At 41.0% G+C, this 551,243-nt stretch overlaps 1 protein-coding gene across 3 annotated transcripts; it reads left to right on the top strand.

Annotated features, from left to right (window-relative positions):
• Nucleotides 1-69,682: 69,682 nt before the first annotated feature.
• On the top strand, nt 69,683-308,533 carry LOC149222742 (signal peptidase complex subunit 3B-like). Of its 3 annotated transcripts, none has more exons than XM_089383142.1 (7): nt 69,698-69,863; nt 69,969-70,188; nt 152,155-152,202; nt 307,513-307,575; nt 307,713-307,766; nt 308,074-308,160; nt 308,344-308,533. In XM_089383142.1, the coding sequence occupies exons 1-7, from the start codon at nt 69,781-69,783 to the stop codon at nt 308,476-308,478; spliced, it is 690 nt and encodes a 229-aa protein (XP_089239268.1). In that variant the 5' UTR covers nt 69,698-69,780; the 3' UTR covers nt 308,479-308,533. The 3 variants fall into 3 exon arrangements, with proteins under 3 accessions (XP_089239270.1, XP_089239268.1, XP_089239269.1); XM_089383143.1 differs by having other exon boundaries at nt 69,700-69,821; XM_089383144.1 differs by lacking the exon at nt 308,074-308,160 and having other exon boundaries at nt 69,683-69,863.
• The last annotated feature ends 242,710 nt before the right edge of the window (nt 308,534-551,243 follow it).

The raw sequence follows: 551,243 nt of genomic DNA, 5'->3' as shown, positions 1-551,243 counted from the left end.
ACCTCTGCAATTCATACAGACCCAAGGGAAATTGCAGAATGATCAACCATCAGAAGTGTCTACATACCTGCAACAGTTTCACTTGAATATCAAGTATAAAAAGGAGCACCAATAATGTTGCAGATTGCCTCAGTCGACCACCGATCATGGCGCTAACCACCGTGCTCAACTCTTGCGGGCACGAGACTTCTGATTGGCCACTTCTCTACAAAAGCGACCCAGAATTCGGCCACACATACCAGACACTCTTGGAGGGTCGGCAGGTTGCAGATTTTCACCTCCAGGATGCCCTATTATGCCACCTCGGTCACCTTGTGTTCCTTCAAGCGAGCGTGCCAAGATGATTTGGGAAGCACACTACAGTCGGGCTGCTGGGCATTTCGGGTCGAGAAAACAGTGGCAGTACTGCAAAACTATTTCTATTGGCCGAATCTTCGACAGGATGTTGGGAAGTACATCCGATCATGTACTGCTGCTGTGCCATTGCCAAACCGACCATTAAGAAGCAAGGCCTCTATACCCCGTTGCCTACCCCTAGTCGACCTTGGGAATCCATCTCCATGGATTACATGTCAGCCTTCCTTCCACTAAGCATGGAAATGACTGTGTTTTTGTGGTCGTCGACAGGTTCTCAAAGATGGCCATTATGATGGCCTGCAAGAAGAATATCACAGCAGAAGCCACTGCTAAACTCTTCTTTGAACGAGTGTGGGTGCACTTTGGGATCCCACAGTCTATCATCATCTCAGATCGGGACAGTCGGTTTCTCAGCACATTTTGGTCCAGTCTCTGGTCAATGCTGGACACCAAACTCACGAAGTCCACAGCCTTCCATCCTCAAACTGATGGCCAGACAGAGGTTGTCAACAGGATGATTGTGCACATTCTCTGCGCATGTATAACTCAAAGCATCCACGCACATGGGACGAGAGCCTCCCCTATGTTCAGCACAGCTACAACCGAGCTCTTCACAGCTCCACTGGCCATAGCCCTTTTCAGGTGGGTTTAGGATTCCAGCCACTATGCCCCATTGATGTGGCCATGCCACTTGCAGCTACTCACATGAATTCAGCTCATGTCCAGTCCGAAACAGATAAGGCCACCAGCTTCATTGAGCGCATCCAACATATTCGCCAGCAGGTCCATGACATTCTTGAGAAATCAAATGCCAAGTACAAGCAGCGACATGATCAACACCGGGTGCCACACAAGTTTCAGGTGGGCGACAAAGTCTGGTTGCATTTGCAAAAGGAACGCCTTACTGGAGCCTATCGGAAATTGAGACCACTTCGATATGGTCCTTACACCATTACTAAGGCTATGGGAGACAATGCATTTGAGCTCAGCATTCCCCCATTCCTTGGCCTGCACCCAGTGTTCAATGTGGACCGCCTTCGGCATACTTTCCACCATTGCTAGACACATCCGACATTGCAGAACAGCTCAAACCCACAGAATTAAATCCAGATTGCATGGAACAAGCTGCAACTGATCGGATCATGGACACACAGATCAAGAACACTCGCCAACAGCATATCCAACTGTATCGAGTTGTCAAAGCAGGCCAACTCCTTCAGCAGGGCAAGTGGCTCACCAGGGAACAAGTTCAGCAGAGGTTTCCTCATCTCATGGAGGAGCTCAACGCAATGGGGACCATTGCTTCCTAAGGGGGGAGGAATGATCCAGGTGGATATTGGTGGCCACCTGCCAGGTCCACCTGGACCCCCACCATTGTCTTTCTCAGCATTTTCAGTTTCCTTAATTGTAGCACAGTTTACTATTTTTAGCAGTTTTTCGGGTCCTGAACTTCCGAGCCGTTTTGAGGCCCTAAACGACGTTTTTTTTGGAATTCTGGGCGACCGAGCCTTAATGTTGCCTCCCAAAGTGGTAGTACTCGGATAGATCTTTCTAACGAGCTATCGTACGCGTCAAACGGAGATCGTATGCCAAAGTTACGACCCCGGGAAATTGATGTACCAATTTACCCAAACGGGGCCCACAATTTGGCGTTTCATCTTCTAGGGTTAGGTTTCGGTATGTGAAGGGTTTTCCATTGTTTCTCAACAATAAATAGGCCTTCGAGCCTCATTGTAATACAGTTCAGAGGCATGTAGCCATCACATCTCTTCTCAGAGATAAGCTACCATCGCCCTAGCTAGTTTATTGCCATTTCTGTTTGTAAGCATATGTCAGTATTTTCCATTAATGAAATGAAGTATTATTTCCGCTGCATCTTTGTGTATATGGTTATCTCTGTAATTTGTTGCGTTCCTGCTTAAATCTGGATCAGTGGTATCAGAGCGGTCTGCTTTTTCTCTCTGTTTTTCTTTGCATGTCCCCAACAAGGTCGGGATATAAGGAGTTAGGGCTTGAACTGGTTGAACCTTTGCAAGACCAGCCTCGCAAATCCCGACGGCCTCCCATGGCGGACGAGAAGAAAGACGAGGGGGCAGGAGATCCCATCAAAATCTTGCTCGAAGAAGCGCTCGAGCGACAACGGAACGCGATGATGGACAGCTTTGCGCAGATCCTTCAGCGGCTACCCAGAAGCGGCGCATCGGCTTCCAGCAGCTCCTCTGGAAACGCCACACCCTTTAAGGTACAAGTTAATTTTGAAATCCCCATATTCGAGGGTCAGATAGACGCCGATGCCGTAGATAAATGGTTAAATCTGCTAGAGGGTTATTTTTCTGTTCATGAATTTTCGAGTCGGGAAAAGATTGTTTTTGCTCTTCTCAAAGCAGCCCCCCACGTCAAGGACTGGTGGGAAACCTACTGCGAGCAGAAGGATGAAAGTACTGGCTCACTATTTTCAGCCGCACCCACCTGGGATTCGTTCCGGGATGCCATCAAGGAGCAGTACTACCCTGTCGGAAGCTATGAGGATGAATACATAAAGTGGACCACGCTGCGGCAGGGAAGGGACCAAGATGTGCCGGAGTTCACCAATCTTTTCCATACCCTTCGCACAAAGTTGGGTATCAAGGATTCGGAGCAACATTTGATACTCAAATACCGTGGCTGCCTGCACAAGTACATCCAGGAAGAAATACAGTTCCTAAACATCCCCTCGCTCGGCGCAGCATACCGGTATGCCGTCAAAGTCGAGCAGAAGTTTAAACAAAAGAAGCGAGACTTTGGATCTGCGAATCCAAAGCAGGGGAAAGGTGCCCCTAAACCACAGAACAAAGGACAAAGCCAAGGCGGGACAGCCCAAGACAACCAGCTGAAGCTGCAAGCAAAGAGCAACGCCGCGAAGCCGAGAAAGGACACTGGAAAATGGTGCGAGTTCCATAAGAGCTCCACTCACAACACAAGTGAGTGTCGGGCCAAACAGTCACTGGTGGCTGAGCTAAAGGTTTCAGAATCAGATGCATGTTCCGACTCTGAGTCAGAACCCGATAAGGGGTATGAAAAAGGGAAGCAGATCATTGATGCGGATCCCAGCGCCACTGTTGCTACCGCAAAGATCCAGAAAAATGAACCCGAAGATCCAGAGGAGAGGAGCGTCTCTTCCACTCCCAGATGTGGGTCAAGGGCTCCCCGATACAGTTCATTGTTGATAGCGGGAGTCAAAAGAACCTCATTTCGGCAGAGGTCGTGAAGCGGTTGGGCTTACCGACCACAGCACATCCACAACCATACACCATTGGGTGGCTTTACCAAGGGCGAGATCTTCGCGTGAGCCAGCAGTGTCGCCTTCCATACAACATCAAGCCCTTCACGGATGAGGTATTGTGTGACATTGCTCCCCTTGAAGTTTGTGATGTATTACTAGGACAACCATACTTGTGGAAGCGACATGCTGTGTATGAATCAAGGCCCCGTGCTGTTATTATTACATTGGGAAATAAGTTGTTCAGGATACCAGAGGTACCACCACCTGCCGCCATCTCTTTGATTACTGCAAAACAATGCAGTAAGATCATTTCCAAAACCAGGAAATTTGTTTTCCTGATGATACGCCCTCAAGGGAAGAAGAAGACAGTGGCCGCGGCCTCCAAACGAGGTCCCTCTGCACGGCAGCTACAAATGGACAAGATTGTGGAGGAGTACAAAGACATCTTCACCTCCCCGGCAGGGGTTCCTCTGCACTGTCAAGTCAAGCACTCCATTGATCTGACCCCAGGTGCGCCGCTACCCAATGGACCAATTTATCGGCGCTCCGTTCTGGAGAACAATGAAATCAAGAGGCAGATTCAGGAGCTCCTACAGAAAGGTCACATCCGTCCGAGTTCTTCGCCCTGTGGGAGCCCGATAGTGTTGGTACAGAAGAAGGATGGGACGTGGAGACTCTGTATTGACTATCGGGCGCTGAACAAGATCACTGTCCGTAATAGGTACCCGATCCCGCGGATTGATGACCTCCTAGACCAACTAAAGGGGGCGAAATATTTCAGCAAGATCGATCTGAAGTCAGGATATCACCAGGTACCAATTGAACCCTCAGATGTGTGGAAGACTGCCTTCAAATCCAAGGAGGGCCTCTTCGAATGGTTGGTCATGCCTTTCGGATTGACGAATGCTCCTGCAACCTTTATGAGGCTAATGGATGACATCTTGCGGCCATTCACCAACTCCTTTGTAGTAGTATACTTGGATGACATTCTGATCTTCAGCCAGAGTTGGGAAGAGCACCTCCACCACATCCGACAGGTTCTCCAAACACTGCGGCAACACAAGCTATGTGCCAATTTGGAGAAATGCACTTTTGGCATGACCGAGGTCCAGTATCTGGGATACATCATTGATGAACAGGGGGTGCATGTCGATCCAGCCAAGGTCCAAGTCATTCGGGATTGGCCCTCTCCAACCACTCTAACAGAGCTCCGCAGCTTTCTAGGTCTTGCCAACTTCTACCGCAGGTTTGTGTTGGGATTTTCTCATATTTCTTGGCCCTTGAGTCAAGTCACCAAGGGCGGGGCGAAAGCAAAATTCTTTTGGTCTGAATCTCAACAGAAGGCATTCAGGGAGTTGAAGGATCGCCTCTGCACGGCACCAGTGCTCGCGTTACCAGATTTACAACAACCATTTGAGGTCGAGACAGATGCCTCTGACTATGCTATTGGGGCAGTCCTTACTCAACATGGACATCCAGTGGCATATCACAGTGAAACACTTTCAGACACAGTCCGGAAGTACCCCACTTATGATAAAGAGATGTATTCCATTGTACAGGCCTGCCGACAATGGAAGCATTACATTTTGGGGAAGGAAACGGTCATCCACACAGACCACCGACCTCTGCAATTCATACAGACCCAAGGGAAATTGCAGAATGATCGCCATCAGAAGTGGTCTACATACCTGCAACAGTTTCACTTGAATATCAAGTATAAAAAGGGCAGCACCAATAATGTTGCAGATTGCCTCAGTCGACCACCGATCATGGCGCTAACCACCGTGCTCAACTCTTGCGGGCACGAGACTTCTGATTGGCCACTTCTCTACAAAAGCGACCCAGAATTCGGCCACACATACCAGACACTCTTGGAGGGTCGGCAGGTTGCAGATTTTCACCTCCAGGATGCCCTATTATGCCACCTCGGTCACCTTTGTGTTCCTTCAAGCGAGCGTGCCAAGATGATTTGGGAAGCACACTACAGTCGGGCTGCTGGGCATTTCGGGGTCGAGAAAACAGTGGCAGTACTGCAAAACTATTTCTATTGGCCGAATCTTCGACAGGATGTTGGGAAGTACATCCGATCATGTACTGCCTGTGCCATTGCCAAACCGACCATTAAGAAGCAAGGCCTCTATACCCCGTTGCCTACCCCTAGTCGACCTTGGGAATCCATCTCCATGGATTACATGTCAGGCCTTCCTTCCACTAAGCATGGAAATGACTGTGTTTTTGTGGTCGTCGACAGGTTCTCAAAGATGGCCATTATGATGGCCTGCAAGAAGAATATCACAGCAGAAGCCACTGCTAAACTCTTCTTTGAACGAGTGTGGGTGCACTTTGGGATCCCACAGTCTATCATCTCAGATCGGGACAGTCGGTTTCTCAGCACATTTTGGTCCAGTCTCTGGTCAATGCTGGACACCAAACTCACGAAGTCCACAGCCTTCCATCCTCAAACTGATGGCCAGACAGAGGTTGTCAACAGGATGATTGTGCACATTCTGCGCATGTATAACTCAAAGCATCCACGCACATGGGACGAGAGCCTCCCCTATGTTCAGCACAGCTACAACCGAGCTCTTCACAGCTCCACTGGCCATAGCCCTTTTCAGGTGGGTTTAGGATTCCAGCCACTATGCCCCATTGATGTGGCCATGCCACTTGCAGCTACTCACATGAATTCAGCTCATGTCCAGTCCGAAACAGATAAGGCCACCAGCTTCATTGAGCGCATCCAACATATTCGCCAGCAGGTCCATGACATTCTTGAGAAATCAAATGCCAAGTACAAGCAGCGACATGATCAACACCGGGTGCCACACAAGTTTCAGGTGGGCGACAAAGTCTGGTTGCATTTGCAAAAGGAACGCCTTACTGGAGCCTATCGGAAATTGAGACCACTTCGATATGGTCCTTACACCATTACTAAGGCTATGGGAGACAATGCATTTGAGCTCAGCATTCCCCCATTCCTTGGCCTGCACCCAGTGTTCAATGTGGACCGCCTTCGGCCATACTTTCCACCATTGCTAGACACATCCGACATTGCAGAACAGCTCAAACCCACAGAATTAAATCCAGATTGCATGGAACAAGCTGCAACTGATCGGATCATGGACACACAGATCAAGAACACTCGCCAACAGCATATCCAACTGTATCGAGTTGTCAAAGCAGGCCAACTCCTTCAGCAGGGCAAGTGGCTCACCAGGGAACAAGTTCAGCAGAGGTTTCCTCATCTCATGGAGGAGCTCAACGCAATGGGGACCATTGCTTCCTAAGGGGGGAGGAATGATCCAGGTGGATATTGGTGGCCACCTGCCAGGTCCACCTGGACCCCCACCATTGTCTTTCTCAGCATTTTCAGTTTCCTTAATTGTAGCACAGTTTACTATTTTTAGCAGTTTTTCGGGTCCTGAACTTCCGGAGCCGTTTTGAGGCCCTAAACGACGTTTTTTTGGAATTCTGGGGCGACCGAGCCCTATGTTGCCTCCCAAAGTGGTAGTACTCGGATAGATCTTTCTAACGAGCTATCGTACGCGTCAAACGGAGATCGTATGCCAAAGTTACGACCCCGGGAAATTGATGTACCAATTTACCCAAACGGGGCCCACAATTTGGCGTTTCATCTTCTAGGGTTAGGTTTCGGTATGTGAAGGGTTTTCCATTGTTTCTCAACAATAAATAGGCCTTCGAGCCTCATTGTAATACAGTTCAGAGGCATGTAGCCATCACATCTCTTCTCAGAGATAAGCTACCATCGCCCTAGCTAGTTTATTGCCATTTCTGTTTGTAAGCATATGTCAGTATTTTCCATTAATGAAATGAAGTATTATTTCCGCTGCATCTTTGTGTATATGGTTATCTCTGTAATTTGTTGCGTTCCTGTTTAAATCTGGATCAGTGGTATCAGAGCGGTCTGCTTTTTCTCTGTTTTTCTTTGCATGTCCCCAACAAGGTCGGGATATAAGGAGTTAGGGCTTGAACTGGTTGAACCTTTGCAAGACCAGCCTCGCAAATCCCGACGGCCTCCCATGGCGGACGAGAAGAAAGACGAGGGGGCAGGAGATCCCATCAAAATCTTGCTCGAAGAAGCGCTCGAGCGACAACGGAACGCGATGATGGACAGCTTTGCGCAGATCCTTCAGCGGCTACCCAGAAGCGGCGCATCGGCTTCCAGCAGCTCCTCTGGAAACGCCACACCCTTTAAGGTACAAGTTAATTTTGAAATCCCCATATTCGAGGGTCAGATAGACGCCGATGCCGTAGATAAATGGTTAAATCTGCTAGAGGGTTATTTTTCTGTTCATGAATTTTCGAGTCGGGAAAAGATTGTTTTTGCTCTTCTCAAAGCAGCCCCCCACGTCAAGGACTGGTGGGAAACCTACTGCGAGCAGAAGGATGAAAGTACTGGCTCACTATTTTCAGCCGCACCCACCTGGGATTCGTTCCGGGATGCCATCAAGGAGCAGTACTACCCTGTCGGAAGCTATGAGGATGAATACATAAAGTGGACCACGCTGCGGCAGGGAAGGGACCAAGATGTGCCGGAGTTCACCAATCTTTTCCATACCCTTCGCACAAAGTTGGGTATCAAGGATTCGGAGCAACATTTGATACTCAAATACCGTGGCTGCCTGCACAAGTACATCCAGGAAGAAATACAGTTCCTAAACATCCCCTCGCTCGGCGCAGCATACCGGTATGCCGTCAAAGTCGAGCAGAAGTTTAAACAAAAGAAGCGAGACTTTGGATCTGCGAATCCAAAGCAGGGGAAAGGTGCCCCTAAACCACAGAACAAAGGACAAAGCCAAGGCGGGACAGCCCAAGACAACCAGCTGAAGCTGCAAGCAAAGAGCAACGCCGCGAAGCCGAGAAAGGACACTGGAAAATGGTGCGAGTTCCATAAGAGCTCCACTCACAACACAAGTGAGTGTCGGGCCAAACAGTCACTGGTGGCTGAGCTAAAGGTTTCAGAATCAGATGCATGTTCCGACTCTGAGTCAGAACCCGATAAGGGGTATGAAAAAGGGAAGCAGATCATTGATGCGGATCCCAGCGCCACTGTTGCTACCGCAAAGATCCAGAAAAATGAACCCGAAGATCCAGAGGAGGAGGAGCGTCTCTTCCACTCCCAGATGTGGGTCAAGGGCTCCCCGATACAGTTCATTGTTGATAGCGGGAGTCAAAAGAACCTCATTTCGGCAGAGGTCGTGAAGCGGTTGGGCTTACCGACCACAGCACATCCACAACCATACACCATTGGGTGGCTTTACCAAGGGCGAGATCTTCGCGTGAGCCAGCAGTGTCGCCTTCCATACAACATCAAGCCCTTCACGGATGAGGTATTGTGTGACATTGCTCCCCTTGAAGTTTGTGATGTATTACTAGGACAACCATACTTGTGGAAGCGACATGCTGTGTATGAATCAAGGCCCCGTGCTGTTATTATTACATTGGGAAATAAGTTGTTCAGGATACCAGAGGTACCACCACCTGCCGCCATCTCTTTGATTACTGCAAAACAATGCAGTAAGATCATTTCCAAAACCAGGAAATTTGTTTTCCTGATGATACGCCCTCAAGGGAAGAAGAAGACAGTGGCCGCGGCCTCCAAACGAGGTCCCTCTGCACGGCAGCTACAAATGGACAAGATTGTGGAGGAGTACAAAGACATCTTCACCTCCCCGGCAGGGGTTCCTCTGCACTGTCAAGTCAAGCACTCCATTGATCTGACCCCAGGTGCGCCGCTACCCAATGGACCAATTTATCGGCGCTCCGTTCTGGAGAACAATGAAATCAAGAGGCAGATTCAGGAGCTCCTACAGAAAGGTCACATCCGTCCGAGTTCTTCGCCCTGTGGGAGCCCGATAGTGTTGGTACAGAAGAAGGATGGGACGTGGAGACTCTGTATTGACTATCGGGCGCTGAACAAGATCACTGTCCGTAATAGGTACCCGATCCCGCGGATTGATGACCTCCTAGACCAACTAAAGGGGGCGAAATATTTCAGCAAGATCGATCTGAAGTCAGGATATCACCAGGTACCAATTGAACCCTCAGATGTGTGGAAGACTGCCTTCAAATCCAAGGAGGGCCTCTTCGAATGGTTGGTCATGCCTTTCGGATTGACGAATGCTCCTGCAACCTTTATGAGGCTAATGGATGACATCTTGCGGCCATTCACCAACTCCTTTGTAGTAGTATACTTGGATGACATTCTGATCTTCAGCCAGAGTTGGGAAGAGCACCTCCACCACATCCGACAGGTTCTCCAAACACTGCGGCAACACAAGCTATGTGCCAATTTGGAGAAATGCACTTTTGGCATGACCGAGGTCCAGTATCTGGGATACATCATTGATGAACAGGGGTGCATGTCGATCCAGCCAAGGTCCAAGTCATTCGGGATTGGCCCTCTCCAACCACTCTAACAGAGCTCCGCAGCTTTCTAGGTCTTGCCAACTTCTACCGCAGGTTTGTGTTGGGATTTTCTCATATTTCTTGGCCCTTGAGTCAAGTCACCAAGGGCGGGGCGAAAGCAAAATTCTTTTGGTCTGAATCTCAACAGAAGGCATTCAGGGAGTTGAAGGATCGCCTCTGCACGGCACCAGTGCTCGCGTTACCAGATTTACAACAACCATTTGAGGTCGAGACAGATGCCTCTGACTATGCTATTGGGGCAGTCCTTACTCAACATGGACATCCAGTGGCATATCACAGTGAAACACTTTCAGACACAGTCCGGAAGTACCCCACTTATGATAAAGAGATGTATTCCATTGTACAGGCCTGCCGACAATGGAAGCATTACATTTTGGGGAAGGAAACGGTCATCCACACAGACCACCGACCTCTGCAATTCATACAGACCCAAGGGAAATTGCAGAATGATCGCCATCAGAAGTGGTCTACATACCTGCAACAGTTTCACTTGAATATCAAGTATAAAAAGGGCAGCACCAATAATGTTGCAGATTGCCTCAGTCGACCACCGATCATGGCGCTAACCACCGTGCTCAACTCTTGCGGGCACGAGACTTCTGATTGGCCACTTCTCTACAAAAGCGACCCAGAATTCGGCCACACATACCAGACACTCTTGGAGGGTCGGCAGGTTGCAGATTTTCACCTCCAGGATGCCCTATTATGCCACCTCGTCGTCACCTTTGTGTTCCTTCAAGCGAGCGTGCCAAGATGATTTGGGAAGCACACTACAGTCGGGCTGCTGGGCATTTCGGGGTCGAGAAAACAGTGGCAGTACTGCAAAACTATTTCTATTGGCCGAATCTTCGACAGGATGTTGGGAAGTACATCCGATCATGTACTGCCTGTGCCATTGCCAAACCGACCATTAAGAAGCAAGGCCTCTATACCCCGTTGCCTACCCCTAGTCGACCTTGGGAATCCATCTCCATGGATTACATGTCAGGCCTTCCTTCCACTAAGCATGGAAATGACTGTGTTTTTGTGGTCGTCGACAGGTTCTCAAAGATGGCCATTATGATGGCCTGCAAGAAGAATATCACAGCAGAAGCCACTGCTAAACTCTTCTTTGAACGAGTGTGGGTGCACTTTGGGATCCCACAGTCTATCATCTCAGATCGGGACAGTCGGTTTCTCAGCACATTTTGGTCCAGTCTCTGGTCAATGCTGGACACCAAACTCACGAAGTCCACAGCCTTCCATCCTCAAACTGATGGCCAGACAGAGGTTGTCAACAGGATGATTGTGCACATTCTGCGCATGTATAACTCAAAGCATCCACGCACATGGGACGAGAGCCTCCCCTATGTTCAGCACAGCTACAACCGAGCTCTTCACAGCTCCACTGGCCATAGCCCTTTTCAGGTGGGTTTAGGATTCCAGCCACTATGCCCCATTGATGTGGCCATGCCACTTGCAGCTACTCACATGAATTCAGCTCATGTCCAGTCCGAAACAGATAAGGCCACCAGCTTCATTGAGCGCATCCAACATATTCGCCAGCAGGTCCATGACATTCTTGAGAAATCAAATGCCAAGTACAAGCAGCGACATGATCAACACCGGTGCCACACAAGTTTCAGGTGGGCGACAAAGTCTGGTTGCATTTGCAAAAGGAACGCCTTACTGGAGCCTATCGGAAATTGAGACCACTTCGATATGGTCCTTACACCATTACTAAGGCTATGGGAGACAATGCATTTGAGCTCAGCATTCCCCCATTCCTTGGCCTGCACCCAGTGTTCAATGTGGACCGCCTTCGGCCATACTTTCCACCATTGCTAGACACATCCGACATTGCAGAACAGCTCAAACCCACAGAATTAAATCCAGATTGCATGGAACAAGCTGCAACTGATCGGATCATGGACACACAGATCAAGAACACTCGCCAACAGCATATCCAACTGTATCGAGTTGTCAAAGCAGGCCAACTCCTTCAGCAGGGCAAGTGGCTCACCAGGGAACAAGTTCAGCAGAGGTTTCCTCATCTCATGGAGGAGCTCAACGCAATGGGGACCATTGCTTCCTAAGGGGGGAGGAATGATCCAGGTGGATATTGGTGGCCACCTGCCAGGTCCACCTGGACCCCCACCATTGTCTTTCTCAGCATTTTCAGTTTCCTTAATTGTAGCACAGTTTACTATTTTTAGCAGTTTTTCGGGTCCTGAACTTCCGGAGCCGTTTTGAGGCCCTAAACGACGTTTTTTTGGAATTCTGGGGCGACCGAGCCCTATGTTGCCTCCCAAAGTGGTAGTACTCGGATAGATCTTTCTAACGAGCTATCGTACGCGTCAAACGGAGATCGTATGCCAAAGTTACGACCCCGGAAATTGATGTACCAATTTACCCAAACGGGGCCCACAATTTGGCGTTTCATCTTCTAGGGTTAGGTTTCGGTATGTGAAGGGTTTTCCATTGTTTCTCAACAATAAATAGGCCTTCGAGCCTCATTGTAATACAGTTCAGAGGCATGTAGCCATCACATCTCTTCTCAGAGATAAGCTACCATCGCCCTAGCTAGTTTATTGCCATTTCTGTTTGTAAGCATATGTCAGTATTTTCCATTAATGAAATGAAGTATTATTTCCGCTGCATCTTTGTGTATATGGTTATCTCTGTAATTTGTTGCGTTCCTGTTAAATCTGGATCAGTGGTATCAGAGCGGTCTGCTTTTTCTCTGTTTTTCTTTGCATGTCCCCAACAAGGTCGGGATATAAGGAGTTAGGGCTTGAACTGGTTGAACCTTTGCAAGACCAGCCTCGCAAATCCCGACGGCCTCCCATGGCGGACGAGAAGAAAGACGAGGGGGCAGGAGATCCCATCAAAATCTTGCTCGAAGAAGCGCTCGAGCGACAACGGAACGCGATGATGGACAGCTTTGCGCAGATCCTTCAGCGGCTACCCAGAAGCGGCGCATCGGCTTCCAGCAGCTCCTCTGGAAACGCCACACCCTTTAAGGTACAAGTTAATTTTGAAATCCCCATATTCGAGGGTCAGATAGACGCCGATGCCGTAGATAAATGGTTAAATCTGCTAGAGGGTTATTTTTCTGTTCATGAATTTTCGAGTCGGGAAAAGATTGTTTTTGCTCTTCTCAAAGCAGCCCCCCACGTCAAGGACTGGTGGGAAACCTACTGCGAGCAGAAGGATGAAAGTACTGGCTCACTATTTTCAGCCGCACCCACCTGGGATTCGTTCCGGGATGCCATCAAGGAGCAGTACTACCCTGTCGGAAGCTATGAGGATGAATACATAAAGTGGACCACGCTGCGGCAGGGAAGGGACCAAGATGTGCCGGAGTTCACCAATCTTTTCCATACCCTTCGCACAAAGTTGGGTATCAAGGATTCGGAGCAACATTTGATACTCAAATACCGTGGCTGCCTGCACAAGTACATCCAGGAAGAAATACAGTTCCTAAACATCCCCTCGCTCGGCGCAGCATACCGGTATGCCGTCAAAGTCGAGCAGAAGTTTAAACAAAAGAAGCGAGACTTTGGATCTGCGAATCCAAAGCAGGGGAAAGGTGCCCCTAAACCACAGAACAAAGGACAAAGCCAAGGCGGGACAGCCCAAGACAACCAGCTGAAGCTGCAAGCAAAGAGCAACGCCGCGAAGCCGAGAAAGGACACTGGAAAATGGTGCGAGTTCCATAAGAGCTCCACTCACAACACAAGTGAGTGTCGGGCCAAACAGTCACTGGTGGCTGAGCTAAAGGTTTCAGAATCAGATGCATGTTCCGACTCTGAGTCAGAACCCGATAAGGGGTATGAAAAAGGGAAGCAGATCATTGATGCGGATCCCAGCGCCACTGTTGCTACCGCAAAGATCCAGAAAAATGAACCCGAAGATCCAGAGGAGGAGGAGCGTCTCTTCCACTCCCAGATGTGGGTCAAGGGCTCCCCGATACAGTTCATTGTTGATAGCGGGAGTCAAAAGAACCTCATTTCGGCAGAGGTCGTGAAGCGGTTGGGCTTACCGACCACAGCACATCCACAACCATACACCATTGGGTGGCTTTACCAAGGGCGAGATCTTCGCGTGAGCCAGCAGTGTCGCCTTCCATACAACATCAAGCCCTTCACGGATGAGGTATTGTGTGACATTGCTCCCCTTGAAGTTTGTGATGTATTACTAGGACAACCATACTTGTGGAAGCGACATGCTGTGTATGAATCAAGGCCCCGTGCTGTTATTATTACATTGGGAAATAAGTTGTTCAGGATACCAGAGGTACCACCACCTGCCGCCATCTCTTTGATTACTGCAAAACAATGCAGTAAGATCATTTCCAAAACCAGGAAATTTGTTTTCCTGATGATACGCCCTCAAGGGAAGAAGAAGACAGTGGCCGCGGCCTCCAAACGAGGTCCCTCTGCACGGCAGCTACAAATGGACAAGATTGTGGAGGAGTACAAAGACATCTTCACCTCCCCGGCAGGGGTCCTCTGCACTGTCAAGTCAAGCACTCCATTGATCTGACCCCAGGCGCCGCTACCCAATGGACCAATTTATCGGCGCTCCGTTCTGGAGAACAATGAAATCAAGAGGCAGATTCAGGAGCTCCTACAGAAAGGTCACATCCGTCCGAGTTCTTCGCCCTGTGGGAGCCCGATAGTGTTGGTACAGAAGAAGGATGGGACGTGGAGACTCTGTATTGACTATCGGGCGCTGAACAAGATCACTGTCCGTAATAGGTACCCGATCCCGCGGATTGATGACCTCCTAGACCAACTAAAGGGGGCGAAATATTTCAGCAAGATCGATCTGAAGTCAGGATATCACCAGGTACCAATTGAACCCTCAGATGTGTGGAAGACTGCCTTCAAATCCAAGGAGGGCCTCTTCGAATGGTTGGTCATGCCTTTCGGATTGACGAATGCTCCTGCAACCTTTATGAGGCTAATGGATGACATCTTGCGGCCATTCACCAACTCCTTTGTAGTAGTATACTTGGATGACATTCTGATCTTCAGCCAGAGTTGGGAAGAGCACCTCCACCACATCCGACAGGTTCTCCAAACACTGCGGCAACACAAGCTATGTGCCAATTTGGAGAAATGCACTTTTGGCATGACCGAGGTCCAGTATCTGGGATACATCATTGATGAACAGGGGGTGCATGTCGATCCAGCCAAGGTCCAAGTCATTCGGGATTGGCCCTCTCCAACCACTCTAACAGAGCTCCGCAGCTTTCTAGGTCTTGCCAACTTCTACCGCAGGTTTGTGTTGGGATTTTCTCATATTTCTTGGCCCTTGAGTCAAGTCACCAAGGGCGGGGCGAAAGCAAAATTCTTTTGGTCTGAATCTCAACAGAAGGCATTCAGGGAGTTGAAGGATCGCCTCTGCACGGCACCAGTGCTCGCGTTACCAGATTTACAACAACCATTTGAGGTCGAGACAGATGCCTCTGACTATGCTATTGGGGCAGTCCTTACTCAACATGGACATCCAGTGGCATATCACAGTGAAACACTTTCAGACACAGTCCGGAAGTACCCCACTTATGATAAAGAGATGTATTCCATTGTACAGGCCTGCCGACAATGGAAGCATTACATTTTGGGGAAGGAAACGGTCATCCACACAGACCACCGACCTCTGCAATTCATACAGACCCAAGGGAAATTGCAGAATGATCGCCATCAGAAGTGGTCTACATACCTGCAACAGTTTCACTTGAATATCAAGTATAAAAAGGGCAGCACCAATAATGTTGCAGATTGCCTCAGTCGACCACCGATCATGGCGCTAACCACCGTGCTCAACTCTTGCGGGCACGAGACTTCTGATTGGCCACTTCTCTACAAAAGCGACCCAGAATTCGGCCACACATACCAGACACTCTTGGAGGGTCGGCAGGTTGCAGATTTTCACCTCCAGGATGCCCTATTATGCCACCTCGGTCACCTTTGTGTTCCTTCAAGCGAGCGTGCCAAGATGATTTGGGAAGCACACTACAGTCGGGCTGCTGGGCATTTCGGGGTCGAGAAAACAGTGGCAGTACTGCAAAACTATTTCTATTGGCCGAATCTTCGACAGGATGTTGGGAAGTACATCCGATCATGTACTGCCTGTGCCATTGCCAAACCGACCATTAAGAAGCAAGGCCTCTATACCCCGTTGCCTACCCCTAGTCGACCTTGGGAATCCATCTCCATGGATTACATGTCAGGCCTTCCTTCCACTAAGCATGGAAATGACTGTGTTTTTGTGGTCGTCGACAGGTTCTCAAAGATGGCCATTATGATGGCCTGCAAGAAGAATATCACAGCAGAAGCCACTGCTAAACTCTTCTTTGAACGAGTGTGGGTGCACTTTGGGATCCCACAGTCTATCATCTCAGATCGGGACAGTCGGTTTCTCAGCACATTTTGGTCCAGTCTCTGGTCAATGCTGGACACCAAACTCACGAAGTCCACAGCCTTCCATCCTCAAACTGATGGCCAGACAGAGGTTGTCAACAGGATGATTGTGCACATTCTGCGCATGTATAACTCAAAGCATCCACGCACATGGGACGAGAGCCTCCCCTATGTTCAGCACAGCTACAACCGAGCTCTTCACAGCTCCACTGGCCATAGCCCTTTTCAGGTGGGTTTAGGATTCCAGCCACTATGCCCCATTGATGTGGCCATGCCACTTGCAGCTACTCACATGAATTCAGCTCATGTCCAGTCCGAAACAGATAAGGCCACCAGCTTCATTGAGCGCATCCAACATATTCGCCAGCAGGTCCATGACATTCTTGAGAAATCAAATGCCAAGTACAAGCAGCGACATGATCAACACCGGGTGCCACACAAGTTTCAGGTGGGCGACAAAGTCTGGTTGCATTTGCAAAAGGAACGCCTTACTGGAGCCTATCGGAAATTGAGACCACTTCGATATGGTCCTTACACCATTACTAAGGCTATGGGAGACAATGCATTTGAGCTCAGCATTCCCCCATTCCTTGGCCTGCACCCAGTGTTCAATGTGGACCGCCTTCGGCCATACTTTCCACCATTGCTAGACACATCCGACATTGCAGAACAGCTCAAACCCACAGAATTAAATCCAGATTGCATGGAACAAGCTGCAACTGATCGGATCATGGACACACAGATCAAGAACACTCGCCAACAGCATATCCAACTGTATCGAGTTGTCAAAGCAGGCCAACTCCTTCAGCAGGGCAAGTGGCTCACCAGGGAACAAGTTCAGCAGAGGTTTCCTCATCTCATGGAGGAGCTCAACGCAATGGGGACCATTGCTTCCTAAGGGGGAGGAATGATCCAGGTGGATATTGGTGGCCACCTGCCAGGTCCACCTGGACCCCCACCATTGTCTTTCTCAGCATTTTCAGTTTCCTTAATTGTAGCACAGTTTACTATTTTTAGCAGTTTTTCGGGTCCTGAACTTCCGGAGCCGTTTTGAGGCCCTAAACGACGTTTTTTTGGAATTCTGGGGATCGGGCGACCGAGCCCTATGTTGCCTCCCAAAGTGGTAGTACTCGGATAGATCTTTCTAACGAGCTATCGTACGCGTCAAACGGAGATCGTATGCCAAAGTTACGACCCCGGGAAATTGATGTACCAATTTACCCAAACGGGGCCCACAATTTGGCGTTTCATCTTCTAGGGTTAGGTTTCGGTATGTGAAGGGTTTTCCATTGTTTCTCAACAATAAATAGGCCTTCGAGCCTCATTGTAATACAGTTCAGAGGCATGTAGCCATCACATCTCTTCTCAGAGATAAGCTACCATCGCCCTAGCTAGTTTATTGCCATTTCTGTTTGTAAGCATATGTCAGTATTTTCCATTAATGAAATGAAGTATTATTTCCGCTGCATCTTTGTGTATATGGTTATCTCTGTAATTTGTTGCGTTCCTTAAATCTGGATCAGTGGTATCAGAGCGGTCTGCTTTTTCTCTGTTTTTCTTTGCATGTCCCCAACAAGGTCGGGATATAAGGAGTTAGGGCTTGAACTGGTTGAACCTTTGCAAGACCAGCCTCGCAAATCCCGACGGCCTCCCATGGCGGACGAGAAGAAAGACGAGGGGGCAGGAGATCCCATCAAAATCTTGCTCGAAGAAGCGCTCGAGCGACAACGGAACGCGATGATGGACAGCTTTGCGCAGATCCTTCAGCGGCTACCCAGAAGCGGCGCATCGGCTTCCAGCAGCTCCTCTGGAAACGCCACACCCTTTAAGGTACAAGTTAATTTTGAAATCCCCATATTCGAGGGTCAGATAGACGCCGATGCCGTAGATAAATGGTTAAATCTGCTAGAGGGTTATTTTTCTGTTCATGAATTTTCGAGTCGGGAAAAGATTGTTTTTGCTCTTCTCAAAGCAGCCCCCCACGTCAAGGACTGGTGGGAAACCTACTGCGAGCAGAAGGATGAAAGTACTGGCTCACTATTTTCAGCCGCACCCACCTGGGATTCGTTCCGGGATGCCATCAAGGAGCAGTACTACCCTGTCGGAAGCTATGAGGATGAATACATAAAGTGGACCACGCTGCGGCAGGGAAGGGACCAAGATGTGCCGGAGTTCACCAATCTTTTCCATACCCTTCGCACAAAGTTGGGTATCAAGGATTCGGAGCAACATTTGATACTCAAATACCGTGGCTGCCTGCACAAGTACATCCAGGAAGAAATACAGTTCCTAAACATCCCCTCGCTCGGCGCAGCATACCGGTATGCCGTCAAAGTCGAGCAGAAGTTTAAACAAAAGAAGCGAGACTTTGGATCTGCGAATCCAAAGCAGGGGAAAGGTGCCCCTAAACCACAGAACAAAGGACAAAGCCAAGGCGGGACAGCCCAAGACAACCAGCTGAAGCTGCAAGCAAAGAGCAACGCCGCGAAGCCGAGAAAGGACACTGGAAAATGGTGCGAGTTCCATAAGAGCTCCACTCACAACACAAGTGAGTGTCGGGCCAAACAGTCACTGGTGGCTGAGCTAAAGGTTTCAGAATCAGATGCATGTTCCGACTCTGAGTCAGAACCCGATAAGGGGTATGAAAAAGGGAAGCAGATCATTGATGCGGATCCCAGCGCCACTGTTGCTACCGCAAAGATCCAGAAAAATGAACCCGAAGATCCAGAGGAGGAGGAGCGTCTCTTCCACTCCCAGATGTGGGTCAAGGGCTCCCCGATACAGTTCATTGTTGATAGCGGGAGTCAAAAGAACCTCATTTCGGCAGAGGTCGTGAAGCGGTTGGGCTTACCGACCACAGCACATCCACAACCATACACCATTGGGTGGCTTTACCAAGGGCGAGATCTTCGCGTGAGCCAGCAGTGTCGCCTTCCATACAACATCAAGCCCTTCACGGATGAGGTATTGTGTGACATTGCTCCCCTTGAAGTTTGTGATGTATTACTAGGACAACCATACTTGTGGAAGCGACATGCTGTGTATGAATCAAGGCCCCGTGCTGTTATTATTACATTGGGAAATAAGTTGTTCAGGATACCAGAGGTACCACCACCTGCCGCCATCTCTTTGATTACTGCAAAACAATGCAGTAAGATCATTTCCAAAACCAGGAAATTTGTTTTCCTGATGATACGCCCTCAAGGGAAGAAGAAGACAGTGGCCGCGGCCTCCAAACGAGGTCCCTCTGCACGGCAGCTACAAATGGACAAGATTGTGGAGGAGTACAAAGACATCTTCACCTCCCCGGCAGGGGTTCCTCTGCACTGTCAAGTCAAGCACTCCATTGATCTGACCCCAGGTGCGCCGCTACCCAATGGACCAATTTATCGGCGCTCCGTTCTGGAGAACAATGAAATCAAGAGGCAGATTCAGGAGCTCCTACAGAAAGGTCACATCCGTCCGAGTTCTTCGCCCTGTGGGAGCCCGATAGTGTTGGTACAGAAGAAGGATGGGACGTGGAGACTCTGTATTGACTATCGGGCGCTGAACAAGATCACTGTCCGTAATAGGTACCCGATCCCGCGGATTGATGACCTCCTAGACCAACTAAAGGGGGCGAAATATTTCAGCAAGATCGATCTGAAGTCAGGATATCACCAGGTACCAATTGAACCCTCAGATGTGTGGAAGACTGCCTTCAAATCCAAGGAGGGCCTCTTCGAATGGTTGGTCATGCCTTTCGGATTGACGAATGCTCCTGCAACCTTTATGAGGCTAATGGATGACATCTTGCGGCCATTCACCAACTCCTTTGTAGTAGTATACTTGGATGACATTCTGATCTTCAGCCAGAGTTGGGAAGAGCACCTCCACCACATCCGACAGGTTCTCCAAACACTGCGGCAACACAAGCTATGTGCCAATTTGGAGAAATGCACTTTTGGCATGACCGAGGTCCAGTATCTGGGATACATCATTGATGAACAGGGGGTGCATGTCGATCCAGCCAAGGTCCAAGTCATTCGGGATTGGCCCTCTCCAACCACTCTAACAGAGCTCCGCAGCTTTCTAGGTCTTGCCAACTTCTACCGCAGGTTTGTGTTGGGATTTTCTCATATTTCTTGGCCCTTGAGTCAAGTCACCAAGGGCGGGGCGAAAGCAAAATTCTTTTGGTCTGAATCTCAACAGAAGGCATTCAGGGAGTTGAAGGATCGCCTCTGCACGGCACCAGTGCTCGCGTTACCAGATTTACAACAACCATTTGAGGTCGAGACAGATGCCTCTGACTATGCTATTGGGGCAGTCCTTACTCAACATGGACATCCAGTGGCATATCACAGTGAAACACTTTCAGACACAGTCCGGAAGTACCCCACTTATGATAAAGAGATGTATTCCATTGTACAGGCCTGCCGACAATGGAAGCATTACATTTTGGGGAAGGAAACGGTCATCCACACAGACCACCGACCTCTGCAATTCATACAGACCCAAGGGAAATTGCAGAATGATCGCCATCAGAAGTGGTCTACATACCTGCAACAGTTTCACTTGAATATCAAGTATAAAAAGGGCAGCACCAATAATGTTGCAGATTGCCTCAGTCGACCACCGATCATGGCGCTAACCACCGTGCTCAACTCTTGCGGGCACGAGACTTCTGATTGGCCACTTCTCTACAAAAGCGACCCAGAATTCGGCCACACATACCAGACACTCTTGGAGGGTCGGCAGGTTGCAGATTTTCACCTCCAGGATGCCCTATTATGCCACCTCGGTCACCTTTGTGTTCCTTCAAGCGAGCGTGCCAAGATGATTTGGGAAGCACACTACAGTCGGGCTGCTGGGCATTTCGGGGTCGAGAAAACAGTGGCAGTACTGCAAAACTATTTCTATTGGCCGAATCTTCGACAGGATGTTGGGAAGTACATCCGATCATGTACTGCCTGTGCCATTGCCAAACCGACCATTAAGAAGCAAGGCCTCTATACCCCGTTGCCTACCCCTAGTCGACCTTGGGAATCCATCTCCATGGATTACATGTCAGGCCTTCCTTCCACTAAGCATGGAAATGACTGTGTTTTTGTGGTCGTCGACAGGTTCTCAAAGATGGCCATTATGATGGCCTGCAAGAAGAATATCACAGCAGAAGCCACTGCTAAACTCTTCTTTGAACGAGTGTGGGTGCACTTTGGGATCCCACAGTCTATCATCTCAGATCGGGACAGTCGGTTTCTCAGCACATTTTGGTCCAGTCTCTGGTCAATGCTGGACACCAAACTCACGAAGTCCACAGCCTTCCATCCTCAAACTGATGGCCAGACAGAGGTTGTCAACAGGATGATTGTGCACATTCTGCGCATGTATAACTCAAAGCATCCACGCACATGGGACGAGAGCCTCCCCTATGTTCAGCACAGCTACAACCGAGCTCTTCACAGCTCCACTGGCCATAGCCCTTTTCAGGTGGGTTTAGGATTCCAGCCACTATGCCCCATTGATGTGGCCATGCCACTTGCAGCTACTCACATGAATTCAGCTCATGTCCAGTCCGAAACAGATAAGGCCACCAGCTTCATTGAGCGCATCCAACATATTCGCCAGCAGGTCCATGACATTCTTGAGAAATCAAATGCCAAGTACAAGCAGCGACATGATCAACACCGGGTGCCACACAAGTTTCAGGTGGGCGACAAAGTCTGGTTGCATTTGCAAAAGGAACGCCTTACTGGAGCCTATCGGAAATTGAGACCACTTCGATATGGTCCTTACACCATTACTAAGGCTATGGGAGACAATGCATTTGAGCTCAGCATTCCCCCATTCCTTGGCCTGCACCCAGTGTTCAATGTGGACCGCCTTCGGCCATACTTTCCACCATTGCTAGACACATCCGACATTGCAGAACAGCTCAAACCCACAGAATTAAATCCAGATTGCATGGAACAAGCTGCAACTGATCGGATCATGGACACACAGATCAAGAACACTCGCCAACAGCATATCCAACTGTATCGAGTTGTCAAAGCAGGCCAACTCCTTCAGCAGGGCAAGTGGCTCACCAGGGAACAAGTTCAGCAGAGGTTTCCTCATCTCATGGAGGAGCTCAACGCAATGGGGACCATTGCTTCCTAAGGGGGGAGGAATGATCCAGGTGGATATTGGTGGCCACCTGCCAGGTCCACCTGGACCCCCACCATTGTCTTTCTCAGCATTTTCAGTTTCCTTAATTGTAGCACAGTTTACTATTTTTAGCAGTTTTTCGGGTCCTGAACTTCCGGAGCCGTTTTGAGGCCCTAAACGACGTTTTTTTTGAATTCTGGGGCGACCGAGCCCTATGTTGCCTCCCAAAGTGGTAGTACTCGGATAGATCTTTCTAACGAGCTATCGTACGCGTCAAACGGAGATCGTATGCCAAAGTTACGACCCCGGGAAATTGATGTACCAATTTACCCAAACGGGGCCCACAATTTGGCGTTTCATCTTCTAGGGTTAGGTTTCGGTATGTGAAGGGTTTTCCATTGTTTCTCAACAATAAATAGGCCTTCGAGCCTCATTGTAATACAGTTCAGAGGCATGTAGCCATCACATCTCTTCTCAGAGATAAGCTACCATCGCCCTAGCTAGTTTATTGCCATTTCTGTTTGTAAGCATATGTCAGTATTTTCCATTAATGAAATGAAGTATTATTTCCGCTGCATCTTTGTGTATATGGTTATCTCTGTAATTTGTTGCGTTCCTGCTTAAATCTGGATCAGTGGTATCAGAGCGGTCTGCTTTTTCTCTGTTTTTCTTTGCATGTCCCCAACAAGGTCGGGATATAAGGAGTTAGGGCTTGAACTGGTTGAACCTTTGCAAGACCAGCCTCGCAAATCCCGACGGCCTCCCATGGCGGACGAGAAGAAAGACGAGGGGGCAGGAGATCCCATCAAAATCTTGCTCGAAGAAGCGCTCGAGCGACAACGGAACGCGATGATGGACAGCTTTGCGCAGATCCTTCAGCGGCTACCCAGAAGCGGCGCATCGGCTTCCAGCAGCTCCTCTGGAAACGCCACACCCTTTAAGGTACAAGTTAATTTTGAAATCCCCATATTCGAGGGTCAGATAGACGCCGATGCCGTAGATAAATGGTTAAATCTGCTAGAGGGTTATTTTTCTGTTCATGAATTTTCGAGTCGGGAAAAGATTGTTTTTGCTCTTCTCAAAGCAGCCCCCCACGTCAAGGACTGGTGGGAAACCTACTGCGAGCAGAAGGATGAAAGTACTGGCTCACTATTTTCAGCCGCACCCACCTGGGATTCGTTCCGGGATGCCATCAAGGAGCAGTACTACCCTGTCGGAAGCTATGAGGATGAATACATAAAGTGGACCACGCTGCGGCAGGGAAGGGACCAAGATGTGCCGGAGTTCACCAATCTTTTCCATACCCTTCGCACAAAGTTGGGTATCAAGGATTCGGAGCAACATTTGATACTCAAATACCGTGGCTGCCTGCACAAGTACATCCAGGAAGAAATACAGTTCCTAAACATCCCCTCGCTCGGCGCAGCATACCGGTATGCCGTCAAAGTCGAGCAGAAGTTTAAACAAAAGAAGCGAGACTTTGGATCTGCGAATCCAAAGCAGGGGAAAGGTGCCCCTAAACCACAGAACAAAGGACAAAGCCAAGGCGGGACAGCCCAAGACAACCAGCTGAAGCTGCAAGCAAAGAGCAACGCCGCGAAGCCGAGAAAGGACACTGGAAAATGGTGCGAGTTCCATAAGAGCTCCACTCACAACACAAGTGAGTGTCGGGCCAAACAGTCACTGGTGGCTGAGCTAAAGGTTTCAGAATCAGATGCATGTTCCGACTCTGAGTCAGAACCCGATAAGGGGTATGAAAAAGGGAAGCAGATCATTGATGCGGATCCCAGCGCCACTGTTGCTACCGCAAAGATCCAGAAAAATGAACCCGAAGATCCAGAGGAGGAGGAGCGTCTCTTCCACTCCCAGATGTGGGTCAAGGGCTCCCCGATACAGTTCATTGTTGATAGCGGGAGTCAAAAGAACCTCATTTCGGCAGAGGTCGTGAAGCGGTTGGGCTTACCGACCACAGCACATCCACAACCATACACCATTGGGTGGCTTTACCAAGGGCGAGATCTTCGCGTGAGCCAGCAGTGTCGCCTTCCATACAACATCAAGCCCTTCACGGATGAGGTATTGTGTGACATTGCTCCCCTTGAAGTTTGTGATGTATTACTAGGACAACCATACTTGTGGAAGCGACATGCTGTGTATGAATCAAGGCCCCGTGCTGTTATTATTACATTGGGAAATAAGTTGTTCAGGATACCAGAGGTACCACCACCTGCCGCCATCTCTTTGATTACTGCAAAACAATGCAGTAAGATCATTTCCAAAACCAGGAAATTTGTTTTCCTGATGATACGCCCTCAAGGGAAGAAGAAGACAGTGGCCGCGGCCTCCAAACGAGGTCCCTCTGCACGGCAGCTACAAATGGACAAGATTGTGGAGGAGTACAAAGACATCTTCACCTCCCCGGCAGGGGTTCCTCTGCACTGTCAAGTCAAGCACTCCATTGATCTGACCCCAGGTGCGCCGCTACCCAATGGACCAATTTATCGGCGCTCCGTTCTGGAGAACAATGAAATCAAGAGGCAGATTCAGGAGCTCCTACAGAAAGGTCACATCCGTCCGAGTTCTTCGCCCTGTGGGAGCCCGATAGTGTTGGTACAGAAGAAGGATGGGACGTGGAGACTCTGTATTGACTATCGGGCGCTGAACAAGATCACTGTCCGTAATAGGTACCCGATCCCGCGGATTGATGACCTCCTAGACCAACTAAAGGGGGCGAAATATTTCAGCAAGATCGATCTGAAGTCAGGATATCACCAGGTACCAATTGAACCCTCAGATGTGTGGAAGACTGCCTTCAAATCCAAGGAGGGCCTCTTCGAATGGTTGGTCATGCCTTTCGGATTGACGAATGCTCCTGCAACCTTTATGAGGCTAATGGATGACATCTTGCGGCCATTCACCAACTCCTTTGTAGTAGTATACTTGGATGACATTCTGATCTTCAGCCAGAGTTGGGAAGAGCACCTCCACCACATCCGACAGGTTCTCCAAACACTGCGGCAACACAAGCTATGTGCCAATTTGGAGAAATGCACTTTTGGCATGACCGAGGTCCAGTATCTGGGATACATCATTGATGAACAGGGGGTGCATGTCGATCCAGCCAAGGTCCAAGTCATTCGGGATTGGCCCTCTCCAACCACTCTAACAGAGCTCCGCAGCTTTCTAGGTCTTGCCAACTTCTACCGCAGGTTTGTGTTGGGATTTTCTCATATTTCTTGGCCCTTGAGTCAAGTCACCAAGGCGGGGCGAAAGCAAAATTCTTTTGGTCTGAATCTCAACAGAAGGCATTCAGGGAGTTGAAGGATCGCCTCTGCACGGCACCAGTGCTCGCGTTACCAGATTTACAACAACCATTTGAGGTCGAGACAGATGCCTCTGACTATGCTATTGGGGCAGTCCTTACTCAACATGGACATCCAGTGGCATATCACAGTGAAACACTTTCAGACACAGTCCGGAAGTACCCCACTTATGATAAAGAGATGTATTCCATTGTACAGGCCTGCCGACAATGGAAGCATTACATTTTGGGGAAGGAAACGGTCATCCACACAGACCACCGACCTCTGCAATTCATACAGACCCAAGGGAAATTGCAGAATGATCGCCATCAGAAGTGGTCTACATACCTGCAACAGTTTCACTTGAATATCAAGTATAAAAAGGGCAGCACCAATAATGTTGCAGATTGCCTCAGTCGACCACCGATCATGGCGCTAACCACCGTGCTCAACTCTTGCGGGCACGAGACTTCTGATTGGCCACTTCTCTACAAAAGCGACCCAGAATTCGGCCACACATACCAGACACTCTTGGAGGGTCGGCAGGTTGCAGATTTTCACCTCCAGGATGCCCTATTATGCCACCTCGGTCACCTTTGTGTTCCTTCAAGCGAGCGTGCCAAGATGATTTGGGAAGCACACTACAGTCGGGCTGCTGGGCATTTCGGGGTCGAGAAAACAGTGGCAGTACTGCAAAACTATTTCTATTGGCCGAATCTTCGACAGGATGTTGGGAAGTACATCCGATCATGTACTGCCTGTGCCATTGCCAAACCGACCATTAAGAAGCAAGGCCTCTATACCCCGTTGCCTACCCCTAGTCGACCTTGGGAATCCATCTCCATGGATTACATGTCAGGCCTTCCTTCCACTAAGCATGGAAATGACTGTGTTTTTGTGGTCGTCGACAGGTTCTCAAAGATGGCCATTATGATGGCCTGCAAGAAGAATATCACAGCAGAAGCCACTGCTAAACTCTTCTTTGAACGAGTGTGGGTGCACTTTGGGATCCCACAGTCTATCATCTCAGATCGGGACAGTCGGTTTCTCAGCACATTTTGGTCCAGTCTCTGGTCAATGCTGGACACCAAACTCACGAAGTCCACAGCCTTCCATCCTCAAACTGATGGCCAGACAGAGGTTGTCAACAGGATGATTGTGCACATTCTGCGCATGTATAACTCAAAGCATCCACGCACATGGGACGAGAGCCTCCCCTATGTTCAGCACAGCTACAACCGAGCTCTTCACAGCTCCACTGGCCATAGCCCTTTTCAGGTGGGTTTAGGATTCCAGCCACTATGCCCCATTGATGTGGCCATGCCACTTGCAGCTACTCACATGAATTCAGCTCATGTCCAGTCCGAAACAGATAAGGCCACCAGCTTCATTGAGCGCATCCAACATATTCGCCAGCAGGTCCATGACATTCTTGAGAAATCAAATGCCAAGTACAAGCAGCGACATGATCAACACCGGGTGCCACACAAGTTTCAGGTGGGCGACAAAGTCTGGTTGCATTTGCAAAAGGAACGCCTTACTGGAGCCTATCGGAAATTGAGACCACTTCGATATGGTCCTTACACCATTACTAAGGCTATGGGAGACAATGCATTTGAGCTCAGCATTCCCCCATTCCTTGGCCTGCACCCAGTGTTCAATGTGGACCGCCTTCGGCCATACTTTCCACCATTGCTAGACACATCCGACATTGCAGAACAGCTCAAACCCACAGAATTAAATCCAGATTGCATGGAACAAGCTGCAACTGATCGGATCATGGACACACAGATCAAGAACACTCGCCAACAGCATATCCAACTGTATCGAGTTGTCAAAGCAGGCCAACTCCTTCAGCAGGGCAAGTGGCTCACCAGGGAACAAGTTCAGCAGAGGTTTCCTCATCTCATGGAGGAGCTCAACGCAATGGGGACCATTGCTTCCTAAGGGGGGAGGAATGATCCAGGTGGATATTGGTGGCCACCTGCCAGGTCCACCTGGACCCCCACCATTGTCTTTCTCAGCATTTTCAGTTTCCTTAATTGTAGCACAGTTTACTATTTTTAGCAGTTTTTCGGGTCCTGAACTTCCGAGCCGTTTTGAGGCCCTAAACGACGTTTTTTTTGGAATTCTGGGGCGACCGAGCCCTATGTTGCCTCCCAAAGTGGTAGTACTCGGATAGATCTTTCTAACGAGCTATCGTACGCGTCAAACGGAGATCGTATGCCAAAGTTACGACCCCGGGAAATTGATGTACCAATTTACCCAAACGGGGCCCACAATTTGGCGTTTCATCTTCTAGGGTTAGGTTTCGGTATGTGAAGGGTTTTCCATTGTTTCTCAACAATAAATAGGCCTTCGAGCCTCATTGTAATACAGTTCAGAGGCATGTAGCCATCACATCTCTTCTCAGAGATAAGCTACCATCGCCCTAGCTAGTTTATTGCCATTTCTGTTTGTAAGCATATGTCAGTATTTTCCATTAATGAAATGAAGTATTATTTCCGCTGCATCTTTGTGTATATGGTTATCTCTGTAATTTGTTGCGTTCCTGCTTAAATCTGGATCAGTGGTATCAGAGCGGTCTGCTTTTTCTCTGTTTTTCTTTGCATGTCCCCAACAAGGTCGGGATATAAGGAGTTAGGGCTTGAACTGGTTGAACCTTTGCAAGACCAGCCTCGCAAATCCCGACGGCCTCCCATGGCGGACGAGAAGAAAGACGAGGGGGCAGGAGATCCCATCAAAATCTTGCTCGAAGAAGCGCTCGAGCGACAACGGAACGCGATGATGGACAGCTTTGCGCAGATCCTTCAGCGGCTACCCAGAAGCGGCGCATCGGCTTCCAGCAGCTCCTCTGGAAACGCCACACCCTTTAAGGTACAAGTTAATTTTGAAATCCCCATATTCGAGGGTCAGATAGACGCCGATGCCGTAGATAAATGGTTAAATCTGCTAGAGGGTTATTTTTCTGTTCATGAATTTTCGAGTCGGGAAAAGATTGTTTTTGCTCTTCTCAAAGCAGCCCCCCACGTCAAGGACTGGTGGGAAACCTACTGCGAGCAGAAGGATGAAAGTACTGGCTCACTATTTTCAGCCGCACCCACCTGGGATTCGTTCCGGGATGCCATCAAGGAGCAGTACTACCCTGTCGGAAGCTATGAGGATGAATACATAAAGTGGACCACGCTGCGGCAGGGAAGGGACCAAGATGTGCCGGAGTTCACCAATCTTTTCCATACCCTTCGCACAAAGTTGGGTATCAAGGATTCGGAGCAACATTTGATACTCAAATACCGTGGCTGCCTGCACAAGTACATCCAGGAAGAAATACAGTTCCTAAACATCCCCTCGCTCGGCGCAGCATACCGGTATGCCGTCAAAGTCGAGCAGAAGTTTAAACAAAAGAAGCGAGACTTTGGATCTGCGAATCCAAAGCAGGGGAAAGGTGCCCCTAAACCACAGAACAAAGGACAAAGCCAAGGCGGGACAGCCCAAGACAACCAGCTGAAGCTGCAAGCAAAGAGCAACGCCGCGAAGCCGAGAAAGGACACTGGAAAATGGTGCGAGTTCCATAAGAGCTCCACTCACAACACAAGTGAGTGTCGGGCCAAACAGTCACTGGTGGCTGAGCTAAAGGTTTCAGAATCAGATGCATGTTCCGACTCTGAGTCAGAACCCGATAAGGGGTATGAAAAAGGGAAGCAGATCATTGATGCGGATCCCAGCGCCACTGTTGCTACCGCAAAGATCCAGAAAAATGAACCCGAAGATCCAGAGGAGGAGGAGCGTCTCTTCCACTCCCAGATGTGGGTCAAGGGCTCCCCGATACAGTTCATTGTTGATAGCGGGAGTCAAAAGAACCTCATTTCGGCAGAGGTCGTGAAGCGGTTGGGCTTACCGACCACAGCACATCCACAACCATACACCATTGGGTGGCTTTACCAAGGGCGAGATCTTCGCGTGAGCCAGCAGTGTCGCCTTCCATACAACATCAAGCCCTTCACGGATGAGGTATTGTGTGACATTGCTCCCCTTGAAGTTTGTGATGTATTACTAGGACAACCATACTTGTGGAAGCGACATGCTGTGTATGAATCAAGGCCCCGTGCTGTTATTATTACATTGGGAAATAAGTTGTTCAGGATACCAGAGGTACCACCACCTGCCGCCATCTCTTTGATTACTGCAAAACAATGCAGTAAGATCATTTCCAAAACCAGGAAATTTGTTTTCCTGATGATACGCCCTCAAGGGAAGAAGAAGACAGTGGCCGCGGCCTCCAAACGAGGTCCCTCTGCACGGCAGCTACAAATGGACAAGATTGTGGAGGAGTACAAAGACATCTTCACCTCCCCGGCAGGGGTTCCTCTGCACTGTCAAGTCAAGCACTCCATTGATCTGACCCCAGGTGCGCCGCTACCCAATGGACCAATTTATCGGCGCTCCGTTCTGGAGAACAATGAAATCAAGAGGCAGATTCAGGAGCTCCTACAGAAAGGTCACATCCGTCCGAGTTCTTCGCCCTGTGGGAGCCCGATAGTGTTGGTACAGAAGAAGGATGGGACGTGGAGACTCTGTATTGACTATCGGGCGCTGAACAAGATCACTGTCCGTAATAGGTACCCGATCCCGCGGATTGATGACCTCCTAGACCAACTAAAGGGGGCGAAATATTTCAGCAAGATCGATCTGAAGTCAGGATATCACCAGGTACCAATTGAACCCTCAGATGTGTGGAAGACTGCCTTCAAATCCAAGGAGGGCCTCTTCGAATGGTTGGTCATGCCTTTCGGATTGACGAATGCTCCTGCAACCTTTATGAGGCTAATGGATGACATCTTGCGGCCATTCACCAACTCCTTTGTAGTAGTATACTTGGATGACATTCTGATCTTCAGCCAGAGTTGGGAAGAGCACCTCCACCACATCCGACAGGTTCTCCAAACACTGCGGCAACACAAGCTATGTGCCAATTTGGAGAAATGCACTTTTGGCATGACCGAGGTCCAGTATCTGGGATACATCATTGATGAACAGGGGGTGCATGTCGATCCAGCCAAGGTCCAAGTCATTCGGGATTGGCCCTCTCCAACCACTCTAACAGAGCTCCGCAGCTTTCTAGGTCTTGCCAACTTCTACCGCAGGTTTGTGTTGGGATTTTCTCATATTTCTTGGCCCTTGAGTCAAGTCACCAAGGGCGGGGCGAAAGCAAAATTCTTTTGGTCTGAATCTCAACAGAAGGCATTCAGGGAGTTGAAGGATCGCCTCTGCACGGCACCAGTGCTCGCGTTACCAGATTTACAACAACCATTTGAGGTCGAGACAGATGCCTCTGACTATGCTATTGGGGCAGTCCTTACTCAACATGGACATCCAGTGGCATATCACAGTGAAACACTTTCAGACACAGTCCGGAAGTACCCCACTTATGATAAAGAGATGTATTCCATTGTACAGGCCTGCCGACAATGGAAGCATTACATTTTGGGGAAGGAAACGGTCATCCACACAGACCACCGACCTCTGCAATTCATACAGACCCAAGGGAAATTGCAGAATGATCGCCATCAGAAGTGGTCTACATACCTGCAACAGTTTCACTTGAATATCAAGTATAAAAAGGGCAGCACCAATAATGTTGCAGATTGCCTCAGTCGACCACCGATCATGGCGCTAACCACCGTGCTCAACTCTTGCGGGCACGAGACTTCTGATTGGCCACTTCTCTACAAAAGCGACCCAGAATTCGGCCACACATACCAGACACTCTTGGAGGGTCGGCAGGTTGCAGATTTTCACCTCCAGGATGCCCTATTATGCCACCTCGGTCACCTTTGTGTTCCTTCAAGCGAGCGTGCCAAGATGATTTGGGAAGCACACTACAGTCGGGCTGCTGGGCATTTCGGGGTCGAGAAAACAGTGGCAGTACTGCAAAACTATTTCTATTGGCCGAATCTTCGACAGGATGTTGGGAAGTACATCCGATCATGTACTGCCTGTGCCATTGCCAAACCGACCATTAAGAAGCAAGGCCTCTATACCCCGTTGCCTACCCCTAGTCGACCTTGGGAATCCATCTCCATGGATTACATGTCAGGCCTTCCTTCCACTAAGCATGGAAATGACTGTGTTTTTGTGGTCGTCGACAGGTTCTCAAAGATGGCCATTATGATGGCCTGCAAGAAGAATATCACAGCAGAAGCCACTGCTAAACTCTTCTTTGAACGAGTGTGGGTGCACTTTGGGATCCCACAGTCTATCATCTCAGATCGGGACAGTCGGTTTCTCAGCACATTTTGGTCCAGTCTCTGGTCAATGCTGGACACCAAACTCACGAAGTCCACAGCCTTCCATCCTCAAACTGATGGCCAGACAGAGGTTGTCAACAGGATGATTGTGCACATTCTGCGCATGTATAACTCAAAGCATCCACGCACATGGGACGAGAGCCTCCCCTATGTTCAGCACAGCTACAACCGAGCTCTTCACAGCTCCACTGGCCATAGCCCTTTTCAGGTGGGTTTAGGATTCCAGCCACTATGCCCCATTGATGTGGCCATGCCACTTGCAGCTACTCACATGAATTCAGCTCATGTCCAGTCCGAACAGATAAGGCCACCAGCTTCATTGAGCGCATCCAACATATTCGCCAGCAGGTCCATGACATTCTTGAGAAATCAAATGCCAAGTACAAGCAGCGACATGATCAACACCGGGTGCCACACAAGTTTCAGGTGGGCGACAAAGTCTGGTTGCATTTGCAAAAGGAACGCCTTACTGGAGCCTATCGGAAATTGAGACCACTTCGATATGGTCCTTACACCATTACTAAGGCTATGGGAGACAATGCATTTGAGCTCAGCATTCCCCCATTCCTTGGCCTGCACCCAGTGTTCAATGTGGACCGCCTTCGGCCATACTTTCCACCATTGCTAGACACATCCGACATTGCAGAACAGCTCAAACCCACAGAATTAAATCCAGATTGCATGGAACAAGCTGCAACTGATCGGATCATGGACACACAGATCAAGAACACTCGCCAACAGCATATCCAACTGTATCGAGTTGTCAAAGCAGGCCAACTCCTTCAGCAGGGCAAGTGGCTCACCAGGGAACAAGTTCAGCAGAGGTTTCCTCATCTCATGGAGGAGCTCAACGCAATGGGGACCATTGCTTCCTAAGGGGGGAGGAATGATCCAGGTGGATATTGGTGGCCACCTGCCAGGTCCACCTGGACCCCCACCATTGTCTTTCTCAGCATTTTCAGTTTCCTTAATTGTAGCACAGTTTACTATTTTTAGCAGTTTTTCGGGTCCTGAACTTCCGGAGCCGTTTTGAGGCCCTAAACGACGTTTTTTTTGGAATTCTGGGGCGACCGAGCCTAATGTTGCCTCCCAAAGTGGTAGTACTCGGATAGATCTTTCTAACGAGCTATCGTACGCGTCAAACGGAGATCGTATGCCAAAGTTACGACCCCGGGAAATTGATGTACCAATTTACCCAAACGGGGCCCACAATTTGGCGTTTCATCTTCTAGGGTTAGGTTTCGGTATGTGAAGGGTTTTCCATTGTTTCTCAACAATAAATAGGCCTTCGAGCCTCATTGTAATACAGTTCAGAGGCATGTAGCCATCACATCTCTTCTCAGAGATAAGCTACCATCGCCCTAGCTAGTTTATTGCCATTTCTGTTTGTAAGCATATGTCAGTATTTTCCATTAATGAAATGAAGTATTATTTCCGCTGCATCTTTGTGTATATGGTTATCTCTGTAATTTGTTGCGTTCCTGCTTAAATCTGGATCAGTGGTATCAGAGCGGTCTGCTTTTTCTCTGTTTTTCTTTGCATGTCCCCAACAAGGTCGGGATATAAGGAGTTAGGGCTTGAACTGGTTGAACCTTTGCAAGACCAGCCTCGCAAATCCCGACGGCCTCCCATGGCGGACGAGAAGAAAGACGAGGGGGCAGGAGATCCCATCAAAATCTTGCTCGAAGAAGCGCTCGAGCGACAACGGAACGCGATGATGGACAGCTTTGCGCAGATCCTTCAGCGGCTACCCAGAAGCGGCGCATCGGCTTCCAGCAGCTCCTCTGGAAACGCCACACCCTTTAAGGTACAAGTTAATTTTGAAATCCCCATATTCGAGGGTCAGATAGACGCCGATGCCGTAGATAAATGGTTAAATCTGCTAGAGGGTTATTTTTCTGTTCATGAATTTTCGAGTCGGGAAAAGATTGTTTTTGCTCTTCTCAAAGCAGCCCCCCACGTCAAGGACTGGTGGGAAACCTACTGCGAGCAGAAGGATGAAAGTACTGGCTCACTATTTTCAGCCGCACCCACCTGGGATTCGTTCCGGGATGCCATCAAGGAGCAGTACTACCCTGTCGGAAGCTATGAGGATGAATACATAAAGTGGACCACGCTGCGGCAGGGAAGGGACCAAGATGTGCCGGAGTTCACCAATCTTTTCCATACCCTTCGCACAAAGTTGGGTATCAAGGATTCGGAGCAACATTTGATACTCAAATACCGTGGCTGCCTGCACAAGTACATCCAGGAAGAAATACAGTTCCTAAACATCCCCTCGCTCGGCGCAGCATACCGGTATGCCGTCAAAGTCGAGCAGAAGTTTAAACAAAAGAAGCGAGACTTTGGATCTGCGAATCCAAAGCAGGGGAAAGGTGCCCCTAAACCACAGAACAAAGGACAAAGCCAAGGCGGGACAGCCCAAGACAACCAGCTGAAGCTGCAAGCAAAGAGCAACGCCGCGAAGCCGAGAAAGGACACTGGAAAATGGTGCGAGTTCCATAAGAGCTCCACTCACAACACAAGTGAGTGTCGGGCCAAACAGTCACTGGTGGCTGAGCTAAAGGTTTCAGAATCAGATGCATGTTCCGACTCTGAGTCAGAACCCGATAAGGGTATGAAAAAGGGAAGCAGATCATTGATGCGGATCCCAGCGCCACTGTTGCTACCGCAAAGATCCAGAAAAATGAACCCGAAGATCCAGAGGAGGAGGAGCGTCTCTTCCACTCCCAGATGTGGGTCAAGGGCTCCCCGATACAGTTCATTGTTGATAGCGGGAGTCAAAAGAACCTCATTTCGGCAGAGGTCGTGAAGCGGTTGGGCTTACCGACCACAGCACATCCACAACCATACACCATTGGGTGGCTTTACCAAGGGCGAGATCTTCGCGTGAGCCAGCAGTGTCGCCTTCCATACAACATCAAGCCCTTCACGGATGAGGTATTGTGTGACATTGCTCCCCTTGAAGTTTGTGATGTATTACTAGGACAACCATACTTGTGGAAGCGACATGCTGTGTATGAATCAAGGCCCCGTGCTGTTATTATTACATTGGGAAATAAGTTGTTCAGGATACCAGAGGTACCACCACCTGCCGCCATCTCTTTGATTACTGCAAAACAATGCAGTAAGATCATTTCCAAAACCAGGAAATTTGTTTTCCTGATGATACGCCCTCAAGGGAAGAAGAAGACAGTGGCCGCGGCCTCCAAACGAGGTCCCTCTGCACGGCAGCTACAAATGGACAAGATTGTGGAGGAGTACAAAGACATCTTCACCTCCCCGGCAGGGGTTCCTCTGCACTGTCAAGTCAAGCACTCCATTGATCTGACCCCAGGTGCGCCGCTACCCAATGGACCAATTTATCGGCGCTCCGTTCTGGAGAACAATGAAATCAAGAGGCAGATTCAGGAGCTCCTACAGAAAGGTCACATCCGTCCGAGTTCTTCGCCCTGTGGGAGCCCGATAGTGTTGGTACAGAAGAAGGATGGGACGTGGAGACTCTGTATTGACTATCGGGCGCTGAACAAGATCACTGTCCGTAATAGGTACCCGATCCCGCGGATTGATGACCTCCTAGACCAACTAAAGGGGCGAAATATTTCAGCAAGATCGATCTGAAGTCAGGATATCACCAGGTACCAATTGAACCCTCAGATGTGTGGAAGACTGCCTTCAAATCCAAGGAGGGCCTCTTCGAATGGTTGGTCATGCCTTTCGGATTGACGAATGCTCCTGCAACCTTTATGAGGCTAATGGATGACATCTTGCGGCCATTCACCAACTCCTTTGTAGTAGTATACTTGGATGACATTCTGATCTTCAGCCAGAGTTGGGAAGAGCACCTCCACCACATCCGACAGGTTCTCCAAACACTGCGGCAACACAAGCTATGTGCCAATTTGGAGAAATGCACTTTTGGCATGACCGAGGTCCAGTATCTGGGATACATCATTGATGAACAGGGGGTGCATGTCGATCCAGCCAAGGTCCAAGTCATTCGGGATTGGCCCTCTCCAACCACTCTAACAGAGCTCCGCAGCTTTCTAGGTCTTGCCAACTTCTACCGCAGGTTTGTGTTGGGATTTTCTCATATTTCTTGGCCCTTGAGTCAAGTCACCAAGGGCGGGGCGAAAGCAAAATTCTTTTGGTCTGAATCTCAACAGAAGGCATTCAGGGAGTTGAAGGATCGCCTCTGCACGGCACCAGTGCTCGCGTTACCAGATTTACAACAACCATTTGAGGTCGAGACAGATGCCTCTGACTATGCTATTGGGGCAGTCCTTACTCAACATGGACATCCAGTGGCATATCACAGTGAAACACTTTCAGACACAGTCCGGAAGTACCCCACTTATGATAAAGAGATGTATTCCATTGTACAGGCCTGCCGACAATGGAAGCATTACATTTTGGGGAAGGAAACGGTCATCCACACAGACCACCGACCTCTGCAATTCATACAGACCCAAGGGAAATTGCAGAATGATCGCCATCAGAAGTGGTCTACATACCTGCAACAGTTTCACTTGAATATCAAGTATAAAAAGGGCAGCACCAATAATGTTGCAGATTGCCTCAGTCGACCACCGATCATGGCGCTAACCACCGTGCTCAACTCTTGCGGGCACGAGACTTCTGATTGGCCACTTCTCTACAAAAGCGACCCAGAATTCGGCCACACATACCAGACACTCTTGGAGGGTCGGCAGGTTGCAGATTTTCACCTCCAGGATGCCCTATTATGCCACCTCGGTCACCTTGTGTTCCTTCAAGCGAGCGTGCCAAGATGATTTGGGAAGCACACTACAGTCGGGCTGCTGGGCATTTCGGGGTCGAGAAAACAGTGGCAGTACTGCAAAACTATTTCTATTGGCCGAATCTTCGACAGGATGTTGGGAAGTACATCCGATCATGTACTGCCTGTGCCATTGCCAAACCGACCATTAAGAAGCAAGGCCTCTATACCCCGTTGCCTACCCCTAGTCGACCTTGGGAATCCATCTCCATGGATTACATGTCAGGCCTTCCTTCCACTAAGCATGGAAATGACTGTGTTTTTTGTGGTCGTCGACAGGTTCTCAAAGATGGCCATTATGATGGCCTGCAAGAAGAATATCACAGCAGAAGCCACTGCTAAACTCTTCTTTGAACGAGTGTGGTGCACTTTGGGATCCCACAGTCTATCATCTCAGATCGGGACAGTCGGTTTCTCAGCACATTTTGGTCCAGTCTCTGGTCAATGCTGGACACCAAACTCACGAAGTCCACAGCCTTCCATCCTCAAACTGATGGCCAGACAGAGGTTGTCAACAGGATGATTGTGCACATTCTGCGCATGTATAACTCTCAAAGCATCCACGCACATGGGACGAGAGCCTCCCCTATGTTCAGCACAGCTACAACCGAGCTCTTCACAGCTCCACTGGCCATAGCCCTTTTCAGGTGGGTTTAGGATTCCAGCCACTATGCCCCATTGATGTGGCCATGCCACTTGCAGCTACTCACATGAATTCAGCTCATGTCCAGTCCGAAACAGATAAGGCCACCAGCTTCATTGAGCGCATCCAACATATTCGCCAGCAGGTCCATGACATTCTTGAGAAATCAAATGCCAAGTACAAGCAGCGACATGATCAACACCGGGTGCCACACAAGTTTCAGGTGGGCGACAAAGTCTGGTTGCATTTGCAAAAGGAACGCCTTACTGGAGCCTATCGGAAATTGAGACCACTTCGATATGGTCCTTACACCATTACTAAGGCTATGGGAGACAATGCATTTGAGCTCAGCATTCCCCCATTCCTTGGCCTGCACCCAGTGTTCAATGTGGACCGCCTTCGGCCATACTTTCCACCATTGCTAGACACATCCGACATTGCAGAACAGCTCAAACCCACAGAATTAAATCCAGATTGCATGGAACAAGCTGCAACTGATCGGATCATGGACACACAGATCAAGAACACTCGCCAACAGCATATCCAACTGTATCGAGTTGTCAAAGCAGGCCAACTCCTTCAGCAGGGCAAGTGGCTCACCAGGGAACAAGTTCAGCAGAGGTTTCCTCATCTCATGGAGGAGCTCAACGCAATGGGGACCATTGCTTCCTAAGGGGGGAGGAATGATCCAGGTGGATATTGGTGGCCACCTGCCAGGTCCACCTGGACCCCCACCATTGTCTTTCTCAGCATTTTCAGTTTCCTTAATTGTAGCACAGTTTACTATTTTTAGCAGTTTTTTCGGGTCCTGAACTTCCGGAGCCGTTTTGAGGCCCTAAACGACGTTTTTTTGGAATTCTGGGGCGACCGAGCCCTATGTTGCCTCCCAAAGTGGTAGTACTCGGATAGATCTTTCTAACGAGCTATCGTACGCGTCAAACGGAGATCGTATGCCAAAGTTACGACCCCGGGAAATTGATGTACCAATTTACCCAAACGGGGCCCACAATTTGGCGTTTCATCTTCTAGGGTTAGGTTTCGGTATGTGAAGGGTTTTCCATTGTTTCTCAACAATAAATAGGCCTTCGAGCCTCATTGTAATACAGTTCAGAGGCATGTAGCCATCACATCTCTTCTCAGAGATAAGCTACCATCGCCCTAGCTAGTTTATTGCCATTTCTGTTTGTAAGCATATGTCAGTATTTTCCATTAATGAAATGAAGTATTATTTCCGCTGCATCTTTGTGTATATGGTTATCTCTGTAATTTGTTGCGTTCCTGCTTAAATCTGGATCAGTGTATCAGCATTTTACCATAAACCCTGCAACCAAGCTACCTTCCCTCTGCTAAATCCTCATACGCAAATTGCATCCTCAGTTTGAAATTTAAAATAGAGAAAGGAAATGGGAAAACTAATAAGGGCAGAAAAGAACCAACATGACCGAAATATCTAGAAGGATGCCTCAACCAAGATTTGGTGAAGAAAGCCAAATGGTTATGCTTCATTCAAAAGTTTAAAAAGCTATAACAAAAGAGTAACAAGGCTTTTGCATGGTCTTACGATGGTCAAAATGTGGAGATTGGAGATATGAAGCTCACGGTGACCGAAACAATAGTAGCAGCTCCACGGCTTACACTCAGAAAGGTGAGCAATGGTTCAAAAATAAAAGCGTGGATGAACAGGCATGGAGAATTATGCTAAGAAACTAAGGTATGGACACCAATGTGTTTACTAAAGGAATCCCTGTTCATGCATTAAGGAAGAATGGGCAAGTTCCTGTTGTTAGTTATCCAAAAATTTGTCCACTTGTGAAGGACGCTTTGGTTCGATGTACATGTACCGTGCTAGCCTAATGATGAATTTCATAGAGAACCAGACTCTTAATTTGGCCGGATTTCTTACTGTGATAATTTGAAAGAAGATGAGTATACAGTCCAAAAACACCTAGGCAATATAGAACCTCATCTATATCATCATGGACTTATAAAAATTCTTATTAAGACCACTCAAGAAAAACAAAGATACCTGGGACAATTTCTTTATAAGAACTACTTCCAAGAGCCATCTGAGGGCCTCTGAAAGTAGTACACCAAAGACACAAGAAAAAGTAGAAGAAGAGAAATGAGGGCCCAAACCATAGTCCAAGACTCCCCTACTACAGAAACACAAGAAATTGTCAAAAAGAAGAAGAAAAAACAAAACTAAAGGACAAGAAACAGAGTGGGGGAACAAAAAGGCAAAAGGACCCATCCCAGAAGTCTACCAATCGCCTGAGCCATCCATAGAGGAGATTAAACAACCACTGTCAGAAATATTAGTACATCTTCATGCTGCAGCATACAAAGAAAAAGGAAAAAGGAAAATTGAGTATACAAGAAAAGAGTACTAGTCCACCATCCTTAAGGAAAGCACTAGGCTAAGAAGGAAAGGGGAGTAAAACACAAATAAAATGGCCCACTTCATTTTACTCGGGTGGAGAGGACACCTGAGAAAACTCCAGCTGGTCGAAGTCGCATCCTTTTCCACAACCAAGCATTGAAACTAGTCCTCCACATGATGAAAGCCCTTCTCGGCCAGAGCTAGAAGCAGTCCTCCTCCTCACCAAATTTGAACTCACCAAGAAAGACATCCTGAGGTAAGATCCCAATCAACATGAGTATCTGACTACTTGAATCATTAGAAAAATCAGTTGGCAGGTCCCGATACCACTAGCCACTAGATGCACAAGTTCAGTCCTAAAGCAGGAGGTATTTTGAATTAGAGGTCCTAAACAGCATAACAGCAGGAAAATGAAGCACTCAAAGAGCAAAGAACAAGTAGGAAAAAATTATTCATGATACACTATGCTCAATTTTGGGACTATGGGAAAAAGAAAAACAAGAAACTGAAGAAAAAGTGAAAAAGTTGAAGCAGAGCATTGATCATCTCAAATTCAGATGTCTAATAAGGAAACCAAGGATGGTAAGTAGCACCAAAGAAGAAGAAAAGAGGCTAGATGTCCTAGCAGATAGCATCAGAACATATGGATAGAGGAGAATGACTAAATATTTGGTTGCATGAGGACATGCAACACCTTCACAGTGGGGGTATTGTTGAGTCCCAAACCTGCACTTCCCTTATATACCCTTTCAGCCCTTCTTTTCCATTTACTTCATCCACCAGATGTCAAATCATTGCATATTAGAGTCTAAAAAGAGGCCTTATGAAATGGCTTTCCTAACTATGTTTATATAACTGTTGTTTGATTTAGATTTTTGTCAAACCTTCTGCAATAAACTTGTCACTTCCGCAGCCAGCCCAAGTTTCCGTAGCATTCTGTTAAAGGCTATTGTTACAGGTGTCCAAGTGGAGAAACTGGTCCACATGGAAAAGTTTGCCAAGGACGCGTACATGGAGTGTGTCCCCCTCAGTTCAGCCAAATCACTCATAAATGTCCGTGGTCAACGACGGTCAAAGGAGGGGCCAAACGAGGGGTATTTGTGTGCACGGCTCGTTTTGCCCACGGAAGGTTTGCGTGCACGATCCTTAGTTTGCGGAGTACTGGCACACCTGTAAGAGCACCCCATAACTGAATCGAGCAGCCACCACTCTCCTGGGATTTCAACTGTCAAGATACCATAATGCTAGATCTCAGGCCAGGAGATTTACGTGTCTCTGGGCAGCATATAAAATCTAGGAATTAGTTGCAACACTTTTACTATAAATAACTCGTTGATGTACGCTGGATAGTTAGTTTTTTTTGGAGATGTAATTTTGACTGTGTTATCAGCCCACTGTACAGTGCTTCACTTTGCTTATTACTGCACTAAATACATTAGAATACAGCATTCCTGAATTCGATTTTGTTGACTAAGTGATTGACTGGACCGAGGTTTGCAAGGGGCCCCTGTACACCAAAGCTTTGTATAGTTTCTTACTTGCTTTCATTTACTGTTTTTATAAGCATTGCCTTGTATATATATTATGCGTTTTTCCATGATGTTCATTGTTGTCCATATTTCCTTTAATGTTTTCTTTTTATAACTGTTAGTTGATCAGTGCTTCTTTTTACAGTTTTTGTAAGGTAGCTCGGGCAAATTACATATTTTTTTATAACTACTGACATGAGATCATCTAGCCTTTCTAGCTGATTTTCATTTCCTGAGTTTAATCCAGCACTGTCATTTCCTTTCAAGTTTTGTTTTTGCTTATTTACTTTTCTCTACTTAATACATCAAATTACTCATCTGTTTATGATTTCCTTTCTATACCAAAGCGACTCAATTAGTAAGGAAATCAGAATATTACTTGTTGTAAGTATGATTAATTTGCTTTTCCAGCAAGTTAGAGATTGGATTACTTAAGTCATTTTTCAAGAGTTTGAAAATATGAATGAGTATTAAATCTTAGTTTTCCTTTTATGCAATTTAAATTTCCTGACATTTAGATATCATATAAACTCAGCTTGTTTATGATTATTTCCTATAGCCAGATGAAGACGAAAGGTGAAGGTCAGAACGTGGGTTGAAGTAGTGTGATTAGTTTTCTTTTCTTTTCAGTCTTTTGAGTTGCTTTAAAGTTCATTTTTTAATTTCTTTCTCAAACAGCATTAAGGATACTGGTCCATAGTCACTAGTTCACTGTTTTGGTACATTAACTTCTTCTGAGAATTGATTTCATTACAGTCAGTTTGAAACTTTCTTTTTGAAAACTTTAAGTTTGGAAAATCACTGTAGAAATCACCCATTACCATCACATACTTAACTTTCAATTTCACCATCACAACACAAGGGAATCAAAGAAGATAAAACCCAAAAACAACAAAAAAACTCAAAACGACAAAGACTAAGAAAAAATTATCTTGCACATATAGTGCACTTCACAGTCATTAGTTTTACGAATCCCGATTGACATTTTAAATAGCAATATTAGAACCCACTAAATGACCCTAAAACACCAGGTTGTACTGGTTTGTACCATCATTTAGATATAGTGTGATATAATCATAGTGATCGAGAAGAAGGATTTGAGGTCCTATTTCCAAGATGGGAAGGCAAGACTCAAGCCAAGAGCCTCTAGCTCTACAGTATGTGATTTGGAGTTTAGAGAGCATGTCTATATCAGTTGACGGTAAGCCCATATAAATCAGGGAAGGAAGAAGCCGGAGCAAACAAGTGTAGGTTCCAGAGAAGCAAGTGCAGGTGTAGGCTTTAGAGGGGTAGGTATAGGTTCCAGAGAACAAGGTCTATGTTCCATAGGCTCAGAAGGAGTCAAGTTCTGGAGGGATTTTGAAAGTTCAAAGGGAGAATTTGTATCCCAAGAAGAGTTGCGGTCAGTGGGGAGAAAGGTTGCTTCTACATATGCCAAGAAGGAATCATGGAGGGATTGGAAAGTGATACAAGATAATAAGAAGGAGCGGGATGCTTCCAGTGACAATGACACTTCCGATAGAGGCCTAGTTCATACTACATGGATTGTTGCAGTTGTGAGCACTAGGAGTTGGGCAAGTGTTGCTAGTAATGATGATGATGATGAGCTACTTCCTAGTCTTGGAATTACCTCCCTCGCTAAGAGGGAGTGTTGATTTTTGATAGATTGGGAGGTACTCCAAGCCCTAGGGTTTTGGGTTTGGAGGTTGGAGCACCACAAAAGTCATTTTTGGGCTTGGAACCCAAGGTTGGGGGTTTGCACCAGTCAATGTTTGAGCCAAAACCATGAGGCTTTTTCTTGTGATGGATGGAGATGATAGAGGATGGCGAGGAGAATCCAATGCAATGAAAATTATCGAAATCCGAGTTGTAGAAGATGAGATATGAATTTTCGAAGTTAATAATTAATTTTTGGGAATTCAAGTCATGTAGGCTTGACGAGAGTTATCTCCAAAAGACATGTTTATTGGATAATTCATGGAGCCCTTCTATTATGTATAAATAAAAGGTGAGAGAGGATCATTTAGCACTTCCCAAGTGCAACAAATCATATGAGATGATCATCTGAGGTAGCCACGGGTCATAAAGGAGGTCGAAGTTGAAGAAGGAGAGTTGTTTAGGTTTGAAATTGTGCTTTTCCAAGGGCTGAGCAAGGACAAAAGAAGGTCGAAGCCTCAAGGGACAAGTATGGGATGTGTCAAGGTGAGTTTATGGCATATAACATCTCCGTATAGGGTTGTGGTTGGGTATAGGAGTCTGCATAGGGAGCTGAGGTTTGTTCTTGTGTGAACAGTGGCATGAATTAAGCCCTACAACTCAGCGAAGGATAACAACAAGGAGAAGGGACTATGCCACTGTTGTAGGAGGCTATTTGAGGGTATAAAAGAGGGCTTACAGGTGGCTGTTGGAAGCCCTAACCAGGCAGCCTCATCAACAATAGTCTACACTAGTCCAGAGAGCAATCAAGGTATGGTTGGTTAATAATCTCAAGTTGACTGTGTTGCTGGGAGGATAGAGTCCTAGTGTGGACAGTTTGTGTAGCCTTTGGAAGCCAATTGGATTGGGATTGACTTGGTGGTTAGAAGCCTAACCTAGGAGAAAATTCTATAGTGATCGGATTGGGCACCTTTGGATTGTTGGAGGGCAATAAGTAGACCTTGAAAAGCATTTATAAAGGGAGCTTGACAGTTGAAGTTGGGTGAAGAGTGGAGCCTAATGTGTAGCTCTTTGATGGACAAAAGAAGATACTATATTGGTAGATTGAAGCGCGGGTGTTAGCCAACCTAGAGGAGCAGATTGGATTAACCTGTGTTCATTGTAGTAGAAGTGACTTGCAGTAATGGTAGGTGGAATCCCTCCTAGAGTCTCTATGTGTTGTTTCTTGATGGACTAAGGGGCATCTAGAGAGCAGAATGGAAGCAAAGGACCAACATGATGAGATATGACATAGAGGCTGAGATTGTGCACTAAAGTAGATATATTGTCATTGTATCTTGTATTATTGTACTTGTGGATATTTGAGGGTCATTATCCATTCTACGGGAACCGTAGACTATTGTATTATATGTTGATAATATAACCAAGTTGGGTTGCCTATATTGTTTTCATTGTTCTTATTATGCACTTGATTGGTTTACTTCATTATATTGTTCCATTGTGCTAAGTAGATTTATTGAGATCTTGGTTTGGTTTCATCAGATAGTTAATATTCTATCCTAGACTCCAAGGTCATGCAAATTCAACATCACCTCCTTCATAGGAAGTCCAAAATCCAGTGCTACAATTAAACCTGCATCCAATTTCCAACACTACAATCCTTGTGCTACTTGTTCTCTCAGTGAACACTTACCGACTCATTGTTCCAGGGCACACTCCCAATGTGCTTTTGATTCCATCTAGTTATGCTAATTACCAAAACAAATTCATTCTCCAACCTTCCTTTCTCTGCTACACAGTCCCTTGGGTAATCCTATCACCCCCTTCTTTGTAGTCACACACCTTCCAAGTTTTGATGGCATGCCCTTCTTTGTTACACAGTCCCTTAGGTGATCCATCCCTTGGCAAGGTTTCCTTGCATCAGAAGGTCCAAAAACCAACGCATATCCCTCCCTCAAAACCATCATACTAGTCATAGCATGCTCATGGCAATGAATGGACACTATTAGGTACCAGTGTCCCACAATGGCCTTGGTCGTGAAGTGCTTTACGACCATACTATTGCATGTTCTAATTCCTTTCACTACTACTGCTTACATTCTTGCAATGAGTTTCAACCACCCAAACCGAGCATTTCCCTACTTCCGTATACCAAGCACATAATTGCCATTAGACTCAAAAGGAATTGAAATAAATTCAAATCACACCTCAATGGTAGCTCACCAATAAGGTACACCTGCAATTATGTTTACTTCTTGTCACAATAAGTTAAAACTAGCTCTTTGATCAAATCATCATGTATTAGCATATCACGTCTGGTTAGCTCAAATGAAACCATCATAAATTGGAAGCATAGATCACATGCATAATTAAAAACTGAAATAAAATATTGACACTTGTATTTCAAATGGTTCTTTTCTTCTGCCTTTGTTCTTTGTCATTTCTGTACACACACTGAATCGATTTCCAAACCCAACAAGCACCTAGCCTTCTCTTCTATTCAATCTTGTACGCACGAGATCGATTTCCAAACCCAACAAGCACCCAATGCCTTCTCTTCTCTTCAAAGCAACAAGGGAACATGGATACTAAATTTCCTCCTCTTTCAATATCAACAACAAGGGTATCCCAAGTCTAAACTGCCTCAACCCTCAATATCAACAACAAGGGCATACGAAGACTAAACCGCATCAACACTCAATATCAACAACAAGGGTATCCCAAGACTAAATTGCCTCAACCCTCAATATCAACAACAAGGGCATCCAAAGACCAAACCACCTCAACCCTCAATATCAACAACAAGGGCATCTAGAGACTAAACCACCTCAACCCTCAGTATCAACAACAAGGGCATCCAGAGACTAAACCGCTTCAACCCTCAATATCAACAACAACGGACCAGATAGTCTCATACTTGCCTATCCCATCACATTGTACAACACATACACAGTGGACAACACAACACATACACCTATGGTGTACAACACGACACATACACCTACATTTGGTATACAACAAGACACATACACCTACACCCGGTGTACAACACAACACCTACACCTATACCCAGTGTATAACACAACACATATACGGACACACCATACAATACAAAGAATACACATGTTGTGACACAACGACTACACAATACCTATAACACAATACCACATATACACAACACAACATGTACGGCATGTACACAACACCACCTGCATAACATGTACACAACACCACCTATACAATGTGTACACAATACCACATATACATAATACCACCTACACGACGTGTACGCAATACCACCTGCCTGACGTGTACACAATACCACCTACACGACATGTACACAACACCACATGTACAATATGTACACAACACCACATGTACACAACACCACCTGCACAATGTATACACAAAACCACATGCACACAACACCACCTACACAATGTGTACACAAAACCACATGTATAATATGTACACGACACCACATGTACACAACACCACCTACACAACATGTACACAATAGTTGTATAGTGCATCCAACGACCACATTGTCTCTACAAAGCAACCTTGCTTCTAGTGTCTTTCCACTATCCATGCTTTTCCCAACATGTTGCAGATCGAATTTCTTTCTTTCCGATGATGTATCCCTCAACATTACCTATCCATAACATAAACATAGGCATAGTTGTAATCTCATAATATCAAATCTTATCCACACGATACTAAACCTATTACATTTATCAGGGCTACTCTACCCACTTGATACCAGGAACCTCTTCATGCCATTCACCTACATAAGCAATCATTCCTCCACAAGAATGATCTCTGATGCCCCTATTAGACAACGACATACATACACATATAGATACATATAAACATTAACATAAAAGAATTATGATCCGACCCTGTCAGACAACGACATACATACATTCATATATAAATATAAACATCATAAGGCAATCATGATCCCTGGCGATCCTGTCAGAAAATGACATACATATATATAGACATCATCATAATCATGATTATGACACAATTACCAAGGCATTTGACACCTCAAATCCATTTACTTTACCTTTCTTGTTACCTTTCTCATGACTATCTTGCCACTGTCCATTCATCCCAATGTACCCAACCAATACAATTGACTATCATATTCTTTTAGATAGAAGGAGAATGACCTGTTGTAGAGTTTTTGTGAACCCAAACGTTTCGGACTACGAAGTGAGTCCATCATCAGGGGATGCGGCAATAGATAATCTTTAAAATTAATGATGTAACACAGAGCTATGATTATTGATATATAAATAAGAGGTTCTATGATTATGATATATATATAAGAGTTATTATTGATATAGCTCTGTGATACATCATTAATTTTAAAGATTATCTATTGCCGCATCCCCTGATGATGGACTCACTTCGTAGTCCGAAACGGTTGGTTCACAAAACTCTACAACAGGTCATTCCTCCTCTATCTAAAACCATTCTCACCTGTATGGATTCTCTATTTAACAATATCATATTCTTGCCTTCAACTGCCCTTTACTCATGCATCAGGCTTCATCCAGGTTTTCCATTACCTGTTGGGTTTCATTCAACTCCCCTCGTGATCCATTAACTTTTCATTCCAAACAAATCCCCAAGACCCTTAAAATGTAAAAGGAAAGAATGAGAAGAAAACCAAACAACAATACAACACCACAAACAAAGTGGCATGGCCATGCACTAGACATAAACAAAACTGCAAATCAAGCACAAACAAATCACAAAATACCGAAAGCACAAGACTAGTAACAAGCAACATGACTCAACATGACTCAACCCCATGGGTTCCCAATGCTTCCAAGGGAAATCTCAACCCGATCCTTGTTCAATATTCATGGTAGTCTCTTTTTCCATGCAATCCCCTGCATCATACTACCATAACCACATAATTATCAGCACATAAATAAATATAACAACATACCAATTACCTGTGAAAAATCCTTAAACCCGGGAATTCCTACTGCAACAACTGATGATATTTCTCCTACTTGTTAGATTTACATGAACAAGTTAATTTTAGTTTCCTACGACAAACATTGAAATACATACACTGCAACCTACACCAATTAAATAATATGCTGAAAAAAGAAATTGAATAATAGAGAGATACAACACAAATGACAATTATTTTTGGGCAAACGTCCCGAAAAAACCCAATTTGGGAAAACCGGTGCAACAGATATGAGGTTTTTTATTATTAAGCTGAAGTATTTATGAATAAAATCTTTGGATACCCTCCCTACAATCCAGTTACAGAGAAAGTCACTTAGCAGAAGAAACTGGTGAGATTACATCGCTCTACATTGCAATTCCTGACTGATCTGGCAGCTGAACCAACGAGTTCCCCGACTACTTTTGTGCTGCCCCTGCGTGGGCCCTGCGTTAGCCTCTAAATCCCTATGTCAGCTCAACGGGGAATCAATTTTCCCTCAAAATCATTTTCTAGCCCTCCTGGCTCAAAAATTTCAACCTCCTCAGCAAACTCAAACTTCTGTGCTGGAGGCCTCTGCGCTGCTCTACGTGTGGCCTGCATGAGCCCTTCCTAGCTCTGTGTCACCCTCGCTTCCCTCTATTTCACCTCCTTTGTGTGTCTCTCTACCTCTCTGCTGAGTATCCTTGGCTCTGGAGAAGATCCTCCAGCCAAAAATTCCTCTGCCCCTCTCTACGTGATCACTACAAATCACTGTGATGCCTCTGGCTTCAGCAATTCGATTTGACTGATCAACTCTTTGTGTCTTCCAAATGAACCTCAAGCCTCCTTAAATAATATTCTCGTTGACATTCAACGGCCCAAATTAGAAGCTAATCAATGGCTAAGATCATTTCTTCTTGATCCTCATCTTCTTCTAGAAGTTCCACCCACAGTTAGATTAATACCCATTAATTATTTAATTTCCTAAGTTTGGATTGAGGGACCCATTAAAAATAATTAATTATTTTAATAAAAATGTCTCCGGGTGTAATTTCCCAAAACACTTTCTGTGTTATTTGGAATACATGTGCCTAAGCCTCCCTGCAAAATTTGAGACTTAGATCACATCTGATGCTACCTAAAATCAACATTACCTTACCTTGTTGTGTGGGGCACGATGCCTTGTAATTGAACTTGTACTTCTATCATCTCTCAAGGGACTCCATTTCCTTGATAAAACTAGCCATAACTCGAAACCAACTGTTATACCTATCAAATACATGTTCATTAATATAACACATATCCACATAATTCAAACAAAATCAAGGTTAAGAAGACTTCTTGTATTCATGTAAAGCACTCATTCATTTGGAATTGTGATTTCCAAATATAGCCAAAGGAATTTCTCACCCAAATCCTTTCTTTTACCTTTTTTCCTTGCTGCCATTGAGTCTTATTAGGTGTTATCATATCACCTTGTTGTTATTTATATAAACAAATCAATTGTTACCTTGTCATGCTAATGCCAAGCATGTTGCCCTGCGATTGTTCACACATGTGAGTCACATGTTCCAAATATCAAGACATCATGTCTATTAATTTGAAATCATTATTTATCAAGACTAACAACCATGTCATAATCAACAATAAACTCACAGTGGTTATTCATAATTCTACAACTAGCACCCACTTGCACTCAAGCACATATCAACTGTCTCAGCACATATCGTGTTAGTACAACCATCTTAAAACAAGATCATTCCTTCATGCAATATTATAGACACCTACTCATATCATGCAATTATTAAAACATAAAAACATGTAAACATACCATTTTAGATAAACCAGATAGACGACATAATTGAACTTATACCTCATTGTATCTCAAGAGAGGCAATCACATCTACATAAGTCAATCTATATTAGTATGCCATAATATCACAAGTATATCGATGCATACATGAATATCATAACCATAACCATCTTCACAGGCCAATCTAGATTAGCATGATACATATAACATCAAGTTCTTATTTGCAATGACCATACTTATCATGCATATGACCGTAATGCATTTTACAATGAGCTACTATCATTCATGACTATCTGATGCATGTGCATATGATCACACTGATTAACTAGCATCTATCATACATGTGACCACAAAAACAATAGAATGACAGGCATGTCCTATAACAACCATAATGAATATAATAACCATTAATCATCAAATATGTACACCCAACATATAAACTTGTATGACGATCTACTCTTACCCCGAGATCTAGTGCTGCAACTTCACTCTGATAATATGCTTCTCATGCTCCATCTCAGCCAACATATTAGCCTCATAACATCCAACAACATCATGATGACAAAAACTGCATAATGACCACCACAATGCATGTCTGACCTTAGTATGCATGCATAACCATATATATTTAGTTGGATGGGCTAAATGGGATAACCATAACCATATCCGGTCCAAGCGTTTGAACCTAGAAGCTTTGATACCACCTTGTAACATCACCCTCCCACATTTACCCGCTTTCATTGCACTGCCAGGTAAAAATGAGATGGAGAGTTACTATGACATGACTTAACCTCCTAGCTTTAGTTAAGGAAGTGGGGCTTACAACTAAGACTTTCGGACCACAACTGACATCCTACAAGGACTACAAATCACCCAGGAGCTGAAGAAACAACCCAGGTGGTCAATCCATGAGCTAGGACTTTTTTTTAGTGACCTAGGCTCCCAACCACACCCTTGACACTACCTGCATGTGGTTGAAGGCCTCCAACCGCACTCACAAACCTTGCTCCATGTGGTTGTGACCTAAATTGCTCAGTTAAGTGCCTGCGGTCCCAAGATCTTAGCCACCATTCCAGGTTAGCCTCCATACACTTGCCGATAACTACCCAAGACTTCTCAGAATGATAAATGACATAGGGACAATTCTAAACATACAAAACTTGAACAAGAAGTTGACCTAACTAGGCCTAGCCATGACAGTCATTTCGTCAAACATATAATGAACATGTAAGCTACAGGTCATGAATGCATATATGATTAGAGGAGTCTTAAACTTGTTTGAGAATCACCAATAAGGTCTAATACCCTCTCATAATAGCTGCAATAATACTTGTTATCCCATGCATTCATTAACCATCAAATAATTATCAAATCGTGAACAAAGTCATAGTTAGAGAACATTACAAATCCATGCTTATAACCAGATTATTAACCATGACATAACAACCATAAAATCACCATAATAACAAGTACGAGTGCTCATATATTACAACAGGGAAGATAACTCTTATTAAGTTATGCAAAAACTAACTAAGTCAGGGACTACCACGTACCACTTGACTATAGATTGTGTTGAACCAAATATTTCTTTCAGCCAATCATCCTCGTGCCATATTCCAATCATGAATGTGGAATCTCAAGACATAAGCAACCGGGGATTCCCAAATATTAAACCATCTCCACCCTCAGGCTACCGCAGTCTCGCAAAAACCAGTCAAGAGATCACAAAGCCCAAAACAAGCTTGGATTCTTCAGAGTTTCTTCACCATTACCTTGAGGAATTTTCCTGTCTCCACCCACCTATTGAGGGCTTCTTAGAGATTAATCCACCTCCACCCCCAACCCTTGAGAAATTTCCAAGGCAAGGCTAAAACCACTGTCAAACCAGGAAAAACCCATGCCAACGATAGCAAATAAACCAAATGAATAAATGTGTGTGACCTGCAATCACACTTCAGGTAGAAAACCACACATGCAACCTGTTACTTGCAAAGTCCTCCTGCTGAAGCTGCTTGATCCAACCTTCCTTGCTTGTCCTTTTATTTCCTTGTCCTTCCTTTGCTTGCTTGATTTCTTTCTCCCCTTGGTGTTCTTCTCTCTCTCAAACTAATTCCAAAGAAAAATTGACAAAATACCATGAATTGATCCTCATAAGTCTTTTTAACATTGAGGCCTCTATTTTCTTCATTTTCTTCATTTTTCTTTAAATTTCCCTCTAATGAAAACTTGTGACCTTTCATCTCCCTTTTCTCCTATTTCCTTTGTTTCCATAAATAAAATTCCAATTAATGGCTCTTTGTCTTTGCCAATTTCCTTAGCCATAAACAAACCGAAAATGACACCTAGTAGGATTTTTTTTCCAACATTCAGCTTGGAATATGTGTCCCACGACCTTGGTCTTATTTTTCCTTTATCAACCTTCATTACATGAAATTTTAACATGGGGTTGTTACAATCTAGATGTTCTCATGTTGAAAATTTCTTTAAGAAAAGTTTATAACAAACCATCAGTATCAACACCATCCAATTACCATAATCTATTCAACAATTATAACTCATGGTAAATCAATCACATCAAACAATTACCATAATCTAGTCAACAAATGTGACACATGTTAAATCATTAGCATCAACTAGTCACCATAATTTCAGTTTATCTGACACACGGTATATAGACTAGTCTTGGTTCACTATCATTCTGGTCAATTTATTTGACACATGGTGAATCTCCAAAGGTCTCACTTTACCTAGTAATTTTTGGTCTGATGCTAAATGAGCTCACCCAACCTATCTCAAAAGTTTGGAGCCTAACGCTGAGAGGCACCCACTCAACTGAGTGATATTGGGCCTCTAGGACCATTCTTCCTAATTCCTGTCATCATACTTGACACAAGAAGAATGATTGTCCTCTGATGGACCATTCTCCCTAATTTTGGTCATACTTAACATAGGGAGAATGTATGTCCATGATACTATCACTTTGGACCATTTTCCTTGATCTTGGTCAACTTGACCCAGGGAGAATGATGTCTTGGATGATACAATTTCATCACTCCCACTTGTTGAGAGATACATGCTCAATCACTCTAATATTATCCTCAAATTATTCATACTTCATCTTGGAACAAAGGCGTCAACAATCTGCTATTGGTTCCTTCTGTACCATGTCTCGGTACTAGATCTCACTGTGCTTTGACTTGTCATCTTGGTCATCACCTGCACCTAATCAAGACAATCCTGCAAGTATATTTTGAAGTCATATTGCTTCACAACTCGCCAACCAAACTGCAATATACTCGGCTTCTGCAATACTGAGTGTAACAAATGTATGCTTCTTGCTTATCCAATAGATCATCATGGAGTTCAAACTGAAGCAATAACCTGATGAACTCTTTGTCTTCAACACTCTCCATCTGATCTGGAACTTTACTTCACTATTTGAGGCATATCTAAAACCATAATTAACTATGCCATACTGGTACTTCAACACATGTTGAGCCACATGCCTTAGCTCAACCATAAACCGATTAACTTCTTTCATTAGGTCCATCATCCTGGCTACTTTCTGATTACCCTAACTGGATGCTCTTTTATGAAACAAATAATGTTGTGGAAATCATGGTTGTTCCCTTAACCTGATAGTCCATCATATCGAACTCAGAGGTCAACTCCCTTTGAAGCTAAAACAAGGTTCCCTGATTGCTCCCTCTTGTTATTAAATCAAATCTTTCAACCATAGTTTCTTCCTCTAACACATGATTCCTTTTTCTTTCATTAGAGACAAATCATATAAGAATAACCATGATCCATCAATCGAAAAATATCAACCCCAACATGTCTTCTTGTGATCGTACAAAGCCTTCTTCTCATGTAACTAAGGTAACTTTATGTACACTTCTTCCTACTCAATTACTTTGAGAAAAATTATCTCTGCATCCACCTGGTGCAATTTTCAAAGCAAGTTCTAATAGAAGTGTACCTCACAATTAGAGCAAACATCTTGTCACGATCCTCTCCCTCTTTTTGGGAGAACCTTATAGGGGATCTCAACTCTTGGGGGTCTAGGGGTTAGTGGTTAATGGCTTAGTGTTTAAGGGCTTCAAAGGTTAAGGGTTAAGCACCAAGGGCTTAGGGGTCAGTGTCTTTAGGGCTTAAGAGTTATGGGATTTAGGTGTCAACGGGTTAAGGGGTTAGGGGCTATGGGTTAAGGTGTTTAGGGTTTAAGGGTTAAGGGTCAGGGTTTAAAGAGATATGGAAATTAATGGTTATGGGTTAAGGGATTATGGGTTAAGGGCTTATGGGTTCTGATAATAGGGCCCCTACTGCCCTTATCACAACTATTGGGGGTTCCCCTATTAATTTCTCTCTCTGCCTTCTCTCTAGGCCCCCTAACCCCTATGAAGGTCCAATTTATGAAGGAACAAAATAAATACAAATAAAAAAAAACAAACTAACCGAAAACAAAACTAATTCATTAAAGCAAAGTACTAAAAATTGTTTACATGTAAAATGGAAAAAACTAACTTAGGCGATGGTAGCTTATCTTTGAGAAGAGATGTGGTGACTACATGCCTTCTGAATTGTGTTACAATGAGGCTTAGAGGCATATTTATTATTAAAAACAATGGAAAAACCTAAACATCCAAAAAACCCTAGGAAATGAAGTGCCAAAAGTCTGTGGGCCCCGTTGGGGTAAATTGGTACACCAACTTCCTAGGGTCGTAACTTTGGCATATAATCTCCGTTTGACACGTATGATACATCATTAGAAAGATATTTTTGAGGACTACAAATCAAATTTAGACTACAAACCCCTATCATAGATTATGTGTTTTTTCTTAAAAAAGAACGGTCATTTCGGGCCTCAAAATGGATTCAGAAGTCTAGGACCCAAAAAACTGCCAAAAATAGTAGTAAATTGTGCTACAATCAAGGAAACTGAAAGAAACAATGGTGGGAGTCCAAGTGGATAGGTGGGTGACCACCAATATCCACCTAGATCACATTAGGTACTAAGCCCCTTTCTCATTATTTAATTCATGGATTATAGATCTTAGTAAACCATGCTTGGACCTCTCACTTCTACCCATCCATGCTACCCTTATGTTCCTATTGTAGCGGCTACAACTACCCTTTAAAATTTTGCCTTAGCTTCGTTTTGGAGCCTCCCTACCAAACATCTCTAGCAACATGTCTTGAACTATCAAGTACATAGGCTTCAGCTAAGTTTCAGTGGCCTGCCAGCCTGTGCATGTCAACTTGTTTGTCTCCCACCCTCATGCTTCCATTCCAAACTTAGGAATTTTTCTGGCTGAGATGCTCCCCTTGAAATTTCGCAATTCTGGAGAAGAACCATCCTTCCCTTCAAAAATTGTGCAATCTAGCCAAGTAGCCCTCCCTCTAGAAATTGCGCAATCTAGTTCAACACTGGGCTTCAACTTAGAAATTGCGCAATTCTGGGAGGCAGTGCCCGACTGACCCCAGAAATTGCGCAATGCATGAGGGACAAATAATCTTGCTTAGCCCAAAAACTGCGCAAATTTCATCCCCAGTCTTGCAGGCTATTGCATGTGTTGTCAAGTTGACCGGTTCCCTATAGGACTGAGCAAGGATGATTTGCATGCATGGCCTGCTTTTCTCGAAAAAGTAGAAATAAAAGTATCCCTAGATTTTTGGGATCTATTTTTAGCAGCTGGAGGTTACATGCAAAGATTTTTTTAGAAACCTCCCACCAAGTGTTGCTTTTTCCTAGATTTGTGGCATGCGCATCATAACCTCGACCTTATCAAAACTCATCCATTCGACGTTGCAAAGCTCATTCCTCACATCAATCTTGGAGCTCTGACATCCCACATTACATCTAGGAGTCTTCGGCACATTCGACTTAGCTTTTCCGAGTAAGTATGCTTTTCATGTCTTTTGCTGCTTTTCAGGTGCTTTTTGTATTTCGGGTTGTGTGAGTGTTGCCTACTTGGTTTCAATGAAAGCTTGATGTCGTTTTGATGTATGTTAGATTGTAGAAGCATTGTTTCAATTTTCCTTTACATCTCACTGTTGTCGCATGCATGACACTGTTTCTGCACTGACAGTCGCCATTGTGGCGACTCGCTTCACACACATTCTCACTTTCCTGTTTTCTAAATCTTGCACTCATTGTTTGCATGCATGACCATTCACTCTTGTTTGCACTCAGTTTCTCCATGCATTCAAACTTCTCATGTTTTTAGTCGCTCATCGATGGGTCTAGGCTGCCTTGCCCCAGCTAGCAAATGTGCATTTCTGGAAGTGAAGGCTCTTCCTTCCCTCCAAAAATTGCACAAATCTGACCCAACACTAGTCTCCAAACCTGCATTGCGCAATTCTAGGAGGCAGTGCCTTGTTGGCCCCATAAAGTACGCAATGCAATTCGTTGGTTTTCATGTCACTATTGACTAAAATTGCGCAGTTTTAGTCCTCAACAGGCCAGGCTGGACTACGCATTGCGTAGTTCCAGTAGTTAGTGAGCCTCTTAATAGCCCAGACTGTGCCTTACGCAATCTTGGTAGTCAGTCTCCCAACCTCCTAGTGAAAATTGTGCAATCTTCATAGTCAATCACATAGGTAAGTTGCATGTCAGTCCTTCATTTTTTTTTTTGGTTTTCAACTGACAGATTGCTTGCCATGAGTGTTTCTATGTCTCTAGGTATCACAGGTGTTCATCTGCCTCTCAACAACACAGGTACAATGGCCTCCCAGAGAGTAGGGTCAAAGGACACCATTGAGAGCACAACTGGAGATGCAGTTGAGCGAGTGTCTATGAGCTTACCTATCGATGAAGACACCAAGCTGCTCATAGACAAGGATATCAAGACGAAATGTCAGTAGCATCACAACGAGCAGCACCATTAGCAGCATTAGAAGGTAGTAGACCTGCTCATGACTAAGGCATGAGGAAGGTTGTTGACAGCGTGGAGGCGGAGCAAACCTGCAAGTTCAAGGTAGATCCACTTGTGATGAAAGCAACTTTGGATATTGAGGCTAAGAGGCGAAAGCACGACAAGAGGATTGCACAAAGGCAAAGAGACAAACAGAAAATGGAGGAAACATAAAAGGAGTTGCAAGAGTTAAAATGAAAACTCAGGGAAAAACCAGAGTCGCGCAGAGGAGAGAAGGAAGCGCAACAGGAACATGTACAACAAGAGGCGCAACATGCACATATTAATGAAACTGTGCCCATACAAGTTATAAACCCATCCCAGTAACTAGCACAGAGCAGACATGGTGAGCAGTGTTGTCGATCATATGCACAGGTGTTAAGGAGCATGGATGTCATTATGTGCACGCATGTGATCCCATCCATTGGCACACTCACTGAGGCGAAGACAAAGAACCAAGTCTGACTGGAGTTGGACATGTACTTCAACGAGTTGATGTGCATAGCCACCAACACAGGTTTGGAATACACTATGGATCAGTATGTTGCTGGTTCGGTTGCACTCAAGACTATGATGCACATGTTATCAGACGAGTTGGACAGAGGAGCCAAATCAATGTACCAGGATGCAACAAAGTTAAGAGTTTTCTTTCAGAAGGATGTCACCATAGAGTACATAGACACCATCACAAACTACCAAGCTTGGCATCGGTTCGCCACCGTTGATCACCATGAGGATGTCGAAGAGATGGTCTTCCCACAACTGTTTGAGTGTTAGTGATGTCTTGCATGGATTACTCAAGCCTATTTTGTCTCACATGCGCACATGTGCAAATTGTAATGTGACATATTGTAAAAGTGAAAGAACAAGTGTCAATAGTAGAATGTAACAATCATGTAGTAGTTGAAGAGTCATGAGGGTAGGTGCAGAGTCACAAAGGGGAATGTCAAGGATCACCCCACCCTTTGCTATTTATAGAACCTCATAACTCAATGTACGGGATTTTGGGAGCTAAGATTCCTATAGGTGTATCTTAGAGAAAGCTTGGAGTGTATTGTAATGAGCCTTGGATTCTCCACAATGCAAAGCTAATATATCTCTTTGGAGGAGCAAGTGACAGTGACTGTGACATTTCGTTGTTGGAACTAGTAGTTGGTCATGGTTGCTGTATGATTGGATCTTTCACTTTTAATATAATAGAGCCAACACGTTTCATGCATATGTTGTTATTGTATTTCAGCGATCTTGGTTACTCTAATAATATATGTAGTTGTTTGCTTACGCATGTATGTATGGACTATTTATATATATGTATGTATTAATCTCACTAAGATGTGTTGTTGGTTTAACCATCACTTTGGATCGTTGGTTTCCCTGCCTTCCAGCTAGTGATGCACCTTTGCTTGTGTGTTCCCTTTAAAGTTGCGTGTTTCCACAAGTTTCTAAGGGGCGCACACATTCCCCTTTCCATGTGTTAGAACCCTTCATGCACCTTCCTTGACTTGCTATGTTGGTCACACCCTTGCTACCAACAAGGACATCCTGCTTGCCTCTGCATGCAACTGTGGTCAAGGTGATACTGTACAACCCACTGCTGGGACTCCTACACCAAACGGTCTGAGGTCTAGTTGGGACTTCTTACCGGGGAGATCCCTTGACATGTTGGCGGGTCCAACACGTCAACAGTTCCCTTGCTTCGTTCAATACACCAAAAGGATTCCCCACCCCCCCAAAAGTCATGAGAATTGAATGTTTGGAGGTGGTCATTAAATAACCGCCTCTAAAAGTTCAATTCTCGTGACCTTTTTTTTTGGGGTGGGGGGGTTGTTTTCCAAAACCGCCTCCAAAAGTTACATTGTCATGACTTTTAAGGGGGGTTTCACTCTTGATTTATTTGTTAATTCTAAGATTGTAAGTGCTAGTCGGAGATTGCATATAATCAAGTATTTCATTGTTTTCATTGTCATTACATTGATAATTTCTCCTCAGTCAATTAAGGTACTTGGAATTGAAAGATTGTTAATAGTGATTGTTACTTTTGGTATACCCGGATCAAGATATTTTTTCAGTTGCAAGTCCAATTGGCATCAAGCTAGCTATGTTTCCAATAAAATGAATAGTAAGTGGATCCTTTATTTTTCTGGTAGATTTATTTAAACATAATTCCCTGATGGCTTTTGCATATATTGGTATATCTTTGATTTCTTCCATTAGAGGAATTTTAATACAAATGTTTTTCAATTCATTTAAAAAATCATACATAAGAGGAATCATTATGTTTTCCAAAAGAAACCTCTCTGGAAAGGGAGGTGATTCGATTTCTAGTGGTTTCTTGTGCTGAGTTTCAAATGTTTTTTGTGAATATGTTGTGCCAGCTTCATTAGGAATTTCGTCTATTTTTTCTTCTTCTTCCATTATTATAAGAGATTCATTTTGAATTACTTCCTAAACTTAAGTGGATATCTTGAACCAAATTACTTTCCCCTCAATATCAATAATATTGGTAATAAGTGATACAGGCTTGGTTGTAAGAGGATGGTGATTTTGTGAAGCCATCAACCTATTGGCATAAGTGAGCATTTTCATTTCATAGGGGGAGAATGATATAAATGTAGTGTGACATTTGAAATGCATTTAGTTTGATTCATTTTACCTTAAGTAAAACTTGGAGAGCTCATTATTTCTCCCACTTCATTGAAATTTTTGTGTTGTAGGGAGAAAGTTAATACATAAATATGAAAGGAATTATAAGATTAGAGAAATTTAGTTAATATCACATTAGATGGATGTACATTGAGTAGACATAGTGAATTTAATGCCATGGATATATAATTGAGAATCCATTGCAATATATGCATGGCAAATGTAAAGTGATGGTTACAAAAGCAATATGGTTAAATTCAATGATCGAGTAAAACCCTTTTGAGTTGATGGGATATTGAGAAAACAAGTGCAAAGATGCATCAATTCATTGTGTTTTTTTTTAAGTTAATGTAATATGGTTATTGAATATTGCAAACTCAACGCAAATTTGATAGAGGTTAATTGGTTTTCTTAGTTACATATAAAATTCACAAGTGTTAGTAATATTCTTTTTTTTGTTGGCTTGACCCACAAGGATTTGAACCTTGAATTTCATGGTTTACGTAACACTCCATAACTTGGTGATCTCCAATTGAACTGCCCCTCGTGGACATAACAATATTCATTTTAAACCAGCTTAAGTTATATGTTTATTTTTGCTAGAGGGCACACCAACTTTTTTCTTATAATATCTCAACCCTTTCAAGATTGAGTACTAAAGAGAAGTGTGAACAAACAACTACGCAACATAACTCTTTTGAGGTTTGGAAGCTTTAATATGGAATTTGCATAGGGTTTTCTAAGTTTCCAATAATGCATAGTTGGAAGACACTTAGTTTGCTTGAATCTTGGAACTTAGAGCTCAAAGTATTATACTTTCTACATCTTTGAATTGGAAAATTAATTCATCTTTTATAGAGACGCTTAAGCTATACATGAATACTTACTCTTGATTCGAACCATGTAAAGTTAAGTGAACTACCCAACAAAATTATTTTAAGATCATATCTCCATCTCAAATATTTTAAACATATGATTCATAAAAACTTAATGTGTGTATATGTAAATATATTCTTTGTTTCATTTTCTTTTTCAAAATGTTTAACAAATTCAAAGTCTAGATGAATCTATACAAATTAATTATATTTATTGTTATATATAATTTTTCTTATCGTATTAATGTTTAACCAATTCAAAGTTTAGATGAATCTATACAAATTAATTATATTTATTGTTATATATAATTTTTCTTATCGTATTAATGTTATATATAGTAACACATAAATTAGAAATTAATAAAGTGTTAAATATATTCTCATTTTGACATTTAAGGCTTTTATTTTTTTTAAATAATAAAAAATCTTGTATAACAAGATTGTTATAATTGTTTATATTAATTAAGTTGATAGGTTGTGCCTATTTTGGAATAGAGGTTTTAAATGTTAATTTAATTATCAATAATTATTAGATGATGGTAAGGATTAAACTTCACATAATATTTTAGAATATTCATAGCATTTACACAAATCAAAGGTCGAGATTTATGTACAAAGTAATTATGTTCTTTTTGCTCTTTTAATCAAATTGATTAATTAAAAAAATGTCATATGCACAAGTGTCATATAAAGTGAGTTATGGTATTTTGGACCCATGGTATTGATAAACCAAGGTATTGCAACAAAACCTATTTACATATTAAGAATCTCTATAGTAAAATGAATATAAATATTTATAGTTAAAAACATTGTTCCATTTTTTCTTAAATCTATGTGTTTAACTTGTATATTATTTCCTTTTTAATAATAAATTCATAATTTAATTAATTTTTATTAATATTAACATCAATATTTATTATGAACTGATATCTACATTTACTAACTATTTAATTTCTATAAATATATTAGTAATATTATACTAATCAATTCAACATACTCAATTATATATATATATATATATATATATATATATATATATATATATATTATTAATATATATATGTTTAACATATAAATTTAAAAATAAGAATACATTTTTACCAAATTATTTTATCCCTTTACAAAAAAAATTTCGGCCAAGATCACATGAGACATCATTTGTCGATGCGTTTCGAACCAACCAATGTGGTTCATCATCAGGACAAGTTGAAGAAACAAATCTAGCTTAGCAGTTTAAATAGACAGAGCAAAGCCCCCAACGATTAAAAAGACCAACAGCTACTTTTGACTAGGTACCTTAAAAATGCTACCCGGGACCAGTCCTTTAAATAAATTAATATTGTGATAAAAATATTAAAAATAATTAAAAATATATAATAGTTATGTCCAATTATTACCTAAAAATAATTCATGTTAAAAGTTAGTTAAAGACAAATAACCAAAAATCATATCTAAGGGGAAAAAATTACCCTAGAGGGGGACAGTCTCTCAAATAATAATAATAAATAATTAAATATTTTTTTTAAAATAAATAAACAATTATGTTCAATTAGTAAAAATAATTTATAAAAATAGTTAGTTAGAGATAAATAATTAAAAAATTATATCTAAGGGAAAAAATATTTCTCATAGAGGGACCAATCCCTTAGAATAAATAAAATAATTATGTGAAAACTTTTTTATTAATAAAACTTATATGATAATAGTTAAATAAACATAAATAATCAAAATTATATTGAATTAAATTATATTAAAATTAAAATATAATTTATTTATTTTTTTTCTGAAGAAAAAGCGAACTTTTTATTAAGAAAATAAAAAGTTACATTGCATATGCTGAGCATTTCCAATACTGCTGATTGATTGACCATGCAATCAATCAAAGAACCTCCTTGCTGTCTTTTTGTTCCACTGTTTTCAGAGCAAAATTTTGCTGTAGTAATCAGCTGTGTTTGATTACAGCCATGATCAAAAGATGACCTCGCCTAGAGAGGCAGTTCTAAAACATATAAAAAACATACATTCATGTCTTTTGGGTCTCCTCAACAGAGAGGAAAACAACCCACAAAAAATATAATGAACCATAAGTATCAGTTGTTTAAATATAAAGAGAAGTCTGTGTGTATAAGTCTGTGCATGTAAAAAGAGATAAAAAGATAAACAAAAACAGCATCTGAAGATTTATGCATATGGCGGCACATCTGATGATAAAACCTGTCCTTGACAGTCTTCCACTATTTTCCACCCTCCCAAAGCTTGCTGCAAACCTTCCTTAGAAAGCTTGTCCGCGGCGTCATTGCTGTCCCTGTAGATATGGCATATAGAGAAAATGTTAAAAGATGATTTTAATACCTGTAGTTCTTCCAGCATGGGTTTCAAAATTTGATTTTTACAAGAGCTTTTCCCGTTGACCCAGTTTATAACATTGAGAGAGTCTCCAAAGATCTGAATAGTGAAGGTGTTTCTTTGAATAAGCCAACATAGGAGGAGTCTCAGTGCTGACAATTCGGCAAAATTATTTGATCCTGACCCCAATCCGACTGAGGCTTTGAGGGAGTGATTTGCATTTAGATGGATGATGATTCCTGCACCTGCTAGGTTGTTTTGAGAGGCTCCGTCAAAGAACGCCCAGGGAATGCCTTCTTTGATTTGCACTGTCTTATTTATATTTTGAGGTCTTTTTTCCTCTGGTTCTGGAATAGAAGTGTATATGGAGACCGCTTGAATGGCAGTGGCATTTGGCTGGGTTCCCTTATCTTGGAAGATAGTTCTATTTCTAGCGAGCCAGACTCCCCAGCAGATGATGGGCGGAAGGTTTCTCAAGTTCCCATCCGGATATTGCTGCCACCATTTTGACCATGCCTCGTCCAGATTCCCATTTCCCCACTGAAACTTTTTATTCAACAGTTTTTCTACCTCCCCCCAGATTTTTGAAGTTTCAGAGCAATGTAGAAACAGATGGTTGATTGTTTCCTCTTCATTCTTGCAAAGGGTGCACCTCCCAGGACCATACATGTATCTAGCCTGGAGGATGTCCCAGGTTGGAATTTTCCTTCTGAGGAGGCACCAGAAGAAGAGTCTGGCCTTTGCTGGACATTTAAGCTTCCAAATATGTTTTGACCACCACTCTGGTTCTCCCCACCCTTTCCTGGATAGAATGAACTTGTATCCGTCTTTTGGGGAGTAATCTCCAGTTTCTCCATGGGCCCAAATCAGACTGTCCGGACTGTCTTTTATCCTTACATTGGAGCGAACAAGTTCTTGAGTGAAAGAATGCCATTCATTCCACCACCTCTGATCCAGCTGAAGGTCCCCTCCATCTTTCCATGCCTGACTCCATATGCTCGAATGACCTACCTTTTCCACCTGGTCTAGAGTAAAGATGTTTTTTCCTTCTAAATGCCTGATTAGTCCAGGTGATAAGGCATAGTTTTCGTTGCATCCTATCCAAGGATCTTTCCCGATCTTCAGGTTCCTTCCATTCCCAATCTTCCATGCCAAACCTTGTTCAATTACCTTGAAAGATTCCACCGTTGCCTTCCATATCACCGAGGCATTCTGCTTGTTCTTATCCGGGTTTCTTATCCAATCCTCCAATGGAACCGGGTCTATATATTTTCTTTTTATCACTCTGGTCCATAAGTTTTCCGTCTTTATAAGTCTCCAACCCGACTTTGCTGCCAGAGATAGACTAAAGTCAGGGAGATTTTTAATCCCCCAACCGCCCCATTCCTTAGACCTTGCCACTTTGTCCCAGCCCACCCATGGTAGCACCGAGTTTTCCTTGGAACCATCCCATAAAAATCTGCTACATAGTCTTCTGATCTTTTCCATGATACCCTTGGGAACCCACGTTAGTGCAGCCCAGTATACTGGTATGGCCAAAAGCACTGATTTTATAAGAGTCAATCGCCCCGCTCTCGAGAGCCATTTGAAACTCCAATGCGAAATCCTGGATTCTATCTTTGCAATCAGCCAGTTCCAATCCTCCTTCTTGTAAGCATTTGGTTTTAGCCAGAAACCTAAGTACTTGAAAGGAAGATCCAATGTACTAGGCTGGAAAGGTAAGACAGATTGAAGCCTTTCCCTCTCCTGAGCTGCTAAACCTGTCATTATCAGCTGGGATTTCCTGTAGTTTATCTGCATGCCTGTTGCTTTCAGAAACAGATCTAAAATAGATTTTAATTCCTTTATTTCAGTTTGCTCAGTATTTGTGAAGATCAAAATATCATCAACAAAAAGGAGATGTGAGATAAATAAATTAGTAGCTACTTCAATACCTTTTACCTTCCCCTCCCTTCTGGCCTTATGGATCAGCTGGCTGAGACCCTCTGCAACTAACAGGAAAAGAAGAGGGGACAAGGGGCATCCCTGCCTCAGGCCCCTTTGGCCTTTGAAAAAAGGAGTAGCTGCTCCATTGATGAGTATTGCATAACTTACATTCGAGATACAACCCATGATCCAGCTGATGAAGGCAGGTTTAAAGCCAAGATGTGTTAGAAGCAGCCTGATATATAACCAATTTATCCTGTCATATGCTTTGGATAAGTCAATTTTAATAACAACACCCTTCTTATTCTTCTGTCTCACACTATGCATGACCTCCTGAGCAACTCCTATGGCTTCATGAATTTGTCTTCCCGATAAGAAACCAAATTGCTCCATTGAAATATGTCGTGACAAGATTGGTTTGATTCTGTTCGCTATCACTTTTGCTATGATTTTGTAGATACTATTACATAGCGAGATTGGCCTGAAGTCTTCAAAACAATCCGGGACTTCCTTCTTTGGAATGAGGGCTATAAAAGTGGCATTAAAAGGGCTATAGACCTCACCTTTTTTCCTGGCCTCCTCCACCACTTCTGTGATTTCCGCTCCTATAAGTTCAAAGAAGTGAAGGAAAAGTTCTATGGACCATCCATCTGGTCCAGGGCTTTTCTCTTTTGCCATAGATTTTATTGTAGATTCCACTTCCTCCTTTGATACCTCGCAATTTAGGTCCTCCGCTTCATCCTCCTCCAGGAATCTTGGGAAACATTGAGCAGTCTTTATTACCTCAGCAATAGTGGTCTCTCCTGGATCTGCAAATAGCTTTTGGAAGTGTCTTTGTCCTAATTCTGACAAGGATTTGAAAGTCTGCACTTCCCTTCCTTCTTCGTTTTTTAGGGCCCATATGGTGTTTGTCGATTTCCTCCCTTTGGCATAGTTGTGGAAAAACCTGGTATTTTCATCTCCAGCTTTAAGCCATATTGCTCTACTCTTTAGTCTCCATTCCTCTTCTTTATCCAGAAGAATTTTGATCTTAAGTTTCTCAAGATGAAGAATTTTATCCTTTGAAACCTGCGACAAATAACCATCCTCCTCTATGCTTTCCAGCTTTTTAAGTTCCTCACATATCTTGGTGAAATCCTCGTTCTGGGCTTCCTTTCTAGCCTTTGCCCAGCTTATGGTGGCTTTCTTCAGTCTTTTGAGATTTTCCATAAACAAGAAGCCTTTGTCCTCTGGTGCATTGGCTTCCGGATGCTTCCATGTTTGCTTGAAAAGATTGATAAAAGACTCCTCTTGTAACCAAGAAGAATTAAATTTGAAAGGAGCAGGGGGCTTAGGGGGGGGGGGGGGTGGAGAATTCTAAGTATACAGGGAAGTGATCTGATAGCCCTCCTTCTTCAATCCATTGTCGAAACATAGGAATCCTGACCGCCAACTCATCATTTATGAGAAAACGATCTAGCCTTTTTGCCACTCTAGCATCCCCTGTTCTCCTGTTCCTCCAAGTCGGCTTTAATTTGAGCAAATTTATGTCGATTAGATTGTTGACAGTGAACATATTTAAGAAAAAGTCTGTCAAGGGGTCTTCCCTGGCCGAAGGACCCCATGCCTCCGCTCTACCTATAGAGAAATTTAAATCCCCTCCCAGCACCAAATTTTTGCCCTTCAAGAAGGATTTTGACATCAGATCATTCTAGAAAGACACCCTATCCTGACAGGGGCCATATACATTGCAGATGGATAGGGGAAAGGCAAGCTCCGAGGACTGAACTTCCATTCCCATAGCCTGTTTCGTCCCCCACTGATTGCAAACCTTAATTCTTCCTTCCCTATAGCCTATTGCCAACCCTCCAGAGTGACCTTCTGAATCAATTGCTATGAATCTCCAGCCAGGCAACAGAGCATTTAAAGTTGTCTCCACTTCAACTCCACTTCCAAGGGTCTCTTGGAGAAAAAGGATGTCTGTTTTTGAGTTAAGAAACATCTCCCGTAAGGCCAGTTTTTTGGGTTTACTGGCTAAACCCCTACAGTTCCATGAGGTCAAGATCATTTTATAACCTCTTCCGGGGCCTGCACTGCTCTAAGAGCCCCAGTGATAGACTGTTGTTTTCCATCGGCTACATCAAACTTTGCTTTTATCTGCGCCATGGAGAGGTTGGATTTTCTACCTCTTTTTTTCCTTGATTGGCTTTGGGTGGTGAGTGGACCAATACCTCCTACAGAGTCGGAAATAATAGGCTTTTGGTCGAGGGATCGAAGATTGTAGGGGCAAGAAGGGGGAATGGCCGAGGGGCCAGGGTCAAGAGAAACACCTTCACTGTTCAGGTCTAGGGAGGGTAAAGCGGCCGAGATGTCTTCTATACCGGTTCCCTCAATGTTTTCATCATGATTTATTAGACTATCATTTATATTTGAAAAAACAAGCTTTTGCGAAGGAGATTGCTCCATACAAACATCCATAGATTCAGAGATATGAACAGGAGGAATGGATGATTCAAAACACATACCCATTGCTCCTTCGGTTGGCTGTGACGACCCTTCAAGTAGCTGCTCCTTTGCTGGGGCATTCTCCAGGTCCAATTCCTTATCCGTCGAGATGGCCTGAGGAGCCTGTTGAGCTATTTCCGTCGGCTGCACTTCCATCTGGGCCACAGTCTCCTTATCAGCATCTTTCTGATCAGTTGGGAGATCCTGACCTTGAGAATGATGGATTGGACTGTAAACAGTCTCCCACTGAGCCGACGCCCTTTGAAATCGCCGCCTTCGCCTTCCAAGAGGGCATTCCTTTGCCAGATGCCCGTACTCGTGACATCTGTGGCACCTAAAGGGCAGATATTCGTAGTCCAAAATCTGTTCGAACACCATGTCCTTGTATTGCAGGTTTATCTTCTTTGCAAGTCCTTTGCCAGGGTTCAAGCTGACTAAAATCCGAGCCATGGCTTTGTTCCGGGTTTTCAGAAAGGACATGTCGGCTTCCAGAAAATTTCCCAATCTATCCCCTATGGCTTTGAAGACTGATTCAGTCCATAAAAACGAAGGCAAACCCGGAGCCCTAACCCAGACCGGGTAGACATCCGTTTTCTCACGGCCAGCATCAAACAGCGGTGTCCATTTCTTCATGAGAACAGGGATATTCCCAATAACCCAATTCCTTGCAGTCACCCAATCAGCCGCCTCTTTGTTCTCAAACCGAAACATAAACCATCCTTTCGCCAAAGTTGAGGCTTCAAAAGCCCTTTCTTGACCTGACATCCAGTTCTTTTCTCCCCATTCTTGAAGGAAACTAGAGGAAAATTTCTTCCCTCTCGCCCTGCCCACCACAGTGCAGTCTGCCACCTCCAAAGTTTCCTCAATGCTCACCTCCATCCCCAAGACCAGGTTCCCTTCCAGTTCCTGATCGCCAATGGGTCTTTGTTTTTTCCGCTTCTCACCTCTTTTCTTCCCGCCGGTGTCTTCCTCCCTTACCTCCCTGTTTAATTCGGGCCCTTCCAAACTAGGGTTTGTTTGATTGAACCCAGACTCGGGCCTAAAAGAAAAAGGAAAATCCGCAGTCTCCCGGAAGAAATTATCAGGAGAGAGATGAGTTACCTGAAAGCTCGGGTCCTCTGCATGAGTTGCCTTTTGTGGAACTGAGGATGAAACAGTCGCTTCTTCCGGCCGACCTCCATTTCCCTTTGAAGCGCCCTGATCTTTCCCAATGGAAGCCCTTGTTAAAGCTGAGACTCTTCCAGCCTTCTTCTCACCCGTCTGCTCGGCGCTTGTAATAAAATTGACTATGTCCTCTAAACCCCCGGATAGCACTGGCTCCACAGCGGACGATTTCCCTTTGATGCCATGGCTCGGGTGGCGGAAGCTTGCATGCAGGGTACCCTCACCTGGTTTGGCTGGCTGCTGAGAGACGTGAAAATCTTGATGAAGAAGCGCATTCTCATCATATCCCTGGGTCAGTTGAAGGAAAGATTGATTAATTCTGAGCGTTTCTGGCGAAAGGGCTCCGGTTCTGAAAGACCCAGTCTCTCCAAAATACCGTTCGATGTTCTTTGTTGTCGGGTCTTTACCCCATACCGACAGTATATCCTCCATAACCGGGTCCAGATCCACGAGCTCGTTGGAGTTTACCATGGTTACTATGCGGTTCACAGGGTTGAAACGAAAACAAGTTTTTCTGCCAGCGCAAGGGTCAAAGAGTTTTTACCCTTGTTCCCAGCTGTCCACCCTAAACAGTAAAATAATACCTCCAACTGCCCGTTTCTCCTTTCGCTGACTTCTGAAAACCCTGTGCGTCGTACACTCGCCCTCCGGTCGACGCTCCCAAGGTAAACCCTAGCCCTGATCAGTCAGGACCTGGTTCCGGCCAGACCCTCCGCGATCGAAACCTCCGCCGCATCCTAAAATTAAAATATAATTAAAACTAAATTATATTAAAATTAAAATATAATTAAAATTATATTATTAAATTATGTTATAATAATTAAAATTATATTATTCTAGGGGGACCAACCCCCTAAAATAACATGATTTAATGATAATAATTAATTCAAAAATTAAAAATTTTAAGTTAAATTAGTAATTAAAAATACTTCGTGATAATATTTAGTTACAAATAAATTAATAAAAATAAGAAGGAACTAAAAACAGACCATTAAAATGAGTAAAATAAAATATATGTATATATAAAAATATATAAAAGAATAAATAAATAAATAAATAATTAAAAATAATTAAATAAATACATAAATAAATAAAAATAATAATAATAATAAAATAATTCAGAATAATAATAAATAAATACGTAAAAAAAAAAAGGAGAACTAGGTAGAAAGTACTGGGATCCATCGCCGACTGATTTTCCAACCATCTCTATTGAAATTATTTAGCCTCTTTTCAATCTCAACCGCCTCCATTATTTTATCGCTCTTACCATCTCCTAAGGATAGCTACCACGTCGTAGGTTTAAATTGAAGCGAAGCTACGCTAGTATATTTGAATGACGTGGGCTTTCGTGCATATCCTTAACACGTCGTAGGTTTAAATTGAAGCGAAGCTACGCTAGTATATTTGAATGACGTGGGCTTTCGTGCATTGCCGATGATGAATTCTAAAGGGTTGATGATGATGAATTCTAAAGGGTTGATGAATTGCATCCCATGCGTTTGCTCCATTATATACTTGTGTGTTTGGTTATGCTACTAACAGAATTCCAAGAAATAGAAAAGAAACTGTAGAGTGAAATTGCATTGGGATTAAGGCGGGCTGCCTTTTCTTGATGTTCGCAGGAGCAGACGAAAGCAAAGAAAGACGCAGATGCGGACGCGGACGGCGATGCAGCGCTTTTACTCTTTGGTAAGCATGCGGATGCGGACGCGGACGGTGATGCAGCGCCTCTACTCTTTGGTCTCTTTATCTGTGACAACGCTGTTCATATTCTGTTTCATGGCTTCTCTCACGAATCTTGCGCAAAAATCATCCTTAGTGCCTTCGCTGCTGCATGTCCAGGTCAAGCAGTTTCTTGTTTTAGTTTTCTCTTTAATTTCTTTCCTTCCTAAATGTGCACTGCGAACAGTTTGTTTAGCTTTTAAGATGTATGCATTTCCTCTGCGCTGACTAATTATCTCTCATCGTAGCACGACGATTAAGTTGATCATACCTTTTCTTTAATTTTAGCTGACAACGCTTCTGCCTCGACTTTGGATTATATTTTATTTTAGCTGACAATGTTTCTGCCTGAACTTTGGGTTTTTAAGCGCTTCTGCCTCTACTTTTGATTATATTTCTTATTTTATTTTAGCTGACAATACTTCTGCCTGAATTTTGGTTTTTTAAATTATGAGATCGAGTGAACACTTATAAATTTTTTCTTTAAGCATTATTTTCTCTCGGAATACGAACCTGGCGCCAAATTTACCAAATTTTAAATGTATTCTGACCTGTCAGGTTGTGTTTTATGGTATAAATTCTACTAAATCGAGTTATTTTAAGCTATCTTTTCACAGCCTGAAGCGCGTACTTTCATTTTTTTTTTAAGGAATCAACCTATTGACAGGCTGAACGGATTGGCCACATTTTAAACCTTTTGTGTCTGCCTGGGCTTTTTCACACAGACTCTGTATGTTCATTGTATTTTAAAAAACAATTTCAGCTAGATTTAATTAGAGTAAGGGCCACTTCCCGCGAGAAAATAAAATAAGTTTCTAGTAGATTTTTTTATTTATGTAGCACAACTCTATGCTGATATTTGCTGTTAACTAATAATTAGCAAGCATTGACTAAATTCTAGTAGCTCGAAATGTCTGCTAAGATAAATTAAGTAATTTAATTTTACTTAAATTTATTTTACGGGATCCGTTCTACCGGAATTTCCTCTGAATATCAGTAAGTATAATGACAGCCCTACGCAGCTGCTATTTCCAGAAAGTAGATAGTGAGGAAATCTAATAATAGATTAAAAGGTACAGCTTGACTTGTAATTTTAATGAGAGGTCAGGAATGGCTCTAGGTTATGTATTACCTTCGCTATTCTATCATCTATGATGCTTGGAAGCTCTTCTGCTTGTTTTGCAATATATAGATGATTTTTGTTACTATGATCAATCCATTTTAACTCTGGATTTAATAAGCACAAAAAGAGATTGAAAATAAATTGAGATGCAAATCTCTTAATGCTTATATAATTCCTGGTTATGATGGCTCTACACTGATGTGTGTGTATGTTTACCAGAGAAATATAGTTCCTTTCTTTTTTTAAACGAGAACTAAGAAAATTTATGCTATAAAAGTTTGTACAGAGCTAGACAGCAAGGAATACATAAAGACTGCTTGCATGATTTTCAAAGTAAGCTGGTCAGTCCAAATATGCCAAAACAAAGTTTTATAGATGCCCACAGTTATAGTATTTCAAAATTCCTTGCAGGTATAAAGTCTTAGGAAAACACCTAGAATTCATATTAATTTACAAAACGTAAAGGTTAACGAGAAACACGACTGTTGGCTTCTTCTTGTCCATTGTTGGAAGGATAAGAGTCTTGGTTGTCTAGGTCGATATCTTTCATTAATTGGTAGACAATATGTTAAGAAACCAGCTCACAAAAAGATAGAAAAAATAGATCAACGACTTCAGAATCAGCCTCTTCGAGGGGGCAACCTCCTTTACATTACACAAATGAGCAATTCTTGGATGATACAAATGACAAAACCTCCTTTCTATGTATAGGAGTCTAAGGGGTCACAATATAATCAAAGCCGGCATAACAATAATAATATAAGGGCACAACAATAACAATAGTGGGCTTTTATGGGGCACAATAATAACAATATGGGGACAATAGGGACACAACAATAGCAATAAGGGCTACAATGACAATAGTAATGGGGGAATCACTAGTATTATAGGGACCTAACATGCCCCTCTCCTTAAAAAAGTGTTGTCCTCAACGCTTGAGTAGTGCTGGATGCTTCTGTATAAAATTCTCATCTTCCCATGTGGGATCTTTAGTAGGTAAGTTCTTCCACTTGACGAGATACTCCGAAATTGATCGATTTTGTAGTTGTCGAGTTTTTGTTTCTGTGACTGCTTCAGGTTCCAATATGATTTTTCCTTTCTCGTCAAGTTTTGGCAATATTGTTTGAATTGGGAGCTTGTCACCAATAACCTTCTTTAAGCATGAAACATGGAAAATTTGGTGCACTCGGGAAGCTGCAGGAAGCTCCAATTTGTATGCCATAGTACCAATCTTTTACAACACCTTGTACGGACCATAATACTTTGGTGATAATTTATTATCCTTCTTAGCTTGCTTGAGGGACATTTGTTTATATGGTTGTAGCCGTAGAAATGCCAGTCACCTACATCAAAACTTCTTTCGCTGCGATGTTGATCTACCTGTTGTTTCATTATATTCTGTCCCAAAGTTAGGTTATCCTTTAGGAGTTGGAGAACTTGTTGTTGATGCTCGATGTGATCTTCCATTGCTTGAACCTTAGAATTTTCTCTTAAATATGATGTGATGGACGGTGGGTGATATCCATAAAGTGCCATAAATGGGGTCATTTTTGCTGCAGTATGGAATGAAGTGTTATACCACCATTCAGCCAGAGGCAACCATTTTACCCATTGTTTGTTTATCAAATACAAAGCAACGAAGATATCCTTCCAAACATTTGTTTACTATCTCAGTTTGCCCATCAGATTGAGGATGATAAGATGAGCTATGAGCTAACTGAGCACCAAGACAAGAAAATAATTCTATCCAAAAATTTCCAGTGAAAATGGGATCTCTGTCGTTTACAATAATCTTTGGGTTTCCATGTAGCTTTTGAATTGTTTCCATAAATGCAGTAGAAACTGTATTGGCTTTAAATGGATGAGATAAAGCACAAAAGTGTGCATACTTGGTAAGTCCGTCAACTACCACCATGATGACACTTTTTCCTGCGGACTTGGGTAAACCTGCGATAAAATCCATTGAAACCTCCTCCCAACGTTGACTTGGAATGGATAAAGGTTGTAATAGACCCGAGGTCTTAATTGTTTCAACTTTATATTGTTGGCAAACCAAACATTCCACCAAAAACTTTTGAATATTAGATTTAAGGCCATCCCCAAAAAATTCCTTCTTAACCCTGTGGTAAGTTTTTAAAAATCCTGAGTGCCCTCCTAAGGGAGAGGCGTGCAATTCCATAAGAATCTTTTGTTTGATTTGGGAATTTTGACATAGGTATAAGCGATCTTTGTACCATAATGAATCATTTTTCTAGCTAAATGTATCAGATGTATTGGGATCTTGTTGTATCTTTTGAATGAGTGCCCACACTTCTTTGTCATTCTTCCATTCATCCCTTGCTTTGTTTTTCCAATCTGGTTGGATAATAGAAATGGCACAAAGCAATGCTTCCACATCCTCATCAATTCTTGAGAGTGCATCTGCCACAACATTTTGCTTTCCTTTTTTGTAGATGATTTCAAAGTCATAACCCAACATCTTTGTGACCCATTTTTGCAGCTCTTTTGAAGATAATCCTTGTTCTAAAAAGTATTTAAGACTATCATGATCCGTTTTTACCTTGAAGTGTCTTTCCATTAGGTAGGGTCGCCATTTCTCAAGTGCATGTAGTATTGCCAACATTTCCTTCTCATAAATAGCTTTGTATAAATAATTTCCTTTGATTGGACGACTTTCGAAAGCAATGGGTCTTTCTTCTTGCATTAAAACAACACCAATTCCATTTCCTGAGGCATCACATTCCACAATAAAGGTTTTTGTGAAGTTCGGTGTAGCTAAGACCGGTGCTTGGCACATTGCCTCTTTAAGATGTTCAAAGGCCTTCGTTGCTTATGGAGTCCATAAAAATGCATCTTTCTTCAATAATGTTGCTAGAGGTGTTGCTATTCTCTCATAATTCTTAACAAACTTGCGATACTACCCTGTCAACCCGAGAAATCCTCGCAGATGCTTTATGGATGTGGGGATTTTCCATTCCATAATGGCTTTAATTTTGCTAGGGTCTACCTTAACACCTTCATGAGATACAATATGACCCAGATATTCCACCTCTTGTACTCCAAAGAAACATTTGGAGCTTTTTGCATATAATTGTTTCTCCAATAGTTTGTAATATCTCGTTTCAGGGATATTCCCCAAAACCCCAGTGAACTCCAACCAAATACGTACAAGTGATATAGTAACCGGGAAGCTCAAAATGATATAAATAACAGTAGTGCAACATACAATAATATAAACACGGAATATAAGCAGATACTCAAGAAATGCAGAGAGAAATGCTAAGCCATTTTATTATACTGAGTAATGGAAGAGTACAGGAGGTGATTAGAAAGATGGCACCTCAACTTGCACAAGGCAAGTGAAGAAATACACCCAGAATAGTAAAGAAACGACCTCTCTCTGAACTGCGTCCAAGCTGCCGGAGAACTGCTGTGCTACTGCTACTGCATGGAATCAAGTGAGGATTTGGGGCTGTTCCCCTCCTCAGAAAATGATAAAACTCTGGAGTCAGACTCTTCTCAATAAACCCAGAAAAACCCAGAAAGCTTTTCCCAAATGGCTGACGGCCTGACCCCCGAAAATCACCCCCTTGGGGATCTGCGCTGTCCCTCCAGGCTCTGCGCTGCTACTGAATAGAACCCTCCAAAACTCTGCCCAAAACTCTGCCAAAATCCTCCAATAAGCAAGGGTTGATCCCTTGCTCAATCTCCTAGCTCAAATCCTCTGCAAAACCCCAATCCGGAACTCCTGCCAAAAGTAACTGCGTCCCTCTCTCAGGACTGCGCAGTCATAAAATGCTCAGCTCCGCCTCAACTCCAAAAATCAATCCTCCTGCAAAAGACTGCTGAAACTACCTTGCCCGAGCAAGCACTCGAAGTCCCCCGGGGTTAAGGGTGAGATCTCCGAACGGAGACACTCGATGCACTAAACAGTGCTGCAGACAGGCTAAACAGCTAGCGTGCTCTAAGTCAAAGTGACTAGCTCAAATGCACATAATCGAATGACAAAATGAGGAGGCTCCTCTCTCCTTTATAGCATTGGCCTTTCTCAATCCCAAGGCCCACCTCCTCCAACGTAGCCTTTCTCTTGCCACGTGTTCCTTTCCATCTGCGCAGTCCCTCCAAGTGTCTACGTGGGGCTCTACGTGGTCCTTTGGCCCCCTTGGCTACCCCATTAAGTTACAACGTTGTGCTACTAGGGAGTGACTTTATTCCAAAAGTGAGTTATGACCCTCTTTTCTCACCTTTTTATTTATAAATAACTATAGAAGGAAAAATTGAGCAAAATCGAATATTCCGATTAGCCATGGCTAATTAGGAATATTACAGTCTCACCCGGAAAAATGTTGCTTGTTCTCAAGCAACTGAAGTGATGGATGCTGCAAAATTTTCTCACTCTCCCAAGTGGCATCCTCATCCCACAAATTCTTCCACCTCACCAAGAATTCCCGGACCGTCCTGCTCCGCAGCTGCCTCTTCCTGGTATCAATAATAGCCTCTGGCTGTAGCACCAAATGCCCCTCATCATCCGTGGGTGGTAGCTCATCTGTCACTGTCACATGCCGCCCCAATGCCTTCTTCAGGCATGATACATGAAAAACGTTATGAATCTTGCTGCCTTGGGGCAACTCCAACTCATACGCAACCTGTCCAATCTTGCGTATCACCCTGTATGGCCCATAAAAGCGGGGCTTGAGCTTCTTAGCCCCCTTTTGCTTCAGTGACGACTGTCGGTATGGCTGTAATCGTAGGTAGACCAAGTCCCCTACCTCAAACTGTCTCTCCACCCGACCCTTGTCGGCATACAGCTTCTGCTGGTTCTGCGCTGTAGCCATATTATCCTTGAGAGCTCGGAGAATATCCTGACTCTCTTGGATCCAAATCTTGGCTCTCGGAGCCTTGCTAGCACCAAACATCACGTCAGCAAAAGATAAGGGATGATATCCATACAAAGCATAAAATGGTGACATACCAATGGACATGTGATGTGTAGTGTTGTAGTAGTACTCCCCTAGATGCAGCCACTTTAGCCATGCTTGTTGCTGCCCACTGACATAGTTACGCAAGTAGCCCTCCAGCCACTTGTTAACTATCTCTGTCTGCCCGTCCGTCTATGGGTCATAACTGGTACTCGATGTCAACTCCGTCCCCACCAACCGGAAAAGCTCCTGCCAAAATCCGCCCATGAAACGGCTGTCCCTGGCAGTAGTGATGGTCTTAGGAAGACCATGTAGCCTGAAGACCTCTAGGAAGAACAACTCGACCACCTGCGCTGCTGTGTAGTGTGCGGATATGGTGAAAAAATGTGCGTACTTTGTCAGTCGATCAACAACGACAAAGATGCAATCCTTGCCCTGTACCATGGGCAACCCTATGATGAAGTCCATCGAAATACACTCCCATTTCCCCTCCAGAATGGGAAGAGGTTGCAACAATCCTTTGGGATGGCTCATCTCCTCCTTGTTCCTTTGGCAAACATCGCACTCCCGGACATGCTGGAGTACGTCCTCCTTGAGGCCCTTCCATGAGAACCTCTCTCTAATGGCCCTGTAGGTTTTGGTAAACCCCTGATGGCTGGCCAATGGTGAATCATGTGATTTCTGAAGTATCTTCTTCTTGAGCTGAGATCCCTCAGTTAAGAAGATCTGGTCCCTGTAGTAGATGATCTCATCGACCACCCTGTACCTGTCATTTGCCACTTGCCCATCCAGAACCTCACATGCAAATCTGTCCTTGGAGTACTCTACCAAGAGTCGAGCCCTCTAGTCTGTGTCCAGGCTCATAAGAGACAACGTGGCTGGTCTACGTGAAAGGGCATCTGTTACCACGTTGTTCTTACCCTTGACATACTCGATGTCAAAGTCATATGCTTGGATCTTACTGATCCACTTCTGCTGCCTCTCTTGTAGCTGCTTCTGCTCCAAAAAAAACCTGAGGCTATTGTGATCAGTCCTCACCCTGAACCTGTTACCCACTAAATACTGCCGGAACTTGGCCAATGCATGCATGATGGCCAGCATCTCTTTGTCGTATATAGAATACAACCTCTCGTGCGGAAGGAGCTTCCAGCTCTCAAAGGCTATGGGGTGACCTCCCTGCATCAACACTGCGCCGATCCCCTCTCCCGACGCATCACACTCCAAAACAAATGGCTGCGTAAAATCCGGCAATGCAGGCACTGGGCAGCTGCTCATAACCTCCTTGAGCCTGTCAAAGGCTCGCTGCGTTGTATCCAACCAACTGAATGCCCCCTTCCTCGTTAGATCTGTCAGGGGTGCAGCAAGCTGTGAGAAACTCTTGATGAACTTCCGGTAGTAAGTACAAATGCCAATGAATCCTTGAAGTTCTGTCACATTCCTCGGCTCCGGCCAATCTCTAATGGCCTTGATCTTCTCCTCGTGGACTCTCACTCCATCCACCCCTATGATGTGTCCCAAGCATGACATCTCTGTCAACCCAAACTCACACTTGGAGAGCTTGGCATAGAACTACTGCTCCTCCAAGATGCGCAACACTGTCTTAATGTGCTGGAGATGCTCCTCCCAAGCCCTACTGTAAATGAGGATATCATCGAAGAACACCAACACAAACTTCCTCAAGTGACTACGGAAGATGTGATTCATGCAGCACTGGAATGTACCTGGGGCATTGGTTAGCCCGAAGGGCATCACCAAAAACTCAAAGTGCCCATAGTGACACCTGAAGGCGGTCTTGGGAATGTCTTGCTCCCTCACGCGAATTTGATGGTTCCCAGATCTCAAATCAATCTTTGAGAAGAACCGTGCTCCTCTCAACTCATCCATCAACTCGTCGATCCTGGGCATGGGGTACCTGTTCTTCAGTGTCTTCTTATTCAGGGCCCTGTAGTCAATGCACATCCTCAATGTGTCGTCCTTCTTCTTCCGCAACAGCATGGAAGAAGCAAAAGGACTCGTGCTCGGCCGAGTGTGCCCAAGAGCCAGCAACTCCTGAATAGGCAGCTCAATCGCATCTCGATAGGCCTTGGGATGCCTATAGGGGGTAGTAATCACTGCTTATATGCCTTACTCAAGCTCAATGGTTTGCTCAAACCCCCGGTCCGGTGGTTGTCCTGGCGGAATCTCTCCAAACACTGTGGCATACCGGTCAAGGATGGACTGTATCTCTAGGTGCACCGTCTGCCCTGTAGTCCCTGCCTCTGATGCACGCAGCTCCACTGCCCACTCTACGTCTCCCTTCCGTAAGATTGCCTCCATCCGATGAGCCGAAACAGTCTGAGGCAGATATGTGTGCTATCCCCGTATCTTCTCATGCCTCCTTGTCTTCTCGTCATCCCACTCCATCTCTAGGGCCTTCCAATTTGTCGTGACCTTCCCTAGAGTGATAAGCCACTGAACACCCAGTACTATGTTGGTGTCCGGAATATTGACCACAAAGAAGTGGTCAGTCAGAGTGTAGGTGCCCATCGTCACTGATAACTCTGGAACATAACGAGCACACACCATGGTCTGATCTCTTGGGACCAAAACTGAAAATCCATCAAAGCTCTCTGTCTGTATACCTCTCCGCTCAACCATCTATGCATCGATGAAGTTGTGGGTTGCCCCATTGTCAACCAAAACTGATACTCGCTGGCCACGTACTGTCCCCCGTACGCGTAGCGTCAAATACTTGGGAACTCCTCGCAATGCTGCAAGGGCCCCTCCGGTAGGTGCAAAAGCTGCACCACCTGCTGGTGGTGGTGGAGGTGGCAAAGGATCCTGCGCGGCATGACTATCTCCTGCCTCCACGTCATCCTCCTCATCCTCTTCCCCGCTGCTCTCGAAGAAGACCTCAATAAAATGTGCTTTGCCAACAGCACATCTATGTCTTGGTGCCCACGGCTCCTGACAGGTAAAGCATAACCGCTTCTTCTTCAGCTCCCTCCTGGCATCATCATCAATCTGTGCTTGTCCTGGATTCCCCTTTGGAGGCGGAATCCTCACGTCCTTCCCCTTAGGCTAGAAAGCTTGTCTCTAAGGGTAAAGTGTCTGGGTCATGGGTAATGCATCCTGTAAGTCCTGGGTCCTGCTAATAGCATCCTGGAGTGTGGCTGGTCTGGTGGATCTAACTAGACCCCGAAGTGGCTTGGCGAACCCCTCAACATACATGTAGATCCTCCATGCCGCGGATAGATCTAGCACCATCACTGAAACCCTCAGGAAGTCTGCAATGTAGGTCTCTGGGCTCCCGGTCTATTTGAGCCTCGTCAGCTCAACAAAGTGTTGTTCCGGATCCCTCCGGTCAAACCTCTCCATCAATCTCCTGGTGAACTCGACATATGTCGTCACTGTGGAGTGTCCGAGTGTAACCAACCCGTGGAACCACCAGTCCTGGGCCTCACCATCCAAGTGTAATGTCGCCACCTTGATGGCCTCTATCTCCGACATCTGGCTAAGCTGAAAATAGATGTCCAGCTTCTCCACCCAAGACTTTGCTGAACTGTTTGATGAACCATCAAACGTAGGCAAGTGGAATCTAATGGCTGTGCGGTGGGTGTCTCCATCATGATAATGCCGGTATCCTCTGTGATGGTCGTGGGGTCTACTATCTCGTTGGAGTTGAACAAAGTCTCTGAATGAAAGAGCATCCCTGAACTCCTGCCCATAGGCTTGGTACTCTACAAAATAATCGCCCATGTGACCGGGCTCTGCCTCCTGCTGGGCTTCGGCCCCCATGTCTGCTCCTAGGAAAGTGGACATGGTAGAGCGTGTAGGGGCGTGTGAGGCCATCTGCTGAGTAGTATCACGCTGAGTGGAACCCTGCTCTGGAAAATGGTGGGATGTAGCCGATCCCTCACCAACCTGGAAAACTCGTGGGTTCTCACACTGTCTAGCCTCCACTGCCGTGAATCTCTGCCCCATCACCTCGATCTGCCTTGACAGATCCTACACTGATTTGAGGAGCATGTCCGCAAATCTCTTCCCGTCCTCATCTGCCATCGGATCCTCCTGTTTTGCGTCCACCACAGGCTCCTCTTGTTCTGTGTCCACCACCCGAACACAGTCTCCCTCTCCGTAGGTGTTCTCCAACCTACGCTCAGTGTCTCTGTATTTCCTACCTCTGTAACAGATGTAGGGCTTTTCCCCTGGTGTCATAGATTGCTAGCTCCACAGGCTGAGCCAGATCTATGCTCTGATACCACTGTAATATCCCGTTTTAGGGATATTCCCCAAAACCCCAGTGAACTCCAACCAAATACGTACAAGTGATATAGTAACTGGGAAGCTCAAAATGATATAAATAACAGTGGTGCAACATACAATAATATAAACACGGAATACAAGCAGATACTCAAGAAATGCAGAGAGAAATGCTAAGCCATTTTATTATACTGAGTAATGGAAGAGTACAGGAGGTGATCAGAAAGATGGCACCTCGACTTGCACAAGGCAAGTGAAGAAATACACCAAGAATAGTAAAGAAACAGCCTCACTTTGAACTGTGTCCAAGTTGCTGGAGAATTGCTGTGCTGCTGTTACTGCATGGAATCAAGTGAGGATTTGGGGCTATTCCCCTCCTCAGAAAATGCTAAAACTTTGGAATCAGTCTCTCCTCAATAAACCCAGAAAAATCCAGAAATATTTTCCCAAATGGCTGAACCCCTGAAAATCACCTCCTTGGGGATCTGCGCTGTCCCTCCAGGCTCTGCGCTACTACTGAATAAAACCCTCCAAAACTCTGCCAAAATCCTCCAATAAGCAAGGGCTGATCCCTTGCTCAATCTCCTAGCTCAAATCTAAGTTGCACGAAACGGGGAAACGGGTACGAGTTTCCGAAACGGGAAGCGATACGAAACGCGACCTCCCCAAATTTTGGAAACGGGGAAACACGAATATATATATATATATATATATATGTATATATATATATATGTATATATATATGTATATATATATATATATATATCTATATAGAAAATATTTAAATATATATATATGTGTGTGTGTGTGTGTGCAATCATAAAGCATAAATGATACATTATAATTTATTACACTTAAACATTAAGATTTAATTTACATCACATTTACTCATGAATGATCACATAATGAAAATAAAAATATCGGAATATCCAAAAGCAACCTTTATTAGATATCCAAATCTCAAAATCAGCCTTTATTTATATTAATATATGAGGCTGCAAGTACAATAAAGACTATAAGGCTGCAAGAGAGAGATCCAAATCAGGATTTTCTGCATCCACATCCCATTCTTTAGAAGGACCACTGTGGTATTGGGAGTCTCCTCCTACATAGTCGAATGACCTTAGTGCACTTGATTAAATACACGTTTCATACCCTAGTACCCTACATGATTTTGATTATTGGGAGTTTCCCCTGCATAGAGGGCTTGGTTCTCTTGATTAAATAGAAGTTCCATACCCTAGTACATGATAAAATCCAACGGAAACATTGCAACCCCCTCAATCCTGAAATCCTGAAAAACAAATAAGTCTGCTGGATTTTGAGTGAGATCTAAAATTCTACTTTCTCCATATGAAATCCAATGAGGGCGAAACCACTCTCAAACATCCTAAGTCATTTCATGGTAATGTTAAAAATTTAAGTAAAAGGATGAAAATGAAAAATAAAGGAGAATATCACTTTTACTTTAAGAATTTAACATTACCATGAACTGCATGTCAACACTAGGGCAAAAATTCATTTTTATAACTTTAGACACACATCTAGAAAATTAAAAAACAAATTTGAAAAAAACAAAAAATTAAAAAAAAAACACAATTCAATTGGGAAACGCGGGCTGTACGGCCTGGAAACGCGTTTCCGGCCGTACGGCCACGTTTCCGTTTCGGGAAACGTGGCCGTACGGCCGGAAACGCGTTTCCAGGCCGTACGGTACGCGGAAACGCGTTTCGTTTCGTTTCCCGGGAGGAAACGACCCCTAGGGCCACGTTTCCTGCAACTTAGGCTCAAATCCTCCGCAAAACCCTAATCCGGAACTTCTGCCAAAAGTAATTGCGTCCCTCTCTCAGGACTGCGCAGTCATAAAATGCTCAGCTCCTCCTCAACTCCAAAAATCAATCCCCTTGCAAAAGACTGTTGAATCTACCTTGCCCGAGCAAGCACTCGAAGTCCCCCAGGGCTAAGGGTGAGATCTCCGAACGGAGACACTCGATGCACTAAATAGTGTTGCAGACAGGCTAAACAGCCAACGTGCTCTAAGTCGAAGTGACTAGCTCAAATGCACATAATCGAATGACAAAATGAGGAGGCTCCTCTCTCCTTTATAGCGTTGGCCTCTCTCAATCCCAAGGCCCACCTCCTCCAACGTAGCCTTTCTCTTGCCACGTGTTTCTCTCCATCTGCGCAGTCCCTCCAAGTGTCTACGTGGGCCCCTCCTCTACGTGGTCCTTTGGCCCCCTTGGCTCCCCCATTAAGTTACAACATTGTGCTACTAGGGAGTGACTTTATTGCAAAAGTGAGTTATGACCCCCTTTTCTCACCTTTTTATTTATAAATAACTATAGAAGGCAAAATTGAGCAAAATCGAATATTCCGATTAGCCATGGCTAATTAGGAATATTACATAGTTTGAGCACCCTGTCAACATGTTGAACATGATCCTTCCAAGACTTGCTATAGATTAGTATATCATAAAAAAATACTAACACAAATTTTCTAAGGAAGGGTTTGAAAATGGAATTCATCAAACCTTGAAATGTAGGTGGTGCATTGGTAAGGCCAAAAGGCATGACCAAAAATTCATAATGACCCTCATGAGTTCTAAATGCTGTTTTCATAATGTCTTTAGTCTTCATTCTGATTTGATGATATCCTGAATGAAGATCCAACTTGGTGAAGTAAATTAATCCATGCAATTCATCCAATAGTTCATCAATGACAGGAATGGGAAATTTGTCTTTAATAGTGAGCTTGTTGAGCTCCTTATAATCTGGACACATGCGCCATGATCCATTCTTCTTGTGCACCAATACTACTGGAGCAGAGAAAGAACTTTGACTAGGTTGAATTATACCAGCCTCTAGCATTTTTGCAACCATATGTTCAATTTCACTCTTTTGAGCATAGGGATATCTGTAAGCCCTGATGTTTGGAGGAACACTTCCTGGAATCAAATGAATAGCATGATCATGATCACGAATAGGTGGGAGACCTTTGGTAGTCTCAAATACCTTGGAATGATTGTCCAAGACTTTTTGGAGATCTAGAGAAATAGATGATTTCGATGTGGGAACCTCTAGAGAACATAATTATGCAATTACGGCTCGTTGTTTTTTCTTTAGAAACTGTCATTCCATTAGAGTTGATTATCTTTCCTGGTTTCCCTGCAATACCTCTTAATTCAACTTCATTTCCTTTCAAAGAAAATATCATGAAATGTTCTTGAAAATTAAAAGCTATTGTACCCAAGGATTGTATCCATTGGACTCCTAGTACAACATCAACACCACCCATTGGAATGGAAAGCATTGGGCTATTCAATACATATTCTCCCATGGAGAGCTTGATATTATGGCACTTTCCAGAGCAATTTATGGTTCCTCCACTTGCAACCATCACTTGACACTCTGGTGCTGGATATAGGAAGCAATTCAATTCCTTGGCTAACTTACAATGAATAAAATTATGGGTACTTCCCGAATCAGTCAACATCTTCTTGATATGTCCTATCTTGATAGTTTGAGGAGTGGTAATTCCGGCCAATGCATTACAAGATATGGTCGGATTCATTTCTTCTTTCTCTAGGGTTTGTTCTTGGTGTATATCCTTTTATTTTGACGTTTATTGTTTTTTTTTCTTCCTCCTCTTCACAATCTATGTAAAATAATTTATTCTCAGCACACTTATGACCTTTAGTGTATTTGCTATCACAACTATAACAAAGCCCTTTTGCTCTTTTTTCTTCCAATTGTTGGGGTGTCAACCTTGTAGGCTGTGGAAGGCTAGGGGAAACAACACTTCCATGCTTATAGTTGTGAGTGGTAGGCTTCCTTCTTGCCATAATTTTGCTTTCCATTTTTCTTTCCAACCTGAATGCCTTCTCTAAGGAGTTAGGTTCCCAAAGGCGAACCTCATGTTGGATGTTATCCTTTAAAGTCCCTATGAACACATCAATCCTATGCTCCTCTAGAATATATTTTACCCTTATATTCAATTTTTGGAAGTCCTCAATGTGCTCCATCATTGAACCCTTTTGTTTGAGGTTTATCGACTAGCTAAAAAAAGTGTTGCTTTTTGTATCCTCATAATGTGCTATCATTTCTTCCGTAAAAATTGCCCAAGTGACAATTTGTTTACAAGAGCAAAGCCATTGATACCATACAAACTGAATTGGTTCCAAAAATAAAGTTGCAATGCATACCTTTTGTGTGTTTTGCACGTTATGGAGATCGAAATATTGCTCCATCTGTAGTATTCATGTTACGGGATCCTTTCCATCAAACTTCCTCATATCGATCTTTGGAACATGGTGGGTCTTTAATCCAACGTTAGAGTCTATGAAATCATGATTAACATTTCTTTTGTTCTCATCATTTCCTTTACTACCCTTTCATCATTAATAAGCATTTCTTGTAGAAACTTAGTCAAATCTGTCTTCAAATCTTCCATGTCACCTTTCAGTTTTTCTTCTATACCATCCATCTTAGCGTTCATGTCATCCATCTTAATTTCCATGCCATTCATCTTAGCTTCCACGTCTTTCTTTAAACCATCAATCTTAGCTTCTGTTACCTTTTGTGAGAGTGAAATTTGTTGCACTTGGTCTCGTAATTTTGATATATCATGTTGCATTTCTTCCTCTTCTTCATGAGTCATGCTAGAGATTTCAGGTTGCTTACTAGGTGTTTCCATTTTCTTTCTTCGGGGCATCAATTAATGATAATTATGCTTCACTATGCCCTTTGAACTTCAAACTAATTTTTCAACCCAAACTTATGCAAAATTTTAAAAAGACTACACACCTTTTTTTGCTTTGTAGAAGCTCGATATTGAATCTGTTGTATCTCTGTAATTGCAGATCTCCAAGGTCTGAAATTGCTTCCTGCGGTAGCCCTCTGAGTCCTCTTTCCAATGCCACTAGTCTGATCAAAATTGGATTCTCCAAGAAAGAGTTATGCCCAATCTCCCAAGATGACCTGATTATATAATTTTTCAGTAGAGAGAACTTGTACGACGTGCCATGTGTCACTGTTTCGACCTTTGGATCTAAAAAAGATACATAGAAAACTACAGTCCGTCCTCTTTCTGTAACTTCTTACGAAATTTCAATTTGATGCTCAGAGAGAAAGTTATGACAATTTTCCCAAGGTCACCTGTTTGGAATGTAATTCGGGAGTCTACAAAAACCCTAACTTCCTCAGATCATATCTCTGAAAATATAGCAAGACAAGATCTGAAATTAGGACCTGAGGTTCAGAACAATTTCGACTCAAATGGATTTTCTTTTAGCTTCTGAAACTTCGGAAAGAAAAAGCTATAGCAAAAATGCCACGATGACCTGTTTGGAGCAGCAAAACCCTAGAATCCAAAGCTCCAATACCAAATGTTAAAAAACCAACTCACAAAAAGATAGAAAAAATAGATCAACGACTTCAAAATCAGCCTTTTTGAGGGGCAACCTCCTTTACATTACACAAATGAACAATTTTTGGATGATACAAATGACAAAACCTGCTTTCTATCTATAGGAGTCTAAGGGGTTACAATATAATCAAAGCCGACATAACAATAATAATATAAGGGCACAACAATAACAATAGTGGGCTTCTATGGGGCACAATAATAACAATATGGGGACAATAGGGGCACAACAATAACAATAAGGGCTACAATGACAATAGTAACGGGGGAATCACTAGTATTATAGGGACTTAACACAATATCTTCCTCTTTGAAGTATTCTTGCACTGAATTCACTGACCGCCTATGGTTGAAAGTAGTAGAGTGAGATCCTTTGTTGAGATTGCTACCCATATTTCTCAACCTGGATTATTTTGCCTAAAACATCAATTTGTTGCTTATGCTGGACTAGAGTGTTCATAATCATTGCATTATGAGAAGTGCAGTAGTGCTCATTTTCATGGACTAGTCACTGAGAAGAGTAAGGTTTTGTTGCTTAGGGTGGATTCTTCATGTGTTTCAAGAATCCTACGAAATTCTTCAGCTTCATGATAATCCATGGATAATTCACATAGAGAGTGATACATTGCAAATCTTAATCAAATGCTTGAGATTAATTGATGGACTAAGACCTATAGAAATTTGGCGAAGGAAACCCATATTCTAGAGCACAAGAGGGACTAGTTCACTATGCCATAGACCACATGACAAAGAAGCCAAGGCACCGAATGTCCATGGCTCATAGACACCAAGAGTCAAAAACTCCAAAATGAGAGACACCAAACAAAGACCAAGATTGCAAAAGCACCAAAATACCAAACACCCATAAGATTTCCAAGTGCTAAAATAGGGAGATTTCCATGCACTGAATATACCTTGAAGCTTTAAACACCAAACAAAAGTTGCAAAACACAGTCTAGAGGCTAAGGGAGATTCTTACTAGGAAAAATCTTTAAAGCTAAATAGCCTTACTTCAAGCTGTGTTTCTCTTTCCTCCCACAAAAGTCTTGATTATGTCACCTTTCCCCTGATAAACTGCATAGGAAGATTCAAGAAGCCATCCAATAGTAATTTCATGCATGTGAAAAGTGGGGTTTTTAGGTCCTTTTGTATCTTGGCCCTGTTGTCGCGCGGATTGACACGACAACGCTCGGATCGGGGGCTGTCACTCTGATCCCCGATCCCTCCGTTTAAGCCTATCTCCTACTGGCTAAGGGGGGTAGTCCCTGGGAAAAGATTGAGGCCAACTGCCAGGCAGTTGGTCTGGGAGAGATAGATGCACTATAATGATTTTATTAAATTGATAGATCAGTGCCTTAAGAGATTTGGTGCTTAAATGATTACTACTGGACGATATAAAAATATGAACCACAGGCAGCAATCACTTACATCAAATAAAGAGAACAATGCTTTAAATATCCAGTAAAACACAATGTTCATCAAGTGACGATATCCAGCAACTTAAAAGAAATAAATCGCTTCAAACAGCAGAGAAACCAGATATCTGCTTTGTATTCAGATCTCAGCACGAAAGATATATAATGACAAGCAACTGAAGGTGATAAAGGCAAAATAATTTTCCACAAATTTTTTTTTTTTTTTTTAGGGCGGAAATTTAAAATCTAAAATACATCAAACCCTAAAAAATAAAAATCTATTTTTTTTTTTTTTTTTTTTTTTTTAAATTAAAAATCTAAAAAATTAAAATTAAAATTAAAATTAAAATTTTAAAACTAAATTAAATCCTAAACTAAACTATATAAGACTATGCCTACACAAAAAAAAATTATAAATGAATCCCCTCTTTTCTTGCTTTCCCTCTTTTTTTTTTTATATTTGAAAATGAATTTTTTTTTTAAATTTAAACTATACCTAAGGTAACAAATTAAAATCTAAATTTAACAAAAATAAAACAAAAAAAATATGACTGACGCTAGACTAAAAAAACGATAAACAACAAAACGTATTTTTGTTTTCATGTGTTAAAATATCAAAACCTAGATCTATGACCATACAGCGAATTTGAGAGAGGGTCTCACGAAAACGGCTGCGGGCAGACTCACGATGATGGAGGCAGCAGAAACGCTGAGAGCGTAAACCAGAATCGTATCCCAACCAAGCAAAACGTGACCCAAGCTAATGCATTCAGATGAAACAACAAGCCGCAAAGGAAATTCTTTGTTTATCTATGCAGGTTGAACGAAGACGATGGAGGTGCAGGGGTTCTGATGCTTACCTGGACAGACGCAATGATATTCAGCCACCGGAGGAGATACATAACCTGGCTGACTGGAGCTTGACGGCTTTGGAAACTTACACGCACGCGGAAGAAGAAGAAAACTATGCCTACGCCCAAAACACTCAAAACGCATTCGAATTTGCAGTTGATAACAATACCCACGCGAATAGCCTGAAAAGAATCACGCAGACAGCCTCGTCCAAGATGTTAGACGCAAAAAAAAAAAGACGCTCAGAAACGCTCTTTGCTGCTGTCTAGATACGCTACAGATCAGAACTGCAATAAAAAATAATGCCCACGCAAAGGTCTTAAGGGAAATCCACAGACGGCTTCATCAGAAAATTCAGATGCAGGAAAAAGAAAGCACACAGTCAAAAAGATGCGACACGTATGCCCAAACGAAATTCAATTTTCATGTTCTACCTGCGTGAAAGAATGGAAACGATTTTACTTGGGCAACTTTGAAAGATTTCGAGGTTGATTTCGAGGTTACCTGGAGATGATGGCATATAATGACTTGAAGAAATTATGTCACCTGAAGATCCCCTGCGTTTCTTTTAAGTGTTTTCTGAAGCTCACACGTCAGAATGTATACAGATATGCAGTGATCGATGTCAATAGCAGTTGTTGAGACGCGTGGGTAAACAGCCCCTTTTCCTGACTTTAACTGTAAGCTGCAAGAAGAGAACAAAATCTGGGAGATATACAAAATTTTGCAGTAAAACCCTCCAAAATTCACACAAAGTCACAAAAAATTACAGCTCTGGTACAGCTAGATTTGACAATAGCTGCAGTAACATTTTCAAGATATCAAACATTTGAACTTTACTGTGAAATAAAGAAAATCCCTCGTGTAAAACAGGAAATAAACCCTAAAAGATTAACCCAGGGCACAAACAGCTGGGCTCTGCACAGAACAGCTTGTGGGAGTCGGCTGGTTCAGCCCAGAACTTCCCCAAACGCCCACAAATAACCTTCACCTAAAAGTTTCCTGCACATCTCAAGCAAGCATCAGCAAAAGAGGGCAAGAAATGCTGCTAGATTTCAAGAGAAAATGGAGATACCTGCCATTTTCCAGAAACCCTACAGCATTCAGACCCTAGCACGTGAGCAAGATACCTGTACTCACAATGCTCTGAAAAAAATCAGCTATTTTAACTATTGAAAACTGAAATATGCAAAAAAAAAAAAAAAACACCTCACAGCAATTCCAGAGAGTAACACCAGCCAGTTTGAACCCCAAAGTCTTTTTATTAATCAGAAATCAGTTTACAAGAAGAGCTTTCAGTACAGACTCACAGTTCAGATAAAACTGTAAAATGACCCCCTAAGACCCTATAAGAAGGAAATGATCCCAACGGCTAGTTTTGGGTGATCCATGTAGAACTGATCTCGACCGTTGATGAGGATCAAGACATCTCTTGATCTCATCCGTTGATTTTATTAAAAAAAAGTATTTTGCATGTGTTCACAAAAATATTATTATTTTATTATTTAGGGTTTTTGCTTTGTTTTATGAATTTTTTATTATTTTTTATTTTTTATTTTATTTTTATATATATATTTTTATTTTTTATTTTTTTAATTTTATTTTAATATTTTATTTATTTTCTAAATGGATCATTTGAACCAAACCGTTGGAAACATCCCCTAGGACCTAGGACTCACGAGGGGATTTAAACATTTCTCAACCCTCAAGACACATTACATCATGACTTTTACAATTTACATCTTAAGGGGACGAACCCACTTTAACATAGACCCTCGTAGACCACCCAGATCTGCGACACAACTATAATCTAGCAGAGTAACACGCTAGGATTCTCCTAAAGTCCTAATAACGAAATGCATCCCGGCTTTGGGGTCGGGTTTGAAGGAAAACTCTGCCGATCCATGGATCGGTGAGACTAAAAACCTCCCGGGACGCAGATCGTCATTAGAAAGTTAGGTCCACCTAGGCAACTTTACATACATGACTCTGATCTGCTTAGATTATTTACAATTTAAACATGCAGACTGGGTTTACAACAGGAAAGATCACGCTGTCGATGACTGTAGGCTGGCACGGACATGTCACTCAGGAGCTACCCTTCTCTGCCAACAGAAAGGAGGTGTACTGCATGGGTAGTTGACCAGTAGTGGTCAACATCTGGCTCTACTTGGGGACACGTTGCTGCACTGGTAGGAATGTGAGAATCCAGAATCTGCATCCATACAACACACAAATAAAAATAAGTAGCGTCCATTCCCAAATCATCATATGCATTAAGTACAGGAAAGATAAAAGCTCTTCATTTATTGACTAACTAATAACATGAAAAGTAGATCTAATCCTAAAAACAAAAATGAAATGCTGAAAAGACAAGGAGTAGGGATAGAAATACAATACAAAAGATGCCCCATGGCATCAGATATCATCTCTGAAGAACAGCTTGAGCATTTGGCCGTTCGCTGGTAGATGAAGTGGCTCACCATCCAATCTGCTCAAGTGGAATGAGTTTGGTCCAGCTATGTCTCTAATGATGTACGGTCCCAACCACAAGCTGTCAAACTTTTTATGCTTTCCTGGTTTTTCATTTTTGCGATCCCAAAGTAAAACCATATCTCCAACCTGCAAAGATCTAGATCTAGAGCATTTATCAAAGCTTTTCTTAATATTAGATTGATTTTTGCATATATTTTCAAAAGCTGTCCGACGAGTCTCATCTAATTCCACAATCTGATCTATCCTATTCTGAACAACATCTTTATCAGTGGAAAAATTTTGGAGAAGCTGATAGGCTGGCAATTTTAGGTGCACAGGTAAGGTAACATCCAAGCCATAAACCAATTCAAAGGGAGATTTACCAGTAGATTTCTTCTTAGTAATTCTGTCTGCCCACAAAGCATACTTGATTTTGCTGTCCCAAGACTTCTTGTTATCTCCTACTATTTTCTTGATAATGGTTATGAGATTTTTATTACTTGATTCAGCCAAACCATTACCCTGAGGATAGTAATTCGACGAATGAGATAAGACAATGCCATATTTGAAACAAAAAGATGTAAACTCTGAAGAACTGAAAGCCTTGGCATTGTCAGTAGTGATCTTAGCGGGGACACCAAATCTAGTAATGATATTATTCTCAATGAAATCCATAATCACCTTTTCAGTGGCATTCTTAGCAGGAATGGCTTCGACCCATTTAGTGAAATAATCAGTAGCAGTCAAAATCCAAGAGTAGCCATTGCTAGAATTTTCATGGAACTTCCCTATGAAGTCCAGACCCCAATGCTGAAAAGGTGCCTCTACAATAACAGGTTGTAGAGGAAGGGCAGCAAGCTTCTGTTTCCCAGTGAACAGTTGACAGGCTTGACACGTTCTAACATACTTGTGCACATCAGAAAAAATCGAAGGCCAATAATAGCCAGCTCTCAGGATTTTGTGGGCAGTAGTTCTAGCGGCATAATGACCACCACAAAATCCTGAATGAAATTCGGAGATTAATCTTTTGGACTCCATATCGTCAACACACCTAAGCACTATGCCCTCAGGATTTCTCCATCCAAGGCCATCCTTCATAAGGCAATACTTAGTGGCCTTTAGTCTAAGAGCCCTTCTCTTATGAGCGACTAAATGGTTAGGACACGCAAGATTTGTCAAGTAGTAAACTATGTCCTTATACCATTCATGCTCTGCTAATTTTCTCAATTCTGGTGAAGTTAGATCGTCAAGGCAAAACAGACCAAGAGTCTTTTCATTACTTTCAGCTAACATTTGAGCTAAACCTTGGCCTTTGATCAGCTTAGTGGGTCTAATCTCTAAATCATACTCCTGTATCTTAGTAACCCACCTAGCACGAGTCCCTAAGCAATCAGTTTGAGTTAATATGTCTTTAACAGCAGAATGTGGGACGAAAGCGATGATCTTAGAATAACCCACATAAGTTTTAAAATGCTTAAGAGACTTGACTAGGGCATAAGCCTGCTTTTCCATGGTATTGTACTTCAATTCGGAGTTTTGAAGTGCTCTACTCATGAAAGCGATAGGCTGCTCGTGACCCTCTCTATTCTTTTGAAGTAAGACACCGGCAATGGTATCCTCAGAAGCGAAAGAAAAAATCATGAAATCTTTGGAGTAATCAGGACTAACAAGGACAGGAGCCTTCGCGATAGCAGACTTGATTTCTTGGAAAGCCCTTTTGCCCTCTTCTTGCCAGACAAATTTCACATCCTTCTTCAGAAGACTTTGAATGGGCTTAGCTATTTCCGCATAATTCGGGATAAATCTTCTAATAAAATTTATCTTTCCAAGGAAAGACTGAAGGGACTTGAGGTTATGCGGGAGAGGAATCTTTTGAATTGCTTCAACTCGTTCAGGATCGACCCTGACTCCTTCCTTAGAGATGATATGACCCAGAAGTTTCCCTTCAGTTACCCCAAAGACAGATTTAGCCGGATTCAAAGAAATTCCATATTCTCTACATCTATCGAAAACTTGCCTAAGATGATCTATATGACTGATACCATCTTTAGAGAAAACAGTAAGATCATCTTGATATATTTCGATAATTTTCCCGATCAACCCTTTGAAGGCATAGTCCATGGCCCTCTGGAAAGTAGCTCCAGCGTTTGTTAACCCAAATGGCATTCTGATGTATTCAAAAGTGCCCCATGGTGTTGTGAACGTGGTCTTGTGTCGATCTTCCTTTTTAACCCAAACTTGATTATACCCAGAAAAACCGTCTAGCAATGACATCATTCCAGACCCAGTTACTCTTTGCAACAAAGTTTCCATTTTTGGCAAAGGGTAATTATCCTTCTTGCACGCTAGATTAAGGTTTCTAAAATCGACACAAAGTCTTATTGTACCATTCTTCTTCCTGACAATCACCAAATTCGAACACCATGTCGAATGCCTAGTTTGAGCGATGATTCCTGCTGCAAGCATCTTCGCAAGTTCTTTTTGGACCAGGGGGGCTAACTTAGGATTAATCTGCCTAAGTTTCTGCCGAAAAGGTTTAGCATTTTCGTCCTTTAAGGGAATAGTATGCTCCATAATATCTTCCCTGTAGCCCTTCAACTCATCATAGGAAAAAGCCAAAACATCTCGATATTCACGAAGTAAACCAATTAACTTTTTCCTTTCCTCCAGACTAGTACCTTTACCGATTTTAACCATTTTCGGACTTTCAAAAGTACCAATGCTAACTTCAAGGTACTCGCCTGGGTCCAACTTGTCTTCTTCTCTCAGCTTCGTGGCATCATGCCGATCAAAATATTGCTCTAAGGCAACTACATTTCTGGGAGTGGGATTTATGATATGTCCTTGATCTAAAGACCCATCCTCGCCAGAAACTAGCCGGAAATCCTCAAACTCGTCTAAACTATTGAGAAAACGAACGACTTGCTTTTCATCATTAAAAACTTGCCAATGCTCTGAGTTGTCTGGGACAGATGGTCTGAATATTACCTCCATTTTAATTTTATCGTTGATTAACTCATCAGACAACTGGAAAGTGCTAGCAGCTACGGCAAGTTCATCTGCCGAACTATTTAGCTCTCTAGGAATTGCTTCAAGGTTAAGGGCATCGAAGTGCTCCATAGTATCCCACACAGCATTTCGATAGTTTCTTAATCTCTGATTTCTACATGTGAATTTGTTCTTAAGCTGCATGATAACCAGATCGGAATCCCCCTTTATGTTAAGCAATTTAATCTTCAAAGCTTTGGCCAATTCAAGGCCCAACAATATGGCTTCATACTCAGCGACATTGTTGGTTGCTTCAAATTCTAGACGATAGGCAAACTTGAATACGTGACCAAGGGGAGACTTAAGCACAATCCCAGCACCCTTACCATGACTAGAGAACGCACCATCGAAATACATATACCAGACTTCATCCTTAAGATCTTTAATCTCATCATCGGGAGGAATTATGAAATTGGACATGATAGCATAGTTCCCGATGTCAGATTTTTCTTTAATTATCTCGTTATGAGGCTTTTTAGGATTTTCAACATGAAATTTCCTCTCAGGCTCTCTATTTAGTCTAACAAAACCGTCACCGCTAGGAGAAGGAATCATAGCATATGACCAATTCATCTGAATGCTTCCCCCTAGATCAGAGGCCCACTTCCTAGATAACAGCATACCCCAAGCATCAGGTACATCAACGACAACAATATCCATAACAACCATGATGTCTGGGTAGACCGAAAGATGAACTTGCAAATCCTTGATTAAACCATGTACCTCGATCTTCTTAGAATCCATGGCGCATATATTATAGTAGGGTCTGGAAACTCTTAAGTTAAGCTGTTCCATAACCCTTTTAGTCATAACACAAGCAGATGCGCCTGAATCCAACATACAGTTATTCAATTTATACCCATTGACTAATAAGGTGATAAAGAAGGGTTGATGATCCTTGTTATCAGCATCTACGCTTTGCAGATAAATAGGAGCATCATGATAGTCAACCTCACGAATCTTCTGCTGAGAAGCGTTGACTTGAGGACCCTGAATTGCTTTTAGTAACTTGTCCCTTTGGGAAGGGATTTTAGCGATCTCAGACACGGGAACCCAGATTTTAGCATTATTAAACCAATTCCCCAAATCGACATCTATTCCAGAGTTTATACCAGGGCTTAAAGTTCGAGGAGGAATTTGATTTCCGCTCTGATCTTTATCCCTTCTCTGGTATGTTAAACCCTTATCTCTAGCAATTTCCAGAATTTTCTCAGGAGAAGGTTTCTCACCATATAACCTAGCCAAAATGTCATCTTCGTCTTCAAGGTTATTTATGCTAAAAGCGGATTGAGGATTCACAACATCATAGCTCCTTTCCTTAACCTCTATCCAATCATTCATGGGCAAAGGAAACTTGCTCCCTACCACGTTTATTTGCTCACCTGTCCCAAACATTCCATTATCGAAAAGTCTTTTGATAACGGGACAAGAGGATTCTTCGTGAAAATCAGCACAAGCACGACAGTAGGGAGGAGCATCATCCACCAGATTGGTAAGCGGATTAGGGGGCCTCTGCTCACTAGTTTGACCCTTTCTTTGCCAGTTACTATTTCTGTTATTATTATTTCGAGGCTGAAAATTTTGCGGTTGCGCTCTTTCCATTTGAATTAACCTATTCTGCAAAGTGTTTATCTCCTTATTATGATTGATTTCCATGGTTTCAATTTTCTGAAGCAATTTGAGAACAAGTTCATTTTCAGGCTCTTGGACTGCTTTTCCCTTAGGTTCCTTTAGTTTCGTAGCAGCCCTATCAAAACCTGGGATTTCAGATTTCCCAGACGCTGCCTTGTCCTTTTCAAGTTCTACAGCTAAGGCTTGGCAATCACGATAATCAGTAAGTTTAGCACGCCTTAACTCATAAGATGGTTCGGGACCAAAGGCATCGATATAAAAATCTTGGAGAGTTTTATCTGAAGGTTTATAGTCTTGAGGTAATTCTCTAATAATACCATTAAACCTTCTGTTAAATTCTTCAACAGTTTCGTCTTCTCTCTTTTTCATCAGAGTAAGAGCTCTTACAAGATGTCTTCCCTCTCTCTTATCTCCAAATTTTTCTCTAAATGCAGTAATGAGTGATTGTAGAGAGTCAAAAGTATTAGGAGGTTTTTCTGTATACCAGTCATGAGCATCACCTCCTAGAGTCAAGACAAAAAGGGTCATCCTGACATCTTCATGATCAAAATCAGGAGATCTAGCATACTTAGCCATCCATATGTTGAAATCTCGTAAATGGGAATTAACAGTAATGGCATTATCTCCATGAAAGCTAGGCAATTTGTCTATCCCAACAGATGGAATATCATTGGGGGCTCCAGGAATGTTAGAAAAATTACAAGGGGCAAACAGACTCATGGTGCTGCGCTTAACTTGACCTTTAAAGAGCAAATGAATATCGGAGAGGGCTTCTTGTCCAAGATTTCCAAGAAGTGTACGAGAAGCGAGTTTGTGTGATCGCACCCTATAAACCTTTTCAGGATCAGGAGTAGGATTGCACAGACTGCTCGGATGTCTTCTAGTGTACACTCTTGCAGATAATATAGGAAGTGGAGTCGCCACTTGAACAAGAAGTTAAGCACAGGAAAGCTTGCAAAGCAAGAACCAAGGACAGAAAAACTCTATCCCCGGCAACGGCGCCAAAAAATGTTGTCGCGCGGATTGACACGACAACGCTCGGATCGGGGGCTGTCACTCTGATCCCCGATCCCTCCGTTTAAGCCTATCTCCTACTGGCTAAGGGGGGTAGTCCCTGGGAAAAGATTGAGGCCAACTGCCAGGCAGTTGGTCTGGGAGAGATAGATGCACTATAATGATTTTATTAAATTGATAGATCAGTGCCTTAAGAGATTTGGTGCTTAAATGATTACTACTGGACGATATAAAAATATGAACCACAGGCAGCAATCACTTACATCAAATAAAGAGAACAATGCTTTAAATATCCAGTAAAACACAATGTTCATCAAGTGACGATATCCAGCAACTTAAAAGAAATAAATCGCTTCAAACAGCAGAGAAACCAGATATCTGCTTTGTATTCAGATCTCAGCACGAAAGATATATAATGACAAGCAACTGAAGGTGATAAAGGCAAAATAATTTTCCACAATTTTTTTTTTTTTTTTTTTTTTTTTTTTTTTTATAGGGCGGAAATTTAAAATCTAAAATACATCAAACCCTAAAAAATAAAAATCTATTTTTTTTTTATTTATTTATTTATTTTTTTTTTTTTTAAATTAAAAATCTAAAAAATTAAAATTAAAATTTTAAAACTAAATTAAATCCTAAACTAAACTATATAAGACTATGCCTACACAAAAAAAAATTATAAATGAATCCCCTCTTTTCTTGCTTTCCCTCTTTTTTTTTTTTTATTTGAAAATGAAATTTTTTTTTAAATTTAAACTATACCTAAGGTAACAAATTAAAATCTAAATTTAACAAAAATAAAACAAAAAAAATATGACTGACGCTAGACTAAAAAAACGATAAACAACAAAACGTATTTTTGTTTTCATGTGTTAAAATATCAAAACCTAAATCTATGACCATACAGCGAATTTGAGAGAGGGTCTCACGAAAACGGCTGCGGGCAGACTCACGATGATGGAGGCAGCAGAAACGCTGAGAGCGTAAACCAGAATCGTATCCCAACCAAGCAAAACGTGACCCAAGCTAATGCATTCAGATGAAACAACAAGCCGCAAAGGAAATTCTTTGTTTATCTATGCAGGTTGAACGAAGACAAGGCTCGATGGAGGTGCAGGGGTTCTGATGCTTACCTGGACAGACGCAATGATATTCAGCCACCGGAGGAGATACGTAACCTGGCTGACTGGAGCTTGACGGCTTTGGAAACTTACACGCACGCGGAAGAAGAAGAAAACTATGCCTACGCCCAAAACACTCAAAACGCATTCGAATTTGCAGTTGATAACAATACCCACGCGAATAGCCTGAAAAGAATCACGCAGACAGCCTCGTCCAAGATGTTAGACGCAAAAAAAAAAGACGCTCAGAAACGCTCTTTGCTGCTGTCTAGATACGCTACAGATCAGAACTGCAATAAAAAATAATGCCCACGCAAAGGTCTTAAGGGAAATCCACAGACGGCTTCATCAGAAAATTCAGATGCAGGAAAAAGAAAGCACACGGTCAAAAAGATGCGACACGTATGCCCAAACGAAATTCAATTTTCATGTTCTACCTGCGTGAAAGAATGGAAACGATTTTACTTGGGCAACTTTGAAAGATTTCGAGGTTACCTGGAGATGATGGCATATAATGACTTGAAGAAATTATGTCACCTGAAGATCCCCTGCGTTTCTTTTAAGTGTTTTCTGAAGCTCACACGTCAGAATGTATACAGATATGCAGTGATCGATGTCAATAGCAGTTGTTGAGACGCGTGGGTAAACAGCCCCTTTTCCTGACTTTAACTGTAAGCTGCAAGAAGAGAACAAAATCTGGGAGATATACAAAATTTTGCAGTAAAACCCTCCAAAATTCACACAAAGTCACAAAAAATTACAGCTCTGGTACAGCTAGATTTGACAATAGCTGCAGTAACATTTTCAAGATATCAAACATTTGAACTTTACTGTGAAATAAAGAAAATCCCTCGTGTAAAACAGGAAATAAACCCTAAAAGATTAACCCAGGGCACAAACAGCTGGGCTCTGCACAGAACAGCTTGTGGGAGTCGGCTGGTTCAGCCCAGAACTTCCCCAAACGCCCACAAATAACCTTCACCTAAAAGTTTCCTGCACATCTCAAGCAAGCATCAGCAAAAGAGGGCAAGAAATGCTGCTAGATTTCAAGAGAAAATGGAGATACCTGCCATTTTCCAGAAACCCTACAGCATTCAGACCCTAGCACGTGAGCAAGATACCTGTACTCACAATGCTCTGAAAAAAATCAGCTATTTTAACTATTGAAAACTGAAATATGCAAAAAAAAAAAAAAAACACCTCACAACAATTCCAGAGAGTAACACCAGCCAGTTTGAACCCCAAAGTCTTTTTATTAATCAGAAATCAGTTTACAAGAAGAGCTTTCAGTACAGACTCACAGTTCAGATAAAACTGTAAAATGACCCCCTAAGACCCTATAAGAAGGAAATGATCCCAACGGCTAGTTTTGGGTGATCCATGTAGAACTGATCTCGACCGTTGATGAGGATCAAGACATCTCTTGATCTCATCCGTCGATTTTATTAAAAAAAAGTATTTTGCATGTGTTCACAAAAATATTATTATTTTATTATTTAGGGTTTTTGCTTTGTTTTATGAATTTTTTATTATTTTTTATTTTTTATTTTTTTTTATATATATATATTTTTTTTTATTTTTTTAATTTTATTTTAATATTTTATTTATTTTCTAAATGGATCATTTGAACCAAACCGTTGGAAACATCCCCTAGGACCTAGGACTCACGAGGGGATTTAAACATTTCTCAACCCTCAAGACACATTACATCATGACTTTTACAATTTACATCTTAAGGGGACGAACCCACTTTAACATAGACCCTCGTAGACCACCCAGATCTGCGACACAACTATAATCTAGCAGAGTAACACGCTAGGATTCTCCTAAAGTCCTAATAACGAAATGCATCCCGGCTTTGGGGTCGGGTTTGAAGGAAAACTCTGCCGATCCATGGATCGGTGAGACTAAAAACCTCCCGGGACGCAGATCGTCATTAGAAAGTTAGGTCCACCTAGGCAACTTTACATACATGACTCTGATCTGCTTAGATTATTTACAATTTAAACATGCAGACTGGGTTTACAACAGGAAAGATCACGCTGTCGATGACTGTAGGCTGGCACGGACATGTCACTCAGGAGCTACCCTTCTCTGCCAACAGAAAGGAGGTGTACTGCATGGGTAGTTGACCAGTAGTGGTCAACAGGCCCCTTAGTTGAAATCGGGTAATAATGGTGCCATGACATATGTTGATGAGTTATTATGTAACGCATCTCCATGACCATAGACCTGCAAGGATTAAGGTATTGCTTGAGTTGCTTACCCCTGTTTTTCCAGAGAATCCCCATTTTGAGCATAGTGGCCTCATTGGCTAAATAGCTGGGCTGATGGTTATGCTCTCTTAAAATCTGATAGAATGAGACCTCTTGGAGTTTGCAAACGTCTCTTAGATTTTGAGCTATAATAAATGCTAGTTTTTTATCAGAAGGGATTGATTACGAGATAGGAAAATCAATCACTAGCTTGAGTCACTAATGCAAATCAATGTTTTTGTTCGGCTTCATTTGCTAGAAGAAGACCCTAGAGAAGAGCGTATGCCTCAACTTGGTTGTTTGTGGCCTTATCTAGACCCCTAGGCAAAGGTTGTTTCTAATTGTATTTTGGGATCAAGGATGATTCCCCGTGCACTTGCCACCCTTGGAAAAATACAGTTTCTCACTGGATGACATATTAAGCATACCAAGTGAGGTTGATGCCTTGCCAACCCCCTTGTGGATATCTTCAATGTTCACCAATTTTTTGGATGGAAGACTAATAGTAACTGCCAGCCAAAATACCAATTGGTAGTTCCAAGGGACTCAATGGGATTTGATCTCAAGACCTCCGTTAACTTTCACATAAAACCATCTGCCAATTGAGCTAACCCTTGTGGCTTGTGTGTGTGTATGTATGCTTTCTTTTCTTTTCTTTTTTACGTTATGCTTTTTTTTATATTTTGATTTTTCCCTATAGATAGTTTGTGAGAAAACCTAATGCATGCTTCGCCATGTTTATGGATGACATCCCAAGTAAACCTGTCAACGATATACATACAGGTGCTTGTTATTCTTTTTTAAAATTTTATTTTTATATTTTGAATGTTTTTTTTCTGATATTTTGTTTTTCTCCAAGGGAAGCCTTGCAAGAAACCCAAGGTATGCTTCCCAACATTTGTGGATGGCATCCCAAATAAACTTGTCAATGTAGACTAGTGCACCTCACCCAGGGATTTTCGAACCACACATGTTGACATGTAACCAGCCAAGCTCCCAACAACATTATTGACAATTGGTTAGGCTAACCACTTGGGCTAAAATGTTTCAAGACAACTTATCTCACCCTTGAGCGCTTAAGTGAGATTGAGACTGTTGGTACCTTGTTAGCCCTAATAGGCCCATGAGAGAAAAACATGTCACTAGTGGGATTTGAGCCTAGGTGGGGAGGATAACAACTTCTTCTCTCAACCACCAAAGCTAGACCCAGTTGGTAGATATTTTGATTTCTATTATGTTTTTTTAAACTATTGTATTGGACTGAATTATGGCATGTCTCACATCAACGTTAGGCACAATCATTTTACATCTCCCTCATACTGGGCAATAGAATGCTCATAGCTTCTCTTGGTGCAACCATGAGCTATGAACCGATAAAATTACGTGGTAAATAAAAGGGCTAAAGGTTTATTTCTTCATGAATCTCTGTGATGATGATCCTCAAATCTTAAAGAGTTTCTATCCAATAGAAAACTTACCTCCATAGTATATTTGCAATATTAATTTGCTAAGAACAATGTTGCATAGATAGCTGATTAGTTTGAATGTTTCTTCCTCCGAACTAAAATCCTAACTCTGACCTAGTTGCATTCTCTTTCCTTTAAAGCTACTGCCTGCTTTATACTTGAAATCATCAAACATTCGATATTGCCTATTTTTTATATGCAGCTCACTATTTCTTGGAGAAAGTGATAGTGCTTGTTAAAATTGACAGAAATTTGAGTGATTGTAGTGAACATATCCACTGAATGGGGTTAGTCATAGCTTGAAATTTGTGCTTGGATTGCCTCTTTCCCTCTAAACACAAAGACATTGTAACTTAACGTACATGCATGCGTTGCCTACTATTTTGCATGAATATTGAATGCTTTGCAGTTGGTTTTAACAAAGGAATTGTAATTACCTGTGTTTTGCAATAAGTTAACATTTGATAGTCCTCCCATTCCCAGCTACACCTTGTGAGTTACTATGTTGAAATGTGGTTCCAATGTAATTGAACTCCTGATTATTTATCAATAAATCCAACTATCTTATTTTAAAGAAACATTTCATTGTCTTTGCTTTGAACATCTGAGGAAGGGTGACTGATTTTTTGAGTATTATCTCCAATTTTTTATTATTTTATTGACTATCCTATCATTTTACTAATGCATATCTGCTTTTGTTTGGGAAGGAAATAAATTTCAGATTCATAAATGTCATCTTGCGAGGCTCTTTTTGTTAATTGCTGATTATCCATGCTTTTTTCGTGTTAAATGTTGTAGCTCGGACAGGTCACCTAGCCTTGAGGGGTTGCACTAAAGCTAGGAACATATATAGGAATTAATTATCTCCAATCCCATGTAATTTTTCCTAAGTTTCACCTAAGAAAAACGTCTTAATTAAGTCAATTAGTTATTTTAAAAATATTTCCTAAGTTAAAACTTAGGAAAAGTGGAAAATAAATTGACATTATTTGGGATAAGATCTATTTGCCTCTAAAAGCTTATAGAAAGTTTCTAAGATGATCTTAGCCATTCATTGGGATAAGTTAACTTCTAATCATGGTTATTCATTTGTGAATGAGAGATTATAAAGAGAAGTTGATGGGTAGCATTGGAGACACATCGTGTGAGTATTGTTGGGTGAGTTTTTAGTGAGACATCAGAAGGGTTTCAATAGTAGTGATTGAGGTGTTGAAGAATCTAGGGCATCTAGGTTATAGTGAGATTCTTCTGATGATGATAACAATTTGTGAAGTACTTTTGCTTTTCCTTATTATCACAATCTTCTCTTACTATTATTAGAGTGTGTTCTCTTACTTCATCAAACAGTTCCCAAAACAAAAAGAGACAATAACACAAGATGTTGGCTCTCAGCCAGGGCAAAAACCTCTCTCACCTAGAGAGGAAAACCCTTCTGCAAATTTCTCTTATTGAAGCTTCAATTGACAAATTCCAAACCCTAGACCCTTGACAAGTAGATCCTCCAAGCACAAGTCAAGCCTTCCCTTTGATCCGAGATCAATTCCTCTTGTTGCACCTTGACCTTCTTCTTCGTCCTTCTCAACTGATGGCTTTACTGCATAAACCCTAGTCATGCATACCCTAGGAGAGACACTCTTCTTTTTCCCTCTTCGCTTGAGGTGGAGCCTTCTTTACTTGAGGAGGAGGCCTTATTTCTGTCCTTATTCTTGTCTAACCGAGCTCCTTATCATTGTTGTGATCACTGATTTCATTTAGCAGCATAATGTACTTCTCTTCGCATGTGTGACATAAATCAGACCTACAAGCAATCCTTCAATCTCGGCCTATCAAAACAGTCCTTATTTTGGTGTTGGCTTGATGAATAGCTTCTTTTGTGACCCCACCGAACCTGCTTTCTATGGCTGTGATGTCTTGTCCTTTGCTACTGTGGAAGTGTGCCCTAATCTGGCACGTGTGACAGTCCTTCTTACCCAAAAACAGAGATATCCTACTCGGCCTTCCTTTCGCTATATAGGAGACTTCTCCTCACTTTTTTCGCACCTCTTCCTCTTCTTATTTCAGAGTGGATGTGTGTCCTTCTAGTGAGGCCGAGCTGCCCTTCTTATAGTGATTTTGTCCCTTCCTTTTGAGCCGACATGACCTTCTTAGAGGGCCGACTTGAGCTTAACATGGAGCTGACTTGCTGGACCGAAATTAATTCTTTACAAGAGGAGGCTTGACTTGCTTGGAGGATTTTGTCTTGACTCAATTTCATGACACTTTCACTTGACATTTTTACATAGTGTAACATGCCATCAAGGGGTCTTCAATAATACATTGACTCTTTGACTTTCCTATAGCACTTCAACATGTGCTAGACCTATGCAATGAACAAGAAACTCATTTTAAAATGACAAAAATAATAATTCTTTTTCTTTTACAAGTACAAAGATCAAAATTACATTTATGAAGACCGAACCTAGTTACACTTTCTTCAACGTGAGGAAGAGTTTTTTGCAGGGTTATTCTTCATCCAAGAGACTTCCAATTTCTGAGTTTCAGAGGGAGTTTTGTTGGCCAAGTTATTTTCTATAGGAGGTTGAGTTTTTTCAGTGAGGCTTTGAGCTTTAGGAGGAGGTCGAGTTGCCCAATGAATGCGCATGTGTGGAGGCCGAAATTTATCTAGAAGGTTGTGCGAATTTCCAAAAGGGCCACATGTGTGAGTAGTGAGATTTCAGATTTTCCAGAGGGTAGTGCAAGTTGGTTGAGGCAGTGTGAGTTGCTAGTGTGAGGTAGTGTGAATTGCCAAAGGAGGGTCAAGTTGCTTCCTGAGGGCCGTGTAGATCCGTAGAGGGAGATTGTGAGATTTCTCAGTTCGATTTTGATCAGCAGTGGTGAAGATAAATTTTCCAGAGCTTTTCTAGTGTGAGGCAAGCAATTTATGTAATTTCTCAATAGCAGATTTGCTGAAGATTAATAATAAAACCCTCGATCTGAAAATTGGTTTTCCCCACACTGGGGTTTTTCTAGGGATATTTGTCCAAAAATATTTGTGTTATTTGTGTGATTGGTTTCTCATGTATTCCGTTGCAAATATTATTTGGTGAATGGTGTTGTTCATGTTTTTATTCATTACTTTCAAATGATAAATTTATTTTGCTGTGTATAAGTAATCAAAATATATAATTGGGTTAAAACTTAATAGCACCTTTTGGGTAGCATGAATTTCACATGGTGTCTCAGAGCTATCTACAACACTGGGGTGTTTCTTTATCTAAGTGCAAGGGTTTTGAAAGAGAAATCAAAGGTTTTCACATAGGTCATTTTTCAGATCTCTGTAGATTTATTGGGTTTATTGTTCGAGGGTTTCAGAAATGGCTTCAACTGGTTTAAGGGATCAAGAGAGACTTGATGGTGGATCAAACTTTGGTATCTGGAAATCCAGGATACTTTTGTTGCTAGAGGAGCATGGACTGAAGGAGTATGCAACATCTGTTGTTGTCGTATCGACAAATCCAATGTGGTTACCGACCTACTGCAAGGAGGATGCCAAAGCTAGGCGTATTATCGAAGATGGGGTCATGTAATGTCCCTTCCTAAATTATTTTGGAACATAATTAATCTCTACATTTTGAGGCCAATTTTGGAGGTGATGGGGCCCATTCGATTTTATTAGGAAGCTAGACTTAGTAGAAGTTATTTCAGTGTGGTTAAGTTATATGTGGGGGCCACCCACACTAGGAGAATATGCATTCCCTAGTTATATTTGCATGGAGGGGAAATCGATGGTTGAATGAGGGACCCACGATGGAGGGAAAATGGAGGGAAAGGTGTTCCACGAAATTTATATAAAGAAGGCAGCTCTCCTAATTTCATCATCTTTTGACATAATGAACTCAATCTTAGCTGCTCGAGTTGCTTAGTCAGGTTACTGTGCTATTTAGCACACGAGTGTCTCCGGGCAGAGATCTCAACCCTTGCTTCGGTGGACTTCAAGTGCCAGCCCTAGGAGGGAGTTCTTCTTCATCTCAGTTCGTAGCAGCAGTAGAGAGACGAGTTACAATAGTTGTAGTCAAGTTCCAACAGCAGGGGAAGTAACAGCAAGGAGGTCGAGTTACAGCCGCAGGGAAAGGAGCACCAGGAGGGCCGAGTTACTGGAGTAGGAAATTAGTAGCAAGGAGGTTGAGTTCCAGCAGTAGGGAGAGTAGTAGTAACGCAGAGCACGGAGAGTAACAACAACGCATAACAGGGAGAGTAACAACAGTGCAGGGACTGTGCAACCATTGGAGTAAGAGTTGTTGGGGCAACATTATCCCGGGAATTTGGAGCTGGGGAGCTGGGAGATCATTTGGAGGGCCAAATGAGGAAGACCACTGGAGCTAGGAGTGCATAGATTGATAGGACCAGTCACAACAACATAATTCATATTTGGAGGATGGCCAAGTTGTGAAGGGCCAATTTTTGAAGTTTGGAACCAAGGGAAACCCTTTCTAGGTTTTGCTTGGTTTTTAGCAAGGAGTAAGCTCCTAATTTTATAGAACTTTCCGGGCAAATTTGAGGGGTCAAACAAGGGTCCCAACTCAACGAGCAGCTAGAGGAGCTAGGGGGAATTTGGGCCAAAATTCCGAGGTCAACATTTGGCTAATCCCTTCGTGGGTTATTGTGGGTTTCTTGCGTAGAGGCTGGGATTAATTTCCCATAATTTTATGAGCAACAGGGAAGGCTCTAACAATATATATTTCAGGCAACACCACCTTTCTAGGTTGTAACCGCGCAGCTCTTGGGCCGGATTACCAGCAAATTTGAGGAGGGTGTTCCATTATTCATTTTGGGCTTTTTCTAGCTTGCCTAGAGCAACCCCAGGTGCACACATTCCAACACCTTGTTGTACATCTCTTCCCATTTAATAAAATGAGTAGACAACGCAGTTTGGTTGCCAATTTTGTGGTCTGATGGTCTGATTTAATTTTATGGTGTTGTTTTTATTGTTTGCTTTGCTTAGCACTATTTTTTCTAGTTTGGAACATTACAGTGGTATCAGAGCCATAATCTTGGGTCAGCCTGTGGGAAAGATTAGAATCAAACAACATGGCGGTAGCTTGGAATGAGGTGGTGAGGATACAACAAATGATGATTGCTGTGGGGAAGAAGTTGATTCATTCCTCAGTTGGGAATCTGGACATGATTGCAACTAATGTGGAGTTATTGGGGGAAAACTGGAGGGCATACCAATCATTGGGTCATGGCATTCAGGCATCTCTCTCTTTTTGGGAATTCTGTGAACTAAGGGGTATGCACAAACCAATGGAGATTTGGTGGGATTTTGCAGGGATGATGAGAAGTATTAAGGAAAAAGATGAAAGAGTAGTTGAAGGGGCCATGGTTGGCAAGGAGATAGTTGAGCATACACCCATTGATGAGGCGTCATCCATTGATGAGGTATTTGGGGTTGTGATCGAGTTCTCAGGTGATAACAATGCACCACAGGTTGATGAGGTGCCGGAAGATAGCTCCACCATTGTTGAGGAGCCGATAGGTACAAAGGCCTCCAGATCTATGACGGAGTTGCCAGACGACAGTCACCTACAGCTGACTGGTGAGCATATCGTGCATATCGGGTTGTCTATGGAGGAGCAGTCGAAGGCTCATGTCGAGCCCGTGATGGAGGAGGATGTGCAGCCATCCCTTGGGCTAGCCATTGATGAGGGGCAACATAGAGGCCATGCGTTGGGTTTTCAGCACAGTTCACTTCAGAGGCCCACTAGCGGGGTCTATAATGTTATCAACCCACCCTTATGCATTGAATTAAGGGAGGTTGAGTTGTCTAGACGTACCCGAGGGGGTGGACAAGTTAGCAGGACTGAGCTGAGCATGATACCACATCAGCTTGGAGGGCTTGTTCCTTCCACAAAGGATTACACATTCGATCTCTCCTTTGGGATTGGATGGTGAGAGGTACTGAGTTGGTACTCGATGGAGCAAGTTAGGTGGTTGGATACATCCATGGCCACATGTCAGCAGAGGCCATGGATTACCAGAGGGACTCGAGGGCCAGATTGTTTTTGGGACCTAGGTGGGATTTTCCATCACATCATAGAGCTGGTAGGTGATGGTAGTAGCTACGTGATGGGTTTGACACTTGAGCGCACCCACATTTTCAGATCTCCTTCAGAGCCCCAGTCAGCACTAGTGACAAGATGGTTTGACAGGCGAGCAGACAGATTTCATGAGTTGTCTTGGCATATTGACGGTGCGTGGAGTCACAGGGTGACTAACTTACTCTGGCAGGAGCTGGTAGGAGGAGGTGGCATCGACAGGCTATCAGACAGGGCATTGTATGGAGAGAGTGCTCTCTTACTAGCATATGAGACGTAGGGACTATTAAGGATAGGCGTAGTAGTGTCATTTTCGTTAGCGTGTGGGGAGTCGGGCCGCTCAGGTCCTTCAAAGCAGATGGGGGGATGTAGCCCACATCATCGAGGGTATACTAGCAGAGAGGTGGATATTTTGGCCCATGCAAGATAATATATGTTACAAGGTGGTACGACAATGGGCAGTGGTACACAGGATTACACAGAGTTATGTCATAGGGTCCAGTGTTATGTAGACGGATGCATTTTGATGCATACAGACCCAATGTTAGGCCATAGCATCTAGTGGTGTGTGGGGCTATGCAATGAGGAGCAGGGGTCTATAAAGGAGCATGGAGATGCAGGGTGGTGTGTCGTAGTATGTTGGATTGCGCTGTGGAGTGGGAGTGCCTCACATCGCATTGAATACATGCGGGGAGTGGCAGGTACAGTGACGTAGGCGAGACACAGGCCAATACAAGATGGCATAGCCTTAGCCGAGGGTATCAAGCGGTGTACAGGCATAGGCCGCGGTGTACAGTGGCATGTCCAGGAGTACTGGGATGATTTGTGGTATGCATGGGTGTATAGTGCTGCACATCGAGGTCTTGGACTGTTGTCTCCAGGGAGACCCTTGGACGGAAACACCGGGCATACCTTTAGGCATAGTTCACCCAGGATCAACAAGGACACAAATGAGCGATACTTGATAGAATCCGTGGGGACTCATATGCCTGACCCTCTTCTACATCCCTCACGGGCACAGTTGATTTTGCTGTCGACTTTTTGCACTTTGGGCATGAGCAGCAGGGGACGAGGAGCTCACCCGAGTTATTTGGGTGATAGTCAACGCACTAGGGGGGAGTCTTTTCAGCAATGACATTGGGTTGGTGCGTTAGTTGACAGCCACAGGTTGGGGTATGAGGCGATCATCAGCTGGGGTGGCATATCGTTCATCACTGAGCCTACGTCTAGGGAGCTAGTCACGAGGGAGACATGTGTCACTCTTTTCTCAGGGCATGTCGGGACCATGCATGAGTAGAGGATACCGGGTATGACTGAGGTAGTTTCCTAGTATGTATTCGGGCTCTAGACCTTATATTGGCACATTATCGAGAGGGCAGATGGTAGAGCCAGGGGAGATGGTTGGCAGGGACAAGAGGGATTCACATACCCTGAGTTGATTATGAGTATTAGATACCCATCTTTTTGTTGCATTCATGGGCTAGCTATTTGGCACACGCGGCTTCCAGTGATCATCTGTACTACACAGTGGCAGACACCAGGCAGATTTGCTTGCATCAAATTAGCCCACAATACATGGAGCCTATATATTGATCACATGCAAGGATTAGAGATGAGGCATGGATGGATTCCTGTAGTTGTCAGAGCTATGTTGCAGTGGGTCCAACTAGGGGATGCAAGGATTCAATTGATTGATAGATCACTCTATCTCATGATGGTCAGAGTCATGGCAGAGAGTGGTCTAGTTCACTCTGGGATTGGCACATGGGGGTACACAGTGGCCTTCATTGGATGGTGAGGCAGGTTTTCTTTGTGGTTGCACCGGTTTGGAGTTAGATTTAGATGGGTATACTTTGGCGTCATGGAGATGTCATGGCAGGATGTGTCTCGCCTCTATCAGTATTCCACCATCGAGTTCCAAGAGAGGAGGATACGTCTCCGCATGATGGGAGGTATGTCATAGTCAGAGTAGTGCAACATCGACATGGTGACACTACTCTGGGACTAGCAGGGAACTGGGGCATCACAACTCTTCACAGCTCAATAACCTTTAGGGATGCGCTGGCTACTACAAGGGGAGATCATACAGATCTTCCATTGGGCTTTAGCGAGTCACTGATGGAGCAGGGGACTTCTGGAACCTGTACTGGGCAGGATAGTGAGTGGAGCGAGAGGAACTTCATGTTGGACAGGATGGCTTAGGATCCGGGTATTGAAGGATTCTTTCATATCAGGACAATGCTGAGGTTAGGGACGATTCAGTGGCACATCTAGAACCTTGGCACATTTTGCAGTGACAGTGGGGAGCAGCAGTTAGAGAGGATGTTTGTTCAGGCATTGCTCGAGGACAAGCGATTTTTGGTGCATTGGAGGAGCTTGCCGAATGAGGATGCTACTTTGGAGGGTGAGGACATACTTGAGCATCTAGCACATGAGTTGCTTGGGGACAACCAACATTTGGGAGGGGAGCACTGTAATGTCCCTTCCTAAATTATTTTGGAACATGATTAATCTCTACATTTTGAGGCCAATTTTGGAGGTGATGGGGCCCATTCGATTTTATTAGGAAGATAGACTTAGTAGAAGTTCTTTTGGTGTGGTTAAGTTATACATGGAGGCCACCCACACTAGGAGAATACACATTCCCTAGTTCTATTTGCATGGAGGGGAAACCTATGGTTGAGTGAGGGACCCACAATGGAGGGGAAATGCAAGGAGAAGTGTTCCACGAAATCTATATAAGGAAGGCAACTCTCCTAATTTCATCATCTTTTGACATATTGAACTCAATCTTAGTTGCTCGAGTTGCTTAGCCGGGTTACTGTGTTGTTTAGCACACGAGTGTCTCCGAGCAGAGATCTCAACCTTTGCTTCGGTGGACTTCAAGTACCAGCCCTAGGAGGGATTTCTTCTTCATCTCAGTTCTTAGCAACAACAGAGAGACGAGTTACAACAACTATAGTCGAGTTCCAGCAACAGGGGAAGTAACCACAAGGAGGCCGAGTTACAGCCGCAGGGAAAGGAGAAGCAGGAGGGCCGAGTTACAACAACAGGAAATTAGCAGTAAGGAGGTTGAGTTCTAGTAGCAGGGAGAGTAGCAGCAGCACAGATCAAGGAGAGTAACAACAACACAGAACAGAGAGAGTAATAGCAGCGCAGGGACTGCACAACGTTGGAGTGAGATTTGTTGGGGCAACATTATCCCTGGAATTTGGAGCTGGGGAGTTGGGAGATCATTTGGAGGGCCATTTGAGGAGGATTGTTGGAGATGAGAGTGCATAGATGGACAGGACTAGTCACAGCAACATGAATTCGTATTTGGAGGAGGGCCAAGTTGTGAAGTGCCAATTTTTGAAGTTTGGAACCAAGGGAAACCCTTTCTGGGTTTTTCTTGGTTTTTGGCAAGGAGTACACTCCTAATTTTATAGAATTTTCTGGGCAGATCTGAGGGGTCAAACAGGGGTGCCAACTCAGCGAGCAGCTAGAGGAGCTAGGGGGAATTTGGGCCAAAATTCCGAGGTCAACATTTGGCCAATCCCTTCCTGGGTTATTCTGGGTTTCTTGCGTAGAGGCTGAGATTAATTTCCCATAATTTTCTGAGCAACAAGGAAGGCTCTAACATCATATCATTTTAGGCAACAACACCTTTCTAGGCAGTAACTGCACATCGCTTGGGCTGAATTACTAGCAGATTTGAGGAGGGTGTTCCATTATTCATTTTGAGCCTTTTCTAGCTTGCCTAGAGCAAACCCAGGTGCACACATTCCAACACCTTGTTGGACACCTCTTCCCATTTAATAAAATGAGTAGACAACGCAGTTTGGTTTCCAATTTTGTGGTCTAATGGTCTGATTTAATTTTATGGTGTTGTTTTTATTGTTCGCTTTGCATAGCACTATTTTTTCTAGTTTGGAACATTACAGGTCAAAGATCATATCATACCCCATATTGCAGAGTTGGATACATGTAAGAAGATGTGGGATGCCATCTTAAATCTATCTTAGAGTGTTACTGTTAACAAAAAATTGATCCTCAAAGAGAAGCTATGAAACACCAGATAGAACAAGGGAAAAACATTAGTTATCTCACCAGGGTTTGACAAGTCAAAGATGAGTTACCTGTTGTTGGAGATAAAATAGATGATGATGAACTTGTGAGAACTGTGTTGAATGGGTTCTCAAAGCAATGGGACATCTTTGTCCAAGTAATTAATGGATGACAAGACTTACCTGGCTGGGATTGTCTTTGGAGCGATTTCACTTAGGAGGAGATTAGATTGAACTTGGTTATTGGAGGAAGCAATAAAGGCCAGAAAGGTGAGGATGACGAGAATGTTGCTCTTATTGGAAAGGGCAAACCCAAGAAAGGCTCAAGTAAAGGGTCTAACTCCAAGGGAGAGAAGAAAAAGAAAGACTAGAGTAAAATCAAGTGTTTTGGTTGTGGTCAACAGGGACACTATGTTAGCCAATGTCGGAATAGAAAGAAGGGTTAAAAGAAGAAGCAGCAGAAAACAACTTCAACAGACATTGATGAACTGTTTTTAAGACTTAAGGATGAGTTCGCTCTGATAGCTTTCATATCTAGCTCGACCACCACAGGAGTTTGGTACATTGAGAATGGGGTGTCATGTCACATGACAAGAGTTAGAGAGTATTTCTCTAGCTACAAAGTAGAGGAGATAGGCTTCTAGATACAAATGGGAAACAAGTCCAAGTGTACTCCAGTTGGGAGAGGGACAATCACATTTTAGAGGGAGTCAGGCAAAAATATCCATCTTATAGATGTGTTACACATGCTGAGTATGGGAATGAATCTAATTTCAGTTTTTCTCTTTAGGATAAGGGGTATGATGTATACTTTCAAGACAAAAGGTGTATTTGAAACACCAGGATTGGAAGTTAGCAAACGAGATTGGGGTAAGAAGCAACAAGTTATATAAGTTGCAGTTTGATAATCCACAGGGACTATTTAGTAGCAACAGTAACAAAGATATGGGTGAATTGTGGCATAGGAGGATGGGTCATATCCATCATGGAGCAATGAAGATGCTCAGAGAAACGGTGACAAGTATTCTAGTGGTGAGTACAGAACATGATGACATTTGTAGAGGGTGCGTACTTGTAAATTTTTTTAAAACAACATTTCCAAGGAGTGACAGTAGAGCCAAGGGTATTTGATACATTATGATATTTGTGATCCATTATCCACACGATCTCTCAGGGGTTATTAATATTTCATGACCTTCATTGATGATTTCTCTAGAAAGGCCTAGATATACTTCTTGAGGACGAGATGAAGTCTTCAGTCACTTCCAAGAGTTTAAGGCTCTTGTTGAGAACTCCGCAGGAAAGAAGATAAAGGTGCTTCAGATAAATAATGGGGTGAGTACATTGAGAAAGCCTTCATGAAGTTTTGTGCCAAGGAGGGAATCAAGAGGGAGTGGACAACTCCATACAACCCACAACAGAGTGGAGTTGCAAAACACAAAAATAGAACCATAGTTGGAGCAATGAGGGTCATGCTATATGATCAATGCATGCTTAGATATCTTTGGCCAGAAGCATGTAGCATAACAATTTACATTCAGAATAGGGTACCACATAAGGTGTTCGAAAAAATGACACCTGAGGAGGCATTTACAAGGAAGAAACCATAAGTCAGTCATTTCAGGATTTTTTGGCAGTATTGAATATTATCATGTTCTAGCAGATAAGCGCACCAAGATAGATTCAGCTGTGGAGAAGGGGTATTTTGTTGGTCACAACGAAACATCCAAGGCATACAAGATCTATATTCCAGAGACTCATGAGATCATTGTGAGACGAGATGTTAAGTTTCAGGAGGAGAAAGCCGTCAGGAGATCTCACAAGTTGCTAGCAGTTGAACAGAGTTAGCAAGCAGAAGCTCCAAGGGATGAACAACAATCTTAGGTGTAGGACACAAGTACAAGTATAGGTATAGGTGCAGAGGGGAGTTCATAGAATAAAGAGCAGGACCATGATGAGGAGCTTGAAGCTCCATCCACTTCAGTTGGCAGGAGGAACTGCACCTAGATGCACAGGAGTTTGTAGGAGCTCCTAGATCGAGCACCAATGATAGGAGACCGCTAGAGAGATATTCAGGTTACAGTGCGTTGATGAGTTAGCTCATTGACAGTGAGCCTCTTAACTATGAAGAGGCTACACAACACCAGGTGTGGCAAGATGCTATGGTGGATGAGTACAACTCCATCATGCAGAACGATGTTTGGGAGGTGGTGCCTAGACGGTTGGATAAGGCAGTGGTTGGTTCTTGTTGGATTTACAAGATCAAGCACGTTGTAGATGGAAGCATTGAAAAATTCAAAGCTAGGTTCGTGGCCAAGGGTTTCTCTTACAAAAAGGGAGTAGATTATGAGGAGACGCTTGCTCTTGTGGCCAAGTATACTTCCGTTAGGGTTGTGATCTCACTTGCAACACAAATGGGATGGAAGATTCATTAGATGGATGTCAAGATGACATTCTTGAATGAAGTCACAGACAAGACTGCTTGAGAGCGGGAGTTGTGAAAATTTGCTGCAATAATTGATTTATTTCTCCTACTTATTTATGATAAGTTATTTACCGATACTTTAGTAAATACCAAAATAAATTCAGTTGCAGACTTCACAAACTAGAACTGAAAATTAAACAACAAGAGAAACATCAACATATGAACAATCACATTGACACACTTGTTTTTGGACAATCATCCCCGGAAAACCCAATGTGGGAAAACCGGTGTAGTAGATCTGAGGATTCTTATTATTGGTAGTAAATATTTGAATACAACTAGGATGCTCATCTAGCAATCCTTTACAGGGAAAATACTGGCGGAAAATCTGAGTGAGTTTTACCTCACTTCTTCCGGCAAAATTCTGGCTGATCCGAAACAAGATTGGCTAACCCTGGCTATTTTTGCGCTGGATTTGCATCAGCCTTGCGTCACCTTCTCTGACATCTGCATCATCTCTCCCGGCAGTTCCGGCAGTTCCCGGTAGTTTTGGCAGTTCTCGGCAATTCTGGCTGTTCCGACAGTTCTGGATTCTGCACGACAAACAACTTTTCTGCTCTGCGCTGGCCCTTTTGGCTCTGCGTCAGGACTCATGAGCCTAGACTGGCCCAACGTCAGCTCTACCAGCTACTGTGCTGCTTCTCTGCAAGCTCTCTCCGCCTTTCTATTCTGTATTTTTCGGAAGGTCCTCCTCCCGGATTCTCTCTGCCCGTCAGCTACAAGATCTCCCCAATCAATTTTCCTCCTGAGAACTTCTCACCTCAGAAAATCGATTTCCTCAATCTCTCTGTGTGTTTTCCAAATGAACCCCAAGCCTCCATTTTATTCTTTTCCCGTTGAGTCTTCAATAGCTGAGATTAAGTCTCTAATCAATGGATAAGATTAAAGCATGACTTGATTCGCCTTCTAGATCATTCTCTCACCCATATTTTGATTAATATCCATTAATATTTTAATTTTCCTAAGTTTAGACTTCGGAACTCCATTACAAATATTAATTATTTTAATAAAATACAATCCGGGTGGAATTTCACCAAACGGGTTCTGGGTTCTTTAAAACTCATGTGCCTTAGCCTCTCCACCAATTTTTAAGGCTAGATAACTTCCGATGCTACCAAAAACTAACACTCCCTTTTAGCAAGGAAAGTGCTCTAGCAATAATGCCCACCTTCATGCTGCTCTGTTTCTGAAGCATCTCCTTTCTGCACTGCTGCTGCCACCAACACTGTGCTACTGTTGCTACTATACTGCTAGCCATGATACTGCCACTGCCACTACTGCATCTGTACTACAACTCCCTCTCAAACGCTGCATCATTCTATTGAAAGGGATTTTCCAACATACCCATCTGTTCTCGAAGTTGAGCAAACTTGGCTCTTGCTAGAGCTTGGTGAGTATGTCTACCACCTGATTTCTTGTGGGAGTGTACTCCAACTGCACTGCTCCACGTTGAACATAGTGTCTGATAAAGTGACACCGAATATCGATGTGTTTGGAGCGATCATGAAATATTGGATTTTCAGAGAGCTTGATACAACTCTGATTATCACAGAAGATCCTTGTCGCTTCCATCCTTCTCCTGAATAGATTTACAAGCAGTTTCCTGAGCCATATAGCTTCACATGTTGCTTTGCTAGCTGCCATATACTCAGCTTCAGCAGAGCTCAGAGCTACAGACTTCTGCTTCTTACTGCACCAGGAGGTCATCCCAGATCCAATACCGAAGCAATACCCAGTGGTACTTTTCCTGTCTACTGAACTTCCTGCCCAATCTGCATCAGTGAATCCACTCAATTCGATATCATTGCCCTTGGTGTACCTTAATCCAAAATTTATTGTTCCACACACATACCTGAGAATGTGCTTTGCTGCTGCCTAGTGCGCCCTTTTTGGTTCCACCATGAACTGACTAAGGGTGTTGACAGCATAACACAAGTTTGGCCTGGTGTTGACCAGATACATAAGTGATCCAATGAGTTGTCTATATAAGGTGGGGTCCACTTCCTTGTCTCCCGAAGCATCTATTTTCCTCCAATTGGTAATCATAGGCGTAGTCATAGGTCGACAATCCTGCATTTTGAATCTTTTCAGAATTTTTGATGCATATCTTCCTTGGCCAAGGAAGATCTCAACATCCTATTGCCAAACTTCCGATCCCAGAAAATAGTGCATTAGCTCCAAATCCTTCATATCAAACTCAGTTTCTAGGTTCTTCTTACAATCCTCTGAGTCTGGATGATCCTGTCAAAAGTAGACCATCCACATACAATACCAGAACCAATGACTCACCTTCTACCAGCAGATAATAAAGGTTGGGATCGACATCGCTCTTGATGAATCCCAATCGCTGCAAGTAGCTGCCAATTTGACCATACCAAGCTCCGGGTGCTTGTTTTAGCCCGTACAAGGCTTTCTTCAACTTGCACACGAGTTCTCTTTTCATGTGTTTCGAAACCTTCTGGCTGTTCAATATATACCTCTTCTTCTATCACCCCATTCAATAACTCTATCTTGACATCCATTTGGTGAATCTCCCATCCCATCTGTGTTGCAAGGGGTATAATGGATCTGATAGAGATATATCGAGCTACTGGGCAAAGGTTTCCTCATAGTCTATTCCTTCCTTTTGCGCATATCCTTTTGCGAAAAACCTAGCCTTGTATTTATCTACGCTGCCATCTGTAGCATACTTGATCTTGTAGATGCATCTCAAATCTACAACTGATCTGTTCTCTGGTCTTGGTACAATTTCCTAGACATCATTTGTCATGATAGAACTGTACTCTTCTACCATGGCATCCACCCATACCCGGCGTTGTACAACTTCTTGAAAACTAGAGGGTTCTTCGACCTGAGCTACCAATGCTTGGTACTTGTCAGGTTGTCTACGCTGCCTTTTCTCGACTCTAGGAGCTCCAACGAATTCCTCTGCATCCCTTAGAGTCTGTCGTACTTCTTGGCTAGTTCTTCCACTGGTTGTGGGAGGTTACATCTTTTCCTCTTTCTGTACCTGCTGTTACACTGCTGGCTCCTCTTCTCTTTAGGAGATGCTAGTACTGGTTACCGTGCTTGAACCAGATGCTTGTCTTCCTGTCAAATTTGATCCTTGTTGCTGGACTAGAGGAGCATCCTCATCCTGTTCTTCAAATGGCATCTCATGATATTTCTTAAAGGCTCTATCTTCCATGAACTCCGCATCCCGCCTTACTACAATATTTTTGCTTCTCGGAATGTAGATTCGATACGCCTTTGAAGTCTCGCTGTAACCTACTAGATACCCAACTTCGGCAGTCTACTCTAACTTGCTCCGCTTCTCTTCTGGAATATGGCAATAAGCTACACTTCCGAATATCCTGAGGTGACTTACTTCTGGCTTCTTTCCTGTGAAAACTCGCTCTGGTGTCTTCTTTCCTAAAGCCCTGTGAGGAGTCCTGTTCTGAATGTGTACAGCCGTGCTACATGCTTTTGCCCATAAAAACCTGGGTGGATTCCGTTGAATTTTCTAAGTCTATCCGTTAGAAAATTAATCTGTATTTTGTTAGTTTATTTCTTCTACTTTTTAAAATTCGAACAAGTTATTTAAAACATCTAAATACCGAAATAAACGCAATACAGTCACAACATCTACAGATCAATAGCTAAAAGAAAATAAACACACAAGTGACATCGTTATTTTTGGACAAATGTCCCTAGAAAAACCCAATGCGGGAAAAGCGGTGTAGCTATTATGAGGGTATATTATTATGCAGTATTTCCTTGAGTATAGCTGGGTGCCTAACCGGCTCACTCGACAGAGAAAAAATACACGGCAACAATACTTCTCTACTCGGAAACAGGTATTCAGAAAACCTGTCCCACGAAACCCTCTCTAACGACTTTGAAGCTCTGCGCTGACCCTTCTGGCGTCTGCGTCAACCCCAAATCCCTCTGCATCAACCCTCTGAGGCACTGCATAGCCTTTGGTGTTGGAATTTCTAAGTCTAACTGGTAGAAACCCTTCATGTACTTTTCTGTTTTATTTTTGCCTACCTGTTATGATTAATTAACAAGTTATTTACCATGTAAATACTGAAAATAAATACAAGTACATGCTCAACACATTACATATCATCAACTGAAGGAAACAAAACAAGCACACAAGTGACACCATTGTTTTTGGACCAATGTCCTTGGAAAAACCCAATGTGGGAAAATCGTTGCAACTATCTGAGGGTTTTATTATTATGCAGTTTCTGAATACAATCTGGGTGCCAAAACTGGCTCACCCAACAGAGAATAATCTTGGCAGTAGTACCTGTCTACTCGAAAGCAGATATTCCTGTTGAAAACCCGGATAAACACTTCGACAACTCCCAGCTCCAATTTGCCCCAAGAAAACCCCAATGTCAGCCTCTAGGGATTGCGTCACCCTAGCTCGCCCTGCGTTAGCCTCTGGAGGCACTACATCAGCCCTTACAGCCTCTATGTCACCCACGCTGGCTCTCTGAGGCACTGCGCAGCTCCTAGTTGCCTCTGTGTGAGCCCTGGCTGGCTCTGTGTGAACCTCTGGCTGGCTCTGCGTCCCTTTCTCTCGGCTTCTGCACTGACCCTCCTGGTACTATCTCTACCTCTCTGCTTCTATATTCACTGCCCCTCAGCTGCAACTCTGATCACTCTTTCGACTTCCTCAACAAACACTGCCCCAGAAAATCGAAATCTTGATCAACTCGATGTGTTCTCCAAGTGACCCTCAAGCCTCCTCTTATACTTTTCTCGTTGACAATTCAACGATCGAGATTAAGTCCCTAATCAACGGTTAAGATTAACTCTTGCTTGATCCATGACTTTTGGACCCTTCTAACACAATTTATATTAATTCACATTAATATTTTATTTTCCCTAAGTTTTGACTTAGGGACTCCATTAAAAATATTAATTATTTTAATATCTCCCAAACTGTTTAGAATCTGCCCAAACCGTTCTTGGGTATTGGAGATCTCATGTGATTTAGCCTCTCCACCAATTTTCGTGGCTAGAGCACATCTGATGCTACCCCAAATCAACACTCCTTCTTAGTGAGGACTGTGCTCTAGTAATACTCTTTACTGAGCATCACCCTGATCATCCGGCATCGGTCTTGGTGCTGATGCTAGGTCTGCTGCTCAACATCCTCTGTACTGCTGCATCATGTATTGCTACCCATGGCTGTGCCATTGCCACTACTGCATCCGTACGACAACCCCTCTCATCATGCTGCCCATAGCACTGCCACTGCTAATTGTTGCACTGCAACTCAGTTACTGAGAATGATCCAAGTGGATATTGGTGGCCACCTGCCAAGCCCACTTGGACCCCCACCATTGTTTCTTTCAGCTTTTCAGTTTCCTTAATTGTAGCACAATTTACTATTTTTAGCAGTTTTTCGGGTCCTGAACTTCTAGAGCTATTTTGAGGCCTTAAATGACGTTTTTTTGGGAAAAATGGGAGCAATATGGGTACATGGACTTATGTTGCTCTTCCCAAAGTTGTAGTTCTCGGATAGATCTTTCTAACGAGATATTGTGCACGTCAAACGAAGATCGTATGCCAAAGTTACTACCCCGGGAAGTTGATGTACCAATTTACCCAAATGGGGCCCACAATTTGGCGTTTCATCTTCTAGGGTTATGTTTTTGAATGTTTAGGGTTTTCCATTGTTTCTCAACAATAAATAGGACTTCGAGCCTCATTGTAACACAGTTCAGAGGCATGTAGCGCCACATCTCTTCTCAGAGATAAGCTACCATCGCCCTAGCTGGTTTATTTCTATTCTCGTTTGTAAGCATATTTCAGTATTTTACATTAATGAAATGAAGTATTATTTTCGCTGCATCTTTGTGTTTATGGTTATCTCTGTAATTTGTTGCGTTCCTGTTTAAATCTGGATTAGTGGTATCAGAGCGGTCTGCGTTTTTCTTTGCATGTCCCCAACGAGGTCGGGATATAAGGAGTTAGGGCTTGAACTGGTCGAACCTTTGCAAGACTAGCCTCGCAAATCCCGACGACCTCCCATGGCGGATGAAAAGAAAGACGAGGGGGCAGGAGATCCTATCAAAATCTTGTTCGAAGAAGCCCTCGAGCGACAAAGGAACGCGATGATGGACAACTTTGCCCAGATCCTTCAGCGGCTACCCAGGGGCGACGTATCGGCTTCCAACATCTACTCTGGAAACGCCACACCATTTAAGGTACAAGTTAATTTTGAAATCCCCATATTCGAGGGTCAGATAGATGCGGATGCTGTCGATAAATGGTTAAATCTACTAGAGGGTTATTTTTCTGTTCATGAATTTTCTAGTCAGGAAAAGATTATTTTCGCTCTTCTCAAAGCAGCCCCCCACGTCAAGGATTGGTGGGAAACATACTACGAGCAGAAGGATGAAAGTACAGGCTCACTATTTTCAGCTGCACCCACTTGGAATTCATTTCGGGATGCCATCAGGGAGCAGTACTACCCTGTCAGAAGTTACAAGGATCAATACATAAAATGGACCATGCTGCGACAGGGAAGGGACCAAGACGTGCCGGATTGTGCCAATATTTTCCATACCCTTCACACAAAGTTGGGTATCCAGGATTCGGAGCAGCATTTGGTACTCAAATACCATGGCTACCTACACAAGTACATCCAAGAAGAAATAGAATTCTTGAACATCTCCTCACTCGGCACGACATACCGATATGCCGTCAAGGTCGAGCAAAAGTTTAAACAGAAGAAGCAAGACTTTGGATTTGCAAATCCGAAGCAAGGGAAAGGTGCCCCCAAACCACAGAACAAAGGACAAAGCCAAGGTGGGGCATCCCAAGACAACCTGCCAAAGCTGCAAGCAAAGAAAAACGCCGCGAAGCCGAGAAAGGACATGGGAAAGTGGTGTGAGTTCCATAAGAGCTCCACTCACAACACAAGTGAGTGTCGGGCCAAGAAGTCATTGCTGGCTGAGCTAAAGGTTTCAGAATCAGATTCATGTTCCGACTTTGAGTCAGAACCCGACAAGGGGAATGACAAAGGGAAGCGCATTATTGATGCGGAGCCCAACGCCACCATTACCACCACGAAGATCTAGAAGGAGGAACCCGAAGATCCAAAGGAGGAGGAGCGTCTCTTCCACTCCCAGATGTGGGTAAAGGGCTCCCTGCTACAGTTCATTGTCGACAGCGGGAGCCAAAAGAACCTCATTTCGGCAGAGGTCGTGAAGCGGTTGGGCTTACCGACCACAGCACATCCACAACCGTACACCATCGGGTGGCTTCACCAAGGATGGGATCTTTGCGTGAGCCAGCAGTTTCGCCTTCCATACAACATCAAGCCCTTCACGGATGAGGTATTGTGTGACATTGCTCCCCTTGAAGTTTGTGATGTATTATTAGGACAACCATACTTGTGGAAGCGACATGTTGTGTATGAATCAAGGCCCTGTGCTGTTATTGTTACTTTGGGAAATAAGTTGTACAGGATACCAGAGGTAGCACCGCCTACCGCCATCTCTTTGGTTACTGCAAAACAATACAGTAAGCTCATTTCCAAAACCGGGAAATTTGTTTTCCTGATGATATGCCCTCAAGGAAAGAAGAAGACGGTGGCCACGACCTCCAGACATGGCCCCTCCGCACGACAACTACAGATGGACAAGGTCATGAAGGAGTACGAGGACATCTTCACCTCCCCCACAGGAGTTCCTCTGCACTGTCAGGTCAAGCACTCCATCGATCTGACCCCAGGTGAGCCGCTGCCCAATGGGCCAATCTATTGGCACTCCGTTCTAGAGAACAATGAAATCAAGAGGTAGATTCAGGAGCTGCTGCTGAAAGGTCACATCCATCCGATTTCATTGCCCCGTGGGAGCCCGATCGTGTTGGTACAGAAGAAGGATGGGACTTGGAGACTCTGTATTGACTATCGGGCGCTGAACAAGATCATTGTCCGTAATAGGTACCTGATCCCATGGATTGATGACCTCCTGGACCAACTGAAGGGGGCAAAATATTTCAGCAAGATCAATTTGAAGTCAGGATATCACCAGGTACCAATCGAACCCTCCGATGTGTGGAAGACTGCCTTCAAAGCCAAGGAGGGCCTTTTCGAATGGTTGGTTATGCCTTTCGGATTGACGAATGCTCCTGCAACATTCATGAGGCTAATGGATGACATCTTGTGGTTATTCACCAACTCATTTGTAGTGGTATACTTGGATGACATCTTGATCTTCAACCAGAGTTGGGAAGAGCACCTCCACCACATCTGACAGGTTCTCCAAACACTGCGGCAACACAAGTTATGTGTCAATTTGGAGAAATGCACTTTTGGCATGACGCAGGTTCAATATCTGGGATACATTATTGATGAAGCGGGGGTGCATGTGGATCCAACCAAGATCCAAGTCATTCGGGATTGGCCATCTCCAACCACTCTAACAGAGCTCCGCAGCTTTCTAGGTCTTGCCAACTTCTACCGCAGGTTCGTGTTGGGATTTTTTCATATCACTTGGCCCTTGAGTCAAGTCACCAAGGAAGGAGCGAAAGCAAAATTCTTTTGGTCTAAATCTCAACAGAGGGCATTCACAGAGTTGAAAGATCGCCTCTGCTGGACACCAGTGCTCGCGTTACCAGACTTGCAACAACCATTTGAGGTTGAGATAGATGCCTCTGACTATGCTATTGGGGCAACCCTTACTCAACACGGGCATCCAATGGCATTCGAAAGTGAGACACTTTCAGACACAGTCCGGAAGTATCCTGCTTATGACAAAGAAATGTATTCCATTGTGCAGGCCTACTGACAATGGAAGCATTACATTTTGGGGAAGGAAACAGTCATCCACACAGACCACCGACCCCTACAGTTCATACAGACCCAAGGGAATTGTAGAATGATCGCCATCAGAAGTGGTCCACATACCTGCAACAGTTCCATTTGAATATCAAGTATAAGAAGGGTGGCACCAATAATGTTGCAGATTGCCTTAGTCGACCATCGATCATGGCATTAACCACCGTGCTCAACTCTTGTGGGCACGAGACTTCTGATTGGCCACTCTTCTACAAAAGCAACCCAGAATTCAGCCACACATACCAGACACTCTTGGAGAGTCAGCGTGTTCCAGATTTTCAACTCCAGGATGCCCTGTTATGCCACCTGGGTCACCTTTGTGTTCCTTCAAGTGAGCGTGCCAAGATGATTTGGGAAGGAAACTTGTTAAAATTGGCAACTAGGGCCAAACTGCATGTGGGTCATCTTATTCATGGCTGATAATATTTATATTAGATTCCTCTCGTCGAGAGGTGTAGGATTGATCTAAAGATGATCCGATTTCAATAAGTATTTATGGAGATATGAATTTATTTTGATTATGGAATAATTATCAAGCCGACCAGCAACTCATGTAGGCTCAAAAGCCCAACAGACGCATCTATTCATCATCAACATTTGTATATAAATACAAGAGGTCTTTTCCTCATTTGTACACACATATCATCACATCTCTCTCTCTCTCCTGCGTAGAAAAGAGGCTCTTCTCCTACTACGCAGAAAGGGACTCTTCTCTCACACGTGTGGAAGGAAGGACGCAGAATTTAGGGCTGCAACTGTAGATCGGAAGTTTGACCAGCGTTGACCATCAGACTCTCTCTTAGAACTGCGCTGTAGGTGGAACTGACTCTCCTCAGAAGGCCGCATTTTTTGGTGAAGGAATCAAGCCGATTTGACGGTCGGTTTGCAAGATATTGTCTGCCCTAGTTTAGGGCTGATCTAGGGTTTGCTGCTGCTGATGTAAATCAGATTTATGTACTATTTCTCTCTACTGAATTATTGAAGATAAAGGAAGATTTGATCAAATGGTTTCCCCATATTGGGGTTTGTCCCTGGCTAGCCACCACATCTTGTGTCTCTTGTCTTGGCTTGTTTTCTGTCGATCATTTAATGTTCTATCTGCACTTTACTTACTGTACATGTGATTGCTAATCTGTGGATAATAATAATAAAAAGAAGTAAATTGCTCTAAGCATAGAACATACCATAACTTAACATGGTATCAGAGCTGAGGTGAAGACAAAGCCCGAGCAAGAGCAAGAGCAATCACCGAAGAGAAGATTGACAAGGCTATCCTAAAAGAACTATAGGGTCCTCAACACTCTTCCCTGCCGAAGACAAGCTCCGTGAGAAGTCTGACTATCACGGATGGAAGATGTCTCTTGATCTAACCTTAGAAGATCAAGGAGTATTGGACCATGTGAGAGGCAATATTGTTGAGCCTCCATCAAATGCACCCGCTGCTGCTAGGAACAAATGGAAAACCGGTGAAGTCAAAACAAAGAAGATCATCTGGGACTCTATCGACAAACGCTTGGTGGCCTACATCTCTGACCTGAACACCTCCAAGGAAATCTACAATAGACTGGTGAGTTTATTTAAAGTTAATGATGCAAATCAAGTCTTGTTTCTTAGAAATAAGCTGAAGGAACTTAAGAAGGGCAAAGATGAGAGTATGCAAGCATACTTCCTAAGAATCACCAAGATCAAGAACGATCTCCTATCTATTGGGTAAATTATTACTGATAGGGAATTGGCACTCACGACTCTTGGAGGATTACCATCCGAATGGTACGTGTTCAGGACTACTCTTCTCAACAATAACATAATTCCTGGATTCGAGGAATTAATAGCAAGATGCATTCAAGAAGAAACAAGGATAGAAGAGCAAGAAATGCCCATGCCTAAAGGTCCTCCTCCCGCCTTTTCTTCTCATGCTAAGAAAAGAAATAATTCCGGGACTAAATCAAAAAGAAAGGATGGACCTAAGGGTGGAAGAAAAGGATGATGTTACATTTGCGATAAAGCAGGTCACTATGCAAGGGAATGCCCAGATAGAAGAACTCTCACTAGGACGACGATCAAAATCCCTCTCATGGCAATCGAAGGAATGACAAATCTAATAGCAGAGGTAAAAGGAATGTTGGAAATCAAGGAAGAGGACAACCATTCAAGAAGGCTAGAAATTGCAGGTATGAATCTAACATTGTTGACAATAAACAAGAGGAATATTATCTACCAGCTGCTCTATCTACCTCTGCTCCTCCAGACTCGCTGGGAAATTGGCTTATTGATAGTGGTGCCTCAAGGCACTTCACTGGTTACAAAGAAGTTCTCCATAATCTGATAGAGAAAGAAACTAACCTGGAAATTGTCCTTGCAGATAATATGAAATATCCCGTGAAAGGTGTAGGCAATGTCTCTCTTAAATTGAATAAAGATAATACGATCCACTTACAGGATGTATTATATGTACCTGACCTCAAAAAGAACCTGGTGTCCATTTCGGCAATGGAAGACAAAGGCTACAAGGTGACCTTCAGCGATGGCAAGGTACGTGTATGGAAAAACAATGCTAAAGATGCCTTTACTCTTGGGTTTCGAGTTGATTCATTATATCGGGTTGGTGGAAATCCACTAGGTGTCATGTCTTGTGACACATCTCTTCAGTCCGAACTTTGGCATCGGAGGTTTGCCCACCTTCATTATAAAGCTCTACCCGATGTAAGACAAATGGTGATAGGGATGCCCGAATTCCGAGTAGAGAAAGAAGGTGTATGTCCGGGATGTGCCGAAGGAAAGCTCAAAAGGGGACCATTCCCCTCAAGCCAAAGCAAGACCTCTGATATATTACAGTTGGTTCACTTAGACATATCTGGTATGATGCCTGTGAACTCCTTGGGAGGATATTCATATTACCTTACTTTTACAGATGACTATTCTCGAAAGACTTGGATATACTTCTTGAAAAAGAAGGATGAAGTGTTCTCTTGGTTTCGACACTTCAAAGCCTTGATCAAGAATCAAACCGAAAATAAGATCAAGATCTTAAGGACTGATAATGGGACTGAATATGAATCTAACGAGTTTCATGACTTTTGTAAAGAGGCTGGCATTAAGAGGGAGACTACTACATCATATACTCTTGAACAGAATGGTGTGGCGGAAAGGAAGAACCGTACGATTGTGGAAGCTATCCATGCCATGCTCCATGATCAAAGACTTCCGAAGTTTCTATGGGCCAAAGCTGCAAACACTGCCGTATATGTACAAAATCGATGCCCTCATCAAGCATTGGGTTCCAAGACTCCTAAAGAAATGTTCACCGGTAAGAAACCTGACGTATCTCATTTTAGAATTTTTGGAAGCCTTGTATATTTTCATGTGCTGAAAGAGAAAAGGAATAAATTGGGTGCATCTGGAAAGAAAGGAATCTTCGTGGGCTATGGTGAAAATACTAAGGGCTATAGAATCTATATAGCCGGTCAAGGGGAAGTCGTGATTAGTCATGATGTCACCTTTGACGAAGATATGGCTCTCACGAAGGTGAACAATTTTCCTACTTTAAGGAGCTCTCAAGAAGATGACACCAAGGAACCAAAAGAAAAAGATGATGTAACAATGCCCGATGTGGATGAATCCATGGATCCTATTGATCCACCTGAGCCTTCCTCTTCTAGGAAGAGGCCCTCTTGGCTTAAGGGGCTACTCGATGATGCTGAAGGACACATTGCACCCCGAGGAACCTTCCGTGAAAGTAAGAAACCTAATAGGTATTAGGGATACCTGACCATCATGAGCATAATCATACAAAATGAGCCTTCATCATTCTTAGATGTCGTCAAGCATCAAGTATGGAAGGATGCTATGACCAAAGAGTATGAGTCTATTATGAAGAATGATGTCTGGGAAGTAGTTCCCAGACCCCAAGACAAGATAGTTGTCACTTCTAAATGGTTTTACAAGATAAAGCATGCAGCAGATGGAAGTACAGAAAAGTATAAGGCTCGTTTTGTTGCTCGTGGCTTCTCCCAGAAGGAAGGTATAGACTATGACGAGATATTTGTGCCTGTTGCTAGATATACCACCATCCGCTCGATCATAGCCCTTGCGGCTACACAAGGATGGAATCTACATCAGATGGATGTAAAGACTGTGTTCCTGCATGGTTCGATCAAAGAAGAGGTCTATGTGGAGCAACCCGAAGGATTTGAGATTCATGATCGAAAATCTCATGTGTGCAGGTTGAAGAAGGCCCTCTATGGGCTGAAGCAAGCACCTCGAGCATGGTATGAGAGGATCGATAGCTACTTGATGAAGCTAGGATTCACTAGGAGTGAAGCCGATCCTAACCTTTACTTTAAGGTTGTAGATGACAAACCTCTCATACTGGTGCTGTATGTTGATGTAATATGATAATATCCCTTTCCAGGAATATTCCTCAAACCCCAGCAAAACCCCAACTAGAAAAACGCACAAGTGGTATAGTAGCCGAGAAAATCAGAGAGATATAATAACAGTAGTACAACAAACAATAATGTATACGTGAAATATAAACAGATACTCAAGAAATGCAGCGAGAAATGCTAAGCCATTTTATTATACTGAGTAATGGAACGAGTACAGGAGGTGATCAGAAAGATGGCACCTCGACTTGCTCAAGGCAAGTGAAGAAATATACTCAGAATAGCAAAGAAATGGCTCCTCTTTGAACTGCGTCCAAGTTGTTGGAGAACTGCAGTGCTGTTGCTGCTGCTGGAATCAAATGAGGATTTGGGGCTGTTCCCCTCCTCAGAAAACGTTGAAACTCTGGAATCCGCCTCTACTCAATAAACCCAAAAAAACCCGGAAAGCTTTTCTGAAATGGCCGAACCCCGAAAATCACCTCTTTGGGGATCTGCGCAGCTCCTCGATGCTCTGCGCTGCCACTGAAGAAAACCCTCCAGAACTCTGCCTGAAACTCTGCCAAAATCCTCCAATATTCAAGGGCTGGTCCCCTGCTCAATTGCCTAGCACAAATCCTCCTGCAAAACCCCAATCCGAAACTCCTGCCAGAAAGAACTGCGTCATCCCTCTCAAGACTGCGCAGTCATCCAAGATGCTCAATCCTCCTGCCAAATTGCTGATGAAACTATAGCAAAAATACTGATGGAAATACCTTGCTCGAGCAAGCACTCGAAGTCCCCCGGGGCTAAGGGTGAGATCTCCGAACGGAGACACTCGATGCACTAAATAGTGCTGCAGACCAGCGAAACAACTAGCGTGCTCTAAGTCGAAGTGACTAGCTCAAATGCACATAATCCAATGCCAAAATGAGGAGGCACCCCTCACCTTTATAGCGTTGGCCCCTCTCAAACCCTAAGCCAACCTTCTCCAATGTAGCCTCCCTCTTGCCACGTGTTCCTATCCATCTGCGCAGTCCCTCCAAGTGTCTACGTGGGCCCCTCCTCTACGTGGTCCTTTGGCCCCCTTGGTTTCCCTTTAAGTTACAACGTTGTGCTACTAGGGAGTGACTTTATTCTAAAAGTGAGTTATGTCACCCTTTACTCACCTTTTTATTCATAACTAGCTATAGAAGGCAAAAATCGAGCAAAAATCGAATATTCCAATTAGCCATGGCTAATTACAAATATCACAGTTGACGACCTCTTCCTAACAGGTGCAGACCCTCTCATTCACAAATGTAAGAGGGAGTTGGCTTCTGAATTTGAAATGAAGGACCTAGGACTGATGCACTATTTCCTAGGACTTGAAGTTTGGCAGAAGTCAGGGGAAATTTTCCTATCTCAAGGAAAATATGTGGTGAAGATTCTGGAAAGATTCGGTATGGTGGACTGCAAGCCCGTAACTACCCCGATGGAGCTTGACTTCAAAAAGTTAAGCGGTAGTGCTACTAGACCTGTTTTACGAAATGCCACCGAGTATCGGCAACTCGTCGGAGCATTAATGTTCTTAGTGAACTCCCGTACAGATATATGCTTTGCAGTCAACACATTAAGTCAACATATGGTTGAACCTCACCACATACATTGGATTGGTGCCAAGAATCTGTTAAGATATCTTCGTGGCACAATTACTTATGGGTTGAGATACACTACCGGAGATGTGAGACTACTTGGATACATTGATGCTGATTGGGCAGGCAATGTGGTGGACCGTAAGAGCACTTTCAGGTGCTGTTTCTCCTTGGGATCTGCTTCGATATCCTGGATGAGCAGGAAGCAGAAGTCGGTGGCTTTGAGCACCGCCGAAGCAGAGTATATTGCTGCTAGCATGGCCTCCTGTGAGGCAGTCTGGTTGTGAAAGCTCTTTAGTGAGCTGTTTGGATTTACATTGGATACCACTGTGATCCTATGTGACAACCAGAGTGGGATTCGTTTGTCAGAGAATCCCGTATTTCATGATCGCTCCAAGCATATCGATATCAGGTACCACTATATTCGAGATATGGTGCAGCAAGGAGCAATAAGGCTCCAACATATCGGTACAGATGAACAGTTGCCGACATTCTGACAAAGCCCCTAGGGAAGGTCAAATTCTTGACTTTCCGAGAACGACTTGGTGTCATTCAAAGACCCTCTGATGAGGGTCCTGTATGATGTATTGAGCTCTGGGAGCTCCGGGGGGGCGCGGGGTACTTCTTGGAGCGACATATGACCACAGGGTGACTCACCATCCCCTGGTGGTGCACCTTGTGCAGGGTAAAAGGATCAAACTTTCCCTGTGACACCCCGTGGCGACTGTGGAACAGGATGATTAGTTCTCCTGTGGGCCTGGATGATGTGTTCTCCATGGTGATTGTGGACAAGATGATTCGCTCTCTTGTGGGACAGGATGATTCGCTCTCCTGTGGACAGGATGGAGCGACCAATATTACTTGGGAGCGGGAGCGGAAGCGGGGAGCGGAAGCGGAAGCGGGAGCGGGAGCGACCATTTTCAGAAGCTCCCGGTTTGGGAGCGAATCCCGGAGCGATTTTTTAAAAATATATATATTTTTTATATTTTTTAATTTTTGATACATATATGTCAACAAAAACATGTAGAATGATGAAATAGACATAAAAAACATAAAAAAACATAAATTGATCATTGAACCATATCACATCAATCATCTAGAAATTATAATCGTCATCAACCTTAGTAAAATTAAAATACATATTACAACTGCAACATATTGAGTCTTATAAATCATGATTCATCAAATTCAATATTAAAGTTTCAACTTCAAGCTTTCAGAATTGAAAATTCAATAACATTTATCATCATTGATCACCAAAGTAACAAGTTGTACTTGTAAGCCAAGTTTAACCATTACAAGAAGTAATATCGAAGATATTTCTAAGTCCTGACTCCTAACTTCTAACTGTTAACATGATATGAAATGTTAAAAATTTATAAAATGAAACATGAATAATGAGATGAAATGAAACAACTTTAGTGACTAGTCTTTCACAAAGCATCATATTCATAATTCACAATCATTACCAATGAGTTATAATTGCCAAGGCCCAACTTCAAACTTCAAATTTTCATTGTCACAGTGATATAATGTTTACAAAAAATATCATAATGTCATAATGATATGAAAGAGTCAAGAGTCAAGGACTCAAAACTCAACACTGAACAGTTATGAAAACTAAAGTGACAAGTCTAATAGAAACTAAAAAAGACAAGTAAACTGTAAATCTACAAGTGGCCCTTGCCACGAGAGTCTCCAGGAGTATAAGTAGGTCGTGGTGGTCTTCTAGGAGTCTCCCGCCCAGACCGACGACCAGAACTAGAGCCTCCACACGAGGGTGCCGATGGAGGTGGCGACAGCAATGGAACAAGACTCGGGCCCCGAGAACTGCTACTGGATGGTGGAGGTGGAGGTGCCATGGTTGCTGCAGCTGCTTCAGCTTCATCCCGTACAAGCTCCTCTTCTAGTTCTTCCATATGTACAATGCCATCCTCCAAATTGTCGTCCTCAGGGTGATTGTCCCAAATTTTATATGTGGGATCTTCATTAGCCCGATCACAGTAATGGCTCAACAACCTCAAGTTGTAGTGCACATAAACCAAGCTTTCTGCTCGGTTTTCGTTGAGCCTGTTTCTTTTCACATTATGTATATAACTGTAGGTGCTCCAACACCTCTCTGCAGAAGAAGAATTTACAACCTGTGAAAGAACTTTTATTGCCAATTTTTGCAAAAGTCCGTGGCCGCCATATGTTTCCCACCATGTGAGAGAATCAAATTTATCTTTGTCATCCATTGCATGGAAGTTACCATACAAAACACTGCCAGTGAAGTATCTGCCTATTTCAAGGCGCACAGCTGCACATTCCTCCCTGTCAGGCACCAACTTTTCTAATGCTTCCAGATATCCTATAGTTACCTCTCGATCTAAATGGGGTTTGGTCCTAACACCACCCCCTGCTGCAGGTTTGCCCAACCAAGAATCTGAGTAGTATTTTGGCGTAAGGATATACGCCAAGCAATGTAGTGGAAGGTTAAGCCTATTCCACCGTTCACACACACAATCGTGAATCAGTTTGTACAAGTCGGGATCTTTGTTATGAACAATGTCTTTTATTTCCCCCAACATGGTATCCATTTGCTCATACACCTCGCCAATCACTGGTTTGTCTGTATCTGCAAACCGAATCATGTTATAAATTGGCTTGGTGAAATCCAATACCTGTCTCACAGTTGTCCAAAACTGCCCATCAAGAGCGGCCTCCTCCACCGTTTCAAAACCTGCAATGTCAGCTACATTTGTAGCCCTTTCCTTTAACACCTGCCAATGTGGACTTGATACCATGCTAGCTAATGCCTCTCTTACCTTCAAAAGGCGCCTGAAGGTGAGGTAATAGCTACCAAATCTAGTCCTCGCAATCTTCAGCAACTCCAATCTCGAGTGACTGCGGAAAAGGCCATGGGTATTGCTATGATTTGCAATAAATTTTATCATTTTTTTTCCTTTCTTGTACAAATCACCAATCCATTGGTATTGTTCATTTTTGTTTTTGACAATATCATGCAACAAAAGGTTCAATGTGTGAACCAAACATCCAGACCAAAATATGTTCGGGTATTTATCCTCAATAATTGCTCCCGCTGCCTTACAATTAGGAGCATTATCAGTGATGACTTGGATGACATTGTATGGGCCAATACGCTCAATTGTTTCAAGCAATGCTTCTGCAATGTTGATAGCGGTCTTGAACTTGTCTGAGTAATCATGTGCAGCTAGAAAGATGGGACCACTAACAGACACAGCAAGAACACTTATCAATGGCTTGCCTTTTACATTTGTCCATCCATCAGATACAATGGACACCCCATTGTCAGTCCAAGAACTTGTCATTTTATTCAAAGAATGTGATATTTTTGCTTTTTCATGATCAAGGCCAACAGTTCTTGCCTTGTCATACCCAGGGCTCTTGTATCCTTTAGGGGCATCATTTATGGCAGAAACCATTTCGTGCCAATAAGGTGAGCGTAGAACATTGAATGGTATCCCACATGCATAGAGGAACCTATAAACTTTTGAATCCACATCATTCCTACACCCCTCATCAAGGAAATCTGATATGGTTCTACGGCGTAAAGATGATGACCCTGTGCCTCCATGTCCATATCCACTGCCTTGGGAGGATGCTGAAGGAGTTCTTTGTGAGCTTGGTTCAAAGAAACCCCTTGATCTTTTTGCTCTGTATTGGGCGTCCTCCTCTTCCTTTATGTATTTGGCTCTATCTGCTGTTGACACCTTGTCACAAGTTTTGATTCCTATTTGTTTCTCTCCATCCCATGGCCTTTTCCCGCAGAGGTGTCTTCTAGCACGGGTGTATGAGCCTGTGTAGTCAGTGTTGCAATGGGGGCAATGAAATTTAGTGGTTCCACCCCCTCTCCCTGTTTCAGCCCTGTGAACATATTTCCACAATGGAGTTTGGTCTTGTTTAGTTTTTTGACCCTCATGTTCACCCTCCTCCACATCCTCCTCACTGGGGTTTTCACCCATTTGACTTCCTCCGGCTTCTTCATCCACCTCTTCAGTTTCAGGCCCCCTCCGTTTCCTACTCTCCACCACCATAATAATCAGAAAGGGGACCAGGAAGAGGAAAATGCCAATAAAAATGCTCAGGTCCATCGTGTTTGATGTTTGTAGGGTTTGAGTCTTGAATCTGCAAATTAATTTAGTTTATTGGGATTAATTCATTTAATTTATTAATTTAATTTAAATTAATGATCTTTAAACTCAAACAGGTAAATGAAACTAACCAAATTAACTACCTAACCAGCTAAACTAACTAAATGATTAAGTTACTTACCTCTGCAAGCTTCCTCCTCACTCCTTGGCACTTGCTCCTCGCTCCTCAGCTCTGGCTCCTTGCTCCTCAGCTCTTGCTCCTTGCTCCTTTGCTCTTGCTCAGCTCTCAATCTCAAGCTCAATGAAGTTGAAATGAGTTTTTTTTGGCCCATTGGGCTTATAAACAAAAAAAAATTAGTTAAATTTTTTTGATTTTTCGGGTCCGGCGGAATTTTTTTCCGCCGAACCGCTCCCGGCCGGTTAAAAATCGCTCCCGGAGCGTTTTTTAATGCCTGGGAGTGATCAGGGAGCGATCGCTCCCCGATCGCTCCCGGGCATTAAAAAGCGCTCCGGGAGCTCGGGAGCGATCGCTCCCTGAAACGCTCCCTATCAGCGCAGGGAGCGTAAATTTTTTTGAGGGAGCGCGCTCCCGAAAATTGCTCCCGTCCGGGAGCGATTTTGGGAGCGCGCTCCCGAGCCGCTCCGGCCCGGAGCGCGCTCCCGAAAATTGCTCCCGTCCGGGAGCGATTTTGGGAGCGCGCTCCCGAGCCGCTCCGGCCCGGAGCGCGCTTCGGGAGCGGGTTCGAGGGGGGGGGGGCGCTCCCCCGCAACACTGATTCGCTCTCTTGTGGAATAGGATGATTCGCTCTCCTGTGGACAGGATTGATTAGTTCTCCTGTCGAGGCATCCTACCCATGCAGTTTGGGACTCATGGGAAGTACCTCTCATCTGATCAATGAGCAGGGAAATGAGGATAGGGAACATAGTAGTACCGATGGACGCATCGCTGTATCTACCGTACTCCCTATGTTAGGATGACCTTCATTGATCTGGGATCAATGATACTGGTCTGGGACCAGTGGTAGGAGTTGTACCCACTATGACACTGACTTCGGGTTGGTTGAGGACTGGTCTGGGACTAATGGTACACACTCTGAGACTGACTTTGAGTCAGTGGAGGATGGTATGATACATCCTTGATCATTTCTTCTTCTTCATAATTCAGACAAAGCAGAGCAGAGCAAAGCAGAACAGAGCAGAGCAGAGCATATCAGAACAGGGCAGAACAGAATAGAGCAAAGCAGGCAGAATAGAGCAGAGCAGAGTAGGGTTCAAGCTATATAGGGCAGTGCATTTGATGGATGAATAGTAGCGACCAACAGACGAATTGTAGATGTAGTTCTCCCTAGTTAAGAGGGAGTGTTAAAATTGGAAACTAGGGCCAAAATCCATGTGGGTCATCTTATTCATGGCTGATAGTATTTTTATTAGATTCCTCTCGTCAAGAGGTGTAGGATTGATCTAAAGATCATCCGATTCTGATAAGTATTTTTGGAGATATGAATTTATTTTGATTATGGAATAACTATCAAGCCGACCAGCAACTCATGTAGGCTCAGAAGCCCAACAAACGCATCTATTCATCATCAACATTTGTATATAAATACAGGAGGTCTTTTCCTCATTTGTACACACATCTCATCACATCTCTCTCTCTCTCCTGCGCAGAAAAGAGGCTCTTCTCCTACTACGAAGAAAGGGACTCTTCTCTCACACGTGTGGAAGGAAGGACGCAGAATTTAGGGCTGCGACTGCAGATCAGAAGTTTGACCAACGTTGACCATCAGACTCTCTCTCAAAACTGCATTGTAGGTGGAACTAACTCTCCTTGGAAGGCCGCATTTTTTGGTGAAGGAATCATGCTGATCCGATGGTCGGTTTGCAAGATATTGTCTGCCCTAGTTTAGGGTTGATCTAGGGTTTTCTGCTGCTGATGTAAATTAGATTTATGTACTATTTCTCTCTGTTGAATTATTGAAGATAAACGAAGATTTGATCAAAGGGTTTCCCCATATTGGGGTTTGTCCCTGGCTAGTTGCCACATCTTGTGTCTCTTGTCTTGGCTTGTTTTCTGTCGATCATTTAATGTTCTATCTGCACTTTACTTACTGTACATGTGATTGCTAATCTGTGGATAATAATAATAAAAAGAAGTAAATTTCTCTAAGCATAGAACATACCATAACTTAACAACACTACAGTCGGGCTGTTGGGCATTTTAGGGTCGAGAAAACGGTGGCAGTACTGCAGAAGTATTTCTATTGGCCGAATCTTCGACAGGATGTCGGGAAGTGCATCAGATCATGCACTGCCTGTGCCATTGCCAAACCGACCATCAATAAGCAAGGCCTCTATACCCCGCTGCCTACCCCGAGTCGACCTTGGGAATCCATCTCCATGGATTACATGTCAGGCCGTCCTTCCACTAAGCATGGAAAGGACTGTGTTTTTGTGGTCGTCGACAGGTTCTCGAAGATGGCCATTATGGCGGCTTGCAAGAAGAATATCACAACAGAAGCCACTGCTAAACTCTTCTTTGGGCGAGTGTGGGTACACTTTGGGATCCCACAATCTATCATCTCAGATCGGGACAACTGGTTCCTCAGTACATTTTGGTCCAGTCTCTGGTCGATGCTGGACACCAAGCTCACTAAGTACACAACCTTCCATCCTCAAACTGATGGCCAGACAGAGGTTGTCAACAGGATGATCGTACACATTCTGCACATGTACAACTCAAAGCATCCACGCACATGGGACGAGAGCCTCCCCTATGTTCAGCACAGCTACAACCGGGATCTCCACAGCTCGACTAGCCACAACCATTTTCAGGTGGGCTTGGGATTCCAGCCACTATGTCCCATTGATGTGGCCATGCCATTTGCAGCTACTCACGCAGATTCGGCTCATGTCTAGTTCGAAATAGATAAGGCAAACAACTTCATTGAGCACATCAACATATTTGCCAGCAGGGCCCTGACTTTCTGGAGAAATCTAATGCCAAGTACAAGCAGTGACATGATCAACATCGGGTGCCACACAAGTTTCAGGTGGGTGACAAAGTTTGGTTGCATTTGCAAAAGGAACGCCTTACTGGAGCCTATCGGAAACTCAGACCACTCCATATGGTCCTTACACCATTACCAAGGCTGTGGGAGACAATGCATTTGAGCTCAACATTCCCCCATTCCTTGGCTTGCACCCATACTAGACACATCTGACATTACTTTCCCCCACTACTAGACACATCTGACATTGCAGAACAACTCACACCCACAGAGTTAAATCCAGATTACATGGAACAAGCTGCAACTGATCGGATCATGGACACACAGATCAAGCACACTTGCCAGCAGAATATCCAACGGTATCGAGTTGTCAAAGCAGGCCAACTCTTTCACCAGGGTAAGTGGCTCACCAGGGACCAAGTTCAGCAGAAGTTTCCTCATCTCATGGAGGAACTCAATGCAATGGGGACCATTGCTTTCTAAGGGGGGAGGAATGATCCAGGTGGATATTGGTGTCCACCCGCCAAGTCCACTTGGACCCCCACCATTGTTTCTTTCAGCTTTTCAGTTTCCTTAATTGTAGCACAGTTTACTATTTTTAGCAGTTTTTCAGGTCCTGAACTTCCGGAGCCATTTTGAGGCCCTAAATGATGTTTTTTGGGAAAACTGGGAGCAATATGGGTCCATGGACCGATGTTGCTCTTCCAAAAGTTGTAGTTCTCGGATAGATCTTTCTAACGAGATATTTTGCGCATCAAATGAAGATCGTATGCCAAAGTTATGACCCTGGGAAGTTGATGTACCAATTTACCAAAACGGGGCCGACAGTTTGGCGTTTTATCTTCTAGGGTTAGGTTTTGGGATGTTTAGGGTTTTCCATTGTTTCTCAACAATAAATAGGCCTTCGAGCCTCATTGTAACACAATTCAGAGGCATGTAGCCACCACATCTCTTCTTAGAGATAAGCTACCATCGCCCTAGCTGGTTTATTTCTATTTCTGTTTGTAAGCATATTTCAGTGTTTTACATTAATGAAATGAAGTATTATTTCCGCTGCATCTTTGTGTTTATGGTTATCTTTGTAATTTGTTGCGTTCCTGTTTAAATTCGGATCAGAGAAGTAAGTAACTGATCTCCCAACTCTGACATCTTTGTCAGGCTAGAGACACCCTCGATGCTGAAACTCCCTCTGTCGCTGACAAGTGCCCCTTCTCTGACCTTTGCGCTGCTACAACAACTCCATGCATCTCGCATTGCTGCCTCACGCTGTCTTGGGAATCCTGCATTGTAGCTCCCTCTGTCGCTCCATCCGCATTCGTCTCTACTGACATCTTCCAGCACTGTTACTCCTCTTTGGGGTTCCCGTAGAAAGGTATAATTCAAGAGGCTGGGTACCTTGAGGATCCTGCCCCTCATCGCTTTTGGTCCATCTAACTACAGCTCGATGTCTCCCCACTTCCTCTCAAGTGGCGTGTGAGCACTCATGGCACAATCATCATCTGTCTCCACTTCCTTCTCCGCCCTTGTTGGCGCAACCTTGGTCTCGGAGGCCTCTCCCTTGCTCTTCTTCCTTGGACACTGGCTCGCATAGTGACCCAGTTCCCCACAGTGGAAGCATTTGACCTTGGAGAGGTCCTTCTTCTTTCGTTTCTCCTGCTTTCCCTCAGATGTTAGGGCAGCATCCTCCTCTTCCTCCTTCTTGATTCTGACCCCCTTGCCGTTGCTTCCTGCCTTGGTCAGCCTTTTGATCTCTTCTTGGCGAAGAGCCGCCCACAGTTCCTCCCAATCTGGAAGGGTCGACCTGCCCAGTATGCTTTGGACAAACACCTCCTAGTCTTTTGAGACTGCGTTCAGGGCTGTCCTCACCATCAATTCTTGATCCGGCGTGGCCCTATGGAAGTCATCTGATCCCGAATCTCCTTCAATCGATCGAGGAAGGTGTCGATATATTCTCCCTTCTGCATCTGGTATGACCGCAACTGATTTTCTAATAACCTCTTCCTCTGCATCGAAGTATGTTGATACAATTTGTTTAGGGCCTCCCACATCTCATTTGCCATATTCTTCTCGACAATATGTGGTACTACATGGTCCTTGATCCCGTCAAGGATGATGCTCTTAGCCCTCTCCATTGCATCCTCATACTTATCGTTACCAGTCGGGTCAACTGAGACCGCTATTGTCCTCAAGGCGAAGTTCTTGAGATGGTTCCTGTCAAGAACGGATAAGATTCTAGCCTTCCAGACTACAAAGTTTGAGGTTCCGTCTAGTCTGTCTTGGTTTCTTACCCCGTTCACTGCCATCTTGCTGCTCCTCTACTTCCCTCGTGGAAGTTCTCGGTGTGACTCCCTTTGAGCCTTGATTTCCCTCCTGGAAACTCCTCTGCCAATGTCGAGATGCCCCCACTCCGATCCTTAGTGCAGTTGCACCACTGATCTAGATTTCTTGGCTAGAAATCATCAGTAGCAACTCCCTCCTCCTTGGTCTTGCCCTGTTAGGTACTGTTCTGACTACAGTACCCCACCAGCTTCACTTTGCAACTTACCCACAGCCTCCTAAGCCCCAACAACATGAAGGTTAGAGCTTCTAGGCTCTGTGCAATCCTGACACCAGCAAAATCCGCACCTCCTGGCCACGAGCGTCAATCCTCCTTGGCTAAGAAAGATGATCGGGCAATGCGTAGGTCGAGTCTGCTCCCCTCTACCATTGCGTTGATCCTCTTCCCGGCTCAAACTTGATGACGCAGGCACTGCGTCACCCCTTCTTAGCTGCTTCTCTGCTAGGAACAACTTATGTCACTCGGGACAGCTGTTTGCTGCTGCTGCTGCTCTGCTCTGCTGATGTCCTCAATTCTCCTGTGATCTGCAACCATGGTCTGATACCATGTTGGAATTTCTAAGTCTAACTGTTAGAAACCCTTCATGTACTTTTCTGATTTATTTTTACCTACTTGTTATGCTTAATTAACAAGTTATTTACCATGTAAATACTGAAAATAAATACAAGTACATGCTCAACACATTACAGATCATCAACTGAAGGAAACAAAACAAGCACACAAGTGACACCGTTTTTTTGGACCAATGTCCCCGGAAAAACCCAATGCGGGAAAACTAATGCAGCTATATGAGGGTTTTATTATTATGCAGTTTCTGAATACAATCTGGGTGCCAAAACCGGTTCACCCAACAAAGAATAATCTCGACAGTAGTACCTCTCTACTCGGAAGCAAATATTCTGGCTGAAACACCGGATAAACACTCTGACAGGTCCCAGCTCTAATCTGCCCCACGAAAACCCCAGCGTCAGCCTCTAGGGACTGCGTCAACCCTTTCTGGCCCAGCTTCTGCCTAGCGTCACCCAAGCTCGCCCTGTGTCAGCCTCTGGAGGCACTGCGTCAGCCCTTACAGTCTCTGTGTCACCCACGTTGGCTCTCTGAGGCACTGCGCAACTCTTGGCTGCCTCTGCGTGAGCCCTGGCTGGCTCTGCGTGAACGTCTGGTTGGCTCTGCGTCCCTCTCTCTCGGATTTTTGCACTGACCCTCCTGGTACTATCTCTACTTCTCTTCTTTTGTATTCACTGTCCCTCAGCTGCAACTCTGATCACTCTTTCGACTTCCTCAGCAAACCCTACCCCAGAAAATCGAAATCTTGACCAACTCAGTGTGTTCTCCAAGTGACCCTCAAGCCTCCTCTTATGCTTTTCTCATTGACAATTCAATGATCGAGATTAAGTCCCTAATCAACGACTAAGATTAACTCTGGCTTGATCCATGACTTTTGGACCCTTCTAACACAGTTTATATTAATTCACATTAATATTTTATTTTCCCTAAGTTTAGACTTAGGGACTCCATTAAAAATATTAATTATTTTAATATCTCCCAAACTGTTTAGAATTTTCCCAAACCGTTTCAGGGTATTGGAGATCTCATGTGATTTAGCCTCTCCACCAATTTTCGTGGCTAGAGCACATCTGATGCTACCCCAAATCAACATCTAGGACCCTCTGCGTCACTCCAACTTCCCTCTGCGTGGATGACGCAGTCCCTTTGGGCTGTGTGCTGTCTCTGCTAGGCTCTGCGTGACCTGTTCTGGTTGCTGATTCCCGCTCTCTCCATTTGCGCTGGTCTCTCGGCACTGTGTCTGCCTCTTTGTCCAGTACTCATTGCCCCTCGCTGCTGGTCACTGATTCAACTTTTCTTAGCAACCCTGCTCTAGCAAATCGAATGACTGATCACTCTGGTGTATCTTCCAACTGACTCTCAAGCCTCCTCTTATACTTTTCTCATTAGTCCTTTAACGTCCGAGATTAAATCTCTAATCAATGACTAAGATTAGATTTGGCTTGATCCATGAATTTTGGAACCTTCTAACCCGATTTTATATTAATACCCATTAATATTTTAGTTTTCCAAAGTTTAGACTTAGGAACTCCATTAAAAATATTAATTATTTTAATATCTCCAAAACCGAGTACAATCTGTCCAAACCATTTCTGGGTCTTGGAGATCTCATGTGCTTTAGCCTCTCCACCAATTTTCATGGCTAGAGTAGATCCGATGCTACCCCAAATCAACACTCCCTCTTAGCAAGGATTGTGCTCTAGTAATACTCCTTACTGAGCATCACTCTGATTATCTTTCATTGGTACCTGTACTGATGCTAGGCCTCCCTGCCCAACATCCTTTGCATTATTGCATCCTGTACTGTTGCCCATGGCCCTGCCATTGCCATTGCTGCATTCGTACAACAGCTCCCTTTGCATCCGTGTTGTTGCTGGTCCATCCTCCCAACACTGCATTTGCACTGCATCCCCCTCTCATCATGCTGCATCGTGCTATTGCATACTGCTACTGCACTACAACTCAATTACTGAGAAGTAAGTAACTGATCCACCCAACTTCTGACATCCCTTTCAGGCTAGAAACACTCCCAATGTTGAAGCTCGCTCTGTCGCTAACAATTGCTCCCTCTACCCACCTCTACGCTGCTGCAATAACTCCCTACATTTCGCACCGCTGCAAACCTCTCTGTGCCATCCTGCACCGTTGCAACACTCCCATGCCTTTCGCACAAAACAGCCTGCTAGCCTCGCGCTGCCTAGGGACTCCTGCATGGTAGCACTCTCTGCCGCTTCATCTACATCCGTCTCTACCTACATCCACTAGTCTTGCTACTCTCTCTTTGGGGCTCCCGTAGCAAGGTATAATCCAAGAGGTTGGGTACCTCAAGGATCCTGCCCCTCATCGCCTGTAGTCTTCCCGACTACAGCTCGATGTCTCCCCACCTCTACTCTAGAGGTACATGAGCACTCATGGCACAATCGTCATCCTCCTCAACTTCTTTCTTCGCCTTCGCTGGCGCTGCCTTAGAGTCAGACGACTCTCCCTTGTTTTTCTTCCTCGGACACTGGTTCGCATAATGACCCAATTCCCCACAGTGGAAGCACTTGACCTTGGAGAGGTCCTTCTTCTTCCTCTTCTCCTACTTTCCTGCAAATGCCAGAGCCACATCCTCTTCCTCTTCCTTCTTGATCCTAACCCCTTTGCTGCTACTTCCCACCTTGCTCAATCGCATGATCTCCTCTTGATGAAGAGCCGCCCACAATTCTTCCCAATCTGGAAGATCCGCCTTGCCCAGTGTCCCCTAGACAAATATCTCCCACTCCTCGGAGACTGCGTTAAGTGCTGTCCTTACCATCAACTCTTCATTTGGCGTGGCTCCTATGGAAGTCAGTTGGTCTCGGATCTCCTTCAGTCGACCAAGGAAGTGATCTATCTGCTCCCCCTTCTGCATCTGGTATGACCTTAGCTGATTCTCAAGTAACATCTTCCTCTGCACGGAAGTATGCTGGTACAACGTCTTCAAGGTGTCCCACATCTCCTTTGTCGTCTCCTTCTCGGCAATATGTTGGACCACATGATCCTTGACCCCATCAAGGATGATGCATTTTCCCTTGGCCATTGCCTCCTCGTACTTCTCATTAGCTACCTGGTCAACTGGGATAGCCATTACTCTCAAGGCGAAACCCTTGATGCGATGTCTGTCTAGAATGGACAAGAACTTGGCCTTCCAGACCACAAAGTTGGACGCTCCGTCCAACCTATCCTGATCTCTGAGCCCATTCACGGCCATCTCTCTGCTCTTTTGTCGACTCCTCCAAGTCTCTCTACTTCCCTCTAGAAGTTCTTCTTTTGACTCTTACTGAGTCTCTCTACTTCCCGCTTGGAAGTTCTCTGCTGGACTCTCTCTAAGTCTCGATTTCCCTCCTGGAAATCCTTCTGCCAATTGTCAAGTTGCCCCTGTCCGATCGTCTGTGCACCCTCAACACTGGTCCGGATTCCTTGGCTAGAAATCCGTCTCGGCAACAACTTCCTCTACCTTGGTTTTGCCCTGTTAGGTATTGTTCTAACCACAGTACCCCACCAGTTTCGCTCCTGCAAACTGCCCACAGCTTCCTATGCCCCAACAACTGAAGGAATGAGCTTCTAGGCTCTGCGCAATCCCGACACTGGCAAAAACAACTCCCTCAAGCTTTGCATCAACCCTCCTGGTCTTTTCGTGGCTCTGCATGAGCCTTTCTCTTCCCTCCTTAGCCTTTGCGCTGGCCTTTCTTTGGCCCGGACTGATGACGCAGTCCCTCTGCATCAACCCTTCCTTTGTCGCTTCTGCAAGGATCAACTTCTGTCACTCGGGACAGTTGATTCTGCTTCAAATGCTCTGCTTGGTTGATGCCTTCAACTCTCATGTGATCTGCAACCACGCTCTAATACAATGTTGAATTTTCTAAGTCTATCCGTTAGAAAATTAATCTGTATTCTGCTGGTTTATTTCTTCTACTTGTTTAAATTCAAACAAGTTATTTAGAACATTTAAATATCGAAATAAACACAATACAGTCACAACATCTACAGATCATCAACTGAAAGAAAACAAACACACAAGTGACACCATTATTTTTGGATAAATTTCCTCGAAAAAACCCAATGCAGGAAAACCGATGCAACTATTCAAAGGGTTATATTATTATGCAGTCTATCTGAGTACAACTGGGTGCCTAACCGGCTCTCTCGACAGAGAAAAATACACGGCAGCAATACCTATTTATTTGGAAACAGGTATTTAGAAAACCTGTCCCATGAAACCCTCTCCGACACAATTGAAGCTCAGTGCTGGCCCTTCTGGCCTCTGCGTCAGCCTCCTGCTGACCTGCGTCAACCCCAGGACCCTCTGCATTAGCCCTCTGAGGCACTACACAACCTTTGGGACCCTCTGTGTCACTCCAGTAGCCTCTGCATGGATGACGCAGTTCCTTTGGCCTCTGCGCTGTCTCTGCTGGGCTCTGCGTAGCCTGGACTGGCTGCTGCTCTTGCTCTCTTTGCTTCTGCGCTGGTCTCTCAGTATTGTCTTTGCCTCTCTGCCTCGTACTCACTGCCCCTCGCTACTGATCACTAATTCAACTTTCCTTAGCAACCCCGCTCTAGCAAAATGAATGACTGATCACTCTAGTGTGTTCTCCAACTGACCCTCAAACCTCTTCTTATACTTTTCTCATTGGTCCTTCAACGACAGAGATTGAATCTCTAATCAACGGCTAAGATTAGATTTGGCTTGATCCATGACTTCTGGAACCTTCTATCGTAGTTTTATATTAATACCCATTAATATTTTATTTTTCCTAGGTTTAGATTTAGTGTTAAACACACATAGGCAACAAAGGAATATGAAAGATAAAACATGAGATTGCTTCTTTTATTAACAACTGATATACATTTATAGTACATTGTTGTGATCGTTGGGTTTCACATCCCAAGGTTTCTTGGACTCCTTTTGTCTATTCGGCTTCCACACTAACCCATTGAGGATTAGGTGTCCAACATTCCCCCCCTTAATCTGAAGGGTTATGTATGAGTCCAAGAAGAGAGCTGTAATACAAAATGTGCAAAAATGCATGGCAGTACTAGGCTGAATGTGCTCTCTGAAATGTTGGTATAAAGGGTGGTGGTTTAAGGATGACCACCAACACTGGAATGCTTAGTGCAATTCCCGGAACTCTTCCAAAACTGGCAAGAAGCTGAAGTCTTTTGCTAGAGGAAGTGCTCCTGTTGTTTTGAAGAGGGAAACCTTTAACCATAAAAGGGAGGTCTCACCCCGCATAAAAGAGAGAACTTCAACCTGAAAAGGGAAGTCTCAACCTGTGATGGTTTAAGGATGACCAACAACTCTGGAATGTTTAATGCAATTCCTGGAACTCTTCCAAAACTGGCAAGAAGCTGAAGTCTTTTGTTAGAGGAAGTGCTCCAATTCTACTTCTGGAATTCTTCCAAAACTGGCAAGAAGTTGAAGTCTTCTGCTAGAGGAAGTGTCCCAGATTACCAACTGAAGGCATGCTCAGGGGCATCTTTGTCTCTGGCTACAACTCTGAAACTGGTGTGGCAAGTTGTGGCTCAGGCTCGCTTGATGTGACTTTGAAGCTTGTAGATGACCATCATTCCCCCCCTATCAGATACAAGGTGAGATGATGGAGAAAACTCAACTGCAAGACTGTTCAATACTCTGGAACAAGTTCTGACATGTGATTGGAATATCTTCTTGGCTGTTGATGCCCATTGCCAAGAAGTGATCCATCCAAGATGAATCTTTGTTCTTGCAGGACATTTGTTTTTGAAGCATTTGTGTGAAGAATGGGTGGTTTTATGACAGTGCTTACATGGATGAAGATCAAAACAGTGATCTTTCAAATGGCCAACTCGGTCACAGTGTCGGCATTTCACAATCTGTTGTTGTTGTTGCTGCTGTGGAAGAGGGGCAGAATTTGGAACAGCTGAAGGTGAACTGTCATGAATGAATCCAACACTTTGAAACTGAATTGGCTTTGAGTAATCTGGAATATGAAAGGACACATCCTTGTCATATCCAAGACCAGTTCTGTGCTTGTTGTGGACAAGCTCTTCTCAAGGTCTGATGACCAACTTGGGAAGTGCAGGCTGAATTTCTGCTTTTGCATGCAAATCTGTTGTTGCATTAGGCACTGAATCTGAATCAACTGTAACATTTTTGTCTTGCTGCTTATGGGAGTCTGTTTCAATCTTCTGAACAGAAACAGGTTCAGAATGATGACTCCACTGCTGTAATTCTTCTTGTTGTAGTTGAGATTCAAGCTGCAAAAACTCAATATTCTCATGTGTATTTTGGAGACAAATTTTAATATTGGAAAGAGAGGTTTTTTTGATCTTAACCATCTCATCAACAGTGGAATGTATTAAATTATTCAATAGTTTCAATACATCATCTATTCCATCCATTTCAAACCAATATAATCAGAGAAGTGATGTTATTTTCAGCTACAAATTGACCTATAAAATGATAAATAGCTGCAACTATTAGATGAGTAGCAGGATACCAATATCACCAAGTCACTGTAGCAAACAGCCCAATACTAATTTCAGCGCAGCAAATGACTCACTACTTCAATGCACTTACTTCTCAAACAATTCACACTCTGCAAAAGAAGAGCCAATCTTCTACTTTCTTTGCAAATGTTTTTTTTTTTAGAGCCTACTTGCCAAACATCTTCTCATTCATCTTCCAAATTCTATACAAGTTGGTGAATTTTTTTTATGGGCAGAAGGTCCAATAATAGCTCTCACCTGCACAGGTCCCCCTCTCAATTGCATTTCAGTTTGATATCCTTGACATGATATGCTATAAGGTGAGTGATTATATATAGGAACCTTAATTCGTGAAAAATAAATAACATAGATCATTACACTTGTAATTGAGATTCCATCACAGTTCTGAACTCAAAATGATAAATGCATTGAATTCTGAGCCTCCACACACTCATATACACTGACTGATATTGACTTGTTTTCTGTGTATGAAAACCACCCAACAGTGCTATAAATTCTGTGTCAGAAGAGTAAGTTTTAACCCAGAAATTCTTCCCTCACTCAGCCTTGTTTTCTGTGCACAATCCCTCTCAAAATGCCTTAATGTATGTGCTAGACTACAACAAAAATTCTCCTTGAAATTCGCGCTTCAATTTCTGACTAGAATGCCTTACGAAATGTGCTGCTACAGCCAAAATCTGCTTCCACTGTCACCTAGGTTCTCAGGCCTTGTTTTACTGAACTGTGGCGGAAGTATAGAGGTTCAAACAGCTCGTAAGCCCCTTAGAAACTTCACTGAGTATCACACTCAGCTGTCCCACAAAACTCCACGGACTTTTGGCTTCAATCTCAGCTGGCAAACATTGAAAACTCTCTTCCCTGTGGGCGTTATGTTGTTAATTACATAGCCTTATGTACAAAATACCATGACCATCACGATTTCAACATGCAGGGATGCAGGAAAAAATGGAAGGCCACACATTATGCAGGGTGTTTCAGATCGCTCACCGCACCATTTTCTTCAAGCCAAGACTGTTCCAAGGCATATAGTCAAAGGAATTGGCTTTGCCTTTGCTTCCAATGCGCTTGAATCTGTTTTGTTTGACAATCAGTCTTAGAATTTCATCTCTCTTCTGAGGTTGTGCTTTCAGCTTCTCATCTCTATTTTATGAAAAAGAGCACAAAATAGAGGCAACAATGGTGTGTATAGACTGCGTGACAGCAAATAAATTCTCATAAACACACTCGTTTCAACTCCAATGCTTTTATTTTCCTTTTCAAATAGTGGAGTGTAAGCGATTTAGGGATTCCACAATTGCAACCTTTTAACGTAATACATATTCAACATAATACCATCAACGTATTACCTTCAACCATAACGCCAATATATGACTCAGCTAGAGGTGGTATAATGATATATGGGAATTTGTTACTAGTGGATTCAACATATGCAGTGTAGTAGCATGGTGGTATATCTCCTGTTACACCACGGGGTATACCAGCAGTAGCGGAATTGAATCGGTGGCGAGGGAGTATGACTGGAATCCGGTGAGTACTATGGAAGGCGTTATATAGAATGTGGAAGAGTTATATTATAGCGATGCAGTAGGTGTATATATGTGAGATGGTATATGGAGAGCGTGTTATATGGAAGGCGTAACTGTTATGACTGTCAGGTGGGTTTGTTATGCCAGTGCACAGAAATGGTGGGTTTGGTGTGTCACTGCACAACAATGGATAATGGTATTTCATATCAACTCCAAACCGCAGTTAACACAACGTTATCCACCATGCTTCTGGTGGGGGATATCATTCAATGGCCAGAATGCCAGGGAGTCGCCATGGAAATGTTTGTTAGACGCACATGGATCGAACGAGGGTGGTCAGAGCGAGCATACAGGGTGCATCGCGATTTATGTAGAGGGCTAGCAGTCGTGGAATCATGAGGGAGTCGCCAACCGATCAATACAATTATCAAAAATAGCTTTTTCTAGGAAAAATACAATGGTTTTTTTTTACACAGGTAAAAACAGAATAGTAGTCCGTCAAGCAAGAGAACCCTCGAAATATTTATTAGCGTTCCAACATTTTACAGCAGTCTCGATAGATATATTCATAACCTTTACAAAAATCCATTAACAATTTATGATATTTCCCGCAACAATCTTGAATCATTAAAACTTACAGCTGATGATGAATATTTCTGAAGGCAATTTTGAGTTGCATGTTAGAGACAACCACATATAAGCTAGAGGAACGACAGAGAAGCTGAGAATATTTGAGGCCAGTGGCCGTCCTTGACATAAATAGCTAGCATAGGGAGCGCTGAGCATAAATAGCTAGCATTATACAGTGGGGAATATAAACGAGCCCTCTTACTGACAGGATCTAAAAGTGCCCACGCCTTGCCTGTGCTCTGATACCATGTTAAACACACATAGGCAACAAAGGAATATGAAAGATAAAACATGAGATTGCTTCTTTTATTAACAACTGATATACATTTATAGTACATTGTTGTGACTGTTGGATTTCACATCCCAAGGTCTCTTGGACTCCTTTGTCTATTCGGCTTCCACACTAACCCATTGAGGATTAGGTGTCCAACACTTAGGAACTCCATTAAAAATATTCATTATTTTAATATCTTCCAAACCGGGTACAATCTATCCAAACCATTTCTAGGTCTTGGAGATCTCATGTGCTTTAGCCTCCACCAATTTCATGGCTAGAGCACATCCGATGCTACCCAAAATCAACACCCAACTGCTGCAAGTAACTGCCAATCCGACCATATCACGCCCTGGGTGCCTACTTGAGCCCGTATAGGGCTTTCTTCAACTTGCACACGAGTGCGCTTCTCATGAGTTTCGAAGCCTTTAGATTGTTCTATATACACCTCTTCTTCTATCACCCCATTTAAGAATGTTGTCTTAACATCCATCTGGTGAATATCCCATCCTATCTGAGCTGTTAGGGATATAACAGATCTCAGAGAGATATATTTGGCTACTGGGGTGAAGGTCTCCTCGTAGTCTATTCCTTATTTTTGTGCATACCCCTTTGCCACGAACCCAACCTTGTACTTCTCTACATTTCCATCAATAGTGTGCTTGATCTTGTAGATCCATTTGGAACTGACCACTGATCTGTTTTCCGGCCTCGGAACTACCTCCCAAACATCATTTGTCATGATAGAACTATACTCTTCTACCATGGCATCCACCCAACCCTGATGTTGTGCGACTTCCTGAAAGCCGGAGGGTTCTACAACCTGAGCTTCCAAGGCTTGATATCTATTAGATTCCCTGTGCTGTCTCTTGTTTGTCCTACAAGTTGCGATAAACTCCTCACGTCTCTCAATGTCTGATGAACTTCCCTACTAGCTCTATCACTGGTGGTGGGAGGTTCAACCATTTCCTCCTCTTGTTCCTGCTGCAACGTTTGCTAAGAACTCCCCGGATCTCCTACCCTTGAGGAAATAATGGTACTAGTCACTGTACTTGATCCCTGTGATTGTCTTCTTGCTGGTCTCACTAGCTGTCCCTGCTGCTTGACTAACAGAACTTTTGTTGATTGATTCTGATCATTTGCAGGCATCTCTTGAGATCTCCTAAAAGCTCTGTCCTCCATGAACTTTACATCTCGTCTCACTACAATCTTCCTACTGCTAGGAATGTAGATCCTATATGCCTTTGAGGTCTCGCTATACCCGACGAGGAACCCCTTCTTTGCAGTCTGATCCAATTTACTGTGTTTTTCATTTGGCACATGGCAGTAAGCTGCACTCTCAAAAATCCTTAAGTGACTTACTTCAGGCTTCTTTCCTGTGAAGACTCCCTCTGGCGTTTTCTTCCCCAATGCTCTATGAGGAGTTCTATTCTGAATGTACACTGTCGTTTTGCATGCCTATGCCCATAGAAATCTGGGCAGATCCTGATCATACAACATAACCTTTGCAGCCCCAATTATTGTTTTGTTTTTCCGCTCCGCTACTCCATCCTGCTGAGGGTTATATGGAGCTGTCCATTCTCTTTTGATGCCTTCCTTCACGCAGAAATTTGTGAATTATTTATCAATGTATTCTCCACCATTATCTGAGTGAAGCACCTTGATCTTTTTCCCTGTCGCGTTCTCTACGAGTGCCTTAAACTCTTTGAACCGATCAAAGACCTCATCTTTGGTCTTTAAGAAATAGATCCAGGTATTTTTGGAATGGTCATCAATAAAGGTGACGAAGTATTCGCCACCACTAAGAGCTCTAGTGGACATAGGGCCACAAGTATCTGAGTATATCAATCCTAACACGCCATTTGATTTGTTGTCACTTCTTGGGAATGTTGCCTTCGCGTACTTCCCAAGTATGCATCCTCTGCATACATCATTGTGCTCCGTATTGAGAACTAGAACTCCTGTTACAGTTTCTCTGAGCATTTTGAGTGCTCCATGGTGTAAATGTCCCATCCTCCTGTGCCACAATTCGTTCAACTCCTTTCCACTGCTACTGTCACTGCCTATTAGTGCCATTGGAGAATCGAGCTGCAACCTGTATAACCTATTGCTTCGAGCTCCAATTTGTTTCACCTTCTTCTAGCTTGAGTGTTTGACATACACTTTCTTCCCTATGAAGTGTACATCATACCCCTTGTCCTGCAACTGGGACACTGAAATTAGGTTCATACCCAATCCAGGCACATGTAATACATTAGTAGCATTGGTGTTGGCTCGTGACTCCCTCTGAAACTCTATGGTGCCTCTCCCTACAGGAGTACATTTAGTTTTGTTGCCCATTGTGATCTAGAAGTCCATATGCTCTTCTTGATAGCTAGAGCAATATTCTCTAACCCCTGTCATATGAGCTGAAGCTCCACTATCTATATACTAGACACCAGGTGAAGTTGATCCTGATAGGCAAGCAAATTCATCCTCCAACCTGAAAGATAAATCTGAATCATCCTGACTGTTAATTCTGTCCATAATTTTATGTGCTATTTCTCTTCCCTCTCGACGTTGAATTTTCTCAGCAAATTAATTTTAAAATTACTGTGTCCAACTAGAGATCTCCTCTGCAAAAAATATGGGGCTTCTCCCTCTGCCTTTGGACTTTCTTGATCTGGAGAAATCAAGTTTTTCTGTCGCTCTCTCAGAAAAGTTGATTTTCCTCAAGAATTACGACTTCCTGGCCAAGAGACAACGCTGCCCTCTGGGGATTCGAATTGTTGTTCACGCTGAGCAGTGAACCTCTTCCTTACTCTGCCACTGAGCTCTCCGACTGATCATATCTACTTCGATACTATGTGAAAATTTCATCTATTGCAATAACTGAAAAATATTCTTCTAATTGTCAAATAGATTATGTAGTTTATTTGCTATAGCAAATATCAAATAAATTTACTACTGCAATTTTCACAATAAATTACTGCGGAAAATAAAATGTTGGAAATAGAAAAATTCTAGCACACACATAGAAAATATTAACACAGTTATTTTTGGACAATTGTCCCTGGAAAAGCTCAATGTGGGAAAACCAATGCAGCAGATGAGGGTTTTCTTATTAATTTTCAGCAACAAATCTGAGTACAAGAATTCTGGCAATCTAGATAGAGAAAAATACCGAGAGAATTTTATAAGAAATTTCTCACTCAACACAACTTCCTGACTAAGAGATGGACCTCTACCCATACGATGGTGCCTCTGCGTCACTCTCTGCACAGTGCTCTTATGGAATACGCTCTCCCTCACGTTGCCTCTTCTTGAATTCAGAAATCTGCTTTCTGGACTCATGCTGCTACCCTCTCTCTCTCTAGCTACTCACCGTTTGACTCTATCTCCTCTAATGAATCACAACCACTAAGAAAAACGATCTTCCTGGGCAACTGAGTCACTGCACTGGTATGTTCTCCATCTACCCATCAACTTCTTCTTATAATCTTCTGTTAGAGCACCAACGACCAAGATTAAAACATAATCGATGGCCTATATTATTTCCCTGTCGATCTGTGTGAGTTTCTAGAACATTCACACCATGACTTAATTAATTCTGATTAATTAATCATATTTCCTAAGTTTAGACTTAGGAAATAGTAAAAACTGATTAATAAATCTAATTAATTCATATCTAGGTGGAATTTCAAGAAATGATTTCTGGGTATTGGAGAATACATAATTCTAGTCTCTGCACCAAATCTCGTTTTTAGAACACATACGATGCTACAAAAACTAACATAGCCCATTCTTTCCACTGAATCCCTCCATTAATCCATGCCCAGATGTGTCCATGATAAGCAAACTACAATACTCAATTACCAAATGACAAGGCATACCTTTAGGTTCAAGAGGCCCACCTTCAAACATACCATCATGGCAGATGGGTGAGGGACCACATGGCTGGCTCAGGTGGCAGAGAATTGACACAATAAGCTAGTTGGCAGCTGCAAGGGGCTGTTGGCTGCCAACTGAGGAACATCTTGGAGAAAAAAAATTCTCCTAGGGATATCACCCACAAAATGGTGGGTAATAGGTACCATTAGTAAATGTTCTAGTTCATGATCTGGAGTTTCCTCATTAAAAGATCATAAAGCTCAAGTCGTGAATACGTTTACCACCAAATTGTTGGAAGGAAGATAATGTGATTCAACATATAGGTACCTATCCATGTGAGTCTTCTTTCATTATACTTGATGTGCCTTCTTAAAGGCCAGGACATCTAGAAATGGAAGGATGTTATTGTCTTCAAACTCCATAGTGAATTTTATATGATCAAGTTGTCTATTTAGATTTTCTAGGAATCTGTTCAAACTCTTTTCTGTGTGGCTGGATTATGTTTGTATTGTCAACGAAATATAAGGGAATCAAGTTACAGCTTTTGAGTGTAATTCCCTGATGTCTTGTTTTAAATATATAGCTCAAATTTGTAGATTTGCAATGCCTTGCTACATTTTAATATGGGAATGTAAGAGATGTCAATGTTTTCTTCATTAATGAAAATCTCTATAATGCATTAAAATTCAGTAGTTCCCTTTCATGATATATTGAATTTTTTTCCAATACTTAATACATCTCTCATTATTTGAAATTTTATGAATAAGCTGTTTATTATATGAAGGATATTTACCCTTTTTTTTGGCTTTTTCATTACTAGGTCTATGGTGTTGATGGGTCACACACTCAACATAGTCATAAAGACAAGGTATGTTTTCTCTATTGAAAATACACTTTTTTGCTATATATGATAATGCAAAGTGGTTATATATTCGATAAATGTTGTTTAGTGACCATTTCATAGCTTGATCTTTCTTTTATTTTTTTCATGACTTTTATGATTATCACAAGCATTGGAAAAAATAATACTATGTGATTTGTAAATGTTGATTACTACTTTTTTTATTGGAAAATCCATCTTATATTCATAGAAAAATATTTACAAACCAAAAAAACAAAAAGTGGATGGGTATATACAATGAACATCATAACCTTTTCTGAGGAGCTACTAGAGCAAAAATAAAAGCAAACTTTTCAGTGTGATCCAAATATTGAGCATCTTTTATAAGAAAAATTCCTTTGGGTTGTTACCCACCAAAAGTGGGTAACCCCTAGGAGAAATTTTTTTCTACCCATGGGTCAGCTAGCCATCTAGCAGCCCTATGATGATCCACAGGTAGCTTTACTTTAGAGCTCTCCATGTATGCTTTGGTCAGTGCTCTCTCCCATCTAGCATACTTCTTGCAGGAATATGGGTCATCTATTAGAGGGTACACCAACCATTTTTGTAATCATGTGCTTTCATTTAATGTTTGGGGCATATTAATGTGGATCATAGGCCAAGATGGATGATGGACCACTGTTGATTGTACCCTTGTTCCCATACACGTTATAAAATGAATAATATATGCAAGTATCAACTATATAGCCTTTCAAAAATTGATTTTCAATAATCAGGGCACAAATTAGCAAAATCTAGAAGCAACAATTCCATAGATTAGACAAATTCAAGATAAAATTCATCAACAAAGAGCACTTACAAGACAACATGTTGTATATCCATCCATAATCCAAAGAAATAGCTCCAAAGATAATCCAAGAAAGCTTCCATACATCAAATGATCTCTCTATTATTTATACATGTCTAATGAACAATAATTAGCCTAAAAGACCCTCTTAGTTGTAAAATAATGGGAAAAACTAATTGAGGTTACAAGCCAACCTCATAGACAATGTAAAAACATAATAAATCACCCACAAGAGGGCTATTATGCTAACGTCATGCATGCGTGGGCCTTTTGGAGGCATGTGTTGGGTTCCTCTAGTACCAAGTTGAGTGAAGAGGGATCCAAAAATCATCCTCTAGTGGTTCGCCCCTAGATCTCTATGCACATCATCGTGTGGACCCCAATTGTTTGGGGCACAAAATGGGTCTTATGGGTCTCCTGGTGAAAGAATAGCTTGATTCTAATCCAATGTTGAGGTCTCAGAGGATGATGCTAGCCCTCCAATGTCTCAAGGGGTGACACAAAGCTCATTTGTGCCTCATATCAGCGGTAAAAGCATGTATACACTAATAAGCTGGCTGGGGGCATGTTACCAACCATTTTATGGTTAGTATCCCTAAGAGAATTTTCTTCTCCAAGATAGTCCTCAGCGGACAGCCAACAAGCCCTTGCAGCCACCAACTAGCTCATTGTGCCATTTTCTTTGCCACCTGTGCCAGCCATGTGGTTACTCGCCCATCTCCCATGATCGTATGTTTGAAGGTGGGCCTCCTGAATCTAAAGGTATGCCTTGTCATTTGGAAATTGAGTATTGTAGTTTGCTTATCATGGACACTTCTGGCCATGGCTTAATGGGGGGGATTCGGCAGAAAGAATTGGCTAGGTATGTGCTTTTTTCCCCTAAACCCCTTTTAGGAATTAACCTTGGATTCTAGTCTCGTGGGATCTCTTTTACTGACCATTTGGTTCCAAGGATGGTATTTCACGGGAAACCCCGATTTTGGTTGCGTGGTTCCGCTCCCTTATCCGCTTATATTACCCTCTTTCCATTCATTATCACCTCATTCATCATTTCTCCCACTTGGTTGCACATTCCTCCATTAGGTCCACATGGGGTTAGCATGCCGCTTCCCCTAGCCCACACTTTGGGTCATTGCTTGGAATGAAGCCCGGAGGTTGATGCAGCTAAAAAGAAAGATAAAGCATATATGACCACATTCAACAGGGAAATGTACCACAAAATGCAAAAGATGGCTAGGACAAACACATTTAGCACTTGGGAAAAAGCCAATACATGAGCTCTACCCCATCATCATGGCCACCACCCTGGTTCCTACAGGTTCTATGAACCTCCTTGATCATATAGGAACCGATGATTGTCCCAATCCCTGGTGGGCAATGAACCGCCCCACCTTAAAAGGGGGTATTCACTGCCATATCTTATACATCACGCTCTGGCCCCTTGAGCCCCAAGCAGTTAGTCAAAGAAAATCATAAGAAGGAAAAAGGCATATAAAGAAGGGTGGAAAAATCAAGGCCAGGGCACCTCATGTACCATGATTTCTCCCTCCTATACATTGTAAACCCAAGTGTGGGCTTCCCTCTTATTAGCTACCCTTGTACCCCAACATGTGACCTAGGGCTGCCCCTTCTCATCCCCTACTTCATTCACCTATCTTTCACATGCCACTACCTTTTGAAGGATTTAACCTAACTATATCATCCCATTTAGAATTAGAAACCACCTAATAGGATTATTGGTTAACCCCATTTGGAGTTTAGGAGACATTGGCACATCCGGAAGCCCATTATGGAAGGGCGGGCCATTATGAAGTCCCCACCTGTGGTCCATGATTAGACAAGCTCATTTACTCAATTTCTCTAATGACTTGTTGTAATGGAAGGATAGGGGACGCATTGGATCTTATGCAGGAATGCAGATGGTCTCCATTTTGGGTTTGGTCTCCCTATACGGGGTCCTAATCCTCTAGAGGGCTATATTGGCACATGTAGGGTAAGTGTTGAGAGCCATGGGCCTCCACAGCAACAAATTTCACTCCATGGATCCCCACAGTTGCAAATTTCACTCCATGGATCCCCACAACCATTCATAGATAGCTATTCAGAGATTGCTTGTGTTTCACTTATTAGATAAGGAGGATGCACCTGATCCATCTTGCCTAGACGACTGCAGATCTACACCATACACTTGGAAGATGATCTAGGAATTTCACGATGATGTGACATCACCTACACCATCATCCTAGCCCTTGTAGGAGATCTACAGGCATCTTCGATTTGTTTGGAGACCCATGAGGACACTTGGGTGCCCCCACATGTCATTTGGAGCACCACAAGTTATTACAAGGGGCCAACCCCTTGTCCACTGCTTTTGAGGATCCTATTCTTCATTGTGGTGCCCATGGACCTCATTAGGCCTCTTAGAAGGCCCTACGACATGCATAGATTATTATTTGACCTTTTGAGAGACTTACCTTTTTCATTTATGAGCTAGTTTGGTAGGCTTGTCACCAAAAGTTGGATTATTAGAACATTATTTTATTTTTGGGGCTTATGTAGGCCAAGGAGGCTAATTCGAACTCCTAAGTTGTGTATAAATATAAGTGAGATAAACTCATTTTCTTATCATCACTTGGATGGATCATTAGCTCTTGTGAGAATTTCACATTCTTTGGAGGAGGAGATTTTTCGATGAATGGATGAATTTTGATGTTTGGTTAAATCTTCTTTGTCTTGGAGCTTCTCTTGTTGGTAAGTTTGATGATTAGAGATATTCTTTGTTGGAAATAATACTAAGAGGGGGGGTGAATCAGTGTTATCAAGTCAATTATTTTCTTTTTCAAACCCAGATCATATACGCTACTTCAGTTAGTTAAAACCGCGTATATACGCAACTACAGATAAGGAAACCCGCGTATACCATGCAGACTTATAATTTAATTTATCTTAGAAATGTTGATCATTAATCTGTGTATCAGAATCAAATAAACAGTAACCAGAAACAGTGAAATAGAGCAGAAGACAATCACACACAAGAACACAAGATATAAGGTGGAAACCCAATGTGGGTGAAAACCACTTGCTGCAATTCATCTCTATCTTCTTTTAATTAGAAACTTCTTTTTACAATGTTTCTGTACTGGTGCAGTCCTTTACCAGTACGCAGGCTGCTACCTGCAGAGAGCTACAACCCTCTCTCGTTCTCCAGCTTTTCCTGGAAGGGAGCTACAACCCCCTTAGCTCTTGTACTAGCTGGGATACTAGTACATAGGCTACTACCTGCAGAAGGCTACAACCTTCTCTTTGCTTCCAGGGACCATGTTTCATAAATTTTCAGACTGGATCCATGAACATCAATCAATCATCAAGAATTTCTGCATCAAACAATCTCCTTTCCACCAATTAACACTGAATCAAATAGACACTTCTCTGACAGCTGTACCCAGAACACAGTAACAGTAACCACACACCAATTCTGAACCCAGAACACTGCAGCAATAAACAGAAGCAGCTAGAACACAATTCAAGAGACGTACGCTACTTCAGTAACTAGAAACCTTCGTGCATACGCTTCTGTGTTTGGACCAACCTGCGTATACGCTGTTTTTACTCGCAGAACCAGCATGTATACGCGCCTTAGCTTCGCTGAACCTGTGTACAGATCTATAAAGGATAATTCACTCTTTCAAACATTTAGACATTAGTTAACCCAGATTACCAGATTTATAGATCAAGCATGCGCCACATATAACATATCAAAATCATACAAAGATACTATTATTCAAGCCTTAAGATTTTGACCCATCAATAGAACTTATCCTTCTCCTTGCGCTCAGGTTCTTCCTTCATTCAGATCCAGATCTGCACCATAACCCAATCACCAGTATTCCAGATCTAGCACTTTATCAGATATTCAATAATTCAGATGATCCTTTGCCAAATGATCTCCTTCCTCTTTTATAGTCTTAGCCCTTTCACAATACCATGGTCCAAAACCATAAAAAATCAATACCATGGACCCAATACTTGGGATCAACACTTCTGACGAGATACCATGGCCCAAAACCATAGGTTCAAATACCAAGGACTAAATACCACGGACCAAAAATAAGTTCTCCCACATGTACGCGCTTTTCCTTGCATGAAAGTGCATGTATACGTATACGCGACTTTTGAACGACTAACCCGCGTGTATACGCGTCTTCATCATGGTGAACCTGCATATATATATTTTTCTTTCATTCTGAGAGCCTGGATTGAGGTCTGTCACCAGAGAGAGTTTCCATCAAGGACAACACCTGTGCCATAGCACCAAACCTGTGCCATAATGCCAACAATCTCCCCCTTTGGACTTGATGGCAACCTCAAGATCCTCAAAGTCATTCTCCCCCTTTGTCATCAAGGGCAAAGGGTTGTGCTCCCTCTGAGTACATGCTGAAATCTCTGCTCTGCTGTGCTGACCATGCTCCCCCTGACTGTAGGCAAGATCTGCAAAAAGATGTTCTTCAAGAAGAACCATGACTTATACATCATAAAAGACCTTCCTATCACCAAAAGACTCTATACATACATCCATCACCCAACCAAGTGGGGATCATCCACCCAACCAAGTGGGGATACACCAGAAATTTACATATGACAACCAAGTACATTACATCATTCATCCCAGGCATAGTGGGGAAACCAAAATAGGCCGTTACATGACCTTGACAATAAACGATATACATGACATAGAGATGAAATATCTAGAGCAAGACTTATGAAAGTCACTAATAACTGATATCAGCAGCATCTGTCAATCACTATTCAGATCAGCAACCATGTTTTCCTTCTGTTCTCCTTCTGCAGCTGATCCACCTGAACCCAAAACAGCTTGTGTACTCGAACCAAGAGCTTCTAATGTAATGCCAACAATGCATTATCAGAAGTTTATCTGCTCCCCCTGAACCTGTGCCAGATGGTCTCTGTCAGACCCATATCAGACTCTCTTCAACTAGAGTTTGTCCCCACTGATTTCTTTCAAACTACCATATACGCGACTGTCTCTGCATAAACCGGCGTATGTACGCGGATCCTCCTCAGGCAACTCGCGTACACCCACTTTTCTCTGAAACAGACAAGTTTCAACAGCAAGATGATGCATCAACTACTCCTAGCTTCTATCTGAGGTATTCAAAAGTTTCCCTGGGTAGTGGTTTGGTGAGAATATCAGCAGCTTGTTCCTTAGAGGGAACATACTCCAATTTGACCTTTTGTTCCAACACTTGTTCCCGGAGAAAATGATACTTGATTGGTATGTGCTTAGTCTTTGAATGCATGACAGGATTCTTTGAGATACTGATAGCACTTGTATTATCACATAAGATGGAGATAGGTGGAGTACAAGTGATTTGAAAATCCTGCAAAGTTTGCATCATCCAAAGGAGTTGTGTGCAACAAGATGCGGCAGCCACATATTCTGCTTCAGCTGTAGATAAAGCAATCGAACTCTGTTTCTTGCTGAACCAAGATACTAATCTGGAACCCATAAAGAATGCACCACCACTTGTGCTTTTTCTGTCATCCACGCTTCCAACCCAATCTGCATCTATATAAGCATGAAGAGTGAGATCTGTATCTCTCGGATACCACAGGCCATAGTTTTGAGTTCCTTGAAGATACTTGAAAATTCTCTTTACTGCCTGAAGATGAGTTTCCTTAGGATTTGCCTGAAATCTTCCAACCATTCCCACTGCATGCATGATGTCTGGTCGGGTACCTGTTAAATAGAGCAGACTTCCAATCATGGATCTATAAGTTGGTTGATGCACTGCTGCTGATTCATCATTTGCACTGAGGCTGCATCCTGTAACCATAGGGGTACATATTGGTTTCGAATCTTCCATGCCATACTTCTTCAAAATTTGCTTGAGGTACTTGGTTTGAGATAAAAAGATACCGCCTTCATTTTGTTGGATTTGTAATCCAAGAAAATATGTCAGTTCTCCAAGCAAGGACATTTCGAATTCTTTCTGCATCACCAAGGCAAAGTTTTGACTCATAGCTTCTTCATTGCTGCCAAAGATGATATCATCAACATACACAACAAGTATTAGCAATTTGTTATTTTCAATTTTTATATAAAGATTGCTATCTGCTGATCCTTTTGAGAAACCTTGTTGATGAAGATATTTGTCCAGACGATAATACCAAGCCCTTGGAGCTTGTTTAAGACCATAGAGAGCCTTCTTAAGTCTGCATACAAGTTTTGGATCATTTCCAAGGATGAATCCATCTAGTTGCTCAATATACACTTCTTCTTCTAAGTCTCCATTCAGAAAAGTTGATTTCACGTCCATTTGAAATACTTTGAACTTCTGAAAGCTTGAGAGAGCAAGGAACATTCGGATGGCCTCAAGTCTAGCAACGGGAGCAAAAGTTTCTTCAAAGTCTATTCCTTCTTGTTGAGCATACCCTTTACAAACAAGTCTGGCCTTGTTTCTAATAACTTCCCCATTTTCATTCAATTTTTTTTTGAATATCCATTTTGTCCCTATGACATTCTTATCTTTTGGTCTAGGAACCAACTCCCAAGTGTTATTCTTTTCAATCTGCTCAAGTTCTTCATCCATTGCCTTGACCCAGCATTCATCTTTGCATGCCTCTTTTACATTTTGTGGTTCAGTGGAGGAGAGCAATGCCAAATAGCTTGAAGCTTCTGCAATTGTTCTTCTTGTTTGTATACCTGCCTCTTTCTGCCCAGAATTTGAGATTCTGGATGATTCTTTTGAACGTATCTGGATGGAGTCTTATCTTCTATCCTTATCTGTTCTTCTGGTGCCTCTTGAGCTTCTTCTTCATCATGATTCTGATTTGATGTTGAAGGATAGTCCTCATCATCTTCAAAATTTTCGGAACTTACTTGCCTAGGAATGTTTCCTTCTTCGTCAACCACTACATCAATGCTGTCAACAATTCTTCCAAGTCTTTTATTGTAACACTTGTATGCTTTGCTGTGGGGAGAGTAACCAAGGAGAATGCCTTCATCTGCTCTAGTTTCAAACTTGCCAAGATTTTCATCAGTATTTTTGATATAGCATTTGCTTCCAAAAATTTTGAAGTATTTTACCGAAGGAGTCTCACCATACTAGAGCTCATGAGGAGTTTGAGTGCTGTTTACCCGGACGTTTGTCTTGTTGAGAATAACAACTGCAGCAAATGCAGCTTCACCCCAGAAAGTTGCGGGAGTTCCAGACTCATCCATCATAGCACGAGCCATTTGTTGAACTGTTCTGTTCATCCTTTCCACTGCTCCATTTTGCTGAGGAGACTTTGCAGTAGAGAATTCCCTTCTTATTCCATGTTCTTCACAAAAATCGAAAAATTCATTTGAGGTAAACTCCCCACCTTTATCAGACCTGAGGCATTTGATTTTGTGATTTGATTCGTTTTCAACCAAGGCTTTGAAAGATTTGAATTTTTCGAAGGCTTCATCTTTGTGCTTCATAAGTCCTATCCAACACATCCTGGAAAAATCGTCAATGAATAATATAAAGTATTCTTCTCCCCGAGGTGACCTTTTCCTAGATGGACCACATACATCAGTATAATGTATGTGCGGAACGATAGTGTTTATATGCTCATAGAAATTTCGATGCACATTTGATATTCTGATATGCTTTTATAGTGAAGTAACAATATCAACATCCGAGAATTGGACTTTTCTACGATAATGACATGGTTTCTTATTCCTCACTAATTAGTTTAATATGGTTTCTTATTCCTCACTAATTAGTTTAATAGGGAGGTTGAATGCTTTAATCTACATTATTTTATCTATCTACACAAGCTCATGTTCTTGAGACTTGAGGCATTTGATTTTGTGATTTGATTCGTTTTCAACCAAGGCTTTGAAAGATTTGAATTTTTCGAAGGCTTCATCTTTGAGCTTCATAAGTCCTATCCAACACATCCTGGAAAAATCGTCAATGAATAATATAGAGTATTCTTCTCCCCGAGGTGACCTTTTCCTAGATGGACCACATACATCAGTATGGACAAGTTCAAGTGGCCTGCTCGCTGATCCTTCCTTCTCAGGGAAGTTAGTTCTGGTTTGCTTACCAAACTGACATGATTTGCATATTGTATTGTCTGGAATTCTGATGTCTGGAAGACCACGAACTGCCTGGTATTTGCACGCTTTCCTTATTTGTGAAAAGCTTAGATGCCCCAATCTCCGGTGCCATAGCCAGTGTTCATCATTCTTGCTTAGATAGCATTGATGTTGTCCTTCTTTGAATATGTATAAATTATTTGGAGTTCTTATGCCTCTTATCACTGTTTTTCCTGTATCAAGATCACAAACACTACATCCATTTGATCGAAATATTACCTCAGTTCCTTGATCGCACATCTGACTGACACTCAATAGATTATGCTTTAAGCCATCAACATACATAACATTTCCAGCTTTGACCTTTTCTTTCAACTGAATAGAACCTTTACCTTTTATGAGTGCAGGGGTGTCATTTCCAAATGAGACCTTCTTCTCCTTCTCTAAGGCACTATATGATTGAAGTTTTTCCTTATCACCCATCATATGTTTCGAACATCCACTGTCGATGTACCATTGATTTTCCTGCCCTTCCGCATATAAGGCTATACCACATCTTTCTGGTTGCGGTTCTTTCATTCTCCATGTTTTGGCACTTGAGGCTTGTTCCTTCTGAGTTGTTTGCCGAAACCTGCTCCTACATTTAGAATCTTCATGACCGAAGTTGTTACAAATAGAACATTCAATTTCATTTTCAAGGGCAGAAAAGTTATTGTAGGTCCTTTTCGTGATCCCAGTCATACTTCTTTGTTTTTGAGCTTCTCTAGTCATGATTGTCTTATAGGCAACACATTGAGCTGCTTTGTGACCAAAGTTATGACAAGAGAAACATTGGCCATTGAAGAAACTCCTGTGATTATCAAATCTACCAGCCAAATGATTGTAGTTTCTATTGACATCCATTCTTGAGGCAAATTGAGAAGGTTTTACTTGTGGCTGATTGTAGCTTTTGTTAATCCTTAAAGTAGATTGCCCCCGATGTACCTGGTAGTCTTTGTTCGTTCTTGAGGTAAATTGTCCCTGATTTACCTGGTGAGCAGCATTGTGCCTTTGTTGTTGATTGTCAGTCGTTTCACTTCTCCTTGCTGCATCAAGATAACTTTTGGAAGTGGATAGCTTCTGCGCTTGACATGATTCTTCATTATATCCCAGACCTGTCTTAATTAGTGGAGAATGCTGCACTTCGATAATCTCATCTAGAGTTTCAGATCCTTTAGTAAATCTAAGATTAAGAGTTTTTGTTTTCTCAATCTTTTTTCTGAGTCCCACAATTTCACATTCTAACTTTTCATGATGTTTTTCCTTTTCAGCAAGTTGAAATTGCAGAGTATCTATGATCATATTCTTTTCTTCTAAGCAAATTTTGAGTTTAGAAATCTCTTCATAAAGACCTTCTTCATCTATAGCATCCAAGAAATCATCATCTTCAAAAGCCATTAAAAGTCTATAATTGTTACCTTGTTCATCTTCATCACTATTTGAAAGTCCATCACTGTCTTCATGAGTGTAATAGCTTTTCTTATTTACATTCTGTTTCTTGTTCCATCTAACAGGTTCCTTACCTTTGTCAAGCTTATGAGGACACTTGGCAGCATAGTGATCGACTCTTCCACAAGCAAAGCATTTGAAAGGTAACTTACCTCTGAATCTTTCAGCACGCCATTGAAGGTTCTTAACAAAATTTGATTCTTCCTCTTCTTTTGACATATGTCCTGACTCATAGTAATCTCCTTTCCCTGAAGCCTTGAATGCAGCTTCTCTCCTGTCTGATGGTCCTCCTTTCCTCATTTCGTAAGCAGTTAGAATTCTGTGCAGATGTGACATGGTAAGGTTCTGTAGATTCAGTTTTTCTTCTATTGCAGAAACTTTTGATTCAAACTTAGAGGACAAAGATCTTAGAACCTTTCAACCATAACGACCTCTTTTAGTTCTTCACCCAAGTTTTTCATACAATTAACAATCTCATCTATACGTAGGAAATAGTTAGCCACACTTTCATCATTGTACATTCTGAGATTTTCTTACTGAATTCTAAGGGTTTGAAGTTTTGCTCATTTTACCTGTTCATCTCCTTCATAGCTCAGAACGATCTTGTCCCATATTTCTTTTGCGGATTTATACTGCATAACCTTGACGAGTTCTGATTGAGATAGACATCCTAATAGAGTATTGACAGCCTTTGCATTTGTTTCATATTGCTTCTTACTAGCCGAACCTGTAGGAGTTGCTGAAGGAAAAGTGTACCCTGTATCTATGATGTCCTAGACTTCTGTACCAAGAGATTGAAGATAGGCTGTGACTCTTACCTTCCAATAGACGAAGTTGGTTCCATAAAAAATGGTGGCCTGATTGATGCTTCTCTCTTGTAGTTGCTCATGATGTTAGATCTTCCTTCAAGCGATCAAGCTTCTTCTGAAGGACCTGCTCTGATTCCAATTGTTGGAAATAATACTAAGAGGGGGGGTGAATCAGTATTATCAAGTCAATTATTTTCTTTTTCAAACCCAAATCATATACGCTACTTCAGTTAGTTAAAACCGCGTATATACGCAACTACAGATAAGGAAACCCGCGTATACCATGCAGACTTATAATTTAATTTATCTTACAGATGTTGATCATTAATCTGTGTATCAGAATCAAATAAACAGTAACCAGAAACAGTGAAACAGAGCAGAAGACAATCACACACAAGAACACAAGATATAAGGTGGAAACCCAATGTGGGTGAAAACCACCTGCTGCAATTCGTCTCTATCTTCTTTTAATTAGAAACTTCTTTTTACAATGTTTCTGTACTTGTGCAGTCCTTTACCAGTACGCAGGATGCTACCTGCAGAGAGCTACAACCCTCTCTTGTTCTCCAGCTTTTCCTGGAAGGGAGCTACAACCCCCTTAGCTCTTGTACTAGCTGGGATACTAGTACGCAGGCTACTACCTGCAGAAGGCTACAACCTTCTCTTTGCTTCCAGGGACCATGTTTCATAAATTTTCAGACTAGATCCATGAACATCAATCAATCATCAAGAATTTCTGCATCAAACAATCTCCTTTCCACCAATTAACACTGAATCAAATAGAAACTTCTCTGACAGTTGTACCCAGAGCACAATAATAGTAACCACACACCAATTCTGAACCCAAAATACTGCAACAATAAACAGAAGTAGCTAGAACACAATTCAAGAGACGTATGCTACTTCAGTAACCAGAAACCTGTGTGCATACGCTTCTGTGTTTGGGCCAACCTGCGTATACGCTGTTTTTACTCACAGAACCAACGTGTATACGCGCCTTAGCTTCGCTGAACCTGCGTACAAATCTATAAAGGATAATTCACTCTTTCAAACATTCAGACATTAGTTAACCCAGATTACCAAATTTATAGATCAAGCATTCGCCACATATAACAGATCAAAATCATAGAAAGATATTATTATTATTCAAGCCTTAAGATTTTGACCCATCAATAGAACTTATCCTTCTCCTTGCGCTCAGGTTCTTCCTTCATTCAGATCCAGATCTGCACCATAACCCAATCACTAGTATTCCAGATCTAGCACTTTATCAGATATTCAATAATTCAGATGATCCTTTGCCAAATGATCTCCTTCCTCTTTTATAGTCTTAGCCCTTTCACAATACCATGGTCCAAAACCATAACAAATCAATACCATGGACCCAATACTTGGGATCAACATTTCTGACGAGATACCATGGCCCAAAACCGTAGGTTCAAATACCAAGGACTAAATACCATAGACCAAAAATAAGTTCTCCCACATGCACGCGCTTTTCCTTGCATGAAAGTGCATGTATACATATACGCGACTTTGAACGACTAACCCGCGTGTATACGCGACTTTTGAACAACTAACCCGCGTGTATATGCGTCTTCGTCATGGTGAACCTGCGTATATATATTTTTCTTTCATTCTGAGAGCCTGAACTGAGATCTGTCACCAGAGAGAGTTGCCATCAAGGACAACACCTGTGCCATAGTGCCAAACCTGTGCCATAATGCCAACATTCTTCTTGCATGTAAGTACCTTAAAAATGTTATTTTTGTTATGTAATTTTGTTGTATCATGATGCTAGGAATTTCGCTCTTCTAGGGCTTATTTACTGCATCAATTCATGTGAGGTTGTGGAAATTAAGTTTCTAAATGGTGTTGTATCATGATTGGGCCATGAAATGATTGAATGAATGTTCGTAGGGATAACTATTTCTCCTGATAAGTCATCGAATTATGCTAAACGATGTATAAAGACCTTGAAGCTGCTTCAAACTAGCCCTAAGCCTAGCGAAGTGTCTTCTAGGCCCCCTTCATAAGTTGAAATCGATCCAAACCCTAATTTATCTGTGACTCCATCTCTCCCAAAGACCAAGGCACTAGTCTTCCACTGGTGATCACTTTAAAGAATATTTTTCTTCACCTTCTCTCTTTCTTTCTAGGCCTAGCCTACATAGGTCACCTAGGGCATCACTTATCTCACAATCTACCCATCCAAATACTTTGATTTTTGGTCCACAACTGCATTGGAGTTTTCTCTATAGGCCCTCCAAATATGAGGGAAATCCGACGATGTGATCTCGAGATATTGCAAGCCCTAGATCGAGGACTGTTTCTTGCCCTAGGTTTCCTTTGGCTAGTGAGCTCATTGGGATTATTGCATCAAAATCAAAGAAAGTTTCTCCTTTAATCCTTTATCCCCCCTCAATTAGGTTAAGCACACCCTTGGTTGATAAATTCCATCCCCTTGACCTAATTCTGGGTCCACTTGGTCCTGTGTGGTCCCACAACTTATTGAAGCCAATTTCACAAAGACCACTTGGAATCCAAGTTTCCACAAGGATTTTAGGAGCTAAGAGTCTTCTTAACAAGTCATATACTCAAACCCTAGCTCTTAGAATTCCCCTAAGCCCTTCCTGGAGAGCCTTTCATCTTGCTTTCAAAGCAAATAAGCCATATATCTGAGCCTCTCTTGTGAATAAGCTTCTAGGATCACCTCTCATCCTATCATTGATCCATTCATTTTCGTGATCCTTATTATAACAGGTCTCCTCCCATTGGTGAAATTCCATAAAGAGTGGGGAGCTTTAGTTGAGGTGACAATGGGCTATTGCTCCATTATTTCCCTTGACCTAGTAGTAGCTCTTCAAGGATCCCCTTTTAGGACGCCTGCTAGTTTGAGCGGTAACATGGCACACTGGTCCAAGTGCATCATCTCATGAATAATGTGGGGCAAAGTACAAACTGTTGTGGTGTTGAAGGTGCCCATGGAATGGAGTGATGCTCTGCAAGTAGTAGGAGTCCCATGGCTCTCAATGCTTCACTTTTAGGGTGTCATAATGTTTCTCTAGTGGACATGGGCCCCCGTTAAGTTGCCCAACCCATGATGGAAACCACCTGCTAATCACAGACAATGTCCAACGCTGCATCTTCACCACTAGGTGCAATTTATCATTAGTGCATCTAAGTGAACCAAGCTTGTAATCAAGGGCAAATAGAGACTTCAGACAAGGCTTCTCTCCTAAATTTAGGGTTTTTATCATGTAATAGTGTTACCTCCTGTTGTCGTGCGGATTGACACGACAACGCTCAGACCGGGAGCTGTCACTCTGATCCCCGATCCCTCCGTTTAAGCCTGTCTCCCGCGGCTAAGGGGGGTAGTCCCTGTGAGATGATGAGACCAACTGTCGACCAGTTGGTTGGGAGACACGAGATACGTTATAAAAAGGACGCGATGGATTTGATTAATTGAGCAGACCAGTGCCTTAAGAGATTGATGTAGAAACGATTACTTGTTAAATGATATAGGAACATGGACCATGGACAGCAACCATCTATCATCAGCTAAATCACATGACCAAAACGATATCCAGCGATTAAAAAAAAACTTCGAAAAGATGAATGTGCTAAAATGAAACCAAAAAAAAAAAAAAAAACTTTAAACCCTAATAAAAAAACTGCATAAAGCAAAAATTAAAACCCTAGATCAGCTAATTAATTTACAGATTTGGCCCCTTAACAGCCAGATTCAGCAATAAGCACGGAAAACATTTTAAAGAATAGAAATTTCAGATCGTCACTGTGAAGAACTTCAGAAAATCTCTCATGGAAACTTAGAAAAATAAACCGAATGATAGACCCAGGATCAAGTCCAACTGGGCTCAGCAAAAAAAATGCTTGCGGGAGTTGGCTGGTTCAGCCGAGAACTTCCCCGAACACCCACAAATTTCCTTCAGAAAATGTTTTTTGCACAGCTCAAAACAATCGTCAACAAAGAGGGCAAAAATGCTGCTAGATCTCAAACAGTAATGGTGATACCTGCCATTACTTCAAAAACCCTAACAGCACCCAAACCCCAGCAAGTGAACAAGATACCTGTGCTCACAATACTCTACGAAAAGCTATTATTAATCACTGAAAATAACATATGCAGAAAATGAAATGATCTCACAGCATTCCAAGAGAGTAACACCAGCAAGATATGGACCCCAAAGTCTTCCTTTATTAACCAGAAACAGATTTACAAGAGAGCTTCTTCAGTATCTGACTCACAGATCGAATGAATCTGAAATGACCAGCTAAGACCCTATATAAAGGAAATGATCCCAACGGCTAGTTCGAATGATCCATGTAGAAATGATCTCGACCGTTGATGAAGATCAAGACATCTCTTGATCTCATCCGTCGATTTATTCAATTAATTTTTTATTATTATTTTTAAAATTTTTAAAATTTCTTATTATTTATTATTTTATTATTATTTTTAAAATTTTTAAAATTTCTTATTATTTATTATTTTATTATTATTTTTTAAATTTTTAATTTTTTTTATTATTTTTTATTTATTTCATTTTTTTAAATTTTTTAAATTTTTTTATTATTTATTATTTTATTATTATTTTTTAAATTTTTAAATTTTTAAATTTTTTTTTTTTTTTTTTTAATTTTTAAATTTTTTTATTATTATTTTATTATTATTTTTTAAATTTTTAAATTTTCTTTTATTATTTTTTATTTATTTCATTTTTTTAAAATTTTAAATTTTTTATTTATTTTATTATTTTATTTCATTTTTTAAATGGATCATCGAACTAAACCTTTGGAAACATCACCCAGGACCTAGGACTTAGGACTCACTAGGGGATTTAAAACATTTTTCGACCCTCAGGACACATTACATCATGACTTTTACAATTTACATCTTAAGGGACAAACCCATTTAATACAGACCCTCACAAATCACCCAGTTCTGCGACACAACTATAATCTAGCAGATCAACACACTAGGATTCTCCTAAAGTTCTAAGTGACAAAATCCATCCCGGCTTTGGGGTCAGGTTTGAAGGAAAACTCTGCCGATCCTTGGATCGGTGAGACGAAAAACCTTCCGGGACATAGATTATCATAGAAAGTTAGGTCCACCTAGGCAATTTTACATACATGACTCTGATCTGCTTAGATTATTTACAATTCATACATGCAGACTGGGTTTACAATTGAAATGATCAAGCTGCTGATGACTGTAGGCTGGCACGGACACGTCGTTCAGGTGCTACCCCTTTCTGCCAAGAAAAGAGGGTGTACTGCATGGGTAGTTGACCAGTAGAGGTCAACATCTGGCTCTACTTGGGGACACGTTGCTGCTCTGTAGGAATGTGAGAATCCAGAATCTGCATCCATGCAACACACAACAAAATATAAGTAGCGTCCGTCCAAAATCATCATATACATTAAGCACAGGAAAGATAAAAGCTCTTCATTTATTAACTAACTAATAACATGAAAAGTAAATCTAATCCTAAAAACAGAAATGAAATGCTGAAAAGACAAGGAGTAGGGTTAGAAATACGATACAAAGGATGCCCTACGGCATCAGATGTGTTCAATATAGTGCATACTGAGCATTTGCCTGCTTTCAGGCAAATCTGTGGGCTGCTTGTTGGATGTGCCATGTCCAATTTTGCATATGGTAGGACTTTTTCCTATCCGAAAATCAAGCTGCTCACGGTCGTCTGATGTATCAAATCTTCGTCTTATCTTCTTTCTCTTGCGCTTTTTCTTTCTGGCTGGTTGAATTATTGATGACCTGGTTCTTTCTGTCTCAAAGCTATCAGATGAAGTATGTAAGATATGCGTGCTATGTCTTTCTTCATCTTGCATCTGATCTTTATCATTCTTAAATCTGTCTGGATCACCCTCAATCAACCATCTTTCAATCGAATCAACAACCTCCCAATAATAAGATGAATCTTGTTGCAGCAAATGAGAAGACTCCTGATCTGTTGATGTTTGCTGGTTTCTCTTATCCTCTGCCAGTTGCTGAAACCTTTGAACTTGTATTTTAATGGCATCCATCTGACTAGAGTGTTCTACCTTTGTAGCACTGATTTGTCTGGCATGGTGTTCTTGCATGTCGTTTATTACTTTAACATTCTTTTCCTTTATGTCCATCAAGCAATGCTGCATAAAATTTATTTCTTCTTTATGATTCGCTTGCATGTCAGCCACTTGATTATTATGATCGAACGTCATGATAGTCATTTCCTCATCCATAGTTAATAACTTGTTTTGCATAGAGTCAATTTCCCTATCATGATCAGCTTTCATGGTCACCATATTTTCCTCTAAGACTGACAACCTGCTTTGCATGATTCTAATTTCTGTTTCATATTTAGTTTTCATGGCCTCAATTTCTTTAGCATGGTGACTTTGCGTGACCTCAATCTCCCTATTACGTTTTTCCAGGTGGGCGCATAAAGTTTTCACATCATTGACATAATTAGTTTGGTTGATTTCCATATTCCTTACCAGCATCATTAGATTTTGTAAAATTTGCTTTTGCTCTTCCCTTTTATTGTCATTTGTCCCTAATTTTTCACTATCATGAACTTGATCTGCAATATTTCCGGTGGATGACACATTCTGACATGATGAATCGTCTTGGGATCTTTCAGCTGGACCTCTTATCAAATTACTTTCATTCTGTTGCACAATTTTAGAGGCAGAAGGCAAGCTGTTTGGACTATCATATCTATCTTTAAAAGCATTGAGAATGTCTTGTAAAGAAGTGAAAAAATCATTAGGAAAATTATTAAACCAATTCAAGGCATCACCCTCTAAAGAATGGACAAATAGACGCATCTTGAAATCTTCATGATTATATTGAGGAAATCTACAATATAAGATCATTACACAAGTAAACCTGTTTAAATGCTGTTCAACAGTGACCGAATCACCACCCGAGAACTTAAATAATTTACCAACGGCCTCTTTCGGAAGATCATGGAGATTATCAGTAAAATGACATGGTTTAAATGAATAATCCATGATGAACAATGAAGGATCAAATGGATGATAGAAAGAGATTTTTGCTCAAGAAAATTAAGAGATGAGAGAAGTGGAGTCGCCACTTGAACAATGAATCTGATTCTAGGATCCAAAAAGTAACCACAAGCAGATATGAGGAAAGCTTCTTGTCTGGGAAAAATGAGAAAGTGGAGTTGCCACCCAAACAAAAAACAGACCGAAGAGATGCTACTGATATGGCGAAAAATAAAGCAATAAAAGATCCAAATGATAACCCAAAAGGTTGAATTTGCCAGCTCAAAATGAGAGATGAGAAAGATGATAAGGTGAATGTCGATGAAACTCCAGGAATAGAAAAAACTCTGTCCCCGGCAACGGCGCCAAAAAATGTTGGCGTTGCCGGCTCAAATGAATGATAAAAAGATGAACGATGAATGATGAAAAGTCGTTGAAACACCAAGGACAGAAAAACTCTATCCCCGGCAACGGCGCCAAAAAATGTTGTCGCGCGGATTGACACGACAACGCTCAGACCGGGAGCTGTCACTCTGATCCCCGATCCCTCCGTTTAAGCCTGTCTCCCGCGGCTAAGGGGGGTAGTCCCTGTGAGATGATGAGACCAACTGTCGACCAGTTGGTTGGGAGACACGAGATACGTTATAAAAAGGACGCGATGGATTTGATTAATTGAGCAGACCAGTGCCTTAAGAGATTGATGTAGAAACGATTACTTGTTAAATGATATAGGAACATGGACCATGGACAGCAACCATCTATCATCAGCTAAATCACATGACCAAAACGATATCCAGCGATTAAAAAAAAACTTCGAAAAGATGAATGTGCTAAAATGAAACCAAAAAAAAAAAAAAAACTTTAAACCCTAATAAAAAAAACTGCATAAAGCAAAAATTAAAACCCTAGATCAGCTAATTAATTTACAGATTTGGCCCCTTAACAGCCAGATTCAGCAATAAGCACGGAAAACATTTTAAAGAACAAAAATTTCAGATCGTCACTGTGAAGAACTTCAGAAAATCTCTCATGCAAACTTAGAAAAATAAACCGAATGATAGACCCAGGATCAAGTCCAACGGGGCTCAGCAAAAAAAATGCTTGCGGGAGTTGGCTGGTTCAACCGAGAACTTCCCCGAACGCCCACAAATTTCCTTCAGAAAATGTTTTCTGCACAACTCAAAACAACCGTCAACAAAGAGGGCAAAAATGCTGCTAGATCTCAAACAGTAATGGAGATACCTGCCATTACTTCAAAAACCCTAACAGCACCCAAACCCCAGCAAGTGAACAAGATACCTGTGCTCACAATACTCTACGAAAAGCTATTATTAATGGCTGAAAATAACATATGCAGAAAATGAAATGATCTCACAGCATTCCAAGAGAGTAACACCAACAAGATATGGACCCCAAAGTCTTCCTTTATTAACCAGAAACAGATTTACAAGAGAGCTTCTTCAGTATCTGACTCACAGATCGAATGAATCTGAAATGACCAGCTAAGACCCTATATAAAGGAAATGATCCCAACGGCTAGTTCGAATGATCCATGTAGAAATGATCTCGACCGTTGATGAAGATCAAGACATCTCTTGATCTCATCCGTCGATTTATTCAATTAATTTTTTATTATTATTTTTTAAATTTTTTAAATTTCTTATTATTTATTATTTTATTATTATTTTTTAAATTTTTAAATTTTTTTTATTATTTTTTATTTATTTCATTTTTCTAAATTTTTTTATTATTTATTATTTTATTATTATTTTTTAAATTTTTAAATTTTTTTTTTTTTTTAATTATTTTTTATTTATTTCATTTTTTTAATTTTTTTTTTTTTTTTTATTATTTTTAAAATTTTTAAATTTTTAAATTTTCTTTTATTATTTTTTATTTATTTCATTTTTTTTAATTTTTTAAATTTTTATTTATTTTATTATTTTATTTCATTTTTTAAATGGATCATCGAACTAAACCTTTGGAAACATCACCCAGGATCTAGGACTTAGGACTCACGAGGGGATTTAAAACATTTTTCGACCCTCAGGACACATTACATCATGACTTTTACAATTTACATCTTAAGGGACAAACCCATTTAATACAGACCCTCACAAATCACCCAGTTCTGCGACACAACTATAATCTAGCAGATCAACACACTAGGATTCTCCTAAAGTTCTAAGTGACAAAATCCATCCCGGCTTTGGGGTCAGGTTTGAAGGAAAACTCTGCCGATCCATGGATCGGTGAGACGAAAAACCTTCCGGGACATAGATTATCATAGAAAGTTAGGTCCACCTAGGCAATTTTACATACATGACTCTGATCTGCTTAGATTATTTACAATTCATACATGCAGACTGGGTTTACAATTGAAATGATCAAGCTGCTGATGACTGTAGGCTGGCACGGACACGTCGTTCAGGTGCTACCCCTTTCTACCAAGAAAAGAGGGTGTACTGCATGGGTAGTTGACCAGTAGAGGTCAACACCTCCCTAGGTAGGAGTGGCTAATAGACAACCTTATTATGTGTTCCCAATCCCTAAGGCAAAGACATGTCCCTGGTACATCCTTTGATCAATAGTTGGCATATGGATAATCTTAGAATGGATGGGAATAAGAAGGGCCTCAGAGCCAAATGCGATGGGCCAAGGGGTAGAAATAATGATGAAGGGATAGCAATAATGAGGAAGTCTGCATATTGGGTATACAGATGTGAGGAGGGAGGTTGCATAAGTTACCCCAACCTTTGTTTTTTCACCCTTTTCTATTTGCCTTTTGCTTTTTTCTTGATTTTTCTTTGTATTATTGCTTGAAGCTTTAGGAAATGAGAGCATGCTGCGAATGATGTATAACAGTTATTACCCTCTTAAAGGTGGGGCAATTCATCGCCCAACAGGGGTTGGGACGTGCATGGGTTCCTTTTATGACGTGATGGGGCAGTGATTGACCCTAGGAACCAAGGTGATGTCCATAATGATAAGGGGTAGAGCTCATGCTTGGATTTTTCCCACGTGCTCTGTTTGATGTCTCAACCATCTTTTGAATTATATGATTTTCTTTTTCTTTTGTTTCTTGATTGTGGCTGCGATATGCTTTTAACTTTCTTTTGGCTGCATCAACCTCCAGGGCAATGTTTCCAACCTTGACCTAGATATGTAGACATGGGAAGGGGTGTGGACTTAATGGTCATGTGGACCAAGAGAAGTGAAATAGTGAATAGGGCTCATAGTGTATAGAGGGAAGTGATAAATATGGAATGGGAAAACGAGACCATGCTACTAAAATAAGGGTTTCCCAAGTAATGCCCTTCCTAAAGCCATAGCCAATAGGGGAGATCCCATGGTACTAGGATTGAATATTAACCCCCCATTTAAGGCAAGGGAACAAAACCACGGTCAAAGCCCTTCCTTCTTCCAAGTCACCCAATATTCCATGCCAAAATGCTCAAATGAAAAACAAGCACAAGCACCTGATTGCACAATGAAAAACATACCTTTTGGGTCAGATTTCCCACCTTCTAACATGTGCTTCTTACAAATGGCCAAGGAAACATACAATTGATGTAGGTGGAAGAGATAAAGTGGCACATCACATCGGATACAAGGTGGCTATCAAGGGTTGTTGGATACTTACTAGAAGAAGATGAATAGAAGAAATGCTCTCCTAGGGGTACCCACTTTTGGTGGGTAACATCTTGGCTCCAATTGGGACATGAGTTCACCATAGGGAACATGATCCATGTACTCGAATGGGGAGGTCATGAGAACTCCAACAATCTCTTGGGACATGGACCTGTATCCTGCACATCACAAAACAACTATTGGAAGCATGTGCACTGGGCGTACTTGTATCACCCATGTTTTTCATCAAATAATAAATCCATACAAAAAAATAAATCTATTCTAAGTGCAAGTCTAATCTACCATGCAATCTATTCTAGCTTCAGAACATAATATGATGATAGTAACTATACAAACATAATATGCAATGCATCCTACACTACTATGTATAACATGTAATGTCACATATCTAGAAAAGGGGTGATGAGGATGGCTTTGACCGATGATGGTCAAAGTTCGCCATCAAGATTAGCTATGTAGTAATATCCAACACCAACCTTCCCATGGATTTTGACAGGAAGAGGGTGATCACCCACCAAAACCATCTCTCCAACTTGGGGCTCCTTCTTAGTTTAAGGGGCCCATTGCTTCTTAGGCTTTGGTGGCTTTGAGGAGGGCCATATCAAGAGACATATTTCCTGGGGAGGGGGAAGGTTGATGGGCTCAAATGGTTTGCCAAGGTGTCTTGTCTTTGGTTGTTGATTGGGATATGGAAAGGGATCCGATTCCTCGACATTAACAGGAAGTTGGGGTTCCCTATATAGGATGAATGGGGTTCCATCTGTTAGTTTGTGTAGCTCAGTTAGGTGTTCTAGTTTTAGATGGTGTTTATGAGACTAAGAAACACAATGGATTAATTTTCTCCAACACCAAAAAAATGTTTCTAAGGAAAATTGTCTTCATTAGAATTAATTAGCCAGTTTGATTGTTTTCCCAAGTCTAACTTAGGAAAAGTGGTTAATTAATCGGGTTTAATTGAGGCAAATCGATTTTCCTCTAGCGACTTCTAGAAAATTCATTTGAAGGGGTCAAGATGATCTTAGCTATCGATTGAGATTAGATCCTAACTATTGGTTGCTCAATGAGAGATTATAAGAGGAGGTCAATGGGAATTTAGAGAACAAATTCAAGATACAGATTTGCAGTGATAGCAAAGGGCACATTGATAGCGTGAGGGCACCAACAGATTGAGATTAATAGTGATTGAAGACAGTTTTTGAAGAAAATTCTTCACAACGATTTCCAGTTTCTCAGTGATAGAGGGAGATTGATTTTATCTGCAGAGAGGTTGAGTTTCCTAGTAGTGCGAATTGACTTAGAGAGGCTGAGTTGTCGGAGTAAGAAGGAAATTGCCAGAGTGATCAATTTTCATAGGAGAAGTCGAGTTTTCCTGATAAAATTGAATTTCCAGAGGAGTCTGAGTTTAGTTCCCAACTTGTGTGAGTTGCTAGAGCGGCTGAGTCAACCAAGGCCTGCACGTGTGGATTAGTTTAGAGCCAGAGGAGGGCTGAATTGAATAAGCAAGGCTGGGTTGCTTCTAGTAGGTCATATCTGCTGAAATGTGTAGCTTGGGAGGTACTCCCACAACCCTTGGGGTACTAGGTTTGTGAGGAGTTGACCCACAGAAAAGTGGTTTTGTGGGAAATGTACCTAAGTAGTGGGATTTGTACCCAAAGTTGTGGATGAAAGACCAAGTGGAAAATTAATTGTTTAATCATTGTTTGCAAGTGGGCACCCTTGATGGACTAAGGGGCACCTAGGGATTCAATGATGTGGGAAAAAGTCAAATGAAAGAATTTTATTTCTAATGGCAGTGGGGTTTTTGTGTCTAGGCTCAAGTCGACTTGACCTAAGAGACATGACCCTTGGTGGAAAGTGACACCACCTAAGACCACTATAAGTAGAGATCAAATGAAGCTCATTTGGCATCCATCCTAGTGCAATCGTTCTAATGTGAAAAGTATCCTAAGGAGCCAGAGACCTAAAGGAGCCAAGTTGGCATGAAGGAAGAGGATCAAAGTGTCTTGTTTCTATGTTCTGGTACAGTCTGAGATTAGGAGTTGTGGGACATGGAATTTGGACGTGGTTCTGGGCATATGTTTAATGAAAATCTCTGTGAATAGGCCGAGGTAATTTCTTAGCAGTAAAGGAGGGCCAAGATCCTTAAGTCTTGTGTACAGGAACGCCACGAGGCCTGTGATTAACGTTGGAATGAGGGACGCACTTCTACAAGTATATGTGTAGAGGTTAAGGGTCTAATTATGAGGTTTGCGTAGGAAATTAGAGGTCTGTTGAGGCTGAGTTAGGGAAACCCTGAGGCTATTGCAGGAGCCCTAAAGAGGGCCAAAAACCTTAGTCCATTCGTGCACAAGATCAAGACATTCAAGGCTGGAGCGGACGTCCTTGAAAGGTATGTTGGTTGGTTCTTCTAGTAGATGGTTTCTAGGTTGATTGAGTGAAAAGTCTGTTCAACTAGTTGTGTTTGGGCAGCGTGCTTGAGTTCCCTAAGTATAGTGATATGAGGTGGCTAATCACTATTGTGAGGGCTATTTGTTAAACCCCTAAGTTCAGTCATCTTGGAGCAACAAGGACAGATATAAGGCATATCATTGAAGACCCTAAGAGCAGTGACTTTGGTGGAGTAGAGTTGTTGTGTGAGGGTGTAATGTTCCTTTTCTTGGTGTTTCATATGACATGGTTAGGATGGACTTTCAGAGTTGGTAGATAGGTCACAGGTGCAGGTTGGTGTCATCAACAGGCCCAGGGGCTTCTGGAGGGGTTTTGAGGAGTTTCTATGAGGTCCAATGGTATTCGCTTGGTATATTCCATCATCCACATAATTTTCCTTTTGTTTCGGTGCATTCCGACAACTTAAAAAAAACAGAGCTATTATTGGGCTTGACTCAATTAATTATGCTTATGGTGGCATTCCGGGAGGAATACTTGATAGAACACCTTAGTGTAATAGCTCGTTGGAACCGGAACGAGAAGAGCTACATGATGGGATGGTTAGATGTGGGTTTCATTGAATTGAGGAGACATGGTGGCCAATTTACCCTTTTCCCGCATTAAAAAGAATATTTTAATTAAAATAAAAGAAGGAAAAGTGCTCCATGATTAAAATAATAATAAAATAGGAGGTTCTAGAGGGGTCATCAGATCTATAGAAGAGGAGGCCATTAGAGAACATCTTGGATTTGTGATTTCTTCTTGTGGAGAGGTTTGAGAACTCGGTTCTCTACTTCAGTAGTAGCCCTAGGACAGAAACTCTCAGGTGATCTTGGTGAGAGTGGATGAAAACCCACCTCATCTCCTTGGTGGGTTCAACTAGAATTCATAAGGAAAGTCCTTTTCAAACTAGATACACTGCTCTCCGAAGTGAACTAGTTAGAAGGGAAGAAACTCATTTGGGCTCTAAGACCAGCTATGCTTGCTCTCATACAACCCAAGTTCTTGGAGGAACCTTGTGAAGGGGTTAGACTTCCAATTGCGCCTTATCTCAGTAACATCATGAGACTGACCGCACCTATACCTCCTTTCAATGACGATGTTATGAGGAGAGTTTTCAAGCTGATAGCAGAGACTTTTCAGGACTTGGAAAACAGTGCAGGTTCTACCTTTGGGAAGAAGCTTGAGATTCTAAAAACCATGGCCTTGGTTAGAAATTATGACATTATGCTTGATTTGGGGTGTGATGACTTGATCCAACAGATGTTCCAATGTTTCTTTGACATTAAAAAACATCACCCTAACATGGTCAAAACAAAGATGTTGTCCATTTTGTCTTCAGTTATGGGAGATTGGGATGACATTTGCAGGGAGTTGCAGTCTAGATTGTTGACCATTTGGAGGAGAGAAAAACTGGTTTCACTTGATGCTTATGAACTAGCCGAAAGGTTGGTTGAGAAAAACATTGGGTTGTTTAGGAGACAATTGACTAGGGAGGAGCTGCTCAGGTTTGGTGGATCATGCAGCAAGAATGAGCTGAGGAGGAAGGGTCTCTGCTTCATTTGCAAGGGACCTTGGGGACCTGATCACTCATGCTTGAGTGACACTAAGGAGATGATAGAGGTAGAGCAGGAGGAGATTCCTTCTGACTCTCAGGGTGAGGATTCTTCTTTGGACGAGTCCATGGGTTCATTCGAGGATGCCTCTGAGGAGCATGAGTCATGTGGAGTTGTTGACAACAGGCCAGATTTATATTCGGGTGTGTATGGTGAGCAGTTAGTGGACCCTATGGGAGACATTCAGGATGATCAATCACTAGTGATGGTTCAACATGATCCGCATATGGTGGAGCATGAGTCGACTGAGGAGGAGGATGTGCACAGTATGGATGATGAGCCTTTTGGGGAGAGCCGGTTGGAGGTTCATATTGAGTCCATGATGGAGGAGGATGAGCAGACACCCTTGGGGCCAACCATTGGAGGGGTGCAGGTAGCGACCAGGGAGGTAGTGTTTTCAGATATTGGTCATCAAGAGGCGTTGGGACTTGGCAAGATAGTTTTGCAGGTGATGAGTAGACCAGAGGAGTATGGAGCTTTCAGACATATGAGAGAGGATCTTCTAGAGATGGTGGTGCACCCATCTTTGGGCCTACCCACTGATGAGGTGTCGATAGGTGCAGTGGCAGCCAACAGAGCTATAGTGTTTCCAGGCAGCAACCCTCTCTAGGAGTACATAGACAGGGCGTGCAACACAGTTTGGCCACTCGTACCCATTGTAGGGAGAGAGGTAGGGTTCTCTCAGTGGATATTGTCGATGGACTAGGTAGAGCAGCATGATTTGAGCGTGGACCAGCATCAGCATAGTAGATTTGTTCCTTACACTGGAGTCCATGCCTTAGATTAGCAGGAGATCATGAGTTGGTATCCTTTTGATGGAGTATGAACCTTAGTTCGGGGCACAATACAACAGGGGCGCTTAGATGAGGGGGTCACTACGTGTTTCAATGGGCAGTGGGATGTAGATCGACAGTTCATCAATATTTCAGTAGCACTAGCCCAGCATCAACAGAGTGGGGTTGACTTCGGCCTATGCGAGAGGCGGGATTAGAGAGAGTTGATGAGTTGGTATTTGCTTTATTGAGCAGCAACTATAGCTGGAGACAGAGCACAGTCCGAGCCATGGGACTTGGGCGATGATTGGCCATGGTGGCATTAGGATCCAAGTGGATTGGTTGATGACAGGTACATTCATAGATCAATTTGGGATCCAAGCATTAAGGGTTCCATTCATGATTGGTTGACACAGAGGCAGAGCATCACTTAGTGGTTCGTATGGGATCTAGGCATTGGGTCTCAGTTGCGTTGGGCCATAAGAATGGTCCATAGGTTTGGATTGCTTGAGGGCAATCAACCTTGGGGTGGGAGGATTTGTAATGTTTCTTTTCCTGATGTTTCTTATGACATGGTTAGGATGGACTTTCAAAGTTGGGGGCAGACAAGTCACTAGTGCATGTTGGTGTCATCAATGGGCCCAAGATTTTTGGAGGGGTTTTGAGTAGTTTCTATGAGGTCCGATGGCATTCGCTTGGTATATTCCATCATCTGCACAATTTGCCTTTTGTTCCGACGCATTCCGACAACTTAAAAAAAAACAGAGTTATTATTGGGCCTGACTCAACTAATTACGCTTATGGTGGCATTCCAGGAGGAATACTTGAAAGAACACCTCAGCGTAATAGCTCGTTGGAACCGGGACGAGAAGAGCTACATTATAGGATGGTTAGATGTGGGTTTCAGTGACCTAAGAAAACATGGTGGCCAATTTACCCTTTTCCTGCATTAAAAAGAATATTTTAATTAAAATAAAAGAGGGAAAAATGCTCCATGATTAAAATAATAATAAAATAGGAGGTTCTAGAGGGTTCCATCAGATCTATAAAAGAGGAGGAGGAGGCCATTAGAGGACATCTTGGATTTGTGATTTCTTCTTGTGGAGAGGTTTGAGAACTCGGTTCTCTACTTCAGTAGTAACCCCAAGACAAAAACCCTCAGGTGATCTTGGTGAGAGTGGATGAAAACCCACCTCATCTCCTTGGTGGATTCAGCCAGAATTCACAGGTGCAGTGATTGATTTCTGATTCAGTTTTGGAAGATCAGATTGTCTATATCTGCTATTTCAGCTATATCATCATGTAAACTCTTTTAGTCATTTATTATAAATAAAGTTGAGATAATTTTTGCTCATTGTGTGCAGCAAGAGGATTGATAGAGTGTAATATTCCAAATAGGAAATAAACAATGAATAACAGAAAAACATGCTCAAGAACAACACCAAAAAATTGCAAACACATAATATCAGATACACATATGTTGGCACCAAAACCGGGTCTTTTATTAAATCTTGAGTTGAATGAGTACAATAAAATCGAGGGAAGAGGAACCTAGGCTTGCTGCGACGAGCAAAGCCAAACCCAGGTTGTGAAAACTTTGCCCACAAACTGGAGAATCTGCTCACTAAATTGCTTCGCTGACCCATAAATTATCACTGCTGCTGCTAGTAGAAAATGGAGGAATCTCTCTCTGTAATGCTCAGAAATTCCAGTAAAAGCAGCTGGTGCTTCTTCTCAAGCAGATCCACAAAACTCAGAAAATAATTGCCTCAATCGAACCCCTCAAAAAACCCACAAAATAAGGTGTACGACCGAGTTTCTCTTCCTGGACGCACTACCCAGATTTGCTGTAGAATGCCCTCGAAATGGAGCTCCAAGCTCCCACAAATTCTCCTGTAAATTTCTCCCCCATATAAGTTGTGCCTCCAATCCTCAAGACCCCAATTTCTGTTGCTCCCTAACTTCTGTGTAATTCTGCCAGTGCGAGCCTGCGTAGGCCCCAGAAGACAAAATTTCAGCCTACCTTAATCCCTGGATTTCTCCCTTGCAAACCACACCAAAACTTCAACAAATGTCTAGCCCAACCACTTCCTAATTTCTCGAAATTTTCCCTGCATCACAACTGCTCTGTCCCACTAGTGCGAATTTCCCCAGCGTCCTAGCCAAACGTAGACCTGTGAATTAAGCTCATGTGACAACTCCGGAATGGCTCCCAAATTGCCCAAAGGCTTCTCTAAGGTGGCACCTGTGTTCCACCTAAGGAGTCGAGATCTCTGCCTGAAAATCTCCTTGTACTAAACAACATTGTGTTAACTTGGCTGAGCGTCTCAAGCAAACAGAATGTTCAGTTGTAAATTGTCAAAAGGTCCCAAATATTGGTCCTCACCGCCTATTTATGCTTGCTGCCTCCTATTCTCTCCTTGTGGGCCCCTTTTTCCACTAGCTCATTTTCCCTTCTCTTCTTCTCTCTCCACAAATTCGTGCTGCCACAAGCGGTGCATATTCCTTGGGTGAGTGCCCCACCACAAACCACCAAAATTTTGATTTTTCCCTTGTCCCTAAGTCAAATGCCAAAAATGGTTGCCAAAACCAAAATTGAAATTACTCTTATGTGACATAAGAAATTGGGGATATTACAGTCTCCCTTGCCAAAATTTTCTTGTCCTCAAGCAATTTCAGGGCATGATGTTGTAGCACCTGCTCCCCTTTCCATGTTGCATCCTCCTCAGGAAGGTCCTTCCATCTGACCAAAAACTCCCTGACAGTCCTATTTTTGAGCTTCCTTTCATGCACCTCCAGAATGGCCTCCAGTACCAACTCAAGATGGCCCTCATCGTCCAATGATGGTACTAGGTAGCTCTGCAGTTGTCGTGACCTGCTTCCCCAATGCCTTATTTTGGCATGATACGTGGAAAACATTATGCACCTTGCTTCTTTGGTTGAAGCTCTAACTCGTAGGCCACCTCCCCGACTCTCCTAGTCACCCTGTACGATCCATAGAATCAGGCTTGAGATTCTCTGCCCCTTTCTGCTTGAGTGATGACAGTTTGTATGGTTGGAGGCGTAGATAGACAATGCCAACCACCTCAAACTTTCTCTCAATTCTGCACCAGTCAACATACATTTTATACTGATTTTGTGCCTATTACCCACCATTTTGTGGGTGATATCCGTAGAGATTTTTTTAAATCTTTGCAAGATGGTCCTCAGGCGGCAGCTAGTAGCCCCTTGCAGCTACCAGCTAGTTCATTGTGCCATTCCTCTGCCACCTGAGCCAGCCATGTGGTCCCTTGCCTATTTGCCATGATTGTATGTTTGAAGGTGGGCCTCCTGAACCTAAAGGTATGCCTTGTCATTTGGTAATTAAGTATTGTACTTTGCTTATCATGGGCACTTCTTGCCATGGATTAATGGGGGGATTCGACGGAAAGAATGGGTTAGGTCTATGCCCCTGTCCCCTAGATCCCTTATGGATATTAACCTAGCATTCTAGTCCCATGGGATCTCTTTTACTGGACATTTGGCTTTAGGGATGGTATTTCATGGGAAACCCTGATTTTGGTTGCGTGGTCTCACTCCCTTATCCGCTTGTATTGCTCTCTTTACACTCATTATTACCCCATTCATCATTTCTCCCACTTGGGTCCACATTCCTCCATTGGGTCCACATAGGGTTAGCTTGCCCATTCCCCTTGCCCACACCCTGGGTCATGGCCTGAAGTGAACCCTGGAGGTTGATGCAATTAGAAATAAAGATAAAAGCATATTTGGCCACATTCAACAGGAAAATGTACCACAAAATGCAAAAGATGGCTGGGACAAACACATTTAGCACGTGGGAAACAACCAATACATGAGCTCTACCCCATCATCATGGCCAGCACCCTGGTTCCTACAAGTTCTATGAACCTCCTTGATCGTATAGGAACCCATGATTGTCCCAACCCCTGGTGGGAAATGAACTGCCCTACCTTAAAAGGGGGTGTTCACTACTATATCGTATACATCATGCTCTTACCCCTTGAGCCCTAAGCAGTTAATCAAAGAAAATCATAAAAAGGAAAAATACATATAAAGAAGGTTGGAAAAATAAAGGCTGGGGCACCTCATGTACCACAATTGCTCCTTCCTATACATTATAAATCCAAGTGTGGGCTTCCCTCTTATTAGCTACCCTTGTACCCCAGCATGTGACCTAGGGTTGCCCTTTCTCATCCCCTACTTCATTCACCTATCTGTCACATGCCACCACCTTTTGAAGGATGTACCTTGACTATATTATCCCCTCTAGAAGTAGAAACCACCTAATAGGATTATTGGTTAACCCCATTTGGAGTTCAGGAGACATTGGCACATCCCGAAGCCCATTATGGAAGGGCAGGGCATTATGAAGTCCCCACTTGTGGTCCATGATTGGTAAGTTCATTTACTCGATTTCTCTAATGACTTGTTGTAGTGGAAGGCTAGGGGACGCATTGGATCTTATGCAGGATTGCATATGGTCTCCATTTTGGGTTTGGTCTCCCTATACAAGGTCCTAATCCTCTAGAGGGCTACATTGGCACATGTAGGGTGTGCGTTGAGAGCCATGGGCCTCCACAATAGTAGACAACACTCTATGGATCCCCATAACCATTCAGAGATTTTTCGTGGCTCACTCATTAGATGAGGAAGATGCACCTGATCCATCATGCCCGGTTGGCCCCAGATTTGCACCATACACTTGGCATATGATCCAGGAATTACACGATGATGTGGCATCACCTACACCATCGTCCTAGCCCTTGCAGACGATCTACATGCACCTCAAATTTGTTTGGAGACCCATGAGGACACTAGTGTGCCCTTACATCTCATTTGGAGCACCAGAGGTTATTACAAGGGGCCAACCCCTTGTCCACTGCTTTTGAGGGTTCTACTCTTCATTGTGGCACCCATGGACCTCATTACGCCTCTTAGAGGGCCCTACGACACACATAGATTATTATTTGACCTCTTGAGAGGCCTATTCTTTCATTTATGAGCTAGTTTGTTGGGATTGTCACCAAAAGTTGTATTATTAGAACATTATTTTATTTTTGGGGCTTATGTAGGCCTATGAGGCTAATTCGAACTCCTTATTTGTGTATAAATACAAGTGAGATGAGTTCATTTTCTCATCATCACTTTTGATTGGTTCTTTTCTCTTTCTTGAGAATTTCACACTTTTTCTAGAGGATTAATTGGAGCTTTATGGATGAATTTTGATGTGTGGATATTGGTCTATCTTATCTTGGAGCTTCTCTTTTGTAAATTGTAGATGGTTGGATATATTCTGTTACATGTAAGTACATGCTTTTAATGTTATTCTTGTTTTACTTTGTCATATACATTGAACTGGGATTTTCGATATTTCTAGGGCTAATTGTGGCATACATTTACTGCTTAAAATTATGGAATTTTCTCTCTAGTATAGCACCTCTCAATATATCGGCCATGTAATGTGAACCAAATCTCCTAGGGGTAATTCTATCAACGAATTGACCTTGATAAGTCATCTCCTTTGCACATCGAAGTATAAAAGCTGCAAGATTGCTTCTCCTTGACCTAGCAGGCTAGCAAAGTGGTCTTGAGGCCTCCTTGACTGGGAATGAAAGATCCTCACTTATATTCATCATAGAATCCATTCTCCCAAGACTAAGGCACTGATCTACCAAGAGGTGGTCACCTAAAATCACATTTTTTTCACCTTTCTCTAGGTCTAGCCAAGTTGGGTCACCTAGGGCATCGTTCTCCCAACAAACTACCCATCCAAAAAGTTCGATCTATTAGGTTCTCTTGCACTGGTGTTTCTTCAAGTCTTCCTCCAAATTTGAGGCCATTCCGACGGTGGAGCTGTGAGAAAAGCCAAGCCCTAGTTTCGGGATCAAAATTTGCCCCAACATCCCCAAAGGTTGGTACCTTATTGGATCATTTCAAAACTTCAAGTGGATATTCTTTCTTTGATCCATTTCCATACCTTATCCAGGTTAGTGAAAATCTTTGATTGCCCTACTCTTCTCCCCTACCCTAGACTGGATCCACTTGGTCTCGTTTCTTTTTAAAGAAAAAATTCTTCAAGAACCATCTGGGATACCAATTTCAATAAGGATTTTAGGGATTGGGAAATTCTTTCATAAGTCATATCCCATAAACCTAACCCTAAAATCCTCTCTTCCTTTCCCTAGAAGACAGTGTACCTAGCTTAGAAAGCAAGCAAGCTCTATCTTTCTAACTCTTTTGGGAAACAAATTATTTGGGTCACTCCACATCCTTTCATTGACTTATCATTGATCGGTGACTCCATAATATACCAGGTCTCCTCCCATTGCTGAAAGTCCATAAATAGAGGGGAGCCTTAGTTGAGGTGACAATGGGCTAAGTCTCCATTTTTTGCCCTTAGCCTAGCATTTGCCCTTTGGGTCCCCTGCAAGTTTGAGCGGTAACATTTTGGCATCATCGCCGGGGACATGAAACGTTTGTTTTGTTCCCCATACGACATATTGATATATCATTATTGGCAACTCCATTGGAAGAATGAAGGCCTAGTTCTTCATTGAACTTTAAGGTCGATGCTTGTAGGATGAAGCAAGCATTTTTCTAGGCATCTTTAATTTCACTCTGGCGACTCCTACATACGTTTCATGTATACCTGAAACAAGTTTTCATTCTCTCATAAATTTCCCGCTTTGGACATTGATGGCATCCCTGGACATCCTAATCATGTCGCAGGAAGGATGGTACGTGGGGTGCTCGTGTTTGATGGTGATCCACTCTTTGCAATTGGCCATGTAGAAAGATTTAATGCACATGCTTCAAGAGAGAAGGTTGTCCACCAAGATGTCCTTATGTTATTGTTCATGGGATCTCTCGATGGTCATAACTCATGGCTGCATGATCATGAACTTGGGAGCATCTCATCTATTGAAGAGTTCGTTGAGGGCTTTCTTAGACATTTTCAAGTACACCTTACATTAAGTATCCAAGACGAAGCTTTCATTGAGCATCATCAAGACATTAAGAATCTAGGTGATGAGCAAGAAGATGAGTCCTCTTTGGATCCACATGATGAAAATGATGATTTTGAGGACACGTGCTGGAAAGGATGAATTTATGGAAAGTGAAATTGAGACCAACCCTAGCTTTCTCAAGGATATTACTCCCGATGAATCCTCTTTTGAAAACCTTGAGAGAGATGATCCATTAGCCCCTTGAAAGATGACATTGAAGATTATTTCCACATTGAAAAGGAGAAATGGGAAATTGTTGGTCCTCAATTTGATTGTGCTCCCATTTACGACATTGACAAGGAGGATGAGGATGAGACTGGTCTTCCCTTCCCCTTAGGCACTATTTATGATGACAATACCCATTAACACCCCTGGGGAGGAGAATCTTCATTTTCCTTTGCATAAAGAGGGGCAGTTGGAAGTGATCAATTTTCCTTTTAGGAGAGACCCGATCTTTGATACTAAGGAAATTGATAAGGCTCCCACTTCTCCTAAGCATGATTCTATGTTCAAATCACTTGAGCCTTTAGATTATGATTTTGGAAAAGCATGACCTGTTGAATGCAATATTTCTTTCTTCCTTTTTCCTATTGGTCATCATATTGAGTCTTCATCAAGTTATTCCCTCATCCTTGGTCATATGACGTAAAGTAACTGTGAGCCTCCCCCCCCGAGTATAGTGTCAAGGAAAAGCGCTTCATCGATTATACTTTTCCTTCTTGGACGCATCCTCGGGGTTTTGATCACTCCATAGTCTCCCCTCTCCAGTGTAATCATCATGTGCAGCCTACTTGTGTTTCTCCGTCTCATCGGCCTCCCTTTCCTACTAATCATAACCCAATGAAGGCTGTAAGCCATGACGTAAATAGTAAGGACAATGGTGGAAGTGATATGCCAAAGGTTGCCATCCATCAAAGGTTTATGGGCTTGGTTGTTGACATCTCTATATTTTGGTTGCAAGAGAAGATCTCACGGACTAGATTACATCCTTTCCTCGCCTCTTCTGACATAATCATCCATGCGTGGGCATCATATTTTCCCACTTCCCGCCCACAGTGTCCTCCATGTGTTTGGGTTTGCATTCGCTTTGGGATTTGCTGCATGAATAATCATGTAGGCAGGAATATTTATATTGGCTTGATGATATGTTGGTTGCACTGGCTTTATGATTACACTTAGTATTAGCCTTACTACATGCATATTAGGATAGGATGCATTGCATGCTCATTTGCTCATTAGAACTAATATCATATAATATTTCTCATAGTAGATTAGATGCACTTAGATTAAATTTGCATTATTTTCAGTTGTTTTTATGTCTTAACATATAGCACGTGCGATCATGAGACGCCGCGAAAGCTTACTGCCCAGTTTTTTTTCCATTTATTATACATGTAGGTGACAGGTCTACAGTAACTAAGAGATTTCTGGAGTTCTCGTGACCTCTCGTTCAAGTAGCTTCGCCCACTTCTTTGAGAGATCATGTCCCAGATGGAGCCAGATGTTACCCAACATTTTGTGGGTGAGATCACTAGGAGAATTTTTTTTCTCCAAGATGGTCCTCAGCCTACAGCCAACAGCCCCTTGCAGCGACCAACTAGCTCTTTGTGCTATTTCTCTGCCACCTGAGCCAGCCATGTGGGCCCTCACCCATCTGCCATGATCGTATGTTTGAAGGTGGGCCTCCTAAACCTAAAGGTATGCCTTGTCATTTGGTAATTGAGTATTGTACTTTGCTTATCATGGACACTTCTGGGCATGGATTAATGGGGGTTTTGGCGAAAAGAATGGGTTAGGTCTATGCCCTTGTCCCCTAGACCCCTTTTGGATATTAACCTAGCATTCTAGTCTTGTGGTATCTCTTTTACTGTCCATTTGGCTTTAGGGGTGGTATTTCATGGGAAACCTCGATTTTCGTTGCGTGTGTTATCACTCCTCCAGATCTCCAAGGCCGAGGAAGAGTCAAGCTGAGGTAACCACAGACTAATCTTTCGACTTGGTAGCTATCCCTACCAGGCTGGAGAGAGCTCTCTCCAACAGATCACAGCCAAGAGGGCTGGATGGATTAGGGTTTTAGGCTAGGTATAAAGTGCAGAGGTTGTTTGATTTGATTTGGAGGGGTTATGCTGGATGAGGGTATTAGGTCAAAGAGGCTAGGTCAGGGCAAATGAGATATGATTGCAAACATTCAAAGGGGCAAGGTAGGCAGAAGGTTTAGCACTTCAAAGGTGGTTTGATGAGATGGTTTAAGACTGATGAGGAGTTAGGAAGAGCATAGGAGATGTATTCTTCCTAAACTGAAGAAAAATGAACAAATTATGATAACTTTCCCAAAACAGAGCATGAGCAAACATGTATTTTGCCTATCAACTTGAAAATTACCATATAACAGACATGAAATGGTTTATGAGCATACAAAACATTCATACAAATGATCACAAAGAAGAAACAATGCTAAACATCCATACCACATGTATCCCAAAGAAATAGCTGCAACTCATCTATTAAAACTGGCTAGATTCTGATACAATAGTGTCTCTGATCAATACTACAACATCCAACTGAGTCCAACCTCTGAAAAGAGTGAAGAAAGGAAAAATATAGACATCAAAACAAACTCCTCCCAATCTCAGGGGTCGAATCCATGAGAAGAGGAGTAGTTCCACCAAAAACTGAACTGATAGCTAGAGCATAGGGTGGTTAAAGTGACTCATCCCTAATTACATTGAAACTGATTCATTTGACTTGATGAAGTCTATTAACCTAATGTATTTACCTCTAGGTAATAGTAAAAGACCATAATTACATTTACCATATCAATTACATCAGTAAAAAGTTGATTCCCAAGGATGAAAATCAAAGGTAGAGAAAAACAGTGAAAAATCAGGCAAATTGTCAAGTGCGCCCTCACAGTGTCATGCTCGCCCTCCATGTTGCAAACTACTTGTGACTGCCTTCCCGGTGTCCAAATTGAGCCCAGGATAGCTCATTGGAAAGCTTATCTAGTCTAGTTTCCAAATCTACCTTTAGTTTTCAAAATGGACCTGATTTGATCCTCCAAAACTTCATTCTCCCAATACTGGTCAAGTGCGCATTGCCAAGCTAAAAAAGAGGGCAAAAACATGATTTTTTGCTAGTTTTGCAAACCAGGGCTGGAAACATGGTTTTTTTAGATGTATGTGTCATTATGAATCCAGTGGTGGTCTCCATTTCTCCAAAAAGTGTCCCAAAAAAGTGCACAGCGCCTAGGGCACTGTGCGTTTGACCATACAGCTGATATTTAAATTGCCAAAGAAACACAAAAAATATATATTTGCTAAAATGTGCCAAGAGGCTTCAAAATTGGTCAAGGAGCTGATGTTTGGTGTAGCTAGGCTTGGATTGAATCCTCTGCAAGTATGTCAAGCTTCTCCTTCTCTTTTTGGTGAGTTAGGGCTTCAATTTTTGCCTTTGCAACCTTGAGCTTTACCCTTGCATTCCTTTCTCTGTCGGCATAGTGTTTCTCCATCTTCCTCTGAATTTCATTTTGCTGATTAGCTTTGTCTAAGTGCTTCTCTAAATTCTGATTGACCTTATCAAGCCAATGCTTTGGGTTTTCATTGATCAAGATGACAAATTGCTCATTCCATGTGAGCTCATTAGCAAGCTCAGTCTCCTTTTGATTCTCTAGTTCTAGAGCTCTTTTCATCCCTCTAGTTCTAGGTCTTCTAGAGTCTTTCTCTTCTTCAGGTTCACCATACCTGTCATAGGCCTCATCAAGCAATGCCTTGGCTTTCAATGCTTCCCTCTTTGCCTTGATGAGCTGAATCTCCATGACATCATGTTTGGCTTGAAGCTGCTCATTCTCCTACTCATAATATGAGATGATGTATTTTGACCTCTCTAGGTTGATATGGAGCTCCCTAATGAGTGCATCTTTTTCTTTGATGACAATGCTTGTGCTCTCACTATCATCATGCTCACCTAGGTCAACCAAGTCAAAATCCTGCTCTGTCTCATGGAGGTCCTCCTCATGTTGAATCTCTGTCTCTGTCATCTTTTCCTTGCCCTTCTGTACCTGCTTTGCTGATGAAGAAGGCAAGGCCCCTCCCACAATCTGTGGGGAAAACACCTGCCTATGGCCTCTTTGATAAGTGTGTGTCAAAGTGCCCAAATCAGCCCCTTTAGGCTTGATGACCTCAACCTGTTCAATCTGCTCCTGCTCTCTGATTTCATCTCTGTTAGGTGAATGAATATGCTCATGAAATGGTGATGATGGAGGTGATGGTGATGATGGAAGTGATGGTGAGAGTGACTGATCAAATGATGATGAATGATCTATGGGCTGAGATGGAGGAATGGAGGTGGAAGGATGAGATGATGAAGGGATACTTTGAATATTCTAAATAGATGAATCAGTGAATATGGGATTGGCTATGAAGGTACTCCATGCAATGTTGAGCTCTTTGAGATGATAAAGGACTATGATTTTAATGAGGGAATGATGAAAGAGACTCTTCATTTGATGTTCATACTCCCTTTTTTGGACAATATAGGCCATCTTATCAATGCTTCGGAAAATATAGTAGGGTATATTGAGCATTTTTACCCTAGTGAAATGCATTAAAAGCCGGATGTGATAGGAATAAAGCCTAGAAAATCTACCTTCACATGAAAAGTATTTCATGATAATTTTCATCATTGGAGCATATCTGTCTAGTAGGTGAGAAAAAGGAAAATATCCCTTTATTTCATTTCGGTACCTTGGTTTTATGAAAGGCTCATAATAATGTCTCTCCAACTCACCTTGTTTAAACCATTTCTCTCCAACATCTGGGATTTCGGTGGTAACTAATATAATGGCAGTAGATAAAGTAAAAGTGATACCAGCTAAAGTGACTTGGTTGTCTTGGAGTTTGGATATGAAGAGTCTAGTCAACATAAGATGGTGTTGGACTGCCTGAATTTGCTCACAGAAATCATAACAGCCTAGATATTTGAAGGATGTCACAACCATAGGAGATGCCAAGAGTTCCCTGAGATCTGTAGGCTCAAATCTGAGTATTCTGCCTCCTTTGTGTGGTTTCTTGACCTCTATTTCTTCTCCCTCTGTTTCTTCTTCCTCACTGTATGGTTTGTATTCCTCTTCTGCCATGGTGTTTTATTATCAAACCCTAGGGAGGTATTAGATTGTTGGAATGTGTTTTTTTTTAGTAGTGATGGGGAAGGGAAATATGAAGGAGATGGGTGAAGGGATGTATGTAATGGAGGAGGATATGGGGTATTAATATGATAGATTTTTGGGATGGGGAAATTGTTTGCAATGTAGGGGGTTTTGGGAGCCTAGGTAGTTGTAGCACCTAGGACTTAAGGTTTTGGGACAAAGGTTTAGAGAGTATTGGGATAAAAGGGTTTAGGGAGAGGGAATGAAGGTGTAGGGGGTGTATGAAAGTGTAGGGGAGTTGAAATTTAGGAATTGAGAGTGCAAGGGTAGTTTTTAGGGAGATACTAGGGTTTAGATGTGAAAATAACACCAAATCTTCAACAAACTTTCAAAACACCATGAGAATGATTTTAGGAGGAAGAAACATGCTATATTCAGCTGTTACTTACTTGTGGGAGGTTGAATACAACTTTGGTGGAGCTGAGGAGGCAATTCTAGCTTTCTTGGACAAACGTGCAACGCCTGGGGCAAGCGTGCAACGCTTGAAGGGAACGTGTAGCGCTCGTGGCAAGTGAGCAACACCTGGCAAGTGCACAGTGCCTGAAGAGAATGCGCAACGCCTAAAGCAAGTGCGCAACACTTGCTTTGTTTTGCTGATTTCGCCCAGAATTGTGAAAAATGGTCTCTTGGGGTTTGCTCAAGAAATGATAGGAGGCAAATGGAGTTGAGTTAGATGCTAGGAAGGCCTTTATACTTGAGTGAATTTGATTTTTAGCTTTAAAACCCACTTTCTAATGTTTCACTTCTCCTTTTTTGAAATTTTTGCTAATTTCCCTTTACACTCAGATTTTCTTCTTTGCAGGTTGATGATGCTGGAGTTTTGGCACTCTTTACCTCTGAATTTACTTGGATGAAGTTGGCACTTAGAGTTGAGTTAGCAGCTTAGGAATAGTTACTTATTACATATAGTGAACATAAAATTACATGATGAAATAAGCATTTCTCTTTACAAATCATCTTCACATGGTGAAGAGATGTTATTTGATCACCCTTTACTTGCTGGTCTTATGCAATGGAATGGAGTTTTATTGGAACCTTGGAAACCCTAATGACCTAATGAAACCTTGAAAAACCCTAAAAGACCTAATGAGACCTTGAAGGACTGAATTTCAAGATGACATGACTGATGTGATGGCATGATGTCATTAACTTTATGGACAATGGATACTCAGCAAGGTTGAAATGAGCCAACAAGGGGTAAATTTCTAAAAGGAGTAAAGGAAACCCTAATTCAACCTTCAGTGACCAAATTTTTGCATGACGACCTAGTGGAATGACAAAAATTTCAGAATGGGACCCTAATATGATATGAAAAGAGGAATTTTGATCACTGATGGCAGTATGCAAATACTGACACTAACAGCGTGGTCCCGCTCCCTTATCTGCTTGTATTGCCCTCTTTCCACTCATTATTGCCCCATTCATCATTTCTCCCACCTGGGTCCACATTCCTCCACTGGGTCCACATACAGTTTGCTTAACCCTTCATGTTGCCCACACCTTGGGTCATGGCCTGGAATGAAGCCTGGAGGTTGATGCAACTAAAAAGAAAGATAAAAGCATATTTGGCCACATTCAACAGGAAAATGTACCACAAAATGCAAAAGATGGCTGGGACAAACACATTTAGCATGTGGGAAAAAGCCAATACATGAGCTCTACCCCATCATCATGGCCATCACCCTGGTTCCTATAGGTTCTATGAACCTCCTTCATCATATAGGAACCCATGATTGTCCCAACCCCTGGTGGGCAATGAATCACCCTACCTTAAAAGGGGGCATTCACTGCTATATCTTATACAACATGCTCTCTCCCTTGAGCCCTTAACAGTTAATCAAAGAAAATCATAAAAAGGCAAAAGGCATATAAAGAAGGGTGGAAAAATCAAGGTTGGGGCACCTCATGTACCACGATTGCTCCCTCCTATACATTATAAACCCAAATGTGGGCTTCCCTCTTATTAGCTACCCTTGTACCCCAGTGTGTGACCCAGGGCTGCCCTTTCTCATCCCCTACTTCATTCACCTATCTGTCACATGCCACCACCTTTTGAAGGATGTACCTTGACTATATTATCCCCTTTAGAAGTAGAAACCACCTAATAGGATTATTGGTTAACCCCATTTGGAGTTTAGGAGACATTGGCACATCCCGAAGCCCATTATGGAAGGGCAGACCATTATGAAGTTCCCACCTGTGGTCCATGATTGGTAAGCTCATTTATTCGATTTCTCCAATGGCTTGTTGTACTGGAAGGTTAGGGGACACATTGGATCTTATGTAGGATTGCAGATGGTCTCCATTTTGGGTTTGGTCTCCCTATACGGGGTCCTAATCCTCTAGAGGGATACATTGGCACATGTAGGGTGTGCGTTGAGAGCCATGGCCCCCCACTGCAGCAGAAAACATTCCGTAGATCTCCATAGCCATTCAAACATTGCTCATGGTTCACTCATTAGATGAGGAAGATGCACTTGATCCATCAAGCTTGGCTGGCGCCAGATTTGCACATACACTTGGCAAATGATCCAGGACTTGTATGATGATGTGGCATCACCTACACCATCATCCTAGCCCTTGCAGGTGATATATAGGCACCTCCAATTTGTTTGGAGACCCATGAAGACACTTGTGTGCCCCCACCTGTGATATTCCTACTTAGCATTTTGCTAAGTGAAATATCAATTTCGATCATTTTTTCTATATTGCACGGTTGCACTTAGGAGATGTGGGTTTAGAGTTCCCACACATGATTTTTGGCTTAGAGCACACCCAAACATTAGAGTTGGAGGAAATATTGCGGCCTTAGTGGAGCGTGGGGGCCACCTCATGAGAATTTCGGCCCACATGAGGAGTACACTCTCATTGCAGCGGGTTTGGTGTGGGAAGTTCGGGCTGGGACCACATGGGAATTTTGGAGGCATATTGACAAAAGGAGGAAGAGACACTCAGTTGCTCATTCATTCATCATTTTCAAAATTGTTTAGTACCCGAGTGTCTCCGAGTGGAGATCTCAACTGTTGATTCGGTGGACTTCGAGTTCTAGCCCAAGGAGGGAGTTTTACCTTTGTCATTTCATACTAGCAGCAGGAGGATTGATTTTAGGGAGAGGTTTAGCTACAACAACGCAAGGATTGCATAGTTCATGGTGGAGGAACTTCGGGAGGTGGAGGAGTGAGGTGTGGTTGAGGCTGAAACTTGGAGAGAAGGCCGAGGAAGTATTTTGATGAGTATTGCAGCTATTTTGGAGGCCATTTGCAGCAGGATTTACACGTGGTTTGAATCACCCAGCAGTTGAGCCATTGAGGGGAAATAGGGCTGAATTTCCAAAGTCAATCATTGGCCAAATACTTCGTGGGTTATTCTGGGTATTTGGTGGAGAGGTCGAGATTAATTTCCCATAATTTTCTGAGTGCTGGAGAGGGCCCTAGCAGTAGTTCTATTCAGCTAGCAACATATTTTTGGGCATCTTCAGCGCAGAGCTAGAGCAACGTAGCAATAGATTGGAGAGGGGTGACTTATTTATCATTTGGGGCTTTGTTAGCTTGCCTTGAGCAAGGCCAGGTGCATTCCTTCCAGCACCATATTGTACACCCTTTTATTTATCATTAAAGAGCTCAACAATGCAGTTTTTGGTGCATGTTCATGGTTTGATTGTGTTCACTGTTTTATGGGTTTTTGTCTATGTTTTCTTTGTATATTTACTGTAAATCTTCCTTAGGAATACTACAGTGGTATTAGAGCTCATAGACTTGGCACAACTTGTGGGAGCAATGCAGTGTATGACACCAAAGGATAAGAAAAACGTGACATACCAAAGGCAAAGGAATAGGAGCAGAGAGAGACAGTTGCAGATTACCCTTGACCTTGTGACAATCGAGCCTGAGGGTGTGGAAACAAACATGGGGGACAATGAGGGAGACACAAGGAGCAAGGGAAAGGAATTTTCCCATCTTTTGTTGAAGGTAGTGCAAGACTTGTCCAGGAATATTGAAGGAATGGGCAAGCAGAATGGCAACGACAACAAGGGTAATGGAGTCCAAGGGGATTTCTAGTTTGGAGAAGGATCTTCCACTTCGCAGCACCACTTAATCCCAACATGCCACTTATTCCAAACACACCCCCTAGGTCTACCATTCCCACGTTCCTAACATCTGGAGCTGGTGGGCAACCAGAGCAGGAGGATGCGCCTTATAGGGACTATTTCTTGGAGTATCAGTGCCATGGTTGCGGGGGAGTGGATCCCCCCCTCTAACTTGCTCCCGGAGCGCACTCCCTTCGGGAGCGACCCCGGGAGCAAAATTTAGCTCCCTAGCCTTTTTTGCAGTAAAATTCCAAATGCAATTTTTCAAAGAAACAAATAATTTTTGAGTGGGGCAACCTAATGATCAAGCCTATGGCCCTAGTATTGATATGCGATTCATGGTAATGTTAAATTCTTAAAGTAAAAGTGACATTCTCCTTAATCTTCATTTTCATCCTTTTGCTTAAATTTTTAACATTAACATGAAATGACTTGAGATGTTTGAGAGTGGTATCGATCTCAATGGATTTCATATGGAGAAAGTAGAATTTTAGATCTCATTCAAAATCCCGCTGACTTATCAGTTTTTCAGGATTTCAGGATTGGGGGGATTGCAATGTTTCCTTTGGATTTTGTCATGTATTAGGGTATGGAACTCGTATTTAATCAACAATACCAATCCCTCTATGTACCTTGATGTTAGTGACATTGGTTGTTGAACTCCTCTATCATGACCCTATCAAAAATGTACCCATTACTCAAACAAAATCTTGACTTGACATGCTATGTTTTTATGCTTAGAGGGTGATATTAATGACAAAGATCCCTATACAAATCCAGAGGTAATGACAAAGATACCTCTGGATATTAATGCTTAGAGGGTGATATTAATGACAAAGATCTTGATTTTCCAACAAGTCTAAAAAATTAGACATTTCTCGTGGCGGCAAGAGGCCCAAGCATTAGCAATAGATAATAGATTTACTTGTCTTTTCTAGTTTCTAGTAGTTTTTATAATTGTTGACTCTTTCATATTTATTATGATATTTTTTGTAAACAATATATGACAATTTAAGTTTGAAGTTTGAAGTTGGCAATTATAATTCATTGGTAATGAATTATGAATATGATGCTTCGTGAAAGTTGAAAGTTGGTTCATTTCATTTCATTTTATAACATTTCTTTTCATGTTAGATATTCTTTGTTGTAATGGTTACACTTAGCTTACAAGTACAAGTTTGGTGATCAATGATGATAAATGTTATATATTGAATTTTGAAAGCTTGAAACTTCAAGATTGATGAATCATGAGACTCAATATGTGGTATGTTACTAACTTGTGGACATGGTTGATGAAGATTATAACTTCTAGATGATTGATGTTAAATTGTTCAATCTATTTTTTTATCTATGTTGCTAGCAAACGTGGGTTCGGGACAAGGACAGGGATGGGTACGTCATTTTTTGAAATAAAGTGCATGCGTTCATCGGGGGTATATTATAATTTATATATATAATATATAAATATTATATTTTATAAATTATAATATATATGAATTTGTATATTTTTCAACTTTAAACAAGAAAACTAAAATATTTATGATTTAAACTTTATATATTTAAACATGCACATCATTGAACATTCAACATTCACAATGAAATTTCAAAATTTCTAGTTTGATATCAAGTGAAAATTGGAGTTTACATATCAATAAGAATCATGATATATGTTGATTGTCATACTAAATTCAAAATTTTCCTTAAGGCATCTCCAAACAAGAACTAGGAAATTTTAAAATACTAAAATAAAAATAGCTAATAGTGAACAATGGCTTCCTCAAGCCATGTAATCAACATCACTCAGATCTTCAGTTAGCATGCTCCCCAGGTAGGAATCACTCTCATCTTGAGGCTCCTGCTCATCCATAGCAGCTGGAGGTAGCTCAATCAGGCCATCTGGTTGTATCTCCTCGCCCACACACACAGCATCACCTGTGTATTGGTCCCATCTCTTGAAAGGACCCTCCTTGTACCCAGGGTCTTTTCGAGATATGAGATGAAGTATGCTATGAATGTACCCTAAGTTCTCTACCTTCTTTGACCCCAACCTATTTCTCTTTACTAAATGGATAAAGGCATAAGTACTCCAATTGCTCTCGCAAGATGAAGAACTAGCTACCTAGAATATTAGGGGAAGCCCATTAAATTAATTAAAAATTTAAAAATAAAAACTAAAAACTAAAATGAACCCCAAAGAACCCCAAAGAACCCGATTTTGGTGTTCCAAGTACTCATCATCAGGGTTCTCTGTACCCATCAAGACAAAACAACCCAATTTTTTTAATGGAGAACCCAGTTCTTCATAGAAGAACTCAGTTCTTATGGGTTCTTCTTAGAAGCACACGTACTTGAATTCGGTACTTGGGGAGAAGAACTCGGGAAGGGTTCGAGAAACCCACCCCCGGGTTTGTGAACTCGTGCAACATAGGTTTTTATGCTTTTTATATCTAATTTATCATTCTGCATGCTTTTGTTGACATATATGCATCGAAATATAAAAATATAAATATTATATAAAATTCGCTCCCCAATTCGCTCCCAAACCGAGAGCTTTTAAAAATGTTGCTAGTGCTCTTGCTCACGCTCATGCTCCCCGTTTTCGTTCCCGCTCCCAAGTAACCTTGATTAGTCCTATGGACCCGATTTTGGGAAGGCCATTACGTTCAAGGATTTCTGCTAGTTGAAGGGCAACAATAGGCCCAAGGAACAGAGTGGAGGAGGCTACATGTAGGGGACATACTTGCAACGCACTGTGGGGAGGTTGTTTCTCCCAACTTTCGATGGATCTTCTAAGATCTCGGCCAAGGCGTGGGTTAATGATCTGGATGTCTCTTTCTAGTCGAATCAGATGACACAGGGAGAGGCAATCAAGATTTCGACATTGCATCTAGAGGGGGAAGCCAATGACTGGTGGTTCCATGGGCTGACCACGTTGGGGTATGCAGGAGTGACCGCTTATGATGATTTCACTAGGAGGGTGTTGGAGTGGTTTGAGAGGAAAGATCCCGAGGAGTACTTTGGGGAGATGACAAGGCTTAAGCAGATCAGGAGTGTTGAAACATACATTTCATAGTTTCAGAGGTTGTCTGTGATGGTGCCGAATTTGTCAGAGACTAGGAGGATCTACATGTTTGTGGAGGGGCTAGCAAAGCCATTACGTGGATTAGTGAGGTCCAATAGGCCCACTACATTACAGGACGCAGTAGGGAGAGCCCGAGACTTATAGGATGCCCTACCTAGGGCTCGAGCACCACTACCCCCCATACAGGGTTTCCAGTAGAGGGGAAAAGACATTAGGGCTCCACCACGAGGGCCAATCAGGGGTGTGGGCAACTGGACTCGGAGACTCAGAGAGAGCTTTGGAGGAGGAAATTGTGTTTCACCTGTCAGGAGCCGTGGGCACCAGACCACATATGTGTAGCAAGCAAGGTCCATTATATTGAGGTCCTCTCTGACAACAATACAGAGGATGAGACATATTTTGAGATGGGTGGAGATGACAACGCAACACCTCAGGAGGGAGGGCCACCACCACCGCCACCACCAGCAGGGGGAGTGTCCTTTGCACCTTCCGGAGGGGTCCTTGCATCACTGCATGGGGTACCCAAGTTTGACTCTGAGGATCAGAGGCACTGTTCAGGGGCAGCATGTATCAGTTCTGGTAGACAGTGGGGCTACCCATAATTTCATCGATGCCCAGTTGGTTTAGAGGAGGGGCATCACGACTCAGGAATTTGAGGGATTCTCAGTTCCTGTGACAAGACCATGTAGTACACACGCTACATGCCAGGCTTGACATTGACCATGGGGAACTACTCCATGATAGATCACTTCTTTGTAGTAGATGTACCGAACACCAATGTGGTGTTGGGAGTCCAGTGGCTCTATTCACTTGGTAGAGTCACGACCGATTGGAGGAAGTTGGAGATGGAGTTTGTAGGGCCAGATGGCAAACTAGTCTTGCTACGGGGAATGCACTCATACCCACCACAGACTGTTTCGGCCAACAGGATGGAGGTTGATTTTAGACCCGGGGACATTCAGTGAGTTGTGGAGTTGAGGATCTCAGAGGTTGGGGGCAAGCCCAAGCCACCACATCCGAAGATACAGGCTATTCTAGACAGGGACCCAGTAGTATTTGGAGACATACCACCGGGTCAACCACCTGACCGGGGGTTTGAGCATAATATTGAGCTAGTGCCGGTAGTACAAGCTGTGATCACCACTCCTTACTGACATCCCAAGGCATATTGAGATGAGATAGAGAGGGCTATCCATGAGTTGTTGGCAATTGGGCACATAAGTCCCAATTCTAGCGCTTTTGCTTCATCGGTCGTACTGGTGAAGAAGAAGGATGGGTCCTTGCACATGTGCATAGATTATCAGGCCCTCAACAAAAAGACAATGAAGAACCGCTACGCCATCCCACGTATAGATGAGTTGATGGACAAGTTGAGGGGGGCTAAGTTCTTTTCGAAGATTGATTTGCGGTCGGGGTACCATCAGATCGAGGTGAGGGACTAGGATGTCCCAAAGACAACATTCCGGTGCCATTATGGGCACTAGTGTTCTTCGATGACATACTAATCTATAGTCGGATTTGGGAGGAGCACTTGCAACACAGTGAGACAGTGCTGCGCATTCTGGAGGAGCAACAGTTTTTTGCTAAACTGTGCAATTGTGAGTTTGGGTTGACTGAGATGCTCTATCTAGGGCATAACATTGGGGTGGAAGGTGTGAGAGGAAATGAGGAGAAGATCCGAGCTATCCAGGATTGGCCAGAGACCCAAAATGTGATGGAGCTTAGGGGATTCCTGGTCATTTGCATTTATTATAGGAAGTTCGTGAAGGGCTTCTCCTAGCTAGTAGCACCCCTCACTGACTTAACGAAGAAAGGGGCATTTGAGTGGACCACTACAACGTTGGTGACTTTTGAGTGCCTTAAACAGGTCATGAGTAGTTGTTTGGTATTGGCAATTCCCGACTTCACCCAACCCTTTGTGTTGGAGTGCGATGCATCGGGAGTAGGTGTGGGGGCCGTGTTGATGCAGGGAGGGCACCCCATAGCATTCGAGAGTCGGAAGCTATTGCCCCATGAGCTACTGTACTCCATATACGACAAGTAGATGTTGGTCATCATGCACGCATTGGCTAAGTCCAGACAATATTGGTGGGGAACATGTTCAAAGTCAAGACATACCACAACAACCTCAAGTTCTTCTTGGAGCAGAAGCAGTTGCAGCAGAGGTAGCAAAAGTGGGTGAGAAAGCTCCAAGCATATGACTTTGACATTGAGTATATCAAGGGAAAACACAACGTCGTGGTTGATGTGTTCTCCAGGAGGCCAACTGCTCTCTCTTTGATGAGTATTACCCCGAATTGGAGGGCGCAACTACTAGTGGAGTACTCCAAGGATCGGTTTGCGTGTGAGATCCTTGATGGGATGGTGGCAAATGACCAGTACAGGGTGATGAACGAGGTGATCTACTTCAGAGACCGGATTTATTTGGTACCCCGCTCTCAACTGAGGGAGAAGATTCTATAATGCCGCCCATGACTCACCACTAACAGGGCACCAGGGGTTCACGAAGACAAACAAGACTATTAGAGAGCGTTTTGCATGGAGGGGCCTGAAGGATGATGTTCTAAGGCATATCAGGGAGTGTGACACATGCCAGTAGAACAAGGGTGAGCAGTCACACCCTGCGGGCCTATTGCACCTGCTTCCCTTCCCTAAGGGGAAATGGGAGAGAATATCGATGGAGTTCATTACTGGGCTGCCCATGGTACATGGCAAGGACTGCATTTACGTGGTGGTGGATCCCCTAATAAAGTTTGCTCATTTCCTTTCCCTCTCAGCCCCGTACTCGGCCTCACAGGTGGCCAAATTGTTCTTCAAGGAGGTGTTTTGGCTACATGGTCTCCCAAAGACCGTTGTCAGTGACCGGGACAGTCGGTTCATGGGTGGATTCTGGAAGGAGCTATTTCGTCTAGTGGGCATTGAGCTCACCTCGAGTACTAGCTATCACCTTCAGAAGGACGGGCAGACAAAGATAATTAACAAGTGGCTAGAGGGCTACTTGTGTAACTATGTGATGGTTCAACAGTGAGCATGGATATGGTTGCTGCACTTGGGTGAATACTGCTACAACACTACATACCACATGTCCATAAGTATGTCTCCATTCTAAGCTTTGTATGGTTATCATGCATTGTCTTTTGCTGGCATTATGTTTGGAGACAGCAGGGCACCAAGGGCCAAGGATAGGATATAGGAGAGCTAAGACATTTTGAGGGCTCTTAAAGACAACATGCGGATGGCCCAAAACCAAGCAGAAGCTTTATGCAGACAAGGGCAGAGTTGAGAGGTAGTTTGAAGTAGGGGACTTGGTTTTCTTGAGGCTTCAACCGTATCGACAGTATTTGCTCAAACAAAAGGGGGCTGAGAAGCTCAAACCCCACTTCTATGGATCTTATCATATCACTCGGAGGGTTGGGGAGGTAGCATATGAGTTGGATCTACCCTCAGGGAGTTGGTTCCACAACATCTTTCATGTATCTTTCCTAAAAAAGGCGTTTGGAAAGCAGGTTATTGCAGCTACAATACTACCTCCTGTGACGATAAGGGGCATTTAGTGCTGGAACTAGAGGTCATTTTGGATACTTGGGAGAGGAACTTGAGAAACTGGGTCATCAAGGAGTTTTTGACCAGATGAGGATGCCACCTGGGAGGGGGAGCAGATACTTCAACATCCTTTGTTGCAGTTGCTTGAGGACAAGCAATGTTTTAGCGTTGGAGATCACGTCCCAGTTGAAGCCATATGTTACCCCCCATTTTGTGGGTGATATCCCTAGGAGATGTTTTTTTTCCTCCAAGATGATCTTTTTTCGGCAGCCAACAACTCCTATAGCCACTAGCTAGCTCATTGTGCCATTTCTTCGCCACCTGAGCCAGTCATGTGGTCCCTCACCCATCTGCCATGATTGTATGTTTGAAGGTGGGCCTCCTGAACCTAAAGGTATGCCTTGTCATTTGGTATTTGAGTATTGTACTTTGCTTATCATGGACACTTCTGGGCATGGATTATGGGGGGATTTGAAAGAAAGAATGGGTTAGGTCGGTGCCCTTGTCCCCTAGACCCCTTTTGGATATTAGCCTTGCATTCTAGTCTCGTGGGATCTCTTTTATTGGCCATTTGGCTTTAGGGATGGTATTTCATGGGAAACCCCTATTTTTGTTGCGTGTTCCTACTCCCTTATCCACTTGTATTGCCCTCTTTCCACTCATTATTGCCCCATACATCAGTTCTCCCACCTCGGTCTGCATTCCTCCACTGGGTCCACATAGGGTTAGCTTTCTTGTTCCCCTTGCCCACACCTTGGGTCATGGCCTGAAATGAAGCCTGGAGGTGGATGCAGCTAAAAAGAAAGATAAAAGCATATTTGGTCACATTCAACAGGAAAATGTACCACAAAATGCAAAAGATGGTCGGGACAAACACATTTAGCACGTGGGAAAAAAGCCAATACATGAGCTCTACCCCATCATCATGGCCATCACCCTGGTTCCTACAAGTTCTATGAACCTCCTTGATCATATAGGAACCCATGATTGTCCCAATCCTTGGTGGGAAATGAACCACCTTACCTTAAAAGGGGGTATTCACTGCTATATATTATACATCATGCTCTTACCCCTTGAGCCCCGAGTAGTTAATCAAAGGAAATCATAAATAGGAAAAATGCATATAAAGAAAGGTGGAAAAATCAAGGCCGGGGAACCTCATCTACCACAATTGCTCCCTCCTATACATTATAAACCCAAGTGTGGGCTTCCCTCTTATTAGCTACCCTTGTACCCCAACATGTAACCCATGGTTACCCCTTCTCATCCCCTACTTCATTCACCTATCTGTCACATGCCACCACCTTTTGAAGGATGTACCTTGACTATATTATCCCCTTTAGAATTCGAAACCATCTAATAGGATTATTGGTTAACCCCATTTGGAGTTCAGGAGACATTGGCACATCCCAAAGCCCATTGTGGAAGGGCAGGCCATTATGAAGCCCCCACCTGTGGTCCATGATTGGTAAGCTCATTTACTCGATTTTTCTAATGACTTGTTGTATTGGAAGGCTAGGGGACGCATTGGATCTTATGCAGGGTTGCAGATGGTCTCCATTTTGGGTTTGTGTTGGGAGATTAAATGGTCAGATTAAATCCCTTAATATTAATTGTCAACCTGGGGTTCGTAAGCACGAATTGCGTTGCGCTTTCTCTGTTCAGGACTAGGTCAGAGTTTAATCATTTCCTTCTAATAATTTATGAAATAATAACTACTCGCAAACCAAATCATCTAATTGTCAAGAGCAAACCCAACAATCAAATTTAATCTAAAACCTTTACAAATTCTAGTATTCAAATTTGTACTCAACTATGTATCTCTAGTGATGAAAACAGACTTTTATCCACACCACACTGTACTCAATCAAATCTCGGAATGTTGGTACCAGAACTTGTATATGAAAAACCACTCAATCATTCCTCAACAAGCATCCTATGATGATGGCAGTTCTTACTTGAAGTAATCAAACAACCTGTACTAATAACCACTCAACTTATTAAACTATTGATGCAAATAACAATTCATTCCTGAGCAATCTGTAACAATCCAACTCTCAAGTAAATGAGTAATCTATCCCAGTAGCACTTAATCAAAAAATCGTCCTATACTTAATGGTTCATTCCCTTATCAAGACTTAGGAGTTAAGTACTAATATGGAGAAATTACTCTGTTTTACTCTATCACTCACTTACTTGTTGTTCTATCTTCAAATAAACCACTTACAGGATTTGATTAATGAAAGAAACCCTAACGCTGATCTTGTTTAATATCCGGCTATGTAATCACACAAATTCTAAGGAACTGTACTTAAATCTTTCCTGGAATCACACCAATCCCTACTTGTGAATATTCTTACTCAAAACCAATATGCTGTTGTAAATCCAAGCAATGATTTAACTACGAAGTGGATAACTGAAACCTATGAACCAAGAGAGAGATCAATCATTCAAATGAGACTAATTATTGCACAGAAACAGGGAAGAGTAATCGTTTCAGTCAACTAATGAAATTGGTAATTGCACGAACAGGGGAGGAAAGTATGAGCTAAAGAATTGGTCTTCGACAACTAATTACACACAAATGTTCCTGCAGTGTTCTGTTACCAATCCACAACGCATTAATCCGATAGTCTATTAAATGAAATGAAACGAAACAAAACCCAATCAATCATCTGTGCAAGTAATGCATCTTCTCGCTTTGGTCACCAATCCAATTCGTTTCAACCAAATCTGTTATAGTATTTGAACAGTGGATGCTACGGTTTAATTAAGGGATCAATTCGAGTCCATTCTCTCAAAGAAACAGAGGTCGATTTGGCGAATAGACCAAGCCTGTTCTAATCAATTAAGATCGCCTTCATACATGACTTACTATTCCGGCATTGACCATAGGTAATGATTCAATTAGCTTGTCAAACGACCATACGATGTATTTAAGATGATGGTAAATCAAGGTAATGGCATAGCTCTGGTTTGGAAGGCACGCAAAGTTCACACCAAAATCTAATTGCAACTAGGAAAATAACAAGAACTTCACAATCATTCAACACACCTGTATGCACTAACCACTCAAACGAAACAACGCAATTGAACTGAATTACAATGGAAAAGGGAACTAATTGTAACTAGTTTCACAGTGACACTGTCGAGGAAAATACAGAGCAAACCCAGATGGGTGGGCCCGGCCACACCTGGGGACTATTAAACTGACAGTGACGAAACGGTTCCGATCACAATTAAAACATGAGCATTAGCATCCCATCAACGCATTCAACTAGAATTCAGAGCAAGAGCATCATAATGATCTTCTATTAAAAGTAAGTCACAATTATACAACAAATACTTCAAAGGTTCAGCGTGCTAGTCTTTCATATTACATCCTTGCCTTTTATAGGCATTTGATTACGTTTAAACATTAAACTAAAAATGGTAGTTTATAACATTCGAACAATATTACTCCTTCAGAACGAGTTGGTTTGAACGGCTGGCTTGAATTGGTCCAACAACTTGTAACCAAACCCCAACTTAGTGTATGATACATCTAAAGGAAAGAGAACGAAGATCTTGGGATCACATGCGTTCTTCTCATGGCTGGCGCCATCTCCTCATCCAGAAGCGCACGACTCCTTATCCATTCCATTGTTTGAGTGCCAAATCTGCATGTAGCCTTTGAGTACCGAAATAGAGAGGCATGGTACATCAACTACTTCTTCTGGTATTGTCGTGCACATTCTGCTGAGAAGTCTACACTTGATTACAATAATGAGTTTGTTTAAGAATATGCTACCTGTATTCACTTAAATCTATCAACAAATAGCCAAATGCAATCAAAAGAAGATTTATCTCAAATGGGGATTGGGACTAGGATTAGGACAATAAACTTAGCAAAGAAGTAGGTTCTATAATGCCAAAGAGAGGTCAAAATGGGGATTGAACTGATAGTGATAGGAACAAAACAGGGGATCAACAGTTTGGTCTCCCTATATGGGGTCCTAATCCTCCAGAGGGCTACATTGGCACATGTAGGGTGTGTGTTGAGAGCCATGGACCTCCACAGCAGCAAACAATACTCCATGGATCCCCATAGCAATTTAGAGATTGCTCGTGGTTCACTCGTTAAACAAGGAATATGCACTTGATCCATCATGCCTGGCTGGCCCCAGATTTGCACCATACACTTGGCAGATGAAACTGGACTTGCACGATGATGCGACATCACCCACACCATCATCCTAGCCCTTGCAGGTGATCTACAGGTACCTCCAATTTGTTTGGAGACCCGTGAGGACACTTGTATGCTCCCACATCTCATTTGGAGCACCACAAGTTATTACAAGGGGCCAACCCCTTGTCCACTGCTTTTGAGGGTCCTACTCTTCATTGTGGTGGGATATACTGATGCAGACTGGGCAGGGAACATAGTAGATTGGAAAAGAAATTCAGGGTGTTGCTTTAGCATGGGGTCAGGTGTTGTTTCTTGGTACAATGGGAAGTTGAAGTCCGTGGGATTGAGTTCAGCCCAGGATGAGTACATAGTAGTGAGCATGGCTACAGATGAGGTCATATGGTTTCAGAAGCTGCTAGTAGCCTTGTTTTGTCAGAGGATAGAGACTATGATGATACATTGTGACAACTGGAGTTGCATCAAGTTGTTAGAGAATTCAATGTTTCACGACAATTCCAAGCATATAGACATCAGGTATCACTTCATCAGGGATTGTGTGCAGCGAAAGATTGTCCAACTATAGTATATACCTACATATGATCAGGTATCAAATATTCTGATGAAGGCTTGGGGAAGGCGAGGTCCATCTTCGTCAGAGACAAGCTCGGTGTTATGCAGAACACATTCCTCTTTAAGAGGGAGTGTTACTTTGTGTAGCTCGGACAGGTGTTCTAGTCTCAAATTGTCTATGAGGCTAAGGAACACATATTCTCTAGTACCTAGAATTGGTTTCGCAAGAAAAGGCCTTGATTAGATTTAATCAAGTAGTTAATTAATTTTCCTAAGTCTAACTTAGGGAAATAGCTTAATTAATTAGTATTAATTAGGGTAAATTGATTTTCCTCCAGAGACATTTGAAAAAGTCATTTTGAGTCAAGATGATCTTAGCCATCGATTGTGATTAGATCATCGTTGTTGCTTTGTCAACGAGAGATTATATGAGGAGATCGAGGGTCATTTGGAGAACACATCGAGACACAAAGTTGTAGTGGGAGAAAGGTTTCAGAGGCAACGCAAGGGCATCAGTGGCAGGGGTTTCAATAGAGATTTCCGAGGAGATTCTTCTCTGTGATTTCTAGGGAGATTTGGAGATCGATTTTTTTGCATTGAGAGGCTGATTTTCTAGTGGTGCAAGTTGCTCCAGCAGGAGGTGCGATTTACCTTAGCTAGCAGTGCGAATTGCTTAGAGAGGGAGAAATTTTGGAGCAAGGATATTTGCATAAGAGAGATCGATTTGCACAGGAGGATTGAATTGCCAATTGAGGTCGATATTTTCCAATGGAGGCTGAGATAATTTTCCTAGCCAGTGCGAGTTGCTAGGAGGGCTGAGTTAATTTGCCAGGATGCACATGTGAGCTGCAACTAGCTTCGGAGTGAGGCTGAATTGGTTTTTGTGGGACAAATTACTTGTTAGCTTTTGATGGCTCTGTAGCATCGGATTGGTGTTCTAGTCTCGACTTTGGTTAGAGAGGCTAGGGAACACATGATCTCTAGAACCCAGAAAAAGTTTCAAAGGAAAACCCCTAGAGATGGCTCTATTAAGTTGATTGATCATTAATTAAATATTCCTAAGTCTAACTTAGGAAAAGTGATTAACTAACAACAATTAATTGAGAAAGGTGAGAATTCTCTAGAAACTCACACGAACCGAGTTGGAGATGATCTTAGTCGTTGATGGGGATCTAATCATGGTTGTTAGTTCTCCAACGAGAGATTATAAGAGCAACTTTATGGGTAGATGGAGAATAAACCAGTAGTGTGAGTTTCTTGGCAGATCAAGCTAACCAATTGTAGAGATCGAGCAAGGGAGATAAGTTCAAGCCAAAAGGGACGCTACATTATTAGTAGAGTAGCAACAACGAGTCTCTTGGTTGATTGAGCTACCCAGTTGTAGAGATCAAGAAAGGAGAGAAGTTCGAGCTAGAAAGGACGTAGGTGTAGTTGCAGGAGTACTCGCAGAAGTAGCAGTAGAGTAGTAGCAGAGTAGCTGTTAGCTCTGCTATACAGTGTTGATTTTCTAAAGCTGGGAAGAGATCTGGTCTGTTTGGTTATGTCCAAAAGGAGGCTTGCAATGGTCACTTTCCCTTCTTCCTCACCCCTCTCACCCTTAATCTTCCTCATTTCCTAAACGAATCTTCTAAACTCGACAACCTCAGCCCCGAGCGCAAAGCCCAAAAGCACCCATAAAACCCTACCATATGTCTTTGCGGGTTCGTAACTCGCCATGCCGCATCCCCACCGTTGATCACCCCCGCCGATCCAATGGCTCCCGTCACACCCGATAAAAGTGACCCGCTCGACCATTTTCCATCGTTAGATGCATCTCCACCCGATCCGACGGTCTTCGCATACATCGCGTCGTCAAATTGATCGAGCGATAGCGTGCGATGAGAGTGGTTTTTCTCTCTCATCCGTTGCTACGTGTCGATCATTGAATGAAATCGCTCGACCCCGGGCTTTTACCACTTAACACCCTAAAGCGGTGCGATGAAAATTATTACCACCCGACCAAACCGCTCTTGCCCATTAAACGCTCGTGCAACTTCGTTTCCCGATGACCGTCCGATCTGTCTGCTGAAGATCCAACAACCCTAACACACCCCGCTCCCACCTCGGCTGATAGCCTCCGTTGAGCCATCTCTGCCATTCATTTCCCTGATCCGATAGTCATTCTTCTCGCTCACCCAAATCGTCCACCTACCCGTGCATTCCATGTCCTATGACCATTCTGTTTGCCCGAAGAAGGAGATGACCAGCTCTGCTAGTATCAGTCACAGTCAGACCCCCAACAACCATATTTAACAGAAAGCATGGCCAAAGGAGAAAAGGACACAGCACGACTCTGTAACTGAATTTATCAGTCATGGACTCCACCGGTACGAGCACTCCAACCGCCTAAAGGACAGCATAGCACCTGAGCAGATCGGATTCACCCACTGAAACAAGCACCACGATTCAGAGGCTCCATCAGGTAGTTAAATGCAGTTGGTGGTCAATTATGACCCCTCCATACCTAAACAACCAAGTGCCATTGTAACTAAAACTTATAAATATCCAAAAGCAAGATGTAATCAACGTTGGCATTTGATGTAAGGTTCAACTTCTGGAGACTATAGACATTTTGTCACTTGCAGCGTCTCATCTTCATTTTCAACAAATACAAGTTTCTTTTGCTGTTAACTGCTCACTGTCCATTTTCTTCTGTTCTAAGCTTGTGCCTGATATGCTGTGTTCTTGATATCTTGATGTTTAGCACTAGATAACTGTCATCTTAGCTCTGTGTTAGAATCTCGAATGCATCACTGAATAGGTTGCTCAGGTTTCTTTCTATCTAATGCAAGAGAGCTGTCATCTTGTCTTCGCATTAATAGATTAGATTTGCAGGTTTCTGTACTAGTTGCTTCCGGCGATCACATGGTCTTGTGTATTGTAGTGTTCTAGCTAGGGTACTAGACTAGACTATATTTATTATCGACCAGGATGTGTAAGCTTAGAGGCATGCGTCTAAAGTATATAGACATAAAGGATTGTTGGCTAAGTGGTTATGATGTAGGTCACAGGACTTCTTTACGGAAGATTGGGGTATGTTACCTATCATCCAAACACTCAGGTTACTCTGCTAATATACCTGATTACAATACTATCATTAAATGCATTTACCAAATTAAACACTGAACCTAAACACTGTGTATCACTGCAAACCAAGATTTCGATCTCCTTATAGAGACATCACACATAAAACCCTTGTTTAGCAAACACCCAGCATTCACTAATATCTATGCAAGATAAAAATATACAGAGATCATAAACAGATTTTGAAATAAAAACAAAGTTCATGACATTGCTTCAAAAGACAACACAGGGATCGAATCCCTTACAGGACGTGCTTCAAGATCTCAGCGATGACTGTTCAAGTATTACCACAAACACAAACCACATACATTCAATTGAAATCAAGAGCTATTGAAATTGAAAACCAATCGTAACTACTGTGCAAACCATATGATACCCTAAGTGCGAATAAAACGAAAAGGACAATATACCAGTTTAACGCAGGGCCCGTCCGCGTTCCAGAGGTATACTGGACTGTATTCAACCGGCTATCAAATCAACGCACAAGACAAGGGTCGTGACTGTAACTGGATTCTTAGTATTAAGTTCAAAAACTCTGTTTCAGAATGATACAACGATTAACCATCATTCATTACATCGAACTGTATTTACATATGTCTTTTTACAACACATTTCAAAAACACGAATGTACATACATGATATGGCTGTTGCCGCTTTTACTACATCGAGATTTTCAAAATGTTTCCATCCTAAACTGATTTCAAAAAGAACAAAAACTAAATCAAATTAGAATGCTCTGCTGTTGTTGCCTTTGTCGCCAGTGTGCCATGCTTTGACCTGTGTTGACCGCGCATGTAGGAGGGTCAATTCTGTTGTGGGATAGGTATTCGTCCATGCTTGGACATTCTACTTTTCATCCATGCCTTTCGCTCTAGCCCAGCTGTTGTGCCACATGTCAAACAATGAGCCAATTACAGGATGTTGGAACTTCCTGTAACCATTTTACCAAAAACTTCTAATTCTTTAACATGAAACTCCTAAATCAATTTCAATGCATTTTAATAACTATAGAACTATTAACTAATCAATTTTCAAGGATTCTAAGAGATATATGATAAAAAGGAATAGGCAAATGATATGTTTTAGGAGGAAAAAGGAGGTCATGGGATGGTACCAACATCTCTCCCCGACTTAAGGACTTAGCATGTCCTCATGCTAACCCCGAAGTACTTCCCTTGAACTCTGTCCCTGCCTGGATTTCTGCTGCCTTTAGTAATGTGTCCACATTCTTTTTCACCTGGGTATCTTTCTGACCCTTGAGCTCCTGCTTTAATCTTTTGTATTTTTCTTTGAGGGTCTTCTTCTGATTGTACCACTTAGTGGCCCAGTTAGAAATCTCCGTTTTCTCAGCCTCCAGTTCACTGATTCTCTCCCTTAACTTTTCATTCTTCTTTTGAGTTTCTTTACTCTGCGCTCGGAGCATTTCATTTTCTCTCTTGATAACTTTTTCTAGCATATTAGCCTCCATGAGCTCTTCCTTTAGTTCTTCAATTTGTTTTTCTAATTTCTTCTGTCTCTTAATGGGAGGTGGTGAACATTTTTCCTGCCTGTTATTGCTTTCTACCTCTATATCAACTCCTGGCCCTGGTGGTGAGTGGTCACCACTCTCAACATCCATTTGTGCAGGTGCATTGGATTCAAGCTGGTCTTCTTGTAACTGGGCTTTTGGTGTCCTCCTTGTTCTTCGTGAGTAAGTGGTGAAAATTTTATCTTGTTCGGCCCTCTTAGCATCTTCCTTTCTCATGTTCCTAGTCCTTATGCTGCCCACAGGTAGAGGTGTCTTGCTGGCTTTGGATACTGGGATTTCTTCATCAATATCCTTCATGAACCCTGAGTCCTCCTGCACTTCTTCTTTGTCTTCCTCATCTCTAATTTGATTAGCAGCTAGGAATTCTTTCCACGGTTTCCCTCTTCTCTGCAATTCATGCTCAATAAGAATTTTAATTAAGCCAAAGTGATATAGGCTCTTGTCTTCATTCCCCTTCTGCTTCTGGATGGTCTTGGACATCTTGGTTAAGCTTTGTAATAGAAAATATGGTAGACTGATAACACATTGTTTCTTCAAGTGGAGCAATAGTTTAATATGGTATAGATAGACAATATTGTAACGACCTTCGCAGGTTATGAATTTTTGAAGGATATAGACCATCTCATCCCAGGGATGCATCAACCAACTTCTTGGAACACCTTTCTTCCAGTTAACCGATGAGACTCTGGATCTAGACATAAACTGTGTCCACGATTTCTCTTTAAATTGCTTTGTTTTAAAGTACTTCTCCCCTTCTGGACTAATCCCTATTGACTGAGCTATAGTATCCTCTGAAACCCTGAATGAGAAGTTACCTATCAGGGCTTTTTCTCCATTGAAGGTGAAAGCAAATTGTTTGGTAACCTCTTCATTACTTCCATGAAATTTTTCTAAAAATGGTAACCACTGTATCTCTCTGAGAATTTCAATGCAATCTTCATGATATTGTGAACTGTCGAACACACTCGGCTCGACCCTATTAGTCATAGTGGCAGAGGGTCGTGCTCTAACCCTTCTTTGTTTATGTTTCTACAATTTCAACAAAGAAATTTCAAATTTGTTACCTGGTGTATCGCTTCCCTTAATCTTCAATATGATGCTCAGTCGGTCGACTGTCTTATGACTTTGGTGGGAGTCGAAACAGAGTGGTTATATTTTCCTCTTTCGGCGCTCACTACTTCGAATCCTCACTGTGTAAGTTGAACCCAAATGGTAATACTTCTTTCGGCGCTCACTGCTTCTGATTCTACTTTGAAAGTTACAGGAATCAAATGCGAAAATGATGGTGGGATAACCAGCTGTACTTACTCACAGCGTATTCATTTTTTAGAACAGAGGAGTGCTGTACGCTTGCATAGATGTCACCACAAGAGCGCTGGGAGCGTATATATATAATGTTGGGTATGATTTCGGGGAGTCCCTTGAATCACTTGGGTACGTCGGGTGGTGGAGTCATAATTTGTCCGTGTGGAATACAATGAATAGGCCGCTTTACATTTGTTTCTTTCCGCTTTTATTTAAAAACACAATCCACCACGTGTCCTGTTTCGGTTGGTATTCGGTCAGATGGAGGATGTTGGTATGGCTGTAGGATGTATTTAGCATGACAAGGTTGATGTGTTGGTAATGGGTTCAGAGGTATGAATAGGTTGAAGTATGAAAGAAAATGATAAGAATCGGTGGAATAAGGGATGATAGGAAATGTAGGTGTCCTTGAAATCGATCATAACAGTCACAGTCATCAAATTTACATTAAAAATCAATCTAAGAAATTAAATGTTAAGAATAAGAAACATATTACTCTTTTGTTGGTTGTTGTTGTATTGACAGGCTGAATAGGACTAGTCCCTTTTGACTGTTCTTTTGCTTGTTGTAACAGGTCCCCTAAGAAAGATTGGATGCACAGGTCCCTTTAGAAAGATTTGAAGATGTAACAGGTCCCTTGAGAAAGATTGAATGCAACAGGTCCCTTGAGAAAGATTTGAAGATGTAACAGGTCCCTTGAGAAAGATTTGAAGATGTTCATGCAGCTCCTTATATGTATATAGGTTCATTGAGGTTGGGCATTTGATGGAGTCTTGGTGCCCAAATCCTTGTAGAAACTTGATGAAACTTTGTTGAAGTAGCCCTGGGTGTCAATCTCTTTAACAGGTCCCTTCTGGGTGTCTTAAACAGGTCCCATTACTGCTGGTGTTGGTAGCATAGTTGTCTGGACAGAACAGGTCCCCCTGCATAATGTTTATAACCAGGTCCCTCTGAGATAAAACAATGACAAAACAACTTATTTATTGAAGTCTGGAATGCTGGAACAAGCTGCTTTGGAAATTTACAGTGAAGAGATAGGATAAGAAATCTTTAAGAATTTACAATGGAGAGATAAAAGAACAAAATGTTGATGCCTCTCTCCCCGACTAAAATTTTGACTTGTCCTCAAGTCATGATTCAGCTGATAAATCAAACAGTGAACAAAAGAAAGAGAATTCTTACCCGCCAACGAATTGGTTTTCAAGTAGGAATTCGGGGTTAGAGTGTGCCAGACGCTGGTTTTCACATCTAACCCATTATTATTTTATTTTATATATATATATATATATATATTTTTTTTTTTTTTTTTATTTTTAGTTTTTTTTTTTTTTTTTTTTATATTCATTTATTTATATTTATATTTTATTTTATTTCTTTTTGACTCTGAAATTAAAAGGAAATGAACTAAGGCAGTGATACTGCAGCTGAGGGCTGCAATACCTCAACCTCTCTTTGCTGAGATAGTGTATGGAGAAAATCTTGCTTGCTGATGGGCTTGGTGTATAGTTTCAGGCGATGACCATTGACAGTAAAGGAGTGACCTTCCCCATCAATAGTTTTGAGCTTGACTGAACCATTGTCGTAAGCCTGAATAATTTGATATGGGCCCATCCAATGGGTGGTGAACTTGGCTTTATGATCTCGGAATTTTGAGTCAAAAAGTAAAGCCCAGTCACCTTCCTTGAACTGCTTCTTCTTAATATGTGCATCATGCCACTGCTTCCTTTGTTTTTGCATGAGGATTGTGGTCTCCTCTGCTTGCTGCCTCATTTCATCCCGCTGGTTCAACTGCTGAATTCTTTCTTTTTTGTGCTTGGTCCAAGTCAATTTGCAAATCTGCAGCCAGTTTAAAAGTATGTATTTGAAACTCAATAGGAAGCATTACCTGTTTGCCGTACACCAATTGATATAGTGTAAATCCGGTAGTATCTTTCCAGGTAATCCTGTAAGCCTAGAGTGCATCTTTGAGCTTCTCTTCCCAATTTTTCCTGTTCATTGCCACAGTTTTAGTAATGATCCCCTCCAAAGTTTTGTTTGTGGATTCCACCTGCCCATTGGCCTGTGGATGGTAAGGGGTACTTTTCCTATGCTTGATTTGGTATTTGTCTGTGATGTCCTTCACTAGCTTTGAGGTGAATTGAGTACCTTGATCAGTCACAATTTCCCTTGGTACTCCATACTTCACAAAAATCTCTTCAAAAAGGAAATTTACTACTGTGTGTTCGGTGGCTCTAACCAGTGCTTTTGCTTCAGCCCACTTTGTGACGTAGTCAGTACATACTAAGATGTACTTCTTACCATTGGAGGTTGGGTTAATGGGTCCTATAAAGTCCAGAGCCCATTTGTCAAATGGCTCTAAGTGAACTTGGGGCTGAAGGGGCATCTCATCGGTAGCTGTTGGCCTGCCCATTCTTTGGTAGCTGTCACAACTCTTTACATACTTCTTGGCATCCTTGAAAATGGATGGCCAGTAGTATCCAAGAGTAAGAACTTTGAATGCTGTCCGCTTAGCTGCAAAATGCCCACCACACGGTTCATCATGGCAAGATTTTAAAATATCAATTACCTCATCATGTCTTACACATCTTCTAATGATCATATCATAACCAGTGTAAAATAAATCGCCATTAAGCCATGAATATCTAGCACTTTGTTTGACTAGTCTCTTCCTTTCCTTTGCAGCAAAGTGTGGAGGTGTCCTTCCTGTAGACAAATAATTGGCCAAATCAGCATACCAAGGAGTTACTATGGAAATTGCAAATAAGTTTTCATCTGGAAAAGAATCTTCAACTGGAACAACCTCACCTGGATTTTGTAGTCTAGAAAGAAAATCTGCCACCTGGTTCTCTTTGCCTGGTCTATCTAACACTGCGATGTTAAATTCCTGTAACAATAATAACCATCTGGTGACTCTGCCACTAGTTATTGGTTTATTCATTAAATGTCTAATGGCCGAATGATCAGTATGTACAAAGACCTCATAACCAGTTATGTAATGTCGGAATTTATTCACAGCATAAATGATGGCAAGTGTTTCCTTTTCTGTAACTGTGTAGTTTAACTCTGCAGGTGTTAGATTTTTGCTAATGAAATAAATGGCATAAGTACAAGGTTCCTCTTTTTGGCCTAATGATGCACCTACTGCAGTGTCGGATGCAGTGCATCTGTAAAGATATGAAATGGTAGGCTCCAATTAGGCCCTCTCAAGACTGGTGCGGTTGATAACTTCTTTTTGAGTTGTTCAAATGCTTGTTGACAGTTCTCATTCCAGTTGAAAAGTACATCTTTGGTTATAGGTTTAAACAAAGGTAAAGCTATCTTACTAAAATGTTCAATGAATCTTCTGTAGTAGCTTGCATACCCAAGGAAACTTCTTACCTCTCTGATTCTGTGGAATTGGCAAATCAGCAATGATCTGGATCTTTGCTGGGTCAACCTTGATGCCTTGAAAAGAAATATAGTGGCCTAACACTATCCCTTCGTTTAACATCATAAAGCACTTTTCATTGCTGAGGGACGGGTTAGCTTCAATACATCTTTTCAAAACTCTCTCAAGGTTGTCTAATGCATGTTCAAATGAATTGCCATATACTGAAAAATCATCCATGTAAACTTCAACACAATCATAAATTAAATCAGCGAAAATAGCTAGCACAACTCTTTGAAATGTAGCTGGAGCGTTGCAAAGTCCAAATGGCAAAACATTGTAAGCATAAGTGCCCCAAGGACAGGTGAATGTGGTTTTGTCCTGGTCTTCTGAGGCGATCCTGATCTGGTTGTAGCCACTGAAACCATCAAGAAAAGAAAATGATGATTTGCCAGCTAGGGTGTCTAACACTTGGTCAATAAATGGTAGTGGGAAATAATCTTTGAGCGTTGCTTTGTTCCGCTGTCTGTAATCAACACAAATGCGCCACTTACTATTTTTCTTGGGCACTATAACCAATGGGGATACCCACTGACTGTCAGAAATAGGATATATGAAATTAACTCTCAAAAGTTTTTGCAATTCCTCTCTGACAATATCTTGGAGCATGGGGTTCATTCTTCTCTGTGGTTGCCTCACTGGTTTAATGGTGCTATCTGTATAGATATGGTGAGTGCATGTGTCGGGGTGAATCCCATGCATATCGGTGTAGTCCCAAGCAAAGGCTTTTTGGTATTTTCTCAAGAGTCTAATCAATTTCTCTTACTGAGATGAGTCTAGGTGATTGCCTATGTTCAGAGTTTTCCCTGGACTAATCTCTATGATCTGACTCTGTGTATTGGTGATGGATTGAACTGGAAAAATGTCGTGGAACGTGGTTTGCAAAGATTGAATGGTGCATGTTTCCTGAAAGTTTTGGGCCAGAAGTACATCTGCAGCATGATATTGTTCGTTTCTCAAATTTTCGGACATATCAGGTTGAGAAAGGAATAATTCTACCAAATCATTATTGTCTTGTTCTTGGAAATCATAGATTTGGTCAATGCTAAAAACAGATTGTACTTCTTCTTTATCATTAAATTTATCATCAAGTCACAAATTGTGTGTTACTGCTGGTGATTGTGCCAATGGATAAAGGATGAGTTGTTTTCTTTCGGTCCCCCTTGAAATGATCATGTTGCCCGATCGACATCCTATGAATGCATCAACAGTCGCTAACCATGGTCTACCAAGGATGATAGGGTGTCCTCCTAAATTGGATTTGGGTTGAAGGACTAAGAAATCCACTGGATACTCCCAAGAGTCCAGTGAGACAATGATGTCTTCCAAAATCCCTTCAGGAATGACTTTGGACCTATCAGCTAGTTCTAGAACAATCGTTGTATGTTGCAAATTTATGAGCTGGAGTGTTCTCATGGTTTCAAGAGTCATGACATTGATTGCGGCCCCGAGATCTATCAAATTTTTTGGAATACGTATGTTGTTAATGATTGTGGTCACTCTGGGGATGCCAGGATCAACATACTTCTCCATGGAGATGGTATTGGTCATAAGGCCTGCTAAATTTCCTAAAAAATGAATGGTTTGAGGATCAATCCTTTTTCTAGCAGGCTTCTTGAGGCACATGTCTTTGATGGCTTTGGTATAGATAGGAATGTCTTTTATAGCTTGCAGCAGTGGAATTTTTATGTAGACATTCTTGAATTCATCTAAGACATCAAACTGTGGTATAGACAGTGGAGGTTTTATTTGGACCAATCGGTCTGGAAAAGGTGGATGCAGTGGTTGCATCTGTTTGTCTTTGGTATCATTGTTTGGTTTTCTTTGATTTGTCATTTCATTTTCATTTTCTGTGTTTTCTTCTTGCTTATCTGTTATTGGAGAATCTTTGTGGAGTACCCTACCAGACCTCAAGTTAATATTTTGCAAAGGCAGTGTGGAATATGAGGTTCCCTCTTCTACATTGTAAGCTGGCCTCTCTGCTCTATTATTTGGATTTGGGACAGTTTGAGCAGGAATTTGAGTGGGTCTGGGAGGTTGTGAGTTAGCTGGAAATTGCAGTTGTGGTGGATTTATTGGTGGAGGAGCAGGCAGTGCTTGTTGAGGAGGTTGGGGCTGATAGACAACTTGCTGAGGATACTGCTGATATGGTTGAGAATGTGATGGATACGACTGTTGGTATTGTTTATATGGTTGTGAGTAAGGTGGGTATGGTTGAGGATATGTATGATAAGATTGGGAGTACTGTTGAGACGGTCTCCATTGGTGTTGTGGTTGGTTTTGGTGCTGCCATGGCATGGGTACATTCCATGAGTTTTGTGCATACATTTGATCATTCATAGGAAATTGCAAGTTTTGACTTGGAAACATACCTTGAGGTGCTGGCCTTGGCTGCCATGGTCTCTTTGCACCCATGTAATACACGTTTTCCATCTCTGCATTGGCTGCCATGGTCTCTTTGCACCCATGTAATACACGTTTTCCATCTCTGCATTGGCTGCCATATTACAGTTCTGCAAAACCTTAACTTTAGGACAGTTAAACATATCATGATGTTCAGTACAGAAAGCACAAACTTGGATGTTTTCTAGAGGGCAGTCTTTTAATGCATGTTTCTTCCGGCATTTTGGGCAGAAGATAGCCATTATGTGATCCTCATCTTCTTGTTTCTTCTTGGCTTTTAAAGTGTCAATTTGGTTCCCTAGGGTGCTTAACAGATCTGTTTTAAACTCTTCTAAAAGATTCCCTATTTCAGCCCTTGTGACACTCGCAGAGGCAGATTTTGTGACCTTGGATGACAGGGTTCTCTTTCCCATTTTAGCTTTACTCCTTGAATACTTTTCGCACAACTCAGCGATTTCTTCAAAGGGTAAGGCATAAATGTCACCTTTGCCCATCAAGTTGAGGTCATCCATGTATTCCTCTCGGATACCTTTCAAGAATATTGTGTGGATCAGATCAAGAGGCATAGTTCGGTGTTTAGATTTTTGTAAGTTATAGACAAACCGTTCTAAATATTTCTCTAAGGTTTCATCCTCTTGCTGGCTCATTCTAAAGATATCATCTTTAGAATCTTTGGATCTGCAATAAGGCTGATATTTCCTAAGAAATATTCTCCTCATGCCATCCCAATCAACTATAGCATGCTCACCAAGCCTCATGAACCATCTTAAGGCTGATGCCTTTAATGTCGCTGGGAATAATCTAAGCCTATGAGCATCATCTGTATAGCCATATGTTCGACATACAATGTCAAACTCGAACAAGAATGAGTCTGGATCCTCTGAAGCCATACCATAGAAGTTTGGTAGCACGGATGGGGGTATGTTTTTCATTTTGATCTCATCATCTTCCTGTGGTTCATGTATAGGGAACTTAAAAGTTGACTCCTCTTCATCTCCTTGGCGTGGTACTGATCCAGATCCTTCCTCAGCCATTTTAATTGGTCTCTCTGTGTCAGTGTCACTTGGTGGAAAAAGGAGAAAGGAAGATTGTTCGGTCACTGTACTACTTTCTCCTTGTGTGGAAGGTCTAGGAAAGTGCTTCTTCTGCGATTTGTGTGTGAATAAAGTTTCCCTTTCAATAAGAGTAAGTTTCTGTCCTGAATAAAATTTTTCTTCCAATGTTTGGATAACTTCCTCAGCTGGTGTGTATTCCCTAGAAAGTCTGCTCCTGCTGATGATGGGTTAGTTTTTAGATGGTGGGGGGTTTTTACAAATCTACCTTGACTGTCTCTAAATCTAGGCATAAATGAACATGATTTCTAACTGTGTTTTTGTTTATTGAATTTTTTTTTTCTTTTTGTTTGAATCCTTTAAGTACGCCTCCCCGGCAACGGCGCCAAAATGTAGTGTTCTAGCTAGGGTACTAGACTAGACTATATTTATTATCGACCAGGATGCGTAAGCTTAGAGGCATGCGTCTAAGGTATATAGACATAAAGGATTGTTGGCTAAGTGGTTATGATGTAGGTCACAAGACTTCTTTACGGAAGATTGGGGTATGTTACCTATCATCCAAACACTCAGGTCACTCTGCTAATATACCTGATTACAATACTATCATTAAATGCATTTACCAAATTAAACACTGAACCTAAACACTGTGTATCACTGCAAACCAAGATTTCGATCTCCTTACAGAGACATCACACATAAAACCCTTGTTCAACAAACACCCAACATTCACTAATATCTATGCAAGATAAAAATATACAGAGATCATAAACAGATTTTGAAATAAAAACAAAGTTCATGACATTGCTTCAAAAGACAACATAGGGATCGAATCCCTTACAGGACGTGCTTCAAGATCTCAGCGATGACTGTTCAAGTATTACCACAAACACAAACCACATACATTCAATTGAAATCAAGAGCTATTGAAATTGAAAACCAATCGTAACTACTGTGCAAACCATATGATACCCTAAGTGCGAATAAAACGAAAAGGAGAGTATACCAGTTTAACGCAAGGCCCGTCTGCGTTCCAGAGGTATACTGGACTGTATTCAACCGGCTATCAAATCAACGCACAAGACAAGGGTCGTGACTGTAACTGGATTCTTAGTATTAAGTTCAAAAACTCTGTTTCAGAATGATACAACGATTAACCATCATTCATTACATCGAACTGTATTTACATGTCTTTTTACAACACATTTCAAAAACATGAATGTACATACATGATATGGCTGTTGCCGCTTTTACTACATCGAGATTTTCAAAATGTTTCCATCCTAAACTGATTTCAAAAAGAACAAAAACTAAATCAAATTAGAATGCTCTGCTGTTGCTGCCTTTGTCGCCAGTGTGCCATGCTTTGACCTGTGTTGACCGCGCATGTAGGAGGGTCGATTCTGCTGTGGGATAGGTATTCATCCATGCTTGGACATTCTACTTTTCATCCATGCCTTTCGCTCTAGCTCAGCTGTTGTGCCACATGTCAAACAATGAGCCAATTACAGGATGTTGGAACTTCCCGTAACCATTTTACCAAAAACTTCTAATTCTTTAACATGAAACTCCTAAATCAATTTCAATGCATTTTAATAACTATAGAACTATTAACTAATCAATTTTCAAGGATTCTAAGAGATATATGATGAAAAGGAATAGGCAAATGATATGTTTTAGGAGGAAAAAGGAGCTCATGGGATGGTACCAACATGTATCTGCTGGTGTGGTTAGTATTCTCCATATTCACTTAATATCTAAACTGTGAGCATTGGTGGTCTAAAGCCTTGTAGTCTAAGGGTGTTCATGCATGTATGGAGTGAACAAAGTAGAAGTGGTTATCTGGCTTGAACCAAGCCATCATTCCTTCCATTAAACCTACAACAATAGTTGAATTTATATGTTACCAAGCATCTCCGAGCTACAACCTAGGAGAGTTTCTTGGAATCCTAACATAATTGGCGCCGTTGTCGGGGAGAGGAGATTGAAGCTCAGCTTCCCTGGGAGAATGACACAGATCCAGCTTTGATGATAGACAAAGTCTGGACACATTTTTGGTTGTAATCATCTATTTGGCGACTCTACTGGAGGACGAACCTTTTGGCAACTCCACATCACAGTTCTGGCTCAGTTTGTGAGACACACTCGGAGAAATCCTCAGAAATCACCAGCTGACCTAGTGCCTGACCCTGAGAAGATTGTCAAGCAAAGCAAGATATCACGAAAAGGAGCATCAGGATCAGGTAAGCCTAAACAATCTTATGTATCTCTGCAAGAAAGGCTTGTAACTGAGCATGCACATGTTGAAAATATAGAGCCTAGCACTATCAGTGAAGAAATACTCTCAGAGATTCATAAAGCTCCTTGTTCAATAAGTTCCCCTTTGGATCTCAGTCCAAAGAAAACCTCCCTTCTAGTCCATCATATTCCTTTAGCCCTGTCAGTCATTTCTCAACTCCCTACCTTTCAGACTGCTAGCACCTTTCCATCTACCCCAGTCATGGTAGGCCCATATGCACCCACCAAAATGGAAAGAATCATAGTTGCTAGGTATGGACCCCTGGTCTTGCCTATTCCTTTGAATGCCATGCCTGCAGGAGAATATCATAAATACATGCCTAAGTTCACTGGTACAGAGGGAGTAACAGCTGAAGAACACCTTAAGTCTTTTTATAGCTATGCCGATAACCTAGATACCAGTGAAGATGATGTGTGGATGAGAGTCTTTGTCCAAAGCCTTGATGGAGAGGCTAAAAAGTGGTTCAGAGAGCTGACCCCTAGGTCTATAGCAGACATTGAAGCATTAGATGATGTGTTTTTAAAGCATTGAGGAGATAAGAAAGACCTGCTATACTACCATACTGAGTTTGGCAACCTGAAAAGGGAAAATGGGGAGTCATTGTCTGATTTTAATAAAATATTCAATCGTATGTATAGCAAGATGCTAGTAGAAGTAAAGCCTACCCCCACCTTTGCCAAACTCACCTATGCTAACGCCTTTGATTCTGATTTCTGCCTACTGTTAAGGGAGAGAAGATGTGCTTCTCTAGCTGAAATGCAAGATGCAGCTTTGGAGGTGGAATCCAATATCATGGCTGTAGAGAAACTCAAAGGACATGTTGATAGAAGGAGGCAGAGAGGTGAGGCTTCCTCCTCTTCTCATCTTCAAAACCTAAAATAGACAAAATGACTAAAATGATATAGTCATTGGCTGCTGAAATATCCAAACTGAAGGTTGAGTAGAGTTCTGGGAAAGCAAGGCTTCCTAATACGTTTTCTCCTAGAAATCCAAATCCATTCAGAAGAGCAAATGAACAATTGCAAATCATTCAGAGGGGAAAAGAGGCCAATGAAGAACAAAGGGTTAAGACTCCTTTCCAGAACGTTGTCATGGAGGAGGAGCAGCTTGATGAAGAGGATGAGATTCACTGCATGGAAGAGAAGGGCAGTGCTGCTTTTTTGACATTAGCTGCCTACGAGGAGTCATTACTCAGGGATCAGACTAGTCAAGAGTGGGACAGAGAAGCTGTTCTACTGACTGAAGACCAACAAAGATATAACTTGAGGTTAAGAACGAATAATGTCAAAGAGAATCCTGTCCAAAGAGCTGTTGTCCCCACAGAGCAGCAGATCAGCAAGTAGAAGCGACCGACAGCTGATCCCATCATCCTCAAAACATCGGCTCAAGAGGTAAGAGGCCCTGACAAGTCCCTTTCCCCTTTCAGTTTTGAATCAGAAGTCCAGAAGTTAAAAATATCTGTACCTCTGATAGAACTTGCAAAGAGTGAGGTCTTTAAAAAGCCTATCCTTGATGCCCTTGAGCTGAAAGCCACACAAGCATCCAATGACTATGTGAATTTACAAGATGATAAACCTGCAGTTGTGCTTAGCCCAATGACTGAACCTGTTGATGACAATTCCCCATCATTTTATGTCTCCTTGACCATTCATGACAAAATCCTCCACAACTGTCTGCTGGACATAGGGGCCAGCCATAATCTGATGCCCAAAGCTGTCATGGAAGAGTTAGGCCTTGATATTATCAGACCTTATCATGACCTGTTCTCCTTTGATTCGAGGAAGGTGAAATGTCTGGGGTTAATTAAAGACTTAGCCATCACCCTAACTCAGCTGCCCATGAAAAGCATGATGATGGATATTGTGGTAGCAGATGTCCCCCCTAAGTTTGGTATGCTACTTTCCAGAGGGTGGATTAAGAGGTTGGGTGGGACCTTGCAAAATGACTTGTCTTATGCCACTGTCCCAGTTTTTGGAGGAGAAAGCAGAAGACTATACAGGGAAGCCCAACTAGTCTATATCAGTGTTCCACGGGGACGCGTCCCACAGGGTCGGGTGCGCGCACCCCTCGCACCCCACGCACCCGGGACGGGGAGTCTCTCGGGGGTGCGTTTCCCCACGCACCCTTTTTGGGGAGTCTTGGGGAGACGCTAGGGGGTGCGTTTCCCCAGTGTGGGAGTCTAGACTCCCCAAGACTCCCCAAAAAGGGTGCTTCCGGGCGTCCCCCTTTAGTGTGGGAGTCTAGACTCCCCAAAAAGGGTGCGCCTGGGCGTCCCCCTTTAAATTTGTCTAATAAGACTTAAAAATTCAAAATTCAAAATCAAAAATTCAAAAATCAAAACAATTTTTTTTTTTTTTAAACTAAAATTAAAACTAAATAACTAAAACTTAAAAGTCTAAAAAAAAATTAAAATTAAAACTAAATAACTAAAACTTAAAAGCCTAAACCTTAAAGTTAAAAGCTCATTTCATTTCAACCCAAGGTCATTTCCATTTCACTCTTAACTATTTTTGAGTTTGAACTTTGAAACTTTGAGTTATATAGATTTAGTGTTCAAACTTTGAAAATATACTAGTATGTTTTGCTTTCAATTTAGATTCTAGAATGATGAATGATGAATTTAGTTTTTAAATCAATGTAGATTGTAGAATGATGAACCATTGAATGATGAATGATGTCGATCAATGTATTTGAATATTTTATTATTGATTTTTATTTTGCTTTTCGAATCTCATGGTATGTATGAATAATAATTAATTCAATAATGAGACTTGTCACTTGAGTATGTCATATGAATGATGTATGTATCAAAATGAATGATGAGGATGGATCAATGATTCAAATTTCAATTGTCTATTTAATATTTTTATGCTTTCATTATTGAACAGTGAACAATGAATATGAACTTGAATTATATATATATATATATATATATATATATACCTCGACGACTCCCCGCACCCCCGAAATTTCCCTAAAATTTGAGGGTACTCCCACACGTCCCCCCTGTGCGTCTCCCCGCACCGGAGTCTTGGTGGAACATTGGTCTATATCATTAGTGATGAGAAGAATCCCACTAATCATCCCATTTACGCTGTGGACACTGATTTTGGAGCATGTATTCTCCAAATTGAAGAATCCCATAGGGCCTCGGTGCAGCTCACGAAACTAGTATGCTAGGCCATGGAAGAAGAAGGGACACAGGTTTGGGATATGTTCTTTGATGGAGCCTGTTCAAAGGAAACTGCAGGAGCAGGAGTGGTGCTGGTGTCTCCAAAACAAGAAAGCACACATCTGTCTTTTACACTGACTTTTCAGGTCACCAACAATATAGCAGAGTATGAGGCTCTGATATTGGGCTTAAACGCTACCAAGGAAATAGGAATCAGAGACATAAAGGTGTTTGGAGATGCTGATCTCATCATTCAACAAGTGAACAAAACGTTCCAAGCAAGGCACCCAATGCTGAAAGCATACAGAGATGAGGTGTGGAGACTCAAAGAATCCTTTGATAGCTTTTGTATCTCATATATTCCTAGAATACAAACTCAGCATGCTGATTCCCTTGTTGTGTCTGCTAGCATGTTCATCCCTCCCATGCCCCCTAGATTGGCTTATGAAGTCCAAGTAAAATATAGACCATCCTTGCCTGATAATGTCCAGCACTGGAAAGTCTTTGAGGATGATGATGAAGTAAATAGGTTTCTGCAAGTCATTGATGAATTCTCTGAAATGCAAATTGATCAAGAGAATGAAACCTTGGAGAAATGTCCCCAGCCCCAGCTAAGGAACAAAATTGGCCAAGATAGCATTGTATAGTTGCCTAGCAATCATATACCTAAAGGGTTAGTGCCTCTAGAGAAGCTGTTTGACCATAATGATGTGCCTCATAAGATTGCCCAAAAAGAAAATCAGTCTGCAGTCCATAGGCATAACATAAGGAGTCCAGATCATCCAAAGTATATAAATCTGTCCACCCATTTGTCTGCTGCCCAAAGTTCTGAGTACTGCACCTTAATGAAGCAATTTGCTGATGTCTTTTCTTGGGAATACAGTGACCTTAAAACTTATGACAAAAAGATCATCCAGCATAAGATCCCATTGGAGAAAGACACCATTCCTTTCAAACAGAAGTTGAGACCCATAAATCCTTTGCTCCTCCCTCTAATTGAAAAAGAAATCAAGAAGTTGTTGGCTGCCAAAATCATAGTTCCTCTGAGGTATTCAAAGTGGGTAGCCAACTTGGTAGTGGTGAGGAAGAAAAGTGGAGAAATCAGGTTGTGTGTTGATTTCAGGAACCTGAACAAATGCTCTAAGAAGGACAACTATCCCCTGCCAAAGATGGAAAATTTGCTACAGAAAGTCTCAGGAGCCAAAGTTATGTCTTTCCTGGATGGATTTTCAGGGTATAACCAAGTTGCTGTACATCCAGATGACCAAGAAAAGACTGCTTTCACCACTTCTTGGGGCACTTTTATGTACTCTAAGATGCCTTTTGGACTGATGAATGTTGGGGCTACCTTTCAGAGAGCCATGGATATAGCGTTTGTAGGAGAGAAGGATAAGTTCGTCCTTGTCTACCTAGATAATATAACAGTATACTCTAGCAGCCATCAGGATCATTTGCAGCATTTGAAGAAAGTGTTTATGAAGTGCAAAAGGTTTGGGATATCAGTGAATCCTAAGAAGTCACAGTTTGCTCTAGAAGAGGGCAAGCTTCTAGGACACATTGTTTTTGCTACAGGTGTCAAGATTGACCCAGAAAGAGTGAAAGCAATACAGGCCTTATTTGTCCCAAGATCAAAGAAGGACATTCAATCATTTTTGGGCAAAATAAATTTTGTAAGGAGGTTTATTCCTAATTTTGTAGAATTGGTAAAACACATCACCTCTATGCTGAAAAAGGGATCAGAGATCAAATGGACTGATGCAGCAAGAAGATCTTTTGAAGCCATCAAAAGAGCTATTATGGAAGCTCCCACTTTGATCAGCCCAGACTATAGCAAGGAGTTCCATATCTTCTCCTTTGCTTCCAGTGACACCCTTGCAGCAGTCTTATTGCAGAAAGATGATGGAGATTCAGAGCATCTAGTGGCATTTTTCAGCAAAACCTTAAGGGATGCTGAACTAAGGTATGATATTATCGAAAAACAGGCTTATGCTCTTATCAAATCTTTAAAAGCTTTTCGAATATACATTCTGCACTCCAAGGTAATTGCATATGTGCCCTCTGCTTCAGTAAAGGATGTCCTAACGCAGCCAGATGTTGATGGAAGAAGGGCTAAATGGATTGCAAAGCTTATTGAATTCAACATAGAATTGAAGCCCACCAAGCTTGTCAAGGGCCAGGGCCTTGCTCAGCTGATGGCTGAAGAAAATTACAAAATGCTTGACATAAACTGCGTGGGTACAAATTCAGAGGATGGACAGACAGAAGAAGCAACAGTAGGACATGACCAGTTGTTGGTTGAAAATCTAGCTTCTTGTGAATGGTATTCTACAATAGCTCAATTTTTGCTGAAGCTAGAAGTTCCTCCAGGCCTAAGTTCAAGCCAAGCTAGGACTATTAAGCTCAGGGTAGCCAAGTTCTGTATTCATGAAAACTTTCTCTATTGGAGGGACCCATCAGGAATCCTTTTAAGATGTCTGGACAAAGAACAATCTATGGAGGTCATGCATCAGTTTCATTCCAGCATCTGTGGAGGACATCACTACTGGAAAACCACAACCCACAAGATCCTCAGGGCTGGGTATTATTGGCCCACTTTGTTTTCTGATGTCTTTTCATTTGTAAAATCTTGTGACAGGTGCCAGAGGTTTGAAGGAAAACAACAGTTGAAATCCTTACCATTGAAGCCAATACATGCCAGTGGCCCTTTCCAGCAATGGGGCTTGGAATTCATAGGGGAAATTAATCCACATTCTAGTGGCTAGCACAGATGGATCTTAGTAGCCACTGACTACTTCACTAAATGGATTGAGGCCATCCCTACTAGGAAAGCTGATCATCATGTTGTCATGAAGTTTTTGACAGAAAATATTTTCACCAGGTTTGGCTGTCCACACAAATTGGTTACAGATAATGCAGTAGCCTTCAGGGCAAAAGAGTTGGTGGACATGTGTGACTCAATGGGCATTAAGCTAGTGCATTCCACCTCATATTACCCTCAAGGTAATGGTTTCGCAAAATCATCCAACAAGAGCCTGATAAGAATAATCAAAAAGATGCTGGAAGACAACAAAAGGAACTGGGATTCCAAATTGAAATTTGCATTGTGGGCTGACAAGGTGACCACCAAGAAATCCACAAGGAATTCTCCGTTCAAGCTGGTTTATGGCGCTGAGGCTGTTTTCCCAATCCAATTGACCCTCCCTGTGGCCAAATTCTTGCAGGAAGAGAAGAATGAGGAGAATGACATGGCAAAGAGGATTAGTGACTTGGCCGAAGTACATCAAATCAGAGATCAATTGATTGAAAAGTTTGCAGCACATCAAAAGAGAATCAAGGAAGCTTTTGACAGAAAGGAAAAGATGGACAATTGTCAAATTGAAGACTTGGTTCTTAAGTGGGATGCACTGAAGGAAAAAAAAGGCAATCATGGGAAGTTCGATGCTCTTTGGACTGGACCTTTTGTCATTACTCAGGTCCAGGGGAAAAACACTTTCATGCTGCAAAGTATGGAAGGAGAAACAGTTTTTGATGGCCCAATCAATGGGCGGTTTTTGAAAGTTTATGTTGTTTAAGGCCTTTAGGCCTCAACATTGTAAATGTCCTTTTTACAAGTTTTAGTATAAGCTTAATTAGACTCCATGCCCAATGGAACACTGGGAATTATTGCTGATCTGGTTTTTGTATGAAGGCAGTGGTTTACGGTTCTTGAAACCTCACAGGGAGGATTCCATCCCCAGAAGGAGCCAGTGTTAGCTCTGCTATACAGTGCTGATTTTCTAAAGCCGGGAAAAGATCTGGTCTGTTTGGTTATCTCCAAAAGGAGGCTTGCAATGGTCACTTTCCCTTCTTCCTCACCCCTCATCCTTAATCTTCCTCATTTCCTAAATGAACCTTCTAAACCCGACAAAATTTCTTGGCCTCAGCCCTGAGCGCAAAACCCTAAAGCAACCATAAAACCCTACCATATGTCTTCGCGTGTTCGTAACTCGCCACGCTACATCCCCGCCGTTGATCACCCCCGCCGATCCAACGGCTCCCGTCACACCCGATAAAGGTGACCCGCTCGACCATTTTCCACCGTCAGATGCATCTCTGCCCGATTCGACGGTCTTTGCATACATCGTGCCGTCAAATTGATCGAGCGATAGCGCGCGATGAGAGCAATTTTTCTCTCTCATCCACTGCTACGTGTCGATCATTGAATGGAATCGCTCGACCTCGGGCTTTTACCACTTAACGCCCGAAAGCGGTGCGATGAAAACTATTACCACCCGACCAAACCGCCCTAGCCCATTAAATGCTCATGCAACTCCATTTCCTGATGACTGTCCGATCTGTCCGTTGAAGATCCAACAGCCCTAACACACCCCGCTCCCACCTCGGCTGATAGCCTCTATCGAGCCATCTCCGCCGTTCATTTCCCCGATCCGACAGTCATTCTTCTCGCTCACCCAAATCATCCACCTACCCATGCATTCCACGTCCTATGACCATTCTATTTGCCCGAAGAAGGAGATGACCAGCTCTGCCAGTATCAGTCACAGTCAGACCCCCAACAACCATATTTAACAGAAAGCATGGCCAAAGGAGAAAAGGACACAACACGACTCTGTAACTGAATTTATCAGTCATGGACTCCACCGGTACAAGCACTCCAACTGCCTAAAGGATAGCATAGCACCTGAGTAGATCGGATTCACCCACTGAAACAAGCAACCACGATTCAGAGGTTCCATCAGGTAGTTAAATGTAGTTGGTGGTCAATTATGACCCCTCCATACCTAAACGGCCAAGTGCCATTGTAACTAAAACTTATAAATATCCAGAAGCAAGATGTAATCAACGTTGGCATTTGATGTAAGGTTCAACTTCTAGAGACTGTAGACATTTTGTCACTTGCAGCGTCTCATCTTCATTTTCAGCAAATACAAGCTTCTTTTGTTGTTAACTGCTCACTATCCATTTTCTTCTGTTCTAAGCTTGTGCCTGATATATTGTATTCTTGATCTCTTGATGTTTAGCACTAGATAACTGTCATCTTAGCTCTGTGTTAGAATCTCGAATGCATCACTGAATAGATTGCTCAGGTTTCTTTCTATCTAATGCAGGAGAGCTGTCCTCCTGTCTTCGCATTAATAGATTAGATTTGCCGGTTTCTGTACTAGTTGCATTCGGCCATCACATGGTCTTGTGTATCTGTTGGTGTGGTTAGTATTCTCCATATTCACTCAATATCTAAACTGTGAGCATTGGTGGTCTAAAGCCTTGTAGTCTGAGGGTGTTCATGCATGTCTGAAGTGAACAAAGTAGAAGTGGTTATTTGGCTTGAACCAAACCATTATTCCTTCCATTAAACCTGCAACAATAGTTGAATTTATATGTTACCAGGCATCTCCGAGCTACAACCTAGGAGAGTTTCTTGGAATCCTAACAGTAGCAACAAAGATTTCAAAGGATTTTCAGTTCCAGAAGAGGTAGCTGAGAGAGGCCAAGTTATTCCACAGAGAGGTTGCGGTGATATTCCCACTTAGCAACATTGCTAAGGTGAAATATCAATTTTGCCCAATTTTGGATAAATTTGCACTTGCACTTAGGAAATGTGGGTTTAGAGGCCCCACATGCATTTTTTACTAAAGTGAAGCCCAAACATTAGAGGATGGGGAAGGAGAATCGAGCCACTAGTGGAATGTGGGGGCCAACCATAGAGAAATGCAGCCCACAAAGGAAACACACACTCATTGGAGCGAGTTTGGTGGGGGAAAGTCGAGTTGGGCCCACATGGGCATTTTGGAGGCTCTTTGACAAAAAGAGGAAGAGGCACTCATTTTGGTCATTCATGGTTATTTGAGAATTGCCTTAGACTAGAACGCTTGAGCTAAAGCCAAGTCTACAAGTGTTGTTTAGCATAAGAGTGTTTCCAAGCGGCAATCTCAACCCTTGCTTTGGTGGACTTCAAGTGCCAGCCCAAGGAGGGAGTCTCATCCATTCCAGTTCGATCTAGGAGCAAAGAGTGTGAGTTTGAGGGAGGTTCCAGCAGCAGTAGCACAAGCACTGTGTAGTCCTTGGAGGAGTCACACATGGGGGTTGAGGAGAGAAGAGAGTTTGGGGCTGAAACTTGAGGAGGATTCCGGTGAGGAGTTTTGTTGGGAATTGCAGCCATTTTGGGGGCTTTTAGCAGCAAGATTGACAAGTGGGTCGAATTACCCTGTAGCAGTTCCATTGAAGGAAATTGGGCCGAAATTCCAAAGTCAACAATCGACAAATTCCTTCGTGGGTTATTATGGGTATTTGGTGGAGAGCTCGAGGTTATTTTCCCAGAATATTTTGAGCACACGAGGAGGCCCTAGCAGCTATTCTACACAGCTAGCATCCCATTTTTTGGGCATTTCAGCACAGAGCCAAAGGAGGACCAGCCAATACGCTTGGGGGATTTCATATTCATCCCTTGGGCTTATCTAGCTTGTCTTGGGCAGGCCCAGGTGCATACTTTCCAAGCACCCATTTTACTTCATTCTTTATCAATAAAATGGCTTAGCAATGCAGTTTTTGGCTCTATTTGGTGTTCTGATGTTGAGTAAATTTCTTGTGTGTTTATGTCTATGCATGCTTTGTTTATTACTGTAAATTTTCCGTAGTGATATTGCAACGGTGCAAGGGCTTGCATAGAGCCTCAAGGAGGCAGTTCGAGTCAACTGGAGGATAGATTGATTCAGTAGTTGAGTGTCGGGGAAATTCTTCGAGAGGGCCAACAAATCTTTCTTAGTGGCAAAGACAATTAGCAATGGCAAATTGCAGCTATTCTAGGCAGTTATAGGTTCAGCCTACGCAGTGCCTGCATAGAGGTTGACGCAGAGGTAGTTTGGAGTTGATTGTTTGGCTAGATCAGGATAGGATGGCTTGTGGGGAGAGAAATTCTCTCAGATAATTTCGCCAATATTTTCTGAGAGTAGCTAGTTTGGCATTCGGATTTGTACTCAAATTCACTACTGCATAATAATAATAAAACCCTCATCTGCTACATCAATTTTCCCACATTGGGTTTTTCGAGGACATTTGTCCAAAAAATAATGCTGTAATTTTTATTTTGTGTGTGCATCTATATTTCTCAATTCTAACAGTTTATTTTCGGCAGTGTTTTTATTTTTGAAGAATTACAGTGTGATTTATTCGTTGTTTTCCGTAACAAATAAATTGCATAATTAGTCAGTTAGATGAATAAATCTCCAGTTGTTGCATTTCAATGAATTTTCACATTGCTTTCAAGAGGTCAGAGAGGCTAGCAAAAGTGATCAATTTTTTTTCTAAAGGTTTGCCATTCTATGGCAACCAGTTGAATATTTTTACTGATGAATTAATAAATAAAACCTGTTACCCACCACTTGTGGGTGACACCCATAAGAGAATGTTTTCTCCTAGATTGTCTTCAGTCGACAGCGAATAGCCCCTTCCAGCCACCAGATAACTCGATGTGCCATCATCTCCTCCACCTGAGCCAATCATTAGTAGTCCTTTCCCATTTGTTATGATCGTATGTTTGAAGGTGTGCCTTCCAACCCCAAAGGTATGACTTTCATTAAGTAGTTGGGTATTTTTGCTTGCTTATCATGGACACTTTTGGGGATGGATTAGTGGGGGGATTCGGCAGAAAGAATGGGCTTGGTTTGTACTCTTGTCCCCTTGTCCAACTTGGTGGTTAACTTTGTATCCTAGTCCCGTGGGATCTGCTTTATTGGCTACTAGCTTTAGGAGTGGCAGTTCATGGGAAACCCCGATTTTGGTTGCGTGGTCCTGTGTCCTGACATCACATACATCACTCCCCTCCGCTCATTATAACCCCTTTTCACATATTTCCCATCCAGGTCCACGTTTTTCCATTGGGTCAATAAGGAGTTAGCCTCCCCCTCCCCTTGTCGGGCCTGGAGCAATGCCCCGGAGTTTGATGTAGCTAAAAAAAAAGTTAAAAGCATAATTTGCCCACTTGCAGCAGGAAATGTACCATAAAATGCAAAAGATAGTTGGGACATAAAAATTTAGCATGTGGGCAAAAGCCAAACATGAGCTCTACCCCTTATCATGGCCATCACCCTGGTTCCTAGGGCCCCTTATGTCAGCCCCCTGCATCATTAAGGAACCCATGATTGTCCCAACCCCTGATGGGCGATGAATTGCCCTACCCTAGGTATCCACTGCTATATCATTCACATCATGCTCTCATTCCCTAGAGTCCCGAGCAGTTATAAAAAAAAATCAATAAAAGACAAAAAGTATATGAACAAGAGTGGAAAAACAAAGGCCATGGTAACTCATGTACCACGATTTCTCCCTCCTTGTTAAAATTGGCAACTAGGGCCAAACTTCATGTGGGTCATCTTATTCATGGCTGATAATATTTTTATTAGATTCTTCTCATCGAGAGGTGTAAGATTGATATAAATATCATCCGATTTTGATAAGTATTCATGGAGATATGAATTTATTTTGATTATGGAATTATTATCAAGCTGACCTACAACTCATGTAGGCTCAGAAGCCCAACAGTTGCATCTATTCAAACATCATCATTTGTGTATAAATACAAGAGGAATTTTCCTCATTTGCACTCACTCATTTCATCGCATCTCTTTCTCTCTATTGCGCAGAAAAGAGTCTCTTCTCTACTGCGCAGAAAAGGGTCTCTCTCTCACACATGTGATGCCGGAAGCTGCTGAAACTGAAGCTGTAACTGCAAAAGTAAAGTTTGACCTGTGTGGACCAGAAGATCTCCTCATCTGAATTGTGTTGTAGGTTCATCTGAACCTTCTCTGAAAGCCGCAACTTTAGGTGGTGGAATCAATTCAATCTGACGGACGGTTTGCAAGATATCGACTGCCCTAGTTTGAAGGAAGCTGTTGAAACTGAAGCTGCAACTGCAGAAGTAAAGTTTGACCTGCGTGGACCAGAAGATCTCCTCATCTGAATTGCGCTATAGGTTCATCTGAACCTCCTCTGAAAGCCGCAACTTTTGGTGGTGGAATCAAGCCGATCCGATGGTCGGTTTGTGAGATATCGTCTGCCCTACTTTGACGATGAAGTCGCTAATGCTGATGCTGCTGATCTAGGGTTTGATACTACTGATATAAATCAGATTTATTGTACTATTTCTCTGCTGAATTATTGAAGATAAAAGAAGATTTGATCAAAGGGTTGCCCCACACATTGTGGGGTTTGTCCCTGGCTAGCCGCCACATTTTGTGTCTCTTGTCTTGGCTTGTTTTCTATCGATCGTTTAATGTTCTATCTGCACTTTACTTTATGTACATCTGATTGCTAATCTATGGAATATAATAAGAAAAAGAAGTAAATTGTTATAAGCATAGAACATACCATAACTCAACATGGTATCAGAGCTGAGGTGAAGACAAAGCTCGAGGAAGAGCAAGAGCAATCACCGAAGAGAAGATTGGCAAGGCTATCCTAAAAGAACTATGGGGTCCTCAACACTCTTTCCTGCCGAAGACAAGTTCCGTGAGAAAGCTGACTATCACGGATGGAAGATGTCTATCGATCTAACCCCAGAAGATCAAGGAGTGCTGGACCATGTAAGAGGCAATATTGTTGAGCCTCCATCAAATGCATCCGCTGCTGCCAGGTACAAATGGAAAACTGGAGAAGTCAAAACAAAGAAGATCACCGGGGACTCTATCAACAAGCACTTGGTGGCCTACATCTCTGATCTGAACACCTCCAAGGAAATCTACGATACACTGGTGAGTTTATTTAAAGTTAATGATGCAAATCAAGTGTTTTTTCTTAGAAATAAGCTAAGGGAAATCAAGAAGGGTAAAGATGAGAGTATGCAAGCATACTTCTTAAGAATCACAGAGATCAAGAACGATCTCCTATCTATTGGGGAGACTATTGCTGATAGGGAAATGGCACTGACGACTCTTGGAGGACTACCGTCTGAATGGTACGTGTTCAGGACTACTCTTCTAAACAATCATGTAATTCCTGGTTTCAAGGAATTAATGGCTAGATGCATTCAATAAGAAACAAGGGTAGAAGAGCAAGAAATGCCCATGCCTAAAGGTCCTCCTGTTGCCTTTTCTTCTCATGCTAAGAAAAGAAATAATTCCAGGGCTAAATCAAAAGGAAAGACTGGACCTAAGGGTGGAAGAAAAGCATGATGTTACATCTGCGATAAAGCAGGTCACTATGCAAGGGAGTGCCCTGATAGAAAGGACTCACATTGGGACGATGATCAAAATCACTCTGATGGCAATCAAAAGAATGATAAATTCAATAACAAAGATAAGAGGAGAGTTGGGAATCAAGGAAGAGGACAAGCATTCAAGAAGGCTAGAAATTCCAGGATGTATTAAATGCACTTGACCTCCGAAAGAACCTAGTGTCCATCTCGGCAATGGAAGACAAAGGCTACAAGGTAACCTTCAGCGATGGCAAGGTACGTGTATCGAAAAATAATGTTAAAGATGCCTTTACTCTTGGGTTTCGTGTTGATGGAAGTTTGCTATGTATCATGTCTTATGACACATCTCTTCAGTCCGAACTTTGGCATCGGAGGTTTTCCCCCCTTCATTATAAAGCTCTACTCGGTGTATGACAAATGGTGACAGGGATGCCCGAATTCCGAGTAGAGAAAGAAGGTGTATGTCTAGGATGTGCCGAAGGAGAGCTCAAAAGGGGACCATTCCCCTTAAGCCAAAGCAAGCCCTCCGATATATTACAGTTGGTTCACTCAAGCATATCTGAGGCTGGCATTCAGAGGGAGACTACTACACCACATACTCCTGAGCAGAATGGTATGGTGGAAAGGAAGAACCGTAAGATTGTGGAAGTTGTCTCTATGCATAGATGATGTAACAATGCCTGATGTGGATGAACCCATGGATCCTATTGATCCACCTGAGCCTTCCTCTTCTAAGAAGAGGCCCTCTTGGCTTAGGGGGCTACTCGATGATGCTGAAGGACACACTGCACCCCGAGGAACCTTCCGTGAAAGTAAGAAACCTAACAGGTATCAGGGATACCTAACCATCATGAGCACAATCATACAAAATGAGCCTTCATCATTCTCAAATGCCGTCAAGCATCAAGTATGGAAGGATGCTATGAACGAAGAATATGAGTCTGTTATGAAGAATGATGTCTGGGAAGTAGTTCCCAGACCCCAGAACAAGATAGTTGTTACTTCCAAATGGCTTTACAAGATAAAGCATGCAGTAGATGGAAGTACGGAAAAGTATAAGGCTCGTTTTGTTGAGAAGGAAGGTATAAACTATGATATTTGCACCTGTTGCCAGATATACGACCATCCACTTGATCATAGCCCTTGTGGCTTCACAAGGATGCAACCTACATCAGATAGATGTCAAGATCGCGTTCTTGCACATTTCGATCAAAGAAGAGGTCTATGTGGAGCAACTCAAAGGATTTGAGATTTATGATTGAAAATATCATGTATGCAGGTTGAAGAAAGCTCTCTATGGGCTGAAGCAAGCATCCGGAGCATGGTATGAGAGGATCGATAGCTACTTGATGAAACTGGGATTCACTAGGAGTGAAGCCGATCCTAACATTTACTTTAAGGTTGAAGATGACAAACCTCTCAGACTGGTGCTATACGTGGATGACCTCTTTCTAACACGTGCATACCCTCTTATTCACAAATGTAAGAGGGAGTTGGCTTCTGAATTTGAAATGAAGAACCAAGGACTTGAAGTGTGGCAGAAGCCAAGGGAAATTTTCCTATCTCAAGGAAAATATGTGGTGAAGATTCTGAAAAGATTTGGTATGATGGACTGCAAGTTTGTGACTACCTCGAGGATCTTAACTTTCAGAAGTTATATGGTAGTGATGTCGGACCAGATTTGGGAAATGCCTCTGAGTTTCAAAAACTCATTCGCATTGATGTTCTTGGTGAACCTCCGTCCGAACATATGTTTTGCAGTTAGCATTGTGAGCTCATATTTGGTTGAGCTTCACTAGATTGGTGCCAAGAATCTTCTGAGATGTCTTCAGGACACAATCTCCCATTGATTGAGATACACTGCTGGAAATATGAAACTGCATGATTATTCGAATGCTGATTAGGCAGGTAGTGTGGAGGAACACTGGAGCACTTTTAGTGCTGTTTCTCTTTGGATTCTGCTTCGATACAATGGATGAGCAGGAAGCAGAAGTCAGTTGCCATAAGCACCACCGAGACCGGATACATATCTACGAGTATGAACTTGTATGAAGCTGCCTGGTTGGGGAAGCTCTTCAGTGAGCTGTTTGAACACATACCATTGTGATTCTCTGTAACAACTAGAGGTGGGATTCGATTATTGAGGAATCTCGTATTCGTCGATTGCTCCAGCATATAGACATCATTTGGGATATGGTAAGTCGATGAGCAAGGAGGCTCCATCACATTAAGATGATGTACAAGTCGATACACCTTGTCAAAGCCCCGAGGAAAGATCTAATTTGTGATTTTCCCAAACGAATTGGAGTCCTCAAGAAACCCTTGTACAAGGGTCCTGCATGTTGCATACATTGAGCTCTGGGAGCTTTGAGGGCTTGCGGTTCTTATTGGAGCAACATGCGACCACAGGGTGACTCACCCTCCCCTGGTGGTGCGCACTGGAACAAGATGATTCGCTCTCTTGTGGGACAAGATGATTCGCTCTCTTGTGGAACAGGATGATTCGCTCTCCTGTGTAGTAGGATGATTAGTTCTCCTGTGAGGCCTGGATTGATGTGTTCTCCATGGTGACTGTAGCAGGATTGATGTGTTCTCCTGTGAGGCCTGGATTGATGTGTTCTCCATGGCAACTGTAGCAGGATTGATGTGTTCTCCTGTGAGGCCTGGATTGATGAGTTCTCCATGGCGACTGTAGCAGGATTGGTGTGTTCTCCTGTGAGGTCTGGATTGATGTGTTCTCCATGGCGGCCTGGATTGATGTGTTCTCCATGGCAATTGTAGCAAGATTGATGTGTTCTCTTTTGAGGACGGGATTGATTAAGTTCTCCTATCGAGACATCCTACCCATGCAGTCTAGGACTCATGGGAAGTACCTCTCATCTAATCAATGAGCAGGGAAATGAAGTTAGGGATCATAGTAGTACCGATGGACGCATCGTTGTATCTACCATACTCCCTACGCTAGGATGACCTCCATTGATTTGGGATCAATGATATTGTTCTGAAACCAGTGGTAGGAGTGGTCATTCTATGACACTGACTTCGGGTCGGTTGAGACTGGTCTGGGACGAGTGGTATGCACTTCGAGACTGACTTTGAGTTAATGGAGGATGTTACTGGCCTGGGACCAGTGGTAGGAGTTGTACATACTATGACGCTGACTTCAGGTCAGTTGACACTGGTCTAGGACCAGTGGTACATACTCTGAGACTGACTTTGAGTCAGTATGATACATCCTCGATCATTTCTTCTTCTTCATAATTCAGACAAAAGCAGAGCAGAACAGAACAATGCAAGAGCAGAGCAGAACAGAACAGAACAATACAGATCAGTACAGGGTAGAATAAGACAAAGCAGAACAGGTAGAATAGAGTAGAGCAGGGCAAGGGTCAGGCTGTACAGGGCAGTGCATTTGATGGATGAATAGTAACGACCGATAGACAGATTGCAGATGAAGTTCTCCCTAATTGAGAGGGAGTGTTAAAATTGGAAACTAGGGCCAAACTTCATGTGGGTCATCTTATTCATGGTTGATAATATTTTTATTAGATTCTTCTCGTCGAGAGGTGTAAGATTTATATAAAGATCATCCGATTCCGATAAGTATTTATGGAGATATGAATTTATTTTGATTATGGAATTATTGTCAAGCCGACCTACAACTCATGTAGGCTCAGAAACCCAACAGTCGCATCTATTCAAACATCATCATTTGTGTATAAATACAAGAGGACTTTTCCTCATTTGCACTCACTCATCTCATCACATCTCTCTCTCTCTCTACTGCGCAGAAAAGAGTCTCTTCTCTACTGCGCAGAAAAGGGTCTCTCTCTCACACATGTGAAGCCGAAAGCTGCTGAAACTAAACCCGCGTGGACCAGAAGATATCCTCATCTGAACTGCGCTGTAGGTTCATCTGAACCTCCTCTAAAAGCCGCAACTTTTGGTGGTGGAATCAAGTCATTCCGACAGACGGTTTGCAAGATATTGACTGCCCTAGTTTGAAGGAAGTTGCTGAAACTGAAGCTGCAACTACAGAAGTAAAGTTTGACCTGCGTGGACCAGAATATCCTCATATGAACTGAGTTGTAGGTTCATCTTAACCTCCTCTAAAACCCGCAACTTTTGGTGGTGGAATCAAGCCGATCCGACAGTCGGTTTGTGAGATATCGTCTGCCCTAGTTTGACGATGAAGCCGCCAATGTTGATGCTGCTGATCTAGGGTTTGCTACTGCTGATAGAAATCAGATTTATTGTACTATTTCTCTTTGTTGAATTATTGAAGATAAAAGAATATTTGATCAAAGGGTTTCCTCACACATTGTGGGGTTTGTCCCTGGCTAGCTGCCACATCTTGTGTCTCTTGTCTTGGCTTGTTTTCTGTCGATCGTTTAATGTTCTATCTGCACTTTACTTTATGTACATGTGATTGCTAATTTGTGGAATATAATAAGAAAAAGAAGTAAACTGTTATAAGCATAGAACATACCATAACTCAACACTCCTACATCTATACACCCAAGTGTGGGCTTCCCTCATTATAGCTACCCTTGTACCATGGCATGTGGCTTGGAGCCTTCCCCTGCTACCCCACTCCGTTCCACCATAATTTCACATGACACTTGCCATTTGAAGGATGTACCATGGACCTGGTACTCCCTTAGAGGTTGAAACCACCTAATAGGGTTCTTTATTAACCTCTTTTTTGACCTTGGAGACACTTGTACATTTTAAAGCCCATTATGGAAGGGCATGCCACTATAAAGTGCCCACTTTGTTCCATGATTTGTAAGCTTATTTGCTCAATTGCACTAATGAGTTGTTGTACTGGAAAGTGAGTGGACGAATTGGATCTTATACAGGATTGCAAGTGGGTCTTCATCATAGGGTTTGGTCTCCCTATATGGGATCCAAGCCCTCGAGAGGGTCTTAATAACATTTATAGGGTGAGCGTTGAGAGCCATGGGCCTCCATTATCGTAGAGAGAATATAGCCATGCCACAAGGTCCTCAACACCACTTATTACTTGCTCGTGTCCCATTTGTTTGATGATGATGATGCACCTAGACCACTTGGCTGTTGATCTAGGGTTGAGATCAGTTTTTGTCTCACTTTGGGAGACAATAAAGGGCTTGCATCATTGTTCCAGCCCTTACAGATGGAGTACAGGCTTGTTCTATTCAGTGGGAGACCCATGAGGATTTTCTTTGTACCCCTACAACCACTTGGGAGTACCACAGGTCATTTACTTAGAGATCAAGGGGCCACCTCGTCATCACTATTATTGGAGCCCTCCTATTCGTTATGGCACATGAGGGACATCATTTGGCCTTCCAACGACCCTTCTAGCTACTTTTCTATCATTTCATCCCTCTTAGGCTAATTATTCATGTTATGGAGCTATTTGGTGGGCTTGTCACCAAAATAGGGTTATTTTGCACATTATTTATTCTATGGGCATCATTAGGCTAAATTAGGCCATTCAAACCCCTTAGAGGATTGTATAAATATAAGAGAGGTTCATTTGATCTCTCATCATCACCTGGATTTGGGATATATCTTTCTAAAGATTTCAGACCTGCAATTTGTGGAATAATTTTGATGATTAAATGCATTTTGATGTGTGGAATATTTCCGCTCTCTTGGAGCTTCTATTTGGCAAGTTCATGGATGGATATACTCTTTTTGTCATGCAAGTGCTATTTTCATACGAATTTCATAATGTTTCATGTCTAATGTATGGAATTCTATGTCATGACTTTAGTTGTGCCATAAAATCTAATGCAAATTTATGAAACACTTGTAATCTTGGCTTGTTGCATATGTTATTCATCTTGGCAAGAAGAATGAATTTTCCTAGGGATAGATTGTGCACCTTTTACCTTGCAACTCCATTAAATCTTGCATATCGAAGTATAAAAGTCTAACATTGCTATGAAGTTGCATCCACAAAAAGTGTCGCTGCTTCTTTAGGCCTCCTTGAAGAGTGAAGTTCCTAAATCTTGATCATTTTGAATCCAATCTTCCCAATAGCCAGGCATAGGTCCTAGATCCTTGGTGATCACATTAACTTAACGAAGTATCATTCTTTCACCTCTTTTCTTTGTCCCCTGAGGATAAGGAAATTTTCTAGGTCTTGGTGCGAAATTTTAGGGAGGAGGAATTTTAGGATTTTGTCCAGACAAGTTTCTTCGTTTATGTCTCCTCTAGGTATCCTCTAGTTTTGAACGAATTTCGGCAATGGAATTTCAACTAAATTGATGCCCTAGCTATCACACCAAGAGGGAGTCCTTAGAGCTTCTTTGACTTGGGGATTTATTGAAGGTTTTCACTTTGTAGTTCATCGTTCAAAACCTTTTATCTTAATTATAGGTGATCCTTGGATGAGCCTTTACCACTGTATATCTCTCAACCCTTGGTTTCTTATAATATTTCTCTCGAGGGGCTTTTCGTGGAAAGTTGCCCTAGCTTCTCCCAAAGCTCACACTTTAATTGAATCTTTCCATTGAATGAGCCATCCTTTCCTCACTTGGAACCCTAGTATAAACACATCAATCACAAGTGAGGGATTTTGGAAGTTTTGATCTTAGTCATTCTTCATTTTTGAATATTCCTAAGCCCGAGGTAATCCTTCATGGGTCTTTCTTGGGGAGTCTTTTAACTTTTCTTTAGGTATTTGAACCATTAATTGAGCCTCTCCTTTGAATGGGCCTAGGAAATCACGTTATACCTTACCATTGATCTAATTATTCCTGGTTATTTCCTTATACCGGGAGTCCTCCCATCGGTGAAAGTCCGTAAAGAGAAGGGGACATCAACTAGGGTGACAGTGGGTCCTTGTCCCATTGTTGCCACTTGATCTAGTAGTAGTTCCTTAGGAACCCCTCCTAGGACCCCTGTTAAGTTGAGCGGTAACATTTTTGAAGCTGTTGCTGGGGACATGAGACGCGTGTCTTGTTTACCTTATGACATCATTGATATGTCATTTTGGCAACTCCATTGGAAGAACGAAGCCCTAGTTCTTCATTGAACTTCAATTTTAATGCTTGTAGGGTGAAGCAAGCATCTCTTAAGGCTTTTAAATTCACCCTGGCGACTCCATTTTGATCTCATATGAAAAATCATGAAAAATGGCTTATTTTCAAAGAGAGATTGTCCTTGGTTTTCCTTGCAATAAACTTGATAATGAAGACTTCCAAAAATTGTAGGAAAGTGAAAGTGTGGATTTGTTTGCTGAGTATTATGAGTATTTAATTGAGCACAAAGATAGGGATTTTATATTCGAGTATTGTAGTGTGAAGAGCAAAGAGCTCTACCTAATACATTGTGCTTATGAGAAATATACTGACCATCTCTTTGAGTTTGCTCACCATGCTTGTGCTTTCAATACCCTGATTGAATTAGTCAGCCAAAGATATTACAATTCACAACAAAGTTATGTCAATGAATTGGATGATTTTCAGGCTACATATTTGGGAGTCAGGAATGAGTGTGGTATTGATGAAAGCCCCATTCATGCCCACAAGGATGAACATCATGAAATGGGGCTTCTCACGCATGAAAGGGTGTTAAAGGATATGGATTTTGTGGATACTTGTCACGTTAACATTTATGATTTCTTCTACATAAATGAGGGAAAATGGGATATTTACCATCATTTTGACAATGACCCTATTTATGATACCGACAAGGAAGATGAGGTTGAGGTTGATCTTTCCTCTCTTCAGGTCACTACTCACATTGACATTCTTCTTCACACCGTTGAGAAGGAGAATCTATTGTAAGTAGCTGGCCCCATTTATGATACCTACAATGACCTTGACAAGAACCCTACTTTCCCTTGCCCTCTCCAAGATCCGAATGGCCCTTGCTTTTCCCTTTCTCATACCATCACCAATATTGATGAAGCCTTTCCCCCTCCTGAGTATGATGTTGAGGAAGAGCCACTCATTAGATGTATCCCTTCTCCCAGGTCATGCCCTCAGGACTGCGAGCACACAAACGTTTCCCCTTTTCCATGTGCTCATCATGTCAAGCAATCCGTTTGTTGCGTCTGTCCTTGTCCCGAGTCCTCTTTTCCTTCCCATCATGACCTTGATGTGACCACGAAGCATGAAGTTATGAACAATGATTATGATAGGGTGTTCTTGAGCTTGGTCATTCAATTCTTCCATTTTTTGCTTACAGGAAAGGCTCCAAACTCTAAATTGGTATCCTTCCACTCATCCAGGATTCCTTTCTACATCATATGGATATCATATACCCGCATCATTCTCCATGTGTTTGTCTCTATGTTGGCTTTTGGGTTTGTTACATAAGTAATCATATGGGCAAGTATTCTTATATTGATATAATGATATGTTGGTTGCACTGGCTATGTGATTACACTTAGCATTCAAATAATATAATATACATATTAGAGTAGGATGCATTACATATTGATTTTGCATTAGAACTAACATATTAGATTAGGTGCATTTCGATTAGAATTTCATTTAGAATTAAATTTTATTTATTGTTGATTTTATTAGCCCAACGTAAGTATGGGCGATCATATGACGCCACAAAAACATGCTGCGCCATGTGCTTAGCCTATAATGTGCAAGTAACAGGTATATGGTCGCAAGAGATTGCCGGTGTTCTCAGGACCTCCCCGTTAGAGTATGTTCGTGCACTCTACTGAGAGATCATATCCCAGTTGGAGCCAGATGTTACCCACCACCTGTGGGTGACACCCATAGGAGAAATGTTTCTCCTAGATTGTCTTCAGTCGGTCGCCAGCAGCCCCTTGTAGCCACCAGATAGCTCTATTATCGCTCAAATTAGTAGGGGTCCTAGGAGGGGATCTTATAGAGAAACTATTAGGTCAAGGGGCAACAATGGAGTGATAGCCCATTGTCACCTCAACTAAGGCTCCCTTGTCTTTACAAACTTTCACCGATGGGAGGATACCCGAAATAGGGGAATCACTAGGAAGGATGGGTCTATAAATGGATAGAGAGTGATTCCCAAGGCCTATTCACAAGAGAGGCTCAATTAGATAGCTTACTTGCTTCAAAATCAAGGTGGTAGGCTCCCTAGGAAGGGCTAAGAGGATGCTTGAGCCTAGGTTTAGAGGATATACCTTGAAAAGGGGCTTTCTAGACTTAAGGATCCATATGGAGAAATGCATGCTACATAATCTTTGTGGATTTTGAATTGTAAATTTGTGGGACCATAGAGAAGCCAAGTGGACCCAAACTGGGTCAAGAGTATAGAGTTGATCACTCAAGGAGGGGCTTGACCTAATTGGGGAAGAGAAAATAGGATCAAACGACTAATTTTCTTTTCAGAGTTGAATGCAATGATCCAAATGAGGACACTAACCCGAATCAACCTAGGGCTTGCTATATCTCGCGATTCCACCGTCGGAATTGCATGAAACTTGGAGGACCTCTAGAGCAATTCTCAGTGCAGTTTTGGACCAAATCTCAATGGTTTTGAATGGATAGAATGAATTTTGCTTTGTAACAACCCATCTCAAATCGCGAGCAGCATAGCAATATTAGCATGCATGTGAGGCATGCATATGATAGCTACATATGCATGCATCATATACATTGCACTAGTATATATATACATATATATACATCGACTATATATCGACTATTCATGGAGAATGTCTAAATATAAGATAAACGAATTAATTATCAAAGGTGTAAATTAAATACCTAATTCTCGTTAATAGAAGAAATATACACTCAGTAAGAAATATAGTTGAGTTTTTTATTATGTTTACATATATAACCCAAAATGTGTACTAATAAAACTAAACCCATAAACCTTATGATTAATCTTGACATTTTATAAAACAAAAAATAATTTGTAATATTTAAAATCATCATGGTCTTATACTATTTAATAAATTAAAGTACCAACTGTCATAATTAATATGACACCATTCGATATGGTGAGGATCTGATTCAATTAAAGGCAGATATCATGACAAAGCAGCCACCGCCTAACAAAATCTTATCCTTCCATAAAGGCGGTGAACAGATGCGTAGAGAGGGAGGAGCCTCTGCTATTTAAAAGGGAGGGGGAAGGTTGTATTTGAGGGAGTGGAAAAACTGAACCGGGTGCTGTTGAAGGAAGAAGGAGAGGAAATTTATCCATACTGCTTATAATTCGGAACTATTGAGCCTTACTTGTTTTGAAGTCTCTGGGCACGGGGGAACGGTATGCATCGGTTGAGAAGCATACTGGATTGAGTATCTAGGTATACTCGGTTTGGCTGGGTGGTTTTGGTAATTCGGTAACGAGAGAAGTTCTGCAGCATCCTCATCGCAACAGCCGTAGCGGATCAGGTAAGTACTCCATCAAATCAATTAAATCAGTTTCACAGTTTCAGCAATCTTTACAGTTTCACAGTTCAGCAATGGCTCTTAATTTAGTACGGCCACTACATATGGTATCAGAGCTATGTTCAAACTCTCGGATCTGTTAAGTTAAGTTTGTTAAGATAGGGTTACATTTGAATTCAAAGAATATTATGTTCTAAAGTCATTTACTGAATTCTTGAGTAATGAAGAGACAAATACAGAGTTTCAGGGCCCTCACTAGAGGTCCTTATTGCTGAAGACTCCACAGTAATACATGCAGCGTTTCAGGGTCTCACTAGAGGTCCTTGTGTTATTTAATCCAAATATCAGCTAGTATGGGAACCTGTCACTGTATTAATTTGTCATTTGTAGGAAGAATCTGTCACTGTATTGATTTATCATTTGTAGGAATTCATCCCAACATAAATAACTCGTGATTTCTTCACAAAATGTGACATATTCAGTTTGAAATATGCACAAATGATAGGATTCAAACTTAGCAATCTCCCATGCCCTGGATGGGACCCAAGCTTATTGTGTAAATAGTCTCTGGCAATGATATTATAAATCTGATTTTAACATCATCTAATTTCCTTCTTAAACTGGGCAGAAAACAGGGATGCTTTCCATCTAAACCAGGAGGAAATGGTATGGGAGCCTGGAGGATAGTAAAGAGTATAGTAAATAGTAAATATATATGTTCAAATCAAAAGGGAGAGACATGGTCAAATATGACGTCTGTGTATGCCTATTCAAAGAAGGTCATGCTCTGTAAAAGAGATCATATTTTTTGAAGAACAGAATAACATATCATATTTGGACAAGCTGGAATGATAACCCTTATTGTTCGGCTATCATACTGCTCCATTCCATATCAAGAATTTAGTTCGTTACAGAAGCCCCTGATAGGATTCTGGAATACATCTGCTTCAAAGTTGCAAAATGGTTACATATAAGATCTTATTTAGCTATAAAGAAGATGATTATTGCAGTGAATTTTGAAAGTGCTGAATCATACATCAAATTCATAAATTCGGGAAACAAAAATGAGTGGTTCTACTGATGGATGATCTTTGTCTAGATCTGTCCATAAATTATTATATATATAAAGATGAGATTGAGAAGAAAATTCTTCACAAAAATGCACGAAACTTCCCTTTCTATTGCACATATTTATTACATATCCAGCCAGTCCATCATGGTTTTGATCACGTTGTTTGACTAGTGTAAACATAGAAGTCGGCATTTGGGAGGTAGACTGACAAGGTCAGCATGATTGAAGTTTTCAAGTCTGTTGAATTTATCATATAAACTCTGTATATTCTAAAAACCATGAATCTATGTAGCACGAAATCATTAAACCGCAATACAGCATTTTCCCTACCAGGGACTGCGCCATTTCTTAACCCTATAGATAATTATTTCGATTAGAATCATTAAAGCTCCTTGGATTTCCATGGATCATAGAACTAATACTCTCCGCATTTCCCTTTTGCCCGCACGAATAAAAATAAAATGCTGACTTGTGCAGTTAAAGAATTATATATTTCAGGGTTTGCTGAGGGGAGTATGGTAGATCCACGCAGAGGTTACTTTCATTTTATAGTTGCTCTCGTCCTGCCGCTGGAGCAATTTTATTCGAGTCAATCTCCTTATTGGGAATGGCGTTATTTCAAACTAACAGAATGCGCTGCTCACAGCGTCTTGTAGCTAAAACCATATGTTGCTCTGCAGCTAGAAAATGACGATAATTAACAGAAATGCCGGAGAGCAATTATACTTGAAGGTTCGCAAAAGCCAATAGCCACGGTGCTCACACATCGTTTCTAAACATCTGACGCGTCGAGAAACTCATTCTTAGGGGGCGTTGGTGTCAAACGATGATATTAATTGCTTAAACCTGCGACGAATGTTAACCACCGGCGGATAAAGGAGTATGCGGTGGTGTAACGGTGGAGCGCTCTCGGGCCTCCACCGCCTGGAGCTCGAAAGGTTACAGGCGGACTGACGTTCATCAAAAGACGGGTGGCAGTAGACGCGCGCTAACCCGAGTAATATTATAAAGCATATCACCTTTTGTCGGTCACCGTGGCTGACAGTCTTTAGCAGCGATAAAACGGGATGGACGTACTTAGCTCGAGGCCCGCCTCATATTCGGATAGACACGATTTCCGCCGATTATTAATCCTCTAATTCATTGGCGGTTCCGTTGGCGAGCCACCTGTTGGAGCTACAATTTACAGGCTTTGCATTGGGTTCGACCGTTCTAGACACAAGGTCAGTTATTTTCTTTACTCGGCTGCGTCGGGTACAATGTCGAAACCCAACGTCACTTGCAGTTCGGGGACAACCATGTCTCTCCCCTTGGCAAATAAATTGTCTGAAATTGGCGAGAGGCTGCAGAGCTTTCACTTGTCCCAAGCACATTTACTCGAGACCTTGATGCAAGCTGAGACGTATTTGGCTGAGGTTGATCAGTCACCTTCTGACTCCATATTGACATCATTAGTAGCACCAATGCAAGCATTGGTTATGCCAAATATTTTGCAACACCGTCATAAGGATGTGAAGATTTTGGTGGCTACCTGCATAAGTCAAATCATGAGGATTACAACACCAAATGTTCTATACTGTGATGATATTCTAATGGAGATATTTGAACTAATTGTTGTAACATTTCGTGGATTAGATCAGATCCACGGTCCTTCCTTTGAAAGAAGGGTTAAAATTCTAGAAACTGTGGCTAAAGTTAAACTATCAGTTCTTATGTTGGATATGCAATGTGATGACATACTTTTCAATTTGTTTTCTATCTTCTTTTCGAGAGCCAGAGAAGATCATTCAGAAAATGTCTTAAGAGCCATGCAGACAATTATGGTTGAAATTCTCAATCAAAGCGATTTTATTTCGGAAAAATTATTATCAATCTTGTTAAAGAAATTGAGAAGGAAAAACCAGGATTGTTCTCCAGCTGCCTATAGACTAGCTATGAGTGATATGAAGTGTGTGGCTACCAAGGTTGAGCCAAATGTTAGCTTCTTTCTCACGTCAAGAATGTCGGCCAAAAGCGAATTTGAAAATGATCCACACAATTATCATGAGATCATCTTGAACATTTATCAGTGTACACCCCAGATATTGCAGTCCATTATTCCAAATTTGACTCAGGAGCTCCTGTCAGAGTTATCAGATGTGCGACTGAGCTCTGTAAAGCTTCTTGGGCGTATCTTTGCACTTCCAGGTCATGGTCTTGCAAAAGAGTTTCAACCACTTCTCTCAGAATTTTAAAGAGATTTACAGACAATTCTGTGGAGGTTCGATTAGCAGCTATGAGATATGCTAAAGAATGTATGTTGTCAAATCCATTTAGGCCTGAGTCAACTGCTATAAATGTTGCTCTTAGCGATCAATTGTTGGATTCTGATGAGGCTGTTCGGAAGGGAGTTATTGGTTACTTGATAGAGCATATGAGCACATTGTTCTTGTACATTATCGAGAAGTATCAGAGGTTAATACCAAAAGCAGTATATCACCCCAAGGAGGTAGAAATACAATGGGTACCTCACATTTATCAAATCGGATTTGTAACCCATTATGTTACCAATGACCCCAGCAAATTCAAGTTCAAGTTCAGGTTACTCTGAGAAACCTGCTTCATGGATATCCTCTGAGGAGCTTGATTCTGGGGATGATGCTTCTGTATATACGCATCTAATGCAAGCTTCAGGCTTCAAAACTCCTAGTAGTGATGGAGTTCCTCCACTGGATAATGTAAATAAGGCAGGAAATCTTGATCCTGGAAATGCTGGCATGAGAATTCCTGAAGATTTGACAATTCATCAAATTAATACATTGGATTGGGAGGATTTGGTTGAACCACAGGGTTGTCTTGAAGGAATTTCCTATGAAAATAGAACACAACCCAATAAGAAACCTCTTCCAAGCGGGCAGTTCAAAACTGGTGACATGCTGAACACTACTGTAAATGGCATTGGTGCCAATTTGTCCATTGATTATTTGCAACATCAAGGAAAAGTATTCAATACTGGGAAATTGGAATTGATTTTAAGGAGCTTTTGTAGTTTGAATCAAAGGACGAAGGGTGTTGACATATTGAAGGTAGGTATGAGTGTAATGAAGAGGCTTTATTTATAGGTGCTTTCCTTACTCTCTGATTGAGGGTTCATCCTTTTTTTGTTTTTGTTTAAAGCTCGACTTTGTATTATTGCTTGGGAAAATTACATTAAATATGACTCTGTGTTATTGGCAGCCCTGAAGGGAAACTGACCCAATACCACGGATTGAGTTTCTTCAGATTACAAGTGTTCTTTCTGATGAGTTTTTCAGACAAAATGAAAGAGTGGCTAAGATGCCTATTACTATGCCTTAGATTGTCTATCACCTGATATAGATGTATCACCTATTGTTCCAGCACTAAAGGGCTTCTTTGATAAATGCGCTAAATGCAGCTGTCAGCGAGCTGAACTTTAAAACTATTGTGGAAATTCTTATGGGGACATCATTTATTATCCTTATTTTGCTTGAGGTGAATTGCTTTTGCTAAAACTGATAAGTACCTACTCCTCATTCTTTGTACCAGACTCTCTTAAAATAAGACTCAGTTTTGAATTGTAAGAATCACTGTGATGGCTTCGATATTTACTTCTATTTTTAGACAGGATTATTTCTTAGTGTGAGCTTACCATTAATTGGAAACCCAGCTCTTGCAATTTAAAAGAATATATGTTGCATATATAAAGGGCATAGAAGTGTGTACTAGACCAAATTGGAGTTTTACGATCTACTGATTAGATGTATTTGGAAATGACTTCTATTCCTTAATCTTAGTGTCATGTGCTGAAAAGTATACACAATATTTCCTAAATTATGCACTGTATAAAGTCATACATGCAGTTTTGTGCTTCTGTACTTCAATTCGAAATCCCTGTTTTTAAATAAACTAATCCCAAGTATACCTAAGGTGAAACTGAATAGTCCATTGAGCAAATTTTGACTATCTTGAGGTGGCATGAAGAAATCAGTATATATATATATAGAGAGAGAGAGAGTCTGCAGTTCCATGCGAAAGGTCTTGACTGCCTCCCTAGGGATTCAAGATGTAGTATGGGCCATATCTATATGTTTCATATCTGAAAACTGAGAATAATGGAAGGAGAATGAAGAGATATAGCAGATTCCTTCAATATTCACCTGAATATATCGGCTATTTGATATATCAGAAAGCAAGAACAAATTTGATTGGGAAACTATATCGAAGAATACAAATGTAGAAAATTGTAGATTAAAAGAGAAAGGGACTCAAATACCAAGGATGCTGTGAATTGGGATGCAGTCAGATATGCTGATCTTGAAGATACTGCAGATGCCATCAAGGAACGAGGGATGAACAATGTTCTTGCAGGGAGGATAAAACGGTTTCTTGAGATGCTTCACACAGACATTGGCAGCATTGACCTAGAGTGGTTGAAGGATATTCCACCTGATGATGCAAACTGGCCTTTCCTGCCGATGATGATATGGACTCCTTGACGCTGTGAATTCCTTGATGATATGGACTTCCTGATGATGATAATAGGGACGAGATTAACTCCTTGAAGAGTTGAACGGAAAGGAGTTGACTTATTCTCTAGAGATAAGTACTTTCTTGAATGTTTTGATATTATGCTTTTAATTATTATTAGTCTCTTGTAATGGTAAATTTTGCTCGGATGGATTCGTTTTTACTATTATTTATACTCCAGCGACGAACAAGTGGTAATAATGTTTATATTCTTACAAATTTCTAGATATTCATTTTGTTTAGTCATCCCCCTTTATAATTACTAGGGGACTCACTCCTCAACCTGTCTTCTTCTATCTTGCATAGAAACCACAAGTTGTTGAATGGTTAGAATCTGCTCTTGCCTTTTTATAATCAATGGTGCTCTGTAATGATATATTCTTCACTGTTGGATTGACGTGATTTAGGAACATCTTTAACAATTGTTTGAAGGCTAGTTCTGTTGTTACATGCCTACCTTATACATGAACAGAACCATCACATAAACCTTAAACCTCACACATTCTACTGCTGGTGCATTTGATTACAGTTAATACAGTCTTTGGTTATTTGCTCCTGTAGTTATTGTTCGGGACATTTCAATCTCTAAGATATTTTGCTGAGATGTGATGATAATTCTACTCTACTACAACCTCGTAGATATTCCTCCTTGATAATTGAGTTTGTATAAAGTTCTTCTATGAGACCTTTCTTCAAGTTCGTATGAAAACTTCTGTAGATGTTTTCTTAATAGTTTTTACTTCAGAAAATATATATATACTGTGGACAAATAACATTCAATGAGGCCTCTAAAGAGTCACATATAATATCTTCCTTACTCAAAATTACCCCAGCTGTTATACATAATTTAGCCATGTTATTATCACAATACCACAGTAAAAGATGTAGAATTCCTTCCTGTATATTCTCTTAGTTCTAATAGATTTCTGAGTTTTGTGTGAAGGTTACAGTGATCCCTTTTTGCACATCAGTTGTTATCTGTTAGCTGTAGGTAAACAGTTTTCCACTATACTTCCAGTTAAATGATAACAGAACCAGCCAATTGAGCTCAAGCGGTCATATATACCATTCGCAATTATTCAACAAGGAATACACTGCTATTAAACACCATGTGATGAGGAACTAACTCAGAATTGCAAACAGCCATTAACTCATTCATATAGAGGCATAAAAAAAAATAACTGGTATAATGCATAGAACTTAAGTTCGGACCCTGGAATGTGCGCTGGCAAAAGATCTGGAAACAGTAGTTCACTTGGCATGAATATCAACCCCTTGGTAGTGAAACAGTCAATAGGATCGGATACTACGCAACATTCAGACCTAATTTAGCAATAAGATAACTGATGAATACAACCTGAACAAAGGTTCCTTGAGCATAAATTCAACCCATAGGGCCATGGTATTGAAAGAGTACTACCATTTAAACATAGAGCTTATTGTTAAGGAAATGTTGAGTTCAAAATATGTTCCCCAAATGTGTTGCATACCATACTTTGAGCTAGGTATTTCAATCAATTTATATATAAAAGAGAACACCACAAATAACAGTATTGTTAAGAAGAAGGAATTGAGATTTGTCCTTGCTAATGACTGTCCATATGATGCATTTTGTTACCAAGTAAGACAATAACCCAGTTAGTTGTTACTGGAGCAAACACATTCAGATCAATGAAAGTTGGAACATAACGATATGTGCTCGTAAGATCAAATATCAAGTGTCAGTTAGCAATTTAAAGTCATGAGTTTTATGCACAAACAATACACGAAAGAATGATTATATTGTAAATATGGAAGCTAATGACATGAATAGATTATGGCAAGGTATGTTATACTTTAGATGACATGTATGAAATATACATAAGCTATGTGTTTTTGAAAATATTAATGCACATGTTATAAATGCATGGACAAGTGTTTATGATTGCAGATAAAATCCGTTACCAAAATGACCACGTGATGACAGAAACTTCAGAACAATTAAGGCCCAAAGAGATTCCATGATAGGGTATTAACCCTGATTCTACTGGGAGGGGTGGAGGTGTTGCCCACCGTTTATCCTCTAAAACCTGGGGTCATGGGAGGATTGTGCGAGTCACGCTCCCCTAGACGTGTGATGATGATTGCCGGATGCCTACTGGGAAATCAGGTCGATATAGTCGACGCTGCCATCCTTAGAGTTTATGCATGGTTAGGTCAGTATAGCTGACGCCATGGCATACTCCAGTAGAGGACGGATAGGATGGGAGTGGAAGAGATTAGGGAGGATAGGATGATTTTAGAATAGCTTGGGAACCTGGTTTGGGCAAGGCATGACCATTAAAATTAGAAATCTTTCAGCGGTCAAAATCACAAATTTTAAAGTGTCCTCGCGATCATAAATGAAAATTCAATCACATAATACAATCCTTACATACCCTAAAGGAATTATCAATATACTTTATAAACCCTTAACTTCGGGACGAAGTTCTTTTGAAGGAGGGGTGTATGTAACAACCCATCTCAAATCGCGAGCAACATAGCAATATTAGCATGCATGTGAGGCATGCATATGATAGCTACATATGCATGCATCATATACATTGCACTAGTATATATATATATATATATACATCGACTATATATCGACTATTCATGGAGAATGTCTAAATATAAGATAAACGAATTAATTATCAAAGGTGTAAATTAAATACCTAATTCTCGTTAATAGAAGAAATATACACTCAGTAAGAAATATAGTTGAGTTTATTCATATGTTTACATATATAACCCAAAATGTGTACTAATAAAACTAAACCCATAAACCTTATGATTAATCTTGACATTTTATAAAACATAAAATAATTTGTAATATTTAAAATCATCATGGTCTTATACTATTTAATAAATTAAAGTACCAACTGTCATAATTAATATGACACCATTCGATATGGTGAGGATCTGATTCAATTAAAGGCAGATATCATGACAAAGCAGCCACCGCCTAACAAAATCTTATTCTTCCATAAAGGCGGTGAACTGATGCGTAGAGAGGGAGGAGCCTCTGCTATTTAAAGGGGGGGAAAGGTTGTATTTCGGGGGGAGTGGAAAAACTGAACCAGGTGCTGTTGAAGGAAGAAGGAGAGGAAATTTATCCATACTGCTTATAATTCGGAACTATTGAGCCTTACTTGTTTTGAAGTCTCTGGGCACGGGGGAACGGTATGCATCGGTTGAGAAGCATACTGGATTGAGTATCTAGGTATACTCGGTTTGGCTGGGTGGTTTTGGTCATTCGGTAACGAGAGAAGTTCTGCAGCATCCTCATCGCAACAGCCGTAGCGGATCAGGTAAGTACTCCATCAAATCAATTAAATCAGTTTCACAGTTTCAGCAATCTTTACAGTTTCACAGTTCAGCAATGGCTCTTAATTTAGTACGGCCACTACATGCTTGATGCCCTAGGTGACCCTCTAGGGTTAGGCCTAGAATTTGGAAACATGAAGAAAAGAGAGGTAAATTTGACCACCAAATGGAAATGAAGACCAATGCCTTATTGCTTGGGCTTAATGGAGTCTAGATGCACGTAGATCGATAATTTTCGTAGCTAAGGAGGTCAATAGGGATATACACTTCAAATTTGCATAAGAGACAAAGTTTCGAGGTTTACAACGTAAGAGGTACCTCTAGGAACATTCACCCAATCCCTCAAAGATTAACGCATGATTTTAATCACTTATTCAAGGTCCAAAAGAATTTCACATGACATTAACGCATTGACAAGTAAGATAACAAGAATAGTATCAAAATTTCGACTTACATGAGGGAGAGTATATCCATTTGTCAACTTTGCATTAGAAAGAAGCTCCAAAGACAATAACGAAAATCCATACATCAAAGTGCATCAAGAAAGCTCTACATATATTACCCCCTTTCCACTTATCATTACCCAATTCATCATTTCTCCCACCTGGATCCACATTCCTCCACTAGGTCCACATAGGGTTAGCTCACCTCTTCCCCTTGCCTTCACCTTGGGTCAGGCTTGGAATGATGCCCCGGAGGTTGATGCAGCTAAGAATAAAGATAAAATCATATTTGGCCACATTCAACACGAAAATATACCACAAAATGCAAAAGATGGTCTGGACAAACACATTTAGTGCATGGGCAAAAGCCAATACATGAGCTCTACCCCATCATCATGGCCATCACCCTAGTTCCTATAGGTTCTATGAGCCTCCTTCATCATATAGGAACCCATGATTGTCCCAACCCCTGGTGGGCAATGAATCGCCCTACCATAAAAGGGGGTATTCACTGCTATATCTTATGCATCATGCTCTTACCCCTTGAGCCTCGAGCAGTTAATCAAAGAAAATCATAAAAGACAAAAGGCATATAAAGAAAGGCAGAAAAATCAAGGCCAAGGCACCTCATGTACCACAATTTCTCCCTCTTATACATTATAAACCCAAGTGTGGGCTTCCCTTTTATTAACTGCCCCTGTATCCCAGCATGTGGCCCACAGCTGCCCCTTCTCATCCCCTACTTCATTCACCTATATGTCACATGCCACTGCCCTTTGAAGGATGTACCTTGAACATATTATCCCCTTTAGAAGTAGAAACCACCTAATAGGATACTTGGTTAACCCCGTTTGGAGTTTAAGAGACATTGGCACATCCCAAAGCCCATTATGGAAGGGCAGGCCATTATGAAGTCCCCACTTGTGGTCTATGGTTGGTGAGCTCATTTACTCAATTTCTCTAATGACTTGTTGTATTGGAGGGCTAGGGGACGCGTTGGATCTTATGCAAGATTGTAGATGGTCTCCCTATACGGGGTCCTAACCCTCCAGAGGGCTACAATGGCACTTGTAGGGTGTGCGTTGAGAACCATGGGCCTCCACAGCAGTAGACAACACTCCATGGATCCCTGAGGATGTTCAAAGATTGCTCGCGATTCACCTATTGGACAAGGAAGGTACATCTGGTTCACCTTTGCCCAACCAGCCCCACAGATGTACCATGCACTTGGTAGTTGACCTAGGACTTGTTGATGTGGGATCACTTACATCATCATCAGAGCCCTTACAAATGATCTACAAGCATCTTTGATTCATTTGGAGACCCGTGAAGTTATTATTGTGCCCCCCACACCCACTGGGAGCATCACAGATTTATTGTTTGGAGAACAAGGGGCCAACCTCTTGTCCATAACTTTTGAGGGTCCTATTCTTCATTATGGAACGTATGGACCTCATCAAGCCTCTTCAAGGGCCCTACGACATGTATTATTTATCATTTGACCTCTTAAGAGGCTTATTATTTCATTTGTGAGCTAGTTTGGTGGGCTTGTCACCAAAAGTTAGGTTATTAGCACATTATTTTATTTTTGGGGCTTATGTAGGCCTAGGAGACTAATTCGAACTCCTAATTAGTGTATAAATACAAGTGAGATGAGTTCATTTTCTCATCATCACTTTGGATTGGATCTCTTCTCTCTATTGAGAATTTCACACTTTTCCTTGGAGGATGAATTTGAGCTTTATGGATGAATTTTGATGTTTGGATTTGGTTTATCTTTTCTTGGAGCATATCTATTGTCAATTTGTGGATGGTTCAATATGTTATATTACATGTAAGTACAAGATTTAATGCTATTCTTGTTTTACTTTGTCATATACATTGGATTGGGATTTTTGCTATTTTTAGGGCTAATTGCTGCATGCATTTACTGCTTAAATTGTGGAATTTTGTCTCTATATAACATCTCTCAATGTATGGGCCATGTAATTTGAATGAAATTTCCTAGGGATAATTCTATCAATGAATTCATCTTGATAAGCCATCACCTTTTGCAAGTCGAAGTATAAAAGCTGTAAGGTTGCTTCCCTTTGCCCTAGAAGGCTAGCAAGGTAGTCTTAAGGCCTCCTTGACTAAGAAACGAAGTCCTCATTCATATTTATCATAGACTCCATTCTCCCAAGACTAAGGCACTGATCTACCAAGAGGTGGTCACCCAAAATCAATTCTTTTTCACCTTTTCCTAGGTCTAGCCAAGTTGGGTCACCTAGGGCATCATTTTCTCGACAAAATAACCCTCCAAAAAGTTCGATCTCCTAGCCTCTCCTGCGCTGGTGTCTCCTCAAGGCCTCCTCCAATTTTGAAGCCATTCCGATGGTGGAGTTGTGAGAAAAGCCAAGCCCTAGCTTCGAGATCAAACTTTGCCCTAGTATCCCCAAGGCTAGTGCCTCATAAGATCAATTCAACACCTTTAAGTGAAAATCCTTTCTTTGATCCTTTCCCCTTCCTTTTCTGGGTTAAGAATATCGTTGGTTGCTAAACTCTTACCTCATAACCTAGGCTGGGTCCACTTCGTCTCGTGTGGTCCCATTCCCTTGAAAATACAATCCTTCAAGGACCATCTGGGATACCAATTTCAATAAGGATTTTAGGGATTGGGAAAGTCTTTCACAAGTCATATTCCCTAAAACTAACCCTCAAATCCTCCCATCCTTCTCCTAGAAGATATTGTACTTTGCTTAGAAAGTAAACAAGCTCCATTCTTCAAACTCTTCTGGAAAGGGACTATTTGGGTCACTCTATATCCACTTGTTGATTTATCCTTCATTTGTGACTCCATATATACTAGGTCTCCTCCCATTGGTGAAAGTCGATAAATAGTAGGGAGCCTTAGCTGAGGTGACAATGGGCTAAGTCTCCATTTGTTGTCCTTGGACTAGCATTTGCCCCTTTAGGGATCCCCTCTAGGTCCCCTGCTAGTTTGAGCGGTAACATTTTGGCACCGTTGCGGGGACATGAAATGAGTGTTTTGTTCCCCATACGACATATTGACATAACATTATTGGTGACTCCATTGGAAGAACAGAGCCCTAGTTGTTCATTGAACTTTAAAGTTGATGCTTGTAGGGTCTGCAAACATTTTTTCTAGGCATCCTTAAATTCACCCTGATGACTCCTACATATCTTTCATGTATATCTCAAATAGGTTGTCTTTCTTTGATAAGTTTCCCGCTTATACATTGCTAGCATCCCTGGGCATCCTAATCATGTTGCGGGAAGGATGGTATGTGGGGTCCCTGTGTTTGATGGTGATCCACTCTCAACAATTGACCACGTAGAAAGATTTAATGCACATGCTTCAAGCGAGAAGGTTGTTCACAAGGATGTCCTTATGTTATTATTCATGGGATCTCTCGGTGGTCTGTAAGATCCCAATTTTGATTTTCAGCATTAGAGATGAGTTCGGGGAGAGGATGCAATTCCAACACTGAGACTTAGGAGGAAAAGAGAGTATTTCGGCTCTAGTGGAAAGTGGGGACCATAAGAAACAGAAATTCGATCCAAGGAGGGAACTCAGACTCTTGGAAGAGAGAGGAAAGAGAAGGGAGTGTGAATTAGGAGAGAGAGAGAGAGAGTGGGGACCACAATGAGAGAAGGAGCCATGAATTATAAATAGAGCAAGTGGCAATCATTTTGGTCATTCATTCATCTATTCAGAAATTGTGTCTTTGACATAGCACGCTTGAGCTGAAGACAACTCTGCAGTGTTGTTTAGGACACGAGTGTCTCCGAGAGGAGATCTCAACCCTTTCTTCGGTGGACTTAGAGTGCCAACCCAAGGAGGGAGTTTCACCTTGCCTTTTCACACTACCAGCAAGAGGGTCGATTTTATGAGAGAGGAGCAATTACAACAGTGCAAGGATTGCGCAACTGTTGGTGGGAGCACACTGGGAGGTGGAGGAGTGAGTTGTGATTGGCGCTGAAACTTGAGGTGGAGTTTGCGATAGTGTTGTGGGGGCTTTTCCAACATTTTGGCAGAGCAACAAACACAACATTTGCTACAAGTTACATCTTCTTGATGGAGGAGGGCCAAGCAATTGGAGGTCAATTTTGGAGCGTCAAAACTAGGACAAACCCTTTCTGGGTTTATTGAGGAGAGGCCAAGATTAATTTGGCAAAAATTTTTGGGCAGATTTGAGGGGTCAAACAGGGGTCCCAACTCAGCCAATAGCTAGAGGAGTTAGGGTAAAATTGGGCCGAAATTTCAAGGTCAACATTTGGCCAATTCCTTCATGGGTTTTTGTGGGTTATTGGTGGAGAGTCTGGGGTCAATTTTGCGTACTTTTCTAAGCACTTGAGGAGGCCCTAGCAGAATTTCTTTGCAACCAACAACACATTTCTGAGTAGTTTCATCCATTGTTATCGGAACCAAACCGGTTCCGACAAAACCGGCCTGTCCGACCAGTTTGGAGGCAAAATTGGTCCGAACCGGAAATGACCTGTTCGGTACCGAACCGACCTGTTCAAGACCGGTTTTATGCAAAAAAATTGCCTTTTTAATTTTTTTTGTATTTTTTAGTTAGTTGGCACACTTCTTACTCTCCCCTAGGCTAGTGTAATATTCAAGCCTATGGCCCTCAGCCTAATAATCAAACCTAAGGCCCAAGTATTTCTATGCAATTCATCTAATGTTAAATTCTTAAAGTAAAAGTGACATTTTCGTTAAATTTTCATTTCATCCTTTTACTTAAATTTTTAACATTACCATGAAATGATTTAGGATGTGTGAGAGTGGTTCCAACCTCATTGGATTTCATATGGAGAAAGTAGAATTTTAGATTTCACTCAAAATCCAGCAGACTTAACAGTTTTTTAGGGTTTCAGGATTGGGGGGATTGCAACATTTCCATTGGATTTTGTCATGTACGAGGGTATGGAGCTAGTATTTAATAAAGAGCACCAAGCCGTCTATGTACTTTGATGATAGTGGCATTGGTTGTCGAACTCCTCTACCATGACTCTGCTAAAAATGTACACATCACTTGGTTGTCGAACTCCTCTACCATGACTCTGCTAAAAATGTACACATCACTCAAACAAAATCTTGACATGACATGCTATGTTTTTCCTATCTTATTTTAATGCCTAAATGGTTATATTGATGGTGAAGACCCCAATATAGGCAATGATTTTGATGATATGTAGGCTTTTGTTGTAGCACGATTTGTTTTGGATGCTAGAGGCCATCTAGAGCCTATTTGTTGATGTATTTTTGGTTCAGAGATGGATTGCACTCGATGCTTTATTGGTTATGTGCACCCTTACATGCTATGTAAATGAAAACTTTTGCATATTTGTATATAAATGGTTTGGATTCATATGGATGCACATGAATATATATGTTTTTCTTTAAAATATGAATATTTTATGTGTTTTTGGTAAACCGTTTTTTTTTTTTTTGGGTTTTATACCAGTTTTGGTCTGGTTCCGATCGGTTCCCAGTCCACAAGGTTTTTCGGTTCGATCACTGGTTCGGTTCTGATGACATTGGTTTCAGCCCAGAGCGATGAGAGAGAAACAACAGATTTAAGAGGGATTTCTTATTGTTCATTTTGGTTTAGCTAGCTTTCCTTGAGCAAGCCCAGGTGCACTATTTCTAGCAACTCATTGTACCCTCTTCTTATTATAATAAAATGGCTCAGCAGTGTAGATTTTGGTGAAATTTCATGGTCTGACTCATGTTCTTGATTTTCATGGTGTTATGTTTATGTTTGCTTTGTTATTTATTGTAAAAAATCCCTACGAATATTACAGTGGTATCAAAGCCATAATCTTGGCTCAGCCTGTGGGAAACCCTTCGTTCTATGACAAGACTAGAATAAACGAAAAAAACTAAGAAATCATGGGATCCAAAGAAAGGTTAGAATCAAACAACATGGCGGTAACCTTGAATGAGGTGATTAGGATGCAAGAAATGATGATTGATGTGGGCGAGAATTTGATTCATTCTGCAATTGGGAATCTGGACATGATTGCAACTGATGTGGAGTTATTGGGAGAAAACTGGAGGGCATACCAATCATTGGGTCATGGCATTCAAGTGTCCCTCTCTTTTTGGGAGTTCTGTGAACTAAGAGGCATGCACAAACCAATGGAGATTCAGTGGAATTTTGCGGGGATGATGAGGAGGATTAAGGAAGAAGACGAGAGAGTAGTTGAAGGAGCCATGGTTGGCAAGGAGACAGTTGAGCATACACTCATTGATGAGATGCCATCCGTTGTTGAGGTATCCATTGATGAGGTATTCCGGGTTGTGATCGTGTTCTCCGGTGATAACAACGCACCACAGGTTGATGAGGTGCCGGGAGACATCTCTATTGTTGATGAGGAGCCAATAGGTATAGGGGCATCCCGATCTATGACAAAGTTGCTGGAAGACAGCCACCTACAGCTGACTACTGAGCATGTCTTGCATGTTGGGTTGTTTATGGAGGAGCAGTTGGAGGTTCATGTTGAGTCCGTGATGTAGGAGGATGTGCATGTGAAAATTCCTAAACCGAAATCCGTACTACAACAACTGATGATATTTCTCCTACTTGTTAGATTTACATGAACAAGTTATTTGCAGTTTCCTACGACAAATATTGAAATACATACATTGTAGCCTTCACTTAATTAATTTATATGTGAAAACAAGAGAGGGAGCAAGAAAGAAAATACAACACAATAACATTGTTATTTTTGTACAAATGTCCCTGGAAAAACTCAATGCGGGAAAACTGGTGCAACAACGCTAAGGGTTTTATATTATTAAGCAATAGCAAATTATGAATACATCTCTGAATACGTCAAGGGTTATTCAGTTACAGAGAGAGAGAAATACTGGCAAAAAGATTTGTGAGATTACCTCACACAATCATCGAAAAAAACCTAGTTGATCCGGTCATTGGATGCGGTGCCTCTAGCAAGCCCTGCACTGCCTCTAGGCAGTCCTCGCGTCATCCCCTCTAGGCACTGCGTTGTCCAACCATCTGATCGATTTGCTGCCTAGAGCCACTACTCTTAGCCTCCCGGTCTCACACCTCGGCTCTCGGCTTCTGAAACTGTCTCTGCTGCAAAATTTCATACTCTCTCTCACCCTCTACGCTGCCTATACGTGGCCCTGTGTCAGCCTCGGCGTGAGAGCTGCTAGATCACTCTTTGCCTCTCTGTGCTGATGATTCTCTTGTTGAGAAATTCTCTCTCTCTGGATGATATCTCTGCTCCTCAACTGTAAGAAATCTACTCGATCATAATTTCCTCCTGAAAACTTCTCACTTCAGAAGTTTGATCTCTTGATCTCTTGATGTGTATTCCAAATGACCCTCAAGCTTCCTTAAATAATCTTCTCGTTGACATTCAATGACCCAGATTAAAATCTAATCAATGGATAAGATCATTTTTTCTTGATCCTTGTCTTCTTCTAGAAGTTACACCCACAATTAGATTAATACCCATTAATATTTTTATTTTCCAAGTTTAGACTTAGGGACACATTAAAAAAATATTAATTATTTTAATAAAATTGTTTCTGGTTGGAATTTCACAAAATGCTTCTGGGTTCTTTGGAATACATGTGCCCAAGCCTCCCTGCAAAATTTGAGGCCTAGATCACATCTGATGCCACCCTAAATCAATAGTTCCTCTTAGCGAGGAATGTGCTCTAGCAATATACGCTGCTGCATACTGCTCTGACTCTGAAGCATCGTCCTTTGCGTTGTTGATGTCTGACATGCTGTCCACCAACTACTGCGCAAATGTTGCATCTGTACTGATGCTGACAATGCCACTATCAACACTACATCCGTACTGCAACTTCCTCTGAAATTCGGCATCTGTGCTGCTGCTGGCACTGCCACTACCAACTGCCCCTGCACTGCAAACTGTTACTGCTACTCCATCAACAACAGAAAAAAAAACATCCCAAATTACTGAACTAACTATGTTCAGTATGATACCACGTGAATCCTGAAGCTTGACTGCTGCTAGTCTCTGCGCTGACCTTTGCTCTGTGCCATCTGCACTGCTGCCAACTTTTCTCTGCGCTGCTCAGACTCTGGCGCTCCTAGCCACTGCAACTGTCTCTTTGACACTCCTCGACACCATCCAAGACCAGTCCATCCTGCTACTTCTGATCTGGGCTCCCGTAGCAAGGAATTGATACAAGAGATGGGCTCCTCAAGGATCCGCCCCATCCATAGCTCTTTCGAGCTACAACTCCAAATCAGCCCACCTCCCTCCTGGAGGTATCTCAGCTGTCATGGCAAACTCCTCATCCATCTTCGCGGGCGCAACCTTCAGATCGTGTTTCTCATCTTTTTCCTTCTTCCTGTGAGGACACTATGTAGCATAGTGACCCATTTCACCACACTTGAAACACTTGATCTTCGAGACGTCATTCTTACATCTCTGCTGCTCCTGTTGTCCCTTTGATGAAAGGGCTGCATTCTCCTCCTCCTCCTTGGCTTTGACCCATTGTTGTTGCTTCCGTCAATTTTAACCTTAACTAAGTCTCTCCTCAGCTCCTCTTGTTTTAGAGTTGCTCACATCTCATCCCAATTCGACAAAGCTGCTCTGCCCAGGACACTCTGGACAAAGACTTGCCACTCATCTAAGACATAATTGAGGGCCAGTCTAACCAACTCTGAACCTTGAGGTGTATGCCCCACAGCAGAAAATTCATCATGGGTCTTCTGAAGCTTCGTGAGGAATGGATCCACACGCTCCCCGTTCTGCATCTGAGTAGATCTCAGCTTCTGTTCAAGGTACATTTTCCATTGCTTGGAAGATCCCTAATATAACATAGACAAAGCATCCCACATCTCCTTAGCAGTCCCTTTGCTAGCGATGTGACAGAACACATGATCCTTCACTCCATCGTGGATCATTCTTTTTGCCTTCGCCATCTCAGCATTGTATTTCTTCAACGAATTTGCACTTGTAGGGACAACCACCACGTCGTCGACGTATGTCTTGGGGCATGCTAACCTAGAAGGAACGACATTCTTGCCTTCTAGATGACGTATTTGGATGGCCCATCCAACTTGTCTTGATCCCTCAAGCCACTAGTTGCCATTTCTGCCACAAATGTCGAAAATCTCCTCTCTCCTCTGTGTTGTTGCTGGGATAGTTTACGCACTCCCTGTTGGAGCTAGTAAAACTGCTGCCCCTTGTTGTTGCTCAGCTCTAGAGAATTCAAATTTGTTGGCTAGGAATTCTCTTAGGAAGAAATTCCCTCAACCGTGCTTCTCGTCTCCCTTCTGACGATTTTCTACCTAACAAACTGCTTGTAGAAAAATATGTCCCACCAGCTCTCCTCACGTTGAGGCCCTCTCGCATCTGACGATTTTCTACCTAACAAACTGCTTGCAGAAAAATATGTCCCACCAGCTCTCCTCACGTTGAGGCTTCTGTGCTACTCCCTTTGCCCCGGAATAAACTCGATCTAGAAACCCTTCTCTCCGTCGACTCACTCTGAGAGAGACTCCCTCAAAATTTCAGCCCTCCGGCTAAGCACTGTGCAAACCCTCCGGGGTTTCGAACTGCTGCCTCCTGTAGCTTTTCAATTTCCCTCTTCTGCTCAGTTCTTTGGCATTGCTCTTCTTGTTCCACCTGCAGCTCGGATACCATGTGAAAATTCCTGAATCGAAATCCCTACCTCAACAACTGATGATATTTCTCGTACTTGTTAGATTTACATGAACAAGTTATTTGCAGTTTTCTACGGCAAATATTGAAATACATACACTACAACCTTCACTTAATTAATTTATATGCGGAAACAAGAGACTGAGCAAGAAAGAAAATACAACACAATAACACTGTTATTTTTGGAAAAATGTCCCCTTAAAAACCCAATGCGGGAAAACCAGTGCAACAACTCTGAGGGTTTTATATTATTAAGCAGTAGCAAATTCTGAAGACATCTCTGAATACCTCAAGGGTTATTAAGTTACAGAGAGAGAAATACTGGTAGAAAGATTTGTGAGATTACCTCACACAATCACTGAAAAAATCTCGGCTGATCGGTCACTGGATGAGGTGCCTCTGGCAGGCCCTGCGCTACCTCTGCGCAGTCCTCACACAGTCCCTGCGTCAGCCCCTCTAAGCACTGCGTCACCCAGCCAGCGAATCGATTTTTTGCCTGGAGTCATTGCTCTCAACCTCCTGGTCTCACACCCCGTCTCCCGGCATATGAAACTGACTCTGCTGCAAAATTTTTTACTCTCTCTCAGCCTCTGCGTAGCCCTGCATCAGCCTCTGCGTGAGAGCTGCTGGATCACTCTTTGCCTCTCTCTGCTGATGATTCCTCGACTAAGAAAATCTCTCTCTCCGGATGCTGTATCTGCCCCTCAACTGCAAGAAATCTACTTGGTCATAATTTCCTCCTGAGAACTTCTCACTTCAGAAATTCGATCTCTTGATCTCTCGGTGTGTTTTCCAAACGACCCTTAAGCTTCTTTAAATAATCTTTTCGTTGACATTCAATGACCCAGATTAAAAGCCAATCAATGGCTAAGATCGTTTTTGCTTGATCCTCGTCTTCTTCTAGAAGTTACACCCACAATTAGATTAATACCTATTAGTATTCTTATTTTCCTAAGTTTAGACTTAGGGACCCATTAAAAAAATATTAATTATTTTAACAAAATTGTTTCTAGGTGGAATTTCCCAAAATGCTTTCTGGGTTCTTTGGAATACATGTGCCTAAGCCTCCCTGCAAAATTTGAGGCCTAGAGCACATTTGATGCTACCCCAAATCAAAAGTGCAACTATCCTTTGGGCTAGCCATTCATGAGGGGCAGCATAGAGACCACACTTGGGATTTCAGAACAGTTCGCTACATAGTCGCACTGATAGGATCTACAACGTCATCAGCCCATCCCTATGCATTGGATTGAGAGAGGTGTAGTTGTCTAGGCATACCAGAGGGGATGACCAGGTTAGTAGCACTGTTAGGTCACCTTTGTGCATTGGAGAGAGAGAGGTAGAGTTACCTAGTCAGATCTCATGCGTTGACCTGGGTAGCGGGATGAGATGATTGGAGTTGCATTGGGTGTAGCATTCGCATGTTGGGGTTGTTCTATGTGCGGGAGTTCGTGCATTCGATCCCTCTCTTGGGGTTGGATGGTGAGAGATTCTGAGGTTTGACCCTGTGGAGTGGGCTATGGAGATGGTGGTGGATGTGGCTATAGCTCAGCAGGAGCTTCTAGGCATTGGGGATACTGGCAACGCAAAATGACATTGGGTTCTGGGTGGGACTACCTATGATTTCGCAGGTATGTTGGTTGGATACAACTTGGATGGTATAGTTGACCTTGCAGTTGAGTGTGCACATTCGCTAGGGGAGTCTTGGTCAGCACCAGTGGCCAACCAGTTTATGGACAGACTCCTTTGGTTATCTTGGTTTTACATCTGTACATGGGATCATGGAGTGATCAACATACTCTCTCAGGAGTTTGTCAGAGGAGGTGGCATTGGCAAGCCACTGGACAGTGCTTTGTATGGAGCTAGGGACTCTTCACTTTTGTTTGGGGCACAGAGGATGCAGAGGAGCAGCGCAATGTTAGCATCACTGCTGACACATAGGGAGATTCACTTCTCGGATCCCTCAGGGGGGATTTGGAGTGAAGATCCATTCATCGGCGAGTATAGTGATGCGATGGTGGAGGTGATGATACTGATCATGTGTGGGCCGACACGTAGAAACACGGCTCTAGGCCATCACATCCAAGGATGTGTGGGAGCATCTAGTATTGAGTAGTGGACTACAGGTGGACATGGAGATGCATGGTGGTGTACCGTAGTGTGTTGGATCACGTTGTGCAGTAGGAGTGCCTTACATCACATTGAGTACATGCGGGGAGTGACTGGTGCCTTGACACAGATAGGACGCAGGGCGGTACAGGATTGTATAGTTTTAGCCGGGGTATCTAGTGGTGTACAGGGATATGTTGTGGCTTATAGTGGCATGACGAAGATTACATCGATACTTGGTGGTACGCGGTGACAGATGATGCGGCACAACGAACTCTTGGAGTGTTTCCCCCAAGGAGACTTATGGACCGGCGCATTGGGTGTACCATTGGATGCAGCTCACCTAGGATCGATGAGGACATTGTTGAGCATCTAGGGACACCGTGTTTAGTGGAGACAGGGCTTCGAGGGAGTTATCAGCAGATCTGAGGTGGAGAGAGTGTCATCCGTAGGATCACTCTTGAGCATTTCGACAGACTTTTGATCATACCCTTTGGGACATACCCACCCATCATCCTCCAGTGTTGCTTACAGTCACAGAGCATTTGGTTGTTTCCCCTTGACACTCTCCATTCAGGTAGCACGACATGGGGGGTTCACCCTAGACAGTGGGATGAGACACCATGTGTCATGAGCCGAGAGGAGACTCTCTAGTTGAGACCCTTGGTAGGTGCACGAGTTGTCAGGTATAGGCTTAGGGATGGCGTGGTTGATAGCCAAGGTAACATATGTTCCACCCCTGAGCTCACACTTGAGGGATGGTGGATGGTAGACTTTGTCTTCACGAGGGTACCTAAAATTCGAATAATGTCTAGGTGTATCATTAGGAGTTGGGATAGCAGATTTCTTTGCGTGGTTTGGTAGGAGCAGGGAAGGTTCCCATGCGGTAGATATACTCCTGATACTTGGGATCCAGCTAGGGGATACATACAGGGGTCAGAGATGAGGGCCAGATGGGTTCTAGCAGATAATAGCGCAATGCAACAACATCTTGTGAGGAGAGGGAGTTTTGAGCTCCTCGTATGTTTGGGGGATCCAGGGACTCGGTTGGCGGGTGGATCACTCCCCTTTGTGATGAGCAGTGTCATGGTAGAGGGTGATCTAGTTCACTTTGAGTTTGACACATGGGGGATCACTGAGACCTCGACGACATGGCGAGGTAGACTTGTCTTGTTATGGCTCAGGGTTGAGATTGGCAATGGAGGGGTAGATATTAGCATCATGGGGATGCCCCAATAGGATGATCTTGGCTCTCATAGATCTTTCGCCACTAGGCCTCATGAGAGGAGGATACAGTTGTACACGGTGGGGAGTATGTCATAATCAGAGTAGCACAACTTCAACATGGTGGCACTACACTGAGATTAGCAGGGAACTTGATCATCACCGCTCTTCACAACTCAATAACATTTAGGGATGAGCTGGCTACTATAGGGGGAGATCATGTAGATATTCCATTGGGCTTTAGCGAGTCACTGATGGTGTGGGGGACTTCGTTAACATGGCAAGTGGGCCGTCAGGATGATATCAGGAGAATCTCACATGAGTGAGACGCTATCTCTGCAGGGATTGGGTGGTATCTTCGAGGGTATATTCTTGGAGTGCATGGGATGGCCTACGTGGTTGGACAAATTCACAAGGAGTTGGGCATGGTGCCACATTATCATGATCCCCTACTCATTGATGGTATACAGGGGACTTGTGGTACTTATACCGAGCAGGAAGTGAGTGGAGCGAGGGGAGCTTCAGGTGGGATAGGATGGATTGGGATCTCGATATTGAGGGATTCTTTCATGTCAGGATAGTGCAAAGACCTGGGATGACTCAATGGCACGTTTGGGACCCAGGTACTACAGATGGTGATAAGTGTGATCAACAGAGAGAGGAGGCATTGGTTTAGGTATTACTTGAGGACAAACAAGTTTTGGTGGGGAGGATTGTAATATCCCCAATTTTGATTTTTAGCATTAGAGATGAGTTTGGGGAGAGGACGCAATTCTAGCACCAAGACTTAGGAGGAAAAGAGAATATTGCGGCTCTAGTGGAAAGTGGGGACCACAAGAAAGATAAATTCGACCCAAGGAGGGAACTCGCACTCTTGGAAAAGAGAGGAAAGAGAAGGGAGTGCGAATTAGGGGAGAGAGAGAGTGGGGATCACAAGGAGAGAAGGAGCCATGAATTATAAATAGAGTAAGTGGCACTCATTTTGGTCATTCATTCATCTATTCAGAGATTGTGTCTTTGACATAGCACGTTTGAGCTCAAGCCAACTCTGCAGTGTTGTTTAGCACACGAGTGTCTCCGAGCAGAGATCTCAACCCTTGCTTCGGTGGATTTCGAGTGCCAGCCCAAGGAGGTAGTTTCACCGTGCCTTTTTGCACGACTAGCAGGAGGGTCGATTTCCAAAGAGAAGAGTAGCTACAACAATGCAGGGATTGCCTAGTTCTTGGTGGGAGCACTTCGGGAGGTGGAGGAGTGAGTTGTGATTGGGGTTGAAACTTGAGGTGGAGTTCGGGGAAGTATTGTGGGGGATTTTTCAGCATTTTGGCAGAGCAGAAAACAAAACATTTGCTACAGGTTACATCTTCTTGGTGTGGAGGAAGGCCAAGCAATTGGAGGTCAATTTTGGAGTGTCAAAACTAGGACAAACCCTTTCTGGGTTTTTTTGGGTTCATTGAGGAGAGGCCAAGATTACTTTGGCAGAATTTTCTGGGCATATTTGAGGTGTCAAATAGGGGTCCCAACTCGGCTAACAACTAGAGGAGCTAGGGGAAAACTAGGCCGAAATTTCAAGGTCAATATTTGGCCAATTCCTACGTGGGTTTTTGTGGGTTATTGGTGGAGAGCCTGGGGTTAATTTCCCAGAATTTTCTGAGAACCCAAGGAGGTCCTGACAACAATTCTTTGCAGCTAGCATCATATTTCTAGGTAGTTTCAAGTTTCAACGCAGAGCCAGGAGAGAGCAACAACAAATTTAAGAGGAATTTCTTATTATTCATTTGGGTTTATCTAGCTTGCCTTGAGCAAGCCCAAGTGCACTCTTTTGAGCACCTCATTGTACCTTTTTCTTATTATAATAAAATGGCTCAACATCGCAGATTTTGGTGAAATTTCATGGTTTGGCTCATGTGTTTGATTTTCATAGTTTTATGTCTATGTATGCTTTGTTATTTACTGTAAAAATTCCCTAGGAATATTACATGGTCATGACTCATAACTCATGGCTGCATGATCATGAACCTAGGAGCATCTCATCTATTGAAGAGTTCGTTGATGGCTTCTTAAGACATTTTCAAGTACACCCTACATTAAGCATCCAAGAGGAAGCCTTCATCAAGCATCATCAAGACATTGAGAATCTAAGTAATAAACAGGATGACGAGTTCTCCTTGGGTCCACATGATGAAAAGGATGATCTTGAGGGCACATGTGTTGGGAAGAATGAGTCTATGAAAGTAAAACTGAGACTAACCTTATCTTTCTCAAGGATGGTACTCCCAATGATTCTCCTTTTGAGAACCTTGAGGAAAGCGATCCCATTAGCCCCCTAGAAGATGACATTGGAGAATATTTCCATATTGAAATAGGGAAAATGGGAAATTGTTGGCCCTCAATTTCACTGTGCTCCCAATTATGACACCAACAACAAGGATGAGGTTGAGAATGGTCCTCCCTTTCTCCCGAGGATTACTTGCGATGACATATCCATCGATACCCCTGGGAAGGAAAAGTATTATTTTCCCTTACATGAAGAAAGACAATTGGAAATAATTGATTCTCCTTCTAACGGAAACCTGACCTTTGATGCTTATAATGATTTCGGGAGTATATTCAAATCACTTGAGCCTCTGGAATTGGATTTTCAGGATTCTGTTGAAATCTCACCTTCCCCTTTTTCCATTGCTCATCATCTTGAGTTCTCATCAAGTGATTCCCTAACCCCTTTTCATATGATCTCAAGTGACTGTGAGCCCTTTTCCCCTTCAGGTTATAGTGTCAAGGAAGAGCCCCTCATTGATTATACTTTACCTCCTTGGACACACCCTTAGGGTTTTGATCACTCCATCACCTCCCCTCTCTAATGTGACCATCACATTGAGCGACCTATTTATTACACCCCTTCCTTCCCTCACCCTTTGTTCCACTCTCATCACAACCTTGTGGCATCTACAAAGCATGATATTATAAACAATGGTTGTGATAGGGAGTTGTTGAAAGTGATATTTCATTCCACCATTGCGTACTTAGAGGGAGAGCCCTGGTCACTATCCACACGATGAAAATAGGCATGATGATAATTCCAAAAGCACGTGTGATAAGGAGGGTGAGTCTATAGACATTGAAGTTAAGGTTGACCCTACCTTTTCCAAGGATACTTTCTTTGATGATCGATCCTTTGAAGACCTCGGAGAAGGTGATCCCATAACCCCTTCAAACATTGATATCAATAATTACTTATGCAAGAAGGGAAATGGGAGGTCCGTTCCGACAAGGACCCTATCTATGACAACGATGAGGAAGATATCCATAGGACCCTTGTTTTTCCTCACAATTATAGGGTTGTAGTAGAGTCCCATGTGGATCCTTTCCTCAACCTTACTTACATTATCACTAATAATGAGGAATCTCCCTTATCTCCTAAGTGTGATCATCATGGGCCGCCTACTTGTTGTGTATCTCTATCTCATCGACCTCCCTTTCCTGGTAACCATGACCTTATGATGGTCATTGAGCATGACATAAAAGACCATGATGGAGGTGATATGCCTAAGGGTGCCATCCATAAAAAATTTATGACCCTGATTGTTGACATGCCTATCTTTTGGTTAGAAGAGAATATCTCGTGGAGTAGATTACATCCCTTTGTTCCCTTTACTCCTGTAATCCTCCATGTATGGGCATTCTATTTTCCCACTTCCCACCCTAGTGACCCTCCATATGATTGTTACCGTCCTTGCTCTTGGATTTGTTGCATAAGTAATCATTGGGCAAAATGTTTTTATATTGATCTGGTGATATCTTGGTTGTATTGGTTCTATGATTACACTTAGTACTTGTACGATGTAACATGCATGTTAGGGTAGCATGCATTACATATTGATTTCTCATAAGAACTACCATCATATGATATTATTATGATAGATTAGTTGCATTTAGATTGAAATTGCATGGGAATTATTTTACTTTCTTGTTGATTTTATGGTCTAATACTAAGCATGGGTGATCATAAGACACCACAAAAACACGTTGCCCCGTGTGCTTGGTCTTTGAGATGTGTAGGTAACAAGTTTGCGGTACCAAGAGATTTCTCGTGTTCTCATGACCTCTCGTTCGAGTAGCTTTGCACACCTTTCCGAGAGCTCATGTCCTAGTTGGAGCCAAATGTTACCCATCACATGTGGGTAATATCCATAGGAGAATTTATTTCTCCTAGATGATCCTCAGTCGACAGCCAACAACGCCTTATAGCCACTAGATAGCTCGATGTGCCACTATCTCTGCTACCTAAGCTAGCCATGTGGTCCCTCACCCATCTGTTATGATCATATGTTTGAAGGTTGGTTTCTTGACCCCAAAGGTATGACTTTTCAATAGTGTAGTTGAGTAATTTTGTTTAATTTTCATGGACACTTTTGGGCATGGATTGGTGGGGGGGGGGGGGGGGGGGAATTCGGCGGAAAGAGTGGGCTAGGTCTGTACTCTTGCCTCCTCTTCCCAATTTGATGGTCAGATTCGTATCCTAGTCTCGTGGGATCTCCTTTACTGACTATTGGCTTTAGGGCTGGCATTACATGGAAAATCCCGATTTTGGTTGCATGGTCCTGCTTTCCGTACCATATACATCACTCGCCTTCGCTCATTATAACCCCATTCATCATATTTCCCATTCGGGTTCACATGCGTCCGCTAGGTCCACAAGGGGTTAGCCTCCCCTAGTCCACACTTTGGGTCGGGCATGGAACGACGCCCCAGAGGTTGATGCAACTAAAAGAAAAGAAAAATCATAATTTGGCCACTCTCAACAGTAAATATACCACAAAATGCAAAAGATAGCTAGGACATACAAATTTAGCATGTCGTAAAAAGCCAAACATGAGCTCTACCCCTTACCGATGGCCATCACCCTAGTTCCTATGGGCCCTAGATGAGCCCCCTCCATCATTAAGGAACCCATGATTGTCCCAACCCCGGTGGGCAATGAACTGCCCCACGTTAAGGGGGTGTCCACTGCTATATACTACACATCATGCTCTCATCCCTCGAGCCTCGAGTAGTTATGTCAATCAAAGGCAAAAAACATATGAAGAAGGGTGGAAAAACAAATGTTGGGGTAACTCATGTACCACGATTTGCTCCCTCCTACACTCATATACCAAAGTGTGGGTTTCCCTCATTATAGCTACTCTTGTCTCATAACATGAGGCCAAGATCCTTCCCTTGATCCCCACTCTGTTCCATCACTATATCACTTGCCACCTACCACCTGATGGATGTGCCATGGACATGTCACCCCCTTTAAAGGCTGAAACCACCTAATAGGGTCCTTGGTTAACCTCCTTATTGAGATTGGAGACACTTGTACATGCCAAAGCCCACTATGGAAGGGCATACCACCATGAAGTGCCCCATTGATTCTATAATCTGTAAACTCTTTTACTTGACTATCCTAAAGATTTGTTGTATTGGAGGGCAAGGGGATGCATTAAATCTTATGCAGGATTGCAGGTTGGTCTCCATTTGGGGCTTGGTCTCCCTATACGGGGTCCTAGCCCCCAAAGGGCCACAATGGCACTTGTAGGGTGAGCGTTGAGAGCCATGGGCCTCCGCCATAGCAGAGATTACTTCATGGATCCCTAACACTGCTTGTTGATTGCTCGTGTTCCACCTTTTGGATGGGGATGTGTCTCATTGCAAGAGACAAATGGAGGGCTTATATCATCATCCTAGTCCTTACAGATGGTTTATAGGCATTATCGATCCACTTGGAGACCCATGAGGATGCCATGTGTCCCCCACACTCACTTGGGGCCCCACATATGATTTACCTGGATGTCAAGGGTCCACCCCTTGTCCATTATTTTTGTAGTCCATTCTTTCGCCATGGCACATTTTGGACTTCATTAGGCCTTCTCAATGGCCCAATGACTTATTATGTTGATTATTCTACCCTCTTGAGAGACTATTTTTTATGTTATGAATCTATTTAGTGGGCTTGTCACCAAAAGTATTGTTATTATGCACATTATTTTATTTTAGGGGCACTATTAGTCCAAATTAGGTTGCTCAAATCCCTTAGAGGATTGTATAAATAGAAGAGAGGCATTCTCTCTCATTCATCATCACTTGGATTGGATTAATCTCTCTTGTGAGATTTTCGCACTTTTTGTTGGGTAAACTTTTTGGAGCTTTCTTGATGCACTATGATGTTTGGATTTTTGGTATTGTCTTTGGAACTTCTTTCTAATGCAAAGTTGATGAATGGATATACTCTCTCTCTCTCATGTAAGTCAAATTTTGATGCCATTCTTGTTATTTTATTGGTTTATTACATGTTATGATTATCATTATTCTTGTATGGGTTAAAGTAAATGCGAAATTCTTTTGGGAACCTTGAATAAGTGATTTAATGCATGTGTTGTACATGAAAAGAGTGGGTGAATGTTCCTAGAGGCACTTCTTAGGTTTAAAGACCTCAAAACTTCATCTCTTTGGCGAATTTGAAGTATAAGTCCCTCGACCTAGTTGCTTCCCTTGAGAGGCTAGCAAAGATCAATTAGGGCTCCTTAACACATGAAAATTCTCGGTCTATGTGTATATTGACTCTGTTAAGCCCAAACAATAAGACATTGATCCTCATATCCCTTTGGTGGTCAAATTTCCCTCTCTTTTCTTCACTTTTCCCAATTCTAGGCCTAACCCTAGAAGGTGTACTAGGGCATCACACAAAATCTGTTGTATCCATCCAAAAACCTTGAAAATTGGTCAACAACTGCGCTGGGGTATTATCAAGGGGTCGTCCAAATTTGAGCACAATCCGAAGGTGGAATCCTGAGATATCGCAAGCCCTAGCTCAAGGATCATTTCTCTCCCTACGTTGATTTTGGGTTAGTGTCCTCACTTGGATCATTGCATTCAAATTTCAAAAGAAAATTAGTTCTTTGATCGTATTCTATTCCCTAATTAGGTCAAGCCCCTCTTTGGTCGATCAACTCCATACCCTTGACCTAGTTTAGGTCCACTTGGGTTCTCTGTGGTCTCGCAACTTTATAACTCAAATTCCACAAGGACTACATAGAATCCATTTCTCCATAAGGATCCTTAAGTCTAGGAAGCCCCTTGTCAAGGCATATCCTCTAACCCTAGGCCAAGGTATTCTCATAGCCCTTCTTAGAGAGCCCATCACCTTGCTTCTCAAGCAAGTAAGCTATTTAATTGAGTCTCTCTTGTGAATAAGCTTTAGGAATCACTCCTTATCTGATCATTGATCCATTCATCATTGTGATTCCTCTTATACCGGGTCTCCTCCCATCGGTGAAAGTCCGTAAAGAGTAGGGAGCCTTAGCTGAGGTGACATTGGGCTATTGCTCCATTGTTGCCCCTTGACCTAGTACTTGCTCTATAAGGTCCCTTGGTAACAGCCACCTCAGTCAATGTCCCCTGATCTTTACGGACTTTCACCGATGGGAGGAGTCACAGTATAAATGAAATCACTTGAATGATAAGATCAATTGCAAGGTATGATGTGATTTCCAAGGCCCATTCAAAGGAGAGGCTCAAATAATGGCTCAATGCTTCAAGAAGAAGCTAATGGCTCTCCAAGAAAGACCTATGAGGAGACCTAGACCTAGGGTTAATGATATTCAATGATGATGATGACAGACCTATTAGGACTTCTCTAGATGCCTTGATTGATGGTTATATGCCCTTGAATAGACTTTTGCTATTCTCGAGAAGCCTAAAGTGGGACCACATGAGACCTAGGGTTTATGCGTAATCTTGGGAGAAGACTCTTCAAAATGCTCTCTAGGTCAAGGTGGGATAGGAGAAAGAGTTTTGAATGATTTATTCCACCGAATACTGTGAACAAAACCCTCAAGGAGACCATTAACCAAGACATTCAAGATAATTTTTAGAGATAGGACTAGGTCTTGACTTTTCTCCCAATCCGACCATGGGAACGGGATCAAATTTGGAGGATCACTAGGGGAAAAAACAATGCAGTAGCCTATCCAAGTAGTTTTCCAAAGTCATCCCTCCAATGTAATTCACATGAAGCCCTAACTATCCATTTGGGGTTATGGCCAAAAATTAGAGAGGAGAAAAAGAGAAAGAAAAGGAGGGTGATCACAAAACTTTTTCAGATCAGTGCCTTGTCCTTGGGCTATGGAGTCTATGTGTTTCGAAATTTGGCCGAAATCGTCTTCAAGGAGGCTAGAAAATGATGTCATAGAAAACACTCTCTAACATTTACCCACCCATGATTTATGGACTTTCATGGAAAGAAAATGAGTTCTACTGCAATAGGCACATTCATCTACTTGTTATCAATGAGTAACATGCTCAAATTTGCAATCTAACATTCTTTACAATTATATTCAACAATTAGGGCATGAACGAACAAGAGCTAGTTGCATAATTTTCACCCATTAGACATTATTCATAAGAAAAAATTCCTTAACAAAATTTACTTACAAGATAACAAGAGATATATCCAAATCCAAGATCAAGAAGATGGCTCCAAGAGAACGAAAATTTCAGCTCCAAAGATATCGAAATGCATCAAGAGACATCCAATAGACAACCAAGAAAAAGTGTGAAATTCTCTTTAGAGATCTAATCCAAGTCCAAGTGATGATGAGTTACAAATGAGGCTCTCCTTTTATTTATATTTAGCCTTTAGGAGTTCGATTTAGTTTAATTAGCCTAATGCACCCCTAAAAATGACTTTAATGTGTAAAATAACACTCATATTGGTGACAAGCACACCAAATAGCTCAAAAATACAAGATAAGCCTTCCTAATGAGGCCGAAATGATGAAATAATGGTGCAAAAGGGCCGTTGGAAGGCCAAGATTTGTCCTTCATGTGCCAAAATGAATAAGAGGGCTCTCAAAATGATTATGAATGGGTTAGACCCTTGGTTTCCAAGCAAAACATCTGTGGTGCTCCCAAGTGACTGTGGGACGCGATGAATGGTCTCTGGGTCTCCAACTGGATCAAATATGTCGATGCTCCATCAATAATGGCTATAATGATGATACAAGCCCTCCCATGTCTCTCCGGATGAGACAACACCCCATTTGGGCCCTGGATTAACTGCCAAATGTCGTGCAAATGTGTGGCTGACTGGGCAATGTGGTCCAAGTGCATCGTCATCTCTGTATGGCTGGGGCACGGACAAGTATTGTGTGGTGTTGAAGATGCCCATGGCGTGGAAATAAATGATTTGCTATGGTGGAGGCCCATGGCGTGGAAATAAATGATTTGCTATGGTGGAGGCCCATGGCTCTCAACGCTCACCCTACAAGTTCCATTATGACCCTCTAGAGGGCTTGGATCTCGTATAGGGAGGCCAAGCCAAAGACGAAGACCCACTTGCAATCCTATATAATATTTAATGCATCTCCTCACCTTCCAGTACAACAATTCATTATTGCAATTGAATAAATAAGCTTGCAAATTAGGGGCAAAAGTGGACACTTCATAGTGGCATGCCCTTCCAAATGAGCGTTAGAAGGTACAAGTGTCACCAAGCTCAAGAGGGAGGTTAATAAAGGACCCTATTAGGTGGTTTCAACCTCTAAAGGAGTGACAGGTCCATGGAACATCCATCAAATGGCAGGTGTCATGTGAAATGATGGTGGAATGGAGTGGGGCAACAGAGAAGGCTCTAGGTCACATGCCATGGTACAAGGGCATTTATAATGATGGAAGACCACTCATGGGTGTATAAATGTAGGAGGGAGCAATCGTGGTACATGAGTTACCCTGGCCTTTGTTGTTCCACCCTTCATATGCCTTTTGCCTTTTATTGATTTTTCTTTCTTTTAACTAGTCGGGGTTCTAGGGGATGAGAGCATGATGTGTATGATAAAACAATGATTAACCCCTTAAGGTAGGGCAGTTCATCGCCCACCATGGGTTGGGACAATCATGGGTTCCTTAATGATGCAGGGGCCACACATAGGGGCCCTAGGAACCAGGGTGATGGCCATAATGATAGGGCATATAAATCATGCTTGGCTTTTGCCCATGTGCTAAATTCTTATGTCCTGACCATTTTTCGCATTTTGAGGTACATTTCCTATTGTAAGTGGCTGAATTATGCTTTTAACTTTCTTTTTAGTTGCATCAACTTTAGGGGGATTGTTCTGGGCTCGACCCAAAGTGTGGACAAGGGGAGTGGGAGGTTAACTCCTTGTGGACCCAATGGGAAAATATGGACCCAAATGGGAAAAATGTGAAAAGGGGTTATAATGAGTGGAGGGCAGTGAGATACATGGTGTCGGGAAGTGGGACCACGCAACCAAAATTAGTGTTTCCCATGGAGTGCCACTCCTAAAGCTAGTAGCCAATAAAGGAGATCCTAGAGGACTAGCATACAAGATTAACCACCAAGTTTGGACAAGGGAACAAGAGTACAGAGCAAGCCCATTCTTTCTGCCGAATCCCCTCACTAATCCATGTCCACATGTGTCCAAGAAAAGCAAGCAAATATACCCAATCACATAATGAAATCCAAACTTTCGGGGTTGGAAGGCCCACCTTCAAACATACAATCATAACAGTTGGGTGAGGGCACATAACGGTTGGCTCAGCTGGCTCAAAATGGTGGCACATCAAGCTATCTAGTGGCTGCAAGGGGTTGCTAGTTGCCGACTGATGTCAAATCTAGGAGAAAATTGCTCCTATAGGGGTCACCCATTGGTGGTGGGTAAGAGGAACTTAGAGGACTCATCTTGGCCTTCCAACGGCCCATCTCACTCCATTTTTCACTATTTCGTCCCTCTTGGGACTAGCATACAAGATTAACCACCAAGTTTGGTCTTTTGGTGGGCTTGTCACCAAAAGAGATGTTATTTGCACATCAAAATATTATTAGGGGCTTAATTAGGTCAAATTAGACAAATTCGAACTTGAGGAGCCTCATATAAATATAAGAGGCCTCATTTTTGTTAGACAACATAACTTGGATTTCGATCTTGTTGATCGCACTTTGTCAACAGTTCGAGAAAGTAGAGTGCAATAAAGTGGAGAAATTTTTTCAAAGATCAAAGTCATCTATGAGCCTGAATTTCATCATTGTAAACCCAATGTTTGTAGATTATTGTAAATGATGCTAGTATGACCATTTAATTATGTAAGAATGCCTAGGTAAGCTTATGGTTTTGGCAAAGGATTTCATCCTAGGAAGTTTTTCAATCTCCCTGAATTATGTGTGTTTGTAAACATGCATGATCGACAAAGTTTTTCTTCCAAGTATAACCCCAAAGCTAGAGTGGAATTCGTTGACAAAGTCTTAGATGAGTCCTAATGTTTATCGAGTCTATTGTAAAAGTGTATTTAGGAATAATTTTAGTGCATGGTCCCTCAAATTAGAACACCATGGCTAGTCTAAATGTGTATTTTCCCTTCTAAGGATTGAATTAATTGTAATATTTTGATGTAAAAATAATTTAGTGCATGGTCACTTGCAATCAGACACCACGACTAAAATATTTGGGGGTGGAAAAATAATTAAATCCCCTCTAGAGTCAATTAATTAATTTTTTTCGCAAAATTAAATTGAAATCCTAAGCCAAAAAATTAATTAATTTTGAGTCAAGAAATATAGAGAAATTAATTTCTCTCCAAGTGAAAAATAATAAAAAATTTGTGGGTTAAAAAGGAATGAACTTTTTCAGGTCCTTCACCAAGGGAAAAATGGGTATTTAAGAAAATCTGAGCCCTTGGACCTTGGTGGTTAAGTCAAAGTCAAAATTTTAAGGAAAGTTAATCCAAAATATTAATTTTTGGATTAATAAAAAATGGTTTTTAAGAGAAATTCGATTTTTTCCTCAAAAATAAAAATGCGACAGTGGAGATTAAAAGAAGATCAAATTATTTTCGATAGTCGAGATTATTTTGACAAGGATCAAGCCAACTAGCCGTTATTTTCCCACTTGGAGGGGTTTTCTTTATATAAAGAAGCTATCATGCTTCTATTGGAGGATTTGATCTCGGGCAAAGTAATGTTCTATTGATGTACTGCGTTGTGGCTCTGATGAAATTACTTTTTTCATAATAGAAAGACTTTGGGGTTTCAGTTCATGGTGTTCTTCTATGTGTTGATCTGTGGTATGTGCTAGTTTATGTCTATATTATGCTGAATATTATAAACTCTTATTTCATTTGTTGGTGATAAGAACATTCTATTGGTTATATTAGGTGATCTGCTTCACTATATGATCTAACCATTTATTTTTAAGATTGAATAGAGATTTACAAGTACGCTAGCTGTTTGAATCCAAGTTCACAGACTGTGGCGAAGGACTGACCTTGTTTGAGCTTCAAGGTTTCATTGTGACAAATTATTTTGCAGGAGGGTTTTGGCTGGATATATTTTTCAAAATTATTCATCCATGAAATTTATTTAAAAAATTCTCAAAAAAATTATTTGATCCTGAGCTACAAAGATTTATTTTGCGAACGAGAGCTAATAATTTTATTTTGTAAACATTGTAGATATTTGTAAATTATTCTAACGCTTGTATTTTAGAATTTAAATTTTTTATTTTGTAGCATTTGGGGTTTTGGGATTTTTGAATTTTTTCTGTACATATTGGGGTTCTGGGAATTCTTTCTATTCATTTGCGTAGGTGAATCCTCAAGCCACCAAAGAGAATTGAATTTGTTTGTGGAGGATCTAGCCCTAAGTCCAGGGTTTGAAGGGTTTTTACTTTCAAGCAAAATGTAGAGCCTCTTGAGGAAAATTTGTAATATCCCAAATAATTATTTATAGAAAATTTGCTTCATAAATTATGTTGTTAATTTCACAAACACATTTCACAAATTGAAGCCATAACATTAATCGAAAAACAAGAAAATATGAACTGCAACTAAAAATTGACAGAAAGCACATGCAATAGAACTCAACCTTATTTTATTAATATAGAAAATGCTAGTACAAAAACTGGAAATGGCTAAGGTTAGTGGCCTCAAAAGATATTTGCTACAACATTGAATCTGGCCACCAAAATAACTTAACTGCTAAGCACAACCTGTGAATCATGGATGAATTCACAAAAGGAAAAGTTGGGTGCTCTCCCACTCTCACTAAATCACCCGAGGGTTTATGTCCTAGGGCTACTGCTGAAGCTAGAAATTCCCGGTTCTCCAAACCTCTCCACTAGGTAGAAAACTTAACTCCTAGATGTCTCCAAATGACCTCCTCCTCCTCTTTTATAGATTTGATAGATAGATCTCCAAACCTCTAGAAGCATCTTATTTTATTATTTTATTTCTATTCTAGAAGCTCCTCCATTGAATTTTTCTTAAGTGGCTTTTAATTTAACTTTATTTCACTTAAGTCACTTTTGGGCCTTTTCCTCTAATTAATTAATTTTCCTTAATTAAATGACTAATTAAAGTCATTTTTAATTAAGGAAAATGGTAAATCGCCCACCATACTCTCTTCGGTCATTGGAAGTCACTTCTTAGCATCCCATCTTGTAGATCTTCTTGTTCTGGTTCTAACGAGCTATTACAATAAGGTGTTCCATCGAATAATCTTCCCAGAATGCCACCTCAAGCATAATTAATTAAGCTAGGCCCCATAATAATACTAATTTTTGAAATTTGTCAGAATGCAATGAAATGAAAAGCAAGTTATGCAGATGATGGAATATGCCAAGCGAATGCCATCAGATCCCCTAAAAACTCCTCAAAACTCCCCTAGGACCCCTGATGTCGTAATCCTGCTCCTTCGACCTAGCCATCACATACCCTAACAACCCATCCTCGCTGTACTGTGGAGGAAAATAAAAACGGGGACATGAAAAAATTGTTGGGTTTCTTGAGGCAGATCTAGGCCTAGGAAGGAAAGATCTAGCCTCTAGCCCTCCTCCAACCTCACCCCTCAAGCAAGAAAGGAAGACGCTGGCCTTAAAGAGGTGAATTTTGGCATTTTGTGGTGATTTATTGGCATTTTGGATTAATTTTTTTTGGTTTTGCAGGGGACCAAATTTTTTCCAAGGCCTAGCCACAGCTTATTCCCTTTATCCAGATTAACCGTAGCCCTTTTACCTTCTAGACGTTAGCCCTAGAGGGCCTTTCCCTTAGACGTCATCCCTATTAGGGCCTTTTCTGCTCTTGCCGCAGGCCATTAGGCCTCTAACCCTTGAGTGGCAGGCCTAGGGCCTCTAACCCTTGAGTGGCAGGCCTAGGGCCTCTTCCCTAGCCATATTGTGGCCTCATTCGGCCTCCTATCCCTCTCAGCCCCCCTTCTTTGGCCATATTCCCTTGGCCGCAGCCCTAGATTGGCCTTCTAGGTCCTCTATTGGCCTCTTCTAGCCCTGCCATCAGACCTAGAGGCTTGATATCCCTAGCCGCTGCCATTTATCTTGGCTCCTAGCCTTAGCGTTGCCCTTCCTATGCCTCTCTTCCTCCATCTTTTGCCTTCTAGCCTCATCGTTGGTCTCTTTAGCCTTCCTTTAGCCCTCATTCAGTCATTGATTGGGTTTGCACTGGTTTGTTTCCTCTAACATTTTGTTTTGCAGGCATCTCAAGTGTTTTTGGGGGAGCTAACTTTGTGTTTGCAGGAAGGCACTCTCATTGGAAGCCAAACTAGACACCAACAAGGCCATTAGGCCTAGTGGTTTGCCCTCTAACTCTCTTTGCCTCATCATTGTTGCATTCATAATTCTGAAGCACATTGTTGCAGATTTGCAATGGTATGTTCAAGGCCTAAACACACATAAATTAATCCTAACTCATCAATTTTTCACTTTAAGGCAATAAACATTTATCTTGTGGTTCTATTGGTTGCATATAAGTGAAATTTGGATGACTGTGGTTGAATTCCAAAGTCTGATATAATAACCTACATCCATACTACCTACAACCATCATAAGTCACCTACAGCAGTGACAAATACATGACAGTGGTGTAATAAGTAAATTCTAGTCATCTCTCTTCATTGGCATATCATTTGCATTGGTTGGGCTTGCATTTGCTTGGCATATCTTGTCATTTTTGGAGGACTGTCATAATAATTGGAGGTCTGATATATGCATTTTAATGTCTAATCATAAGCATATCAGTGGTGTAAAAATTAATCAACCATCATCCCATCTCATTGGTAAGGCATTTGCATCATTGGGCAATTTCATTTTCTTGGTGTATCTTGTGTTTAGAAGGGTGTGTTGTGATCATCTCTTGGCTGCCATCTCTTGCATCCATTGCACTTTTGCATAAGCATTCACTGTTTGCATCCTCATCTAACTAAGAACATAAGTGCTCTAAAGGATAACTTGCATTATTGGGAAAATTGGCAATTGTTGGATAAGATAAGCTTATTAGACAAACAATGAATTTGGTTAAGGATAAGATAGATAATTTTCAATTCAAAAGTGTTTATAAAGTTGACTGCTCTTGTGGAAAATGTTGCACTGGTGAAACTGGTTGCTCCGTAAAAGTCAGAATCAAAGAACATAGTGCAGATATTAAGCATGAAAGAACAAGAAATTCTACATTAGCTGAACATGCCAAGCCTTCTAAACATCACATTTGCCTAGAAGACACCAAGATATTAGCTAAAGAAAACAATTATTATAAGCGTCGGATGAGAGAAGCTATTGAAATTAAGAAACATCCTAACAATATTAACAGAGATAGTGGCCTTGAAATTAATAACAATTGGCTCCCCTTGCTTTACAAAAAACTCTATTGACACTTGTTTTCCTTTCCCATTCTTCACATCTTCCTCCCTTTCCACCCTTCTCCCCTAAGAAACTGGATTCGTTCCTCAACCCTCACGTGACCCGAATCGGGCGAATCAGACATGATTCAGTGGGACGAGTGTCCTCTGGATCGTGTCCAAGCGTGTCCCGATTCTGGGACACGTGTCCCGCTTTTTTTACCTCTGCATGGCCATAAAAGGCCATTTTGGGCCATTCTAACATCACAATACTCATTCTCTCTTTCTGTAGGTTTGTTGTGGGTGTGTGAGAGCGAAGAGCAAAGGTTTTGGGAGCATTTTGGAGGCGATTCAAGCAACAAGTAAGTGCATTTTGTCTCTATCTTTTTGCATTTTTATTACAGCAGTTTGCATGTGCATTTTTTAAACAAATTTATGCAATTTTTTTTTTAAACAACATTCATGGCTCAATCAAGGGCAGCATGGAAGGGGCAAAGGAAGAGGAACAATGTCCCCATTGGATATGCCCCTCCTCTTCCAATTTCATCAGGGTCTGCAAGTGTTCCCTCTATTGGAAGTGGAGTTGCAACAACAACTTCAAATGTTGAGGGAAGATAGTAGCCTCAGGATAACAAATATCTTTTGAAATTTCTAAGTCTAACCCGTCAAAAATTTTCTTGCACTATCTGGTTTATTTTGCCTACTTGTTTAATTACTGAACAAGTTATTTAACCATATAGATACTGAAATAAACACAATTCAGTCTCAACCATCTACAGATCAACGATTGAAAGAAATAGACAAACACACAAGGGACACTGTTGTTTTTGGACAATTGTCCCCGGAAAAACCCAACTTGGGAAAACCGGTGCAACAGTTTTGAGGGTTTTATTATTAAGTAGATTTTCTTGAGTACAACTGGGTGCAAAATTGGCTCACTCGACAGAGAAATCAATCTGGCAGTAATACCTTTCTTCGGAAGCAGATATTCTAAATGTATGCTCCATGAAACTCCCTCCAGCACCTCTTCGAGGCTCAACGTCAGCCCTCCTGGCTTCTGCGTCAGCCTGAAACCCTCTACGCCAACCCTCTGAGGCTCTATGCAGCCTCTCTGGCCCTCTGCGTCACTTCTGCAGCCTTTGCGTCACTCACGTAGGCCCTCTGGCCGTCTGCACAGTCACTGTTGGCCTCTGTGTGGTTCCTTCTGGCTTTGCGTCTAACCCTCTTCCTCTACGCTGGTCTTTCGACACTATCTCTGCCTCTCTTCAATGCACTCACTACCCCTCGCTGCAACTCTAATCACTGGTTCGATTTCTCTTAGCAAACCCCGCTCTAGAAAAATTGAATTAACTGATCGCTCTGGTGTATCTCCAATTGACCCTCAAACCTCTTCTTATACTTTTTCTGTTGAGTCTTCAATGTCGAGATTACATCTCTAATCAACGACTAAGATTAGATTTGGCTTGATCCATGTCATTTAGAACCTTTTAACCCAGTTTTATATTAATACCCGTTAATATTTTTATTTTCCTAAGTTTAGACTTAGGAACCCATTAAAAATATTAAATATTTTAATATCTCCTTCACTAGGTATAATTTCCCCAAACCATTTATGGGCCTTGGAGATCTCATGTGCTTTAGCCTATCCACCAATTTTCATGGCTAGAGCACATCCGATGCTACCCCAAATCGACACTCCCTCTTAGTGAGGAATGTGCACTAGTAATACTCCACCACTGAGCATCACCCTGATCATCCGGCACCGGTACCTGTGCTGATGTTTGGCCTTGCTATCCAACATCCTCTGCACTGCTGCATCCTGTACTGCTGCCCATGGCTCTACCACTACCATTGTTACATATGTACGGCAACCCCTCTACATCTGTTCTGCTGCTGGTCCTTCCTCTCGACACTACATCTGCATTGTAGCCCTCTCTCCTCATGATGCATCGTGCTGCCCATAGCACTACCACTATTACTGCTGCACTGCAACTCAGTTACTGAGATGATGGTAACTGATCTACCCAACTACTGACATCCTTATCAGGCTAAAAACCCTCCTGTTGCTGAAGCTCTCTCTGCTGCTATCCTATTCTCCCTCTGTTGCCTCTGCGCTGCTACAACAACTTTGTGCCTCTCGCACTGTTGCAAACACCTTTGTGCCTTCCTGCACTGCTGCAACCTCCTCTGTGCCTCTCGCACTGCTGCAACCCTCTCTGCGCTGCTAGGGACTACTGCACTCTAGCATTGTTCTGCCGCTCCATCCGCATCCGCTTCTACCGACATCCGCCATCCTACTACTGTCACTTCGGGGCTCCCGTAGTCGGATATGATCCAAGAGTTTGGGTACCTCAAGGATCCTGCCCCTCATCTCCTGTAGTCCTCCTGACTATAGCTCGATGTCTCCCCACCTCTTCTCTAGAGGTACATGAGCACTCATGGCACAATCGTCATCATCCTCTACCTCCTTCTCTGCCTTAGCTGGTGTTGCCTTGGAGTCAGAAGCCTCTCCCTTATTTTTCTTCCTGGGACACTGGGTTGCATAATGGCGCAACTCCCCACAGTTGAAGCACTTTCTATTGGAGATGTCCTTCTTCTTCCTTTTCCCTTGCTGCACCATAGATGTCAGGGTCGCATCCTCTTCCTCCCCTTTCTTGACCCAGGCTCCTTTGCCGCTACTTCCCGCTTTGGTCAGCAGTGTGATCTCTTCTTAGCGAAGAGCTGCCCACAATTCTTCCCATCCTGGAAGATTCGCTTTGCCCAAAATGCTTTGGATGAATGTCTCCCACTCCTCAGAGACTGCGTTCAGGGCTGTCCTGACCATTAATTTCTGATCCGACGTGGTCCCTGTGGAATTTAGTTGGTCTCGAATCTCCTGCAACCTACTGAGCAAGTGATCTATCTGCTCCCCCTTTTGCATCTGATACAACTACAGTTGATTCTCCAGTAGCATCTTCCTCTGCACGGAAGTGCCTTGATACAATGTCATCAAGGTATCCCACATTTTCTTTGCCATATTCGTCTCGGCAATATGTTGGACTACAAGATCCTTGAACCCATCAAGGATTATGCACTTTGCCTTGGCCATCGCATCCTCATACCTTTCGTTATCAGCTGGGTCGACTAGGATAGCCACAGTTCTCAAGGTGAAGGCCTTGATGCGATATCTATCCAGAACATACAGGATCCTGGCCTTCCAGATGACAAAGTTGGATCTTCGCCCAACCTGTCCTGATCCCTCAGTCCGTTCATTGCCATCTCTGCTCTCCTTTTTCGATTCCTTTGAGTCTCTACTTCCCTTCTGGAAGTTCTCTCTTCGATTTCCTCTGAGTCTTTACTTCCCTCCTGGAAGTTCTCTTCTAGACTCCCTCTGAGTCTCGATTTCCTTCCTGGAAATCCTTCTGCCAATAGTTGAATCACACTTCTTCCATCCCCTTTGTTCTTGCAACATTGATCTGGATTTCTTGGCTAGAAATCCACGTTCCGTTAGGCACAGTTCTGTTCCGACAACAACAACACCCCACCAGCTTCACAATCCACGATTTGCTCACAACTTCCTATGCCTCAGCAACTAAAGAACTGAGCCTCTTGGCTCTGTGCAATCTCGACAGTGGCTGAATCGCTCCTCTGGCCAACTGTGTCACTCCTACCTGGCTGAGCAGGATGACATGGCTCTTCGTGAGCCTCTCCTGCCTCTCACTACTTCTGCGCTGACCCTTTCTTTGGCTCGAACTGATGACACAGGCCCTCTCCGTCACTACTTTGTTGTTTTCTGCTTAGGAACAACTTCTATCACTCGAGACAGTGGTTTCTTCGGTAAATCTTCTGATTTCGTTGGTGCCTTAAGCTCTCCTGTGATCTACAACCCTCTGATTCCATGTTGAAATTTCTAAGTCTAACCCGTCAGAAATTTTCCTGCACCATCTGGTTTATTTCGCCTACTTGTCTAATTACTGAACAAGTTATTTAACCATATAAATACTGAAATAAACACAATGCAGTCTCAACCATCTATAGATCAACAACTGAAAGAAATAAACAAACACACAAGGGACACCGTTATTTTTGGATAATTGTTCCTGGAAAAACCCAACTTGGGAAAACCGGTGCAATAGTTCTAAGGGTTTTATTATTAAGCAGATTTTCTTGAGTACAGTTGGTTGCCAAACTAGCTCACTCGACAGAGAAATCAATCTAGCGGTAATACCTCTCTTCGGAAGCAAATATTCTGAAAGTCTGCTCCATGAAACTCTCTCGAGCACCTCTCTGAGGCTCAGCGTCAGCCCTCTTGGCCTCTGTGTCAGCCTGAAACCCTCTGCGTCAGCCTCTGAGGCTCTGCGCAGCCTCTTTGGCCCTCTTCGTTACTTCTACAGCCTCTGCATCACTCACACAGGCCCTCTGCGCAGTCACTGCTAGCCTCTGCGTGGTTCCTTCTGGCTTTGCATCTGCCTCTCTGCCTCTGTGCTGGGCTTTCAGCACTATCTCTGCTTCTCTACCATGCACTCACTACCCCTCGTTGCAACTCTGATCACTGGTTCGATTTCTCTTAGCAAACCGCACTTTAGAAAATCAAATTCACTGATCACTTTGGTGTATCTCCAATTGACCCTCAAGCCTCTTCTTATACTTTTTTTGTTGAGTCTTCTTCGGACGAGATTACATCTCTAATCAACGGCTAAGATTAGATTTGCCTTGATCCATGTCATTCAAAACCTTCTAAACCAGTTTTATATTAATACCCGTCAATCTTTTTATTTTCCTAAGTTTAGACTTAGGAATCCATTAAAAATATTAGTTATTTTAATATCTCCTTCACCGGGTAGAATTTCCCCAAATCATATCTGGGTCTCGAAGACCTCATGTACTTTAGCCTCTCTACCAATTTTCATGGCTAGAGCACATCCGATGCTACCCCAAATCAACAATATCCCTTGTGGAAATATGTCACAAGAGAGCAAGGGCCAGGTAGCAAGATGAAGGGAGGAGGCAATGTTGCATGGAAATGCAAATATTGCAGCGATCATTTCATGAGCACATATTACCGTGTGAAAGCTCATTTGTTGGCTTTACCAAGTTGTGGAATTGCAGCAAGTACACAGGTGTCTTTCGTTAAGAGGAAAGAAATGTAAAAAGAGGCCAACGTTGGTATTGCAAAAGTGGCTGCAACATCTAAAAAAACAAGAATGATGACATCCTTCCATTCTTGAGGAAAAGCAACAACAAATTTCCATTTGAGAGTTCGGGTGGGGGACAAGCGGTAAAAAGAAAGGCAATGACACTTGGTCCAGTGGACAAGATTTTTCAGAAAGAGAAATGGGAAGAGCTTGATCTCACATTGCTTTTTTTTTTCTACCAGAACTTCATATCCTTTAATGTTGCACACTCACCTTTATTTATCGAGATGTGTCGAGCTCTAACTCAAGGGGCTCCATCAGGGTATGTGCCTCATGGGTCAGAGAAGCTTAGAAGCACATTGTTGATGAAGGCAAAGAAAGAGGTGGACAAAATTCTTGAGCCTATTAAATCAACACGACCAACATCTGGGGTGAGCATTGTTTCTGATGGATGGATAGTTCCAACACGACACCCACTCATCAACTTCATGGTGTCTTCCTTGAATGGTCTGGTTTTCTTGAAATCAGTGGATGCACTTAGACAATACAAGGATGCATAATATATGGGTGAGTTGTTTATTAAAGTTATTGAAGATGTAGGTGTTGATTATTGTGTGCAAATCATTACAAATAATGCACCTGTTTGCAAGGCTGCTGGCATGATTGTGGAAGCTAAATATCCACAAGTATTTTGGACACCTTGCATTGTCCATTCTTTGAATTTAGCACTTAAATCTATTGCTTCTGATGTGCTTTGGATTGGAAGCATTATTGAGGATGCACGACATATCTGCAACTTTGTACAAAATCATACAAATGCCCTCACTATCTACAAGGAGTACACCAATCTATCATTGTTGAAGATTGCGGATACATGGTTTGCCTCTTCATTCATCATGTTGAAGAGGTTGAGGGAGGTCAACACTGCTCTTGGGGCCATGGTTATTTCAGAGTTTTGGTCTTTTTGGAGAAAGACAGATCAAGCAACCTAAAAAAGAGTGGACACAATGTTAGATGATGCTTGGTGGGAGAGGGTAGATCTACTTATTCAGATCATAGACCCTATCATTTCTTTGTTTTGATTTGCAGATATAGACCAACCCATCCTTGGAGAGGTTTATGAGGGATGGGATTCCATGATTGAGTTTGTGAGGAGCATTATTTTATAGACTGAGTGCCCCGAGTATGAGACATCATCAAAGGCCTTCTTCACCCCCATATAGGATATTCTTGTCAGCATATGGGACAAGAATTGCACACCTTTACATTGTTTGGCTCACTCATTGAACCCAAAATACGAAAACCGTGAGTGGCTGAATGGTGGACCTTCCCGTAGATTCCCTCCTCACATGATGGTGAAATTTTAGAGGGGAGGAAAGATGCATTGAGGCGGATTTTTTAGGATAGAGCATCCCTTGATGAGGTGGAGGATGCCTTTACAAAGTTTTCCACTGGCACTGGTCGATTTGCAGGATATGATTTGATTAGAGACAGGGGGCTAAGAATCCCTATTCTTGGTGGGAAACTCATGGGGCAATAAGCCCTCATCTATAGTATTTAGCCATGATGCTCCTCTCTTAGGTGACTTCATCCTCTTGTTGCAAGAGGAATTGGAGCACATATGGGAATTTCTGTAGTGTCAAGAAGAGCAAGCTTGAGCAGTCCAGGGAAGAGACAATAGTGTATGTGCACACCAACCTTCGTCTTATTTACAGGTAGAGGGATGAGTGGTTGAAGGGAAAGACAAAGATGTGGGATGTCTTTCCTGACAATATGGGTTTGGACAACATCGTTGAGTTGGCATTGGCCAATTTGGATCTTAATGAGCTAGTGTTAGAGCCTGTCACTTTTGATGATAGTGATACTGTAGAGGGGTCATCCTCCACACCAGCAGATGCAAAGGTGACATTGGATACATAGGAGGAGGATGCAACAAAGGAGAGTAGTGGTGACGATGATGATGAGTATAGTGATGCTGATTTTGATGATGAGGATTGATACTCATGAGCTACCTATCGCCTTGAGGCTTGTAGTTGTTTTGTATTTGCTATTTCTATTTTCCATTGACATTGCTACTAATTGTGTCATGTCCCTTCTCAAAGACATTAGTCACAGGGTGCAGCTACACATTTTTGGCACAATTTTGACTTAGGAGGAGGACCCCACACATAGACTTAGGAACTATGGGTCAATTTTGACTTTATTTAGGAGCTAGTGGAATGTGGGGGCCACCCACATGGGGAATTCGAACTTGGCCATTCGATGTGCTTGGAGGGAAATCAAATCGGTGGATGGAGGGGCCCACATGAGGCTAAGGAGGCCCAAGGAAATAAAAGGAGGATCAACTCTCATTTTTTATCATCTTCTACATTTGAAAACAAACACTCGTATGCTTTGTTGCTTAGCAAGTCTACCGGCTGTTTAGCCATGAATCTCTCACGTGGGAGATTCAACCTCTAATTCAGGGGACCATCTGTGCCCCGCCATAGGGAGGCTGTTCTAACAAGAGTTTCAGGGAGTTAGGGACAACAACACATTTCAGCCATCAACGTAGAGAGGGCACTGCGTATCCTTGGCAGCCAGAAAACACGAAGGAGGAGTTGGAGGTCAGCAAGGGGATTCATTGCGTGCTGGGAGATTCGGGAGTTGAGGAGGCAACATAGAGAAGGAATTTTTGCTAGAATTTGTAGCCAGCTAGACAAACGCAGCAGTCAGTCGAATTCTTGGACAGAGGGATTGCACAGAGGCCATCCAGCAACAAATTCATGGGACTTGGGGGGGAAGTTGATCTTGGCCAAGAACCATCCAGGGAGCTAGGAGTTGAATAGCATAGGTAAAACCAACATTTTGGAGGAGTTTGCAGAGGGATTTGCAAGTTGTTTCATGCAAGTTGAAATTGGCAGTTGAAGCTGGGGAGAGGTTCCAAGGAGGTCAAAAATCCAAAGTCAAAGCCAGCTAAATTCCCTTCTGTGTTTTTTTGGGTTTGGTCCAAGGAGTAAGGGGTTAAAAGCACACAATTTTCTGGGCAGTTTTTGAGCACCTTCTAGCTAGTCGAAGTTCAGTAGAGTAGCAATTTACTGGGGTAGCGCAGTGCAGAGTGGTGCAACAACTGGGCAGCGTTCAGCTCAGCTATTTTCCCACCTGGGGTTGGTCTTGCTTGTTTATTAAGACAAGCCCTGGTGCACCATTCCATTTCATATTGTATCTAGCCTGCAAATTTTTAATAATATGGCTCAACAATTCCTTATTAGCATCGTTTTCATGGATCTTTGATGTGTGTTTTATTTTTATACGATGCTGCACAGTGTATTTGCTTAATATCACTTACATTCCTACTTAGGAACATTGCAGTGGTATCAGAGCCTAGTTCTTGGCTCAGCTGTGGGGATTGTTCCCTATGAGAGAAGGGGATCAGCAGAACATCACCTACCGTAGGCAGAGGTACAGGAGCAGAGAAAGGGAGTTAGAAATTACTCCAGATACAGAGGACAAAGGGAAAGCAGTGGCCGGAGAGCAGGAAATGATAGAGCCCAAGATCAGGGAGGGGATGGCTTTCAACAACATCCTGAGGGCCTTGAGTGACTTGGCCAAGGGGCAGAAAGACATGTTGGAGGAGATTAAGTCACAAAACAGAGAAAGGACCACACCTAGAGGGTTTCTATGTGGAGAAACTTTCGGGGCCTCTCAGCCTTTCAATTAGCAAACACCAGCAGCGCAACGTCCTTCAGTCAGTGTGCAAACTCGGGCTACACTACCTTCTTTCGTGCTAGTAGCACAAATCGAGCATGCAAGGGAGGAAGATCCTCCTCAGATGGGGGATTACTTCAGAGAATGGCAAACCATGGACGAAGACTTCAAAGAAGCCCTCTCCTTCAAAGATTACTGCAAGCTCAAGCAGAGCGAGAGGAACAAGGGGTACGAAGGACAACGGACCCAGAACTATGAGCTGTAGAGAACCATAGGGAAGATCTATTTCCCTACTTTTGATGGCACTGCCAAGTGCATGGCTAGCGCTTGGGTTGAAAAGATGGACACATACTTTCAACTCAACCAGATGACAGAGCAGGAAGTCATTAAGATGGCCACGCTGCACCTAGAGGGGGAAGCCCATGATTGGTGGTTACATGGCTTGACCACCTTAGGGCATGCCCAGATAGTTTCTTGTGAGGACTTCACCTGGAGGGTGGTGGATTGATTCGATCAAAGGGATCCGGAGGCATATTTCAGGGAGCTGACACAACTATGCCAAATTGGGAACCTAGAGAAGTACTTTTCAGAGTTTTTTCTTGTGCCAGTGATGGTCCCGGATCTATCCGAGGTAAGGAGGGTATATACCTTCATTGAGGGCTTGCTTGAGCCCCTGCGTGGACTGGTGAAGTCATGCAGACCCTCCACGCTACAGGAAGCGGTCTTGTGTGCCAAAGATCTACGAGGGCAATCCCCAAGACTAGAGCACCATTTCCTGCACGGACCCCTTTCCCACATAAGGGGCATGAGACTAGACCCCCACCATCGAGGACCACACAGGGTAGGGGGCAGTTAGATGAGGAGACACGGAAGGACCTCCTCTGGAGGAAGCTATGCTTCACATGCAGAGGGCCTTGGGCACCTGGCCATAGGTGCACTGCACGTAGAGCACACTATAGTCTTTTCTGACAGTGACTAGGAGGATGAGGTGGAGCAGGATTGTGGTGGGAGTCGGGACAGATGGAGAGAGTTTGGCAGACAGAGGGCCACCACCACCACCTCCACAAGGAGGGGCATCTCTTGCCTCAACAAGAGGAGTCCTTGCTTCTTTATGCGAGATTCCTAAGTTTTTGACACTGAGGATTAGAGGCACTATATAGGGACAAAGGGTGTCAATGCTGGTGGACAGTGGGGCTATCCACAATTTCATAGATTCATAGCTGGTAGAGAGGAGGGGCATCACCACAACAAAGTTTGAGGGTTTCTCAGTCCTAGTGCCAGGTGACTGTACCATCCAGTGCATCAGATATGTGCCCTCCTTGATAGTAGTTATGGGGAACTACTCGATGGTGGATCACTTCTTTGTGGTCGATGTGCCAGACACCAACGTGGTGATGGGTGTCCAGTGGCTGTATTCCCTTGGGCGAGTCACAACGGATTGGAGGAAACCAGAGATGGAGTTCATTGGGCTAGATAGCAAACTAGTGGTCTTGAGAGGCATGCAGTCTTACCCACCTCAGACAGTTTCGGCCCACAGGATGGAGGCAGATCTACAACATGGGGACATTGCATGGGCAGTTGAGTTGAGGATCTCTGAGGCTGGGGGACATGCGCAACCACCACCACTAGACATACAAGCTTTACTGGATAGGTATGCAGTAGTGTCTGGGGACATTCCACCAGGGCAGCCACTAGATAGAGGATTTGAGCACACCATTGAGCTGGAGCCGGGTGTACAGGCAGTGATCACTACTCCTTACATGCATCCCAAAGCCTATAAGGACAAGATAGAGAAGGCCATCCAGGAGCTACTTAGGCTATGTTCCAGTCCTTTCGCTTCTTCAGTAGTGCTGGTGAAGAAGAAGGATGGAACGAACCCTTCGGATGTGTATTGACTACCGAGTCCTCAACCGAAAGACTCTTAAGAACCGGTACCCTATTCCTCGCATTGACAAGCTGATGGATGAGCTTAGAGGAGCCAAGTACTTCTATAAGATTATCTGCGTTTAGGGTACCACCAGATCAGGGTGAGGGATCAAGACATCCCAAAGACAACTTTTTGGTGCCACTATGGGCACTTTGAGTTTTTGGTCATGCCGTTTGGGCTGACCAACGCTCCAGCCCCATTCCAGTCATGCATGAACGATGTCTTTCGGGGACCGTTGAGGATGTTCGTGCCAGTGTTCTTTGATGACTTCCTGATCTATAGCCAGACGTGGGAGGAGCACCTCCAACACTTGGAGGAGGTATTGCGCATTCTGGAGGAGCAGCAGTTCTATGCCAAGCTCTCCAAGTGCGAGTTTGGGTTGACAGAGATGCTCTACCTAGGGCATATCATTGGAGCAGATGGGGTGAAAGTTCACGAGGAGAAGATTCGGGCCATCTGGGATTGGCCAGTACCCTGAGACGTGACTACGCTGAGGGGCTTCTTGGGCATTTGCACCTATTACAGGAAGTTTGTCAAAGGGTTCTCGTAGCTGGCAACACCTTTGACTGACTTGACCAAGAAGGGGGCCTTCGCATGGACTGATGGAGCACAGGTTGCCTTTGATCACCTCAAGGAGGTGATGAGCAGTTGCCCTGTCTTGGCACTTCCAGACTTTTCCCAGCCATTCACGGTGGAGTGTGATGCATCCGGGGTAGGAGTTGGAGCAGTATTGTCACAGGAGGGGCATCCCATAGCTTTTGAGAGTCGAAAGCTCCTACTGCATGAGCTGTCATATTCCATATATGACAAGGAGATGCTGGCCATTATGCATGCATTGGCCAAGTTCTGCCAGTACTTGGTGGGAAACTAGTTCTGAGTGAAGACTGATCACACTAACCTTCGACATTTCATGGGGCAGCAGGGCCTCAACGACAGACAACAGAGATGGGTCAGCAAGGTGCAGGCCTATGATTTCGACATCGAGTATGTGTGGGGGAGGCACAATGTGTTGGTCAATGCATTATCTCGGAGACCAGCCGAATTATCTCTTATGAGCATCTGCCTGGATTGGAGGGCTCAGTTGTTGGTGGAGTACTCCAAGGACAGGAGGGCATGCGAGGTATTGGAGGGGACACAACGCTGACTGTGTGATAGACGAGGTCATCTATTACAAGGGGCACGTTGACTTAGTGCCCAAATCACAGTTGAGGGAGAGGATACTCCAAGTAGCTCATGATTCACCACTGTTTGGACACAAGGGGTTCCGGAAGACTTATATGGTTGTTCGGGAGAGATTCACGTGGAAGGGCCTCAAGGAGGACGTGCTGCAACACATATGGGAGTGTGAGGCATGTCAGCGGAACAAGGGGGAGCTGACCCACCCTGCAGGGCTACTATAACCACTTCCCATTCCGGAGGGGAAATGGGAAAATATTTCGATGGATTTCATCACTGGGCTCCCCACTGTACAGGGGAAGGATTGCATATATGTAGTGGTCGACAGGTTGACCAAATTTGCCCACTTCTTCGCCATCCCCACTAGGTACATGACTGCACAGGTTGCCGAGTTGTTCTTCTGGGAGGTTTTCAGGCTGCATGGGCTCCCCAAGAACATAGTGAGCGACAGAGACAACAGATTCATGGGTGGATTTTGGCAGGAACTCTTCAGGTTGGTTGGGACGGAGCTCACTCCTAGCACCAGTTATCACCCTCAGACTGATGGCCAGACAAAGAGAGTTAATCAGTGGTTGGAGGGGTACCTGAGGAACTATGTGACAGGTCAGCATAGGACGTGGATTCGGTGGTTGCATCTGGGTGAGTACTGCTACAACACTACGCACCACATGTCTATTGGTATGACTCATTTTCATGCCCTTTATGGATATGATGCATTGACTTTTGTTGATATTGTTTTTGGAGACAGTCGGGCCCAAAGGCCAAAGACTGGGTCCAAGAGAGCCAAGATATCCTCAAGGCTCTCAAGGATAATTTGGTGACAACCCAAAATTTGCAAAAAATTTATGTAGCCTGACATAGGAGAGAGAGGCACTTTGAGGAGGGGGACTTAGTATGCCTTCGGTTGCAACCTTACAAGCAGTCTACGTTGAAACAGAAGGGGGTCGAGAAGCTACAACCATGCTTCTATGGGCCCTACTGGGTGAGTAGGCGAGTTGGGGAGGTGGCTTATGAGCTGTAGCTGCCTCCAGGGAGTAGAATCCACAATGTGTTTCATGTCTCATGCCTGAAGAAGGTGTTGGGACAACAAGTGGCGATAACAACTGATCTACCGCTGCTGGATGATGAGGGCCACTTGGTGTTAGAAGTTAGAACCAGAGGCCATTTTGGAGAGCAGGGAAAGGAGACTGAGGAGCAGGACCATCAGGTAGTTCTTGGTACGCTGGAATAACTTGCCAGATGAGGATGTCACTTGGGAAGGTGAGCGCATATTGGAGCACCCAACTTTGAGGTTGCTTGAGGGCAAGCAACATTTGGGAGGGGAGGACTGTCATGTCCCTTCACAAAGAAATTAATCACAAGGTGCAGCTACACATTTTTTGGCACAATTTTGACTTAGGAGGACCCCACACGTAGACTTAGGGACTATGGGGCAATTTCAACTTTATTTAGGAGCTAGTGGAATGTGGGGGCCACCCACATGGGGATTTCGAACTTGGCCATTCGATGTGATTGGAGGGAAATCGAATGGGTGGATGTAGCGGCCCACATGAGGCTAAGGAGGCCCAAGGTAATAAAAGGAGGATCAACGCTCATTTTCGATCATCTTCTACATTTGAAAACAAACACTCACTTGTACGCTTTGCTGCTTAGCAAGTATACCGACTGTTTAGCCACGAATCTCTCACGCGGGAGATTCAACCTCTACTTCGGGGGACCATCCGTGCCTGCCCTAGGGAGGGTGTTCTTACAAAATGTTCAAGGAGTCGGGCACAACAACACACTTTAGCCATCAACGTAGAGAGGGAACTGCGTATTCCTGGGCAGCCAAAAAACACGAAGGAGTTGGAGGTCACCAAGGGGATTCATTGCTTGCTGGGAGATCCGGGAGTTGAGGAGGCAGCGTAGAGAAGGCATTTTTGTTGGAGTTTGCAGCCAGCTAGACCAGCGCAACAGTCACTTGAATTCTTGGACAAAGAGACTGTGTGGAGGCCATCCAACAACAAATTCGTGGGACTTGGGGGGCCAGTTGATCTTGGTCAAGAGCCATCCGGCGAGCTAGGAGTTGAATATCACAGGTAAAACCAACATTTTGGAGGAGTTTGCAGAGGGATTTGCAGGTTGTTTCCTACAAGTCAAAATTGGCAGTTGAAGCTGGGGAGAGGCTCCAAGGAGGTTGAAATCCAAAGTCAAAACTAGCTAAATTCCCTTCTGGGTTTTTCTGGGTTTGGTTCAAGGAGTACGGGGTTAAAAGCACACAATTTTCTGGGCAGTTTTTGAGCACCTTCCAGCTAGTCGAAGTTCAACAGGGCAGTTGTTTACTAGGGCAGCGTAGTGTGACAGCTGGGAAGCCTTCAGCTCAACTATTTTCCCACCTAGGGTTGGTCTTGCTTGTTCATTGGGACAAGCTCAGGTGCACCATTCCACTTCATATTGTATCTAGCCTACAAATTTTTAATAATATGGCTCAGCAGTTTCTTATTGGCAGCGTTTTCATGGATGTTTGATGTGTGTTTTATTTTTATATGCTGCTGCAAAGTTTATTTTCTTAATATCACTTACATTCCTACTTAGGAACATTACACTATGTAACACATTTTGATTTTGATAACTTAATGAGAAAACTACAATATCTTGTCTTTCTCCTATTGGATCATTGATGAATATGTATTATGTCACAATTGTATTTGTATGCATAATGTTACTTTGTAAAACTTACATCTAGATGAAGATGTCTATTTGAATCAATGAATTTGTATCATGAATGAGAATTTGGGTAAGACATATCTAATTTTTAATATCTCTCTCTCTCTCTCTCTCTCTCTCTCTATATATATATATATATATATATATATATATATTAATAAAATAATATATAACGTGTCTTGTTCCGGGGGGTCAACATGTCCGTGTCTGACACTCGAATATATATATATATATACATATATATATATATATATATATATATATATATATATATATATAAAATAATATATAACGTGTCTTGTTTCGGGGGGTCAACATGTCCGTTTCCGACACTCGAATCCTCGTGTTCTTCGTGTCCCATGTCAGGTGAATTAGCTTCTCCCTCATTTGACTTTTTTCTTCTTATTCCCCCCCCTCCTCTTTTTGTTATCTATTTTTTTTTATGCTAACTTTATATTATCCATATGATTAACCTATATATATGCTTTCCTTCATATTAATTATAATAAAAAATAATTCCTCTTACTCCCTTATTATCAATATCCCTTAATATTAATAATCTCCAATATCCTATAACAAAAATAAATTAATTTCCTATTAACATATTGTCATGTCCGTTCCTAAATTATTTTGGAACAAGATTAATTTTTATATTATGGGGCCAATTTTGGAGCTAGTGGGTCCTATTCGATTTTATTAGGAGATTAGACTTAGGAGAAGTATTTTTGTCGTGGTTAAGTTACACATGGGGGCCACCCACACTAGGGAAATGCACACTCCCTATTTCGATTTGCATGGTGGTGGTCAATTTTTGCATGGAGGTGGTTAAGTGAGGGCCCACGATGGAGGACGAATTGGAGGGAAAAGTGCTCCACGAAATTTATATAAGGAAGGTGGGTCTCCTCATCTCATTCATCTTTTGGCATATGAATTTCTCTTTGGTTGCTCGAGCTGCTTAGTCGAGTCACTTAATGTTCAGCACGAGTTCTTTGAGTGAAGAGCTCACCCTTTCTTCAGGGGACTTCAAGTGCCACCCTAGGAAGCTTTTTCTTCATTTCTTCAGGAGGAGGACCTCATTGTGATTTCCAGCAGTGGCATTCATCTCCAGGTGGTGTGCATTACTGGAGGACACATTGAAGAGGAGGCTGAGTTTGCTTGTGGAGTCTTGCAGTGGAGTTTGGGTGAGAGATTTCCGGAGAGGAGGCTAGGAGTATTATTATCATCTTGGAGAGTTTGGGAGCTGGAGGAGTGTGCTACTTTGTAGGGTGACTTTCGCACTACTTGGGCCAGCAAAAAGACAACACTTGGTGCTCACTTGGTGGGTAAAGTATTAGTCTTTGAGACTGAACATTACCGGGGATGCTAAGGGAGAAATTTGGAGAGGAGATTGTTTCATTTTCGGAGCATTGGGGGAGGTTTCATTGCTGTTCCTTGCAGGGCATATTTCTTGAGCAGTTGGAGGGCATAGTGCATATTGGAGGCCAAATTTGGGAGGTTGGATTAAGGCCAAACCATTTTTGGGTTTTTGTCCAAGGAGCTTGGGGCTAAAGTTTCAGCATTTTCTGAGCACCAAAGATGGGGTTACTTGCAGTTCCTTTCCATCAAGCAGTGGAGTTTCTAGGAGGTAGCGCAGAGCATTAGAGGAGAAGCCATTTTCCATCTTTGAGATTATTTCTTATCACCTGGGTTTTACTTTTGTCAAGCTTGCCCTTGATGCAAGCCTAGGTGCATTTTCCATACTATTATACTTGCTCCATTTCATTAATAAAATGGCAGTTCTCATTTTTGGAGTATATTGAGTATTTGCTGATTGTTTTATTTTTCCTGTGTTAAAAATTGATTTTTCTTTGCATATCATTGTTTATATAAGTTTGGAACATTACACATATGTAAACTATAAATTATTATTAATTTCCTATAACAATTATTAATTATTTACTTCTCAATTATTAAACATTAACATACAATATATATATATATATATCTTCTTATTAGTACCTACTAATTAATATCCATTCTCATTACTAAAAAAAATCGTACATTAATTTTATTAACCCTCAAAAAAACATTCTTTATTACATATTATCCCATCATATATTATTATATGCTTCATAATTAAACTATATGAGGATCTTCCTTTTCCCTTTAGTCGGATTTTATAGTTCCCTGTACTTCTATTATATATTCAGTCTCTTCTCTGCATACCCACTCAAAGTCTTGATAATGGAACTTGTTAGTGGCTCCGAAACATTGAAAAAAAATGCTACATATGTGGATCTTCCTTCTCTAATAAAATACTTACTCGATTTCTTAGATCTGGTACCTTGTACTTGAGCTCGTACAAGATTTGTATTTTCTTCTTCCATAGGACAGACTTCAGATAGTCTTCAAATGAATGCTTTTGTTTCATCAAATCCTCCTTTCGCTGCCTGTGATTGAACTGTATTCCTCCTTCAAAGGTATACCGAAACTTTGTTACTTAGATCAACCAACCTCTTCTCTGCATTTTCCAGCATAGTTACCTCTCTAATATATTGTAACTTCACTGAACTCATTCTCTGAGATTGATCCAAACTTCACTAATGTATCACTGTGACAACCGAGCTTTCTTCTTGAGAATTCATTACTGAACTTGATCCGAATAGCTCACTGTGGTATACTGAGATCCTGAAAACCTTCGTTGTAATTTGAACGAGGTTGCATCTTTTCCAGACTGTGAATTCACCAATCCTAATTTTCTGAAAATTGATCCGAATTCCTTTACTGTGGTATATCGAAATTCTCCTTCTTCAAGGTGTCTTGATATCGTGAATGAAGACTGAACTAGCTCACTGAAATTTGTTACCCAGCCTTTCAAGATACCTCAGAATCTTAATTCCATTAGCCTAGAACTGCCCTTCTTCAAACTGCCTTTGGCCATGACCATAGCTCAGATACCATGTTGAGAAATCCAAAGAGTGGCGATTAATGATTTCTCTTATTATGACATTATCTTGTGATGTTTTCGTTATTATTATTCGTTCTTTCAAGTTATCTTTTCTTATCATCAAGACTAATTCCAAGCAACAAATAGAAGAGGACACAAGATGTAGGCACGTAGCCAGGGCAAAACCCTACTCTAGGGGAAAACCCAGTCAAAATTATTCCTTCAGTAGATTCAAAAACACAATGAGATAACCAAGACCCTCACAACCTAGACTAGAGACTTACTCCATCAAGTCATCATTGCTTGATCTTCTTCAGTTTGTCATTCATGTTACTATGTGAGCACTGAGTCCTTATCAATCTGATAGACCGAATTCTTATCACTGTGATAGCAACGAAATCATCTTCACTGTGATAGCACCGAGACCTTGTCACTGCACAGAGACCTTGTCATTGTGGCAGCACTGAAACTTTGTCACTGCATCTAGACCTTGTCAATGTGGTAGCACCGAAACCTTGTCACTGCACCGAAATCATCTCTGCAATTTACAATGAAGTCATCTCTTCATTATACTATGCCTTCACGAAATTCTGTCTCTTTGAGATCACCAAAAAAACTATATCTGAGATCACCGAAACTTTGCTTCTGAGATCACCGAAATTCCTCTCTGAAATCTGAGCTCTGAACTGTGCTTGATGCGAAGTCCTTAGGCTTGTATATATAGTTGTTTGTCCATCATAAATGAGCCGACACATGTTTATGAACAATTGTCTCGAAATAAAGTTAGGCCAACTTGTAGCCTGACTTGTAGATGATTTATTTGAGGTTGACAATAAGGACACTTGATGGAAGAGTCTTTGACCAAACAATAAATTGATTTTGACTCAAATAAACAATCCTAAAGCCTACAATGGAGGCTTGAGCTATGACAATTGATCCAAACTTGAAATCCATGTTTTAACAAGTCAATTCAATAATAAAATTCCTTTTGCTTTCTTTTGACAAATATATTACATTTTGATTTCAAGTACAATTATGAAGACCGAACCTAGTTACATTCTACAACAGGGGGCAGATTTGAGCTGGGGATTTGGCTAGATTTCCAGAGGAGTAAATCCCTAGAATTTTGCAGCATTTTGGAGGGTTGAAGCAGCGATTAATCAGGTGGGCCAAAATTCCCAGCCAGTTGAGGATCACACTGAAATCGGGGCCAATTTCAGGGGTCTGAAGTAGGCCAAACCCTTTCTGGGTTTTGGTGGGTTACTTGAGAGGAGACCGAGGTTAATTTCCAAGAATTTTCTGAGCTCCGGAAGAGGGTCAAACAACTGATCATTTGTAGTAGACTAGGCAGTCTTTCCAGGGCAGCGCAAGGCCTAGTTGAAGCACACGTTCAAGCACTTGGGCATTGGATTTTTTCACCTAGGGCTTGTATATACTTCCTTTTTGGCAAGCTCATGTGCACTCTCACCAAACCCCCATTGTACTACAATTTATATTGATGGTGTTCTGGATGTGTTCTCATGTGTTTGAATTTTTGTGTGTGCATATTATTATTTGCTTTGTTTATCACTGTATTTACTAATTAAGAATATTACAAATCATCATTTACCAGGTTGCTAAGCCATTCAATTGTGTCTCCCGGACTAGTTGGTTCCTGACAAGTCTCTCATCGACACATTTCATAGGGACTACCCCCCATAGCCTGCTGTTGGGAGACAACTAGAATAGGGAGTGCAGGGATTAGAGTGACAACCCCTGCCCTGAGTCGTTGTTGCATTCACCTGTACAATTTGGGCGACAACGAATCTCTCTTATGAAAAGAATTTAGACTTGCAATTGTTGGACGAAATTGGACATTTGATGCATTTTGATGTATGGAAAATTTCGCTATCTTGTCTTGGAGCTTCTCTTTGCAATGTGTAATATTCCTAATGGAAATTTACAATGACAAACACAACAGACATAGAAAAAAAACACACATAAAATTACACCACATTAAACAACCAGAAAATGCCAAAAGCTGCATTGAGCTGAGCCATTTTATTAAGATAAATGTTCGATACAGTATAAGATCAGAGTGCATGCAACTGGGCTTGCTCAAGGCAAGCTAATAATGCCAAGGTGATGAAATCAGCTACTCAGGCACAAGTGCGGTTCTCCCCAACCAAGCTCTATGTTGTCCCTCTGAAATTTGCACTACTGGCTGCAAGAAATGGCTGCTAGGGCCTCTTTTGGTGCTTAGAAAATTTTGAGAAATTAACACCAGGCTCTCCTCCAATAACCCACAAAAACCCACGAAGGAATTGGCCAAATGTTGACCTTGGAATTTCGGCCCAATTTCCCCTAGCTCCTCCAGTTGCTGGCTGAGTTGTAAGAACCTAGGAAGGGTTTGCTCTAGTTTTGACACTCCAAAATTGACCCCAAATGCTTGGCCTTCCTCCACAAGCAGAAAATGTACCTTGTAGCAGATTTTGTGCTTGCTACTCCGCCAAAATGCTGGAAAATCCCCTACAATCTCCCCCAATCCAATTCCAAGCAACCCCAACTCCTCAATTCCTTCCATAAGCCACCCCACACTTGGCCCCTACGAAATATTGCGCAGTTCCTGAGCAAGATGACACAGGCCCAGCCACACTAATTTGTTCTGCTGACGAAAGCACCGCTACTCTTGGAAATTTCCTCCTTCCAGCAAGTATTTGTGTGAGAAAATATCCCAGCAACAACAAACCTCTTCTCTCCCGCACAATACCACTCCAAGCCCTCTGTAGCTCCCTTTTCTGCATCCCACTAGTGCCAAAAATTCGGCTACTGCGTGGTATCCTCCCAGCTACCAAAGATGAGACAAGTTTACCTCCCTAGGGTGGCACTCGTGATCCACTGAAGAAGAGGGTGAGATTCCCCCTTGGAAACCTTTGGTGCTAAACGACACCTGTTACTCAGCTGAACAACTTGAGCAACAATGTGTAAAATGACAAATTATCAAAAGCACTCTATGATGCCTTCAACCCCTTATTTATAATTGTTGCTTCACCTTTCCTTGTGGGTCCCTTAGCCAACTATTTCGACCTTGCTTCCCACACAAATGAATTTTCCTCCAAGGGATGCGTATTCCATGAGGGGTGGCCCACACATTCCAATAAGGTTGGGATTTTCGATTTCTCCTAAATCCCATATACCCAAAATGTCTCCAATGCCCAGATTACAAAATTGTGCTAGGCTTAGCACTTCACCAATAACTCTGCCAATCCTATTAAATGAAAAATCAAAATTGGGGATATTACACAATGTTGATCGAAGGATATATTCTCATTGCCTTGTATGTCCTTTTAATGCTATATTTTTACATTGTTACATGTCTAATATATGGAATTTCTTGTCATGATCTTGAATGTGCCTTAATTTAATGTGAATTTTTTAGAACACTGGGATTATTGAATGTATTGCATGCATTACTCATAGATAATGATGAATGAATGTTCCTAGAGGCTTATTTTGCATATTGAAACCTTGAAACTCCATCAATCATTGTCAACGAAGTATAAATATCTATTGTAGTTGTGTAGTTGCCTCCTTTAGGGCTAGCGAAGCTACATAGGTCTCCTTGATAGAGAGAAGTTCTTTAATCAAAGTAATTCTTGACTCCATTTCTCCCAATTGATAAGGCATTAGGCCTGGGATCTTGGGCGAGCATATCCTCATCGAAATTTCATTTACCCCTCGCCTTATCTTCTCCTCTTATTCTTCGTCCCTTCAAGGATAGGTAGCCTCTCTAGGGCTTGGTACGAAATTCATTTGGAGTGAGCTCTTGCAAAACCAATTGGATAGGCTTTTGCGCTGGTGTTTTCTCTAGCCCCCCTCCAAATTTGAGGCAATTCTCATGGTTGAATCTCAAGATAATTGATGCCCTAGCCATCGTACCAAGTGGGAACCCTTGAAGCTGCTTTGACTTGGGGATTCCTTGAAGGTTTGTAATTTAAGTAGCATATCATTCAAAGCCTTTTCTCTTGACTATATTGACCTTGGATGAACTCCTATCCCGTCACATACCTCAACCCTAGGTCTAGTATAGTCTTTCTCTCTCTCAAGGTGTTTTTCGTGGAAAACCGTCTTAGCTTCTCTCAAAGCTCGCACCTCTATTGAGCCTTGCCATTGAATGATCCATCCTTGCCTCTCTTCAAAGTTCAAACCCTAGTATAGACACATTAATCACAAGTGAGGGATATTGGGACTCCTCTCGTCGGTGAAAATCCGAGAAGAGAAGGGAACATAGGCTTTGGTGACAGTGGGCCTTTGTCCCAAATTGTTGTTGTGCCCTCTAGCGTTAGCCTACAAACTAGGCCTGCTAGTTTGTGCAACAACAGGGTAAAAGACTGAACCTTGGGCAGATTTGATCTTTTGCAGAAAGACGAATTATGGAGCAGTTTGTCTTGGGCAGAGGACCGAATCTGAGAAAAGGACTGAATTTGGGCAAACCTATATCTGGGTAGATTAACTATATTTGACCTAGAACTTGTGGATAGTTAGTTTGACCTTTATGTTCACTAGCAGATTAGATGTATCTCTGTTGAATTCAATAATTTTCCTAAGGACAAGGTTGTTGGGTTTTTCCCGCATGTGGGTTTTCCCAGGGTAAATGCTTGTCTCTTGTGTTTGGCTGTCTCTACTGTCATTTATATTTTTACTATTGATATTTTCTATGTAATTTCTTTATGATGAATGCAAACGAAAGAATGATTAATGAAAAAAATCATAAGAAGTAATTATCAGATAAGAAGATCCCTAAAAATCAACTCCTAGTAGGATGCACTTGCTGGAGGAATATTTTATCATTTAACATCATCTTGACACAGTCAATCCAGCTACTTCGAGGACATTGGAGCCTTAACACATTCTTGTGCTATTATTAGAGGGGCACCCAACCTTCTTGAGCGCTCATGCATAGAAATTTTTACATGTGGCATGGTCAGACATTTTTTACTAGTTGTTTTATTTGTCCTCTCGAGTTAGTTGAGGGATAATCTTACTTTTTGATTTCTTAGAATATGTCTAGGGTTTTGGTAGAGATGTTACTATTTTATTGTGGAGGTTGTTGAGCCAAAATTTTATATAAGCAAGTCATTGTTGAAAGTTTGTGGAGACACACTAGGCTGTTGCTTGAAGACTTGTGGTTTATCGGAGTTTGTAGTGGATGCCTTTTGGAACTAATTTGCTGAATACAAAGGCTTGAATTCTCATTTCTTCAATTGTGTGATGGAGCTTAATCTGGATAATATTGTTCTTAATTTAAGTGAATTTGAGGGTGGTTACTTTCCTCTTGAAAACTTGTATGTTGTTAATGACTGAAACTATTGAATGAGAGTAAAATTTCTCGACTAGAACGTGCTAAAATTTGCCTTATTTTAGTTGTGAGCAGACTCATTGCATATTTGATGAATTTTCCTTCATTAGGACTCTAGATCTGAATTTTGTATTTGTAAAAATCAAGAAATTTATAGCTGTAGCATGCTAAGTCCAGCTGTAGCTGTCATATTTCTCATGAGGTGGAGCTCAATAAACTTTTCCCTCAGACTAAATTTCCCAATAAAACTTATATGCACTAATATTGCTTTCCAACCATTTAATAAACTCATAAAATTAAGTTGACATTCATCTTGCTGCTCTGAAATCTGAAATTTTAAACTAGAATTCAGGTTGCTTTCCGTAAGCAAAAGGGATCTTCCTATTTGGAATTGTAAGATCTGGAAATTATCGCTAAAAATCCATAAATTTAGATCTCATCTCCCAAACCAAAGATTCTTCGTTTTCTTTCCAAAAATCTTAATAATATAATCTGAAAAATAAAACCTCAGATTTTCCATCATAAGTGAAAATACTATACTTTGTGATCATGTTTTATTAGACTTACAGAGTGGTATAGGGATTCACCCCTTTGAGTTAGAGAAGAACTGACCTAAAGAGTGGTAGAGGGTTATTGAGGTGACATTGGATAACTTCTCCATGTTGACCTTAGGTTTTCACTTTGTGGATTGGGACTTTAACACCTGGGGTGAAAGTTTCAGCAGTAACAGCCCCATTCACAGTAAAAAACCCACTTATGTTAGTATGCTTGTCCATGATGTGAACATGCTTGCAAGGAATTTGAACCTTGGTGGGGCGAATAGCAACAGCCCTGTTTTACCAATCAACCAAGCTCCCATAGAAATTAGAATTGCACGATATATTTGAAGCATGTGTATTTATCAAAATTTAGGTTACTGCAGCCATAAAATATGACTAACCTATTTTTTCTACTATGATGGCTCAAGTGGGACAAGTTGAGTTTTATCATAATATTTGGTTTGGCTTTACTCCAATATTTTGTTTACGATATTCTTAGTTTCTAGATTTGAGTAAATTGGCAAACCAATTTGTCTCCAATAAAGTAAGCTTAAAGTATAATTTGTTGGCAACTATTGTAGGCAAAGTTAGCTCTCAATATCACAGCGGATCTTCGATCCTTATTCTCTTGGAACACAAAACAGGTAAATGCACATATGTTCAAAATGTTTTTAGTATACTATATGCTATTTTTTATATGACAACTGCAGATTGTTTAATATGTAGAAAACGATATACCTGTGCAACATGTTTGCATGATATTTTATATGGTGTATTACAGATATTTGTGTTTGTAGCTGCGGAGTATGTAACATCAAGCAATGCTGTGAATCAGGTCCTTATTTTTTTCCATATATTTGCTTGGGTTTTCTCTTTTAAATATTGTTGGTGGCTTTTTCTTATGTGATCTTTTATTGAATAAATTATGTAGCAAAGGTTTTATAGCCAGTGATTAAGGGATCACATACAATATGTCTTATTATGGATGCCATAAAAAATTGTGCGATATTAAGCCTGTGGATTTCAGTATTTCTTCATTGGTTCTCTTGTTTAAACAAGCCACTGGCACAAGTGATAGTATTGGCAGTCAGCTAGATATAAATTTGATGAAGGTATATTCAATCTTTGTCTGGTTCTTTCAGATCTCTTTGTGGGATTGTATTGTTACGGAAGAAGAGCAAGCCAAGTTCCATGTTTACACATCAAACAAGTACAGTTTTCTTGATCAAGTGTGTGGTTCCTTCTCTACAATCTGGGATCTATTATAGCTTTACGTTTAACTGTAACAACATCGTTCTCCTCTTTCCCTTAAATGAGTTTTAGATTGAAAAGGATGTGAAACATAATGATTCTTGGTGCAGCTACTTGGTCACGTTATCATAAACTTAACATGGTGGCTAAATATTTTTCAGGTAAGCAATATGTGGGAGAGACCATTCAACTTAACAGTGTCTTGGAGTGTCCTGCCCGTTACTGGCTTCATGATTTCTAATAAGAAAACATTTGAAGTTTTTCATCTGCTTCCTGGTACTATTCATAATGAATAAGGTGGGTACAGACATTAAATTTGTTGGCAAAAATTCATCATATGGGTGTCTACTACATTCTGAATCCAAGTATAGATCTTACAACTCGAGAAACAAAGCCGCATGAAACATACTGCACATGGCAAATTTCCTGTAAAATTGGTGGACACTTCTAACATCCAGGACACTCTATGACTAGAGTAGAGACAGGAAAAGGATATGATATGGTCAAGTATTTGCCTTGTCAAGGTGTTTCCTTTTTCTGTTCAGTTGTCTTAGCAAGATATACCAAACTATGTAATTGCTAGGTCTATATTTGGAACTGCACCTTGTAAATTTTGAATTCAGATACAATTCACAGTGGAAGGGCCTTGGCTAAATTATCAATTCCACCATTTACTTGAGTGCTATTTTCTATTGAGTATAAATAGACCCTGATTAGCAAATCCATTGCGGGTTATATGCATTTGAATGCTGATATTTTGAGATGGTTTTAAGCTCAGGGAATAAATGGTAGGCATGTGCAAGCTGAATGGTAGATTTGCCTTCAATTTTCTTACCCTGAGTATTTTCTCAGTATTTCTTGGTTTCTTGCCCATTCTTGCACTTTTCGGTTTTGTTGTAAAGGTGATCAGCAAATCTGGATAGGAGAAGATAAATCTAGGGCTAGAGAATCCTTAATGAGAAGAATTGCTAGAACAAAAAATATGCTGTTTGACATATGCTGCTTGTGAAACATTTCACCATTGGCATACATGAGAAACAAGAGCAATACGGTGGTGGTGGCCATGTAAATGTGATTAAACATTATTAAAGGGGAGGGGAATCTTTCCTCTAAAACATTGTTTACAAATGCTTATGGATCCATAATAGTGTAAGAAGAGAAATATAAATGATAAATTACCATAGATACAGCTATAAGAGAGCTTGGAAACTATTCAAAGTTCAAACCATTCTATTTCTATGCTTCAAGGAAAACTTACCTTCTTCACTATTTGATTTGATAAGTTACAATAACACGATGATACAAGATAACATGACAAAATTGGTTGTATTAAGCAATGTGGAAAAATTCGAACTCGGGAATAAATCGGCAAGGGTATTGTTATCACCTAAGATGTACACCTAAATGTAGGCAAAGTTTCTAATCCCACCAGGTGTAGTCTTTAAGGCGCAACACTTAGAGAAGGCGTTGTCACCTATTCCCAACTCTATCTGTTTATGCTCTCTCCTGGGAAAGCTATGGGGGGTAGTCCCTAAGTATGATTATCAAAGGAAAACTTATTGAAAACAACAAGTTCAAGGAGATAAAGGGAAAGGAAATTATCGTTCAATGTAACTTGAATTAGATATTGATTGGCAAGTATGAATATTAATGAGAAAATATTAATAGGATAGATTTGATTAGATCAATATGGCATTCAATAAGATTGAAGATGAGAGACCAGTGCCTTATAAACAATGCTCAAACAAAGTTACAATACTTGCAAAATGATGCTTCAAGTTATAAGATAGGTAATGTTGCAAGACAAGTGTTAGTACAAGAGATCAAGTACAAAATTGAGATATGAGCGATAGAAAGACTTGCAAGGTAAATGAAACTTATACTTGTAATTTTAAGAGAAATGCTCAAATAAGATAGAATTGATATCAATGAACAAATGAGCAAGTAACTGAAATGACAAGTACAAGAGCAATACAATGCAATACTTGCAAGTAAAATGAAATGCTCACAATTCAACTTGTACAATGAACAAATGCAAGATGAAACAATGTTATGTGAGTGTCTGAGACAAAGTGGTCATGGTAGATTTTAATTATATGTCTAAACTATGGTGAGACTTCCCCTCAATTTCTCAAAATTTGGTAAGGACTAGCGGGTAGTTGCAAAGAAGGCTAGGAAGAGGAGGCGCTTAGTCCATCATTAACGATAACCTCTTAGTCTCCTTAACAACCCGCATGTCTTCGTTCCTACAAGGGCTTGACCACAAGAGAACTGCGAGGTCATGTGTTTTAACCTTTGATCCGAATTCAAATTTATCAAATTGAATGAAAGTTACGGAAGGTTGTCCTAAACTTTCTACCAACCAAGCTTATTCTTAGAGGTAAATTTTAGAGATGCAAAACTAGGTCTAATATGCAAATGAAATGCAAATGTTAATAGAATGTTTCAGTTGTTGGAAAATCAAGGCTTTTGCGATTATTGTTGACTTTCCTTACTTGATAATTACTTGTGATGTTAGTTGGTGTTGCTTTTCCATGATCCTAGTGTCTAGGATAGAATCTTAAATCATTGACACTACCAAACCAAGAATCACAACAAAAATACTTTGCACAGCATAATATAAACAATAGTAAATCTACTAGTGCAGAAAATATACACAACTTTTTACACAAATTATGTACAATAACCTAAGTTCGTTATATTAATCCAGTTGAATAGTACAATAGTCTAGGGCTCCTGTACTAGGGATGATGGACCTCATATATCTATTGATACAACATAAAAAATTGGGGTTTGGTGTCAGTCCATCGATAACCAATCCCTCAACAAGATACTTTGACCATCTAACTGATGTAGCGCACTCTCTTAGCTCCTCTCGGTCGTAACTTGTACCTTCCTAGTCCTTTGGCTCTCGATCTATAGCACTGCCTCTATCAATGATCCATATCCATCTGGCCACTGAACCTCGACTTTCCAATCTTCTCACTAGTTGTGCCTTAGTCCATCAAGGGCACAACACATCAAGACTCCTGTCGAGTTGTTCGCAACTCCTTCTGTGAACAAATCTCAACTACCCACTGCTACTCCTCAGCTACTCAGGGACTTCATTCCACTATAGTCTTCATGTCCTGCTCCAATCAAGAATAAGATAGGGCATAGAGGGCTGCCACTTATCACCATTAAATATCGCTTCTTCAGTGATGAACATAGGCTGTCAAATCTGCTCTTATTGTTGGCCAATTCTTGAGCTCCAAACTGCCTCCTTTAGTAGCCTCCTTTGTCCATCAAGGAGCTACTCATAGACTCAGTCACTTCACCCACCTTTAGTTGTCAAACTCCCTTATGACTGTTGATCAAGGGCTACTCTTGGGTCAACTACACGCTACCCTCCAACATTCCAAAGGCACCCAATACAATTTTTCCACACTAGGACTCCATCCCTAGCATCAAATCAGCAAACAATCACCAATACATACCTTGGTTTGTAGGTCTGTTCTTTGCTACAAGTTTTGTTCCTGGTTAGGGCTTATAACCCACTATTACAACCCTCTTTTTCTCCTCTAAAACCACCTCAAATGCTGTGGCCTTGCTTTGCCCCTAAACGCTGCCCTTAAGAAGTGTTTCTAACCTTCCTAGGCCTCACAACACCCTTCCTATAACAATTCAAGTTTGTTAGTCTTCCAGCACAAGGTAGAGGTTGCGACCTACTTGTTTTCTACCCCAAACAACCCTCACGCCTTCTGTAACAACCTAGACTTCTGCGTTGTACCAAAACAAACCTTCTCCACACAAAACTGCACCCAAAACAACCCTAAAACCCTCTCTTTGTGATGCAACCACCTCCCTGCAATAGTTCAGACCTGTACCAAGACAAGGGACACTTCAAAACTTAGAAAAGTCTCCATGATAGTCCTCTTTTGCATTTGCGGTTGCCTCAAAGAAGTATAATTTGATGCACTTGGATGGTATGGAATGACCTCCAACGTCACTCCTTTATTGTAGTGCCCTACATTCGAATTTACAGTAACCAGATAACACTCATATGAAATTTGAAAACAGTAATACATAAAACTGTAAGTTGTACCTACCTGAGCTACTGGCTGACTCCCGATTCCGCTGCTGAACTGGTAATCCTGAACTGCTGGCTGATTTGATTCAATTTTGAGACGGCCAATTCCACCCGACCAGACAGAGCAACTGGTTGCTCAATCCAGAGAAGCTCTCCACCGAGGCTCTCTGTCCCTCCGTGCCCAGAACTCAGATCACTCAAAGCTCTTCTACTGTAAAATCTCTTCTCCGGGTTTCCTGCTAATGAGTCTTTCCTTCTCTGCTTTCTCCCCCCCTTCCTCCCGGGTCAGGCTTCTGCTATATATCCCCCTCGCCTGGCGGTGGCCGCCCTCCCACTTGCAGCCACCGCCTCTCAGCATTGAAGTCTCTCTGCGATATTTCTTGCAATAAATTTTCAGTAGATGGGTAGTCTTTATGAGTTTAGATATTATATGTGATATATATATATAGTTGATCGATATCCATGCTGGCACGCTATTTTGCATAAGTTCATAACTTTCTTATATATATTCGTGACCTTCCTTTAATACATGGTATGACTTTACTGATATTTCTTATAACCTTTATTTAATATATTTTATAAATATTAAATGATCATTTTATCAAATATATGTTATAAATATTTAATGTTATATATATACTTATAACATTTCAAAATATGTTATAATCATTTAATGATATATATATATCTTTTAAATTATAATTGTAAAGTCTAACTATATGTCATAAAGTTTAATGTATATATATAGATATCTTCATATATTATAAAGTTTAACATTTTTATTAATGGGTCAATTAGATGGGTTGTTACATACATTCCCCCTTCTGAAAACTTCGTCCCGAAGTTAGAGCTTCAGGTTCAAGGTTTTAACGGACATGCCCTTTCCTATCCAGGTTCTCAAGCTATTCAAACTCATCCTATCCTTCCTAATCTCTTCTGCTCCCATCCTATCCGTCCTCTACTAGAGTATGCCATGGCGTCAATTTACTGACCTAACCATTCATAACACAAAGGTAACAGCGTCGACTATACCGACCTGATTACCAGTAGGCATCCGGCAGTTATCATCACACGTCTAGGGGAGCGTGACTCGCACAGTCCTCCCATGACTCCAGGTTTCGGAGGATAAACGGTGGGTAACACCTCCACCCCTCCAGTAGTATCAGGGCTACTACCCTATCATAGAATCACTTTGAGCTTTAACTGATCTGAGTTCTGTCATCACGTGGTCATCTCGAAAATTGGATCAATTATCTGCAATCATAGTTTATCTGCAAGTTTATCTGCAATCTTACACTTACCCAGCATTTGTAAAATGTGCATCAGCATATTCGAAATAACTTATGTATTATCTACATATGATACTATAGCATAACAGAATTTTGTTATTTTCTATGCATGTTTTCTGACTTTTCTATAGGATGTATTCACTTCCTATCTTTTATTTCAGTTGTTCATTTCTTGACATGCATAAAATAAAACAGATTTATATTGTTTCAATTCCTACCGGAAGTAAAATCATTTGACGGTCTTAACTTTACTTCAACATTTATAATTTAGTAATATAATCACATATATTGCTTTGGTGTCCATGTACCAGCAGGAATTGAACACATATTATTTTGGTATCCACGTACCAGCAGGAATTTTAAACATATATTATTTTGGTATCCATGTACCAGCAGGAATTTAAACATATATTATGCCGCAAAGTTTCATGTTTATCACTAATCATTCAAATGTTTTTGGTTCTCTAACAGAGGTGAAGTAAATATATATACTAAACATAGTGTAAAGTTCTTCAAAATGGACATAAACTAGGGTATCTCTGACATATGTCCTCTGTATCCTCCCAAGTCGCTGATCCAGGACTATACTTGTCCCACTGGACCTTAACTTGGTCCACCAGGCGGTTCCTCAGCTGTCGAACTCTACGTTCCAGTATACGTAACGGTTCGACCGTTATGACTCCCTCGTCCGAAACCTGCAATTCTTTCCATTGGATGTTATGAGATAGATCAGCTACATAATGTCTTAATACAGAAACATGAAATACATTATGAATTCTATGCAGGTGGGATGGCAGGGCAAGACGATAGGCAACAGGTCCAACTCTTTCCACGATTTTAAATGGTCCTATAAATCGGGGTGATAACTTTGTCCCTTTCCCGAATCGAATAGTACTTTTGTTTGGTTTGATGCGGACGAAGACCTGGTCCCCTACTTCATACCTCCTATCAGATCGGTGAGCATCAGCATAACTCTTTTGTCTATCCTGTGCTTCCTTTAATCGCTGTCTAATCTGTCTGACCTGTGCTTCCATTTCATGGATTAATTCTGGTCCTATTATCACTCGATCTTCTAACCTGTCCCAACTTAACGGTGTTCTGCACGGTCTGCCATATAGAGCTTCAAATGGAGGCATCCCAATCGAACTGTGGTAACTGTTGTTGTATGCGAATTCAACCAAGGGTAAATACTTTTCCCAGTGGGATTGCTGATCCATTACATACATCCGCAACATGTCTTCAAGTACCTGATTTACTCTTTCAGTTTGCCCATCAGTCTCAGGATGGTAGGCAGTGCTTAAATTTAGCTGAGTACCTAAGGCTGTCTGCATGCATGTCCAGAATCTGGAAGTGAATCGCGAATCTCTATCGGATATAATCTTCTTAGGTACTCCATGATATCTGATAATTTCGTTTATGAATACTCGAGCCACGTCAGCAACATCATAAGTATCTCTTACCGGAATAAAATGGGCGCTTTTTGTTAATTTATCCACCACTACCAGAATGGCATTGTGTCTCTGAGAAGTAAAAGGTAGTCCAGTGATAAAATCCATAGAAATGGTCTCCCATTTGGACATAGGTATGTCGTGGGGTTGTAAGAGACCCGCTGGGTGACAATGGTCTGCCTTTACCTGCTGACATTCCAAACATTTTGCAACAAATTGAGTGATATCCCGCTTCATGCCTGCCCAAAAGAAGAGTTTCTTGGTATCCGCATACATTTTCCCTACTCCAGGATGAGCACAATATACGGCTTTGTGAGCTTCCCTGAGGATGGTCTCTCGAAGATCTTTATCATCAGGAATGTACATCCTTCCATGGAATCGCAAAATCCCATCGCTTTCTAATTCATAACCCTCGAACTTAGATTCTTTCGCCTTAATCCCCTCAAGACTTGCCCTCACTTTTAAATACCAGCTGTCTTTTATAAGGCGATCCAACACTCGCTGTCTTAAGTCCACCTTAATGGGTATGAGAGAAAATATCCGGGGTCTCCTGCTTAAGGCATCGGCTACCACATTTTCCTTTCCCTTAATATATGATATTCCGAAGTCATACTCACTTAGGAATTCACTCCATCGCCTTTGCCTGGCATTCAAGTCTCTTTGGGTGAACAAATATTGTAGACTTTGATGGTCGCTTTTAAGTGTAAACTTTCGTCCTACCAAATAGTGTCTCCAGATCTTTAAAGCTAGCATTACAGCGGCCAATTCTAGATCGTGAGTAGCATAGAGTTCTTCATGAGGTTTTAGCTTTCTGGAAGCATAAGCTATCACTCCCCTATCCTGCATCAATACTGCACCCAGCCCTTGCTTGGATGCATTAGTACATACTGTAAAGTCTTTGCCCATATCAGGGACTCTTAGGATTGGTGCGCTAGTGAGTAGTCTTTTGAGTTCAGAGAATGCATTATTACATTCCTCGGTCCACTCATACTAACTAAATCAAGCCGACCTACATTAGCTGCCAAATTAAACCACAACTACATTAAAAAATTCATATCTCATCATAGACAACTCAAATCGATGATTTTTTAGGCGTCCGATTCGTCTTGGTGTCTTCTACTATCTCCATCCATCACATGTCAAATTATCTCCATGGTGTTGGCCCCAACATCGATGGGTACAAAACCCCAAGCTTGGGTTCCAAGCCCACAAGCCACACTTGTGGGCCAAATCCTCCACAACCCTCAAGCCTAGGGTTTGGAGTACCTCCCAAGCTACAAATCTCAACACTCCCTCTTAGCAAGGGAGGTAATTCCAGCACTAGGATGTCTCCATCAACATCATCTCTAACGACACTAGCCCATCTGGCGTCCATCACTACAACATACTCTGTAGAATGAACCCTGAAATCTCGGTAGTGCCTCTACCTCATAACATTTGAACTTGAAGATCCCAAACCTCCATAGGGTTGCTCCCTTTAAAGCTAGACTCTCTCTGAGCCTACACGATCTCCAATGGCTCAGTACTTCAAGCACTTATGCTCTTGGATTAAATACAACTCGTGCAAATCCCTCCAATCTCGGATATGCAAAATAACGATCCGATTGAAGACTCTAGCCTGCCAATATCCAGTCCTTCACATTAACCAATCTTGATCAAACCAATCTTGTCCATGCCGAACCAATCCTCGAGTTGTCCCAACAATCCATGGAAAATCAAAGAAAATCCATGTTCAACAACATGTTCTACAACAAACTTTTGTTCGCTAGGCTCACCACCAATCCACTAGAACTCTCAACCAATCTCGCTGCCAAGCTAGTGAAGACCACATCTCCATGTCCTCAGCTGAACCCACTGCTCCATGATCTAGACAAACTCAACTCCCTCTAAGCTTCTTCATTTTCCACACTCTGATTCACTGTTCCTCAAAGTAGCTCAGTCACCCTCTGATACCATGTTGTTTTTCCATGATCTTGGTGTCTAGGATAGAATCTTAAATCACTGATGCTACCAAACCAAGAATCACAACGAAAGTACTTTGCACAACGGAATATAAACAACAATAAATCTACTAGTACACAAAATATACACAACGTTTTACACAAATTATGTACAATAACTCAACTTCATTATATTAATCCAACTGAATAATACAATAGTCTAGGGCTGCCGTACCAGGAACAATGGCCCTCATACATCCATTGATACAAGATACAAAACTGGGGTTTGGGGTTAGTCACCAATCCACCCTCAACAAGATACTTTGACCAACTGGCTGATGTAGTGTTTTTCTCTCTCTTCGTCTCAGTCGAACTTTGTACTTGCCTGGTACTTTGGCTCTTGATCTGCAACACTGCCTCTATCAATGATCCAAGTTCCTCTGGCCACTGAACCTCGACTTTCCAATCTGCTCACTAGTTGTGCCTTAGTCCATCAAGGGCACAACACATCGAGAATCCTGTCTAGTTGTTCACAACTCCGTTTGTGAACAACTCTCAACTGCCCACTACTGCTCTTCATCTACTCAGGGACTTCAACCCGCTATTGTCTTCTTGTGCTGCTCCAATGAAGACTAACATAGGACACGAAGCGCTGCCACTTATCACCACTAAATGTCACTTCTTCAATGATGAACATGGGCTATTAAGTTTCCTCTTATGGTTGGTTAATCCTTGAACTCCAAACTACCTCCTCTAGTAGCCTCCTTTGTCCATCAAGGAGCTACTTGTAGGATCAATCAATTAACCCACCTTTGGCTGTCAAAATCCTCTATGATTTCTAATCAAGGGCTACTCTTGGGTCACCTACACGCCGCCCTTCGACAGTCCAAAGGCACCAAATACAATCTGTCCGCAATAGGACTCCATCCCTAGCATCAAATAAAAAAAAATCACCAACATATACCTTGGTTTGTAGGTTTGTTCTCTACTACAAGTTTTGTTCTTGGTTAGGGCTTATAACCCACTGCTATAACACTCTTTTCCTCCTCCTAAACCACCTCAACTGTTGTGACCTTGCTTATGTCCCTAAACACTTCCCTTAAGAAGTGTTTCCAACCTTCCTAAGACTCACAACACCCTTCTCCTGTAACAATTCAGGTTCAATCCTCTTCCAACACAAGTTATAGGCTGCGACCTAGTTTTTTTCTCCCCTAAACAACCCTCATGCCTCTTGTAACAACCCAAAATTTTGCGTTGTACCAAAATATACGTTCTCCACACAAAACCACACCCAAAACAACCCTAAAACTCTCTCTTTGTCTTGCGGCCACCTCTCTGCAATAGTTTAGACCTATCCCAAGACAAGAGACAATTTAAAACTTAGAAAATGCCCCACGCTAGTCCTCTTTTGCATCTGTGGTTGCCTCATAGAAGTATGGTGACAATTTGATGCACTTGGATGGTAACGAATGACCTCCAACATCACTCCTTTATATACTAACTCATGTGGTCTCAAAACATAACTTGTGGCACTCTAAAACATCAAGCCGATCTCCATTAGGTGCCACATTAACCCACAACTACATTAAAAATAACATATCTCATCATAGACAACTCGGATTTCGATGATTTTTGATGTGTTTGATTTGTCTCAATGTCCTGTATCATCTCCATCAATCACATGTCAAATTCTCTCCATGGTTTTGGCCCCAACATTGATGGATACAAAACCCCAAGCTTGGGTTTCAAGCCCACAAGCCACACTTGTGTGCCAACTCCTCCACAACCCTCAATACTAGGGTTTGGAGTACCTACCAAGCTACAAATATCAATAGTTGGCCTTTTATTACTTATTATTCTTTGTTCATCAATCAGTTACCAAAACAATGCAGATCTCAACGATACAAAGTACACAAGATATAGGCTTCAAGCCAGGACAAAACCCCTCCAAGGGGAAAACCCACAAATAATGATTCTCTTCTTATAGAATATTCTTACAATGAGACTTCCAAGACCCAAAGACCAAAGCCCAAAATCCTCCCAAGCACCAAGTCAGCCTCCCAGCAAGATCTCTCGAAGGCAGCTTCAAGACTTTGACCTTCTGCAACTTTGCTCTAGAATTTCGGCCCTGCAATTTCAACCTCCTACAACTAGCAACTACACAAAAACCCTAGAAACTTCACACGTGGATAGAAAAATATATAAACCTAAGAAACTTCACTTTCTTCTTCCTTCCTTTGTCCTTCTATCTCTTTCTTCTCCTTCGCTATTTCAAATCAAACTTGTCTTGGATGTGCGTCACAAATGAGTAGAGATCCTATTTATAGCCTTCTTAAGGGGCTAAATAGCCCTCATTTAGGCCGACTTATCCTTGATTGGGGCCGACTTGGTCTTGGAGGAATAAATGGTTTTTTCTTTACAAAAATAAATATTTTCTTTTGTTACAATGAGTCCAAATGGGACAATAATACATGACATAAATTATTCCTTGTCCTAGAAAAGCCTAGAAATACCTAGAACCACAAAGAACATGCTTTTGACCTAGACTTGAGCATGAAACCCCTTTAAATAAAATTATTTTCTTTCTTTATACAAAATATACAATGTCATGTTTACAAAATGTCATTATGAAGACCGAACCTAGTTACAATTTCCAACACTCTCTTAACTAGGGAGGTATTCATAATCCCATCATGAAGTACAAGAAATCTCAAACATGAAGCATTCTCATAAGAAGAGTTAGATTGATAAGACATCTATCAAGCATCTGTATCACAACCAACATTGTCGTTGAAGGCCTTAACTAGAAATCACGTTGGGAGGCTTTACGTGAGTTGCCACACTAGCTCTAAGGCACATACCCCATCCGAATGTTCACTGGGTATGTCCTTTTCGGACTATTGTTATCTTGGATTTCTAATCTTGACTCCTTAAAGAATATCGACCCTCTTCGATTACTCTTATCTTGGGTGCCCTACCTCATCCTCAAAGAGTATCAGTCTTCAACTTCTTTCTTGGACTCTTCAATCCATAGGAAGTTCCAATCTAAGATGATTATCTAATACTTTGGACTCCCTTCTTTCCTTATGGCCTTCACTAAGACTTATGGTTGTTATTCTTGGTCTAGTGCATAACACATGAGGCGAACAACTATCCAACATTACTCCCTCTCAATTAGGGATGAGATGTCCACAAAACCAAGCTTACGACTCAACTACTCAAGCTTCTTGTTTGGTAATGCTTTTGTTAGAATATCTGCTACCTGTTCATTTGTAGGTAGATAATGTAGCTCCACAACCCCATCTCGTACCAATCTTTTGATGTAGTGCTAATTATTATTTATATGCTTTGTCCTAGCATGAAAACAGGGTCTTGAGTCAATCTTATGCAACTTTCATTATCACAATGTATGTGAGTAGGGCTAAGCATTTATTCAAACAAATCTAATAATAACTTTTTGAGCCAAACAAATTATCGACAAACTCTGCTTGCAACAATATACTCAACTACAACAGTACTCAAAGAAACTATGTCCCGCTTTCTGCTCATGCATGAGACCATGGAAGATCCTAAGTTGAAGCATTCACATGTTATGATTTTTCCATCTGTCTCATTGCCACCCCAATCAGAATATGTATATCCCATGAGTTGAATCTCATTACCATTATAATGAAGGCAATGATGTGTGGTCTCACACAAATATCTGAAGATGTGTTTTGTTGCTATCCAATGGTCATGCTTTGGCTCCATCTAAAACTGATTGAGGACATTTACTACAAAACAAATGTTAGGTCTAGTGTTTACTAGATACATCAAGAACCCAATCAATTATATGTAACAAGTAGGATCCAACAAACTAGAATCAAAACTCTTCAACTTCTTCAAATTGGTAATCATAGGAGTCATCATAGGCTTGTTGATTTCGGGTAGCATCGTATGTGCTCTAGCCACGAAAATTGGTGGAGAGGCTAAGGCACATGAGATATCCAATACCCAGAAAAGGTTTAGGCAAATTCTAAACGGTTTGGGAGATATTAAAATAATTAATATTTTAATGGAGTCCCTAAGTCTAAACTTAGGGAAAATAAAATATTAATGTGAATTAATATAAAAATGTGTTAGAATGGTCCAAAAGTCATGGATCAAGCCATATCTAATTTCAGTCATTGATTAGGGACTTAATCTTGGCCGTTGATTTGTCAACGAGAAAAGTATAAGAGGAGGCTTGGTCACTTGGAGAATACACTAAGAGATCAAGATTTCGACTTTCTGGGGCTAGGTTCGCTGAGAAAGTTGAGAGAGTGATCAGAGTTGTAGCTGAGGGGCATTGAATACAGAAGCAGAGAGGCAGAGATAGCACCAGGGGGATCAGCGCAGCAGCCGGAATTGCTGGGAAAGCTAATGCAGAGGGCAGAAGCCAGAACTGCTGGGAACTGCCAGAACTGTCGGGAAAGCTGACATAGAGGGCAGAAGTCGGAACTGCCGGGAACTGTCGGAAAAGATGATGCAGAGGGTAGAAGAGGTTGACGCAGTCCCTAGAGGCTGACGCTAGGGTTTCGTGGGGCAGATTGGAGCTGTGGAGCTGCTGGAGTGTTTATTTGGGGTTTCAGCTGGAATATCTGCTTCCGAGTAGAGAGGTACTACTACCGAGATTTTACTTTGTTGGGTGAGTTGGATTTGGCACCCAGATTGTATTCTGAAACTGCTTAATAAATCAAACCCTCAGATAGTTGCACCGGTTTTCCCGCATTGGGTTTTTCCAGGGACATTAGTCCAAAAACAACGGTGTCACTTGTGTGCTTGTTTTTGTTTCCTTCAGTTGATGGTCTGTAATATGTTGAGCATGTACTTGTGTTTATTTTTAGTATTTACATGGTAAATAACTTGTTAATTAATCAAAATAAGTAGGAAGAAATAAACCAGTAAGTACATGGATGGTTTCTAACTATTATACTTAGAAACTTCAACATGGTATCAGAGGGTGGTTGCAGATCACAAGAGAACTGAGGACATCAGCCGAGCAGAGCAGCAATAGCAGAAAATAGTTGTCCCGAGTGACAAATGTTGTTCCTAGCAGAGTAGCATTAAGGGAAGGGTGATGCAGTGCCTGTTTCATCGAGGTTGAGCCAAGAAGAGGCAACACAGAGGCTGAGGAAGGCAAAGACAGGCTCACGTAGAGGTCAGGTGGGTTGACACAGTTGGCTGAGGCTGATTTGCTGGTGTCGGGATTGCGCAGAGCCTAGGAGCTCTAACTTCGTTTTGCTGGGGTTTAGGAGGCTGTGGGTATGTTGCAGAGTGGCGCTGGTGGGGTACTGTAGTCACAACAGTACCTAACGGGGCAAGGCCAAGGAGGAGGGAGTTTCTACCGAGGGTTTCTAGACGAGAAATCCGGATTAGTGGTGCAACTGCACGAATGAGCAGAGAAGGGACATCTCGACATTGGCAGAAAGATTTCCAGAAGGGAAATCGAGGTTCAGAGGGAGTCACATCGAGAACTTCCAGACGAGAACTAGAGAGACTCAGCAAGTGTCGAACCGAGAACTTCTTGACGGGAAGTAGAGAGGCTCAGTAGGAGTCGAACCGAAAACTTCCAGACGGGAAGTGGGGAGACTCAGAAGGAGTCGAACCGAGAACTTCCAAGCAGGAAGTAGAGAGACTCAGAGGAGTTGACAAAGGAGATAGATGATGACTGTGCCATGAGTGCTCACACGCCACTTGAGCGAAAGTGGGGAGACATCGAGCTGTAGTCAGATGGAATACAGGCAATGAGGGGTAGGATCCTCGAGGTACCCAGCCTCTTGGATTACACCTTGCTATGGGAGCCTTGATGAGGAGTAGTAGTACTGGCGAATGTCAGTAAAGACGGAGGCTGGAGCGACAGAGGGAGCTACAGTGCAGGATTCCTAGGACAACGTGAGGTAACAGTGCGAGAAGCATGGGATTGTTGCACCAGTGCAGGATGGCACAAAGGTGTGCGATTGTGCGAGATGCATGGAGTAGTTGCAGCAACGCAAAGGTCAAAGAGGAGCACTTGTCAGTGACAAAGGGAGGTTTTCAGCTTCATGGGTGTCTCTAGCCTGACAGAGATGTTGGAGTTGGGAGATCTGTTACTTACTTCTCAGTAACTGAGTTGCAGTGCAGCAGTTAGCAGTGGCAATGCTATGGGCAACACGATGCAGCAAGATGAGAAGGAGTTGTCGTACGGATGCAACAGTGGTAATGGCAGGGCCATGGATAGCAATACGAGATGCAGCAGTGAAGATGATGGGCAGCAGGCCTAGCATCGGCACAGGGACCGATGTCGGATGATCAGGGTGATACTTAGGAGTATTGTTAGAGCACAGTCCTCGCTAAGAGGGAGTGTTGATTTGGGGTAGCATCGAATGTGCTCTAGCCACGAAAATTGGTGAAGAGGCTAAGGCACATGAGATCTCCAATACCCAGGAAGGGTTTGGGCAGATTCTAAACAGTTTGGGAGATATTAAAATAATTAATATTTTAATGGAGTCCCTAAGTCTAAACTTAGGGAAAATAAAATATTAATGTGAATTAATATAATGTGTTAGAATGGTCCAAAAGTCATGGATCAAGCTAGATTTAATATTAGTCGTTGATTAGAGACTTAATCTCGGTTGTTGATTTGTCAAAGAGAAAAGTATAAGAGGAGGCTTGAGGGTCACTTGGAGAATACACTAAGAGATCAAGATTTCGACTTTCTGGGGTTGGGTTTGCTGAGAAAGTTGAGAGAGTGATCAGAGTTGCAGCTAAGGGGCAGTGAATACAGAAGCAGAGAGACATATATAGCACCAGGAGGATCAGCGCAGCAACTGGAACTGCTGGGAAAGCTGACGCAGATGCCACTTGGGAGGGTGAAAAGGTACTCCAAGACCCATCATTGCAGTTGGGAGGGTGAAAAGGTACTCCAAGACCCATCATTGCAGTTGCTTGAGGACATGCAACATTTAGGCGGGGGGGACAGTGATGTTCCTATTTAACAATTTTGCTAAGTAATTACTAGTTTTGCCAATTTTTCCATTTTTCCTTCATAAACTTAGGAAGAGTGGGTTAAGAGGACCCCACTTGACATTTTTGACTTGAGGAGGCTCCAACATAGGAAAAAGGAAGGCAAATCGATTTCTTAGTGGGAAGTGGGGGCCACTCCAAGAGGAATACACACCCCTTTGAGAAAATCGTATTTGTGGAGATAGAAAGAGGAAAGGGGAGTCGATGTATGGGGCCCACATGGAGAGGTGAAGATCAATGATAAATAAAAGGATAAGACTTCATTTAGGGGGTTTTGAATCTTTGAAAAACAAACTTGTATGCTTGAGATGTTGAGCCAAGTCTATGAATGTTGTTCAACACACAATATTTCCGAGGGGAAATCTCAACTCTCTCTTTGGCGGACTTCAAGTGCCACCCCAGGGGAGCCTTTGCTACATGCTAGAGCTATTAGAGATGAGATTCTACAAGGAGATTCAAGTCATTATGGAACAAACTAGGCATAGAAAGGGACCACACAGTTTTGTGGGGAGCGAGCTACAAAACAGAGTTGATTCCAAGAATTCAAGGGCACATTCTCTTGGTATTTAGCAACATTTTTGCAAGGGATTTACAGGTGGATTGAGTGGCCATTCTTCAAGCTGAATTTATCATTCCTGGGCATGCACAAAGGTGGCTTGACTAGGGCCTATGCAGTCATTTGTAGAGGCCATTCATTGAGGGGGATTGACCCAAAGTTTGGGGTTGAGTTTTGCTAGGGCCATAAGGAAGATTGTTGGGGAGTTTTCCCAACATTTGAGGGATTTGGAAGCAACATTTATTGGTGGTAGGAATTACCCCACTGGAGGAGGAGCTCGTTATAATTTGGGGTAATTTTAGAGGTTGGAACTAGGCCCAACCCTTTCTGCGTCTTTGTGGGTTTGTTATGGAGAGCCCAAGGCTAATTTTGTAGAATTTTATGAGCAATCTAGAGGGGTCAAACAACAATATCTTTCCAATCAACGGTTGCTGATCTGTAGGGACAACATAGAGCTTAAAGAGGAATCACTTCTTAGCATCTGGGAAACACAATTTCTCACCCGGGGTTTGTCTAGCTTGCTTTAGCAAGCCCACATTCACATATTTTACACATATATTGTACATTCCTCTTTTATAATAAAACCGCTCAACTTGGTGGAGTTTTTGGTTAAATTTGTGGGTGTCTAATTTGATGTTAAATTTTTGTGTTGCATGTGGAGTTTTGTGTTGATTATCACTGTTAACTCCTAGTAGGAATATTACACACATGCACACACACACACACACACACAGAGCAGAGCTTGATGAGCCAAAGCTAAGTTGCACGAAACGGGGAAACGCGGAAGCGAAACGAAACGGGGAAGCGAAACGAAACGCGACCTCCCCAAATTTTGGAAACGGGGAAACGCGAATATATATAATAATATATATATATATATATATATTAAAAATATTTAAAAATTATTATTATATATATGTGCAATCATAAAGCATGAATGATACATTTACTTACATAAACATTTAAACATTAAGATTAAATTTACATCACATTTACTACCTGGAAACCCTACCTGGAAACCCTAAAAAAAATTTAAAAAAAAAAAAAAAATTAAAAAACAAGTGTTTTTTTTGGGGAAACGTGGCACGTACGGCCTGGAAACGCATTTCCGGCCGTATGGCCAAGTTTCTGTTTCGGGAAACGTGGCCGTACGGTCGGAAACGCGTTTCCAGGCCGTACGGTACGGGGAAACGAGTTTCGTTTCGTTTCCCCTAGGGAAACGGACCCCCTGCCCACGTTTCCTGCAACTTAGAGCCAAAGTAATTCAATGTTTGCATCAACTACTGTTATCAAAGATCTTCTTCAAATTTGGGTGAAATTTTTCTTTCTCTCAATTTATTATGTATCTTTGTTGAACATTTGATTTCTAATAGCAGGAAAATCTGGTTGGGTTTTCACCTAGTCATTGGACCTAAACTCAATGTGTCTTATTGAATTCTTTGCTGTCTTCTATTGTGTATATGGTTTATGTTTTATCTACAATTTCTTAACTAATATTGCAGATTAAATAAGTTATTGGATCAATTAATTGTTACAACATAGAACTTCAAAATTTCAACATGGTATAAGAGCTTTGGTGAAGACAAGCTCAAGGAAACAAGTGTTGTTCCAAGCCATTTTCTCCTAAAATATCTCTTGTTGTCCTCTCTATTTACAACCAATTTTCTGTTGAAATATCATGTTGTCCACTCTATTTGCAACCCATTTTCTGCTGAAATGTCACTTGTTCCTTCTACTTGCTACTCATTTTCTGCTGAAATATCTCTTCTTTTGCTACTGAAAAATCTCTTGCTGTCCCTTTTTATTTGCTGCTGAAATTTTGAGCAGATCAAGATGTATTCCTCTTACTTTAAGAATGAAGAGAAGTTGGTTGATACTTCAAACATATTCCCTTGGAAGACCGGATTTGATATTACTCTTGAGGAACATGATGGTCTAGAATATGTTGAAGGAGAGTCGGTAGGACTAGTTGAAAACTCCAATGCTACTATCAATGCCGGCTACAAGAAAGAAGATGTTAAGGCTAAAAATATTATCCTTGATTCTCTTGGATACCACCTCATCATTTATGTCTCCAACTTGAAAAAAGCCAAATAAATGTATGACAAGTTGATTGGAATGTGTCAAGTGAACAACTTGAGTCAAATTCTTGCTTTGAATATTCAACTCGAGGAAATTAAGATGAAAAGAGGAGAGACCATTCAAGCATACTTAACGAGGATATCAAAAATAAAAGGTCAGTTGTCAACTTTTGGTGAAGTTGTTTCTTATAACAACCCTTGTTAAAAATCCACGTAAAAAATATATATAAGACCATGGTCACGGGACATGTATTCCAAGATGAATGGTGGGAATTTTTTTTTTTAGCGAGTGTTCATTTGGTTTATTATGGCTAATGAAATTGGCAAAGGCAATGGAAAAGGCTTTGGAAAGGAAAAATGACATTTTTTACACTTCTATTTATGAAAATAATGGAAATTAGGAGAAAAGGAAGGTGAAATGTCATAGGTTGCATGCGAGGAGGAAAATTAAGGAAAATAATGGAAATTGAAGAAAACAAAGGCTTCATTGATAAAAAGGATTTTGAAGATCAGTGGGCAAGCTTGGTCAGTGTAATTTTTTGTCAATTCAGTTTTGGAGCTCCCATTCTATTTTCTCTCTCATACTCTTGGACACTTAGACTTGGAGCACTTTTGGAGAGTGTGGCATACTTGGATGGTTGGAGCAAGAAGGTAAAGGAATAGCAGGAAAGCACAAGAGGACATCGAAATCAACAACTACAATGGGTTTTTCTTGTAGGTCCTGAGTTGCATGTACATTTTCCTCACTAGTTTTGGCATACATGACGTATGCATGTGGTTTATTGGTCATGATGTGTTATTAGCATGGAGGATTGCTTGGATTGATAGTGGATTTTCCTAGCCTTTCCATTTCCTGGCCCAACCATGGTGTTGTGGGTTTTCTCTGGTTTTCTGGTTGGTTTTCTTGTGCATTTGGTTGTGGTTTGAGCTATTAGTTCATAGAAGCCTTGGTTGGACAAATGCTCTGGAAGCCCTGTAACAACCTAGGTTGAGTTACAAGTCCTGGAAGCCTTGGCTGGAGAAGCACTCTGGAGGAAGCCTGGTTGGAAAAATTCTTTGAAAGCCCTTGGTGGGTTGAGTTACTTATCATCAAATCCTTGGTTAGACAAATTCTCTGGAAGCCCAGCGATAGCTATGGGTTGAGTTACTAGTCTTGGAAGCCCAACGACAATCGTGGGTTGAGTTACTAATCCTAGAAGCCTTGGTTGGACAAATGCTCTGGAAGCCCGACGACAACTGTCGGTTGAGTTACTAGTCCTAAAAGCTGGGTTGGAACAAACGCTACAGAGCCCTGGACAACTTGGATAGAGACCGATTCGGTGATGGTTAGTGATGTTTGCCCATGAGGTGGAATCACTGGTTGAGGGTTGAGGTGGTTTGGCCTCTGGAAGCCTTGGTTGAGTTTTGATGGATTTGTTCCATGAGATCCCACATTCATGCTTGGAATATGGTAGGGGGGTGACTAACTGAAGAGATATTTGGCTTAGCCATGTCTATGGTCAGGTGGTACATGGAAGTCTCATACCTGGTCAGCCTATGCAATCATCAATAAGAACTCTCTTTCTCCTTGATATGTTATGAGTATTATATTGGTTTATATGTGGACTATATGGTTGTTGTTTCCTTTGTTATACATGTCAATGTCTATATGTTGATATGCATGCTTTGTCATGGTTATAGTTATGCATGTATAGTAGGTCAAACATGAATTGTGAGGTCGTTGTATGCAATTAGGTAATCATGATGCTAATGTGTTGGTTGAGATAAAACAGGAGATGCAAACTATTAGAGTGAGGTTGCAGCACTAGATGTTGGGGTAAGCGCAGATTGTCATATAAGTTTGTATGTTTGGCATGCATGTATGTGATTCATGGTTGTTGTAAACATTAGGGTTACTTATATGTTTGTCATTCTATTATTATTATGGTTACATATATGATAAATGCTAGTTAATCAATGTAGTCATATATATACGTGTCAGATAGTCATGAATGATAGTAACCTATGGTTGTATGCATTGTTGTTGTTAGTTAACTTGATGATTATGTTATATGTCGTTGGTAAATATGTTATATGTTAACTTGTAGTTAGCTCGATGATTAAGTTATAAGTTGTTGATGATCATGATATATAACTTCTTGTTTTTATATGCTAGTAACTTGATGATTAGGGTTATTACATTAAGATCTTGATGTTATATATATCATTCTAAATTGGATTGGCTTATGCAGATGGTTAGGGTTATGACATTCATGCATGAATCAACTTAGTTGTGACATTGTTTTGTACTAATCTAAACTAACTGTGCATATGTGATTGTTATGCACGAATGACAATTGTTTATGAGTTTATGACGTGAAAATGTTAGTTAGTTACTGCTATAGACATCATGACCTTATTTATGTTTGAGTTGACGTGTTGTGAAGTTATACCATGCTAATTTAGATTGATTGTACAGAAAAGATAACCTCCCTTGAGATAAATTAAGGTATGAGTTTGCTTATGTCATCTATTTGGTGTTTGAATGTTTGATTATGTCGTCTACTTGGTGCTTCAAAGGTTGATTATGTTGTCTATTTGGAGTTTGAGTGTTTGGTGCCTATTATGTTGTCTATTTGTTGTTGAATGTTTGATTAATCACATGATATGAGTATGTGTTTATAAGATTGCATCAAGAATGATCTCATTTTAATATGGTTTTAATCACACATATGTGTTGAAATCGCTGACATGTATTTAAGTGTAATATGTGATAGTTGTAGCATTACGTCTAATGACTACAAGTTGACTATGGATTATAACATGATTGTTAGTCTTGGTAAAGGTTGATTTAAAATTGATAGATATGATTGTATCGATATTTGGAACATGTGATTGACATTTCTGAGCAGTTGCAGGAAACATACTTGGTATTAGCACGACAAGGTAATTATTGGTTTTTTATATAATTATCCATTGGGTGACGTGACAGTACATAGTAAGACACAGTTGCAACAAGGTAAAGGTAAAATAAAGGAATTGGGTGAGAATTCCTTTGGCTATGTTTGGAAACTATAATTCCAAACGAAGGAGTGCTTTGCATACAGAAAGTTCTTAACCCTATTTTGTCTAAAATTATGTGGGTATGTGTTATATTCATGGACATGTATTTGACAGGTATAACCACTGGTGTCTAGTTATAGCTATATCTATCAAGGGAATTGGAGTCCCTTGAGACATGGCACAGATGTGTTCAACTACAAGGAAACATGCTCGACATTAATATGACAAGGTAAGGTAACTAGTATGTTGTTATGTCTACTTATCCATTGACAGTTATGTGTTTATGAAAGTATGATGCAAGGGATTGAATGGAAAAAGATATTGCCATGAAATATTAAAGAAGGATCGGGTTGAGTTTTCACTTGGAGGAACTGGGAACCATGGGGATGGATTCATGGGGTTTGTTTCTAGTTTTGCGCTTTCAGTCTTTGTGATTTTGTTGCGCTTGATTTCATTTTTGTTATGTCTAGTGAAAGGCCTTGCCTCTTTGTTTGTGGTGTCATATTGTTATAACTTTTCATGGTTTTCTTCTTGTTTGTTTCTTGTCTTGTCTTTTAGTTTTGAGTCTTGGGAATTGGTTTGGGAAAGAAGAAATTTAATGGAGATTGGGGAGAGTTGTGTGGTACCCAATAGGTGATGTAAAGTTTGGATGAAACTCAATGCATATATAAGGGCAACTGAAGGAAAGCATATGACAACTAGTTGGATTGGTTGGGTCCATTAAGGTAAATGGATGGTGATAGGACAATCATGAGAAAGGTAAAAAAAGGGTAAAGTAAATGGACTTGAGGTGTCATATTCCTTGACTATGTTGGGAATCGTTGTCTTCAATGTTGTGCATCCTGTGAACAGATAAAGAGAGTTCTCTTAACCTTGACCTTATGATATTTGGTAATTATGTTGTGATCATGTTTATGCTAATGTTTATATATATGCATGTATATATGTATGTATGTCGTGGTCTTACAAGATCATGATTGTTTTATGTGATGTTTATATGTATATATACATGTATGTATGCATACCATTGTTTGACAGGGTTGTTAGGAATCATTCTTATGGAGGAATGATTGCTTATGCGGGTGAAGAGCACGAAGAGGTTCCTGATTTATGAGGAATCAAGTGGGAAGAGTAGTCATGACAAATATATGAGGTCAATATCATGTGGATATGAATTGATGTTGTATGTTGGTATTATTCCTATGTTTATGTTATGATAGGTAACACTGAAGAATACATCAATGGAAGGAAAACAATGTGCTTTGCAACATGCTTGGATAAACATGGATGGCGGAGAGACACTGGAAGAAAGGTTGCTTGGTAGAGGCAGTATGATTTTGGATGTGCATTGTTATTGTTGTGTATATGTTATGCATGTACCTATGGTGATGTGTAATGTTGTATATGTAGTATTGTGTACATATGATGTTGTATGTTTGTTGTATATATGGTGGTGTATATTACATATGCAGTATTGGGTATAGATGGTGCTATGTATATGTTAGTATGCGGTGTTGTGTACATATCATACTATGCACATGTTGGATATGCGATGTTGTGTGCATATGGCATTGTGCGCATGTTGGATATGCAGTGATGTGTACATATGATGCTATGTACATGTTATATATGTAGTGGTATGTACATATGATGTTGTGTGCATGTTGTACAAGTGGTAATATGTACATATGGTTTTGTGTGCATGATTGTACATGTGGTGTTGTATGCATGTGGTGTTGTGTACATGTAGTGTTGTGTGTAGGGGGTGTTTTGTACATGTGGTGTCATATACATGTCGTGCATGTGGCACTATGTACATGTGGTATTGCGTACATGTTGTATAGGTGGCGTTGTGTACGCGTTGTGTAGGTGGTGTCGTGTACATGTGATGTTGTGCACATGTTGTGCAGGTGGTGTTGTGTACATGTTGTACATATGATACTAGTGTACATGTGGTATTGTGTGCATGTCGTACATGTTCTGTTGTGGGCATGCAGTACTATGTATGTGTATTATGTAGCCGTTGTATCATGACATGTATTTATTGTGTTGTACTATGTGTACATATTTGTGTTATGTTGTACATCGGATGGAGTGTCTATTTTGTTGTGTTGTACACTTGGTATAGGTTTATGTGTTGTATTCGAGGTGTAGGTGCATGTATTGCATGGTGGGATATGTTGTGGGTGGTTGTACATGTGTGATGCACACTATATGTGTGTACATGGTTGAGGAGAAGGCACAGGTTGTTTGTTGGGTGTGGAAACCGATCCAGTGTGCGTACGAAACAAAGAGAAAGGTAAAAGTTAAGGATTGATTAAAGGATAAGTATTAGTATTTTATTTCAGTTTTATTATGCATGTGATTTATGATTATGGTCTATGATGATTACATGTGATCTATGATTCCGATTTATGATGGTTACATGTGATTTATGATTTTGATCTATGATGGTTGTGTTTTGAGCTAACTCGATGTGATATGTTTATACATGATGATTTGGTCAAAGATGCTAGTTTTACTTATTGTGACAGGAAGTAAACATGATTGCAAGTGTACCTTGTTGACGGGCCACCAATGAGGTATGATTTGAAGTTATTTCAATTTATTCTGAATCTAATGGAAATTATGTGCTTAGTACAAGAAAGCATGAAATACACGGTTGGGTGGTCGAAACTAACGAAAAGCATTAGAAACAACAACAAAATGAATTGGAACAGGCAACAATATGCTAATAAAACATTCAAGAGCAAGGCCATTATGGGACACTGGTAACCAATAGTGTCCATTGATTTTCATGAGCATGCTATGACCGGTACGATGGTTTGAGGCAGGGATATCCCTTGGTTTATGGACATTCCGATGCGAGGAAACCTTGTCGAGGGATGGAATGCTCGAGATGGGGGTGCCAGTGGGACTTATAGGTTCTCTGACTACATGGAAGGAGGTGACTGGATTTCCCGAACTCTGTAGCATAGAAGGGAAGGTCGGGGATGGATTTTTTTTGGTCATTAGCATTTCCAGATGGAATCAGATGCACATTGGAAATGCGCCCTGGAACAATAAGCCGGTAACTATTCACTGAGAGGACAAGTGGCACAGGATTGTAGCACTAGACATTAGATGCAGATTTGGCTTTGCAGTGGATTTTGTACTTCCTGGGAAGGAGGTGAATCCTGGTATTACTGAGGGTGGAGGTGTGAGCCCCTAGATTCATTTATTGCTTATGCGTGCATCATATCTTTTTATTTGTTGGTTGAGCAAATGTGGATGTGTGTACTATTGAAAATATTGTATCGAGCTGGATTTATAAAGCTCCATAGAAAGTATGATTATTTGATGGGTGAAGTAAATATGTATGTGTGTATATGTGGTTATTATTGTAAATATCGTAATGATTTGTGTTATAAAGCTTCAATAAACAGTATGATTGTCATGTTTCAGAAGTGGTCATTGTAAATACTGCAACGAGTTGTGTTATAAAGCTACATAGGTAGTATGTTTTATTTTCAGTGGTCTTGTTGGTTATAGGTGTCATTGAACACCGACAATGGTCTTCCCCCAAGGGGGAGGGTTTTGTAATAGCTCTGGTTAAAAATCCATGTAAACAAATATATAAGACCATGGTCATGGGACACGTATTCCAAGTTGAATGGTGGAAAAAACATCCTAGTGGGTGTTCATTCGGTTTATTATGGCTAAGGAAATTGGCAAAAGAAATGGAGAAGGTTTTGGAAAGGAAAAATGACATTTTTGGCACTTTTATTGATGAAAATAATGGAAATTAATAGAAAAGAAAGGTGAAAGGTCACAAGTTTCATGTGAGGAGGAAAATGAAGGAAAATAATGGAAGTTAAAGAAAATAGAGGCCTCATTGATAAAAAGGCTTACGAGGACTAGTGAGCAGGCTTGGTCAGTGTAAACTTTTGTCAGTTCAGTTTTGGAGCTCCTAATCTATTCTCTCTCTCATACTCTTGGACACTTAGAGTTTTCTTGGACCACTCTTGGAGAGTGTGGTATACTTGGATGCTTGGAGAAAAAGGCAAAGGAAGAGAAGGAAAGCACAAGAGGACATTGGGATCAACAACTACAGTGGGTTTTTCTTGCAGGTACCGAGTTTCGTGTATGTTTTCCTCACTAGTTTTGGCATGCATGGTGTATGCATATGGTTTATTGGTCATGATTTATCATTGGCATGGAGGATTTCCTGGATTGATAGTGGATTTTCGTCACATTTCCATTTCTTAGATAGCCATGGTGTTGTGGGTTTTACTTTGGTTTTCTAGTTGGTTTTATTGTGCTTTTGGCTGTGGGTTGAGTTATTAGTTCTTGGAGGCCTTGGTTGGACAAACACTCTGGAAGCCCTGTAACAACTTGGGTTGAGTTACTAGTCCTAGAAGCTTTGGTTGGAAAAATGCTCTAGAATCCCTGTAACAACTTGGGTTGAGTTACTAGTCCTAGAAGCCTTGGTTGGACAAACACTCTAGAAGCCCTTGGTGGGTTGAGTTACTAGTCTTGGAAGCCTTGGTGGACAAACGCTCTAGAAGCTCGACGGCAACTAAGGGTTGAGTTAATAGTCCTGGAAGCCTTGGTTGGAAAAATGCTCTGAAAGCCGACACCAACTGTGGGTTGAGTTATTAGTCCTATAAGCTAGGTTGGAACAAACGATTTGGAGCCCTGGATAGCTTAGGTAGAGATCGATATGGTGATGGTTAGTGATGTCCGACCGTGAGGTGGAATTACTGGTTGAGGGTTGATGTGGTTTGGCCTCTAAAAGCCCTGATATGGTTTTGATGGATTTTTTTCCAAGAGATCCCACATTCATGCTTGGAATATGGCACAGGGGTGACTGACTGAAGAGATATTTGGCTTAGCCATGTCTATTGTTAGGTGGTACGTGGAAGTCCCATACCTGGTCGGCCTATGAAATCATCAATAAGAGCTCTCTTTCTCCTTGGTATGTTATGGGTATTATGATGGTTTATATGTGGATTATATGGTTGTTGTTTCCTTTGTATTTCTGTTGTTATTATGCTGGTTATGAACATGTATTATGATGTGGCTATGTATGACTCTCAGCATGTTTTTACTTTTAAATGAATGAACAATGTATCTATGGCCTAATAGATGATAATATAGCTAATGTGATAAGGAAACAATGTCTCGTAGCGAATTTCAGATAAGTATGAGACCCCTATGCTCAGTTTCGCTGTTAAGACCTCCAACTTTCATGTTTGTGACATGTTTGGCGAAATTCCTATCATGGCTAGTAGGGGTCTAGTCTAGTCCTTGTTAATGTTTTTTCAAATGTATCATTGTTCTGTTGTGTAAATTTATTTATGAAGGTGTCATTGAGTTCTAGGCAGTGACCTAGGCTTTGGGCTTGAAAAAGTGGCACAAATCCCAAAGTGTCAGCCACAACACTGGGGAAAAAATTCCCCATATGCTCACTTTCTCTTGTTGTGGGAGCGTCTAGAGCCTCCTAGACACACCCTGGTCCATAGCAAGGGAGCGTCTAGGGCTTTGATGCACCAAAACTTCATTTGGTCTCAAGAGTTGCTTACCTGAGTGGTTGGGATGGCTCCTGGGAGTTTTGTTGTTGATATGGAAGGTCTGTGTGATGTGTTCTGCCAGTTCCAATTCCTTAACTGACACATAGGGAGTCAAATCATATCATAGTAACTTATCGTCACATGTTTACCCCGGTTGGATGGTTATTTGGGTAGATGTGGAGGAAGGCGTTACATTTTTGATAAAGATTTGATGTTGATTATGCTTAGAGGTCTTCTTTCTTCTTGGGAAACTTTTATTACTACCATCAGTAATACTGACAAGTTTCCTACATTTGATGAGCTCCTGGGAAAGTGCAATTAAGAAGAGGCTAGAATGATTTCTAGAGGAAAAATTCCCAAGCACGAGGAGGGAGAACCTACTACCTTTGTTGTCCAAGGCAAGAAGAACAAAGGAATAAGAGGCCATCTCTATTGAAAAAACCCTGCTCCCAACTTTTCCTCTAAATGGAACAATGCTACAACTGGAATAATAATGGCCACTATGCCTGTGATTTTACAGAAAATAAAAGAGCACCAAGATCTAACTTCGATAATCATTCCAAAAAATCTGATTATAGAAGAAGAAGAGAAGCTCCTTCTACTCATAAAGAGAGCTTCCATTCTTCAAGGAACCCAAGGTATGATAAAAATGAAGCCGAAACACAATAAACATACTTTATTGTTTATGCTCTTTTTAGTTTCTCTCCTAAATATTCTTATGACAATTGGTTGGTTGATAGTGGTGCCTCAAGGAACTTTACCAGCTATAAAGAAGTTCTCTCTAATCTGGTTGAGAGGGATACCAATTTCAAAATCATTCTTGGAGACAAATCTACATATCCTATAAAGGGATTTGGTTCTGTTTCTTTCCATCTTGATCATGGTAAAACCTCAACTCTTCAAGAAGTTTAGTATGTACCTAGTCTGAACAAGAATCTTAGTTCTACTTTAAGAGATAAAGGAACAAAAATTTATTTCATAAATGGTAAAGTTGTCTCTTGGTCGGTGATATCTAACATGAGAGATGCCTTCACTCTAGGATCAAGATGTGAAGGTTTGTATAAAGTCAGTGGAAGACCTATTCATGCATTGATCCATGACAATAATCACCAAAGTGAACTTTGGCACCGTGTTGAGTTTTGTATCATAAGACAAGTGTTCTAGTCTCAAACATTGTGGAGAGGCTAAAACACATGAGATTTCCATAACCCATAAATCGTTTTTGATAATTCCACTTATAGACAACTCAATTAAATTAATTGATTGATAATTAAAAATACCTAATTCTAACTTAGGGGAATCGATTAATTAATGGGAATTAATTGAGAAAGATGAGAATTCTCTAGAAACTCACATGGATCGACTCAAAGATGATGTTAGCTGTTGATGAAGATTTAATTTTGGTCATTGGTGAGCCAACGAAAGATTATAAGAGGAAGTTGATGGGGTTGGAGATAGACACACAGAGAGAAGTCAGTAGTGTGAGTTCCTTGGCATATCGAGCTATCCAGCTACAAAGGTTGAGTAGAGTAAGAGATTTTAAGCCAGAAGGGACGTGGACGGGTATCGAAAATGATTTTGGAGGAAGTTTATAGTTCAAAGAGTCAGGAGAGGAGGCTGAGTTAATTCAATAGGAGGTTGCACAGGGATTGTGGGGTAGGGTCAACAAAGCAGTTAGATTTGGCTGAGTAGGAGGAGTATTCACTTACTAGAGGTCAAAATGATTTTCCAGTTGGATGAAGAATTCATCCCAGAGCAATACTAGTCAGTTAGAGGCATATTCATGGCAAATCTGGGCAGAGCGTGTGAGTGATTGTGCAAGGCTTGCGTAGAAGTTGCGCAAAGGGTTTCGAGTTAGCCAGTTTGAGTGGGTAGATTGAGCCAAGACTACTTGTGGAGGAGGGTAAATTTCCCTTAGTTGATTTTTCTAGTATTTCTCTCAGATTGGATTGGGAGCTTGGGAATCCATAGATTGTACTCAAACTTTTACTACTTCATAATAATAAAACCCTCATTTTCTGCAATGGTTTTCCAGTATTAGGTTTTTCTGGGGACATTAATCGAAAAAGTAATTGTTAAATTTTTATTTTGTGTGTTATCATTTTTCAGTTTCCAGTGTATTTTTGCAGCGTTTTCATTTGTGAAGAATTACAGTTTGGTTAAGTTATTATTTTGCCGTAACAAAATAAACTGCATAATTGATCAGTTAGAATAATTAATTCCAGTTGTTGTGATTCAAGTGAAATTTCACATGGTATCGAAGCAAGTTTGACAGACCAGTGGCTCACGAAGAGGGAGAAATTCGCAACTCAGAGGGAGCAACAACACAATTTTTCCAAGGTCTCCATGGAGGCTAGGTAGGGAATGCGACTTATTGGGTAGAGAGGTTGCTTTTTCAGTGCAAGTAGAAGGAAAAATTCGCAGAGCCCAGTAACAGTTCGAACACGTGATGGTGAAGCCGAGAAGTAATTATGATGAATCATATTAGTATTTTTTGTTGAGAAGATTTTTGATCTAGGCACAGTTATTTTTGCAACAGTTTTGCAGTAGCATATTCAACACCGGGTGGAAAAGAAATTACACACACTTAGAGATTCTTCTCATAGGGTTTCCAGTGTCAGTCTCGAAGGAAATCCAAAATTTCCAGTTGAAGAGGCATAACTGTGCATTCCAGAAAGGAGTGCGAAGTACAGAAGTAGGTAGCCAAGCAAGAGAGGAGAAACTTCCTATTTATTTTTCCCAGATGTGATTTTTGCAGAAATGAGATCAACATGAATTTGTGATGAGGAAAGGTTAGATGGTGCATCCAACTGCATTTTTTGGAAGGCCAGAATGTCTTTTTTGCTGGATGAGTTTGGTATGAATACACACGTAGATGAGCTATAGTCGTTCATACAGATCTGCAACAACTAGAGAACTATAATAAAGAGATGGCCAAGACAAAGTGGTTGAACCTTGATGGAGTTTGGGATCATATAGTCTCATACTTAGTAGCCAAGAATACACCCAAAGAAATGTGGGATTCTCTCACAACACTATACCAAAGTCCTTCCAAAAATCAGAAGATGTTCCTGAAGGAGAAGCTAAGAACCACTGGCATGTAGGAGGGAGGACTTACCCCTTACCTTAATATGATTCAGGATATCCAGAATGAGATTTTTTCCATAGGAGAGATGCCACAAGAATCTGAACTTGTGCGTGTAGATATCAACAGTTTCATTGAGGAGTGGGCTACTTTCATCCAAGGCATCACTGGATGAGATCAACTACTTGGTTGGGATCGATTATGGGCAGATTTCATGCAGGAGTATATGTGACTTTCTCTTGTCAAGAGTAGTCTTGAAAACAATAGATGTTCGAAGAATATGAAGGAGGAGGAGAACATAGCCCTTGCATTGAAGGTAAAGGAAAAGAAAGGTCCCAGTCAAGGATAAGGCTCACAGGGAGGAGAAAAGAAAAAGGACCTATCGAAGTTGAAGTTCTTCAGGTGTGGTGAGTTCAGTCACTACGGTGGTGAGTTCAGTCACTACAGTACTCAATGTCCTCAAAGGAAGAAGGACAAGAAGGAGAAGCAGGAGCAAGAAACAACTTCGACAAAGATTGATTTGTTTTCCTCCAGGTTGGAGGAATATTTCACTTTGTATCCATCTATACCTCCAGGAGAGAGGTGGGGATACATTGAGCTCTAGACACCCAAGTTGTGCAGAGCTAGGCAGGATCTCATGAGGGTAGCACCAGACAGGTGTTGAGCATCAGACAAATGTTTAGCATTGGGCAGGTGTTTCCTCTTGGATCATTACCCTTGCTACAACGACCCACAATATTAAGTAGCAGATGGATTAGTGTCAGATGGTGCAATCATTTCTTGAGGGACAATTGTAGTATTAGTTGCAGTCAAATGCTGAGGAGCACAATGCAGATAGAATCAGTGGATAGTGCAGAGATTGGTAGTAGTCAGTGACTTAGGAGATAGTTTTAATCTATAGATACAGTTGATTCAATATTTTGGATTTTAGTTACACTAGTTGCAACAACAACAACAACAACATGGGATTAGTTGCAACACAATGTAGAGTTGTTAGTAGTACACGATGTACAATGTAGTTTCAACAACAACACAAATGCATGGATGTTTCAGCTACAATTTGGAAGATGAATCAGAGTTGCAGAGTGGTTGGTGGGAAGTGGCAATTAGTCATAATTGTTAGACATCAACAACGTGTATGGAAGATGATGTTATGAGACAGAGAAAACACTTTCCTCAATAAGAGGGAGTATTGATTTTTGTAGCACCGAGTAGGTGTTCTAGTCTCAAAATTTGTTTAGAGGCTAAAACACATGAGACCTTGAGAACCCAAAAAGGTCGTTTTTGGAAATTCCAACTAGAGACAACTCAATTAAATTAATTGATTGATAATTAAAAATGCCTAAATCTAATTAATTCTCTAGAAACTCACATGGATCGACTTAGAGATGATATTAGTTGTTGATAAAGGTTTAATATTGGCCATTAGTGAGGCAACAAAATATTATAAGAGGAATTCGATGGGGCTCGAGATAAACAAGTGGAGATAAGCCAATAGTGTGAGTTCCTTGGCAGATCGAGCTATCCAGCTACATAGGTCGAGCATATGAAGAGAGTTTGATCTAGAAGGGACACAAAGGGGCAGAGATAGTGATTCGGGAGGAAGTTTCCATTTCTGGAGAGTCAAGAGAGGAGGACGAGTTAATTCTCTAAGTGGTTGCATAGGGGATGCATAGTAGCCTAAAAATGCAGTTCAATTTATCTAAGCAGGAGGAGGATTCAATTACTGGAGGTTGGAATAATTTTTTGAAGGGTCAGATAATTTATCCTAGAGTAGAAAAAATCAGTTAGAGGTAGATTCATAACAGATCCGGGCAGAGCACGTGAGTGACTGCACAAGGCTTGCACAGAAGCTCCGCATAGGGGGTTTGAGTTAGCCAGTTCGAGTGGGCAGACTGAGCCAGGATTGGTTGTGGAGGAGGGTGAATTTCCCTTAGTTGATTTTTCCAGTATTTCTCTCAGATTTGATTGTTAGTTTGGGCATCCATATATTGTACTCATAGTTTCACTGCTGCATAATAATAAAACCCTCATTTGCTGCACCAATTTTACCGCATTGGTTTTTTCCGGGGACATTTGTCCAAAAATAACTGTCATATTTTTATTGTGTGCACTATCATTTTCTTAGTTTCTAGTTTATTTCTGCAATGTTGTATTTTTGAACGGTTACAATGTGGTTAATTCGTTAATTTTCCGTAACAAAATGAACTGCATAATTTATCACTTAGAAGAATTAATTCCATTTGTTGTGATTCAAGTGAAATTTCATATGGTATGAGAGCAAGTTTGACAGATTAGTTGCTTAGAGAAGAAGAGGGAAAAATTTGTAGCTCAGAGGGATCAACAACATAATTTTTCCAGGGTCTGTACAGAGGCTATCCAGGCAATGGGAATTGTTGAGAAGAGGGGTCGATTTTCCAATGCAGGTGGTAGGAAAAATTCTTATAGACCAACAACAGTACCAACAGTCAATGGTGAAGCTGGGAAGAAATTCAGATAAAGAAGATTAATATTTTTTGTTAAGTAGATTATTCATCTAGGCATAATTATATATGCAGTGGAAGATTCAACGCCAGGTGGAAGAGAAATTTCACACACTAAGGGATTCTTCTCATAGGGTTTCCAATTTTAGTCTTTAAGGAAATCCAAAGTTTCCAGTTGCAAAGGCAGAACAAGCAGGCATAATTGCACATTTCAGAAAGGAGTGCAAATTACAGAAGTAGGTAGGCAAGAATGAGAGGAGGAGATTCCTATTTATTTTTCCTAGATGTAAGTTTTATAGAAATGGCCTCAGCAGGACTTCGTGATCAGGACAAGTTAGATGGTGCATCCAACTACATTATTTGGAAGGCTAAAATGTATTTTCTGTTGGATGAGTTTGGTTTGAAGATGTACGTAGAATGAGCTATAGCCATACCTACAGATCCACAACCTCTAGAGAACTATAATAAGGATATGGACAATGTGAAGCAGTTGGTTCTTGATGGGCTACTTTCATCCAAGGCATCATTGGACGAGATCAATTACCTTGGTGGGATCGATTGTTGGCAGATTTCATGCAGGAGGAGATGTGACTTGCTCTAGTCAAGATTATTCTCGGTGGCAGTGATAGAGGTTTGAACACTGTGAAGGTGGAGGAGAACGTAGCCCTTGAATTGAATGGAAAGGCGAAGAAAGGACCCAATTAGGGACAACGCTCATAGGGAGGAGATAAGAGAAAAAATGACCTGCCGAAGGTTAAGTGCTTTGGGTGTGGTGAGTTTGGTCACTATTGTACTCAGTGTCCTCAGAGGAAGAAGGAAAAGAAGGAGAAGCAGGAGTAGCAAACAACTTTAACAAAGATTGATCAATTTTCCTCCAAGTTGGAGGAAGATTTCTCTTTGTATGCAACTATACCTCTAGGAGAGAGGTGGGGAGACATTCAGCTCTAGACACTAGAGTTGCACAAACTTGGGCAGGACCTCTTGATAGTAGCAATGGACAAGTGTTGAGCACCAAAAAAATATTTAAGGTAGGTGTTTCCTATTAGATCATTACTCTTGCTAACTAGAGAAATACAGTGAAATATCAAAACATGAACTAGCTACAACAAACAAATAAATATGCAATCTCGAAACTCCACAAGAAAAACAAATACAAAACACTGTTGAGAAAAATAATAGAGCTGGGCCATTTTACTGAATATCCAATGAGAATCTGAGTACAAAATATAGTGGAATGTGTGCACCTGGGCTTGCTAAAGCAAGCATGCAAAACCCAAGTGAGAATGAAGAAAACTCCACGTTGAAATGGCTCACTGGCTATACACTTTTCCCTAAAATTTACTATTGCTGCTGCTAGAGGCAAACTGATATTTGAGGCCTCAAAATTTCTCCAAAAATTACAAAAAATTAGGGAGAGGCTCCTCACACTCCAACCAATAAAACCCATAAATATTTTGAGTTGATTCCAGCTGACCTAGAATACCAAAAATAATGTGAAATTCCCAGCTAGACTAGTAATTCTCCCTACTATAAGAATGACGATTTCATGCCTGAATATTGCCTAGAAAATTCTTAAATTTTAACCACGGAGTCCTCTCATAAAAACTAGAAAAATCTCAAGATGAATCCACTAGTCAATGAAACCCCAAAAATCAGTGTGGTCCTTCACAATCTACTAGTGAACTAAAGAAGTCAAATTGCTACAAGAATGCACAATTTCCCCAAAGGGAAACTCCAAATCCCAACAAAATTCCTTCATCAAACTACAGGCCAAAATCAACTTCAATACCTAGAAAAACATTACTACTCAGCCCCTGCATAGAGAATAACTAGTAAAACTCAATGCAGCTCCAAAACAAGAAATTGTGACTGACAAATAATGTTGATCTCTACCCTGCAAATCCTTTACAAAATCACTGACATCAATAGAAAAAATAATCCACAAAATAGCCAAAACTCTAACCCACAATAGTTGATTCCCTAATGAGCAACTTAAATTGCCTTTATGCCAAAGAAATGGAAAAATAAGTGAATACTTGCAATAAAGCTTTGTAGAAATACTGAGTTCGACTACCTAAATTACCTCACTAGGGAGACACTTGAAATTCTCTGAAATGAGGGTGAAATTTCAGCTTGGAAATTCCTTGTGCTAAATAGAACTAGTTGACTTGGGTAAGAAACTCAAGCAAATTCTCCAATTTTAAAATGAAATACCAAATCATCAAGATGAGGCTTTAGCCTTCCTTTTATTATTTCTTTACCTTCCTCAAACCATGGGTCGATTTCTCTCTCATTATGATTTGATACCATGCTTTGATTCTTCCCATGGTTCAATTTCCATTTTGGTAATTTCCACAACTTATCTTCACTTTAATTTTTCTTTCCTCCTAAATTTGCCTTTATTTTCTCTCCAAAAATTGTATTGAGTCCTCATAACCCATTTTCCTAAGTTTATTTGCCAAAAATATTTATTATTCACAAAAATTTCAAAATTGAGAATTTCCCTTAACAAAATTATTAATTGGGGACATGGCAGTCCTCCCTGCCAAAAATTGCTTGTCCTCATGTAATGCTTGAACAAGTGTCCTCATTGATTGCTGATCACCACTGTAACCATCAATAATACCAGGGTTCCAAATGTGCCACTGAGTCATCCCCAATTTCAGCACTCTCCTGACATTAAGGAATTCTTCGATACCAGGATCCCAAGCCATCCTGATCAATGTGAAGCAAACCTTGCTCCACTCATTGTCCAACCAGATACACGTGCTAAAAACCCTCTGCATACTATCAATAAGTAGAGATTTATGATAATGTAGGACTTTGTCCAACTCCCCATGAAGCTTTCCTACTGAGTAGCCCACCTCATGCACTCCAAGAGTAAACTACTAAAGACACAACACAGTCCTTGCAGGGATGAAGTCTCTCCCACACGAACTTCCCCTAGTATCCTCTTGTTGACCAACCTTCCATACTGAGGAAGTCTCCCTTGCTATCAGCAAGTCACTAAAGGCCCAGGGAAGATTTGAGTAATCTCCCCCTATAGTAGCCAGCTCACCCCTAAAGTTCGTTGAGCTTTCAAGTACTATGATGCCAAGGTCCCATGCCCATCATAGAAAGAAATTATCCGACTAACCCTGCAACACTTTGGTCATGAATAACTGCTTACTATGCTCATACCATAACCTCCTATTGTGTAACTCTCAGCCATAATATATGTGACGATCGAGGCTAAGATAAACCTACCAAGGTGACTTAGCAACACTCGTGCCTATCATTCCATGGCTGGCCCCAATCATGAAAAATAACCTACTTCGCCATATGATGAAGAACTCAATGATCCCCCATGTGTAAACCTGATAATGAACCAGATCACCTGCTATCCTGATTGTACTCTCGAAGTAATGGAGTGTTCCACCAATCCACTGGGACCTTGGATCCCATAACCATACTGGAAGTCCACAACTCCCAATCCTCAATATTTGTTGTTGTGATATGCTACTAGCTATTGGGACCCATTTGTGCATCGTCTCTGACCCCTGTATGTATCCAATGGATGGGCACGCAACATCAAGTATTTGTCTTGCATATGAAAAACAACTCTTCTCCTCCCAAACTACACAGTGAAATCTGTTATCCCATCTCCTGATGATGTACTTAGATACTTCCTAGAGCCGAGGCATCCTCCCGATAACAAGGACCATCATCCCCTATACCTCATGCTCACATGACACCTCGGTTTGTCCTGCTGAAAGGTCACCTTGTAGCCCACTCACGGTCACCTCCCTAAGTGTGAACTAAGTGGTGGAGCATATGCTACCTCTGCAGAAAACCATGTACTCCCCAAGCCTTTACTTTTCATCTCATTCCTTGATCAAATTCCATCGTTGAGAAGTCTCCGTTGGATACTCTATGTCCCAACTGATTGTCTTGAGTGAGTCTCCCGTGCCCTGCTGCTCACAATGAAGGCATCGAGGGACGGCACCCAACTTCGTTGTACCTACAAATAATGTGGTAGTGAGATAGACACACAAGTCCCCCTAGATATAATCAAATGAAGCTCATTAGCGTCCCCATCGATCCTAAGTGAGCTAACACCCAAGGGTATGCCTTTCATCCCTATTAGGCAGTCTCCCTGGAGGTAACACTTCAAAATCCCATAGCCTGGTGTCACACACAATTGCATATGATGAAGTATCCCTGTGCTCCTTTGCATACAAACATGCACCTTTATTCCCCTTGGAAGACAATTGCACCCAGGTGCACACCTTTGTGCACAACTGGACACCACTACCAATTTCCATGTCATCCAAAATCAATCGGCATCCCTCCTGTGACGAAGTAGTTGACATTCGATGTGAAACTTTAGGGTGGTGTGAATTGCTCCTACTCCACAGTGCAAGCCCGCAAAACATGACACTCCTCCATACACCTCTTTGCTCCTATGCAGAACACTAAACTTTGTGGCACGACTCTATGCACCATTGAACACCTACAACAATTGTCGCACCACCCTCCATCATCGGCCAACCCACATGCGTCAATGCATCCACTACTCTGCTAGTGAATCCACCATGATGTGGGCTACACTTCCTCATTTTCCATAGTAGACTTGAGTGACCTAGCTCCTCACATGCTAACGGGAATGAAACTATGTCATGTCCCTTCCTAAATTATTTTGGAACAAAATTAATTTTTTTATTATGGGGCCAATTTTGAATCTAGTGGGCCCCATTTGATTCTATTAGGGGATTAGACTTAAGGAAATTTATTTGTGGTGTAGTTATGTTATACAAGGGGGCCACCCTCACTAGGGAAATATGCACTCCTTAGTTCGATTTGCATGGAGGTGGTTAAGTTTTGCATGATGGTGGTTAAGTGATAGCCCACGATGTAAGACGAATTGGAGGGAAAAGTGATCCACAAAATCTATATAAGGAAGGCAACTCTCCTCATCGCATTCATCTTTTTGGATATATCGATTTCTCTTTGGTTGCTCGAGTTGCATAGCCAAGTCACTCGTTGTTTAGCACGAGTTCTTCAAGCGAAGAGCTCACCATTTCTTAGGGGGACTTTGAGTGCCACCCTAGGAAGGTTTTCTGCATTTCTTCAGGAGGGGAATCTCATTGTGATTTCCAACAGTGGCATTCACTTCCAAGTGGTGCGTATTACTGGAGGATGCAGTGGAGAGGAGGCCGAGTTTGTTGTTGGTGTCTTGCAGTAGAGTTTGGGCATGAGATTTTCCAAAGAGGAGGCTAGGGAGGATTATCAAAATTTGGGAGATTTTGGGAGTTGGTTGAGATTTTTTCTTGGCAGTGTGACTTTCAAATTAACTGGGCCAGTGCAGAGGCAGTACTGGGAGCTCACTTGGTGGGTAGAGTATCAATCGTTGAGGCTGAAATTTGTCGTGGAGGTTAGAGGAGATACTTGGAGTGGTTTTTTCTTCCCTTTCACAACTTAAAGGAGGATTTCGTGGCCATCCCTTGTAGGCCGTATTCTTGGAGCAGTTTGGAGGGCATAGGCCATAGAGAAAGACGAATTTTGGAGGTTGGATTCAAGCCAAACCCTTTCTAGGTTTTTTTGGGTTTTGGAGAAGGAGCATGGGGCTGAATTTTCATCATTTTCTAAGCACCAAAGATGGGGTTTCTTGCAGTTCCTTTCCAAATAGTAGTGTGGTTAATGGGAGACAACACAGAGCATTAGAGGAGCAATTATCTTTCCAGCATTGATATTATTGTTTGACACATGGGTTCCGTCAATAATTCCCTTGAGACAAGCCTAGGTGCATTTTCCATACTATTGTACTTGCTCCATTCCATTAATAAAATGACTCAGCTATTCTCATTTCTGATGTGTATTGAGTATTTGATGATCGTTTTTATTTTTCTGTGTATGAATCATATTTTCTTTTGTATATCGCTGCTTGTTTAAGTTTGGAACATTACAGTCATATCATAGCCTAGATTTTGGCTCAGCCGTGGGAATACTTTTCTATGGGTGAGGAGGATCGATAGAATATTACTTACGGAAGACAAAGGTATCAAAGCAAGGAAAGGGAGTTGTAGATTACTCCAGACACAACATATCGTGGGAAGACTGTGGTAGAAGAAGATATGGGTGATCCCAAGAGTCGAGAGGAGATGGCCTTCAATAGTCTCTTGAAGGCTTTGAGTGATTTGGCAAAAGGGAAAAAGGAGATGCTGGATGAGATCAAGATGAAGAATCGGGAGTGGAGCACTCACCGGGAGTTTGTAGTTGGAGAGAATTTAGGTGCCTCTCAAAAGTTCGATCACCTTTCACCTACTGTGTAATGACCATCCTCAAGTGAGCCAACTCGAGCTACTTTACCCTATTTTATAGCTTTGGCGCAGGGTCATACTGGTGGAGGAGAGGATCCATCATTGAGGGGGGATAATTTTCGGGAGTGGCATTCCATGGGGGCAGACTTCAGAGAGGCTCTAACCTTCAGAGACTTTTGCAAGCTCAAGCAGAATGAGAAGGGGAAAAGATATGGTACGCAAAACTATGAACTACATCGTTCTATTGGGAAAATGTATTTTCCTACATATGATGGCACTACCAAGTGCACAACATGTGCTTGGGTAGAGAAGCTGGACACATACTTCCAGCTGAATTGGATGACAGAGGTAGAGGCCATCAAGATGGCCACATTGCACCTGGAGGGGGAGGCACATGATTGGTGGTTTCATGGTTTTTCCACTCTAGGGCATGCTAGCGTGACATCCTATGAGGACTTCACACAGAGAGTAGTGGAGTGCTTTGATCAGAAGGATCCAGAGGCTCACTTCAGGGAGTTGACCTAGCCCAAACAAACAAGGCATCCAGATCATTATATCTCAGAGTTTTTGAGGGTCTCAGTCATGGTACTTTACTTTTCAGATGCGAGGAGAGTATATACATTTGTAGAAGGGTTGACAGAGCCATTGCGGGGACTGGTGAAGTCTCGCAAACCATCTACTCTTTTGGAGGCAACATCTTGCACTCGGGATTTTTAGGGGGCTATCCCCAACACCTGAGCACCATTTCATTCACGCACACCCTACCCTCAAAAGGGAAGTGACACTAGAGAAATCACAACGTAGAGAGCATCTCAGGGGTAGGGTCAGTTGGATGATGAGACAAGAAGAGACCCCAAGAGGAGTAAGTTGTGTTTTACATGTCGAGAGCCTTGGGCACCTAGTCATCGGTGCATAGCGGGCAAAGCCCATTACATAGAGGTATTCTCAGATAGTGATAAGGAGGATGATGAGGAGTTGGATTTTGGTGGCAGAGACAACGAGGATCTAGCAGGGAGAGGACCACCACCACCGCCACCTTAGGGAGGAGCATCCTTCGCACTAGTGGGGGGAGTCCTAGCTTATTTGTTCGGGATTAACAAATTTTTGACTATGAGGATATGAGCTACGATGCAAGGGAAACGTGTCTCAATCTTGGTAGACAATGGGGCCACCCACAATTTTATTGATGATCAGATGGTCCAGAGGATGGGCATCACCACTACAGAGTTTGAGGGCTTTTCAGTCCTAATACGAGGAGACAGGACTATGCAGTGCACTTGATATGTTCCCACTCTAACAGTGACTATGGGGAACTATTCAATGACAAACCACTTTTTTTGGTGGATGTACCAAACAAAAATTTTGTGTTGGGTGTCCAATGGTTGTATTCCCTTGGCCGGGTTACCACCGATTGGAAACAACTGGTGATGAAGTTTGTTGGATTGGATGGCAAGTCGGTGGTTCTGAGTGGCATGCATTCGTACCCCCTTCAGACAGTTTTTTCCCACTGGATGGAGGTCGATTTGAGGCATGGAGACATAGCATGGGCAATAGAGCTAAGGATTTCAGAGGTTGGGAGAAGACTACGCCACTGCATCTAGAAAATCAGGCAGTACTGGATAGATATCTGGTAGTCTTTGGAGATATGCCACTGGGACAACCACCTGACAGGGGATTCGAGCACACTATAGTGTTGGAGCCTGGTGTGCAGGTAGTCATCACTACACCCTATAGGCATCCCAAGGCTTATAAGGACGAGATCGAGAGAGCCATTAGGGAGTTATTGGCATTAGGTCACATCAAACCAAGTTCTAGTCCGTTTGCTTCTTCGATTGTGTTGGTGAAGAAGAAGGACGAGACTCTCCGCATGTGTATTGACTACAGGGTCCTCAATAAGAAGATGTTGAAGAAAAAATATCCCATCCCACACATTGATGAGTTGATGGACGAGCTTAGAGTAGACAAGTACTTCTCTAAGATATATTTGTGGTCAGGGTATCATCAGATCCGAGTGAGAGAGCAGGACATTCCAAAGACAACCTTCATGTGTCATTTTGGGAATTTTGAGTTCTTGGTCATGGCTTTTGTGTTGACCAACGCACTAGCTACTTTTCATTCATGCATGAACCATGTGTTCCAAGGCCAGTTGAGGAGGTTTGTATTGGTATTCTTTGATGACATTTTGATCTACAATATGACATGTGAGGAGCACCTGCAACACTTAGAGACAGTCTTGCGTATATTGGAGGAGCAATATTTCTATGCAAAGGTCTCCAAGTGCGAGTTTGGGCTAAGAGAGATGCTTTAATTGGGACACGTCATAGGTATAGATGGGGACAACGTGCACGGGGAGAATATTCGAGCCCTTTGGGATTGGCCAGAGCCTTGAGATGTGACAACGTTGAGAGGATTTTTGGGCATCTGTACCTATTATCGGAAGTTCATGAAGGGCTTCTCACAGTTGGCAGCACCCCTTACTAATCTGACTAAGAAGGGGGCTTTTGCATGGACAAAGGGAGCTCAGGCAACATTTGATCGCCTCAAGGAGGTGATGAGTTGTTTTCTGGTATTGGCACTCCTAGATTTTACTCAGCCTTTCACATTGGAGTGTGATGCATCAAGTGTAGGGATCGGGGCAGTCTTGTCCCAAGGAGGGAACCCCATTGCTTTCAAGAGTTGGAAGCTTCTACCTCATGAGTTGTCGTATTCCATTTATGACAAGGAGATGTTGGCCATAATGCATGCATTGGCCAAATTTAGATAGTACTTGGTGGGGAATCAATTTCGAGTGAAGACAAATAACAACAGTCTTCACCATTTCATGGGGCAGCAAGGCCTCAATGATAGAAAACAGAGATGGGTCAGCAAAGTGAAGGCCTACAATTTTGATATCGAGTATGTGTGGGGGAAGCACAACGTAGTGGCAAATGCACTATCTAGGATACCAGTCGGGCTTTCTCTCATGAGAATTTGTCATGACTGGAAGGCTCAATTATTGGTAGAGTACTCCAAGGATCGTCGAGTGTGTGAGATCTTGGAGGGCAGCTATGCAGATGAGCGCTACAAGGTGATGAATGAGGTTATTTATTATAAGGAGCGCATATTTTTGGTTTTAGGATCAATTTGAGAGAGCACGTTCTTCGAGAATCTCATCATTCTCCTTTGTCCGGGTACTAGGGGTTTAGGAAGACTTATATGGTAATGAGAGAGCTCTTCACTTGGAAGGGCCTCAAGGGAGATGTGTTGAGGCATTTGCAGGAGTGCAAACTTTCCAGAGGAACAAAGGAGAGTTGACCCATCTAGTAGGATTGTTGCAGCCTCTTCCCATCCCTGAGGGGAAATGGGAAAGCATCTATATGGATTTCATCACTAGACTTCCCTCGGTGCAGGCGAAGGATTGTATTTTTGTGGTGGTCAATCGACTGACCAAGTTTGCACACCTCTTTTCCATACAGACACGAAATTCAACCTCACAGGTGGTAGAGTTGTTCTTCAGGGAGGTATTTCATCTACATGGAATCCCTAAGACCACAGTCAGTGACAGATATAGACGATTCATGGGAGGATTTTGGTAGGATCTCTTCAGACTAGTTGGCACTGAGCTCACCCCGAGCACCAGCTATTATCAGCAGACTGATGGTTAGATAGAGAGGGTGAACCCGTGGTTAGAGGGCTATCTCAGGAATTATGTGATAGGGCAGTAGAGGGCTTGGATTCGATGGTTGCATCTAGTAGAGTATTGTTACAACACCACCCATCATATGTCCATTGGTATGACTCCTTTCCACGCTTTATATGGCTATGATGCTTTGTCTTTTGTTGATATTGTTTTTTGAGACAGCGGGGCCCCAATGGCCAAGGATTGGATCCTAGAAAGCCAAGATATCCTCAAGGATCTTAAGGATAACTTACAGATAGCCCAGAACCAATAGAAGATGTATGTTGACTGACATCAAGTAGAGAGGCATTTTGAGGAGGGGGACTTGGTGTACCTTCAATTGTAGTTGTATCGATAGTCCACACTGAAGTAGAGGGGGGCCAAAAAGATGCAGCGAAGATTTTTTGGGCCATGTAGAGTGATCAGGAGGGTTGGAGAGGTGGCTTATGAGTTGGAGATACCACCGAGGATCAAGATTCATAACATCTTTCATGTGTCAAGCCTCAAGAGGGTGTTGGGGCAGCAGGTTACAACAGTCATGGAGTTGCCTCCACTTGACCATGAGGGGAATTTTATCCTAGAGATAGAACCCAGATTAGAGACCAGAGAGAGGAAGCTAAGGAGAAAGGTCATCAGAGAGTATTTGGTGTGTTGGAAGAGTTTATCGGATGAGTATGCCACTTGGGAAGGAGAGCACATTCTTGAGCATTCGACATTGAATTTGCATGGGGATTGGAAAAATTTGTGAGGGGAGGACCAGCGCAGAGGCAATACTGGGAGCTCACTTGGTGGGTAGAGTATCAGTCCTTGAGGCTGAGCGTTGTTGTGGAGGTTAGAGAAGATACTTGGAGTGGTGTTTGCTTCCCTTTCAGAGCTTGGAGGAGAATTTCATGGCCATCCCTTGTAGGTTGTATTCCTGGAGTAGTTTGGAGGGCGTAGGCCTTAGAGGAGGCCAAATTTTGGAGGTTGGATTCAAGCCAAACCCTTTCTAGGTTTTTTGGGTTTTGGCCAAGAAGCGTGGGCTTGAAGTTTCATCATTTTCTGAGCACCAGAGATGGGGTTTCTTGTAGTTCCTTTCCGACCAGCAGTGTAGTTATTGGGAGATAACACAAATAATTAGAGGGGCAGTTATCTTTCTAGCATTGAGATTATTGTTTGACACTTGGGTTTTTTCAAGCTTGTCCTTGAGGCAAGCCCAAGTGCATTTTCCATACTATTGTACTTTTTCATCATTTTCTGAGCACTAGAGATGGGGTTTCTTGCAGTTCCTTTCCAACCAGCAGTGTAGTTATTGGGAGATAGCGCAAATAATTAGAGGGGCAGTTATCTTTATAGCATTAAGATTATCGTTTGACACTTGGGTTCTGTCAAGCTTGTCCTTGAGGCAAGCCCAGGTGAATTTTCCATACTATTGTACTTGCCCCATTCCATTAATAAAATGTCTCAGCTGGTTCTCATTTCTGATGTGTATTGATTATTTGCTGATCGTTTTTATTTTTCTGTGTATGAATCATATTTGCTTTTTCATATCACTGTTTGTTTAAGTTTGGAACATTACAAACTATTTTGTCTAGCCTCAGTATCTCCTTTGTCCAATATTCCAATAAGAGAGCATTTTCTCCATATAATGCCCCGTTTGATGGCCTACCGATGCCACTTCCTCTGACCAGCCCCTGCTAGAGTATGCTACTCTCCCTATGACTCCATGCATAACCAACATGACCAAACAAATCGTTGAGTCTACTTGATCCCCTGTCAATCCAACCCACCACTAATGGTAATGGAGATCTGAAAGTGTGTGGATGCTCAATCTTTGAATCTGCCATACTGCCAATACCCTCACTAGCCAAATCCATAACATGGTGGGGAATCCCACCTGGATCCCAACAACAGTCTGGGCCTTGGGCTCCAATGGTACCCCATGTCCCCTGCTGGACTATGCTCCTAGCCATGGATATCTCTAGGCACCTAGCCAACTCCACCAGATACTAACTCAATAGCTCTCTCCATCCAATGCCAAGAGAGGGATCGAATGCACAAACACTCAAACATAACACACCCTCCTATAGAAAATCTGTGATAGGTTAACCCGATAATGCAATATAAATCAAAGCAGAATACTATAACCTACTTCTACTATCAATTTGCAGAAGCTTAAAGATCAAGTTGAACAATATAACCAGAAGAAGAAGAATCAATGGCACAATACACATGAAAGTACTTTGGGGAAAGTCTCAGATAAAACCACACACTATTGTATTGTCATACATGGTGGAAATACATAGGAATTATACAAAGCCTTAGCTCTCATATCTAGTCAGCTCTCAGTACAATCTTCACAGATGCTCATAGGCAATATTGGATTCTCTCCAGGCCTCCTCTCTGCCCTCCAAGCTCCTATTTCCTTGCGTTGTTCCTTGTGGATGATTAACCTATTACCAAGTGGAAAACCAAGCCTTCAAAACTGCGCATTCCTCAAGGATGAATCCTTGACTGCATGCATGAGTTTTCTCCATGAGAAAACACATGCAACTGATAGTACATTGTCCTTGAACATTAATTTCAACTGGGTCTTTCTCAGAATAGACATGCATGAGTTTCTAATGAGGGAATCTTCTGTTAACTGGAGTAGCACTAGTTGAGTGCATTAATGCATCCACTGATTGTTAACTCACTATTAGTTCCTCAAACAGTTTGGAACTAATTTAACTGGACTTAACTTAGTAAACTGAGTTAACTAATTACAACTCAAATATAACTCAATCTTATCTCCTTAATTTAAGGGATAACTCGTGCATGACTTTAGAAAGACTTCTAACTTGAATTTCTCCAACTAATTAATCTAAAATAAATAAATTAATTATTTCCATGTAGCTGTTAAGACTAAATTTGATTTTAATTAACAATTTAATTGAAGGAAAAATTAAATTGGAATATTCTTGTTGCCATATTTCAACACTCCCTCTCAACAAGAAAGGGATTATCTTCCACCCCAATCCTGTCTCTATGGAACTCGAATTTACACTTTGAAAATTCATTTATCAAAATGTCAGCATCTTGCTCCTTTGTCGAAATATACTGCAGCAACATGATCCTCCTCGCTACATAGTCTCTGAGATGATGATACACACTACCATCAACAGCTTGCTTTACCTTGTAAAGCCAACGGGAACTCACAATTGACTTGTTCTCCGGTCTCCGAACCACGTCCCAAACACTAATACGAACTATGGAGTCATACTCCTTCGTCATAGCATCAACTCAAATCGGCTGCTGCACTGCTTCCTCAAAGGAAGATGGCTCGGTCTCAACACATTCCCCAGCAAGGGCCATGTATCCAGTGTACCGCTTAGGTGACCTCCTATGTCTGCGCTGAGAAGATGGTGCTCCCACATTCTCTCTCGCATCCTCCAACAATCTGTCAGCTTCTCTTGTGCTCTTATGTCCATCTATGGAAGACTCTACTTGAGTGGATGTCTCCACTCCTAGAGCCTCTGCATGCGGTTGTTCCGCATTAGTCTGAGGCTCCTCCTCCTCAGGAACCAACAGTTCCTCCACAACCTGTAGTTGGAGCTCCCTCTCAAGGGAAACTTGCATGGCCTTTTGCTCATCAAACTTGAGATCTCTGTGAACCACTATCTTTCCACTGGTAGGCAAGTACACTCAATAGTTGTGAGGTGTATCAGTGTACCCCACAAATATCTCCAACTCTGCTGTCGGCTCAAAATTCTTTCGTGCATCCTTTGTCACAGGGCAATATACCGATGAGCCAATGATCTTGAAGTGACCCACATCTGGTCTCTTACCGAAGCAAGCTTCCTCTGGTGTCTTCATCCCAAGTATGCGATGCGAGCTTCTATTCTGCAAATAGACTGCGTGTTGCATGCCTCAACCCACAAGGGAAGTGCATGCCCTTACAATAGTTCTGTTCTTCCTCTCGGCCACCCCATTCTGCTGTGGTTTATTAGGAGCCGTCAACTCTCTTTTATTTCCTTCCACTGCACAGAAGTCCTTAAACTCTTGAGAGAGATATTCCCCACCGTTGTCGCTTCTCAAGGACTTGATCTTCTTCCCTGACTATTTCTCGACCAAAGCTTTGAACTCACAAAACTTTGTCAAAGTTTGGTCCTTCTTTTGCATGAAATAAATCCAACATTTACAAGAATAGTCATCAATTAAAATCACATAATACCTTTGCTTCGCTGTAGATGCCATCGAGAATGGTCCACATAAATCAGTATGAACTCGCTCTAAGATAGCCTCTGCTCGACTGTCTCGATCATGAAAGGAAGACTTGGTGTACTTTCCCAAGGTACAACCTTTGCATGTGTCAACTTGCTCAAGTTTACCTTTGGGAAGTCCTATAGATATCTGCTGCATTATCTTCAAAGCCCCATGATGCAAATGGCCCAACTGCCTGTGCCACAACTCGCCAATGTCTTGGCTTTGCACCAATTCTACTTTCGTACTCAATGCTGCACAATCATCTACCTCTAGTTTATAGAGATTCTTCACTTGAATCCCTATCCTCTTGGTTTGACCCATGGTTATGTGTCTTAGGAACGCCTTTCCTTTACTGAAGACAACATCGTAGCCTTTGTCCTCCAACATCGCGACCGATACCAAGTTCTTCTTTAGTCCAGGCACATACATCACATCTGTCAAGGTGAGAGGAGCTCCATGCTTCCTCTGAAAAGCAACCGTGCCCACTCCTGAAACTCTATACCTTCCGTCGTCAGCCATCTCTATGCGCATCTTGAGGTCTTTCTCCTCCAAGGCACTGAATAAATTTTTATCATCGGTCATGTGGAATGAGGCTCCACTTTCAAGATACCAAACACAACCCATCATCGCTGACACCGTGCATGCGATGAGGGTAAAGTCCATTTCGAACTGAGAGGCTAATGCATCACCTTCCTATCCTTCTGAGGATCCCTTCTTGGGCTTCTTCAATGGGCAATTAGTCGCATAATATCCCATCTTGTGACAATAAAAGCATCTTACTTTAGACATGTCACCCTTTTTCCCTCCATGAGAAGAATTCGATTTGAAATGGGAAGCCTTCCCCTTCCCTTTCCTTGCTTTGCTAAGACCATATTTTCTTCATCATCATTCTTGGATGAAGAACTATCTCGTGTACTCCTGATCTCCTCCTTCATAAGATCCGATCATAGTCGTTCTCAATCCGGCAATTTCTCCCTTCCATTCACAGAGTCCTGGTAGCTATTCCAACTCTTTGGAAGGCCAAGGAGAGCGAGGCTCACCATATCATCATCGACAATAGTTATTCCCACATTGCCAAGCTCATCTCTGCAGGTGGTGAGCTTGTTCAAATATGTGGAAATAGTATCACCATTCTCCATCTTGATTCTTCGAAGCTTATCCTTTAGTGCCATTTTCCTCTAGTCGCTACTGTTCTGGTAGAGTTCCTTCAATTTCTTCCACATTGAAAATGGAGTATCCTTCCCATGGAGATTCGAGACAATATGGTCTCGAACTCCCTCAAGGATGATCCATCTCGCCTTTGCCACACACTTCTTCCACTTAACCAATTCTTGTGCATTAGTTGAAGCTGGCTTTGGGATTTCTTGATCAATGAATTCCTTCAGGCCATTGTCTTCTAATACAGCCTCCATCCTATCTTTTCATGCTATGTAATTTGAGCTACCTTTCAAGGCATACTCGAGTCTCAAGCCATAGAACGTCATTGGCCAACCTTGAAGTATGATATGAATTCGATTTGCACCTGCATCCCTGAACTTCAAACTTTGAATTCTCCTTATTATACTGTTCACAACTCTGATACCATGTAGAAAATCTGTGATAGGTTAACCCAATAATGCAATATAAATCAAAGAAGAATACTATAACCTACTTCTACTATCAATTTGCGGAAGCTTAAAGATAGAGCTGAACAATATAACCAGAAGAAGAAGAATCAATGGCGCAATACACATGAAAATACTTTGGGGAAAGTCTCAGATAAAACCCCACACTGTTGTATTATCATACATGATGGATATACATAGGAATTATACAAAGCTTTAGCTCTCACAGCTAGCCAGCACTCAGTACAATCCTCACAGATGCTCACAGGCAATCTTGGCTTCTCTCCAGCCTTCCTCTCTGCCCTCCAAGCTCCTATTTCCTTGTGCTGTTCCTTGTGGAAAATTAGCCTATTACCAAGTGGAAAACCAAGCCTTCAAAACTGCGCAATCCTCAAGGATGAATCCTTGATTGCATGCATGAGTTTTCTCCATGAGAAAACACATGCAACTGATAGTACACTGTCCTTGAACATTAATCTCAACTGGGTCTTTTTCAGAATAGACATGCATGAGTTTTTGATGAGGGAATCTTTTGTTAACTGGAGTAGCACTAGTTGAGTGTAATATCCCTCCCTTTTGTTAGTTTCAGTCTTTACAGCCTTCCTCCAGTGATCAAATGTGCTCTTACAAAGTGGTCTCAGGGTGTCAAGGTCAAATTTTGTCATTTTAGTGAGTCTTCAAGCTAAAATTTGGTCACTAGGCATTAGGTCTAGGGTTTGCCCAAATGTCAGTCCATGTCATCATTCAGCTGAGCCTATCATCATTCAGAGGGTTTTCATTATCATGTCAGTGTCTAATGAGTCATTTCACACCTTGTTCATGCTTCAGTTGTGCCTAGGTAAGGTCATTTCCCTCTCCTAGGGTTTTGAAGCCAATTTCTCTTGGACGGTCAAGTCACCGGCAAAACTTGTATCCAGATGTTCATACACCTTCCCCTATCCTTAAAGTACCTTATAAAACACTTCCCATCCCTTAGATCCACCAAATTCCTCATTTTTGCACAAACCCTAGTTTTTAGCTACAATCTGGCAATTTTCTAGGTTTGGCCTGTGTTTTGCCCTTTTCGACCCCTTCCCCTCACTCAATCTCTAAAATTCCACTTTCCCCTGCTTCCTAACATCCCTCCCTACTCCCAAAAATTTCCCCAAGAATTTAGAAGCCATCTATCCCCTTCATTTCGCTCCATTTCGACAAAATCTCTTGTTTCACACATCGGGACAAGTTGCACTCAAATGATGTTTCAGAGCAATAAAAGATGAATTTTGGAAAACTGAGAGAGGTTTTTGTCCATAACATGCCAAAGAAGAAAAACCTCCTTCACTTTTTACACAGGTGTCATGGTTTGAGAGAAATGTCAAAAATACCGGCGAGAACGAAGGTGCTCCAAGGACGGTTGGCCAAAGCACAAAAACGAAGGAAAACGCCCGATTCACTCCAAATTTTGGTCAAAGCCTCTTTGACTGAGCATGGTACTTGATTGGGGACTCCCAGCCCAAATTTCAAGAAATTTGGAGAAAATTTTGTCATTTGTGAATTTTTTGTGCAATTTACAGGTTTTGGCCATTGGAGTGGTCTCACCCCGCGCGCGACCACTCGTGGGGACAGCTCAGAACGGGGAAAACTCTACATTTTTGGAAAGGGCATGCAAAAACTAGAATTACCTATACTTGGGGTCAACTTGATTTTGAGATTTGGGCCTCCAAAAGCTCAAAATACATCAAAATTTTGACTTTCTGCCCACTTTTTGAGTTGCAGAAAGTGACCTTGGGAGAATTGACTTTTGAGGGGTCAAATCAACTCCAAATCCAGAAATTCCACTTGGGATGGAAAGTAGACACACAGATCTTTCCAATGAGCCATCTTGCACTTGATTTGGACAACTGGAACCCACTCAAAAAGTGCTGCAAAGGGGCGCGACCACTCGAGCAGGGGGCGCGACCACTCGAGCTAAAATTGCCAGTTTTGACTTTTCAGGCCTGCAAACTCTATTTTTTACCTTGGTTGATCATTTGTACTTGTAAATGATGGATGTATGGATAATTTTCATGGCACATTGATAGATTTAATCTCTCTTAACCCTTCTAGAAGCTTCCTTGATGTAAATAGTGAATATTTAATGCATGGATGAGTTAGCTAAGTTTTAGAGGCAAGTTGTTTTGACTGCCTATTATCTAGTGCTAAGTTTAGAATTAGTTCAAACTGCTCCTAGGAAGCTGAGCTCGACCCCTAGAGGTGGGGAAAGGAGTTAGATGGTCTATATTATGCCTTCTCTTGCTCATTTTCATGGTTGGACTCTTGTGGGAGAAGTATTATTGTATATTGTACATCTATTACTGCAATTTAAGGAAAAGGAAGGCCAGGGTTTTGCAGACATCATTGTGGATTATTGTGGATTGTTGTGTTGATGGTGTGTTCTCTACATGTTATTGTAAGTGTGTTTATGTGTTCCATCTTTTTCTTTGCTGCTAATTGAACAGATGAAGTTATAAAGTTTGAATTCATGCATGCCATGCTCAGCTTTTAATTTTGTTCAATATCTATGTTTTCCACTATCTAAAGAGGATTCAAAGTTGTTGTTTGCCCTCTTTAGCTCCTCCTCTATCATTCCTGATCATCCATCTCAGATTAAGGCATCAGCACTCACTCCTACCTTGCCCCAAAGATCCCCCTGCAAAAACTGAGCCCAATCCCCGCACCCTGAATTGCACTCCCTCCAATTGCCACCAAAAACCCCAAAAATCTTTAAATCAACCTCTCTTATCAATTTACTAGCCTAAAATCTTTATTCCTAATTGGTCAGCTTATCATATTGAAAGATCTACCTAATCTGACCCGAGAGAGCCTTCTCATACCTCGTAGGGCTAGCTACGAGGTGAAATGGTTTGATGTAGCCTTGAGAGTTTGTCTATCTCAGCCTAGGTGAATTCCAAGCGCTAACACCTTTAATAATAAATAACAAATAATACAAAACTAATAATTAATAATATAAATAATAAATAATAATAAATAAATCACTTAATAATAAATAATAAAAATTATAAATAATAAATGATATTAAAAATATATACAAGAAAATAAATAAAAATAATAAAATAAAAATAGTAATAATCATACTAAAGCTCTAAATAAGAATAAATAGAAATAAAACAAGAAAACTATCAAAAAGAAGAAAATAAACAAGAAAGCTAAAAATCAAAAGAAAAGTAAAGAAATAAAACAAGAAAGCTAAAAATCAAAATAAAGTTGCATGTAGACACATGGAGTGTGTGCATGTGGTTTCCCTTCCAATGTTGTTCTATTTAATAGATGGTGAGGAAGATGAGAGGCATTCCTGCATTCCATCATTCCAAGATTCAATATTTCATTCTCTTGGGAGAATGGTGTTCTAAGACTTAGGAGTCATTGGCAGTAGTATGTCGATTGAGGGCTCGGGGGTGGCCAGTTGTAGCAAATCCTTGTGCAATTGAGCCTACGGTTGGGTGGAGAGTCGTCTCCAAAACCTTGTTGCGGTAAGCCTATTTCTACCACAAGCACAGGTAAGCACTATTCATAGTTTTAATTTAGTTAATTAATTACATATTTATTTGACTAGGTAAATGCCACTCTGATTTAAATTTAATGTTAATAAGTTAATTAGATATTTATTTTGCGCCGTTACATGTGGTATCAGAGCAAGTTTCAACCCTTAAGGCTTATGGGCATCTTTAAAATAAATAATATTTATTTTATTAAATCGACTTGTTTTGAAAGTTACATAATCGTTACTTCCAGGAGGCCGCATATTTTTACAAACTCTCGCTATACACGTTTCTGCCATTTCTTTTTTGATGAACTTGTGGTAATATAATAATTATTCTAGTAGAAGGTTTGCTTTTGTTTTGGCCGTCACCACGTAAATTAATGTGTTTGAATATCTGTTTATGGGCGGGATCATGGTCAATCCAACAAGAGTGTTGTGTTTCAATTTATTTCGCTGCTGATAAAAAAAAAAATTTGTTTCCGTTGTTCCCCTTACTTATATATCACTGGTTTGTTGCAATTGCAGAAGCAACCCTAGATTTATGTGATTGTTTCGATTTTGTATGTTATTGTATATTATCCTTCATATAATTTCTGGTAGGTTTGGCAATGTTTCTTTTTATTATTTCCGGGTTTTGCAAAATTTTGGGCATTGTTTTTGAAAAATAAAGTTCATGCATAGCCCTGCCTGGAAAGTGGCACTGTTTCATTCTGTTTGCCGCTGGACGGGAGGACTATGAAGGATATGAGAACAAACAACATGCATTTCCCTAGTGCCCTTTGGAAGGCTTAAAATTTTCAAAATCTATAAGTAGGAACTGTTAAACAACATATAAATGGGCTTAAAGCACATAGAAATAGGCGTTAATCAGTGAGAAATATGTTGGAATAGTAGGTTAACCAGGTTCATTATACTTTGGATGTTTTATCATTGAATATGATGAAATAGGATAGTCAAATTTACTTTCAATCCGGTGATTGATTTGACATTCGATTAGTTGAGTAGTTAGGTGAAGAAATTATGTTTCCATTTTGATAATAGAATAGCATTATGTGGATAGAATTTAACATTAGGAAAGTAAAAGTGGCATCCTTATAGAGCTCGCCTAAAACAACGAGACACGATAAGATCATATAGATGTTTTGCTGGCTGTTTTTGAGGCCATGGCTAAACATGTTTAGTTTTGTGAAATTATAGGTTTTTGTGAGTGGAATTTTGGTTTCTGAAAAATCTATTTGTATCTAATTTATGTAATCAGGATTATATTTATTGTACTTTGGAGAATGGAGAATTTTTTTTTTTTTTTGGGATATACGTTGGTAAATGTCTAAAAAATGATAAAGTTATTACTTTTAGTTATTGAGACTGTAAAGTTGTTTTAATGCAATTTACTCCAATCTTTGTAGAAATTTACTGTACAACTGACATGGCATTGTTGGTGATTATTTCAAAGTGTTTGTACACTACTGTAGGCTGAAGATTAGTGAATTAAACAACAGAATGCTCGAGTGATAGTGAATTAAACAACAGAATTTTAGAGTGATTCTTTTAGTACTGGTTAGTGTCGACTGGTCCATTCCACGAATACTTGGAGTGATTCATTTAAGAGATGATATTTAATTTTTAGTTTTTATTTAATGGCAATTTTTTTTGAATCTATATTAATTTACCTAACTTTATTACCGTTGTTTTGATTTTGAAAAATAAATTTATTTTCATGTTTTAAAAGTGTAAAATATCAGATTTATGAATTGACAAAAAAAATATGTGAATATGCCATTTATATTTTACTAATTGCAAAAAAAAATAAAAATTGATTGACTTGCAATTTACCATCAAATAATTGAGAACTCACATTGGTGGATGTTCAGATATTTATCCTCCAAGTCTAAACGCTGAGTACCTCCAACATTTCAGATAAATCTGTGATTCCACTTTGTGTCTGCCTTTTTTAATCTTTTCCAGCTCCTCACCCCACCTCCACCTCCAGGCTTTTACACAAATATCCAATTCCTAAATTCTTATTATTGCAATATAATTATAAAAAATTATAGGTTCTAGCTGAGAATCGTCTCATGGTTTTTTCAATTTATTGTTTTGTAAGTATAATAGAGATAATGGATAAATTTTTTCAAACAGTTTTTAATTTTCAATATGTATGAGTTGTAGTTGAGTCAAAATTTTTATAATCAATTATTGTGTCTATAGAATCAATAAATCCCATTGCTATATAATTATGAATGAGACCTATTGTGATATATTTGAGCGTGAGCAGACATGAGCTTCATCTAATTAAAAAAGTTCTGTTATTGCAGAGAAAACACTTCCTAATTAAAGCCGTGCACAAAAGCATATATTTAAGTGAAAATATTATGGACTATTTCAAATGTTTTCAGATATTTTTCAAATCAACTAAACCAATACAAAATAATGATTGTAATCACGTATAGAGAGAACACTCACTGATTTCAGTTTTTATACAAAATATTATTGATTATTTAAAAAGAATTCAAAACATTTAATGATGTAACAGACTTACTATAAAAGAATGGCAAGGCACATCAGAGATATGTCTCTTCTTTTACCATAGGCAGATTGACCCAAGGGGTAAATCTTCTGGCTAAAATATATCCAAGTTTCTGATAATTTTTATACGGTGAATCAGAATTAATCTCTCGAAAATATAATTTTTAAAGGCTTGGGCCAGAGCACTCTGCATGTCTAAGCTTTGCCCCTGGTGGCTTACCAGCTTTCTGCTGCCCCTGTTGCCTAGATGTTCCGAGAAAATAATTCCAATTACGTGTTCTTGTTTGCCAGGTGTTATAATTGTAAATTTAGGTGTCATAATTAGTTTTAGTTTGGTTTTTCTCAGTGGTGTTATAATTAGTTTTAGTTTAGTTTTGGTTGTTGGAAAAATCACTGTACCTTTATGGAATCCATAATTTCCACTATGGGGATCCTAGTCACTGGTTTGGAACATTTACCAACACCTGCGGGTTTTGGTGTAACGGAAAACCTATTCATTAGTGTATAGGGAAGGTAAAATTTAAGAGAAATTAGATTGTAATAATGTTTTTAGACATTACTTAAAATATTTAGCCTTTTAATCTACCTAATTTTATAGTTTCTTTAACATGGTAGAGCTAGTGGTTTGAGATCCAACTTGTTTACAAAAGGTTTGGTGGTTCTCTGCTATACATGCCCTTGACAAGTCAAATTTGCTTTATATACAAACTCAAGGTTTTGACTTACATATTAAATTTAGGATTAAAATTGTAGATTACTATCATATGTTCCAAGCAAAATTTGGTGGCCATGGACAACCATAATTATGGAGTATGGGTGCGATCGCTGGGAGACTTTTGGGTACTGATATGTGTTAGTGGAAAAAATTATCAGGCTATGGGGAAATACCACCACCTCATGATTTGGCTGCTGGTACAGCTGTGGGTAACCGAATGATTTCTATGCACAGAGGATGGGATGGCACGAAATGGCTTTCTGATGTTTATATTTGGATACAATGTCACTTGAATGAATGTAGTTGCTTATTACAGGGTCATCACCACCACCTCTTTGTGGCCATACAGATACTGTGGTTGAGAAGCGCCTTCTTATTATGGCTAAAATGTATTGTAATTTAAGGGATTTGATATGGTGTTGCCTTCGCGGGTGCGCTTGCAGGCATGCCATATAATTAATAGAGTGATTTTATTTTGTGTTTTAGGAAGGGATAACCTTCCCAGTCATCCGATCTGGTTTTGGGTTGGGTGGCGGTGTCTTTTCTTGTTCTAGTGTGGTTTGATTTTCTTAAATTTCCTTAGAGTAATCATTTAATAGCCATAAGAATCATTTAACATAAGTAATGATTGCCTAGACAGAGACTTAAAACACAAAATTTCAATTTATCTTTATCCTTAAAAGTCATCAATTTGGAGATTTAATACATGATTTTTTTTTTCAAAATTCAAATACCTTATTAACACAATAATGCCACCAATATTCTTAAGCTTTAGTCATTCGAATTTGTATTTTACATTGAGACAATTCTCTAAGTTTTATTCTGACATCATTATTACCTTCTGACTCATGTTTTCCATGGTTTTATACTACAAAATTTGTGATTTTTGATAATTTATGGTTTAATTATTGTAATTTATGGTTTAAGTATTGTGATTGTTGATGATTTATGATAGAGATATATCTTATTAAACCCATAAACTCTGATAATAAGGATAACTTATTAACCTTATTAGACTTTGATAATAATTATTATTGAGTAAAACCACTATCTCATTTTTTTGAGTTGTTTGTGTTTGCATAGCTCTCTCCATTACAACCATATAAAAAAGTGAAATTCTAAATGAGTCACATAAATTAAGATATAGTTTTATTATGACTCATTGATTCATTGGAAAATTATATAATCTCCTAATCTTGATGGTGATAATCTACCCATAATTGACGATGTATAATTCTCTGAAAGATCGCACTATTGATATGGTATACTGGCATGTTTTTGTAACAAATCTTTAATACTGGTGTAACTACTCACCACCGGTTCATTTTACAACACAGTTTACATAGCACTTGAAGTAATTGGATAATTGAAGTTGAAAGTGTCACCAATTAAAGTGCTCTAAAATAGTGAAATATGTTTCAATTCACAATGGATAAACTCTGATATCTGTTCATTATTTATTGTGCAATTTCCATTCAGATTACATGTATTTGTGCATTTACTACTCATACCATTTTAGTGTATTAAATATCATCAAGCTACCATTGAAGTCCCCTTCATTCTTGAGTGAATCAGTGGGGTTTGCAGTATATATATATATATATATATATATATATATATATAAACCACAGGATGGTATATTTTAGTCTCAGTGGAAAATCATACAGATTTGGATTTCAGTTCAGATGTTAAGTATAATTGTACATGAGATTTCGTGATTCAAGGTTAATTGCATATAGTGGATAAAGTTGTCCATGGAAAAATGGAAAGGAGAAACTTGCAATTTTTTAAAAAGGATGATAACTAATGATAGTTCATGTGATTATGGCCAACTTGGATCAGATGTTTAAGGTGGTAGAGAAGAAGTATCACAATAGGGGTAAGAAATCAGTAAGAAGAAACAACCTATTTTAGAACATAATGGAAGAGTTTTCACTATAAGGTCTATCTAAGGATGATGCACATAAAGAAGAAAATATTGGCAATCAACTAGTGAAGTTGAAAAATCATGGAGGTCATTTTTTTTAGGAACTTGGAAGCTATGATAAATAGAATGATTGGAGAAGATAAGTTGTGTGTATAACAACATCTATAACAACGGGAGAGCCACAATGTAAAGCAATCAAATGGTATTGAGATAGGAACTTGACGAGATAAGAAATACTTTTGGTGGATAAAAATGATAATTGTTAAGTGATATAAGTATAAGTCAACATGAATCAACAAACCCTCATACCAGTAAATTAAGCATGATAAAACAATGGAATCATGTGACCTAGTGTTTTCATATAGCGATATTGGAATCAGTAAGCCAAAGGGTAAATGGATGCAAAACCAAGGGATTTTAATTTTGAGATAATGATGGTATAACTAGTAATATCTTAAACAATGAATTTCACCAGAATTTCCTTAAGATGATGAGGCTCATGCGAAATTTAACGATGTACTTAGATAATTATACGATGGTGTAAATGATCAACTTCCTAGTTGAAAGAAGTGATTATTGAAAAGTAATTGAGAACTTGATGAAACCATATTGACGATGTTTCATGATATGATGATTCTTATAGTGATAATGTATCCATATGATGATAGCAATATGAATAGGTATTATGACATTATGTCAAGGTATATCGACATATTCATTTACTACGTGATGATAGGTATTTAATGTTCAATACTCATGATGGATATGATATGCATAACATGGCATAGGAATTATGATGCTATAATATGAGGTTTATTGACATGTGGTTCACTTATTATGTGAAGTCATGATATGTCTTTGATGCAAATACGTTGATGATCTAACTTATGATGGTATTTCATGAGGTGAAGCATGCGATAGTTGTGTACAAATTTATGACATACATGAGCATAAAGTTCATTATTATTCATAATGTTGCGATTAACATTGATGAATGTTCTCATGATGACATGCAAGACTTGGCATGTGGATTATTTTCTATGATACTATGATGGTATGGTTAATGCATTGGTTGCATGTTGAGGTGTGATGATTCATAGGACTCCACAAATGGGCCGAGAGGGCCGGTTTATTTGATGATCTCGTGCGAGCCCATACGCACGAGGGAGAATAAGTAACACCATATGGGCTGGGGACAAAACTCAATCAACACTACATATGCCAGTGGTTCCTTTGTCTTGTGTATAGCTCTTGATGGATAGCTCTTGAAGAGCTATGGGACCATCTTGAGGAGGCCAAGTGCCTGATGTTCTAGGCTAGGTGCCTGTTATTGGATTGGGATGCCGAAGTCTGGAAGGGTTGGTAAGGACTTCGATGCCTAAGGCTATGTGCCTTAGTAGTTGTGGAGGGAGTGGGCCAGCCTTGCGAGATGCCCGGGGTCATTGAGTTCCGGACCAAATGCCTGCCTTGGGGCAGATGAGGTCTGAGTCGGGCGCGAGCCTTGGGGCTAGCCTTGGACTAGGAAACAGACCGAGTTAGGCTTATGCCTGGTGCCGAAAGTGGAAAAAAGGACAGAGATTCCTTGAGATTTCCAGGGGTGTTGGGGACTTTTGATGCCTGCTGGTTATACTAGTTCAGTAGAGGGTGTTGGCAACATGAAGTAAATAAAATAATAGATAATAAAAATAATAAATAATAATATAATAATAAATAGTAAATAATATAAATAATAAATAATACAAAAATAATAATTAATAATATAAATAATAAATAATAATAAATAAATCACTTAATAATAAATAATAAAAATAATAAATCATAAATGCTAAATAATAAATGATATTAAAAATATATACAAAAAAATAAATAAAAAATAATAAAAATAAAAATAGTAATAACCATACTAAAACTCTAAATAAAATCAAATAGAAATAAAACAAGAAAACTATCAAAAAGAAGAAAATAAAACAAGAAAGCTAAGATTCAAAAGAAAAGTAAAGAAATAAAACAAAAAAGCTAAAAATCAAAAGAAAGTTGCATGTAGACACATGGAGTGTGTGCATGTGGTTCCCCTTCCAATGTTTGTTCTATTTAATAGATGGTGAGGAAGATGAGAGGCATTCCTGCATTCCATCATTCCGAGATTCTATCTTTCATTCTCTTGGGAGAATGGTGTTCTAAGACTTAGGAGTCACTGGCAGTAGTACGTTGATTGAGGGCTCGGGGGTGGCCAGTTGTAGCAAATCCTTGCGCAATTGAGCCTACGGTTGGGTGGAGAGTCGTCCCCAAAACCTTGTTGCGGTAAGCCTACTTCTACCACAGGTAAGCACAGGTAAGCACTATTCATAGTTTGAATTTAGTTAATTAATTACATGTTTATTTGGCTAGGTAAATGCCACTCTGATTTAAATTTAATGTTAATAAGTTAATTAGATATTTATTTTGGGTTGTTACATTGAGTGCATTAATGCATCAACTCACTGTTAATTCACTATTAGTTCCTCAAACAATTTGGAACTAATTTAACTGGACTTAACTCAGTAAACTGAGTTAACTAATTACAACTCAAATATAATTCAATCTTATCTCCTTAATTTAAGGGATAACTCTTGCATGACTTCAGAAAGACTTCTAACTTGAATTTCTCCAACTAATTAATTTAAAATAAATTAATTAATTATTTCCAAGTAGTTGTTAAGACTAAATTCGATTTTAATTCACAATTTAATTCAAGGAAAAATTAAATTGGAATATACTTGTTGCCATATTACAACACCTCCATCATGTGAATGTTGCACCTTACACAACGCATGTCACTTCGTCTCGCTAATCTAGTCAACACATAATATAACTCTGTAACTTTGCCTCTCTCACCAATGTGCAAAGATAACCTATTAGTATTACAAGCCCCATCTATATATGCTTGAAGAGGGCTGCTATGATGCTCCAATGTGTACTCCTTTAGTTGCGTCGCTATGGAATCCAATTTTCCCCAATGCAAATTAGTTTGGCCACTGACTTGGAAAAAACCACTCCCATGCCCTCCAACTCGTCATTCTGCTACAGAATGGTCTCTCAGGCTTTCGTGGCCTTCTTTTTCAATGTGAGAAGGTCCACCTGGAGCAGTGAAAACTACTGTGGGCGGCTATCATCTGTAAACTCAGACATAACTCTGTATACCTCTGTGTCTCTTGGTACCTCATCAATAGTGGATATGTGTCTTGGTACCTCATCAATGGTGGATACCTCGATGTCTCTTGGTACCTCATCAACGATGGATACCTCGATGTCTCTTGGCACCTCATCACTCTATTGTAGGCGGTCATCATCTGGAAACTCTGTCACAACTCTAGGTGCCCCTTTAATGGTTACTTCCTCAACCGATGGCCCTATGGGTGTATACTCAACTGTCTCCACCAAGTTTCAACCAGAGCTATCAAAGGAATCTCCAATAAGGGTGAATCCTGCATCACTCTGGGTATATCTACCTGCTCCTCCTGCGCACCAACAATCTCATGCTCCACCTCCTCCTTAGGCTCTTGATATCTAAAGTCAAGTCTCCACCATTAGAAGTGCCTCCTAGTCTCACCCTCTAATTGCCCTCCATTGTAAGATGATCTAGTCCCTAATCTATGCTCCTCAAATGAGAGATCCCTCCTGATCTTGGGGCCTAACGCCTCATACTCATCAATCCTCTTCACAAAGAACCTCATCAAATTTTCAAAGGTGTTTGGTTTCCTTTTCTTCTCCGGTTCATCTAGAAAATGAGGCATGGTGGGTCGACTAGGCTGGCCATTGGTATTGTTCTTTTAGACTGTGCATTCATGTGTGTGGATTCTCTGTTGGTTATCTATCAACATTCCCATCATTTTTTGCATCCCCTCAAGGCTCCGTTGGTTTTTCCTCACCAACTCCTCCATGATCCCTTGTGTACTCTTCCCCTTTTGCGTCATAAGAGTGTTCATAAATTCACCAATCATTGTGCATGCATATATAAAACCTCCATGATCTTGCTAGCTTCCCCATAGTTGGCCAATATCATGCTCTAATACCACTGCAATATTCCTACTAGATAAACACGGTGGAATATGAAAACATGAACTAGCTACAACAAAGAAATAAACATGTAATCTAAAAACTCCACAAGGACAACAAATTTAGAACACTATTGAGCATAAATAATAGAGTTGAGCCATTTTATTGAATATCCAATGAGAATATGAGTAAAAAATATAGTGGAATGTGTGCACCTAGGCTTTAGCATGCAAAACCCAAGTGAGAATGCAGAAAACTCCATGCTGAAATTGCTCACTGGCTACGCTTTGCCCAAAAATTTATTGTTGCTTCTGTTGGAGGTAAACTAATATTTATGGCATTAATCTGCTCCAAAAATGATGAAACATTAGAGAGAGGCTCCTCACACCCCAACCAATAAAACCCATAAATATTTCTATCTAATTCCAACTGACTTAAAATTCCCAAAATAATGTGAAAATCCTAGCTAAACCAACAATTCACCTTGCTATGATAATGAGGATTTCAGGACCGAATATTGCTAGGAAAATTCTAAAAATTATAAAACATACTCCTCTCATAAAACCCAGAAAAATTTCAAGATGAATCCAACAGTCAATGAAACCCCAAAATCAGTGTGTGGGCCTTCACAAACTACTAGTGAGCTACAAAAGTCGAACTGCTGCAAGAATGCATAATTTCCCCAAAGCGAAACTCCAATTCCTTCCTCAAACTACTAGCCAAAATCAGCTCCAATACCTAGAAAAACACTACTACTCAACCCCTGTGCAGAAAATAACCAGTAAACCACAACACAACTCCAAAAATAGAAATTGCAGCCCACAAATAATGTTCTACTCTGCCTTGCAAATCCTCTACAAAATCATCGACGTCAATTAGTAAAATCACTTGTAAAATAGTCTGAACTCCAACCGACAATAGTTGATTCCCGAATTAGAAACTAAAACTACCTTTGCGCCCAAGGAGTGGAAAACTGAGTTAATACCTGCAATAAATCTCTGTGGAAATTTTGAATTGGACTCCCCAAATTACCTCATTAGAGAGATACTTGAAATTCTCCGAAATGAGGGTGGAGTTTTTGCTTGGAAATTTCTTGTGCTAAATAGCACTAGTTGACTTGGCTAAGTAGCTCAAGCAAACTCTCCAATTCTGAAATGAAATGCCAAATATAATCATCAAAATGAGGCTCTAACCTTCCTTTTATTGTTGGTTTACCTTCCTTAACCATGGGTCAATTTCTCTCACACTATGCTTTGATACCATTTTTTTTTATTTTTTATTTTATTTTTTATTTTTATTTTTTTTTTTTTTTTTTGGGTGGTTCACGGACATCCGCAGTGACTGGGTATCCGCTACGTCCACATAAATATCTGAGCTTGATCAAGGGTATCAAGCCCTGCGGCCAATAGCTAGGCCTAACCCTAAGGGCTTCAGGGAGAATTGACCCTATGACCTCCCGAACGACGAGGCACTTATTTGACTAGTTGAGCTAACCCTTGGGGTTTTGATACCATGGTTTTATTGTTCCCATGGTATGATTTCCATTTTGGTAACCTCCACAACCTATCTTCATTTTAATTTTTCTTTTCTCCTAAGTTTGGCCTTCTTTTTTCTTCAAAAATTATATTGAGCCCTCATAACCCATTTTCCTAAGTTTATTTTCCAAAAATATTATTATTCAAAAAAATTGAAAAATTGAGAATTTCCCTTAACAAAATTATTAATTGGGGACATGCCAATATTCAGTAGCAGATGGATCAATGTCAAATGGTGTAGTTAGTTCTTGAGGGACAATTGCAGTACTAGTTTCCATTAGATGTTGAGGAGCAAAATGTAGTTGTAGTGTAGAGAGACTCAATGGAGAGTGCAGAGACTGATAACATTCAATGACTCAGGAGACAATTTCAGTCCATATATACAGTTGATTCAGTATTTTGAATTTTAGTTGTACTAGTTGCAACTACAAAAACATCATGAGATTAGTTGCAGCACAATGCATAGTTGGCAACAATATAGGGTGTACAATGTAGTGTCAACAACAATGCAAATGCATGTATGGTTCAAATATAGTGTGGCAGATGAATCAAAGTTGCACAATGGTTGGTGGGAAGTGGAAATTAGTCACAATTTTCTGACATCAGCAGCTTCAATGGGAGATGATGTTACGAGATAGAGAGAACACCTTCCTCTCTAAAAGGGAGTGTTTTTTTTGTAGCATTAGACAAGTGTTCTAGTCTCAAACATTTTGGAGAGGCTAAAACACATGAGATCTCCATAACCTAGAAATCATTTCTAGAAATTCCACCTAGAGACAGTTCAATTAAATTAATTGATTGATAATTAAAAATGCCTAAGTCTAACTTAGGGAAATTGATTAATTAATGGGAATTAATTAAGAAATGTGATAATTCTTTAGAAATTCACATGGATAGAAAAATACATGATCTTAGTCACTAATGAGGATTTAATCTTAGCCATAAGTGACCCAATGAGAGATTATAAGAGGAAGTCAATGCGGTTGGAAATAAACACACTCAGATAAGCTATTAGTGTGAGTTCCTTGGAAGGTCGAGCTATCTAGCTACAAAGGTCAAGCAAAGGAAGAGAGTTCAAGCCAGAAGGGATGCAAAGGGGCAGAGACAATGATTCTAGAGGAAGTTTCCAGTTCTAGAGAGTTAGGAGAGGAGTTTTAGTTAATTCTCTATGAGGTTGTGTGGGGGTTGCACAATAGCCTCAACAAGGTAGTTAGATTTCGTTGAGTAGGATGTGGATTCAATTATCAAAGGTCAGAATACTTTTCTAGGGGGGGAAAAGAATTCCTCCCATAGTAGTAGTAGCCAGTCAGAGGTAATTTCGTGACGAATCCGTGAAGAGTGTGTGAATAACTACGCAAAGCTTGCGCACAAGATGTGCAGAGGAGTTCGAGTTAGCGAGTTTGAGTGGGAAAACTGAGCCACGATTGCTTTTGGAGGAGGGTAAATTTCCCTCAGTTGACTTTTCCAGTATTTATCTCAGATTAGATTGCCAGTTTGGGCATCCATAGATTGTACCCAGAATTTCATTGCTGCATAATAATGAAACCCTCATCTACTACACCGATTTCCCTGCATTGGGTATTTTCGGGGACATTTGTCCAAAAATAACTGTATACAATTTTTATTGTTTGTGTACTATCACTTTCTCAGTTGCCAGTCTATTTCCACAACATTTTTATTTGTGAAGAATTGCAATGTGGTTAAGTCGTTATTTTTTTGTAACAAAATAAACTGCATAATTGATTAGTTAGAAGAATTAATTACATTTGATCCAATTCAAGTGAAATTTCATACACCGAAGGTTTTCTCATTTGCACTGTAAAGCCTTACCTCATGTGAGAGCGATGGTTTCCAGGATGTTAGAGATTAGATCTGATCTTGATGGAGTTTTTGTTAAAATTGGCAACTAGGGCCAAACTTCATGTGGGTCATCTTATTCATGGCTAATAATATTTTTATTAGATTCCTCTCGTCGAGAGGTATAAGGTTGATATAAAGATCATCCGATTTCGATAAGTATTCATGGAGATATGGATTTATTTTGATTATGGAATTATTATCAAGCCAACCTACAACTCATGTAGGCTCAGAAGCCCAACAATCGCATCTATTCAAACACCAACGTTGTGTATAAATATAGGACTTTTCCTTATTTTGACTCACTCATCTCATCACATCTCTCTCTCTCTACTGCGCAGAAAAGAGTCTCTTCTCTACTGCATAGAAAAAGGGTCTCTCCCTCACACATGTGAAGCCGGAAGCTGCTGAAACTGAAGCTGCAACTGAAGTAGTAAAGTTTGACTTGCATGGACTAAAATATCTCCTCATCTAAACTACGTTGTAGGTTCATCTGAAACTCCTCTGAAAGCCGCAACTTTTGGTGGTGGAATCAAGTCAATCCGATGGATGGTTTGCAAGATATCGACTACCCTAGTTTGAAGGAAGATGCTGAAATTGAAGCTGCAACTGCAGATCCAAACTTTGACCATCGTGGACCATCAAAACTCCTCTTCTAATCTGCGTTGTAGGTTCATCTGAACTTCCTCTGAAGGTTGCAACTTTTGGTGGTGGAATCAAGTCGATCCGATGGATGGTTTGTAAGATATCGACTGCCCTAGTTTGAAGGAAGCTGCGAAAACTGAAGCTGCAACTGCAGATCCAAAATTTGACAAATGTGGACCATAAAACCTCCTCTTCTAATCTGTGTTGTAGGTTCATCTAAACCTCCTTTGAAAGCTGCAACTTTTGGTGGTGGAATCAAGCCGATCCGATGGTCGGTTTGTGAGATATCGACTGCCCTAGTTTTGATGATGAAGCCGCTAATGCTGATGCTGCTGATCTAGTGTTTGCTACTGCTGATATAAACCAGATTTATTGTACTATTTATCTTTGTTGAATTATTGAAGATAAAAGAAGATTTGATCAAAGGGTTTCCCCATACATTGTGGGGTTTTTCCCTGGCTAGCCGCCACATCTTGTGTCTCTTGTCTTGGCTTGTTTTCTGTCGATCGTTTAATGTTCTATCTGCACTTTACTTTATGTACATGTGATTGCTAATCTATGGAATATAATAAGAAAAATAAGTAAACTGTTATAAGCATAGAACATACCATAACTTAACATGGTATCAGAGTTGAGGTGAAGACAAAGCTCGAGCAAGAGAAAGAGCAATCATCGAAGAGAAGATAGGCAAGGCTATCCTAGAAGAACAAGGAGTGTTGGACCATGTGAGAGGCAATATTGTTGAGCCTCCATCAAATGCATATGTTGCTGCCAGGTACAAATCGAAAACCAGAGAAGTCAAAACAAAGAAGATCATCTGGGACTCTATCGACAAGCACTTGGTGGCTTACATCTCTGAACTGGACACCTCCAAGGAAATCTACGATAGACTGGTAAGTTTATTTAAAGTTAATGATGCAAATCAAGTTTTGTTTCTTAGAAATAAGTTGAGGGAAATCAAGAAGGGTAAAGATGAGAGTATGCAAGCATACTTTTTAAAAATCACCGAGATCAAGAACGAACTCCTATCTATTGGGGAGCCTATTACTGACAGAGAAATGGCACTCATGACTCTTGGAGGATTACCATCCGAATGGTACGTGTTCAGGACTACTCTTATAAACAATAATGTAATTCCTGGTTTCGAGGAATTAATGGCTAGATGCATTCAAGAAGAAACAAGGGTAGAAGAGCAAGAAATGCCCATGCCTAAAGGTCCTCCTGCTGCCTTTTCTTCTCATGCTAAGAAAATAAATAATTTCGGGTCTAAATCAAAAAGAAAGGCTGGAACTAAGGGTGGAAGGAAAGGACGATGTTACATTTGCAATAAAGCAGGTCACTATGAAAGGGAATGCCCTGATAGAAAGGAATCTCACTGTGACGATGATCAAAATCCCTCCCATGGCAATCAAAGGAATGGAAAATCTAATAGCAGAGGTAAAAGGAGTGTTGGAAATCAAGGAAGAGGACAACCATTCAAGAAGGCTAGAAATTCCAGGAAGTATTAAATGCACTTGACCTCAAAAAGAACTTGGTGTCCATCTCGGCAATGGAAGAAAAAGGCTACAAGGTAACCTTCAGCGATGGCAAGGTTTGCCCACCTTCATTATAAAGCTCTACCTAGTGTAAGACAAATCGTGACAGGGATGCCCGAATTCCGAGTAGAGAAAGAAGGTGTATGTCCAGGATGTGCCGAAGGAAAGCTCAAAAAGGGACCATTCCCCTCAAGCGAAAGCAAGACCTTCGATATATTACAGTTGGTTCACTCATGCATACCTGACGCTGGCATTAAGAGGGAGACTACTACTCCACATACTCCTGAGCAGAATGGTGTGGCGGAAAGGAAGAACTGTACGATTGTGGAAGCTGTCTCTATGGGTAGATGATGTAACAATGCCCGATGTGGAGGAACCCATGGATCTTATTTATCCACCTAAGCCTCCCTCTTCTAGGAAGAGGCCTTCATGGCTTAGGGGAATACTTGATGATGCTGAAGGACATGCTACAACCCGAGGAACCTTCCATGAAAGTAAGAAACCTAACAGGTATCAGAGATACTTGACCATCATGAGCACGATCATACAAAATGAGCCTCCATCATTCTCAGATGCCATCAAGAATCAAGTATGGAAGGACGCTATGATTGAAGAATATGAGTCTATTATGAAGAATGATGTTTGGGAAGTAGTTCCAAGACCCCAGGACAAGACAATTGTCACTTCTAAATGGCTTTACAAGATAAAGCATGCAACAGATGAAAGTACGGAAAAGTATAAGGCTCGTTTTTTTGCTCGTGGTTTCTCCCAGAAGGAAGGTATAAACTATGATGAGATATTTGCACCTGTTTCAAGATATATGACCATCCACTCAATCATAGCCCTTGCCGCTTCACAAGGATGGAACCTACATCAGGTGGATGTCAAGATCGCATTCTTGCACAGCTCGATCAAAGAAGAGGTCTACGTGGAGAAACCCGAAGGATTTGAGATTTATGATCGAAAATCTCATGTATGCAGGTTGAAGAAGGCTCTCTATGGGCTGAAGCAAGCACCCCGAGCATAGTATGAGAGGATCGAAAGCTACTTGATGAAGCTGGGATTCACTAGGAGTGAAGCCGATCCTAACCTTTACTTTAAGGTTGAAGATGATAAACCTCTCATACTGGTGTTGTATGTGGATGACCTCTCTCTAACAGGTGCAAACCCTTTCATTCTCAAATGTAAGAGGGAGTTGGCTTCTGAATTTGAAATGAAGGACTGATGCATTATTTCCTAGGACTTGAAGTGTTGCAGAAGCCAGGGGAAACTTTCCTATCTCAAGGAAAATATGTGGTGAAGATATTGGAAAGATTTGGTATGGTGAACTGCAAGCCTGTAACTACCTCGATGGAGCTTGACTTCAAGAAGTTAAGCAGTAGTGCTGCTGGACCTGTTTTACGAAATGCTACCGAGTATCGACAACTCGTCGGAGCATTAATGTTCTTAGTGAACTCTCGTCCAGATATATGCTTCACAGTCAACATGTTGAGTCAACATATGGTTGAACCCCACCACATACATTGGATTGGTGCCAAGAATTTGTTGAGATATCTTCGTGGCACTATCACTTATGGGTTAAGATACACTGCCGGAGATGTGAGACTATTTAGATATACAGATGATGATTGGGCGGGCAATGTGGAGGACCGTAAGAGCACTTCTGGGTGATGTTTCTCCTTGGGATTTGCTTCGATATCCTGGACGAGCAGGAAGCAGAAGTTGGTGGCCTTGAGCACCGCCGAAGCAGAGTATATTTCTGCCACCATGGCCTCCTGTGAGGCAGTTTGGTTGTGAAAGCTCTTCAGTGAGCTGTTTGGATTTACGTTGGATACCATCGTGATCCTTTGTGACAACCAGAGTGGGATTCATTTGTCAGAGAATCTTGTATTTTGTGATCTCTCTAAGCATATCGATATCAGATACCACTATATTCGAGATATGGTGCAGTGGGGAGCTATAAGGCTCCAACATATAGGTACAGATGAATAGGTCGTCGACATTCTGACAAAACCCCTTGGGAAAGTAAAATTTCTGACTTTTCGAGAACAACTTGGAGTTGTTCAAAGACCCTCCGATGAGGTTCATGTATGATGCATTGAGCTCTTGGAGCTCCAGGGGGGTGCAGGGTACTTCTTGGAGCAGCATATGACCACAGGATAATTCACTATACCCTGATGGTATACATGTACACCCCGTGGCGACATTGTAGCAGGATTGATGTGTTCTCCTATGAGGCCTGAATTGATGTGTTCTATTGTGAGGCCTGGATTGATGTGTTATCCATGGCGACTATAGTAGGATTGATGTGTTCTCCTGTGAGGCCTGGATTGATGTGTTCTCCATGGCGGCCTAGACTGATGTGTTCTCCATGGCAATTGTAGCAAGATTGATATGTTCTCTTGTGAGGACAGGATTGATTAGTTCTCCTGTCGAGGCATCCTACCCATGCAGTCTGGGACTCATGGGAAGTACCTCTCATCTGATCAATGAGCAGGGAAATGAAGTTAGGACCATAGTAGTACTGATGGACGCAACGTTGTATCTACCGTACTCCCTACGCTAGGATGACCTCCATTGCTCTGGGATCAATGATACTGGTCTGGGACCAGTGGTGGGAGTTGTACCATACTATGACACTGACTTCGGGTTGGTTGAGACTGGTCTGGGACCAGTGATACATACTCTGAGACTGACTTCGTGTCAGTGCAGTACTGGTCTGGGACCAGTGAGAGCGGTACATACTATGATGCTGACTTCGGGTCGATTGAGACTGGTCTCGGACCAGTGGTACACTCTCTGAGACTGCGATACTGGCCTGGGACCAGTGGTAGGAGTGGTACTTACTATGAAGATGACTTCGAGTCGGTTGAGACTGGTCTGGGACCAGTGGTACGCACTTTGAGACTAACTTTTGGTCAATGGAGGATGATACTGGTCTGGGACTAGTGGAGTTGTACTCACTATGACGCTGACTTCGGGTTGGTTGAGACTGGTCTGGGACCAGTGGTACATACTCTGAGACTGACTTTGAGTCAGTATGATACATCCTCGATCATTTCTTCTTCTTCGTAATTCGGACAAAAGCAAAGAAGAACATAACAAAGTAGAGCAACACATAACAGAGTAGAGCCGTACAAATTAGTACAGGGCAGAACAAGACAAAGCAGAACAGGAAGAATAGAGCAGAGTAGGGCAAGGGTCAGGCTGTACAGGGCAGTGCATTTGATGGATGAATAGTAACGACCGATAGATTGTAGATGAAGTTCTCCCTAGTTGAGAGGGAGTGTTAAAATTGGAAACTATGGCCAAACTTCATGTGGGTCATCTTATTCATGGCTGATAATATTTTTATTAGATTCCTCTCATCGAGAAGTGTAGGATTGATATAAAGATCATCCGATTCCGATAAGTATTCACGGAGATATGAATTTATTTTGATTATGGAATTATTATCAAGCCGACCTACAGGCTACAACTCATGTAGGCTAAGAAGCCCAATAGTCGCATTTATTCAAACACCAACGTTGTGTATAAATATAGGAGGAATTTTCCTCATTTTGACTTACTCATATCATCACATCTCTCTCTCTCTCTCTACTGCGCAGAAAAGAATCTCTTCTCTACTGCGCAGAAAAGGGTCTCTCCCTCACACATGTGAAGCCGGAAGCTACTGAAACTGAAGCTGCAACTGCAGAAGTAAAGTTTGACCTGCGTGGACTAGAAGATCTCCTCATCTAAAGTGCGTTGTAGGTTCATATGAACCTCCTCTGAGAGACACAACTTTTGGTGGTGGAATCAAGTCTTTCCGACGGACGGTTTGCAAGATATCGATTGCCCTAGTTTGAAGGAAGCTGCTGAAACTGAAGCTGCAACTGCAGATCCAAACTTTGACCAGAATGGACCATCAAACCTCCTCTTCTGATCTTCACTGTAGGTTCATCTGAACCTCCTCTGAAGGGTGCAAATTTTGGTGGTGGAATCAAGTCGATCCGATGGATGGTTTGCGAGATATCGACTGCCCTAGTTTGAAGGAAGCTGCTAAAACTGAAGCTGCAACTGCAGATCCAAACTTTGACCAGTGTGGACCATCAAACCTCCTCTTCTAATCTACGCTGTAGGTTCATCTGAACCTCCTTTGAACGCTGCAACTTTTCGTGGTGGAATCAAGCCGATCCGACGGTCGGTTTGTGAAATATCGACTGCCCTAATTTTGATGATGAAGCCGCTAATGTTGATGCTGCTGATCTAGTGTTTGCTACTGTTGATATAAATAAGATTTATTGTACTATTTATCTCTACTGAATTATTGAAGATAAAAAAATAATTGATTAAAGGGTTTCCCCACACATTGTGGGGTTTGTCCCTGGCTAGTCTCCACATCTTGTGTCTCTTGTCTTGGCTTGTTTTCTGTCAATCATTTAATGTTCTATCTGTACTTTAATTTATGTACATGTGATTCCTAATCTATGGAATATAATAAGAAAAATAAGTAAACTGTTATAAGCATAGAACATACCATAACTTAGCAGTTTTCCAAGGGTGTGCTAGTGTGAAGCAAATAAAGAGACCATTCCCTTTGAGAAAAAAGTAGAACCAGTTAGGTAGTTTATATTTGTAACAATCTTGGTGGAAATTTCATGTAATAAAAGTTAATAAAGGAAAAATAAGACCATGGTTAAGGGACACTTATTGGAAGCTAAATGTTGGGAAAATATATCCTAGTAGGCATCACTGGATGTGTTTATGGCTAAGGAAATTTGAAAAGGCTGAGGCAAAGGCATTAAAAGGAAAAAAGGCATTTTGACACATTTATTTATGAAAATAAAGGAAATTAAAAGAAAACTAAGGTGAAAGGTCATAGGTTGCATGTGAGGAGGAAATTGAAGGAAGATAATGGAAAATGTAGAAAATAGAGGCCTCATTAATAAAAAAGGTTATGAGAATCAGTTGGTAAGATTTTGTCAGTTCAAGTTTTAGATCTCTCTCATTGTTCTCTCTCTCTGTCACTCTTGGTCACTCAGAGTTTCTTGGAGCACTCTAGATTTGGATCAAGGAAGGAAAAGTAAGCAAAGGAAAATGAAGATAAGTAAGGATCAAGGAAGGAAGAACAGGATCAGGAAGCTTCAGCGGGAATACTTGTAGGTAACATATTGCATGTGTGATTTCCTAGTTGGTTTTGACATGCATGGCTTTGCATGTTGGTGTATAGTTATCTTGATGTCGGTGGCATGATTTTGTTGGGTTATGATAGTGGTTTTCAGCCTAGCCTTGGAATTTTCCGAATGCCATGGTATGTTGGAATTTTTATCTCAGTTTTGAGCTTTGCTTTTTTAGATGGATTTCAGAATCTAGGGCTGAGGTGGTCTCAAGGTTCATTCCCAAAGGCCTAGGAATCCCTTGACGGGTTTTAGCAGGATACACGGTAAAGCCTGAGGGAGAAGTCTTGGTTTAGGGCCTAGTGATCTGGGATTGTATTGCGGTAAAGCTTGAGAGAGAAGGAGAAGAAAATTCCTCAAGGATAGTGATGGATTCTGAATGGAATTCCAATTTCGGTTCGGTTGTGATCAGAGCACCGGTTTTGGTGTGATCACGGTTTGGTGAGGGTGGAGGTGGTTTAACCTTTGGATTCCCTTGGTTTTTTCTGGATTGGTTTACCCATGAGATACAACATTCATTCTTGGAATATGGCATGGGGGTGACTGACTCAAAGAAAAATTTGGTTCAGCCATGTCTATGGTTGAGTGGTACGTGGAAGTCACGAACCTGGTCGAGTTTTCCTATGATTAATGAAAGATAATTTCTCTTGATTTTTCACTTGTTTATATGTGGATTTAATGGTTGTTATTTTGAGATTGCAACAAGATGATGAAGCTTAGTGAAAAGAGTTGCCTTCACTAAGTGGGCCCGCAAGCAAATTATGGCACAAGTTCTATTTTTGGATCACAGCAGGAATGATCACATCAGGAGTAACCACAGCAGGGATGATCACAGCAGGAGTGATCACAACAGGAGTGATCAAGGTTTATTTTTAGACTGGATGTCAAAAATAGAAAAGTCAAATATTATTGTCTCGTAATAATATTTAGATTATAAACTTTATCTTATTCTCTTGGAGCACTTCAGTTTGAGCTACCGATGTGGCACATGCAGCTATCAGAAGGAAATATGCTTTCTTTGTGGGTCAGTTGAGTTGTTGCATGCATGACTTCTGTTAGAACTCAATCAGTTGAGTTTGGTGAAGTTGATTGTGGAGTTGATGGAGTTGTGTTCAGTTTGACTTGGTTAAACTAGTTGTAATTAGTCTAATTGCAAATAGACTAATGATGAGTTGTTAAAATAATTATTAACTCATAATGCAACTAAAGAATACATCAGTTAACTCAGTTGCATGTCAGTGCATGTACAGTTCAACAGGGACAAGTGTTAGAGGATCATATTGCTATCAGTTGTGACTATAGTTGTGCATGAGGATTTGCACAATCAATGGGATTGAGTTATGCCAATGAGAATTGGCCAATACCAAGTGATTATATCCTCTGCTCACGTCTTTCCCAATGTAAGTGATTCTTTGGAGGTAAATATGAGTTTGGTTAATCCATTCTCATTCATTCTTGAGCAGGTATTGAGCAGTGGAGGCAGGCAAGCAGTGGAATAGATTTGGAGATCATATCTAAGCTGTATTGTGTGTAAGAGGTGGAGCTGGTATTGGATTGATTGTGATAAGCATTGTACTTTGTAATGTTACATGTTCTCAATCATTAATATACATATAGTGTGGGGTTTTCAGCTGTAAGCTTTCCCCGGGTTACATACTGTGTTAATGTGTGAATGCTCTTGATGTTTTATTGTTAATGATGCTGCTAAATTGATGATCAACGTAGAGGAGCTTATGTATTGTGTATGTATTTTGCAATAGTACATGATCAGGATAATCTCCATTGAATATGTGTTAAATTATTCAAAATTTCTACATGGTATCAGAGCTGTTGATCATCAGATCTACTATTCAAGAAGTGTTTACATTCTATTTCTTCAGGCAGAGTCTGTAATCGAGCCAGGTAGCCTCTGGATTCATCCTTCCTTTGGAAGGTGAGATATCCAGTGAATGCCCATACAGTCAATCTCTATACGAGAAATATTGTGTTCTCACGAATCTTAGATTCAAGGCGGTTGAGTTTGGAGCTGGTGGAATTCGAATTTGCAGCAGTGTTTTCTTGGTGGCAATGCAACAATGTCTTTCAACGGATTGCGATTGGAGTATGCTCTTGAGGGCAGCTCAAACTATATTGCATGGAAGGACAGGATGGAGGCAGTATTGGATGACAATGGGCTGAAGGAGTTCATAAAGACGGATGTCCCAAAGCCTACTGATGCTACTCAAGCTGATGCTTGGCAAAAGAAGACCGCAAAATGTCGAAGGATTCTGTTGGAGGGCGTGAAGGATCACATTGTGTCCAGCCTGCATGGAAAGACTTCTCCATATCTGATGTGGAAGGCTTTAACAGATCTATTCCAAAGCAAGAGCGATTAGAGGAAGCTGGCGCTCAAAGATAAACTCAGAAACATCAAATGCGAGAAGGGTGACAGTATGCCCAAGTATCTCACGAAGTTCACTCAGTGTCGAGATGAGCTGGGAAGTGTGGGGGTTACTGTCGATGATGAGGACTTGGTGAGCTTGGCTCTCCTCGGTCTTCCAAAGAGTTGGAATTCCTACTAGGACTCTGTCAATGGTCGGGAGAAATTGCCAGGATGGGAAAGACTATGGTCAAATCTTGTGCAGGAGGAGATCAGGCGGAGTACCAGGGACGGATCTTCGTCAACGGGAGCTGATGAAGAAAATTTCGCTTTGGCTGCCAAAGCAAAGAAAGGGAAGAGCAAGAAAGCTTCTCAGTCTGGTGCCAAAGGCAAGAAGCAGGACATGTCCAAGGTGAAGTGTTTTCACTGTCACCATCATGGACACTATGCCACTAATTGTCCGCAGAAGAAGAAGAACAAGAAAGCTGCTGGATGTGCAGCAGGAGAGGCTCTAGCCTCGCAGTTTGAGCTTGATTTTTCATTGATCGCATGCTTGGTTTCAAGTGTGATGGGATCGGTGTGGTTCTTGGACAGTGGTGCTCCTTTTCACATGACGAGAGATCGAGATTTGTTTTCTGATTTGGAGGACAAAGATCTTGGAGTGCACATCGAGATGGGTGATGATGGTAGATACAGGCGACTGGTATCGGTACCATTTCCTTTGAGAAGGAGTCTGTTAAACCCTTCGTATTGAAGGAAGTCATGCATGTTCCAGGATTGAAGAAGAATCTTATCTCTGTGGCGATGTTAGAAGACAAGGGGTATGATGTTGTTTTCAGCAAGGGAAAGGCTTTCCTGCGCAACAAGACAACTGGTGAGACCCGGAAGATAGGGGTTCGAGTAAGGAACCTTTATCAGTTGCAAGTATATGGATGCGCAGCAATGGTGGGCAAGGCAAAAGGATTGGTGAGCCGGGATGATGGCGAGTTGTGGCATAGGAGATTGGGTCACCTTCACCATGGAGCCTTGAAGATACTGCAGCAGATCACTACAGGGCTTCCTAAAGGCACTCTTGCGTAGTCAGATCAGTGCAAGGGGTGTACTTTGGGGAAGTTTGTGAAAGCCACCTTTCACGAGAAGGATAGTTGCGCCATGAAGATCCTTGAGAGAATTCACACAGACGTGTGTGGACCTTTCTCAGTTGCTTCGACAGTAAAACATAGGTATTATGTGATTTTTGTTGATGATTTCTCTCATAAGTGTTGGATCTCCTTCATGCAGAAGAAGAGCGAGACATATTCAAAGTTCTGTGAATTCAAAACACTGGTCGAGAAGGAGTCGGGGAAGAAGGTGAAGGCTCTTAGGAGCGATAATGGTGGTGAATACATCTTGGACGAGTTCAAGGATTTCTGCAAGGCAGAAGGGATTCGAAGAGAGCTCATAGCTCCCCATAACCCACAGTAGAATGGGGTAGCTGAGCAGAAGAACGGAACGATTGTGGGTGCTGCATGGGCAATGTTGCATGATCAGGGCCTACCCCTTCACTTGTGGGCAGAAGCATGCAATACAACAGTTTATGTGCAGAACCGTTGTCCTCATAGGATACTTGGCATGAGTACACCCGAGGAGGCTTATTCTGGTAAGAAGCCTGATCTTTCTCATTTGAGGATTTTTGGTGCTAACGTGTACATGCATGTGACGAAGGATGCCAGGAAGAAGTTGGAGCCGACTGCAGAGGTTGGGATATTTGTGGGGTACACTGATATGCCCCACAACTATCGCGTTTATTTGCCAGACAGTGGTAAAACTGTTGCGCGACGGGATATAAAATTTCAGGAGGAGAAAGCCATGAAGTGTTCGCTTGAGAGGGAGCTACACTTGCATGCAGATGAGGAGCTATTAGTTCCTAAGGATGAGCTTCAGGAAGTGGATCAACCACAGGACGAGGTTCATGGAGTGGAAGAGACCACTCATGCAGCACCAACCATCAGAGGGCAAAAGCGCTTGACAGAAGCTGAGCGACTGGCTCAAGATGCAAAGAAAGTTGTAGGACCACCTACATCCCAACGCAGGCAGAGACAGTCACCTGATCGGTACACTAGATAAATGGCTCTTATGAGCAAGTGTGTTGTGACTGAGCCATCCTCTTTCGAGGAAGCTGTGGAGGATCCCGCATGGGTATACGCCATGGTGGAAGAGTATGATTCTATTGTCAGAAACAGTGCATGGGAGATTGTTCCTAGATCGGAAGGGAAATCAGTGGTGGGTTCGAGATGGATCTACAAAGTTAAGCAAGCAGCTGACGAGAGTGTGGAGAAGTACAAGGCAAGATTTGTTGCCCGAGGCTTTTCACAGATAGAGGGGATCGATTATGAGGAGACCTTTGCACCTATCGCAAGGTATTCTTCCATACGGACGATTCTTTCTCTCTCAGCGAAGATGGGATGGCACATTCATCAGGGGGATGTGAGGACTACGTTCCTTCCTGGAGGTTGGAGGAAGGAGGATGCTACTTCAGCGGAGGTAGTGGATGCCACTGTTTTTCGACAGTTGGTGGAGTCGCATGTGTGCAGGCTCAAGAGAGGCACATCGGCATATGGATCTTGGTACAGACAGGAGGATGCAAATTGGGCAGGGAGCTCAGGAGGCCGAGTATATGGCAGCAAGGACATCAGGTACCATCATATTAGAGATTGTGTGCAGCGGAGGATCATGTTGCTTTCATACATTCCAACGGAGGATGAGGATGCTAATATTCTGACGAAGGCTCTCACCAGGAGCAAATTCGAATACCACCGAGGCAGGATAGGGGTTGATGATAATCCATATCTTGTCGAGAGGGAGTGTTGAGATTGCAACAAGATGATGGAGCTTAGTGAAAAGAGTCACCTTCACTAAGTGGGCTCGTAGGCAAATTATGGCGCAAGTTCTATTTTTGGATCACAGCAGGGATGATCACAGCAGGAGTGACCACAACAGGGATGATCATAGCAGGAGTGATCACAGCAGGAGTGATCAAAGTCTATTTTTAGACTGACTATCAAAAATAGAAAAGTCAAATATTATTGTCTCATAATAATATTTAGACTATAAACTTTATCTTATTCTCTTGGAGCACTTCAGTTTGAGCTATAGATGTGGCACATGCAGCTGTCAGAAGGAAATACGCATTATTTGTGGGTCAGTTGAGTTGTTGCATGCATGATTTCAGTTAGAACTCAATCAGTTGAGTTTGGTGAAGTTGATTGTGGAGTTGATGGACTTGTGTTCAGTTTGACTTGGTTAAACTAGTTGTAATTAGTCTAAGTGCAAATAGACTAATGATGAGTTGTTAAACTAATTATTAACTCATAATGAAACTAAATAATACATCAGTTAACTTAGTTGCATGTCAGTGCATGTACATTTCAACAGGGACAGGTGTTAGAGGATCAGACTGCTATCAGTTGTGACTATAGTTGTGCATGAGGATTTGCACAATCAATGGGATTGAGTTATGCCAATGAGAATTGGCCAATACCAAGTGATTATAGCCTCTGATCACGTCTTTCCCAGTGTGAGTGATTCTTTGGAGGTAAATACGAGTTTGGTTAATCCATTCTCCTTCATTCTTGAGCAGGTATTGAGCAGTGGAGGCAGGCAAGCAGTGGAATAGATTTGGAGATCATATCTAAGCTGTATTGTGTGTAACAAGTGGAGTTGGTACTGGATTGCTTGTGATAAGCATTGTATTTTGTAATGTTACATGTTCTCAATCATTAATATACAGATAGTGTGGGGTTTTCAGCTGTAAGCTTTCCTCGGGTTACATACTGTGTTAATGTGTGAATGCTCTTGATTTTTTATTGTTATTTATGCTGCTAAATTGATGATAAACGTAGAGGAGCTTATGTATTGTGTATGTATTCCGCAATAGTACATGATCAGGATAATCTCCATTGAATATGTGTTAAATTATTCAAAATTTTTACATGTTATATCTATGATATTACATGATTTTATGCTGGTTATAAGCGTGGTTAATTTAATGGTTCATGTCATGGTTGTTTCATGTATTTACTTGTAATTGTTAAAATGATGGATGCAAGACCTAATTGATGTGATAAACGTTCAAGGGAGAAGGTGGTGATCTTTCTTGTCATGGTTCATAAGAGTTTTCAATCATTCATGATTTGTCTTGTATCTTATACTTATAGGTTGAATTGATGGCAAGTGTTTGACAGAATGCCATTTCTAGTTGGGGATGGTTAGGCTTAGTCCCGAGGTTGGTTTTTGGTTTATTAGTCTTGTCCTTGCGTCTTTGATGGATTTTGAAAGTTATAACAAGTTCTGGACATTGGCCAGAATTATGGGCTTGAAAAGTGCCTTGAATTTTGTGGATGCTGGCATAGATCTATTGGGAAAAGTCCTTGGATGTTGGCTTGCAGGCCTGTGAGAGTGTCCATAAGTACCTAGACACTGGCATGCCTATAACATGAGAGTGTCCCAAGCTCAATAGGTCAAAAAGATCGGTGGGACCCATGGGTAGGATGTCTAAGTGGCTAAGATGTCTCCTGGGGGTGTTGTTGTTGATGTGGAAGGTATGGTTGATGTGTTCCGTCGATTCCATTTCCTTAAGGTCATCAAGGAGGTTGAATCCCTTCATAGTGCCCTCTTTCATCGCATGTTTACCTCGATTGGCCGGTTAGTTGGGTAGATGTGGGAGGAGGGTGGTTACAAATTATTATCATAGCATGGTTGCGCTCTCCTTGGGTGAATGTGTTTGTCATGTATTCATGTTGGTTGTACATGTGTCATCCATCCTTGTGGTCTGTGTTCTTGTTACATATGCATGGTGTTGATCATGGTTGTAGTGATGTTGCCATGGGAATAAGGGTGTCGTTGTGTGAAGCATGTTTTCATGAGTGTATGGCTAGTTACATGTTGTTATATGTCTCTTACATGTGTCATTTTGTATGCTTCGTTACATTCTCGTATGTTTGGTTACATTCTTGCATGCTTGGTTACATGTATCATTTTCGTAGGTTTGGTTACAAGTATCGTTGTTCATGATTGATCATATGTGTTCATGCATGTGTGTGGTAAATTATGCATTGATTTTGCATGTGGTCAAGTATGCAATGGTGTTATGGTTGTTGTTGTCATGCATGCAGTCATGATATGTGTGTAGTTGTATGGTCATGCATTGATGACTGGACTCTAGCTAGACGGATGGTTACATGGTTATGTTCTTATGTATCATGTGTCTATGTGCTGTTATGATTATGTTATATATGTATAATGTTCATTTGATGATCTTGCAGATGATATATCCTCCCCGAACTATGATAAGGTATGTTGGTTTATTGTGATTTGGTTTAGCTGACATATTATGTATTATAGGAAAGAGATCAAATGGCTAGCAAGATCGTAGACTACAAAGACTCTCCCTATGAATCAAATGAACAGCGTGGTGTTAAGCTCTCTTCTAATTTGGCAGATACGTTGAGAAAATTGAAGGAAGAAATAAGGAGTTTTAAGGTAGACAATGACAAAATCATGCAAGCACAAGAGAAATAAGTAGAGGTTAATGCAATACTACTTTAGAGTTTTTCAGAATTGCAGCAACATGGACCACTTAGGATCAACCATGAGCAGGAGGATAGAACTAATGGGGCATATGGAAGCATGTATTATGGTGGTCACAGGTCAGACAAAGATGACACGATCAGGGATGGCAGGTTGTTGGACACTCCAGATAGAAGAGGTGATGGACACAGGTACTATTTTAGTTCTTGTTCGAACATGTATCATGATCATCATTGTTATCATCCTTATAGGAGGATATGTACTGGATGAGTTTAAGAAAGAGAAAACACCTACCTTTGATGGAGAGATGAATAAATCACAGGATGCAGAGGCATGGTTGCTTGGTATGAAGAAATTATTCAGATTGCATGATTATTCAAAAATCATGAAAGCAAAGATAACCATTTTTAGTCTCAAAGGTAAAGCAAATATTTGGTGGGAAGATGTGAAGAATGTTAAATGTATACATGAGGATGATTTGACTTGGAATGAGTTTGAGAGACTCTTTAAGAGGAAGTATTTGTCGGAAAGATACTTTGATGATAGAGCTAAGGAGTTTTATGAGTTGTGGATGGGTTCCATGACAAATGATGAGTATACTAGCGGGTTCTTGGAGTTGTTGAGATATGTGCTTTACCTCAAGGAGGAGAAGGTCAGGGTTCAAAGATTCATCAGCATACTACCAGTAGCATATAGAGAGCAGATTGATTTCAATGAGCCTAGATTGTTGGAGGAGGCCATCCGAAAGTTGAAACATTGTTATGAGCATTCGAAGCGCGAATTTGAGCCTAAGAGTGACTTGAAAAGAAATGAGAAAGCTAAAGGAAAATGACCACCAAAGCGAGGAAGACCTCAAGATGCAAGTGAGAAAGAATATGTAGTTCCTTACAATATGTTCAATATGACTAAGAAAGGACATGGAGAGTATCAGGCTAGGGGTGGTGGTAGGGAACCATTGCAGTGTTGGATATGTGGTAATGATGATTGTAAGAGGGATTGTTTGTAGTATCAGAGTGGTGGTATACCCCAGATCTACAGTGCTCAATAGGTGAACACAATTGGTGATCTTGGTCATAGCATTCCTCGTATCTATGCCACTGTGGACAACAGGCAAGCAGATCATCAGGAATCTATCATTGAGATGGACGGTAAGCTTTGTGATCAAGTTGTTTCTATTTTGATTGATCCTGGATCTAATTATAGTTATATTAATCCTGAACTGGTGGAAAAGTATGGTTTGAGAAAAGAAGTGCATGCAGAATCTTGGTTGGTGTAGTTGGCTACAAGTACAAAGAAGAGAGTTCACCATTGGGTAAGAGCTTGTGTATTTGAGTTAAATGGTATGCCTATAGTAGCACATTTGAATGTACTTCCATTGGGTTTGTATAGTATGCTTTTGGGTATGGATTTTTTATACCTTCATACGACCAAAGTGGATTTCTTCGACAAGGCCATTGAGTGTGTGGATGATAGTGGGGAAAAAAGAACTTTGTAGGGGAAGAAGCCTACATCAGTGAGGATGGTTACCGCTATGCAGGCTAAGCGTAGTTGCAGAAAAGGTTTTGTGATGTTTGTAGTGCACATTTCTAGTGACAAAGGTAAGGAAGTTGGAGATGCAGATGTTGTGAGAAGATACCCAGTTCTACAACAGTTTCAAGATGTATTTCCTGAGGAAATTATAGAGTTTCCACCTCACAGGGAGGTATAATTTTCTATTGTGTTAGCTAGGGGAAACTCTAGCATCAAAGATACTTTATTGAATGAGCACACCTGAGTTGGTAGAGTTGAAGTTGTAGTTAAAGGAGATGCTTGAAAAGGGATACATTAGGCCAAGTCTATCATTTTGGGGTGCACCAATGTTGTTTGTAAAGAAGAAAGATGGTACTCTCAGATTGTGCATTCACTACAGATAGTTGAACAAGGTAACAATTGAGAACATGCATCGATGATTGATGATTTGTTTGATCAGTTGAATGGAGCAATAGTGTTCTCTAAGATCGACTTGAGATCGGGATACCATCAGGTACGCATCAAGGAAGAGGGTATCTTCAAGACTATGTTTAGGACCAAGTATGAGCATTATGATTTTGTTGTAGTTCCATTCGATTTGACTAATGCTCCAGATACATTTATGTGTTTGATGAATAATGTGTTGCGTCCTTATCTGGACAAGTTTGTTATTGTATTCATTGATAACATACTGGTATATTCTAAAAATAAGGAAGAATATGCCAAGCATTTAGCAGCAGTGTTGAGATTTCTAAGAGAGCATCAATTGTATGTTGAGCTTAGAAAGTGCAACTTGTAAAAATTTCTGTTTTTCCCACCCCGGTTTTCAGTTTCACCTTATTTCTCCCATGTAGTTAAATGCCCATTCCCATAACCATACATTTAACAGACTGAAAAAATAAATATGGTTGAAAACACAAATTCTGGAAATTTTTCAGAATGCTGGAAATTGCAGAAATAAAAATCAACAATTAAAAACAGCCATTAAAACACATTAAAACATTGATATTTTTGGTCAACTTGACCCTGGAAAAACCCCCTACAACTCTTGGGGAAAACCAGTTTGAGAGCTCTTCTTTATTTCTGAAAATTGTCTTTTTACAGTGAGAATTATTCAGCAAAAAATCAGCAAGCAAATTTACAACTTATCTCCTTTCCCGTGCTTCACAGCAATCTGGAAATTACAGCAAATAGGACAGCAATAAATGTTGTACGACTTCCGTTTTGTGTGCAGAAAAATCAGCAAACTGCTCCTCGATTTTTGTGCAAAAATCTGCCTTTCACTATGTGCTGAATCAGCTGTACAAATCTGCTCAACTGCTGCCTTGGAATGTGTGCCAAGCTGCTGTCTCCTTCTCCTCCCTGCTCAGAAATCTCTCTTGCTCTCTTGCTCTCCTTCTCCCAATCTGCTCATGAAAGAATGAATGACCTTTTCCTCCTTTTCCTCCTTTAATATAACTCCAAGTGACTTTTGGGTGATCCAAGTGACTTTTGGGTGATCTCTAAATCCAATGGCTGAAATAGATTTAGATCAATGGTTGAGATTAAATGCTCATTTAAATCTCACTTTCTATTTTTTAATTCACCCCACTTTAATAAAGACCCACTTAGTCATTTATTTCCAAAGTCACTTTTCCTTTCTAATTTTTCATTGACTTTATAAAAGTCACTTTAAAATTAGACTTAATAACTTTATCACTTAAAGTCACTTTTAAATTAGATTTAACTTTATACAAATTATAAAGTCACTTTAGGAGAAAAATTAAATTCTTTTGGACACTTTTCCCTAGGCCAAAGATCAAAGCCTAAGGGAACCACCTGTCCTCCGGTACCAAATTTCAACACTCCCTCTTACCGAGGAAGGTGTTCCTCACCACACCCATCTTGTCTCTGACGTAGACATGCTTGCCCCATGGTAAGGCTTTGGTAAGGATATCTGCAACCTGCTCATTAGTGGAAATATACTCAAGCTTCACAGCTCCCTTCTGAACATAGTCTCTGATGAAATGATATCTGATCCCGATATGCTTTGACCTGTCATGAAATACTGGATTCTCCGTGAGTTTAATGCAACTCTGATTATCACAGTAAATCACTGAAGGTCTCAACGGCTGACCAAATAAGCCAAACAACATCTTGCGAAGCCAGATAGCCTCACAACTAGCTAGACTGGCTGCCATATACTCTGCTTCCGCTGAACTCAGTGCTACTGACTGTTGCTTCCGGCTGAACCATGAAACTACTGCTGAACCCAACCCAAAACAACACCCTGAAGTGCTCTTCCTATCAGAAGCACAACCTGCCCAATCAGAATCAGTGTATCCTGCCAATCTCACTCCATCTCCCTGCCTGTAGTCCAGACCATAATCCACTGTCCCCTGCAAGTACCGCAAAATGTGTTTTGCAGCCACCCAGTGAACCTTCCTAGGCTCACACATAAACTGACTCATCGTGTTGACTGCAAAACAGATATCTGGTCTAGTGTTGACCAAATACATCAAGGAACCAATCAGCTGCCTGTACAATGTGGGATCCACCAATTCGGAATCCGAAGCATGAAGCTTCTTCCAGTTGGTGATCATCGGTGTCGACATGGGTCTACAATCCTCCATGTGGAATCTGCTAAGGATGTCCACAATATACTTCCCCTGCCCCAGGAAGAAATGCCCCTCCTCCTGCCACACCTCCAAACCCAAAAAGTAATGCATCAAGCCGATGTCCTTCATCTCAAACTCCGCCGCAAGATCTCTCTTGCAGTGCTCTATGAGTCTCTCTGCACCTGTAATGATCAAGTCATCCACATACAGCACCAAAATGAGAGGCTCCTCACCAATCACAATAAAGTAAAGGTTCGGATCTGCCTCACTCTTTGTGAAACCCATCCCCTGCAAATATGTATCTATCCTGGAGTACCAAGCTCTGGGAGCTTGCTTCAGGCCATAAAGGGCCTTCTTCAATCTGCACACATGGGACTCCTTCCCATGCACCTCAAAGCCCTGTGGCTGCTCAATGTACACCTCCTCCTGTATGAAGCCATTGAGAAATGCGGTCTTCACATCCATCTGGTGGATCTTCCAACCCATCTTTGCTGCTATCGATATAATGGAGCGGATCGAAGTATATCGAGCCACAGGAGCGAAGGTTTCCTCATAATCAACTCCCTCTACCTGGGAGAACCCTCTAGCCACAAACCTCGCTTTGAATTTCTCAATGCTGCCATCTGCAGCATGATTTACCTTGTAAAGCCATCTGGAAGTAACCACGGATTTGCCCTCAGGCCTCGGCACCACCTCCGAAACATCATTCTTCATGATAGAAGAATACTCCTCCTGCATGGCCTCTCTCCAGACCTGCTGGCTAGCTGCCTCCTCATAGCTAGAAGGCTCAGAGTCACGGATGCTGGTAACCATCGCCATATAGCTACAGAACCTCTCAGGTGGTCTACTCTCTCTGACCGGCCTCTTCGGCTCAGCAACAGATGTGGCATCTCTCAAGGTGTCCTGAAGCCACTTGGGCTTCCTCTTCCCTGAGCATGCTTCTCCCATAGGAGAATGAAACTCCTCCTCCTCATCACCATCAGTAGCCTGAACTCTTGACTGTCTGTCTGCTGTCCTCCTGCCTGCACCTGAACCTGTAGAAGCTGAGGTACCGTGTGAACTGTCCATCAGTGGACTCGCTAGTGAACTGCTCTGTGAACTGCTCTGCATGCTGCCCGGAGCACCACCCCTCTGGCTCGGCGAGACACTGCTCACTGATGGACCTGACATCCTCATAGATGTACCTCCGGATCCTCCTGATCCCTGCCCACTGGATCCCTGCGACTGACTCAACTGCTGCTGAGGGTCTGGCTGATCCAGATACTCTAACTCCCGTGACCTCCTAAAGGCCCTGTCCTCCTCGAACTTCACATCCCGTCTGACAACAACTCTCCTCTGTGCAGGAATGTAAATCCGAAAGGCCTTTGAGGTCTCACTGTAGCCCACAAAGATACCCTTCTCTGCGGTGGGCTCTAGTTTGGTCCTCTTCTCCTTGGGTATATAGGAGTATGTAATGCATCCAAAGATATGAAGATGACCAAGATCAGGCTTCTTCCCAGAGAAAGCCTCCTCCGGAGTCATGTGCCCCAAGGCACGATGCGGACTCCTGTTCTGCAAGTAAACAGCTGTGTTGCAGGCCTCTGCCCACAAGAACAATGGCAACCCCTGATCATGTATCATGGCTTTGGCAACCCCTATGATGGATATGTTCTTCCTCTCTGCAACTCCGTTCTGCTGGGGGTTGTAAGGAACAGTAAACTCCCTCCTAATGCCTGCCTCCGCACAATAGTCAACAAACTCTCCAAGGGTGTACTCTCTTCCATTGTCCGACCTCAAGGACTTGATCTTTCGACCTGTCTGAGTCTCCACAAGAGCTCTGAACTCCTGAAACCGCTTGAAGACCTCACTCTTGGTCTTCAAAAACTAAATCCAGGTCCTCCTGGAGTGATCATCAATGAATAACACATAGTACTCATATCCACTCAAGGAAACATGAGACATCCGACCGCTCACATCGGAATGAATCAAATCAAGTATCCCCGTCGCTCTGCTGTCACTGCTGGGAAAAGGGGATTTGGCAAACTTGCCCACCACACAACCTCTGCAAGTATCAAAGTGATCAGTACTGAAATCTGGCACACCTGTAGTGATCTCCCGCAATGTCCTCAAGGCTCCATGATACATGTGTCCCATCCTGCGGTGCCAAATCTCACACAGCTCAGAACTGCTAGCTCTGCTGTCGGTACTACTGCTCAATGCCAAAAGGGGCTGGAATGCAAACTTGTACACCTTTGCATGGCGTACACCTATCACTCTAGCTGAATCAGCTGGAGCGTCCCTGGGATACATCAACACCTGTCCTCCCCTGAACAGTACCTCATATCCTCTGTCCTCCAAAGCTGAGACGGATATGAGGTTCTTCCTCATCCTTGGCACATAAAGAACCTCTGACACCTTCAAGGGAGGTTTGGACTCCCTCTGAAATGTCACTGTCCCCACCCCGACTGCTCTAACAACTCTGCCATCACCGAGTACTACCTCAATATCATTGCCACTCTCTGAAAGCTCTGAGAAGTACTCCCGGACTCCTGTCATGTGACGTGAAGCCCCACTGTCCACATACCAGATACCTGAAGATGCTCCGCTAATCGAGGGAAAAGCATGCTCCCTCTGAACCTGTGTGGCAGGTGATCCTGTACTAGAGGACTCACACGTAGTGAACGCAAACAATCGGTCAAAACGACCAGCAAAGTCCTCAATCTCTGCTGAAGCTGCCACGTTCTGGTTCTTCCCCTTCTTCTTCTTCTTCTCCAGACACACAACTGCATAGTGTCCCATCTTTTGACAATTCCAACACTTCACCTTGGAATAGTCCTTCTGTGAGTTACCCTGTTTACCTTTACCTTTGCCTTTGCCCCCACCACTGCTTGTGGAAGCCTGCTTCTTCCCTTTGCCTTTCTTGCCTCCTGTCACCAGTGCTACGTCCTCATCCTGCTCAACTGGCTTGGCTGCCCCAAGCTGTCCTTTCCTGATCTCTGTCTGAATACAATCATCCCAAAACCTCTCCCATGTGGGAAGGGTCTCACGTGCACAAACCCCATCAGCAAAGTTCAACCATGAACGGGGGAGGCCATTCACTGCAATACGCACCAACTCAGTGGATGGAATGGCCTCTCCAATCACTGCCAACTCATCTCTCACATTGGTAATCTTTGTGAGATATCCAGCTGCACTATCATTCCCCATCTTAATGTTCTTCAGCTTCTCCTTCAGGACCATCTTCCGGTTCTCATTGGTACTCTGGTAGAGATTGGACAATGCTGTCCACATCTCATGGGCATTGCTCTTTCCTCTCACATGAGGAATGCAATGGTCTTTGATTCTGTCTAGAATCAGCCTCTTACCCTTATTGTTCTTCTTTTTATACTCAGCCAACTGAGTAACATCAGTGGGCACAACAACAGGGTTCTGTGCAGTATGCACCATGATATCCCAGACTTCTGCCTCCTTAAAGATACTCTGCATTCTCTCATTCCAAACACTGTAATTTGTATGCCCATCCAACCTATCCTCCACCCTCAATCCCAATGACATCCTGTTGTCCTAAAACTGAAAAATAGCACTGCTGTAGTAAAGATAAAACTGTTGTTTATGAAAAAATCAGCTTGCTGGAATTTTCTGAGTGAAAAATCAGCAACTGTAATTTTTCCTTTCGCTGTCCCAAACTGCCCTTCAGCACTCAAGCTCTGATACCATGTAAAAATTTCTATTTTTCCCACCCCGGTTTTCAGTTTCACCTTATTTCTCCCATGTAGTTAAATGCCCATTCCCATAACCATACATTTAACAGACTGAAAAAATAAATATAGCTGAAAACATAAATTCTGGAAATTTTTCAGAATGCTGGAAATTGCAGAAATAAAAATCAGCAATTAAAAACAGCCATTAAAACACATTAAAACACTGATATTTTTGGTCAACTTGACCCTGGAAAAACCCCCTACAACTCTTGGGGAAAACCAGTTTGAGAGCTCTTCTTTATTTCTGAAAATTGCCTTTTTACAGTGAGAATTATTCAGCAAAAAATCAGCAAACAAATTTACAACTTATCTCCTTTCCCGTGCCTCACAACAATCTGGAAATTACAGCAAACAGGACAGTAATAAATGCTGTACGACTTCCGTTTTGTGTGTAGAAAAATCAGCAAACTGCTCCTCGATTTTTGTGCAAAAATCTGCCTTTCACTATGTGCTGAATCAACTGTACAAATCTGCTCAACTGCTGCCTTGGAATGTGTGCCAAGCTGCTGTCTCCTTCTCCTCCCTGCTCAGAAATCTCTCTTGCTCTCTTGCTCTCCTTCTCCCAATCTGCTCATGAAAGAATGAATGACCTTTTCCTCCTTTTCCTCCTTTAATATAACTCCAAGTGACTTTTGGGTGATCCAAGTGACTTTTGGGTGATCTCTAAATCCAATGGCTGAAATAGATTTAGATCAATGGTTGAGATTAAATGCTCATTTAAATCTCACTTTCTATTTTTTAATTCACCCCACTTTAATAAAGACCCACTTAGTCATTTATTTCCAAAGTCACTTTTCCTTTCTAATTTTTCATTGACTTTATAAAAGTCACTTTAAAATTAGACTTAATAACTTTATCACTTAAAGTCACTTTTAAATTAGATTTAACTTTATAAAATTATAAAGTCACTTTAGGAGAAAAATTAAATTCTTTTGGACACTTTTCCCTAGGCCAAAGATCAAAGCCTAAGGGAACCACCTGTCCTCCGGTACCAAATTTCAACACAACTTCTTTTAGACTGAGGTACATTAATTTGGGCTTGTTATCTCCAACGAAGGCATAGCAGTAGATCCAGAAAAGATAAGGGCCATCATGGAATGGGAAACTCCTAAGAATGTGGATGAGGTGAGATCATTCATGGGATTGGCAGGTTACTACAGGAGTTTCATCAGGAACTTCTCACGCATTGCATAACCTATCACATCATTGCAGAGGAAATGTATGAAGTTCGAATGGACAAAAGAATGTGCAACTAGCTTTGAGAAGCTCAAGCAGTTTTTGACACATGCACCAGTGTTAAATATCGCAGATTCAGACAAGGAGTTTGTAGTGTGTACATATGTTTGAAAGAGAGGACTTGGTGGAGTTTTCGTGAAAGAAGGACATGTAGTGTGCTACGAGTCACAAAAATTGAATGAGAACAAGCTGAACTATCTGGCGCATGATCTTGAGCTAGCAACGATCATACATGCATTTAAGATGTGGAGGCACTATCTTCTTGACAGGAGGTTTATACTGATGAGTGACCATAGTGGGTTGAGGTATTTGTTTGACCAACCAAACCTAAATGCCATGCAAGCTAGATGGTTTTCCACCCTTAGTGAGTTCGACTTCGAGATCAGATACATCAAAGGAAAGGAAAGCCGAGTTGCAGATGCTCTTAGCAGGAAGGTACAGGTAAATCATATAGCAGCTATGAGCTCTTATGTTACAAAGTTATAGGATAGGATATTTTAGGAAGGATAACGGGATGACAAGTACATGGAGATCATGCACAGGTTACAATAGGGTACAGGTATAGGTACAAGTGATTAGGATGCAGACTATCATCTCATAGTAGATGGTTTGGTGAGATTCAATGATAGGATCTATGTACCGAATTGTAGTGAGCTCAAGAAGCTTATCTTGAGGGAGTTTCATGTCAAGCCATACTCGGGTCACCCAGGATATCAAAAAACATTGACAGAGGTGAAGTAGTTCTACTATTGGTCGAATCTGAAGAAGGTTCGTGGCTACATGTTTAGATTATCAGCAGGTAAAGGAAGAATGTAAGCATCCAGGTGGTCTACTACAACCTATAGAAATTCTGGAATGGAAATGGGAGGTCATTTCCATGGATTTCATTACAGTTCTTCCGAGGATAGTGAGATATCATGATTATATTATGGTCATGGTCGATAGGTTGAGCAAGGTAGCTCACTTCATTCTAGTGAAGATTACATATTCAACCAATGAGGTAGCACAAATTTTCGTTAGAGAGATAGCAATATTACATGGTGTTCCGAAGAAGATTGTGTCAGACAGGAATACAAAGTTCACTTCCAAGTTATGGAAGGAGTTATTTGCAAGTTTGGGTACAGAGTTGGCCTTTAGCACAACTTATCATCCACAGATAGATGGATAGACAGAGAGGGTCAACAGGATCATGGAGGATATGCTGAGGATGTATGTGATGCACCGGCAAGGAAATGGGAAGAACATCTTCTATTGGTTGAGTTTGCATACAACAATGGTTATCATGATTCATTGAGGATGAGTCCTTTCAAGGCGTTGTATGGGTAGAGTTGTAATAATCCCATCAGTTGGAGTGATCTAGTGAATAGGGTACTTATTGGACCAGATATGTTGGCAGACATGAAACAAGAAATGCAGATGATAAATACGAATATAAAGGTAGCACAAAATAGATAGAAGAGTTATGTGGACCAGCATATGGTATTTAAGGAGTTTTCCATAGAGCAAGTTAAAGTGCAGTGGAAGCACTTTCAGTTCGAAGAAGATACATGGGAGATAACGAATCAGACGTGGGCCATGTATCCTTCATTGTTTTCCAATTGAGGAAAATAAGTTTTGGTTTGATGTTTGATATATGTTTGGCATATGTTTTGCTAATGTTTTGGTATATGTATGTATATGGATGTAAATACTGCCATGAGATAAGCTATAAATATCCAATAAGTGGTATGGTTGTTACCTTGTCATGTTGTCATGATGTTTTTCTTTTGAGCAGGTCTTTCATTGTAAATACTGCAATGAGCTAAGCTATAAAGCTTCATGGGTAGTATGTTTTTTTTTTCAGTAGTTTTGCGGAGGTCTTGGTGTGGTTTAACACCTAGGACAATGTTTCCCAAGGGGGAGGGTTCTATAATAGTCCTGGTGGAAATTTCATGTAATAAAAGTGCAAAATAAGACCACGGTTAAGGGACACTTATTCCAAGCTGAACATTGGACAAAGATATCCTAGTTGGCATCACTGGATGTCTTGATGTCTAAGGAAATTGAAAAAGGATAAGGCAAAATAATTAAAAGGAAAAAAAGGAATTTTGACACATTTATTTACAAAAATAAAGGAAATTAGGAGAAAAGTAAAGTGAAAGGTCATAGGTTGCATATGAGGAGGAAATTGAAGGAAAATAATGGAAAATGAAGAAAATAGAGGTCTCATTAATAAAAAGACTTCTGAGGATCGGTTGGTAACCTTTTGTCAATTCAAGTTTTGGAGCTATCTCATTATTCTCTCTCTTTCTCACTCTTGGTCAATTAGAGTTTTCTTTGAGCACACTAGCTTTGGATCAAGGAAGGAAAATCAGGCAAAGGAAAATGAAGGAAAGCAAGGATCGAGGAAGGAAGAGAAGGATCCAACATCTTCAAAGAGAATACTTGCAGGTAACATATTGCATGTGTGATTTCTTAGCTGGTTTTGACATGCATGGATTTTCATGTTGGTGTATGGTTCTTTGGTTGTCGGTAGCATGGTTTTACGATGTTATGATAGTGGTTTTAAGCCTAACCTTTATTTTTTCCGGAAGCCATGGTATGTTGGGATGTTTATCTTGGTTCTGAGCTTTAGTTTGGCAGATGAATTTCAGAATCTGGGGCGAAGGTGATCTCAAGGTTCATTTCCAAAGGCCTAGGAATCCCTTGACCAGTTTTTGAGGGATACACGGTAAAGCCTGAGGGAGAAGTCTCAGTTTAGGGCCTAGTGATCCGAGATTGGATTGCGATAAAGCCTGAGAGACAAGGAGCCAGAAAAATCCTCAAGGATAGCGATGGATTCAGGATGGCATTCCAAGTTCGGTTCTGGTGTGATCGGAGCACTAATTTTGGTGTGATAACAGTTTGGTGACGGTAGAGTTTGTTTAACCTCTAGATTCCCTTGGTTGTTTTTGGATTGGTTCACCCATGAGATACCACATTCATGCTTGGAATATGGCATGGGGGTGACTGGCTGAAAGAAATATTTGGTTCAGCCATGTCTACGGTCGAGGAAATACCTAATTGATGTCATAATAGTTCAAGGGAGAAGGTGTGATCCTTTTTGTCGTGGTTCATAAGAGTTTTCAGTCATTCATGCTCTGTCTTGTATCCTAGACATGTAGGTTGCCTTGATGCCACGCGTTTAACATAATGTCGGTCCCGGTTAGAGATGGTTAGGCCTAGTCCTGAAGTTTGGTTTATTAGTGTTTTCATAATATCTTTGATGGATTCTAAAAGTTATAACAAGTGATTGGCAGTGGATGAAATTTTGGTCTAGAAAAGTGCCTTGAATTCCACGAACACTAGCACAGGGCTGCTAGGAAAAGTCCCTAGATGCTAGATTGTAGGCCTGTAAGAGTGTCCAGACTCTGGACTCTAGAGGTTCCTAAACGTTGGCTTGAGAGCATCCAGAGGTCAAGAGGTCAAAAAGATGAGTGGGACCCAGGGGTAGGATGTCTGAGTGGCTGAGATGTCTTCTGGGGGTTTTGTTTATGATGTGGAAGGTATGGTTGATGTGTTCCATTGATTCCATTTCCTTAAGATCACAGAGATTGAATCCGTTCATAGTGGCCTCTCTCGTCACATATTTACCCAAGTTGGCCGGTTACTTGGGTAGATGTGGGAGGAGAGTGGTTACAATATTGTACATATGATTTATGTGGACCAATGCTTATAACTTCTCTTGGTTGCTATTAGTATTCTATAATCTTTGTGGATGATTTTTCTTGCAAGACATGGATCTATTTTTGGAAAGAGAAAATTCAAGAATTTAACATGTTTAAATATTACAAAGATTTGGTAGAAAAAAAAACTAGAAAACAAATCAAAGTCTTCATATCTGATAATGGAGGAGAGTTCACTTCAAATGGTTTCATTGAATTCTGCAAAGAAGTTGGAATTAGGGAAGAGACCAGTACTGTATAACCTAGAAAAATATGGTGTGGTTAAGAGAAAGAATTGAACTATCATGGAAGTAGTCAAAGGTATGTTGCATGGTTAGAAACTACCAAAGTTTCTATGGGAGAAGCTGCTAAAACAACTATGTTTGAAACAGATCTACACATCGCGCCCAAAACAAAAATAATTTGAAAGAAGTCTTGTCTAGTGTAAAACTTGATTTTGGGCACTTAAGGATCTTTGGTTGTCATATCTACTTCCACATGCCAAAATAAAATAGGAACAAGTTGGAAGCTTCAGGTAAGAAATGTACTTTTTTTGGTTATTGTGAAAAATCTAAATCTTACATAATATATGTACCTGGAAAAAAAAATAAAGAGTTTAGCAGGGATGTAAAATTTTATGAAGATGCATCTCTTGGAAAGGCAAGAGACACTCTTCTTCCTCCTGCTAATGTTGATAGTCAAGATGATGCATTTGAGATACACAAAAATTTTGAGCCTGGAATTGATCTTATTGATGAACCCATGGAGCCAATGGACCCTTTGGATTCTCCTCCATGTGATTCTCTCACTAAAAGGAGACATTTATAACTTCATGACACCCTTCAAGATGTTGGTAAACATGTTTCTCCTAGATGAACCTTCATAGAAAGCAAGAAACCATGCCAGTTCCAAGGATATGTTGTAGCCATGAGCAACCTTATTCAAGTCGAACTATGCACATTTGAAGAAGTTGTGAAGGCTCAAGTGTGGAAAGATGCAACTGATGAAGAATATGAGTCCATAATTCATAATGATGTGTGTTGGCATTATGATTCAAGTTTGGCGCTATGGAACAGGTGTTGTAATTGATGGCAACTCACTCAAGTGGCAAAACTTTGTTCAGGCTCTCAAAATGATGGAAAATAAGGGGTTCGCAGGTACACCGTTTAAAAGGTGCGGGCCCGCAGGCACGCCGTTCAAAAGGTGCGGTCATGTCCGCAGGTTATTCAAACAGAAGGTGCAGAACCCAGTTCACTCACTCCAATGCAGAGAAGTGCGCACTCGTGGGGTTTCTTATGTTTGGCCCTTGGTATTTAGCCCGTCGTTCATGATCCTATGGTTTTGGTCTGTGGTATAGGATCTAAATTATTGAACCTCGGTTTGGATCCCTTGTATTGGTTTTCGATGGTTTTGTCCCATGGTTTGAATAAGGGCTTGCCTATAAAAAGGAAAGGAGATCACTTGGCTAGACACTTGTGAAATTTGAATATCTTAAGATCTGAAATTTTGGGTAATCGGTTTAAAAAGCTAGATCTAAATCAAGGTGAAATCTGTAAAGTGTAAGGTGGATCTGTTGATAGGTCGTGATCTCTTGGGCACGTGATCAGATCTGTGGATCTGACAGTCGGTGGTACATTGGAGGACTGTTAATTTGGCTCTATTTGGAGGTCCGCAGGCGATCCACAGCTCAGGTGCGGAGGTACGCAGGGTAGCAGAAGGCACAGTGCGGAGGTACGCAGCGCAGCCGAAGGCGCAGGTGCAGAGGTACGCAGCACGGCAGAAGGAGTAGGTGCGTGGGTACGCAGAGAAACAGAAGGATCAGGTGCGGAGGTACGCTGTCAGGCAGACAGTGCAGGTGCGGATCTGGACAGAGGTACGCAGTTCAGCAGAAGGGCTAGGTGCGGAGGTACGCAGAGCACAAGAAGGATCAGGTGCGGATCTGCGCAGTCTAGACACAGAAGAACTGTGGATATTCGCAGGCTTCTATTGGTGAAGTTGCAGACCCCTTTTGAAATAATTATTGGCTGCCTTTTATCTATTGCAACAGAGTTCTGGGTTTAGATTACTGGTATTGCTTTTCTGTTTACAGCATTTTGAGAAGTTGGGTGATTCATTGGTTGATTGCATAAGGAGTTTGGTTGACTCACATGTACTTGATGATTATTTGATGTTCTTGGATCTATTTTGAAAATTAATGAAACGTGGTCCTTAAAGAAGTAGAAGAGCTAAGGGGGTTGTAGTTCCCTTCCAGGAGAGACTGGAAAACGCGAGAGGGTTGTAGCTCTCTGCAGGTTGCATCCTGTGTACTGGTAAAGGACTGCACCAGTACAAAATCATTGTAAAGAAGTTTCTAATTGAAAGAAGTTAGAGACATATTGCAGCAGGTGGTTTTCACCCACATTGGGTTTCCACCTTATATCTAGTGTTCTTTGGTTTGATTATCTGTTTTTCCTGTTCTTGCTCATTATTATATGATACTGACATACAAACTAATGATCAATATCTGAAGAATAAATTAAAGTATAAATCTGGAAGATATATTGAAAAGAATTTGATAATATTGATTCACCCCCCTCTCTCAATATTATTTCCAACAATGTGTGGGAAGTGGTTCTAAGACCCCCAAGGTAAATATGTTGTGTCCTCTAAATGGTTGTATAAAATTAAACATGGTGTTGATGGAAGTATTGAAAAATATAAAGCTAGATTTGTGGCCAGGGGGTTTTCTCAAGAAGAGGGAATATATTATGATGAAATATTTGCACATGTTTCCCGTTATACAATCATCCAAACTATTGTGGCTCTAGTTGCCAGACAAGGATGGTCCATTCACCAATTGGATGTGAAAACTACTTTTTTGCATGGATTTCTTAAGGAAGAAGTATTTGTGGGGCAACCACAAGGCTTTGAAGTACATGACTGAAAAATTCATGAGTGTATATTGAAGAAATCTCTCCATGGTTTGAAGAAAGCTCCAAGAGCTTCGTATGTCTGCATTGATAGCGTCTTGGTGAAGCTTGGTTTTACTAGAAGTAATGTTTATCCAAATCTTTCTTCAAAACAGTCCAAGTTATGCCTTTAATTCTGGTATTATATGTTAACGATTTATTTCTAACTAATGGTGAACCTATTATCCTCTAGTGTAAGAGGGAGTTAGATTATGAATTTGAAATGAAAGATCTCCATTTGATGCACTACTTTTTGGGTCTTGAAGTATGGAAGAAACCTAGTGAAATTTTCCTTTGTTAAGGAAAATATGTTGTAAATCTACTAGAAATATTTGGTATGACAAAATGTAAATCCATGAATACTCCAATGGAGATGAACTTCAAGAAGCTATGCGGTGAAGCTGTAGGTTATGATTTGGAAAATCCTTATGAGTATCGACAAGTGATTGGGGCACTATTGTTCTTAGTGAACACTACATGAGACATACATTTTGCGGTCAATACTCTGAGCCAATATATTATTAAACCATTTTATGCACACTAGATTGTTGCAAAGCATGTGCTGAGATACCTGCATGGGACCATCAATATTGGATTAAAATAAAATGTTGGAGATGTAAGACTACTTGGGTATTCTGATGTTCATTGGGCTGGTAACTCTATTGACAGAAAAAGCACATCTGGGTGTTACTTTAGCTTAGGATTTTCCATGATATCTTGGATGGCCAGGAAGAAAAAGTATGTAGCTCTCATCATGGTTGAAGCTGAGTACATTACTGCTTTCATGGCTAGTTGTGCGATAGTATGGCTGAGGACTCTCTTTGAGCATTTCTGGACACAACAGTAATTTATTGTGACAATAAGAGTGGGATTCGACTTGTTGAAAATCCTGTGTTCCATGACAAATCCAAGCATATTGAGATAAAATATCACTATATCTAGGATATGGTGTAGAGAGGAGGACTAACACTCCATCATATAGCGACTGATCACCAAATCATCGACATTCTTACCAAGCCTTTGCTGAAAGGGAAGTTCTAGGTTTTCAAAGAACAACTTGGATTGACAGATGTGACCCTTCCTAGAGAGGATGATCATGGATGATGAGCCTTGTTTGTGTGAAATCCTTGTCTTGTGTTGACAAGTGGACCCCCCCAAGCAAAGATGAGACTTGGTTGTGTAATATCCTTGTCATGTGTTGGAAAGTGGACCCCCCAATTAGAGATGTGACTTGGTTATGCGAGATCCTTGACAAGTGGGTTATCCCCACAAGCAGAGCTGAGACTTGGTTGTGTGAAATCCTTTTCAAGTGGGTTATCCCCCCAAACATAGATGAGGCTTGGTTGTGCGAGATCCTTGTCATATGTTGGCAAGTGGAAATCCCCCCATGTGAATATAGGGTGATGGATGAATCTCCCCTATGATGATTCTTCTTCAATAGATTGTAACATCATTGTTCCAAAGCAGAGATTACAAAGATCCTTGTGTTAGAAATAAATTCTTCCCTAGCTTAGAGGGAGTGTCAAAAATTGGTAGCTAAGGGATGAATTTCCTTGAATAAAATTTCATTTCCGAAAATTCTAGAGTGAATTTCTAAATAAAGTCGTGTATATCATTGCAACCATGACTTTCCAAAATTACTAAGTCACATTTATTCAATTGGTAACCATGTATAGATGATGGAAAATCACTTAACTTATCCTTAATCAATCTAAATTGTTTAATTTTTAATTTAATCATCATTATTATTATTACACTTATGGCAATATAATATTATCTAAAGATGAATTACATGTCACCTCTCCTACTTGGAATTCAATCATGCCACTTCACATATCTCTCTCCTTGATGGCAAATAAAACTCTCTCATTCAATGATACATTACTCTCTCTCTCTCTCTCTCTCCGTTAAAAGACTTCCTATCTCTTTTTAATGTTCTTACACACCTCTTACACTCTCTTACACACTTTAATGAGTCGTCATAAAAAGATTCCTCCTAGACCTATTTAATGCATATGTTGCACTTCTCCTTAATGGCTCGAATTACTAAGGCATGCATTCTCCTTCTACATGGTACAAGTAATTAAGGTATGTGTACTCCCTCTTGATGGCATGAGTTACTAAGGCAAGTGTACCTCCTTTATGGCATAATTTACACTCCTATTTTGGCATATGTAACTTCTCCTCAAGGCATGGGAGTTTCCCCTTCATGAATTCGACCTCCTTGCTCTTCCTATATATTTGTGCTTCTCATCCTCTCTACTAATCACTTGTGCATTATGATTGGAGAGAACTAACTTGAGAAACAAATGACTAGAGATACTAGAGAATAATTTAAAGAGAGAGAGGGAGAGATAAAGAGAGAGTCTTGAAGAGTAGGAGTAGAACTTGGTGAGCCAAAGTAATTCAATGTTTGCAATAGCTACTTGCTATAAGATATCTTCTTCAAATTTGGGTGAACGTCTTCTTTCTCTCATTTTATTTTATATCTCTGCTGAACATTTGATTTCTAATAGAATAAGATTTTGGTTGAGTTTTCCCGTAGTCATTAAACCTAAAATCATTGTGTCTTATTGAGTTCTTGCGTGTCTTCTATTGTGTATATGGTTTATGTTCTATCTAAAATTTCTTAACTAATATTGCATATTAAAAAAATTATTGGACCAAGTTATTGTTACAACATCAAACTTCATAATTTCAACAATCAGCAAGTAACTGAAGTGACAAGTACAAGAGAAATACAATGTAATACTTGCAAGTAAAATGAAATGCTCACAATGCAACTTGTAAAATGAAAAAATGTAAGATGAGACAATGTTATGTGAGTGTGTGAGACAAAGTGGTGTCGGTAAATTTTAATTATATGTCTAAACTATGGTGATACTTCCCCTAATTTCTTAAAACTTGCTAAGGACTAGTAGGTAGTTGCAAAGAAGGATAGGAAGAGGAGGCACTTAGTCCATCATTAACGATACCCCCCTAGGCTCCTTAACAACACATGTGCCTTCATCCCTACAAGGGCTCGACTACCAGCAAAATGCGAGGTCACATATTTTAACCTTTGATTTGAACTCAAATTTATGAAATTGAATGAAAGTTAGGGAAGATTGTCCTAAAATTTCTATCAACCAAGCTTATTCTTGGAGGTAAATTTTAGAGATGCAAAAATAGATCTAATATGCAATGAAATGCAAATGTTAAAAGAATGTTTCAATGAGATACAATTAGAAAAATAAGCTTCAAAGAGTGAAAAACTGATCCACTTACGATCAATATTACTTTGAGCACAAAATGAGATTAGCTTATAACAATGATCAATGAAACAAGTAAAAAATACTCACTGAAACAAAATGAACTAAAGTGATGTCAATTAGATCTAAATATTAGAGAAATAACACAAGTTATTTAATATAAACCAAGATGCTCAAATGTGAAATGAATTATTGATATGTTAATTTGAGAATATGACTTCACTTATAATGTGATTTTAAGAGTGTTTAAGAGCAATAACACAAATGTGAATTATATAATGAAGCACAAGTAGTTATTTAAATGACGACAGATGAGATTTCTAATGAGATCTAATATTTAGAAAAATTAGTGAATTAGAATGACTAATTTAATCTAAAATACAAGTGAGATCAAGACAATAGTTAGTCAAGGGCAATTTAAATCAAATAGTGAATGTGATTACAAGAGAAATTAGTTCAAATAATTGTCAATGAAGTCTAGATCTAACAAGGACCAAGAGAAGAAATTCAAGAGATTAAATCTAAAGTATAAGATAAAAATTAAAGGAAAACTAAGCTAAGAAGTTAGTCACCGCCACAAGAATTCTTCCTTTCAAATAAGGAGGTGGGATACCATGGGGAAAACTCCAAACTCCCTGAAAAGATCCCTTTATTAATATTACAAGAGAACAATTCTCTTGAGACAAAAGAGAGGGTTTCAAATCTTCAAGGAGGGTTTACAAATCTATACAATTGAAACTAATGCCTCTCCTCAAGCTACAAGAAATTTAAAGAGGGCTTCAACACTGAACTACATTGAATAATCCTCCATAAGGAATTTGCTCCAAAACATTAGCTAAATGCGACCTTCAAATTTTTCTATACTTGAACGCCTTGAAAATAGGAGAGGGATGGCCCTCAATAGCTCACAGCCAGGCAAGAAAAACAACTAAAAACATAAATTAAATTTTACAAAAAATATTATGAGTGATTTTTTAAAATTTTAGGCCTTGAATCCTAAAAAAAATCGCTATTTTTTGCAACACATTCAAGTCAGAAGAGGCTTTCACACCAAAGAAAATGACAGCCTCCTTGAGCTCTCGATCCAAGGAAAAAAGGATCAAAAAGGGCTTGTGGACTTCACAAAAAATTTTAGAATTAATTTCAAACTTTCAACTCACAAATCCTTTACCAATTCGAAATTGAAGACCTTTAAACCTTAACATCTGGGGTATATGCAGATGAAGGAGAAAAATAGTATTTTAAAGCCACGAGCAAGGGGATTTTCTTGACAAACGTTTTCCATTTTTCTCTTTGATATTCGACCAATCCACCTGCAGATAAAAAAATAAATAAAAAAAAATCAAGAAAAAACCCTCCTCTTTCAACTAGATCTGCGCAAGCCAAGGAGACAAGAAAAGATATACAAGATGAACAAAGTTTATGTATAAGGATTAGATCTATATACAAAATTTATTTAAAAATTTACAAATGCTAAATCAAAGGAGTATCCTTGATTAGCAAACATGAAGCTCTATATTAGCCAAATTTATTCAGTAAGAGCAGAATAGAGAGAGAGTAGACAAGTTAAATAATTTTTTCAGAAGAAATGGCCAAGGAACCCTTGCCAAATTTTGTTAAATAAGTTTTTGATCATAACCAAAGTAGAATATACCACGTTTATGTCTTGGGAGTTGGTTGGTTCAACCAAACACATCCCCTAACGCCCAAGATCTAAAAAATAGAATGATCTCTAAACACTAATGATGAAATTTGTTAGATCACAAGGAACTAGTTAGGATAATGAAATAGATGCCTAGGGTTATAACCAAAAACCCACTAGATTTGCTACTACTAAAGTGTTTCTCTAAACTCAAATACTAATGTAAGATACTTGTACACATAGTATATCCACCCATGACAAGTGAAATAATAAATATTTGAATTAAAAATAGTTGAACATTAAGAAAAAAATTCAATTTTGTTTTACCATAGAAGATAGATGAGGACTACCACCATGAATTAGCCCCAAAGAATTCCTTTATTATTCAGAAAATAATATGGAGCTTCCTTAGAATATGGAGCTTCCTTAGACAAGAGCTCGATTACAATGATCAAGAGAGACCAAATATAAACAAAAGATGATACACTGAGGAGCATGAGCTTCCTTATATGGAAAAAATGAAATATGAAGGCCCCTCCAAGTGGAAAAATAGTTAGGTCAATTTCGTAAACTCAACTTTGACCATGAGAGAATTCGATCCCCTTGAAAAACCCTTGCGCTGAATAATGGGTCCCGTTAATAGGTATATTTTGAGGTTCATTAGGATATCCTCTAGCCCTTAGAATTGTCATTTTCTCACATTGATTCACATTCTTAGTCATAATATGCTTAGCAAGAAGAGTAAAAGGTGTTTGTCATAGTATGTGGCATAGTGTGATTAAATTTCAGGAAAAAGAAGCATTTTTTAGGCATTTACTATGCAGGGTCATCATGGAGACAACCAGGAGAGAATTTAGGGAGGCTTGTCCACCTCCTTAATTCTCTAACTTGGCTTGAGATCACCAAATCCTCACTCAAAAGATCGAGTTCACTTACATTTGAGTAAATCCAAGTGCAAGTGAAGCTCAAGGAGGACGATATCCACAATTTTTGAGCTATTGGAGGGAACCACTCCTATTTTCAAGGGAGATGCCATCAACTACCTTTTTGTATAAATAAACTGGCTAAGAGGTTCATTAGGATTCAAATTTTTGATTCAGCAAGGAGTATCTATTGAGCCCAGGGATTTACCTTCTTATTGTTAACTTTCATGTGATCTATGAGACTGATATTTTTTGCTAATGACAAGTTTGTTATTGAGCTGCATTTCAGCTAGTTCTAGAGGGCTGAAACCCTTGGGTTTGGACCCAACCAGAAGGCTTTAGTCCCTCTGTATTTTTGTCTTGTTCTTGTTTCTAAGCATTTAATGTCTTTATTTTGTTGCAATATATGTTAAGCTATAAAAACATGTGATTCTTAACATATTTATTTCCTTAATAGATCATGGCCCTCAATAGCTCATAAATAGGCAAGGAAAACAACTCAAAACTTCAATTAAATTTTACAAAAAATATTGAGTGATTTTTTAAAATTTTAGGCCTTGAACCCTAAACAAAAATCACTATTTTTTGCAGCACATTCAAGCCAGAAGAGGCTTTCACACCAAAGAAAATGACAATCTCCTTGAACTCTCAATCCAAGGAAAAAAGGCTCAAAAAGCACTTGTGGACTTCACAAAAAAATTTAGGATTAATTTCCAAACTTTCAATTGACAAATCCTTTTCCAATTCTAAATTGAAGACCTTCAAACCCTGGCCTCTAGGGTATTCGCAGATGAAGGAGAACAAGAGTGTTTTAAAGCCACGAGAAAGGGGATTTTCCCCACAAATATTTTTCATTTATCCCTTTGATATCCAATCAATCCATCTCCAGATAAAATAAAAAAAATCAAGAAAAAACCCTCCTATTTTAGTTGGATCTGCGCAAGGCAAGGAGACGAGCAAAGATATACAATATGAAAAAAATCTATGTACAAGGGTTAGATCTATATACAAAATTTATTTACAAATTTACAAATGCTAAATCAAAGGATTATCCTTTATTAGAAAACAAGAAGCTCTATATTAGCCAAATTTATTCAGTAAAAGCAGAACAGAGAGAGAATAAACAAGATAAATAATTTTTTCACAAGCCATGGCCAAGGAACCCTTGCAAAATTTCGTTAAATAAGTTTTTGATAATAACCAAAGTAGAATATTACACTTTTATGTCTTGGGAGTTGGTTGGTTCAACCAAACACATCCCTTAACGCCAAAGATATTAAAAATAGAATGGCCTCTAAACATTGAATATGAAATTTGTTGGATCACAAGGAACTAGATAGGATAATGAAATAAAGGCCTAGGGTTTTAACCAAAAACCCACTAGAGTCACTACTACTAAAATGTTTCTCTAAACTCAAATACTAATGTAAGATACTTGTACAAATAGTATATCCACCAATGACAAGTGAAATAATAAAGATTTGAATTAAAAATAGTTGAGAATTAAGAAAAAAATTCAGAATTTTTTTTATCATAGAAGATAGATGAGGAATACTACCATGAATTAGCCCCAAAGAATTCCTTTATCATTCAAAAAAGAATATGGAGCTTCCTTAGCCAAGATTTTGATTACAATGATCAAGAGATACCAAATATAAAAAAAGGATGATACACTGAGGAGCATGAGCTTCCTTATATTGAAAAAATGAAAGTTGAAGGCCCCTCCAAGTGGGACAACAGCTAGGTTCATTTCGTACACTCAACTTTGACCATGAGAGAATTCGATCCCCTTGAAAAACCCCTAGGCTGGGTGATGGGTCCCATTAATAGGTATATTTTGAGGTTCATTATGCTATCCTCTAGCCCTTAGAATTGTCATTTTCTCACATTAATTCACATTATTAGTCATAATATGCTTAGTAAGAAGAGTAAAAGGTGTTTGTCATAGTATGTGGCATAATGTGATTAAATTGCAGGAAAAAGAAGCATTGCTTAGGCATTTACTATGCAGGGGCATCATGGAGACAACTAGGAGAGAAACTGGGGAGGCTTGTCCCCCTCCTTAACTCTCTAATTCGGCTTGAGATCACCAAATCCTCACTCACAAGCTCAAATTCACTAACATCTGAGTAACTCCAAGTGCAAGTGAAGCTCAAGGAGGACAAGATCCACAATTTTCAAGCTATTGGATGGAACCACTCATTTTTCAATGGAGATGCCACCAACTAACTTTTTGTAGAAATAAACCAGCTGAGAGGTTCTCTAGGATTCAAATTTTTGATTCAGTAAGGAGTATCTATTGAGCCCAGGGCTTGACCTTGTTATTGTTAACTTTCATGTGATATATGAGACTACTATTTTTTTCTAATGTGAAGTTTGTTATTGAGCTGCATTTGAGCTAGTTCTAGAGGGCTGAGACCCTTGGGTTTGGGCCCAACCAGGAGGCTTTAGTTCCTCTTCTGTATTATTGTCTTGTTCTTGTTTCCAAGCATTTCATGTCTTTATTTTGTTGCAGTATATCTTAAGTTAAAAAACATGTGATTCTTAACATGTTCATGGCCCTCAATAGCTCACATTCAGACAAGGAAAACAACTCAAAACTTGAATTAAATTTTACAAAAATATTATGAGTGATTTTTTAAAATTTTAGGCCTTGAACCCTAAAAACAAATCACTATTTTTTGTGACACGTTCAATCTAGAAGAGACTTTCACACCAAAGAAAATGAAAACCTCATTGATATCTTGATCCAAGGAAAAAAGGCTCAAAACGGGCTTGTGGACTTCACAAAAAATTTGGAATTAATTTCCAATCTTTCAAGTGACAAATCCTTTGCCAATTCGAAATTGAAGACCTTCAAACCCTAGCGTCTAGTGTATACGTAGATGAAGGAGAAACAAAGTGTTTTAAAGCCATGAGCAAGAGGATTTGCCTCACAAACATTTTCCATTTTTCCCTTTGATATCTGACCAATCCACCTGCAGATAAAAAAAAATAAAAAAAAATCAAGAAAAAACCCTCCTCTTTCAATTGGATATGTGCAAGCCAAGGAGACAAGCAAAGGTATACAAGACGACCAAAAATTATGTACAAGGGTTAGATATATATACAAAATTTATTTACAAATTTACAAATGCTAAATCAAAGCAATATCCTTGATTAGCAAACAAGAAGCTCTATATTAGTCAAATTTATTCAGTAAAAGTAGAATAGAGAGAGAATAGACAAGATAAATAAATTTTTCATAAGCAATGGCCAAGGAACCCTTACAAAATTTCGTTAAATAAGTTTTTGATAATAACAAAAGTAGAATATTCCACTTTTATGTCTTGGGATTTGTTTGGTTCAACCAAACACATCCCCTAACGCCCAAGATCTGAAAAATAGAATGATCTCTTGTTAAGTTATAGTATGTTCTATGCTTATAACAATTTACTTCTTTTTCTTATTATATTCCACCGATTAGCAATCACATGTACATAAAATAAAGTGCAGATAGAACATTAAACGATCGAAAGAAAACAAGCCAAGACAAGAGACACAAGATGTGGCGGCTAGCCAGGGACAAACCCCACAATGTGTGGGGAAACCCTTTGATCAAATCTTCTTTTATCTTCAATAATTCAGCAGAGAGAAATAGTACAATAAATCTGATTCATATCAGCAGTAGCAAACCCTAGATCAGTAGCATCAACATTAGCGGCTTCATTATCAAACTAGGGCAGACCATATCTCACAAACCGACAGTCGGATTGACTTCATTCCACCACCAAAAGTTTCGGCTTCCAGAGGAGGTTCAGATGAACCTATAGCACATTTCAGATGAAGAGATCTTCTAGGCCACGCAAGTCAATCTTTACTTCTGCAGTTGCAGCTTCAGTTTCAGCAGTTTCCGGCTTCAAACTAGGGCAGTCGATATCTTGCAAACCGTTCATCGGATTGACTTCATTCCACCACCAAAAGTTTCAGCTTCCAGAGGAGGTTCAGATGAACCTACAACATAGTTCAGATGAGGAGATCTTCTAGGCCACGCAAGTCAATCTTTACTTCTGTAGTTGCAGCTTCAGTTTCAGCAGTTTCCGGCTTCAAACTAGGGCAGTCGATATCTTGCAAACCGTTCGTCGGATTGACTTCATTCCACCACCAAAAGTTGCGGCTTTCAAAGGAGGTTCAGATGAACCTACAACGCAGTTCCAAAGAGGATATCTTCTAGGCCACGCAAGTCAATATTTACTTCTGCAGTTGCAGCTTCAAATTCAACAGCTTCCGGCTTCACATGTGTGAGAGAGAGAGAGACCCATTTCAACGCAGTAGAGAAGAGACTCATATCTGCGCAGTAGAGAGAGAGAGATGTGATGAGATGAGTGAGTCCAAATGAGGAAAAGTCCTCTTATATTTATACACAATGTTGGTGGGTGAATAGATGCGACTGTTGGGCTTCTGAGCCTACATGAGTTGTAGGTTGGCTTGATAATAATTCCATAATCAAAATAAATTCATATCTCCATGAATACTTATCGGAATTGTATGATCTTTATATCAATCCTACACCTCTCGACGAGAGGAATCTAATAAAAATATTATTAGCCATGAATAAGATGCCCCACATGAAGTTTTTCCCTGATTGCCAATTTTAACACTCCCTCTCAACCATGGAGAACTTCATCTGCCATCTGTCTATCGGTCGTTACTATTCATCCATCAAATGCACTGCCTTGTACAACCTGATCCTTGCCCTGCTCTACTCTATTCTGCCTATTCTGCTTTGTCTTGTTCTACCATGCACTGATCTGTACTGTTTTGCTCTGTTCTGCTTTGCTCTTGCATTGTTCTGTTCTGCTCTGCTTTTTTCTGAATTATGAAGAAGAAGAAATGATCGAGGATGTATCATATTGACTCAAAGTCAGTCTCAGAGTATGTATCAGTGGTCCCAGACCAGTGTCAACCAACCCGAAGTCAGCGTCATAGTGAGTACAACTCCACTGGTCCTAGACCAGTATCATCCTCCACTGACTCAAAGTCAGTCTCAGAGTGCGTACCACTGGTCCCAGACCAGTCTCAGCCGACCCGAAGTCAGCTTCATAGTAAGTACCACTCCTACCACTGGTCCCAGACCAGTATCATTGATCCCAGATCAATGGAGGTCATCCTAGCGTAGGGAGTACGGTAGTTACAACGATGCGTCCATCGGTACTACTATGGTCCCTAACTTCATTTCCCTGCTCATTGATCAGATGAGAGGTACTTCCCATGAGTCCCAGACTGCATGGGTAGGATGCCTCGACAGGAGAACTAATCAATCCTGTCCTCACAGGAGAACACATCAATCCTGCTACAATTGCCATGGAGAACACATCAATCCAGGCCTCACAGGAGAACACATCAATCCTGCTACAATTGCCATGGAGAACACATCAATCCAGGCTGCCATGGAGAACACATCAATCCAGGCCTCACAGGAGAACACATCAATCCTGCTACAATGTCGCCATGGGGTGTACATGTATACCACCAGGGGATAGTGAATAATCCTGTGGTCATATGTTGCTCCAAGAAGCACCCCGCACTCCCCTGGAGCTCTCAGAGCTCAATGCATCATAAATGACCCTCATTGGAGGGTCTTTGAACAACTCCAAGTTGTTCACGGAAAGTCAGAAATTTTACTTTCCCAAGGGGTTTTGTCAGAATGTCGGCGACCTGTTCATCTGTACCGATATGATGGAACCTTATAGCTTGCACCATATCTCGAATATAATGGTATCTGATATCAATATGCTTGGAGCGATCATGGAATACGGGATTCTCTGACAAACGAATCCCACTTTGGTTGTCACAAAGGATCACAGTGGTATCCAATGTGAATCCAAACAACTCACTGAAGAGCTTTCACAACCAAACTGCCTCACAAGAAGCCATGCTAGCAGCAATATACTCTGCTTCGGCGGTGCTCAAAGCCACCGACTTTTGTTTCTTGCTCATCCAGGATATCGAAGCAGATCCCAAGGAGAAACAACACCCATAAGTGCTATTACGATCCTCCACATTGCTTGCCCAGTCAGCATATGTGTATCCAAATAGTCTCACATCTCTGGCAATGTATCTTAACCCATAAGTGATAGTGCCACGAAGATATCTCAGTAGATTCTTGGCACCAATCCAGTGTATGTGGTGGGGTTCAACCATATGCTGGCTCAACATGTTGACTGCAAAGCATATATCTGGACGAGAGTTCACTAAGAACAATAATGCTCCGACGAGTTGCCGATACTCGGTAGCATTTCGTAAAACAGGTCCAGCAGAACTACCGCTTAACTTCTTGAAGTCAAGCTCCATCGGAGTAGTTACAGGCTTGCAGTCCACCATTCCGAATCTTTCCAATATCTTCACCACATATTTTCCTTGAGATAGGAAAATTTATCCTGGCTTTTGCCACACTTCAAGTCCTAGGAAGTAGTGCATCAATCCTAGGTCTTTCATTTCAAATTCAGAGGCCAGCTCCCTCTTACATTTATGAATGAGAGGGTCTGCACCTGTTAGAAAGAGGTCATCCACATACAACACCAGTATGAGAGGCTTGTCATCTTCAACCTTAAAGTAAAGGTTAGGATCAGCTTCACTCCTAGTGAATCCCAGCTTCATCAAGTAGCTATCGATCCTCTCATACCATGCTCAGGGTGCTTGCTTTAGCCCATAGAGAGCTTTCTTCAACCTGCATACATGATATTTTCGATCATAAATCTCAAATCCTTCGGGTTGCTCCACATAGACCTCTTCTTTGATCGAGCCATGCAAGAATGCAGTCTTGACATCCATCTGATGTAGGTTCCATCTTTGTGAAGCGGCAAGGGCTATGATCGAGCGGATGGTCGTATATCTGGCAACAGGTGAAAATATCTCATCATAGTCTATACCTTCCTTTTGGGAGAAACCTCGAGCAAAAAAACGAGCCTTATACTTTTCCGTGCTTCCATCTGCTGCATGCTTTATCTTGTAAAGCGATTTGGAAGTAACAACAGTCTTGTCCAGGGTCTGGGAACTACTTCCCAGACATCATTCTCCATAATAGACTCATATTCTATGGTTATAGCATCCTTCCATAGTTAATGCTTGATGACATCTGAGAATGATGAAGGTTCATTTTGTATGATCGTGCTCATGATGGTCAGGTATCTCTGATACTTGTTAAGTTTCTTACTTTGATGGAAGGTTCCTCAGGGTGCAACATCATCAAGTATCTCCCTAAGCCATGAAGGCCTCTTCCTAGAAGAGGAAGGCTCATGTGGATGAGGATCAATCAGATCCATGGGTTCTTCTACATCAGGCATTGATTCATCATCCTTTTCTTTCGGTTCCCTGGTGTCGGCTTCTTGAGAGCTACTCAAAGTCAGCAGATTGTCCACCTTGCTGAGAGCCATATCTTTGTCAAAGGTGACATCATGACTAATCATGACTTCCATTTGACCGATGGTGAACATTTCTTCAGGAGTTTAGGAACCCAATGCTTGATGAGGGCATCGATTTTGTACATATACGACGGTGATTGTAGTTTCAACCCATAGAAACTTTGGAAGTCTTTGATCATGTAGCATGGCCCGGACAACTTCCATCATCGTGTGGTTCTTCCTTCCCACCACACCATTATGCTCAGGAGTATGTGGTGTAGTAGTCTCCCTCTTAATGCCAACCTCAGGTATGCCTGAGTAAACCAATTGTAATATATCGGAGGTCTTGCTTTGGCTTGAGGGGAATGGTCCCCTTTTGAGCTTTCCTTTGGCACATCTCGGACATACACCTCCTTTCTCTACTTGGAATTCAGGCCTCCCTATTACCATCTGTCTTACATCGGGTAGAGCTTTGTAATGAAGGTGGGCAAACCTCCGATGCCAAATTTCGGACTAAAGAGTTGTGTCACAAGACATGACACCTAGCGGACTTCCATCGACCTAATATAATGAATCAACACTAAACCCAAGAGTAAAGGCCTCTTTAACATTATTTTTCCATATACATACCTTGCCATTGCTGAAGGTTACCTTGTAGCCTCTGTCTTCCATTGCCAAGATGGACACTAGGTTCCTTTTGAGGTCAGGTGCATTTAGTACATCCTAGAATTTCTAGCCTTCTTGAATGCTTGTCCTCTTCCTTGATTCCCAGCTCTCCTCTTACCTTTGCTGTTGAATTTGTCATTCCTTTGATTGCCATCAGAGGGATTATACTGTACCATGCTTCTCTAATCATGATTATCATCATGCTGCCCATGTCCATGATTTTATCCATCATAATGTTGCTCAAACTAGTGTGCATCATCATCATGCTATCCTATATGTCCATGATCTCATTCATCATGATGCTCATGATCTCATACATAGTGAATTTCTTTATCGCAAATGTAACATCGTCATTTTCTTCTAGCCTTAGGTCCAGCCTTGCCTTTTGATTTAGTCCTGGAATTATTTCTTTTCTTTGCATGAGAAGAAAAGGTAGCAGGAGGACCTTTAGGCATGGGCATTTCTTGCACTTCTTCCCTTGTTTCTTCTTGAATGTCTCTAGCCATTAATTCCTCGAAACCGGGAATTACATTATAGTTCAAAAGAGTAGTCCTGAACACATACCATTCAAATGGCAATCCTCCAAGAGTTGTGAGTGCCATTTCTCTGTCATTAATAGTTTCCCCAATAGATAGGAGATCGTTCTTGATCTCGGTGATTCTTAAGAAGTATGCTTGCATGCTTTCATCTTTACCCTTCTTGATTTCCCTCAGCTTATTTCTAAGAAACAAAACTTGATTTGCATCATTAAATTTAAATAAACTCACCAGTCTATCGTAGATTTCCTTGGAGGTGTCCAGTTCAGAGATGTATGCCACCAAGTGCTTGTCGATAGAGTCCGAGATGATCTTCTATTGTTTTGACTTCTCCATTTTTTCATTTGTTCCAGGCAGCAGCGGATGCATTTGATGGAGGCTCAACAATATTGCCTCTCACATGATCCAACACTCCTTGATTCTCAAGGGTTAAATCGATAGACATCTTCCATCCGTGATAGTCAGCTTTCTCATGGAGCTTGTCTTCAGCAGGAAAGAGTGTTGAGGACCCCATAGTTCTTTTAGGATAGCCTTGCCAATCTTCTCTTCAATGATTGCTCTTGCTCTTGGTCGGGCTTTGTCTTCACCTCAGCTCCGATACCATGTTAAGTTATGGTATGTTCTATGCTTATAACAATTTACTTCTTTTTCTTATTATATTCCACCGATTAGCAATCACATGTACATAAAGTAAAGTGCAGATAGAACATTAAACGATCGACAGAAAACAAGCCAAGACAAGCGACACAAGTTGTGGCGGCTAGCCAAGGACAAACCCCACAATGTGTGGGGAAACCCTTTGATCAAATATTCTTTTATCTTCAATAATTCAGCAGAGAGAAATAGTACAATAAATCTGATTCATATCAGCTATAGCGAACCCTAGATCAGTAGCATCAGCATTAGCGACTTCATTATCAAACTAGGGCAGACCATATCTCACAAACCGACAGTCGTATTGACTTCATTCCACCACCAAAAGTTTCGGCTTCCAGAGGAGGTTCATATGAACCTACAACACAGTTCAGATGATGAGATCTTCTAGGCCATGCAAGTCAATCTTTACTTCTGCAGTTGCAGCTTCAGTTTCAGCAGTTTCCGGCTTCAAACTAGGGCAGTCGATATCTTGCAAACTGTTCGTCAAATTGACTTCATTACACCACCAAACGTTTTGGCTTCTAGAGGAGGTTCAGATGAACCTACAGCGCAGTTCGGATGAGGAGATCTTCTAGGCCACACAAGTCAATCTTTACTTCTGCAGTTGCAGCTTCAGTTTCAGCAGTTTTCGGCTTCAAACTAGGGTAGTCGATATCTTGCAAACCGTTCGTCGGATTGACTTCATTCCACCACCAAAAGTTGCGGCTTTCAAAGGAGGTTTAGATGAACCTACAACGCAGTTCCAAAGAGGAGATATTCTAGGCCACGCAAGTCAATCTTTACTTCTGCAGTTGCAGCTTCAAATTCAACAGCTTCCGGCTTCACATGTGTGAGAGAGAGAGACCCATTTCAGCACAGTAGAGAAGAGACTCATATCTGCACAGTAGAGAGAGAGAGATGTGATGAGATGAGTGAGTCCAAATGAGGAAAAGTCCTCTTATATTTATACACAACGTTGGTGGGTGAATAGATGCGACTGTTGGGCTTCTGAGCCTACATGAGTTGTAGGTCGGCTTGATAATAATTCCATAATCAAAATAAATTCATATCTCCATGAATACTTATCGGAATTGGATGATCTTTATATCAATCCTACACCTCTCGACGAGAGGAATCTAATAAAAATATTATCAGCCATGAATAAGATGACGCACATGAATTTTTGCACTGGTTGCCAATTTTAACATCTCTAAACACTGAAGGTGAAATTTGTTAGATCACGAGGAACCAGATAAGATAATGAAATAGAGGCCTAGGGTTTTAACCAAAAACTAACTAGAGTCACTACTACTAAAGTGTTTCTCTAAACTCAAATACTAATGTAAGATACTTGTACAAATAGTATATCCACCAATGAAAAGTGAAATAATAAAGTTTTGAATTAAAAATAGTTGACCATTAAGAAAAAAATTCAATTTTTTTTTACCATAGAAGATAGATGAGGAATACCACCATGAATTGCCCCAAAGAATTCCTTTATTATTCAGAAAAGAATATGGAGCTTCCTTAGCCAAGAGCTCGATTACAATGATCAAGAGAGACCAAATATAAACAAAAGATGATATGTTGAGGAGTATGAGCTTCCTTATATTGAAAAAATGAAATATGAAGGCCCCTCCAAGTGGAAAAACATCTAGGTCCATTTTGTAAACTCAACTTTGACCATGAGAGAATTCAATCCCCTTGAAAAACCCATGCGCTGGATGATGGGTCCCATTAATAGGTATATTTTGAGGTTCATTATGTTGTACTCTAGCCCTTAGAATTGTCCTTTTCTCACATTAATTCACATTCTTAGTCATAATATGCTTAGCATGAAGAGTAAGAGGTGTTTGTCATAGCATGTGGCATAATGTGATTAAATTGCAGGAAAAAGAAGCATTTTTGAGGCATTTACTATGCAGGGGCATCATGGAGACAACCAAGAGAGAATCTAGGGAGGCTTGTCCACCTCCTTAACTCTCTAACTCAGTTTGAGATCACCAAATCCTCACTCACAAGCTCGAATTCACTAACATCCAAGTAGCTCCAAGTGAAAGTGAAGCTCAAGGAGGAGAAGATCCATAATTTTGAGCTATTGGAGGGAACCATCCTTACTTTCAATGGAGCTACCATCAACTACCTTTTTGTATAAATAAACTAGCTGAGAGGTTCATTAGGATTCATTTTTTTGATTCAGCAAGGAGTAGCTATTGAGCCGAGGGATTGACCTTGTTATTGTTAACTTTCATGTGATATTATGAGACTTCTATTTTTTTTAATGAGAAGTTTGTTATTGAGTTGCATCTAAGCTAGTTCTAGAGGGTTGAAACCCTTGGGTTTGGGCCCAACCAAGAGGCTTTAGTCCATCTTCTGTAGTTTTGTCTTATGCTTGTTTCCAAGCATTTCATGTCTTTATTTTGTTGCAGCATATGCTAAGCTATAAAAGCATGTGATTCTTAACATGTTTATTTCCTTGATCATACTATCTTTTGTTTCCAGATATTTGTTTGCATTCTTGAGTTTATCATTTTCTTTCAATTTTTTCATTAAGTCATCTACTTCACAACTATCTTATTCACTTGATTGATATTCAAGAGCCATAAGTACTTGATAACAATTGTTAGAATTTGAATTTGAAATTTCTTGATCATCAAATGTGCTTTGACTATCTTCATTAGAATAAAAACTTTTCTTGCTATCAAAACTTCTTCTAACATTCCTCTTTGGAACATTCTTCCCTTTCTCATGATTATCTTTATAAGGACATTTGGATGCATAGTGACCTACTCTTCCACAAGAAAAACATTTAAAGGGAAGCTTACCTTTGAATTTACCAGTTCCCACTTGTAACTTTCTCACGAAATTTGCTTCTTCCTCATCTGAAATGTAGCTTGTATCTTTAAGATTTTATTTTTCCTTCCCTTTATGAGTGGCTTTGAAGGCTGCTTCTTTCATATCTGATGGACCCCATTTTCTCATCTCAAAGGATGTTAGGATCCCATGGAGCTATTCAATAGTGAGACTCTTCAAATCCTACATTTCTTTAATATTAGAGACTTTGGAATCGAACTTTGGAGTTAGTGATCTCAAAATATTTTCAACAACAATAAGATCCTTTATTTCATCATGAATATTTTTCGTTGAGTTAACAATCTCATCCACTCCAAGGAAAAAGAATGTAATGCTTTTATCATCATGCATTTTAAAGGTCTTATATTGAATTCTAAATGTTTGAAGTTTAGCACTTTTTACCTTGGTGTCACCTTCATAAATTTGGATAAGATTATCTTGCATTGACTTTGTGGTGTTCAACTGCATGACTTTCACAAATTCAAACTCGTCCAGACTTCCCAAGATGAAATTTACAACCTTTGCATTGGTTTTATATTGTTTCTTCTCTGTAGTATCTGTGGGAATAGAAGTTGGATATTGATATCCACTTCAAAAATTTCCCATACATCTGCTCCAAGTGCCTACAAAAATGCTCTCATTTTCACTTTCCAAAACACAAAGTTAGATCCATTAAACAAAGGTGGATTAATAGAAAATTCTCCTTCTAGACTACCCATCTTGACAAATCTCCCTGTAAGTGATCAAGCTTCTTCTAAGGGACCAATGATGATTCCAAGTTTTGGGAAAAAATACTGGGCGGGGGTAGAGTTAATCAATGTTTTTAAGCTCACTTTAAAATTTTCATTTTATATTTTTATTTCCATATGCTATTGTCAATCATGAAACCAATGTATGTAAGAAACTTTAGTAAAGGCAAACATCGTATATCTAGTTAACTAACTTTTCATATACTTCATCATTTGTTCATCTTTACTCAGTGCATCATTACTTCATTATTAATTAATTAAATGACAACCATGAGCAGTAAGAAGAAAATAGATCATCAACACATAATAAACATATCAAAACACATGAACACCAAGTTTTTTGGTGGAAACCCAATGTGGGAGAAAACCACCGTTGTCGTTGTCTCTATTTTCTTTCTATTATAAAGGAAAAATTCTTACAATCTTGTACTGGCGCAAACTCATGCCAGTACACAGGCACTTACTTGTAGAAGGCTACAACCTTCTCTCGTTCTCTAGCACCCACTGGAGGGGAGCTCCAACCCCCTGATCTCATTTACCATCTCCTACCGGAAGGGAGATCCTATCCCTTGCACAAATTCACCAGATACTACTGGAAGGAAGCTCTAAATCCCTCACTAAAGGCTCCAACCCTCAGCAACGTTTGTGGACAACATTTAATAATATTTCATATAGTATCTACCTGAATCAAAACATCAAAATTGTAGGCCACCTTTCATCATATTTTCAGACTGGACCCACTTTCATTATTAAGCCCAATAACAATAACAATTTTGAAACCAAACAGTGAACCAAATCATATAATCATTGAACCAATTGAAACATTATAAAATAAAAAAACTAATCACTGAATATTAACCATCTATTGCAACCAAATCAAGCAAATCATAACTGGATCATACCAACACAAAACCATTCATAAATATACCAAGTCACACCCTATTCATCACAAAAACCAATTTCTGTCACTAAAAACCCTGGTCAAACACATATCATAATGGATACACTACTATTATGAATCATATACTAGTTATGTATGTGTTTCCCCTCTATAATACCTATGTACAAATCTCAAATAATTGACAACTGGGTCTGAATCACTGCATTAATGAAACAACCATTGAGTCATGTACTCTATTAATTACAGGTCACTACGCCAATTACAGATCACCACAATGTATTATCATCCATAATTTTATTTCATAACCAATTCAACCCAATAAGTACTGTAAAACATAGATTATTATGATAGAGACATCATTAATAGACAACAACAAACAAAACAGAACTCATCAAATGTCATCAAGAAGCCATACTGCAAAACCTTAGCATATGTACGCGACTTTCATAAATCGTGTTAGCTTATGTACACACTCTCCATTCACAATACCCGTGTACATATATGAATAAACTAAAAAAAACTTCGCAGAATATACACGTGACTACCTAGAAGTAGATATGTGTATGTACGCAACTACCCTGAGACAAACCAACGTATAGATCTAAAAACTTTCACTGTAAACACAATTTTACTCTCTGCAACCCTTACTGTCAGAATTACATACTTTTATAATACTTCATTCAAATCAGAGTATCATTACAACCACAAATCTATCATTGCTATACATTTTCAATGAGTACATCAAACAATCACATATGTCATCATACAACGGATCTTTCAAATATGAGCCTTCTCCTTACTCCTTGGTGCACACCTATTTCAGATCAAAACATTGATAAAAAAATATATCACTTGCACACCTAACACTTTGATCTCCATCTCCTTATATATATTTAGCCTTAGCCAATAGCTTAGGCCAATCATTTGGTAATGTTGGTAATGTCGATAGTATTATTTGACGAGATCAAATAATTTTTATCGCACTCATTACTATGGGCCAATGCCATGGTAACGTCTTCTGGTATTCAAATTACCATGGTGAGGATGTTGTATGCAACTTTTCTTCACGATACCTACATATGTACACGACCCTTCTTAATAGGATCCACGTATACTTTTCCTATTATTCATCTGTCTCGAACTGATATTCCATTGTCATTATCACATGACACATATGTACCAGCCTGCATAATCAGTATGTTATCATATTGTTGACATCTTTATCAAGTATGCTTCCATCAAGGACAACACATTAACCATAATGTCAACAATTGTTGGAATTTATACTAATAGGGGGGTGAATCAATATTTCAATTCAATTAGTTAATTTTGACTTAAAAGAGCATTAAATATCATTAGAATAAGATAAAACATAAATGATCAACACCATTAAATAATGCATAATAATAAAGAACAATACACGAGATTTTAGTTGGAAAGCCTTCTGGGAGAAAAACCATAGAATGCCTCTTAATATAGGTCTTCAAAATTTAAATCAATAGGAATATCCAACTTTTAGGATTTTCAAGATCAACTGAAGGAGGCTCCAACTTGAAGGAAGCTGAAACTTCCTAATTTACAAGCTCCAATTGGAAGGATTCTCAAACACCTTGTTTTACCAGCTCTAACTAAAAGGATGCTCCAACATCCTGCATAGGCTCCAACCTTCCCTGGCACCACCCATCTTCCCTGAAGTGTTCTCAAGATCCAACTTGAAGGAAACACCACTCTCCTACCTTACATCATCCTGCCACCCTATTTAGCAAGAGGACCAAGTTTCATAATTTTCATATTGGATCTGCCTATCCTCATTATTAATATAATAGATATTGTTAAGACACTGCTAAATTTGTCAATCGAAAATACTAATACAAGGTTGTCAACAAGAAAAATAACTTCTTCTGCTCAAACATGCAAAACCTAGCTCAACTTAGCATCATATTCTTGCATAAATAGTTTTTCCATATATCTCCTCCACTTTCCATACTAGCATCCTCAATCCTATTCTCCCTTTTGCAACTTCAAATCTGGTTAGAATATGAAAACCATAGAAACTTCTCAACAAAAATCATATCAATAGTATCAACACTTATATATGTAATGATTCCAATATTATTCTTCAAAACTAATTATTTGTATGTTGTGCAAAGACATTTGTGCAATTCGTTTTTCAACAACAACTAGAAAAACTCTGGCTCATGCTGCTCTGTCTAAACCATAGCAGTGTTATTTTTTTTCACACAAGCTCAAGCACTTCTGAAAAAACCTAGCATCAGTGGAATAATACTATTTCTATATATTCTCTGCATTAAATGAATATGTATAGTTGGAAACTTAACTAAACTTGGAGGCGGGGTGAATCAATTTAATACATTCATGGATATTAAATTTATTTTATTTTAACTGATTAACTGAACTATTAAATGAGTATAATACACCTTATGAACAACATATTTAATATATAACCAACATTTAATTGGTAAACCATAACATCAAATCAACACAAAAGAAAATCATGGACACGAGATATAAGTGGAAACCCATAAAGGGAGAAAACTATGATTTTTTTATTGTTGTGATGCAAAGGAAAGCTCCTTCTCCCTTATTACATCCAATTTTCTATAGGCTATAACCTACAGGGGATTGATACCTCAATTTCTTTTCTGGGCTTCAACTTGCAAGGAAGCTCCAACTCACACAAGTTTTTTGTGGGATACAAGCTATAAGAGCCTCCTACTTCAATAGGTTCCAACCTATTCTCTATCAAGATACAACTTTAAAGGAGACTAAACTCCATTGAAACATAAAAGAAACAATACGTTGGTTTACCTAGTCTATAACTTTGCGTACCTCCATCTCTGTCTCTGCTTCCTCTTCTCGTCAAATTTGCTTCACATAAGCTCCATATGTGTTAGGTAACAACACCTCAATCGACTCTCACATTCTCTATCTCTCTAACCCTCTTAGCCTTCCAACCTCACAAAATTTTATAAACAAACTTTTATAGTTTTTGGTATTCCAAACATGAATATGAAGTGAAAATACTTGTCTCTTTGCATTTCAGTCATTCGTTTCACACCTTTTGAGATTTTGAATATTAAAATAAATAAATTCTTCGCCAAATATTATTTTCATTGACATGTGAAAAGATCAACAAGCATAGCAACCATATCATTTGCAACATACTTTAGCAATTCATCAACAACTATAACTCATCACAATATCACAAGCATAAAAACATTCTTCATTCCTTTTCCTTTTCCTTTGCATTATACCTTTTCCTTTGCCTTGCATCACAACAATCTCCGCAACATAACAATATCTACAACATTATGTCATCATCAATCAACAAGCATATTTAACCAAAAAGGATGTGCAACATAACATCTCCAAGACAACCATGCCATCAATGACATCCTTTTCCATAGAAATATATGAAACATCATCAACATGCAGTAACATCATACGAAAGCAAGCTCTAACAATTTGTTCTCCTTCACCTCCAAAGCATAAAAATAAATTGATTGTGCCACTTCTTTACCCTGTTGTCAACAAATAACATATCTCTATCAACATCACCTTCTCACACACATATGGTGACCATACTTCTTGCTGCTCCTTTTCCATAACAAACCAACTCAACAATGTATGCAACAACAACATAAAAACTTTTGTCAAGCAAGTATAACAACAAGAATCATAAGCATACCTCAAACCACAAGCATAAATGAGCTCAACACAAGCTCAACTCGTTCATTAACAACACCTAAAATGTACATACTCCTTCATTAACATCACCTACGATGTACAACTAACCTTACAACACAATGTACAAATCAAAATCACACATACAAGCAAAATATTCACTCTCCAATGCCATATATTTGTTCTCTTGATGTTGCTTCATTGTTATTCCTTTGCTATCACCTTCATCTCTGATCAACATATCAAGCATACCAAGTATACCTTGTTACTCTTTCTATTCCTTTGCCATCAATGACAACAATTCCAACAATCTCCCCCTTTGGCAGTGATGGAAACATAGTGCTCCTCTTCCTTTTTGCCTTGAAAAATTATTCTCCATATCTTTTCTTACCTCCCCCTTTGACATGTATGGCAAGGGTTTGGAAGAGTGAAGAAAACTCTCTGGTTGTGTAAACATTCCCTATGTAAACTTCTTGACTGTGTATAATTTCCTAACCTCCTTTTTGCATAATTGATGGCGCAAGTAAAAGTAAATATAAAGCCTTGAAATGCTTATTCTTAGACCAATTGGAATCATTTCCATCTCTTCTAAATGCAATACAAATGGATGAAGATTCAATTGAGGTTTGGCATCATACAAACTTGAATGAATTGAATGACTAAATCTAGGTCCAGACTCATTTCTACACTTAGGACAAGCCCAAGTATTACCTTCCTACATTTCCAACCTAATGTATTCTCTGTGTTTGTTCTTAAATCACACATCACAAAACTTATTGGTAGAAGAACAACATAACCTATGGTGTAATGTATGCACTAAACAACACTAGCCTTTTTCCTTGATTTTGATTACAAACCCAAAGAAAGATAGCAGTTTAAACATCAATGAACAAGTTTATAACTCATTCATTCAACCTCTAAAGAACGAACCTTCCAACTCCTTGACAATATATAAATGTAACTCTAAGTGTATTATATATCCAAGACTAAAATGATAATATCATTCAATATTCTTGAAGTTTATACTTGTTTTCTATTTGAAATTATTCATTCACCCATGAAAGTCATAAGCATGAAATGAGTCGCTCTTCTAATTTTGTGGCTCTTTTTCATTGTATTTTTCATCTCTAAGTATGACATTCATAATAAAGTGATCACTGCTTTGTATTGCTTCCTATTCACCTCTCCCTGTAAAGTATTGTGGTGTTGCATTTGATGTATTTCTATCTCAACTAAAGTTGTTATTTCTTTCAAAACCGTTAAAGATGGATTTGGCATTTGAACATATATGAATTTTGAGAACTATTGATATATATTGATGTGAGGATTCTTCTAACAATGCCTTAATATTGGAATGAGGTTGCTTATTTATATAGTCGAGACCAAAAAGAATATAAAAGAATAGTTCTTTGGTGGGAGAGCTTCTGATTGAAAATTGAATGATGTCAATAGGTGAATATCAGATGTCCCATTTCCTTTTTTCCATCTTTTAGTTGATAGTGTGCCCCTTGAATATCCCAATCTTCCTTCACTTGTATTATATAAAGGTGGCAGAATGAGAATATCTCTCTCACTTGTGCACACACATTATACTCCACTCCATTAATTAATTCAAAGTAATAATGTTCTATGAGGGCATGCCTTTTTTTAGCAAAGAGAAAAAGCATATGCCAACTCAGATATAAAAACTGTAAATGATGAGATACAAACTAGTCTTAGTTCACCCATTTATGAAATTATGTGGAGTGAGTAGTGTAATTTGCATTATACGCATGCAATGATAATTTTATGGCTTCAATGCTTTGTTTAACATCCTCATCCCACATATACCCAAGTAACTGGACAATTGGGGTAAATATGCAACAAGATGCCATTATAATGGACTCAACCTCCTAAGTCATGTTAAGGAAGTGGAATCGATGGAAACACATAACTCATACCTTCCACATTAGCAACAGAATTTCCAGGAGCCATCCCAACCATTCAAGTAACCAACCCGTGAGACCAACTGAAGTTTTAGTGCATCAAACCGTGGGACACTCCCTTGATATGGACAAGGGTGCATTTGGGAGGCTCCATAAAATTTCACAGCAAGGGAAAGGGATATTTTGGGGACCATTTTCGCTAGTGATGTGCCCGTGACTCCGAGATTTGTGCCACTTTTTCAGGCCCAGAGTGCAGGTCACTGCCTAGAACTCAATGACAGGTTCAAAAATGAAAGTTTACATCGGTAAAAAGATACATTTGAAAAAACATCAACAAGGACTAGACTGTACCCCTACTAGCAATGGCAGGAATTTCATCAAACATGTCACAAACATGAAAACTACAGGTCTTAACAATAGAACTGAGCATAGGGTTCTCATACTTATCCGAGAATCGCTAAGAAGCATTGATGCCTCATCACATTAACTGCAATTTCCTCTATTAGGCCATATATACATTTTTCATTCATTTACAAGTAAAAACATGATGAGATCCATACATAGACACTGTCATAATACATGTTCAATACCAAGGAAACAACAAATATATAATCCACATATGAACCATTATAATACTCATGAAATAACAAGGAGAAATAACCTCATATTAATGAATGCAACAACCAACTAGGTTTGGGACTTCCAGAAACCACCCAACCATATATTGGCTGAACCAAATCTTTATTTAAGCCAATCACCCTCGTGCCATATTCTAGCATGAATGTGGGATCTCCTGGAACAATCTAGTAAAACCGAACCAGGGTTTTTGGAGGCCAAACCACCTCAACCCATCGAACAATGATTCCACCTCATGGTCAGAAATCACAGACCGTCACTAGATTGTTCTCTACCCAAGCCTTCCAGGGCTCTAGATCATTTTCTCCAACTAATGCTTCCAAGACTATTAGATCAACCCACAACTACCGTCGAGCTTCTAGAGAGTTTGTCCAACCGAGACTTTCAGGACTAGTAACTCAACCCAGCAAGGGCTTCCAGAGCATTTTTCCAACCAATTTTTCCAAGATTAGTAACTCAACCCAAGTTGTTACAGGGCTTCTAGTGTGTTTGTCCAACCAAGGCTTCTAAGAAATAGTAACTCAAACCAAGCTAAAGGAAACATGAGAACAAACTAGAAAAAAAAATAAATGAATCCACAACACTAATGATATCTCGAAAATGGAAAGTCTAGGAAAATCCACTGCCAATCCAGGAAATACTCCATGCTAATGATAGATAATTACCAATAAACCACATGCTTATGCCATGCATGCCAAAACTAGTGAGGAAAACATACAACACCTACAAGCAAAACCCGTTGTAGCTACTGAGATCGATGTCCTCTTGCGCTTTCTTGTTCTTCCTTTTCCTTCTTCCTCCAATCCTCCAAGTATGCCATACTCTCCAAGAAAACTCTAAGTGTCCCAGAGTATGAGAGAGAGATAATACAAGGAGAGCTCCAAAACTAAACTAACAAAAAGCTTCACTGACCAAGCTTGCCCATTGATCCTCATAAGTCTTTTATCAATGAGGCCTCTATTTTCTTCAATTTCCATTATTTTCCTTCATTTTCCTCCTCACATGAAACCTGTGACCTTTCACCTTCCTTTTCTCCTAATTTCCATTATTTTCATAAATAAATGTGCCAAAAATGCCATTTTTCCTTTCCAAAGCCTTTTCCATTGCCTTTCCAATTTCCTTAGCCATAATAAATCGAATTAACACCCACTAGGATGATTTCCCCAACATTCAACTTGGAATACCTATCCCATGACCATGGTCTTATATATATATTTTACATGAATTTTTAACTAGGGCCATTATAGGACCCTCTCCCTTGGGGGAACACCGTCCTCGATGTTCAATGACACTTATAACTAGAAACTACTGAAAACAAAACATACTGCCTATTGAAATTTATAAAATAACTTGTTGTAGTATTTACAATGAACACCTACTGAAAGCATGACAATCATATCATTTACTGGAGATTTATAACATAACTCATTACGATATTTACAATAATAACCACATATATACACATATACATTTTACTAACCAAGAAAATAATCATATTGTCTATGGATATTTGTAAATCCATCTTGATATAGTATATAGAATAATATACACATATGCACATTTTCTCAACCAACAGATAAAAGGATACGGTTCCCGCATCTGCAACAAAGGGAATCCAGAGGCTCACACCTCCACCTTCAATGTAATACTAGGTTTCACCTCCTCCCCAGGAAGTCTAGAATGCTAGAAAATTATATATTATGGAGCAATGGAACACATAAAATATTGCAGAAATATAAACACAGAAAACACATAAAACAAGAGAGACACAAATATACGTGGTTCACCCAGTTTGGGCTACGTCCATGGAGAAACAACCAGTCCTGCCTTTTATATTATCCAACGAACTGAAGAGATACAACCTACAACAGATCTGCTGTAACACCCTCTTTTCTCTCAATCTCCTCTCTCTTCCTCACTTAGAATACAAAGATGCATAGATGCAATACAATTCCCTCATATATGGTGAGGGGTTGCCTTCTAGGGCAAAAAACCCTAAACTAAACATAACTTCTACTGTCAGATCATCCACCTAATGAACGGCCCAAATTGACTAGAAATTACTATACTTTTACAAGGCAAGTTTACATCTATTTTTAGCTTTGGGGGCACTGCCCCCGAACCCCCGCCGGGGGATCGCTGGCCCCCGGACCCCCCAACACCCCCCCCCGCATGGAGGGGTGTACAGTCTTCCTGGGGTATACATCCAGATGAGACCTTTGAATACAAAAGATAATCAGGCTCCACACCCAACATAGAATCCACTATCAAAGTCAAAGCTACATCCAATGTCCAACACTACAATCATACGCCACCTGTCCTCTCGATGAACAGTTACCAGCTCATTAGTCCAAGGCACACTCCCAATGTGCATATGATTCCATCTCGCAATGCTAATGACCAAAAAAAATCCATGCCCGACCCTCCCTTTTATGCTACACAGTCCCTCGGGTAACTTGGTCACCCCCTCCCGTGCAGTCATACACCTTCCAAGTTCCACTGGCACCCCCATCCATCGGAAAGATTTCCTCACATTAGAAAGTCTAGAAACCAAGGCATATACTTGCCTCAAACCATCATATCAGTCATAGCATGCTCATGGCAATGAATGGACATTATTGGGTACCAGTGTACCACAATGGCCCTACTCTCGAATACTTTACCAACATATTGTTGCCCTTTCCAATTCATTTTTCTATTGTTGCTAATGCTTTCCATCGGTTTCGACAACCCAATCGGGCATTTCATGCTTTCCAATACCAAGCATATAATTTTCATTAGATTCAAAATAAATTGAATAACTTCAAATCATACCTCATTGGTGGCGCGTCAATCAGATACACTTGCAATTTTGTTCACTTCTTGTCGCAACAAGTCAAACTAGCATCTTTGACCAAATCATCATGTATAAACATATGACATCAGGTGTGCTCAAAACACAACCATAAATCACATGTAACCATCATAAACCTAGATCATAGATCACATGTAATCATCATAGACTAGAATCATAAATCACATGCATAATAAAACTGAAATAAAATATTGATACTTATCCTTTAATCAATCCTTATCTTATACATTTTTCTTTATTCTGTATGCACTCCAAATCAGTTTCAACACCCGATAAACACCCAATGCCTTCTCCTCAACCATGTGCACATACACATAGTGTGCATCACACACATACAACCACACATGACATACAACACCATGCAATACCATGCACCTACACCTGACATACAACTGATACATCTACATGTAGTGTACAATAAAACACAATACATACACCTACATTCGGTGTACACCACCACATAATGCATACACCTACACCCAGTGTACAATACAACACAATACATATGCCTACATTCAGTGTACACCACCACACAATACATACACCTACACACAAGGTACAACACAATACATATATGTACACAAAGTACAACACAACAAATACACATGTCACAATACCACGACTACAAAATGCACATACATAATACTACATGCCTGCAACACAACATGTATGACATGCACTGAATACTACATGTACATTAGTACCATATGTACAACATGTACACAATACTACCTATACACAACACCACTTGCACAATGTACGCTCAACATCACATGTACACGAAACCACCTGCACAACGTATGCTCAACATCACATGTACACAACACCACCTGCACAACGTGTACACAACACCATATGTACACTGCACTACTTGTACAATGTGTATACAATACCACATGTACACAACATCACTTGCATGGAATGTACATGACATCACATGTACATGATGCCACATGTACGACATGCACACAACACCACATGTACAACATGTACACGACACTATGTGCACACAAAACTACATGTACATTCATGCACAAAACACCATATGTACAACATGCACACAACACCATATGTAAATAGAATCTTATGTACACATCACTGCACATCCAACATGTGCACAACACCATATGCAAATAACACCGCATATCCAACATGCGCACAATATGATATGTACACAACATCGCATATCCAACATGTATATAGCACCATCTATACTCAACACTGCATATGTAATATATACACAACACCATATATACAATAGGCATACACCATCATATGTACACAATACTATCTATACAACATTACACATCCCCATAGGTACAACCACTGAATACACAACAACAATAGCACTGCACATCCAAAACCATACTACCTCTACCAAAAAACCTTGCTTCTAGTGTCGCTCAACCATCCATGCTTATCCTAGCATACCACAAAGCACATTTTTTTCATTCCGTTGATGTATCCTTCAGTGTTACCTATCATCATATAAACATAGGCACAATAAAAGCATACAATATCAATTCATATCCACATGATCCTGACCTGATATATTTTTCATGATTACTCTTCCCACTTGATTCGTCATAAACCAGGAACCTCTTCATGCCATTCACCTGCATAAGCAATTAATACTCCACAAGAATGATTCACGTTGACCTTGTTATACAACGACATACATACATACATGTATACATGTAAACATCAACATAAAATAATCATGATCCTTGATGGCCCTATCCGATAACAACGCACATACATACATATATGCATATAGACATTAGCATAAAACAATCATGATCACAACATAATTACTAGAAATCATAAGGCCAAGGTTAAGAGAACTTCATGCACAACATGCACAATATTGAGAACAATAGTTCCCAACATAGCCAAGGCATATGAAATCTCAAATCCATTTACTTTACCCTTTTTCTTACCTTTCTCATGATTGTCCTATCACCATCCATTTACCTTAATGGACCCAACCAATCCAACTAGTTGTCATAAATTTTCCTTCAACTACCCTTATACATGAACTGAGCTTCATCTAGGCCTTACATCACCTGTTGGGTACCACACAACTCTCCTCGAACTCCATTAAATATCCTCTTTCCCAAATCAATTCCCAAGACTCAAAACATAAAAGTCAAGACAAGAATCAAACAAGAAGAAAACTATGAAAATCAATAACATTACGACACCGCAAACAAAGTGGAAAGGCCTTGCACCAGAAATAACAAAGATGCAATCAAGTGCAACCAAATCAAAAATACCAAAAGCACAAAAATAAAAACAGACACCATGACTCCATCCCCATGGTTCCCAAAGCCTCCAAGGGAAAGCCCAAGTTGATCCTTCTTCACAATTTCAAGGTAGACTCTTTTTCCATGCAATCTCTTGCATCATACTACCATAAACACATAACTATCAGTGGATAAATAAACATGACAATACACCAGTTCCCTTATCTTATTTTTCCAACTACGTTGTCTTCCAATCAAACACATCCATGCCATCTCTCAAGGGACTCCAATTCCTTGACGGATCCATCTATAATTAGAAACTAGCTTAAATACATATTGACATAATTTCATACAAATTAGGGTTAAGAATACTTCCTGTATGCAAAGCACTCATTCATTTGGATTTGCAGTTTTCAAACATAGCCAAAGGAATACTCACCCAATTACTTTATTTTACCTTTAGCTTGCTGCAACTGAGTCTTACTATGTACTGGCACATCACCCAATGAATAATTATATAAATAAATCAACTATTATCTTGTCATGCTAATACCAATCATGTTTCTTGCAACTGTTCACACATGCCGATCACATTTTCCAAAGATCAATGAAACATATCTATCAATTTGAAATCAACCTTTTCCAAGACTAATAGTCATGTCATAATCCATAGTCACTCATAGTTATTAGGCATAATGCTACAACTGTCACCTATTACACTTAAGTACATGTCAACAATCTCAACACATATGTTTGAGTAAAACCATCTTAAACAAGATCATTTCTTGATGCAATCTTATAGACACATACTCATATCATGTGAATAATCAACAATAAACAACATATAGACAACATAATAGAAACCAACACTCAAACATCAAATCAAACATTCAAGCACAAAGTAGACGACATAAGCAAGCTCATACCTTAATGTATCTCAGGGGAGGCTATTTTATCTGCACAATCAAGATAGATTAGCATGATATAACGTCACAACATATCAACTCAACCATAAATAAGGTCATGATATCCATAACAATAACTAGCTAACATACTCAAATTATAAACTCATAAACAATTTTCATTCATGCATAACAATCATATATGCACTGTTAGTCTCGATTAGTATGGCATAATATCACAATATATTAACTCATACCTAAATATCATAACCATGATCATCTGCATAGGTCAATACAAATTAGCACAAAACATAATAACATTAAGACCTCAGCGTCAATGACCATAATCATCAGACATACGACATCAATGGTCATAACAATAGGTTACTGTCCTTCATGACTAACCGACGCATGTACATATGATCACACTGATTAAATAACATCTATCATACATGTAACCATAATAATAATAAAATGACAAACATGTATATAACCCTAATGCATATAAAAATATATTAACATACCTGCATGCCAAACATACAATACCTGTATGACGATCTTCTCTTACCCCAAAGTCTAGTGCTGCAACCTCACTCTGATGGCATTCATCTCCTTCTCTATCTCTGTCAACACATTAGAATCAAAACATAACAACTACATCATGATTACATAACTACATACAATGACCTCACAATGCTTATCTAACCTATTATGTATGCATAACCATAACCATAAAAATGCATTCACAACAACCTATAGACATTGACATGCATGACAAATGCATATACAACCGACATGCATTCATGAAAAAAAATCCCAACAACAACATCGTCAACTCCTACATCGAAACATAATTGTAACAATGACCACTACCATGCATACATAACAAACACATATACAACCTACATGCATGCATGACAAATACATTATGCCCATCCAGTCCAAGTGTTGAACCATGCTCTAGTACCACTCTGTAACAATCTCATCCCACATCTACCTAAGTAACTGGCCAACCAGAGGCTACTATAACGAGATTCAACCTCCTAAGTCCCCTAGGAAGTGGAATTGATGAAAACACACCACAAACCTTCCACATCAGCAAAAAAATTCCCAGGAGGCATCCCAAGCACTCATGTAACCAGCCCTTGAGACCAACTAAAGTTTTAGTGCATCAAACCCCTAAATGCTCCCTTGATATGGAAAAGAGTGCGTCTGGGAGGCTCCAAAAGTTCCCAGAACAAGGGGAAGGGAGATTCTAGGGACTTTTTGCCCCACTGTTGTCCCTGCAACTTCGAGATTTGTGCTATGTTTTCAGGTCTAGAGCCCAAGTAAGTGCCCAGAACTCAATGACAAGTCCAGAAATGAAATTTCGTAGTGGAACAAAGATACATTTGCAAAAACATTAACAAGGATTAGACTAGACCCCTAATAACCATGACAAGAATTTCATCAAACATGTCACAAACATAAAAGGTATAGGTCCTCACAACATAACTGAGCATAGGGGTCTCATACTTATGTGAAAATCACTAAAAAGCATTGATGCCTCATCACATTAGCTTCAATTTCATCTATTAGTCCATAGATACATTGTTCATTCATATACAAGTAAAAACATGATGAGATCCATACATAGCCACTATCATAATACATGTTCATAACCAACATAATAACAACATAAATACCAAGGAAACAATAGCCATATAATCCACGTATGAACCAGTATAATATTCATGAAATAATAAGGAGAAATAACCTCATATTAATAAATGCAACGACCAACCAGGTTTGGGACTTCCACGAACCACCTGAACATAAATGAGCTTAACCAAATCTTTCTTTTAGGTAATCACCCCTGTGTCATATTCTAGCATGAATGTGTGATTTGAACTTAAAAATGAACACAAAAAATTACAGATATAACCATAAATACCAAGGTGCAATAAAAATAACACTTCATTTCATTAATATCAAATATTTAAATATGCTTACAAACATAATGGAAAAAAGACCAGCTCGGAGATGGTAGCTTATCTCTGAGAAGAGATGTGGTGGCTACCTACCTCTGAACTATGTTAATATGAGGCTCAGAGGCATATTTATTATTGAGAAACAATTGAAAAGTCTAAACATCCAAAAACCTAACCCTAGGAGATGAAGCGCCAAAACTATGAGCCCCGTTTGGGTAAATTGGTACATCAACTTTTTGGGGTCGTAACTTTGGAATACGATCTCTATTTGACACACACAATACCTCGTTAGAAATATTTATTTAAGGAATACAACTTCTGAGTGGCCAAAATTGGTCAATGACCGATGATGGCCTTGGTTTTCCCAAAAAAAGTCTTTAAGGGGCTCAAAACAAATCCGGAAGTTGAGGACCCGAAAAACTACCAAAAATAATAAATTGTGCTACAATTAAGGAAACTGAAAAAATTAAAGAGGGAGTGGTGGGGGTCCAAGTGGAATAGGCAGGTGGCTAGCAAAATCCACCTGGATCAGTCCTCCCCCTTAGGAAGTAATGGTCCCCATTGCATTGAGTGCCTCCATGAGATGAGGAAACTTCTGCTAAACTTGGTGCCTGGTGAACTACTTTCTTTGGTGTAGGAGTTGGCTAGAGTTGACAACCTGATATAGTTGGATTTTATGTTGGAGAGTGTTCTTGACCTATGTGTCCATAATACGATCAGTTTTGCCTTGTTCCATGCAGTCTGGGCTTAACTCTGTTGGTGTGAGCTGTTCTGCAATGTCTGATGTGTCTAGTAATGGTGGGAAGTATGGTCAAAGGTGGTCCACATTGAACATTGGGTGCAAGACAAGGAATGGGGGAATGTTGAGTTCAAAATAATTGTCTCCCACAACCTTGGTAATGGTGGAAGGACCATATCAGAGTGGTCTAAGCTTGTGATGGGCTCTGGTAAGGCATTCTTTCTGCAAATGCAACCAAACTTTGTCACCCACCTGAAAATTGTGTGGCGCCTGATGTTGATCATGTCACTGCTTGTACTTGGCATTTGAAATCTCCAAGATGTCATGAACATGCTAGAATATGTGTTGGATGCATTCAATAAATATGGTCGTTTTATTAGCCTCGGACAATACATGTGTGGATTCTATCTATGTAGACACATGAGGCATGGAAACATCAATCAGACACAATGGTTGAAATACTAGACCCACTTGAAAGGGACTGTGACTAATCGAGCTATGGAGAGCTTTATTATAATTGTGTTGCACATAGGGAAAACTCTCATCCCAGGTTCGTGGATGCTTGGTGTTGTACATGCACAGTATGCGCACTATCATCATAGTGACGACCTTCATTTGGCCATTAGTCTGGGGATAGAAGACAATCAACTTAGTGAGCTTGGTGTCCAATATTGTCTAGAGGCTTGATCAAAATGTGCTCAGAATCTGCTATCCCAATCTGGTATAATGGTCTGTGGGATCCCAAAATATACCCATACTCGTTAAAAGAAGAGTTTGGAAGTTTTTCTCTGTTGTGATACTCTTCTTATAGGCTTCCAATATAGCCATCTTAGAAAATATGTCAACAACCACAAATACACAGTCATTACCATGCTTGGTAGATGGGAGGCCAGACATATAGTCCATGGATATGGATTCCCACGGCTAGCTGGGAGTAGGCAGAGGAGTGTATAGGCCTTGCTTCTTGATGGTTGGCTTGGTGATTGTGCATGCAGTGCAGGATCTGATATATTTCGCAACATCCAGTCGGAGTTTGGGCCAATAAAATTAATTTCTTAGTACAACCATAGTCTTCTCCACACCAAAGTGTCATGCGACCCGACTGTAGTGCACCTACCAAATCATCTTGGCATGCACACCTGAAAGAACACAAAGGTGGCCCAGGTAGCATAATAATGCGTCCTGGAGGTGGAAATCATGAACTTTCTTTCCATTTACTACCATATGATATGTGGAGGTTAACTCTAGATCATTTTTGTGTAGTTGCATCCATTAGGGGAATTTTGAGGTCTAAAATGGGCCTCCTTAGGAAATTATAAAATAATAGTGGAAATAATATAATAATATTAAATTACATCATTAAATTTTAGAGGGAAAAGAGAAAAAAGTATTTTTTGAACTCGTATTTTCAACTTATCTCCCTATGGGTTTACTCAAAGTTTGAGCAAGAACACTTGTTGGATGCATAATTTTATTTCTCATCCAAGGAGTACCCATGTTGCATACTTTCGATGGACCCTGATACACGAAAAATGAGAAATACATGAAAAATGTGATTGCAATCATGTTTTCATGTATTTCTCATTTTTCATGTAGTAGGTTCCATCAAAAGTATGCAACATGGGTTCTCCTTGGATGAGGAATTAATTTTTTCATCCAACGAGTACTCCTCCTCAAAATTTGAGTAATACCTTACAGAGATATGTTGAAAATACAAGTTGAAAAAATAGTTTTATTATTTTATTATTTTTTAATCTTTTTACTTTTTTACCCCAAAAATGGTGAATCATCCCCCACAGTTGACATCATCATTTTGAATCTTATTGGTTCTTATAAAGTTTATTTTGGTTGTACATTTTTCTTAGAATGTCCATTTTCGACCTCAAAAGTTCTCTAATGCATCCAGAGGTCTTGTGGCCACAAGAGTTGAGAACAGTAGTCAGTGCTACAACTAGGGGTCGACTGAGGCAGTCTGCAACATTATTGGTGCTTCCCTTCTTGTATTTAATGTTCAAGTGGAATTTTTGTAGATATTGTTGGGAGTGGGAACCCCCAAGGGAAATTTTGGGGCTAAAAGACCATGTTTAAGTCAAATTTTGTAATATAATTCTAAAGACTCCGCATTTTGTGGTTGCGGAGCGCAAAGGTGTTATGTGTCAAAAAGGGTAGTTCGTTCTTAGTTTTGTAAAGTAAAGTCAGCTGTAAGAGATCTACCCATGGTCTGCGGACCATCGAATTGTATAAAATGAGTTAAGCTCTAAGTAGTTAGAGGAAGATAGAATGATACATGATGTAATGGAGTCATAGCCTAGAAGCAAGAAGTCTAAGTCTTGGGTTGTAGTGTAGGTAGAGTCTCTATAGCTGAGTGCACAGAGGCCTAGGGTAGAAGTCTGTAGTTGAGTGCAAAGGCCCCTACAAATGTGTGCGCAAAAGCCTAGGGTAGAATTCTGTAGCTGAGTGCGTGGACCCCTGCAGCTGTGTGTGTAGGGCGGACAGAAGTTGTAACACTTGAAAGACATTAATAAAAGGAGATATTCTGCAGTTTCTGTGTCTTTATTCTGTTGATGTGTTTGGATATTTTATGTATGAATTTCCTTTATTATGCTTATATGATGTGTGAATGAATGAAATTACATTGAATAATTGAATGCAATTACGAATATCTGCTTACGCGGTGATAACCTTAAGGATTTAATGAGATAAGAAAATCACTTAGACTAATTGAGGAATCTGCATGGGATGCTGCCATAGTAGCACGAAAGTACCTGAGCAATAGGTTAGGGCTGCGTGAAGTTCGATTATACTCTTTTGCGGTGTTACGGAAGGACAGAATAAAGAGCTCATCTTGCAAGCCCTAGAGCGAAGCGACCTGTGCAAAGGTAGGAATAGAGGGAATTAAATGATATCACAACCATCTCAGGGTGCGAAAACTTGGTTCCAGCATCCCCCCATACTGCTTTGGGTGAGACTTTGGTTCGCACTCCACGGGTTGATGCCAAAAGGGCTAGTAGTGTAGGGATTTGTTTGGCTAATTAACGCTGAACCTGGATTAGGCCCCCTCAAGCCAACAAATGGTTCCATTGCCGGGACTGGAATTTGCATAAGAGATGTGTGATGTCGTATCACTGGAATCCAACTATGAAGGAGATTGGAGACTGGTTGGATAAAAAGATCCACAAATTCGCAGCGCAGGAGAACAGGAACCTGTAACTGACTAAGGAATAGTGGTTGGAGAGATACTTGTATACAGACAGCCACGATATCTTTTTCTGCTCCTTCCCTATTGAGCTATATGAGTGGATCGCAAAGCTAGAAAATAGCTAAGGAAGGTGGAAACTTGATGGTCCTATTGTGTGGACCCCGGAGGTAATGCAGAGATTGGAAGCATTGGAGGATAATATCGCCCGCGCTGTCGATCATTGGCTCGATCGCATCATAGGAGGATTTGTGACTGAATTCGCAGTCAGCACCTCAGTCAGCCACAGTGAGGCGGAGTGACACTTTTTCAAAGGACCGCGAGGTAAGTACGTAAAATATTTGAATACCTGGATTAAAATGCTATTGTGCGAAAAACAGGTTATGCAACTACCATGATGTTCGAGACTACGTGAAGCAGAAACACTTACAAGAACGAAGGAAAAAAGGGTCTGGAGTATAGTCCATTAATTTCTCCTCTGTGAGGTGATGAGGAAGAGATAGCGAAGGTTTCTCCGTGAAGTGCTATTCAGTTAATAAGACAAGGATTCCCATGAATACCACCTCTGCCCACACCACCTCCAGCTTCACTGCCATCACCTCCAACTTCACCCGTACCACCTCCACCTCCACCACAGTTCAGTATGGCGAATACAGTTAAGCTACCTTTGTTCAAAGGCTTGGGAAATGAGGACCTGGATCAATTATGGTTCGTTGTAAGGGTTGTATGGGAAGCTCAAGATGTTACAAATGATCATATAAAGAAGGCGACACTGGTTAGTGCTCTACAAGAACGCATGCTAACCTGGTATATTAATACTCTAATGATAACCCGAATGCTGGAGTAGCAGACATCCAAGTAACACTGAATAGAGAATTCAATAGGCCTAAATCTAAGGTGTAGTCGATTGTGGGATTCAAAGAGATTGCGATGCAACCAGGCGAGATGCCTTGGGAACTAGATTAGAGGTTGAAGTGTACAATCCGTGAAGCCAACATGAATTTGACGGATGGACAACATCACGAGTGGTTTGTAGCTTTGCTACTACCACACTTAAGGAGTGCGTTGTCAGAGTAGAATATAACAACTCAGATAGAGGCCTTGGAGATTTCCATGAGACTACATGAATCTCCGATGCAAGATCCAAATCTAGGAGTTCAACAGATCCATGTGCAGCTAAAGAATTTGTGCCTTGAGATGCAAAGTTTGAAGCAGTGCAGGACGGTTCAACCAGAGGTGCGCGAAGAAGTATGGTGCTTGAAATGCAAGAGTCAGGGTCATGACAAGGACCATTGCCCAGTCTTTGTGAACTATATTGCAGGAGGAGGACTGATGCCTTTAAGGCTAGAATCTCAAGCAGGACCTAGCGTGATGCTTGCATTATAGTGCATTATCTGTCAAGTAGCCGAAAAACATGCCACATATAATTTTCACTTGTTAAATAAGTTTGTACAGGCACCGCAACAACTGTTTTGCAACTTTTGTTGGTCAGTAGGACATAATGAGCGTACTTTCAGGAGCTATGAATTGATGATGGATAAAACTCACACCTATAGGGTTTAGGCTGAAATGCGACCCCTTGACCAGAGTGCAGGGATGGCATGGACAGGATTTCAAGGGTGAGGATGAGGTTGAGGAGGAGGAGGGCCTGGAAAAGGTTGAGGACAATTGACTTGCTACAATTGTGCAGGACCAGGACACTATGCCCGTGATTGCACTAATCCAACACTTCCGCCGTGTAAGTATTGCACGATGTTTGATCATGAAACGGAAGATTGTCGATAGCTAGGATATGTGACAAAGGGGCGCTACCACCTCTGCTTACTCAGAACCTACAGATGATGAGGCTTGAGCCGTGCAAAAAGGATCCAAATGTAAATATAGTGCTCAGAAGTGGAATCGCAACAGGAGATGACAAGGGGGAACAGCCAGAAGACAATACATGGGTTCACAAAGCCCCGATGAAGGATGTTGAGTTCGATTTGGAGCGCACACATGAAATGTTCATGGAAGCCAAGAAGAGCTTTGCTAAGGCCTCCACTACAGAAAGAAAGGATAAGCCTGAGGAGGAGATGGACCCCTCTATGCTCACAACTTTCCTGGAGATCTGTATGAAGTTACTACATGACAGTAAGGATGTGAAAGGGTTACAAGAGCTCATCAATAGATGTGTTGGAAATGCGTCGGGTGAGCCGCACATAGTACGAAAAATTGGCAAGCATAAAACAAGGACAGGACGGGAGATGAGACTGACTGCGCAGATAGGAGAGTATAAAATGGATCAGGTTATTTTGGACATGGGGTAAGATGCGAACGTCCTACCGAAGTAGACTTGGGAGCGAATGGGGAGACCTGCGTTGCAATGGTCTCCGATTCAACTAAGGATGGAGAATTAGTAGAATATCACCCCATAGGGCGGCTGCAGGGGGTGACCGTGGATATTGAGGGAGCAAGCGCACTGGCTGACTTTGAAGTGATAGAGATGGTGGATGACAACAATCCCTATCCTGTGCTCATGGGAATTGACTGGGCTACTGATATGAACGGGGTAATCAATCTGAAGAAGCGAATGATGATCTTTGAGAAGAAATCGCTACATGTAATATTACCCCTCAATCCTGCTGAAGGATCACGTTATACTGAACCAGCCCGCAATTATGAGAGTGATGAAAATCTAGACTGTATCTATAGGATAACAACACGAGACCAAGATTAGGTGAATCCCACCGTAGATGGATGGATTACATTGGATCGTGATAGTTCCTGCACTTCGGACTCCAATGAAGAAATATAACGCTGGTAGAATCAATTACATGAAGTAACTATGATGAATTGCAACATGATGACTTGATCATTGCACTGTGTGTCCTCTGATGTAAGAAATCTGCCCACTTATGATGGTATAAATGAGGTAGATATCTTTCTCGATGTGTTTGAAAGGGAGGTACCATAAAAGCAACACTTCCAGGTGTTGGATGGGGATTGCACGCTACACCCGCAAGATGGTGGGATACGCACAAGGGAAGCTTTGATGATTGGTGTGAATGTAGGAGGATGATGAGAACATGATTTGGGAAGCCTAAGATGCGACTGAAAAACAAGTATGATGGGGAGGATGATCTGCGCACGCATCTGGCCAAATGAATCCAAGCTTATAGAGAAAAGCCCCAACCTGAGTGAGTGCCCTTGTTCTGTCATACCCTAGATGTTGTCCCAATGAATTGGTATGTAGAAACACATCTCTGCTATGGGATAGGTGAATGGGATATCCTCCGCGAGGGATTCATGATGACATTTAGTTTTGAGGACGGGTTTGACAGTATTGATGAAGTGCTACAAGAGGTGAAAGCAACTATCTTTAGGATACTGCAGGATCCTTTAGACCTGATTCAGCCTGAATGGGCTACTCAGCTAAGTCGCGCGTTAGAATGTTATAATGTAATTGCTGAAGAAGAGGATGAGGATCTGCAAAAGATTAACATTCCGGAAATAGAAGGTCACCGTGAGGTTCAGGGACTATAGATTGAGAACCCTGATATAACTGCGTTGTTGAAAACAAAACAAGTGAACATTGGTACGGAGGCAGAACCCAAATTCGTGAGGATTGGAGACTACTGGGACGGTGCGATGGTGGATAAGGTCAATGAATTTCTCCGTGAATATCATGACTTATTCCCTACCAATTTTACGGATCTAAAGGGGATAATCGGGGAACTAGGTATGATGAAGATTACATTGAAACCTGACGCGAAGCCGGTTAAGCAAAACCCTACCGTCTCAAACCGAAATATAAGGAGAAGGTCCACTTAGAACTAGACAAGATGTTCGCGGCAGGTATCATCAAGCCTGTGGAAGAATCTAACTGGGTAAGCCCAATGATGGTGCAAGAAGCAAAAGGATGAGATAAGGATATACGTGGATCTCAGAACTGAATGATGCTTCTGTGCATGATACTTTCCCAGCTCCATTCACTGATGAAGTGTTGGACAATGTAGGTGGCCAGGAAGCATATTCCTTCACTGGTGAGTTCTCCGGGTACCACCAAATCAAAATCGCACCGGAGGATAGGAGCAAGACAACCTTCGCGACAGAGTGGGGTTGTTTTCAGTACACTATAATTCTGTTTGGATTGAAGAATGCGCCTACGATCTTCTTGTGCGTGGTTGTTACGACATTCAAGGAATTTATTCATAAGTTCTTGGAGGTATATTTTGATGATTGGACTGTATTTGGGCTTGTTAAGCACCATGTAGCAAGCTTACGCCTAATGGTGGATACTTCCGAAAGATACTAGATCACGCTCAATCTCAAGAAGTGTCTTTTTTGTGTTCCTTTTGGAAACCTGTTGGGGCATGTGGTTTGCAGGTAGGGACTGATGGTAGACCCTGCAAAGATCATGGTGATACTAAACTTGGAAGTGTCGAGAAGTGTGAAACAGCAGTGCACTACCTTGGGACATATGGGATATTACAGAAATTATATCAAAGGCTATGCCCATATCACCACGCTTATGGAGAAATTATTGAAGAAGGATGTCACATTCTACTGGAAGGATGACTGCAAAAAGAGCTTGGATATATTGAAAGAAAAGATGGTCACCGCGTCGATTCTAGTCTTCCTGGATTAGAAGAAGGAGTTTCATGTGCATGTCGACACATCATGTATAGCACTGGGAGCAGTACTGACACAGGTTGGTAGAGAGGGCCTGAACCATCCTATTGCATTCCCAAGTCAAAGAGCATCCACAACGGAGAAGAATTATTCCACCACCGAGCACGAAGGGCTAGCTATGGTGTATGCGCTCCAAAAGTATAGGAACTACTTGCTGGGAGGCCATTTTAAGATGTATGCGGATCACTCTGCACTGATGTACATGGTCAATAAGCCTCTGTTGAGGGGGAGAATCTGCAGGTGGCTCTTATTGTTCTAGGAGTATGATTTTGAAGTGGCTATGAAGCTTGGATGATTGAATGCAGGACTAGACCATCTGTCATGCATCAAAACAGGGGAGGAACCTACTAACTTGGAAGAAGAATTGCCTCATGCACAACTATTTGCAGTGGGCATCACAGATGGTCATTCTGAGGATATAATACACCTCCTAACAACAAGAACTGAACCAGAAGGATACACTATCCAACAAAAGAAGGAATTAGTGGTGCGCGCGGTAGATTTCTTTGTCATTGTTGGGCATCTGTACAAGATAGGGATTGATGAGATATTGTGACAGTATGTACCTAAGTTCGAAAGAAGAAGAATCCTCAAGGATGCTCATCGAGGGGCCGTAGGAGGACATTATGTAGGGAGAGCAACTGCGTAGAAGATTCTACGTGCAGGGTTGTGGTGACCAACCCTTCATTAGGAATAAAAAGCATATTGCAAGGCGTGTGATGTATGTCAAAGAAATGGCAGGCCATCGTGGAGGGATGAAATGACTTTGAATCCACAAATGATGTTGCAGCCCTTCAAGAAGTGGGTGATAGATTTTGTAGGACCCATTCAACCCCAAGGAAAGATAAGAGCAAGGTACATTATCATCGTGACGGAGTATTTGACTCGTTGGGCAGAAGCGCAGTCAGTGAAGGATTGCACAGGTGCGACTGCTGCGAAGTTCCTATTTGAGCATGCACTGATGCGATTTGGTTTTCCAAGGATCTTGATGAGTTATCGTGATATGCCCTTCCTGAATGAGACGATTAGCGCATTGATGGAGGAATTTCAGGTATACCACCATGAGAGTACACCTTATCACCCGCAAGCTAATGGGATAGTGGAAGCGTTCAACAAAGTGTTCGAAAACGTGCTAAACAAGGTTTGTAATGCTCAGCGAAGTGATTGGGACCTACGCATACCTACAATACCAGGGGCTTATTGAACGACATGCAAGAAATTGACTGGACAAACCCTTTTTAGGCTTGTCTATGGTGTGGAAGTGATAATGCCTATGGAATACATCGTGCCTATTCTATGCATAGCAGCGCTCACAGGTATGACAGATCACGAAGCCCTGGAGGAGAGGATCGCACAACTAGATGAGCTCGAGGAAGAGAGATTTTTGGTTGGATTTCATTAGCAGGTCCAAAAGCAGCACAAAAAGGTATGGCATGATCGACACATCAACCTATGCACATTTAAGGTAAATGACCTGGTTTTGTTATGTGATAGTAAGTTTGATAAATTTCCAGGGAAGTTTAGGATGCACTGGTTAGGGCCTTATGTCATTAAGGAGATTACCAACGGAGGAGCGATACAGCTGGTCAAATTGAATGGAGAACCCTTCCCAGGAAAGCTGAATGGCAGTCGCTTGAAACCATACACCCGTGGTACGACCATGTGACTAAATAAAGGTAGCACAATCTTAGCACTCTAGGAAACTTAAAGGAGGCATGGGACTATAAACTACACTTCCCATGTTAGGGCGCTACAGGATTGGAAGATGATGCGAAGCAAGGACGTGTCACTGGGTCTGCGGCAGCGCAGAGGGAGCTGCGCTACCCAGGGATATATCGCATAGGTTGGTTGGAAAGTGACTATTATGGTCACTGTTCATGACAAAACGGAAAAAGTGAGGCCAAATGGAGTGGGCGAATGGAATTTAAGATGAAATTTATGGCTTAGATCCTTGTAAATATGCCACTAATTCGACATTAATGAATTGATTTTGGGGGAAACTATCAAATTTGAATTCAAAAGGCCCTATAAATTACAAGTAGCTGCACAGCGAAAAACACTTGCCATTTTGAGTATTCAAATGTTGAGCTTTCAAGTGCCTATGAATTGTGATCAATACGAGCTTCTGATAGTTTTTGGGGTATTTTCAACTTTGCCGGTGGACACATAGGAATTCTTGCGGAAGATCATGTTAGCGCTCCCAGAAGTTATCAATACACAACAAGTAGTAGAGGAGCCGACATAGGAAATGGAGAGAGAGGAAAAAGTAGCTGCTCTAAAAGTAGTTGAAGCATTGGCATAGGTCCCTAAATCCCTGAGAATTCCGAACCGAAGCCCCAACCCCAACAAAGGAGACTGTGAAGGAAAAGAAGGGCAAGAAGCCTGCCATACCGGTGCGTGCCTCACCAAGGCGAAAGCCACCAAAGCCCACTGCGCAGGAGAATGGCAAGGCTATAAACTTATAGATAGAGGAGGAGGACATCGAAGACATCCTGATGGACGATGGGGATGTGGGGGTTGAAGTAGAGGATGTTGAAACCCAGGGTGCAGACCCCATTACATGGTTGCCGGAGTATGTTCCTCTGCACAAGCCTAAGTCCAAGGTCCCAAAGGACAATGATGAGAGAAATACTCCCGTGCAAACCCCTTTGCTACGGGATGAAATTTCTTTTGACGATCTATGCTTGGCTCGAGTGCCCATACTGAAGCTTGAAGATTGGGACTTGGCGGATCACGAGAAGTTCCCGCACCTGGAGACTGAGCCACTAATGCACCACATCATAGATACAAATATGGCAATGACAATGTTGGAGTCATTGAGGTGGCTCAAGGGGGTAGAGGAGGCGGGATTGATGAGCCTGCTATGGGTGCCACACTACAACCACACCACGGTGACAGTTTTTGTCATCAAGAAGTTGCTGTGCTTGGTGGATGATAGGTGTCTGTGGTTGAAGGAGCCGATACCAATCACATATATGTTAATTCACCAAATAACGCGCCTGCCACATTCAGGTGAAAATCCATTTATTATCTTTGGCGGCAAGGCTGGCAAGTAGGCACTTGCAGAATTAATGAAGGAGAAATTCAAGCTGGTGAAAAAGCCGTGTGGGTACGCTATCTCCAGCATCTGTGACCCCAATGTGTGTAGAAATGCAGATCCTTGAAGGGAAGGTGATGCAGAAGTTCCAGCACCTATTGTCGAGCAGTGTGTGGAAGGAGTCCAGTTTAGCTAGTCGGACTACCTTTGCAGAGAGTTCCTGGCGAACTGCCGCGAAGTGCAAGAGAAAAGCAAGACATTCCACTACGCGTGGCTCTTGCTATCAATTGTGATGGTAGTGTGGGAGCTACTAGAGGAGAGCCAGTTCCCTTTGGTCACACTAGACCTTCCTGAAGAAGCAAAGTATGCTTCGCTGTGGGCGACCAAGGATGCGGAGTGAGTTCGAGACAACGAGATCTTTTGGATCTTGATGGAAATGAATATCAGGATGGCTATAAATTGTAAGTTGCGATTGTTGCCCACAGTATACACTAACCTGCAAAGCTATGTTGATTTTAAAGCAGATTTTCATTGAGTATCTATCAGGGCATGGAAGGACCCTGTGCAAAAGTGGTACGACTTGCTGTACCTAGCCACAGATGATGCCATCGATGCGGTGCTTGATAAATGGTCGGCAGAGTGGCACACTACCACGGTGGCAGGGGGTGGAAGCAAGTTTGTGGCACAGAAGAAGAAGGAGGAGGCCAAGCTGAAGATGGCACAACTGGTCAAAAAGAGGAAAAAGGAGGCCGTTGAGAAGGCCCAGGCAGAACAGGCAGGAAAGGAGGCAGGAAAACAGACAGGTGGCATAGAGTGGGGCTCTGAAAAAGGAACACAGTCAAATTCACCTAAGACCGAAGAGGAAGACACAGAGCGGCACGATGCGGACCCAAAGGAGATGTCCACCCGCATTAAGCGCCCGAGAGAGCTGGAGAAGGGAGGGTCCAGAAAGAAATCCAAGGCAACCAAGACCTTGATGGACCCTATCAGATTGACGAAGGGCAACTTATTTGACATTGGTGACACATTCAGAGATGTCACCATAGAGGCCTTGCAACAATTTGACAAGAAATAGAAGATCATACTAGGGGCTATCCAAACCGGGTTGCGGGAGTTGCAGACCCGCGCCTCACAAGCTAGTACGGTGTCTACCAGCTTGGCCATTGGCACTTCAGAGGCTGTTGATATGCTGCACACGAAGGATTCCAGTGCGATAGTGCTACCAGATGGAGCACTGACCTTGGAAAATGAGGGTGACAGGCCCACTATCAGTGCTTTGAAGGGAGTTGGATTGAACCTGGTAGTGCTTCTGCGTGAAGCACTCCACATCTTGCAGGATGGGTAATTGCAGAGTTGAGGGCCCATGAGCACCACGCCCTCTAGGTGATAAGTGAACAACAGATAAACAATGAACATATGGCCCTACAGAGAAATGTTTCATCGCCACTGAGGTCGAGGTGACCAACCAAAGCAAGAAGATCATGCAGGTCATGGAGGGGGCATGTAGAATGGTCCCAGAGTTGGCCATTCCAGAGGAAGAGCCAGTCGAGGTTTGCATCTGCAAACTGGCCACAGGGGTGTGCGACAATCAGACAGAGATGGCGCAGTTTTAGTTGGAGCTGAACCTACAGATTACAGAGCTCTTGTTAAGGGCCCAGCGTTCAACACCACCACAGGTAAAGGTATAGCGGGTGGCCACTGCCATAAAAGCAGTCCCGACGGTGGAGAGTGTAGTAGAAGACTGCACACAATTGTTTGAGCAATCGTTTGAGGTCTTGAACATCTTGTAGGAGGACCCAAACATCCAGAGGATAGAGACGGAAGTGCGCAAGCTACAACAATGCTATGATGAAGTTAAGGGCATAACGCAAACCGTCGCGCTGACACAGAGGTTAGCCAAGCCTTAGGAAGCTAAGCAGCTGAAGGAATAGGTGGACACAACACTGCACAAGGAAGCAGTGTTGAAGGCACAATTAAAGCCATGGTTGGAGGAAGATTACGCAGTTACAAGAAACATCGAAGGTAAACTTGCGACCCTACAAGAGATGCAACAAAAGCTTCAAGCTGACAGCGTAGGAGTAGTAACCGAGAAGACAGTTGAAGATGCAAAGCAAACAATAGCTCAATGCACAACCAAGTTTGCACTTATCCGGGTCAAGCTGGATGGGCTTCGTGCAAAGATCTACGCGCCTACTGAGTGATTCGAGGGTGAGTCATGATGTTTGTGTTGGGGGCCTGTTGGGAGTTGGATCCCCCAAGGGTGGGTTTGGGGCTAAAAGCCCATGTTTAAGTCAATTTTTGTAATATAATTCTAAAGACTCTGCATTTTGTGGTCATGGAGTGTGCGGGTGTTATGTGTCAAAAGAGGTAGTCCACCCTTAGTTTTGTAAAGTAAAGTTAGTTGTAAGAGATCTACCCATGGTCCGCAGACCATGGGATTGTATAAAAAGATCTAAGCTCTAAGTAGTTAGAGGAAGATAGAATGACACACGATGTAATGGAATCATATCTTGGAAGCAAGAAGTCTAAATCTTAGGTTGTAGCATAGGTAGAGGCTCTACAGCTGAGTGTGCAAAGGCCTAGGGTAGAAGTCCGCAGCTGATTACGCGGACCCTTGCAGCTGTGTGCACAGGGAGGACAAAAGTTGTAACACTTGAAAGTCATTAATAAAAGGAGATATTCTATAGTTTCTGTGTCTTTGTTCTGTTGATGCGTTTGGATATTTTATGTATGAATTTCCTTTATTATTCTTATATGATGCACGAATGAATGAAATTACATTGAATAATTGAACGCAATTACGAATATCTTCTTACGTGGTGATAGCTTAAAGTATTTAATGAGATAAGCAAATCACTTAGACTAATTGAGGAATCTGCATGACACGTTGCCATAGCAATGTGAAAGTACCCGAGCAGTAGGTTAGGACTACGTGAAGGTCAATCGTACCCTTTCGTGGTGATACAAAAGGACAGAATAGAGGGCTCATCTTGTAAGCCCTAGAGCAAAGTGACCTCCGCAAAGGCAAGAATAGAGGGAATTAAACGACATCACAACAATCTCAGGGTGCGGAAACTTGGTTCCAGCATCCCCCCATACTGCTTCGGGTGAGAGTTTGGTCCGCACTCTGCTGGCTGATGCTGAAAGGGCCAGTAGTGTAGGGATTTGTTTAGCTAATTAATGGCGAACCTAGGTCAGGCCCCCTCAAGCCAACAGATATGTAGACCACTTCTTATGGCAATCATTCTGCAACTTCCCTTGTGTTTGTATAAACTAAATAGGTTGGTGGCCAATGTGGATGACCATCTCCTTTCCCAGAATGTAATGTTTCCATTTCTGACAAGCCTGCATGATGGAATACATCTCTTTATCATAGGTGGGGTACTTTCAAATTGTATCAGAAAGTGTCTCACTATGATAGGGCACTATATGCTTATGCTGGGTGAGGACTGCACCAATAACATAGTCTAAGGCGTCTGTCTCGATTTCAAATGGTTGTTGCAGCTATGGAAGTGTGCGTACCAGTTTAGAGCAGAGTTGGTGCTTCAAATTAATGAACGCCTTCTGTTAGGACTCAGACCAAAAAAACTTTTCTTTCACCCCTCCCTTATTAATCTGACTCAAAGGCCAAGTGATATGGGAGAATCCAAACATGAACCTCTGAGAAAAAAATTCAAGGCCCAAAAAAGTTGTGAAGCTTTGTTGAAGTGGTCGGGGCTGGCCAATCCCAAATGAATTGGATCTTAGTCAGATCCACATGCATGCCATGCTCATCTATGATGTAACCCAAATATTGGACCTAGTTCATGCCAAAGGTTCATTTCTCCAAGTTGGCACACAGTTTGTGTTGCGGAAGGGTTTGCAGGACCTACCAAACGTGTTGCAAGTGTTCTTCCCAACTCTTGCTGAAGATGAGGATATCGTCCAAATAGACAACAACGAATGAGTTGGCGAAGGGTTGTAATATGTCATCCATTAGCCTCATAAAAGTAATAGGGGAATTTGTGAACCCGAAGGGCATAACCAACAATTCAAAAATGCCTTCCTTGGATTTGAATTTGGTCTTCCATACATCTGTGGGTTCTATTGGAACTTGATGACAGTCAGACTTAAGGTCGATCTTGTTGATATACTTGGCTCCCTTGAGTTTGTCCAGAAGGTCATTAATCTGTGGGATTGGATACCTATTCTTGACAATGATTTTGTTTAGTACCTGATAATAAATGTAGAGCCTCTAGGTCCCATCCTTCTTCTGTACAAGTACAATCAGGCTCCCACAAAGCGAGGAACTTGGTTGGATGTGCCCATTTTTTAGTAACTCCTAGATTTTCCGCTTGATCTCTTCATTTTCCATAATGGAGAGGAAATATATTGGCCCATTGAGTATAGGTGCTCCAGGAGTCAGATCGATCAAATGCTTGACCTGACAATGCAAGGGTACCTCTGTGGGGGAGGAGAAGATGTCCTTGTATTCTTCCACGATCGTATCCACCTGCTTCTGTTTCCTGGAGGAAACCTTCTCTGAGTCCATGGATGTGGCTACTATATTCCCCTTACTTTGAGATCAAATAAGAAAGAAAACAAATTTCCCAGTCTAGGAGATGATCTTATTGCATCGCTTATAAGATATCAAAGAGATGGCGGTAGGTTGGGCTACCTTTGGTATCCTGTATAACTTACTTCCAAAAGAAATAATAACAAAGCGGGGTATAGACTCATATATGAAATTCTTCTTCCACAAGTATGGTTTTCCTAATAATACATCACAAAATTTAAGAGAAGAAACATCACATAGTAACTCATCCATGAAGGGCGTGATGTTGTAGGGAAGCTGACACTACTAGCTGACGCAGAGATCTTGTCTTTGGTGAAGCCACCCGATGGTGTACAATTGTGGATATGTTGTAGTCGGTAGGCCCAACTGCTTCACGACCTCTACTAAAATGAGGTTCTTTTGGCTCCCGCTATCAACAATGAATCATAGTAGAGAACCCTTCACCCACATCTATGAGTGGAATAGGTGTTCACCCTCCTCTAGATCTTCAGGCTCAATCTTTTGGATCTTGGTGGTGGCTGCAATGGCACTGGGTTCCATGTCAATGATCTTCTTTCCTTTTTCATTCCCCTTGTCGAGTTCTAGCACAAATTTGGAACATACGTCTGACTCAGAAGCCTTCAGCTCAGCCACCAGTGACTACTTGGCCTGACACTCACTTGTGTTGTGAGTGGAGCTCTTATGGAACACCACTTTCCCATGCCCTTATTTATCTTCGTGGTGTTGTTATTTTCCTAAAACTTTGGTGGGATATCGTGGGTCACCCCGCTTTGTCTTTTCCCTTTGCTTTGCGGTTTGGGGGCGCATTTTCCTTGCTTCAGATTTGCAGATCCAAAGTCCCATTTTTTTGTTTAAACTTATGCTCAATCTTGACAGCATATCAGTACGTTGTGCCGAGCGAGGAGATGTCCAGGAACTCCATCTCATCCTAAATATACATGTGTAGGAAGCCACAGTACTTGAGTACCAAATGTTTCTCAGAATCCTTGATACCCAACTTTGTGCAAAGGGTATGAAAAAATGGTAAACTCCAGCATGTCTTGGTCCCTTCCTTGTTGCAGCGTGGTCCACTTTATGTATTTATCCTCATAGCTACCAACAGGGTAGTACTACTCCTTGATGGGATCCCAAAATGAATTCCAAGTGGGTGTAGCCGAAAATAATGAGGGTGTACTTTTGTCCTTCTTCTCATAGTGGGTTTGCCACCAGTCCTTGACATGGGGGGAAATTTTGAGAAGTGAAAAAGTAATATTTTCTTGGCTGGAAAATTCATGAACAAAAAAATATCCTTCTAGTAGATTTAACCATTTACCTATGGTGTCTGCATCTATCTGACCCTCAAATATGGGGATGTCAAAGTTAACTTGTACCTTAAAGGGTGTGGCGCTTCCAAAGTAGTTTTTAGAAGGAGATGTGTCACCCTAGGGTAATCACTGATGGATCTGGACAAAGTTTTCCATCATCACGTTCCTCTATTGCTCGAGGGCTTCTTCGAGCAAGATTTTGAAAGGATCTCTTGCCCCATCATCTTTCTTCTCTTCCACCATGGGAGGTCATTGAGATTTGTGAGGCTGGTCTTGCAAAGGTTCGATTAGTTTGAGCCCTAACTCCTTATCCCGACCTTGTTGGGGACATGCAAAGAAAAATAGAGAAAGAGAATACTACTATGATACCTCTGATTCAAACTTAAACAAGAACACAACAAATTAAAAATATGACCATAAATACAAAGGTGCAACAAAAATAACACTTCATTTCCTCAATATCAAATATTGAAATATGCTTACAAATAGAATGGAAATAAGACTAGCTCAGGCGATGGTGGCTTATCTCTCTGAGAAGAGATGTGGTAGCTACATGCATCTGAACTATGTTACCATGAGACTTGGAGGCATATTTATTAGTCAAAAATAATGGAAAACCATAAACATCCAAAAACCTAACCCTAGGAGATGAATCACCAAAACTACGGGCCTCGTTTGGGTAAATTGGTACATCAACTTCCTGGCGTCGTAACTTTGGCATACGATCTTCGTTGGATGTGCACAATACATCATTAGAAATATCTATCTGAGGACTACAACTTTCGAGTGGCCAACATCAATTAATGATCAATGTTCGCCTCGGTTTTCCCAAAAAATGTCGTTTAGGCCCTCAAAACAACTCTAGAAGTTAAGGACCCTAAAAACTACCAAAAATAGTAAATTGTGCTGCAATTAAAGAAATTGAAACACTGAAATAGACAATGGTGGGAGTCCAAGTGGAATAGGTGGGTGGCCACAAACATCCACATGGATCAATGTGGGATCTCATGGAACAATCCATCAAAATCAAATCAAGGCTTCCGGAGGCCAAACCACCTCAACGGTCGGACATGAAAAACCATCACCAGATTGGTCTCTACCCAAGCCTTCTAGGGCTCCAGTGCATTTGTTCCAACCAAGGCTTCTAGGACTAATAACTCAACCCACCAAGGACTTTCAGATCATTTTTCCAACCAAGGCTTCTAGGTGACTATTAACTCAACCCAAGCTATTATAGGGCTTCCAAAGTGTTTGTCCAACCAAGGCTTCTGGGAACTTGTAACTCAACCCAAGCTAAAGGAAAGATGAGAACCAAGCAAAAAAACAAAGAAATGAACCCACAAACCATGGTCATCCTAGAAATGGTAAGGGTAGGAAAATCCATTATCAATCCAAGCAATCCTCCATGCCAATGATAAATCATGACCATTAAACCACATGCATATGCCATGCATGCCAAAACTAGTGAGGAAAACATACATCCAACTCGGTACCTTCAAGAAAAAATCATTGTAGCTACTGATCCCAATGTCCTCTTGTACTTTCTTGCTCTTCCTTTGACTTCTTTCTCCAAGCCTCCAAGTATGCCACACTCTCCAAGAGTTCTCCAAGAAAACTCTAAGTGTCCAAGAGTATAAGAAAGAGAATATAATGAGAAATTCAAAACTAAACTAACAAAAATATTCACTGACCAATCCTGCCCATTGATCCTCATAAACCTTTTTATCAATGAGGCCTCTATTTTCTTAACTTTCCATTTTTTCCCTTCATTTTCCTCCTCACATGCAACCTGCGACCTTTCACCTTAATTTTCTCCTAATTTCCATTATTTTCATAAATCAATGTGCCAAATTTTCCATTTTTCCTTTCCAAATCCTTTTCCATTTCCTTAGCCTAATAAACCAAATGAACACCCACTAGGATGCTTTTCCCATGATTAAGCTTGGAATAGTGTCCCATGATCATGGTCTTATATATATTTTTACATGAATTTTTAACCAAAGTTGTTACACCCTGTCAACAAACTTATACAAAAATGATGGCAAAAAACCCTAAATCATATATATAATTGACCAATAAGTGACTTCCTAGAGGGATCCCATATGTTAAAACACCAACAAATATACTCCATATAATAACCAAAGCACCAACAAATATACACCATGTAATAAACACATTGTATTAAGAATGTTTCGTATTTATGCCTATGTTTCATCCCCTTTAAACTATAAAATAGCTATTGTTATTGTGGACAAAATATACCAAAGAGCAAGAAATTATGTAAAGCTCTAATATGTACACTGCAATATTTCTAGCTTTTAACTATGAGAAATTAAAAGAGAGATGAGAAATGTCGAGCTTATAACAATATTGACACCATGTACATGCAACAACTTCTTGCAACAAATAGTATTATTGAATGAGGAACTGAGATAACATATCATAGAGAATTATTGCTTTAAAATCAAAGTAATGCAATCCAACAAATCAATCTAAGAGGATAAAAAGCCACGCCATATAAAATCAATGGCATACATAATATTAATAAACCAATATAATGCTCACAAATATTGGAAATATTATCAAGACTATGTAAAATATATCAACACCAATATATATAATTCGACATTGATATCAATGTTGTATAATGCATATATCAATTCCATATAATGCATAGTATTTGTAACACTGCCATAGTATTTTTAAGTTTGTATCAAATGATATAACACTTTATAATATACACGCCATAGTATTTGTATGTTTGTATCAAATGATATAACACAACACCAATTTTTATAATGCATCCTTTGATATATTATTTGCAATGACATAATGCCAAATGATATAACACAACACCAATTTGTATATATCGCCAAATGATATAATGCCAATTTGTATATAACGCCAAATGATATAATGTAGAAACATATAACACGTTCGCGTTGCACATGCATACCTGTTGAATAAAAGTTTCTATGTTAACTTGGATTGAAGCGATAACAAATATCTTTTTCTCTCCGCCTTCTCATTTTTTCGATGCCCAATAATACACTTTGAAACAAGGCATGGCAAGTGCATAAGCATCTATCAACAACATTAAAGGGAGCATCAGTAGCAAGGATAGGTTTTCGGTAGCTTACCCAATGGACTCAGAAGTAGACTCAATAGTACAACCAGTAGCTAGCCAAAGCAATCTTATGATTAGTGTCCCTAGCCTATGATTCATTAGTTAAGCTCATCTTGGAACACAACACCTAGATTAGTGTTCTTTTAGTGGGACATGGGTCATTCCTACTAGCATGGTAATAATAAATCCAACTCTTGTGTCACTATTTCCAGAGCTTATACTTTTTCAGCGTTGTGCCTTGGATTATAGTTGGCCTGCTTAATCATGGATCGGTTCGGTATAATATTGATCTTTTATTAATTAGTATGCTTTAATTTACTTTGCTGGTGACTAGCTTGGAGCATAACTTGTAAGCAAGCAGCTTAATATGTGCCTAAAAGCATGGTTTACAAGCATACTGGACTGAAATTAGTAAACGTAAAACCCTTATTGAGAAACATTGGCTGGGAGTGATAAATACAATTACAATATCATGGCCTATTTATGTGAATTAGTCCATATGACTAACCAACTGCTTAGAAATCCCCAACTACTTAGAAAGATTGCTACTATTACAAGGCATAGGATCTACGTAATTAAGTCTGGTTTACAAGGCATAGGATCTACGTAATTAAGTCTGGTTTACAAGGCATAGGATCTACATAATTAAGTATGGTTTATGGTTTCATAGGATCTACGTAATTAAGTATGGTTTACGGTTTCATTAGCACAGGTAATTAATTTCTATTTTATTGCTATTAGTGGCAAGAGGCAAATGCATCAATTAGTAATTAATGTACTTTATAATCGGATAACACCTTAAACTCAATTAGTAATTAATGTACTTTATAACCAGATAACACCTTAAACCGGTGTTATCCATGAAAAATTGGAACAAAAGAGTACTCTATACATCATTTCTTCTATCTAACACTTCAACTACTAATCAACCAAGTTTTTTATATTTCGAATGCCAACGAATATTTCTTCATGAATTTGCCACAACATATGAACACCCCTCAAAATATTCAAGTTATTTAACACTTCAACTACTAATCAACCAATTTTTTTATATTTTGAATGCCAACGAATATTTCTTCATGAATTTTCCACAGCATATGAACACCCGTCAAAATATTCAAGTTATTTAAATAACACATGGGCGGCATTTATAGGTTGAAATCGGAGGCAACCAAGGTTTTGATATCGAGCGAATATTTTCTGGTGTGTTTGCTTTGCTCTGACGAGAAATTATATAGAGAACAGTGGATGCAACCTGCGCCTAATGCCCATCTAGGTCTTGCCATATGAGTGTAGACTAAAAAGTCGAAACCCATTACCATATTGAGATTATGAATCTCAATAATCTCAAGCCAGAGCAAGGCAGTCAAACTAGTTCCTTTAAACATAGATTCAATGAGACTATCTGAGGTAGGCTAGGGGCTGGGTGAGAGAATCAATTAGCTTCTACCGAGAGAGAGAGGGGAAACCAGCAACAATCCAACGCTTTTTGATTCAGTTTTTCAAACCAAAAACACATTGTGGAAGCGATACCCTGGCATCTAGACCGGAAACAACATAGGAATTGTAGGCAGCCACACCGAAATGAAGCGGTTTCCGGGTTTCGCATTCCAATTCCTTCCTGCCGGGCTTCTAGCTTTCAGTGTCTCAATGGCGGTCGCTATCACTTCAATGTGAAATTTTGAAATTGCATAGGGATAAATATAGGTAAGGTCTTTACCTATATCCATGATCTAGTTAATATCTCTGGTAAAATCATGAGCAAAAAGCCAAAAGTCCAACTTATTTTTGCATTTAGCATTCATAACTTGAGGTTTTTTATTTTTTTAATGAAAATATTTCTGGTAAAATCATGAGAAGAAAGCCAAAAGTCCAACTTATTTTTGCATTTAGCATTCATAACTTAAAGGTTTTTTAAATTTTTTTAATGAAAAACATCTGTATATTTAATATTTCAAATAGAAATGCAAAATATGCAAAATATACATGGGTATATGTCGTAGAGCATTCGAAATTTCTCTAACATAACAATAACTATATAGTTTTCCTCATATCAGTCATATTATTACATTTATCCATATAGCGAAAATGTCATTAAGGCCCTATATAAAGCAAAAACAGGTTGTACTTGAACAAAACCCTGTAATATTCTCTTTGTTCTCATAAATATTCTTGTTTTGATGAGATTGTTTTCATCAAAATAAAGATGTGGCTTTTCTATCGAATTTGATTGTTTTCTCAATAGTATACTCTGCCCACCCTGCATAGAGGACCAAACTTGATTGTTGAGGAAAAACATAAGGTAATGCTAAATGGAAACCAACAAAATTCTGCACAAAATGCTCAAAAAGTTTATGCTAAGAGAAAATAAAATTACTGCAGAAAAAATTGCAAAATTAAAATTGTTACATGTAGAAAATAAAAATTCTAATTTTTAGGCTTTAAAATTGTTACCTTTCTACTCCATGCAGGGGAAGCTGAAGTAGAAGAATAATTTATGATGGGCCTCTGTTCTTAGCATCGATTTGCAACAACAATGTTTGTGCTTTGGAGTTTACCTGAGTAGCTGAAGTTGAACAGTGAAGACTGGCCAAAGTTGAACAACGAAGCCTTTTTCTAGCTTGCTTCCCTGCTTTGATGTGGCCTCTTTCCTGTGCCCTGCTATCCCTTTCCTAGTTTGCTTCCTTGCTTTCATGTGCCTTACTTGCTTTCCTTTTCCTTGTGCCTTACTTGCTTGCCTTTGCTTGTTTTTCGATTTACTCCCCATGCCGATCCCCATGCTAGGCTTGCAACACTTCCAAATTCAAAGTTAAGTTTTTCTGCCTCAAACGATAGTGTTGCTATTTCCACCTTCTCTCAAACCTCCGCCGCATTAACCTTGGCTATTTGATTAAGCAGAATAACATAGAAAATTGTTGGAATAACATAGAAAATGGTTTGCACGACGAGTTTATGTTTTGTGACAAGTGGCCAAACTCTCAGAGGTGGTGGCAATAGTAGCTGAGAGGTGGTAGCAAGAGGTTGACACAATTGCATGACAAAGAGATGAGTGAAACTTTGGCTAAATTGTGTTTCGATGCAAATTAATTTTACATAAAATGTTATGAACTAATGCTAGTCAAGTCTAGCATTAGTCAGCTTCGTCTTTGGTTCATGTTTTAACTTTATCCTAACTTTATCTGAAAAGCGAGTTTTTCCCTACAATAAGACTCCAAAGACTTCAGTGCCAATGATTGGCCAGTTAAGAAACTTGTCAATATTTAATAGCTTGGAAAAAACGTTTATAAAATATGAATGGAAAACCTTAAGTTAAAATTATTGTTTTAATGGAAAGTAATGTTGGGAGAGCGACATCGATCGCTATATACCTGCTACTTTCGGCAGGTATAATAATGCCAAACAAATGTCTGGTCGCACCATAATATACCCTTATGCCCTTGACTTACAAAAAAATACCACCGTCAAGAATAATTGCATACATCTCTGCTATAACCCACATACTTGTATTTTATTATGCATCTTATCTCACTTGAATCCTCCAAAAAACTATGGAAGAGTCTTGACATTGTGCATTGATTAAAAGGTTTATGGTTTTGATATTTATTTTGAGCTAGCCATTCTTTCTTGTTGAAACTTTATGCTTTGAGTTTTTCTATGCTTGCTTTGGAGTGGATACCTCAAGAAATATGTTTGTAAGCTTTTTATTTATGATAGTTGTATAGTCACTATGTTTGGAGGTAGTGGATGAGTCCTGTTCAAAGATACATAATTCGTTATATCGATCAATGTGTATGTATTCAAATTCAGAGTTTTATTGTTCACGTGTTCACGCGAGGTAGCTTTGTTCTAAATCTTTTTCCAAGCTCAATCTTGCACAATATACTAATCAGTCCATACATTAATTATACAATGCAACCTTTTATTATTCAAATTCACAACATTGCATAACTAGCAACATGTGTGTGTATATATATGTATATATATGTATATATATATATATATATATATATATATATATATATATATAGATATATATATATATATATATATAACCAACAGTTTAATTAACCCACCACACACAACAACACACCAATATACATATAACAATGCATCATTCCCCAGGCATTCATTTGACAAGGGTTTATACTAAATCTTAACGAACATCATTCATAAATGGATGAAATCATTCATGAAAGAATGTAAATTTATTTCTTTTGGTAATCCTTATCAATAAGTTTGTATTTCTTCCCATCACTTTCACAATCATAAAGTTTATCTGATTTTGTTCAAGAGGCCAAAAAGGGACCATATGCATACCATATTATCAATTAAATGTAAAGATTTGAATATGATAGAATTTGACTCATTTTACCATCTTCAAATTACGAACCATGAATATTCACTTGTTTTCTCAACTCAAGTTTAACACTCGAGTTCATTGTACCTTTAGTAATTTATCAACAATCTTATATCTATCCTAATTTTCTTTTGATCCTCGAATCATTTTGGGATTTTTGAGTGCCTTATACACCTTATTCATGAGATCTCACCAGCTCCTTACTCTAATCTCTGTCATGCTCTTAAAACTATGTTTGCTATTGATACAAAAGATGAGTTGAAGAATCAACATAAGAATTCCATTTACCATAGACAATGTTTTTAGAATTTCTTGTATCATGGTTTATTGTTCATTGAATTTATATTGTTAGACTTCAGAATTAAAATTCTACACTAATTCCCCCGGCATTCAATGCCTTCTTTGGAGTGAATTTTAAAAGAGAATAACGGAAATGTAGATAATACTTTTGAGTATGTAAAAATAAGGAACATGAATTCTTCATTTTATTATGGGGTTCTATGATATCTTGTGCACATAGATTCTTCTAGCACAACCTTTGTCCTGTCATCCTCAATACTTATAAAATTTGTTGGCATAGTTGGAGTAACCTTCAAATCATGAATGCCCATTCCAGATGTATACATAATGTTCCAAGTGTACTTGATATGTCTGTTACATCCATTCAACTATTAATTAGTCAAGAATGCATTAATCTTTAAACCAACTTCTCCAATTGTCATTTTTATGTTTTGACTTGTGACAATCTATCTAACTAATTCCTCAGTGTTATGATTCCTTACATGTCATATGTTACCAAATTTTGAGTATCTTCTCCAATCTAAATATAACTATATTCATTCTACCATGATATCCCACCAGGTCTATTCTCTTTGTCGTTCTTGTCGCCTCTATTCCATAATAATTCCACTTTCCTGTGTTACCCTTTTGACTAATCGATGCATTTCCTTGGTGACACAAATATGTGTTCTCTAGGTCAATTAAGTCTCATTATGTTGTTGAAATTTTGTTTATTTTGTTTACACTATGTCTTGGATGAATTCTGATACTTCATATTGTGTCCTCCTTTCCGATGGTTCTGGTGTGTGAATCTTCCTTTGCAAATAAAATGTCATGTAGTTCTCCCTCTCAATGATGTGTTCTTGTGATATTATTGTGATCTATGCTAGTGATATATTTGCATATGACATTTAATCATTTCTTTTCATAGAGTGGCTTATGTAGGTAAGATCATTTATACTTGCGTTGGTTGGTTATGCGTTGGATTTTTTCCCATTATGCTCATATGTTTCCTTTGAGCTTCAACATTGAACTTTAATTGATCTCTCCATTGATATTTATATGTTTCTACTAAATAATGTTGTTGATACTCGTGACTATTCATTTCCATCTTTTCAAAATCTTAGTGGCTATATTACTCAATATATGCTATGCTTCAATCTCTAGCATTATTTTCATCTCCCCTTGCAATATAGATGGTCAATAATTGTTCAGTACTCCCCTAGACTATTGGAAGCTATGTTGTCCTTCTCATAACATTGTGGCCTCTTTTGTATGCATTTGATATATAGTCAATCCTACGCTCAATGTATTTTGTCTCATGTTCAGATCGATACTTTGCTTTCTTTTGTTCGATTACTAAAATTCATTTTCCATTGTAGCTACACTAAATATGGGTTGGTTTTCATTCACGTGACACTTCACGTTGAAGACATCTTATGAGTAGATATAAAGAAGAAGAGTATATATATTCTAATCCTCTTTATATATTTTAAGGAAATTATTTCTTTGCTAGAGAACATTAAATGAATACATAAATAGTAAAAAATAATTTTATGCATGAGTTATGTATATTTAGAGTCATCAAAATGCTTTGACTAGGTATGCATAGCCTAAGATAAATCATATGCATTTTGAACATGCTTATTCATTTTGGAATATATACATTTCTTGCACAAGATTTTGTACCAAAGGATAAACTTCTGAATGATGGACCGAGGTGATGGTATCCTTCATGATAAACATGGTTTGATATAGGTACAAACTAGTATTTATTCATGCTACTTCTCTACTTTCGTGTTGACAGTGTTGGATCTTGCCAACATACAAAGGAGCTCCCTAATATGAAGTTCCAATTAGTGCCTCACACAATTTGGTATATGAGTCCCATCCAGAAATATGGCTTGGATTCCATTTACTTAAAGATTTTCCTTGGCTTAAGCAATTAGCATAAGGGAGTAGCGCACATGTACTTTTGAATGACAAAGAAAGTATGCCTTGTGAAATGTTCAATTGAAAATGTATCAAGGTTCTTTCACTACAAGGAAATAAAAGTGAGCCTCTAAAAGAAAATTCATAGTACTATTCTAGTAAAGATACACACACATGGATGAGAAGTAATTGCTAGTCATCAAGCGAAGTGGTTCACATAGATGCAACGATCATTATAAAAATCACAACATACTTTCAATAAGATAAACACCAAAGTCACCAAAATAGTTCAATTTCCTTAGTACATATTAATGCCAACATACACCACAAATATCCACAAAATAGTCTTATAAAATCCACGATATATGCATGAAAATGTGCTAGCTCAATGAGCTTCAAGTATTAAGAAACATTTCCATGATACATTGATACAATGAATGCCACTAGCTCTAATAGTGGAGCGTTAGAGCCACTACTTGCTCTCCAAAATAACTATTTCTATCTTTCTAAAGCCTTGTGGGAGAATCCATGGTGAAAATTCCTCTCTTTGAGTAATGAGGTTTCCTTTATAACTAGAGACATGACTCTTCATATCCCATGAATCTTGAACTTCCCACATTACTTTTAAACTTCTAATGACCTTTGGATTTCTATGCAACCTTTGGACTTCTAAGTGACTTTTGAAATTCTATACATGACCTTTAGACTTCTCCATGTGGCTCTTTTGTACTGCAATAATTACATAATTACATTATTATTTCCACATCATCATGTGGTGATAATAAGTCAAGCCACTGACATTTATTACTTGGACCCATAGTGATTTGTGACATGGACTTTCCTGATAGGTGACAATGTTGCCACCTATGTCTTCAATAATTGATGAAGATTGCGCGTTGTTGTTGCCTTCTTCCCTCCAAAGGGTCTTGAGATCATATGGAGTCCTTGTGGATCACTTTCATTAGCTAGATACAATATCTTCAAATTGTCGCAACATGTGTTCCTTTGTCTTTAAATACTTACTCGCACTTCCTCCTTTAACATATCTCTTCATGCATCCTCACCATCTTGTTTTGGAAACATTTGCAAGTGATATCACTCATGGAAAGAATAAATTAGCCTAAAAATCTCCTATTTTATCATGTTTCATGTAAACTTATGACTTGGAATCAATAGTGCACTCAAGAGAAGAAGGGGGAGCTTCTAGGCACAAGGCACACTAAAAAGGGGCAAGGGGTTGTGTGCTGGCCATTGAGGATGCGTTGTGAGCTTTGCTGAGAAGATGAGACTTGATGGAGGACACAGTGTGTAGTCACAAGAGAAAAGGCAGCTCAATGTGCACTATTGATGCGCTTTGTACTCAACTAAAAATGATTGGGCATAAGGAAGGTGTAGGGAAAACTGTTAAGGCTCAAGGAAGGCTTGCCTGATCAATTTTAATGCTTGTGTGCTGAACTAGGAGAGAGGGAAAGTCTGGCACAGTTCAGAAGAGCAAGGAGGGTCTTAATGCTTGAGAGTGTGTTATGCACTGGATACAGAGGATGAGCTAGGCTTGGGCACAAGGCATAGTATCAATTAACAGGGGGGGGGGGGGTACTGACTAAGCCCTGAGAGTACATAGTGCGCTCACCCTAGCCTAGTGGGAAGGCTTGTAAAGTTTGAGAATTTTTCTAAGTCTAGAAGATGAAACATGGGAACACATAATGAGTTAAGAGTAAAACAGAGTGCGACACATACCAACACTTTAGTAAAAATTAGATATGACCCCATACTGAGAAGTATTCATAAAAACACCAGTTTAGAAACACTCTCCAAGTAAAACAACAAAGTATATGTTGCACGACCAAAAGTGTCATGTTGTGACTAGGAAATGTGTCACAACTGTGAAGTGCACCATAGATGTTCTTAATGACCCGATGACACTAAGGAAAAAACAAGGACACTTATAACATGTTTAATAACATGAAACAACACTTTATGGCCAAAAGTGACACATGGTATGATGGTTGGTGGTGTCTAAAATTTAAATGTAGCGAAATTTTGGAGGGTGTTGTAGCAGAAAAACACTTGGCGACACATTGGGAAAACTTCAGCTTCTCTATCTAGGAATAGCTTTTATTAAAGGTTTATTTATTTAGGAAGTATTGATTCATCAATTGGATTTCCTTAGCTATCCCATCTAACCCAATTACATATGTAGTATCCACCATTCCTTTCCTTGGTTCAACACACAAAGATCATGCCATATCACAATTGTTTCAATTTAGGAAAGGGTAATATATAATCAATAGTATAAGATATTCATAGTATGGGTTTCATCTCTCGTGTTTCTCCACTATTGGAAGCCCTGGAAAGTACCCTAATGAAGTCACTACAGGCGAACAAGCATCTCTTTGCTACTAGTGAGCTTGAATAGTACCCTGACGAAGTTACTTGCTTCACCTCTCTATGCAAGAAACCTTTCTCTTCTTTCACCCTTTATTTATTTACTAGTAGAACTATGTGTAGGCACTTATTTACTTATTGGGGTGGAAGAGGGATCTCAAATTATTGAGATCATAAGAGGTTGATCCTTCAAAGAAGTATATATATAATATCTTTGGTATAAGCTAGCTTCATAGAGACTTCCCCCTTATACCTTCTATACTCGATTGGATAAGTATTTAAAACACCAAGTAGATTCAACACCAAGTTGAGGAGTAGAGATGCTATGATAAATGCAGTTATCATAGGTTTACTTAAGGTTCTCTTCTTGAATATATCATATTTTCCATCTGGACCTTACTTTACTTAAGAAATATTCCCAAAACAAGGAAGGGGAACTAATAGATAGCCAAGCATTGCATTTGTCACATCCCTTAACTAATTTTCCACATAAGCCTTCAAATCCATACACACACTTTCAAACATGTTCTTATTTATGTACAATGACCAAAACATGTAGAAATAACTCGAAATTTGTAGTTGCTAATGAATTCAAACTAAAAACAATAGAGAAATTTCTTCTACTCAATCTGTGTAAGGGAAAACATATAATATAAACACATGAAATCATTAAATCACAATGAACACAATATTTTTACTAGGGAACCCAACTGGGAAAACCCCCTCCTCTATTTGTATTATATCAGATGAGAAAAAAATGATCTATTAAAATTAAAGCTTCAACCCTTGAAGATCAACCTGTATTGCAATACTAATCTCTTCCTCTTGATTCTTCTCTGGAAAATACTTAGGCAAAAATTGGCCTCCTGCTCCTCCTATTTCCTTTCACAATTCCTGTAAAAATTGGCTCCTAAATAATAGGAAAAAAACCCCTATTTGTTTGCACAATTTCCAAGAGGAATGCCTCACCTGCTACATGAAAATTATGTACGCTCTCTAGTATACAATAATAAATACATTGATGCATTTTTCCTCTACTCAACTAGGAAATTTGAATTCCATGCATATCTAGGGATATTTTTAGTAAATTGACTAATTAACTGAGAGATTAGTGAGATAACAACAATTACAACTAATCAGTTGAACTCCTACTCACTCTATTCATGACTAGAGCTTAGTTAACTGAATTTCACTAACAATAACTCCACTAGATTGCTAGATCTTAGCAATCAACACATGCACAACTCTACTTCTTTCCCACAAACTCGAATTGACTAGCTTAACTAACTGACTTGGCCATGTCACTCCTACTAACTATAACTCAAGTCATCCTATTGATGAGGAAATTTGAATTTCTCCATTTGAATAAGATACACGTCAAATGAAGCTTTTTCTTTCTACAATTTAACACTCCCTATTAGAAAGAAGATGGTTTCACACAACCCCAGTCCTACTTCAGTGGAATTTACTATAACACAACTAACACTCCCTCTCACTGGTGTTGTTGTTACTGCAACAACAACAACTAAGAAGTATCCAAAATACTAACCCAACTATCTCTGAGTTGCAATTGTCTCCTAAGTCTCTGACTTCTACTAGCCTCTGCAATCTCATTCAAGATCTGACTTCATCAACTAACACTGATCCTTTTTCTACTGAATACTATGGGCCCCTATAGCAAGGGTAATGATCCATGAGAAGAGTATACTGCAATTGTTATTTCTCTCTTATGGACCCTTCCCAAATCTTTGCAACTGTAGGACTAAGGCTCTACATCACCCCACCTCACTCCTGGAGGTATAGTTACATGCATGGTGAAATCTACCTCTATATTGTGGATATATTTAACTCGAACACAAATTTGTTTTACTTTTTTTAGTAGAAAAAATCTTCAAATAATCTTTCCCCTTGCTGAACAACACATCATATCCATGGTATTCAAGTACAACTACAAAAAATATTTTTTTCTTCTGACCAGGAACAAACATTACATCCTTTAGGTGAATATGGGAGCTTGATTCCCTCTTAAAGGTGATGGTGCCAATCCTTTTGGTACTATACCTTCCATAATATCCAAGCTCTATGTGTAATTGTGGGTCCTTCTCCTCTAGGTTGTTGAAGTACTCCTTATTTCGTATCATATGATATGAAACACCATAGTCTAGGTACCACTCACTCCCTCTTATCGTGATTACCATGCAAGAAATGTTTGTGAAATCAAAATTGAATTGTGATGTAAGAGAAACTCCTCCTACTGTCGGTGAAGACTCCTTTCTAGATTTCTTGTGTGCACACTTGGTTGCATAGTGTCCATACTCATGGCAGTGAAAAAATTTAATTTTATCGAGGTATTTCTTCTTTCCATGGTTCTATATGGATTATGCCTCACCTTGGGCCTTCTATCCTTTGCCAAATATAGCACAATATTCTTCCCCATTAGATCTAGATGTGACACCATCTCTAGTGTTTCTTCTAATCTCCTCCTACACACAATCAAACCAAAGTATCTCCCAATTCAGAAGCTTATCTCTTCAACTAACTGAATCCTAATAATTGTGCCAGGACTTCAGAAGACCAAGAAGTGCTAAGCTCACAAGCTTAGATGGTGGTAAGATTTCTCCTACTCCTCCAAGTTCATCTCTAACGTGAGTGAATCTAGATAGGTAGTGAACAATTATTTCATTTTTCTACATTTGAATATTCCTAAGATTATCTTTCAATGCCAATTTTCGGGCATCACTCATGCCTTCGAATAACTCTATGAGGGTTTTCTACATTGCATAAGCAGTTTGATTGCCATGCAAAGTCGAAACCACATGATCTCTGACAGCCTCCGGGATAATCCTCTTGGCTTTTGTAGCATCATTCTTCCACTGTGATAACTCTTGTGCATCTGACACTGCTAGTTTTGGAATATTAGTTTGTGTGTACTGTAATAATCCATTGTCATCCAACACAACTTCCATTCTTTCCTTCCAAGCTATGAAATTCGAAGTGCCCTCCAATGCATACTCAAGCTTCAATCCATAAAAGGGCATTGTTCCTTCACTGGAGAAAATTCTTGCACCACAAATCTGTTATTCGAAATTTCTCTAAGTGAATATAAGAATATGGTTTCTATGTAGTCTTCAGTAGCTATGACACAATGTAGAAATAACTCGAAATTTGTAGCTACTAATTTCAAATTGAAAGAAATAGACACAAATTTCTTCTACTCAATCTGCGGAAGAGAAAACTTACAATAGAAACACATGCAACCATTCAATCACAATTAACACAATATTTTTATTAGGGAACCCAAATGGGAAAAACCCCTCCTCTATTTGTATTATATTAGATGAGAAAAAATTGATCTATTACAATGAAATTTTCAATCCTTGAAGCTCAACCTGCACTACGATACTGATATCTTCCTCCTGAATCTGCTCTGAAAATTACTTAGCCAAATCTTGGCCTCCTTCTCCTGTGATTCTCCTCCTATTTCCTTTCGCAATTCCTGAGGAAATTGGATCCTAAAGAATAGGGAAAAACCCTTATTTTCTTGTGCAATTGCCAAGAGGAATGCCTCACTTGCTACATGAAAACTATGTACACTCTCTAGTATATAATAATAAATACATTGATTCATTTTTCCTCCACTCAACTAGGCAATTTGAATTCCATGCATGACTAGGGATATTTTTAGTAAATTGACTAGTTAACTAAGAGATCAGTGAGTTAACAACAGTTATGTTGGGAACAAACCAACTTGGCATATTTTAGGCAAGGAAACCTTCCTTTTTGTGAAAACATATAATATTGTATAAGATGAAGGGTTTTGGACCATAATCCCTTGTATTTTGGAAACCATGGTATCAAATCCATGGTAATGTAGCGAAGTAATCCCTCATGTAATAGTATACATAGGGATGAATAATAAAGAAGGAAGGAATCAAAGTATTGATCAGAATCTATGTTTATTTCGGTATTATATTGATTTGTACTTCAGAGAAAGGGGAAAGGTTCGATAGCTAAGTGTGTGGAGGCCTGGGTCTATAGCTGAGTGCACAGACCATTTGCAGCTTAGTGCGTAGACACCTTGCAACTATGTGCACAAGGAAGAATTGTTTGTTGTACCGACTTAACCATTATAAGCAATAGTTCTTGTGGACGTAGTCCCACATTGGGATGAACCATGGTAAAATTTGTGTCTTCATGTGTTAATTTTCTTATTATTTGCATTTTATTTCAGTATTGTGAATTTTATGAATGTTTATGATATTTTAAGTGATAAATGTAATTTTGTGAATGCAAAGTAGTAATTAAGTGTTAAATCATAAAGAAATTACAAAAGTGCCACATTGCAACATTCCTCGGGCTATAGAAACCTAGTTCTACAACCTCCCATAATCACTTCGGGTGAGATTACGATATGCTTGTAGGTCGTTGCCGAGAGGGATAGTGGTTTAGGGTTTTGTTGGTGCACAATAAAATTTGAATATGGACCATCCCAACCTATGTCAACAAATGGTTCCATTGCTAGGACTAGGATCTATTTGAGGGATTTTTATGTGGCATCCTTTGAAGAAAGAAATTCAAGATTGGGTAGAAAAGAAGAAATGAGAATTTGCAGAACAAGAGATTAGAAACCTTTGTTTGTCAACTAGGAGGTGGTTGGAAAAATATATTTTCGAAGACCAATACAAAATATTCTTCAACTCATTCCATGTGGAGCTATATGAGTGGATATCAAGGTTGAATGAGAGGAAATACTACTTTAAATGAGATGAACCTAAGGAGTGGAATCCTGAATTAATACAGCAACTCAAGAACACTGAAAACAGGCTATCAAGAGTTGTTGACTTATGGATTAACAACATCTTGGGAGGATTCATTACTAAGTTTTCGGTAGACTTGAATGTGTCATATAGCAAAGTAGAATGAAAAATTTTCAAAGGACGATGAGGTAAGTTCTTGAAATCCCTAAAACTTTGGATTAAGATGCTTTTGTCTGAAAATGGGATTTTATGAATGCAGTTAGATTATTAGTTACTTATGTTTAGAAGATCTGAAGAAGAGACTGGGACAATGTGAAGTGGAAAAATATATAGAATAGATGCTAGAAAGAGATCTTGTGGCCAAGATCCAGCTACTTTTATAGAATCCAACTATAGCCCTTTGTTAAGTGAAGTTGAAAGTGAAGAAAATCATCCTGAGAACCCTAAAGTAATCCCGCAATATTCACCCTTCCAACTTGAAATTTTGTTGAAGCTAGAATCAAGTAATAATTAGGGTATTTCTACCCCTCCTACCCCCCTACCCCTCATCCCCCTCCCTTTACGAATCCCCCTCCCCCTCCCCATCCCCCATCACGAAGAAATATGACTGGTGATATTAAGTCACCTATTTTTAAAGGGAATGGATCAGAGGATATGGAGCAATTCTGGTTCTTATGTGAAGTATTATGGATAGTGAAGTAGGTCAAAGATGAAAATATGATGAAAGTGAACCTTGTTACAACATTTTGGGATAGAGCACTGACATGGTACATGAAGTATTCGAGAAATCAGAATAGACCATTTGCAGACATTAAAACAACGTTGGTAAAAGAATTCAAGAAGCCGAAGTCTGAGTCCAAGTGCATCAATGAGATAAAGTAAATAAATAAAAATCCTACTGAGTCTGTTTGGGAATTTGATCAAATATTCAATATGTTGTTGAATCAGGTGAGCTTCAAAATAGCTTCGCGGCAACATAAAGAGTGGTTTATAGTTGCGTTTATTTCGCATATAAGATTTCCTTTGTCACAACAGGTTGACAGTGCTAGACTTGCCAACGTGTCAAGGGGATCTCCCATATAAGAAGTCCCTTAGACCTCAGACTATTTGGTGTAGGAGTCCCAAGAGTGGGTCGTAAAGCAATGCCTTGACCGCGATGTCACATAGAGGTAAGTAAGATAACTCTGTCAGTAAAAAGGGTGTGACTGCTGCAGTGACTCAAGGAAGGTGTATGAAAGGTTCTAACACATGGGGGGTGATGATGCCAGCCTAAGCCGACAATACCCACAGTATGCATATAAAATGCATAATCTCATTTCTTCCCAAGAATTTCATTTATCCTGCCTAGTCAAACCTTCACTAGTTAAGGTTTAAGACCCCTTAATAAATTCTCATGCGGAAATGTTTCAAAAACTAATCAATGGTATAAGCCTTAATTAATCAATCAAGCAGAAACTTTACTTAATCCTCATAAACTCTGATTAATTCTTAAACCCGTGCATATTAACCATACCTTCTTACTCTGGTCTCAACACTAATCATACCATGGTTAATTTCCCTTAATCCACTTCATTATAGAAATATACATAAATCGCATTTAACTTTATCTTTCCACTTTTAGAAAGAGGAGGAATGACCCGTTGAGGAGTTTTTTGAACCCAACGTTTCAGACTACAAAGTGAGTCCATCATCAGGGGATGCGACAATAGATAATCTTCAACATTAATGATGTATCCCAGAGCTATGATTATTAATATATATATATATATATATATATATATATATATGAGAGTTATTAAGAATGTGAGAAATTAGGTCGGCTTATTTAATTTTATTTATTTATTATTATTTTATTATTATTATTATTATATATCTGTTTTTATTATTATTATTTATTATTATTGTTATTTTATATATTATTTTTTATTTATTGTTATTATTTATTTATTAATTTATTTGTTTGATTGATTTTAATTTTGTAATTAGTTTCTTTAATCTATTTAATATTCCCTTAATAATATTATTTATATATATTATTTTTATATTATTATTATTGATTTATTATTATTATTATTAGATTATTATTTTTGATTTGATTTTTAATTAAATGATTGAATTCTTAATGAGATCTAACTTTTATAGGTTAATTATATTGTTAACTAATTAATTTACATATTTTAAATTATTTAAATTATTTATTAATTTATTTTAATTTAAATATTTATTTTTTATTAATTTATTATTATTTAATATTTATTAATTTATTTATTTATATATTTATTTACTTATATATTAAATTTGTATATTCACATAATTAATTTCAAATTAACTAATTAGATATATATTATTTATTATTTATTTTAATTTAATTATTATTTTTTTAATTTATTTATTATTTATTATTCATTTATTTATTTACTTATATAATAAATTTGTATATTCACATAATTAATTTCAAATTAATTAATTAGATATATATTATTTATTTTTTTATTTATTTACTTATATATATATATATATATATATATATATATATATATATATATTTTAAATTATTTTAATTATTTATTGATTTATTTTAATTAACTTGTTTTTTAATTTATTATTATTTATAATTTATTTATTTATTTATTTATGTATTTATTTACTTATATATTAAATTTGTATATTCACAAAATTAATTTCAAATTAATTAATTAGATATATAGGACAGTAAGAAATTCTTACATTATCATCTATAATCCTAGAGGTGATTTTTTAATTTGACTTAATTTTACTATATGAATTAACTAAGGAGAGTTATTAATGATATCAAGATATGTGAGAAGAAATCTAATAGAGAATTTTAAGAAAGAGGGATGAAGGAGGATGGTTAAGAATTAATTAAGGGAGGAAGGTGAAAGAGCAGATCAATGATTTTTTAAGATTTCTAATAAAGGTTTCCAAGTGTTACTTAGTTTTAATCCATCATCGCGGTTAAAGTTATTTTTCCTTTTTTCTATTTCAATTGCTTCTTTAATTTTTCTTTTGAGACAATGATCTTCTTTCCTAACAAGTTTGGCCTCTTCCATGCAGATGTAATGAGAGGAAGAGTGAACATGCTCTGCTAAGGCTGATTTAGAAATTCTTTCTCTTCTTAAGTCAGCAGTGTGTTCTTTGATTCTAACCTTAAGAGATCTTCCTGTTTCACCTATGTATTCTTTGCCACATGAGCAAGGAATCACATAAACACCTTTCTGGAGGTTAGGGTTTATAGGATCTTTGACAGAGTTGAATAATTGTCTAATGGTGTTAGCAGGGGTGAATGCTACCCTAATGTTATGCTTATTGAGAACTTTAGAAATTTTATCAGTGGTGCCTTTTATGTAAGGAATGGATATCATAGGAGTTGATAAGTTTTGATCCTTAATATTGTTATTGTTTTTCTTTATGGATAGGTGCATGGCTTTCTTGATGGTGTTTCTATTATAGCCATTTAGTTCAAACACTTTGTGAAGATGGTTGAGTTCATCGTTTAAATGGTCAGGATCAGATATTCTGAGAGCCCTAGTGGTTAAGGTCCTAATGATGCCTATCTTTTGTTTAGGGTGATGGTGGGAATTTGCATGAAGATATCTTTCTGTGTGAGTTTTCTTTCTATAGACTTGGAAACTAAGAGACCCTTCCCTTTTAGTTAGAAGGACATCAAGAAATGGAAGCTGGTTATTGTTTTCAATTTCAATGGTAAATTTTATATGGTCAGAGAGGCTATTTAAGTGATTGAGGAATAAGTCTAGTTTTTCTTTTCCATGACTCCACTTAGCAAATATGTCATCTACAAACCTTTTCCATTCCTCAGGGGTGTATGGAAATGACATAAGAGCCTTCCTTTCAAAGTGCTCCATAAAGATGTTGGCAATTATGGGGGATAGAGGAGAACCCATAGCAACACCATGAGTTTGTTCATAAATTCTTCCTTTGAAACTGAAGTACGAAGATTTCAAGCATAGTTCCACAAGATCCACAGTATCTTTATCAGTGAGGTTTCTCATGATATCAATGGCTTCATCAATAGGAATACAATGTCAAAACTAACCATAAGATCTTCGTCTTTCATTTCTATGCCATTTATCCATTGAACAAAGGAATAAGAGTCTTTAATATAAGAAGGGGTATTACCGGATAGGGGTCTGAGTTTTTTAGCAAGGTGTTTTGCCAACAGGTAAGTAGGGGAACCTATGGTGTTGACTATAGGTCTTATAGGAATGTTTGGTTTATGGACTTTAGGAGCCCCATAAATTCTAGGGATAATGGAACTCTTAGGGATGACTTTCTTTTTGGTGGCATAATCTAGGGATGACTCTTTGATTTTATTAATAACTTCACGCATGATTTTCTCACTGGGATCCTTGTTTATTATTTTATAACAACCACTGTTGTTTAGATGATCTTCCATCTTCTTGTCATAATCACTTCTGTTCATGATCACAGTTGCATTGCCCTTATCAGCTTTAAGGATGACTATATTTTTATTATTTCTTAGGGTGTTTAAAGCTCTTTTTTCTTCTTTGGAAATGTTGGATGAAGGAGGTTTAGCAATTCTCAGGATTTTTGCAATATCTTGTCTGATTTCTTCACTTTTTGCTATATCTAAGTTTTTTATGGCTACTTCGATATTACTAATAACTTCTTCTACAGGAATTTTATTTGGGGTTATGGCAAAGTTCAACCCTTTTTTTAAGATGGATTCAGCTGCATGATCTAAGGTGAAGTCTGTTAGGTTAATGACCTGATTGTCAGATGTCATGATTAATTTGTTCTGAGGGTTTTGCGTGTTTGAACTTGTAGCTGGGTTATTAACAATGTCTTCTGATTTATCCATATTAATAATTAAGTCAGCCCTTTTTCCATTCGGTGAGATGATCGGAGTGTTACCACGCCTGCCAATTATGTCTCTTGCAACCACGTTTTTCCCTTTCAGCTTATTTATGTGCGAATTTCCACATTGACTACTATCATCAATGATACCTTTCATCTTCTCTGCGTCCTGTTGTAAATCTGTTTGATGTACATCCGCGTGTTGTAACTCTGTTTGATGTAAATGCGTTCGCGGGTTAGGGACCGAGCTGCCCAGAGCGTAAACCTGTTCTTGTATCGGTTCAAGAGTATTATCATGCATCCCGGAGACCGAGTTAATCTGAACGCTGGGCTGTGTTACATCGGAGGCCGTGTTGATCTGAACGCTGGGATGAGTTACCTGTGAGACAGAATGCGAGTTAAGATCATGGGTTGCGGATTTATTTGATGCCAGATTTTTCGATTTATTGTTTATCATTATCAAAGCGGCGTTTATTTCAGGAGTAGTTTGAAGAGGACCGTTATCTGGAAGCTTATCCGCAGAAGGATGTTTAACAGTCAACGAATTATGAATTCTGGAGGAAGTATTCAGCATATCCATAAGAGGGATCTTTGAACCGAAATGTTTATGCGTACCCAAGATGTGCTCTTTTCCTATGTTGCATAAATTATTGAGCTTTCTTAGTTTCTTGTTGTTGTCTTTCAATAACCAATTTTCTGCTCTTATGAATGTGATGGCATCCAAAGATTTCCAGAAATCTTTCCTCAGATGCGCAGAGAGATTTAAATGAGCAGAAAGGAGTTTCTGAGAAGTTTTTATTAATCTAGACCTAACCCATTTGATTTCATTCCTTACCAAAGTATCACTTAATTTTTTGAAACAGGATAGATTTCTGAACTGAAGAGGATGCTTGCAGATGGCAAATTTAGGAATGACATTATTATCCCTACAATTTTTAAGAAAATTCAGATTGGAAATGAGTTTAGCTCTGGATAATCTTAATTTTTCGAAATCTGATGCGCTATCCCTTTCCATGCCTTTGGCACATTTCCCAAGGCTCACCTAAAATGACCCAAGATTACGCAGGATTGAACAACAATTGAATAACACCGATTGAATAGTAATTGAACAACACCGATTGAACATCAATTGAACAACACTTACAATTGAACAACAATTGAACAATGTCCGATTGAACAACAATTGAACAACACTGATTGAACAACAATTGAACAACATCGATTGAGCAACAATTGAACAACAATTTCTCTCACGTTGACTTCCCATGTTGACTTTCCACACAAATCTTGTCAGATTAATTATCCACTGTTCGATCAAGACACACTTGATCCGACACCCATTAGTGATATCACATGGACTACTTGCATGACATTTAATTGCCCGATCATCTTACATTGCATGTTGCAACTTCTCCAGACCACGTTCATTCATTCATGAACGATGAGATGCAATATTAATCCAACGGTTAATAGCAACATTGATCCAACGGTCTACGACCCTTCAACAAACACATGGTTAAACACAAATTTAAACCCCGCAGTTGACTGTGATGCCAGTGGTTGAAAACATGATCGAAAGCTAGGGTTTAATACGATGCTTTAACCATGATCAAAGCATTCATCAGTTCCTATCCCCTCACTTATTGATAACTCAATTTCATTTCCAGCTCACCATTCCAGAACTCTGGTTATCAAATTCAATTCTGCCAACTCATTTCTCCACTTAGGAACAACGCACTGAGATCTCTTTGATTACTCCGCCTACAACTTATACCTCTGTTTATTTAACACCACTTCGAACAGGAGAATAGAATACTCTCTGTATTATTTCCCTTCCTTCAGATTTCATAATTACTTGACCTGTACATACATCTATTAAACCTGACTGGAATCACACAGATTCTACCCAGACAATAAGTCTTTTGTCACTCAGAAAGACTTTCAGAAATTCAACTTGAATTCATTCATCATGGTTTATCACATAGAACTAGAAATTCCCAAGTACGGATCACTCAACACATAAAAGGAATGACACACATAGACACAATGAATTCAATTTCCTAATTCATTAAACAAATGTACATATACAAATAAAACTTTGTTTTTACAATCTAGCTTTGACCTGATCCGCATTTACACAGTTCGTATCAATGGCCCTTTCTCAATTCAATGCCTGTAGGCTACAATCTAACCCTATCTATCTACTTACTCTCTCTCTAACTCACTCGACTTGACTCTATCTTTTAAGCCTTCAAGGTTTATATTTATACAAAATAATTTTGTTTACCAATTTTGGTTCAGATCCTCAATCTTCTCAACTAAACCCTAAGAATCCTCTAAGTCCCCAATTAGTTCCTAAAATATATTATTTATCCCTTAAGGATCTCAAATTTCAACTAGTCCTAAGGATCCTCCATAAATCATGAACTACTTTCTAATATTACAATATCTCCATCATCACTCATGTTCTACCACATTCGGGAACATTTACAAATATCCTCACAATATTTAACTAATTCCTATTTTCATTAAAATCACTCAAAACCTAAGTAATTACATTAATTCAACACTTAGGAAACCAACTTCCTTAAAACAAAAGACCCCCCCATATGTCTACTAAAATACAATTATTCTTCTCAGCCAAATGCTCTTGCATCAGACTCCCAAAGTAGAAGATAATCATGATCTCCAGATCACATGCTTCTAATATTTGTCCTCTTGGATCCCATAATTTATTTTGTAATTTATCTTTGCCTATTTATTTTCCTTTCAGCTGCTATGTTGTCGCGGTTGTCTACTGTTGTCTTCTAGGTCTCCATATCTTATGCTGTAATGCTCCACTTGTTATGCTCTCACATTCTTCTGTTGTCTTCCTCTTGTTGTTGCTTCTTTCCTTTCTTGCGGTTGTCTTCTTCTGAGACACCTTCATCATTATCCTTCTTATCAACTCAATTTATTTGTCCAGTATATCCTCTGTTTGCTGATTACCTTCAACTCTTAATTACTGAACTTCCATTTTTACTACTACTTTTACTGCCACCCTTACATCCTTACCCTCTTGTTCATTATTGTCTTTTATAGAATTTCACACCTTTTTAGCTGCTGCCATATTATCTTCCAAGATAATTTTCTGCTTCTGTTTACTGTACCTGTCAACTTCTTCTTGACTGTCATTTATGACAATTTCTTTGTCATCCTTCATCAACAATTTATCCTGAACATTTATCCTTTGCTTTTCTAGCTTTCTTCTTTGAAGGTCTAATTTTCTATATAATTCAATAACTTTAATTGGAGTAGAATTTGAAAACTTTACATGATTTTTAGTACCTTCACTTGTTGTCGTCCCATCATCAAATGATCTTTCTTCTGTTAAATCTAAATCATCATGCTTAAGTATTCCAAACTCATTAGGCACAGTAAATACCTTTTCTTTATCTTCATGTCTTAACTCATATCTGCTATTCCAATCTTCACTATTACCAGCTCCAATATTCTGCTGCATATTTCCATGAGAACTTCCTGTCTCCTTTCGTTTATGAGATCTTGCTATCTCAGTCTTAATCTAAACATATTTCAGATTCTGCTCCTCCTTCTTAACAAACTCTAAAGTTTTCTCATCACCTTGTGTTGTACCTACAACCATACACAAATCATTAGTTTTAAAAATACAAGACCTTTCGGTCTTGGTTGATGCTTTAGACATCAAGTCTTTTGGCTGCTCTGAATCATTCATATGATTCAACTCCTCTGTCTCTTCATCACTTTCAAAAAGTAATGGTCCATGTTCTGCGTCACATACCAAAATTTCAACACCATCTCCAACATTTTCCTTTTGCTGTAGCTCAACCCTTTCGAGCTTCTTTGTCTCCAATTCACAATAGACTTTCTTGGTTTCAGCAAATCCTCTTTGTTGTGACTCAATTCCTTTGAGTCTCTCCTTTTCCAACAAAGTAATATTTATTTGTTCAATTACTATGAACTCGTTTACCAGCCTGGCATTCCATTTCTTTTGCAATGGGTTCCATTTGACATGTTTCCTCATTCTCCATCCTGTCTTCGGTCTTTTTTCTCTTTCTCTTGTAGCCATCCCTATAGTATCTCCAACTATACTCTCACCACTGCAAGATTTCTCTCTCGCTCTTCATTACTCATCTTACCTATATGGCATTCTCTAGAACCTCTTCTATGACCTTCCATGGCCATCTTCCTCCATGAGCTCATCTGTGTTCGATTGGTGATCTGCAACATAGCCTTTTCCTGTAGCATTATTATCTTGCTACTCAATACCCTATCAAGCTTCCTCTCTGAGCTTGATCTCTTCCTCGGTATTCTCTATCTTGGTCCACTCTCTCGAACCTTTTAGAGTCTCATTGCTCCTCTGGCTACTACACGCAGTCACCTTTCACCTTTCTCCTTTCTCCTTTTCCATCATCATCAAAAACTCTGCTTGTTCTTCATTACAAGTATCAAACATCCTCATAACATTTTTCAATCAATAATTCATCATTAATTAACTGAAATCATAAAGACCATACCTCACTGTCCAAATTTTCTGAATACATGTTGTTGTTGAAGTTTTCTCACTATCCCTTCATAAACAATTTTTCAATTTGTCCTTCTACTTTCTCCCAAAGTAGATTTTCTTCTATCTCTTTCAAAAATCATTTTATTAACCACCAATTTCAAAATCAAATAAGAAAATCAATCTCTTTTTACCTCAATCAAATTCAGATCTGATTCTTCTCTTCGCTTCTGCCGCGTCACTCTGGCTTCCTGAAAATTCTTTTCGTTCTGTCCTTTTCAAAGAAAACTCTTCAAAATCAGTTCTCTTTCCACAAAGTTAATTATGAAATAAAATAATTCCATAAGTTCTGAATTATCTTCAAAATCCTAACCCACTCTAATTTTCTCCCAAAAAAGATTTTTCCTTCTCTGATACAAAAATGATGCCAGATTAAGTTGACAATACCCACAGTATGCATATAAAATGCATAATCTCGTTTCTTCCCAGGAATTTCATTTATCCTGCCTAGTCAAACCTTCACTAGTTAAGGTTTAAGACCCCTTAATAAATTCTCATGCGGAGATGTTTCAAAAACTAATCAATGTTCTAAACCTTAATTAATCACTCCAGCAGAAATTTTAATCAATCCTCATAAACTCTGATTAATGCTTAAATCCGCGCATATTAACCATACCTTCTTACTCTGGTCTCAACACTAATCATACCATGGTTAATTGCCCTTAATTCACTTTATTATAGAAATATACATAAATCGCTTTTAACTTTACCTTTCCACTTTTTCCACGGCTTTGGCACATTTCTCAAGGCTCACCTAAAATGACGTAAGATGACACAGGATTGAACAACAATTGAACAACACCGATTGAACAACAATTGAATAGAACCGATTGAACAAAAATTGAACAACACTTGCAATTGAACAACGCCCGATTGAACATCAATTGAATAGCACCGATTGAACAGCAATTGAACAACACTGATTGAATAGCAATTGAACAACACTTCCAATTGAACGGAAATTTCTCCCATGTTGACTTCCCACGTTAACTTTCCACACAAATCTTGTCAGATTAATTCTCCACCGTTCGATCAAGACACGCTTGATCTGACACCTAGCAGTGATATCACACGGACAACTTGCACGAAATTTAATTGCCCGATCATCTTACATCGCATGTCGCAACCTCTCCTGGCCATGTTCATTCACTCATGAACAATGCGATGCGATATTAATCCAATGGTCAATATCAGCATTGATCCAACGGTCTGTGGCCCTTCAACAAACACACGGTTAAACACAAATTTAAACCCCACAGTTGACTGTGATGTCAGCAGTTGAAAACATGATCGACGACTAGGTTTTAATACAATGCTTTAAACACGATCAAAACATTTGTCCATTCCTATCCCCACACTTACTGATAACTCAATTTCATCGCCAACTCACCATTCCAGAACTATGGTTATCAAATTCAATTCTTTTGACTCATTTCTCCGCTTAGGAACAATGTGCCGAGACTTCTTTGATTACTCTGCCTGCAACTTATACCTCTGTTTCTTTAACACCACTTCAAAATAGAGTATAAAATACTCTTTGTATTATTTCCCTTCCTTCAGATTTCATAATTACTTGACCTATACATACATCTATTAAACCCAACTGGAATCACATGGCTTCTACCTAGACGATAAGTCTTTTGTCACTCAGAAAGACTTTCAGAAATTCAACTTGAATTTATTCATCATGGTTTATCACATAGAACTAGAAATTCCCAATTACGGATCACTCATCACATAAAAGGAATGACACACACAGACCCAATGAATTCAATTTCCTCATCCATTAAAAAAATGTACAGATACAAGTAAAACTCTATTTTTACAATCTAGCTTTGACCTGATTTGCCTTTACAAAATCCGTATCAATGGCCCTTTCTCAATTCAATGCCCATAGGCTACAATCTAACCCTATCTATCTACTAACTCTCTCTCTCTCTAACTCACTCTACTTGACTCTCTCTCTTAAGCCTTCAAGGTTTACATTTATACAAAAGGATTCTATTTACCGATTTTGGTTCAGATCCTCAATCTTCTCAACTAAACCCTAAGAATCATCTAAGTCCTCAATTAGTTCCTAAAATATCTTCTTTATCCCTTAAGGATCTCAACTTTGAGCTAGTCCCAAGGATCCTCCATAAATCATGAACTACTTTCTAAGATTACAATACCTCCATCATCGCTCATGTTCTCCTACATTCGAGAACATTTACAAATATCCTCACAATATTTAATTAATTCCTATTTTCATTAAAATCACTCAAAACGTAAGTAATTATATTAATTCAAAACTTAGGAAACCAACTTCCTTAAAACACAAGACCCCCCTATTTCTACTAAAATACAATGATTCTTCTAAGCCAAATGCTCCTGCATCATGTGAGAAGAGTGCGCCCCTTGGAAACCTGTAATAGTACTCAGCTGGAAAGGGAACACACGAGCAAAGATGCATCACAAGCTGGAAAGCAGGTCAACCAACAATCCAAAGTGATGGTTAAACCAAAAACACATCTGCAACAAGATTCATATAATTACATACAAGACAGTTCATACACAACTACGCGATTTAAATAACATACATCGCTAATGCAACTGGAACAGTCCAACTACAATAAAAACATATGAATCAAAACATGATGGCTCTTATTATATAAATAAATGTAAGTTCCAATCATACAATGCATCCATGTAAACCCACTAGCCCCAACAGTGGAACATTACAGCCACATCTTCCTGCTCCTCCAAAGAGATGTACTAGCTCCGTGTAGTGGAGAAGCCAAGGCACGTTACAATACCATCCAAGCTTTACAAAATATAGTCTTATTGGAAGCTTGGATGACCAAAAGCCCATACAATGAGTTATGAGGTACTATTTATAGCAAAGGGTGGGGTGACCCTTGGCATTCCCCTTTGTGATAGTTCAACTACCCTCATGAATCTTCACCTACTCTATGACTGTTACATCCAACTATTGACACTTGACTTACACCTGACATGACGTTACATTACAATTTACATGTACTCATGTGATACAACATGGCTTGAGAAAGCCATGCAAGACATCACTAACACTCGGTCCGTTTTGATGAGACCAACTCTTTGACATGCTTGTGATGGCGAAGGTGGTGAGTGGATGCCAAGCTTGGTCGTCCATGATGGTGTGCATGCACCCCATGGTGACATCTTGTTGAAGCGAATGCTTGCCTCCGTTGAAACTAATGCATTGGTTTGGCTCCTTCATCCAACTTGTCTCTAACATGCACATGGTCTTCTTGGGTGCGGCTGAACCGATAACATACTGATGCATAGTGTCCATGCTGATCTTAAAGTGTGTGCTGGTGGTCATGCACATCAACTTATCAAAGTACGTGTTCAGCTCCAGTTGGACTTGCTTATTTCTTCGCCTTGGTGAGTGTGCTGAATGGGTTGGATCACATGTGTGAGCACAATGAAATGCATATTGCTGAATCCCTTGCATGCGGCCAACAACCCTGCTCACCATGTCTACTTTGTGCCAGCTACTGGGATAGATCTATAACTTGTACAGGCACAATTTCATCCGTGAGTGCGTGTTGCGCCCACTACTATTCCTGTTACTGTTGCAACTCCTTCGTCTATTTGTGCAGCTTCATGTTCTTCCTTGAGTTGCTACTTTAGCACATGCAACTCATTCTTTGTTCCATTTTCTATCTTCGTGCGATCTTCATGTCACGTCATCACCTCATAGCTTGAGTCTCCAAAGTTTCTTTCATCATCAGTGGATTTGATTAATCTTGCAGCTTTGTTTCGCCTTTGTGTTACAACCTTCCTCTTGCATTCAATGCATTCACTGGGTTTGTTTTGTTCACTGCATTCTCTATGTTCGTTGTATTCGTTGCATTTGTTGTATTCACACATTCGTTACGTTTGGTGCATTTTCTATGTTCGTTGCATTCGTTGCATTTGTTGCGTTCGGTGCATTCATTACATTTGGTATGTTGCCTTCAGCTATTGTTCATGATGCTTCTCACTGTGATATCTTGATGTTCTTGTCTACGATCAATTTGATATCTTCATGAGTAGGCAAGCTCATAGACATTTGATCGACTGCATCTCTAGGTGTGCTCTGAATAGAGTCTTCAACTCTGCCCTCTTGCAAACCATTTTACCTGCATTTCTGAGAGGCAAATGAACACCTGCAATACCTGGATACATGGAAACACTCATAGCAAGCAATCTATCAGTCGAAAACCAAAATGAACTTGAGAACTGACTTTCAACATACCTGTGTGACTGATCATGAAGGTTGTAAAATTTCGGTTAGTAGGTCGGGAGACTAACTTCCAAGACTACGAAGGCACCATTTACGCTGCTGGGAGACTAGCTGACTACTGGAACTATGCAATACACAGTCCAGTTTGGCTGCTGACTACTAGAATTGTGTGATGTGTCATCTCAGCTGGCAATGGTTGCAGGTTTAGTGTCTACATTGCGCAATTTTCTGGACCAGCAGACACTGTCCCTCATAAATGCGCAAAATAGTCTTGGAGGATTGTGCCTGGGCATAAATGCACATTTCTAGAGAGGAAGACAGAGCCTTCCATCCCTAGATTGCAAAATGTTGTCTTACTGAAGGCAGAGTCCAAACCAAGGTTGGTCTGACTCGCCGATGAGAAATTGAAAGAAAATATGAAAGTGGATGCATGGTGACACTTAGTGAAAGTAGAAGTGATTGAGAGTGCATGCAAACATGAATGAAAGATTTAGTAAACAAATCAACATGCATGTGGGTGAGGCAAGTCACCGAATCGACGACTGTTCATGAAAAATAGTTTCATGCATGCCACAATAGTGAGATAACAATGAAAACTAAGATAGTGCTAGAACAAGCTAATATACATGTAAATGACAACAATCATTCAAAGAAATAAGAAAACAGTACTCATACAAGCAAAAACACAAAAAGCGATAGAAATGCAACACAAATCATGGAAAGCGAACTTACCCAAAATGGCTAAGTTGAATGTGCTGACAACTCCTAGATGTGATGTGGGATGTCAGAGCTGCAAGAATAATGTGAGAAACGAGCTCTGCAATGTCTGGTTGATGATTTTTTATAACATTGAGGTTGCGACGTGCATGCCACAGATCTAGGGAAAGTGACACTTGGTGGGAGGTTTCTGAAATGATCCTTGCATGTAACCTCCAACTACTAAACATAGATCCCTGAAACAAGGGATTCCTTTGCATGCTGCCTTGGGAGAAGCAACCCATGCATGCAAGTCTATTTTTCTCGGTCCCGGAGGGAACCGATCAACTCAGTTGCACATGCAAGAGACTTCTTGACTGTTGGGGAAAAATGCACGTTTCTAGATGGGAGCTGGGCTAGCTGTCGTGGAGATTTGTGAAATTTCTGTTCAGAGCAGATGACTACTGCCTAGATTTGCACAAATTTTGGGCTTAGCAGCTCTGCTGGGGAAAATTGCACAATTTTCATTGTGAGTGTTGACTGCCAGAATTGCATAATTCTGGAGCCCAGTAAACTTCCAGTCAGTATTGTGCAATTTCTGGAGGGAAGGCTGGTTGCGCTACATAATTGCACAATTTCTTGGGGGAACTTCTTAGCCTACAACTGGACCAAGTCTGAGTGAACAACCTATGAGGGGAATGCATTGAGATGTGATCGATAGGCTGCCTTTATGCAAGAAAAACACTAAAACTTATGAACTTGATGAAACAAGACAAGCTGCTGCGAAAATTTGGTAGGGAGGCTCCAAAACGAAGCTAAGGGAAAATTTTGAAGGGTGGTTGTAGCTTCTACAACACTTGGCAACACACTGGTAGAACTCCAACTCTCTGAACATACCTTGTTCATGAAAAGCATGTCTAACACCTTCGGATGTGTTGTTTAGTTCTCATCTCATCTTGGTTTCACACTAGCTTGATTGTAAGATGTAGCATCTCCCAAGCTCTTGGTCGATTGAAACACATTCCAAGCTAAGGCAACACAGTTGTTTCGATTGGGGTTGAGTTTTATATTGGTGCACAAGCAGTATAGTTGTCAGAGTATTAGTTTCATCTCTAGTGTTGCTCCGCTGCTAGCAGGTCTAGACAGTACCCTGGTAGAGTCGCATAGGAACAAAAGCATGGCTCTGCTACCAACGAGCCTGGTCAGTACCCCAGTGACTTACTTGCATCACCTCCCTGCATAGGAATCCTTTCTCTTCTTTCACATTATTCATTTTTCATTTTAAATTTGTTGACTTTCTTTTTTATTTTTTCATATTTCATTTTTTCAACTGTGCATAGCACTTATTCATTTCAGTTGGAAGAGGGATACCGACTTATTCAGAGCATAAGAGGTTCTTCCTAAAAATAAGTAGTTTATTATACCTTTTATGTACTTGTTTAGGTTTCCCCCCTCACCTTACTCTACTTGACTGAGCTGACAAGGGTTAACCCAAAAACAACCGACTACAGAAGGTGACACTAGTTAGCACGCAAACGTTGTGTTTTCACCAAGGTTCACTTCGAATAGTATGTATTTTCCTTCGACATATCATGGACTAAAAGTAAAAAGCTCTTCATACAGAGGAAAGATGACAAATAACCAAGTAGTGATAGATGTACAAGCCCTCTTGTACTTCACCTAGCTCGTTTCAAGAGTCATACATGGTTTCACGTAAAACTAACCTACGAACGAAACAAGTGAACTAACAAACAACAAAGCAAAGAAAAAGCAGCATCAAAAGAGGAAGAAAAGCAAGAAAGCAAACAAACAAACAAACAAAGCAAGTAAGCAAACAAGAATGCAAGAAAACAACTGAAAGCAAACACTACTCCTACTCCTAAACTAACAGTGCATGGGCCTGATCATGTGAAGTGATATTTCCAATGTAGCCACTGACACATTGGTTGACCCATGTTGGTGAAGGCTTGGTCCACGAGAATCCCTGTTGTGCAAACCAACAAGCAAGAAAGATATAACAATGACGACAACCACACTTCGTGTTGGAAAGTGCCCACAGGACACAAGCTAGTACAAGTGCATGATGGGAAATTTGTGGACTAATTGTGGTGATGTGTGACACTATGTGTGACTTTGAAGCATAAGCACACTCTTGACTGTGACATTTAAGAAAATGAAAGAAACAAAGATAACTTGTGTCGCAAATGAGTGCTTGCAATGTAATATTCATCCAATGCATGAGTGATGGGATTGTGCTGTTCGAGTGGGGCAAATATGATATGTGTATGAGATGGATATTTAATCCATACAGATGAGTGATGAGGAGCCTTAGGTGATTGAACAATTTCCTGGTCGGAAGTGAGACTAACCCAAAGAGAGTGAGGACCTGACATACCCATCAGCTCGGGTTGAAGTGCCTTGACAGTCATGGGTGTTTCAACTTCATCATCAAATAGATCATCATAAACGGTGGCTTCGAAAGATCAATTGTGATAGATTCATGATTGTGATCAAATATGGAAACAAATGGATCACGATCGCGATGATCAGAAAAATCAATGATTTCATTAGCATCCTCATGATCAGATGAATAAAACAAAGGGGTAGATGAAAATAGAACAAACTCATCCTCTGTGTTTCTGGAAAAGACAGATGAAAGATCAAGTAGATTTTCAATGAATAACTTATCCTCTCCATCGTCGAATGATGGACCAACATCCAATGAGTCCTGCGAGTGATCAACAATGGGTGCATATGTAGATGAAGACACACATGCAAAATCGTGGATGGTAGGTTCACGAAAGATGTTGGGAAAGAACGGAGGAGGCTCAAAAGGAAGGAATTCCTCCTTCACTGAGTGTTGATGCTCAAACTCCCACTCATACTCTTCATGAATGACATCACATATTGGTTGTGCAACACCAACTCCGTCAATGGGTTTTTCCTCATTCACAACAAGTGAAGAGACTGAATGGACGAACACAAGATAATATCATCTTGAGGGACACCCGAGTGCGAAGAAGGAGGTCGTAAAACAAAATGCATATGAGAACTTGAAGGAATCACAACCAAATCTGCACAAAAATTGAGTGAAGTGATGTTGGGAGGATGTGAAAGTTGAACAAGTGTGTGAGCATGATGCTCAACATCACTCGAAAGTGGTGGACCTGTTGAATGAGAGGAAGGCAGAAAGTTAGTCAAGACAGTGACTGCATCCACATGAGATTGCACATCTCCCTCACTGAATAATGTTGAGTGAGGCTTGATCTCAAGCTTCTTCTTGGGACGGGCATATTTATTAAGGCAATGCTTGAATTGGTCCCAAAGATAGGAAAATTTCATCTGGCTCCTCGGAGCTTGAAACTACAAGTCATGGAAGCACTGCCAAAAATCAATAATTGATTCATGCGGAGCCTTCCGTTGCTATAACAATTTTTGGTCAAGATGGTCTGGATCAAAATGATAGAAAGTTTATTCAATAAGATCACATAAGTGCTCAAGTGAGTGCATGCTGTCAGCTAGTAGGATGAGCAGCCATCGACATGGAGATTTGAGAAGTGTATGTGCAAGCAGCAAGCTCACGTGTTCGTGAGAACACCCATCTTCCTCATGAAGCATGGAAATAAATTCATGTAAGTACTAAGGCCAGGCCACTTTACCTTTACCATCATACGTGTAAGTGGAAAAGAGATCGAAAATTTCCCTTGTGATGGAGACATCGTCACGATTCGAAAAACATCACGGAGGGAGAAGAGTGCAAGAATCCATGAAAGGTATGCAAAGGTTCAAAACTAGATGAGAGGAAACAACATGTCATCTGGCCCTCCTTCTAGCGCTAGAAATGTTGATGGTACTAGACCTTCAAACATGTTAAGGGGATCTCCCTGATAAGAAGTCCCAATTAGACCTGAGACTATTTGGTGTAGGAGTTCGAGCAGTGGGTCGTAAAGCAATGCCTTGACCGCGATGTCACATATAGGAAAGTAAGATAAATCTATCAGTAGCAAGGGTGTGACTGCTGCAGTGAGTCAAGGAAGGTGTATGAAAGGTTCTAACACATGGGGGTGAGATGAGTGCGCCCCGTGGCAACTTGTAATATTACTCAGCTGGGAAGGGAACACATGAGCAAAGATGCATCACAAGCTGGAAAGCAGGTTAGCTGGTAAGCCAAAGTGATGGTTAAACCAACAACACATATGCAACAAGATTCATATAATTTCATACAAAATAGTTCATCCAAAACTACGTAAGTTAAACAACATACATCGCTAAAGTAACCAGAACAGTCCAAATACAATAACAACATATGCATGAAAACGTGTTGGCTCTTATTATATAAAGAAGTGTAAGTTCCAATCATACAATACATCCATGTAAACTCACTGGCCCCAACAGTGAAACGTTACAGCCACATATGCATGCTCCTCCAAAGAGATGTACTAGCTCCGTGCAATGGAGAAGCTAAGGCACGTTAGAATACCATCCAAGCTTTCTCCAAGATAGTCTTATTGGAAACTTGGCTAACCAAAAGCCTGTACAATGAGTTATGAGGTACTATTTATAGAAAAGAGTGAGGTGACCCTTGACATTCCCCTTTTTGATAGTTCAACTACCCTCATGACTCTTCACATACTCTATGATTGTTACAACTGACTATTGACACTTGACTTACACCTGACACGACGTTACATTACAATGCACATGTACTCATGTGAGAAAACATGGCTTGAGCAAGCTATGCAAGACATCACTGCCACTCGGTCCATTGTGATGAGACGAGCTCTTTGACATGATTTTTATGGTGAAGGTGGTGAGTCGATACCAATCTTGGTTGTCCGTGATGGTGTGCATGCACCCCATGGTGACATCTTGTTGAAGCGAACTCTTGCCTCCATTGCAACCAGTGCATTGATTCAACTCTTCATCCAACTCGTCTGCTAACAAGCACATGGTCTTCTTGGGTGCGGATGAACCGAAAACACATTGATGCATAGTGTCCGTGCTGATCTTCAAGTGTGTGCTGGTGGTCATGCGCATCAACTTGTCGAAGTACATGTTCATCTCTAGTTGGACTTTCTTATTGTCTTCGCCTTGGTGAGTGTGTTGAATGGGTTGGATCGCATGCGTACACACAATGACATGCATACTACTGAATCCCTTACATGTGACCAACAATACTGCTCACCATGTTTGCTCCATGCCAGTTGCTGGGATAGATCTATAACTTGTACGGGCATAGTTTCATCTGTGAGTGCATGTTGCGCCCACTGTTGTTCCTATTCCTGCTGCAACTCATTCGTTTGTCTGTGTAGCTTCATGTTATTGCTTGAGTTGCTGCTTTAGCACATGCAACTCCTTCTTTTTTCCATTTTATGTCTTCACACGATCCTCATGTCGGGTCGTCACCTCATAGCCCGAGTCTCCAAAGTTTCTTTCATCATCAGTGGATCTTCTTGATCTTGCAACTTTGTTCTGCCTCTGAGTTGTCAACAACCTTCCTCTTACATTTGCTACATTCGTTGCATTCATTGTGTTCACTTCATTTGTTTTATTCGTTGTGTTTGGTGCATTTGTTGCGTTTAGTGCATTCGATGCGTTCATTTCATTCATTGCGTTCACTGCATTCTTTGCGTTCATTGCATTATTTGCATTCAGTATGTTGGCTTCAACTGCTGTTCATGATGCTGCTCATTGTGATATCTTGATGTTCTTGTCTATGATCAACTTGATATCTTCGTGAGTAGGCAAGATCATAGACATTTAATCGACTGCATGTCTAGGTGTGCTCTAAACAGTTTCTTCGACTCTGCTCTCTTGGAAACCATTGTACCTGCACTGCTGAGAGGCATATGAACACCTGCAATACCTGGAGACATGGCAACACTCATGGCAAGAAATTTTTCAGTCAAAAACCAAAACGAAATTGAGAACTGACTTTCAACATACCTGTGTGACTGATCATGAAGGTTTTGCAATTTCGGTCAGGAGGTTAGGAGACTAACTGCCAGCCTGCGAAGGCACAGTCTGGGCTACTGGGAGACTGGTTGACTGCTGGAACTGTGCAATGAAAAATCTAGTCTGGATGTTGACTACTAGAATTGTGCGATGTGCAATCTCAACTTGCAATGGTTGCAGGCTCAGTGACTGCATTGTGCAATTTTCTGGGCCAGCAGTCACTGTCCCTCAGAAATGCACAAAACACTCCTGGAGGATAGTACCTGGGAAAAAATGTGCATTTTTGGAGAGGAAGACAGAGCCTTCCTTCTCTAGATGTGCAATGTTGTCTCAGTGAAGGCAGAGTCAGGACCAAGGTTGGTTCAACTCGCCAACAGGAAAATGAAAGAAAATACGACAGTGGGTGCATGGTGACACTTATTGGAGTAGAAGTGATTGACAGTGCATGGAAACATGAATGAAAGATTCAGTAAACAGATCAACATGCATGTGGGTGAGGCGAGTCATCAAATCAATGACGTTTGTGAAAAACAGTTTCATGCATGTGACAACAGTGAGATAGCAAAGAAAATTGAGACAGTGATAGGACAAGCTAATATACATGTAAATGGCAACAAGATTTCAAAAAAAACATGCAAACAATACTCATACAATCAAAAAAACAAAAAGTGACAAAAATGCAACACAAGTCATGGAAAGCGAGATTACCCCAAAACAGCTGACTAGATGTGATGCGGGATGTCAGAACTACAAGGTTGATGTGAGGAATGACCTTTGTAACATTCAGTTGATGAGTTTTGATAACATTGAGGTTGTGACGCACATGCCACAAATATAGGGAAAGCGAAACTTGGTGGGAGGTTTCTGAAATGATCCTTGCACGTAACCTCCAACTGCTAAACATAGATCCCTGAAACAAGGGATGCCTTTGAATGCTACCTTGGAAGAAGCAACCCATGCATGCAAGTCTATTTTTCCTAGTCCTAGAGGGAAGCGGTCAACTTAGCTGCACATGTAAGAGACCACTCGACTGTTGGAAAAGATGTGCATTTCTGGCTGGGAGCTGGGCTGGCTGCCCAAGAGATTTGTGCAATTTCTGGGAAGAGCAGCTAACTGATGCCCAGATTTGCGCAAATTCTAGGCTAAGTAGCTCTGCTGGGGAAAATTGCATAATTTTCACTATGAGTGTTGACTGCCAGAATTGTGCAATTCTAGAGCCCAACACGTAGCCAGTCAGGATTGTGCAATTTTTTGAGGGAAGGTTGGTTGCCCTCTAGAATTGCACAATTTGTTGGGGGAACTTCTCACCCTATAGTTGGACCAAGTCCGAGTGAATAGCCTGTGAGGGGAATGCATCGAGCTGTGATCGACAGGCTGCCTTTGTGCAAGCAAAACATTGAAACTTGTGAACTTGATGAAGCAAGACAAGCTGCTGTGAAGAGTTGGTAGGGAGGCTCCAAAATGATTTTAAGGAAAAATTTTGGAGGGTGGTTGTAGTAGGGGACACCAATGTAGGTATGCAATAGATCTAGAGTTAGCTGGAAAATTTGACCCAGCAGATGCAAGGTATGAAGAAAAGTAAAGAATTTTGAGAAGAAGTATGGTGTACAAAGTGTGAAGGAGAAGGCCATTCTAACGAACAATGTCCTCTCTCCAAAAACTACATGGATAGTGGAGCACCAAATCCTTTCAATCCTATATCCATCTTATGGTGCGAAACATGTAAAAATAGGGTCAAACATCACACTAAATATTGTTATCTGTTACAAAAGTATGTGTAGACTCCAAGGAACCTGTATTTCAAATTCTGTAAATTAGTGGGACATGATGAAAACAATTATCAATCTTATGAACTAATGATGGATTGAAGTGTTGATGCATATAGGATGCAAGCCGAAGAACATGGACATGAGGAACATGGAAAACACAGTGGTTGAGGTGGTTATCAAGGTCGAGGTCGAGGTACTAGTCGAGGTGGTTATCAAGGTTGAGGTTGAGGTACTAGTTGAGGTGGTGGAGCTGGTTGAGGACAAGGATAGATTATCTCCTATAATTGTAGCTAGGCAGGACACTTCATGAGATATTTTCAAAATCCTACCATGGCATGTAAGTATTGCAAATATTTTGATCATGTAATTGAAGAGTGTCTGATACTTATGGAAAAAATGCAATAAAATAGGAACCAGTAGACGACACAAAACATTGAAATGATGACTGCAGAACCAAGGACTGATGAACCTCACAAAAATATTGTAATATGAAGTGGAGCTATGATCAAGGATGATAAAGAATATGGGGAGAAGGAAGTCGAAGCTACATGGGTAAGAAATACTACAGAAAAAATCCCCAGGGTTTGATATTCAAAAGGAAAAAGAAGTCTTTATGGAAGTGAAGCTAAGCTTTACGGATGTGGAAGCTTCGACATCCAGCGTGCAACACAATCAGAAGAATAATTGTGATCTATCATCTTCAACACAAGGCCAAGCTCTGACAATATAGGAACAAGATGTAGCATATCAAGTAGATACTCTAAAATCTTTTCTTCAAATTTGTATGAAATTGTTGCGAGATCAAAGAGCTGTAGAAGGACTTTAGGAATTGATAAATGCATGCACATCTAAAGAAGTATCGCAGAGTGAGATGCAGGAAGTTAATAATTTACATAGATAAAAGAGAACTGGAAAAGAAATGAGGCTTAGTGCACAAATAGGAGAACATGACATGAAATAGATATGGGATCTGAAGCTAATGTCCTAACAAAGAAAACATGGGAATTAATGGGTAAACCGAAGTTGCAATGGTCACCTATTCAGCTAAGAATAGTGAAACAAGAAAAAAATTGTTCATCTAGGAAGATTATCAGGCATTACAGTAGACATTGAAAGGGTGCTTGAAGTAATAGAAATTTTGGATGAGGGTAACCCCTATCCTGCACTACTTGGACTGGATTGGGAATTTTCTAACATGGCTATAATCAACTTAAATAAGAGGAAAATGATATTTTAAAGGAACAATATGAGAGTCATTGTTCCATTAGATCCATTAGAAGGAGCAAGGTATACTGAACCAATTAAAGTAGAGTACATCGCAATAGACATAGAAAGCATTTATCAGATAATAGCCAAAGAAGAAGAATGGATTAATCCCACTGCAAATGGAAAATTGGGTTGGGAATAAGATAGTTCCTGCACTTCAGATTCAGAAGAAGAATTGGAAAAATGGCAAAACAGGTTACATGAAGTGTCTACAAGTTGATGTACAAAAACTACTAAAGTAGTTCATTGTATGACAACTGAGGTATGTGACTTACCTTTCGATGATGGTTTGGGTAATATAAATACTTTTCTTGAAGAATATGAAGAATAGGTACCAAAGTGTCAAATATTGTTAGCTCTAGATCTAACATTAAGAGCTACTCCTACTAGATGGTGGGGTACACATAAGAAGAATATAGGAACTTCGAAGGAAGGTTGATATGGATAAGGTTTGATCAGGTAGAAACAAAATTGGCAGATAAATATGATGGTTAAACTGACCCTAGAGAGCATATCCAGCTTTGTATGACAACATGGAAGGAGATTCCACAAGAAGAATGGGTGCACAGGTTCATCCATACATTGTAGACAATTCCTCAAAACTGGTACTTGGAAAGAAAACTTCGACATCGTACTACGAGCTGGGAAAATATGGTTATGGGTTGATATTGATATTTAGCTTTGAAGATGATTGTCCATATATAGATTCAGCCCTTCAGATAGTTAAAAAAATATTTTTTAAAATGAAATTCCACTCACTTTGCAGCCTGATTGGGCTACACAGCTACATAATGTACTAGAATGCTACAACATCAATGTAGAAAAAGATGAAGGTGCTCACAATATTGATAGAAAAATATGAAGGCTATCACAAAGTGAATGGACCTCAATTAGAAATGTCTGATATAACAAATCCATTAAAGAAAAGTAAGGTGAATATAGGTTCAGAAGACGAGCCAAAGTTTGCAATGATAGGAGATTATTGGGATGAAGAAACAATCAGCAAAGTGACATATATTTTACATGAATACCAAGAGTTATTCCCCACTAAGTTCTTAGATATGAAGGGTGTAGTAGGAGACTTTGGAGTTATGAAGATTCCTTTAAAGCCTAATGCAAATCCTGTCAAGATATAACCCTTTAGATTCAATCCAAAATATAAGGAGAAAATAAAAGAAGAGTTAGATAAAATGATAGCAGCAAGGATCATTAAACCTGGGGAGGAATCAGAGTGGGTAATTCCCATGGTGGTCTAGGAAAAGAAGGCCAAATGAGAAATCAAGATTTGTGTGGATCTAAGGAAATTAAATGATGCATGTGTGCATGATCCCTTCCCTACACCCTTTACAGATGAAGTGTTGGATAATGTAGGTGGACAAGAGGCCTACTCATTCACAAATGGATTTTCAGGATACCATCATATCAAAATTGCACCAGAAGATTGACATAAGACTACCTTTGCTACAGAATGGGGATCATATCAATATACAGTGATGCCTTTTCAACTGAAGAATGCCCCTACCATATTTTCAAGAGTGATGGTTGAAGCTTTCAAAGAATATATTCACAATTTCTTAGAAGTATACTTTGATGATTAGAAAATATTTGGGTTATTGAAGAAACATGTTGCAATCTTAAGACTGATTATCAATACATGCAGACAGTGTCAGATTTAACTAAATATTAAGAAGTGCATATTTTGTGTACCTTTTGGTATATTGTTGGGACATATTGTTTGCAAGAAAGGATTGATGGTGGATCCTGCAAAGACTTCTATTATTGTGAATTTACCTCCACCAAAAACAGTGAGACATCTTCACACCACATTAGGACATACATGATATTACATAAAATTTATCAAAGGATGCACATATTACTGTGCCTATGGAAAAACTGCTGAAGAAAGATGTTACTTTCCTATGGAATGAATAATGTTAAAAGAGCCTCGACAAACTAAAAGAAAATATGGTAACTTCTCCTATACAGGTATTTAAATATTGGAATAAGGAATTTCATGTTCATGTGGATGCTTCATGCATAGCTTTAGGAGTGGTGTTGGCATGGCCTGGTGAAGAAGAAATTGATCACCCTATAGTTTTTGCAAGTAAGAAACTGTCTAAAGTAGAAAAGAACTATACAATTATAGGAAGATAAGGACTAGCTATGGTATATGCTTTGCATAAATTCAGAAACTATTTGCTGGGATCACATTTTAAGATGTTCATAGACCACTTTGCACTAAAGTAATTGGTCAATAAGCCTATTTTAGGAGGAAAAATTCACAGATGTCTATTATTATTTTAGGGGCATGATTTTGAAGTTGTTGTTAATCCAGGAGGACTAAATGTTGGACCTGATCATTTGTCAAGGGTAGAGACAGGAGAAGAACCAATGAATATAGAGGATAATCTTCCTGATGCGCAAATGTTTGTAATCAGGATAGTAGATGATCACTTCTGATCCAGGTGGATATTGGTGGCCACCTGCCAAGCCCACCTGGACCCCCACCATTGTCTTTCTCAGCATTTTCAGTTTCCTTAATTGTAGCACAACTCACTATTTTTAGCAGTTTTTCGGGTCTTGAACTTCCGGAGCCGTTTTGAGGCCCTAAAAGACGTTTTTTGGGGAATCCGGGGGCAACATGGGTCCATGGAATGGACCGATGTTTCTTGTTCCAACAATGATAGTGCTCGGATAGATCTTTCTAATGAGCTATTGTACGCGTCAAACGGAGATCATATGCCAAAGTTACGACCCCGGGAAGTTGATGTACCAATTTACCCCAAACGAGGCCCACAGTTTGGCGTTTCATCTCCTAGGGTTAGGTTTTGGAATGTTAAGGGTTTTTCCATTGTTTCTCAACAATAAATAGGCCTTCGAGCCTCATTGTAACACAGTTCAGAGGCATGTAGCCATCACATCTCTTCTCAGAGATAAGCTACCATCGCCCTAGCTGGTTTATTTCCATTTCTGGTTGTAAGCATATTTCAGTATTTTCCATTAATGAAATGAAGTATTATTTCCGCTGCATCTTTGTGTATATGGTTATCTCTGTAATTTGTTGCGTTCCTGTTTAAATCTGGATCAGTGGTATCAGAGCGGTGTACTTTTTCTCGGTTTTTCTTTGCATGTTCCCAACAAGGTCGGGATATAAGGAGTTAGGGCTTGAACTGGTTGAACCTTTGCAAGACCAGCCTCGCAAATCCCGACGACCTCCCATCGCGGACGAGAAGAAAGACGAGTGGGCAGGAGATCCCATCAAAATCTTGCTCGAAGAAGCCCTCGAGCGACAACGGAATGCGATGATGGACAGCTTTGCCCAGATCCTTCAGTGGCTACCCAGAAGCGGCGCATCAACGTCCAGCAGCTCCTTTGGAAACGCCACACCCTTTAAGGTACAAGTTAATTTTGAAATCCCCATATTTGAGGGTCAAATAGACGTCGATGCCGTAGATAAATGGTTAAATCTGCTAGAGGGTTATTTTTCTGTTCATGAATTTTCGAGTCGGGAAAAGATTGTTTTTGCTCTTCTCAAAGCAGCCCCCCACGTCAAGGACTGGTGGGAAACCTACTGCGAGCAAAAGGATGAAAGTACTGGCTCACTATTTTCAGCCGCACCCACCTGGGATTCGTTCCGGGATGCCATCAAGGAGCAGTACTACCCTGTCGGAAGCTATGAGGATGAATACATAAAGTGGACCACGCTGCGGCAGGGAAGGGACCAAGACGTGCCGGAGTTCACCAATCTTTTCCATACCCTTCGCACAAAGTTGGGTATCAAGGATTCAGAGCAACATTTGATACTCAAATACCGTGGCTGCCTGCACAAGTACATCCAGGAAGAAATACAATTCCTAAACATCCCCTCGCTCGGCGCAGCATACCGATATGCCGTCAAAGTCGAGCAGAAGTTTAAACAAAAGAAGCGAGACTTTGGATCTGAGAATCCAAAGAAGGGGAAAGGTGCCCCTAAACCACAGAACAAAGGACAGAGCCAAGGCGGGACAGCCCAAGACAACCAGCCGAAGCTGCAAGCAAAGAACAATGTCGTGAAGCCAAGGAAGGACACTGGAAAATGGTGCGAGTTCCATAAGAGCTCCACTCACAACACAAGTGAGTGTCGGGCCAAGCAGTCACTGGTGGCTGAGCTAAAGGTTTCAGAATCAGATGCATGTTCCGACTCTGAGTCAGAACCCGATAAGGGGTATCAAAAAGGGAAGCAGATCATTGATGCGGATCCCAGCGCCACTGTTGCTACCGCAAAGATCCAGAAAAATGAACCCGAAGATCCAGAGGAGGAGGAGCGTCTCTTCCACTCCCAGATGTGGGTAAAGGGCTCCCCGATACAGTTCATTGTTGATAGCGGGAGTCAAAAGAACCTCATTTCGGCAGAGGTCGTGAAGCGGTTGGGCTTACCGACCACAGCACATCCACAACCATACACCATTGGGTGGCTTCACCAAGGGCGAGATCTTCGCGTGAGCCAGCAGTGTCGCCTTCCATACAACATCAAGCCCTTCACGGATGAGGTATTGTGTGACATTGCTCCCCTTGAAGTTTGTGATGTATTACTAGGACAACCATACTTGTGGAAGCGACATGCTGTGTATGAATCAAGGCCCCATGCTGTTATTATTACATTGGGAAATAAGTTGTTCAGGATACCAGAGGTAGCACCACTTTCCGCCATCTCTTTGATTACTGCAAAACAATGCAGTAAGATCATTTCCAAAACCAGGAAATTTGTTTTCCTGATGATACGCCCTCAAGGGAAGAAGAAGACAGTGGTCGCGGCCTCCAAACGGGGTCCCTCTGCACGACAGCTACAGATGGACAAGATTGTGGAGGAGTACGAAGACATCTTCACCTCCCCGGCAGGGGTTCCTCTGCACTGTCAAGTCAAGCACTCCATCGATCTGACCCCAGGTGCGCCGCTACCCAATGGACCAATTTATCGGCGCTCCGTTCTGGAGAACAATGAAATCAAGAGGCAGATTCAGGAGCTCCTGCAGAAAGGTCACATCCGTCCGAGTTCATCGCCCTGTGGGAGCCCGATCGTGTTGGTACAGAAGAGGATGGGACGTGGAGACTCTGTATTGACTATCGGGCGCTGAACAAGATCACTGTCCGTAATAGGTACCCGATCCCACGGATTGATGACCTCCTAGACCAACTAAAGGGGGCGAAATATTTCAGCAAGATCGATCTGAAGTCAGGATATCACCAGGTACCAATCAAACCCTCAGATGTGTGGAAGACTGCCTTCAAATCCAAGGAGGGCCTCTTCGAATGGTTGGTCATGCCTTTCGGATTGACGAATGCTCCTGCAACCTTTATGAGGCTAATGGATGACATCTTGCGGCCATTCACCAACTCCTTTGTAGTAGTATACTTGGATGACATTCTGATCTTCAGCCAGAGTTGGGAAGAGCACCTCCACCACATCCGACAGGTTCTCCAAACACTGCGGCAACACAAGCTATGTGCCAATTTGGAGAAATGCACTTTTGGCATGACCGAGGTTCAGTATCTGGGATACATCATTGATGAACAGGGGGTGCATGTCGATCCAGCCAAGGTCCAAGTCATTCGGGATTGGCCCTCTCCAACCACTCTAACAGAGCTCCGCAGCTTTCTAGGTCTTGCCAACTTCTACCGCAGGTTTGTGTTGGGGTTTTCTCATATTTCTTGGCCCTTGAGTCAAGTCACCAAGGGAGGGGCGAAAGCAAAATTCTTTTGGTCTGAATCTCAACAGAAGGCATTCAGGGAGTTGAAGGATCGCCTCTGCACGGCACCAGTGCTCGCGTTACCAGATTTACAACAACCATTTGAGGTCGAGACAGATGCCTCTGACTATGCTATTGGGGCAGTCCTTACTCAACATGGACATCCAGTGGCATATCACAGTGAAACACTTTCAGACACAGTCCGGAAGTACCCCACTTATGATAAAGAGATGTATTCCATTGTACAGGCCTGCCGACAATGGAAGCATTACATTTTGGGGAAGGAAACGGTCATCCACATAGACCACCGACCCCTGCAGTTCATACAGACCCAAGGGAAATTGCAGAATGATCGCCATCAGAAGTGGTCTACATACCTGCAACAGTTTCACTTGAATATCAAGTATAAAAAGGGCAGCACCAATAATGTTGCAGATTGCCTCAGTCGACCACCGATCATGGCGCTGACCACCGTGCTCAACTCTTGTGGGCACGAGACTTCTGATTGGCCACTTCTCTACAAAAGCGACCCAGAATTCGGCCACACATACCAGACACTCTTGGAGGGTCGGCATGTTGCAGATTTTCACCTCCAGGATGCCCTATTATGCCACCTCGGTCACCTTTGTGTTCCTTCAAGCGAGCGTGCCAAGATGATTTGGGAAGCACACTACAGTCGGGCTGCTGGGCATTTCGGGGTCGAGAAAACAGTGGCAGTACTGCAAAATTATTTCTATTGGCCGAATCTTCGACAGGATGTTGGGAAGTACATCCAATCATGTACTGCCTGTGCCATTGCCAAACCGACCATTAAGAAGCAAGGCCTCTATACCCCGTTGCCTACCCCTAGTCGACCTTGGGAATCCATCTCCATGGATTACATGTCAGGCCTTCCTTCCACTAAGCATGGAAATGACTGTGTTTTTGTGGTCGTCGACAGGTTCTCGAAGATGGCCATTATGGTGGCCTGCAAGAAGAATATCACAGCAGAAGCCACTGCTAAACTCTTCTTTGAACGAGTGTGGGTGCACTTTGGGATCCCACAGTCTATCATCTCAGATCGGGACAGTCGGTTTCTCAGCACATTTTGGTCCAGTCTCTGGTCAATGCTGGACACCAAACTCACGAAGTCCACAGCCTTCCATCCTCAAACTGATGGCCAGACAGAGGTTGTCAATAGGATGATTGTGCACATTCTGCGCATGTATAACTCAAAGCATCCACGCACATGGGACGAGAGCCTCCCCTATGTTCAGCACAGCTACAACCGAGCTCTTCACAGCTCCACTGGCCATAGCCATTTTCAGGTGGGTTTGGGATTCCAGCCACTATGCCCCATTGATGTGGCCATGCCACTTGCAGCTACTCACATGAATTCAGCTCATGTCCAGTCCAAAACAGATAAGGCCACCAGCTTCATTGAGCGCATCCAACATATTTTCCAGCAGGTCCATGACATTCTTGAGAAATCAAATGCCAAGTACAAGCAGCGACATGATCAACATCGGGTGCCACACAAGTTTCAGGTGGGCGACAAAGTCTGGTTGCATTTGCAAAAGGAACGCCTTACTGGAGCCTATCGGAAATTGAGACCACTCCGATATGGTCCTTACACCATTACTAAGGCTATGGGAGACAATGCATTTGAGCTCAGCATTCCCCCATTCCTTGGCCTGCACCCAGTGTTCAATGTGGACCGCCTTCGGCCATACTTTCCACCATTGCTAGACACATCCGACATTGCAGAACAGCTCAAACCCACAGAATTAAATCCAGATTGCATGGAACAAGCTGCAACTGATCGAATCATGGACACACAGATCAAGAACACTCGCCAACAGAATATCCAACTGTATCGAGTTGTCAAAGCAGGCCAACTCCTTCAGCAGGGCAAGTGGCTCACCAGGGAACAAGTTCAATAGAAGTTTCCTCATCTCATGGAGGAGCTCAATGCAATGGGGACCATTGCTTCCTAAGGGGGGAGGAATGATCCAGGTGGATATTGGTGGCCACCTGCCAAGTCCACCTGGACCCCCACCATTGTCTTTCTCAGCATTTTCAGTTTCCTTAATTGTAGCACAACTTACTATTTTTAGCAGTTTTTCGGGTCCTGAACTTCCGGAGCCGTTTTGAGGCCCTAAACGACGTTTTTTGGGGAATCCGGGGGCAACATGGGTCCATGGAATGGACCGATGTTTCCCATTCCAACAATGATAGTGCTCGGATAGATATTTCTAATGAGCTATTGTACGCGTCAAACGGAGATCATATGCCAAAGTTACGACCCCGGGAAGTTGATGTACCAATTTACCCCAAACGGGGCCCACAGTTTGGCGTTTCATCTCCTAGGGTTAGGTTTTGGAATGTTAAGGGTTTTTCCATTGTTTCTCAACAATAAATAGGCCTTTGAGCCTCATTGTAACACAGTTCAGAGGCATGTAGCCATCACATCTCTTCTCAAAGATAAGCTACCATCGCCCTAGCTGGTTTATTTCCATTTCTGGTTGTAAGCATATTTCAGTATTTTCCATTAATGAAATGAAGTATTATTTCCGCTGCATCTTTGTGTATATGGTTATCTCTGTAATTTGTTGCGTTCCTGTTTAAATCCGGATCAACTTCGTTGATATTATTCAGTTCTTAACCACAGGGATGGCTCCTTTAAATACACTATGCAGTAGACGAAACAATTGGTGATTAAGGCAATATATTTTTCAATGATAGCAGAATATTTGTGTAAAATGGGACCAGATGTTTTACTGTGCAGGTATGCTCCTGAGCATGAAAGACAGATAATTATAACAGAAGGTCATAGTGGCGTAGCGGTGAACATTATGCAAGGAAAGCTACTGCACATAAAATTTTAAAAGCAAGAATATGGTGTCCTACACTACACAAAGATGCAAAGGAGTATTGTCAAGCTTGTGATATCTACTAAATAACAGCAAAACCTTCAAGGAGAGATGAAATGCCACTAGTTCCACAAGTAACTTTGCAGGCTTTTGAAAAATGGGATATTGATTTTATCGGACCTATCAATCCACTAGGGAAAAGGACTGGCTCGAGGTATATAATCATTGCAACTGATTATTTGACAATGTGGGCTAAAGCATAGCCAGTGAAGGATTGCATCGAAAAAATTGTTGCAATTTCATCTTTGAATACATACTGTCTAGATTTGGGTGTCCAAAGACATTGATGAGTTACCAAGGGTCACATTTCTTGAATAAGACCATTGAAGCATTAATTGATGAATTTCAAGTTTACCACCAAAAGAGCACTCCTTATCATCATCAGGAAAATTGAATTGTGGAGGCATAAAATAAAATTTTGGAGAATGCACTGACCAAGGTATGTAATGTGAATAAGGATGACTGGGATCTTAGAATTCCAGCACTATTATGGGTTTATAGGACTACATGTAAAAAGTTGACAAGTCAGACACCCTTTAGGTTGGTTTATGGGAAGAAGTTGTGATTCCCATGGAATACATTGTCCCTAGCCTAATAATTGCAAATTTTACAAATATGGAAAACCCTGACATAATGGAAGAAAAAATGTCACAGTTACTGGCTTTGGAAGAAGACAAGTTTTTAGCAGGATTTCATCAATAAGTGGAAAAAGAAAGAGAAACAACTTGGCATGAAAGGAACATTAAGAAAAAGAAGTTTCAGGTAGGAGACCTTATTCTCCTCTATGACAATAAATTTGTGAAATTTCCAAGGAAATTCAAAACAAACTAGTTAGTCCCATATGTTATCAAGTATATTAATGATGGAGGCGCAATGCAGTTAGCAAAGTTAAATGGAGAATTAATTCAAGGAAAAGTAAATGGTAGTAGATTGAATTTGTATAGGGACAACCCTATCCCTACAACTTCGCCCCAAAGAATAAAGAAGGAAAGTCTTAGTGTCACATGTAGTTGAAAGTGGACACTCGACTATAAACTATACTACATAAAGAGATTCGACAAAGAAAGTAATTTGCTACAGTCAGAAATATGTCAAAGTTCGTAGAAAGCTACAACATAAGACATAGGTTCATTACAGTAGGGGACGTGTCGAATTTTACTAGAAAAGTAGAAATATGACCGATAAAAGGGAAAAGATAGGTGTAAAGTTGCATTTAAGACTACAGTTGACAAAATTTAATGATAGATATGCATTTAATGATGAAATTTGAATAGAATCAGGACAAAATAAAATCTAATGATGAGGTTCTAAGATAGGAATTGTTATAAATAGCCGAATCCCACTCAAATTAAGAACTTTGTTGAATCAAGAGTTTGAGAGAGTAATAGTGCGAAGCAGTTGCAAAGATTTCTTGCATGAATATCCCGTTGACTGAATAATTTGTGCGAATATTTAACGAGAAAGGTTTAGAAGGCATTATGGAATAAAACACCGCAAGAACAATTGATACACCCGCAACATCACCAGTTGCACCACCCATATTAGCAACACTACCACCACAGAAGTTGCGGACATCACCGAGGAAAAAGCAACCCAAGGAAGTAAAAACCAAGAAAAAGAAGGACAAGAAGCTTTCCAAACTAGTGAAGCCTTAGCAGAAACCTCAATAAGTCGACATTGAAGAAGAAGTGGAGGAAGGTGGCGTAGCATTCATCTCACCTCTGCCCTCATATATTTTGTCGAGGAAGCCAAATGCTAAGCCTGTAAAGGATGCCAAAGATGCGAAGTATGGGACATTCACACCACTATTGGCAAAGGATGTGTTGTTTGAAGGAGATATTTTAGGAAAGATTCCATAGCTAAAGTTTACAGATAATGATTTTAATGAACTAACAAAGTACCCAAAGTTCGCGGCGGACCGGTACTTGTAGCAGATTCATTATCTAGATAGAGGAGTGACAATATTGGAGCCACAGTGGTGGTCAAATGGGTTGGCATAGTCAGGGTTGCACAACATGTTAAACATGCTGCACTTTAGCAGGAGTTCAATGAACACATCATGTGTGCACCAATTATTGGTGTTAATTCATGACAGACATATGTGGATGGGGGACAAAATCCCCATAGACCAAATGTTGATATGGAGGATCACTAGATTACCATACCAGGATCGGAACCCGGTGGAGGATTTTATGGGGAAGGATCAGGACCGTGGTATAGTGGAGAATATGAAGAAGAAGTATGGGTTGGTCAAAGGCAACAAGAGATACGAAATAAACTTGATTAGCAACCAAGCAGTCCACTTCATGGCATATATTATGGCTGGCAATATTATGAGGAAGTGTCGCACAAATGAAGTCCTTGTGTTGGTGGTGGCTTTAGCCACGCAGTGCACAAATGGAGTCTATTATAAGTGGGCTCCATATTTATGTAAGGAATTTCTGGATGACTGCTGCGAGGTCCAGGAGAAAGGTACATCTTTCCATTATGCCTAGTTACTATTGATCATTGCTATGTTGGCATGGAAGGAACTGGAGGATACATAGTTTCCTCCGATAGAAGAAGATGTATGTGAGGCCGCGAGGTATGCTTCATTGTGGCATACCACTCAACCATCACATGCATAGGAAAACAAGATATTTTTTATACTATACCAGCTAGATTTACACATGCTCGTAAACCAACATCTATACCTTTCATAGAGTTTTCACAAATAGTACAACCCTGTGGTGAGGTTCAAGGTAGATTTTCATAGATTTTACATACATGTGTGTAGAGATGCGAAGAATAAATGACATTAATTTGCATATATGGTGAAAGAGGATGATCTACTCGAAGTAGTGTAGACATGGCCTACAAATTGGATGACTCTGCTGGAGGAGGCAAAAGACATCACAATAGAAGAAGAAGAGATGGACACTTCACACCATGGTGAAGGTCGTGGAAAAGACAAGGAGAAGGAAGCAAAGGAAGAGGAAGAGGAAGAAGAACACCATGACTAAGAACATGAGGAGGAACCTCAAGGAAGTGAGGATATGATGAAGCAGATAGAGAAGGCAGAAATAGAGAAATTTTCCACAGAGAAAAGGAAGAGCCAAGGTGAAGCTTCCACCAAGGCCAAAAAGAAGCATAAGGTGGATAAGTCAAAGGAGGTCACACCAATGATTCTCACTGAGGGTGACTTGGACCAAATTGGAGAAAAGGTTTAGGAGATCACAATGGAATCTTGGAACAACGTGGAAGATCGCTACGGCGAGCTTATCATAGGTGTGCAGGAAAGGATCCAGAGTTGAAGCTTTTGGCATTATCAATTAGACAACCTGCATAAATACAGGAAGGGATTACAGAAGGAAGGTTGATCATGCCTACCCTTGCAATGAGGATGACACAAATACCTGTAGGGACTCTACAATTCGAGGCAACAAAAATTCAATAGCAGGCCAAGGAGTGGACACATATAAACATGAACATTGCAGCAGTGTCGTTGCCAAGGTTACATAAGCTACATGAGGAGATTACAAAGGAATTAAATCTAAGGGAAGAGTGCAAATCAGATTGAGAAAACAATACAAGAGAGAGATCGGATAACAAAATAATATCAGCAACTAAAAGACGTAGTAGAAAAAAGATGTAAGGGAATTCCAGACATGGAGGTCGATGAAGAGGAATAAGTAGAAGAGAAGGTCACAAATCTTAGCCTCGCAATCAAGGAGTAGAAGGATAAATTTTCCATGATATAGTTTGAATATGAAGTCAAAATCAGTGAGCTGTAATTGAAGCTGCAGCTAGCTATGCTGCAGGATGCAAGACACCAGAGGGAGAGTGACCTAAAGTTAGTCATGGTTAGCATCTCTGCAGCATTAGTAGACTACAAAAAGCTACTAGACAATAGTAACTTCACTAGAGGAAGATCCAAATGTTTAGAAAATATAGGAGGAGAAGCAACAAAATCAATAGCAGTTAGAGGAAAGTAGAGCAACTATGAAGACATTTCCTATATTGAAGAAGCTCGCAAAGATCAATGAAGTGAAGATGTTGCAGAAGAGGATCGAAGAGCTGAAGAGGGAAGAGTAGACATTGATAGAAAGAACTCAGCCTTGGTAGGATGAGGACCTTCAACTCTCCCAAACAATATATGAGAAGCTTCAGGAGCTTTGACATAAGGAGGAAACATTGCTAAAGAAGCTTGTAGAGCATGTAACAGAAGAATTGTTGGAGGAAGCACACAACGAGGATAAATAGATGACATAAGTGCTCCAATAATTCAACCATTCCTATAACAACATTGCAGAAAAGATTAGAGGCACAACATCTAAGTGACTCGAGAGGAGTCACAAGTGAGTGTTGGGGGCCTATTTGGAACAACCCAACTTGGTAGATTGTTGGCAAGGAAGCTGAATTTTGGGGATAAAGCGTGTAGTAAAAAGTGCGAAGTGGACCACGTAGCAAAGCAACAGAGCACACAAGGACTGTGCAACAAACTCACCACGCAGTATGGGGGATTTGTGGCAAAGCCCCTTCCTTTTTGTAAAAACATATAATATTGTATAAGATGAAGGATTTTGGACCATAATCCCTTGTATTTTGGAAACCATTGTATCGGGTCCATGGTTGTTATATACCTAGGGGGGATAATATGGGGTACCAAGGGTGGTACCCAAGGTAATAATGTAATAATGGGATGGGCCATAGTAATAAATAAGGTGGTTAACCCATGTCATGTAAGGGACCACAAGTAGTTAATAATAATGTAATGGGCCCATGGTATTAGTTGATGGTATGAGGGAACCATGGTAATGATGCATGGTATTGTATGTATGAGGCCTATATAAAGGCTAGAGACTCCACATGGAGAGATATGAAGAGGAAGTGAAGTATTATTGTATGAACAGGCATATGGCTTGTGGAGTGTTCTCCTTCCTTAAGGAGTGAATGTATGGTGTTGCCCTACTGTAAGGGTTTGATAATAAAGAATCATTTCCATCTATTTTGATCTTGTTCTTATTGGGTATATTTGTTATTTCTCATAATATTTTGGGTTAGATCTACAACAAGTGGTATCAGAGCTACAACAATTGGTATCAGAGCTACAACAAGTGGTATCAGAGCACTTTCTTGGGCAAACCGTGGAGAATTTTTTTTTATTTTTGCAGGGATTTTTGGGTGGCGAAATTGCAGATCAGATCTGTACGTTTTGGTGCCAGATCTGCATAATCTAATTATAGATCTGTATTCCTTGTGAAAAAATACCCAAATTCAAAAAAAAAAATCAGTTGAATCGGAGTCCGGATGAAGGAGATATCGCTGATTTAAAAATCAGTGGGGTTGCAGACAATTTTCAGGACAATGAGTTTGCGGCGCAGATCTAGAAGTATTGGTGCTAGATCTTCAAGATCTAATTGTATATCTGGAATCCTTGTGGAAAAACACATGATTTCAAAAAAAAATCAGTCGAATCAGAGTCCGGATGAGGGAGATATCGCTGAATTAAAATAAGCTCTTTTTGCAGAAATTTTGGGTGACGGCGGGAGAGTAGCAGCGCAGATCTGAAATTTCAAGTGGCTGGATCAAGATTTCTACCACATGGGCAGATGCAGAGTGGTTTTTCCGTTTCTAAAAATAGGTTATAATAGAGATTCTGAGCAATATTGACGGATCTGTGACCATTTCAAGTTTTCACCAATAATTTTGTGATGGCGGGCCTAGATCAGAGTTTGAGGGACTTGTATAAATTTGATGGCTCTCATCCAGTTAAATGGCTAGAACAAATGGAGAAATATTTCAAATCGGAATACATCTATGATCATTATACTCAGTTGAGCAGGGGAGAAATGTATTTGGACATGGAAAGATGCAAATGGGCGGAATGGCATCAGCGTTGCAATGGACCTTTTCAGAATTGGGATGCCTTCAAAAAAGCTCTTATAGAGCGCTTTGACTGTAAAACAAATCTTGTGGATAAGCACACACAGACAGACACACAACCTAGCAAAGCTTTTATTTTTACAGGAAAGAAGGAAACCAAGGAACCAAAAGGGTTATTTTTTGCTGGTATCTCTGTATTGCAGATTCATGGATTGATTCAGAAGGAGAAAATCATTGTGTCTATCAATCCGAGTTGCAAACAAAATCTTATAAATGTCAACTTGGCAAAGAAATTGCAAGTCCCAGCAAAAAAAATCGAACATACAGAGGTTGATGATAAGGATGTTCAAATCTATAAGGATTTGAAGATTTCTATGGATAAGTATGTGTTGCATGGTGATTTTTATACTTCAGAGATGGATAATATGGATGTTGTTTTGGGATATCCTTGGATGGAATCAGTGGGTACCATAAATATTAATGTGCAGAAGAAATTCCTGAAGCTCTGGTATAAAAAGAAGAAAATTACATTACAGGATATTTCCATCCATAAACAGGTAGAGCACATGGAGGCTGAAGCAGAAGATGTTCAAGGGACTGACATATCAGATGATGAGCTTCTGATGATCGACAATCGAACACAAACAGAGGCTGCAGAAGAAAAGGTTACAGGTGATGATACATCAGAGGAGGGCTCAGTGGTTGAAGTCATATTGAAAAAGAAGACACCACAACAGGCACCACAGCAGGGTGAAGTCAAGCAAAAGCCATCGTGGGTTAAAACTTCAACATATCATCACCCACATCACCCCGCAAGACAACCATCATAGAAACCAAGTAGTCAAATGATGGATAGAAAAGAGAGACGATCCACCTACTACACATCAACACAGAAGAGCTGCCACGGTCAACTTCCATCTCAAGCGAGCGAGGCACCAACGAGATCGAGGGTTCACCTTTCTCTTGGATGGCTAGACGCACGTGCATGGTATCAGTGGACTACTCTTTTGAGTAGATCTTATTATTTGTGTTCTTCCCATGTTTCGGGGACGAAACATGCTTAGGGGGGTGGAATGTTATATACCTAGGGGGATAATATGGGGTACCAAGGGTGGTACCCAAGGTAATAATGTAATAATGGGATGGGCCATAGTAATAAATAAGGTGGTTAACCCATGTCATGTAAGGGACCACAAGTAGTTAATAATAATGTAATGGGCCCATGGTATTAGTTGATGGTATGAGGGAACCATGGTAATGATGCATGGTATTGTATGTATGAGGCCTATATAAAGGCTAGAGACTCCACGTGGAGAGATATGAAGAGGAAGTGAAGTATTATTGTATGAACAGGCATATGGCTTGTGGAGTGTTCTCCTTCCTTAAGGAGTGAATGTATGGTGTTGCCCTACCGTAAGGGTTTGATAATAAAGAATCATTTCCATCTATTTTGATCTTGTTCTTATTGGGTATATTTGTTATTTCTCATAATATTCTGGGTTAGATCTACAACAATGGTAATGTAGCGATGTAACCCCTCATGTAATAATATATATAGGGATGAATAACAAAGAAGTAAGGCATAAAAGTATTGATCGAAATCTATGTTTATGGTGGTATTCTATTGATCTTTACTTCAGAGAAAGGGGAAAGGCTACGCAACTGAGTGTACGAAGGCCTAGGTCTGCAGCTGAATGTGCATACCATCTGAAACTTAGTGCGTGAAAGCCCGGGTATACAACTTAGTGTGCAAACTGTTTGCATCTTAGTGTGCAGAAACCTTGTAGCTATGTGTGCAGGGAAGAACTGTTTGTTGTACCAAATTCTACATTATAAGAAACAATTCATATGGATGTAGTCCCACATTGGGATGAACCACCGCAAAAGTTGTGTCTTCATGTGTTAATTCGCTTATTATCTGCATTTTATTTTAGCACTATGAAGTGTATAAATTCTCACTGTAGATCAATAGATTATGCAATATACTGAAGCAAAATACAAGATCTACTTCTACAACAAAATTTGTGGAAGCTTAATCGAATTGAGCAAGATCAAATAGAACACATATAACTGAGAAAGAGAAATCAATCACACATGAACACAGAAGAATACTCTGGGGAAAGCCTCAACCTAAAACCCCAATCTCTGTATTATCATACAAGTGGAAATATGTTTAGATTACAAAAAGAATCAGCTGACAAGCTATCTTGCTTTCTCTGCAATCCCTCTGCTGCTCATAGATAGTCAAAGGCTTCTCACAAACCTTCTTCTCTACCCTCCAAGCCTCCTATTTCCTTGCGTAGTTTTCCTTGGGGTCCAGTGTTTCCACCTGTGTGAATTGGACTCTTCACACACTCACTAACCTCTGATCTAATTGCGCAATCCTGAAGGAGATAATTCCTTCTGCATGGATGAGTTTCCTATATAGGAAAATTCCTCCAATTGATAGTACATTGTCCCATCCTCTGATCTCAACTGGGTCTCTGACTAAACTGACATGCATGAGTTATTTATGAGAGAATATTCGGTTATCTGGAGTGCAACAGTTAGATGCATGCAAGCATTAACTAACTGAACTCACAATTAATTCTATAAACTATTAGAACTAATCTAATTGGACTTAACTCAGTTAACTGAGCTAACTAATTACAACTCAAATTACAACTCATCCTTATCTCTTTAACTGATGGATAAATTCCTCAATCAATGGAGAAATTGTTGCATGTCCTCACATAGACTTCATGTTTGATTTTATACAACTAATTAACTCAAGATGAATTAATTAATTATTTTACAAACAACTGCTAAGATCAAATTTGAATTTTACTTCTCAATTTTAGTTCACGGACTAACTAAAATTGGAATCCATCCCAAAATGCTATTTATAGCAATGCTATTTTTAGCACTTCCATTTTTCATTCCTTGTTGCTATGTCCAACACTGGTACTCGAACTGCTATTTATAGCACTTCTATTTTAGCATTTCTTTTTGCCATTTTAAACATGATGTTTATGAATGTTTATGATATGTTAAGTGATAAATGTAATTCTGTGAAGTATTTTGTGAATATGTAGTAAGTAAGTGTTAAATCATAAATAAAATACCAAAGTGTCACATGATAGCATCCCTTAGGCTACATAAACCTAGTTCTACAACCTCCATAATCACTTTGGATGAGATTGTGATCTTCTTGCAGGTTGTTGCCGAAAGGGCCAGTGGTTGAGGGTTTTGTTGGTGCGCAGTAAACTTTGAACCTGGGTTAGCCCAACCTAAGCCAACAAGTTACAACTACTCAAATGAATTCCCAATCACTCTATTTATGACTAGAGCTCAGATAACTATGTTTCACTTACAATAACTCCACTATATTGCTAGATCTTAGAAATCAACACATGCACAACTCTTAATTCCTGCCAACAAATTCAAGTTTTCTGACTTAACTAAATGACTTGGCTAGGTTACTCCTCCTAACTATGACTCAATTCATCTTCCCGATGTGGAAATTCAAATTTCTCCATTTGAATAAGGAACAAGTCAAATGAAGACTTTTCTTGCTACAATTTAACTGTAACAACCTTGGTGAAAATTTCATGTAATAAAAGTTAATAAAGGAAAAATAAGAGCATGGGTAAGGAACACGTATTCCAAGCTGAATTTTGGTGAAAGGTATCCTAGTGGGCATCACTAGATGTGCATTTTTGGCTAAGGAAGATTGGCAAAGGCAAAGGCATTAAAAGGAAAAAGGGCATTTTTGGCACATTTATTTATGAAAATAAAGGAAATTAGGAGATAAGTAAGGTGAAAGGTCACACGTTGCATGTGAGGAGGTAATTGAAGGAAAATAATGGAAAATGAAGAAATTAGAGACCTCATTAATAAAAAGTCTTCTGAGGATCAATGGACAAGATTAGTCATTATTAACCTTTTGTCAGTTCAAGTTTGGATCTCTCTCATTATTCTCTCTCTCTCTCACACTCTTGGTCACTTAGAGTATTCTTGGAGCACTCTAACTTTGGATCAGGGAAGGAAAAGAAAGGAAAATAAAGGAAGGAAATCAAGGATGAAGGAAGGGAAAGCAGGATCAAGCAGCTTCAACAGGAATAATTGCAGGTAACATTTTGCATGTGTGATTTCCTAGCTAGTTTGGACATGCATGGCTTTTCATATTGGTGTATGGTTCTCTTATTATCGGTGGCATTGTTTTGCCGGGTTATCATAATGGTTTTCAACATAGCCTTACCTTTTTCCATATGACATGGTGTTGGGATGTTTATTTTGATTTTTGAGCTTTGGTTTTCCGGATGGATTTTAGAATCCGAAGCGGAGGTGGTCTCAAATTTCATTCCCAAAGGCCTAGGAATACCTTGACCAGTTTTTGTGAGATACACAGTAAGGCCTAAGGGAGGAGTCTTGGTTTAGGGCCTAGTGATCTGGGGTTTGATTGCGGTAGAGCCTGAGTGACTGGTCTCAGTTTAGGTCCTAGTAATCCGAGATTGGATTGTAGTAAAGCCTGAGAGACTAGGAGATGGAAAATTCCTCAAGAAGAGTGATGGATTCTGGATGGAATTCCAAGTTCAGTTCGGTTGTGATCAGAGAACAAGGTTTGGTGTGATCATGGTTTGACGAGGGTGGAGGTGGTTTAACCACTAGGTTCCCTTGATTTTTCTTGGATTGGTAGTTCTATGAGATCCCACTTCATGCTTGGAATATGGCACAGGGGTGATTGGCTGAAAGAGATATTTGGTTCAACCATGTCTATGGTCGAGTGGTATGTGGAAGTCTCCAACCTGGTCAGATTTTCCTATCATTAATAAAAGCCAATTTCTCTTAATTTTTCACTTGTTTATATGTGGATTTTATGGATGTCATATCTCTGATATTTATATGGTTTTATGTTGTTTATAAGCATGGTTATATGAATGGTTCATGTCATGGTTATTTCATGTATTTACTTTTAATTGTTAAAATATTGGATACAAGACCTAATTGAGGTTATAACAGTTCAATGGAGAAGGTGGCGATCCTTCTGGTTATGTTTTATAACTGTTTTTAGTCATTCATGCTTTGTCTTGTATCCTAGACCTATAGGTTGCATTGATGCCAAGTGTTTGATGGAATTTCAGTCTCGGTTGGGGATGCTTAGGCCTAAACCTAAGTTTTATTTTGATTTATTATCATTTTCATCATGTCTTTGATGGATTATGAAGGTTGTAACAAGTTATGGGAAGAGGTCGGGATTCTAGGTTAGAAAAGTAGCTCAAATCTTGGGGATGCTAGGACAGCTCTACTGAAAAGAGTCTAGGGAAGCTAACACTTAGTCTTGTGAGAGCGAATTTGGCTTCTGGATGTTGTCATGCTTATAGCATGTGATCAACCAAGGGTTAAAAGGATTAAAACATCAGTGGGACTCAGGGACATGATGTCTGAGTGGATGGCATGTCTTTTGAGGGTGTTGTTGTGTATGTAGATGGGTTTGCTTAAGGTTTTCCATTGATTCCATTTCCTTAAGGTTACCAAGGAGGTTGAATCCATTATATTAGCCTCTCTCATCACATGTTTACCCTGGTTGGTCAGTTTCATGGGTAGACCTGGGAGGAGGGGGTGTTACATGAAAACTCCCTCTTAGAAATAAAAAGGGTTCTCCACAACCCCAATCCCGCTCTAGTAGAATGTACTATAACACAACTAACACTCCCTCTCACTATTGTTGTTGCTACTACAACAAAAACAGCTAAGAAGTATCCAAAATACTAAATGAATTGTCTATGAGTTGCAACTATCTCCTAAGTCTCTAACTGTTACTAGGCTCTGCATTGTTGCTAAATATCTAACTGCATCAATTGATGCTAATCCTTCTGCTACCGAATAATATGGGACCCTATAGAAAGGGTAATGATCCATGATAAGAGTAAAGTGTAACTATTATTGATCTTCTATGGGCCCTACCTAAATCTTTGCAACTCTGGGACTAAGGCTCTACATCGCCCCACCTCACTCCTAGAGGTATAATTGCATGCATGGAAAAATCTACTTAACTTGTAGATATTTTTAACTTGAACACCAATTTGTTTTACTTGTTGAGTAGAAACATCTTCAAATAAGCTTTCTCCTTACTGAACATCCCATCATATCTAAGGTATTCAAGTACAACTACAAAAGCTAAATTTTTCTTTAGAGCAAGAACACATATTATATCCTTTAGGTGAATATGGGAGTCTAACTCCCTCTTAAAGGTCATGGTGTGAATCCCTTTGGTACTATACCTTCCATAATATCCAAGCTATATGTGTAATTATAGGTCCTTCTCCTATAGGTTGTTGAAGAACTCCTTATTTCCTGTCATATGATATGAAGCACCAGAGTATAGGTACCATTCACACCCTCTTATTGTGCTTTCCATGCAAGAAATGAGGGAGAAATCCAACTCAAATTGTGATGTAAGAGCATATCCTCATGCTCCTGCTATAGGATCCTTATTCGATTTCTTGGGTATCATGATCTTATTTATGTTTGAGTTAATATATCATGAAGCTATATAATGCTAACTAAATTGATTAGCCAGACAAAATTTCCTCCCCCGAGATGCATTAAGGTATGAACTTGTTTAGGCCATCTACCTTGTGCTTGACTGTTTGATTATGACATCTATTTGGTGTTTGAGTGTTTGGTGTCTAGTTGATTTATTTAACATGGTATGTTTGCAAATTGGTTGAATGTTTGATGAATTTCATAATATGAGTATGTGTTCCAATGATCTTGTTTTAAGATGATTGTACTAACACATGTGTTGAGACAGTTGATATGTACTTGAATGTAGTTGACAATTGTAGCATTATGTCTGATGACTATGAGTTGACTATGGATTATGACATGAATTTTTGTAAAGGTTGATTTCAAATTGATAGATATGTTTTTTTTTAGTTGGAACATGTGGTTGACATGTGTGAGAAGTTGCATGAAACATGCTTGGTATTAGTGTGACAAGGTAATAGTGGATGTGTTTATATAACTAACAATTGGGTGATGTGACAGTACATAGTAAGACTCAATTGCACCAAGATAAATGGTAAAAGAAAGGATTGGGGTAATAATTCCTTTAGCTATGTTTGGAAATCCTAATTCCAAACGAATGAGTACCTTGCACATAGTAAGTCTTCTTAACCTTGACTTGTCTACAATTATGTGTTATATTCATGGACATGTACTTGACAGGTATCTTAGCTAGTCTCTAGTTATAGGTGGATTTTTCAAGGGAATTGGAGTCCCTTGAGAGATGGCATGGACGTTTTCAACTACAAGGACATGTGATTGGCACAATAAGATAAGGCATCTGGTGTATTTTTATATTTATTTATGCACTGATAGTTATGTTCTTATGGTGGTATGATGCAGCGCATTCCATGGCAAAGAATTTTTGGTGAAATTTTGAAGAAGGATTTGGTTGAGATTTCCTTGGGAACCATGGGGATTGAGTCATGGTGCCTCTAGTTAGTCTTTTGATTTTGGTATTTTTCGATTATTGCACTTGATTTGCAATTTTTCTTGTGTTTGGTGCACATTTATGCCACTTTATTGTGGTGTCATGTTGTTATTGGTTTTCATGGTTTTATTCTTGGTTGTTTCTTAGTATTGCCTTTTATGTTGTGATTCTTAGGAATTTATTGGGAAAGAGGAAAGTTAATGGAGCTTGGGGAGATATGTGTGGTACCCACCAGGTAATGTAAGATTAGATGAAGCTCTGTGCATGAGTAAGCGCAACAAAAGGTAAGACTATGACAGGCGGTTGGACTGGTTGGGTCCATTGTGGTAAGTGGACGATGACAGGACAAACATGAAAAAGGTAACCAAAAAAGGTAATGTAAATGGATATGAGGTGTCATATGTCTTGGCTATGTTGGGAACGATTGTTCTCAATGTTGTGCATTTTGTGCACAAATAAGGAAGTTCTCTTAACATAGACCTTAAAATATCTGGTAATTTTGTTATGATCATGATTATGTTGATGTTTATATATGTATACATATATGTATATATGTCGTTCTCTGATAGAATGATGATTTTTTATGCCAATGGTTGTATATGTATGTATGTATGTAGCTGTCACTATATAACAGGGTCATCAAGGATCGTCCTTGTGGAGGAATGATTTCTTACGTAGGCGAATGGCTTGAAGAGGTTCCTGGTTTATGGGGAATCAAGTGGAAGAATAGTCATGAAAAATATACAAGGTAAGTATCATATGGTTATGAGTTGATATTATGTGATTATATTATGTCTATGTTATGGATAGGTTACATCGAGGGATACAACAACGAAATGAAAGCATTGTGGTCTACGACATGCTGGGACAATCATGGATAAGACACTGGAAGCAAGGTTGCATGGTAAGGACAGTGTGGTTTTGGATGTGTGGTACTATTGTTGTGCACATCTTGCATATGTGATGTTATGTGCATGTAGTTTTGTGCGAATATTTCATATGCGGTGCTGTGTATAGATGAGGTTATGTACATGTTGGATATGCAGTGCTATGTATAGGTGGTGTTATGTGTATTTTGTACATGTGGCATTATGTACATATGGTGTGTGTGCATGATTGTACAAGTGGCGGTGTGTGCATGTGGTGTTGTGTACATGTTGTACAAGTGGTGTTGTATGCAGGTGGTGTTGTGTACGTGTTGTGCATGTGGTGCTATGTACATATGTTTTCACGTATATGTTGTCCGTGTGGTACTGTGTACATGTGGTATTATGTACACGTTATACAGTGGTGCAGTGTACATATAGCGTTATGTACACATTGTACATGTGGTGCCATGTACATGTGATGTTGTTAAACACATTGTATAGGTGGTTCTTTGTACATATGATACTAGTGTACATGTGGTATTGTGCGCATGTAATACATGTTGTGTTGAAGGCACATGGTACTAGGTGCATGTATTGCATGGTGTTGTATGGCATGTGTGGTTGTATGTGTGTGATGCACACTATGTGTATGTGCACATGGTTGAGGAGAAGGCATTGGGTGTTTGTCGAGTGTGGAAACTGATTCGGAGTGCATACGGAATAAAGACAAAGGTAGAAGCTAAGGATTAATTAAAGGATAAGTATCAATATTTTATTCCAGTTTTATTATGCATGTGATTTATGATTTCGGCATATGATGATTACATTTGATCTATTATTTTGGTTTATGATGGTTACATGTGATTTATGATGGTAGTGTTTTGAGCTAACCTAATGTGATATCTTTATACATGATGATTTGGTCAAAGATGCTAGTTTGACTTGTTGTGATATGAAGCGAACAGGATTGCAAGTGTACCTTATTGATGAACTACCAATGATGTATGATTTGGGGTTATTTCAATTTATTTAAATCTAATGGAAATTATGTTTTTGGAACATGAATGTATGAACATGCCAATTTGGGTGGTTGAAATCAACTGCAAGAATTGGCAGCAACAACAAAAGAAATTGGAACATGCAGCAATATGCTGGTAGAGTACTTCAGGAGTAGGGACATTGCAGGACACTGGTACCCAGTAGTGTCCATTGATTTCCATGAGCATTCTATGATCAGTATGATGGTTTTGAGGCATGTATATTCCTTGGTTGTTGATTTTCCGATGCAAGGAAGCCTTGTCAAGGGATGGACTGCCAGGGATAGGGAATTCTGGGGAACTTGGAAGTTGAGTGACTGCACGGAATGGGGTGACCCAATTTCCTGAGGGACTGTGTAGTAGAGCATGGAAGGTCACTGATATATTTTTTTTGGTCATGATAATTTCCAGATGGAATTAGATGCACATTGGGAGTGCGCCTGGGAAAAATGAGTCGGTAACTGTTCATTACGAGGACAAGTGGCACAATATTATAGTGTCGAACATTGGATGCAGCTTTACTATGGTAATGGATTCTGGACTTCTTGGGAAGGAGGTGAATCCTGGTACTACTTTGAGGGTGGAGGTGCGATCCTCTAGATTCCTTTGTTGATTGATACAAACATTGTATCATTTTATCTGCTGGTTTAGCAAAGGTACATATGTATATATGTGGTTATTTTAAATACCATAATGAGCTATGTTATAAATCTATAGTATGTGGTTTGTTCTCATGTTGTCATGATTTTTTGCTTTTGAGCAGGGATTTCATTGTAAATACTGTAACGTGCTAAGTTATAAAGCTCCATGGGCAGTATGTTTGCTTTTCAATGGTCTTGTTGAGGTCTTGGTGTGGTTTAACACAAAGGATGGTGTTCCCTAAGGGGGAGGGTTCTGTAACATCCCTAGTGAAAAGTTCATGTAATAAAAGTTAATAAAGGAAAAATAAGACCACAAGTAAGGGACACATCTTCCAAGCTAAATGTTGGGTAAATATATCCTGGTGGACATCACTGGATGTGTGTTTTTGGCTAAGGAAATTTGGCAAAGGCAAAGGAATTAAAATGAAAAGAGGCATTTTTGGCACATTTATTTATGAAAATAAAGGAAATTAGGAGAAAAGTAAGGTGAAAGGTCACAGGTTTCATGTGAGGAGGAAATTGAAGGAAAATAATGGAAAATGAAGAAATTAGAGGCCTTATTAATTAAAAATCTTTTGAGGATCACTGAGCAAGCTTAGCCAATGTGAAAATTTTGTCAGTTCGAGTTTGGAGCTCTCTCATTATTCTCTCACTCTCTCTCTCTCTTGGTCACTTAGAGTTTTTTTAGAGAACTCTAGCTTTGGATCAAGGAAGGAAAAGCAAGGAAAGGAAAGGAAGGAAAGCAATGATCAAGGAAGGAAGAGCAGGATCAAGAAGTTTTAGCAAGAATAATTGCACTTAACCTTTTGCATGTGTGATTTCCAAGCTATTTTGGACATGCATGGCTTTGCATGTTGGTGTATGGTTCTCTTATTGTTGTTGGCATGGTTTTTCCAGGTTATGATAGTGGTTTTCAGCCTAGCCTTACCTTTTTCTAGATGCCATGGTGTTGGGATGTTTATTTCATTTTTTTAGCTTTGTTTTTCCAGATGGATTTCAAAATCCTGTTTAGAGATGGTCTCAAGTTTCATTCCCAAAGGCCTAGGAATCCCTTGACTGGTTTTGGCAGGATACATGGTAAAACCTAAGGGAAGAGTCTTAGTTGAGGGCCTAGTGATCTGGGTTTGGATTGGTGTAAATCCTGAGAGACTGGTCTCAGTTTCAGGCCTAGTGGTCCAAAATTGGATTGCAGTAAAGCCCAGGAGACAAGGAGACAATAAATCCCTCAAGGATAGTGATGGATTCTAGATGGCATTCCAAGTTCAGCTCGGTTGTAATTGGAGCACCAGTTTTGGTGCGATAACGGTTTGATGAGGGTGGAGGTGGTTTAACCTCTAGATTCCCTTGATTGTTGTTGTATTGGTTGTTTTATGACATCCCACATTCATGATTGGAATATGGCATGGGAGTGACTGACTGAAAGAGAGATTTGGTTTGGCCATGTCTATGGTCAGGTGGTACGTGGAAGTCACAAACGTGGTCAATTTTCTCTATGATTAATAAAATCTAATTTCTCTTACTTTTGCACTTGCTTATATGTGGATTTAATGGTTATCATATCTCTGATATTTATATGGTTTTCTGTTGGTTATAAGCATGGTTATATGTGTGGTTCATGTCATGGTTATTTCATGTATTTACTAGTAACTGTTAAAATAATGGATGCAAGACCTAATTGAGGTTATAACATTTGAATGGAGAAGGTGGTGATCCTTCTGGTTATGTTTCATAAGTTTTTTCAGACATTCATGCTCTGTCTTCTATCCTAGACCTATAGGTTGCATTTATGCCAAGTGTTTGATAGAATTTCAGTCTCGGTTGGGGATGCTCAGGCCTAATTCTAAGGTTGATTTTGATTTACTATCATTTTCATCATGTCTTTTATGGATTTTGAAGGTTGGATCAAGTTCTGGGCAGTGGTGTGGCTCAAATCTCGGGGACGCTGTCACGGTTCTGCTAAAAAGAGTCCAAGGATGTTGTCACGTAGGCCTCTGTGTTTTAAAACAAGCTCACAAAAAGATAGAAAATATAGATCAATGCCTTAGAAATAAGCCTCTTTGAGGCGGAAACCTCCTTTACATTACACAAATGAATAATTCTTAGATGATTCAAATGAAAAAACCTCCTTTCTATATATAGGAGTCTAAGGGGTCACAATATAACCAAGCCGACCTAACAATAATAGTATAAAGACACAAAAATAACAATAGAGAGATTCTATGGGGCACAATAATAACAATATGGGGACAATAGGGGCACAACAATAATAATAAGGGATACAATGACAATAGTAATGGGGGAATCACTAGTATTATAGGGACCTAACATGACCCTCTCCTTCAAAAAATTGTTGTCCTCAATGCTTGAGTAGTTATGGATGCTTCTATATAAAATTCTCATCCTCCCATGTGGAATCTTCAACATATAAGTTATTCCACTTGATGAGATACTCCGAAATTGATCGATTTCGTAGCTGTCGAGTTATTATTTCTGTGACTGCTTCTGATTCCAATACAATTTTTCCTTCCTCGTCAAGTTTTGGCAATATTGTTTGAACTAGGAGCTTGTCACCTATAACCTTCTTTAAACATGAAACATGGAAAACTGGGTGCACTCAAGAAGCTGTAGGAAGCTCCAATTTGTATGCCATAGTACCAATATTTTACAACACCTTGTATAGACCATAATACTTTGGTGATAATTTATTATCCTTCTTAGCTTGCTTGAGGGACATTTGTTTATATGGTTGTAGTTGTCAGAATACCCAGTCACCTACATCAAAACTTCTTCCGCTGTGATGTTGATCTGCCTGTTGTTTCATTCTATTCTGCACCAACGTGAGGTTATCCTTTAAGAGTTGGAGAACTTGTTGTTGATGCTCGATGTGATGTTCCACTGCTTGAACCTTAGAATTTTCTCTTAAATATGATGTGATGGATGGTGGATGATATCCATAAAGTGCCATAAATGGGGTTAGTTTTGTTGCCGTATGGAAGGAAGTGTTATACCACCATTCAGCCAGAGGCAACCATTTGACCAATTGTGTTTATTTATCAGATACAAAGCAATGAAGACATCCTTCCAAACATTTGTTTACTATCTCAGTTTTCCCATCAGATTGAGGATGATAAGATGAGGTATGAGCTAACTGAGTACCGAGACAAGAAAATAATTCTGTCCAAAAATTTCCAGTGAAAATGGGATCTTTGTCACTTACAATAATCTTTGGGTTTCCATGTATCTTTTGAATTGTTTCCATAAATGCAGTAGAAACTGTACTGGCTTTAAATGGATGTGATAATGAAAAAAAGTGTGCATACTTGGTAAGTCTATCAACTACCACCACGATGACACTCTTTCCTTCAGACTTGGGTAAACCTGTGATAAAGTCCATTGAAACCTCCTCCCAACATTGGCTTGGCATGGATAAAGGTTGTAATAAACATGGGGTCTTAATTGTTTCAACTTTATTTTGTTGGCAAACCAAACATTCCACTACAATTGAATATTCGATTTAAGGCCATCCCAAAAAAATTCCTTCTTAACCCTGTGGTAAGTTTTTAAAAATCTCGAGTGCCCTCTTAAGGGAGAAGTGTGCAATTCCATAAGAATCTTTTTTTTGAGTTGGGAATTCTTACATAGGTATAAGCGATATTTGTACCATAACAAATCATTTTTCCAGCTAAATGTATCAGATGTACTGGAATCTTGTTGTAACTTTCGAATGAGTGCCCAAACTTCTTCTTCATTCTTCCATTCCTGCCTTGCTTCATTTATCCAATCTGGTTGGGTAATAGAAATGGCGCACAACAATGCTTCCACATCCTCATCCTTTCTTGAGAGTGCATCTGCCACAACATTTTGCTTCCCTTTTTTGTACATGATTTCAAAGTCATAACCCGACATCTTTGTGACCCATTTTTGTTGCTCTTTAGAGGATAATCTTTGTTCTAAAAAGTATTTAAGACTATCATGATCCATTTTTATCTTGAAGTGTCTTCCCATTAGGTAGGGTAGCCATTTCTTAAGTGCATGTAGTATTGCCAATATTTCCTTCTCATAAATAGCTTTTTGTAAATACTTTCCCTTGATTGGATGACTTTCGAAAGCAATGGGTCTTTCATCTTGCATTAAAACAACACCAATTTCATTTCTTGAAGCAACACATTCCACAATAAAGGTTTTTATGAAGTCTGGTGTAGCTAAGATTCGTGCTTGGCACGTTGCCTCTTTAAGATGTTTGAAGGCCTTTGTTGCTTTTGGAGTCCATGAAAATGCATCTTTCTTCAATAATGTTGTTAGAGGTGCTGCTATTCTCCCATAATTCTTAACAAACTTGCGATAATACCCTGTCAACCTGAGAAATCCTCATAGATGCTTTATGGATGTGGGGATTTGCCATTCCTTAATGGATTTAATTTTGCTAGGGTCTACCTCAACACCTTCATGAGATACAATATGACCCAGATATTCTACCTCTTGTACTCCAAAGAAACATTTGGATCTTTTTACATATAATTGTTTCTCCTCCAATAGTTTGAGCACCTTGGCAACATGTTCAACATGATCATTCCAAGACTTGCTGTAGATTAGTATATCATCAAAAAATACTAACAAAAATTTTCTAAGGAAGGGTTTGAAAATGGAATTCATCAAACCTTGAAATGTAGAAGGTGCATTGGTAAGGTCAAAAGGCATGACCAAAATTCATAATGACCCTCATGAGTTCTAAATGTTGTTTTCAAAATGTCTTCATTCTTCATTCTAATTTGATGATATCTTGAATGAAGATCCAACTTGGTGAAGCAAATTGATCCATGTAATTCATCCAATAATTCATCAATGACATGAATGAGAAATTTATCTTTAATAGTGAGCTTGTTGAGTTCCCTATAATCCAGACACATGCGCCATGATCCATCATTCTTGTGAATCAATACTACTGGAGCAGAGAAAGAACTTTGACTAGGTTGAATTATACCAGCGTCTAGCATTTCTGCAACCACACTCAATTTCACTCTTTTGGGCATAGGGATATCTGTACAGCCTGATGCTTGGAGGAACACTTCCTAGAATCAAATGAATAGCATGATCATGATCACGAATAGGTGGGAGACCTTTGGGAGTCTTAAATACCTTGGAATGATTTTCCAAGACCTTTTGGAGATCTGGAGAAATAGATGATTTTGATGTGGGAACCTCTAGCGAATATAATTATGCAATTACACCTCGTTGTTCCTTATTTAGAATCTTTTTCATATCGTTAGAGCTGATTATCTTTCTAGATTTCCATGCAATACCCCTTAAGTCAACTTCCTTTCCTTCCACAGAAAATTTCATGAAAAGTTCTTGAAAATTAAAATCTATTGTACCCAAGGATTGTAGCCATTGGACTCCTAGTACAACATCAACACCACCCAATGGAATGGAAGGAATTGGGATATTCAATACATATTCTCCCATGGATAGCTTGATATTATGGCACTTTCCAAATAAATTTATGGTTCCTCCACTTGCAACCATCACTTGACACTCTGGTGCTGGATATAGGAAGCAATTCAACTCCTTTGCTATCTTACAATGCATAAAATTATGGGTACTTCCCGAATCAATCAACACTATTACCTTTTTCTTCTTGATATGTCCTTCTATCTTGATAGTTTGAGGAGTGGTAATTACAACAAACGCATTACAAGATATGGTCGAATTCATTTCTTCTTATCTAGGGTTTGTTCCTGGAGTATATCCTCTTCTTTTGACATTTCTTATTCCTTTTCTTCCTCCTCTTCACAATCTATGTAGAATAATTTCTTCTCACCACACTTATGACCTTTAGTGTATTTTCTATCACAACTGTAACAAAGTCCTTTTGCTCTTTTTTCTTCCAATTGTTGTGGTGTCAACCTTGTAGGTTGTGGAAGGCTAGGGGCAACAACACTTCCATCTTTATAGTTGTGAGTGGTAGGCTTCCTGGTTGCCATAATTTTGCTTTCCATTTTTCTTGCTAACCTAAATGCCTTCTCCAATGAATCAGGTTCCGAAAGGCGAACTTGATGTTGGATATTATCCTTTAAAGTCCCTATGAACACATCAATCATATGCTCTTCTAGAATATCTTTTACCCTTATGTTCAATTTTTGGAAGTCCTCAATGTGCTCCATCATTGAACACTTTTGTTTGAGATTTATTAATTGGCTAAAAAAGGTGTTGCTTTTTGTATCCTCATAATGTGCTATCATTTCTTCCATAAAAATTGCCCAAGTGATAATTTGTTTACGAGAGCAAATCCATCGATACCATAAAAACTGATTTGGTTCCAAATATAAAGTTGCAATACATACCTTTTGTGTGTTTTGCACATTATGGAGATCGAAAAATTTCTCCATCTGTAGTATACATGTTCCAAGATCCTTGCCATCAAAATTCCTCATATCCATTTTTGGAACATGGTGGGTCTTCAATCCAACATTAGAGTCTATGAAATCATGATTAACATTTCTTTTTTTCTCATCATGAGTTTCCTTTACTACCCTTTCACCATTAGTGACCATTTCTTGTAGCAACTTATTCAAATTTATCTTCAATTCTTCCATCTTATCATCCATGCCATTCATCTGAGCGCCCATATTAGCATCCATGCCATTCATCTTAGCTCCCATGCCATCCATTTTAGCTTCTACGCCATTCATCTTAACTTGCATGCCATTCATATTAGCTTCCATGCCATTCATCTTGGCTTCATTTACCTTTAGTGAGAGTGAAATTTGTTGTACTTGGTCTTGTAATTTTGATATATCATGTTGCATTTCTTCCTCTTCTTCATGAGTCATGCTAGAGCTTTCAGGTTTCTTACTAGGTGTTTCTATTTTATTTCTCCGGGGCATTAATTAATGCTAATAATTCTTCAGTATTCCCTTTGAATTCCTTCAAACTAATTTTTCAAACCAATCTTATGCAAAAAAAAAAAAAAACAACACACCTTTTTTTACACTCTGTAAGAGCTTGATATTGAATCTGTTGTATCTCTGTAAATGTGGATCTCAAATATATAAAATTGCATCCTGCGGTAGCCATTTGAGTCCTCTTTCTAAACCCACAAGTCTGATCAATATTGGATTCTCCAAGGAAGAGTTATGCCAAATATCCCACAGTGACCTAATTATAGACTAGTTCAGTAGAGCAAACTTGTATGACGTGCCACGTGTAACATTTTCGACATTAGTATCTGAAACTGATAAACATAAACCTATAGGCTATCCTCTTTCTGAAACTTCTTATGAAATTTCAATCTGATGCTCAAAACAAAAGTTATGACGATTTTCCCTAGGTCACCTGTTTGGAATGTAATTCGGGAGTTTGAAAAAACCCTAACTTCCTCAGGTCATATCTCCAGAAATATAGTGATACAAGCTCTGAAATTCGGACCCGAAGTTTAGAATGATTTAGGCTCAAATGGGTTTTTTTGGTAGCTTCTGAAACGTCACATAAAAAACATTATAGCGAAAATTCCACAATGACCTATTTGGAGCAGCGAAACCCTAGAATCCAAAGCTCTGATACCAAATGTTACGAAACCAGCTCACAAAAAGATAGAAAAGATAGATCAACACCTTAGAAATAAGCCTCTTTGAGGGGGCAACCTCCTTTACATTACACAAATGAATAATTGTTAGATGATTCAAATGAAAAAACATCCTTTCTATATATAGGAGTCTAAGGGGTCACAATATAACCAAGCCGACCTAACAATAATAATATAAAGGCACAAAAATAACAATAGATGGATTCTATGGGGCACAATAATAAAAATATGGGGACAATAGGGGCACAACAATAATAATAAGGGATAAAACGACAATAGTAATGGGGGAATCACTAGTATTATAGGGACCTAACACTGTGAGAGATACTTTGGCTTCTATATGTTGTCATGCCTATAGAATGAGAGTGGCCAGGGGTTAAAAGGTTTAAAACATCAAAGAGACTCAAGGATAGGATGTCTGAGTGGCTGACATATCTTCTAAAGGTGTTTTTGCTAATGTGGATGGGTTTGTTTAAAGTATTCCATTGATTCCATTTCCTTAAGGTCACCAAGGAGGTCGAATCCCTTGTGGTAGCCTCTCTTGTTACATTCTTACCTTGGTTGGTCGGTTGCTTGGGTAGACATAGGAGGAGGGGGTGTCATATTAACACTCCCTCTTATAAAGAAAATGGTTCTGCACAACCCCAATCCTGCTACAACGGAATGTACTATAACACAACTAACACTCCCTCTCACTATTGTTGTTGCTACTGCAACAACAACAACTGAGAAGTATCCAAAATACTAAATCAACTATGTCTATGAGCCGCAACTATCCCCTAACTCTCTAACTGTTACTAGCCTCTGCATCGTTGCTCAATATCTAATTGCATCAATTGACACTAATCCTTCTACTACTGAATACTATAGGACCCTATAGAAAGGGTAATGATCCATTAGAAGAGTATAATGCAACTGCTATTTCTCTCGTATGGAGCCTGCCCAAATCTTTGCAACTCTGGTACTAAGGCTCTACATCACCCCACCTCACTCTTGGAGGTATAACTGCATGCATGGAAAAATCTAGCTAGCTTGTAGATATTTTTAACTCAAACACCAACTTGTTTTACTTTTCCAGTAGAAACATTCTTAAAAAATCTTTCCCATTATTGAAATCCTGACCTCCTTCTCCTCCTATTTCGTTGCAAAATTCTTGAGGAAATTGGCTCCTAAAGAATAAGAAAAAGCCCCTAGTGTCTTGCACAATTCCCAAGAGGAATACCTTGCATGCTACATGTAAACTATGTACACTATTTGGTATACAATAATAAATACATTGATGCATTTTACCTCCACTCAACTAGGCAATTCATATTCCATGCATGACTAGGGATATTTTTAGTAAATTTACTTTTTAACTGAGAGATCAATGAGTTAAAAATATATACAACTACTCAACTAAACTCCTGCTCACTTTATTCATGAGTAGATCTCAGATAACTGAGTTTCACTAACAACAACTCCACTTGATTTCTATATCTTAGCAATCAACACATGCACAACTCTACTTCTTGCCCACAAACTTGAATCGAATGACTTAACTAAGTGATTTGGCCATGTCACTCCTACTAACTACAACTCAAGTCATCTTATCGATTGGGAAATTCAAATTTCTCCATTTGAATGAGGCACAAGTAAAATGAAGCCTTTTCTTGCTACAATTTAACACTCCATCTTAGTAAGAAAAGGGTTCTGCAGAACCCTAGTCCTACTCCTGTGTAACGTATTATAACACAACTAACACTCCCTCTCATTGTTGTTTTTGCTAATACAACAACAACAACCTAGAAGTATCCAAAATACTAAATCAACTGTGTCTTTGAGCTACAACTATCTCCTGAGTCTCTAACTACTACTATCCTCTACATTGTTGCTCAAGATCTGGCTGCATCAACTGACGTTGAGCCTTCTACTACTAAATACTGTGGGTCGCTATATCAAGGGTAATGATCCATGAGAAGAGTATATTGTGCCTATTATTTCTCTCGTATGGACCCTACCAAAATATTTGCAACTCTAGGACTAAGGTTCTACATCGCCCCACCTCACTCATGGAGGTATAGATGCATGCATGGAGGTATATCTACATCTAGCTTGTAGATATTTTTCACTCAAACACCAATTTGTTTTACTTGTCTAGTAGCAACATGCTTCAAACAAGCTTTCCCCTTACTGAACAACACATCATATCCACAGTATTCAAGTACATCCACAAAAAGTAAATTTCTTCTATAGGCCACGCACATACATTACATCCTTTATGTTAATATGGGATCCTGACTCCCTATTAAAGGTGATGGTTCCAATCCCTTTGGTATTATACCTTCCATAATCTTCAAGCTCTATGTGTAATTGTAGGTCCTTCTCCTTTAGGTTGTTGAAGAACTCCTTTTTTCTTATTATATGATATGAACCACCAGAGTCTAGGTATCACTTACTCCCTCTTACTGTGCTTTCCATGCAATAAATGAGGTTAAATCCAACTTGAATTATGATGTAAGAGAATCTCCTCCTGCTCTTGGTGTAGACTCCTTACTAGATATATTGTGTGCACACTTGGTTGCATAATGTCCATACTCGTGATAGTTAATGCATTTAATTTTACTAAGGTACTTCTTCTTGCCATGGTTATGGATGGATTCTTCCTCACCTTGTGCCTTCTTACCTTTGGCATTGTTTTCTTTGCCAACTAGAGAAAAGTATTCCTCCTCATAAAATCTAGATGTGACACCATTCTAGTGTTTCTTCTAATCTCCTCCTCCACAAAATCAAACCAAAGTCTCTCCCAATTAAAAAGCTTGTCTCTTCCATTAACTGAATCCTAACAGTTGTGCCAACACTTTGGAAGACCAAGGAGTGCTAAGCTCACAATATTAGATGGTGGCATAGCCTCTCCTACTCCTCCAAGTTCATCTCTGACCTAAGTGAATCTTGATAAGTATTGAACAATGGTTTCATGTTTTTGCATTCGAATGTTCCTAAGCTTATCCTTCAATGGCAATATCTTGGCATCACCATTTCTTTCAAATAACTCTGTGAGGGTTTTCTACATTGCATAAGCAATTTTATTTCCATGCAAACTCGAAACCAAATGATCTTTGACACCCTCTAGGATAATCCTCCTAGCTTTTACAGTATCTTTATTCCATTGTGCTAGTCGTAATGCACCCGATTCTGCTAGTTTTGGAATATTAGTTTGTGTGTACTCCAATAACCCATTTCCATTCAACAAAACTTCCATTATTTATTTCTAAGCTATGAAATTCAAAGTGCCCTCTAATGCATACTCAAGCCTCAATCCATAGAAGGACATTGTTCTTGCATTGAAGAAAATTCCTGCGCCACAAATATGTTATTTGAAATTTCTCTGAGAGAAGATTAGAATATGATTTCTATGTAGTCTTCAATATATTTGATACAATGTAGAAATAACTCAAAATTTGCATCCGCTAATGAATTCAGACTGAAAAAATAGACACAAATTTCTTCTACTCATTCTACAGAAGGGAAAAAATAAAATAGAAAGACATGCAATCATTAAATCATAATGAACGCAATAGTTTTATTGGGGAACCCAACTGGGAAAAACCCCTCCTCTGTTTGTATAATTTCATATCAGAAAAAAATAAAAAAATTTGATTTATTACTATGAAATATTGAATCCTTGAAACTCAACCTGCACTACAATATTGATCTCTTCCTCGTGAGTCTACTCTAGAAAATACTTATCCAAATCTTGGCCTCATTCTCCTCTTATTTCCTTGCGCGATTTCTGAGGAAATTGACTCATAAATAATAGGAGAAAACCCCTATTTAATTGTGCAATTCCCAAGAGGAATGCCTCACTTGCTAAATGCAAAATATGTATACTCTCTAGTATACAATGTTGGCTTAGGGGGTCCTGACCCAGGTTCAGCATTAAGTTATCCAAACAAATCCCTACACTACTAGCCCTTTCGGCATCAATCTGTGGAGCGTGGACTGAAGTCTCACCCAAAGCATTATGGGGGGATGCTGGAACCAATTTTCCACACCCAGAGATTAGTATAATGTCATTTTATGCCCTGACTCTGCCTTCAAACAGAATGATAAGCCTTTTGGGGCTTATCGATATACTTCTCTTAATCACATTTATACCTTCGCGAAGGTCTACAACTATCTTTCGCGGACCCTAAATAGGTGAATCTACCACTTACGCACCTCTGTAATCACTCCTAAGCTGTTATACCCAGATCAACTCAAGTATCTAATAAATTTAACATTAATTAATATATTCTTCACGTAAATAGATATTATGACTTGAATTCGTATAACAATGTAAAACATACAAATTCGCACATCAACATAACATTAAATCATAAACCCATTATTCATCATAACATAATCACATTTATTCATAACATAAGTAAAAGGGAAAAACATAGATATTTCTATAACAATCTCTTTATTAATGCTTCAGATCTTCTGACAGACTCAAACTACCCTGCACACTTAGCTGCAGGGGTCTACGCACTCAGCTGCGGACTCTACTCTAGGCCTCTGTGCACATAGCTGCAGAGCCTCTCTTCTACTCTAATACTCTTCTCTCTTCACTTCTAATGACCCATTACATCAACTATGAACTTCTCTTCACTACCAAAAACTACCTTAGACTCTTCTAAGACTTTCCTTTTTATACAATCCCATGGTCCATGGACCATGGGTAGATCTTCTAAAGTCTATGCATCTTACATAAAATAAGGGTAAAATTACTTTTATGAAAATTTACATCTATGAACTCCATGTCCACAACTTGTGGAGACTTTACACTTTACATACAAAAACTTGGCCTTCTAGCCCCAAAACTTGGGCTTTTGCCCCAAAATTGACCTTAGGGACCTTGTCCCAACAAGCACCCAACATAAATATCATGACTCGCCCTCGAGTCACTCTACTGGCATGGAGATCTTACTGCGAAGACCTCCCAGCTCCACTTGTGCCACTGCAATTTCAGTTGTGCACTACATAGCTTCTTGCTTGACCTGCTCCATTAGCTACTCAATTGATGGTCCTGCACTATCTTCCTGGATCTTTAGTTGTGTTCTTTGTAGGCTGGCCAACTTCTCCCTAATGGTTGTAGATATCACATAGGCATCCTACAACCAAGGCCCCAATATGGCCTTGAGGACTGCCTCTTTCTGCTACATTGCTTCCACATGTTCTTGCAGTTGCTTTGCCTCCTGTAGCTTTGCCAACCTCTTTATGACAACGACGGTGCGTGCTGTCAACTTTGCTTTCTCGTACTGCTGCTACAATTCTTTGGCTTCTGTGTTCAACCTCTGCAGGTAAGGATCTTCTTGGAGATTCATGATTAGCTCCATACACTGCTTGAAGAGCACAGTGCATTCCACCACCGTGGCATCTACTGTAGCGACTCCATCCCTCACAGCAGCTTCATGTTGTTCTTTGACCTCTGGTGGAGTTGAAGGTTGTGTCTTCAACTCAAGCTCTGTAATTTTCAGGTTCAACTCAAACTAAACCTTGGCCATCTTGGTCTTCACGTCATGCACACCTGCAGCCAACTTCTGAATCTTGGCTTCCACTAGCGCTTCTTCTGGGATATGCAGTTCTGGAATGGTTCTGCATGCTTCGACTACTACTGCTGCAGTGTGCTCATTCTTCTCTTGAACCTTCTTCCAAGCTTCTAGCATGGCTGTGTTCTCAATTAAAATTTGTTCATTGTTGATTTTATGCTCACTTATCATCTCTCTCGGGCCTTAATCTCTTCAATCACACTTGCTTGTAGGTTGTGAAGCAATTCACTGGAGATTGCAGCCAAGTTGAGGCCAACATTCCTCAATGCGCTGACAGTAACCTTGTTAGCTTCTACCTCTACGCTCAGAGATCCATCCAGTTGCATGAATACCTAGAGATCCAAGGATAGAAACAACTCTTTGGCTTGAGTGGTCCTCGACGCCAAACTAGTTGATGTCACCCTTATCTGTCCTACACCTACCTATAGTCTGGTTGTTTGGATCTACAGCTCGTGCATACCTGGTGGGCCCTAGTATTGCAGCAATAATGCTATAACTCCTGGAACTCCCTTCTTTAATTTTATCAACCCGGTAGTTCGTAGCAAACTTGGAAGCGACGGTGCTGTATGCACAAGTACTAGCTCTTGCTGCAGCTGTCACTTAGTCAGCAGGCACAAGTCCGCTAGAGGCTTAAGCCAACTTCTATGAGCTCTTAGAAGAAGCTTTTTAACTGATGGATGAAAGCTAACTCAAAGGAAGCTAATATACTTGCGGAAAGAAACTAAAAGCCAAAAAGAAATGCAAACCCTAGCAAACCCTAATTCTATCAGCTAGTCCTACTGACGTAAAGGAGAGAATGAAAACTATGAAAAGAGATGCCATTACTTCTATGAAGGTAAAATACATGTGTCTACACTGTCTCTAGCTGAAGAAAACATCTTTTTTGTATTTTGGACTAAGTTATTAGAATTATCATGCATGTGCTTTTAACTGGCTTTTCACTGTGCAGGGGTGGATCAAGGAGGAGAAATGCTTGGAAAAGGTGGGGATGGTACAGATAGGGCCTAAGGGGTCCCTAACACCCTTCCATGGAGTTTCACAAAGTTTGGCTATCAAGAAACCTCATTCGTGAACTTCTACAGGAAGTCTGCAGGGGTTCTACAGGATGTTTTGTAATTTTTCTACAGGATGTTTAAAAATTGGATTTTGGAGGATGGGTGAGTGAGGTAAGGTGCATGAATGGATAGGGAGGCAGGGTAGGGGCCTGAAATGACCCAAGGACTGATGGATAGAGTTGAGGAGAAGGTGTAGATGGCTGGACTTGTTCCAAGAAGACTGAAGTAATGCTGCACAAAAGGTAGGGTTATGAGGGCAGTATGGCAACGTGAGGCAAGAAGGAAAGTTAGGAGATGGAGAAGATGGGTTTGAGGGAGTCTGGGTAGACAGAGAAGTGGTACAGGTGCTCTACAATTTGTGTTTCCAACTGAACCAACAAAGACATGCAAGAAAACAAAGATCTAGTTATGCTACCCTATTTTGATCTAGCTAACAGTAACAAGAATGGACAACAGCTTTATTTGCAAGGAAACCATGTATATTAACTATGCAATGAAGCATTCAAAGATCTAAACATGTAACCAACTTCTGCAAATGAAAACCAAACACTAATGATTGCATGGCAAAGTAAAGTCGGTGTTTTTGTGGGCAGAAAAGTCATCCTAGTCACAGCTCCTGATCCCACTGAGGGAGAGGTGAAACCACAGATGTTTTTTGGCCCCAACCTATCAACTAAATCTGAGCATGAAAAGTTATTTTACTCATCAAAAAACAAACTAAATAACAAGATAAGATTTAGATCTAAATAGCAGATTTTATTCTAAGAATGCAGCAAAAACACATAAAGATAATCAAAGGAGGTATTGGGCGCTTGAGATGGGCCCAACCCCAAGAGCTATAGCCTCCTAAGAGAGATTTAGAGCTGGTGCAAAGCTGGATTCATCTTTATTGAGCAAGAAAAGAAGAGTTACATCAAAACTATCCACAAGGAGAACTTGAAAATGAGCTGAAAGCAAAGCTAATCTATTGCCTAAAAATCGAAATACAAACTAGCTAACTTCTGGCTACAAAATGACTAACCTTTGGCTACAAAATGAATAACCACTAGCTAACCCAAAATTAGGCCCTAAGCCTTCTTATTTATACAAATTGAGGAGCCCAACAGTCCTCCTAAACTTTAGGGACTCGGCTGCCCAAAACTTGTAGTTAACAGCAGTCCTACTTGACTTGCTTGGCTGCCCTTGTGTTAATTGATTTGGTGGCCCTTGAACTCCGAGCTGATGGTGGAGAATTCAAGGTAAGGGCCCATAAATGAAGGGGACACCTTCCTACAAATCCTCTCCCTTGTTCTCCCACGAATTTGGCTGCCAAGTGCTCATTAAAACCTTCAATTTTGTCTCCAAATTGACCAAAAAGGCTACACAAAGCACCCATTAGACTTGTTGGCATAATGAATAACCAAATTCACTCTATTAGCATAAATATAATTAAAAACATGCAATAAACTAATGAGAATGGTGGATTAAGTCGAATTAGGAGGTCGAATGAGCCCAAAGAATTATCCATTTTTGGAGCTCATCATCAGCCCCCTACTGAAAGTGTTGCTCATCCTCCGAGCAACCAATTTATTTCCTCATCTTTGATGGCCCTGGTGGCCTCCCTGTCATGCCAAGCTTTTGAAGTGATGCCCTCTTCTCTGTCATGAAACCATGCTTTTCTCTTTGCTTCTTCCCACTGCCTGTGCTTCTTTTCCTAGAGTATCTGCATGCCCTTTCTTGCCTTAAAATATAGTGGAAGCTCCCTCTTTCACTTCTCCTTCAGCTTGGGAGAGGTACTTAGGGCGGCCAGCACAGCTGCTGCCTCCCTAGCTAGGATTTCGGCCGATTTCTCCTTCTGCTTCCCTTTTTCAGGACTTCCTGTAGAAAGTCCTGTAGCTGATTTCTGGCTTCCTGTAGAAGCCGTTTTTACACTTCCTGATTTGGCTTGCATGGCTGGGGGTGTCTTCTTCTTCAATTTTGCTGATGCTGGTTCCAAGACCTTGAGACCCGACTCTCTAGTGGTGAATGCTACCTGCACTAGCATCCTCAAGTATCAAACTTGAAAATTTTGAGAAATGTATTCAAATTTGACTCCATTTCAGCTACCTGTTCGTCAAGGTAAATTAAGAAGCTCTGATATGAGTCAATCCCTTTGAAAATTGCATGGAAGTAATCATCTTCAATCTTCTCTCTCTTTGCCAAAAGGCCCTTGGTGTCTACTTTCTGATTTATCTTGTTGTCGTTTCCACCAGCATCACTTACAACAGTTCTTAGAACTTCATCCATATTAGTATCCTTGCTGCCTGGATCCAAATTGAAATGTTCTACTAAATTTTTTGGCACAAGATGCAACTTCTTTGGAAGAGACAACTCTGACTGGTCCCTTAGTTTCTTTTTCAATATCCATGTTAAAACGTGTAGACATTATGGTTTTAATTAATTGGGTTTCCTTTACTGAGATTGCCTCACCAAGCTTTGTTGAAAGCTCATCAAGAAGCTCCACACGGTTTTTTACAATTCTCCAAAGCTTGCAACACTTTCTTTTTTTTTCCAGAAGCATTTCTCTTGTAGAAGATTCCTTACCAGCCTTTACCCTAGCAGCAGCCTGGAGTTTAATTTTGTCCACAGCTTTTGTTAACCTCATAAATTGAGATCTTGCACGGTTTGCTCTTTCAGAACTGCAAACTCGATGAAGAAAAGTCCAAGCTTCTCTGCTTCGGAAGGATATGCCATACTTCCTATAGAACTTCTTCTTGTAGAACTCTTGCCGGCTTGTGAAGGATGTCACTGCGCCTCTAAACGAGCCTGGTACGTGGGAGAATTTTAAACTAGGCTGAGAAGCTCGGTGGAGGATGACAAGTTAACAGATTGTGGGAGCAGAGGATGCGTACTTCGGCTAAGAACGTTGCAGGTGCAAATGAATCAGCGGGTGGTGAGAGTCAGCCGAGCATTTTTTTAATTACGGCGTGATTCGTGGTGAGGGAGTGAAGTGGCCAGGCATACGTGGCCACATGCAGACTGTAGTGATATCATGAACTGCATGTTCTCTTCTGGATCAGTTGCACTAGAGTTCAAACGGCCAACACTTCCTGTTTTTTTTTTTAATTTTTTTAATTTTCACGTGAGTTGTCTAACACATACGTTGCATGATTCCTGGCTGATTGACAGAGAATTGGACAAGGAACTATCGGCTTAATCTTGCTATATTCGTGGCTCAATTCCACCATTCCATTTGTTCATGCAGTTTTTAAATTAGATTTGTGCAATAGAAGAACGAGTTTCAGTCACGTACCTGAAGTCAAATGGCTGCTGGGAGGTGCTGTGGCTAGTCATTTCTACATGCACTGGTTTCTTTGGTTGCATGAGGGCTTGGCTGATGATTTTTGGTTGTTTTCCTTGTGCAGGTGTCCTCTGGCTGGATGCATGCTGTAGGAGTTCATTTCCACGCTCAGATCTGCACCCTCAAGTTGCTGCCACTGAATTTTCACAGGACCGAAACTTGTTTTCGCCATTGCTCCCAAACGATAGATCAGATCAATCTGAAAATTGCTGAGCATGTTCCTATCATCATGATGCACCTCCCATAGAAAAATCGTGATCAATGGATGCACAAATTTCCAGAAAAATGGAAAATGGCTGAAGATTTCAGAGATCAATTTCTCGGAAACCGTGTATCGGAATCAGCTGAAACTGCTTCGGTAGGTTACTATCACCCATATGCATATCCCCATGAAACATGTTTTGAAACGGATGCACGGATATGAAGAAAATGAAAAATGGCTGACGGTGATGGAGGCTGATTTCTTAGAAACCGTGCATCAGAATGGGCTGAAACTACTCGGGCATGTTGCCATCATCCCTATACAATTCCCTATAAAACGGTTTTTCAAATGGATGCATGGTTTTCAAGTTAGGGCAAAAACAAATTATGTTCTATGTATTTTTGCTTCAAGGCATTCTGTAGTTTTGTTGCATGGTAAGAAAAACTGAGCTTGGGTTGTGATGCAGGCATGGAGATGATGGAGGAGGAGTTTGAAAAGTGCAGGAGGACTTCTGAACCCTTGAGGAAGCTACCATGCTCGTCAAACCACCTTTTTGAAATCCATTTCTAGCTTCCTACAATTTCTACAGGAACTTCCTGTAGAAGCACAATGAAGAAGCACAATGAGGTGGAAAAGATGATGGAAAAGGGTGAGAAATAGGAACATGGATGCTTGCAGGCATAACCAATAGATTCCAAGCTTTAGATTCCCTTCCAAAATTGAATCTGGCTTGCTTGAAGGTTCTACAGGATGTTTCCTGTAGAAGGCACAAAAACTCCTTTGTCTTTGTTTTGAGTGATCCTCCTGACCTGCAATGTCCTTCTTACAACCTGCAATTATCCAATGGAAATTAGGTATATTTTTATTTTTCTTTTTCTCTTTTTTTTTTTTGAAAAACAACTAGGGCGCCTCATGGATGTTTTCACCCTAATTGCCTGCCCTGGGCGCCTCCAAGGAAGGTTTTCACCCAGGGATCTTATTCCCTTTTTATTTTCTCTTCTTTCCAACCCATTGACCGCCTCATGGAGGTTTTCAATCAATGAGCTAATCTAAGGCGCCTCCGAGGAGGTTTTCACCTTAGATTTCTATTTTCTTCTTATTTCCAATTTTTTTCTCTTTTTTCTTTTTTCCTACCCTACCCTACTTGAAAAGAAAAATCATTTACAAGTATAAGAATACTTCCAATGGAGCCATGTGCACATCAAGATTAGAGACAAGATGATGTGAAGGCTCGAAATGCATGCTTTGACAAGTATCCGGATTTCAGAGACAAAATGATCTGACTTTGAAGGGATCAAACATAGCTGAGGAAGAGAGTACCGCTGTAATTTAGTGATGATCTGAAACCATATCTCAATATAGCTCTGATATCCTATTCCAATGTGCGGGTTTGGAAATAGTGGTATGGGTAGTTGAGTGGGTGTGTATATTTGAGATGGATGTGGATGGGGTTGTGGTTGGGCAGGCATTTGGGGTTGCCTTGGTGGATCAGGAGGCAATGGTTGTGGATGAGCAGGTGGTGGAGGAAAAGAAGCGGGAGGAGTGTTGTATTGGGGCCTCCAAGCCTTGATGAGGTGCATTCCACTGAGGCTGTGGCTGAGCATAAGAGTGAAACGAATGAGCAGCTGGTTGGGCATAATAGGGATCTATCAAGGAACAAGGAGGAGGTGTGAACCAGGAAGGATGAACAGGGGGACCCCAAGAAGGCATGAAAGTGGCTTGATATGGGTCATAATAGGTCTCAGATGTCCCTTGTAGTTCATGCTGATAAGATCTAGGTTCATGTGGCCTCCTTTGGTTCATATAATAGAGTGATTCAGTGGCTCCTTTGGCTCTCTGATATGCAGCTTTGATTTTGGGTAAGGAAGGGCACCGATCTGTAGGATGGTATTCTTCACATACAAAACACACTTCTATGGAGTATAATGGACATTCGTTCCTAGGATGCTTTTTAGTGCACCTAGGACAAAAAATGGCCAAAGCCCTCTTGGCTTCTTCTTTCTTCTTTTGGATCCGCAAGGTATCCAGTTGCATGGCAAGAAACTGCCTCATATCACTCTTGAAATCTTTGATCTGATTTTCAAATTCGTCTTTGGACAAGGTGCTGCTCCCAACATTTTTGCTTGTAGCCATTTGCTCCAGAGGAATGGTTTCTTCTTCTTCTTCCCTTGAGGTTCTTCAAATATGTCTTGCTGTCCACCTAAGGGTTCTTTAATCACATCCATCGAAGAAGAGAGAATGTTGGCTGTGTGGAGCAGTGGGGGTGTTGTGCAATCATTTTTCTAACTTATCTCTACTCCTACAAGGCATGAAATGAAATATTTTTGGTTGATTTTTGCTTTTTTCTACTTCTACCTGCAAAACTGAAATAGATTGAACTGCAACTAACTATCTTGCTAAAATGAAAATGCGGAATTGAAATGAAAGCAGGAAAGGACTAATCTATTTTTCTCAAATGAAATTGCAGGAATGAAATGCTAGTCTACGCTTGCGGAATTGAAATGCTAATCTACGCTTGCAGAAATGAAATTGCAGAATTGAAATGCTAATCTATGAAAATGGGAAATGCTAATCTAATTTTTCATAAACGAAATTGCATAATGGAAATGAAATAAACTACTTAGCAGACGATTGTAGTGGAAAATAGAAGAAAAGCAACAATCACCAAAACTCTGACGCTTCCCCGGCAACGGCGCCAAAAAGATGGTGGGCCCCAGTATTGCAACAATAATGCTACAACTCCTGGAACTCCCTTCTTTAATTTTATCAACCCGGTAGTTTGTAACAAACTTGGAAGCGACGGTGCTGTATGCACAAGTACTAGCTCTTGCTGCAGCTGTCACTTGGTCAGCTGACACAAGTCCACTAGGGGCTTAAGCCAAATTCTATGAGCTCTTAGAAGAAGCTTTTTAGCTGATGGATGAAAGCTAACTCAAAGGAAGCTAATCTACTTGCGGAAAGAAACTAAAATCCAAAAAGAAACGAAAACCCTAGCAAACCCTAATTCTACCAGCTAGTCCTACTGACGCAAAGGAGAGAACGCAAACTACGAAAAGAGATGCCATTACTTCTATGAAGGTAAAGTACATGTGTCTACACTGCCTCTAGCTGAAGAAAACATATTTTTGTATTTTGGACTAAGTTATTAGAATTATCATGCATGTGCTTTTAACTGGCTTTTCACTGTGCAGGGGTGGATCAAGGAGGAGAAATGCTTGGAAAAGGTTGGGATGGTATAGAGAGGGCCTAAGGGTTCCCTAACACCCTTCCATGGAGTTTCACAGAGTTTGGCTATCAAGAAACCTCATTCGTGAGCTTCTACAGGAAGTCTGCAGGGGTTCTACAGGATGTTCTGTAATTTTTCTACAGGATGTTTAAAAATTGGGTTTTGGAGGATGGGTGAGTGAGGTAAGGTGCATGAATGGATAGGGAGGCAGGGTAGGGGCCTGAAATGACCCAAGGACTGATGGATAGAGTTGAGGAGAAGGTGTAGATGGCTGGAATTGTTCCAAGAAGACTGAAGTAATGCTGCACAAAAGGTAGGGTTATGAGGGCAGTATGGCAACGTGAGGCAAGAAACCAAGTTAGGAGATGGAGAAGATGGGTTTGAGGGAGTCTAGGTAGACAGAGAAGTGGTACAGGTGCTCTGTAATTTGTGTTTCCAACTGAACCAACAAATACATGCAAGAAAACAAAGATCTAGTTATGCTACCCTAATATGATCTAGATAACAGTAACAAGAATGGAAAACAGCTTTATTTGCAAGGAAACCATGTATATTAACTATGCAATGAAGCATTCAAAGATCTGAACATGTAACCAACTTCTGCAAATGAAAACCAAACACTAATGATTGCATGGCAAAGCAAAGTCAGTGTTTTTGTGGGCAGCAAAGTCATCCTAGTCACAGCTCCTGATCCCACTGAGGTAGAGGTGAAACCACAGATGTTTGTTGGCCCCAACCTATCAACTAAATCTGAGCATGAAAAGCTATTTTACTCATCAAAAAACAACTAAATAACAAGACAAGATTTAGATCTAAATAGCAGATTATATTCTAAGAATGCAGCAAAAACACGTAAAGATAATCAAAGGAGGTATTGGGTGCTTGAGATGGGCCCAACCCCAAGAGCTATAGCCTCCTAAGAGAGATTTAGAGTTGGTGCAAAGTTGGATTCATCTTTATTAAGCAAGAAAAGAAGAGTTACATCAAAACTGTCCACAAGGAGAACTTGAAAATGAGCTGAAAGCAAAGCTAATCTATTGTCTAAAAATCGAAATACAAACTAGCTAACTTCTACCTACAAAATGACTAACCATTGGCTACAAAATGACTAACCACTAGCTAACCCAAAATGAGGCCCTAAGCCTTCTTATTTATACAAATTGAGGACCCCAACAGTCCTCCTAAACTTTAGGGACTCGGCTGCCCAAAACTTGTAGTTAACAGTAGTCCTACTTGACTTGCTTGGCTGCCCTTGTGTTAATTGATTTGGTGGCCCTTGAACTCCGAGCTGATGGTGGAGAATTCGAGGTAAGGGCCCATAAATGAAGGGGACACTTTCCTACAAATCCTCTCCCTTGTTCTCCCACGAATTTGGCTGCCAAGTGCTCATTAAAACCTTCAATTTTGTCTCCAAATTGACCAAAAAGGCTACACAAAGCACCCATTAGACTTGTTGTCATAATGACTAACCCAATTCACTCTATTAGCATAAATATAATTAAAAACATGCAATAAACTAATGAGAATGGTGGATTAAGTCGAATTAGGAGGTCGAATGAGCCCAAAGAATTATCTATTTTTGGGGCTCATCAATACCTGTTTGTATGGCACTGAGTGCCTGCTTCTGCTGCTGCTAAAAATATTGTAGCAATTTTGTAGTCATATCCCTTACCTTGTCACCAATGTCGTTTAAGTCACCTTCTATCAAGGTGATCGGGTTGAGTGATGACTTAGAGGCCTTGGTCTTCTTCCACGTCCTTCATTTTCCTGGTCCTTATTCCGCTTTACTCGGAAGGGAGAGATTTCCAGATCTCCACCACCCTTTTCTAATTTCTCTTCTTTTGTTGTCTGTGGTGAAGGGGATTTCTAGCTCATGTCAGAGCCACACTCTTCTTGCTATGCTTATTCCTTGGCACCGCGCTCTGCTTCTGCACTGAGCCGCTAGTGAAACCATTGGTGTCAGCACATCGTCCGCACGACACTTTCTCATTATTTTTCTAGCCAAGATCTAGGTGGCCACCTTCACCATGGGGTTGGTTATGCTCAAAATGGAATATCTGCATGGCTTTTTGACAAGCTTAAACTTGTCCTTCATCCTCTTGGCGAGGTCGTGCTCGCCCGTCTTTCCGCCAAATTCCTTGGCCAGATTTAGTCCTGAATGTGGTAGTAAGGTGATCCTATGGATCAACATGTCAGTTATAGGGATCAAATCTCCCAACCACAGGCACCCATCGTGCACTAGGCACAACAACTATTTGATAACAATGAAATTTATGGGACTATGGTGGTAATGTGGCACCCATAGCAAATTCAACAATCCAGCCTTTTCCACCCCACAAATCCACTTCACCGGCTCCAGCATGGTGACACCAGACTCCTTGTAGAATACTTGCTTCATAAAAGTATCGGAAACCAGGTGGTGGAACCACTCAATGTCCCCCAAGTCCCAATCTTCAAGCTTCAGATGTGGGACACATGCTAAGAAAAGACCTTCAAACGTGATATTCTCTGGCAATAGGGGTGTATGAAGGAGAAACTTTCCCTCATTTGGGTCCTTTGGGACCTTAACCTTGCCCTAGTGTGGAGGGATGTACTCTGGTAGCTTTGAAATTGGGTCTACCCCCTCAATATCAATATCCTTTTTGCCCTTTGTGGCCTCCAGGTCTACTACTTTTCCTTTCTCCTGCACAGTGGGATTTTCTTTTCTCTGATGTTTCCTTGGTGACTCGTGCATCGGCAATGTCTTCTTCTGTTTATCTTTCTTTGTCTTGTGAACCTCTCTTGCCGGTGTAGGCTTCGGCCTAGGCGACCTCGACAACTTAGGTACTCCTGCGGGAACCTCCATACTCACGACCTCAGGGGCAGCTCCCTTAGAGGCAATAGACCCTATGACACTTGCGGTTTCCATGGGTGCAGATATGAAGCTGTTAATGAGCTGTTGGGTCTCCTCAGGTAACCTATAAAACACAAAAATAGCCACCAAGTCCTCAAATAAATTACGGTTAATGCGCAATAGATGGCACAACTCAGACTATGCCATAGACTAGTCGAAAAGGTGTCTATCCAGTCAGCTTTTTACAGGTAGTTCTATAAGCCCATAACATCGTTGGTATGCGCACATCCCAATCATTCCTTTATGTATGGCAAGCCTCTATCAATGCATTCTCTAGTATCTTATTAAATGCTTCCACCATCCCATTAGCATGAGGGTGATATGGTGTGCTCTTTTGATGATAAACTTGGAATTCTTCTGTCAGCGCGCTGATCATTTCATTAAGGAAGTGTGTACCATGATCACTCATCAACACCTTTGGGCAACTGAACCTGGTTAGCACATATTTGAATAGGAACTTTGCTATTGTTGCCCCTGTACATCCTTTATAGGTTGCACCTCCACCCATCTGGTCAAAAACTTAGTTGCAGTGATGATATACGGTGCACTTGTCTTCTTTCCTGGAGGCTGAATCGGTCCTACAAAATCAATTGCCCATTTTCCAAATGGTTGCAACAACACTTGCAGATTCAGAGCCAACTCATCCCTCCTCGATGGCCTACCCATCCTCTAACATGCATCGCATGCCCTACAATAAGTTTTGGAATCCTTATGTAGTGTCGGCCACCATTGTAGGTTTTAACCCCGTACAAAAATTACCTGCATACGAATTCTAAAACACTAAAAATAAACAATGTGAGAGCATAACACATAAAACACATATACACAAAGATTTTCCCTTGGATCCCAAAACCGAGACTACTAGCTTGATTTTTCATTATATTCCTTTCAATGTTATAATACATATTTATACATGCCAAAGCATCCAATACCATGGACCGAAAACCATCACGTCCAATACCATGAACTGAAAACCATCGCGTCCAAAAAACATGTGCGAAAATCATGTACAAAACCATAGGTGGGTCTGCCCAACCTAACATAGGGTCCAAAACCAAAATTTTCCGGGGCGCTGTCCCGGACCCCATCAAGTGGGGTTGCGGTACACCTCAAACCCCTTGTGACCCCCCCCCCCCGCCCGCTACACAATTGGCACAATGAAGAGGGGGGCTCTGCCCCCCCTCAAATCCCCTAGTTAACTACGTGGGCTAGTCGTGGAAAGAATATAAAACAACCCAACAACCACAACCTAGTGCATAAAATCTTATGCGCTGTTAATTTTCCTGCATACTGGCCTCCTATAGCCCCTCAATGAGCTTTGGCTAGGATGTTGTTGCGTTTAAACTGAGGCACATAATGTCACAATATCTCATCCGCTCCCATCTTATACAAGTGACCTGCAATAAGAGAAAAAATTTCCGTGCGCACCACCAATTCCTTTGTTTGTTTGGTTGGTGTACCCTTCTGGAGCCGTTCATGTAGTTAGAAAGTGTATGATGTCTGCAAAATGATTGTCAGCTATGCGCACTGCAAAGAGCTACATGTCACGCAACCCCTCCTCTAACTTCGTAGTCTCATCCCCTGTTTCAATGCATGATAGATGATTTGGTCCTGCACTCAATCACTTGGCTTCATAATGGCTTCGAAATCGTATTCCTGAAACAACAACAACCATATGTATATTCCCCCCGCCAAACATAGGCTTGTTGACCAGGTACTTTAATGCAAAATGGTTTGTATACATCTTAAAGTGTCCACCTAGAAAGTAGTGTCTGAACTTCTGGAGCACGTACACCATAACCAAACCTTTGCACTTTGTCATTGAATAATTCTTCTCAGCCTTAGATAACTTCCTGCTTGCAAATGCGATAGGGTGATCCAACTCTCCCTCACCAGCCTGGGTCATTACTGCTCCTAGTGCAATATATGACGCATCCACATGCACATGAAATTCCTTCTTCCAATCCGAGAAGACTAGGATTGGTTCGGCAACCATAATTCTTTTAACACATCCAGGCTCTACTGACATTCCCCATTCCAACAGAATGTAGTATCCTTCTTCAACAGTTTTTCCATTGGCGCGGTAATCTGGGCATAACTCTTGATGAACTTTTAGTAATAACCAGTATGCCCCAGCATTGCGCGCAACTATTTAACACTTCTTGGTGCCTCCAAATTGATTATAACCGTGATCTTAGCTAGATCCACCATTAATCCTTGTCTACATACTACATCAACCAACAAGATTCTGAAAGGGATGCAAAATAGACACTTCTTCAAGTTTAGCACAATCTGATACCTCCGGCATGTATCCAACATCAAGCGCAAACTAGCTACATGGCACTTCACTAGCCCAAACACCGTCCAATCATCAAAGTATACCTCCAAAAACTTGTGTATGAAGTCCATGAATGTCGCGATGACTACTCGCAAAAAGATCGCCAACGCGTGCTTCAGTCCAAAAGGAATTACTGTATACTAAAAGAATCCCCACTCAGTTGCAAAGGTCATCTTACTCCTATCTTCTGATGTGATCTTGATCTGATGGTACCCCGAGAACTCATCAGTGAATGAATATGCTTCATGTCCTCCTGCATTATCCAACACTTCATCGGTGAATGGAGTTGGAAAAGGATCATGCACATAAGCATCATTCAACTTCCTAAGATCTACGCAGATCCTTATTTCATCCTTCTACTTCTTTTCCTGAACTACCATAGGACTGACCCAATCAGACTCCTCCATTGGTTCAATGATTCCCGCTGCCAACATTTTGTCCAATTCTAAGTGGACCCTTTCTTTGTACTTAGGATTGAGGTGATATGGCCTCTTTTTCACAAGCTTCACATTTGGTTCCAACATTATCCTCATCACCCCTAAATCGCATATTATCTCTTTCAGGTCTAAAAGAATTGTAGTGAACAAATCCTGGTACTCATGGAGCAAATCAGCAACCTTAACCACCATAGCATCATCCTAGTAGTCCCCTATCTTCAGAAACTTCGGCTCTGCATCTGTCCCAATGTTCACTTGTCTCATTTTCAGCGGCTCAGCGATATCGAGATTCTCTATCTATGGCCCCTCAACTTCACGGTGACCTTCTGTCTCTGGGATATTAATGTTCCTCGGATCCTCCTCTTCTTCTTCAGCAGTCACATTGTATCATTCTAGTGCATGGCGCAGCTGGGTGGTCCAATTTGGTTGAATCAAATCCAAGGGATCCTGTGGGATTCTGAAGATCGTTGCTTTGACCTCCTGTAGTGCTTCATTAATGCACTCGAATCCATCTTCAAAGCTGAATTTCATCAAGAATCCTTGTCTCAAAATATCCCATTCATTTGTGTCATGGTGCAAATTTGTTTCCAAGTACCAATTCATTGGTATCACGTCTAAAGTGTGATAGAACAAATGCACCCACTCTGGTTGCGGTTCTTCTCCATAAGCATCAATCCATTTTTCCAAGTGGTCATGCAGATCACTCCTTCCATCATATTTCTCTGTCAATCGTACCTTTTGGCGACCAAACCGCACCCTCATCATTCTTCTATACTCGTGCCATCCATTGAAATTGTCTTTATGCATACCCCACCATCTTGTGGGCGTAGCGCGCAACACCAAATCCAAGGCTTGGAAGCGATGCTCCTTTGGCACTTCACTTTTAAATGCATCCAAAAATTTATCAACATTAGTTAAACCATCATAATAAGGTAGACTTCTTACCTCCGACGATACACAACGCAACGATTTGATCATCATGTTACATCATAGCGTAGACACTTCGTGCAATTGATTCTTCCAGTGTTCCAATTCTTCATCTGAATCGAATGTGCAGGATCTTTATGGTCCCATGCAATACATCCATCAGTTGTTAGATTCACCCAAACTTGATCTCGCATCGTTATCTTGTAAATTTGGTCCAAATAATCGTCACTTTCATAATCGCAAACCGGTTCAGTATAGCGCGGTCCTTCTACAGGGTCCAAGGGTACTACTATGTAGAGCGATTTTCTTTCAAATGACATCTCCGCTTATTCAAGTTTATCCCCCCATTCATGTCGATAGCTGAGTCAATCCCAAGGATTGTGGGGTAGGGATTTCTTTCATCAACAACCTCTATTACTTAAAAATCCACCAACGCGTTCACGCCTTCAATATCGACTGTCACTCCCTGCAATCTTCCCATGGGGATAATCTTTTGCTGATTCGCCATCCTCAATTGAATAGGATACCACTGCATTGCAGGTCTCCCCATTCTCTCCCATGTCTATTTCAGCAAAACATTCGCATCTGACTCGAGATCTAGAATAACTTGGTCCATTTCATACTCTCCTATTTACCTGGTGAGCCTCATCTCACGCCCTGTTCTTGTCTTATGCTTACCAATTTTCCTAACCACACGTAGTCCCTTAGGAGCATTACTATCACATTTATTGGTCAACTCCTATAATTCTTTTACAGCCTTGCTATCGTGTAGCAACTTCATACAAACCTCCAAAAAGGTAGTAAGCATGGATGGGTCCATTTCTTCAGACTGCTTATCCTGACTTCCTGAGGTAGAAGTTTCAATGAAAATTTTCTTTGCTTCCATGAAGGTTTCCTTCGCATGCTCCAAATCAAAGCCAACCTCCTTTTTTGGAGCTTTTCAGACACATTCACCTTCTTCAGGCCACTTTCCCTTATCTTCACCAGTCGCTGTTCCACTTCGCAACACAATATTCACATTGGGATCCTCTTCGCGGGGTTCGACCCTCATCATTTGTAGGTTCTGTGTAGGCTGCTGAGGCTGCGTCCCCTTTTCGTGCATCTTAGCTATTAATACAGGGCAATCTTATGTCATGTGGTCAAACTAAGTGCATTATTGGCACAATAGGCACGTTAAGTTTGTGCATTCTCACGCATAGTGTCCTGGACCTCCACAATTGTAGAAAATAACTTGCCCCTGACCTCTAGCAGGTCTTCCTCCGCCTCAGCCTCGCCTGTGCCCCTAATATCCTCCTTGCACTCCCCCAGTGCCTTGATCCAGAGGCCACGTTTTCGTTTGCATTTGATACATGGGTGTTCTATCCATCATTAACTCGTAACTACGGAAATTGTGCTCCTCGTGACCTACCGATTTTCAAAATTTGCCGAAGAGCTGTTTCAGTGTCTGTACAAATTTATGCAGCAAGTGGAAATTATCTGTCGCATGTTTTCCAGCTACTTGATAGATAACACACCACAGTGGAGGCCCTGCACTTAGTCCTGCCTTAACTTCCTGCCTTAGAGGTATCGACCCTCCTCCTGCAACATAATTCATAAAAAAAGGGCAATGATATTTATCATGCCCTTCACTCTTACATTTCAAACATCAAACCTATTTCCGCACTTCTGGCCGAGCTGCTCTATCCTTCTTCAAACTTTGGAATTCTAGGCAAAGGTTCTGCAACTCCGCGTGAATCTGTTGAACTCCCAAAGTAGCATCTTGAATTGGTGTCTCGTGCAATCTCATCACAATTTCCAGGGCCTCCGCCTAGGTCCCAATCTTTTGTTGTGATAAAACAACCTGTAGATGAGGCAAGAGTGAAGCCACAAACCATTCACAGTGTTGTCCATCCATAAGATTCATGATATCTTCGCTGATATTTCACTTCAATATATGATCCAACTCCTAGGGTGTCTCACCAGGCTTCATCATTATCTCCTTGAATCCAATGATCGATTGTGCTTCATACTTGGGCCTACTAAATTCCTTATTCAACGTAGTCTAAATGTATGCCAATGCAGTCGTCAGGTTATCAGTACAGTACTTAATTAACCACGTTATGCGTGTTCCTGCAAAGTAGTAACCAATGTTGCTTTCCTCATATAATCATATGGAATGCCTTGGGCTTCCCACACAGCCTTCGCAATGAACCAAAAATGGTTTGGGTCCTCATTCCCCAAGCCCTTGAAAACAGGAAATTTTACTGAATTTTCCATATTTAACAGTGGTGAAGGTGGTGGCAGTGTGGGTGAAGGTGTATGTGGTGGAGGTGAAGATGAGGTGGTGTGGGTGGATGTGGTATTCTCAGGAACCCTCGCCTTATCAATTGGACAACGCTCTGTGGAGAATCCTATGATGCTTCTTCGTCGTCACTCAGAGGAGGCTCAATCAATGGGCTATATTCAGGTCTTGTTCCCTTTCTATCCCTAAATAACTTTCCACTTCACATAGCTCCAAACATCAAGGTAATTGCATAACCCACTTTTCACACAAGAGAATTTTAATCCAAGTATTCAAAGACCTTAAATACTTACCTCGCGATCCTTTGAAGGAGCATTGCTTTGATTTGTTGTGGCTGACCGAGGTATCAATCACAAACACTGTCACAAATCCTTGTATGATATGATCAAGCCAGTGATCGACAGCGTGTGTGATCTTATCTTCAGAGGCTTCCAATATCTGCACTAACTCCAGGGTCCACACTATCAGACCGTTAAGCCTCCACCTTCCTTGGTCGTCTGCCAATTTAGTGATAAACTCGTATAATTCAATCGGGAAGGAGGAGAAGAATTCTGTGTATCTATGTGTATATATATCTGTCCAACCAATGTTCTTTCGTCAATTGTGGATTTTTGTTTTCTTGCACCTCGAATTTGTGGATATTTCTATCCAACCTATCTTCAGTTTCCTTCTTAGTTGGATTCTAGTGATGCGACATCACACATATCTTTATGCAGATCCAGATCTCGGCAGCAGAACCATTTATTGGCTTAGGGGGTCCTCACCTAGGTTCAGTGTTAATTTAGCCAAACTAATGCATACACTATTGGCCCTTTCGGCATTAATGCACAGAGCGCGGACTGAAGTCTTACTCGAAGCAATATGGGGGGATGCTAGAACCAAGTTTCTGCACCAAGAGATTAGTGTAATTTCATTTTATTCCTTAACTCTGCCTTCGCGTAGATTGATAAGCCTTTTAGGGCTTATCGATATAATTCTCTTAATCACCTTTAGACGTTCGAGAAGGTCTACAACATTCTTTAGCGGACCCTAAATATGTGAATCTACCACTTACATGCCTCTGTAATCACTCCTAATTCTATTATTACCCAGATCGGCTTAAGTATCTGATAACTTTAACATGCATTACGATATTCTTTGCATAAATAGATATTATCACTTGCGTTTGTATGACAATTTAAAACATACATATTCAAACATCAACACAACATTAAATCATAAACCCATTATTGATCATAACATAATCACATTAAAAGGGACAAACACAGATATTTCCAAAACACTCTCTTTATTAATGCTTCAGATCTTCTTACATACTCAAACTACCCTACGCACTCAGTTCCAGGGGTCCGCACACTCAGCTGTGGACTCTACTCTAGGCCTCTTTGCACACAGCTGCAGAGCCTCTTTTCTACTCTAAGACTCTTCACTCTTCACTTCTAATGACCCATTACATCAACTATGAAATTCTCTTCACTACCAAAAACTGCCTTAGACTGTTCTAAGACTTTCCTTTATATACAATCCCATGGTCATCGGACCATGGGTAGATCTTATAAAACTGACACATCTTACATAAAATAAGGGTAAAAACCATTTTATGACACTTTACATCTACACACTCTGCAACCACAACTTGCGGAGACTTTACACTTTACATACTAAAACTTGGGCTTTTGCCCCAAAATTGACCTTAGGGGACCCTGTCCCAACATACAATAATAAATAAATTAATGCATTTTTCCTCCACTCAACTAG

This window comes from Pinus tabuliformis, chromosome Q (genome assembly GCF_031772625.1).
Source record: "Pinus tabuliformis cultivar Carrire ecotype Pingquan chromosome Q, CPIR1, whole genome shotgun sequence".
Lineage (NCBI taxonomy): Eukaryota > Viridiplantae > Streptophyta > Pinopsida > Pinales > Pinaceae > Pinus > Pinus tabuliformis.
The sequence above is the reverse complement of the archived record's forward strand: the minus strand, read 5'-3'. Positions and strand labels throughout refer to the sequence as shown.

Coding starts and splice junctions, on each gene's coding strand:
- LOC149222742 (XM_089383142.1), top strand. CDS start 69,781: ATGATGAATTCTAAAGGGTTGATGATGATGAATTCTAAAGGGTTGATG. Junction 307,767..308,073: donor CAAGCAATGCTGTGAATCAG/GTCCTTATTTTT, acceptor TGGTTCTTTCAG/ATCTCTTTGTGGGATTGTAT. Junction 308,161..308,343: donor AGTACAGTTTTCTTGATCAA/GTGTGTGGTTCC, acceptor AATATTTTTCAG/GTAAGCAATATGTGGGAGAG.